Raw genomic sequence first — 576716 nt, 5'->3', positions numbered from 1 at the left:
AGAGGGAGACACAGAATCCAAAACAAGCTCCAGGCTCTGACCTGTTAGCACAGAGCCTGATGCAGGTCTCGAACCCACGGACCATGAGATTATGACCTGAGCCAAAGTCGGATGCTTAACCAACTAAGCCACCCAGGTGCCCCTATATTTTATCATATTTTTTCTTTGTGAAAATTATGTTAAAAAATTTTATTCTTTTAAAATACTTGGAGACTTTTTTTGATTTAGTGACATTTTAGTATGCCAAAGTTTTTTTCTTGAAAAAAAATTCAAATAAAAAGCAGTTTCCAACTTCAATGAGAGTACCAAACATTTTTCACAGTTTAAAAAATTTTCTTTTTGTATTGAATTTCTAAAGATTTTAAAGCAAAGTAATATAATTCATTGGCACTTAGGATGTTAGGAAATATTTTAATACTATAATATTTTATTTCCTAATTTACCTCACATATCCTCGTATACCATGTAAAGGTTTTAAAAATAGAAGAAGAGTTTTCTACTTTCAGATTAGACTTACATCACTAGCAATATTTCTTGAACTTTTTGCAGCAACAATTGGAATGGCATCTGGTCTCAAATCATAGCCCTTAGCAAGAGTTTTCTTCCAGTCTGCTTTATAATGAGACTTGAAAAAAGGAAAGAGTATTTTATTATTTTATTATTCTACTTGAATATATTTCTACATTTTCAAACTTTTCTATAATAAGCATGTAATACTTTAATTTTCTTGTATTTTTTATAATGAAGCAATTTAATCTTATAGAAAGGTATGAAAACTAAAATAAAAAATTCAGATATAGTACCACCCAGATTTAATTAATGCTTAAATATTACTTACAAAAGCAGAACAAAATTTAAATAAACCAAAAGTATAGAAATGAGTACCAAAAAATTTTATTTGGAGACAAAAGAGCCTAGAATGTTAGGAAGAATGACTAAGACATCTTTTAAGAAATGAACAATTTTATCCAGGTTTGATTATATTTTTAAGTTAGAATTTACCAACTTTTTTTTTTAAAGCAAAAGGAAACAACTCATAATAGTGAATTTAAACATCACCACCAATTATATATCTAGACTACCCAAGAGGCTATTTATATGCAAAAAAGAGTTTCTAAAGAAAATTAATAATAAACTTTTATACAAGTTTTAATGACTGAAACAAAAATTAGACAAAGCAATACTTGTGCTTATTACAGACTATTCATTACTGTTGAATGATTTAAAAATTGGCCCCCATACATGGAGGGCAAGGTGAGACCGAACAAAGAGGGAGACCACTGCAGATTGGCAGGTGACAGGTTTAATAAACAAGGGAACTTACACACAAGGCTTGTCGTGGGCGGCCATGAGACAAGTAGATCTCCTCACCTGCCCACCACAATCTTTAAAGTTTATACAGAGGCCTTAACTGGGTTCAGTCACGTATGCCAGTCAGATGGTCCCAACAACATACTGCTCTATCAAGGCTGCATCCTTGAAAATGTCTCCTACTCTGGGAATGGTGGGCAGAATGGACATTCCAAGGACAGGGGAGGGGGTGAGGAGCCTCAGGTTTAACCAGCAGTCATGTTTTCACAATGACTTTCCAACAGAGACTCAAAAGGTCCATACTCCTTAAAATTCTCACTGCTAGAATTATACAGAACTGGAAAGAGGAGGCCCATGTTAGCAATATTAGACTGGCACCAGGCCAAATACTCACATCACTCATGTTCAAGGCGTTGACCTTGGCCTGAATAAACTGAGGCAATTCAGGGTCCATAGTGTACTTATGCTTCCGTTTCTCTCCCTCTATTTTGTAGTTCAACTAAAAACAAAGGAGGCAGCATGCAAATGTAATTAGTTAACATAATGTAAGTTTCATCAAGCACACACTCCTTTAAAAAGGAAGGTTATCATTCATGTTTTGCCATATGCAAGTCAAATACCTGTACTATCAAATGGCAGGATGTTAGCAGACCTATCCATTTGCTTATTCCACCAATATTTACTGGACAGCACTATGGGCTAGGTAGGGGGGATAGGTTTCTGCGTGTAAATTGTTGAAAAAGGCAGACATGTCTTCTTGAAGGTTATAGTGCAGTAGAGGAGACAGAGAATAAAAATGTAAACTGTAAGAGCTAGAGTGTATGATGTGTTGTAAATAGAATAACTTTAGGAAAGAAACAAGGACGGTCAGCAAAGGCTCTCTAAGCAGGTGACATTTATGCCCAGACGAAGAAAGGGGAGGAGTCCAGGCCAAAGCAGAGCTCTCAAGTCTGGAAAGGGCACGGCTAGAGTAAGGGACTGAAGGCAGCCTGTGTCACAGGGCTAGAATGTGCTGAGGGAGTCTGGCAGACTTCAACAGGATGGGGAACATGGCCACAGAACTGAGGGCCTTTTCAGCCAAGGTAACAAGTTTAGATGTTCAAGGAGCAGTTACTAAGAAGTTTAAAGTGTAAGAGGGATGTGATTTATACTTTAAGATAGCTCTTCTGGTGGTCATGGGTGACCCCAGACAGGGAGTCCAGATACCATGCAGGTGTCCATGAGAGATATGGAAGCCCAAACTAGGACTGTGGGCAGCTGGAAGACAGAAAAGTGCTCCATAGGACGCTGGGAGAGATTTAGGAGGCTAGCTCAGCAGATGCATTGATGGAGGGATCACACAGGGAGAGATCAGTAATAACATCCAGGTTTCTGGCTTGAGTAACTGGGTAGATGTTGTGGCATTTATTGGGATGGGGAAGACAATTAGTGAGTGTGCAGTTCTCCTAGCTCACTGGAAAAACACAGTGAGTCTCTCACTCGGTACAAAAGAAATCAAAAGAATTTACACGTTTATTGCCACTAAAAAAGAATTAATCTCAAAATATCCATGGTAACGTGAAAGCAGAGACTGGCCTGAGAAAATCCACAGATAATCCTCAGATCTGAGCCAAGCAAAGCATTCCCCACCTTCTAATATCTGGGGCTAAGAATACACATCTTTGCTTTTTACTTACTGTTCTCCTTCTGGTGGAGGTATTTTAACAGAACTTGAAATTATCAAGTGAGATGAAGCACCAAACATTGTGATTAGGCTCTACCAATAAGGGTCCAGATAGACCTGGGCTCAGAAATGAGACTCAGCTGACTCTGAAAGTAAACTGCTTACCTCCTCCCCAGAGGCCTCTCTTGGGATTGCTTTTCAGAACACAGAGCTCTTACGCAAGAGGATTAGGACATTGCGCCTTCTCCCCGTGTAGCCAGGTAGAACGGTTGCAATTCAGAGCAATAAATAGCTTGGTTTACCATTCAGATGGAATCACAGATGATAAGAGTAATCATTTTATTTCATTTCATGTGTATAATGATAGGGGTCTGCTTATAAATAGTACATATTCTCTATATTTGGAAAATAAAGCAACTTTGGAAAATCCTCCTTCTCCCTTCCCTGTTCTCTTTATGTTCAAGTTCCAAGTTGCTTCAAAAGTGAAACCTTCCTATTCTACCCTGAAAGCAGTTGATATGCTAACACAGATGCACCTTCAAGTGTTGGATTAAAGAAGGATGGTGGAGTGGGTGTTATTCATGGACAAACCCTTTTGAAGGGAAACTACTTACATCGCTTAGTTGCTTTGTGTTCTTCTGAGCCAAAACCATGCCCATGGAATCAGGCACACTTGTGAACTTGATGGTATCCGGGTGCTGTCGATACTTCCTCTCATTTAAAGCATCACCTGCTTTCCTGACCTTCTCAACCTCTAGAGAACCAATAGGGATCCATCCAATGCCTTTGAAGAAGTTGTTATACTCGTCTTTATATACATTCTGTAAAAGAGTAATCTCATATGAGGAGATATCCAACAGAATACTCAAAAGATGTCTCTGGAACCTTCAATTCTATCCAAAGGAAATGAATAGCAACACTTTCAGCACGCTCATGTCTATAAAGAAGCTTTTCACTATGTCTGCCACTGAGCTTCTTACCCAGAATTTGGTAATAAGAAAAAGCAGTCTGTTGTTAGAGTGCATTATACAGTGCAGAGAGAATCTAGGCCACATATTTCCATGGGTAATACTAAAAAAAAATTTCTCTTTCAACAATAAATTGGGCTTTCTTTTTGATTTCACTGAAAACCCCACCACTTTGAATTTCACCCATACTGCCCACCTAGGCTATTCCTGATCTCAGCTGGGGAGAGACACCTTTATTGAGCAACTATAAATGAATACCGTATCTTCCCTTACAGAGGATGATTCTTACAGAAATCTGGTTCCTGCAGAAGGAAATGCCCTGAATATTAAACACCCTCCCTATGCAGCTCTCCATGAATCATGCTGCAATCACAAAGCCTTCTTGGTTCATTTTAGATGACTCATTACATAGATTAACATGCATGAGAGTGCGATTTTTAGTTAAAAAAAGAAAAAAAAAACTTTTCTGGGATCAGAAGAATAAAGAATATCGGCACTTAAGCAGCAACCATTTCCTCTTGTTGAGAATCAAGGTGGTTTATATACTCAGTGGAATAAGTTTTACCTTTGATCCATAATAAAGACAATGTCAATGACTTCAATAGGAGCACAGAAAGCCAGCAAAAACATAGCTTGTCTACCATGCATTTGTTAGTCTTTCAATAATGATTGTTTATTATATATATATATTTTTCTTTTGAGACAGAGAGAGAGAGAGAGAGAGAGAGAATCCCAAACAGGCACCATGCCAAACTGGACTTGGGGCTCAATTTCATGACTATGGATCATGACCTGAGCCAAAATCAAGAGTTGGACACTTAGCTGACTGAGCCATCCAGGTGCCCTGAAAAATGCACTTTTCAAATATCACTGTATTGTGAAGTCAACTAAAATGGGAGGAAATGATTGTCGCTCAAGCACCAACATTTCTGGGTCTGTTATGTTATACATACTTACATCACTCTGAATTTGATTCACATTCCTGGTATGCTCAAGACTCATGGCATCGGGTAGGTATGTGTAATGATGTATCGGCTGTTTGTAGTTGACGTTGGTGACAACATCCTGGGCCATCTTTGCAGCAGTAATGCTAACCATGTCCCCAGGGGTATGGTAGCTGGTTTTGGTGTTCTCATAGTTCTTCTTGTATTCACGATCTGACTGCAACTTTGCCACGTTCATATAATGGACCAGCTTGGGATCATCCTGGAGGCTTCTAAAACCCACATGCTTTCCCTTTGACTTCTCATAAGCTTCCTTGTATTTATACTGCAAAGGCAAAATTTGGTTAGCAAAGTCCTAGGCATTGATAGGTATAGCAAGTATATTCATACACAAAGGCACTTAGAACATTGTGACTTCCTGGGAGATTGTACAAGAAGTGCAAACCATACCCACCCACCCCCATTTGCCTCCAGAAAGTTCAGACTGAAAACATTTATATCCAATACTGCTGGGTTACAAGTGGGTAGCATGATAAATTCAAACCCCGTTTCTTTCTTTGCTATAAATCCTACAAATGCATTTGCGTATAGAACTTTACGTAAAGCCAATTGAATTTGCATGCTTAGTATAAACAAGACACATTCGAAATATAAGGCCAATACCTCTTGGTTTCCTAGGGATGTGAATTTTCCCAAGCCAATATATTATCACCATCATAGAATGTTATCATACATCACAGAATATTAGAAATTAAGAAAATCTTCCATTTGCTGTTCCCATTGGCCAAGTGATATGTATGTAACAGATGCAGAAGAAACTCTAAAGGATTCCATGTGCAAGTTCACACTCAGTTTTTCTTGGCGTAGGGGTGGAAAACATTATTTTGTTGTCTCAGGCTGACCAAATAAAATAAAAACCCTCTTCTTTCTAGGTGGCATCAATTTAGATGCTTGGGCAGGGAGCTGGGCCTTCCCCACCCATTTCTCAGCAGCTACTTTCCAAGCTCACTGCTGAAGCAGCTGCAGAGGAATTAAAGAACTGCAGTAAGGGCAGGAATGGCTGTGAGCTTTCCCCATCAGTAAAGCCCATGGTATCTCACTGCTGGAACTGGCGATGGGATGTAGATTGAGTCGTACTGTATATAACAGGTCAAAACCTCAATTTTTAGGTAAAAGAATGCAAATCCACCTAAACTCTGCAGATACCCTGCTCTTGTCACATATGCACTGATTTATAAACAAGAGTTTAGCAGGCAATTGGATTATCAAGACATTTCATTTCTAGGCATGTTAGACAAAGCTCTGTGCAAGCTCTAAAAAAAATAAAAATAAAAAAATAAAAAAGATAATGTCGTACTTTAGACTTTCACTTTGTCCTTAAACTAGAAATTTATTTCATAACAGTGTGCAAATCTTTGACGAACACATTTTCAGTGGCATCCCTACAAGGAATGTTGTAGAATTCTTACACCGTTAGCTCCCAAGTGGTCTGTACACATGGGTGGTTTCTTTCTCCTCTTTTCCTAAACTGCGATTGTAGCCTCCAAAATAGTATGTGACAGTGAAGTCTACAGGGCATGCTTGCTTGTTGAAATTTTTGAGTTTCAATGACGGGAAGAAATGTAAGTGTATACTTTTCCTATTACAGATGAAATGGGCATCAATTTACATAAGCCAAAATTATATTCTAGAAAAATGGGCCTTTTAACCATTTGGTTTATAAGATCTTTACATTTTATATAACATCTTTGCAATCTTCTTAATACAATTATAATGCAAGCAGTCATCTGAATTTAATGTGTTAGTGTCAGTTAAGGTGTTCTCACTGAAAATAAATGTGGGCTGTCAGGGTAATGTGTCAGTAAAGGTAATTTGGGCTATGAATCGGGGAGAAAGTGGCTTTCAGATTTATGACAGCTCTACCAAGTGGGGTCAACTGAAAAGAATCACAGAATGTTGAAAAAGTGACAGGTTTTCAAAACAATATTTTGTGGAGAATTTGAATGTCATTAATTCAACATACTGTTTTATCATTTAGACAAGCACACATTTGATTACCGTTTAAAAAGGCAATCACCCACATTTCACCTAAAATTTTTACTCACATCGCTGGCAATGTTTCTGGATGCTTTGGCTGCAGTGATGGGAATAGCGTCACCCAGCACATTGTTGCCCTTGGCTATTAAATCATGCCAGTCCCGTTTATAACAGACCTGGGATATAGAAGGAAAAAGGATGTCAGAATGCTGTGTATTAATCAGCTAAAGTGATTCCTCAGTTGCTGGGATTGTTTCATTCTTTTCCAGCTATACAGTAAAGGAATCTCCTATCGCATATTCTGTTTTAGGAAGTCACGTTAGCAAAATATCACACTTTGTGTAGCATGAAATTATAGGACTCTGCACCAATTACTCACCCAAACTTGGTTTGGCTACATACTGAAGCAGAATACTGAGAAACTGGAGTGGATCTAGAATAAAGATTCTGGAAACCATGGTATGTGAGGACCAACTGCAGAAAATGAAGTTGTCTAGTCTTATGAAAGGAAGGTCAAGGGAAGACCAAGTGGTTAGCTTTAGAAACTTCAGTATTATTGTAATAAAAGGATTTCATTTATTCCTATGTTTCTGCAGGATAATAACTTTCTCTATTTGCAAAACTAGGAAAAATAAGTTGAAATTTTAGAGGAACAGATGTTGGGCTCCACGTAAGGGAAAATGGTATATCCTTGTGAGTTTTCTTGCCCTGGAAAAGGCTGACTCAGGCAGAGAGCCGTCATCAGGAGATAGGCTTCATACGGGGTGTGTAGGAAATTGACCTAAATAATTATCAAGGCCCCATTCTACTCTAAAATTCTATTATTTTACCATCATGTCTGGATTTCACACACCATCAAAAACCCTACTTACATCACTTATATTGTAAGCGTTGCACTTGGCCTGGAGAAACTGAGGAAGATCAGGACTCATAGTGTATTTATGCTTCACATCTTCTCCTTTAGCTTTGTATAAGATCTGCAACACACAATCACAAAAATAAAATGCATTAAAGATAGCACAAAAATGGAAAAGGCTTTAATTGCACACTTAGCACAGTCCACCACGATTCCTATTGTTCAAAATCATGAAAGGTATTTTCCTATTTTTAAAAACTCAAACATTTTGTCTTTAGAAAGATCCCAAAGCTTTGTGTATTAAAATAGAGAGAAAAATAGAAAACAGGAATCTTTGACTGAGATGAATATAAGTTCAAATGTGAAACCCTATTATGAATAAACAGGATTCACCCAAGCCAGAAACGTTCAGTGTTTGCTAGTGGCATTAAAATTTCTTAAGGTCTTAGAAAATGGCAGTTAGAATGAGTCTTTCACTTCTGCTAAAAACTTTCCAATTATAATTGCAGCGGTAAAACCACATAGTAATTTCTTCAGTATATGAAGGCACTTATACATAAACCCAGTGTACTCAAAAGGTTTACCATTTCATATTTACCATACTTTATCCTTTTACAGATGTCTGAAAGACATCTAAGTGCATGGTATAGAACTTGTATCCTCCTCTTGGTAATAGAAAAGAAATTGCTTAATTTCTAAAACTAAAACCCAACTGAAATCACAAGTAGATTACCAATCTCGACTGTCATTAATCCTATAAATCCCTAGGCACGCCTATGTACAACATCACATATAAACCGGTATGCATTTACCATAAATAAAGTCTAAAGTGGCTGATATCTATTTGAACCTTCAAATACTAAATAATTCATTCCAGAAATCCAAGAGCTATCTTTACTTCCTCACTGCCTGTAGAAACCATAGCTAAGCTTTCACAGCATTCACAGAATCTCATCAGTTCTACCTTCCACACATCTCCTTTCCCATTGCTACTGCTTTAGTTGAAGCCCAAATGAGCCTTCTGTTAGATTTCTGTCAGAGCTTTTAATCCACCTCCTTACCTCCAATCTCTCCCCTCAACAATGCAATCTCAGCACTTGTCAGAGCTATCTTTTAGAACACAAGTCTGATAATGCAACTCCAAGGATTAAGATCTTCAATACCTCCCATTACCCACCCCACAATGTCCAGAGTATAAATTAGGACACAAGACCCTCAATGATTAAATAACAATCCCAAACCCTTCATTGTCCTTCCACTCATTACCTCTTGACGGTCATTCTGTTTTTTTCTTTTGCCAAGAATGCACCCTTCCCTTATTTGCCAGGGAAGCCTTGGCAGGCAGTTACCTCTTCCCTTATATTTATTTGGCACATACCTCTCCTGTAGCATTCACTTCTCAGTAGGACAATGCTCTGGTTTCGTCCATGCCATTTTATACTCCTATCTTATATCTTTGTCATATCCTATATCTCACTAATCTTTGTCTATGTCATCTTTATACCCTCAACATATAATACAATGCCTGGCACAGGGAAGGTATTAAAAAACATTCATTCAATGAATAAATTAATGCTTTTGATATCCCTTTAATTCTTCTATCTAACTTTCCTTTGGATCTCACTTTAGCCAGATCATATACATTGTTTGTGGACAGGCAGACAAACAATATACTAATCTTTAAGACCTAAGGTTTTGAAAGTCTCTATAATATTTATATATGATGAATTCTGAGACGCAAAATCATATACCCATGTGAGTTACTTCCCTGTGTTAGTATTTTACATATGAAAAGCAAATATAAGCAACTTAATACAGAATTGAATATGATATATTTGCCAAAGTGTCTGGGACTTAAGCTTAAGTTTTGTGTGTATGTGCACACAGGCACACATGTGTAGTACTACAGAACTTGGTCATCATGACAAATTTATCCAATAGCAGTATTTCAAAGGAAGCTAAAAAGGAGGTTTTAAAAAGGAAAGTAAATAGCAAGATAGAAGAAAATGAAAATATTAGTGCCCAAACTAAAAAGAATTTTAATTTTTAAGTTAAATAAAAGGAAAATTATTGGCTCAGAAGAATAAAAAGATTGAGCGGCTGTTTATTTTGTTAAAGCCTCCCTCTGTTCTTTGCCCCCTTTCTTTCATTGTACTTACATCACTGATTTGTTTTGTGTTCTGTTTTGCCTGGACCATAACTGGGGAGTCCACAATGCTCGTAAATTTGAGCGTGTCTGGATGTTGTCTGTACTTCTTTTCGTTCAGGGCGTCACCCGCCTTCTTAACTTTTTCTACATCCAGACTGCCAATAGGTATCCAGCCTATGCCTTTCATCCAGGTGTTGTAGTCTTCCTTGTAGGCGTTCTACAGCAATGGGAAAGAAGAGGAGTAAGTGCCCCGAGTGGTAGAATCTCACACAGGTTCTTACCTCAGAGGGGGACTGTCTGGTGGAGTGTCACTTACATCGCTCTGTATGTGCATCATGTTTTTAGACAACTCCAGGTCCATGGCGTCAGGCAGGTAGGTGTAATGATGGAGAGAATGCTTGTAGTTGACATTGCTGGCAACGTCCTGAGCCTTCTTAGCTGCCACAACGTTGAACATATCATGGGGCGTGTTGTATTTCGTCTTTGTCTTCTCATAGTCTTTTTTATACTCCCGGTCTGACTGCATCTTGGCCACATTCATATAGTGAACCAGTTTAGGATCATCTTGGAGACTTTGGAAGCCAACCATTTTCCCTTTGGCTTTTTCATAATCTTTTTTGTACTGAACCTATTGGAAACAAAAGTGGGCATATTTTAAAATGTAGTTATGAAGATTTTACTGAACAATGAGACCATGATTTAAAGCAATGGAGCTCCCCAGAAATTACTTCAATAACCAAACAATTAGATATTCGTTTGTATACAGTTTGAAATGTAGCCTGGTAAAATTAAAATGTTATATCGAGCCCATTTGATTGTCTATAGCTACTTCTGCCACCCAAGAGAGGTTGGGATGGGGGGTGTTAACCATAATTCACGTCAGTGACGAGATAGAATTATAGTAGCAGTAGAATTTTAATGAGTCTTTGGATATCCAAAGAGAGATCCAGAACCAGTTGTATGTAAACACGAATCAGCTCTGAATAAGAAGGTGAGAAGAAGTGAACTTGCTTGGGGAGATCCGGGAAGAAGCATGGGAAACTGAGAAGCAGAGACGTGAAGGAAGGATTGTGTGTATGTGTCGGGGTGGGGAGTAGCTGGAGGAGTACCCACAGAGAAAGGGGGTGGGTAAGAAATTTTGGATGGCAGGGCTTTTAGGATACAGATATTTATTATTCAATTGTAACTTATTTACATTGGTGCAAAGTCAACTTCATTTCAAACAATCAGTGAGGTTGTGCTTGGGACCTAAGGGGAATCCAAAACAGGGGACTGTGTTCCATCTCTGGATCATGCAGACCAGAAAGAGAAGTGAATCTAGAGTAGGGGAGCCCAGGTGAGCCAGAGCAAAACCATCACGTGCAAGCCAGGAGCTGGAGTTATGAAAAGACAATAAACCTCAGAATATCTGCAGCAAGCTGAGGGGGAGGGTACTCCATCAGCTCTAGGTCAAATGATAGGGGCTTGAGTCAATTTGATTTAACTCTCAAAGAGGAAAGCAACTAGTTCACAGCTGGGTGAAAGTAAGATGAGGAAAAGAAACAAAGACTAACAAAATTCCTAACTTTCATGAGCCTGATGATTACTGTGAAACTTGGGGCCAATTCATCCATCTCTGGAAGCAATGAAGTAAAAAGAAGTAAGGCAAAGAGGGAATTCATATAAATTAAGCAAGTTTTGAGATAAAATCTTACTACCAGGAGGCTATAAGGATTTAAACAGTGAGCGACTTATTTCCACGAGAGAAATAACGTGAATCTGTAGCAATACGGAAGAGACCTTTAACTTGGGGTGGTTGATGAGAACTGGCCAGTAAAGATTCTACAAATCCTAACCCCCAGGAAAACTCAAGTCTATTTAGGGAATTTCCCCTTCTCAATAGTTTTAAGAAGGGCTTGCTTCCAATTAGGGACAACAGACATGGTGACTTGGGGATAACAAGTCCACCCTGCCCACACTTTCTAGTTACACACAGGTGACCAACGGCTCGACTTACATCACTCGCCGCCTGTCTGGCAGCTTTGGCAGCTTTGATGGGAATCGCGTCCGATCTCAGGTCATATCCCTTCTTGCTCAAATCTTTCAAGTCTGTTTTGTACATACTCTGAAAGAAAAAAAGTCATCTGAATACAACTCAGGCCACATTTAGAGAGGGCTTCACATGCAGTCAGCAGCTGAGCTCATGTGCACACCTCACTGATATTGTAGGCATTAACTTTAGCCTGGATGAACTGGGGCAGGTCTGCTGGCAGACTGTATTTGTGAAGCCTTTCTTCTCCTTTGGCTTTGTAGGCAACCTGAAAAAGGGAAAAAGTGCATAAACAAACAAAGTAGGGAAGAGGGGTTAAACGACACAGGAAAATAACTTCAGAGTGATCGTGTCGCACAGAGTTGCTTTTTATGAAAGACATTCCCTGTGTCACCCCCACATTCACCCGCAAAGATCTGTAGGCCTTCAAAGTCTCATATGCAATGTACAGGGTCCCCTATCTTGGTGCCTGTTCGGCCCTGGCAAAGGTCCTTAGGTATGCCCGAGGAACCTCTGGATTTTGTTAGGGGCACCTCATGGAAGTTAGCCCAGGGAGGTGACCTGATAAAAATGTTAACCTGCAGACACTTTGGTCAGCACAGAAGAGGCTAACTGGGTAAGATACACAAACCATCTATATTATACCTGTGGGTTACCGATGGGACTTAGGGGTAGTTTATATGATGCTTGTCTTAGCTCTGACTTACAATGTGACTCCTCCATAAGATGTATTGCCTATATTCATTTTCCTGGTCTTTTCTAGAAATAGGTTTGTAGTGTTTTTTGTCGTCAAGAGAAGTCCCTCTTACCTTCTCCTTGGACGGCAATGTTAAATGGCTGAAAGGACAGTGAACCCAGTATACATAATACTCTAAAGATATGAATTAGGTGTGCTTTATTAATGAAAGGCTGAGAGAATTACAGTTGCTCACAAAACTGAGTCTCTTCAGAATGCATAATAATTACAGGTAATCAGTATAGTAGGAATACAAATGTACTTGTATTAATTAATATTTGTTAAAATAGAGATAGGATTAATACTTACATCACTTCTCTGAGCCTGGTTGATTTTAGACTGTACTATAATCGGAGCATCTTCAATCGAGGTAAACTTGAGAGTGTCTGGATGTTGGCGGTATTTTTTCTGTTTGGTGAATTTAAAAAAGAAAAACAATAATTTTACTCTCACTGAAGGCTAATATATAAAAAATCCTTGAAATTTATTTTGGAGAGACGAGGATTTTTCCTGATTTTAAAATGTAAACAGATTCTTGGTTGGCTTGGGGGAAAAGATGAATACAATACAAAAGCCAGTGTTTTAAAAATTGGCTTAATTTTGGATTGTCTGGGGCAGTACAGCCCAATACAACTTTCAGGAACCAGACTTTGTTTCTCGCTTATGAAATGAAAAATGAAATCAAAGAGGGTATTCTCAGCTAAACAGAACCCAGAAACACCACAAAGTTTTCTAAAGGATTACCAGAAAAGCACACAAGGAAATCTGGATTGTCTTTGCCTGTCACTAACAGGTTCTCAAGTTCCTGTCACTCCCACCGAGGTAGAGAAGTAAAGAAGCTCTCTGGCTGAGGGAGGAGGAACAGAAGAATTAGGGTAACAGTGAGTGGTTCCTGTAGGAGAGGGAGGACTTTTGTTCTGTAGCCCCCGTGTGCTTAGTACACAGGTTGTCACTAAAGTGCTGAGGAGCCACAGGAGAGACGATGTTGGAAGGTGTTCTCATCGGAAGCTGGCAACTGCTAGCTACATTCCTATATTCTACTCCATCTAGTCTCCCGGTCATCTTCCTTTGTGCATATTATACATCCCACTTCTGTGTACAAAGTAGCACCACCCAGCTTCAGACTTCTGAAAACTACCAACCTAGAACTTTTTTGAAAAAATCTGATAAAATGTTGCTCACCAAAAGCAAGCAAAAGCACAGAACAGAAACTTGAGTGGGAAGAAAACCCTCACTCAGCACCTCTATTCCTTCTTTATTTGGCTACCCTCCCTGATGATGGATTTGCCTGACAGCAATGGGAATGTTCCACTGTTAGACAACCAAACTGCAATATAGCTATACAAAGGAATACTACTCAGTAATACAGAAAATATTGCAGACCCATGCAAAAACATGGTGCTAAGTGAAAAAAAGTCTAATACAAAAGAAATTTCTAGAAAAGCAAAACTATAGAGACAGAAGGCAAATCTATGGTTGCCTGGTGTTGAAGATGGAAGCAGGAATTTTTCAAGGAAACTTTGGTATACCACAAGCATTTTAAAATTCAATTATGGTGATGACTGTGCAACTATACGAACTTATTAAAACTTGTCAAGGTGTGCACTTCAAATAGGTGAATTTTATGGTACGCAAATCATACCTTGATAAAGTTGTTTAAAAATATTTTTATCATGAATGGTTAACATAAATGATTCTGGTGACATAAAGGGGTATGCTTATCTACCTGGATAATTCATGCATGTGGTACGTTTTTTTTTTTTTTTAATCTCAGCAACAATTACTAGAGAATGAAGCAGTAAAGAAGGTGCTTGCGTGGTTTTGGGGGCATTAACATAGCACGTTCCCAACTCTCTCTCTGTAGCACATAGGACAGCTTTACCTCATTCAGGATGTCTGAAGCTCTCTTTGCCTTTTCCATTTCCAAGGACCCAAAAGGTACCCAGCCACAGCCTTTCATCCAGCTGTTGTAGTCGGCTTTGTATTCAACCTACAACACCAAGAGAAAGGTTACTGTTCTTTGCTCAGCATCATCCTTACTCATAAAACCATTAACATTTTACCCAAAAGGATGTTTTTAGGATTTCTGAAAAGCTTCTTCCTCTGTACATTAAGGTTATTTAAAAAATTTCCTTCGTGAGAGATTTTAACAGCCCTTAGGTTATCACTGCTCTTCTAGCTGGCATATATTCCATTTGATCCTTATTTCCAAGTGAAGGGAAGTTTATGGAACTCAAGTTCCAAACTGGACAAATGCTACCCTGCAAGCTGTATCTCAAAGAAGAAATAAAATTGTTATATTTAGATAATCAAATGTGAAATGTTTGCTCGCTAGAACTCTAAGTCAAATTAGGGCTGAAGGCCACATTGAAGATGGATAATTTCGCTCACTTTCTAATTAGATAAGATTTGATAGTAGTTAATTTGCAATATGTGTTTGCACACTTTGCCCTTCATATGTAATGGTTAGTTTAGGAGTGTTTCTGCACTGATTAACAACGCACATTAAAATAGTCACACTCATTAATTTGTTTATGGAAGGTCATTATCATTTGGAATTACTCCTATTTTGGGGACAGTTATGCGATGTTATTAAAATAATAGGCCACTCTTATTGTCTGGCTATAGGAGGTACCTAAAACTCACATCCTAGATACAAAATTCAAATTGCTGTTTAGTGTGGGCCTTTTTAATTGGAATAAAAAAAAATCAAGAAACTATTTGTTTCCTGCCTTTGAGAGGCTTACAATCTACTTAGGAGAAAGAAACATAGCAAAATTAAAGAGCTAAATAAGCTAATAATGCATAAAGTAAGATTGTTAGTAATGGGAATTTCAAATTGTACAGTTGCTGTAAAAAATAGTAGAGTGGTTCCTCAAAAAATTAAAAATAGAATTACCATGTGACCTAGCAACTCCATTTCTGAATGAATACTCAAAAGAATTGAGAGCACGGTCTCAAATAAATATTTGTCACCTACATTCATAGAACCATTATTCGCAGTAGCCAAAAGTTGGAAGCAAACCAAATGTCCACTGGAAGATAAATGGATAAACAAAACTTAGTATATGCATATAATGGAATATTATTCAGCCTCAAGAAGGAAGGAAATTCTGACACATGCTGCAACATGAATGAATGTTGAGGACATGACATTAAGTGAATTAAGCCAGTAACAAAAAGACAAATACCAAGTGACTCTACATGTATGAGGTCTATAGAGTAGTCCAGCTCAAAGAAACAAAAAGTAGACAAGATAGCTACCTATATAAAAAAAATTGTTGATAATAATGAAGGAGATCTTTGTGACAATGGTGATGATAACAGTGAATGTTTACTGAGACTTCACCAGGGCCTGACACTAAGCTAGGTATTTCGCATGAATTCAAATTCTCAAAACAATTCTTTTATTCTAGTTTTACAAGGAAGGGATATAGTGATGGGTTCATGCTAGAGTCACGTCTCTCTAACTCTGAAGGGCATGGTCTCATAGAACCACAAAGGTCATCTTCCCATCACATACTTGCTACATACAGAAGACAATGCAGACACTTCTGAGAATTGTCAAAAACATGACTTCACTTAAAGATTACTTCAGTTTCTACCTTAGAAAGAGGGAATAGAGAAAAACTGATTACTCACATCACTCTGTAGTGCATAAGCCTTCTTGGCAAGATCCACGTTGATGCTATCGGGCGGGTAGCTGTAATTGTGTAAGATGTGCTTATAGTCCACATCACTGGCAATTTCCTGAGATTTCTTAGCTTGAGTGACTTGGAGCATATCAAGAGGTGCAGTGTAGATGGTTTTTGACTTCTCATAGTCTTTACGATATTCACGCTGTGAATAGGAAATTTCCATTTATTACTGCAAATCTTCAATGGATTTCCAGAAAAGCACAGAAATCGCTCATAAACAACAAACACGAGTTAGAGAAACACATTCAAACATCTGAGTACTTATTTTTTCCTATAATTTGTTCATATGTTACACATTACTGAATGCTTCCCCCCCCCCAAAAAAAAATCATACATGGACAGATTTTCTCAAATCTCTTTTTAGCTCAAAGAGCAATGTCAGACATTAGGAGCCCACAGCTTCTGCTTCAACCAGGTATTACTTTATTTTAAAACAGGGGTTTTCAAGGACTTTTAACAAGAATTATTTTTACCAAAGCCATCTCAACTTTGAATTGTTTTCGAATAAGGAAGTATTTTTTAATTGATGAGAATTCTATGACAATCATTTCATACTTCTGATTATATAAAATAACTACTTCATGAATAGTGCTGTACATTTGACTGCTTGGCTTTTCTAACATCATCTTTAAATGGTTACTGATTTTTCAACCTGACTATGCTTCTGACAGTAGATAAGCTCCACTGAGAATCCCAAATGTTTTTCATACCAAGCTTAATTTTGGTAACAATTTAAAAGAAGCTTCAGATTGCAGCAGTAATAAGACCTCAGAGGAGAAAAGTTTGTGAAACTGAGCCATTAAAGTAACCTTGGCACTTATTACAGTGTTCTCATAAACCAAATGCCTTGACTGGGCCTCAGAAGGCGCTTTCATTGGCTGGTTTTCTGGAATGTTAGGGTGCTAATTAGGTCAAAGCCCCAGGTTTATCATGTCCATTCACCAATTACCTTAAGAGAAAAATTCTGACCCAGTGCCTCTAGGAAAATTCTAAACCCATTATATCTCCCCATAATCACGTAAGCATTAAAGACAGTGACCTAGGCTAGTAAGTATAAATATGCCTTATAAATCTTCTGTAGAAATTCCTTTTGCAAATGATCTGATCTTTTAGCTTTCTTAGGGAATACGATCTTCTTTCTAAATATTTTGTGGGCAGTTACTTTTACTGAATAAACTTATCACTTAATTATAAAACCTAGACTTTGGTTTATAAAAATAAAATACGGAAATTTTCTGACAGTATGCATGAACACTGAAAAACTGATAAAGCAATGTCACAACAGGATTAGAGTGGGGAAGTGTTTTTGACTAAATTGTCTTGACTCTTTTGTTCATGCTCATACCAGTTCACACATATCTGCGTCTATAAAATGCTGTCAAAGGTCCAAATGGCTTTAAAAGATTCTCTTTAAAAGCTATGCACATTCTGTATCTGCAGCCTAGCATTTAGCCTGGATATTCTGTGAGAATGATTCATCGTTGGCTATCTCTTTTGGTTGCCGATGTCAATTACCACATATTTTATGAACACTTACTTTGTGCTTAGTGTTCTAATGGGTTCTGTGATAAGATGAAAAACAAAAGATAAAGATACATGTGCTGTTAACAGGCAGCTATAAACTTTTGAGTTGAGAAGGGATAAGGATCTAGGGAAGAGCGCAGTATTATGTATGTGAGCACTGTATACTGACATAATTCAGTGTGAAGTTATTAGAGAAAATTACTGAATATGATGTTTTAAAGTGTTATACAACTATACAGCAAATGCGAAATGAAGCAAAGAAGGTATATATAGATCATTATATGAACACACGGTTGAAATGAAAGTAAATGATACAAACATCCTTCTATTTAATTATGAAAAATAATATTTGCAAGCTATTTTGAAATTCTTACTCTAAAGGAATTCTCTAAACATTTTGTAAGCAGTATACACTGCAATTTGTAATAGATGTTTTCTTCTCTGCAGTAAGAATTTTAATCAAAAGATGAGACTTGGACCATAGGGAAGCCTTAGGGAATTCATAAATTCTCTGAAATTCAGACAGAAGGCATGAAGAAAAAGTTCATCTATCTAGAATGATCCAAGACTTCTATCAGATTCTCAAGGTGGTCTAGAATCAATGGAGTATTTTTCTTGAACCTATGCCAATACTAATTACTAAAGTTAACAAACAATAGTAAGATTTTTATCTGTGATACATGATTTTCTTCCAATATATAGACAGTTTTAAAACCATCATTTTAAAGGTTATTTTTCAATCAGGAGAAAATATGAAAATATCTACTGATGTTTTCCAAAAAGTTTTGAGAATTAAAATCAATATTCTATTAAATATTAAAGCATATATTTTTCACAGTGTAATGGACATCAAGTATAAATCAGTAATTTCCCTCCTTAAATTGAAAGGTACAAGAATCTGGGAAATAATTCTACTTCCAAAATTTCTCCTCAGCAATTTGTTGTGAACATGACAGAGCCCATGGATATGGAATCTTTTTAATATTTTTAAAATGTTTATTTATTTTTGAGAGAGCATGAGCAGGGGAGGGGCAGAGAGAGAGAGAGAGAGAGAGACAGACACAGAATCGAAAGCAGGCTCCAGGCTCTGAGCTGTCAGCACAGAGCCCAATGTAGGGCTTGAACCTACAAACCACGAATCATGACCCAAGCCTAAGTTGGATGCTCAACTGACTGAGCCACCCAGGTGCCCCTGGATATGGAATCCTTTTACATGCTACCACCCTTGGGCATGTTAACAGGGATGTTATCTTGAAAACAAGACAGATTCACAAAGACACTCACATCACTCTGGTTTTTGGCCGTCTTCAAAGAGTGCAGCATCTTGGGATCGTCATGAATGCTGAGGGCTCCAATCATTTTCCCTTTGTTTTTCTCATAGTCTTTCTTGTACATCACCTGTAAAGACATCACACATGCCAGAGCCCACCCATTGGGAAATGTCAGTGAGGGCGCCCTGCCCAGGTGCCCAGGCCACACTCACATCGCTGGCAATCCTGCTGTTGGCTTTGGCTGCCAGCAGGGGAATGGCGTCCACTTTGATGTCAAACTTCTTTGCTTTGCTCTTCTCCCAGTCTTGCTTATAGACATTCTGGACAGAAAAATTTCAGCAGAGGAGTTGTAAGAATGAATCTAACACAGATTCATCCAGTAAAAGAAACAGATTGAAAATTTGTATATATAGACTTATTTCACCTACAAATACCATATTTACAAAATGATAGTATAATTATTCATTAATCTGTCATCCAGCTTCTCCCCTATACTCTTTTTAACATTCTGTGAACTTTCTAAAGATTCTGCTACTCTGATGTATAAAGGACAATGTATAATGACAACCATTTTGAGAAAGTGAAATGCAACATTTATAGGACAGATCTTATAAAACTCTAGAGATTAGCAGGGGCGTAATTCAGAGGATGTTTCTGATGGCAACAGAGAATGTGAGAAATGAAAAAAGGATAGCTAAGTAAGAGCCTTCCGAACATTTAGGCCTTAAAACTCCACTTACACTCTGGAAACAATCTCCATAGTTGTTTAGTTGCTGAACTCCTAATCTGGTTTTTTACAACACCCATCACATCTCCTCTTTGCAGGTACATGCAATGATAGATTTCTGTGCCTTTGGTACTTACGTCACTCAAATTATAGGCATTGACTCTGTGTTGGATAAACTGTGGAGCATCTGCTGGTACGTTGCACTTGAATTTCTCACTTTCATGTTTTGCTTTGTAATTCAGCTGGAAAACAGAAGATATCCAAACAGTTTAGGATCAGAATTTCCTTGAGGGCATATAGAGGAGTGTTGATATATATGGCTAAGTACTCCTACGCTTTTCAGAAAAAAAATGCCTCAAAGAGGTAGTCCATCCAATCAAAGTCCATTACAGAACCTTGACCCTCACTCCCTCTTTCAGGATTGGGATGGAATCCAGTTTGCATTGTCATTTTGTAAATGCTATCACAACGTATGTATGGGAAACTCATTGTCTAAAGTTTTAGGCTGTGCCTTCAGGACACGAACACTCAATCTATTAAATTCTGTGATCTTCTACTCAAAGTGTGGTCTACCAACAGCAGCAGCATCACCTACAAGCTTGTTAGAGAGTCAACATATCCCTCCAGACCTACTGAATCAGAATATTTTTGCAGGGTCACTGGGTGATCCACGTGAAAGTGAATGTTTCAGAAGCACTGCTGTTCTTGCCCTGTTCTTCACATGGCTGGACTGTTCTGCTTTAGATCTTCCTTGACCACCCAATTTGAAGTGTCCCCCCACTCACCCCCTCTCACATCACTCTGTTTGAATTCTGTCTCATGACCCCATATTAGTTTTCTTATTACTGCCAGATGTCTTTCTTGTTTCTGTGCTTTTTATCTTCTTATAAAGTCTTAGCAAACTCAAGAATGGAGAATGCTTGCCTTGTTACCTACACAGATAGATGCTCTTGTTGTTTTTTTCTTTAAGTTGCCATCAAGTCTTAGTCTGTGTTATTTTGGGTATGTGACACATCCTAATGAGCAAATTCCCCACTGAAAATTGGTGACTTATTGAATAAATATTCGTTATTTTTAACACCATCTTTCCTGAGGCTACAATTCAATCTGGCGGCTTCATTTGCATTTTATTAAACCAATCTTGAAAAATGACACCGTTGGGATGACAGATGAGACCATGAAGATTAAGCAAGAAAATGCTTCTATTTCAAAGAAACACAGCATTCCAGGTCACTCACACTTGCACAAACAGGGCACTTACGTCGCTAAGCTGTTTTGTGTTGAGCTGGGCTTGCAGCAGTACAGGAGTATCAGTGACGGCTGTGAATTTAGTCTTATCTGGGTGAACTTTGTATGTATGCTAGAAAAAAAGGTTCTTGAATGAAATTTCATAATGTATCTTTATATTCTTGTTCATATACATGCTAACATATAAAAAATTTCCAGTCAAACATAGAGTTTACTTCCTAAAAACTTGGTTGATATGTTTTCACTTCTTCTCTCTCTCTCTCTCTCTCTCTCTCTCTCTCTCTCTCTCTCTCTCTCCTGAAGTTGCCTCTAAACTGGCCTCCCTGCTGCAATTTAGCAACCAGATTAATCTTCCTCCTATTGAAGCCTTACAATGGCTCTCCATTGCACATGTCTTCACTCTAAATTGTACCCTGGCTGATGAACCCTACTCTACAGAATCCACCCCCAACTTCATCTGTTACCATTTCACCTCTTCCTACTGTCCCTCCCTCCAGTACACTTCAGCCACCTCATCCTTTCAATTCCTTGTTCTTTGCTTAGACTGTTTTTCCGGTTGCTCTCACCTTGATCTTGGCCTGGCTGCACTTTCCTGCCTTAGATCCTCCTTGAGCACCTGGTCTATGGTGCCCATCCAGTCTCTCTCTCCCACATCATCCTATTTTAATTCTATAGCATCATTCTACATGGGTTGTTTTACCATTGTCTGATATCTTTTTTAAGTTTCTGTGCTCTTTATTTTCTGCCTATCCCGGTAAAATGCATGCTTCCCAAGAGGCAGCCCATCTTGTCCCCTCTTCTCCCCCAGCACCAAGGACAGTGTCTGACACAAGCTAGCTCCTCATGTAAATTTGTTAAATGAATGAACACCTATGTCTCATAAATCTCCCTATTTTCCCTTACTCCCCAAACCATGTATATATAAACTAGTGGACATAAAGATTTCTAAAACCCAAGATATTTTCATAACAAATAGTTTTCTTCACAGTAATTTTTGTGCTCTCCAATTCCACCCCAAATTTAAAATTTAACATCTCCTGCTAATCACTAGATGTTAGCATTGAAACTCCTGCTAAAATTACCACTAGATGGCACAAGAATCCCAAACCCAATTTTAAGAATTCAGGGCAGCTGACTTACATCTTTGCACTGGTCTAGCTTCTTAATTGCTTCATATTCTTGCGTTATTGTCTGAGGGAAATAACATTTCCCTTTATCTTCTTCATATTCTGCTTTGTAATTTTTCTAGAATAAGAAAGAATAAAAATGGGTCATGGTTATTATTGCCCCCAAATAATATCACTGAGAGGCATGGATATTTGTCTTCAACTTACGTCACTGTTTTGTGCTGAAACTTTCATGCAGTGTATTTGATATGGGTCCTCGGAGCTGCCTACATAATGTCCCAAAACATTCTGTACATATGAATCTTTGTATTTAGCCTGAAAGAGAAAACATATTGACAAATATGTCAATTACATATGTTATTTGTCAAATGGTAAAAAAGCCCCGAAACCCCAGGGGTAACCATGGCCTTTCGAACCTCACTGAAGTTCTTCAGCAGAGTGTCAAGTTGATATTTGGGGGTCTCACAGTAGTTCATGCTCTTTGCTTTTGTCTTCTCATAGTTTTCTTTGTATAATCTCTGTCAAAGGAAAAAGAAAAACAATGATAAAAAATATGTATCTCATGATATAAAAGCCATTCTCATCATTGCTATACTTAACCAAAAAGGCAAATTTTGTATTTTTTCAGTATTTTCCATGAAGCAAAAAAAGTAGAATGAATATGGTAGAGGCTCATGTCTTGTATAATCTAGGCTGCTAGTAACTATATATATGCTTATATTATTTATCCTAACATTTCTCCACCAGAATAAACTAGAATATACCAATCCTGCTCTCTAAGCAATTTTTTATCTTAAAATAATTCTTTCCAGGGGCACCTGGGTGGCTCAGTTGGTTAGGCAACTGACCAGCTCAGGTCATGATCTCCCGGTTTGTGGGTTCGAGCCTCGCATCGGACTCTGTGCTGATAGCTCAGAGCCTGGAACCTGCTTCGGATTCTGTGTCTTCCCCCCCTCTCTCTACCCCTCCCCTGCTCACGCTCTGTGACTCTCTGTCTCTCAATAATAAATAAATGTTAAAAAAAATTTTAAATAATTCTTTCCATTTGAATGTGTTTGAAGGAAAATGGATTTTTTAAATAGTGCAAAATTAGGTAAAAGGTAGAAGGTGGACCTTAGATACTCAGGCACAGTCCTAGGAAAGTATTCAGTTCAGCACTCGATGAAAATACATTTTATAACACCTTTGGAAGTTGGATTTTCTCATTGAAATCTAATATTTTTCTTTATAGTAATAATGCACAAAAAGATTTTTTTCCATTTTGTTGTAGGTAGCATGTATTTCTACACATTCTCAATTCTCCCAGATAGAAATCCAAAAATATACTCAATAAAAATAAAAATATTTATTAATGATACAGAATAGGGAGTTTTTCCTTTATGCCATGAATTAGAGAGGCAATTTTTGTAAAGAGTTTTATTTTATTTTGGATATTTTAGTCTTTAAAATGAGATCTATATTTTATAAAATTTTTATTTTATAAAATAAAATACTTTGTTCTTGAGGTTATGCTTCATCTAGTTTTCCTACTTTGTCTTTAGCCTGATTTTCTCACTTCTTTCCTTTAATTTTTTCTGTATGTATTTTTGCAAAGCGCCTTAGATCAGATCATGACAGAATAAATATGTACTTATGGGTACTGAGATATTAAGCCCATTTCTAGAAAAACAATAAAGAAAATGCTATTGCTAGTATCTTTTCCCCTTAAGAAAACAGGGCATTAAAGAGATTAAGGAAACATTTACAATATTCACTGGTATCTCAAAGTACAGAATGAAGAGCTTAATCATCTTTTACCACTGGGTTTTCATGTTTGATTTGTTATCTTGAATCTGAGATTTCACTTGGGCTAACATCCCACCCAAAGTTATATTAAACTGTAAGTACAACCACATCTGAAAATGAGGGTGATTCACAAAGACACTCACATCACTCTGGTTTTTGGCCGTCTTCAAAGAGTGCAGCATCTTGGGATCGTCATGAATGCTGAGGGCTCCAATCATTTTCCCTTTGTTTTTCTCATAGTCTTTCTTGTACATCACCTGTAAAGACATCACACATGCCAGAGCCCACCCATTGGGAAATGTCAGTGAGGGCGCCCTGCCCAGGTGCCCAGGCCACACTCACATCGCTGGCAATCCTGCTGTTGGCTTTGGCTGCCAGCAGGGGAATGGCGTCCACTTTGATGTCAAACTTCTTTGCTTTGCTCTTCTCCCAGTCTTGCTTATAGACATTCTGGAAAGAAAAATTTTAACAAAGGAATTGGTAAAAATGACATGCATGTTATAACACTTTAAAGACAAAGGAATATCTCAGTACTCTTAGTATGAATGAAATAAATGGATCATTTTCATTGTTCAGAAAATCGTGCATATTTTAGGTATTTCTCCTCAAGCTAAAGCTTCGAATTTTCCAAGATCAAGATTTTGTGCTCTTCATTAGAATCATTCATCAAATTAACCTAATTCTAGTTACCATACTAATATTTGATCCTAACATGGAGTATTTCGCAGAGTGGCACAAATATTCTATAGTTAATTTACTTTTTAGGATCTAAAGATAACACTTTAGTTTGATCTCAAAGTCCTTTGAAAAGATTATTTCCTGAATCATTACAATACTCATTGATGCTGGATAATCTTAGCACTTATTTACAGAATTGTTGAAGAAATTGAGATCTCCCCTACAAGGCGAATTTGACTTTTCTATAAAATTAAGTTTTGAAAATGAAAAATAGCAACAGACACCTGGTCTTATGCCTTCTGAATACACTATATCTTAGTGCAAGTTCTCTTACATGTAGAAATAAGCACCATTTGTGTAAAAATAGGGACATTAAACCTCTGAGGAGTAAATAAAATGAAATTATATCTAAAAAATGAGGTCCTGGATGAAAATTATTGCACAGTATAAATGAATGTGTGTCTAAAAGATCTAACATTATCATTTGCAATTAAACATACATGAGTGATGGCATTTTGAGGGTTGATTAAAACATATTAAGATTGTCTAATTGTATGAAGCTACTAACAATGTTGCTACCCACATTTATAAGGGGAGTTCAAAGATATGTGGGCAGAGGCATAGGAACATGAAACAAATGTTAAATATTCTTCCCATCTTTAATGAAATGTTTTTTCAGTGAAGCAATCCAGAAATAAAAACACAGGTTGTCAGGATATTCCATAGCATAGCACACAGGAACTTACATCACTCAGGTTATAGGCATTGACTTTGTGTTGGATGAAGGCAGGAGTATCTGGAGGTATGTGGCACTTGAACTTTTCGTTTTCATGTTTCGCTTTGTAGTTCAGCTGAGAGAGAGAGAGAGAGAGAGAGAGAGAGAGAGAGAGAGAGAGATAGAAAGGGACAGAGAGACAGGCAATAAGGGATACAATTAGTTCTGAAGAAGAATTGTTCCAAAATACAAAAATTTTGTGTGGTACATTTCATAAAATAAAACGTAAAATATGTTTTGATAAATAACAACTGACAATGTTGTTAAGATCAAGAGAGAAGTCTAGAGCTAGGGTAGGCCTCCATTGACAACCTGTGTGCTGAACACATGATGGCTAATGTTGGTTACCATGGTAGAACTGTCCTGGAAGGAGGTGGCTCTTTCATATATGCTTCGTCTCCATGCATATCACAATCAGCCCCCAGAATCAGTAGATCCTGAGAGTCACAGCCCTTTCTTTCTTTTTATTGTCAATGCTCATGTATTGGAGAACTTATATCTCCTCACATCCATTACAGTTAGTTAATACTCTTATCTGAAGACTTTATTTCTGGATATAAATCTACTGGGATTACTTTTATTATTTTATTTTGTTTTAACACAAGCTTGGAGGTTCATGCTTAAAACTCATGTGATAAAACTTATCTCAAAGACTCCATTTTCTAAAAACTTATTTGAGAGAGAGAAATCCCCTGTATTGAATATCTGCTCTGGGTCAGGGTATTTACTATGCACATATCTCCTTTTATTTACTCTTCAAAACAACCACAAATTATAAAAGGGAAATATGAGGCAAACTGAAGTTAAACGATTTGCCTGTGATGTCAGGTCATAAATGACAGAGGTACAATTTGAATCAAGTTTTGTCTGACTCAAAAACTCATGGTCTTTTCCAGTGTGGTAAGCTACATTAGTTTCCCTTATAGAACCATTTCGCTATAATTGTTATCCATCCAAGAAGATGCAAGGCAACTAAATAAGGAACTATTTTAGGTGATTACAAATATATACAAGTTAAATTTGCTAAAACTGAAATAGTCTTTTTTTTTTTGTAAATGTGGCAAGTCACTGGATTTTATATATGGAGTTGTGAGATGTTATCCCTCATAATTGGATTTCTTGAACATTTAGTTGAACTTACATCACTCAGTTGTTTGGAATTGACTTGGGCTTGCACCAGAACGGGAGAGTCCGTGACTTGAGTGAATTTTGTCTTATCTGGATGGACTTTGTAGGTGTGCTGTGGAGCAAAAAAGGAATAGTTTCAGCAGTCAAATCCAAGTTGACCTGTAGACCAGGCAAGCAGAAGCATTGCCCAAAACAAAAGAAACTTGTAGTTAATAAAACACATGGTTCTTTTCTCATTAGACTGCAGTGTCTTTGAGAGATGCCTTCACACTGTACAAGAAACTTTCTCATTCTTCACATTTCTGATAACTCTTCTTGGGGGAAATGAACTAGAATTAGCTCTTGAAATGTATTGGTGACCACAGGGGAAAACAGTTTACTACCAAATAAGTTTTGTTTCTTATAATTTCCTTGCCTGCATGTACTTGAAAAGTGTTAAAATTTTAACTATCTCTTGACCACTGAGGCTATGGAGGTCAGGACGTTCAAAGTTCATGCTACGGACTTACATCTTTACATTGATCTAGTTTCTTGATTGCTTCATATTCTTGAGTTATGGTCTGGGGGAAGAAGCCCTTGCCTCTGTCTTCTTCATATTCTGCTTTGTAGTTTTTCTATGAGGAAAAGACATCAGACATAAGGATGCAACCATTTTATTCATGCCCTAAAGATGTGTTCATTGGAAAGCTAAACAATGGTCTTACAACTTACATCACTGTTTTGAGCTGAGACTTTCATGCAGTGTGTGTGATATGGATCCTCAAAGCTGCCTACATAATGTCCCAAAACATTCTTTACGTAGGAATCTTTGTACTTAGTCTGAAAGACAAAACATATTTCATGTATTGATTGGGGGGAATAATGGATCTTTTCTTAACACAGGAAGTAACCACGGGATTGCTTACGTCACTAGTGAAGTTCTGCAGAACTGTATCAAGTTGAAATTTGGGGGTTTCGCAGTAATTTATGCTCTTTGCCTTAGTCTTTTCATAGTTTTCTTTGTATAGTTTCTGTCAAAGAAAAAAAAATCTGTTAAAATAGATTCCTGTCACTCCTACACTGATTATAACACTTGTATTTCCCAACACTAAACAAAAGAAGCAGAAAAAAGATATCGCCTGTCAACTGTCTTAAAAACGGATAATCAAACATTGGGGTGTTGTGAATAAGTTTCTTCTATTAGTAATTACTGTAAAGCTTAGGCTTTTAACATTCACCAAAAAAAAAAAAAAGAAAAATCAAGAAACCAGAATGCTGCCTCAGACCAAGCCCTTAGTTGTGGAGTTTGGGTGTATTTTGGAACTCCTACTTCCTCTATGCCCCAACTCACACACGTCCCTCACTGACAGTGCCACAACAGAGAGGACTATTCTGAGCAGCAGTGATTTTTTTTTTTTTAACAAACATGCATGAAAAAGTTTAGTATACGTTGAGAAAGTCTCTCTTCCTCCTTCTACCAAGGGAAAATGCCTTACTATACAGATAATATATCTTAAAATTAAGGTATATACAAGAACTTGGATCATGAACCTGCTCACTCTTCTCTGCTAGGATTTAAATTTAGCTCTAACAGTAACAACTGTTGGATTTTATTTTATTTTTTTAACATTTACCCATTTTTGAGAGACAAACAGAGACAGAGTATGAGTGGAGGAAGGGTAGAGAGAGAGGGAGACACAGAATCTGAAGCAGGCTCCAGGCTCTAAGCTGTCAGCACCGAGCCCAACGCAGGGCTCAAACTCACGAACTGTGAGATCAAGACCTGAGCTGAAATTGGACTCAACCGACTAAGCCACCCAGGTGTCCCTACAACTATTGGATTTTAAAGGCACACTGATAAAGTGGGCTATTGTCACTTTCTCATGTTGGGTTTTGAAATTGTAAATGGTGCAATTCAGTTTTTATATTTTTATATTGTTCTCTTTATCAACAAAGTAGATTTGGACCTGTGCTTTTATATGCTTGATAAAGATGATCTTCATTTAGGAAACAGGAGACAGGCTTTGCATTAATTTCCCAACAGAGCTATGTGGACAGACCCACTGACACCTTCTCACCTGCCACTCCACTCACCCCATTCCTCAATCACATGTATGCATCTCTACAGTGCTGACTGAATTCAAGGGACAAAGAAAAGATAACTAACCTGCAAAGAGAACCATGTTTCATCCTCAAATATTAGGAAAGCTTAACACAATGTAACTCTAAGGGAAAAACTCAACTGATCACATGTTCAGTCTCTTATATAGTCAAAGTGGTTTTGGGCTGTTAGTCTCTTAATATGCCAGTTCTCACTTATCTATTTAAAAAAAATTTTTTTTCAACGTTTATTTATTTTTGGGACAGAGAGAGACAGAGCATGAACAGGGGAGGGGCAGAGAGAGAGGGAGACACAGAATCGGAAACAGGCTCCAGGCTCTGAGCCATCAGCCCAGAGCCCGACGCGGGGCTCGAACTCACAGACCACGAGATCGTGACCTGGCTGAAGTCGGACGCTTAGCCGACTGCGCCACCCAGGCGCCCCTCACTTATCTATTTTAAATGTAATTGGATTGGTCAGGCTTTTATTTCCACAAGTAGAAATTCCTGTGAAGACTTAAGGAGCCATCTTTTAAGTCATGCTGTCTGCAAATGATGGTTTCTAGGGCCAGCATCTGCACAGAAAATGGTGGTGGTGAGGGGGAAAAGCTGTGAAACACAGGACACTGGTCTTCTCCCAGTGGCTCGAAGAACACAAGGGCAGGGTACACACACAACCTGATCCCTCTCTCTTGCCCCCCTCCCCTCCCCTTTCAAAGTCTCCTCCTGTCTGTGTCAAAATCACATGTATCTCCTACAACCTGCTCTTTGATCATATAGAAGCACCAGGGCCTATAAGCAAACGAAGATTTCTCTGCCATTGAACTAAATCCACAGAACCCCCAAAATGGACATACATCATACTCAGAGGCATTTATGTCTTCCTGCGGTTAAACAGTTTCAGGGAAACTGCTACACTAGAATCATAAAGTATTTGCAAAGTTATATTTGCATTTAGCCATAGAAGGAGAGAAATTTCACCTCTCTGGCAGCTAAGGTGGAAAAACACTTTTTGACAAGAATGTACTTACATCACTCAGGGCATTTCCTGCTGCCTTCAGCTGCTTGAGCAGTGGGTTCTCTGAAGCAGGAAGTACATTATAATCTGCTTTTCCTTTATTCTTTTCATAGTCTTCTTTGTATTTTACCTGTAGGAGCGAAATAAAGTGATAAAGTAACTCTCTGGGTTATTTTTGCTCTTGTCTCTATTATGGATATTACGACATAGTTCCACAAATCAACTTTCTAGAAAAGTGACAGCTTGACATTTTACAAACAAAATACTCATAGTAACTCATAACAGTAGCAGAGGAGCTGCATAAATTTCCAGGATAACTTCCTGCCATTCATTTATTCATTCAAAAACATCCATAAGGTATCAATTACGTGCTGGCTCTGAGACAGGTGCAAGGAAGAATAACATATAGTCCCTGCCCTCAAAGACAGAGATAGCCACACAAATAATGACAATGCATCATGTCCCAGACACTTACTGCTCCACAACCCTCATTGAGCTCTTAGCCTCTGGCTGCCTAACTTCCAACGTATTTTTAAAGAAAGCAAGCCTCAAGCATCATCAATCTACCCTTTAATGCCTCATCTATGACTGTGTGTAAGCATGTGTGTATTTAATGTACATGCAGAAGGAGGAGGAAGGGGCTGGAGGCTGGATGAAGGATGACAACCTCTCCTTTTCTTTCTGCCCCTCCTGCTTTACACCTTTAATTCCAGCTTTAGTAGAAGCTTTAAACAAGGGCTCAGAAGCCCCTGTCTGGAGCATGTCCAAAGGGAGAAGAACAAGAAATGGATCCTATTTCTTGATCCACAGTGCCAGCCATTTATTCCAGCAATATAACTATAGAATATAGGAACATTCAAAGAATCCTAGATAAACTACTAACATTTGAGAACCTTGAAAAACAGACATAACCAGCTTGGTATCCAAAGGCAGGAGATACACAACTGAAACACAGGTGCACTATCCCCTGTAGCACACAAAGAAGACTCATAGGGAATACACTACAGGAATGAAAGACATAACCTTTCTCTAGTATAGAATTATGTGCTTCATTGAAAAGTGGAAACAACCAGAAAAGGAGTTCACCACACCCTCCTATCTTCCTACTTGTATCTGGGATATGTGGTCTCCTCTCCTGTTTATGGATGAATTGTCAAGACCCATGGCAAAGTTACCCCTCTTGTTAAGCACCAGAATGCTTCCCTTTTCACCTACTCAAGGGCATTACTTCAGCCACTCTTCCCTCCTCAGACATCATCACGTTTTCCCCCCACACTGGATTTTTTTTCCATCAGCATAGAAACATGGTGTCTTTGTCTCCAATCTTAAAAGAACCCCCTCTTCATCCACATATCCTTCAGCTACTACCCCATTTTCTTCTTTTCCTTTCAGGAAAATACTTTTAAAAACTTGAGTATACTTACACTTTTCTATTTCTCTCTTCTCATCCACTCATGAGCCCTCTCTAAGCAGACTCAACCAAATTGCTCTTGTTAAGTTCACCAGAGACCACCTATTGGTAAATTCACTTCAGAAACATTTGACACAACTGATCACTCTCTTCACTCACTTCCCACTTTCTCTTGACTCTATTCCTACCTCACCTCGATGATGTGTTCACATAGAGATACTCCAGAGTTCAGTTCTCAGAGCTTTGGGTCTACACTTGCTCCCTCGATGGCCTCTAGTCTTATGACGTTAAATACTATCCATCTACTGATGACTCCCAAATTTATATAATCCTTCTGGATACCTCCCCAGAAACTTCAGACTCATACAATCAACTGTCCACTTAATATTTCCACTTGGATGTCTAAAAGACATCTCAAATCTTACATGTTGAAAGCTGAGCTCATGTCTTCCCTGCAAAAATAATCATTCACTCTTTCCACATTCTTCTCTATCTTGATAAAGGGAAATCCCATCTATCTGGTTGCTTAGACCCAAACTTTCCTCACATATCCCACATCCAACCCAACAGCAAACTAGGTCAGCTCTACCTTTCAAAGTACATCTCATCACTTGCCTTGCCCCGTTCCTGATCCAAAACATCACTATTTTGCACCTGAATCCTGAAATAGCTTCCTAGATGATATGATCTTCCTGCTTTCACTGCTCCAGCAGAGCCAAGGCCAGGGTTTGAATCAAGTCTGATTGGCTTTGAAGTTTATGCTCTTTCTAGTGCTTTAGAATGCTAAGGACTCTATTTACCAAAGTCTACTCTATAGAGTATATGCATATCCATGAATTTGTCTATCTTGTCTGTGACTAGATTTTCACCAATTAGTAGGAAAATAAGAAAAATAATGGTAATGGTGAGTGTGGGAGTGTCCATATTCATATAAGGTCGCCAGTTGTCTTTTCTTGGGGGATCCTCCTATCTGAGAGGATAGCCTTTCTACTTGCAGGTATCAAAAGGTCATTTATGAAATATTAAAGATGGTTATTTAGTATTGTTAATGGTCACACACAGCCAAGTTTTTCAAAAATTGGTAGCCCTATTATAACCCCAGAATATTTCTTTTGTTGTTCCCCAAGAATGCTTTTTTCCCCATTATATACAAAAGCAAGAGTTATAGGAAATTCACCCACACTACGACCATCACGACAAATGAGAGCATCCCCTCATACCTTGCTAGCTGCCACCCCAGCTTGTTTATTCACTTTGTACTCTGGTGTTTCAGTCTGCATGAAGTAGATCTGGTCTTTCATACTCTCAAAGTCTTCTTGGTATTTCCTCTGTAAGACATTACACATACTGGAGAACTGCTGTGGGCATAGACTGTGCACAGGTTTCACATGGGAGGACAGGGGCTGGTGGGAGAAGTTACACAAAGCCGCTCCTCTTGGCTTACACAAGTCAGGTTACAATGAGAGAATGCAGTGCCATCACAAAAACAATTAGCAACTTAACAGAGATTTGGAGCAATTATAATAGGCTGAAAACCAGCCTTCAAGAAGGAGCTCTAAAAGGCCAGGGGCAGAGAACTTAAGAGAAAAGAGAGTGTTTTTCAGTGAAGAAAATCAGGGAAGAAACTAATCAGTTTCATAAATGTACTGTTTGGGCTCCCCAGGCAAAGAATAAATTTAAAAGGGCCCCCTTAACCTGTACTCACTTTGAAACTGTATTGTTCATATGAAAATTGAGGCATGAATAATGGAATCTGATCAAAGCAGTATTTCTCAAAAGGAAAGAGAGAGAGGGGAATTTCTTTCTTGATAGGAACTCTATACAGATCTTACCCCCATGAAGGGGTACCCGGACTCTAATGTTCTGGTACCACTTTAGATGCAGCTGAGGGTCTGAAGTCATAAAAGAAAGGGTCACACTTTCAACCTAAGAACATCTGGTCATTCCTTCCTACTTACTGTGCTGATATTATCAGCATTCATTCTGGCGGTTGCAATTTCAAAGCAAGGTGTCTCACTCCACTTGCCTTTGACTTTATTTTCATAGTCTTCCTTGTATTTGTTCTAGGAGAAAAAAAAGATGAAATATAGAAAATATAGAAATTGACAAATAGGATAGAAAACTAAGTGGTAATGGGCAGCTTAAAAAAATTTTTTTTTAACTTAAAACATATCTTGACTATGGTCCTTAAGTTCTTAATAGATGTCTTCAAATGTTCCAGGATAGTATCAATTTACCCAACAAAAAAGTTGGGCGAGAGGGTAGAGGTAATAACTGACCACCTTCCTGTTGAGTCTGGGAACTTAGTTCATTCAAAACTTATAGATGTTCCCTGATGTTTGAGGGAGGAGACTCAGGAGCATCCTCCACTTATATTTCAGAGTTATAATAAAACCACTCAACCCACATTTCCATGCCAGATGAAATTAGCCATAAATTTCTGAGATTTACCAAAACTTCTAATTATCCAGAAAGGAATGCCACCACAAAATTTGGCTTGAAGGCTAATGAATAACACTTTCCAATTTAGACTTGAAGAAATTTTAATGAGAACTCGTAAGTAATTCAAAAATTGCCCCATCTTATTCACAAACACCATTCCACCTGAACCCCAGGCTGTGAGCAGCCTTGAGAGGAATTATGTCTTCTTTATGTTTATATCCTCGGAATCTAACACAAAATGCATCACACAAAAGTGACCTCATAAATGCATGTCCAACAAAACTAAACTGAACTAAGCCCATGATATGTGGCTTCAAACTGCCTTGGCCTAGAGTGTTCTTAAAATAAAATTAGGGGCACCTGGGTGGCTCAGTCAGTTAAGCGTCTGGCTTTGGCTCAGGTCATGATCTCATGGTTTGGGAGTTCAAGCCCTACATCAGGCTCTGTGCTGACAGCTCAGAGCCTGGAGCCTGCTTCAGAGTCTGCATCTCCCTCTCTCTCTGCCCCTTCCCCACTCAAATAAATAAACATCTCTCTCTCTCTCAAATAAATAAACATTTAAAAAATATATATGTTTAAAATAAAATTCAACCAGTCAATCCCAAACCTGGGCATATGAGCCAGAGCTGGGTTATAACAATTTCCCCTTCTTGGCTCATAGAAATGTGTTAACAACCAGTGAGTCTCAAAGTGTCTGCATGCCTACACCCCCACTTCACTCTTCAGGAAAAAAGAAAGTGATTTTCTGGTATACCTTCAACAGAACCAGTACCAAGGATGAGTGATATGCAAAGCCAGTGAGTGTGAGTTAAAGGATGCTCAGCCCTCTCTCAAATGCCTTTATCCATTCTTCTCAAGAGGCTAATACGCTAAATGCTAGCCAAGTGTTTTTCATAACTATAAATTTTAGATTCCTGGGATGGAGTTCAGAAGCTCTGGGCCCAAGACTAAAGTCCGTCATTACCAAAGATGTGGCTTAGCCTCTCCAAGTTTCAGGGTTCTTAACCACAGCACCGGCAATAATAATTCCATCCACAGAGGACTGTTGAAAAGTTTACATAAGTTTATACCCTGAAGAGTCCTTTGCAAACTCTTCAGTGCTAAACAAATGTACGGTATAATAATTATAACAATAATGTTGCCAACATTGCTAGCATAACAGAGTAAGAAACTCTGGAGAAAATTCTGTGTGTGTGTCTGTGTATGCACACGCATGTGTATTCTTCAGTGAAAATCTTTGTTGAGATAGTATTTACATTTAAGTGTCAATTTGCCTACTCTCTTCTTTGGAAGCTTTAAAAAATTGAAGTCAACTCTTTAGTCAGTCAAAACTGACTGAATTCAATTGGTCAAAATGGATTTTTTGATTTGCTGATTGCCCATAGAAGTATTTCTAATCTTTTTTGGCGAATAGACCTCTTCAGAAATCTGAGAAAGCTATAAAATGCCCATAAACACAACTTCAGAGGTTCTTGATGTATACACACCCCAGGTTAAGACCTCCAAATCCACATTTTTGGTGGAATACTGCCCTTTCTCTGCTTGCTGGCAAAGGAAGAGACCTTTAAGATTAGGGGATAGGGGCAATTGGACTTTGTGATAGGATTTAAAATTGAGAAGGCAGCAGATTCTCTTAATGAGATCCAAAAGTTGGGTTATTGTGAAGAAATAATTAGAATCACATATGTAGATTTGTTAAGAAAATTAAAATTCTTACATTGAGATGGATGTCTGATTTTTTAAAAGATATTAAAACAAGATGAAAAATAAGAGTACAAGACCATCCAGCACCCTCACCCAAAGTCCTTCCCCACTTCTTCCTCTTCATAAACCAGTCACCATAGAGTTGGATCTCTCACAATCCACCCCTGAGTATTCCCAAGTCTGGGAAGATTTTCATTGTAAGGAAAGAGGCTGGGGCTTGTTATCTATTGAGGAAGTTATGGCCTTCCCCTCCATCTATAGGTAGGAGAGGAGTTAAAAGGCTGAAGGCCTGCAACTTGAGGAATGAGAAGGAGAGTGAGGTATGTGTCTATGTGGTACCCCTCTGTCAACCAAGTGGTCTTATTCTATGAGTCTGGCAGCAAGGCCTGAGTACTTATGTGGTACACAGAGATTATTAGCCGTACCAGGGTCCAACATCCAACTTTTCCCCCAACCCCACTCTAATTCTTCTGTCCAACTCTGTCATAGGTAAAGCCAATCAATGGAAACCTGGCAGCAAGAATCGATTTAATATTCTCTAAGATTCTGTGTTCACTTAACAGAGGAAAGTACATTGAGTCAATTACAAGCTATGAAACACCTTCTGTGGGCAAGAGAGTAACTGCATGTTAATAGATGTAGTAAAATTGCTTCCCCATAGTCCTTCCTCCCCAGAAATGAGCTGAGAGTGCTTCCATTGGGCCACAAATTGGACACACTAATGTCCTACTTAAACACATGGTTTCATTTTCTACTTTCCCTATCTGCATCTGTGGTTTTGATGTGGTTATCAAACGGAAGGAATACAAAGCCAGTTTAGTTAATCACACTTCACTCTTTTTCTGTGAGTAGCTAAATACTGGGACTTCTGACAGTTTCATTCAAAGACAAGTTATCCTCTCAGAATTGTGGAGGGGTTCCCAACTGGTATTTTCATTGCCTACAGCGGGCCCAGGGATGCTTTCCTTACTCAACCCAATCTCTTCTGTTGATATCAATGGAGATCTCCCCCTAATTCTTTATTATAGAGGACTTTCCATGGTTTTAGAAGATCACAGTTTGGTATCTTCATGCTGTGTAACAGTATTTCCTGAAAGATATTTTTTAAAAAACATCCTAGTGAAATAGTATATATCGGTCACTGCCTCCAGTTCCTAGCACAGAAGTCCTAAACCTTGTAATCTCCTGAGTGATAGGGTTGTCTTTTGTTTCAATGAGACAACTCCTGGATAGGTTTATGATGGGGGCTGGTCATGAGAAAGACCAAGCCATGATTAGAAGCTTGGAACTTTCCACCTCACCCTTCATTTTCTGAGGAGGGGAGAGGGGCTGGAGACGGAGTTAATAATCAGTTAGGCCTATGGGATGAAACCTCCATAAAAATCCACGAAGGACACAATTCATACAGCTTCCATTTTGGTAAGCACATCCACACGCTGGAAGAGTAGTACACCCCAGCTCCACAGAGACAGAAGGTCCTGCGCTTGGGACCCTTCGGGACCTCACCCCAGGTTCCTTTTTATCTTGGTTGTTCATCGGTGTCCTTTATCATGTAATAAACATAAAAAAGGGTTTCCCTGAGCTCTGTGAGCCAATTATTAGCAAATTATTAAACTTGAGGAGGGGGTCATGGGAACCCAAATTTATAGTCCAAAGTATGGGAGGTCCAGACTTATGACTAGTGTCTGAGATAGGGGTAGTCTCATGGGTCTGGGCCCTTAACCTGTGAGATCTGAGCTAACTCCAAGAAGATAATGTCAGAATTGAACTGAATTATAGGACACCAATTTAGCGTCAGAGAATTTGTTTGGTGTGGTAAAAAACCCATTTGGTGGCAGAAGTACGCATAGAGAGTAGAGAGTAAAGGAAAGCTTTTCCTTTCAACTCTACGTCCCTGAACTGGAAATTCTAACCTGAAATCTCACATTTCTCCCTTTACGAATCTGGAAAGAAGCAGAGAAGCAAGCACAGAGGAACTAAAGGGACTTCCCAATGTTGCATTCAGGACCCCACTTTCAGCTAGCTGTAGTGTGCATAGTGTCTTCACCTGGAAGGCTTGCTTAATGAACAACCCTGCCTGCCTGTCTGTCTGTGTTAGGGCTACGAAATGCAGCTGAGCCAGGATGAGTGCTGGTATTGGAGCTGGTGCCTTTGGCCAAAGACAAAGGTAAGAGAATTGATTCTGACAGGTACAGTAAGGAAAGCTGATAAACAGAATATAATCAATATATAAGCAATATAAATCGTTACAGATATACGATCATTATATTAATGTATGAAATAAAGGCTATAAGACAAAGGGATGTATTGGGAGACACAGACAAGGAAATGCTGAATTTAAATACATAAGAGTGAGTACATAAGGAGATTTAATCTATTTTGGAAAGAAAGGAAATGATGATACTGAAACATGCATCAGAGCCCATGACCATGGGGAATACTTCAAGAGAAAAGAGGTAGGTCCCACAGCAAAATTACCTCTTTCTCCTCCACCTGCAGCCCCACTCCTCTTATTGGATGGTTTGTTGTTGGATGGACTGCTACAGATCACAAGCATTTCTTCTTAAAGTGAGTGTTATTTTGAATGCACAGCAGCCATTAAGAACTTGGTATTTGGGGAAGACTGGGATAAACAGCCAAATACGGTGACTTTCATCCTCCCCCATTCTCCCTTGGCCTTGTTATTCCACAAGGGCAAATCCAGCCCCGGTGAGGTTTTCAAGTGTCTAATGATGCCACCGTATCCGGCTGGAGTGGAACAGTCCAACAGGCATATAATGCAAGCTGCCAGTGTAATTTTAGATTTTCTAGTAGCCAATTTTTAAAATGTAAAAAGGAACAGGTGGGAAATTAATTTTAATAATATATTTTTACTTAACAAATAGGTCCAAAAATATTACTTCAACCTGTAATCAGTATAAAAATAATGAATGAGCTATTTTACGTTCATTTGGTCATACTAAGTGTTCCCAGTGTATATTTCACACAGAGAAGACCCTCAGTTTATACAATCACATTTCAAATGCTCAATAGTCACATGTGGATGATGGCTACTATATTGACGAGTGCACTTCTAGATTGGTGTGTCTAAATTAGTGGAGACTGGAGCAGTGTGAAAGTGATTTATTTTTTATCACATTCAAGTACCCACACTGCACACTCAAGGTAAAAGCATGTTGCAATAGTAAGATAGCTTTTAAAATATGTTTTAAATAAAAATTAAAAATAAATTTTTCTTTACAAATAACCACTTGAAAGGAGCTTTTTCTTTTTCTTCAAAAAAAGGTCCATCACCCTTGTTTTCCATCACCCTTGTTTCCCAATCTTATTTAAATATCAACACTTTCAGTAGGCCGGCTCTTTATGGACAGTTCTAAAGTTCATTTCCGCTTAGCCCTGGGCAAATGTCAGGGTCATGGCATTCCTATTAGTGAAAAGTTACTGTACTTAGCAGATTCTCCAAATAGCCTCTGGTTATACAGTTAGTAGTCTGCAATATCAGACACTAAAAACATCATTGAATAGACTTCATCATCCATAACTTTTCTTCCTTCTTCTTCACTAGAGACATCCTTTCCCGCAAAATACCTAAACAAAATGGAAACCTTGAGGTTCCATCAAAATTCAAGCAGAAGACCAAACTGGGACTCAACTCCACAGAGGGCCAAGAAAAAAGTATTTAAAATCAGCAGTATCCCAGGAGAAAGTGGCCTGATTTGAACCAATTTAAAATCGGAATTTAGCATGGGTCTGGTCACCAGTTGGACATCTGTCTCTCTGCATTGTCTGTCAGGCCTGCATTCCTCAGAGCTAGCTTACCAGGCTAAATATAGACAGACTAAGCTGTTTGCCTGGGCTTTAAAAGTTATGAGGTGCACTGCCCATGGCTGTCAAACTAATGGCTGTGTCTGAGAGATCACGCATGCATTCTTATTTTCTCCATGTCTGACTGATAGCTATAAAACTGTACACTCAATTAAAACAATCAGATCCTCCAAAGAAAACGTGCGGGGACTCAGTTCTTTGTTAGTATCACTCCTGCAAGTCAAAATGTTAAATGACATCAGGGCACAGGTTCTGTTTTCAAAATGCGGCTTTCACATTTCCTCATCACGGAGCCATTAAGCTGGCTAAACATTTATTAACATGGTTCCATGATGTTCATGGATGTAATGTTTTTGCCGCCGACTTTTCAGAGTCATATTGCAAAAACACCCTCACAGTGTTGGCATTGGGTCTTTAAATCCCCCTTACTTACTTTCTCTGATGTTTGAGATTATTAAGTCAGAGTTTTCAAGGGAGGCCAGTCCTATGTACTTACCTTGCTCACTTGATTGGTCACTTTCTTTGCAAACTCTATATCTGGAGGATCCGGCAGAGATGTGAATTGAGATTGCTGTTCAGCATGACCTTTTTTGTAGGCGATCTGACAAAATAAAAGACAGGGATGCTCATGAGCCACAGAAAATTATTCTATTTCCCATGTTCCATTTGTTGGCAATTTTGAAAAAGACTATGTATTCATCTGTATTTGAAGTCTTAAACTTTAGTCTATCACGTAACAGTAACTTATCCTTGCAGATGCTACACGCCCTTGCTCTCAGTATTACCAGCAATTCCTATTTTGTTAAGTCTTTCCTCTTCAAGATTATTAATCCTAGATCTGTTTCCTTCCATTTGTATCCATGCCATGATTTGCAGTTGAAATTATTCTGTTAACTGGCATCCTCAACTCCCAATCTCTTGTCTTTACATCAGCTACCATACCCCTAGCTCTGGATCAACTCAACTACACACTTCCTCTAATCTTATATCCAGGATGATGAGTGACACTGAAGAAAATCACACAACTCTATTGATTGGATAAGGATAATGTGATAAGCATGATTAAAAGGGCCACTGAAGAAGGTACAGAAGTGGGAGAGGGGGCCTCTTGAACCTAAGCCCTTAGCTTGAAGTCAGGGTGCCTACCTAGTGATACGTGCTTATGAACAACAGCTTGCTTGGGGCTCTGTGCCCGATACTCTGAGTTTATGGTATCCAATTGCCACTTTGCCTTCAATGAAGCTTGAAAACCCCATTATGCATCTCTGGTCAGTCTCTACTCTCAGTGGCTAGTGTAAAACCCAAGAATGTCCTTAGGCCCCCAGTCAACTCTCAGCTTCCTCTCTCATAGAGTAAAGGGAGGCTATACATATGCTTAGCTTTCCCTGTACTCATCCCTCCCTCCCACCTGCTGCATGGTTCAGAGAATCAACCCTTGTAGGGCAGGAGTCCTGTACTCAGACAGCTGATCCCTCCAGTAGCCCTCTGGACCTAGATGCATCCTTTGCCCCTTCTCTTTCTTGACAGCTTCAACTGCTCCCTCTTCATTAGTTCCTTTCAGCCTGTGAAAGGCCTCTCTTGTCTTAAGTATCATGTCTATTAATCATGCAACCCCTTCACTCTTTCCCTCCTTTTTTCCTCCACTACTAACTACTTAGACCTTTTCTTTCACCAATCTTGATCCCTGCCCCCACAATGCTATTTGTAGGTCCCCCACAAGAACTATTTGTATTATGCCCCCACAAGAACTATTTGTAGGTCCCCAGACCCACAAAAACCTCTTATGCCTCTGAACCTTGTACCTGCTGTTCCCTTTTCCCTGGAATGCCCCAGCTCCACACTCTCCCCATGTGCCTGCAAGCTGCTGCTCATTCTCCACGTCACAGTCTCCCCTCCCTAACCTGAGGACCTTTTCCTGGGATCTCACTCAACTTGGCCCTTACTTCCTTTAAAGGAATTATCAGATGACACTGTGATTGGTTGCTTACACATCTGTCCCACCTTGGACTATGAGCTCTGGGATGATGGAAAACATACCTGCTCATTTGTGAACACTTGTGTCTTACACGGAGACTGACTAGAGCGAAGGTTCAATGATTGATTTCTGAATGTGTGTTTTATACACTGTGGCCATTGGGGGAAAATCACAAAAGGAGATTTATCATCCCAACTCTTCTCCTACTCACTTGTGAGACTTCTACAAATTATTTCTCCTTCCATGTGGCAGTATTCTTATTTACGACATAAAGAGGTTGGATAGTTCCAAGGTCCCAGTCATCTCCTTCATGGTTTAACCAAGTCTAGCTATGTCTTAGCTTAATAATGTCTACCTACTGCGTATAACAAAAGCTTTTATGAACATTAAATCAACAGGGATACAAAAGAGCAATTTTAAAATGTACTTATATTAATTCTACTGCTCAATCTTTTTTGTTGTTGTTGTTGTTAAGTAGTGAAGACTTTATTTTAGGCATAGGGCAATTGGTATTTTCCATGGCTGGCTAAGTCCTCAGAGAGTATGCAACATCCTATCAAGAAAAATGCTTACTAACTATGACATTCTGTCAAGAATTTTCAGAGAAATCAGATCTGGAAGTCCTAACTTCTCAGGAACCTTATTCAGAATTCTGTATAGTTAGAATTCTGCACTCTGGTCAGCTTAAGGACTCTCTTGGGGTTTGCAAAGTATTTTGTCTCTTAGATAACAAGAAAAACATAGTAAGTAGGGTTCAGAGAAAGTGGAAGAAGGTGCAGGAGAGGGAGAGAAAGCCTCTGAATCCAAGCCCTTAGTCTGAAATCTACATGCCTATCCAGTCGTATGTTCTGTGAACAACAGTTTGCTTGGGGTTCTGTGCCCAATAACTGTAGAAGTTTATGGTACTGACAACATTATTAATAGGCATGTTGGTAATCTGATACTTAGTGCATAGTTAATCTGCAAAACATAAAAAATAAAAAATAAAGGCCATACCTTAACTGCCAAGTTTTTCTAAGGATGGGAAGATTTTACTTCATTGTTATATATTCTCCATTATGTACTCTGTTGAGAGATCTCAAAATACGTGGCCAATTTTAACTGTTCAAAGTCCATAGCACTGGAGTGGCATGAGGTGTCCCTTCATCTCTCCATTTTATGGGTAAAGGGAGACATTTGGAGATTAAGTGTCTTCTTGGAAACCTCTTCCTAGGCTTACATGACATGGCAGTTCCTGGTTGTCCTTCAACTTCTCTGTTCGTGGCTGGCTCCTTTACAGATGTCCTAAGTGTGGTGTCCTCCAAAACTCTGCCCTTGGCCATACACTGTTCTGCCTCCCTCAAACATGGTCACGCCTGCAGCTGTCACTTTTATTCTGATGACTCTCAAATGTTAATCTCTTTCCTACTCTCACACCTATGCAACAGTATGAAATTTCTAATTTATCTATAAAATGTCTTGATCTGAATGTTCCATTATCTCAACTCCATTTCTCTTTCCACGAATGCATATTTACCACTTGTACCCCTATATACCCAGACTACCAGTCTTTCACATTAACTCCTCTATGGCTCCTTTATTTCTTTCATCTCCAATATCCAATGTCCTTAACACTTTTACAATACTTACTACCTTCAGATTCCATTCTTCTTCTCCTTTGTCCCTGTCATCCCTTCAATCCTTCTGTATTACTTAAAATAGCCTTCTTAAAATTATCACAATTTTTCTAGTGTCAATGCACTGTATTGTCTATAAAATTTTTCCATTTGCTACTTTTAGCATATTGTTTTCCCCACCAAAATCATATGATACCTCTTATTGAATACATATCATGTCAAAGCTATTCTGCCTGATTTTCAAGGTCCTGCTGCCAGTTTCTTAAACATGGCCTCCTAACTAGGCACACACAGCATTCACTTTATTTGCCCTCTCTAGACTTATTTCACTTCTGTCCCTTTGTTCAAGTGCTCGCTCTACTTGAAAAGCCTTTCCTGTTCATCACTGCCCATTCCCTTTGGATTACCACTTCCACATGGCCTTTGCTAACTGCTTGCATGTGCCCTGTCTTTCAGCAAGTATTAGACTATAGAATTTCAAGGGAAAGGATATGAAAACTTCTTATACTTTTCTATCCTGCTAGGTATGCATGCATAATGGACTTTCAACACATAACTATTAACGTTTATTTATTTTTGAGACAGAGACAGAGCATGAATGGGGGAGGGTCAGAGAGAGAGAGAATCTGAAACAGGCTCCAGGCTCTGAGCTGTCAGCACAGAGCCTGACGCGGGGCTCGAACTCACAGACCGCGAGATCATGACCTGAGCCGAAGTCGGCCGCTTAACTGACTGAGCCACCCAGGCGCCCCTCAACACATAACTATTGATCACTTGATAAAGGTTACACAACAGTATTGTAGATTTATGAGATACAGAACCGAAAAGCTAAGTTAAAAGAGAAGCAAGAGGTCCCTACACATCAAAATGGGTACTGTGTACTAGACGGCCTTAAATTTTGGTTATGGCTTCATTAGTTCCTAACTTACTCTATGGAAAGATAGGAGTATTTCTATGCTATATTTTAACCAATTATATGCAAATGGAGATAGAAATACGTCCACTAAATTTGCAAATGATATCAAGTGAGAGGCAATAAAAAATTAGACCTCAAAAGCTGGAGATGCCATCAAATGAATATGCATAATTCCAGTACAGGGCAAGATAGGATCCTAAGATCCACTGGAAGTAAATCATAGTAATTTTCAACTGACTTGTTGAAAATTTCAACTGACTTACATTCACAGTGAATGTAAGAGGTTCCGGGGGCTTAGTTGACAACTGAATGAAAAACAACTTGTTAAATAATAAAACAGTGCTCTCCTGAAGACTAGAGTAGTAGTCTTTTCAATACGGCAGCTAACAAATCCAGGGGTCAAGAAATAAAGTACCTCAAAACAAGGGAAAGTGCTAGAATCGAGTGGAGCTCTCTGCTGCTGCCACTGCTTTCAACCTAAGGACTAAAACTATTAGGCTCTTTAGTTCCTCTAATAAACTGTTTTCAAGGTCTAAAATACTAAAATTCTGGCCAGGGGACTGCTGACTTTTTACTAACTCTGAAATATCCTCCATGTACACCCAATGGCAAGAGCTTTTTGCGAACTACACAAACATGTTTGGACAAGTATGTCAGTCCACGTAGAAAAAGGGGGACAGACCACAATTCAGCCTTCATAAGTAGGATAGTTCAATAACATTTTTCACTTCATATGTTTGGGAAAGTGGCTATGATCTCAATAGGTTTTTAAAAATGCCCCTGTGACGTCACAGAAAAACTTCAACTCCAGCCAAGGGGACAGAGGGCACATGCTGCAGTGGAAAGAACACTGGTCTTGAGATCACAAGACCAGGCCTCTAATCTGGGCTTTGCCACTAATGACCTATGTGGTCTTAGACTCAGGTTCTTCACCTATGAAAAAACAAGATTGGACTAAATTATACCTAATATAAGTTATAAAATCCAATTTAAGTAGACATCATAAATTATAATGATTCTAGATGTATTCATCTGCAATAATGACATTTAGTCTTTTCGGAAGAAGAACTGCAATGAACATGTGGCCAGAAGACAATCTGAGGTCTTCTGATTCCACCCCGCCAATGAGGTTGACTGTATTTTACTTACATCACTGAGGGCTTTCTGGGCTTGGGCAACCCTCCTCAGCTCTGGACTATCATTGTATGGGTAAAACAAGCTCTTGTCAGCTTCCCAGTCTTCAGTGTACAGTTTCTAAATCAGGAAAGAGTGAAAAGTTATGAGAAAGTGAGCTCACACTTACAAGAAATATACAATTTTGAATTCATCCATCAATAGCAAAAAGAGCCAAGGGCAAGGTGAGATCAAAGGTAAATAGAATCCACAGATAACCTGCCCCTTTCCACCCAGTCAGAGTCATATTTATTAATAGCTCGTCCTGCTTTCCTCGCAAATCTTATTTTCAGAAGAGTAAATGTGTCTGATTTGGTTTCTTCTCTGGGACTTCACTTGCTTCCTGCAACAAGTACTAATCCAAGTGTAAGGAGCCAGGAGGCACTTAGCATAGTTTCTGTCAGAAAATAAACATTGAGTAAGAGTGGTGGCCAGAAATACCCAAAGTGTAGCCCAGGGTCTATACTTTGTGGGTCTCTCAGAGCCAGTTCCCCGGTGCATCTTAGTTCTCCCCATGTGTTCCTTCATCAGGGTTGCTCAGGCTCCCACCAGGACCCTCTCCCCTCCTCTACTCCACAGCTTTCTTCTCAGTTCCCCCTTGCCAACACCTACCCCTGCAACCTGCATGGCTCAAGGATACTCACAAAAAGACTGTGGAACTGCATTCCCGATTATCAAAAGTACTGGGTATTCCTCTAAATTACACATTGGAAGGACATAGGAAGACAGAAGTCATGACAGAGCAGAAGCTCTTACCTTACTGAACATGGCTGTGTTCTTAACTGCCTGGACAAGTTCAGGGGCATCAGGGGGAAGCAGGTACTTATCCTTGGTGTCTTCCCAGTTCTGCTTGTATAAAACCTAGACAGAAAGAGCAGAGGATGTGTGGTTGATGTCTCCCCCAAGGGCATGAGGGTTCAGAGAACACAGTGTTGTGAAGTCTTTCATTATCAAAGTGTCCTCACACAAGAGGCTGCCCTTGTGCCTTTGTGTTTTACTAGCATCAATTGCGAAAACATTGACCATGTCAACATCCCATAATACTTTTCCTGCATTAGTAAGCTTTTACTTGAAAAGTCTGATTTTTTTTTTAACTAAATCATGATTATGATTCTCTATAGATTCCTTTTAAAGGCTGCAATCTTACTGGTCATTGGCTCAATTTGGATAGTAAACGTGTTTCTTTTGACTTACGTGTTATTTTTTTAAATGTTTTTAATTAGTTGCTACATTTGAAATTTTAGCATTTTGCATAAAAATAAAGCTCCCTAGCCTCTTTAAAAATAAATCAGAGACTTTGGGGACATCGGGACTGCACTCTGTATAGCAGCTGCCTGGAGCTGAGTTGCAGGGCATATGCTCTCCAATCCACCATAGGTCCTATGGCCACTTCAGTCATCTGTGCAGCCTTCCTGACATGTGTGGATACCAGAGCTCATGAGGTCCCTGGATTTAAGTGAGACTGGTGAGCAGGATCAGGCCTGTCCAGTTTTCTCCTCTAAGGCCAGGTAGAGGTAATCTACGTGCTGCTTAGCATCCCAGCCATCCATAACATGACCTCACCTTACTGACTTGCTGCGACACTTTCTTTGCATGTTCAATGTCCTTTGCTTTTTCGTCTACGTGACAGATAGTTTTAGCAACATCGCCATCCATTCGATACTTAACCTGCAGAAATAATATACAGAGTTCATGACAGGCATGCACATGTGAGTATACTAAAGGGTATCTTCTAACAAAAGGGCATTAACCCAATGACTCAACGTCTGCACCACAAAGCAGACTTTCCACATTTTAGGTAGAAAACCGTGATCTCCAAAAATCTGCAGAGTCCCTGCATTTATTGCATATCTGCTTTCCTGGCTGAATTTCAGCCTCCCTGCTCTCCTACATGGAAGACCACAGTGAATTCGAATTTACCATCTCGTATCTCTTAAGCTAACTTGCTAAGCCAAGCTTTTAGAGGTCTCTTGGGGTTCACATTTAGAGCAACATAATCTATAGCCAATACTTCCTCTAGATTTCTGGACTGGCTCACAGCAATTCGACTGCTCATTTTCTCTACACCAATTAAAGCCCTCAATTCCCAGTGATGGGCATGTTTTTGACATGTCTGTCTCCTTTCTTTTAGCAATGCAGCCCACCTCACTGAGTTGATCTTGTACTTTCTTGATTCGACGAAGTTCTGGGGTATCGGATGTGATGGCGTATGGCTGTCCTTTAGCTTTCTCATACTTCTCCTTGTATTTATTCTGAAAAGAGTATCAGATATTAGCCTAAAACCTGATAAGACAGCAGCAGAAATTTCAGGCAATGTATTTATCCCCAATAGATTAAAAAAATCCTGCAAATTCTAACAATTATCAGTTATAACAGCTTTTTGTCCCCTACCCTGATTCTCAGCAAAAACTAAAATAGATTTGTTAATTGCTCTTCCTAAACACAGTTGGATACTTGAGACAGTAGAAATTTTATTACAGACTATTGTCTTGGAAATGCCCTAAAATGATTCTCTCAATGTTTTTATTGCACACATAAATGCACACATAAAAAGCCAGAACCTCAATAATTTTAGCAAATATAGAAATTATCTGAAAAGATTTGATTGCTAATACAATGCAAAAATATTCCATTCAGGAGTTCAATCTCAGTGGTTCAGATAGCTGAGACACCAGCTGAATTAATGGAAAGTCTGAATTATGGAGTATTTTGAAAAGGAATGCAATTTTGTTATTTCTGCTAAATATACAGAGTTCTCACTTTAATAACAACGTGTATAATTTATCATTATTAATGCTTCAATAGTACTCTTGAATGTAGTCAGCAATCTAAATTATACTCTTGATTTTATCAGTAACCATTTAAAAAACACTATAAACCTTCAACAACATTTTCTTCAAGCTAGCAGAAGTTCTAGGATATTAGTGTCAGAATTTGAGACTTTATGGCAACAAACTGACAAAAAAATTTCTATTTTTGCTGAATACCGCAAGGATAAAGGAGGCAAAATAATCTTGTTTTTACAGATCAAAGTCTTCGAAAACTAGGTTTTAGATCATTCGAGACTCTGAACTAGAAGTTTACCAAATAGTCCCCAGGAGTTAACACTAAACCAGACATAAATATTTACTGACCAATCGCAACAGGATGCTTTTGACATAAGCATTTAGTCCTATATAATCCAATGTTCCCCTGAGCTGCTTTTCATTTTTTTACAGCTGCTGGAGGCTATGCCACCTAGTGAGACCTCAGCCCACAAGGGCAATCAATAAATGAGATCCAATCTGCTTCCAGTCAATGTAACTTGTTACAGTCTAACCGTACATGGAAAGTTAAGGACCAGGGACCTTCAACAGCAGTGATTCTGGACTAAGGCTGCACATTAGAGCCACCTGGGCCGCTTTTAAAAATCTTTATGCACAGGTCCCAACCGCGGATAAAACCAGAACAGCCTGGGTATCCATAATTCTAAACCTCCCAGAGGATCCCAATGTGCGGCCACAGTTAAAATCCACTGTTCTGGGGTATAGTCGAACATTCCAATCCTCATTTCAGAGGAGTTCTTACTCTGATCCTGGTGTTCTTAACTACACATTCTTCTTCGCTATACAACTCTTAAAGATCGTTTTACATATTGTTAACTAGTCTACTTTAGGGGCATCCTGCTCAGGCATAGTTTTAATTAGACGTTATTTAGCTTCTTTGAACTGATTTCAACTGAATATATTCAGGACTTCATTATTCTAGATTGGCTAACAAATTGTGATTAAATACCAATAAATGCTGTACGATTGGCCTTCTGCTTATTTTGTGGGAATAATTTCAGAAAGGATGTTTTCCCTGATACTGCAATGGTGCAAATGAATTAGAGGAAAGGAAAATTAAAGAGTCACAAGAGCTTATATTTCTGCAGAATAAGTTGTTGTCTCATAGGAGGTTGAGAAACAAAATCCAGCTAGCATCCAAAACAGAGTTGGTAGAGATCAGTAATTTCTCACTAATAAAGCCAGATTAGCAGAAATGGTTTGAAACTTACAGGGCTAAAGAGATCCTGCATTTTCTGACTGTGTACAATGTAGGGCGTCATGAACTTAGAAGAATCCAATTTCTTCCGGATAACCCTCTTCCTCTCCACTGGCTTGGCTGGTACCGGCTGTGCCGATACTGGCTGTACCAGTGACGGTTTGGAAGTTTCTGATTGCTCATAGTCAGATGTGATTGTCCTTGTTGTCGTAGTTTCATAGACTTTTGTTATTGTCTGAAAATATGACATGCAGTTCAACATTGTTATGTAAGTAAAAACCGTGATATCACGATCTTGTATATACACATTATTCTGACCTCGAGTCAGACTTACATTCCTAGTGTTATTCCTACATATTTAAAGCCAGTCAAAGCAGGAAATCATACACTCGGTCCATATGAAGGTACATCACGTTACATAAATCTGAATGCTGACTGTCCAAGATGGCGTGGAACAAAAAGTTTACTCCTTAGTAATTTGCTACAGGGCCTTAACATTCCATTTGTAGAAAAGAACCCAAACCCCTTAAGGTTGGATGAAAATCAGAAATACAGTATTCTTAACCATTTAAAATCTTAAATCGTCTAGGTAAAGTAAAAGCAAACGTGGGATCAAAGAACAAAAGATGAAGATGATCAAATAAAGCTCAAATTCTTGATTTTATATTCACTTGCAAATGAGTCTAAGAAGTTGGTTGCTTGTTCCCCAGGTCTTTAGGCATTCTCCCCTGCAGTCTAACACAAAGAATAATGAATTCTAAAGAATGAATCACATCAGTATTACAAGTGATTACCATTCTTTTGGCTTAGTCAGTTAATTAATCTGAATCGGAGTGCCATTTACACCAATAAATGCTTAGGTGGACAAGGATAACGATGACAACATAAGGGGGTAATTATCCTTACAACAGTCCTATGCATGCGGTAGGTGGGAAATGACTGTTTCTTACAACAGGCTGTATAGTGGAAGAAACTAAGGCCCAAAGTTTGGGTGTGGTCCAAGGTTAAAAATACTGGATGTAAGAAAAGAAGGTAAGCAGACAAGTCTTCAATCCATCTCACAGCATGATTTCCTTCACAGCTAATATCATCTGTACCAAATGATGAAGAGAAACTTAAGTAACAAGGAAATTGTACCTCTACGACAACTTCCCCTAGTGTTGTCAGATCATTACTAATAGGTAGCTTTCTGGCCATTATTACTGATGTACGGTTGATGGTGAGAAATGAACCAGTTCACAGCATCTACAAATGTTAGGTTTCACGCAATCACAGGCTCTTGGAGCAGGCTCCAGGGATAGCCATCCCTGTTTGTCACAATCAAGAAAAACTGCTCTATTCAGAAAATAAAGCATGAGTGAGGGATTTCACCTTAGAAAAAAAGTTCCACCTTGGAATATCTATGGGAATGGCTTTCTTAGAATTCCTAATGTGCTAAAATCTAAGTGGCACTTCACTGCATCATCAGGGACGTAGGCTTCGCGGTGCTGTCCCTGTTGGCAGAGATGGTGCCCCACAAGTTACAACTCTATATAATAAAACAGCTGGTTCCCAGGCAAATCGTATGTCCAAGGCTATGTGATTGCTGCAGTCACAGAGTGGTGATGGCCATTGATATTGCTTTAATGAGCACCACCTACACCAAAAATACTACACGAACAATGGGGGAATGATCCCCAATCACTTTGGATTCGTTCAGTAGCAAGAACAGGGACGTATTCTGTCAAACAAGTAGCATTCATTCTTGTATCATCTGCTGCTGGGCACACGTAGGTGAGGGATTCTTCTCAGATTCTCCTTTTGCCAGCTCCTGTAGCCCTGGAGGTCTGTGAGAGGGGAAGGCTCTACCTGCTTTAATCAGCATGCAGTTCATGCAGACACAGGTTGGGTCTTACCTCTCCTGGCACCTCTTCATAGACTGTCTCTTCCGTGTAGTACTATAAATAGAGCACAAAGGAATTATCATGAGAACAAAGCAGAAATCACCTCTCCTCTGCCTCAGCTGAACCACTGGATTATTTCACTAGCTCAGCCAGTGTGCACTATCTGTGGGAAGCAAGTACACAAGGGAGCGTCTTCATATTTTGGGACCCATTTTAGCTTTGTGAAACTTCAGGGGAGTTAAAGTGAATGCTACCAGACAAGGCAAGGAGATGCAGGGTGATGAGAAAGGTGTCTGAGGCTGATTATTTATTAGGGGCAGTTATTTAACTTGAGACAAGGTAAGACTTTTTCTTACAGTACCCAGGGCAGAATTTGCAGAAAAAATATACTAACAATATCCTGAGTATGTGGGTTGGGCAGAAAAAAAAAAAAAAAAAACTTGCCATAACTATTTGTGACTAACAATAAAACGAAACAGAAACCTCAATGTGAATAACATTTTTAACTGGATTGTATCATGGAAATAATAGACCCGAAAGCATATACACATCTCGATTATCCGTACACCCTCCTGATTACTAAGGAATGAAAGTTTCTTCCAGAGTGCGGGGTGTATCCTTTCATAGCACAATGGTCTTGAAAGGATGCAAAGATGAAAATTTACAAATGCCAAGGGGAGAGTGAAAACATGCAAAGATTTCTCAGCACAAGATGTGGGAAAGTTAGGCTGCAGTTTGTAGCTGACGGCTGCGAGGTGCCTGCAGCCTGGATCTGAAATCAAACCTACTTTTGTTCTACTTCTGACATCACTGGCAATAAATAGATGCTGATGGGAACTGGCTGACATTTTGTTTCAGATGCGTAAGGGGAGTGGAATCTTTCCCCCAGCCTCACCCAGCAAGAAGCAAAGCCTCAGGCCGAGGCACAAAGGAAAGGGATAAAAAGGAAACATTTGGCTCATTTTCTCAATCAACAAAACGTATAACATTTTATGCTTCCTTTTTCTTTTCCCTGCCACCAAAACATACTCAGGGAGAGGGTAAAACACTGACTTCTTAATTTCCCTCAGTTGGCCTCTGTTCTTTTGCCCCTTGGTTCAGTGAACGCTTATCAAGTTATTTAACCATTGTCAATAGGCCGCAGGCTCTATTTCGTCTGCAGGAAGATAGGAGAAAATTTACCTAATGTCACCTACTCTTGGGCTTTCTTTGCTCCTGTACTATTTCTTTAGTTTAAAATCTAATTCTGTCAGTGTGTCCTTACACAGAGCGACAGAAACCACAAACTCCGAAAGGACAGAGAATTTCTCTTTTATATGCCTGTGCCTTCGTCACACGGGAAATATCATTTGGACATTTTAGGGAATACTGTTTAATGCTGATCCACACACAGCCATGCCTGTGGCCACACAAAACATCAGTGACTCGAGAAGAAATTTTAAACTAAAATGAATGATTCACAACTATTTTGGATTTTCTGAGCCCCCAAGCAAAAGCAGATCTTTGGGAGCTATCCAACTTTACCTTTGCTGGACTCTCACCATTAGTAAATGTATCTCAGAAAGAAGCTTATAAAAAAAGTAATGTTACCCAAATAGTTGGCATTAACATATATGCCAAATCTCACTTTTTTTAGAGCTGTGCCACTAATTAGATAGTACATCCTTGCTTCTTGTCCTTTCTATCCAAGTTAAAAAAAATTTTTTTAATGTTTATTTATTTTTGAGACAGAGAGAGACAGAGCATGAACGGGGGAGGGTCAGAGAGAGAGGGAGACACAGAATCCGAAGCAGGCTCTAGGCACTGAGCTGTCAGCACAGAGCCCGACGTGGGGCTCAAACCCACGGACCGTGAGATCATGACCTGAGCCGAAGTCGGACGCTTAACCAACTGAGCCACCAAGGCGCCCCAAATCCAAGTTTAAGTTTGAATAGAGATGGATAGCACAATTTTATTTAGATGTCCAAGGTCCCCAGAAGATATATTTTTAAAGCTAGCTCTTGTTTTTGAACTCTTCCCTGACCATCTTCTCAAATTTACCACCATCCTGTTCTTCATGGCATCTTTTCTGAGGTCAGAGAGCCCTTGGTTGAACACTCTCTGGCAGGAAGTCTATCCATTTAGCAACTGCTGGTCAGACCCAGAAGCAGTACTAGGAATAAAATGGCAAGGATGAGATGCCTAAAAATAAAAATAGTCCCCTCCGTTTTTATGACATCTAGTTAAATCAATCAAGTCTAGCACTGAGGATAACTTCCAGTGACCAATGAATACAATTATTTTAAGAAAAACAAGGGATTTTTTTTTAAGTTGGAGGCTAAAAATTATCACTGGTATTACCACCATAGGGAAGGCAATTTAACGTATAATTGTGTCAATGTTTTAATAGACATTATTCTGATCCATAGGGACATATGTAAAACAATAACACCAGTGATAATACTGAACACTGAGAATGTAGCCTTTGGCACTTAAGCCAGAGAGGTGGAAAGTTCTACTGTAGGAGATTCATTCTGTGTTTTTTTTCCCTAGATCCTTCAATAATAAAAGCAATTTTATTTGTAGAATAACAAATTTTTCTTCATCTAAACATAAACTGGCCGCTAAAATAATCTTCCAAAGACAAATTTTGGCACTTTAATTTGGAATTTGGTTCTGGGTAGCTCTTAATTTCATTCTGATGAAGAAGCACAGATTTTCAAAACTACCTCCAAGTATCATCGGCACTCGGAGATTTTCATATGTTTAGATCATCATTAATTATGAAGTATCAAGCACTTTCAGATTCAATGGCAATATATTTATATGGATTATAGCCCCTAAGCCTTTAGGTTTTATTTCTAGAATGTAAAGCTGAAGGCAAGAGCTGGTGAAGAAAAACCATAACGTGATTTTAAAATTTTTATAAAACAAACAATTACCAGCTTTGTAAAATGTGTCAGATGTCCAGAGGAAGTTTTTTAAGATGTCCACTTCGGTCTTTGCTTTCCTCCCCCCCACCCCCAAATTTAAAAGCAAAAGCTAGTCTCATTCCTTTAGGTAAATATAATAGGATTGGTCAGAAAGCTGACCCCGATTGACATCCTGATTGGCTCCAAATGTCACTAGTACGGCAAATTTCTATTTACAGGTATGTGTGCACATTTACATATATATATGTATATATAGTCTCACATATGTGTATAATCTCATATATCTTATTCTGAACATTGAATCCATATCACCCTATAGAGGATCAGCTGGTTGAAGCAAAGAGCAAATAGCTCTTTTTTCCCTATTGCTCTGCAGAAACTAAAAAATAGAGTTCAGTTTTTGGAACTTTCTCTTCATCTCCTCTGTCCCTTTGATCAGGAGAGTTGGCAGGTGGGAAAGAAGGAGTTTTAGAAGACAAATTAAAACCCACCTTTCCCCCACACCATGTTTTTTCTGAGAGTTTAAAGAAAAGCACAAGTGGGAAACAGTGATATTTCTTTTCAATTCTAAATCCCACATAATTATAGTGAAACCGAACATAAAATATTCCTTTCTCATGCTTTAATAATGCGTCTTTGTGAAGTTATAATAGACAATGTATTTTTCAAGTGATTAATTCACCTACACAGCTTTGATTGTCGCTACATAAAACACTTGGCTGTCAGAGTCAGGTGTTTTAGTCTTACCTCCACGACCTCCTCATATTCTTCGTCATCGGCCATTTTCCCAGAGTAGTAGCGGCACCCTACAAACTTGCCATATTCCAAAAAATAGAAACACATTAGAATCTCTCCCTAGGACTGAAATCATAACATTACAAAAACAGAATTTAAGACTTCTCCAGCCTATATACCCATAGATTTTTGGAGGCTAAGCAAGATATTTAAATACAGGTCTAAACAACTGAGGCTTCAAATTACTCTCTCTTGATTCCCTCAGGAACGTGGTAAGTACTGGTACTTCTAGCTACGGGATCAATTGAGTTCATTGTAAAACTTGCAAAAGGAAGTTGAGGGAAGAAAGCGAGAGGGTTTGGATTCAAAGAAACAGAGTATTTCTATTTCTAAATACTTGCCGAAAGACATTTTCAAGCAAAAGCGTTAGTGAGAGGGAGGTCAGCTTGGCTCCCAGAAATTAGAATTTTCCCCCAGCATCAAAATTCTAAGAGGGCTGCTTTTGGTCCCCACGCCGCTCTAATACATGGTAGCATTCTAGCCTACACTTGAAATTAGAACACAGAAAAACAAATCAACCGTTTTAGAAAAACAAATAGAAACCTCAAGGCAATGGGGTTATTTCTCCCCCGAACACCATTGGCTTCTATGGATTTTTCTCTTCTGTTTCTGTAGCTCTTCCTCAAACCTGAAAAATAGGAAATGTTTAAAGCACTGATTGAAGTATATGTAAGATTGTGGGTCTTTGGCCCAAGCTTCTAATTCAGGAACTAACGAAAGGATCTCCCAAGGCCTTCTTAGTTTGACGCCAGAGAGTGGGACTCTCCTGATAAAAGTGGATGATGACTTGGAGCAGCTGTCCCTTCGCCCAAAGATATTTGCCATGTAAACCAATACCCCGCCATGGCTGGTTTTGTTAAGCTGGCGAAACTGCCACTCCTTCTGAGGCAAATGAAGCCCAGTAGAACAGGATAAATATAGGAATGCAGAACATAGATCCTTTTTCATCCTAATATATTTAGAAAAAAAAAATCAAAGGCAAAACATTTTTAAAAATTTTTCTGTTTGGACGAGAAAGCCAACTCAGTCAAGCAGTAAGTTGGTTAGTAGAGGACTTGACTCTAATCACACACCACATGGCAGATGTAAGTAGGGCCTGAGTAGGGCAACAGGGTCACAAGCTCTTCTAGTCACACTTTCATCACTAACTTCCCCAGTTATGACCCCAAACTTTGGAAAATACTTAACGGAAACTGCAGAACATCTCCAGAAAGAATATGTCAGAAAAAGCCATAAACTGGCCTTACCTTTACTCTATCAAATCAATTTCCTCAGCAGCAAAGCCTCTCCCAACTCTCCCCTCCTGAGAACCCCAGGCAAGAGCGAGCTTGGTGCCTGGGCTCCCAATTATCACGTGGCAACAGCAGCCAATCAGACCCTGAGTCGCTCGAATTTCAGAAGCTAAATATACTGAGTGATCTTCTAAAAACCACCTGTTCATCAATTCCACTAAAGGATAAAGGGTAACAAATTGCTTGCTTAGAACTATTCAAATGTAATGGAATTTTACCTAAGTTCCAGCATATGGAGTTCAAATTTAGGTTTAATCTCTCATTTTCTGCAACCCTATTTAATACCATATTCATGTAAAAAAAATTAGGATAAAATAAGCATGTCTTGGAGGGGCTGTGACCCTTCTGTAGCTGCTTTCTTCATGTCATTTGTCCCCTTTTGTACAGCTCACCAGGTGAGCTACAGGTAAGTTTCAGGAGTCAATGTGAAAGAAATAAAGGAATAAAATTCATGAAACAACAAGTTGGCGAAACAATGTTTAAAGTCGTGATAAAATGAAATGACAGGTGAAAATATTTGATGTGACCCTAGATAACCACAGGGTGTATTTAGAGAGCATAGGCCCCATCATTTTTCTGTTACTAAACCAGAGGGGGGTGCCAAGACCATACTCATTTTCTTCTCCCTTCTTAAGTAGTGCCAGGTGCTGGGAATGAAGAGCCTCTCTCATATGTAACTGGGTTTCTGATTTTCCTTTTTGTCAGGTGGCTTCTAGAGGCAAAGTGTGAATGCAAGCACAAAAGTGTTCAATTTCCAAACACAATTGCAGGTAAAATCGAAATCAGTAAATTACTAGGAGAAGCTAATGCTCTCTTAGGTAAGTCAGAGTGTATGACATTGAGTTTGCAAAAATTACCTAACAATTTTCTATCTAAAGACAATTTTCACAGATTTAAACTCCCTCTACTCCTCTGTACCAAGGCAAAAACCCTGTGGGTCACTCGTGTCTTGACATGGATTTGGGATTAAACATCTTGTAATAGCTCTTTTTTAGCTGTTAGTAAGTATTCTCACATTTCAAACATATGTACCTCTCCCCTCCCCCTTCTGTGATTCATATGGCGGTAAATAAAATTGACACATCATTTTATCATTTAACTGATTATACCTTGTTCGTTTTCTATGTTTTCACAGGTTCTATGACCAAGTGACATGCGTGTAACGTGAGATCACTCCGCCAGCAGATGTAAACTACAATTGACTTACTATTCGTTATGTGTTTTAAAAGATGGTGTTAAATTGAAAAATAATACAGGCCCATTTTTTAAAACACATAGCACAAAATCATATAAGTAAAAAAGAAAAAAAAAGCATAGACATTCTAATGCTAATCTGGAACTACGTCCCCTGGGTATGGAAGAGCTGCTCTATTTTTCTGCCCTATCTATGGCCTACTCTGTGGAAGAAGAATAAATTGACACCCTGGTTTACTGGTAGGAAGCTCTTATAATATGCCTTGCATATCCTAAGTGCTCCATGGATGTTAACTATTATTATTTCTAAATTATTATTAGCATTTAAAAAAAATTTTTAACGTTTATTTATTTTTGACAGAGAGAGACAGAGACAGAGCATGAGTGAGGGAGGGGCAGAGAGAGAGGGAGACACAGAATCCAAATCAGGCTCCAGCCTCTGAGCTGTCAGCACAGAGCCTGATGTGGGGCTTGAACTCACAGCCAGAGAGATCGTGACCTGAGCTGAAGTCGGACGCTCAACCAACTGAGCCACCCAGGCACCCCAACATTTTTACACATTTTATTGGAGTCTTCATGCTTTACTCTGTATTAGACTGAAATATTGTGATGCTTATGAAATCAGGCGATAGTTGGTCTAAGAATTTATGAATCAATAGGAGTTTGACTATCAACTTGTATAATGGACTGCAAAGCAAGGCATGGTGCAGTTAGGTGCCAAGAGCAGACTTTCAGATGATGCATTCCTAAATACCAAAGTATAGATGAATCATGACTGCGGACCAGAAGAGACTTGATGGAGCAGGTGGCATTGTAACAGTTTATTCTGTAACTGTCCTACAGTTTATTCTGTTTTATTAATTATGTTAATCCAATCATATCTGCACATCATTTGAGAATCACATAGTTTTGCGAGGCTCGTTCCTAAATCGGTTCCCTGGTCCTCTATTTTTCCCTCTCTGGAGACAATCGTTTTAACTCTTTTAGCCAAATCTTTTGTTATTTTTCTCTACGCATTTAACAAAGTGTCTAGATTGCTCTCTTCTGATTTTTTTTTTTTTTTTTTTTTTGGTCAGAAGCATTATCTGTTAGGTTTCCACTTTGGAAGGTGAAGCTTTAGCTCTCTTCCACATGAACGCCCACCCTTACCAGACACAAGCCTCCTCTCAGCCCTGCAACCTCCCAATTAAGTTCTACTTATGGAATTCAGAATTCAATGTTTATATTATTATGATTAGCAAAGTTTATTCACAAAGGAGCCCCATATATTATGATTCTTTTCCTTCTCCTGCACAAGAGTTAGTTTTTCTGGGAATTGGTATTTCTCCCCACCCTCTTTTCCCTTGGCTTAATTCTTTCTTCTAGACAAGCAGTATTCAATAGGACTTTCTGCAATGATGGGAACATCCTATCCCAGCCCCATCCAGTATGGTAGCCACTAGCTTCACATTCAAAATGTGACTCTGACTGCAGAACTGAGTTGTTATATTTTTTCTTTAATTTAAACTTAGCCACATGTGGCTGGTGGCTGAGGTGTTGACCAGCGCAACTCTAGAGATAGATCACTAACTATTTCAAACTTTACGTCTAAATCTGCTGTCAGTACTTTTAGTGACCTCAAGTAACATTCCATAATTGTATCCATTTCATCCTAGACTTCAGGGAGCCTTCTGTTCAACCTGCACTAATTTCCTCTGTAGCTGGTCCTGGGTTCTCATCTTGATCCCCCTTCCCTGTCATTCTGGGGATTATGTAGATCATAACATACAAATTCCCATTCCCTGGGGCGCCTGGGTGGCTCAGTCGGTTAAGCATCTGACTTCGGCTCAGGTCATGATCTCACAGTCCGTGAGTTCAAGCCCCATGTCGGGCTCTGTGCTGACAGCTTGGAGCCTGGAGCCTGCTTCTGATTCTGTGTCTCCCTCTCTGTGACCCTCCCCCATTCATGCTCTGTCTCTCTCTGTCTCAAAAATAAACATTAAAAAAAATTAAAAAAAAAACAAATTCCCATTCCTTTATCTAACTAATGTTTATTGAGTATATACAATGTACCAAGCACTGTTCTAGGTGTTTCCTTCACACAGCACCTCTAGTTGACTAAGCAATATATATGCTCCACTTCTTGCTTATTAACAAAATCATAATTTAGTTTGGCACAGAAATATGCTCATTTTAAAAACACACTCTTCCATAAATCCCTAAGAGTTAAGGGTAAACTGTGTCATTTTTGGCAGTAAGATTTGAGTGTAATTCTAGAGAATAAGGCTTCTGGGAAAGGTACGATTCTACCGATATGCAGGGTCAGATTCAGCTGGCGTGTACTATAGTCCTCTTGTCATTCTTCCCTTGTCTATGCCTAGAACACAGATGTAATGTCAGGGGACAGAGCAGCCATTTTGAGACTATGAGGGTAAGTATAAAGAATGGTAAAGCTAAAAGGAGACTTAGCCTTTAATGACTTCCTTAGCTCTTATATTTTGTAATTATTTTATGGCTTATTAAGTTTAGTATATAATTTTACAAATGATTATATTGTGATTATTTTAAATTTCCCTGTATATATATTATGTTTTTCTATTTTGTACTTTATCAAATTCTAATAAAATTTATTATTGTTTCATATTTGAAACAATTCAAATACATTGTTTGTATCTTTCATTCTGTGTATTGACTATCTATATCTCCCCTGTTACACTGATTTGTAAGCATTCTTAACATATGGATATTAGTCATTTGTGTCTTATAGGTGTTGTAAGTATTTTCTCCAAGTTGTTTGTGGTGTCCGTGGCCATAGAGATGATTTAAATTTATTTGCAGTCAAATCTGGCAATCCCTACTTTCTAGTTTTGACACTACTTATTGAACGAGTTGAATTGGAAATGCCACGTTCAGCACACATTGAACAAGCGTGTATGTCTGTTTCTAGAGTCTTTGTGATTTTTCTTGTCTTCTTTTATTTTTACTTTCTGGGTTTTTATTTTTATTTTTTACTTTATTTGATTTTGTTTTTTATTGTGAAGTATAATAAACAGAAAATTTTAAAGAACTTATGTATACAGTTTAGCAAATGATGGTAAAGTAAGCATCCATGTAATTACCACTCAGGCACAGAAAGGTCATTTCTATCCTGACCTTGACAGTAATAATTTCCTTTCTTTTGTTTTTAGTTTTACCACATCTGTATGCATTCCTAAACAATATAGTTTAGTTTTGTCTATTTTTAAATTTTACATAATGGATTAATGCTATATGCAATTTTTATAACTTTACTTTTCACTTAATATCATGTCTGTTGCTTGTTATTATTATAGAATATCCATATATGACTATTTCTATTTATCTCTTCTACTGTTGAGGCAGAACTGAGTATTTCCAGCTTTTGTCAATTAAGAACTAGATACTAGGTAAACTGAACACTCTTGTACATGGACTCTGGTGGTCATAAACAATTAAATGATCAGAGTAAGTATGAGAGGAGCAGCTAAGCGGACCAGTAAGTAGGAGCGGAAATTATGGGTCAAAGAATATGCTCATCTTCAACTTTAATAAATAATACTACCTGTTTTCCACTATTGGTACCAATCTATGTTCTCAACAGTCATGTATGCTCCTAACTTGCCTACCCCTTGAGATAAAAGAGATAAAGCTTTCTAAATTTTGTCTATCTGATAAGTGCGTAGTAGTATAATCTTATGGTCTTAATTTGCATTTCTGTGACTTGCTAGTAAAGTTGAACTTCTTTTCACACATTTATTAGACTTTTGGGTGTTCTAGTGTTTTTTGAGAAGTGTCTGTTTAAATCTCCCCCATTTTTCTCAGTTGCTGGCCTATTGCTCTTTATTCTAGATAATAATCCTTTGATAGTTATATGTGTTGCAAATATCTTCCTCCTCTCTGTGGCTTGTCTTTTTATTATTCTTATACTGGAATTTGATGAACAGGAGTTCTTAATTTTCATGTAGTAAACTTCATCAATTTTCTCCTTCATGACTAGGAGAATAAAAATACTTCTACCCCAAGATCATGAAGATATGTTCCTATATACTCTTCTAAAAGCTTGGAGTTTGGGGCACCTGGGTGGCTCAGTTGGTTGAGCGTCCGACTTTGGCTCAGGTCATGATCTTGTGGTCCATGAGTTCGAGCCCCGCATCAGGTTCTGTGCTGACAGCTCAGAGCCTGGAGCCTGCTTCGGATTCTGTGTCTCCTTCTCTCTCTGCCCTTCCCCCACTTGTGCTCTGTCTCCCTCTGTCTCTCAAAAATAAATAAATGTAAAAAAAAATTTTTTTAAGCTTGGAGTTTACCTTTCACATTTAAGTCTTTAATCACCCTGGAAATTTTATGTTTTTGGATATGGTATGAACAAGAGATCTAATTTTATTTTTTTGTATATCAATAGCCAATTGTGCCAGCAACTTTTATCAAAAATTCCATTGTTTCCCCACTGGGTGAAATTCCTCCTCTGCTATCAATTTTTTTCCAGATATGTATGAGTTTTTTCTGGGCTCCCTACCCTATCCACTGGTCTATTTGTCTATTTGTCCATGGATCTATTTGTCTATCCCTGCACCAATACCGCACTGTATTAATTCTGTAGCTTTCTGATCTGCCTTGATATCTGGAAAAGCAAGTCCTCCCACCTCATGTTTTATCCTTATGAGAGTTTTCGCTCTTCTTGTCTTTGATATTTGATATAAATTTTAACTTTTTTCTTTTTTTATTGAAGTATAATTAACATACAATGTTAGTTTTAAGTGTAAAATATAATGATTCAACAATTCTCTACATTACTCAGTGCTCATCACAATAAGCGTACTCTTTTAAAGATTTTTTTTAATGTTTATTCATTTTTGAGAGAGAGAGGGCGAGAGAGAGCATGAGCAGGGGAGGGCAGAGAGAGAGAAGGACACAGAATCTGAAGCAGACTCCAGGCTCTGAGCTGTCAGCACAGAGCCTGATGCGAGGCTCAAACTCATGGACCGTGAGATCGTGACCTGAGCCGAAGTCGGAAGCTCAACCGACTGATCCACCCAGTCACCCCAACAATAAATGTACTTTTGATCCCCCTTTACCTATGTCTCCCCCCTGCCCCCATCCACTTCCCCTCTGGTAACGACCAGTTTGTTCTCTGTATTTAAGAGTGGGAGAGGGGCTTATCTGTTTGTTTTGTTCCTTAAATTCCAAATATGAGTGAAATCATCTGGTATTTGTCTTTCTCTGACTGACTTATTTCTATGCTGACAGCACAGAGCCCGATGTGGGGCTCAAACTCACAACCGTGAGATCATGACCTGATCTGAAGTCAGACGCTTAACCAATGGAACCACCCAGATGCCCCAATCTATTTGACTCTTCCTAAGTCAGTATCATGCTGTTTTAATTATTATATCTCTTTAGTATGTTTTATATCTGTAGGGCAAGCTACCCTCATTCTTCTAAAATTCACTTGGCTATTTACACTTTTGTTTTTTTAGAAGTACTAAGAATTCGCTTATCAGGTTTCACAAAAATTATACTTGGATTATTTTTTAATGATTGAATTGAATTTGTGGATTTATTTTGCAAGAATTGACCACTTTCATAATTTAATCTTGCTATCGAGATTCTTGTTTACATCCATCAGTAAAGGTTTAAGGTTTTCTTTATATAGATCTTGTACACCAAGCAATACAAGTGTATTCCTAGGTATATGAAAGCATTTATTTTCACTGTAAATGAGATTTGTATAGAATTTCTAATAGCTGCTACTTATCAAGTTTCTTTTTTATTACTGATTTATCATTTATTATTATTATTAACTTTTTTTATGACATTCATTAGGAGTTTGAGAAGGGTGAAAATAAATGTGGGTGCTCAGTCAGCCATCTTGAATCCCAAGCAAGGACATAGCATTTTGAGAAAATTTTGGAAAGAACTTTAAGAGTTGGACATTACAGGAAGAAGAGCTTTCCAGGATTATAGATAGTATGGACAATCACATAGAGGTGGGAAAGTGTGTGGCATATTTGGTTTAGACCGAGTAAGATATATGTAGAGAAGTAATGGAAGACTATAGAGTAGAAGCTATGCTATGGATGACACTGAATGCCTAGCTAAGGAGTAGAAAATGATATATACTGACCTTTCAAGTTGCTACTCTCTTCTATATAGTGTAGAGCTTTAAGGCAATCAGATATTAGCAAAATGGAAATACATCAGAAACATGCATTATACAGTGTAAAATTAAGCATATTCAATTGTGGAACATGCAGATCCAGTAACTCAGCAGGATATATAGCTGTAAATAAGAGCTTTCTCAAATTATGAAGCCACCCAGGTGTTACCTGCTTCCCCAAATCCATGTCGAACACAGTAAGTTTCACCAATGTTGCCCACTCATCCTTCCAAATACTCCTACCTCCTCCTACTGATGTTCACTGAGGTCAAACCCCATGAAAAATACATAAACGTGGTACAGGGAGATTTAAAATGTTAAATTACCTTCTGGGCCATTTCCCTGATTTCTTGTAGGACTTGGACATAGGTTTATTTTCTATGTGAGCTCTTCAGTAAGCTTCATTGTCAGGAGAGTCCTCACTTTTCTAGGCAATGCGTCTCTTGATCTCTGCATTGAACTGAGAACAAACAAGGGTTTTCTGTGTTTTGCTCCTATTCTCCCCTCTCCACAGTCTTATCCAAAATTGTTCTTTGAGCCCACTATTCCGGTTACCCAATTGCTATGGAGTAAATTATTAGAATCTACAACCTGCTGCCCATTGCCACCCTGACTTCACAAATGAATGGGTCTCAAAACAATGCCAGCCTTAAATTGCTGACTTCTAAGGAGTTTCCAATATGACCTATAAAGATAAACTAGCAAAGCTGATTATCTTGTGTGACTTGTGAGGCACAAGTACCTCCAGTTGTCTCCTTGCACGCAAATTATAGATGTCTATGTACATGTGTGTGTGCATACGTATGTGTGTATACATATGTGTGTGTATCTTTCCCAGGAAAGAGACTTCCCAAATACTGGTTTGAATATATAAGTCCTTATATTGTTAAAAATAAGGCCTAATGTTAAAAAATTATTCATTACATGTATTTATTTATATATACATGTGTGTAAATACGAATATAGAGGCAGTTGCACAATTTACAACATAAAAGTTTCCTCTAGCTTAGATGACAACTTTCTAAATGGAATATACATTTCCATGTTCATTAGTTTTCAAACCTGCTGGTCTTGGGGAGGAAACTGTTGTACCACTTCTAGTTGGCAAGATAAGGCTGTATCGAGTAGGTGGCATTTTCTGAGGTCCCATATAGGACAAGCCAACCCACCTAAGCCATCCTTAGACAATGATTTATTAAATAGTTCTTTTTTTTGATTGATTAAGTAGTTCTCAATGCTCTGCATGAGTAATAAGCAGTCTGGAAATGCCTAACTTATTTGATGGAGTTTGAACTAATATCTAACTCATCTTTCTGTCATTGTCACTGAGGCCAGAACAGATTGTTCTCCAAGAAGGAAAGTGAAAATGAGAGTTTTTCAGTAATAAATTTTTGTGGCCAGCCAAAAACATTAGAGGTTGGAATGTTCGACAATATAGCAAATATGGGCAGCTAAATAGACAACAATTGCCCCGTCGATTCCATGTCCAGCTTAGCGCCAGGAAGATCCCTGGGGCGCAGGTCTATTGTTAAAATCTGGTTCATTATGGACTGAACAGTCTAGCTGACCTATTGAATGTAAGTGGTTTGGAAGTCACCAAAAAACTGGGTCAATTCTACCATCTCCAATGACCTAAGATACACCTTAGGGAGAGTCAAGATGGCACTATGGGCCTTGAATTAAACATAACCTCACATGCAAACCAAAGCTTAAAGTGGTATCTTTTGTAATTATTTTTTTTTTAATTTTTTTTTTCAACGTTTATTTATTTTTGGGACAGAGAGAGACAGAGCATGAACGGGGGAGGGGCAGAGAGAGAGGGAGACACAGAATCGGAAACAGGCTCCAGGCTCTGAGCCATCAGCCCAGAGCCTGATGCGGGGCTCGAACTCACGGACCGCGAGATCGTGACCTGGCTGAAGTCGGACGCTTAACCGACTGCGCCACCCAGGCCCCCCATGTAATTATTATTTCAGTAGACAGATGCCTGGAGTGGGCACATTTTGGGCCCTGTTTAAACTTGAGGACGGTTTTTTTCCAAAATGGAAGCCTAGTCCCATAAAGCCTCTATGTAGCTTTCTTTTCACATAAGTAAACAAGGGAATTAGGACCAGCTTTTCCCAATCTGAGTTCTTGAGAATCATTAGTCTCACAACTTGTTTGATGAAAATAGAGTTCCATTGCCAACAAATGTGGGAAATGCAGAGCACTATAACCCTTCTCTGAGATTTGCAAGCACATTCAGTTGTGATGGCTCCAAGAAACGGAGCCTCAAAGTAAAAGAACCCTGCTGGCTTCTTTTGTTTCATATTACATGTCTAAAAATTACCTAACCATAGAACAATCATCAGTACATCAGTGCATTTCATCGCATAAAATACAGTTTGTGAATCCCACTTGTCCACAGTGGCAACTCCAGATCTGCCTCAGTCTAAACCCAAATGCTTTGGACGGGCACAGAAAAAAATTGGCACCCAAGGCTGGGAACAGAGAGTCTGTTTACCATCTTCTCTATCTCTGACCTGCACGCCATTCAATTTACAACTAAATAATGTGTAACTCTTGAAAATCACTCCCCTGCTTTCGGACTCATTTTCCTCATCTGTAAAATGAGTGAGCTGTGTGACCCTTTCAGCTCCGTCATGGCATAAAATAACTTCCTGTGTGTGAGGTTCACTTTAGACCTTGACCTCTCTACTGCCCTGCTGCGCTGCTGAGTGACAGGCACCATAGCTAATTCTCCATAAATAGATGTCCCACATCTTGGGTCTCAGGATGATTTTATAGCTGAAGACTGACATGGGGTAACTTTCAAACAAAACCAATTTGACCTCCAAGAAAAAATATTTTACACTATTTTTAAGCCATTACATTACATTATAAAGCAATGGTATATGTTTTTTAATTTAATAAATGTAAATGATAGTCCTGATTTTTATTTAAAAAAAAAAAGTTTAAAGCTAACCAATACTTACTGAGCTATTTCTCTGGACAGGAAAATATCCAAGAGGCATTTTGATGTACCTTAGAGCTACTCCAGGAGTCACTGGAGTTAATAATGACTTTTTACCTAAAAAATTCCTACTGCTGTTTCCTTTTGCTTTTTATGAAAAGTGATTAAAAAAAAACCTTTCAATGTGATTAGTACACTTCTTGATTGGTTATAGGTATGCCTCATTCAGACACCTCAGGAGCTTAACAAATAGCAGAAACATTTAGTTTCTCTGCCATTTTGCTCACCTCTGAATGGTGACCAAAAGAATATCATTCCAGCTGATCTCAGAATGAATCCAAGGCTGCAGAGACTGGGAGGATCTGAAAGTAAAATGCAAATCTAGTTTAGATGCCCAGGAAAATAGGATTTTCTGGGAAGAATAGTTAAAGAATTACCCAAGTCATGACATTTTCAAGAAAAAGTAATAGTAGTAAACAGATAAACTAGTAATGTGTTAATGTCAGGTGAATATCCAAAACAAAATCCTAACCCTATTAGAGTTTGCAACTTCTACTTCTTGGAATAAGCAGAGAATATTTCTACAGATAAGGAAGAAGTAAAGAGTAGTCCCACATGTGGGGCACCTGGGTGGCTCAGTTGGTTAAGCGTCCAACTTTGGCTCAGGTCATGATCTCACAGTTTGCGAATTTGAGCCCCGCATCGGGTTCTGTGCTGACAGCTCAGAGCCTGGAGCCTGCTTTGAATTCTGTATCTCCCTCTCTCTCTTGGCCCCTCCCCCACTTGCACCCAGTCTCTCTCAAAAATAAAAAATAAACATTAAAAGAAAGAGTAGTCCCACATGGAAAGAATGGGTAAAGAATATGAACTGTAAAATGCACTATTCTTGGAGGCTAACTGCTTGGCATCCTTAGAAAAGCAAAAGGAATCCTTCTCCCTACTCCACCTCAATTCATTTTATTGATATTCTTTTTCATCAGATGCGCAAAATGCAAATGAACGCAGAATCGCAAGAATGGTTGTTGCTTTGCCATGCTGCCGACAGGCCCAGACCAGGAGCCTTACCAGGGACCATTGCTGGTATTTGGCTAGAGGTTAGCCCAGGTGGTGCTCTATTGGTATACAGTCTCTCCCTCAGCCCTTTGAATATATTCCAGCACTTCTAAAGCTGCGTCTGCTTCTCTGTGCCCGAGGCTCTTTTCCTCAGGACTAAGGAGAGCTGCACGGCCCAGCAAGCCGCAGACACAGCACCTCTATCACCGGGTACCACCGACAATAATGACAGGAATTGATGGACAAACACGCCAGCTGCCTCCCTCCCACCTTGGTTGGGTTAATTCTGAGGCTTGTACTTTGTACCAATCCAGTTTATCTGTGGCCTAATAGGTATGCCTTCTCTTCCCTGTATAACGCGTCTTTCTCTACTGGAGTTGCCTGAACCTCTTAAATAGAATACTTACACTTAAATCATTCTCAGGTGCCTGCATTTGGGAAAACGATGCTAAGACTTGTTATATCCAATGGCCATTTCACAACATGAGGAAGTCAAGTTCTCAAAAACATGTAATACTGCAAAGGGACATGGTTATAAAAGAAAGTCTCACCTCCGCCATGCTTCTGTAGATTCTCAGGAGGCTACTCTCGTGGGCAAGTCACGGTCTTGTATTATTGCCTTACTAATGCTGTTCAGCCCACCTAAAATTCTCTCCTCCATCTTCTCAGCTACTCTATGTCTAAATCTTTTCTAGGTTTATCAACCTGTAACTATACTATTCTCTAGGATAGTGGTTCTCAAAGTGTGGTCCCAGGACCAGCAGCCTTAGGATCACCCAGGAACTTGCTAGGAATGTAAATTTGGGGTCCTGCTCCAGCCTCTGGAATCAGATTCTCTTGGGTAGGGGACTAGCCTCTCTATTTTCAAAAGCCTTCCAAGTATTATGCAAAATTTGAGAATGCTATAGCTTGAGAACTACTGTTGTAAGAAGTATTTCCTGCCACCCCTCATTTGGCTGTAAAAATCTCTTACTCCAGTTCCCATTCATCTTCCACATTTATTCAGTGCATTCAAATTCTCAGTGCCACCTCATAAATCACTCTCACAGCAACCTCTTTTCTCCTCCATTGACTCCAATCAGTATTTCTCACCTGAATTATCAATGCAGCCTCCCTGCTGCAGGCCTCCCACCTATTTCCCATCAGCCACTGGGCTCGTATGTGTAAAACTCAAGTGTGTCCCTTTAGCACATCAGATGCTTCCATTGCAGCCTGCCATCTAAACATAAATATGAGGTCCTTAACATCTGCATACAAGGCCATTGGTGATGACAGGCTCCTGCTTGCCTAATTTTCCTGGAGCCCAGAGACACCAAACTAGCTATAACCCACCACTCCCAACCCCTCCATTCATCCCCTCAAAGACCGAAATCTTTCTAACACAGGTCAGCTCCTTAGGGTCTTAATGGCCATTAAGTGACCCTCTTTAAACAAAGCATAGGCATGTAAAGAACAACCCTTCGAGGCAACATCAAATTTTGGAGGGAATCTAGAGCTTGAAGTAACTAGGACTACATCTGTGAAGAGAGGAGGGAGGAAGCAAAGCCAGATTTTACTTTTAGTTTTCCTCAGGGAAGTCTTACCCCTCAGGGCCCGGGCAGGCCTTGTGGCTTCCAGCCCTTTCTGCATTTACTATCTTAGGCTCTAGGATTTCTTATGTACCTAAACTCTTTGTAAACCAGAGATAAATGCTAGCCTTCTCTATCCCAAAGGGCTGGTTGAGACTCAAATGAGAAAACATTCTTTTTTAAGTTCATTTATTTATTTAAGTAATCTCTACACCCAATGTGGGGCTTGAACTCATGACCCCAAGATCAAGAGTCCCATGATCCTCTGACTGAGCCAGCCAGGTGCCCCTCAAATGAGAAAACATTTTAAATAAGCTTTGAAAGCTTCAAAGTAAAAGACAAAAAGGTATTATTGTTAAGTAATTGTAATAGTTACTTTAGCCAGAGTTCAGAGAGCATTTGTTATCTGCCAGGCCCTAACCCAGCGTTTAACAGGTGTCATTTTATTTAATCCTTGTAATACTCCATGAGAAAGACACCATGATGCTCTCCCTATTTTTATGTAAGAGAAAACGGAGGCAAACAGACACGGAAAAAACTTGCCCATGGTTACATAACTTGGAAGTGATGGAGCTGGGATTCAAAGTCAGTTAGTGTCACCCCTGAGCCCAAACTCTTAGTCTGGTGTGCTCCCCACTAAGAGCATGTTTGTGACTGTAGGTAGGTGACATTGTCTGAAGGGCTTGAGATAGCCTAGGACAGGCCAGCTGTGCTCACTGTGCAGAGGTCAATCTATTGCTCTATTGTCCATCCACCCAACTACCCACTCACTGGTCATCTATCCACTGTCTTCCATAGGTGGCTAGAGTGGTAAACGGTCTTGTTCCTGGGGTCAGAGCACCTGACGTGAGCAGCTCTGCAAAGATACCAACAGTGTGACCTCGGGCAAGTAGCCTACCTACTTTGTGCCTTGGATTCCTTGCCTGTAACATGAATTAGATATTTGTACCAGCCTCATAAGATTTTGTGTAGGTTAGATGAGACAACTCAGGTGGAGAGTTGAGCACAGTGCCTAAGCCCTGGTAAGTGTTCAATAACTCTCAGTTATTACTATCATGTCTCTGGGGCAATAGCAATGTGATCACGCAAAGCAATCCCTCTGCATCAGAAGGTAGGCAATATATTATAGGAGCAATCACGGTGTCTCAGGAGAGTGCTTGCAGCACTTGGAAAACTGTCTCAAGCCCTTGAGTCTTCGCCGGGTCACTGAACAAGAGCAAAGAGGCTTACGACCTCGGATCGGCACAGTGTGGACTGCAGAGCTCACTGCTGCAAATAGCAGCCACCTGCAGGCCCGACGGAACATGTCCATCCTCTGGCGAAGAGTGGGCAGGATGCAGACAAGGAGAGGGCAGGAGACAGCAGGCACTGCCATGAGTCAGGGGCACGAGGGTGTGAGGAAAGCTATGCCAGAGCAAATGTGGCTCAGCAGATAGATGGGAAGGATCTAGGCACGCTTCACTTAAAAATGGCTTCTTTCCAAAGTGGGGGCATGCTATCTGTGGGGAGCCCAGGCCTCGTAGCCCAGTCTCATTTTCACAAAAAGCCTCAAGGGTAGGCGTCTGAAGTTATGTCTAGTGAGGTTACATAATCGCTGACCAAGATAAACCGATGGGATTAAAATAAACTGGCATGCATCAGGAAACTTAAAACTTGGATCCCACTTCCCAGAATACACTATAAAGATGTTTAAGTAAATTCTTCCATCATCTTGTGAATAACATAATTATTTTAAACTATTTTGTGTTACAAATTAACCTGTCGATTGAAAACATTTAGTGTCCCACCATGTTTAGAATGTCGTCAATCCTGCTACGACATTTTCTAAAAATTCTTTCTTTTTTTTTAAACAATTTAACGTTTTTTTATTTTTATTTTTGAGACAGGGAGAGACAGAGCATGAACAGGGGAGGGTCAGAGAGAGGGAGACACAGAATCTGAAACAGGCTCCAGGCTCTGAGCTGTCAGCACAGAGCCCAACCCGGGGCTCGAACTCACAGACTGTGAGATCATGACCTGAGCGAAGTCGGACGCTTAACCGACTGAGCCACCCAGGTGCCCCTAAAAATGGTTTCTTAATAGATCAGGAATTTCCAGAGAGGAAGTGGAATAGGCTAGGTATGGGGTCTCCTGAAGCCTTATATTATTTTTTTCAAAATGAAAAAATTTATGTTATTTTTTCAAAAAGTGTTTTGGGTGGAATTATGTCCCCTCAAAAGGCAGGTGGAAGTCCTAACTCCCGGGAGCTGAGACCTTATTCAGAAATAGGGTTTTTGAAGGTCGTGATGGAATAGGGTGGGCCCTCAATCCAGTATGCCTGGTGTCCTCATAAGAAGAGGAGACATACAGAAGAGAGAGACACAAAGGAAATGATGACCATGTGGAGATAAAGGCGGAGATTCCAGCGCTGCCTCGACAAGCCAATGAAGCCAAGGCTTGCCAGCAAACAAAAAGCAAGCCAGGATTCTCCCCTACAGGTTTCAGAGGGAACATGGTCCTACTGACACCTTGATTTCAGACCTGCAGCCTCCACAACTGGGAGACAATAAATGTCTGTAATTTTAAGGCACCCACTTTGTTACAGCATCCGTAGGCAATGATTATGCAAGGTTACATTTTCCCTCTGTTTTGACAGCCTCTGTTAGGTGGCCCAAGGCATCTGTGAGAACACGGTCCCCCGCATTGCAGTGTCCCCCCTCACTAGGGTATGAACAGCTGTCGTGTGTATTCACCTGTAACTCAGAACACAGCAATTGCTCAATAATTGCTTGTTTGAGCAAATAAATCTCAAAGAACCTCTAAGATCCACCTGCTGGCCCACCTCCAGCCTCCAGCCCTCAAATATTGAACTACTTTCCAACTTAGTAAGTATGAGGAGGTGCCAGGTGCCAGGTATGAGAAATCAGGGTGGCAGCAAATGGGCCTGAAGGACACTGTGGGACCTGGGACACCAAGATGACCACACAGCATTTACCTAACCTGAGCTACACGCTTGGCCTTTGGGTCTTTTTAAGAGTAAGTTCTAGACAAGGCACTCCTTACTGATTTGCCTGGGAAACAACTCCTTAAAATTAAAAATGAGTATCACTTCAGTGTTAAGTATACATCTGGGTGATATAAGCTGTAATACAGTGTTTCTCCCTCTCCATACATTAAGCATATGTACTGTGTGGGGGAGTGTATAGATTTCTGATGTTGGTGTCTACACCATTTAATTTGATACCTTATGACCTTTTCACTTGGGCGAATACAATGATTATTGTACATGCATCCGTTTGGTTGGAAATAGTCATGTAACCATCAAACATGTCAGTTATATAAAGATTAAATTAATAACCAAAGGAAAAAGAATAGTAAAACAAAAATCAGCTCATGAAGGTTTATGTGTTTTCTGAAATGCTGGACATTTAAAATTCTTCACAATGTATAACTTCAAAGACGTCCAATTTATACCTCACCAGAAAATGTTGTATTTTGTTATTTATCCTTAGATGCAAATCGAGTTATTTCTAACAGAGAACCATCATGACTTCAACAGTAGAGCCATCCGGTCAACCTCAGTAGTTGCCCAGATGATCAGATGGGAAAGAGAATGACTATGTGCTCACCATCTGTTTCCCATATTGCCTGAGAAAAGATCCAGAAAATCCAAGTATTCAGGGCAGCCACGTTCCAATCTGCTGCCAAAAAGAAAAATATTTCCTGCCACTGTCTAAACTGACCACAACACAGTAAATATACCTAACGTTCAACGGTCAGAATGTTAACTGCCTAATACGGTTTGAATAACATGGTACCAGAAAATCTAGAGGACTCTGACTCGTCTAGATGCATACCTTGGTGCACAAGTGTTTTAGATGCGAAACTTGCTTACTGTAAGTCCTTTCTTTCTCTAAATCAACACTCAGGCCTGTCTACCTGCCAAGTAGTAGAAATGTCACTAGTGTGCCAGAGGGCTAACCAGACAGGTTTAAACTGGGGGCAAGTCACCTAAAATCAACTTTCATACAGACGGAAAAAGAACAGATTTTTGTTTTGTTTTGTTTAAGTAGGCTTCGTGCCCAGCGTGAAGCCCATGCTGGGCTTGAACTCACGACCCTGAGATCAAGATCCGAGCTGAGATCAAGAGTCAGATGCTTACCTGACTGAGCCACCCAGGCACCCCAACAGGTGTTTTTTTTAAGCATTTAAAAACATTCTTGTCTAGAGACTTCCTGACCATGGCCTTTGGAACCTCAGTGGTTACCTCAGTAATAGCTTACTGCAGAATTGCTACATTTCCCCCTCCTTTACATACTGGAATTCAGCTCTTGAAGAGCAAGGCAGAATTTGATTTTTTGTTTTAAAGCGTTATAGCAGGCATCCAGTAAATAGTTACTGAATGGCCTAAGAGATTAAAAATACATGTGCTTAGTGAAGTTTGGATTAGCAGATGCTAAATGATGCCACTGCTTATGAATGCAAGCCAGACCAAAAGGATCTCCTCAACGAGAGCTGTAGGAATGACACACAGGTGATGACCCTCCTTTTGAGACTGCCTACAGTCATTTGATGCAGCATCGGCTATTCCCCCCGGGGAAGGAAGAAGAAACCAGGCTATGAGAACTCAGAGGTCCTGAGGTCCTTTCATGACCTTTGAACGCTTCACGTGAACAGAGAAACCAGAAAAAAACAAAACAAAACAATCAAACAACTCCCAACCCAATGCAAGTGAAGCCACAAGGTCTTGGAGCTGCATGGGAGTTATGAGGGCCCTGAAGAGATCTGAGCCAATATGTCACAGCTCCCATCAGTACCAGATCGGTAGAACCCCTCTTTGAGATCTGTCCTCAGCACTGCCCAGAGGCCAGGCCTGTCCTAAACAGCATTTCCTCTATGTACCAGCAGGGTGAGACAGCAGGAAGGAATGCCAGCTTCTCTCCCTGAGCACTAGCACAAGCCTTCGAGACTGCACTTCTATAGTTTTCCTCTGTTTTCTGGCCAAGTGAGATCCTGAACTTCCAACCATGACTATTTTTACAATTTTCCAAAGTTAAAAAAAGTTGCAATTTATTAGAGCTATTCTTAACATGCAAATGCATACATGAACACACACACACACACACACACACACACGCACACACACCAAAACAAAACAAAAACCAGGCAATATAACCAACGCAAGTGATATCCGTAGGCACATGAACCAAGCTTGTACAGCAGACATTGGATGGACCAGCAAGCAGGACTCTGCCTCAACTCAAAGCATTCACCCAGCAAATATGTCAACTATGTGCTAGGAACTGTAATATGGATATGACAATGTCTAAAAGAGGTGAAGTCTCTGCCCTCTCGAGTTGACATTCTAGGGAGGGCAACAGAGCATAGACAGCTAATAACAGGCGAGGGAAGGGCAGCGGGGCAAGCTGTCTGGGAGAGCCACGGGAACTCTGTGAGGAGGTATTATTGGAGCACAACCCTTGGCCAAAGTGGAGAGTGTCGGAGGGAGCCCCTTCCAGGCAGAGGACACAACAAATGCAAAGGCCCTGAGCAAGGGATGGGCCTGACCTATTCAAGCAGAAACCAAGGCAAGAAGGCTGGAAGGGAGACACAGAGGGGATTAGCGAGGAACCTTTGAGGAATATACGTCAGGGTCAGATGCTGTTGGTCTAGATTATGTGTTTGGAAGGTTTGGGGTCAGGAAGTGGGATCCCATCAATAACCTTGGAAAGGGCATTAGGTGTGATGTGTGGGCTGGTGTCCCTGGCAGATTTTTCGGGGATGGCCAGAAGGTCCCTATTACTTGTGGAGAGTAAATTCTGATCCAAGTCTATTGGACACTATGGGGCTAATTCTGGAACTGGGCATCAGTCTGCTTCCTGTTCCCCTCCTTACTGCAGCTACTCACCTCTGGAGCTGCTCCTCCTCAATAGACTTCCGGGAAAGGTGCTGGGGGAGAAGCAATGTGGATTGTTTGTATTTGCTCTTTGCTTTAAACTCATTAATCCAGCTCCAGCCTGGCTCTTCCTATTTATTTATCAGTTTACTTTTTTTAATTGTTTAACCATTTATTTATTTTCAAGAGACAGAGAGAGACAGAGTGCGAGAGGGGGTGGGTAGAGATAGAGGGAGACACAGAATGCAAAGCAGGCTCCAGGCTCTGAGCTGTCAGCGCAGAGCCTGATGCAGGGCTCAAACCCACCAACCGTGAGATAATGACCTCAGCTGAAGTCAGAAGCTCAACTGACTGAGCCACCCAGGCACCCCATCAGTTTACTTTTTATTAGTTCTTTTATTTGCTTTAGAGGACATGAACATGCCTGTACCCCTTCTGGAAAGTAGATGTCCACTTGTACCAGCCCCACAGCCACACCACACCACCCCTCCCTCAGGAGAAACCCAGGGCCAGGAAACAAGTGATTTTTTCTTTTCTTTTGCTTTCAAAAGGTTTCTTTTTTTTTAATTTTTTTTTCAACGTTTATTTATTTTTGGGACAGAGAGAGACAGAGCATGAACGGGGGAGGGGCAGAGAGAGAGGGAGACACAGAATCGGAAACAGGCTCCAGGCTCTGAGCCATCAGCCCAGAGCCCGACGCGGGGCTCGAACTCACGGACCGCGAGATCGTGACCTGGCTGAAGTCGGACGCTTAACCGACTGCGCCACCCAGGCGCCCCTTGGTTTTGTTTTGTTTTTTAATCAAATATCAACTTTGGAAGATAATATGACAACAATTTCTGCACAACACATAATGATTCGGCTTTTGCCAATATTTTAAAAGTAAGCCAAGAGAAAGAACATAGGCAATGACATCAATTATCTCTATGTTCTCGCTTGAGGAGAAAATATACGGGAAAAAGGGAAGGTTGGAGGATTCAGGGTTTCTCTCCTCATTGTTCTACATTGTGAGTTCAGAGTTTGAAAATATGAGATGAACTGGAAGGCATCCCCTTTCTAGCCTCCCTCCTTCAGTCATGAACCCTACAAGCTCCCCAAGGAGCCCTACCATGCCTACCTATCCCTCTTCTCTTCCCAGCCAAGTCCCATCTCTCCCTTCTTGCCACTTAGGACATGGGTCACACACAGACTGAACTACAGCTCTGAGAACTGACACAGGACGAAAGCCCTCACACTTGGAATGAAATCCTGTCTCCTCCCTCCGCCTCCTGCCTGTGCCCCCAGGCTCACCTCTCCCGCATTGAATGCGCTCCAATCCCTTGGCCTTCTTGCTGGGAGCTCCAGGCTTCAGACCCTCTGTGTGGCCCCTTGCCTGGAACATTCTTCCCCCAGATAGTCGCTGGGTTCCCTTCCTCCCGTCATTAAGCTCTCCGCTCAAAGAGCTCTAGCCTCCCACAGTGTATGAGCCAGCACCCACCAGCCACATCCGTCTCCATCACTTTGCCCTGCTTTATTTCCTTTTGTGGGGCTTATCACCATCTGACCCTTGCCATGTATTCGTCCATTTATTATCCGTCTCTCTCCCCAGGACACAGGCACCTTGAAAGGGACCTGGGGGGGGGGTCATTCTGGTGTGTGAAAGGCATGCAATAAACTTGAATGTGAGGACAGGGTCAGACTTTTTGTATACTATGAAACACTAGAAATTGCTTCCTCGTTTGCAGCATTCATTGTAGAAATGAGGAAAATGAGGCCTCCCTAGAAAGGTAGAATGTTTTCCCCCCAAATCACTGAGCCAGTTAGCAGCAGAACCAGGGGGTCCTGATTCTCCCAGGCCCAAGATTTCTCTCTCTGTCTTTTCTTTCTTTCTTTTAAAAAAAAAAATTTTAAACGTTTATTCATTTTTGAGAGACAGAGAAAGACAGAGCACAAGCGGGGGAAGAGCAGAGAGAGAGGCAGACACAGAATCCAAAGCAGGCTCCAGGCTCTGAGCTGTCAGCACAGAGCCCACTGCAGGGCTAGAACCCACAAACCGTGAGATCATGACCTGAGCCGAAGTCGGACGCATAACCGACTGTCCGTCCCTCTCTGTCTTTGGTTTCTAATGAACTGGAAGGGAAATTCAAGTAAATGATATTCAGTAAGTGGTTTCCTGCCTCAACATTCAAAGATAGAGCCAAGAAAGGAAGTTAAGAGCGATCTAGTAAACTTCAGGTACTAAGCCTGCAAGGGATTTGCACAGGGCAGCTGAAAACACTGGCCCTCAGAGAAGGTAAGGAATTTTGCTAATGAGCTGCAGCACTGACACCAGAGCCCCTTTTCCAACATGCACAGCTAGGCACCCACACCGAACTCTTCTAGCAGCCTCCAGGTCTCCCTTTGGGGGTCACAGTCACTGGTGGATGCGTTTGGGACTGCAGTAATCTATAGCCTCTCAGATTCTTAACAAGCTGCTAAATATCCCTCATCAGCTCTGAGGCCGCAGCCCTATGTTTGATTCAGAATTTAGGGTACATGTGCTGGGGGTTTGAGGGAGGCATGTGGGCATAGAGGGTGCTTTCTAGAACAATAGCTCATCTGGACACCTTTCTTCTGAGTGTTCCAAGGACTGAGACAAAGTCAAAGTCACCTGCCTTTCCCAGGAGTCACTCTCATCCTCTCTCGTGTCGTAACTTAGCGGCAAAAGAAAGAACAGTTGGATGTTCCAAGCTAGAGATCCCTGGGCAAAACCGCCTTTAGAATTAACAAGCCCATTTAGCACTTTGCAAAGGTGGACTCAAACATGCATGTTCAGGCACCAAAGTTAGTCAAATAGTCCTTGAATAGTTACCTGACTTTGTCTTTTCTGCTTCCTTTCCCCAATACCTACACACACACACACACACACACACACACACACAGTGTTACTGTTTGATCAGAGGCAGACAACTGAGAGTTGGAACTTGGAAACAGGGTCATATGTTAGTGTTATGTAGACAGAAATTGAGCAGCTCCAAAGGGCAGAATAAGGCTCAAGGGAGGGCAAGGGTAGGCTGTAGACACATAGACATGGGGTTAATATAGAGAGGGATGTTCTAATAACTAAGAGCTGTTGGAAAAGGGGTAGCCTGCACGGTGAGGCAGCAGTTATTATAACTCAAAGGATAGAGAAGATGGCTGCACAACCTCTGATTAGGAATGCTGGGGGGCATCAACACCCCATGGCCTTCCAGACCTGAGATGCTAGGACAGCTTGAATGGTTCACTTACTGTCATCTTTTGTTGAATCATTTTGCTGAATCATCATTTCCTAAAGTCATAGTGACTCATCCATGGTTCATGAGGAAAGCTCTTATCTTTGTATACCAAATGCATCATTTTGAATCTTTAGGGAAGAAGACAGATTTACAAGCAGGGAGTTTATGTTTGCCTTTTGAAGTTAGTTACGTATATTTCTGATATTTTCACTCCCTCTCTCTCTCTCTCTCTCTCTCTCTCTGTGATACATTTAAAAAGAACATCACCAGGGCGCCTGGGTGGCTCAGTCGGTTAAGCATCCGACTTCGGCTCAGGTCATGGTCTCGCAGTCCATGAGTTCGAGCCCCGCGTCAGGCTCTGTGCTGACAGCTCAGAGCCTGGAGCCTGTTTCGGATTCTGTGTCTCCCTCTCTCTCTGACCCTCTCCCTTTCATGCTGTCTCTCCCTGTCTCAAAAATAAATAAACGTTAAAAAAAATTAAAAAAAATAAAATAAAAAGAACATCACCACAGATAGCATGCTTGGCGGGTACTGTCAAAATGTCTTCAAAACTCAGGGAGTCGAAATTGATGTCCTTTTCTCTGAAACAGCCACATGAATCCTCCCATTAGCCTAAAAATCTCTGCTCAGCATCCTTGACTCAGCTCGTATCTCTGCAGTGAAAGAGGACTCACTAGCCTTAAAGAAAAGGGAAATATTTGCCATTGCCACTGTGAACTTGGGAAAGTTACTGAACTTCTCCAAGACTCAGCTTCCTCATGTGAAATATGGAGACTATAATAGTACTTAGCGTACAGAGTTACTGCTAGCAATAAATTAGATAATACTTTTTGCGATATCTGACACATGGTAAATACTCAAAAAAAAAACAACAAAACAAAGGCTAGCTATCATTAATCATTGTCATCTTCATCATGACCTTTATTAGAAATTGCTACTACTCTTATACTTTGAGCATAGCAAAATGCATAGAGCTGAATCACCCAAAACTATGTTGTATACCTGAAACTAATGTAACATTGTATGTCAACTATACCCAAATTCAAATAAAATTTTTTTAATTGTTATTACAAGGAGTACTTAAAGATCTAATGGATTGCCATCCTGGAGGTGCAACATTCGTCACATTAGAACAGCACAAATATTCTTTGGTCATCGATGTTTTCCTTACTTTGCCTTGGGTGTCATCCTTAATGGCACAGGGTCCATGAGAAGCTGAATAAAAGCACTTCCTAGGGTTAGTAACATTTTTCTAGACAATTGCTAGGAAAAGTGTGGTCTGTGGGCCAGCAGCATTGAAAAGCTGGTTAGAAAATCAACTTTGAGGCAGCTGCCCTACTTTCGATTCAGTGCTTAGGGCATGGAGGGAGTTGTTAAATTTGCTCCCAGTTTATGTTTTAAGCAAGCATTAAACATATTAATGCTTAAATGCTTAAAATGCTCCAGCCTTCCCACCTTAGCCAAACACACTCATGAATTTGGTATATTGTAGGTGCTCTTGGGCAAGAAAAGCATAACCAAGGCTATTTCTCTAACGGTGCATGATGAGCCAAAGTGCATGTATATGTCACTATAAAGGAAGCCATACTTCAACTTAGATGAACAAAATTATTGTGGTCTTCAGAAAGTCAGCTTAACATCTCTCCAACATCTAGGGTCTACATCTAGTGTATAATAGTAGTTGTTCAAAATATATTTTATAGATTGATTTAAAACTCTGTAGGGTTTTAAGTCTAAACAATTTATTCTGGAATCCTGTATTTAGCACAATCTGATTCTTCTTTAAATCGGAGATGTATACACACACACACACACACACACACACAATAGAAAAACACTAACTTAAAATTCTCTCTCATGTAAAACAAGTCTAAAGATAAGCAATAAGTAGCCCTGGGCTAGTATGCAGCTTACAAGCATTATTAATGACCCAGCCTCCTTTTCTTCTCTATAAACTTCAATATATGATACCCATTCTCAAGTCACCTCCTGGTCTAAGATGGCTGCTAGAGCTCCAGCCATCTCATCTGCATTCCAAGTCAAAGGAAGAAAGGGGGAATATAATCATGCACTTTCCCAGAGTCCCCCAGAACATTTCTGCTTATATTTCATTGTCCAGAACTCATCCACATGACCACACTTAACTGTAAAAAAGGTTGGAAAATATAATCTTTCTCAGCAAGAAGCTCAGCTAAAAATCAGGGCTAGGTTAAGAGAAGAAAAGATACTGGGGTAGGCAACTAGCAGGGTCTGAACCTTGAACCTCACTTCCAGCCAAATCTACTGCCCACTTGCTTTCATTGGTCTTGACCTGCCTTTTAGAGGTTCATCCGCTCAATGTCTCACAAACATGGCTCTTGTGTGTCCCACTCATCACAACCCTCTGGCTTGCAGAAGCTCCCAGCTCCCCTTCACTGCACTGCGGTCTCCTCCTTCAAGACTCCTGTCAGGGCTCTCCCCATCCACAAAGCATCTCATCCCATTTTCAACTCACATCTACAAAATGCCACTCCGTGTTTTACCTTGTTATTTAAGATTTACCTCTACACTGACGGTGTGAGCCTGTTGGGCACAAGGGAGATTTTGGTTTTGTTTGTTTGTTTTATATTACATAGGTTCCATGTCCAAAGTGGGTCTTGAACTCACGACCCTGAGATCAAGAGTCACATGCTTTACCGAGTGAGCCAGCCAAGTGCCCCAAAGCTGATTTTGTCTTTAGCCAAGTTCCTGGTATAGTAAGTTCCTCATTTATTGGGAATACTCGATACATACTTGTTTCTGTTACCAGTGACAACAACAGACGAAAGCTGAACTTGGAATTTAAGAGGTGGAGCGATTGTTCCAACTTGTCAAACTCCCTCTACTCCACTGAATGAAATCATGAAACTACACCATCTCTCCAGTCCTCTTCAGGGTACAAAGTCTAAGAAACGTGATTGAGGGAGTGCCAAAATTTACACAAAATTCACCAAGGACGTTTACATTTATACACCCTTTTTATGGATGAAGTCAAGGTCTCCTGGATAGTTTCTCGTCTCTATTTAACTTTGCAAAGATTCCTGGAGGTCTTAGAATGAGAGGCCAGAAAGGGCCTTAGGGATCATCTAATGAAGTCTGAGCCTCCCATTACATAGATGGGCAAATTGACATAAACTAAGCCTAGCAATATAACGTCTCGGCCAAAGTAGAGCCAGAACTAGCACTCTGTTCTCCAGAAACACTGCGAGTCTCTTACTGCTGTTCTACACCAGCACGTTGGAAGATGTTCACTCTCTTCACTAGCCTCCTCTGGTCAGAGGCCCAAGGGAGGAAGGCCAGATCTGAGGAATTTTCATGCTAAACTAATCTGGACTTTCGAAGGCCTTAATTCTGAAAAGGGCAACCCGGATTTTTGGCTTAGCCACCCTTTTCAGCCTTCAGCCGGGCCTCTATGGAGCATTCCCAATAGCTGAGCAAACAAGCCATTTTCATTGCCACATCATGTTTACAGTTTGTTGTTTTGTGTTTTCTTTTCTCAGATTGAGTCCATGGACTAAATAGAGAGGTGACCTCAAACAGTCGGGCAAACACAGCTGTCGGAAGCCACCCCTGTGCACCCTGGGAAAGCGGCTGGTTCTCCTCCAGTAACAGCCAGGAGCAGGCTCGCCCTGAAAGGTCATTGGCTACCAAATAGCAAGCTTGCTCTGAGGCACCTGAGATGTGACAGTTGTTTGGAGTCTACTAATGCTGGTTTTGCTCAAGGGTTTGTTTTTTGAGGCAGTCAAGGATTATTATGACTACCACCATTTGCTATTTATTGAGTGTCATGGTGTAAACAGAACAGGGAATGTGTCCATCTTCAAGAAGTAGCTAGCAAACACACAGCGTGTGTGCCGGAAAGGGGACTATGCTGTGTTCTGGCTGATCAACAGATGACCCCACAGCAGCCTGTGGGGGCCTCACACATTACACAAACCTGCTCCACCTGAACCGGGGGGGGGGGGGGTGGGGGGAGGGGGGAGGGGGTGGTGCTCAGACTTCCAAGGGCAGAAATGTGTGTGTGTGTGTGTGTGTTGGGGATGGGGGATGTTGGCCATAGCCTGAGCTGCGGCTCTAACTTCTTTTCTTTCCTGAGTGCCACATGGGTTTAAATCACAGCCAAGAAATAAAGTCCCCTATAATAAATGCGAGGAACCACAGACCAAGGAGCCAAAAAGTGCTCGTTCTGAAAGACCACAAAATAACTTCAAACAAACTCCATAGCACCATGGACTTTATTGAGAATTGGAAGGAACTCTAGTATCTTCCGATCCAATCTCCCTGTCCTCCACACAACATTCCTGTCAGATAAACATTCATGCCTGCCTGAAACATTCCAGAGTCTGGGATCCCAGACTCAGTTCTGTGAGGCAGGTTTATTAGCAATGCTCTGCTTCGGTTCTGTAATTGTTCAATAGGAAATCGTTGAGTGGCAAGAACTCAGTCTAGAGTATGAAAGAAAAGTAAGAAAGAATAAAATTCTGCAGGATCAAAGTCAAAAGAAAATAAATTGGGTTTAAAAAAAGGTGCAATACTTATGAGAATGGTGTTAATTTCCCTCATATACAAAAGCACTCATGTAGCGATTTGAAAAAGGAATTCAATAAAAAAAATGAGAACAGGCTACGAATAGGCAGTTCAAAGGGAAAAAAAATATACAAAGGACCAATAAACAAATGAAAAGAGTTTATAATCTCACACATAATTAAGGAAATGCAAATTGAAGCAAAATGTCATTTTTCAATGCTTGATTAATGTTAAATCATTTGTTAATACCCAGAATATGGGAAGACAGGCACTCTCATGTTTTTTTTTTTTTTTTTTTTAATTTACATCCAAATTAGTTAGCATATAGTGCAACAATGATTTCAGGAGTAGATTCCTTAGTGTCCCTAACCCATTTAGCCCATCCCCCCTCCCACAACCCCTCCAGTAACCCTCAGTTTGTTCTCCAGATTTATGAGTCTCTTCTGTTTTGTCCCCCTCCCCGATTTTATATTATTTTTGTTTCCCTTCCCTTATATTCATCTGTTTTGTCTCTCAAAGTCCTCATATGATTTTCGTCTTTCTCTAATTTCACTTAGCATAATACCCTCCAGTTCCATCCATGTAGTTGCAAATGGCAAGATTTCATTCTTTTTGATTGCCGAGTATATACCACATTTTCTTTATCCATTCATCCATCGATGGACATTTGGGCTCTTTCCATACTTTGGCTACTGTTGATAGTGCTTCTATGAATATAGGGGTGCATGTGTCCCTTCAAAAGAGCACACCTATATCCCATGGATAAATGCCTAGTAGTGCAATTGCTGGGTCCTAGGGTAGTTCTATTTTTAGTTTTTTGAGGAACCTCCATACTGTTTTCCAGAGTGGCTTCACCAGCTTGCATTCCCATCTCATGCTTTTAAAAAAAAATTTAATTTACATCCAAGTTAATTAGCATATAGTGCAACAATGATTTCAAAGTAGATTCCTTAGTGCCCCTTACCCATTTAGCCCATCCCCCCTCCCACAACCCCTCCAGCAACCCTGTTGGTTCTCCATATTTGAGTCTCTTCTGTTTTGTCCCCCTCCCTGTTTTTATATTATTTTTGTTTCCCTTCCCTTATGTTCATCTGTTTTGTCTCTCAAAGTCCTCGTATGAGTGAAGTCATATGATATCTGTCTTTCTCTAATTTTGCTTAGCATAACACCCTCTAGTTCAAACCACATAGTTGCAAATGGCAAGATTTCATTCTTTTTGATTGCTGAGTAATACTCCATTGTATATATATACCACATCTTCTTTATCCATTCATCCGTTGATGGACATGAGGTCTCTTTCCACACTGTGGCCATTGCCAATAATGCTGCTATAAACATTGGGGCGCGTGTGCCCCTTCAAAACAGCATACCTGTATCCCTTGGATAAATACCTAGTAGTGCAATCGCTGGGTCGTAGGGTAGTTCTATGTTTCATTTTTTGAGGAAACTCCATACTGTTTTCCAGAGTGGCTGCACCAGCTTGCATTCCCACCAGCAGTGCAAAAGGGTTCCTCTTTCTCCGCATCCTCTCCAACATCTGTCGTTGCCTGAGTTGTTAATGTAGCCATTCTGACAGGGGTGACTCTCATGCTTTTTGAAGAGGAATTTAGTTATGTCTGTCAAACTTTAAAATGAACACACCTTTTGAAATTTAACTCACAGATATATTTTTATGAGTATGTAGAAATAACTTCAGCAGTATTTGTAATACAGGAATGTTTGCAATAGAGGAAAGTAAACAACTTAGATGTCCATCAATAAGAAATTAGGATAATAAATTAAAGTCCATCTAAAATGGAATACCTACAGCTGTTAAACCAAATGAGGCAGATCTATATGGATGAATATCAAAAGATACCTAAGATACATTAAGTGAAAAACACAAGGTGTAGAAATGAGAGTGTCTGTGTGTGTGTGTATACATGCTTATACGTTCATAGAAATTTTTGCAAGACACAAACTAGTAGCAGTAGTTACCATTTAAGATTAAAAATATGCAAAAGCAACACTGTATTTCATCTATAGATACATACATATATAGCAAGTAGAAAACATGCAAGGAATGAGACATAACAGTATAGTTTAAGTTTACCGAAAAAAGAGGAATGAAATTGGTGAGGCGGCCCTTAGAATCTTTAAATGTATTTTAATGCTTTATTTCATTAAGAATATTATCTGTAATGTCCTTACAAATATTTGAAGGGGAAAAATAATTTAAAAAGACTCATTTGACTCTACACCTGTTAACCTTTATTTTTAAAAAAATTTTTTTTTTTCAACGTTTATTTATTTTTGGGACAGAGAGAGACAGAGCATGAACGGGGGAGGGGCAGAGAGAGAGGGAGACACAGAATGGGAAACAGGCTCCAGGCTCTGAGCCATCAGCCCAGAGCCTGACGCGGGGCTCGAACTCACGGACCGCGAGATCGTGACCTGGCTGAAGTCGGACGCTTAACCGAGTGCGCCACCCAGGCGCCCCTACACCTGTTAACCTTTATAAAATCTTAATCAGTGATACAATAATGACTCATCTTAATGTGAAAGCCTGTAGTGAATAGGGATTAACATTTCCCTAGAGAAACTGGATCTACTTGATAGAACATTCTTGTACTAATCTTTCTTGTTTACCAGATTTTTCTATTAATACAGTCTGAAAAGAACAGTTGTGCTTTCATGGTGTGTTTCCGTTTGTTGTCAAATAGCAGCTGATATTTTATCAAGTTGGCAGCATTCTGAGTGCTGGGGAAATCATCCTGGGAACCCCTTACCTTTCTTGCCCCTGTCTTGGAAATCTCTCGCCAAAAGTACCGTACCTTTTGTAAGACATGGATTCCCAGGATTCCCAGCAAAATACTACTGGCAGATATTCTTTGAAACTTGGGGTGTGGGGTCTTCATTTTCTGGAGAAGTCAAAATATTAAAATTATTCACTCTGAGCTGTGGGCTGGATTCTTGTATCTGCAGTGAAGGATTCTCCCTTAAATATTATAAACTCACTCCTGCTTACAGATACCCTACTGACGCTTCTGGGAGCCCTCGGTACAAAATGATTCAGAATATACCACTCAGATTGCTTCTAGGAGCAAAGAGATGGGCTTGGTGGCTTGGCAGTAATTGTCCTTTTGTCCTTCTGATGACAGGAGATAACAGCACTGAGCAATGAAACATAATCAATAGTCAAATGTGGGCAGGAGACAGTTTTTGCTTTGGATACCAGAGTAAGTGGCTTATCTCTTTGCACTACACACATTTTACTCTCATAGTATTGAAACTGAGTTTTAAATACACATAGTGGATTTTTCTCCTGAGCACTGTGCCATGAATACGATGATGAATAATTTTTAGTGAGTGGCTCACATCTAAAAGTCACTTTTTAGGGGACAGTTTCCTGCCCAGAAACATGGGTAAAACTTTTTTCAGTAGACAGCCTGGTTATCTAGTTCCAACTTCCTAACTGGAAACGTGGAAACTTGCTGGCCACAAATTAGCGGAAGGAATTTTAAAGAAGAAAAAAAAAATCGATGTTACATATTCTGCCACCAACAAATCCCAGGAACAGTATGTTTCTGCAAGATCTCTGATAGTGTCTGGATGCATTCCATTTTGAGATACTCTGCTGGCAGAGGCCTTCCCAGCAAAGCCTGCTGCCTACTCTCTCCTCCCACTCCTGCAACAAAGCCTGTTGCCCTCGGGCTGTCCTCTGCTCTCCAGGCTCTTCACAGGTATCTGAAAGTCAAGGGCTTTTGCACCGATGTCCACCTCCCTCTGGGTCCAGCTGTCTTACTCATCCATCCAGGGCACTCACGGTATCCCTCCCGTTCCAGATGTTAACAGGTGAATGAAGCCTCATCCTGTTGACTTGGCCAATGGGTATAGCTCTCTCCCCCACCTCTTAAAATAAACCTTTCTTCTGAAGCTTTGCATTATTTTTATCCAGTAGCTACCATATATTGGCCGCTAGTATGCTCCAAACCTGCACTGTCCATAGAGAACCAATAGCCACATTTGGCTATTAAACACTTAAAATATGACAAGATCTGGGGTACCTGGGTGGCTCAGTCGGTTAAGTGTCTGACTTTGGCTCAGGTCATGATCCCACTGCTTGTGAGTTCAAGCCCCACATCAGGCTGTGTGCTGACAGCTCGGCGCTTGGGGTCTGGAGCCTGCTTCAGATTCTGTCTCCATCTCTGCACAGCCGCCCCCCGCCCCCCGCGCCTCCCCCTCACCTGCTCATGCTCTGTCTCTTTCTCTCTCAAATATAAACATTTTAAAAAATTAAAAATAAAATAAAATATGACGAGTTCAAATGGAGATGTGCCATTAAGTGTAAAACACACAACAGATTCTGAAGACTTAGCACGAAAAAATGTAAAATATCTCATTAGTAATTTTTACATTGATTACATGTTGCAATAACATTTGTCATATACTACGTACATAAAATGATATGTGTTCATTCATTCATCCTTTAAACATTTATTTAATGTCTACCAGGGTTCAGGTACTGAACCAGGTGCTAGATGTATGGTGGGGTTTGTGAAATAATCAAAGCCTTTGCCCCTATGGAGATAGTAAATAGGAAAGCAAAAAGATGAATACTCACAAAACCACATGAAGTATAATGAAGAAACAAGCAGGGTGCTGCAAAACAACAAGGGTCAGAGAGTGAGACCTATTTACCTAGAGTGAGCAGGAAAGGTCTCACCAAAGAGATGACATTGGTGCCGGGACCTGAAAGTACGATGAGCCAGACGCGTGCAGAATAGGAGGAGGAGGAGATCAGGAACAGAGAGGAAAGTTCGTGCCCTGAAGGTCCTGGAGCGCAGTCGGTGAAGGGGTCACTGGATACCATGTGAGGCTGCTCATGGAAGCAGGGGCAGAGGATGCGGACCTTCTAGGTCAAGGTAAGGAGCTGTGACTTTATCCAAGGTAGAATTGGGAAGCCAATGAAAAGATTTAAGAAGGTTGGTAACTTGATCCATTTTATGCTTTAAATATGTTCTGGCAATTGTGTAAAGAATGGATTAGAGGGCACCTGGGTGGCTCAGCTGGGGAAGTGTCCAGCTCTTGGTTTCAGCTCAGGTCATGATCTCATGGTTCAGGGGAATGAGTCCTGCTTGGGATTCTCTCCCTCTCCCTCTCCCTTTCTCTCTGCCCGTCTCCCACCCTCTCTCTTTCTCTCAAAATAAATAAGTAAACTTAAAAAAAAAAAAAAAAAAAAGGATGGATTGGAAGGAACAACAAAGGATGCAGAGAAACTAATTTAGAGGCAATGGAACAGTCCAGACCAGAGAAGGCAGCAGCTTATACTAAGGGGGTGGCAGGGGCAAGTGCATTTCACTTGTCCCTTGGCCCTCCAGCTTTCTGAGTTCAAAGGACTATAAAGACAATAAAATACAAATATATTAATAAGTAGATAATATTAAATATATTAATAGCTAGGGAGAGTCTAGCTATTTCCCTGGTGTTTCCTCTTGCCACACGCTGCTGCTCTGTTCTAGAACTTGATCCCCTATTGCCATCCTATGGGCTACTCCAGCTTGCTCTGAGCATGACCTTCCCTTGATTCCCCAAAGCAGTGCTAATGCAAGTCTAAGGAAGCTGAAAGCTTTGTAGAAGACACAGGAAGCACCAAAGGAAAAGCAAACTTCACTTTATCATCCGCTCTGCCTGTTGCAAAAGAGTGCTCTGGACAAGCTCTCCATCTCTTTTTCCTCTAGTTCCAGGGTCCAAATGCCTTTTTTTGGGTTTCAGGGGAAAAAAATTAAACTCCCATAACTTCATTACTTACAAATTACCTTTACTACCCACTTTATCTCAACCTCTCACATCCAGATGGGTGCTCAGGTTTGCCACTAAGAACGAAACGGTCCATTGATGCCTGTTCCTAAGCCCTTTCATGCAGGAGCATGTGAAATTAGGTTTTTAAATCATATATTCTTTCCTCCACACTTGTATGACCTTACTGAATCCTCACATAAGTAGATGCTATTCCCATTTGTGAACAAAAGCAAAAGCTGGAAGAGGTGGCTAAGAGAGTAATTTGCTCCAAACCATACAACCAGTAAGGGATGAAGAGAAGATTCAAAACAATCCAGCTGGAATGCTGGCAACCACCAGCCTACAACTCCCCTGCAGAGACAAGGTCACGGGGCAAGGTCATTTTTCTCCACACAGCTCCACCATATACTCCCCTTCCTTTTGGAAACCTACTTTTCACCTAGATGACTAGAGACTCAATAGAGAACAAATTCTATGGAATCTGTATGAGCAAAAAACACATTCCAATTTAGTGCCATTCTTCTTCCTTGTTTTTTCTCTCAAGGACAAACTCTGTGTGCCCAGAATTTATTCTACCTAAATTTAAATAAAAAGCAATCATTTCCTTTGGAGATCCCAAGTGAAATTGTGCCAGACGGCTATTCCTTGAATTCTAAGCAAGCTTAAGGAAGGGTATGGTCACATTATGTGTATTGACTCATTCTTCATATCAACTCTAATAAGTTGTTGCTATTAATAACCCCATTTTACTCAATTTGAGAAGAAATTAAATGTCAGAAATAACTTGCTGAAGTGTACAGTCTGTACTTTTGGTTTCAAAAATATGTGGACAGGGACGCCTGGCTGGTTCAGCAGGTAGAGTATGTGACTCTTGGTCTGGAGGTCATGAGTTCAAGCCCCACATTTGGTGTAGATTGCTTGAAACAACAAAAAAACAAAACATGTGAAATTCTGAGGCTGTTTAGTAAGACAAGTTCCACAGGAGCCTGTGTGAAGTTCAGTCCCCAAAGCCTCTGTCAGATAATAGAGCATCTCAAAAAGACAAACATCAACTGGGTGTTATTAAGGGCTGGTGCATGAAGCCGATGCCTATCCCATATTGATAAACAAAGGCAAATTAATTTGTATTTAGGTTGCCCCATTTAATCATTGATGTTTTATTTATTGCAACTGAATGAATAAGATTTATTCATTTACTCATTCACTAATTAACTGACATGTGCCAGGTAGTGCAAGGCACTGAGAATACAAAGATTAATGAAAGACTGTACTTCAAGTCCACTGTCTTTAAGGGACAAGCTTGGCATTCTCCCCTCTCTGCCCTCTCAAGCCTGATGCTTCCAAGGCTAAGGTAAGAGAAGGGGTCCTTCTGTACTGTGACACAGACGGACGTCCACTTTTAGTGGAAGAAAGAGGATTCATGTCTGTAGGTGTGCAACCATCCCAGTTTGTTTTTCAGATTTTCTTTTCTCAGGTCAGCCCCTGAGGGGGCTTCCTTGCTCTTCCTTTTGTTTTAGGATTAGAAACTCTCAGAGCTAAAAGGAGACCTGTGGGGAGCAGAAAATGGCAACTGATATGTGAAGTTACAACACCCCGAGGGGTGGAGAGGCTCTAAAGGTCTAGGGGCAGGGAGGGAAGAGAGGAATTGAGAGAGCGTATGCTCTGCGCTGCGTGTTGGGTGCGGCTAAGTGGTCTCAGAGAAAGATTCTGCACCCACAAGTGTTTCATTTTCAGCAAAATAACATTGTCTTGTTGAATTAATGTTGCTTATTTGGATGGTACTGAATTTATAGTTTTAAAATTGGATTTGTAAATGTATTTTGGTTTAAATGTATAAATAATAAACATCATTTATAAAAATACACTTGATTTAAATGTGTACCATTACATGGAATTTTAATTAAAACACGATGGTTCATTAACTTATTTATTTTTAAATTTAAGCCATAATTTATATACAATAAAATCTCCCTCTTTAGTGTAGAGCCCTGTGAATTTTGACAAATGTATAGTCATGTGGCCATCACTACAATCAAAAGAGAGAACAATTTCATCATTCCAAAAATGTCCCCCATGCCACTTTTTTGTCCCTATAATTGTGCTTTTCCACAAATGTCATATTAATGGAAATGGAACATTATGTAGCCTTTAAAAATTATCTTTGTTGAAGTACAATTGACATATAATTCATTGCAGATATTTAAGGGCACGATGTGATGAGTTGACATATATACAGTACATATATAAAGCTATCATCTCTGTGAAAATAATGAATATATCTATCATCCCATGATGTTTCCTCATGCCACGTAATAATCCTACCTCCCACAAGTCCCCCAGCTCCAGGCAACTACTGAACTGCTGTACTATAGATCACTTTGCATTTTCTAGAAGTTTATATAAATGGAATTATGGGGTATGTAATCTTTTTTTGTCTTGCATATGCCAAGCACAGTAACTTTGAGATCCATGCTCGTTGTTTTATGTATCAATAGTTTATTCCTTTTTATAGCTGCGTAGTATTCCATTATAAGGCTAGAGCTCAATGTGTCTATCCACGCATCTGCTCAGGGACATTTCGCTTGCTTCCAGTTTGGGACTACTGCAAATAAAGCTGCTCTGAACATTTGTGTACAAGCCCTTGTATGGGGCATATGTTTTTTCTCACTTGGGTTAAATACCTACTAGTGAAATGGCTGAGTCATACAATAAATGTAGAGTTAACTTTTTTGAGGAACAGATAAACTATTCTCCAGAGGGACTGTACTATTGTACATCCCCACCAGCAGTGTATGAGCTCAAGTTCCTCTTCATCTTTACCAACACTTGGTTTAATCGGTCCTTTAACTTTAGCAATTCTAGAGGGCAATGGTAACTTCCTTGTGGTTTTAATGTGCGTTTTTTTAATGACTGATGCTGTTGAACATCTTTTCATGTGCTTATTTGTCGTCTGTAGGTCTACTTTAGTGAAATGCATGTTCAGATCTTTTGCCTATCTGTTAATTAAGTTGGTTTATTTTCTTGTTGAGTTTTGAGTTCTTTCTGTGTTTGGGATACAAATTTTTAATTAGATATGTGATTGCATACATTGTGTCCCGGTGTGTGGTTTATTTTTTCTTTTCTTTATCAGTGTCTTTCAAAGAACAGTTCTTAACTTTGATGAAGCCCAACCTGTCATTTTTTTTCTTTTATGGCTCATATTTTGTTAATATAATCTAACAAATCTTTGCCTATCCCAACGTCACAAAAATGTTCTTCTAGGTTTTTTTAATGAGGTTTTATAGTTTTAAGTTTTATAGTTAGGTTTATCTTCCATTTTGAGTTCATTTTTTTTATAGGGCACAAATATGGATCAAATTTATTTTAAAATGGCTCATGTGAGGGGTGCCTGGAGGGCTCAGTCGGTTAAGTGTCCGACATCAGCTCAGGTCATGATCTTGTGGTCTGCAAGTTTGAACCCTGCGTCAGGCTTTGTGCTGATGGCTCAGAGCCTGGGGCCTGCTTTGGATTCTGTGTTTCCCTCTCTCTGCCTCTCCCCCACTCAGGCTCTGACTCTCTCTCAAAAACAGACATTAAAGGGGCGCCTGGGTGGCGCAGTCGGTTAAGCGTCCGACTTCAGCCAGGTCACGATCTCGCGGTCTGTGAGTTCGAGCCCCGCGTCGGGCTCTGGGCCGATGGCTCAGAGCCTGGAGCCTGCTTCCGATTCTGTGTCTCCCTCTCTCTCTGCCCCTCCCTCGCTCATGCTCTGTCTCTCTCTGTCTCAAAAATAAATAAACGTAAAAAAATTTTAAAAACAGACATTAAAAAAAATTTTTTTAATGTTCATGTGAACTTAAGTTTTAGAAACACTAATTATTTACTCCAGAGGCTTGGCTGACAAGGAGGGATATAAGTAGTTAACAAGAAGAGGGCATAAAGTCAAGAGACATTAAAATTTTTTCTATTTGTTTATAATAGGGAGAGAATTAGATATGGTTTTAGACTGTAAGGATGGAGCCATTCAAGAGAAAGAGATTTAAAATCTAATAAACATTCTTCTTGTCAAAACTGACCATGACCATCTTGATTATCACATATATATTCCCAGCCTCAAACAGAGGCATGCACATAGCAGGTGCTCAATAAAATGTTTTAGAATGAAGGAAGCAAACATTTAAGGAATTAATGTGAGAGACTATGTAACCAAGAGTACAGTTATGGAAGGAGACTTGAGTCAGTCTTAGTGAGGGAACAAATTCCCAAAAATAGGCTGAGGAAGTTAAATATGTAGATAAGAGGGCAGGAAAATCAAGAAGTTCATACTCCATAGCCTTGATTTTTTTAATTATGAAACAAAGCTTTTATCTGCTAGGGATGGAGCAAAGTGGAGACGACATGACTTGTCCACTGAAGTATTGCAATACCCTCACGAGTGAGGAGGAGCATCGACTATGTGCTGAATTAGGTGCCTTGGGAGACAATCCAGCTGTTGATGCATCCACCGTATCAGGTAAGGATATTTCCCCTGTACTCAGAGAGATACAAATCTTACCCCCACCAATAGAATGACATTTTAATGACAAGCACTTGGGAAAGTTCCTGGGGTCAGTGAGGGGTTGCAGGGAGGCACTTTGAATGAGAAATCCTTGCAGAAATGCCCCTCATATCACATTCTATAGGCAACTGTGTCAGTTTGCTCTAGAACTCTCTTTCCCCTCTTCTAAAACTATTCCTTGGGTCTAAAGAAGTCACTTTTAAAAGTGCACTTTCAGATTATCATGTCCCAAATTCCTATTTAGAAGCAGGAATTTTCCAATTTCTAATTCTCTTTAATTTCTTTTGAACTCTTCCCAGAATCCTCTACATGAAGTTGTGGGGCCAGTGCCTTCCACAGACTCCAAGAGAATCAGGGCACAGCCTGTGGGAAAAATGACGCCATTATCTTACATGAAAGAAACTTTCCTGTTGGGGACCTCCTTCAACACACGATCTTGGCTTGGCTTTTGCCAAAGCCATACCCAAAATTTTCCATTAAAAAAAAAAAATTAAGATGAGCAACATTTGGCATTATTTTCTCATTCCGTTCCCTCCCTATACCTGTTGTCTTTCTCTATTTCTGTTGTATATGAACTTGTTTTTCTCACCATGAGAAAGCTGAGAGTATTAATTCAAATAAACATGTCAATGTCAATCTAAAATGATGAATTCCACACTAGTACACTGCATTGACATGCACCATTTAGAAAACACTGTATTTTGGGGAGAATATGTTTGTTATGACGGAATAAATACATGTCTTTAGTGTAGCCTTACTGCACAAAGATATCACTTCCCTGCTTAAAATCTTCAAATAACTCTCCACCGAATTAAAAAAAAAATTTTTTTTTTAATGTTTATTTATTTTGGAGGGAGAGAGAAAGAGTGTGAGCAGGGGAGGAGCAGAGAGAGAGGAAGACACAGGACCTGAAGCAGGCTCCAGGCTCTGCAGTCAGCACAGAGCCCAACACGTCCATTGGATTTAGAATAAACTCCAAAATTTCCTCATGGTTTAAAAGGCCCTCAGTGATATGGCCTCTGTACCTTTCAGAGCTCATCTCCTCCCACATATGCTCCAGCCATAGTCTTCATTCTCCTCAGACACACCAACTCCATTCCCACCTGAGGCCTCTGCACTTGCGGTTCCCTCTGCCTGGCATGCGGTATAGACCCTCAGGGACCAGACTACTTCTCCTCATTGAGGTCCTATGTCATTCCCAACTTTGTGGGTTCTACATCCTAAAAATCTCTTGAACACATAATTTTGCCCTTGAACCCAAAGACTCTTTGCCACATCATCATGGTTCCACGATCCAACCCACCTATACTGTACTACTTTTGTCCCCGATAAGCCATATTCCTTCATACTTTTTGCATGTATGCATATCTTTTGCATGTATTTTCTCTGCCTAAAATCTTTTACCTCTTTCTCACCTAGTTTACCTGCTTCTTTCACAACACAGCTCAAATACCATCTCTTCCCAAAAGCTTCTCTTGATCTGTCCCCCAGTCTCAGTTAATCGAGTTAAACGTATTCTCTGTGGTACTGTAATCATGTTAATTTATCCAAATGCCCTCAGTGACAGCGCGCAAACCAAGCCACACGCTTCCCAATGACTGGGGGGTATGGTGGTTAAGTGAGAAGTGGATTCCCAGCAGGGATTACACTTCTGAGCCAACAGTGCGTCTCAGGGTGGCTACAGTTAGCTCTTGCCAATGGAACGTGAAAGGAAGTGAGGCATTCCACTTCTAGGGCTGAGGCCTTTAAGAAGCAGACATACCTCCTCCACATTCTCTGTTCACCTTCAGGCTTGATGCAGATGACAGCAAGTCCCTCTGGATGGTGGGGTCGCAAGATGGAAGGACCTGGCCTTCAAACTGGAACACCTGCCCTGGACAATTATGGGAGAAATAAACAACTTCGAGGAATCTCTGACTTATTTTGTTCTAAAGAACAGTTGTTAAGAAGAATATTACACCAAAAATAAAAGAATTGGTTTATAGGTAAATCTGTGGAAAATTAGCCAGCTGAATTCAGAAGCATCTGATTCTTTTTTTTGGATTTTCAGTTCTTATATACTAAAAGATTCAATAAGCTTATTTAGGTTGTTCCAATATTTGAAGGAAAGAATGGTTTCGACAACTACAAAATCTCTAAATATGTTAGAAGTTTAACTCAGAGCTATTCTCTATCCATTTGGTTTCAAACAATACTTTAGAATTGTTTTTAATCCCATTATTGTTGAGTGGCCATGGAATTCAAGACACTTGTACATTCAGAACATTAACTTAAATGTGTAATTACCAGAAATCATCCATTTGAAATAATGATGCTATTGTTCTACTAAGTCTGTCATTTAAAAGTATGTTGATATACCAGCAGTTTTGTAACACTGTAACTGATTGAATAACTTCAGTAGTATTTTAAAAAGGAAACTTCAGAGTAGAGTTTCATGAGAATCAGAACCTTCCAAAATTTGTAGGTTGGGAGTTTGAAAGGAAAAAAAAAAAAATAGCAGTAATAAAGACAGAAAGAAGAGAGAGGGGGAGAAAGAAAACAAGGAGAGGCCATTCTATTGAAGGAGGTTGTTACTTTGCAGGATCACGGGAAGATCAATGGTACTGAAACTTGGGAAAATTGGGAAGAAGGAAGCAGGAGGTGGGTGGTTTTGACATACACATCACATTTCAGACATCATCTGAACAATCACATAGGGAACATGAGTCAGTAGGTGACGCGGGTCTAAATAAAGAACAAAGGTCAAGGATGGAGAGGGAGGTTTGGTAAAACCCTGGATGACTTCAAGTAGCAGAGCATGGCATGTCTTGAGAAATGCCCACAATGCAGGAGTGAAAACGTCAGTAGATGACATATAAAAAATATCCCAATAAAAAGAACCAAGCTTGTTAGCTTAGTAGCTAATACAAGGGAGATGCTCTGGCACAGATTTACTTCTTATAAATCTTTGGGCCATTCCAAGAGTACACAGGTCAGAAATTTTATGACTAGAAGCAGAAATACTTATATCTGTTATGTTTTTTACACGGCACAAGCTATTTGTTTATATATCTCCCTCCCCCCGCCCCCCCTTCCCCAGCAGACTAGGCAACCCTGGAGCATAGGTGGTTTCATGCTCTACATCCATGACCCCTCAGTTTCTAAGACATGGTACGTACTCAGCTTTTTACTGAATTTTATTTTGCTACTGTATATAATAAGCCAAAGGGTATATTTTTGGGCATAAGAAAAGCAGAGTGAGGAGATACACACAGTATCAAAAAATCATTTGCAGCTAAAATACTGCCCTAAGAAAATTAGATACATACTTAATGGATTTTCGGCCAGGTCCATTGAAAGCTACTCACTTCATTTGTTTCCTTTGAGCCAAGGAAGGTGGGAATTCTGAGTGCTTTCATGCCACTGGGACTCATGCACTTGTATGCTGGTCAGCCTGACACTGTGAGGGAACAGACAACTAATAAATACCTCTGAAACACATTTCTTAAATGTCTTACATGAAATTAGCAATGTAGGTTTAAATTCCAGACACCTATATAATTTTTCCCTCCAAGGTCTTACTCTAAAGAACTTTTCCAACAAGCAAAATTCTTAACACTGTCCCCTTTTCCTGAATTCCTAATGTAGGCTATGCAAGTTGGTATGGTTACACTTTGAAGAGACAAAAATATTAAAAAAAAAAAAAAAGCACAAGGTTTTCTTTGATTTTAATGAGTAGACTTCGAGTTCACTTCCCTTAAAATATTGCCCCTGAATTGCAAATTACTTCATGGTCTTTTTTTAAGTGAGCTCTCTTCCTAGACTGACAGAGCCAGCTGCAGCATTGTGCTGTCTATGGAAATGATATCATCAGCACTCTGTCCTTGAATAAGACCACAATCATTACATTTGGCTCCTTTTCACATAGCAGGAACCGAAGAGATGTTTGTTTATAGCAACAGTATTCAGAAAGTTATCATTTCTGCACTCTATCAGTTGGCAGCTTAAAATCAAAAGAAAGTTTAGCATGAATTACCTGAATTCCCTTCTAAAGTCAAAGTAGTTTTAGTTATAATACATTTAATACATTTGAAACAATTACTGTTTAAAGCGTTCTCGTTTTCTAATTTTCAGTGTATTACAATTAATTTTGATACTGAGTAGAAAATTTTAAGAAATAATATATTGTTTGCTTATATTCATTATTTATTGAATATATTTATATTTCTTATACTTCTGTTTTCCAACTTATCAATAATTAACACACTGTTAAATATTTGATACTAATTAACAATTCAACCTAATAATTATTAAATTAAAACATAATTTAATAGTTATAACTAAGTCATTTTTAGACCTGATATAAAACTTAGACTTGTTCCCACAATCCCATTCCTTAGAGAAAGCTACTGTTAACCATTTGGGGTCATTCCCTTCCGACCTTCATTCATATATCAATTTTGCTTTTTCATAGAAGGGTTCTTATAGTCATTTTAAGGGGTAGCAAATTATTTTCTCTGAATCAAATAACTTAGTTTATTCAATCAAATAATAATAGAAAAAACAAAATATTTGAAATCCATATTCACCATGATAAAATGTTGTATAAATTTAAGTCCCATCTTTTATTAAAAGTTCTTATCTGACAAATATTAGTAAAAGCAGTCCATTAAACTATAATTTTAAATACAAAAATAAGCAAGTGACTTTATAATCCAAAAAAGATTTTACATTTTCTTAAAATAATTATTGCTCCCCCTAAAAAACATCATTTAAGTTTTATTAACATAAAGCTAAAATGTTAGCATCATTTATATGTACAGTATGACCATTAACTCCAATCTTATCATTTCTATCTTTAGTAAATCAATCCTTTCCATTTTTGGTCAATTATTTTCTGACTTCCAAAGATTGACTGTGAAACATTAATAAATTTAAAAATAAATGTAAAGTTTTAATTAAACTTAATTTTAATTAAACTCCTCTTGTTTTTACCCAGTAAATATTATGGTAACTAACAGAAAATGCACAGAAATAAAACAACTTTACCTGTTTTTTATACAAGCGTTCCACAGAATACCACTTGTGAAAAAGGGTTCCATTGTTTAAAAAGGTCTTGAAAACTGGTGAAGTTGAGGTTTTAAAGCACTGGAAATATGCATAAAGTCATGCATACCGGAATAGCAGGCCTCTGCTTACAACCCAGGCTGTGATCCAGTCCAGTGTCTAGTTTACAATACCACCGCACTTACACGAAAACTTCTTGAATCCCCCACTAGAAATAATACTTTTTTCTAATTCTCATTGCATTTTGCTTGTGTCTTTTAAAAATCACCATCTGAATAAAGATGATCTATGCTCAAGAAACCTTCAAAAGCAGTGAAATATCAAGATAATAAATTAAAACAGTAGTTAATCTTTAAAAGAAAAAATTTTTTAAATCTTTAAAAAAAATAAATGTTCATTTATTTTTGAGACACTGAGAGAGACAGACCACGAGCAGGGAAGGGGCAGAGAGCGAGAGGGAGACACGAATCTGAAGCAGGCTCCAGGCTTTGAGCTGTCAGCACAGAGCCCAAAGCAGGACTCGAACCCATGAACTGCAAGATCATGACCTGAGCCGAAGTCAGACACTTAACCAACTGAGCCACCTAGGTGCCCCAGTAGTTAATCTTTTTATATCCACAACAATTGATGAGAATTCTATCAAAATCATTCAACTTTGCAATGGAGACTGCAATTGGTATTGTATTAGTTAATCAATTTTTATTAATTATCTTGATCTCTCTTCATAATGTCCCCAAAAGTAATATTAGATGAACAAAAAGAAACAAAACCCAAGCATCTCATTTACTTATAAATTAAAAACTATTTTTGTATTCCTTGCCATCAAGATGATTCTAAAAACAAAAAAAAAATGATCCAATACTGCTTTCTAATTATCAATGTAATATGACTGATATAGAATATTTAGGATACACAAAAGCATAAAGAATTAGAAAAATACCAACCATAATGCTATTGCCTTACAACAACTTGTAATAATATTATATTTTCTTCCTCTTTTTTCTATACTTATTTTGAGGTCATACTACATCTAAAAGTTTGTATCCATTTTTCCCACTTAACATGTCACAATCATCATTTCCCCATGTTATTAAAACCTTTGTAAAAAACATTTTAATTGTACGTTTCATCATATAATTTAATATATCCCTTAGTATGTCAGACATTAACAGATGGACATTCAATGTATTTTTTGAATGAATTAGCACAGGACTTCCAACACTTATTTTATATCTGAACTGTATTCAATGTAGGGTTTAGGTAGGATCTGATAAAAAGGCAAAACCTTATGAACACTTAAGTCAATCCTCTTTACTGATCCTATCACATTAACTATAAACCATTTATTAAGGGAGAGTAAGGAATAGTCACTATTATCCACTCAGAGTACAGATAAAAATATCCTACAACCATTAGCTATGTTATTTTCCACCTTACCCACACAAAAATTTTGAACAAGAGGCACAAACAATAAAGTCTAACATATTCAACTAAAATTTTAAACTTTTATGAGAACAACTTAAGATACCATAAAAAAGGTAAAAAGATTAATGACACATGGCAAAAGATTAATATTCTTTAAAACAACTTTCGCAAAGCCAGTAGCAAAATTTACAAAGGACACAAACTTTTATATAAAATGACCAAAAATCTATGAAGATATTCAAACTCAGTTATAAACCAAAGAAATGTAACTATACAGGTGAGGTATCACTTTTTACCCAGAGATCAGCTGAGACTTAAAAAAATGAAACAAGTATCACTCGAAATAAACAAAGATGTGTTCCTGCAACTTAATAACTTGTTCATCAAAAGCAATTTTCCTACGAAAGAATGATGAAATGGGAATTCAGTCACACTTGGGAAAGAGTATAGTCCAAATTATTAAATTGAATATGAACTTCCTGTAAGACAAAGAACGTTTAACAAAAAAGTAAAAGAAATAGCATTGAATGCTGAGAGTTGTACACTGACATGCTGGCAGGAAAGCATCACTAAGAAGGAAGACAGGTCATCTAATGCTACATGATAAAACTGGACAGTATTCTTACCCAATGTTAAATAAAAGGGTCAGCTGGAAGAATATTTTATATATATATGTGTGTGTTACACATATATGTACGTTACACATTTATGCATGTTACACATATATGTATGTTACCTATATATACATACATACATACATATGGTTGTATGTATGTATGTATACGTTGGGGAAGACAATTGGGAAATATGTCATGTCTTTTAAAAGTCCATACACTTTGACACAGATACTTGACTTGTAGACTAAATGAAAACTAAATTCAAGTATTAATTGCAGTATTGTTTTTAATGGTGAGCAATAAGTAACAAGTTAATGTACATCAACAGAAGACTGGTTAAATAAATTGGGACGACCCAAACAGCAAATACATCATTAAAATAATTTTTTATATGTGAAAAATGTCTATAGTATATTGTGGAAAAATTACAGGGCATTTTAGAATTCTATGTTCAACACACACACTCAAATATATACATGTCCATCCCAAAGTGTTGACACTGATTTTCTTAGAATGGTGGGACAATGGATGATTTTAATGTTCTTTTTGCTTATTATATCTCTTTCCTGGTTTTCTTATGTGAATTTTTTATATTAATAAACATGTTTATATGCTATAAAGATAATTATAAAAATTAAAGGGGCAAACTGGGATGTCTGCAAAAATAATGATTAAAGGATTCGACTGATTTATAAGAAAAACACTAAGATTCTAATAATGAAAAGAGTGAAAGAATAAGACACTGAAATACACAGAAAAATAGTATCAATAAATAATTAAGTTCAAAATAAGACAACACACTTATCCTTTTATTTAAGTGGAAAGAAACCCACAATATTAATTAAATATGAATAGACACTCTGAAATCCCATATCATTTAATCCGAGTAGTTGCACTTCTGAAATTCTAGCCAAAAGAATACTGCTAACTACAAAAAAAATACTCCTAACTATGAACCAAGCTTTCAGTAGAATATGTCCATCACAATGTTCCTTGTACAAGAAAATAATGAAAATACAGCAGAATGTTATTTGGAAATCCTAAACCTAGAAGCATCCAAACATTGGAAATGTTTCAAAAAGATTTCATCCATGTTGATATAGAATGATTTGCTAAAATGTAAGGCATGTAGTGATGTGAATAACTGGTCATTTAAGCAAGTCAAAGTCCCAGAATCACAAAACGCTGCTACCAGTCATAAGAAACCAGTTCACAGGAATGTCAGAGGCTATTTTATGTTGTGAAAGTTTCATTCTTTCATGGGACAAAGGTTATTTAGTAGCAAAAGGGGGATACTCCAGATGTAAAAACGAAAAAAAAGGGCATAAAGATCAGGAAGATGATAGAGATTTTTTTCCAAAAGAGCTGTTGCACCATTTACCATTTCAATGTCTGCAGATGCTTACAATAAACTCTGGTATATTCCTGACATGCCTAGCTGTCAATCCATACACGTTTCAAATAAATAAAATTTGTATATACTTATTACACTGCATGATGTTTTTAGGAACATCATTTTTAAGGAAATAAATCTGATTTCTATCACAAGAGCTAATGAGAAAAACATACAGTCACTTTCAATCCCGTCTGAAATAAGGCGGAATTAAATAAGAACTAAGAATTAAATCAAGCAGTATGTTATAATTACGTAGGTAAGAAAAACCTATCTATGGAGGGAAAACCCACAAAAATATTAATAGTTCACTCATTAATTCGTCAACATATATAAATCAAACACCTCTTACATGCTCAGCACTGTGCTCAGTTCGGAGAGATACCAACTGGTAAACATAAAGACTCATAGTCACTGGCTGTCCTAGAGCTTACACTCCAGTGGAGGGAGACACACAATTTTCAAATAAGCATATGCATGGGAGTAACTCCTCACCCCCAACTTCTTTTCTTCATTTTTCTTGTTTACTATCAGACATTCTCATGAATGTTCACTTTAATGATACTCATTTTAAATGACCGGACTTTTCTCATATCTTAAGACAAATTAATCACATAAACTGGTCGCTATTTACCTGATTCATGGCCAATTCAAATATCCAGATGAAAAAGATAGAAAGCTCTGTATTTATTATCTAAGTTCCATAAGTCCCTAGAGAAGATTAGGACAATCTTTTCATCATTTGCATAATGCAGCTATCATATCTTTTCAATTGCATTGGCAGATCCCAGCCCTGGCCAGTACGTAAAGCTATCATCACTAAATCTAAACATATTCAGAGAATAAGTCAGAATAAAAACACTGACAACACAGATGTGTGAATAATTATAATTAACCCCTTCTAAAAGAAAAGGTGTATGTAATAGTACATAATAGAGTAACAATTTAACCCATCTTTTTTTTTTTTTTTTTCCTTTTTACTCAAAGCATAAAGCAGAGGCAACACTTCATCCCAGGTTAACATGCAACTTAAAAAAAAAGTTAATATACATATTAAACATGGAAATTCACAAGTAAAACCTTATTTGTCATTTCCCCCCAAACATACCTTAACACGATTCCTTTATTTCTTAATAAACAAGGCCCTACCACTGGTCACCTGACCAATGCCTTACATTTCTGGAGCTTGACAGTTTAGTTAGTTATGGACATAAGAACACTGTTGTAAGTATCCTGAAGTAACACATCTGCGAAGCAGCTGATCAGACTGATTTACCAATTGAGGGGTCTCTACTCCAATCTGCCACTCCCTCCCAACCTCTGCAAAAACATAAATATCCTCCAGCCACCATGAAGTTTTCTTGTCAAGAAGGCCCTGAAGCATGATTTCCCTAGTTTTCTAACACACATCAGCAGTGATGAACTACAAAGCACCCACATGCTCAAAGATCTTTACTTTTTGGAATATTCCTTGAGTGCAAAATTTTCTTAGGATTCAGAGAAATGCAAGTTCAAAAAAAGATAAAGAGATAAGACAGATTTTTTTGCCTCTTCATGCATGCAAAGCTTGAGTTAAAACCTTTTACCATATTAGAAATTCCAATACAACAAACCTAAAAACTTTCAAAAGGTTTCCTAATTTCTTTGTTGTATTAAATGTGTCTTCAAGTATGTCAATAAACATAGAGCTCAATTTGGGAGGGGTAGATAGACTACTTACAACATATCTTCATCTAGGCTTCTCTAGGAAAATACAATAAACAAAGAAGACTATAAGAAATGTGTCATCTTTAAAATCAATACTGTTAGTAAAATGTATTTTAAGCACCAATTAAAATTAGTATATGTTTTTCTCATCTCTAGCAACCAAAAGAGCCCTTCTTAGATGTAATTATAGCTTCCTCCTCAATGTGTTACCTTGAACATTAACCCAGAAAATATCTTTAAAAGTGCTCTGCAGGTATTACCTCCTCTCAAAAAACCACAGAGGGACAATATAAGAAAAGTCTACTCCAATCTAAATGGCTAGTTTAAGCAAAAATAATTAGAGGAATTCTGTATATCACCAATGTAAGAAGTTTTGGAGAAGAGAGTAGTATACAATTATTTAAAGTCATGTACACATTTCACTTTTCCATGCAAGATGATTTAAAATATAAACACAATGTGGTTGTAAATCACTGAAAATACCGTCAAGTCTCTGCCCCCAGAATTTATAGTCCCACTCTATGGTCAAAAAAAAAAAAGAAAGGAAGGAAAGGAGAGAGAAAGGGAGGGAAAGGAGGGAGGTAGGAAGGAAATATGAAAACATAATAGTCTATCAAATATTTTAGTTTGTAAGTAGAATCTAAACAAAGAGGAAGGATCTGTCTTGAGCAACAAAATGGATCAAGATCTAAATGATAAAATCAAAATTACTAACCACTAAGTATGAGGAGAATTAAGAGGATACTCTTATACAAGCAATAAACTTTTACTCAGGTTTTAAAATACACAATACAATCTTCTGTGTGAAAACTATTTAAAAAAAAAAACAAAACAGTTCAGTTTTCTAGCCTCTGCAGTAACTAAAAGGCAATGGCGTGTTTTTATTAGGAATGAGAAAAAATGGTTTTGCTCATGTTTCCTAAACTATGGTTTGTTATCTAGTTTTTTGTTTTGTTTTTTTCCCCTCAAATAAAGCACAAATTGTGACTTAGAAATCCTCAGGGCTGTGCCATCAGTACTCCAAACATATAATACCATAGAAAACACATATAATTTATTAGACGGACTTAAAAACCCACACAAATCAATTTTAGGCACTTCTTGGGTACAGACTATGGGCATCTTCTTTCAAAAAACAGGATATCTAATAGGCAAGACCATAAACTTTAATTTTTAGAACAATACAACAACAATTAGACAATTGATTTAAAAAATTGCATAAGCAACCCAACTGTATCCTGTTATAATTTCTTCACAATTCCACACACCATTTTAGGATTTAATAGAAACAGCCATTTTTTAGCATCGAAAGTTTTAAAACTCTCCTTCCTTTACTTCACTGATATGGTCTTAAAACTCATATATTCTTTGAGGAAGCATGATATACAAGTTCTACTTTTATATAGGTAGAACTTTAAATTAGTATTTTCTATACTGTGTCTATATCTATACAGAATCAACATATTATGGTTGATGATTTTGATGTCTTCTAAAGTCCATTTCAACAGGTTTATTTTGTAAAGATAGGCTTCTCATTACTAATTCTTTTAGACATCTAATGTTTATCTGTGTTCTTTAAGTAAACATGAGGAAAAAAACAGAATGTGAGCTATGGTTTTAAGGATATCTTCAGGGTAAATACTGCATATACATATGGTTTGGCATCTTTTTCTAACTCAAATAGTTTTATGGGTATCCTCCAAAATGTAATCGATTTTTGGTAATGGGAAGACAACATGCACATAATGTAATCCCTTCCATGCGTAACTAGCAGCTTAAGGAGCTGGCAAAGTCTAGGTAGTTCTGTTACCTTTCTGAATCTGCTTTTCAGCATATGAAGCTAAAATTAAGAAACATTAAAATGTTAAACACAGTGTGAAGGATTTTACTACTGGCTTTTATTTGCTGTATACACAGCAAGCCAATCTTCTGATATACCCCACAACCCTGACAATACACTCTTAATGAGCAAAGTACAAATCAATACATAAACCCAGTAGTGGGGACACAGCCAAGAACTAGAGAACCTACTTAGAAACTGGTAGTTTGGGGAACAATGGCTGTAAGGCAAAGTTTAGAATACCTCCAAGACTGAGTAACATACCTTCACTGATTGTGAATGAAGATACAGGAGAGCAAGGGATGGCTGAGCTATGAGAAAGCTGATCCTGAAGCAGGAAGTTTTAGAGTACATTTGGACATCTGGGAGGGGTTACTAAGTCATGCAAAGAAACCTTGCCTCTACCCAGCCTTGAAAGAGGGACTGATGCCAAGATACAACTGGGCAATTGAGAGAAGATGACCCCAAAGTCCACAGGATAATCTGGGATGTGCTGCTATCCTCTATATACAAAGTAGAACACATTACAGATATATTCCCAAAAATGCCTGCAGAGAAAACTAGAAAGCTGTCCATAGGTTTTCTATTTACATTAATATAAACAGATTTTGAGGTTGTCTGTACTGTATGTGGTTGCTGTAGTCACAGCAAGAAATATAAAATGCCTATGAGAGAGGACAATAAAATCCCATTTCCAGGCATCTTAATTCTATACACTCAGACAATAAAGAAAAGAACATCTCAGGGACTTCCTGCCTTTCCTCAAGCTCCCTGTATTTTCTGTTAACTACCTACTAGGCACTTCGTAAAGGCCAGAAACAACACTCTTCCATCTCATGCCACACTTCTAAAATCACTTTAACTATCTGCATTAAAAATGCCAGCCAGCAGTGCTAAAGCACTTTATTCTTAAGGCAAAATGTCATATTCCATACCCACTTCCCCCTGTCCCCCAAACCACCTGCCTTCACTATATTCTTTGCCCATCATGAGAGCCAAAGAAGTTAGAAAGAACTGAAAATTTTCAAACGAGACTCCTCAATATAATGTGTAAGATATACTTTATAAATGCTATCATCACAAAATTAAACACATTTAAATGCTTATAGCATATGGTTACTTTTATCAAGATATCAAGAATAACTGTATGACTTTCAAAATTAATATCAAACACGGGATATTTAATCCAGCCACATGTACAGGGGTATGAGGCTTTGTTCTTTTCAGAGGTAAGCACAATGACTCTAAATAAGATGATTGTTTACCCCCAAAAGTAGCATATTAAAAACCAAAAGCATTGCCCTTCACTTAATTCTACTTAAACTACATATAAATTGCCAATATAACTATTCATAAGGCTCGTCATCATATTTGGAAAGAATACTGTTAAAATTATCTTGATGTATATTTATACATGAATTAAAATTTTTTCCTCATTGTAATTTTGGTTTTATGTACAAGCATACAGGTACAACCTTATTTCTAAAGCTTGGCCTAGAAAGGTAGAATGTCACAAAAAATAATGTTTCATAAATGTGGTATAAGACTTCATGCATTCCCATGATGCCATGTCAATAACCTACTACACTAAACCAACTGTAACAATGCAGTGCATGCTTTAAACATCCAATTAAGAATAAATTTTAGCCAACAGCTTGTCGACAAGGGAATGTGCTGGTATACTGCTGAATTCACATGGCAGTAACCCACAAGACTAGACCATGAAAATTCAAATTAAAAGATAAATAGGGTAAAAGATGTAGATTTGCTGGACTACTTTACAGAATATTTATCTCAGATGAAAATGCAACATCTGCAAAATGGACTTGGGTTTTTAAGGGAGTTTTTAATATAAAACAAGTGATTCCTAATAGTGATTTGAAAAGTATGAGAACATATGAACAAATAAAGCTTAGTAATTTAGAATTTACTTTTGTAAAAGCAAGTTGACAAATATTAAAATGTTATACTTGCATTATGAACATTATAATATAAATATAAAACACAAAACATCCACTGTTAAACACTGATCTCCCATGCCTGACTTGGATTTAGCTACTGAGTATATTGTATTTTACAGAAAGAAACTTTAAAAGTTTTGTCAATGCTTGTACTATATACTATTACTCCTCATCAAAATCTGCGTGAAATCCAAAAGGCTCATATTAAAGGTAGTTACTTCTCTTCTTGAATATTCTAAAACATGCCACTTTGGATCAGCCTTCAGATTTTCAGGGCATGAAACATATACAAAGAGAGTACCCAAAAATATGTGTGAACACATTTAGGATAAGTCTGTTTACAATTACAATAAAAATACCTTCAACCTTCATATCTTTCCATTTTCAGTGAAAAACAAAATACCCTAACCAAACATAAGATATTTGGGGCCAAATTACTTCTTTGTAAAAATAATTTATCATGTGTTGATCGACTTTTTAAACCAAACTCTTAAAAGCATTAAAAAAATTGTGTTTTATAGCTGTCGATGCATTCACGTTGGTTAGTAAGAAGTGAAAAAGAAAAAAGTGTAGAAACAAAAAAATCTCAAACTATCCCAACTCCAGAAATAAATTTTCAAATTAAGAAAAACCTTTGTTGCTTAGAAAATAAGTACTTTTCATCTCAAACTCACTCTAAATGCTTGTATAATTCAATACCTAAGAAGACTCTAGGTAAATTATTTTGTAATATTTATAGGATGATACTTCTCTGGGTAGGCATATTTTACACAATAGCTTCCAATTAATGCGGGAAAAAAAATCACTTGATAATTTTAATAATTAATGATTGATTAATGGATTAACATTTTTCTCAGTAATTCAGATGGCATAGATCCAACAAAGGGAACAAGGATTGCTCAATGTGAAATTCTGTCCATTCGTAACACTAAGCCAAAAATTTGCAGATACTCCACTCAGATTACATGTTTTCATGTATGTAATTTGAACAACAAAAAAATAGGTACAAAATGTCGAGCTTTCTCCTTTTCTTTCTTTTTCGTTCGTTCTTTCTTTTTTTTTCAGAGCAGTTCAATGATTTTGGGGGTTGGTTAGTACAATACAGAGAACACAGGGGAAAGCACAAAATGGCACTTAACACCACTGCCAGTACTCATCTCATTACGGTTATAACTAAGGATAGTATTACCTTTTGTGTTATTTGCTTTTCTTCAGAACATAAATCAAAGCCATAAACTTGAACTTGAGGTATATACACAATAGATACACAACCTTATGCAAAATACTTTTCATAAGTAACCTTACATTTTAAAATATTGGAAACTGAATATCTGTGCTGATTTGTATTCTGACTTAATGGAACAAGAAGAGAACAACATTCAACTAGGGAGGCCTATACTGACAATAAAGCTCTTAAAGTTAGAAATGTCTCCTTCTCCCTTTGTACTTACCACAGGCTACACAATGTCCTGAGAGGATTCATTATGAGAAAAATGGCAATCACAGCTTTAAAGACCTTGCTTTGGAAGGGACTAATGAGAAAGCAGATTGGAAAATGAGACTTCATCTTTGTTCTCAAATAAGTGGTCTTAATTATTCTTCTTATAGAAAAAGTTTAAATCAGTTTATTATAAATATATCTAAACCATTAATTTTTGCAGCTTTCAGATAAAGTCCAGCACTTCGTTTATACAAAGTCTATGAGAAGAGGTCAGTAGAGATCATCTAATCTTAAGTCGTGACATCATCCATTCAAGTCCTTGGCATAATCTATAAAGAATATAAAAATCACTTGATTAAATTCAACTAAAAAACTATGAACAACAAACTAAAAGAAGATACCATTTTTCATTTACCTAAACAACAATGATTAAAAAAATCATTAATACCCAATGTTGGTGTTACTGTGGTGAAGCCATACTCTCATACACACACCCATGCTTTTTTTGGTTCTTTTTTGTCTCTAGTGCCTAGGACACTGTCTGACACATAAAAGGAGCTGAGTAATTATACAATGAATATCCACAGAAAATAATTTAGCAATGTGTATCAGAAATATTTAAAATATCAATACTCTACCTTTTTTCTACTTCTAGAAATATATTCTAAAAAAACCATCATACACAAGGACAGGTTGATGTATAAGACTATTCAAAGCATTTTTAATGGGTAAAGGTAAAATTTAACTACTTAGAAATAGAGAAAATTAAATTATAGAACATTCATATGATGAAATATTAAAAACTTCCTTTCAAAGACTATATTACAGTATGATAAAATGCTCATGATATAAATGAGGTAAAAGTGGCAGGATACTAAACTAAATATGTAGCTGAGCTGCTAAAACAAAGTATATTTGTAATATGTATATTACATCTGTATATTTAAAAAATTTGAAGGAAATAAAGTTTCTCATCACTAATACTAGTTACTATTGAATAAGGTGCAATTGAACGCAATGCAAAATACAGAAAGAAATGTTCACTATGATAAAACAAACTAAATGTTTACCAAGAGTAAAATTATATTATAACAAGAAGAAAGACTGTTAAAGACTGTTATATAATTATCTATGAGGAAGTTTGATAGGTATGAGAAACCATGCTACCGCACTTAATTGAAAAACACCACAACCCAGATTTTTTGTGGAAGTATGAATCTAATATTATAAAAGAAGAAAAAAAAAGAAGAAATCACAATGAGGTTAAAAAAAAATGGTTATTTCGGTGTTGGCCCATACTTTCCCTCCTGTTACCAGATTCCTTACTTTTAAACTACTAACAGGAAATGGTACAAAAAATAAGCAAACAGATTAACTCCAAACTGTTAAATGAACAGAAGTTACCTAATAGCAAACTAGAAACCATGCTAAGCATTTAATATCCATTATCTTAATCTTTACAATGTTGAGACCAGAACCCTTCCCATACTACAAGAGGGAATCCAGGCTTAAAAGATGCTAGCAAATGGCAGAGGTGGGGGTCAAAATGCCAACCAATACTAAAACCAAGAATTTAGATCAAGGTGGCTAGACTGCAGAAGGGAAACATTTTCACCCAAACCAAACATTTCCACTTGATAACTACTGCAAAGGGAAGCCCCCATAAACCCAAAAATTGAAAAGATATACGATCATTCATTGATTTCCTCTTTTAAGAATGAAATTGCCAGGGTTCATATCCATCCTAACTAATGATGTATTTTCCACACAATTACTCAAAGTATGTAAGTCAATCATCTACCAATTCTAGATGATCTTCTTTGCTGTCAAATTTATTAAAATCAGTGCTTTTGCTTAAAGACCTTTGGTAGACAAAGACAATGTATAAAGATATATCTATAACTATAAATGTATCTTAACATGTATTAAATTATTTGACAAAGAAATATGCAACGGATAAGGTATTTTTTTTACCTAAATGAGGATGTGGACAATTGGTATTATTTGTGACTTTTTAAAATGCACATATTTGCTTTCTTAAGGTTCTAATTATGCTCTATCAAATGTCTGTCATCAGGTAATACTGCCTTCTAGTTCACTAAGATTCAGCTTCAGCTCCATTTAATTCGTTTTTTCTCTGCTTTTAAATACATACATGAGGGATTCTAAATAGAGGTCTTAAATTTGGGGTTGAGGTTCTTCTGATGTTAGGTTAAGAGCAGAAGCTTGAGGCAGACACAGATGAGTTAGCTGAAGTGAGAGAAATTCTCTTCCTCACAAGACCAGGGTGAAGGGTGAACCAATATAATGGATTACTGAAGCTATCTTATCTCTGCCCCGAGCTTCTGCCCTTTCCAAGTACCTGAAGAACCTCAACTTCAAATGTAAGACCTCTAATTAGAATCTTCATCTCCAATTTATTTTTCACTGCTTTTAAATATATACAGATCCACCATATTTTGGAAAAACTACACCAAAAATCTTAATTTGCTCATCTTTCTAGCTCTTTATCCTATTTCTAACCTCCTTTATTCCATCTCTCCTAATAGCATTCTCTCCATCCTCCTGATCCTTGACCTTACATTTGACAATGCTGACAACCACATCTTTCTTGAAATCCTTTCAGGTCTGGGCATTAGACTAGGGCAAAATTCTACTGTAGGCACCTACCTTTCCTTCCCAAACCAGGAACCTTCATGCCACACTCTCTCCAATTCTAACTTTTTTTTTTTTTTAAGTGCAGCGACCTCCTCTTGACAAAATGAGTGGCAAAATGGTAGCAAAATGAGTACTCCCAAATTAGTCTTACATTTGAACCCTTTTCTAGTTCAGCTTCTTTATGGATAAAATGCAAACTAAAGACACTTGGTCCACCAGATTGTTATGAGGAATAAATGATACACCTGATACATGATACACCCTACGAAAAGCACTGGAGACACAGACTTGCTACAGTGTTAAATCCCACCATCAGTGCACGAACAGTTTCCTGACTTGTCCAGCTCTCCACACTTCCATTTCCCTGAACCCCTACAGCAACTCTATCATCTACACGTTCACATGGATTTGTTCAGTATGTTCATATGTATTACGTGTATGTTACAGGTTTTACTTATAGAACCAAGGTAAAACTCTAATTATAGATATAGATTATCCCTTACGTTGTTTTATACATGGTAGCCTTAGATATTTATTGACTTTAAGAAAAAATACATGTTTGTAAACTAAATACATGTTTTCTAAAAGACCTCTTACCCCTCGCCAGTAAGAGCACAGCATGCTTGGATATGCCACTGGTGATCTTTAATAGAAGTTAATTTCAAAAACTGGGAGATTTCTGCTACAGTCATGCATTCTTTAACATCTTGTTTATTAGCAAAAATCAGCAATCCAGCTTTTCTTAGGTCCTATAAAAGCAAATAAAACTGTAAAAAGGCCAGTGCATTTTTATTCACAGATTTTCCAACTTAAACAAATACTTTTGACAATCTTTTAACCTAGAATTCGACTACCTGACATAAAAGCATCTCACGGCTCTGATGCTGATAGATGGCAAACTTAAAACTAAGCACATTTTAAATAAACACATCTGTATTTGTATGGATTTACGTATTTCTTATAGCCCTAAATTACATTTTTTATGGTCCCAACTGCTATATTTAACAATAGTCATGACTTCAAATACATATTTACCCCTTCCCCTAATCCAAAACTAGGTTTCCATGGCCAAGAGCTACTCTTTAGCCTGGCACTCAAGAACTTTTCAAAATTTTACCCCTATCTATTCTTTAGGTACCCATACCTAAAGCTAGTACCTTCTAGGTGCCTAGGAAAACACACCATGTACGCCTTAGGGCCTTAGAGCTTAATTCTCAGTTGAGAAGTGCTATCCTAAACCAATCCTATTCTTCTGAGACCTAGCTCCTCTGTGTCCATGTAGATTCCTTAGATTTGAATATTCAATACGGCCATTTTGGACTGGCATTAAACTTATCAAATTTCCCAATTAGACAGTAAGTTCTACCACTTCTATGTTCTGCCTCTGAAGCAAATTCTTTAATCTTACTGAATTTGTTCTTCATAACATTTATTGAGTATCTAATCTGAGCAAGACACCCATTATGTTAACCATTTTCCAAATAAAATCTCTTTTAATACTCACAGGATTCCTGCAAGGGAGGCCTTACTATTCCCATTTTATAGATAAGGAAACTAAAACTCAGCAGTAAGTAACTCATACAAGGTTATACAGCTACTCAATGACAGAACCAGGTTTGAGCTGAGATCTTCCCACTATACCTGCTGCACCTCATCTATAAAATTCTGAGACTATCACCTACCTCCTGCGGATATAGTTTGAATGAATGAACTACTACATGAAAAACACTCAGTTCAGTACCTGGCTTCAGGTAACAGTTCAGTAAATGTTAGTTCGCTTACTGTCCTGAAAACGTGGATCACCTTTATCTTTGTGCATACCCCAAACTGACTGGTCTAATGTTTTATTCACAAAGCAGGCCAATGGTTAGTCATCGCCTTTTGCTCTATCCTACCCTCCCCCTCCCATTTTTAAAGACGGAAACTTCTTTGATAATCTGCTGAAAGTCATGGACCTTTTCCTCATAAAAATGTATATATGTATATATGCAAAAAAAAGTTTATATGTAATTTTAGGGTGTTAATAGATACTCTAAAGTCCATTCATGGATCCTAGATTAAGAACCCATGATAGATGCACTCATATATATGTGTGTGTATAGATACACGCGCACACGCGCGCGCACACACACACACACACACATACATGGAGAGATACTGAGAAAACTAAGGTTTTGGTGCTGTGCTTGCAAGTTTCTCAACTGTGCAGAATGACATCTTTATAGGATATTTTTATTTCAATCGTGTGTATCTGTGTCTGAAATAAGAAAGTCTTTAGTAGATACAAATTGACATTGCTCCACATTATTTTACTCTTATGAGAACATAGTTTCAACAATTTATATGATTTTATTTCTGATGTCAATAAAAAATATAAATAGTAAATTTCTTATTTGTTAAAAGGAGTCATGCAAAATGTTTTATACAATAATCAAGACAGACTTTTAGCTACAGCGCCCTCTCCAGGATAGCAGCTATGCTACCACGGTTAATGACAGTTACCTGAAAAACAGGGTCAGAAAAGGACACTCTAGAATGTTAAGTTCTAAGATTTTATGTTCAATTTATTTCACCTATGTTCAGTTCACCTGTCTTATAAACAAGGCAAAAAGTTGAAGGGATGGGCTATAACCAGGATATCTATTATATTATCAAGGATCAAGTACTTTTTCTCCTACCCTAAACGGAAAATAGCATACTTATCAATAGTTGATATGTGGCTGGATCACTGAGTAGATGGACTTTCCATGGAATGTAATCCTTATCTTCCTATCTCCCAGGTTTCAATACCTCTTACTAGTATATGCTGAAATCTTATATAGGTCAGGATTGCTAATGCTGGCATGTTTAAAGAGCACATTTCTGACATTAGAAATACCTGGCACAACTTGAAACACATAGTTTATGCTATTTTATTTGTATATAATCTATACTCATCACTCTTAGTGATGAAATTATTCGAAGAAGCCCCTGGACTAAAAATTGAAAAACAAAAAATAAAGCCATTCTATTGAAAGATTTCAAAGTAAAACCCATATTGAATATAATTTTTCTAGATCTCATAGGTTCAAGTTTTTTTATTTGGGGTTCTTGGTTTTCATTTTTTTAAGTTTATTAATTTATTTTGAGAGAGAGCACATGTGCATGTGTGCACAAGCAAGTGGGGACAGGTAGAGAGAGAGGGAGAGAGATTCCCAAGCAGGCCCTGCGCTGACAGTGCAGAGCCCGAAGCAGGGCTTGAACCCATGAACTGTGAGGTTATGACCTGAGCTGAAACCAGGAATCTTAAATGACTGAACCACGCAGGTGTCCCAGGTTTCTTGTTTTAAAAAAACAAACAGCTATTTTCCCTATTTTTAAGCAGTATTTAGCAAGAGAAGAAAATCTTCCTTTACTTTTTTTATTAAATAACTTCAGGATCAATTATACATTATGCTAACAGAAAAGAGATATATTGGATTAAGGCTGTTCATCAACTGGACTTAGCAAGAGGTCAAAGTACAAGGTGAACAGTGGTGATTTTTATCTATTAGCCATTTTAAACTTTGAAAAACTTTCTGCTACCTGTTACAGATTGTTGCTAAGAGTCTAAAAATATTTTTTCATTTAGTGAAGAAGATGAATAATTGCAGCACACGCAAGACATATTTATTTAGCATCTTCCATATGCCTTATGCAGTTGTCAATATGTTTCTCCAAGCTTCATTTGCAAAGATAATTCCTAGAAGTTGAGTTACTCCAAATAAAACGTCATCTACCCTTTTGTGTTTGGAATGATTTTAAAATTCATGAGCTTCAAAGTTTTGCACTTCATTTAAGATGAAGCTTTCGGAAATATTTAAAATCATTTTATAGTTTTATAGTTTTGTATTCAGTAATACAGGTAAAGCATCATTAGTGATGGTAAAAAGATTTTGTTGGTTGCTATGATATATATGAAACATCTGACTAACCCCATGTCAAAATTTGTCTTTCACTCACACATTCTCATTCTTTGATCCATTTGCCCCTTTTCAGATTTCTGCCTATTTGGCTCTTTCTGACCCTATTAATTGGTTTAATCCAGCTCCCAACTTCATCTGTAATTCCTTTCTTCTCTGGCACTCTCCCCATTCAGTCTCTTTCACTTTCCAACTAGGCCTTATTTCTGTCTTTTTTTCTTTTCTTCTTAGCAAAGAGCCTGAATAATGAGAATATTTAAGTTGAAATCCTGGCTCTTAAAAATCTGGTCAAGTCAAATAAATTTTCAGGACCTCACTGTACTCATCCATTACAGATGAGTAACATCCACAAGAGAGGAAGTGACCAGCTCAATTTAATGTCCCCAGCTAGTAAAATTCAATGACTTTGAGTCCTACTACTGAGCTCTTTGATCCTGCTATATATTGGCCAATTAGAACAAGGATCAAAGAAGAAGACTATCTGTTAAGAGTGTAAAAAACATACTCAAGATACAAATACATTTGTGTCTTCTTTTTCTTTTTCCTAAATCTTCAAACAACAATAACTCCTTGGTGTAAAATACAAAAGGAAAATTAAAAAAAAAAAAGAAAATCCTTAGTTTTCTACCTTTTTTATAGTTTATTTTTTGTTTCCCAAACTAGAATCAAAACTCGTTAAATGCATGAATAGCAACAGGTATTATCTTTTTTAAAAACCCAAGGGGTTTCACAAAGCTGCCAGAATGAATCCAAGACAGGAGAAGGTGCATCTTTGGTGGGCGTGATCACCACATGGAAAACAGAACTTCAATTTATACAACCACTTTATTAGGTGTCCTTACATCTTGACCGGATGCCAGAAACATTCCAAAATTCCTAATGCAAATCTCAAAAGCAAATCATCAAATCAATATTAAAATTAACATAAAACTTCCTTACAGATACACCGGCTTTTTTTAAGCTTTGTTAAAATTCCACTAAAATTAACAGTTACACATACAAATCTAAACATTAATTTTTTTATTTCTGTCTATAAATATGAGTTAAGAATGTAATATCTGTTGGGTTCCTGGGTGGCTCAGTTGGTTGAGTGGTCAACTTCAGCTCAGGTGATGATCTCAGTCTGTGAATTCAAGCCCTGCATCAGGATCTGTACTGACAGCTCAGAGCCTGGAGCCTGCTTCAGATTCTGTGACTCCCTCTCTCTCCTGCCATCTCCCCCACTTGCACTCTGTCTCTCTCTCAAATATAAATAAACATGAAAAAAAGAGTGTAATATCTGCAATAAAAGGCACACAAAAAAAAATCAACTGCTACTACAGTAAATATATGATTTTATAACTTATTATTATTAACTATATTGTTTAGTTTATTTCATTTTTAAATCATGCTACCTATAATAATTCTCAAAGACTAAGAAAATGTGGCTAGTCACGTAGTTTTGTTTGTTTACTCAAAGGGACAATATCAGAGAAACATAAGAACGACAACATTTAAGTATTAGTCTGATAACTGAGTTACAATCAAGCCTTACTAAATGTCCATGAGACCTTAAAATCTCATTTCTAGTGATAACCTTCTATATAATTATTGTTATAAAAGGCAAAATGAAAGCCAATTTAGGTCTTTTCACCCAGGAAAACTTCTAGACCAAATTAATCTAGGATAAAACAAATAGAAATCTATAATTGACTCCACAATCTTTCTGTTGTTTCCAGATACACTTCCAATTTGGGAAGTGTCAAACTGATAAAGCAGAATGGCCAACAGATTTAAGCCCGTATTTAAATCTGAAGTACGGGTGCTTGGCTGGTTTAGTCAATACAGCATGTAATTCTTGATCTCAGGATCATGAATTCAAGCCCCACACTGGGCGTAGAGCTTACTTAAAAAACTTTTTTTACAAAAATTAGTAACTAATATTAATAAGTAATACTATTTAAAAAATAATAAGTAACAAATAAATAAATATTTGAAGTAATATCGTAACAAGTAGAAAGAACAAATGTGATAGCAATATCACACACACACACACACACACACACACACACAGAATGCCAGAATTCTACTTACCTCATGGGCTAACATTTTATAGAGTTCTTCTCTAGTTACAGAAATTCTTTCTCTGTCTGTACTGTCCACAACAACAATTACAAACTAAAATAATTACAAAAAAATAGTGATTACACAATTCAATATTCATAAAATTTATAAAGTACTTAATTGATTTACAGACCACAAATACCAAGAAATTAGAGCCTCATGGTATGGTATTACTGGAAAACCAGAGATACCTTCTATATACATTGTGAAGCTTGAAGATTTGATCCATTTCTATTCAAATATCATTTGCTAATTTTTAAGAGAAAATAAGAGAAAAAAGAATACAATGCTAACACTATTAGAATGTTAGTTCTACTACTCCGTTAATATTCTACTCCATTAATACTACTCCGTTAGTATTCTAACCAATATACATGTTTGTTTCTAAATTAATGTCTTGAATGGTAATGAGCTTGTATCCAACTATGTGCACCAGTCAATATGAAAAAAATACAGTGAAGCTAATATAATGTTGTACACTAATTAGACTTTAATAAAAAAATCTTACTGAGAAAAAATATGAAAAAGAATACATTATAATCCCAGATTTTAGATATTTCTACAGATATTATTTATTAATATCGATCTGAAACTCTAAAAGGGCATGATATGGGAGTAATGTGACAGTTAAATCAACTTTTAAAAATCAACAAATGAAAGAATACATCTATTTAAATCCATGCTTCTCTTGTTTATGTAAATGGTACCTGCTGCCTGCAAGCACAACTCTTTCTTGAACTAATGAGACTAGGGTCAGAAGATGTAGTGAGACCTGTGAAGGAGCCAAGGAGGACTGAGCTACACTGTACCTCTTCTTCACCTGCACGAGTACCAAGAACCACCATGGAAGCAGAACCCGAAACAGTCACTTTATGATGGCACTGGTGATGCCCAGGTTAACTCTGCTTATAAAGAACAAGCACTATGGATTTTTTAAAACCAGCTTTCCATTTCCAGATAAACCACTGTTAATTTTCAGAGTCTTTTCTATTTATCAGATGTCATTAACCATATGGCAGATGGCTAAGAGAACTGCTACTTTACCTCTTCTCTCACTTGACACTCACCTAAGACCCATCCTATTCTAAGGCATTTTAATAAAACCATTAATTTTTAAGATGTTGTCATAAATTTGATACTTGCAGCATTATACACAGAAATACTAACCATATATACCTTTCCTTCTCCAAAATACATGATCAAATGCTTAGCAAAGTGTTAGGGGATCAGGTCATTAGAGACAATTAATAGTGTCTTAATGATACAATATGCATCTTTATATACATTTGGAGTTTTATAATCAGTACTACAAAAACAACTGTCACAATAAATTGAACTTTCAATTTACAAGGTCTATACAATAAAGGTCTCAAATGTCATAGGTCTGAATTGCCTCTTGGGAAATAACATATAAATAAAAACATGATTTATGTCCAAATTGCTTTATAACCAAAAGAAGAATTATTTCATGTGCAATTGTGCTGCATAAAAGAACATACATAGTAAAGGTCTGGCCAGGATTCAAGCCTCCAGAACCCTCTCATTTAACTAGGATTTTCTGTATGTAGACAAAAATAAATACTAAGAGAGAAATAAAATGACAAAGTGTGAGATTGAACTTACTGTAAAAACAACTATTTAAGATGAGTTCTGGGATCCATACATAATCAGACTAATCAATCACCCCTTCATTCCAATTCTCCCTATAGACAGGTTCAATGAGAGTGGATATACAGAACAATGACCCTGAAACAGGGAATCAAAGATTCTATCATGTTTAAATTCTACTTTTATTAACATATTGGGATATTTCAAAAAGATTAATTATAAGAGTTCACATCTAGAAGATATTTCCCAAGCATTCTGTTCTTAGAAGTTTTAGTATATTAAGAAACATTACCTCTGTGTTAGTATAGTAAGTGTTCCAGGAAGAACGAAGAGATTCTTGACCACCAATATCCCACATTAAGAAACGTGTATTATTAATCACTATTTCTTCTACATTACTTCCAATTGTAGGTGATGTATGTACAACTTCATTCATAGAACTAGAAAAAAAAAAGTTCAAATATATTACAATTAGCAGGGAAGCTAGACTGTTTGAGCATTTTGTAATCAAAGGATAAATCAGCAGGAGTTTTCATATTTTATATCCAAATGGCCCTTTCCCACTAGCTCAGAAGAGTAAGGTAAGGGTTGGGGCATCTGGGTGGCTCAGTCCTTAAGCATCTGACTTTGGCTCAGGTCATGATCTCATAGATCATGAGCTTGAGTCTCACACCGGGTGAGCACATGCCCTGCTTTGGGGGGAGCATGAGCTCCACTTCAGGTGAACACAAGCCCCGCCTCAGGTGAACCCCACTTCTCTGTCTCTGTCCTTCACTCACTTGTGCCCTCTTTTTCTAGAAAAAAAAAAAAAAAGGAGTGACGTAAGGGTTTAAACAGGGATGGAACTAGGTAGTGGACGATCCGGAATACTCTAGATTGAATCCCAGAAACTATATAAACAATATTTCTCTACTTTCTATAAGTAAAAAAACTGAACAACATGCTCTACATCATATAAATTTCTAGCTGTCCTACAACAGTTGCTTAAATCTGGCTCCTGGTTTAGAGTCAACCTGACTTCTTACAAAATATTTTAGGTTCCATATAACTTTTTATTGCTTTTGCTAATCAAATATTACCCAGGCAGAAAAAATAACTATGAATGATAAAATAAAAATTTTAAACTAGTTAATACTTACAACTGGTAAAGAATGGTAGTTTTCCCTGCATTATCCAGCCCAACAATGATAACTTTGTGCTCTGAAATAAAAAAAAAACATTAATCATTTATTAATTAAAAACAAAAATAGGCCATTTAAGTTCTAACCGTGAATTTTAGGCATCAACTGGGTACATAGTGGGGTAGGGTAAATTAGAAAAAAAGGTCAGCCTTTAAATCTGGTAGCAGAAGGCCAGGTCCCATCATAGATAACCGTAAACTGAGTACATTTAGACCACAGAATTGTTCTAACACCCAATCTAACCAAATTCTAAGGTTAGAATTTGTTCTAACCAAATCTAAGGATGTATGGCTATGGTGGCAGCGACTCCCTCTCCCTTGGCTTCTATGACACCACTTTCTCCAAGTTCTCTTCCACTCTCTCTTGATATATATAGATTTTTTACCACAGATTCCTCTTCCTTGGGTCTTCCTTCAAAAACATTCATGTTTCCCAAAGCTGTCTTCTTCCATTCTCTTCACATTTTATTTAGCAGGCGCTCTTAGGGCCTATCTAGTTCTATGCTATCTAAAAACTATTCCAAAGATAGTATGTGGAAGAAGCTCATTTCCAAAGATGGTGTCTGTATAGTCTCCTCCCTTCCCTGATTCCTTGTGAATCTGAGCTGGTCCTGTGACTCACTTTTAACCAAAAGAATATAGCTGAAGTGATGCTGTGTGACTTCAAGCCTAGACCATTACAAACCTTGCAGCTGCCTGGCTCTCTTGGACAACTACCCTTGGAGTAAACTGGACACCATGTAACAAGTCCTACTATCCCCAAACCACTATATACATAAGTCAGAAAGCCTAAGCTGATCATGTGGCTTGACCCTGTGGAGACAGATCACCACATGGTTGTCCCAGCTGTTCTAGCCATTCCAGATGAGATGCCAGACACACAAATAAAGAAGCCATCTTGGATATGTAGCCAGGTCAAGCTATAGATGACTCTAGTTCTAGATGTTAACTGCAACCAAATGAGAATCCCAAGCTAGAACTTCCTAGCTGAGCTCAGTCAAATCACAGAACCATGACAGATAAATGATAAATTATTGCTTTAAGTCACAAAATTTAGGAGTGGTTTGTTACGCAGTGGTAGATAACACAAGCACTATGGAAAAAGACATGCAATTATGTGATCTTGGGCAAATGACTTATTTCTCTAATCCCTAAGTTTTCTCGCTATAAAACAGGGACAACAATACCTATCTTTCAGAGTTGTATAATGATTAAGATAGCACATGAGCAGTGCCAACCACTAAGAAAGATTGTTCCTAATCCCAAATCTCTCCTAAACTCCAACCTATCTAGTAGACACAGTTCCACTCAACATATCCCAAACCCAACATTCAAACCTTTTTCTAATTCTATTCTACCTAATTTGCTTAATGGCATTACCACAAATTCAGTTGCCCCCGGAGCTTATTCAATGTTTCCCTCAACCCCAACAACTAATTTGTCACCAAGTTCTATGGATTCCACCTCAAAAATATATCCTGAACCTGCCTCCTTTCACCGGTCCTAGTTGTAGTCCTTCTCATTTCTTATTGTAAAACCTTCCCTACGTAGACTGTCTCCAATCCACCTTCCCACTGTTTTTACAGTAATTGTTCTACACTACAAAGCTGATACCACCACTCTTATTGAAATGATGGCTCTCCATTTTGACAGAAAGACACGGCACAAGTTCTCAGCCTTGTAAATAAAGACAGTCATAACTGACTAAGCTCCGGCTTTATCTCTCACCACTACCACCAGGTACCTAGGCTGAAATTCAAGCCATTCTCCCCACATAAGCTGCCATATGTCTTTACAGCAAACATTTCTCTACCTCTACTCGGTTTTTCCCTGAGCCAGAATTATCTTCTCCAATTCTCCATTTAGGGAATTCCTACTAATCTTTTAAGTTTAGTTTTCCCCCCAAAATCACTTTCTCATGCTTTTCCACAATATCTCTAACTAGCACTTATCATTAACTATTTACACATACACTAACTAATCTTCTCAGCCCAATAAGGCATGCTTTATGCGTATAGATCCCAGGCCAATCATCTTTATAATCCCAGTCACCACAACTTTTCCTGGCACAAGGTACTCAACAAATGTTGAATTAATTACTATTCATTCTATAAATAATAGATGTTGAGGATTGTAACACCTCACAGTAAGGATATCTTTGAGAAAAAGCCTTTTCAATGAGATGGCATAAGTTTTCCAATAGTTGCCATTTGCCGTAGAGGGGAATTCCTATTATACAAAAATAGGAAGATCAAGTAAATAGAAAATTTTAACACAGTCTATTTTCTCCAATCACTCATTTCTCTGAAGAGAGGACAGGCAGCTTAGGACCACTAGGGTTCTAAAGGGAGATGATCATGTTTCCCCCATATAGGTTCTTAAAAACAATTTTAAAGATGCAGGGCCCAGTACATTTAATCTTTCGAGGTGACTAGGGTAAAGGAACTGAGAAAATGATCAAATACAAAGATGACACTTATTTTAAATAAAGGGTTAATAACATGTAGAGGGCTTGCTAAGGGAAGTTCAGTTGAATGACCACCAAAGGCCTCATCAAGTGATGTTTCTCTCTGGTGAATTTACCTAGTGCATGGCCCTTCATCTCCCAGGTCCACAAACTCAATCCTGCTAGTATCTCAGAGTAGACAGGGCTCAGAGAAAGCAACTCACAGAAATGACATATACACAAGAATGCCAAAATGAGTAACATACAATGAGATCAAATGTTCAAAACTAACCTGGCAAGTGCAGTCTCTCCCTAAGGAAAAGCAATAGGGTGGTCAGATTATTTGGGGAACATGGGCTCCCATCAAAGGGTGTGTTTCATAAGTTTAATGACTGGATATATCCATCTTCACATTAGGGCCATACCTGCATCAGGGCCAGATTATAGAGTTCTTGAAGGAAGGTACCATTTTACCTGGAAAGTTTTTAAAATGCATGGCAATTCTGCCTAATTCTGTATTTTTCTATGCCCCCCAGAATAAGCATTCTTCTTTTAATGGTGTATCTCTTCCTCACTTCTATTACTACAACCACCTATAAACATTTTAATTAAGCAGAATTCACATCAGGCTATACTGTGATCTCTGGCTTGGATGAAAATTTTTAGCTTCCCACTTGAATACTAATTTTTAATAATACCATTCTCAAAATGCCAACTATTTTTAGTTTCAGGAATATCATTTTCTAACCTCCACTGTATCACCTGGACTAAATTTAGACAGACTAGACTAAGACAGACTAGACAGACTAGACTTTAGGCCAATACTAAGGAAGAAAATACAATTAATCTGACCCATGTGAGAAATATCATTCTAAAAAGTATCAAATTAATAGGGGAAAAAGAAACAGTACAAATATAGGCAAGAATCTATGACAAATAACTATAGACTGACTTAAAAAAGTGTGTGTGTACAAATAACACATACAGACACCCCAAATACAAAAAGCATTGTCTGTTACAAAGTCCTTCATCACTTAAAGAGGTTGGAGTTTTATTCTAACCATGCTTCCATTTTTCAAAGTATTTTGCTACATTTCATTTGTAACTGCTATCAGAGCCTGTGGTACACTGTTTTGAGCATTCACACAGAGCCCCTTAACAGCTGAAGACCCCTTAACAGATGAAGATGAATTTGAATTTAAAGGGGGATGGGAGCCACTTGGTATTATCTCAGCCATAAAGTAAAAGATGGTTCAAATGAGTGCTATCTTTTTTCCATTAAATGAAGTGTAACCCCTAAATGATAAGAATGATTTAAAGATTTGTCTAAAAAATTCTAGGGGCGCCTGGGTGGCGCAGTCGGTTAAGCGTCCGACTTCAGCCAGGTCACGATCTCGCGGTCCGTGAGTTCGAGCCCCGCGTCAGGCTCTGGGCTGATGGCTCAGAGCCTGGAGCCTGTTTCCGATTCTGTGTCTTCCTCTCTCTCTGCCCCTCCCCCGTTCATGCTCTGTCTCTCTCTGTCCCAAAAATAAATTTAAAAAAAACGTTGAAAAAAAAAATTAAAAATTCTAAAAGGAGTTTCTAGGGGCACCTGGTTAAGCGTCGGTTAAGTGTCCGACTCTTGATTTCGGCTCAGGTCATGATCTCATGATCAAGCCTCACTTTGGGCTCTGCTTGGGATTCTCTCTCTCCCTTGTTCTCTAAACAAATAAACTTAAAAAAAAATAAATAGGGGTGCCCAGGTCACTCAGTTGGTTAAGCGTCCAACTTGGGCTCAGGTCATGATCCCACAGTTCAGAGTTTAGGCCCTGTGTTTGGCTCTGTGCTGACAGCTCAGAGCCTAGAGCCTGGTCCGGATTCTGTCTCTCCTTCTCTCTCTGCACCTCCCCTGTTCCCACTCTGTCTCTCTCTTTCTCAAATATAAACATTAAAAAATAGTAATAATAAATAAAAGGCGTTTCAATACATATTTTAAGTAATAGCAGGCGTATATGTAGAAAAGCTCTCCAGCCTTCTAAAAAGCTTTTGGGGCACCTGGGTGACTCAGTCAATTAGGCATCTAACTCTTGATTTCAGCTCACATCACGATCCCAGGGTCGTGGGATTGAGCCCTGCATCAGGGTCCACACTGAATATGGAGCCTGATTAAGATTCTCTCTCTCCCTCTCTAAAATAAAATTCTAAAAAAACATTTTTTAATAAAGTAAAATAAAATAAAATGATAGCTTTTAAGGTGAAAACTTACCTAGCTTTGTTTTTTAAAACGGTCTCCTTATTTTAGCCATGCCCCATAGGACTTATTTCCTGATTCCAACCATAGTACTTTTCTACCACTTCTCTAAGGAAGGACTACTAGACAAAAAAATACTACAGAAAGATTCTTTATCATACCTGACCACAAGCTGAACATAAGCAAGGTAAAATTGCTGTGAACAAAACCCACTGTGCAATAACACACAGACATAAACTGAGATAAAGCACATGGCAGAAGAGGCTCATACCAGAGGATTCCATCTTCTCATAACACAACTTAGTTGCCTGCTGAGGACAGGATGTGATTTTTACAACCACTGCATAGAATGAACTAGAGAATCAATAAGATGGAATCAGATAACAACATATCCTGTTGTGGATAAATATTTAAACTGCCATAAGTCTGTCTTCAGTAGTGCCTAGAAAAAAAAAGGATACTGGGAAGAGAAGGCATGGAGGATAGTAACAAGATGAGGATTCTTGTCTGGCATGGTGGAAAATAAGAGACAAAAGCATCAAAGATGGTGAGAGGGGAAGTAATGTAGCACTGGTTTCCGTACTGGAAACCTCCTTCTTCTATTTAATTTTACAACCTCAATACATTCCTTTGTCACCTGCAAGTGCATAAATATGCAAACATGCCTCCAAATTCTTTTTTTTTTTTTTTTTTTTTTTAAATTTTTTTTTTTTCAACGTTTACTTATTTTTGGGACAGAGAGAGACAGAGCATGAACGGGGGAGGGGCAGAGAGAGAGGGAGACACAGAATCAGAAACAGGCTCCAGGCTCTGAGCCATCAGCCCAGAGCCCGACGCGGGGCTCGAACTCACGGACCGCGAGATCGTGACCTGGCCGAAGTCGGACGCTTAACCGACTGCGCCACCCAGGCGCCCCTCCAAATTCTTAAGACATAAGAGAATTTCTAAAGTCCATCAAGGGAATACAAGCTAATGGAATTAAAAATATAAAGTTTTTAAATTGGTAAAAAAAAATTTTTAAGAAAAAAAAAAAAAGAAACTCCAATCAAATGTGTGTGGCACCTGGAAAATCTCCAAGGAGCTGCATGTTCTATGGGGCAGTCTAAGATCTCTTTGGAGGGCATTCCAGCGAGGAATCCGTGATGCAGAAGACCTTCACCTTTTCACCCCACACGAACACCTACAAGCCACATTCATCACCAATTTCTATCCACCCTTCTCCCCAAGATTTGTCTGTATTTGAATTTTTAAGTGTTTTACAATAAAGCACCAATGGCTGTTTAACTGCTTCCTAAGTCTAAGGTATAGCACATAGACCACAGTGAGAACTACAAAATTAAGATATAACTGCGTAATAGGCTCAAAGATAAAGGTGGCAACTTCATGGTGAAAAGCCAGTTTACTACCAATGATAGGGTTAAATTATTCAGACTTTCTAATACTGCATCAACTTCCTTTGGAAATTCTTAGGCTCCTTCACCACCCCAGCCTGTTCCTCCCATTACCAAGATGGGAGCAGAATTCTACGCAAAACCTAAAGTTGTAGCCCAAAAGTGTTCTAAGGCACTCCAAAACAAATATTCTACAAAACCTAAAACATAACATGCATACTAAAAGATAAGATTATGGGCAAATGCAGTAAGAATTTTGGCTATTCCAATTCTTTGATTCATGTGCTTCATTACGAGTTTAGTGTTTAGTATGATTTTTCTTTTAGAGTATCTATGCCACAGCATTCTTATTCAGATGAGCCAAAACAACTACACACGGTTACAATGCTTGGATAGAATTTGGAATTATCATTTAGGCTTCAGTTTCCCAATCAATACTTTACTGTTTTGTCATGAAAATGCTCCTAGTTTCCCCTCTTCATTTCCTTTTGTCACACCCAGACAGCCTATCAGTTGCATTCATTGCCAGGTTCTAAAACTCAATTTATATATATATTCCTCCAACCACCAGTCAGCAAATTAAACGAAAAGATGTCACTGTCATCCTGGAGGACTTCTAGTTCTGTGAATCATACCAAAGTCAAAACACACAAATGCTAAGGCAGATAAATTGAGAGTCATTCTGACCCTTCATTATCATCTCATTTCTACACTACACAAAACCCTAACTCTATCTTACATAGAGCAAAAAATCCACCTGTCATGTTGTCTATCGTTCATTCTCCCAGTCCCTAGCACCAAACCTGGAATAAAGCAGGTGCTTAAGAAAGTATGAATGAAGAAATAAATCAGATCTGGAAGATATAAAGGTTGGACGTGAAATACCTGATCAAGTCACTTTGTATTAAAAGTTCAATTTTCAAAATCTAGAAGCATCATTAACAAAAAATAGTTTGAAAATAAACTTACTATTTATAACAATGGTAGTAAAGTCTCAGGGAAAAAACACCTCTTTCACACTAAGGTTGCTGAATGAAAAGCGATGATTATACATGGCAAAATCAGAGATGCAATGAGGAAAGAGAAACCACACAATAATTTGAACTTGCTAAGTTTAGTGTAAAGAAAACAACTGGGGCAGGGAGCACCTGGGTGGCTCAGTGGGTTGAACGTCTGACTTCAGCTCAGGTCATGATCTCACGGTTTGCGAGTTTGGCCAGGCGTCGGACTCTGTGCTGATAGCCCAGAGCCTGGAGCCTGCTTTGGATTCTGTGTCACCCTCTCTCTGCCCTTCCCCCACTCATGTGCTCTCTCGCACGCACGCGCTCTCTCTCCCAAAAACAAATAAATATTAAAAAAAAAAAAAAGAAAGAAAAAACAATTAAATGGGATCAAAGTAATGAGGGCTTGGCTAATAAAAAATAATGCTAAAGACTATTGGACTGACAAATATAAGGAGAATCCACTACGCTTAGGGGCTTAGACAGAGCTTCCCCAGAGCCCCCTGGACTGAGATGCAGACCTCACTGAAAGCCTTGGTTGTGGCGCACAGAAGTAGCTGTGGGGATCTGCCAGTGAATCTTGCTGGAAATCTTCCCTTTAGGGTGCTGGGGAAAACTTCATTGAGAGAGATTTTGCTGGAGGTCCTCCACGATGAAATCAACTGAAGTGGGTGCTAGAAACAGCCGGCGATTGCTAACCACTATGCAGTGCAGGAGCCAGCCACTAGAAAAGGTGTTCACCCTCCTAAAGCAGGACAGAACCTGCTAAAAGCACACTGTACCCAGGAAGAAAAACTATTTCCTCATTCAACGTCCCTCCAATGCCTTGTCTACTGATAAAGCTTAATATTGTGCCAGCTGGCAAAAGAAAAATATATAAGGATCCAGCTCCATATCCACACAGCGTGCAAGAACGAGGATTATGGAGCTAAATTTTATTGCCATAGTCCATCTCTTTGACTGAGCTTCCATATGTACTCTACTCTTCTACATAGCTGAACTCCCATACAAAAAAACCCAACAGCAGCAGGGGTGGCCTTTCCAGCACCAGGCTCCGGCAGCACAGGCAGCTTCATCAGCATTCATTCATAACTTACTCCTTTCCTAAGAGCCAATCAGAAGAATAATACAGGCTATCAATAAGGAAATTTCACAACTTATTCATAGTTCACATAAATGACAAAGTTCTTAAGTTTAGCTAACGTGAATCCTTCTTACACAAAGAAAGTTTTTTTGTTTATTTGTTTTTTAAAGAGCACTAACTATGGCAATAGATGACCCTGGTTAAAATCCCAGGTCTCTTAACTGTAGTGCCTTAAGCAAGTTACTTAATGTTTCTTTGTCCCTATAAATTCGGGAGAAATCTTCCTCCTAGGGTTGTTGTCAAGAGTAAATCAACTGAAATGAAGACTAAATCAACTAATCTGCGTTGAACCTAACCTTGCAAAAGTCAGCAAATGTTAACTATTATTATCTCATCTCTAGAGATGGAGTTAGCTTATATCCTGTCTCCCTACACTAGAATGAACCCTCCACAAAGGCAGGGAGATTTGTCTGTTTTGTTCCCTGCTTTGTTTCCACCACCTACAACAATAACTGGCACAAACAGGTGCTCAAAAATATTTAATAAACCACTGATCACAAACCCTTCTATACTAAAAGACACTCATGACAATTCTTCAACGTCCTACTGTTATAAAGACTTATAACTTAGTAACTGAGAAACAATAAATGGGGAGAGGGGAATCAAAGAAAAAAATTATGCCAATCTCTCCTTTAATAAGACATGTATCTGCAACATATTTCTTCAGTGTTTTAACGTGGCATTTACCAGTTGTGTGGCCCAGGAAAATCACTCCACCGGAACATCAGTTTCCTCTTTTGAGGGGAATAACTACAAAGAATAACTACAAAGAACTGTTGAAACATTATTTTTTCTTTAAATAACGTATATAACACCATTTAGGACAAAATTTATATTCTATTGAATTTAAATATCGCCTAAAGGCAACCTCTGGTTTTTCAAGTTTGAGAAGTATGCAATTAGCTTTCACTGTGCACTCAACCAAGCTAAACTTAAACTGAAAAAAAAAAAAATTCTAAAGGTGTTTCAGAAAAAAAGAGATATGGCACGAAGTTCCCTCAGCACAGCCAATTCTGTAATCCCCTAAAATTTTCCTTCCAAGAGTTTATGTGAAAAGAACATAGGATTGTGTTCTGTACCTTCTGAAGGTAAAATAAAGCATCCAAGATCTATCTGACATATATATCATATCTCCAATTTAAAAGCATCAAAATCTGACATTAGATTTAATGGTGAATATTCTGAAATATGATCCTACTGATTAACAACCACATCATTTAGCAGAATAGTTTATTCACATTTTCACAATATTTTGACATCTAAATTTCTAAAACTTAACTCCATTAGTTCCTCTTACTATTAATTTCCCAACACTGAAAGAAATGTCCAGTCAAAAATTACCACAAAATACAAGCAACAAGAACACCACTATTAGCAATTTTTGGTAGCAACAATGCAGTAACATCCTTATTGTTTACTACTTGCAAGTAGCTGTTGGCAAAGCTGTAATTCATTCTTAAGTTACAGACACAAATAATTTTATCACTGACTTAAAATAGAAAGTGGAGATATCTCATTTTTCTTGCAGGACTAGAGCTCAATCAACAAGCAATATAAATTTCATAGCAGAGCTGAAATACTAGCTTTGCTAAAAATAATACAAAAATTATGGAGGTAAAAACTAGAATAGATCCTATCTACTAGAAACACTACCGATTTTACAGCAATGTTAGTTCCTATTCTTGAGACCTAGAGATTACCTTTCCAATATCTGTAGGCTCCACAGTCACTCACCCAAGATCCCTGGTGTTCTACATTGAGAACATCTAGACCCAAAGAGGTTAAATGACTATGTCTCACTTCCCCTCTCCCAACAGAAACAGCTAGCTAGAGACCAGGCAGATTAGAACTGGTTTTCTCCATTTTAAGAAAAATTCCCATATCAGAAAAATCATTTTAAATATTGCTCTTCAGAGTGTCATGTGATCTACACTACCTTTTTTTTTTTTTTTTTTTTTTTTTTTTTTTTTTTTAAGATACACAGCAATTGCAAGTTCCAGTTCTGCTCCCTTCCTATCATCTTCTTATAGGAGGCTGGATCATGAAGGAGAAAGTGGGGATACGTTGTAAATAATAGATGCCACCACTCATTCAGGTCTTCATTGGAAAACTTTGGGATGTGACACCACCACCAGCTCACCCAAGACAAAATAGCAAACTAAGTTACTGACAGCAGAAATGATAAATTACCCAACATGCGTTAAAAAGGAACAAAAGGGCACCACTAACTATAGTATATCTCAATGACTATGGAGTTTTGTTAAAGTTGTATCCTCTTTCCTCAGTTTTAGAGATTCATCTTGTAACAAATTTTAATAAACCTGATATGCATTTCCAGTCAATGTTTGAGTTCAGATGAACTTAAGCATCCCTGTGTGATAATATATTCTGTATGTAGTAACTTGCTCGTTACCTACATAAACAAATGTTTCGTATGGCATGTTTTCACATGCTTTCAGTGAAACACTTTAACACTTTTCATCCAGCCAAAAAAACCCCAAACCCTCCACTTAAATAAGGAACACAAACAGGAAAATGATCTTAAGCTTAACCTTAAACACAAATATGAATATAGGAAAAGGAGTGAGATCCATTGCCATTCGGGATGCACTAGTCTCCCCAAGGAGAGGGATGGAGGTGCAGGGAGAGCTCATAAACCGAGGTGTACTGGACAACTCAAGAGCGATTCCTCAAGTTTCCCGCATTCTGCAACCCTCCATCGCTCAGTGGTGCGGCTCGGGCCATAACCTATAACCTTCATCCCAGAGTACCCCAGCATTTCTATGTGGTGTCCAAACCCAATTGCTGGAGGAAAAAGGGCCATAAGACAGGCCAGGCCCTACAAAGGGACGTCGGACGTGGGGCAAGAAACCTTTTCCTTTCCAAATCGAAATCGGAGCAATGGGTGCATTTGCAGAATGGATTTCGCAAGTAGGTCCCTTAAGAAAAAAACCATTCCCGAACTCGGGAGTGGGGACTGAAAGCCCCCGGACCAGCATCAACGCAGCCCGCACCCAGAGCTGAGACGGCGCGCAGTCGTACCGCCCACATTCCGGAAGTATTCGGAGACCACCCCCCCCCCCCACCCTCCCGGCCAGGGCCGACCCTCTCCCCCAATCGTAAGCCCTCGGCCCGCACCCCTCACCCTGGTGATTGAACAGTCTCCATATCCTGGTGAAGAGAATTCCCATTCTTGGGCAGCGGACCCCCCCCTCCAGCCACCCGGGCCGCCTGGCCTCCCCCGGCTCAGGCTGAAGGGGAGGAGAGAGACGCGCCGGTGCCTCCGCCTCTGCTGCTGCTGCTGCTGGTCCCGCGCTGGCCGCCAGCTCGCTTCCTGGGAACCGGAGGGAGGCCGAAGCCCAGGCCGCCCTGCCGCGTGCGAGGCCCCGCCGCTGCCGCCGCGGCACTCGCCTGGCTCGCGGACATCGCCGCCGCGTTGTCTGCGACGAGCCTCGCGGGCCACCGTCCTCCCCCAGCTCCTCTCGGGCGGCTGCGGTGGCGGCGACCACGCGGGCGGGGGAGGAGAGGGGCGGGACGAACGGGACCCTGAGGGCGCAGGCGCGCGGACGGAGGGGCGGAGCCTGAGAAAGGGCGCCCGCTTGGCCCTCTTTCATTTGCTTTACGGAACGACCTGTAGCCTGCGGGACTGAGCCCGGGGGGAAATCGAGGCAGTGCGGACTGCGGGTTGTGACAGATAGCTTTTATCTACTTGCTTTAACGTCCTTGCCCTTTTCATGTTTTTCCCTGCATTTCCTCGACGGAACCATAATGTAAATGTGTTAATTGAATGCCTAATACTGATCCGCAATCTTTCATACACACTACACCAAAAGTTCCACGTCTTGCCCCGCAAAGACTTTGGGGTTCTGTGAGGGAAGCTTAACCTCTCTCTCGCTCGCTGTCTCTCTCTCTCTCTCTCTCTCTCTCTCTCTCTCTCTCTCTCAAACCTCTTGCCCCTGATCCAGCTGAAGCCAGTGGCCTTACCTACACAATCACTTATTGCACTTAAGGATTGTACGTCAGGGCTCTTCCCTATCCAATCTCCCTCCTCTTTCCAGTCAATCTTGCCCCGAGCAACAATTTTGATCAAGTCCCTCCTAGGGTTAAAAAAATCTGCGGTAGCCACTAAAACTGAGCAGGAGAGTCCAAATACCTTAGATACTAATTTTTCTCCAGACTATGGCCCCAAATAGCCTTTCCAGCTGGGATTTCCGTTATTCCAAACTGGTTACGCAGCAGGTCAAATGTTTTCCCCTGCTCTTACAGTCTCCTTGCCTGGACACCTAGAATAGCTATGTCCCATGCTCTGCATGTGTCGCATTGTATTTAATCAACCTTCTACTATGGGATATTTCGAAACTAGCATAAAAGTGAACCATTAGGTTACTTGATATCTGAGTTCTGCTTCCACGTGTTATATTTTATCTGGGTAAATTGCTTAATCTCTCCAGGCCTCAGTTTTCACATAAGGAAAAACAGTGGGTTTGTCCCTAAGGTCTTTCTTTGATTCTAGGTCATCCGATGAAGAGGTCATTTGATAATCTGATAGTTAGTCTCTACTCTTGTTAAAGGCAAGAGGTGGGAAAAGAGAAACTAAAGTTGTTTACTTTTCTTTCACAAAGAAATCAGAAACAGCTCCGTCCCTTTCTATTCTCCTTAACTTTGGTGAAAAAAGAAAAGAAAGAAGAAAATGTGAAACTTATAAAAGGCATTTTGAACTGTTCTGCCCCTCCATGCTCAAGATCTGAATGAAATTAAACAAAAGCAACAGTAAATTACATCTTTCCACCTTACATCTACTAGCTGTACAATATCTTGTCTCAATATATGGAACAAGTAAGACCTTGACAGTCTACATTTCTTCTTATTTGAGCTAGAAAATTGTACCCGTAATACAAAGAGCAGCATAGAGGACTAAAATGTGTCTCTTTTTAAACATCTGTGCAAGAAAAAAGTCCTTTGACTTCTTTTGGGGCTTATGGTTAAAAAGCCAAATTTTATTTTATTTTTATTTATTTATTTATTTTATTTTAGAGAGAAAGAGTGTGTGTGAGTGGGGAAGAGGGGTAGAGAGAGAGAGAGGGAGAGAGAATCCCAATCCATGCTTGGCATGGAGCCTGCTATGGGGTTTAATCCCACAACCCTGGGATCATGACCTGAACCAAATTCAAGAGTTGGATGCTCAACTGAATGAGCCACCCGGGTGCCCCAAAAGCCAAATTTAGAGGAGACATATGAAAGGAAAGAAAATACTACATTAATCCATTTTATGTTTATATTTACATAATAAAGTTCTTTCTAGGCTATTTAGAAAAACAATATTGTTTGTGTAATCAATTTACATTAACTCTTTGATATTTCCATTCTTGCACACTGTAGGTGGTACTTTTGGCAGCTCTTAAGACATTTTACAAACTCCCCACACATCTCTGTCCACCTATTAAATGGTTATCATATCCATATTTACTTGCAAAGTTAGGGCTTACTCTGCCAGATTATCTCTAAGTGGCCCTCAAAAAAAAGGAAGAAAGAAAGAAAAGAAAAGAAAAGAAAAGAAAAGAAAAGAAAAGAAAAGAAAAAGCGAATTTGCCTAATATAATATTGTACAACTATAGGATCCATAGGTGAAATATAAATTTGGACCACTATGTAAGTACAGTAATTGGAAATGTTTGTCAAGTAGTATGAAGCTATTTGTGAAAACAAACTCCTTATAAAATCTTTTAAAGACTATCCATGATGATAGTAATGTGCAAAATGTCATTAAAGAGACTTCTGCTTCCAGGTATGGGAAAGTGGGATAGTCCAGAATTGTCCTCCCATCATTAACAAATAGGAAATTGGACAAAATGTAGAAAACAACTGTTTTCAGATATTGGGCAACATACAGCACAGGATTGTGATCTCTGATAAGAGTCACGAATGAGGTGAGTCTAACCATTACCTGGATTTTCTGCCTGGAGGTAATGCCTAGCCAGTGACAGAGGGGGTGGGAACTCAAATTGAGTCTAGCAGTCTCCTTGAGTTGAAGACAAAGATCAGTGTTCCAAGGTATCAAGGTAGCTAGAATTTGTGAAGCAGAGTGGCTGAAAGGAGGGAGCTGTACAGAGAAAAGCTCCAGAAGCCTGCTGAAGTCAGCGACTAAGTCTTTGGCTATGTATCAACCTGTATCCGTGCAGAAACCCGAGACTAGCCAATAACAACTTCTGAGAAAAAAAAACAAGTACCAGGGAGCCGTAAAACATGTAATTCTTAGAGTTTACTAAGGACCAGGGATGATCTGAGTTCCCTTCCATCAGAGTGAAGAGAACTCACTAAATATATGGGACATTCGGTAGACACCCCAGAGACCTTAGAAGAGGAGCTAAATTAGCCTAAGAAGAAATCCTACTCTAGACTAGTCCTAAAGGAGCTTAAAAACAAACCTTCAGAGGATCAAACTAATCTACAATTGCCTGTCAAAACAAGTCCAGCATTTTTTAGAGGAATATAAGAACAAGCCATCCACAATGGAATATTTACAATACCTTGAACCCAGTAACAAAATTACCGGACCTAAAAAGACACAAGACAATGTGACCTGTAACCAAAAGGAAAATTGCTCTACAAAAACAGACTAAAGTACAGGCAGGTTAAGTGATTGCCCCAAGCTCATAGTTGGTTACTGCCAGATCCAGGCTTTGAACATAGGCCGGAGTTATGGCTTACAGTTTAACCACTATCCCAATCTGCATGTTGTATGACAGGACAAGCAAGATTTTTCTTCACAACCTATCCTATTAGTAGAGATGTGTTAATGACCAGAGAGGTGGCTTCAGGCATATGGCCTTGATGGAGTCGTTGCAGTGAGCTGCAATTATTCTATTTGAGAATTTCGGATTGTTGGTTGAAATGCCTTAATAGATAGGACAGCCCTATTTAATGTATCTCCAATAACTGAAGTATCGTTCATTTAGTCAACATTTACTGTATTCCAGCATTGTGTGCTTCAAACGACTACCAGCGTAAAAACATTTGATGTATGTATTTTTAGACAAAAGTATTTTGCAGAGAAAAGTTACCATGATCTTTGTTTTTCTCATTTGTAATTGGGTCTAATAATCTATGCCCTTCCTATTTTCCAGGGTGGTCACATGGATTAAGTGAGATAATGCTTGTGAAACAACTTGGCTGCAATAAATCACTGTGTAATTCTAATGCAGTAATTATAATCAACATAGTGCACATTTCTTTTGAACTTCTTGCGCACTACAATGAGAAAAAAGTCAAATGCCAATCAATTCACAGCATGGTCGACTGACATGGAGCACATGAAATGTCAAGTCATAAGCTATGTGCCATCCATGAAATGCTTATGGGTACAGGATAACCTCTGGAAACTTCTGGTAACTACTACATTAAAGTAATCATTTAGAGATTTGTCGGGAACAATAAAGTTTACCTAGTTTAATTTTCTCTACTGTATTTGATCCTGTTTTACACACACATATTGTAATATATTCTCTGTGTATGGATTTAATTTAAATGCTGTTTCCTAATATAATACTTCTTGTGTAATAACTCATATATCCTAGCAGAGTATTCAGGAAATCATCATTTAGTTGAATCTGTGTTGTGAGAGTAAATGTTTAGGCTTCTTTTTTTCCTGCAAGAGGTATAGGAACATACCTCCAGAATGACATAAATATCTCTAGAATAATATAAAGGAGAGGGATAAGGCTGATTTCAGTGTTTTCTCATTTATTATATAAAAGAAAAAATTAATGCAGTTGATTTATACACATTTAAATTCCATAAAACAAATCCATAGAAATTAGGATACTCTATGCATGCACTCTGCATTTTCTCTGTTAAATGTTTTTCTTCACAAAAATAACAACACGTTTTTTTCTTTAAAGCCACAAAAGCAGAGGGAGAACAAAACATGCAGCACTGTACACATTTGCATAGTATATTTTACCCAGCATGCCTTGTAGAATGCTACACATTTACCTATATAAGAAAAATAAAAGGGGGTAAATTTTAAAAATAAATAACTAAAATTTAAAGAAAGAAAAAACATTATTTAACAAAGGCAATATCTTTTTTTTCCACTTAGTAGCTGGAGATATAGCAATAGCTTGGGATATCAACAGCCCTCAGAATAGTAGGGAAAATCTTTTTACATCAATTTGCCATGTTTATTTTTAGTGTTAATAAACGTATGTTTTTCCCTCCCGCCACCCAGTCAAAAAAAACAACTAATGGCTTTAACTCATGTTTCAAAATAGTATTGAGTACAAAACAAATTGAAGAATCCCTAAATACTTTTTTGTTGTTGTTGGGACATTTGTATTTATTGTTCTGACTTTAGGCTGTGAAAAATAGAAAACATTTCAAGTATGTCCAAAATTCAGAGGAGCCCTATGAGCTCACTTGCCATACTTTTTGTAGTTGTTACTGAAGGAGCAGAAATAAGAACAGTAAATATAATATGAATCTTATCACAAAATAACATTTAATAAGTTTTATGCAAGGGAATAAAATAAAAGAAATTACATCCACAGGTTGCAAGGCTATGAAATAAATTGCTGGAAAAGTATCAAGCAGCAAGTTAAAAAGATGGTAGATGAAATAAATCTGATAAAACTTAGAATTAAATCTATATTTTTTAAAAAATACGACTGCCAGATTTAACAGTGGATTTTGTTAAGTTTGTGCTATAACAAATGTGCTTCTTTCTCCTCAATCTATTTTCATATTATTGGCAAAATATATATCTTTTATAATTTTGTACTGTACAATATATGTTTTGCTACATTATTTATTTTTCTACTGCTAATGCAGATTAGAAGTAACAACATAGATTTATTTTGGCAATAAAATGCTTTCATTTTAATAACGTCCCAGAAAATATCGTAAGGCATATGAAAAATAGTATGCAACAATATAGCATTAACGATCCTGTATCTTTAATACATCCCTTATGCATACGGAATTCACACTGACTTCAGTTAAAAGTGTGTGAAAATGGCATGCAAGTAGGGCAAGAGTGGCCCTTACATAAATATAGACATAGCCATTTGTTGAGAAATCTGAGTGTTCAAAACATAACTAAGAACACTTACAAAATTGAAAAGCTAGAGGCCAGCCACTTTGGGTTCTCACATAGCTCTCATTTTAACTCCTAATTTTCAAAGAGGATGCATTAGCATACACCCCAGACCACTCTAAATTCATTGGTAACATTTTCTACCATGTTTCAGCAAACGCTTTACATATGTCACAAGAAACAGAGGAAAATTTTTATATGTAACCGTGACTCTCCAACAGTCTTGTTATTCACTCTTAGTTATATGCTTTTCACGGTAAATGGGAGTTACAGCCCTTGTTCAAGATTATCTGATGAGATATTTTATAATCGTCTTTTTTGTCCCTCAATTACAGGAAGCATTTGGGATTAAACGATCCACAAGTAGATAAAGATAGTTGCCAAAAGAAGATGTATTTCATTGGAGAAAGTTCATTTTAATAAAAGAAGAAATCTTTAAAAAGTGATTTTTGAATGCTGTAGCTCTCTGCCCATTTGAGCCAGTTTTACTATTTTGACTAACTTGACTGCTTAAGTCAACAACAAAAAAGTTATCCTTATTGTCTGCAGACAACTATCTTATTGACTGGTTTGCTCATAATTATCATTTAAAAGAGGAGGCCTGCTCTTTGTCCTATAGACACAATTTAAGTAACAAAGTATTAACAGTATTTAAAGGTATGAGGAACTAATAAAACAAATTTTATTACATAATTTGCTCTGTTTTCATTCATGTAGTCATCCAAAGATGAGTTTCATATAATTAAAAAGAAAACAACAGGCAACATTGTCATGAAACACAAAGGCAGAAATATAAAAGAAATGAGGGGTACATTCCCATTTATTTAAAACATTTATATGGAATTTGCTCCAATGACATGGGAGTCCAAGATAATGCATACCCTCACCTAGTAAATGGCTGTCCACAGGAGACATTAAGAATCAAAATTTGAATTTTCAAACCAGCTGCACTTAAATATCAAGTCTCTGGATCTATCCTTGCAGGCTTAGAGCTAGATATTATAACAAATTTCACACAAAGGCAATTCCCTTGCAGATTATTTTATTCCCTCTGATGACTGATTTCTTAAATTAACTTTGTGTGCTGGTAAAATGTGAACCAATTCAAAGAAAACTTCACTAACATGGAAGAAATGAAGGGTGACAAGAGTATTTTGGATACAGTTTAAAATTTAAAGGGAAAGTATATTTTAAGAATCTATGCTTTTAGTTTTGCAGCTGGGTTAGCAGTAAGAGTAATAAATTTGATCACTACTTATTGAAAAGTGTTTTTCTCCTTAAAGACAGATTGTCTTCTCTAGAGAAGAGGTAGTATAAATATTACTATATAGGGCAATTTCTATAGTGGCATTACATCATTTTTATTTTTTAGCAAATACCAAAATAAAATTGTATAACTGAAAAAACACACTAGCATGCAAATTAAAGTTGCCTAGAAACATTCTTAACTGACATCCTGGGTCTCAACAACATTTTGTGATATGTTCATTCAGAGTTTAAATTTGCAAACCACCTTTTGGCATAATTTCTTTCTCTCCCTCCCTTTCACTGACCTAGCTTCCTAGTATGAATTTTAAGGCCCCCACACAAAAGACAAGTTCAAGTATGCAGGTATGAAAAGAGGTTAACATTCCAAAAATACGTTTTGCAAACAACGACAATAATAATTAAAGTAATTAACAAATTACTCAAAGGGAACAAATAATTTTCTTAGAATTTGTTTTATATTTAAAAAGTTCATTTCATTAAGGACTAAGTGCAATGACATATTGTCACATAATTAAGACTCTCTTATTAGGAAAGACTATCAGTCTAAATTGTTAATTTCAATTTTCTTTCCAATAGAACTGTATAAAGATAAGAGAGAATAATCAGTCATTTATAAACATTTCCAAGTGTTGCTTTAAATATTGGTGTAAACAAGATAACATTGTTGATTATAATATTGGAGTCACATTGCCTTGAGAATTAACATCAGGATTGACAAATTGCATTCCCTTTTTTCCAGAACTACATTTCCACATTGTCACACGTGTCTACAATGTTACATGTTCACAGACTGAAATTACAGAATATGTAATTTACATATTCTGATATATATACTGAAGTTACAGAATATGTGATTTATACTACAAGTTAAAACAGACTTAAAACATTGTAAGACTTGTTTCTCCTGCTTATCATTTGCTATTTTGAAATGAAGTCAGTTAAAAACAAAGTATTTGAGGAATATGTATTTTTCAAAGGTGCTTGATATGCTTGGCAAAAATAAAACTTTCATTTAGTATATATGTGTATTTAAGTATCATTTACACAGTAAACTCTAATACTTAAAAAAAAGGAAATGCATATTTCTTTTTCATTTGGAGAAGATAAACTTGTTAATTACAAAAGGAATGAAAAGAATATGCCAAATCAAAGTAAAAATTTAAATATATCCATCAAGAAAATATACTTTATACCCCTTCCAAGATTGTTAGCTTTTGAATAAGAATGCAAAGCAAAACAGGTACAGACACTTGATGGTAAACGACAGATTGGTTCTGTGCACAGATATTGAACGGACCTCTCTTTATTAGCATATGACATGGGAGACTTAGAAACAAGGCTTTGAGAGGTTTTTAAAAACAAGTGATTTTCAAAAGTTGAAAGAATATGGTAATCTTGCTGACTAGGAAATATATGTAAATGCTGTTGCAGCTACCTGCCATAAAATGTAAATATCTTAAAGTAGTTAAATGACCAGATTGCTAATGCTACTACAGAAAAAGCTGAACAGCTGTCTAGTCTAAATTTATCACCTTGATGCACTCTTTGCAATTAAATACTTGAATGCGCACAAACAAGAAACCAGTAAAGCATATAGAAAAATGTTTTGGCTAATGTTCTCTTTCTCATGCAAATATGTGCTGTACATGTAATAAATATATTTTCATTTGCTGGAAAATGCTCTTCTTTGTTCTAACAAAGTATTCAGTAATGGCAGGTTATATGTTTATTAAAGTGCCTAATGAATACAGCTCTTTGAAATGTCTTAACTGAAAGTTCTGTAAGCTTCATTAGATGACAAAAGAACTCACAAGCCAATATCACATGTTAACTTTTAGAATTTACCGAGCCCATATTTTCAGTTGTATCAAATATGTGAAATAACTTACATAATTATAGGCATCCCCATCATCAGCTAAACAGGTTCATAATGGAGTATGCACAGTGAACAGGAGGAGGAGAGGGAATGTGGGAGGTCACCATGGGCGTCAAGAGATGTATAACTGATCAAGAAATTGGAACTTGTTTTCATGGCGAGGAAGATTATTTAACTGGTGCATGCTTTGAAAGCCTAAATATTGAAAGGCTTGGGAAGAAAATAAGGTAATAGAAATCAATTATCATTGTTTTCAAAATACAGTCTTCATGACATGTACCAGTACAAAGGGATTTTTATGCCTGGTCCTTTGGGGGCTTTAGAAAAATGCATGCATTGTGGATTTTTAGAAACAAGAGGCTTTTCTGAAAGATATTTGTATAATATATAAAAGGGTCAATTTTCAGTAATTCCTTGGATCATAGTGAATCTAAGGCTTCCTTGATAATATAAGACAGAAGGTCACCAATTTCGTAATTACAGCCACTGGAAAAACTGTGAAGATTTCACAGGTGAAGAGGAGTGTTCATTAGAAATAAGGCAGCTCAATCTCCAAATTCTTTATAATTCTCGTCAGCAAAAATGCTATAATTTTAGTGAACAGATATACTCTGAATCTGTGCATTTGCTTTATATTGCAAGCCTTTAAGTTCATCATTTTTGTTTTCACATTTTTCATTTCATTATTTTGTATAAACACAGCTCTCAATATCAAAATTGAATGTTTCCGTGTAAAACAAGTCCTTAGCATGATTATAAAGAATTTGGGGAAGGGCTAGAACATTCACATATTCAAAGACAGAGACTGAATGAAGCAATGGAAAGATATGCAACTGTGCTGGCAGGAAACACGGGCCCCATGTTTGTGGTAAGTTGGACAGATGAATTCCCATCTGGAGATGTTTAGCTTCGCACTCAGGAGGCTCTGTGCCCATCCTTACTGTCTGACTTCGGATTCCTGGATGTTGTTGTGTATGTAGTTATGCTCAGATTGAGTAAAGGGGAAACAACTCCTCTTTTTCCATTTCCTGTGACCAGCTATGATTGGGCTTCTTTATATTATTCTCTCTCACTGCTAAAGAAATTTTGAGGGTTTTTGTTTGTTTGTTTGTTTGTTTGTTTGTTTTTTGCCAACTTCAGACAAGCTAACAGTAGTGACTAAACACAAAGCAAAACACTTTGAATACAACAGCTGTGCCAGGAAAGAAACAAAAATATTAAAATCTGAGGAGAGTGAATAACTTCTGCATTAATTGGAGGCTTTTTTTTTTTTGGCATCATCAATACTTTTGGTGAGTTTGAAAGCCATTCTGGCAACGTTAACATATATTAAAATGTTTATACATTCCGACTTTAAATGTAAATTTAGCTTCCAGCAAATAAAACCATACCTGGTTTTGGCTTCTTTTGGTATTTTGATTTTCTCATTAATTAGGTTTTTGGTTTTTTTGGTTTTTTTTTTTTCAGATTTTTAAATTGACTACAACATGCTCAAGTAGACTTTCTAGTCGATTCACCCAAATTCCAACAGGAATTGGTTTATAAATTGGTTCCAACTGGAACTGGTCATTTGGAATTTCCAGCATGGGAAATTATTTTATATGTGCCTTGATAAGTACCCTAAATTACAAATCGATGTGTCTAAATCTAATGAAGAAAACAAAAGGTACTGTTATGTAAATGCCGCGCTTAAAAATATCTATATGACTGGGCATCTAATAACCATCTCGACTTAAGGGCATAATGTTTTTTTGTTGGTTTTTTTTTTTGCCCCTTACCTAGCATCAAATGACAGCAGCCCACAAGCACAGGAAACACTGTGCTGTACTTGCCAAGTTAAGATGATTGGTTTATCCTAGCAGTGCTATGGCAAATTGTCAACAGATGAATTTTTTGTTTGCTTCTGCAGACTCAAAGCCTATGTCGGGAGTCATGGCTATATCCCCCAGGCGATCCTCGGTTCCTATGGGGTTTGTAAGTGTCCTGGTATGAGTCAGGGTAATCTTCTTCCACAAGAGGGTAATGATCTCGGCTATGCTGGGAACTGGAAGACAAGCGGTTCCTACTCTTCCGAGCCCTTTCATTGTGATAATTTTCATCAGAGGTCATTAGACTTCGTCTTTCAATTGGAGAGTTCTCTGTGGAGTGGTTGCTGTGCCTCATACGCTGACTCTATAAATATCAGATAGTTCAATGGTTAAATCATGTCAGCCTCATTCATCTAGAACATTTAAATATACGAACAACAGTAGGATATGTACAATAAAACGCTATCAGACTTAATAAAACATTTTGATGCACAAATGGTCTGCTCAAAAGATCTGGTCTATTCCATTCAGGACACAACGTTGCAAAGATACTAAAATGCTGATAGTTTATGAATTTAATTACATAATGCTAGGTGATTAGGCTGCCTATTAAAAATAGAGAATTGAAAGTTAATTGCTGAATAGAACTTAATATATCTAGGAATACCTAATAACTCCACTTCTACTGCAAAACTGAGGATTATTTTACTCTTGGGAAATAAGTTAAAGTTCAGAATAGCATCTGCTATTTTATTTCTCTCTTTAACTGGTAAAATCTTTCTCCTCCTAAAGTCACACACTTCACCTTTATCTAGCTGAATGTCCCTTATGCCCTATAAAATATTTTCATGAAATTATGATTTGTGCTGCCCATAAAATAATGTGTTTGTTTCTTCATCACACATAAACATTAAGGCTCTCAGCAGTGTTCTTTCCAAAGGAGTGTATAATAATTATGGAGCTGGCTAATTGATATTTGCAATTCTTGCTTCCTCAACTGAAATGCCCTGCAAAAATTATCTTCAGATATCAACTAAATTCCTCTAATACCATTTATTGAAATTAATATCTTCAGATACTTATTTGATGGCTCAGAAAATGTTATTCAACATTTTTCTTTAAATCATGGGAAAACACGTATCGTAGCTGTGGCTCTCTACTTAGGTAGGTCACCTCCATTAAGAAACAGGATCCTGATGAAACCAAGGACCGAGATACGTTTCCTCTAAAGGGACACTCACCTTCACCCAGTGGGAACATCATTCAATAATTAGAGCCTGTGTCTTTCACCCCAGCCAGGAGGCTAACAATTAAATACTCATGGTCACTAAGAGAAATAGGCTCCAGGACAAAGGGCACCACATTAACTCAAGTGAAATTGGGAGAACCACTCTAGGTGGATGCCTTAGAGGTGATGAGTCCAGAGTGTTATATTCATAAATAAAGTGCGTTTCGCTTCTACCTGCATTATAGAAGCATATTGCTTCATGCATCCATTTCTCTCCCATAGTATACAATTTGGAGCCAACCCAAACTAGTCAGCGGATATGCCACACTTGGATTCGCACACAGGCAGCGAAACCAGGCAAGAAACAGTCCTGGTGCATACATATATATGTGTATTACCCTAGCACATTTCCCATGTTCATTTCCAGCCTCAAAAGCTGCTCCTTTATAGGGCAGTTTTTTGCTTATAAAGATGAAATTTTGTAGGAGAGTAATACAGTTATAACACAGTATTTCAGAGAGTGCCCTTCCTCTCAGGCTTAACTTTACATGATCTATAATTACGATTATCATTATAACTCTTTAATATAAAACTAGTCATGATACAAGAGGCTCAATTGACTAGATGTACCTCAGCCACCTGTGGGTTGGGCTCCATTCCAGCAGACTCTCGATAAATGGTAAATAATTATTGATGTCAAAAGGCAAAATTCACTTTGTATCATAATGCCTCTGGCTCCTGACATCTAGCCCTGAGTGCAACACTAGAATAGCAGAAGAGAAAACCTCCGGTCCTTGAACTTGTCCCCAGCTTTCCTAAAGGAGACCTACCATAGCCACTGACCAGCATGGGCCCCCACACTCCCCCCACCCCAAGAAAATGCAGGGATCCGTCACTGTTTCCAAACAGAGTGACTCTACTTATGTGCACATTCTGTATTGAGGAAGCTAAGGGACAGGCCCTATGGGGCAGGATTAGTTAAGGGCAGTCAAAAGGTCCATCTGTCCCCAAATAACTTACTTAGCTTGCCATGGTGCCTTACGTTGCCACCAGTGTATAATCTTTAAGAAGGGACCTGGAGAAGTATTGGACAGTTGCACTGAGTAAGTAGTAAGTGTCCTGGAAGAGTTTAGACACAGGAGGGATTAGTTTGTCTAAGCAAAAGTCATTACACATTAACTCAGAGCAAAGTTCTATGGAAAGGGCCACTGGGGGGAACTTTGCCTAGGGTAGATCACAGTGAGGTAATATTTTGGATTTTTTTTTAAAGATAACACCCACATATGTTTTCCTCTTCAGATTAAGGATAATCCCACTCTTCATCCCCATTAAGTTCTCTGTAGAATCTTCAGTTGTAAGACTGTAAAAGCATGAGTGGAAAGTGGCAATACCTGTAACCCAGAAATTGCTGTGGGGTATGGTGACAGTGCGGTTGAGCCCAAATTCCTTCCGAGCAGAGGGGTCATGGGGGTGCTACTGGTTGTGTGGGTAGCACGCCAGTATGCTTCAAGGTACTCTCCCAGATGTTCACACGCATCCTCCAGCTGATTTTCATCCAATATAACATCAAACATTTCCTGCGGGTGACAAGACAAATCCGTTTTACTTATACTTCACGTTTTAAGCAATGAAACCTAAAATTCCACTTAATGCAGATAACAGCACCCCTAACATCTACTAGCAAATATCACATTGGAGAGGCCATGCTGGCAGTTTCTAAAGTTAAAGTCCAGTGAGGAGCTATACAGTTAACCAAGTGCAAATTTGGACATGGTCATGAAAATGAGAGTGCTCATGAAATATTTAGATCTTTCACTATTTAGAAGAAAAAAGATGACGTGAGTGTAAAAGTGTTATATGTAGAAGACAGCAAAAACATATTTATATTTATCCATACATTCCTATAGAACTCAATTGTACTTACTTCAGAATATTAATGGCATTGAAAGAGGCGTTCTCAAAATATTCTGGGCAATGACCATATCATGGGAATAAACATTTCTCCCCCCCAAAATATCTATGTTGAAGGGAATAACATTTACTAAGGCACTTTTCAGGATGTTTGTGAAAATGTTATCTGTCTCATGATAAAGCAACATGGAAAGAAGGTTTAGGATTAATAATAGAAATGCACATTACAGTGATTTCTGCTACCAAAAGATCATTGTGTGAAATGGTTAAAAAAGAACAAGGACCAGGAGTATTTAATTGTGGGAAGGATGGGGTGACACACAGGAAGTATCTGGTATCCATGTTTCTGTCAGGAAGGACTTTGTTCAACATCTGGCCTGTAAACAGGATGTGTTCTACCCCAGAGGGGCAAAGTGGCACTTCAGTGACCCTGCAGTGTGGCTGGGAACACCGACAGGATGTACCCAGGATGCAGATTCCCTGGAGAGACAGTCAGAAAGCCGTGGCACCTCACAGAGAGAAAAGCCATTCCATAGCTAGTGAAAGTACATCCCCAGCTTTCAACCGCTGCATTCACACCTGCCCTCTCGCAAAATCTCCACCACTACCTACCTGCTTTCACAAACTCATTTTGCCAAGATAAGAACCTTTCACTAACGAATCAAATACAGGGTTACTGCCACCAGCACTGATACTGCAGCTAGATTGTAGGTTCACGGAAACTGGACGACTATGAGTTGGTGGTAGGTCAGCCGACTCACCTGCATCAATGTGAGGCTTCCCTTAAGCAGAAGTCCCCATGGAAACAATCTTTTCCCCAACATTTATACTGGAGCGTTTTCATCACATTGATCTCTACTGCATATTTGGACCCTAATATGCAAAGCAGTTTGCAAGTCATTGGTGCAGTGAGAAATGTTTCGCAACTGGGCAAAGAATAAGGTGACTTCAGTCCAAACCGACTGCTGTTTGAGAAGACTCAGCCAGTTCAACTCATGCAGAGGCTTTCCCCTTATTAGTAGACTTCAGGTGTTGTTTCGTATGTTTTATTTATTCATCAAATATGTATTCAGGACCTATTTTGTGCTAGGTATTGTAAGTGTACAGAAAAGAAAACAGACATCATCCCTTTGTTTAAGAAGCTCCCCTCTTCTAGTGGGAAAGACACGTAATAAACTCCTTAATACCCCAAGTCACACTGGGACTTTAATTCAGAGCAATCTAGAGACAGTTAATGTTCTCAGCTGCAGCTTCCAGTTCTGAATTTAGAAGGAGGCCCAGAGACACATGTGAAAGTTGGACTTTAATAAGGGAGGTAAAACTATGAGTAAATCAAAGAATTCTATCTGTAGAGGGAAGAGAATAAAACAGAAGAAGCAACGGAAGAAAGAGACCATGTGGCCCATGAGAGAATGGAAAAACAGCTCGTTCCTACAGAGTCAGGCAACATACACCCTTATAATAAATCCCCTGTTCCACTAAAGTAACTCAAAGACATTTCTGCCTTTTGCAATCAAAAGCCCTTTCCCCACCTTAAAGTAACCCATCAAATGTCAAATCTGAGAATTATTCATACTGCTCTGATATGAACTTGCATTCTCTGACAGCTTTGCAGCACTGACTTGAGTGGGACGAGAACAGGCTTACCCCAGAGAATGTTGCACAGACTCAGATGACACAGGGAGAAGAAAGTTGAAACTGGGCAGCACTGGAACAAAGGCCCACTCTGTCAGCCAGTCCAGGCTAACACGGTTCACAGTTTCTAAACTGTGTGTGATTTGGAGGCTGCTGTTTACATAATTTCATTTATGTTAACTGTCTAATTCACCCTTATAGGTCTCATTCTATAATGTGGGTTCTCAACAAGGTGTGGTCTCAAAAACTCAATTTTTTTCCTTTCATAGAGTCCCAGGTTAAAGAACCTCCAAGGACACCTGGACTGAGGGTCCTGACTGTCACAGGACAACAAAGCCCAGAGAGGGCAAGACCAGGCAAGCAGCCCCCACAAAAAAGTATTATTTGAATAAGGTTTATATCCACTTGGCTGTTCCACACGCTACAGCTATACCGTCATGCTGCAGATACAATTAAGCATACAGTTTATTACAAGTAATTTTAACAAAGTACTCCTCTTTGCCAATGGACAGAATTTGTATCCATCAGCACACGGCTGTTTGCTCAAGCCTCAATCATTTCTAGGAAACGATGCTTTTGCACCTGCTAAAAAAGACAGTTATATGATGGAAGATGATTTGAAACTGCTTTCATGCTTTCAAAAGCACAGAGGAAAGCAAATTTCAGCTTCTGAATGAATACTGACATATGCGGCTTATTTTCAACTAAGAAGAATTTCACAGCCTGTATATCTGTGACAATTTTTCTTTTCAACTGTTGAGGAAATAACACAGCTGATTAGACCAGAGTGTTAGAAAGTGAGTATAAGGGCATAAATTTTTAAAAATATTATACATGAAATTCAGAGAAGCAGCCCCATGAATTATGCAAACTGGCTTTGCCAATTTTTCAAAAATGTAATGGTTCAAGTCTAATTAGTTCCTTACTGTGCAATACGTGAGGCCTCCAGCATGGGATATGGACTCAGAGAGTTATCTGATCAGCAGAAGAGGGTGTGGGTAATGGGACAGTCACAGGCAGTGAAGAGGGACCCACTCAATGACACCATGCCCTTGGTGAGTGCCAGAAATAGGGTACCACTAAGCTGTTTTCAAAGCTCTACCACGGCAAACGCCTCTGCTATACTGTGATGGGATATTTTCTTTAGCTGAAGTGGGCAGAAATAATGTGGCTGCTAAAGTAAATACATAGTGAACACAGGAGTCAAAACCATTGGAAAACCAGGCACAGTAGGTCCCTTTTCTGGATAAGCTCATTCAGGAAAATGAAATACTAAAGCTTTATAAATAAGAAGAGTGAAACCCAGGCCTCCAGCTCACCCAGTAGCTCAGAGAACTAGATGACAGGGACGAGAGAAAGCAAAAGACTGATGCTGAACTGAATGGACATGAAGAAAATCGGCAATATCTTTTTAAAAAATTTAAGTACTTAACAACAATCTGTCTGGTTCTCCATCCACAGAGCATCACAAAGTTTCCTACGAAAGGCACCTGAATTAGGGCAACCAACTATCCTTATGTGCCCAGGGCTGAGTGTTTTTGGGTACTTGGGACTATCAGTGCCCAAATCTGGAAAACCCAGGGGGCACTGGAATAGTCGTCCTCCTAGTTTTTACAGAACATAGAGCACTTCTCAGTTCCTACAGTGAGAACTGGAGCAGGTCCCATTTACTTCTGGTACATTCTTTGAGGAGGGGAGATACAGAGACAGACTGTACAAGTCTTTCTTTATAACTATGAAATTCATCCTTTCTAGCACAGAAGGGAATGTCTCATTAAACCTAACATATAATTTGTAATAAGTTTTATCTAGCAAGTTTAGCAAGTTGCTAAACATTTTCTAATAAAAAGTTTATTAAACTTAGAAATTAATTTTGCAAGTTAATTTTACCTTTTTTTTTTTTTAAAGCTGGTGCATGACAGAATACTAGCTAGTGAGGAGATTAAATACAAACTCTCCCACGGTATATGCATTGTTTTACATTTACTTGTTGTGCATAGATAAAACCTCATGTGGGGAATCTTTCCTATTTCTAGGAGGAAAAAAAGTAATAGGGGTGGGTACGCTTTTATTTCTTTGCTACTAGAATAAAGAGATCCTGAATCTGCCACCATTAAAAAAAAAAAAAAAACTGGAAAATACTATTCAGTAAAATAAAATGGCTGAATGGCAACTATGTAATGCTAATTAGAAAATAATTAACCAATGTTTCTTTCATATCACAAGTGCATTTTTGATATTATTAAAGCTTTTGAAGTCCTGAGTACTTAACTCAGTGACCAACTAGTGATGGGAAACTGTTACTAAATTAAACAAATCTAGGAGGTATTATGGGGATAAAGGAAAGCCTACCGATATTGTGGGGCTCTAGCAGTTCATCTCAGGTACAGTTTCCAGCTTTAATAAGCTGCATAGGAAAGACAATCAGAATTTGCCACTAATTTCGGGGGCGGGGGGACATGAAGGCAAAGAGTATCAGTGACTTTGATCCCTTGTAGTTCCTGTCTTAACAATCAATGATGTTCATTAATGAACCCACGCACATTTCCTCACTACCCCCCTCCATCCTGTCCATTCCTATTCTTCAAAGAGTATAGCAACATCTACCCGTGTTACTGTCTGTAGAAGCACCCAGTGTTTTTGTTACGTTCAAATTAATCCAATGCTTTAAATCATAGCACTGGTGGGAGTGAACTATCCCTAACTCCATATATCTAAGTTGGGTGGCTAAAATCCCTACAACAAGAGAAGTCTCCTTTGGATTGAGAGAACTAGATCCTATGTGGCCTTGTTTCATGAAGGAAACATCTCAGATTGATTACTGTCTTTTTCAAAAGCAGTATTATGAATTAAGCTGTGGATGTCCAGAGGCTCTGTAATAGTGAAAGCACCGCTGGTGACAGTACTTTAAATAGATGGATGAATCCACACGATTCTAAATAATTTACATAAAGTGGCTGGAAGAGGGCAGTGGAAAATTACTACCATGATAGCAATATGATCAAGGATACGGGGCACCATTATTCACTTCAGAGTGCTTGTATTTAATAGAATAAATCTGAGTCTATTCAGCAGTGGAAAATAAAGGGTGACAGAAGAGAATTCCTATGGTGACTGTAATGTTAGAGGTTTGCAAGACTCCGTGAGGAGATGAGTTCCCCTCTTGCAGAGAGAGCGATCGATGTCATTTTACACGCTCAAAAAAATCACCCAGCTCAGAGAGCCACAGGGTCATCTTATGGTAACACAAGCCAGCTTGTAACTAAGTAGGATTAAAGGATTACATTTCATTTATATATTCAATTGTCTGCCTGTCCACTTTTCTCACCATGTATTATGTAGCTCTTATTACCACAGTACTGGGCCAGTTCGAACTTCGGCCTTCTTAAAATGTACTATTTTCAATTTCTCTGAAAAGGACAAGGGTACCGATACCCAGTGAAAGCAAAATGAAATCTAATCATGTAGTGTATACATGAATATTCCAACTACAAATTCAGGCCAGTCATATTAAAAACAAATGGGTCCTAGGTTCATTGGCCCCTCTTCTGTCTGCATCCCACATTTTCTTCTGTGAATCCAGGGCAGTCAATGAGGCACTTCTTCCCTCTTCCAGAGTAGAGCTGTCTGTGGCAGATTAAACATGGCCACATATTCTTTTGACGCTCCCTGCACTGAGATGGAGAATTTATGTCCTCTCTCCTTGAATCTGCGCAGCTTCTGTGACTCCTTTGCCTGGCAGAATGCTGTAGAAGTGATGCTGTACCATTATCTAAGTCCAATATCTAAGCTTAAGAGATTGGAATGTTTGGCTTTCAGAGCCCTGGGAGCTGCCATGTAAGAAGCCTATATCCTTGTGGGAGAGAGCCCATGGAAAGGTCCAGCAACCATGTGGAGACAAAGAGGAAGGAGCTGGCTAAGCCCAGCCTTCCAGCCATCCCCACTAAGGAACCATGTCAGCCACCGGCTGAATACCACCAAATACTCATTGTTTGAAGTCACTAAGTTTGAGGGAAGTTTATTGCACAGTTATGAATAAACAAAACATTGTCCCAGAACAAGGGTGGTGACTTTGGTGCAACTTTGGTAGGGTGGCTACAGGCCTGCCTCCTGCTTCTATAAACAAAGTTTCACTGGAACACATGCACTCACTTACACATTGGGTATGGTTGCTTCCCTGCTACCAAAGCAGAGTTGAGGAGTTTTGTGAAGAAGACCATAGGGCCCACAAAACCAAAAATATTTGCCTTCGGGCCTTTACTGAAAAAGTTTGCTCACCCCTCTCTTAAAAGAAGCTTCACTAGGGTGCCCGGGTGGCTGAGTGTTGGACTCTTGATTTTGGCTCAGGTCATGATCTCATGGTTTTGTGAGTTCAAGCCCCATGTTGGGCTCTGTGCTGACAGTGCAGACCCTGCTTGAGATTCTCTCTCTCTTTCTCCCTTTCTCTCTGCTCCTCCCCCACTCATGCTATCTCTCTCTTAAAATAAATAAATAAACTTAAAAAAAAAAGAGAGAGAGAATCTTCACCTGTGAAACCCAAGCTTCTCTTTCCAGGAGGATATATAATAACCAGTTTGCTGCCATTCACTATCTGATGCTGACTTTGGCCAAGTCTTATGTTCTTTGGAAAGCCAATTCACCTCTCTTGGTCTCAGTTCCCTCTTTTGAAAAATGAGGAGGTTGGACTGGATCAATCTTTCCCTAGAAGTGTTCCATGAAACACTAGATCCATAGGATGCTCTGTGGAAAATGGTTCCACAGTCAAAATTTAAGGGAAACACTGTATACTATCCTGATGGAGATATAAAACACTCATTAGCATATTAAGGCAACTGTAGTAGAGAAATCAGTTTATCTTTGTTTACATAAGTTGTTTCTTCAAACATTTTTGGTATCAGAACTCTCCCCATAGCACCTGCTGACATCACATGGAGATCATATTGGGAAGAAAACACTCCAGGAAATACTACACTGGCTGCTTTTCAAGGTTCCTTTCTGCTTCAACAATCCCTGAGCCTAGGATTCATTTTTCTGGCTACAGAAAGCTAAGTTTTTTCAGCACTATTTTAGACTTCCCTTTCTAAAGACTGCTGCCTTTAATTTCTTAGCAATGTGCGACTCTGCCAGTATAATTTGCTGACTTTTCAGATTGGAGATGTAGTGGCCAATTAAGCAAGTTGTAAACTCTCCTAGAGGAACTAAAATGACACAGTGATCACCAGTCTTTCAGTGACAATTATAATCATGGTCTTAAAGTAAAGTAGGGACAAATGCAGACACATTTTTAAATTACTACTAGTTTTTATAATCCAAAGATTTTTTTTTCACATGTGCCAACATAGAGTGTAAAATTCCTTCTTAGCATTACAAATGCTATTCAAACAATATCAAATGAACATGTTTAATAATGTAAACAGTGTTTAGAAAATATTAAATACAAAGTAACCTTACTTATCCAGACTGCTTGTTTAATATTTCAGGTTATCCAATCAATTACATAAAACAAGAATTTGCTGCAGAGGGGAGCCTGGGTGGTTCAGTCGGTTGAGCGCCCCACCCTGGATTTCGGCTCAGGTCATGATCTCACAGTTTGTGGGTTTGAGCACTCACAGTGTGGAGCCTGCTTGGGATTCTCTCTCTCTTTCTCTCACACTGACCCTCTCCCTCATGTGCACGCACATCTGCCCATGCTATCTCCCTCTAAGTAAATAAACTTAAAAAAACTTTTGCTGCTGAGACATAATAGAGCAAGACTGTCTCCCAAGTGCCTGAGGCTGTGTGAGATTCCTGACATGTGGACAAGTCCTAAGGGACCTCACAGTATTATTTGCACTTAAGTATGCGCCTATATGTTCTTGGTTCCAGCTATTTCAGAGGTAACAGATGCATTATATACACAACTATTCAATTTTCAGCCCTCTCAGAAGCTAAAATGCCTCAGTTTTAATAGGACACAAGTATTTTCTCTAATAGTGATGAGGAATAAATATTAATAAACTCATTCTCATAAAAAGATCAAACTAAAAAGAAACAAGTTTAATTCACCTAGAACGTATCTCAAGAAATCACTTACTAAGACTTCTAAAACATTACTCACCGAGACTTATGTATATATTAGCCTAAACCAGTGGTTCTCAACCAGGAGTGATTTTTTTTTTCCCTAAAGGACATTTGGCAATGTCTCGAGACATTTTTGGTGGTCACAATTTGGAAGTTGTTGCTGGCTAGGGATGCTGCTAAACATCCCACAACGCGTAGGACAGGTTCCCATAACAAAGAATTATCCAACCTAAACGGTCAATGGTGCTGAATTGGAGAAACCCTGATCTAAACCACTCTTTTGGGTTGGCTGGCTGGCTCAGGTGGAAGAACATGTGGCTCTTGATCTCAGCGTCATGACTTCAAACCCTGTGCTGGGTGTAGAAATTACTTAAATAAATAAAACTTAAAAAAAAAAAACACTTTTAATCTATAAGACATTTCTGAAGTAATATCTGTAAGGATATTATGATCTACCAAATTGTTTGCTAAGAGCTGACTTAGTCAACTGCAATCTATTTTTTAAAAAGTGAAGTGTAGTTGACATATCCTATCAGGACACACTGCTTTGACAATTGTATACATTACAGAATGCTCACCACAAGTGTAGTTGCCATCTGTCACCATAAAAAGTTATTACAAATTATTGACTATATTCCCTATGCTGTACTTTTCATCCCCATGGCTTATATTCATTTATAACTGGAAGTTTGTACCCTGTAATTCCCTTCATCTATTTCCCCTGCCTCCCCTCTGGCAATCATCAGTTTGTTCTCTGTATTTGAGTCTGTTTTCTCCTCTTTGTAGCCAACTGTAATCTTATTAGATTATACAGTCCTTGAAGGCAGGCACGTGCCTTTGAATCCCTAGCACCTAGCAAGGTAACAGGCCTAATGCTTGAATAATATTTGCTAAATGTCATTCTTGTAAGTGAGCCACACGGAATTGAGATGACCAAATATTTGAGTTTGTCTGACTTAACCATACGGTGACGTGGATACTATGTCTTCAGACATGCTCACAGACCATCGGTAGAAGTATCTGATCTTAATGCCATTTTGTTTGTTTGTTTGTTTGTTTGTTTAGCTTCTTTTTTTAATTCAATTTTTTATTTTTTAAAATTTACATCCAAATTAGTTAGCATATCGTGCAACAATGATTTCAGGAGTAGATTCCTTAGTGCCCCTTACCCATTTAGCCCATCCCCCCTCCCACAACCTCTCCAGCAACTCTCAGTTTGTTCTCCATATTTATGAGTCTCTTCTGTTTTGTCCCCCTCCCTGTTTTTATATTATTTTTGTTTCCCTTCCCTTATGTTCATCTGTTTTGTCTCTTAAAGTCCTCATATGAGTGAAGTCATATGATTTTTGTCTTTCTCTGACTAATTTCACTTAGCATAATACCCTCCAGTTCCATCCACATAGTTGCAAATGGCAAGATTTCATTCTTTTTGAGTGTCAAAAAGAATGATCTTAATGACATTTTGAAACAATGAGGATATCACTTTACTTGACATATTTTTTGCTTTTAAAATTAAAAAAAATTTTTTTAAATGTTTATTTTTTAGAGAGAGAGAGAAACAGAGCACAAGCAGGGGAGGGGCAGAGCGGGGCAGAGAGAGAGAGAGAGAGAGAGAGAGAGAGAGAGAATCCAAAGCAGGCTCCAGGCTCTGAGCCATCAGCACAGAGCCCGACCCGGGGCTCAAACTCACAAACCGTGAGATCATGACCTGACCCGAAGTCAGACGCTTAACCCACTGAGCAACCCAGGTGCCCCTCTGCTTTTTTTAAATACTCTTCTCTTCCTTGGGCTCCATGGCCTTCATGGTTTCACTAACATCTCTACACTGATTACTTCCAAAATCTAGATAGAATCAGTCTTGCAGTTGAAAAGGGTCTTAGACACCATATCCTTCAGCCTTCACCAGAAGAGATTCCTCCCACATCTTGACATCTGTTTCTAGAGGCCACTCCACCTCCACCCTGCCTTCAAATGAATGCAGTGAGAGACTAGGAGCTCAGTACTTAGAAAGGCATCCCATTCGTCCTGGCATTTGCATTTGAGTAGACTTGTAAAATGCCTTGCTCCTTGTGGATGAGTCTGCTCACTCTGTCCAGTGAAATTAGACACGCCTACCTGCTCTCTAGTCAACACAGATCTGCTCCCAAAACTTCTGCAGATCTTGGGGCCACCTCAGGGACCTCACAGAACTAGGATGCCTGCACAGCGTAGACCCTTCTACCTCTCTGAAGGTAGATATGATCAATGAATTTTGAGGTATTAATCTGTGTTTCTCCTTTTGTATTTCCCCCTTTTCTTTTCTACCACTCATGCAGGTGGCAGGGTCTGGGCTTCCTTGTCTGGGGGGCAGGGGAGGGGGTGCTATTGCAGGAAATTGCCAGCTCTCTATTTCCCTTCCTGGGTTTTGTTTCCCAAAAGCCTAAATTGGTTGGAGAGATTTTGCTAACTGACTCAGGAAACAATAGAAGGTGGGGATGCTTTCAGATACAACAAAAGCAAAGAGGAAGTTCCGTTAATAGCAACAGTAGGGGAAAAGAGGGAGACACCTCCTCTCCCCCAGACATAGAAGAGAAAGGAACTCTCCTGCCAATGTCCCAGAGAGGAGGCGCTTATCTAAAGATTCCCTGCCTTACCAAAGATTCTCTGTTCCAGATGAGGTTTGATGCAGCAGAATATCCATCCTTAAGGACCACATGGGCATGGCCAATGGTTGTCTGAACTGGAACTCCCCCCCACAACTCCCTCAACTTCCTCACCAACCCCCGCCCTACCCCACCCCCAGCCCCCATCCCTGCCCAGTTGAGGTCTTTGTTCTGCCCTGAAGATATTTCTTGCACAGCAAAGTTGGGGCCAAAGATTCACCTGCACTACACAGCTCTGTACAGAGGTAGAGAGGCATGGGAAACAGAGCTTTGTTGGAGTCAGACAGATCTAGGGTTGAATCTTGGGGCTCATTTACTAATTGTCACCTCCAACAAATGTCTTAGTCAGGGACTTAGCTTCTTTCCCTTCTAGAAAGCAGGGATAGTGTTATCCACTAGAGTACTCTCAGATTTCCTGGAAAATTTGCTGTGATGAGTGAAGTTAGCAGAAACCCCGGGATGGGGGTTAGGGGACCTTGGCACCTTCCAGAACCACTACAGCATTCAAACCAAGGCCATGCTCTCCACAGGCTGCTCCTAGCCAGTGCCTGAGCACAGCGTGGGGAATAGAGCCTGGACATTCCTGCCAACATGTGACAAACATGCAAGAAATCTGCATCTCAGTCTGAGGCTCCTTCTATCCATTTCTCCTTCCTTCCTCCTTTCCTTTCATGAGATCAGACTTAACGTCTGATCAGAAGGCTCTCCCGCCTTGTTCTGCCCCCTTTCTCAGGCATTTTCTCCAATCAATTTTCAGTTCTAATTCCATTTAGGTGTCTGCTTCCCAGAAGACCCAAATTGATACAACTCTACATAAAACTATTCTAAAAATTGGAAACGATAGCATAGTTCCTAGCTTTTGGTAACCGTTCAATAAAGGTTAACATCCTTTAGCTGGGAAAGATTATAGAGTCAGGGCTGGGTAATACATTCTTCAATATACATGCAGTGCTTTAATCATACATTCCATTTTGCAAGTGGACTTCATTCATAGGCCATGTGTAGTGAGGCTTCTTAACATAGCACTCCAGCTATCCAAATTATCTGTGGACAGGTAACCAGGCGTGTATATAGGTGGGTGGGACTGTGAGGGCAGGAAACTGGCTTTGACACCAGATAGATCTAATCTAATCCTAATTTGCTGTGTGACCTTAGTAAAATCATTTAACCTCTCTCTCTCTTCAGTCGCTTCATCTACAAATGGGGATAATATTGCCTACTTTACTAGATAACAGTGAAGATTAGAGATAATCTATGTAAAGCATCTAGCACAGTATCTGGCCTATCCAATAAAAGGATGCATCATACTCTTATTGCCTTTCATTCACTCACTCATCAAAAAAAAAATTTACTGTGGGCCTACCATAATAAAGGACTGAGATAAAACAGTAAAACGGACAGGGACAGATCCTTACAGAGCCTGACAGGTTAGGCATGGCACAATGCAAAGTACATCCAATAATTATAACAGAAACACCTAGATGGTGCTTAGTATGTGCCAGTCCCTGTTCTAAGAACTAAGAGTCACTCGTTGAATCTTTATACCAACCCAGTGAGGTAGATACTTGCTGAAGACTACATAACTAGTGTGAACTTGAACACAGGCAATTTGGCTCCACAGTCCATACTTTTTACAGCTATGCTGTATTGCCTCTCTAAACATCTGAATTAGATTTTATGCTTCCACAGAGCATAAATGATCCTTACACAAGTATATGAAAAAACCTAGTGAATCAAATCAGTAGGAAAGACAGTTATTTCCTTTAGACAAACACAGGCACAGAAGTAGTAAATCAGCTGAGCAGGAGTAGACACTGATCAGCCACTGGTGACCCATATGATAGCAGTTATGTCCCCCAACACCCACCAAAATCTCTGCCATTTTCTTGGCTTCCAACTCAACAGCTGTTTTCTGGCAATGGCACTAGGAGTAGAGTTGCTATAATATGGTTTTTCACTTTTCTTAACCCTGACTTCTTCTTTATCTGCTATAACCACAGGGCTCTTCTTGTTCCCATAAATTCTCAACCTTCAAGGTCCTATCTTTTCTGCCTACTGGAACTTCCTGGCAGAAAAGTTAAAGAAAAGTCAAATCAGTATGTTTTATTTTTCTTCTCTGTTCATAAAAGTGCCGACATGACTGGATTAAGTAGTTTGCTGAGTGTTTGCGAGGTAATCAAGGTAGCAGGCAAGGACATCAGACGCTGAACACTAGGTTTAGTTCTTACTACATGGCAGACACCCCCCGTTTCTGGATACCTGAATGTAGCCAACATGACAGCAGCAGTTTGTTTGAAAAATACCTTAATGTTTACGACAACATGTCATTACTATCATTCTAGAACAAAAATGGCAATGGTAACATGAAAACAAACAACAACAACAACAATAACAACAAAACCACCACTCTCTCCTGTCTAGGCAAGAATGATTATGACTAAACACGATGGTACTTACTGGGGGGCATTGTGCAAGTTTATCAGCTGCCACCAGTTGAACATTTAAGTGTTTACTTTGGGACTTTCCTCTAGATTTAATCAACCGCTGTAAAACCTGATAGAAGACATAAACCAACAAGTTAAAAGAAAACTAAAAAAAAAAAGACAAGATCTTTTAAATAGTCTGTTTAAGCCCTGAGTATTAATAGAAAAGAAATACAATATGAAAAACCATATATATATATATAAACTCTGTAATGACATCACCCACTTACACTGGCTCTCAGTTATAGTGGATTTGATAGGTTCATCCTATTCTCGCTCCGTGTGAGGCCTTGGTGGGATCTTGAGTTCCCGCCCTAGATTTTACCCAGAGAGTTCAAAGAGAGCCCTGCAAAAGTGGAGGAACTGATCTGTACCAGGTCATTTATGTCCGTATTCAGTTGAGTAATATTTTAGTTCACTATCTCAATGTCAGATAAATATCAGTCATTTATATATTTGGTTCTTTTGGTCACTGATAATTATTAAGGTGTTCCAGTTTAACTTTACATTAATAAGAATGATTTTATGATAGAAATCTAGGCAAAACATTTGCACTGGCATATTGCTACATATAAACCAGTGAATATCTGTTCTATAAATGCTATAACTGCATTTGCCATATACTCCCCTCTCCCTTACTTTTTTAAGCTGAAACAGGGTTCTTCCCCCAAAACAGTACTAGTCAGTGAGGCTCTATGATAACTCAGTGCATATATCCATAGGTACCCCTGTTCCTACACTTAATGACCCCATGGTGACTGGCGCAGGGGTGATGGAGGTTGAAATCTATTCTACTGCAGTGAAGGATGCTTGAATCTCCTTCAGTTCTGGGCCAAATAGACCTCCAGGTGGTCAAGGCAATTTCAATCCATTCTAATGGTTCTCCAAAGGCCCAGGTTTGGTCAGGATCCCCAAATCCATCCTGTGCAGAACCAGTGCCCAGAGAGATGGAAAGCTGAGGGGTTGGGGAAGGGCACAGCTTCTCTAGACATTCTCCACCTGTGAGAGATGACTGGTTGGAAGCTGAATTGGCATTTTAGCACTAAACTGCACTCTTGGAGGCATTGAAAATAAACTAATTATTAAGCTTGTACCTCTCTAGAATATCTATTTCACATTACTTATTACAGTATCATCTACCTTTGCGGCATAAAGACACATGGCAGATATCCCATTGTGTTTAATCACAGCGTATCTTATTCCTTAAAGAAGCCAATCTAAGCATATATATACACACATCAATTACTTTTCCATAATAGATTCTATACAGTAATGTTTGACTCTATACACGATAAATGTAGATTCCTTTCTTGAATTACATACTCTCTCAACTGGGGAGAGAAGATAGGTGTTACAAGAATCAATACTACTCAAGACATTTACTAGGACAGAACATAAGTCTCTGAAAAGCCATACTTTACTTTTCCTCACCTTTCTTAATCTTTTGTTTCTATTTTGCTCTTGCATAACTGCCCAGTTGGGGAACCACAACAGACAGGGAACTTCTTTAAAACAATGGCTATTCTTTATTTGCTATCTTAGGATTTCTAGAAGCTGTACAGACTACAGGAATTAAAAAGGGCCTCAAATGTGGAGAAACGGGAACCTTCTTGCACTGTTGGTGGGAATGCAAACTGGTACAGCCACTCTGGAAAACAGTGTGGAGGTTCCTCAAAAAATTAAAAATAGATCTACCCTATGACCCAGCAGTAGCACTGCTAGGAATTTACCCAAGGGATACAGGAGTACTGATGCATCGGGGCACTTGTACCCCAATGTTTATAGCAGCACTCTCAAATTGTGCTGTGTAGCCAAATTGTGGAAAAAGCCTAAATGTCCATCAACTGATGAATGGATAAAGAAATTGTGGTTTATATACACAATGGAGTACCACATGGCAATGAGAAAGAATGAAATATGGCCCTTTGTAGCAACGTGGATGGAACTGGAGAGTGTGATGCTAAGTGAAATAAGCCATACAAAGACAGATACCATATGTTTTCACTCTTATGTGGATCCTGAGAAACTTAACGGAAACCCATGGGGGAGGGGAAGGGAAAAAAAAAAAAGAGGTTAGAGTGAGAGAGAGCCAAAGCATAAGAGACTCTTAAAAACTGAGAACTAAATGACGGTTGATGGGGGGTGGGAGGGCGGGGAGGGTAGGTGATGGGTATTGAAGAGGGAATCTTTTGGGATGAGCACTGGGTGTTGTATGGAAACCAATTTGACAATAAATTTCATATATTAAAATAAATAAATAAATAAAATTAAAAAAAATAAAAAGGGCCTCAATAAGATACTGTAAGGACTCATGAACAAAAAAAGCACAGAGCAAAGACTATTTCAAAAGAAATGAGCTTCTAATTCTTAAGGCAGAAATGAGGTAATTACCTTTGGAGATGAAACTTTAACATGAACAATAATTGGTGCTAAAGAAGTCTTTATAAGTTGTGCTGGGTGATTGATGGTGTCTGCGTCAAGAACAACCAGTTGCAAAGATCTTGCCAACTCAAAGATTCTTTCAATTTCACTTTGCACTTCCGCTAAAAGGAGAAATAATAAACAACAGGACATGGTTATTTTTATTAATTAGTTCTTATGTGTAAAACCATTTAAAACCATTTGGATGTTTGTCTATATTGCACAACAGAACATTCTGAATTTCATGCTTCTGTTAACTTAAGATCTTTCCTAAAGAGAGAGAGATGGGTTGAGTTTTTCATAAAACCAAAAAATTGGTGAAAAAAAATTGAGATGGCTCTCTTGACTCACTTCTTACACTTGCCCTGATATTCAGCTACTTATATAGCTATGTTGTTTTTGATTATTGCTTTGTTCCAAAGAACTTTTATTTTAGCTATAAAAGCTAAAACCACAATTAGGAAAGAATTGAAATACATGCAGAGCAACATTGCATAGAAAGCAAATTATACTGAAATATTCCAGCTAAGCAAGAATTTATATATTGATATTTTGTGAATATGTTTTTTAAAAAATCCCACAATTCATCTGTTTTGACTGATGTGCACATTTTTGTATCCAGGGTTAAATGTTCTGGGTCTACACTTACGATAACAAACTGCTACGCTTTAATTCAAGTATTAGGGCCAGTACACTTGTTCTAAGGCATAATTTCAGCATTAAAAAGAAAAACAACTAAGGCCAATTATATTATAAATGCTGCAATGCCTTGAGAATGCAAATCTATTCAATTGGCTGTAACAGCCAAGTGACTGAAATCTCTGTGTGAATCTGGTCGAATAAAAAAATCTAGTTGTTTGTCTGAAGTACTCTAGCTATTTTTAAAGCAAAGCAGATTACCTATAAAAACATAATACGTCTTTCTAAAACATAAAAAACTTTTTCACATATGTTTTATAAATCATCTGACTTACTGGGTCATGTCTAAAGTCTGAATTAGACTACTTAATTTTCAGAGAGATGATCTTATTTTGCTTTTTACTTACTTTTACTTTTGGCCTATTTATTACAGGCATGACCCAGCAATGTTGTAATCTCATTTAAATTACACAGAGCAAACAAGTTACCTAATTTAAATAACTTCAAAGATGGCCTAAGTAAGAGGTGATGTTGCTCTAAAAATAACTCTAGAAGAGTTTCTACCACAATGTTGTGATTTGTTTTGCTTATCCAGTATACATTCAAGTTCACGTCACCCACCACAAGCCAAAACCTTCCATAACCAAACATATGGACAAGGTGTGTGGGATCATGGATGTTCAAGACTATCATGTAACTCCAATTTGGGGGACTTTGCATAATAGCATAAAATTCTGACTTCCCACCAAATCACTGATGTTTAATCCATGATTTGTATTAGAAATATGAATTTAGAGGGTCAACATAGCAATCATTGTTCATATCATCCAATTCCAATGGTCTGAAAGATGTCATGTTACTTTGGACTGTGACTAGCTCTCAAGGTATTTATGTAAAGAATCTGGACAATTAGGCTTATTTGCAAAATTCTTCTGAAGTCACCTAGTACATTTGTCAATAATAAATAACATACCCATCCCTTTTTTCTCACATGTCAAAAACACTTTTTAAAAAAAAGAGATCTTTCTTATGAGAGAAGTTCAGAAAATAAATTTTATTTTTATTGTAGTATATTTCAGCCTCAGGCTGTTGGGGTGTGTTCCCCATTTGTTGTTGTCATTAAATCGACACTGGTTTAAGGTAACTCCCGGCCAGGACTGTTGTAGAACAAGTCTGCATTGCTTTAAGTTTCAAATCTGAATACAACATTTTCTCAAGTAGCAAAATGGCAGTGAGGCAAACTGGACTGCTCTGGTATAAAGAACCCTTGAGACACACTGTGTAAATAACTCAGAAATGCCTGGGCCTTATTTACTCTACACCAGCAATGAGATAAGTGTGGTTTTTGACCTGTGCGGAGGGCAAGCACATCCACAGCTTAGGCAACACAAAACTCTTAGGTAATGGCATTCCAGCACAAGTGGAGAGGTGCTCAGGCAAGCAAGCCAGGAGGCTGCAGACGGCCACACTATATACTAGAGTGGGTCCCTATGTGGATAATAGGTATATAGAATTCAATACCTAAACTGTCTGAGAAAGAGAATGGCATATGTATCTACATAGCTCATTTTCTTAAAAACTTGGAGCAAGCCCAGCAATCCTGACTTTCCATGCTGATTCTCAGAAGGTTCCAAAGGAAGTTTCACCATGATCTTACTACAGACAAATGGGGCTCTGAGAAATTTGGACTATGATGCTGGAGGGACCTCAATGAACACTTCTATAACTTGACCACGACTGATCTAGATCCACTTCTCTCTAGCATCTCTGACACCTGTGATCTTTCTTATATCCAAATGCTTAAACTACTTCAATGGCTCCTTTGGGTTCAAAACAACATTGCCCAAAGTGAATACCCTGGAACACTAATCCCGTAAGATATCCTAAGGGGAAAAAGAGATTTTTTTTTTTGCAGGCTATAATAATTTCTTTTGGAATTTCAAACATGCATTACCCTTTGTATCTTAATGGCTCTTCAAAGTCTTGCAGTAAAGAAATCTGCCAATTGTTTAATCCAAATTTCCAAATTTATCTGACTGAGGATAATGTTTGGATGTAGCAACTATTAGTATTTTTAGAACCCACATTTCATAGAATCTACCTTGGAGGAGGTTTCTTTAGCAAGGCATACTAGAGCCCTAACATACTAGCCTCAACATACTTTTTCAGTCTCTTTCCCTGTTGCTCTCAAACCATGCCACCCACTCTCTTTTTTTAAGTATGCTGTGCACAAACTATTTGTTTATCACCTACACAGTGTTTTTTACATGTTGATGCCTTTGGACATTCTTGTCTTCCATGAAGAACCAGCTCAAATATAACTTTTTCAAACTCTTCTCTTTCACCTCTTACTCCCTACGCTTCTTTCTTTATACCCCTAGCTTTTTGTTCATAAATCTATTATCAGACAGTATTTTAACCACCTGTCCCTTCTTTCTGTTGGCTTATAGGTAAGACACTTTGTCTTTAGTTATGTTTGTACTTACTAAGTCTGGCATAATTTGTGGCATATAACAATAACCATGTGATGAGGAAATCTACAAATGTGCATTAACAAGCAGGCAAATGGACATAAGTGGCTCACATAGGGATTATTATAATAGATTTCCATTAAATTAATTCCAATGGCTATAGGTGTATGAATTTACAAAGCAAAGGAAAAAACCAGTGAACTGACACTGCCTTGTTTCTTCATCAATATTTACACTAGCTCCACTCCACTGACTGAAACAGGTGACTAGATTACACAGAATGACTTCAAAGAATGTCCATAAAACCCTTGGCTGGTATGGATGGTTAGAATCAGGCAACCTCACTTATGCACCTAAGTGTTTTTTAGCCTCTCATTATTTATCAGAAGAAGAAGTAATTAAAAGTCAAAGGCACTTTGTGGAGTGAGGAGAGTGGAAGAGGGAAGAACAGAGAACAGATGCTTGTTCAAGAAATCTTCAGTCTAACTTTTCCAAAGAAGACATCCAGATGGCCAACAGACACACGAAAAGATGCTCAACATCACTCATCATCAGGGAAACACAAATCAAAGCCACACTGAGATATCACTTCACACCGGTCAGAGTAGCTGAAATGAGCAAATCAGAAAACAACAGATGCTGGTGAGGATGTGGAGAAAAGGGAACCTTCTTGCACTGCTGGTGGGAATGCAAACTGGTGCAGCTGCTCTGGAAAACAGTGTGGAGGTTCCTCAAAAAATTAAAAATAGAACTACCCTATGACCCAGCGATAGCACTACTAGGAATTCACCCAAAGGATATATATATAGGAGTGCTGATACATAGGGGCACTTGTACCCCAATGTTTATAGCAGTACTTTCAACAATAGCCAAATTATGGAAAGAGCCTAAATGTCCATCAACTGATGAATGCATAAAGAAGATGTGGTTTATATATACAATGGAATACTACTTGGCAATGGGAAGGAATGAAATCATGCCATTTGCAGCAATGTGGATGGAACTGGAAGGTATTATGCTGAGTGAAATAAGTCAGTCAGAAAAGGACAGATATCATATGTTTTCACTCATATGTGGATCTTGAGAAACTTAACAGAAGACCACATGGGAAGGGAAGGGGGAAAAATAGTTACAAACAGAGAGGGAGGGAGGCAAACCACAAGAGACTCTTAAATACAGAGAACAAACTGAGGGTGGATGGGGGAGGGTGGTGGCGAGGGGAAAATGGGTGATGGGCATAGAGAAGAGCACTTGTTGGGATGAGCACTGGGTGTTGTATGTAAGCCAATGTGACAATAAATTATATTCATAAAAAAAAGAAATCTTCAGTCTAATTTGGCATCCTTGTCTCTCACAGTATTTAACTTTAGTCACCTAATCTGATTCATCATCATCAACTCTTCCATTGTTACCACCTCAAGGTCAAAATTACTGTCTCTTTAAGAGTGTTTCACTCAGCATGTGAGGGATCTAAATACAAAACTAAGGAAAGAACCACTGATGTCCAAGCTCCTGCCTTCACAAGAACAAACAACTATTCATTTGGTACGTTTAACATTCTTTTTATAAAGCAACCATGCAGCAGACATTTATTGAACAATTACCATGTGCCAATCCCATGCTAGGAATATACAGATGATACTTTGTAGCCTGTTTGCAATCTGTACAATTCTTAGTGCAGGGCCAAGGTATAGCCTTCAATGAATTCTCGATGGGATGTTTAGGCATGCAAGCGATCTGGGAATTTTTTTGTTTTCTATCATCATCTCAGTAGTTTAAGAAAATATAGTGACAGAGAAGACCCTTATCTTTCCCACTCTGCCCATAAGGGAGGAGGTAGCAAAACAAACTGCCCTCAGAATGTGAATGCAAAGCAGACTCCTAGAAAGTTATAAGTGGACTGCACCACTCTTGGCAATCATAGAAACCACAAACAGGCTTTTGAGATGAATGTCATGATTGCCCAGCAGTGTGGACTTGTTTGTGTGGATGGTAATTCCATCTTCCACAGCCCTGCTCATAACATGGTGTTATGTAGCTAACGATATAAGGCGTTCTTCCATTTTCCATCATGGTGAATTTCATAATTCTTTCTAACTAGTGCTCCAGGAAAGACACATTTAAACTCCCTACATGTTATTAATGCTCATTGCTATTTCCACTTAAAGATGTGACTGTTCTGGATACTACCAGCTAGCAGCAGAAGCTATACTAAGAGCCCAATGAGGGTTCTTCCCACCAGACTACTGATTAACTAATTGACTAGAGCTGAGACAGAGGAGGCTCTGGCTGTTGAAGGAGTCTGCTCCCTTCTTTTCCATGATAGCATTCTCTTCAGTTAATCAGCACTTCCCCATTCAGAATGGGGAGAAGACTGGAAAAGACATTCACAAGTGAAACATGTGTCATCCCACTCTGAAAACACAGCTTGGAGAAGTACCATATTTGAACATCTTACCTAAGCTGGACCGAGTGTTCGAACGTTCAATTATTGCTCGCTTGCTGGGATTATTTAGGACAGACCTCTTAGCAAGAGAAATGTCAGCTGTCACTCTTGTTATTGATATCCTATGAATAGGAACACAGAACAGAACAAGCCAGTAGAAATGTTATGGGGCTCTCAAGTGATTTATAACCACAGTATTTAGTAACCACTTTACATACTGCATTGCAACCACAGTATAATAAACATCGCCACAAGTATTTTAAATAGGCTTTGGCTAGTATTAAAAATATAAGTCAGGTATAATGGAGGAAGGTTCTGGCTATTTAACCAAAACAAAAAGCAAACCTGTGGTTAAAAACAAAGCTCTTCCTCCACTACTGTCTAGCTTGTCAAATTCTCTTTATAATGCACACCACACCAGGAGGGAATCAAAATATGTGAATAAACATGCTCTTTCTAGGAACCATCAATACAATTTCCCTACACTTCACAGTTGATTTGCTCTTGAATAAGACCTTCAGGAACTACAAATGTTCTGCCCAGGCATATCAACCAGAGGGGAAAACCCTGTTCATTTTCATCAACACTCAACCAGTTGGTAGTGATGTTGTATTCCTGATGCCTAACAGTTAATTCATGATACAAGAAGCATCTCTCCACAAGCCCAAAGGAATGTTTCATTTCGAAGAATATGGAAAATATGACTTCTATTCTGCCTGCACAAGATCTGTCAGCATATTTGCTTAGGACTTTGAATGCATAAAGTGGAAAGACATAAGACACTATAGTTGAGGGCAATGTGAGGATTGCGCCAGGATTTTGGCAAGTCAGAAAGTTTCCTGCAGTTACACAAGAGAAGAATAAAGCAAAGAAGTTGCAGATGAACAAAGAGAGGAGTCCATATGCATATGATTTATCAAATAAGAATCTCTGGAATTTACAGCCTTAAAATTCTTTATTTTAAACCGTGACTGATGAATTTCAGGTTATTATCTACCTGTAGAATGCAAAGCATGCCTCTCTAAGCCAGTTACTGCCACCATGGACCTTTCCCCATTCTCATTTTCAGAGCTTTGGCAGAGTTCTGGAATGGAGACAAGAGAGTAGTGCCCCTTCCCTTTTTGCTCAGTGCACCAATTTGCCTTCATTTTTATATTCCTTTGGCGACTGGTGCAGGGAAGAGGTAGAGTTGATATCAATTACTGAGCCATAGTTTTGGTATACTGTCAGCACTCTCAAGAGACTCTTCACCTGACTTCAGTGACCCAAAGCCTTAAGGAAAATTTAAAGTATTCCTTGTCACAAATGGTTCTTTAAAGCTATACAGGCTATCTAAAAGTTCTGATACCATTTTAACGCAAAGCACCTTCTTGTGTCATTGTATTGTATTTATATGCTGTAGATGGTCAGTGAGTTTTAAATTCTTAATGTTTTTAGAATTTTTAGTCACTAATAAATTATTGGAGTCATCTTCATATTATCTTCTACAGAAACCAAGAGTTTTGTGAAATACTTCTGGGCCACCGAGAACACCAAGGGGAGGCTGAGTTGGCAGACCTCCAGCTTTCCTACCTTCCATGTCAGGCAAACGCCTCTGCATTTCTGTTTTCTACATTGGGGCTTTATATATGATTTCCTTGTAAAAAGCTGCCCAACTGCTAAAAGACATTGGAAAACACTGGTCAAGTACAACTGCTTCATTTTACCAAGAAAACTGAGACACAGAGAGGAAGTTCCACATGATTAGTTAGAGACTAAGAAGACCTGAAACACAGGCCCCCAAGCACCAGGCCAATCCTTAGTCACCTGAGTGATGATAAGTCTCACAGAGCTTCAGTTTTCTTCTCCAGCAACCCCACATCCCCAGATGTAAGCCAAATCATCAAGTGCAGATGCAATCGATCTTGGCCATGTGCAGAGAAGTGGTCAGGACTTTAGTGAGCTTAAAGTCAAGGGAACCCCATGTCTGAGTCTGCATTACTCAGTTGGCTTTTGCAACTTGAAGTATGAAATCTCATAGGCATCCTGTGTTCACAGCTTCTTTACTTTACAGAATAGAGATTGCTCATTTATTTTTGTGTGTTTGTTTGTTTGTTGTTTTAAGGAGAGAGTTGTTGGTTAGAAACATACAGTCAAGTTCCAGAGCAATTCAAATACATGACTGGAGGCGAATGGGTTAAATTAGGAACAGAATTCAACTTTCTAAAATAAAGACTTTTGAAGGGCCCAAAAAGTCTATTCTGTTTATGGGAGACCAAAATTTGTAGTTCCATACAAGCCAAATAGTGAGTCTTGGTTCTTAAAATTTGAAAGGATTACCACCATACCATCACATATAGAGTTTTATAAGTTTTTACAAGTTTTACAAAAAAGCAAGCAAACAAACAAAACAATAAAGACACACACACACCTGCTTCATATATTCTCCAAACAGAAAAAGGTATGGACAATACAGGGTTCTTTTTCTTGTTCTATTTGTCACCAAAATACCAGCGAATTTGTTAATACAAGTTATTTCTTTTAAAAAAATTTTTTAATGTTTATTTTATTTTATTTTATATTTTTTGAGATAGAGACAGAGCATGAGGATGGGAGGGGCAGACGGAGGCGGAGACACAGAATCTGAAGCAGGCGCCAGCTCTGAGCTGTCATCACAGAGCCTGATGCGGGGCTCAAACCCACAAACCGTGAGATCATGACCTGAGCCGAAATGGAAAGCTTAACTGACTGAGCCCCCCAGGCACCCCAATACAAGTTATTTCTTAATAAAAGTACACATGCATGCATGAAGGAGCTCAGGACAAGATAGACACAGCCCCAGAAACCCTTCAGTAAGACAAAGCAGAGTTTTCTGTTTTCTACTGCAAAGATGCTTACTATTATCAAAATAAAAAACCAAACCCACACTTTTTTTTTGTAAAAGACTCTCCAGAAATGTAATTGAATACTTCTAGTTTATATACCTTTTTTAGTTTTATATACTTAAAAAATATTTTATATACTATATATTTTTATATTTTTATATACTAGTTATATATTTTTATTACTTTTTTTAACTTAAAAAATGCCCTTTCCACTTCTTTTCTTGCTGTACTCATTCCCTCCAGTACTTCCATGCATCTTGTTTGATGTATGTTTTTATGAAGTTTCCTAGGAAACTTTTCTGTGACATAGTGTTAGTAGTTACTGGCTGGTCGATTAATGCTAACAGAAGTTCAGCTCCTCAGCAAACTGGGTTTAGTAGCAAATGTCACTGAAAACTAGCAAAAATTGTTCTCTAACTCTAGCAAATCTGAACCCCACCTGTTCTTTATTTCTGTTTTCGAATTCATCATAATTGCCCCAATCTATCATGACCTATGAGTATTAGTTTTTTGAGAAAAGATATTACTTTCAGTTATAACATATCCATTCAAAAATAATTGTTATTTCCATATTGGTTCAGAATGGCTATAAGGTCCTTCTATGCTCTATCCTTGCTACATCTAATATGCAACACTGTTAGTACATTAATTAAAAAAAAATAACTCCTAGTATTCATAGAGGAGAGTATTCCAAAGAGCAGAACAGCGTACTGTCAAGAGAATTGGGATGGAGGGCCTACATAGACCTGAGTATTCTTCCTGGATCTTGCTCTTGCTGGTTGTGTGACCATGGACAAGTCAGATTAGCATCAGAATCCTAATCAACAAAATGGTGATACTGGTCAAAATAGCTAAAATTAACAACTCAGGAAACAACGGATGTTGGTGAGGATGTGGAGAAAGAGGATCTCTTTTGCACTGCTGGTGGGAATGCAAACTGGTGCAGACACTCTGGAAACAGTGTGGAGATTCCTCAAAAAATTAAAAATAGAACTACCCTACGACCCAGAAATAGTACTACTAGGAATTTATTCAAAGGATACAGGAGTGCTGATTCATAGGACACATGTACCCCAATGATTATAGCAGCTCTATCAACAACAGCCAAATTATGGAAAGAGCCCCAATGTCCATCAACTGATGAATGGATAAAGAAGCTGTGATTTACATGTACAATGGAATACTACTTGGCAATGAGAAAGAATGAAATCCTGCCATTTGCAATAATGTGGATGGAACTGCAGGGTATTATGCTAAGTGAAATAAGTCAGAGAAAGACAGATATCATATGTTTTCACTCATATGTGGAATCTGAGAAACTTGACAGAAAACCATGGGAGAAGGGAAGGGAAAAAATAGTTTTAAACAGAGAGGGAGGCAAACTGAAGGTTTAAGGGGGGGTAACAGGGGGAGGGGAAAATGGGTGATGGGCATTGAGGAGGGCACTTGTTGTGATGAGCATTGGGTGTTGTATACAAGTGATGAATCATGGGAATCTACTTCTGAAGCCAAGAGCACACTGTATACACTGTATGTTAGCTAACTTGACAATATTTAGAAAAAAAATAATAAAATAAAATAGTGATAGCAGCTTTGCCAAACTATCTTCTAGGACTGCCAGTAGGGGCAAACGAGGTAATATACAAAAGTGCTTTGTTAACCTAATACATAGAAGACAATTACTGCAGATTTGAAGACTTGAAGGGGACAGTTTCTTTATATTCTGTCCTCAAAAAAAAGCAGTCTACCATGAACTCTCCTACCACCAGAGTCCATGGAATTTATATAGACTTTCAGGGGAGGAGAATCAGGTCAGACGTGTTGTAATCAAAACCTGCTAATTTAAGTATTCATGTTTGCCATTAAAGTGTTCAATTACTTATCTCTAGTGTTTGACCACTGATGAGTCTCCACCTGAAGAGAGAGAATGGTAGAAGGAGATGATAAGAGGGTGATATTGACTTTGAAACAGAAGGTGCTGTGTTGTTCTTTTCCATTTGTTGACGGCAGTTACAAGGTGCTTTGATTCTGCCATGACTTGGCTACTCTGTTGATAGCATCAAGGGTTCCCATTGCTGTTTATGAACAAACATTACCTCTCTGAGTCTCCTAAGTTGTATTCTCAGCCTCGTTTCTTCAAATTCTTCCTCAAACCCTTTTAAAAAAGTATTCCCCCTCCCTTTATTTTTATTTTGGAAAGAGAGAGAGAGCGAGGGAGTGTGAGAGGCAGAAGGGCAGAGGGAGAGGGAGAGAGAGAATCTCAAGCAGGCTCCACCCCCAGTGCAGAGTCCTGACACAGAGCTCGAACTCAGGAACCATGAGTTCATGACCAGAGCCAAAATCAAGAGTCAGACGCTTAACTGACTGAGCCACCTAAGTGTCCCTCAACCCTTTTTTCCTTCGAGTGGCCTTTGGCTAATAACGTCCTTTAACTTTAGATTTTATCTATATAGATTACAGGATGTTTATTTAGGATTTTTGGCCACGATCATGTCGATTACAAAGTGTTCAGTAATTGCCATAGAGCTGATCTGATCTAGTCATCAAAATGCCTAAAGCCAGCAATTTTATTGGAATTTGAAACGATTAGCATAGTTCAACAAATGGCAGTTGGTTGGACTGCCTGCTGTTCTATGAATGGTATATTCAACCAGCTGAACAAACCTCATCCCAAAGGATGATCCCCAATGAATGTTTGTGGTAGAAAATGAAGAGAGAAAAGTTCCACATCGTTGTGAACCCTGTGTGTTCACCAGGCTGATGCCATCGTACCAGCTGGTTAGGCTCATCTAATTTACGATCTGTGCACAGGCACTGTCACCACGTGTGGATATGCACATGGACGAGGGTTCCTCAGGAACTATTTGGTACTATGCTTTTCATATTTCTTCTGCGTATTACAGTTAGGCCCTACAGTAGCAATCATGGCAATAAAACTGTCTAATAAGCAGCTCTCAACGGACCCATATAATTTCTAAGGTATCAAAAAAGGGCAAGTATATGATTTTGTAACAATCAAGCTACTGGACTTTAATCCAATTTGTTGAATTACTGTCTAACCAGGATCTGGAAAACAGTACTGAAGAAAGCCTCTTAGCCAATGGATCCATTTTTTGCTCTTTCTGGAAAATAATAAGACTTTCTCTTGACTATTTTGTCTAACCTACTACATTCATAGCCAATGAAACACTGAGTGGGTTTTCATTAGAACATACTGTTTATGCTGTATCACTGTGCTATAGCCTTCTGTGTAATTGTTCTCTTGGCTGGTTTCAGTTAAAGACTATTTGTTGTTTTCACTCTCTTTATTAATTGGTAAAACATAATACAGCAGATTGTCATAGCTCAAAATGTAAGGCTATTTCCCACACAGCAGATGTGTCAGAGTCGGCGTGAAGCTACAAGCACATGGCTTCTTCCTTATCAAAGTCTCTACATACCCTCAAGTAATAAATTCATTACTGGTTTTTCTGCAGCACTGTCCTCTTATTATCTGAAAGCAAGTCCACTCTGCTACTCCCACCTTTACTGTCTATCTTCTATCAACTCTGCCATAAATCAGAGCTCTCCAGCACCGAGTCTCTTTCTCTGGCTATTACTTTGGCTGCTGTTGAAATCTTCCTTTTATCTCTAGATCCTCGGCTGTGCCATCAGACCGTATGGAACACTTGGCATTGACATTTCAATCCTGTTTCTACTAAAACCATCTTCAACAATGTGTATAAATGCTTGACGCAGCAACTTTACCTGACTCAAAACAAATCTCTGCTGTTACAATCAAATGCACTTCCTCTTTCTGGGCCTGAAAATTGAGGAAGAACCTCAGATGCTTCATTCTTGAAAGTAGTAATTAAGCCATTCACTTTCTCTTTGTGAAATTTTAAAAAATCCCCTTCTTCTTTTCCTTTCCGTCCTACCTTTCAGACAGTTAAAAATACTGTTATTTATAAGGATGTTACATGGTGATGGAAAGAATCTAACGCAAACAGGCTGTGTTATGGGACACGATTGTTCAGCTTGAGGACTGCTATTGGGTCTCATGATGAGGTACAGCTCAGAACTTCCTTAGGTAAAGACAACAGAGGTTAAAACCATGTGACTTCAAGCATAGTTAAAGGAAGTGTGTGTGTGTGTGTGTGTGTGTGTGTGTGTGTGTGTGTGTCTGTGTGTGACCAAGAACACAGAAGACTGAGGGGCGTCTGGGTGGCTCAGTTGGTTAAGCATCCAATTTTGGCTCAGGTCATGATCTCGTAGTTCATGGGTTCAAGCCCCACATTGGGCTCTGTGCTGACAGCTCAGAGCCTGGAGCCTGCTTTGGATTCTGTGTCTCTCTCTCTCTCTCTCTCTCTCTCTCTCTCTCCCCTCCTCCCCACTCATGCTCTATCTCTCTCTGTCTCTCAAAAATAAATAAACATTAAAAAAAGAAAAAGAACACAGAAGACTGAGCCATGAATGTTAGCTGTCAACAATCCACAGACTGCTGCATGAAGGTAAGGATTAAGGCCCAACCATCAGAAGGCAAGACCAAGACCAATGCTATTAAATTAAAGAGTCGGAGTTCAGCTGTTCTTTGCAATGCTTTTTCAAGAAGTGAATTCTCAATAACCAAACATTCTCAAACAGAAGCAGTTTATCCATCTGTTTGTGGTTGCTGAAGCAAAGAGATTAGAATAAAAGAACTTTTACATTTCCTTCCAACCCCAATATTCTAGTATTCAGTGCTTCATTTGTTTTCTTTGAAACCATCTCATTCTCTGTGTATCTTCTGTTTAAAAACAAGGGGGGTGGGGAGAGGAGCAGGATAAATCCAAGGCTTTCTTAGTAAGCCTTTTGGGTGCACTAGATGAATGTGGCAGAGACGGTTATTTGTTCAGCAAAATCTATTTCCTCTTCCTCCTGAGCCATGGCTAGACTGCATTTCCCAGCCTGTTTTGTAATTCAGTGTGGACACACAACCAAGTTTTAACCAATGAAAAGTGAGGATCCATGTGCGTCATGTCCAGGCTGGCATGTGCCTCTCCCCACCAGCTGACCGGAGAGCCCCCCTCAGGCCGAGGGCTCCAAATGATGGATGGAAGAGGCTTTCCGCCCAATCCTCCCCTCTGCCACTCTATCACTTCCTCCTCGCTGAGGGACACCTGCCTCAGACTGTTAAATGAGCAACAGTAAGCTCCCACTTGTGTTTAAATCGTTATATATTTTGGGGTCTATTTATTAAAGCAGCCTGGCACTGTATTAATGTACTCAGCTATTCACATAATGGCTCTGAAGCATTCTGATTTCTTGAACTAAAATCTCAATTATTGGAACTAAAATCTCAGTTTCTTTGTATATAGTCCCAGAAGCTAATGAATATTTTAAGTACGATTACCCAGAAGGCTTTTCTTTTGACAAATGTATACAGTTTGTACTCAAAGCATGGTTTGCTTTTTTCCCTTAAAATAGCATATTTTTCAAAATGTATTTGATGCTATTTAAAAAATATATTTGGTAAGCTGGATGCATGTACCATACTTCTCAGTATACACTGTGTACATTTTCTTCATTTCTACTATGTCTTCGATATTTGCATGTTATTTTTACAAGGAGTGTGTTCTGCATTGTAAAGGAGCTTAGTACATCGTATCAAGTCAACATGGACTTTTTTCCATTTCTCTGCAAAACACAGGAACTCTTTCTAGACGTTTTTCACAAAACCTAAATGATAAAATTATTTGATGGCTAAAGACTGAGCCGTATGAATAAGAGGATACATACAAAATACACTAACAAACTACAAGGTGATTTCTGATGAAATGAACCCAGAACTAAGCATCCAAACAAGTACTATTCTCTACAAAGTAGTCACTTAGGGAGGTTTATGATGAAAACATTTCTTGCACTCTTCTTCTGAGAAAACGCAGCACTTTACACCTTCATATGATACACACGTACATGCATACACACACACACACACACACAAACATATGCACGCACACAAACATATGCACGCACAGTTCCCAAGTGCTACTACCAGCTTGACCAGCAAGCCACCACATTTATCAAAATATTCTATATTTTCATTAATATATTTCATAAAAATAAGTTTGATATGAATTCACTAACAGGCAAGGAAATAAAGACAAACACATACATTTAATTAAAACAAATGGGTTATTTTCCTTCTCAAGGTCCTTTCTCCCTTAGGGATTCAATGCTATACTTCATAACTTCATATCTTCAGAATTCTCTCATTGTATTCTTCCCTGAATACTGAGTTAACTTTTAATTAGAGAACTTCTGCAATCGCTGGAAACACAGATCCACAAATCAATTTATCATACACGTTCGGTTAAAGGAAAATAAAAATACAAAAACATCTGTATGTCTCACCTCCCATCAAACCTGTGCTTCAGGAAATCAAAGAGGGCTTTCTGCATCATGTCTGTTACCTTTGCAGAGGTGAGAAAAAAAGAATGAGGCAAACACACGCAGAGAGACAGAGAGAGAGAGAAGTCAAAAGTGAGAGAGGTGGAAGGGAAGGGCACTTTGTCTGAGCACAGACCTCACACAGCCTGTTGTCTCTGAGGGGTAGGGCAGGTTGTCCTGGAAGGCGTTTTTCATGCTTAACCACTTACACTTACTCAAATTTCCCCCTTGGTTGTCCTCTAGGGTGTTGAACGAGCCAGCAGTGTTCACTAGACCTAAGGCAGACTCCCTTCCCTTATTAGGTGATAGAATTGCAGCCAAGAGACCACAATAGGCTGGCTTTGCTCGCAAGTGCTGCCTGTCCTTGGCTCGCCCGAATGGGTGCTTGCCTCCAGTGAGGACTGGCTAGAACTCCTGTGGCCAGCCCTGGGCTTGGCCACCTGCTAGTCTGTGCATGCTGGTAGAAATTCTCCGTTCCTACAGATCACTCGCCTGCTTTTCCTTGGACATTCCCCACTGAGAAGCGAAGGGAAGGGGGAGAGGAAGGAAGGAGACACATTTTAATGTCCCACCCCACCTAGTTTTATCTATGCTAGCACGAAATCAAAATGGAAACACCTGAAACACAGTACTTCTAAAGCCTTCACTCTTTTCCTTCTTACATGGTATTGTTTAATCTCTGAACAAGTTCATTAATACTTTCGTGAACAATTTTTCCCTTCTATGTGTCTTTGAAATAAATGAGAGAAATATTTGGTGGGGTATGGCATCATGTTGAGCACCCAGCAAGGTGAGGTTTGTTGGTGCTTTGAAGGTTTAAGTTTGCTGGAAGATTGCCTACATTGTTCTCTTGTGCTGTTCATACTCATTTATTTATTTATGCATTTATGTATTTATTTATTTAGTTTTACGTAAGCTCTACAGCATGGGGCTTGAACTCACCACCCTGAGATCAAGAGTTGCATGCTCTACCACTGAGCCAGCCAGGTGCTCCCATACTTGATTATTTCCAACAGTAACGGGAATGGTTGAGGCTACATAGTCCTTCACTTTGAATTTAATGCAGAGGAAACCTTTGACCACAACTTTCCATCATAAATGTTTTAAGGGATGTATTTCTAAACAAAGTGACACATATAAGATGAGAAGCGTGCCAGAGAGGGAAGAAAGAGTGAAGGGCCACATGAGCCCCATGCTGTGCCACCCGCCTTCACATGTGGAGAATTGGCCCCATCGGTACCTCTCTGTAAGCAGACCCTAGAGAAGCAAGCTCCCAAGGCTGTCTCCTAGGTTCTTGATCAAGAACTGAAGCATAACAGACTGGTATTTGTACCTCATAACCCTTCAGTGACGGCCCCACTAACACCACCGGACGCATGGATGGCACAACATCATAAGGAGGGATGTGCTCCGTCTGAAAAAGATGATTGGACAGCATGACAAGGTGAGGATAAGCATGCTTTCTCAAAAGCCATAGCATCGTAATTCTCAGGTCAAGCACAAAATGATTACCACAGGTCCCCACCAAGGAGGCTCATCCCTTATTTTATAGCCATTTGGGTCACTGAAATGGAACATTGCAGGCACGTGCGGATAGAAACCTTAAAGGAAGATTTAAAAAGGAAACACAACTTACCACTTTTTGCTTCTGTTTTGCTAAAAGACAACAATGAGAGCCATATCAAAATATGTAATCTCTGTAAATGATAGTACATGATTTTAAAAGATGGAAGAAAGTACCAATTTGTCCCTATAATTCTCATCATGTCACTATTACCCACTCTTTGGAGAACTACTCTATTATTTCATTCTGGACAAGATAATTTTGAAGACAAATGAAAAAACAGACAACTTCTCCCCGTACAAATGACCTTATATCCTGATTTCATGTTGGGTGTGGAGGGTGGACTGCATGAAAACACTAGAAATTCTGGGCCAGCCATGGACCATAGGTTGTTTCCTGCTACACACAGCATACAGTGTGGCTGAGAACAACTTGGACAAATACAATTTGATCAAAAGGAATTAAGAACGACGATTTGGGTAAAAATGATCATCACCTTAATCAGGAGTTATTTTTGGATTTGTAATTTTGATGAACCAGGAGAAAATTCTGCAGTCCTTTGTGTGTTCGTTAAGTTTTTGCCTACTTTCCAGGATAGTGACATATTTTTCCTACTATGCTGTTCTTAATTTCAAATAAATTTATAACCATTTATTCCTGTTCTTTCTTGTTTGTAAACAAGGTTTGTAATGACCTAAATGTCCAACAAATGGGGATGAGGCAAAATACATTTGATACCTGATTAAACTGATTTTGTTTAAACTGGTTTTGTTTGGCCATCAAAGTGGGTCCGGTCCATCTGGGGACAACCCAGAGACCTAGTTCAGTTCAGAGCACAGGATATGAGGAAAGATCCACCCAAACAAGGACCCAGCACTCAGCACTACTCCAGAACCAATCCCGTTTCCTGCAGTTACGGTAGGCCAGGCTAGACCTTACACTTGCCCTTCTGAGTTGGTAATACTGGATGCCCTAATGCAGCATCAATTCTGGGCCAGAACAAATTAGACTATAGGAGTCAGGGAATGTGGTAGAAGGAAAATTCCTGCTTGAATGTCTCCATAATTATCAAATATATAACAACTCTTGATTGGACCACCACTGTCCCTTCATTTCCATTAATTCCAGGGCTTGGTTATCTGCTTTCCAAACAGAAATGAGGTCATCTGGGCCCATTTTCTGCTTCAACCTTTCCAGTCTCCACAGCCCAGGCTGTACCATCTTAAAGTTCCCCATGGAGACTGAAATAGAGCATTTTCTTCAGAGTCTACAACTTTTTTTTTTCTTTTTAATTGGCTTTCACCATCTTAAAGTCTGTTGGGTTCTTGGGTGGAATAATGAACTTGCTTCAGATTGGTCTGCACAATGGACAGTTACTGGCTCTGGGGGGTAAACAAGATTTTTCAAAATCAGATTGTAATGATTTGAATTTTTAGTATCACAAGTACCCTTTAAATCAAATCAAATTACTATAGAAAGCAAATGAGCAATGAAGAGTTAAGTAGAAGAATTTTTAAATCAAAGCCTTAAATTATTTCCAAATTAGTAAAACTACTTGTGTGTATGTTCAAATCCTAAGGGAAAAAAAAACATTCCATTAAAAAACCCCCTAAAACCCTTACCTGTTGATGTGGGTGTTGCTCGAAATGTCCCTGATACCATTTCTCCAAGACTTGAAGAAGAATTTCCACTGGATTTCCTAGGATAGAGAAAAGGAACTTAGGACTCATTCCCCAGATTCCTTGAAAATAGAACTTGAGAGTACAAAGCTTTCTTTGGCCTAAATCCTACTAAATAATTCAAAACACACAAAATCCTGCCTCGGAGAAGAACTTCAAGAATCTGTCCACATGTTTTCTTTGACCTATTTCTTAGAGAAGGTGGAGAACAAACTGGACCTGGAAATACTATGCAAAAATATCTCTCCTAGTTATTCAATACAGAAATTAGGCAGAAAAATCACTGACAGAAACACTCTTGTGAACTGATGCTTAATACCAGTCACCAATGCACCAGTCGGATGTCAAACACAGCTCAAAACAGCTGTAAGACCTAGAAAAAAACATTTCCTTTTAAAAGTGATTTTATTGGGTGGTGCCTGGATGGCTCAGTTGGTTAAGCATCTGACTCTTGATTTTGACTCAGGTAATGATCTTACTGTTCTGGGTTCGAGCCCCTCATTGGGCTCCACACCAATAGTGCGAAGCCTGACTGAGATTCTGTCTCTCCCTCTCTCTCTGCCCCTCCCCTACTCACGTGTGTGAGCTCTCTCTCAAAATAAACTTTAAAAATGAATTTTTAAAGTGATTTTATGGGAGTCAGAATTAAAAAAAAGAAGGTAAGGATTTGGTCACAAAAAACATTAGTTGTGACCTACTGGGCAATTGTTCCATCAGTCTCCTCTTGCTGCTTTGGAAGCTTCCCAGAAGCCCACAGAGTCCCTTGGGAGCCTACCTTCCTAATGTTCTTCCCTTTTATGTTTGAGAGTATGGTCCCTAGGTCAGAACTATCTAATTTCTCATCCTGGCTTTTCCCCTTACTAGTCGTGGTAACTTGGCACATCATATTTCACGTCTTTGAGCCTTAGTTGCCCTATCTACAGAAAAAGTTACACCTCACAGGGTTGTATAAGATCATGTCTGTGAGCTCTTGGTTTTACTCCTGGCCTGCCACAAAAAAAAAAAAAAAGCTTTTATTCAAAAGTACATAATAACATAATAAAATAATAATAATAAAATAACAATTTTGGAAATGATAAAAATTCATTTATTATTTCATACAACAAATATTTATTGAGTATCCACTGTTCTAGAAACTAGGAATACAACAGTAGGGGGGAAAGACAAAATCCCTTCCTCACAGAGACAGATTTTAGTGGGAGATATCACTATCAAACAGATGAACAGGTAAATACATAGTATTTCTGACAGTAATAATTGCAATAGGGAAAATGAAGTCAAGGAGAGAGATAGGAAGTAAGGGAAGGGAAGTGGGTACAATTTTAAAGATGGTGGCAGAAAAGGGGTCACTGAAAAGATTATATTTAACAAAGATCTGAAGCAGATGAAGGAGTGAGCTGGTGGAAATATGAAGCAAAGTGTTCCAATAAGAAAAAAAACTAGCAGGTGCAAAGGTCATAAAGCAGGAACATGTGTTCCTCATGCATTTAAGGAGAAGCAATCGAGACAAAACAGTCAAGAGAAGAAGGGATAAGAAGAATTAATAATTAATAATATTACAGGCATGTTATATACTAAAGAAGATTGGCAATTAAAAGTGGGGCTCACTGTACTTTTGTGATGTTTTATCATAATTAAGAAGTTCCCATTAAGACAAAGGCAAAGGGCCCCTTAAGAACACAGGAGTTTTTGAAGCAGAAAAGGATCCAACAGAAAAAGGAAGTGAGAGTCAAGAGAAAGAACTGCTTCTATTTTAGGTCTTTCAAAAAATGATAACTTATTAAATTCATGCTTCATTGTAGGTTCTCAATATAAGCAGGCTCAGGATGATTCTGATTTCTCTTTTCTCAGGCTTTGTTTGTATCCTTGGGACCTACAAACACCTGCACTCTGAGATTTTTGTAGCTATTTCTTTAGTGTACTACAGGTTGATTCATCTGAAGTTAGACAGAATCTTCACTCCATTATCAAGAGACGGTAGATGCCGTGGGGCGGAGGCAACCTCTAGCCCTGGGATGGTACCATATGTACCACTGCATTACATGCCCGCTTGAGACAGGGTCTCTGAAAGTTAACCAGGAAGAGCCCTGGTGCCAGGTCAGGTCAGGTTCCCACTTACTGTACTGAGAAAGAATGCCCCGTGACCATCACGGAGGAGACCTTAATCTCCAAGCAGGGTTTGCTGAGGCCACAGAAAAATCTCCGCTGTGGAATTCATGGTGATGCCAATGAGGTGAGACTTTAGCATGCAGTGGGGAGAATGAACTCTCTGAAACCCCTCTGTGTCAATGTCAGAAACACCTCACATACAGAAAAGTACCTTTTATTCTCAAAGCATACATATTTAACCTGATGAGAAAACTTGAAAACATCTTATTTTTCTACTCACCTCCCAAAATAAGTTTCTAAGAAGGAAGGAGCCTTACCCTCCGTGAAAACGTCCCCTTTTTTGTTCTTGCTGAATCCGTATATTCTCCAGTCTAAGTGGACTTGGGATGAAGCCAATCTCACAGCCCTCTTTCACCAGTCTTCCTATCCACCAATCATTGTTGTATTTCTGGAATGCAGAAATAAAACTGCTATCAATAGTAATTCACTTATCTTCACATTCCATTAATTAATTTCTGGGGGTGAGAAGAACCAAAAATACTCTTTACATTATACTATACTATATTATATATACACACTACATTATATTATACTATGTTATACATATCAGAACATATATCGACTAAAGCCAAAGTCTACAACCTTTGTATCTAAAGGCCCAGATAGTAAATATTTTAGGCTTTGGAGGCCACATGGTTTCTAGTGCAACTACTTAAATCTGCTATTGTCACATGTTAGTGGCTATAGACAATACGTAAACAAATAAGCATTTGCTATGGTTCAGTTAACCTTTTCTTTCCAAAAAAGACAGCAGGCTCTAATCAGCCTGCAGGCCACAGTTTTCCAATCCCTGGACTAAAGTAGGGTCCTAATCTTTGGATTCCTTTGGTCCTTGTCAAGAAGCCCTAGCCAAGTCTTAAGGAATAGATAGTATAGGGATAATTATGCATCAATGTAATTGGAACCCTGGAGAACAAGACAGACAAGTCTGAGATGAAATACACTCAACTGTCTGTTATTTGTCGAAAAGTTTCAGGTAAAGATTCCACAATATTGTCTGTAATCTACTCTCATTGGAGAACTGTAATCTTCCAAACACTGGTTTACAAACTAAGGTCCATCTCACTATCTGCTGAAAAAGGTTACTCTTACAAAAGAAGTATATTGTATATATGTGGAATTTTTGAAATAATCTCCAGATGGCCTGAAGTTCAATAGAAAAACCAGGATTTCCATTTCAGTAAAGTTCCATGACACATAAATTCAGAAAACAAACCCACACAACTGCTTCAGACAATATGGGGTAAGACCCTGTGAACGTGATCCTATTCGGTGGGTCAGCAAAATTGTATTTGGAAATACAGATTTGTTGGAGCCTAAATCAGAAGGTATATTTAATCCAAGCCACCTGCCTCAAAGGAAGGTTTCAGGTAGATGATTTTTAGAATGCAGGTATCAGTCCTATTGTTTACATCCTCCAGAGATGATTCCAAAAACTCTTGTCTTCATCAGCGTGGGGCAAGGTAATTCTCTCTCTTTTTGATCCAAAAAGTATCTGCTTTTTTTCAAAATGAAAAACTATATGTCGTACACTTTGCTTAGCTCAGAGAAAAGGGAAATTTATGTGTATATGACATTGATACACTGTGAAGGAGGAATGGATGGTTTCATTAACTCACTGCAGCATGAAATTCTGCATAGCTTTGAGTAATTCTCAGCAACAGCCTCACACTCAAAAGCAAAATGATATGCCTTAGGGATTTGGCCTTTATTATGCACACAGCTCCTACATGAGGCATGCATAGCATGTAGTACGAGACTGCACTGAAGAAATGTGAGTTTACCTAATATAAAATCTTGAACAATCTAAGTCGTGGTTTTTCTATCTTCCCATCTTTTATTTCAGGATAACAGGGCTGAAATAACAGGCCTGTTTATTTTGGAATTAACAAAAGGCAAGAGAGCCCTTTTAGAATCTTTGGTGCACAGGTCTGGAATTCAAATCTTATTGTGGTGGGGACAAAGCAGACTATGAGTCAGAGTGTCCTAGGGTTTAAGTTATTTCCTGAACTTTAACTGAGCCTGCTAGAATGCTAATTTATTAAATGATACCCAAGCGACCTTAAAGGGCTTCCTGAAATGGTTAATGGCAACTTCCCAACCTGTTTTAGCCTAGTTCTAGGAAACAGCGAAAGCTCGGTGATAATCTGGCTCAACGTAAATGAAAAATTCTTTGAGCTACCGGGCGGGAAGTTGCTAAGTACATTCAGGAGCTTAACACACTCGTCATTTGGTGTATGTGATAAGCAGAACTGTAGCTTTTCTTTAAGGTTAAGCTTCTCATTACTGAAAAAAGCGTTTAAAACAGTGCATGAGAGATGGCTTTCTAGATGACAGAAGAGAGAGGAGGCTACAACCTGATTACACAAATGTGTGCAAATGTGGATGTTCCAGGAGCTTGTGCCAGCGTTCTGGGGAGGTCACCTTAGTGTTGCTCCAGTCCTTCTCATTTTCATCTCCCTAACATGATTAGCACTTTCTCTTTCTAAGATGTTTTCTTATCTGCTATCGCAAGCTCTGAAAACAAGTGGCTCTAATCCACATAGGATTACCAGCTCAATACCATCCATCCACCTGCCTGTGTGAAGAGAAAGTCGCTGATCAAGGGACATGTAGATCAAAAAGCAACCAACAAGACAAATGGAGAATATTGATGGCATGGAGGAAAGCAATAAAGTACAGCAAGATTGGAATGCAGGTGTGAGTGGGTATGGATAAAATATGTGAGAACCTCTTACCTTTTAAAATTCTGGTTCTCCTTTGAAGCAAGGGGTGTTAGTGACTAATGAACATGGTTTGGTCATTTTTGGTGGAAACGGTGAGACAATCAACTTAACCATTCAGAGGCTGGGGCACATGTTTCAGGCTGAGAGTCCCCGTCTACTAGGCAAATATGGATATCCTCACCACATACACCTTGAGAATGCAGAAGCCATCAAGTCAATGCTACCCCAGCTTCCTGTTACCCATCAAGTCAATGCTACCCCAGCTTCCTGTTACCAAGGCTCTGAACTGTCTGTGCCTTCACCCATCCTTTCCCTGCATGTTACAATAAGTAAGTGGATACCCTGCTGTCAAAAATCTCTCTCCCCTATTCAGGGTCTGGATCCCACGCTTCCTGCCTCCCCCAAAACTTTACTCCATTGCCTATCTTTCCTTTCCCATCAACCTTTCCCTCTGTTTGTTAATATCAGCCTGTGCAGATGCTCCAAGTGCTTCTCTCTCAAAGAAAACCTCTTTTGACTTCACATCCTCCTCAGTCCACTACCTGGTCTGTGTCAGCTTCCTTGAAAGCATGGTCTATGTTTACTAAACATACTTCCTAACCCCCTTCCCACTTCATCCCCTTTCATTTGGCTTCCAGACCATGGTCCCAGTGACTTCCATGCCACTGACCACCATGTTGCCGATCCAACGTTCGTTCCTCGCTCCTCATCTTAGGCAACGTGTGACACCATTCACTACGGCTGACTTCTTCCTCCTTTTGTACACACTCCTCTCTTGATGTCTACGTATCGCTCTGTCCTGGTTTTCGTCCTGTATCTCAGGCTTCTCCTTTTCAGTTTCCTTATTTGTTGAGTCATTTCACATAGCCCACCTCTGCAGAATGGAATTCCTTCGGGTTTGATGCCCGGCTGCCTTCTCTTCTCCCTCTAATCTCCCTTAAGTGACTTTGATCATTGACCCACACAAACTAATGATCTAAATTTACATCTTTGGCCCAACTTTTTTCCTTGGAGCTCCAGATTCTTATATCTAACTTCTACTTGATATCTCCATTGAGATGTCCACTCCTCATCTGTCCTCTTCCCACCCTCATCATCTCCATCCCCATTGATCAATTCATAAACCTTGATTTCCTTGATCATGCTGGATTTCTCCCTCAATCTTAGTTTCTACACTGGACCCATCACCAGCACTCTTCATTGAATGTCTGCAATAGATCTCAAATCTGTCTACTTCTTTCCATCTCACTGCTGTAATGCTGGCTCAATTCCATTATCTCTCACTGAGAATGGTTCTAATGGGCTCCCTGATTCCATACTTATCCCACTCCAATCCGTGGTCTCTATAACAATCAGAGTAGCTTTAAAAAAATAATAAATTCAAACCATTCTTCTGCTTTTAAAGTTTTTAATGGTGGGGCGCCTGGGTGGCTCAGTCGGTTAAGCGTCCAACTTCGGTTCAGGTCATGATCTCACCGTTTGTGAGTTTGGGCCCCACATCGGGCCCTGTGCTGACAGCTCAGAGCCTGAAGCCTGCTTTGGATTCTATGTCTCCCTCTCACCCGGCCCCTCCCCTGCCCGCACTGTGTCTCCCTTTCTCTCTGTCTCTCAAACATAAGTAAACATTAAAAAAAAAAAGTCTTCAATGGCTTCTCATTCCACTTAGAATAAAATCTGGTCTCATGATCACTTTTAAGGTTCTCCTTGACCTGTGCCCCACTTAGTTCTATAACTGTCTCCTAGTACTAGGTCCCTTGTTTATTGCATTCCAGCCATATGGCCTTCTTCTAGTTAACTGATTGTGCCAGGCTATTTTCCTACTACAGGGCCTTTGCACATAGTGTTTCCTTTCCCTAGAAGGCCTCCTTTTAATCGTTTTAATGCTGGCTCCTCTTCATCCCTCAGGTGTCTGCTTAACAGTCCTGTTCTTTAAAAGGCCTTCTCTGGTCACCTCTGTATTTAAAAGTATATATAACCTCCTCATCCCTATATTTTAATTTTTTTTAGCATCTGCTTCATTTTTTTCCCCAAAGACACAATTTGGAAGTATTTATTCATTATCTGTCTCCCCACTAGAATTTAAGTCCATGAGGAAAGGAAATCTGTCTGCTTTTTTTATAGCTGTCAGACAACATCTGCCAGGGCTTGGCACATACTAAATGTTCAAGAACTATATCTTGAACGAGTAACTTAACAAAGGAACAAATGTAGAGCCTCAGCCAGCTCACATGGGCACAGCAAAGAGAGACATCTGTAGACATCCAGATGTTTGACCTACTTGCTATCAAGTGGTTAAAATGTTAAAACTATGTACGTCTTGGTGTCAATAATGCCATCTTAGAATGCAGAGTTTCTTTTTTTTTTTAATGAAATTTATTGTCAAATTGGTTTCCATACAACACCCAGTGCTCATCCCAAAAGATTCCCTCCTCAATACCCATCACCTACCCTCCCCACCCTCCCACGCCCCCATCAACCCTCAGTTTGTTCACAGTTTTTAAGAGTCTCTTATGCTTTGGCTCTCTCCCACTCTAACCTTTTGTTTTTTTCTTTCCCCTCTCCCATGGGTTTCTGTTAAGTTTCTCAGGATCCACATAAGAGTGAAAACATATGGTATCTGTCTTTCTCTGTATGGCTTATTTCACTTAGCATCACACTCTCTAGTTCCATCCACGTTGCTACAAAGGGCCATATTTCATTCTTTCTCATTGCCACGTAGTACTCCATTGTATATATAAACCACAATTTCTTTATCCATTCATCAGTTGATGGACATTTAGGCTCTTTCCATAATTTGGCTATTGTTGAGAGTGCTGCTATAAACATTGGGGTACAAGTGCCCCTAGAATGCAGAGTTTCAAAGACAATGATTTTCTAAATTGTTACATATTTAGCGTACACATCACGTTTTAGACTGTGGGATAAGTGCAGGTATCTCAGCAACCTGGAGTGATAGGTTTATGTTGACCACACTCCTGTTTCACTTTACTGTTCCCCCTGTACACTCTTTTCTAAGACCCAGTTTCTAACACCTCCCTCTAAGCAGTGTCACTGGAGACCAGCAAGCCTATATGCCCTCCGATGTTAAGCCCCTGAGTCCGACTGGGAAGTCCTGTGCAGAACAAGAAAGGCAAGACTGTGCTCCTGACTTGACCTAGTTCTTGTGACCATCTCCCAGATGCCATCCTCACCACCCCCCCACCGCCGCCCATCCCAGCCCCTCATTCAATCAGTGATGGTTTTTCCATCCAATATATTTCACTAGGTTCATTATCTCAGCATGGGAAACATGCTGAAATCTTCCCTGTTTAAAAAAACTAAAAAACAGGGGCTCCTGTGTGGCTCAGTGGGTTAAGCTTCCGACTTTGCCTCAGGTCATGATCTTATGGTTCATGAGTTTGAGCCCTGCGTTGGGCTCTGTGCTGACAGCTCAGAGCCTGGAGCCTGCTTCGGATTCTGTGTCTCCTCTCTCTCTGCCCCTTCCCCATTCACACATACTCTCTCTTTCTCTCAAAAATGAATAAACAATAAAAAAATTTGGGGGGAGGCACGAAAACAGATACTCAGATCAATGGGACAGAATAGAGAACCCAGAAATAGACCCACAAACATATGGCCAACTAATCTTTGACAAAGCAGGAAAGAATATCCAATGGAATAAAGACAATCGCTTCAGCAAATGGTGCTGAGAAAACTGGACAGCAACATTTAGAAAAATGAACCTGGACCACTTTCTTACACCATACACAAAAATCAACACAAAATGGATGAAAGACCTCAATGTAAGACAGGAAGCCATCAAAATCCTCGAGGAGAAAGCAGGCAAAAACCTCTTTGACCTCGGCCACAGCAACTTCTTACTCAACACGTCTCCAGAGGCAAGGGAAACAAAAGCAAAAATGAACTATTGGGACCTCAAACCATCAAAATAAAAAGCTTCTACACAGCAAAGGAAACAATCAGTAAAACTAAAAGGCAACCGACAGAATAGGAGAAGATATTTGCAAATGACATATCAGATAAAGGGTTAGTATCCAAAATCTATAAAGAACTTATCAAACTCAACACCCAAGAAATAAATAATCCAGTGAAGAAATGGGCAAAAGACACGAATAGACACTTCTCCAAAGAAGACATCCAAACAACACATGAGAAAATGCTCAACATCACTCATCATCAGGGAAATACAAATCAAAACCACAATGAGATACCACCTCACACCTGTCAGAATGGCTACATTAATAACTCAGGCAACAACAGATGTTGGCAAGGATGGGAGAGAGAGGATCTCTTTTGCACTGCTGGTGGGAATGTAAACTGGTGCAGCCACTCTGGAAAACAGTATGGAGGTTCCTCAAAAAATGAAAAATAGAACTACCCTACGACCCAGCAATTGCACTACTAGGCATTATCCAAGGGATACAGGTGTGCTGTTTCAAAGGGGCACATGCACCCCAATGTTTATAGCACTGCTATCAACAATAGCCAAAGTATGGAAAGAGCCCAAATGTTCATTGATGGATGAATGTATAAAGAAGATGTGGTATACACACACACACACACACACACACACACACACACATACACACACACACACAATATGGAATATTACTCGACAATTAAAAGAAATGAGATCTTGTCATTTGCAACTACATGGATGGAACTAGACGATATTATGCTAAGTGAAATTAATCAGAGGAAAACAAATATAATGTGACTTCATTCATATGAGGACTTTAAGATACAAAACAGATGAACATAAGGGAAGTGAAGTAAAAATCATATAAACCAGGGAGGGGGACAAAACATAAGAAACTCTTAAATATGGAGAACAAACAGAGGGTTATTGGAGAGGGTGTGGAAGGGGGGATGGGCTATATGGGTAAGGGGCATTAAGGAATCTACTCGTGGAATCATTGTTGCACTATATGCTAACTAACTTGGTTGCAAACTAAACAATAAATAAGTTAATTAGTTTTTTAAAAAAGTAAAAAAAAAATTTTAATAAAAACAAACACAAATTTAAAAACACTCCTTCAATTCTATGTTACTTTTCTCTGGCAAGAATGTATTTTCTTTTTCAACTCAAAGCATTTAGGAAGAGCAAATTGCAGTTCCTCTCCTCTGGCCTTCAGATTATGTGGGTAAAGTCCTATTAAGTGTCTTTTTAAAAATAAAAAATTCATGTTTACTTATTTTTGAGGTGGAGGGAGGGACAGAGAGAGAAGGAGACACAGAATCCAAAGCAGGTGCCAGTCTCCAAACTGTCAGCACAGAGCCTGACATGGGGCTCGAACCCACGAACCGTGAAATCATTACCTAAGCCACTCAAGTGCCCCAAAGGCCTATTAAGTGTCTTCACAGGGGTTTCAGAGTACCCCACACACAGTGTACCTAAAAGCCAATTCATAACTACATCCACCCTGCAACAGGCGTCTCCCCTCTCTGCCTTCTTTATTTTGAAAGCTGACACTGCCCATCTACCCTTTCTAGCAAGCTGTAAAGCCTTTCTCCATCCTTCCTTTCTATTTCGCTTTCTCTGATATCCCTTCCCCATGTAAAGTCTCCCAATCCTGTCTGTCTGCCTTGTCATTCTCCCTCCAAGCTGCTCCCTCTCTCCAGCCTCTCTGCTGCAACCTTAGTTCAGCCTCTACAATACTCTCTGGACCATCAGAGTTATTATGCTAAGATCCAAGGCTGGTTGTAACTGTCCATTATTTAAAATTCCTCTTCAGCCCACTGCCTGGTGATAAAGTCCAGTTTTCTTGTCAGGGCCAAAGAGGTCTTTTTCTTATCAGGCCCCTGCCTCTGAGACCTGGCTCATCCCCTGCACCACTCCCTACTTACTGCCCTCCAGCCATGCTGCAATGCTCCTGGTTGTCCCTTCCACCAGATGCCACCCCCATCCCACCCAGCCTGAATGTCCTCAGGCTTTACCACTTCTGTAGAGCTCTCTGGCCCTGTGATCCTCCTCCCCACCAGCCAGGTGGTCCCTCCTGCTCCTTCTTCAGGCTCCCACAACACCCATTCAGTTTTACTATAATCGAATTTGTCATCCTTGGCAGCACCTAGGTGCCTGTTAGTCTTTTCCACCAGATTTGGAGCTCCCGGGCAGTGGGGACAGCGAGCCTTCATCTCCAATCTCTCAGTGCCCTGCACAATGTCTGAGATGAAGTAGGATTTCAATTTAGGGTGACTAAACGGAAGTTTTTGATGTAATTATTCCACCTTTCAAGTTGCAAGGCCTCAAGTCCTCCTTGTACTGCTCAATCCTTTAAGCTTTCTGTTTCCCCAAAGTCCTCTGCCCTCTTCTTAGCTTTAATACTCTAATGATTATAATGTCTAGTGTCAGTTCCAAGGTCAAGGTCCACAGGATGACAGCACAGATGTTTGTAATTAAAATATCCCTTGTAAATGGTGCCTCATGAGTAGGGCACCATGCCACCAAATTCACATTTCCCTAAGTTGGATCCATAGATCTGTGGCTCTGCAGTCATACAAGGTGGTTAAAAGGTGACCAGGAGACCACAGGTCTGTCTTAAATCCATCCTATGATGACGGTGATCCAATATTTTCAATGTGTGATAATGCAAGCGATGATGTCAGTCTTCTAAATCTCAGTGAGAATGAATGGATTTGGAAAGCCCACCAAATTAAATGAGATAACACACTGGCAGTTCCTCAGGGCTCCTCTCTAGTTTGGCACAGAGTGGATTCGAGCTCTGGCCTTGCGGCAGTTGCAGAGAATCCTACATTTACCTCTTTAATGTGGAGAAAGTCCTTGGCATCAAAGGAGATGGCCGTGCTTGGAACAGGCACATCCTCATCCAACGCGCCACAGTAGCTCACGTTCGTCTTCACAGCAAATGCTACAGGCTTGGACTTCGGGCAGAACCATGGTGTGAGGATGGGGGAGGAAGACAGAGTAGGATTTTTCATATTGAAAAGTATAATAAGATAATTGATAGTACCAGGCCGGAAGGGAAACCACTTTTCAAACAGGTGTCTCCAATGGGTTCCCTGGCAGCATAGAGAAATCTGTAGCAATGACTCTAACGGTGATTCAACCAGATCAGCCCAACCATTTCCCCCCTCTGTGGTACTTTCCAGCATCCTAAAGACAGAATCCTACCCTAAAGTATTGGGGACAGATGGAAAGATGGAAAGAGGCTCTCTGCTTTCTCCTCTGGTCCTAAGCTTATGTTTGTTTTTTAAAATGATAACCAGTGTCCCTTGGGATACAGGAAACGTGTGCTAGGTCTTACATTAAAAGGTGGTGGTGGGAGTAAAATAAATAGTTTTGAAATAGCCTCCTATTTCTGAAAACCTGTGGGATCTCACTCAGTAGAATACCTTGTCCTGCCAGGAAAAAAGAAAGGCCATTCAGGGGGTAGAGAGCAAGGACAAACATCATCTTCTCTCTAGGTAACAAAAGCCGGTTCTGAAACTCTGTTGAGACAAATTCTTCCTCGGCCAAGTGCTTAGGCCAGTGCAGCCTCACAGAGGCTAAGCAAACCAACAGCCTGAGCTGACGGCACTGTGGCAGCCATCTGGGTGACCACAGAGGCCACAAAACACTCTGAAAGAAAACTAAAACAAAAATTAGACACAAATGAGAACACAAGGTTCCTGCAATCTGGGGCTACTTTGTTAGTGGCTCATTGTTTGTGCTGAGAACGTGAGTGGGGGGCAACAGCTGAGGGGAAACCCCAGCTAGGGTCTCACTTTCACAGGCACCACCCCAAACCCCCCTTGGCTAACCGAGCACAGACAGCATGGGTGTTACAGCAAATGAAGATGCCTCGTTCTCCTCTTACTACTCTCATAAAGATTTTATTATAAAAACAGAAAAAGGAAGGAATTCATATTATTTGAGTTTCAGTTTTTCTTCTAAAAATAAGAAAGATTGGATCAATATGCTTTAAGAAGTCTGTCATGGAAGGCAAGGAAGAGAAGCTGGCCATGACCCCCGTCTTATATTTTGCTATTATGCATAAAACCTCATCTGACAAAAGGAATTCTACGCTAAAAAACAAAAACAAGAAGTTTGAGAGACACAGAATGGGAGATCTCTAGTGACTCTTCAGATTCTAAGATTCAAAAATGCAATTTGCTCCTGTGGCCTCTTGTGGGTACAGAGATTTGGGGCTGGAGGTGGGGGAGGGTCATCCTTTTGTGTGATATCTGAAGTTCGGCAATGCCTTCTACTGCTCATCTTTGCTGAAATGCTAGTAGTTGTTCAAAGCTCTGAACTTCACCCTGAACTTGAGACAGGAGGCTGAAACCAAGAGGCAACTGGTAGAGAGACCCACAGGGAAACCCACAGAACAATAGTGCACGTGTAGCCTGTGATGAAGGCTGAGGTCACGGACAATGAGGGGTCAGGAACAGATAGAGAACCTGTACCTTAGGAGGCTCTCTGCCAACACTGGGAGCGGCATGCTTAATATGAGCCACAACCGTGAAGTTGGAATATAGCCGATAATTCAGCCCCAAACCTAACACAAAGGGTGAAGAAGGATCTGTACCTCAGGAAATGGCCCCCTGGGAAAGTTACTAACCTCTCTTAGGGGATGAATGGATCAGGGAGCCTTGAAATCTGGTGCCTCATTAGGATGATCCTAAAATGACTGTTCCAGAGGAATTTGAGGCAGGGGAAGAGCAGCTGATACCTGCTGAGCAACATGACACTTTGGAACCCAAGAGGGGCAAGAAAGTCACCTTTGCTCTCTCAAGCTGGATAGCGGCTTGTTGCTCTCTCTCTTGCCGAATCGCTTCCCGATCCTCTTCCAAAGAGACATCGGAGTCAGACGGCCTGCTCGTGTAGGAATCCGCTGAACCCTGGAAAGGAGAACCCACAGTGGTTTAAATGAGGTGACGTGGAGCTTCTTAAACTGTCACGTCCATAACAGCATCCTGGAGTGAGTTCTTTTCACTTGCATGGGGTTTGATGCACACACTCTGTGCCTCTGTTGCAGGTATACATTTAGACAGCAGAATATAGTGAAGCATCTGAGGGATCCGGAAGGTAGGAATGTTGTGAAGGAAAAGAGTTTGACTAGATTAAGCGCTAGGAAGTGAACTGCGATGAAAATTATGTGATATTTGGTCCCAATTCTTCTTGCTTTATGCTATGTTTATATTAAGCTCACATTAATTTGTAGACCTGAAGTTTCATTCCATTCTCTCATACATACATCTAAAGGAAAAAGAGACTCCGCTTATGACAAGAGCTAAATTCTACCTGTATCTCGGACTACAGAAGATAGATTTATCTAAGGTTGCAATACAGGCAAGCAGAATCCTGCATTAGTACCTGAGTTCCAGTTCCAGCATCCACACCATCGAACTCTTTCACTGTGAAAATTTCAGTCATTGTCCTATAGTAGCCATACCTGGTCACTATGGCCACTAAGCCATGAGCCTTGAGGATGAAAACAAGGATGTCCTCAACTGAAGCACACAACCTAGAAGGGCTATTTGAGCAACACTGAAATCCAGTCTGACAGAAGTGACAAGGTACTGGGGGTGCCCAGCATCACTCAGTATTCATGCTGTAAGAGCTGAGAACTACAGCAGCTAGTTAAAAGTTAAAAACAAACAAACAAACAAACAAACAAACAAACAAAAACCTCTTTGTTTGCCTCTGATTGCTAAAGGAACATCACTGTGACAGCTTCCTTAAGCTGGCATTACCAGTTGATATTTGCATAGATGACGGCATTTACACAGCAAAGGTATTGATGGAACTGGTGTATTTGGCATTTTTCATAAATCATGCACAGATTTTGAAAAGCATAGCTTAATCCATATAGCTGTGAATTTGTTATCCACCTCAGAAAAGAACTCTAAGAATGGTTGACCGCTGAAATGGATCTTTTGAAAGTTTTTCTAAGCTTAGAAATGTTACCATTAGCACAGATTCTCCTGGTAGCCTAGAACAGTAACTCCTGATCAGAGGTTTAATCAGAATACCCGATAGACACTGGTTCTAAATTCTGCCTCTGCAACGTACTTTTGAAAACCTTATGCAAGTGACTTCGGCCACTCCAGACTCAGTCTCCTCATCCACACAATGGGGCACTGCTTACTTCAAAGAATTAAATGGAATAAGACATAATGAACAGCTAATATTTACTTAGCCCTCACTATCATAGTAGCACAGAGCTAGCGGCTTATGTCTCTGAATCCTTGTAGCAGTGTAGAAGCTGAGATTCAAACTTGGGTAGTCCAACCTTCAAACCAGCAGTTTCAAACCCTACATACACTGAGCTGCACTGGATATTAAAATATTTACTCCAGGATCTGGCATCTGGTAAGCACATAATAAATGGCCATTCTCATTCCTATTTCCTGGTCCTGACAGCTCTACATTGATTAAAAATTAACAGATTTTTTTTTTATTTTTAAAATAAAATTTTTTTTTCAACGTTTTATTTATTTTTGGGACAGAGAGAGACAGAGCATGAACGGGGGAGGGGCAGAGAGAGAGGGAGACACAGAATCGGAAACAGGCTCCAGGCTCTGAGCCATCAGCCCAGAGCCTGACGCGGGGCTCGAACTCACAGACTGCGAGATAGTGACCTGGCTGAAGTCGGACGCCCAACCGACTGCACCACCCAGGCGCCCCTAAAAATTAACAGATTTTAATCATTCTTTAACTCACTTATAATATATATTCATAATAGCCCATCTTGAAATGTATCCGTTTTTCTTATTGTATTTGTTGCCAAGAAAGCACTATGGCTTTCCCCCAGCTCTGTTGAAATATAATTCACATGCAGCATTGTGTAAGGTTAAGGTATACAATTTTTTTGATTTGATATATACTGCAAAATGATTACACTTTAAGTTTGATAACTACCATGTGCCCAAATCCATGCACTTTTGAAAATGCCCTTTATGGAGGAAATGGATTTGTTAACCAAATTATAACCAAATTCTTCTGTGCAAACCTACTGGGGAAAATTTGGACCTACAAAATGGATAAATACAGAGCAACGGACTATTCTATAGATTCCTCATTACTGGAAAAAAAAAAAAAGCTACCTTGCAATCTTTAAACAAATTCTCTTAGAACACAACTTTTGTCCAGATGCATAAAATCCAGAGTAAGAGAGAAAGAAAACAGCATTTCTAAAATATATATGAGAACAGTTTTGAGTTAGTTCTAGGGAATGCTTTGCTGCAGTGTGATATGTGCAGTAGATCTTTCTAAGGTACTGGACTGGCTACATGAAGATGTCTGGACTATAACATGATTATGATGCAGGAAGTCAGGAAGGAGGCACTTGCCTTGTTTTGAAAACATGCTGGGGAGGCTAATAGTGAGCACAGGCCACAAGCAAGCAGGCTGCCTGCTGGAGTGGTGGGGTGAACGGCTAGAATACACAATCTACTGTTGACACAAGGAAACGGCTAATTCCCAAAACAACCTTAATGACTTTTCAAATCCTGGCCTTCCGTCATCTCTGAGCACACAAGAAGCAACTCAAGGATTCCTGCAAAGGAACTTTATTTTGAAATGTGAACAAGACTGTGAAAATTTCACAATTATTTAATAAGTTCTACTATTGCCAAATATGTAAAAGCAGAAACTTCTGTTTACTTCCCTATTTCTAAGAATATTGGTTGAAGGAAAGATAAAGCACTAGGGTATCCATTTTCACAATTACAGTTGTTCCATCATTTCAGCATTTACTCTGCTTTTTTTTTTCTTTCTTTCTTTTCTTTCAATGCTGGCTACATTCTTTGAATATGGAAATCACTGCTGCTGTGTCTCAGGATCCTAGGGAAAACAGAGGTCCAACGTCAAGAGCCCAAATTTGGCCCATGGACATCTTCTGCTGGCTTGGTACAGAATTGGTTTCTTGTTTTTATTTATTTGTTTTGTCTTGTTTCAGCCGGGTGAAAGAGAGGAGAGACATATCCCAGGAGAAAGGAAGGAAAGGAAAACAAAAAGGATCTGCATTATTTATAAAGACTCAGAACAACAGAGCCACCAAGAGGCAAGAGGAGAGTGCCAGGCCAGACCAGAGGAAGGATCTGGAAGGGAGGGGGCTACAGGAAGCTTAGTACAACTGAGGGTTGGGGGGACTGCCAGAGAGATGGTTAAACATTTGTGATCAGGCATAGGGACCTGGCAAGAACAGAACAACGCTAGATGCTGAGAGGATATAAGTGAAGATGTAAAGGTTACTAGCCCTCGCAAAAGCTGGAAAATGCAGCCCCATCAGCTTTTCATTTTCCAGAATTCCATTTCATAAAATAGGTGAAGAGCGAGCTAACCAGCTTATCAAGTGAGACAAGCCTGTACAAGAGGCACAACAGGGGCTCGCCTCAAAAATTCCTAAGCAGACACCACTGCAAGTCACATCCTGAAGTCTCCAATGAACCAAGTAAAATCAGGAATAAAAATGGAAATAAATGCTGCAAATCTCTTCATAAATATCATATTGTATGTAGACGTGTATATACAGGCATATATGTATATGCATATATATCATTTTAAAAGCATCTTAGTGAACATCAAGAGAGAAACGCACTATCTTTTCATTAACCTAAGGTTTGGCGTCTCCGCCCACCTTTTATTCAATATTGAAAACAGATTCATGCCTTTCAGGAATCCTTTTGAGTACAAAATACAAAACACTGATAGAAACATTGGGAAATCGGTTTCCCGTTGTCCTGGAAGAAGGAAAGTGACCTCAAGTCAAGCAATGGAAGGACTTCTTCTCAGAGAAAGGGCACGATGTAGGGGAGAGTGCTGCCATGTGCTGGTGGGCCAGACAGTGTTACATTTAACACTCTTGCCAGTTCTCACTGGCTGTGGATCTTGGGCAACTTTATTTTAACTTTCTGACTCTCAATTTCCTCCCCTGTGAGATGAGGATAATAATAGACACCTTGCAGAATTTCCCAGTGTTTGGTTAGAGACAGAGCATCACTTCTTTTACCATCAATAGGGAAATTCAGGAAATTCCACCAACTAATCTTTGACTCACTAAAATTCTGGACAGCTTTCAACATTAAATTTGTGGCTGCCCCAGAGTTTTAGGGTTTACATCTTGCTCTTTAAAAAAAACAAAACAAAACAAAACAACAGCGTTTCTAAGGCATAATTTATATACCATTAAATTCACACATTTTAAATGTACAATTCAATGATTTTTAATAAACTTACAGAACCCAATTTAGACCACAATCTTGTATTAGAGTATCTCTACCACCTCCAAAGAGACCTATGCCATCTGGGCATCCACTTACTTGCTTTGTCCTTTTATTATTATTTTTTAATGTTTATTTATTTCAAGAGAGATTGAGTAAATGTGTGCATGCACGCATGTGGGAGAGACGCAGAGAGAGCGAGAATCCCAAGCAGGCTCCATGCTGTCAGCACAGAGACTGACGCTGGGTTCAATCTCACTAACCATGAGATCATGACCTAAGCTGAAATCAAGACTCAGATGCTTAACCAACTGAGCTGCCCAGGGTCCCCTTACTTTGCCCTTTTAAGACTGAAATATACTCTCTCTCTTTATATGTAATTTTGATATTTGTATTTTATTATTTTACTTTATTATTTATATTTTGTGAGTATTTTGCTATTATGTCATTAAACTAGATTAAGGAGGAGGGAAAGTTCACAAATGTTTGATATTAAAATGCACCAATAGCGGAACAGAATCTTGTTCTTGCCGGAACTTCTGGGCTTTCGGGTCAGACAGTCCTGGGCCTCTCACTTGGTAGCTCAGCTGTTCGTTCACTGAACCACTGGTCAGGTTCTGCAGTGGCCACTATGTGAGAGGAGAATGGCTTAACTTTCAGAAATTCTTTCCTCATCTGCAAAGTGGGAATGAAACCCTTCAGGGTTATTTTGGAGAATTAATAAGAGACCATAGCACAACAAAGTGAACAAGCATAATAATGGCATGTACTAAACCCACGCTGTCCAGGAGAACTTTCTGCAATGATGGATGTTCTTTATATGGGTGCAGTCCAATATGGTAGCCACTGGTCACAGGTGGTTATGGAACACTTGAAATGTGACTAGTGAGACCAACAAACTAGATTTTTCACTTAATTTTTAAATGCTCAAAATTTTATTTTACTTCAATTAATTTAAATAGCCACATGTAGCCAGTGGCTACCATATTGAGCTGTGTGAGAAATAAGCCCACTGACCCAATCAAAAGAGGGACTGGGAGCACAATGAAGCAAGGCTTTAATCAATGTTCTTGCAAGAGCAGATGTCTGATGGACAGGCCCACTGGGGTAAGTTACAGCAGGCAATTTATCTCCTAGCATACAAATCCCTCCCCTGGTTCCTCATTGGCTGAGTACTACAGAGGTTACAGCCTTACCCGGATGTTGCCTATGCCCATGTAAGGCAAAAAGTCATCTGATTGGAACAAATATACGTTCCTTGAGGTGACGCAGAGACTTCAGTTCTCTGGCGCGTGCTCACTGCAAAGCCCGCAAAACAGAGAGGGGAAGAACCAGAAAGCGATGTGTCAGGGTATGGGACTCCATTGTGGCAGGGCCAGGTGGTGGGGGTGGGAGGCTCGTATGTTTTCCAATAGGTTGTAAGTCTATTGTTAATTAGACAGCACAGCTTTTATTTGGTACTTCTGAAAACGAATCATCTCCCTTCCTTCTCACAAGCTGTGCAGTAGCAGACATTCCACATGTCAGTTTCGCTTCCAGATCAGATAAGTGAATGTTCAACTTGGTGTAAATTTGGTATGTTAATAGTTGCACTGAGTGGACTAAATGACACTGAGTGGACTAGTTGCACTGAGTGGAATGTCCAGAGAAACCTGTCACTCCCAACAGATTTGAGTTTGTTTCTCTCCAACGAGCTTGCAATGACTGGGAGGATGCACTTTTCCACACTGCAGAAGAACAAACCTTTTCCGGATTACTTTCCCAGATTTCCCAGGGTAGAAGGGCGAATAGTCCACTCACAAGGCTGCCCTAGGCAAAAAGGTCTCTTAGTCATCCCTTATGTTTACAACCTACCCCCACTTTCTTACAGATGCTTTCTTTTCCTTCACCCCTTTCACCCTTGGAGATGCAGGGTCCAGGCTGCATCTCCAAGTATGCAGGCCTTGGCAGTGTCTGGCACACTGCAGAGCATGAGTTTTGTTGAAAGAAAGACACTCTTGCTCCCATCAAAATCTATCTATTCTCTATTCCATGATTTTAAGTTCTAAGATGGCTGGTTAAGTTCTAAGATGGCTGATCAAAGTTTATGCTTACTGGGTGTGATGATAATTGTTAGCAGTCCCACCCCCAAAACATGAGTGGGTTTTTTTTTTTTAGTTTAGTTTTATTTATTTTGAAACAGAGATAGAGAATGGGCAAAGGAGAGGCAGAGAGACAGGGACAGAATCCTAAGCAGGCTCTGTGCTGTCAGCACAGAGACTGATGCGGGGCTTGAACTCCTAAACTGTGAGATCATGACCTGAGCCGATACCAAGAGTCAGATGCTTAACTGACTGAGCAACCCAAGTGCCCCATGATTTTTTTTTTTTAAGAATTGTGGTTTTCAATGCCTTAAACCAAAGCACTGCATAGCGTGTGCATTCCCAGCACTTTGGCAGAACAAGGACCTTTTGAAACTATACCTTAGAGATGACAATTTAACTTTGCTTTAAGTTACCTTCTGCCATTTCTTGTAATTAGGAGGTTGGTTGAAAGAATGAGGCAGCTCTGCAGCCCACTTCTACTGGACAGAAGACCTGAAGGTCAACCACAGCCATAAATCCAAGCTTTGTTTTGGGGCTTCAAAGAGCAGTCAAGTGCAGCAAAGCAATATGACAAATGCTTACTCAACCCTTACTTTATGTTGAAACAGGGAAACTGGATGCCCTTTTTTTTTTTCTTTGTTCCTTTTCCAGCTTCTATTCTTGTTAGGGCCTGCATGCCCACCCCACTCTACACATGCCCGGTAATACAAACAGCATATGTCCTCCTTGTAAGGGATAAAGAGATAATGGTATCTTTGGAGTCTTTCAGCACAAGAGATAACATCTAAGGAGTGACCAGGTGGGGTCATCATAAATGTTCTCCAAGACCACTGACTCCAAACACCTGACTTCAGGGAATGAGCGACTTGTGAAGGACCCCTGGACCTGTCCTTGCTCTGACCAGTTCCTGGATGCCTAAGAGTGACATGTGTACCAGATCACAATCATCGATAAAATCCTAGACTCCAAGCAAAGATGAAACTCATGCTCTTTTCCTTTCTGAGTCTCCCAGGTGTTCTGTCCATAGCTCTTTCTATATCTATATCTTCAGTAAACTCTGCTTTCACTTCCTGCTGGCTCCCATTTGACTTCCATCCTGCATAAAGCTAAGGACCTTCTTGGCTAGTCCTGTGGGACCCCCTTTCTGGGTCCTTGGACCTGACCTGCTGGCATCAATGTGAATTACTAACTATGGACTTTATATTATCCTATCAATCCTATGAAGTAGGTTATAATTATCCCCATTTTGCATATGAGGCATCTGAAGCTCTTAGACAGTGAGTAAGAAACTTCCTCCATGCCACTCTCACAGGGCATTGTGCAGGGGGCAGGAGTGTGGGTAGAATCTTTTTAAAAAATTTCCTCTACAAAATCAGATGCAAAAACTTATGTCCAATATTTTAGTTGCCTTCAGTAAACCAAAACAACATTCTGCAATATTTTAACACTGATCATATACTAAAATTCAGTAATTTGGAATGACAGATGTAGGTAAAGAAATGAGAATCCGAGGTCATAGAAAGTGAATTGCAGGCTACTTTTCAAAAGACATGTTTGCTAACTCCACATAGTATCTCTAGATTATTAAAGTTTTGGTTTGTGGATTTCTTTGAGGATCTGCTCTAATGACAGGATTTTGATGCTGCATTTTAGTTACTCGTAGGAAATTCGAAGGTACCTTTGAGAGCTTTCTTTTTCTCTTAAATGATAACTCCTTCAACTGTGTTGACACTACCTATTTATAGACTATGTCTTATAATTAAATTGTAATTATATATAAATATATAGTTAAAAACAAAATGCCTACTTTGAATGATCTCATTAGCGGAATCCAAATTAATGGGTTCTAATATAAGTGTTTTACACAATTTATTTAAAGGGAAGTAATATTCATTTAGCAAACTTAACCAACCTCACCCTTCTTGTTGACTAGTTTGACAATTGCTGTAATTGACTAATTTCAGATTGCTATTTCTTTCGCTTGCGGAGAAGACCCATTAACGGAGGTACGAGAACAGCAGAAGAATGTCAACTGACCTCACAAGTACAAAGAGGGAAGTGACAAAAAGGCCTAGATGGAGACGGACAGGAAATCTGCATCAGCCAGAGCCATGTAGGTGCTGTGGGAAAGGAGAAGTTGAAATGTGGGCTGAGAGCAGATTTGCAAACTAATCACTGGTGATGGTGGTAACCAGGGCGGCGGTTTCTTTCTATACTGGGCTACTATAAGAGCTGCAATTTCATACGGTTCTACTTAAGATACTGGGGGAATATCAAAAGATAAAGATTACTTCCTGTAGATGGTATCGGGCAAAAACTGCTTTGATAATTAGTGCCTAATATTATACACGTATGTAAAAAGTGCTGCATCAATGAACACAATTAGTAGTAAGTCAAATCCCGTCTGTGAGACTGAGTGTAGCATAACTTGAAAAGGTCATGATTAGGGTCTTTTTGGGCATCCAATAAGAAATGTATCCTAAAGGTGGGGATGGTGAGATTACGGGGCTCACTCGCCTTTTGGGAAGGCGGAAGTGATCACCTGCTGGGAAGGTGGCCTCAAGCAATCAGCTTTACCACAGTACAGGCCACAGAACAACTTCATGGGCCACTGAGCTGCCACCCCAGGAACCACCCCTGACTGGTCAAAACTTAGCGAGAGCTTCTGACCAATCCATGTGACACAGGTGAGTGCCTTGGCGGCTCCACCTGACTAAGCCCAGCCCTGGCACCTGTAGGCGGTAGCCACGGCACAAGGTCTTTATTCAAGGGCAGCAGCTAGAGCAGTACTAATCTAGTTCCCGCTGAGGCGTTAAAAAGGAAATGACAGTATTTGCTCAGGAAACCCTGGATATGCTGCTGGTAGATGCAGCCCTGGATACTGATGAGGTGACTAATAGTTTCTTGTAAATGTGGACTTCTATGGCCCATCTGGAAGTGCTTCCTTCTCATGTTGCCCCATGGTGGTTTGCAAAGTAACCCACCAAACACTACTTTTATATTGTGGTCTATTTTTGAAAATCATATTCGAGATATGACAGTAAATATGTTTCTCCTAAAAGTAGCCCCAGGCAATCACTTACATCTTACCTTTCCTTCTAGCATATAAGGGGAGGGATAATACAGGTTGGTTTAGAAGAGAAGAAAAACATATGGAAAGACTTAAACCTCTCCTGTATATTATTTCTGTAGCCTCAGAAACTGATGAAAAAGTACCTTTAATTCTCTGGAAATATTTTCATTCATTCAATTTCTCATTGAGTGAATGTGTTTTGACCGCTAAGGAATCGAGGTGTGTTGTCAAGAAGCAGAAATGCTTCCCTCAGGGACAGCCGCAGGTATAACAGAAGCCACAGGGAAGCATCTACTTCATTTCAGACGGAGACTGTGTCTTACCAGCTTTTGTTGTCCTCGGAGCGTCCAGCACAAAGCCTTGTACCTCAGGGGAGCTCAAAACCACTTACTGAATGAAAGAGTGCATTAACCTCAAATGGAAATTTTGATAGGCAACATTAAATATTAGTAATCATTATAACATCAAAAACAATAGTAACCGGTATCATTTGCTGAGCACTTACTATGTCCATATATACATACTATGGTTAAGGTGAAGCCTTTTGTTAATTGTGCTCTTTGGAAAAGAATATTTCCTGTTCCTGTGAAAAGGCCCAGCAAAGAAGGCTAGATTGGTATGAGATTTTCTCTTTGGTTGCCAGACAATCTCCTAAATTTGTGAAACCTGTTGGTGTTAAGTTAAAAACAAGATGATGTAATCTCGTGGAGTTGTTTACACTTAGGTACAAATGCTATTATTAGACAGTGACTGATTTGAGGATATTTGAGAGGTGTCGTGGGTCCCTTCTCTTCAGGCTGAACACCTGCCACTCTAGGTCAGAGCTGTGCCAACCCCTCCAGTAGCTTAATGTCACAGAACTTGTACCCTAGGCAGCCGTATTCCTTACACATTTGCTATCCCTCTGCTCTTTGGAGCCTCGAAAACGACTACACAGTGCCCAGCCCTCCTCATCAGTGTGGACCAACCCCATTTGGAGCATGGAGTGGCCAGAGCTCACACCCTTCCCCTGGGGTAGTGCCCTTCCTCCCCAGAGCTTCAGAAGTGGGAGGAGATGAAAGTAAGGCTTGTTTTTTGACTCCCATCTGATAATTCTGAGTTGGAGCACATGAGGTAGAGGAAAAGGACTTATTCTTAGTTCAACCTTTGGAACCAGGAAATGAAGCTTTAATCAGAATAAAACAGCACTTTACAGATGTTATCTAATTTAGGCACCATAAAAACTTTAAGAGACAGAGTTCATTTTCTGCATTGAAGTAAACATGGTTACAGACACCAATAACATGCCCAAGCTTGCACAGCTGGTGGCATGCGGTAAACTTTGGTGTGACCGACTCTAGTCTTTGCCAATAGCTAATAACCAAGCCCAGCAGAGGTGCTGGTAGGCACTGCTGGACGAGCAGATCACTGAGGTTCCAGGCTTTAAAAAAAAAGTAGAGTCAATTTCTCTCTTTTATGCATTTAAATTGAACTAATAATTACTAGGATGTTATGTTCGCTCTAGCACATTATCTTGACTTCTCTCCAAAGTTCTTTTGAGGCCTTACCGACAGGTCAGGCTGCATGCCCTAAGTCACCCAGCCATTAGCTGATGAAGCCAAGACTTGCATTTCTTGGCAAGAGCGTCTCTTGGATGATCTCTGAGATTCCTCTGAGATCTGTTCTTAAGGATGTCTTCACGGTGCCAGGAATTAGGTCTTTAAGTACTTGGAGATGGAGTGTTCATTTGCATTGACATCAGAATATGTATAATCAACTATTACTAAGGATGTGACCATCAAACCTGTGGCCTTTCTCTCCCGTTTCTTCAGTCCTATCCATTGCTCATTAATATATTCAGGGTGATCAGAGAGAAAATCAATAGCTGCTCACTTTTTGTTGGAAACTTTTTTGGATCAAACAAACAAAAACACATTAAGAGATGAAATTATTAAAAACAAAAACAAAAAACAAAAACAAACAAAAAAGGTTGAATTATTGATGAAAATAATCCTGGAAGAGATACTATGATATAATTTAATCTTTTTTTTTTAAGTTTATTTCTTCATTTTGAGAGAGAGAGAGCATGCAGGCATGCCCACAAGAACACATGCCCATGAGTGGGGGAGGGGCAGAGAGAGAGGGAGAGAGAATTCCAAGCACGTCAATCCCAATCTCTGCATGGTCATCCTACAGACCCCGACGCAGGCTCGATCTCAAGACCCATGAGATCATGACCTGAGCCAAGATCAAGAGTCTGACACTTAACCGACTGAGCCACCCAGGCACCCCTGATTTAATTTATTCTGATCACCTTTATTTTTCATTAGGAAACATAAGGAGAGGGAGAGATTATTCAGATGAGAGCTGGAATAGAAAAAAACCCAAATTCAGGCTTGGGCTTTGAAGTTAGACTGACCTAGTTGGCATCCTCAGGCAGCACTTACTAGATATTTGCTTCTGAACAAGACATTTAATCATTCTATGCTCAACAACCTTTCTGAAAAGCAGCATGTTAACCAAACTCATGCACTGCTGTGAAGAGTATGCACTCAGAACAAGTTGAAGCACTCGGCAGAGGAATCACTCCTTGGAGGTTAGCAAATACACTTCAGTTGACAGATTTATCCCAGCTCTTCCCCCGCCCCGTGAGCTCAACTTGCTGTTTTTAACCCCTCTGTAACAAATGGACAGCTGATGGCAACATCACATTCTTTTCTACTACTGGGTAATATTCCACTATGTGTGTGTATGTGTATCTTACATTTTCTTTATCCATTCATCTGTTGATGAACACTTGGATTGCTTGCACAGCTTGACTACTGTAAATAATGCTGCAATAAACATAGGGGTGCATGTATCTTTTTAATAAGTGTTTTTGTTTTCTTTAGGTAAATAAAATGGATGGACCTAGAGAGTATAATGCTAAGTGAAATAAGTCAGAGAAAGACAACTACCATATGATTTCACTTATATGTGGAATTTAAGAAGCAAAGCAAAGAACAAAACAAACAAACAAAAGAGACAAAAAACCAGACTCTTAAATACAGAGAACAAGGTAGTGGTTGCCAGAAGGGGGGAGGGGTGGGTGGAGGGATGGGTGAGACAGGTGAAGGGGATTAAGAGTACATGTGATGAGCACTGAATAATTGCAGACCCGCTTACTGCACACCTGAAAATAATATAACACTGCATGTTAATTATACATCAATAAAAAATGGATAATGATGTAAAGCTTAAATTAATCAACTGAGTAGGAATTAAATGCTCTAGTAAGAACTGTTACCGAAACAATTAAAGGTATTGGCTAAAATGAAATTTAGAAGTCGGGATGGCTTTATTCCTCCATATTTTCTCTGCCTGCCAAAGCTGTTTACTCAGGAGGCATTCCCTCTTTGAGAATAACCTGAAGATAGTCAGTTGTTTTGTTTGTTTTGTTTTGTTCTGTTTGTCAGAGAGTAGCATGGCTAAGATGACAGTCTTTTGAAAGCAGAAATGAAGTGCATGACCCACTCTCCACTCTGAGCTGCATGGTAGCCCCAAGTGACATGAACACTCGCTGGGCTGATGTGGTGGCCTTGCTCTTTAAGACTCCTGCACCCACTTCACGATGCCTAGGGCTGGGGTAGTCACCAGCACAGAGCATGGTCATGTCCTTTGCTAACCCACCCTCACCAGTCATGGAGTGTAGTCACATCTCTCCTCACCCACCCATACCTCAGGCTTCGGGGCCAGCCCTCTCAACAAAATGAACCAATCCATCAGAAACTTTTAGAATCCTAAATGGGTTCAAAGAGTTACCTCCAAGAGATAAGACACTCTTTTTCCCTTCCAAAAACAGAATATGGAGTCTCTGGCCACAGGATACACCTTCAGTTGTTTCAATTAAGAATATAAGGCAAGGGGCGCCTGGGTGGCTCAGTCAGTTAGGTGGCCGATATCAGCTCAGGTCGTGATCTCATGGCTCATGAGTTCGAGCCCCATGTCGGGCTCTGTGCTGACAGCTCAGAGCCTGGAGCCTGATGCACATTCTGTCTCCGTCTCTCCCTGCCCTCCCCCTGCTCAAGCTCTCTCTAAAATGAATAAATGTTAAAAAAATTTTTTTTAAACAATGTAAGGCAGCAGTTGCTTTACCTTCACTACATTTTGCTTTCTTCCCCCCTATTTCCTCACCCTTTTTGCCTCCTTGAAACAAACATACACTTAAAAAATGAAAACACTCTTGGGGCACCTGGGTGGCACAGTCGGTTAAGCGTCCGACTTCAGCCAGGTCACGATCTCGCGGTCCGTGAGTTCGAGCCCCGTGTCGGGCTCTGGGCTGATGGCTCAGAGCCTGGAGCCTGTTTCCGATTCTGTGTCTCCCTCTCTCTCTGCCCCTCCCCCGTTCATGCTCTGTCTCTCTCTGTCCCAAAAATAAATAAAAAACATTGAAAAAAAATTTAAAAAAAAATGAAAACACTCTCATTTTAAAGCTGTGGAGAATTTATTTAAAATAGGCCTTTTGTTATCACTCTCATTCTGAATCTTAATAGGAAAAAATTCAAGAACCATATACATACATAATTCAAATGGCTAGATTTGGAATAAATTAACAAATATTTGAGTACCACAGTCCTACAGTCTCTATTGTTAGGGGTGACGATGTTTCTAGAGCAGAACCCAAGTCTGGGTGAAGGCGAGGCCGAAGAAGAGAAGCAGGGGTTCCCATCAAAACCTAAGAGACAGGATGTCCATTCAGTGGGAAAGCTTTTACCTCACTGGGCTCATCCTGGAAGCTCTTCTCCTTACCCCCCAGCCCCGGTACTGCAGGGGATATAAAACTCCTTCCATGCTGCCACAACACTCAGAGAGACCCACGGTGCAGAAGAGGACAAGCCTGGGACCTGCAGCCAGCACCAGGCAGGCTGACGGGGAGGAGACAGGCACCTCCATCTTTCCAGTGCTGTGTGTACCTATGTACTGGGTGGTGGAAACAGAAGGGACAAGTTCAAGAAGTTCAGTTCAGGGAGACTTGGTCTTTAAATGGAGAACTTACAGCAAATGCAGACACATACACTAACAGTTCTCTGCCCCTTGAATAAAAAGGTTTCAGATGATGAAGGATTATTTCAGTGAAGGTGGCCTTCACTGTTTCGGTAGAAACAGAACAGCACTGGACCAGTGAACACGGATGTGCATGGGCCCTGGGAAAAAGAGGGACCAGAGGTATTTTCCTTGTGTCCCCAGCGTAAGGGTGCTACCAACACCCAGTGGCAAGGGCCAGAAGTCAGTACTCAACAGTCTTGCAGTGGCTGTATAGTCTACTCTACACACAGTAGTGAAATTATGCTTAACTGCTTGGTTCTAACCTCACAGTCTAGCTTTAGTCATTAATACTGGGCATTTTATGGTCTTCATTATTTTCCAAATAAAAGAATCGTTTCAAGTGTTGTTAAAAATATATATGTGGGGGCGCCTGGGTGGCTCAGTCAGTTAAGCGTCCGACTTCAGCTCAGGTCACGATCTCGCGGTCCCGTGAGTTCGAGCCCCGCGTCGGGCTCTGGGCTGATGGCTCAGAGCCTGGAGCCTGCTTCCGATTCTGTGTCTCCCTCTCTCTCTGCCGCTCCCCGTTCATGCTCTGTCTCTGTCTCAAAAATAAATAAACGTTAAAAAAAATTTAAAAAAAATAAAATAAAATAAAATAAAATAAAATAAAATAAAATAAAATAAAATAAATATATATATGTGAATCAGGTGACTCTAATAACTATTACCAGGCTCTGGATACCCCAGGAAGACAGAGCAGGTGAATGGCCCTTCACACATCAAACATACTCACAGGCCCCCTAACAGTGCTTAGTCATGTCTGATTGCCTGCCATCTAATATGGGATTCAGAGTGACAAACACTTGTTAAAAATCAGTATATATATGACCCATGCTAAGTGCATGAAGATGAATAAGCTGTAGTCCTTGCACAACAGGGGCTCATAATCTGAGAGGGCGAACAGTTACGCAAATGACCACACTATGAAGGAGAGCATGAGAAGTGCTATAACAAAAATACAAATCCAATTCGTGAGTAGGAGACAGCAGATTAATTCTTTTTGGGGAAACAGGAGATCGTAGTGAGAAGGTAAGAGAGTGGTAAGCAGGGCCACCAGGAAGAGGCTGTACAGCAAAAGACATCAGGATAGGGCAGTCCAGATGGAGAGGGCAACAAAGCCAAAGGGCAGGAAAATAAAGGAAATCTTTGAAGAAGGGAGAATTTTGGTAACTGTGTAGTCAGAATTGGGGTGAGAGTTGTGCAGGATAAAAGGCATGTTTCTTGCCATTAAACAGTCTGTAATCAAGTTCAGGGGATATGTGTTCATGAAACAGAGCAATTCGATGCTAGAATTAGATTATTTAAAAAAACAATCAGGGCTACTGATTTTGGAGCTGCAAGAAGGTCAGTCTGAGGTGGCCGAGCCAAAGAAGCCTCATGGAGAAGGCAGGGTTTGAGCTGCATCTTAAGGACAGGCTGGGGTCAGGCAAATGTTTCCCGGGGAATCTCAAGAAAAGGCAGAGGCATTGTGAACACAAGCATGAAAGTAGCACCTTGCCTCGTGTATTGGGGAATGAGAGGTTCAGAGGCTCCTGTTGACAAGTAGCTGGAAATAAAATCGTGGAGTGAAATAAATGCAGATCACAGAGAACCAGCGGAACGGGGCGGGGGTGTTTGTAGCCCTCGCGGTTCTGAGTACCTGGCTCACGCTGCCGGGTTGAGTGGGAGCTTCGGATGGGAAAAGGTGCGTTGGGAAGACGGTGGAGAAGCGCGAAAGAGTGCAGTCACAGAGACTGGGTGACCGACGGGATCATGGTGGTGTAACACATTCCAAAGGACATATTCTAAAAATGGTTTAGACGCATGGTAGCTAAACTTGTGGTGCGCAGAGCATAACACGGAGAGTTGTGGCATCACTATGGTATACACCTGAAACTAAGGTAATGTTGTATGTCACCTAGACTTCATTTAAAAAAAATCACCAAGTTAAATGGTAAACATCGCATACAGAATTTTTACAATAAATGTACGAAAGATAAAGTATTAAAAATAATAGGTACCATGTATTACCTACTCTATTCCAACAACTTGTCAAAATCATCTTATTGGGTACCCAGTGCCTTTGGGATGTTTGTTTTTGTAAACTGTCTTATAAGTGAAGAAAGTTTGTGTTCGAGAGACACTTTAATGTGCTATTATGGATTGTATGTTTGTGTCCTGCAAAATTCCCATATTAAAGCTCGAACCCCCACAGTGACTGTATTTAGCCTTAAAGACTTTATGGAAGTAGTTACGATTAAATGAGGTCATAAGGATGGGTTTGGCCTGGCTTCTGTTTCCATGTGGTGCCGGCTCTTCATGGTGGCTCAGCTCTATATGCAAACCTAGTCCTAGGAGATATCCTGGCACCATGTGGAGGCTAGGGACCCTGAGGAGGCTTAACGCCTTTTGGAGGCCTCTTTCTCCCCATGGGCTTCTTCCCTAGAATGGCTTCTTTCTGAAGCAAGAGCTGGTTTTGTGAGAGCTGGTGCTCACGTTGCATGGGTTTTATGGGTGGAGGAGATGGTCTGGCTCCATGGGACCATCTGGTTCAATGGCCTATCTCCTTAGGATGCCCATCTGAGGCTTAGTCAACAAACACTGAGTGAGTGCACTTGAAGTCTTTGTTTCTCTGAGAGGAATCTGATCTTCCTGCTGTTGAGTTCTTTGCAGCTAGCTCTGGAAGTCTGAAAATTAGGAGGTACTTCTCAGAGACCCTTCCAGGAAGAGAAGACTGAGGGTTGGGAGTCTGGAGGTGTCTACAGACTCCTGGCTGTGGTTCTGATGTTAGCCCTCAAATGTGCCTTCCACCAGGCAGAGAAATCTCTTTCTACAAATATATATTCATACATATATATACTTGGCTATATTCATACACTTTTCTAGAGTTACACAGCTAAAACTTGAAACAGGAGACAAGCAAATTCTGACTCATCTGGCTCCAAATTCCACGCTCTTTCTTACTGTACCTTCTCTAAAACATTAATTAAATGTATAAAATGCTACAGATAGTAATAAAAACAGCAAAAGAACATTTCATGAATAATGAAAGAAGAAGAAATATGATCAGGAGAAATGTGGTTTTGGCATGGGTGTGCACATCACTTCATGTTGTAATAACAACAAAAATTTACACAAGAACAAAGATTAAATAAATAAATTAATTAAAAGGGTTGGCAGGATACAGGGGATATATACAATTTACTGACCATTTAGCATGTGCCAGGCACTGGTTTAGAGGCAGGCTACAGAGACAAAGGAGGTGAAAAACATCTTTTAATTTAATCATTTTCAGCTTGAAGATCAGTCTTGTTCACAGTTTGTTTGTTTTTAACTGTATTAAATCCATCAACAAACCGTCAGCATTTGTCTATCTTCTCTGTTCAGCAGAGACAAGGAGAAACAAAAATCATAGCTGATAAGAGAGAAAAAAATGGAGTAGAGGTGGGAAAGTTTTAAAATATACTGAGTCCTTTATCTAACACGTCCAATAAATCCTCATTATTAACTTCATATCTTGTGAAAAGGTTCTCAACTTAAGCTGTACAGGTTCAAGGCAATCCTACCTCCAACACTGTACAATTAGTAAATAATCCTTCCTACTACAAAAGATCACAAAGAATTAAAAAAGGAATGTGGATTGAGTTTTGGACATCGCTATTGAAATATATAGTTTTGTACTTGTTCCCGGAGTTATTTATAACCAAAGAGAGCATAAAAACTGACAATGATGAACAAGCAAAATGCCTCACTGGGTGCAGGCTGAAGCTTATCTTAATTTCAAGAATAAGAATTTGAGAAACGAGTCTTTCTCATTTAACGCTTTACTGAATGAATTCCGGATACCCTATTTGTTTTGCAAATTCTATTACTCCACTACAAAATTGGAACCCCAACAAAACCTATTACCATCGGGCATGAAATGCTGTAAAGATGCTGAATATGAAGGAAAAATGAAGCTCACATGGGCAGAACACCTAAACTTGACCAGAAAATAAATCACTAAATGCGCTGTCATAGACCCGTTCTCATGAGAATAAACTGGATGCAGCTGATGCTGGCAGTACCCTCAGTGGATAACATGGTCACTCATCTGTTGATGGAATGCCTATTTAAGCTTGCATAAAAACTCTGCGGCAAAAAGGCCCCACGAACACCCTGGGAAGTCCTTCAGTGAAAACGCTCCCGGAAAACACGCAAGGCTGAGTTAACCAACTTACACCTCAGATGACTAAATGAAAAATGGTTCTCCGCAAATACTAGAATCTCGTGTTCTAGATAATAAAAGTTAAGTCCTGTCCTGAGATATTGTCTCCATTGATCTTATTTTGGTTTTTGCTTCAGCCACCAGGAAGCTCAGAGTTAAGTTCTAACTTTCCTCTTGACACAGATCTTCTTTAATTTATTATTTCCATGACCCTGATCTTTGCTTACTAACTTTTGTTTGGCTTTATATTTCTTTGAATTCACCTCAAAAACTGTAGAATGAGATGAGAATAGAATTAAAAAAAAAAAACTACCATGATTTTCACCAAGTTTTATTCTACCGTTTTTGTGATGAGTGAAACTTTCGTTTGTTTTCTATAAATATAATTCTTTTAAGCCCTTGGTTGCTGCTATCTAGTTAAAATAATTGTTAATTGTGTCTCTTTTTAGACTGGATTTTTTTTTTAATCCCTCTCTTGCCCAGGTTCCTATTAGCCATTTGGAAGTTTCCAAGTGAGAAATTAGCAATTCACTGTGCCACAGGCTGACCTACTTCTGCCCATGAATGCTGAATTTGTGATTCATTCTGTATGTTTCTTTCTTTTTTTAAAATTGAGGTATAATCGACACATAACATTATATTGGCTTCAGGTGTACAACATAATGACTCAATATTTGTACGTATCGCGAAATGATCACTACAATAAGTCCAGTTAACACCCACCACCACATAGTTACAATTTTCTTCTTGTGATGAGAACTTTTAAGATCTACTCTCTTAGCAACTCTCAAATATGCAATACAGTATTATTAGCTACAGTCATCAACCGTATGTTTCTTTGTGTATTTACAAAGATCAGGCATAAACATGTAGTAAAACAACTCAAAATCTTTGTCCCATTACTCTTTATTTCATCCACATCGAGCTAAAACAGAATTTAAAAATGTCTGTTCATTTATTTCACAAAAAGAAACAAAACCAGGGGCAATGTTGCTAAAAATGATATTTTAAATTGTCCCTGCCCACACTCAGGCTCATCGTTCATCTTTCTCCTCCAGCATGCTCTGGTCATAATATACTTCTCACGCTTTTCCAAAGATGCTTCCTTCCCAGTATGTAGCACATGGTAGAATGTGCTAGAAAATACCTGTTGAATAAGGGGGTGGGGGGGGATGCTCTGATACCAACTTGCCCTTGTGCAGGGTGTTGACTATTATTTGAGAACCCCTTTTCTCCTGTCCCTGCAGCAGACTCCATTTCATTGGGCCGCTGTGTTATAATTGTCTGTAAGTGTAGCTGTTTTACCTGATTATAACTACTCAGGGCAAGTACTCCAGTGTTTTCATCTTTGTGCCTGCCACGTGGACTTGGCAGATGTATAATAAATATTTGCAGGTAGGTAGGAAAGGAGGGAAGGAGAGAAGAAGGGAGGGAGAAAGGGTGAAACAGTTTTTTGCATTGCTCTTTAAAAAGGAACGTGCGGCACTTTGCTCTGGAGAGTTGCATTCCACAGAGAAAAATGCTTGCCTCCAATTTTTCAAAGCCACTCCTGCAAAAGCAGATTGTATTTTGTGTTTTACTGAATCCATCCATTCATGATTAATTGAGTAGTTAAGCACTTCCAGTTACATGTGTAGCTGGGAATTCTTCCAGCTGTCGTCAATGTTACTAAAGATTCAAATTCGCAGTATTTATCTGCTGAAATGAAGCCACTGTTACTCCTCAGCCCATCAAAATGGAGTAATAAACTGTCTGTTACTGACAAACAACTGAGTATTTTACAAAAGCTACAAGTATGCTAACTCTAGTTGCCCCATTGGTTACTATCATAATAAATATGATGCCATTCAGTCTCCTGTTTTCTTCCACAAACCAGTTAAAAAAAATGCAGATATACCCTCAAATCAGTGAGCTCCGAGACATTCAACAAAAAGTAATAATAAGCAACATCCTAACAACTGAAATGGAAGGAAATACAGTTTCAGCTTCCAGTTTACTAGTTGGGTAGGAAGAGAGGAAGTGCACTTGAACTCCATGCAGTATCTGGTGCTGAAACGTTCTGAAGTATAACACAGTCTTTTCCAAAAAGAAGAACTAGAATACTATCATTTCCGCTCACAGCCTGCAATCATGCAATGAAGCGGGTCATGATCCAACTCATTTTAGCTGCCAGCCTCTCAGCACGGTTCAAGCACATGCTAGGATGCTGTGCTATTAAATGTAATATATATAGGGGCACCTGGGTGGCTCAGTGGGTTGGGCGTCCAACTTCGGCTCAAGTCATGATCTCATAGTTGGCGAGTTTGAGCCCCACATCGGGCTCTGTGCTGACAGCTTAGAGCATGGAGTCGGCTTCAGATTCTGTGCCTCTCTCTCTGCCCCTCCCCCACTAGCACTCTGTCTCTTTCTCTCTCAAAATAAATAAACATTAACAAAATTTTAAAAACAAATTATATATATTATACACATATATATACACGTATATATGTATACATATATATAACATATATGTATAATATATATACATATATACGTGTGTGTATATATATATAATATGTGATATAGGCCTGCAGATGAACCTAAAACATTCAACCCATTCTCCAAAGGAGAAAAAATCTCAGCCACCGTGCCTAGTCATTTTCCTCCCCCAAACTGGATTTCTCACCAGCCAGCTGTTTGTCACCCATCGACACCTCATTGCTAACGTATTGTATTATCAATGTACAATTTCTCTTACGTGACAGATAATGCAAATGGACTTTGCTTCCACCTAACACACATCTTCCATATGTGCACTCATCTTTCAAGCTAAAAACGCAACTCTGCAGCAGAGAAGAACAATTAAGAAGTAGACAATTTGTCAAAGCCAAGTGTTCTGGGGGTCTTGGGTGATGACTTTGCTGTCTTTAATTCACAGACATAAAGATGATAACAATATGATAGAATAGCTACAAATATGCATATTGTACCTTGCAATACAGAGTAGGGGTCAGGTTCAGTTTCTCTCTTCAAGGATCAGTTGCCTTCTATCAAGGTAGGGTCTTTAGCCAACAGATAGTAATTCTTCACATGCCAGGGAATATCACTGATATAGCTAGCCTCAGCAAGAAAAAGATAAAGAAAGCAGACAGACAGTCCAGTGCAAAGAGGGCTAGACATCCAGAAGTATTCCCTGACCAGAAACAAGAATGTGTTCCTTACTGTCTGAAGTAATTTCCTAATGAAATTCTTCACAGACGGAAGGATTACTCAACTTCTTATATCAAGTTCATATTCAACTGAATGGGCATAAACCCTGATACATCCAGATCCCCTTTAAGAAAATAAAGTGTTGGGGCACCTGGTTGGCTCAGTCGGTTGAGCATCTGACTCCTGATTTCGGCTCAGGTCAGGATCCCAGGGTCATGGGATGGAGCCCCATGTGGGGCTCTGTGCTGAGCCTGGAGCCTGCTTGAGATTCTCTCTCTCTCTCTCTCTCTCTCTCTCTCTCTCTGCCCCTGTCCCCCACCCCCACTCACTCTCCCTCTCTCTCTTTCTAAAATTAAAAAAACAAAAGAAAAAAAAAGTGTTTAGCCCAAACTCTACCTTGGTTTCTTTCTAGCTCTGCACAAGCAGCTACCTCATCCAGTCTGTACACACGCACGCATGCACACACACACCCATCATGCTATCATCTACCTACTCAAAAGTCTCCAGGAATTGCAACAAATCCAGAATATAAAAATTGGCTTTTTCCTCAAAAATTTTAGGGACGCTGTATCAGAAAAGAACTACTCAGATGCATTTCTGTTCTCAGAAATCCTCATTTCAAATGAGTGACTGACCATACAAAAACATTTAAAAAGAAGCATCTATCTGCCTCTTTAAATAGTTTCTCATACTTTGTCATATGAATTTTTAAAATAAGAAATAACCAAAGACATTGGCTGCCCTATGAATAAAAGCAAAGGATTGATTTTTCACTCCTTGTCAGGAATAAAAATTATTGTCTTACATATTATTGTTTACGTGCAATCATTATTGAGCATTATTACCCGTATAAACACTAGACATAAACCACTGTTTCCAGTTAATAGGGCAAAGGGGAAGAGGCTAAGAATAATCATTCCAACTACAGAGCCAACAACTCCTTTCATGGCAGGACAAGCTACTTCAGGGTTTGCCATATTTTCAGGAAATATGTGACCCACTTCCAGTGAGCCACTGTAATTGATGGGGAAAAAGGTGAAGATAAGATGCACCCATATCATTGAATAATTATCTCTCTGCAGGTTTATTCCCCACTGGCTTATACATGCTTTACAGGCAGAAATCACGCTTTATTCTGCTCCTTTTCTTTTCCTCAGGGTTAAGCTCCATACCTGGTTTTATAAATGTTCATTGAATGAGGGAGCGAGTGAACGAGTAAGTAATTTATACATCAGCACAGAACAGAAGGTGGGAAAAATAGCATAAGAAAGAGCACTAATAAATGGTCAGATATTTTCATTAGGGATATGGATGAGTTGTAGCAGTAACAATTCTTTCCTGCATGGTAAAGCTGTATTTTACGTTAACATTTTTTTTTTTCATGAATCAGGTCTTTAATATATTCCCCAGTAAATAAATAGAGGCAAGCAACCCCAATTATTCTAGAGAAAAATATGCTTTTAAAATTAACTTTTTAACACCAATTTTCCATTTCTTTGTTTTTAATTCATAGGAAGACTCAAAAAATAAAAGTGGCCTTGACAAGACGGGAATGTCGAGGGGCCAAGGGAAACTGTTATGAGTCCGAGTACGGTGTGGCCAGTCTCCTGCCTCAGTTTCCCCAACCTCCATCCTGTGTGTATGAAAGCGTCTGTGTGGGTATGAGGCAGGTCTAGGGCTGGGCTGTGGCCCTCTAAAATAAGTTTTTTATTTTCGAACAATTTTAGATTTACAGAAAAGTTGCAAAGACAGTACGCAGAGTTCCCACATAGCCTTCCCCCAGTGTCCCCTAACATTAACATCTTCTATAACCGTGGCCGTTTGTCCAAACTAAGAAACTAACACTGATACACTACCACTAACAAAAAGCCAGCTATCATCAAATTTTGCCGGTTTTCCACTCATGTCTTTCTTTCTGTTCCAGTTCAGGATACCATACTGCAGGTAGCATATGCTTTTCTAAATCATATATCGACTTGATTTTGACTAGGAAAAACTGCTTCAGAGATTGATTAAACATCACAGCCCTTCTTCCCGTTTCCTCCGCCTCATGTGTGCCAGACTGGCCAGCGGCCTCCGTCTCTGGTCTCAGCCAGGAAGAGCACTGCAAGTGCTGTCCTGCTTCAACTGCGGGGCACAGCTGTTCACTCCTGTGGGCTAAGAATATTTCAATCAGGTCAGCACACAGTTTCTAAATAAAAGAAACTGAGGTAGAGTAGAGACGATAGCAAAGAAGGTAGCTGGTAATAAAGAGCATCCTGAGTTGGTTTTTCAAAGGGATCACACGTGGATCAAAAGTTCTCAAATACCCTTCAAGAGGCTTTTGTCTGGAAGCTTAGCTTGGTGCAGTGGGTTAGAAAAAAGCCACCCTGGGAGAATGCACGGATGGGATGGGCCTTTGTTGCTGTCAAAACCAAAACGCTAGCAGGGAGGCCGGAGAGGAAGAGCACAGTAGGAAAGAGGACAAAGGCACCAGGGAGCGCCCCATTTCAGCAAAGGGGCCTTTCAAGGTCCATAGGGCATTAACAGCAGAAAATAAGGAGCTCATTTGCAGCTAATTTCCGTGTTCCCAGGCCTTATAAGATAGAGAGCAGTATATTTAGGTAGAGGTGGTGAACTTGAACAGTTTGGAAAGTTTGAAAGCAGACATCACGCAGGGACTATTTTTAAGGCAAAGAGAACCTAAACTTTTTGCTTGATGATAAAGAAGAGAGGATTCTATTCTAGTCAGAATAGCAGCTTAAGGCCAGTCACGATACCTTACCTGGCATCCTCAGCTCTGCCTGGTTTGAGGGGTCTGCACTGCAAAGGAAAGTGAAGATCCTGAGGGGAGCATGTGGAGGGTTGCAGATCATGGCAGATCATGGCAAAAAAAAAAAAAAAAAAAAAAAAGGATCAACTAATCTGGAGACAGAAAGCCAAGGGAAGATTTTAAACCAAATGCTTTAAGATCGGAATGGCTCAAACTCAAGGGCTGAAGAAAAGCAATTTTGCAGTAAGAGCAGGGTGGAAGAATCCATGCCTCTTTGCAGCCTCAGAGATTTAAGTCAGACATAAACATTTTTGGACCAAGACAGTAAGAGTTTTGAGGTGCAGGACTAGTGTTCTGACCCAGGTTATAAAATCTCATGCCCTATTTTCTCAAGTTCCCTCATACTTCTGAGAGTTTACTTAAATAAGATGGGGTTTTAAATATTTCCCCATTTTCTTTAAGTAAGTAAAAATCAAAAGTGGCAACATACAGCATTTTGTTAAGTGTAAGATTTTTTTTTAAGGCAACAGGTATTATGTTTAAGAAAATAATAGCTGGATATATTTAGGAAGAAAGAAAACTTTCAGTTTTTACTCTTAATTATTCCTCGGTCTTTTTTTTTTTTTCCAAAGGTTTTCAGGTCTCTTACTGTGATTACCTTCTCTTATCTCCTTTTCATAGCACAGAAAGCCCCCTTCTACATGATTTCTTGATATAACCCTTCTCTATTTGTTATAGAGAAAAACAATTAGAGTGGACATCCCTGTCGTGTTCCTGATCTCCGGGAAAAAGCTCTCAGTTTTTCCCCATTGAGGATGATGTTAGCTGTGGGCTTTTCATAAATGGCTTTTATGATCTTTAAGTATGTTCCTTCTATCCCGACTTTCTCGAGGGTTTTTATTAAGAAACGTTGCTGAATTTTGTCAAAGGCCTTTTCTGCATCGATTGACAGGATCATATGGTTCTTATCTTTTCTTTTATTAATGTGATGTATCACATTGATTGATTTGCGAATGTTGAACCAGCCCTGCATCCCAGGAATGAATCCCACTTGATCATGGTGAATAATTCTTTTTATATGCGGTTGAATTCGATTTGCTAGTATCTTATTGAGAATTTTTGCATCCATATTCATCAGGGATATTGGCCTGTAGTTCTCTTTTTTTACTGGGTCTCTGTCTGGTTGAGGAATCAAAGTAATACTGGCTTCATAGAATGAGTCTGGAAGTTTTCCTTCCCTTTCTGTTTTTTGGAATAGCTTGAGAAGGATAGGTATTATCTCGGCTTTAAACGTCTGGTAGAACTCCCCTGGGAAGCCATCTGGTCCTGGACTCTTATTTGTTGGGAGATTTTTGATGACTGATTCAATTTCTTCGCTGGTTATGGGTCTGTTCAAGCTTTCTATTTCCTCCTGATTGAGTATTGGAAGCGTGTGGGTGTTTAGGAATTTGTCCATTTCTTCCAGGTTGTCCAATTTGTTGGCATATAATTTTTCATAGTATTCCCTGATAATTGCTTGTATCTCTGAGGGATTGGTTGTAATAATTCCATTTTCATTCATGATTTTATCTATTTGGGTCATCTCCCTTTTCTTTTTGAGAAGCCTGGCTAGAGGTTTATCAATTTTGTTTATTTTTTCAAAAAACCAACTCTTGGTTTCGTTGATCTGCTCTACAGTTTTTTTAGATTCTATATTGTTTATTTCTGCTCTGATCTTTATTATTTCTCTTCTTCTGCTGGATTTAGGCTGTCTTTGCTGTTCTGCTTCTATTTCCTTTAGGTGTGCTGTTAGATTTTGTATTTGGGATTTTTCTTGTTTCTTGAGATAGGCCTGGATTGCAATGTATTTTCCTCTCAGGACTGCCTTCGCTGCGTCCCAAAGCGTTTGGATTGTTGTATTTTCATTTTCGTTTGTTTCCATATATTTTTTAATTTCTTCTCTAATTGCCTGGTTGACCCATTCATTCTTTAGTAGGGTGTTCTTTAACCTCCATGCTTTTGGAGGTTTTCCAGACTTTTTCCTGTGGTTGATTTCAAGCTTCATAGCATTGTGGTCTGAAAGTATGCATGGTATGATTTCAATTCTTGTATACTTATGAAGGGCTGTTTTGTGACACAGTATGTGATCTATCTTGGAGAATGTTCCATGTGCACTCGAGAAAAAAGTATATTCTGTTGCTTTGGGATGCAGAGTTCTAAATATATCTGTCAAGTCCATCTGATCCAATGTATCATTCAGGGCCCTTGTTTCTTTATTGACCGTATGTCTAGATGATCTATCCATTTCTGTAAGTGGAGTGTTAAAGTCCCCTGCAATTACCACATTCTTATCAATAAGGTTGCTTATGTTTGTGAGTAATTGTTTTATATATTTGGGGGCTCCTGTATTCGGCACATAGACATTTATAATTGTTAGCTCTTCCTGATGGATAGACCCTGTGATTATTATATAATGCCCTTCTTCATCTCTTGTTACAGCCTTTAATTTAAAGTCTAGTTTGTCTGATATAAGTATGGCTACTCCAGCTTTCTTTTGGCTTCCAGTAACATGATAAATAGTTCTCCATCCCCTCACTCAATCTGAAGGTGTCTTCAGGTCTAAAATGAGTCTCTTGTAGACAGCAAATAGATGGGTCTTGTTTTTTTATCCATTCTGATACCCTATGTCTTTTGGTTGGTGCATTTAGTCCACTCACATTCAGTGTTATTATAGAAAGATACGGGTTTAGAGTCATTGTGATGTCTGTAGGTTTCATGCTTGTAGTGATGTCTCTGGTACTTTGTCTCACAGGATCCCCCTTAGGATCTCTTGTAGGGCTGGTTTAGTGGTGACGAATTCGTTCAGTTTTTGTTTGTTTGGGAAGACCTTTATCTCTCCTTCTATTGTAAATGACAGACTTGCTGGATAAAGGATTCTCGGCTGCATATTTTTCTGTTCATCACATTGAAGATCTCCTGCCATTCCTTTCTAGCCTGCCATGTTTCAGTAGAGAGATCGGTCGCGAGTCTTTTAGGTCTCCCTTTATATGTTAGAGTACGTTTATCTCTAGCTGCTTTCAGAATTTTCTCTTTATCCTTGTATTTTGCCAGTTTCACTATGATATGTCGTGCAGAAGATCGATTCAAGTTACGTCTGAAGGGAGTTCTCTGTGCCTCTTGGATTTCAATGCCTTTTTCCTTCCCCAGATCCGGGAAGTTCTCAGCTATTATTTCTTCAAGTACACCTTCAGCACCTTTCCCTCTCTCTTCCTCCTCTGGAATACCAATTATGCATATATTATTTCTCTTTGGTGCATCACTTAGTTCTCTAATTTTCCCCTCATACTCCTGGATTTTTTTATCTTTTTCTCAGCTTCTTCTTTTTCATAATTTTATCTTCTAGTTCACCTATTCTCTCCTCTGCCTCTTCAATCTGAGCCATAGTTGTCTCCATTTTATTTTGCAGTTCATTGATAGCATTTTTTAGCTCCTCTTGGCTGTTCCTTAGTCCCTTGATCTCTGTATCAAGAGATTCTCTGCTGTCCTTTATACTGTTTTCAAGCCCAGCGATTAATTTTATGACTATTATTCTAAATTCACTTTCTGTTATATTGTTTAAATCATTTTTGATCAGTTCGTTAGCTGTTGTTATTTCCTGGACGTTTTTCTGAGGGGAATTCTTCCGTTTCGTCATTTTGGATAGTCCCTGGAGTGGTGCAGGACTGTGGGGCACTTCCCCTGTGCTGTCTTGAATAACTTGCATTGGTGGGCGGGGCCGCAGTCAGACCTGATGTCTGCCCCCAGCCCACCGCTGGGGCCACAGTCAGACTGGTGTGTGCCTTCTCTTCCCCTCTCCTAGGGGCGGGATTCACTGTGGGGTGGCGAGGCCCGTCTGGGCTACTTGCACACTACCAGGCTTGTGGTGCTGGGGATCTGGCGTATTAGCTGGGGTGGATCGGCAAGGTGCACGGGGCGGGGGGGGGGGGGGGAGGGACGGGAGGGGTAGGCTCAGCTTGCTTTTCCTTTGGAGATCCGCTTTGGGAGTGGCCCTGCGGCACCGGGAGGGATTCAGACCCACCGGAGGGATGGATCCGCAGAAGCACAGCGTTGGGTGTTTGTGCGGTGCAAGCAAGTTCCCTGGCAGGAACTGGTTCCCTTTGGGATTTTGGCTGGGGGATGGGCGAGGGAGATGGCGCTGGTGAGCGCACCTTTGTTCCCGGCCAAGCTGAGCTCTGTCATCCGGGGCTCAACAACTCTCCCTCCTGTTGTCCTCCAGCCCTCCCATTCTCCGAGCAGAGCTGTTAGCTTATAACCTTCCAGATGTCAAGTCCCGCTTGCTGTCGGAACACACTCCGTCCGGCCCCTCCGCTTTTGCCAGCCAGACTCGGGGGGCTCTGCTTGGCTGGCGGGCCGCCCCTCCGCCCTGGCTCCCTCCCGCCAGTCCGTGGAGCGCGCACCGCCTCTCCGCCCTTCCTACCCTCTTCCGTTGGCCTCTTGTCTGCGCTTGGCTCCGGCGACTTCGTTCTGCTAATCCTCTAGCAGTTTTCTGGGTTATTTAGGCAGGTGTAGGTGGAAACTGATCAGCAGGACGCGCGGTGAGCCCAGTGTCCTCCTACGCCGCCATCTTCCCAAGATCCCCCAACAATTAGAAATACAAGAGAGATCAAGAAAGATGTAAATTGAACCAGTTTACTCTATATTTATATGAACACTTAGAAGAATAAAAAGTGATTAAAGCATAGCATTATTCACGCCTGTTTTATTTTATTTTACTTTTAAGTTTATTTATTTATTTTGAGAGAGAAAGTGTGTGTGCGTGGACACATGTGCGCACGTATGGGGGAGGGGTGGAGAGCCAGGGAGACAGAGAATCCCAAGCAGTCTCTGCACTGTCAGCTCAGTGCTTGATGCGGGGCTGGATCTCACAAACTGTGAGATCATGACCTGAGCTGAAATCAAGAGTCAGATGCTTAACCGACGGAGCCACTCAGGTGCCACCACGCCTATCTTAAAAGCTTTCCATTGAAAAAGACATATTATGGAATAAAACATGAGAATTTATCACTAGTTTTAAAATAGTCAACTAAAAACATCTTCCATCTTATCTGGATTATAAATTGTTGAAGGTAATGAGTTGTGCATATTTATATTTATCTCAGAAACATGCAATACTTAATGATTGCTCATATTTAACAAAGAAAGCAAAATATTGACCTGCATACAACTTGCCTGCAGAACCTCAAGGAAACAGCAGATTTCCATTCTGGTGCAAGGTCAAGCTTCTTAAACTATGGGCTTAGAACAGTGGTTCCCAATGAGGGGGGTTAGTTTTGCACCCCCCAGTGGACATTTAGTGATGTCCAGAGATCATTGTGATTGTCACACTTGGGGGGGAAGGGGTTGCTACTGACATCTAGTAGGTAGAGGCCAGGGATGCTGCAAACATGTTAGGATGCAAGGAATAGGCTCCCACAACAAAGAATTATCTGGTGCAAGATGTCAATAGTGCAGAGGTTCAGAAACTGGCTTACACCATGGAAAACAGTATGGGTACTTCTCAAAAAAGTAAAAACAGAACTACTGTATCATCCAGCAATCCCACTTCTGAGTATATACAAAATAACTGAAATTAGGATCTCAAAGACACACCAGCATTCCCACACTCACTGCAGCACTACTCCTAATAGTCAAGATGGAAACGACCCAAGTGTCCATCAAAAGATGATTGGATAAAGAAAATGTGGTGTATACATGCAGTGGAACATTATTGATCCTTATAAAAGAAGGAAATCCTGCAATTTTAACAACATGGATAAACATGTAGATGAAATAAGTGAAATAAACCAGTTACAGAAGGGCAAACACTGCCTGATTCCACTTATATGAGGTACCTAAAATAGTTAAACTCATAGACAAGAATGGAGGTTGCAGGGGTGGGGTGGAGAGGGGGAAATGGGCATGGTTCAGTACATATAAAGTCTCCATTTATATTCAGTGAGATGAGTAAGTTACAGAGATCTGCTATATTATGTAGTGCCTATAGCTAATAGGAATACTGGCTATAAACTCACAAAGGGACACTGGGAAGCTTTTGGAAGTGATAGATATGTCTACTACCTTGATTGTGGTGACTGTTTCATGGGTATATGTTTATGTCCAAGTCTATCAAACCATACACTTTTTTTTTAAAGAAACTCTGGCTTAGAATCATCAGCTTTGCCCTTAATGATCAGTTTATTTTTTCAAAATTAAGTGGACATATTCAGAAACATGTTTGTGTTTTTCTGATTAACAGGGAAACTATTTACCAGCCAACCAACTATAGCTTGACCTTTCAATAAACATCTCAATAAGAAGATAAGTAGGATGTAAGGCAACTAGTAACAAAGTTCGCCAGTATTTATAAAGCTGGAGTTGTGATCACACACACCTTGCATATCCAGAAGAGCATGTAGGTATCTCCTGGGAAAGAACTGAAACCATCACAGATGAAAAGACAACTGCCAGCTTGGAAGGCTTTGGGAAGACCCAGCAGATCCCGTGTGACTGGATCTCAGTGGAGTCCCTATATATGACACCTGCTGCTGGAGTAGAAGGAATGTAACAATAAAACAATTGCCTGGAAGGACTCTGAGGTGAATTTGGGTCTAGTAATGTGCTGGTAATGGGTTGAATAAAGAGGAACTGCCACATAGAGCTTAGGACTATGTGCCATAGAGAGCTCAGTGCCTTGCAGAACACAGAGTAAGTGTTCAAAAATATATTAGCTATAATGAGGATAATGAAAACGATTGTCATTGTTATTATGAATACCAAACGAGTCTTTCCAAAATGAGCGCCATTGCTTACCCCCAAACTTCTCCCTTCCATATGCTTTGTCTGTGACAACTAGAAGGGCATTAAAGAGAAAGCTAGCTGGAAACCTCAATACACTGACAAAAAGAGATCTTTTGTCTTGACTCCTCCTCTCAATGTGGCAGAAACAAACATTTTGAAACAAAAGTGGAAAGGGCTGGGGGGGGGAAAGGATGCTACCAATTTTCACAGTAAGAACATACAACAGCTACCCTCAACCATATGTACTGGTTTGTCCCCTTCCAAAATATGTGGTTTGCCATCGTGGAGGCACAGCATGTTTTCCATTTGCCACAAAAGCGTGCATTTATTTTTTTTTAACACAACATTTATTCAGCATTGACTAAAGTCTGTTAGTTCATTCATTCTATCAACAAGTATGTGTTAAGCACTCACCTACAGGCAGGGTACTATAGGAGTTGCAAAGATCTGTAGACTATCTTTCCTCTCAAATTGTTCACAATCAGGCAAAGAGAATGGCAAACTATACCAAGAGACAAATATGGATGACTCCAGAGACTCATTTCCTTTCTGTCCATTTGGCTAGTTGTGCAGAAAGCTGGCTCAGCTCAACAGAAAATAAGCTGATACCAACCACTGGGCTCCAGAGGCTTTCCTCTTCTAATAAGGTCACTTCCCTGACCAGGGAGCTTCCACTGTTATACAATCACATCAATGTGCCCTGGCCGCAGGCCCTGTAAATACAGAGAGCGTTATCTACCAGAGCTGTGGCTACAGTGCGTGCAGATATTCACACCTGGATTAAGCTATGGGAGGAAAGTTCAAAGGACTGCATGCATTCTACTGTGTCTGCTAATTATTTATTCTCTAAATAAAACCCATGTTATATCTGCACTGTGTAGCATTAGCATTCCTGCAAGTGACTCCTTGCATACGACACAGAATTGGCAATGGCAGCATGTCCAGAGATGCAAATACCATGTTAACTACATCTATAGTTTACCATCCCAACTTTGTATAGATTTATGACATCTAAAATTTTTCTTTTTGCACAAAATAGATTCAAATTATTATTGACTGAAGAGTTTCCTAAAATCAAAAGAGAGTTGAGTGAATCCTGTTCTCTAAAGTTCTGTAACACATGGAAGGTGTGCTTTAGATTGGAGCCGACTGTAGAGTCAAGTTCTCTTGAGGGGTGAGCCTAGAATCTTGACCAGGGTAGCCTCAGGAAGTATGGTTCAAAGGAGAGATCATGCTCAACTGTGGGTTGATCTGGGGCCATACTAAGGTAAGCCTTCTGTGAATTCTGCTTAGCAACTGAGGGTCTGCCAATGGGGGTGGTATGGAATGCATGAGGAATCTCAGGACAAACCTGATTTGCAAATACAGACAGGCTTACATCTATCATTACAGCCATCATCGGCCATGCCCTCACCTTTGAAGAGAGACTATTGAGGCAAATGAGGTGCCTTGGTTGCAAAGTGTAAGAACGCATTCACTGTCAAAATGGTGCCAGTGCCAACTCAGCATATGCATGATCCTGAGAGTGAGTGTCTCCTTACAGTTGTGCCCTGGGCACCTCTGCCTTGAGGAGGCACCACCCCCAGGATCATGCAAGTATAGGTTGGCATGTGCACATTTCAGAGAGTAAGCACTTCCTTAAATTTTGTACCCTAGGCTCCTCACTTGCCTCACCGCTCACCCCTTCCCTTCTTCCTCTTTCCCATTTGGTGCCCCCTTAATTTGTACATTAGTCCTCCATGAACATTTTGAAGAACTAGGATCTAGCAATGTCTAAAGGAAACATCAAGACCAGACCCACCATAATAACACATCTTAACTTTGAAAAAAACCTACCCAGACTGAACTCTTCCCTCATGGAAAACCAGAATATACCTTGAAAAGTTCAGATAAAACAGGACTGAATTCCTGACTCATTTTTCTTCCTGCCAAGATGAACACTCAAAAATCCAGCTTCAAAGCCATTTTGCAATGTTTGTGATTTCCAAATTGAATGCCTTGTAATTAGCTCCTCCTATATGTTTGGTAATCCTATTATAGCAATTCATTAAGCATCACACCAATTTAGGCATTATTAGGTGTCAGAATGTGTCTTTCTTTTGTGAATATTAATTAATAAAATAGTTGTGGAAAGATTTCATGTTATATTTCTTTTTTTTTTTTTTTTTACTTTATCAGTCCAGAGTCTTTATAGTACCCTCAGACCTATACCAGTCCAATGTAATTTATAATTTGGTTCTTTATTTACCAAAAGAAGAATTTCCATCTAAACACGAAACTGTATTTTATGATAATGATACAACTGACAAGCGAAACAATGCTAAGTAGCTAGTTATGATCAGTCTTCAAGATTTTGACAACTGGCCTTAGAATCCTTAGCCTTTGTCACTTAAACTCATTTGATTGGTTTAGGAAGTTTGAAAGAGCTTCACAAACATTGCTCTTTGGAAACAAGTCAGTTTCACCATCAAAGGATGATGTTTGTTGCAAATGCCAATCTAACTATCATATGGTGAATCTTGGTTTAAAACAGCATAAATGAGAGTGGGTGAGCCACATGGATCTTGTCATGTCTCATTTACACATTCTTCATCCAGGAGTGTATTCATTTCATATTCTTGCTGTAACGAATGACCACAAACTCCGTGCTTAAGCCAACACAAATTTATTATTTTATAGTTCTAGAGGTCAGAATTACAAAATGTGTCTTACTGGCCTCAAATGAAGGTATTGGCAGGGGTACATTCCTGCTGGAGACCATAAGGGAGAATTCATTGCAGAGGGTGAGGGGGGAATATGATCCCTTGCCTTTTCTAGCTTCTAAAGGCTGCCCATATTCTAAGCAAGTAATGTGTGGTTGAGCCCTTCGGGTGCTGCCAACTCTCTGATTCTTTCTCTTCTGCCCCTCTCTTCCATTTATAAGGACCCTAGTTATTACAGTGAGTCTACTGGGATAATCCAGGATAATCTCTTCATCTCAAAGTTAGCTGATAAACTACCTTAATTCTCCTTTGCCATGTACCCTAACATATTCACAGCTTCTGGGGATAAGTATGTGGACATCTTCGGGATCCACAAGGAGTTTATATAAAATCTGCCCTGTGTGAGGCAAGGGTTTTTAAGACTCATGACATTTCAAGTGTTGGATCTTTGGCATATACAGTCTGGAGTTTTCTGACAATCAGAACTTTCACAAAAAAAATTTTTTACAAGGCAGTTGTAAATCACACAGGCTATTTTCCTATCATCATTTTGAAACCTTTTGAACTTCACAAGACAGTTTCATAAAGATTTGAGTTGATTCTTAAGGACCAGGTCTAGTCAATACCCAAGATGTGTAGATTTTGCTTACTGTGAAATAACTGCACATTGGAATTTATCCACATTTCTATTTGTGAACCTATGAGGATTGTCAGACTGTGTAAAGGAATGGTGCTTGCTCCCTAACCCACTCTGCAATGACGGGCCCCTAAAGAAACAGCAACCTGGGCTTCTTAAGTACCTGTCTGAATGTCTGTGAGACAACAGCCAGGACCATGGTGAGATGGAGAGCATGTGACCTGCCTGAAAGTATTGCAAGTAATTTTTTTAAAATAATAATTATTCTCAACCAAATATACTGCAGGTCATAGGTGGCTCCCAGCCACCCCTGCTAGAGGCTGCTTCCATTCTGAGCCTGGCTCTAATTCCCACAGTTCCAGAGGATTCATTATGGCTACTGTGCTATAAGAACTTCACTCTACTTTGCCCTCCCAATTCCTTCCCATCCTTAAAGAGTCTGACATCTCATCTTGCTCTTCTACACAGGCACTAGATCTCTCACGAGTTAGCCTGATTTTTGGTGCATTGCTGACCAGACTCTGAACTTCTCCTGTGCTCTGCCCCGGTGCTGGCATCAAGACTATGATCCCATGTGGCCCCAGGCTTGCGGACTGCTAGAGCCGTTCACGTGGCCTTTCTGTAGGAGCCACTATGTGAGAGGGAGCCTCACTAGAGGCCAACAGATGGCCTCTAGCTGATACACCATTTTTCAAGTGCAAAATATTTATATTTGGCTAAATAATCTCAGAGTGGCCTACAGAAACGGGTCGGACAATGTAATCGCATTAATAAAGCAGAAGCAACAGCACAAGACTGAGACAGGAAACTTGGATTCTATTCACAGTGCTCTTCAGATCAGTGGAGTAACTCTAGGAAAGTTCCTCATCCCCAAATTGGCCTCAGTTTTCTTATACGTAATATGAAGAGGATGGGGAGATTACTTCCTGCCTCAATACACCCCAGTATTCGTAAAGCGAGATGGGAGCAAGTGATAATATAACACTGAACTCAGGCAGTCTAATTCCAAAATTTCTAATAGTTTTCTATGAGTTTCCACTTCATCTCCACTCAGGAGTGCTGGTTTTTAGATATAAATCTCTGATATATTTATATTTATATTTGTTTCATATACACACACACTTAAAACTATATTATATATATGTGTGTATGTATGTGTGTATGTGTGTGTAAAATCTATTCTAAAATCTCCTAAAGTACAAACATACACACATTTCCCACAGAGAAAAGTTGTAACATGGAGGTAAATTACATATAAGGTAGAAATCCTAAGAAGCTTTAACGATCTCTGAATCAATAAGAGAAGTTCTGGAATATAGCTACTTTAGGAGGTTTCAGAATAGATCCCACTTTGTCAAACATTTCAGACAGGCATTTTTCCAACCTAGGGTGTTTACAATACTTATGACATCCATTTTTCACCCTTTAGAATTCCAAGCCCTAGAACACAGCTGATTGTATCACTTTTTAAGGAATCTCAGACAATGCCTCAAGATTGAAACTTCCTGACTAATTTACACAAAGCTGATCATTCCTTCTTTGCATTGTACTATTGTCGTCTGTAATCCTACCACTACTATTATGGTGCATATCACATTGCATTGTACCTGTTTACTCCTCTGCCTCTTCCACTTGTCTGTGATCTCTCTAAGGATGTTCACTGGATTTTATTCATCTTTGTATCCCCAGCACCCAGTGGAGTGCCTGGCACATAAAAGCCATTCAACAGTATTGATTGAACAAATGACTAAGTTAATTGCTAAGAAAGTTTACCTGCACTCTAAGCTACTTGAGGCATTTCTATTATTTTCTGATTAAATATCAGAGAATGAACAGTACAAGGATGTGGCTTTTAGCTAAAACATTCTATGTATTTAGTAGTCACATGACAAAAATAACATAATAATTTGGGGATCTAGGTCATGATTTTATTTGAACATCTGAAGCAATTTCTGAGCATCCTTTAAAAGTGAGCTCCTGGGGGTGCCTGGGTGGCTCAGTCAGTTGAGCATCCAACTCTTGATTTCAGCTCAGGTCATGATCTCACAGTTTGTGGTATGGAGACCTGTGTCAGGCTCCGTGCTGACAACACAAAGCCTACTTGGATTCTCTCTTTCCCTCTTTCTGCCCCTCCCCCACTCATGTTCACAGGTGCTTTCTCTCTCTCTCTCTCCCTAAACAAATAAATAAATACACATTAAAAAAAATGAGCTCCTGAAGTTGAGGTACCAACTTCATATCAACCTTCACACCAAACCTGTAGAGCTACATTTAAAATTCCATCAGGTTCATGATGTTGCTGCTGAATGAATTCCATAAGTCACTCATGGGAAAATATCCATCATTTTGGAACTGTGTACATTATGAATACCTGAAACTTAGATGAGTTTTGAATACAGTTAGGGAACTATGCATATTTCTTCTGAATTCAAAGGAGCAGAGTGAATGGGATGCTTGTAGGATTTGTGAACTTCAAACTTTAAGGACAGAAAAAAGGAATGGGGGGAGGGTGAAGATACCAAGTATTCCAGGGAAAGGCCTCGGAAGATTGTGTCAGGGTAGCAACAGTGAGGCAGTGGAAAATGGCAACACCCAGGACATACTTTGAAGTTAGAAGTGACAAGAGTTCCTGATAGACTGCTTTGTGAGAGGAAGAAGAGCTCAACCTGATTTCAGAGTGTTTGACCAAAACAACTAAAAGAACTGAGCTACCAATTGCCAAGATAAGAAAGACTGCAAGAAAAGCAGGTTTGGGGAGAACACTAGAACCCAGATTTGGACACAATGAATTGTTTGCCTACTAGGCAACCAGGTGGAAATATTGAGTAGGCAGCTGGATATACGAGTGTGGACTTCAGTGGACAGATCAGGGTTGGAGTTATCATTATTGGATGGGAACATTAGAATAAAATGAGTATTTTTTTTAATTTTTTAATGTTTATTTATTTTTGAGACAGAGAGAGACAGAGCATGAACAGGGGAGGGTCAGAGAGAGAGGGAGACACAGAATCTGAAGCAGGCTCCAGGCTCTGAGCTGTCAGCACAAAGCCCGACGCAGGGCTCGAACTCACAGAACGTGAGATCATGACCTGAGCCGAAGTGGGACGCTTAACCGACTGAGCCACCCAGGCGCCCCTAAAATGAGTATTTAAAGCTCACAGCTGGATGAGATGAACAAGAGAATGCATAAAGATAGAAATAAAAGATATCTAAGGATTCAGTCCTGGGTCGCTCCAAGATTGAGCACGCAGATGATGAACCAGTAAAGAGATCTGAGTACTAGTGGCTAGAAAGGTAGGAAGAAAACCAAGGGAGTATATATATATCTATATATATAGATAGATATAGATATAGATATAGATATAGATATAGATATAGATATAGATATAGATATAGATATAGATATAGATATAGATATAGATATATCTTTGAAGTCAAGTGAAGACAAGCATATCAAGAAGAAAGAATGATTAGTTGTCTCAAATACTGCGGATAGGGCAAGGAAGATCATTGGCTATAACAATATGGAAGTCACGGGTGACCTTGATAAAAACAGTTTCAGTCAATTTGGGGGCAAAAGCCTGACTGGAGTGGACTCAGCAGAGAAAAGGGAAAGAGAAGAAGAAAGCAGAGACTACAACAACTCTCAAAGGGATTTTTGCTATCTAAAGCAGGGTCTCTTAGATTAAGGTGACCAAAGAATCTATGGATAGTATTCAGAAAATTCATGAATTTAGATGGGGGAAGGGATTGCATCTTTATTTCCACTATTCTCATTTTCTTCAATTATTAATGTAAAATCAGCAGTGTCTGTTTCTTTGTCCCTACATCTAGAATTCATGGATATTTTCATATCACATTACAGTTGTCACAGATATCTCAAAACATCATGATCATCACTATTTCAAATGTACAGTAATTATTAAACCATCGCTAGATCTCATGAGACTATGATCTTCTGCTGTAAGTGTTCATACCAACATGGCTGGCCAACTTTTAGCAAATGTGCCCAGAAGTTCAGCCACCTGAGTAGTGAAGGGACATTTTCTCACAGTGGTGACCCAGGCAACTTTGTTGCTTTTCAGTTTTCCTTTTCTATCCATAATTGCTTGTTGGCCAATTCATGGAAGGAGATGAATGATTTGCATTGTTTAAAAGTAATAACATTTGACAGATCAAATGAGAATTTTTAACTCTGGTAAGATAGAGTTTTGTAACAGAGGTACAAGGTGCAAGAGCTATGATTGAAGAGAATCTCTGTAGCAAGATGTCTTTAAAAAACAAATTTTAACTTTAGCTTGCCTGTATTTGAGATGTATTATCTAATTCATTAATAATAAAATGTTACCACTTCACAATAGCTGAAAGTTATTTTGATAACTATATTCCAATATAATTTGTTTCTTTTGCAATCCTATGTTTTATTTTAAGCATTTAAAAACATTATTCTGAGGAGTCCATGGTCCTTAGCAGGGCATCAAACATATTCATAACCAAAAAGTGAAGAATGCCTGCCGAAAATGGAAGGGAGAAATGATAATGTGAGGAGGAGGAAGCATCAAGAGCATGTTCTAACATGGAGACATTCAAAGATATCTGCACTGAGGACGAGAATGATTCAATAGAGAGGGACAAAGAGATGATGTAGGAATAGGGGGAATTGCTAGAGCAATGCTCCTGAGTAGGCAAGAAGAGATGGACCTAATGCACAAGTGGAGGGGTTGGCTTAAGACGCAACCATGGAGCATTTGTGCAGTTACAGAAGACGAGGCAGAGAACATGGGTGAATAGCAGGTACGTAGGAAGAGATGATGACAAACTCCTATGGGAGTTCTCCTCTGATTGCTCCTATCATTGCATTACAATGAGAACAGAAGTCATCAACTGAGAGTGGGGGAGGGAAGGAGGTGCTTGAGGTTTGAGGAAAGAGCAGAAGGTATAAATGAAATGGTCGTCCAGAAGAGTAGGAGAGTGAATGGACTAGTAAAATGCAGGGTGACTGGTGACTAGTACTGGGGACCCGCTTGAGGGTAATGATGACAAATTGCATGTGAGTCATCACAATTGCGTGCTTTACTCCAGCTTCATCTAGCTGCAGCGATGCAGGTGCTGAGTAGGTGGAGAGTTGGATGTACCAGGGTTGTGCAAGTGAAGACAAAGCGAGAGAATGCCAAGAATGTGGAGAGTGGCCAACGGCTAGAAAATAAAGAGCTCTGATACAGAAGAAGTGAATGTGACCAATCAGACTCATTTTCTCTTTCTACCTTTCCTGTCTTCTTCCTGTCTCCTGCTTTTCTGGGAGGCAAACATGAGGGAAAGGAAAATTATCAGACAAGTGACCTAGGGAACAGAAGCTGAAATACTGTCTAGTGGAGAGGCACAGAGCAGGCTGTGAGTAAGCACAAGTCTTTTTTTTTTTTTTAAGTTTATTTATTTATTTAAGTCATCTCTACATCCAACAGGGGACTTGAACCCATGACCTCAAGATCAAAGGTTACACATTCTTCCAACTGAGCCAGCCAGGTGCCCCAGGTAAGCACAAATCTTAAGTCAGAAATCAAAGTTGAGTAAGAGGTAACAGAAAAAGAAGACTTGGTCAGGTGAATGGTTGAGCATGGAGTCAAGATCTACCAGCTCCTGCTGTTCAGGACACAACTTGCTCAAAACTGGTCCCTGGAGCTGCTTTAGAACCTGAGTACATCACAGGTGTCATCCAGGGCTACCTGGATGAGAGGGTATACAAGCAAATTGGAGCCACTTATTACCTGATTTTTTAAAATACCTTTTTACTACTGAATGACTTTCAACTTACAAATGGGAGCATTAGACTTCCTTGATGCCCACTTTTGCATCACTTTCTATTTTGTGTGCTAAACTGTACATATCTAAGCGTAAGTATCTGAATAACTATAACGTAACAGAACCAAAACCAAGCCTTGCTTATTCCCATGTCTCTTAGGACATCCTATTATGCTTGGGAGGCAGTCCACAAATGCATAGGTATGATGACACTTAAGGGATTACACCCTGATTATATCTCATCTATTTCTGCCTCCTTGAGAAACTGAGTTGCATAAGTGGTCAGCCAGGTAGTTGAAAAATCAAGTGTGGATTTGCAATCCCTGCACTTTATTTGGCAATACTGATATACCTTGGAGATATCACAGGGCTTGTTTCCAGACCACCACAATAGAGTATCACAATAAGGCAAGTCAAATGAATTTTTTGATTTCCTAGTGCATGTAAAAGTTATTTTACACTATACTTTAGTCTATTAAGTGTGCAATAGAATTATGTCTAAAAATTACAATGTATACACCTTAATTTAAAAATACCTTATTGCTAAAAAATGCTAACCATCATCTGAGCTTTCTGAGTGTTGTAACCTTTTTGCTGGTAGAAGGTCTTTGCCTTGACGTTGATGGCTGCTGACTCATCAGGGTGGTGGTGGCTGAAGGCTGGGGTGGCTGTGGCATTTCTTAAAATAAAACAATGAAGTCTGCCACATCAACTGACTCTTCCTGTCACAAATGATTTCTCTGTAGCATGTGATGCTGTTTGATAGCAGTTTACCCACCACAGAACTTCTTTTCAAAACTAGAGTCAGTCCTCTCAAACCCTACTGCTGCTTTATCAGCTAAGTTTATAAAATATTCTAAATCTTTTATCATTTCAACAGTCTTCACAGCACCTTCACCAGTAATTTCCATCTCAACGACTTTTTTTCTCATCCATAAGAAATAACTCTTCACCTGCTAAAGTTTTATATGAGATTACAACAATTCAGTCATATCTTCAGGCTTCACTTCCAATTCTAGTTTTCTTGCTGTTTCCACCACCTCTGCAGTTATTTCCTCCACTGAAGTCAAAGTCATCCATGAGAGCTGGAATCAACTTCCAAACACCCATTCATGTTGATATCATGAACCATCTATTGCAGACTATGAGTCTGGAGTTCTCTCTTATCCAACAAGACAGCAGACACAGAATTGAATACAAGAGAGGCTAATATAAGGGAGGAGACAAGAGACCCAAACAGGGGTTTCATCTCCATATTTATTGAGAACTCAAGATCTTACACACGTGGTGAATATAAAGAAAACAATCAGACAGGAATCATTAATTTGTGTGTATAAGAAGCAAAGGGTCTGGGGGGCAAGTGGAGTTTGTGATCAAGGTACATTGGTGCCAGATGGAAAGTAATTTCCTGCAGGTGATATAAGTTTCTCGTGATCCCATTACAATACCTCACTAACTAACCCCGGGTGCTTCTTCCCCGTGGTGACGGCTTTCCGCCCTAAGCTTTTTTTCTAACCCATTTATGTAAGTAGAACCTATTTCCCCACACCATCAATGTTCTTAATGACCTCTACAATGGTGAATCCTTTCCAGAAGGTTTTCAATTTACTTTGCCCAGATCCATCAGAGAAATAATGATCTATAGTAGTTATAGCTTCATGAAAAATGTATTTCTTAAATAATAAGACTTGAAAGTCAAAATTACTCCTTGATTCATGAGCTGCAGAATGGATTTTGTATTAGTGACCATGAAAATATTAATCTCAGGCATCTCCATCAAGAGCTCTTGGATGACCAAGAACATCATCAGCAGTAGTATTTTGAAATGATTCTTTTTTACTGAGCAGTGGTCTCAACAAGGGGCTTAAAATATTCTTTAAACCATATTGTAAAAAAAAATAAAATAAACCATATTGTAAGCAGATGTGCTGTCATCCAGGCTTTGTTGTCCCACTTACAGGGCATAAGCAGAGTACAGTAAGCATAATTCTTAAGGACTCTAAGATTTTCAGATTGGTACGTGAGCACTGGCTTCAACTTAAAGTCACCAGCTGCATTAGCCCATAACAAGAGTCAGACTGTCCTTTGAAGCTTTGAAGCCAGGAACTGACTCCTCTTCTCTAGCTGTAAAAGTCCTAGATGACATCTTCTTCCAACAGAAGGCTGCTTCATCTATGCTAAAAACCTATTGTTTACTGTAGCCACCTTCATGGATTATCGTAGCTGAATCTTCTGGATACTTGCTACAGCTTCTACATCACCACCTGCTGCTTCACGCTGCACTTTTAGGTTATGGGGATGGCTTCTTTCCTTAAACCTTATGAACCAATGTCTTCTAGCTTCAAACTTTTTTCTGCAGCTTTCTCACCTCTCTCTGCCTTCACAGAATTGAAGAGAGTTAGGGCCTGCTCTGGATCAGGCTTTCAGTTAAGGAAATTTAGCTGGTTTTAGCTTCTATCCAGACGATTAAAACTTTCTCCATATCACCAATAAGGCTGTTTTTGCTTTCTTATCATTTGAGGTCTACTGGAGTAGCACTTTTTAAACTTTTTTAAGTTTATTTAATTACTTTGAGAGAGTGTGCACATGAGAAAGAGCATGAGCAGGGGAGGGGCTGAGAGAGAGGGATGGAGAGAATCCCAAGCAGGCTCCACGGTGTTAGTGAGGAGCCTGATGTGGGGCCCAATCCCACGAACCGCAAGATCATGACCTGAGCTGAAATCAAGAGCTGGACACTTAACCAATTGAGCCACCCAGGCGCCCTAGAATAGCACTTTTAATTTCCTCCAAGAACTTTTCCTTTGGAGTAAAATCTTGGCTAACTGACACAAGAGTCCTAGCTTTTGGCCTATCTTGGCTTGTGACATGCCTTCCTCACTAAGCTTAATCATTTCTAGCTTTTGATTTAAATTAAGGGACAACTGACTCTTCCTTACTCTGGAACACTTGGAGGCCATTATAGGATTATGAATTGGCCTAATTTCACTACTGTGTGTTTCAGGGAATAGGGAGGCCCAACGAGAGGGAGAGAGCTGGGAGAACAGCAGGTTGGTGGAACCGTCAGAACACACACACCATTTATTGACCTCCCCATCTGTGGGCATGATTCGTGGCACCCCAACACAACTACAATGGTAACATCAAAGAAAACTGATCACAGATCACCATAACAAATATAACAATAATGAAAAAGCTTGAAGTACTGTGAGGATTACCAAAATATGGCACAGAGACACAGAGTGATACATTGGAAAAATGGCACTGATAGACTTATTCAATGCAGGGTTGCCACAAACCTTCAATCTTGTAAATGATAACAATATCTGCAAAGCACAATAAAGCAAAGCAAAATTAAACAAGGTATGCCTATAATTCAGAACTAACCAAAAATGGTAGTACAGATGGACTCACTACTCTGTCTAAACTCAACAGATAATGGCTTTGCCTTTTGGTTTGTTTTTTTTTTTTTATTTTTTTTTTCAACGTTTATTTATTTTTGGGACAGAGAGAGACAGAGCATGAACGGGGGAGGGGCAGAGAGAGAGGGAGACACAGAATCGGAAACAGGCTCCAGGCTCTGAGCCATCAGCCCAGAGCCCAACGCGGGGCTCGAACTCACGGACCACGAGATCGTGACCTGGCTGAAGTCGGCCGCTTAACTGACTGCGCCACCCAGGCGCCCCTGTTGTTGTTTTTTAAAGCAAGCTAGCTATAGTCTGTCTCCTGAATATTCTGCTGAAGGTACCACCTGCCAACCCAGAGCTTCCCCTACCCACTGTCATTCCATCAAAAGGCTATTAAGCCACCATTGTGCTTGCAAAATTCCACTCAGTTACTTGTGGGGAGACAAAGGAAGAGAGTATCCTCTAACTGCCAGAGGAAAAGGAAAAGCATGCGTAAGTTCCAGAAATAAAATCACTTACATGAGTGTATGTCAAACATTTTTTCACCACAATCTGCAGTTAAGACATTAATTTCAGTGTGATCCAGCAAACACACATGCACATACACACCCACAACCGAACCCACAGATTCTGAATTCTCAGTGTGGGTAGTGCTCTCGGATAGTTTTCCATTTTTATTCTATTTTATTTCTGGTTTCAAAAGTGCAAGTCATAATATATTAAATGGATTTAATGATCCACATATGATTTGTCACCTACAGTTTGAAAATATTAACCTATGTGAATTAGGAAACAAAAGGTACTATGGTGTCTCTGTTCTGTAATAGCATACAAGTAATTTTTTGCCACGATAGAAAATAAATCTCCACAGTTGAAAGGAATAGGCAACAATTACCATTATTTGCAGGTAATACGATTGTATACCTGAAAACCTCAAGAGGATCAACTAAAAAACTAGTATGAACAAAATGAAAGTTGAGTAAATTGTTGGTTACTATATTAACACATAAAAACCAATAGTTCTTCACACAAATAATAACCCAACAGACAACAGAGAGGGAAAAACCTCCCATCTAGGATAAAAACAAAATAGGTATAATACTTAGGGGAAAATACAGATGCCCAGGCCCTATTTGAAGAAAAGCATAAATTTTCAGCAATGATCATTCAGGAATTGCATAGAAGGACATGCACTGCTCTGGGGTGATAGGAGTCAAAATTGTGAAGATGTACTTTTTCCCACATTAAATTTAATGTAACTGTAATCAAAATACAAATGGAACTTTTTGGAAAGAATTTTGACAAACTCATACTCAAACTCAAATGGAGAAATAAACTTGTGAGAAATGCCAGAAAAACTGTCAGGCAAAGAAAATATCAAATGGGAAAACTAACCCTACTAATTATTTAAATGTATCATAAAGCTATAGAATTTAAAAAGTTTGATAGCACAGAAAAAGACAAAATGACTGTAAATACAGAGTTCAGAGAAAGTCCTAAATGTATATGGATGTTTTGTAAATAGTAAATGAAGTCCTTCAAAATTGGGGTGGGGCAGGCAAACGTCATATTAATAAAAGATGTTAACGGGCACCTGGTTGCCTCAGTCAGAGCATGAAATTCTTGATCTTGGGGTTGTGGGTTGGAGCCCTATGTTGGGTGCAGAGACTACTTAAAAATAAACTCTTTAAAAAAAATATATTAGGATAGCTGGTTGGCTTTGGGAAAGTAGTTAGATTGGACTCTTATTATTATATTCCCCTAAAATGTCATACAAATCAAAGACTTAAATAGTAAAAAATTTACGCTAAACCAGTGTAAGGATAAAGTATATACAGCTTTAACATTTTCTTCATCTGAGGAGTACTGAAGCATGACCCAAATTTCAGAAGTCAAAAAAATAATTAATAGATCTGTCAATGTAAAATGGAATACACATGACTGCACAAAGATAGTTGTTTAACTTGTAATATTGGATGTAATATGAAAACACTCAAAAGTACATAAATGCTCATCAGGTTGGAACTGGTGAAACATTACAGCACAGCCCAACCAAGGACTGTTAAGCAGCAAGTGAGAAGAATGAGTGGGTCTAAATGTACTGACATGGTGAAAGGGAAAGTTCTAGAACATATACATTTATGTATACATATATGTACATGTAATATGAACACATATATATGTGAGTGTCTTAACATACACTATAGATACATGTAATATTCACATTACAGTTTACTGTGTGATATATATAGCGAAATACTATATATATTGTTCTGTCGTTAGCTTTTTTTCATTTAACAATTCATCTCGAAAATATGTGTATTACACAAGAAAATGTTAGCTACCTCTGGGGATTAAAATTCTGGGATCCCAGGTTTTTACTTGTCTTACTTCTGTACCATTTGAAGTTTGTTTTATGGTAAGTTTTTCAAAAGAAGATGAGGGGCGGAGACTAGGAAGATGGCGGCGTAGGAGGACGCTGGGCTCACCGCGCGTCCTGCTGATCACTTAGATTCCACCTACACCTGCCTAAATAACCCAGAAAACCGCCAGAGGATTAGCAGAACAGAGTCACCGGACCCAAGTGCAGACGAGAGGCCCACGGAAGAGGGTAGGAAGGGCGGCGAGGCGGTGCGCGCTCCACGGACTGGCGGGAGGGAGCCGGGGCGGAGGGGCGGCTCGCCGGCCAAGCAGAGCCCCCGAGTCTGGCTTGCAAAAGCGGAGGGGCCTGACGGACTGTGTTCCGACAGCAAGCGCGACTTAGCGTCTGGGAGGTCATAAGTTAACAGCTCTGCTCAGAAAGCGGGAAGGCTGGAGGACAAAGGGAGGGTGAGCTGCGGAGCCCCCGGACGACAGAGCTCAGTTTGGCGGGGAACAAAGGCGCTCTCCAGCGCCATCTCCCCCGCCCATCCCCCAGCCAAAATCCCAAAGGGAACCGGCTCCGGCCAGGGAAATTGCTCGCTCCGCGCGAACACCCAACCCTGTGCTTCTGCGGAGCCAAACCTCCGGCAGCGATCTGACTCCCTCCGGCTGCACAGGGCCCCTCCTGAAGTGGATCACCTAAGGAGAAGCGAGCTAAGCCTGCCCCCCCTGCCGCCGTGCACCTTGCCTTCCCACCCCAGCTAATACGCCAGATCCCCAGCATCACAAGCCTGGCAGTGTGCAAGTAGCCCAGACGGGCCACGCCACCCCACAGTGAATCCCGCCCCTAGGAGAGGGGAAGAGAAGGCACACACCAGTCTGACTGTGGCCCCAGCGGTGGGCTGGGGGCAGACATCAGGTCGGACTGCGGCCCCGCCCACCAACTCCAGTTATACACCACAGCACAGGGGAAGTGCCCTGCAGGCCCTCACCACACCAGGGACTATCCAAAATGACCAAGCGGAAGAATTCCCCCCAGAAGAATCTCCAGGAAATAACAACAGCTAATGAACTGATCAAAAAGGATTTAAATAATATAACAGAAAGTGAATTTAGAATAATAGTCATAAAATTAATCGCTGGGCTGGAAAACAGCATACAGGACAGCAGAGAATCTCTTGCTACAGACATCAGGGGACTAATGAACAGGCACGAGGAGCTGAAAAACGCTTTAAAGGAAATGGAAAACAAAATGCAAACCGCCACAGCTCGGATGGAAGAGGCAGAGGAGAGAATAGGTGAACTAGAAGATAAAGTTATGGAAAAAGAGGAAGCTGAGAAAAAGAGAGATAAAAAAATCCAGGAGTATGAGGGGAAAATTAGAGAACTAAGTGATACACTAAAAAGAAATAATTTACGCATAATTGGTATCCCAGAGGAGGAAGAGAGAGGGAAAGGTGCTGAAGGGGTACTTGAAGAAATCATAGCTGAGAACTTCCCTGAACTGGGGAAGGAAAAAGGCATTGAAATCCAAGAGGCACAGAGAACTCCCTTCAGACGTAACTTGAATCGATCTTCTGCACGACATATCATAGTGAAACTGGCAAAATACAAGGATAAAGAGAAAATTCTGAAAGCAGCAAGGGGTAAACGTGCCCTCACATATAAAGGGAGACCTATAAGACTCGTGACTGATCTCTCTTTTGAAACTTGGCAGGCCAGAAAGAATTGGCACGAGATTTTCAGGGTGCTAGACAGCAAAAATATGCAGCCAAGAATCCTTTATCCAGCAAGTCTGTCATTTAGAATAGAAGGAGAGATAAAGGTCTTCCCAAACAAACAAAAACTGAAGGAATTTGTCACCACTAAACCAGCCCTACAAGAGATCCTAAGGGGGACCCTGTGAGACAAAGTACCAGAGACATCACTACAAGCATAAAACATACAGACATCACAATGACTCTAAACCCGTATCTTTCTATAATAACACTGAATGTAAATGGATTAAATGCGCCAACCAAAAGACATAGGGTATCAGAATGGATAAAAAAACAAGACCCATCTATTTGCTGTCTACAAGAGACTCATTTTAGACCTGAGGACACCTTTAGATTGAGAGTGAGGGGATGGAGAACTATTTATCATGCTACTGGAAGCCAGAAGAAAGCTGGAGTAGCCATACTTATATCAGACAAACTAGACTTTAAATTAAAGGCTGTAACAAGAGATGAAGAAGGACATTATATAATAGTTACAGGGTCTATCCATCAGGAAGAGCTAACAATTATAAATGTCTATGCGCCGAATACCGGAGCCCCCAAATATATAAAACAATTACTCATAAACATAAGCAACCTTATTGATAAGAATGTGGTAATTGCTGGGGACTTTAACACCCCACTTACAGAAATGGATAGATCATCTAGACACACGGTCAATAAAGAAACAAGGGCCCTGAATGAGACACTGGATCAGATGGACTTGACAGATATATTTAGAACTCTGCATCCCAAAGCAACAGAATATACTTTCTTCTCGAGTGCACATGGAACATTCTCCAAGATAGATCATATACTGGGTCACAAATCAGCCCTTCATAAGTTTACAAGAATTGAAATTATACCATGCATACTTTCAGACCACAATGCTATGAAGCTTGAAGTCAACCACAGGAAAAAGTCTGGAAAACCTCCAAAAGCATGGAGGTTAAAGAACACCCTACTCACGAATGAGTGGGTCAACCAGGCAATTAGAGAAGAAATCAAAAAATATATGGAAACAAACGAAAATGAAAATACAACAATCCAAACGCTTTGGGACGCAGCGAAGGCAGTCCTGAGAGGAAAATACATCGCAATCCAGGCCTATCTCAAGAAACAAGAAAAATCCCAAATACAAAATCTAACAGCACACCTAAAGGAAATAGAAGCAGAACAGCAAAGGCAGCCTAAACCCAGCAGAAGAAGAGAAATAATAAAGATCAGAGCAGAAATAAACAATATAGAATCTAAAAAAACTGTAGAGCAGATCAACGAAACCAAGAGTTGGTTTTTTGAAAAAATAAACAAAATTGACAAACCTCTAGCCAGGCTTCTCAAAAAGAAAAGGGAGATGACCCAAATAGATAAAATCATGAATGAAAATGGAATTATTACAACCAATCCCTCAGAGATACAAACAATTATCAGGGAATACTATGAAAAATTATATGCCAACAAATTGGACAACCTGGAAGAAATGGACAAATTCCTGAACACCCACACTCTTCCAAAACTCAATCAGGAGGAAATAGAAAGCTTGAACAGACCCATAACCAGTGAAGAAATTGAATCGGTTATCAAAAATCTCCCAACAAATAAGAGTCCAGGACCAGATGGCTTCCCAGGGGAGTTCTACCAGACGTTTAAAGCAGAGATAATACCTATCCTTCTCAAGCTATTCCAAGAAATAGAAAGGGAAGGAAAACTTCCAGACTCATTCTATGAAGCCAGTATTACTTTGATTCCTAAACCAGACAGAGACCCAGTAAAAAAAGAGAACTACAGGCCAATATCCCTGATGAATATGGATGCCAAAATTCTCAATAAGATACTAGCAAATCGAATTCAACAGCATATAAAAAGAATTATTCACCATGATCAAGTGGGATTCATTCCTGGGATGCAGGGCTGGTTCAACATTCGCAAATCAATCAACGTGATACATCACATTAACAAAAAAAAAGAGAAGAACCATATGATCCTGTCAATCGATGCAGAAAAGGCCTTTGATAAAATCCAGCACCCTTTCTTAATAAAAACCCTTGAGAAAGTCGGGATAGAAGGAACATACTTAAAGATCATAAAAGCCATTTATGAAAAGCCCACAGCTAACATCATCCTCAACGGGGAAAAACTGAGAGCTTTTTCCCTGAGATCAGGAACACGACAGGGATGCCCACTCTCACCGTTGTTATTTAACATAGTGCTGGAAGTTCTAGCATCAGCAATCAGACAACAAAAGGAAATCAAAGGCATCAAAATTGGCAAAGATGAAGTCAAGCTTTCGCTTTTTGCAGATGACATGATATTATACATGGAAAATCCGATAGACTCCACCAAAAGTCTGCTAGAACTGATACATGAATTCAGCAAAGTTGCAGGATACAAAATCAATGTACAGAAATCAGTTGCACTCTTATACACTAACAATGAAGCAACAGAAAGACAAATAAAGAAACTGATCCCATTCACAATTGCACCAAAAAGCATAAAATACCTAGGAATAAATCTAACCAAAGATGTAAAGGATCTGTATGCTGAAAATTATAGAAAGCTTATGAAGGTAATTGAAGAAGATTTAAAGAAATGGAAAGACATTCCCTGCTCATGGATTGGAAAAATAAATATTGTCAAAATGTCAATACTACCCAAAGCTATCTACACATTCAATGCAATCCCAATCAAAATTGCACCAGCATTCTTCTCGAAACTAGAACAAGCAATCCTAAAATTCATATGGAACCACAAAAGGCCCCGAATAGCCAAAGGAATTTTGAAGAAGAAGACCAAAGCAGGAGGCATCACAATCCCAGACTTCAGCCTCTACTACAAAGCTGTCATCATCAAGACAGCATGGTATTGGCACAAAAACAGACACACAGACCAATGGAATAGAATAGAAACCCCAGAACTAGACCCACAAACATATGGCCAACTCATCTTTGACAAAGCAGGAAAGAACATCCAATGGAAAAAAGACAGCCTCTTTAACAAATGGTGCTGGGAGATCTGGACAGCAACATGCAGAAGGTTGAAACTAGACCACTTTCTCACACCATTTACAAAAATAAACTCAAAATGGATAAAGGACCTAAATGTGAGACAGGAAACCATCAGAACCTTAGAGGAGAAAGCAGGAAAAGACCTCTCTGACCTCAGCCGTAGCAATCTCTTACTCGACACATCCCCAAAGGCAAGGGAATTAAAAGCAAAAGTGAATTACTGGGACCTTATGAAGATAAAAAGCTTCTGCACAGCAAAGGAAACAACCAACAAAACTAAAAGACAACCAACGGAATGGGAAAAGATATTTGCAAATGACATATCGGACAAAGGGCTAGTATCTAAAATCTATAAAGAGCTCACCAAACTCCACACCCGAAAAACAAATAACCCAGTGAAGAAATGGGCAGAAAACATGAATAGACACTTCTCTAAAGAAGACATCCAGATGGCCAACAGGCACATGAAAAGATGTTCAGCGTCGCTCCTTATCAGGGAAATACAAATCAAAACCACACTCAGGTATCACCTCACGCCAGTCAGAGTGGCCAAAATGAACAAATCAGGAGACTATAGATGCTGGAGAGGATGTGGAGAAACGGGAACCCTCTTGCACTGTTGGTGGGAATGCAAATTGGTGCAGCCGCTCTGGAAAACAGTGTGGAGGTTCCTCAGAAAATTAAAAATAGACCTACCCTATGACCCAGCAATAGCACTGCTAGGAATCTACCCAAGGGATACAGGAGTACTGATGCATAGGGGCACTTGTACCCCAATGTTCATAACAGCACTCTCAACAATAGCCAAATTATGGAAAGAGCCTAAATGTCCATCAACTGATGAATGGATAAAGAAATTGTGGTTTATATACACAATGGAATACTACGTGGCAATGAGAAAAAATGAAATATGGCCTTTTGTAGCAACGTGGATGGAACTGGAGAGTGTGATGCTAAGTGAAATAAGCCATACAGAGAAAGACAGATACCATATGGTTTCACTCTTATGTGGATCCTGAGAAACTCAACAGGAACCCATGGGGGAGGGGAAGGGAGAAAAAAAAAAAAGACGTTAGAGTGGGAGAGAGCCAAAGCATAAGAGACTGTTAAAAACTGAGAACAAACTGAGGGTTGATGGGGGGTGGGAGGGAGGGGCGGGTGGGTGATGGGTATTGAGGAGGGCACCTTTTGGGATGAGCACTGGGTGTTGTATGGAAACCAATTTGTCAATAAACTTCATAAAAAAAAAAAAAAAAAAAAAAAAAAAAAAAAAAAAAAAAAAAAAAAAAGAAGATGAGGGGCGCCTGAGTGACTCAGTCGGTTGAGCATCTGACTTGGGCTCAGGTCGTGATCTCACAGCTCGTGAGTTTGAGCCCTGCATCAAGCTCTCTGCTGTCAGCGCAGAAGCCTGCCTCAGATCCTGTCTCCCTCTCTCTCTGCCCCTCCCCTGCTAGTGCTCTCTCTCTCTACCAAAAAGAATAAATAGTAACAACAACAACAAAAAAAGGTGATGAAAACAAGCCAGTACCACATCCAAATACACCATGCTCCGTCCCCCTCCGTTTTAACCATGCTCTGCTCCTCTTCAGTTAAAATACATAAACCTATAAACTCACTTCCTGCAGTTGAACTCGCAGGTTATCCTGGGTCACTGCAGTACATGAGCTGGCCGCTAACCAGAAACTGCTACACAATCTGCACTGTGCTTGCTCTGACAATGGAACCAGATTATGAATCATGCTAACTAGTGACTAAAACACAATGTCTGGAAGCCTGTTACTGATATTTCTATGGACAAACTAAGGCCTGAAATGGCTCTAACATGGCAGGTGACATCAGTTTCAGCTTACTTATAAAATCCAGGTCAGGTTTACTGTGTTCTAATTATTTTTCCTGAAGAGCCTGCTTGCCCAGTCTAGCTGGCAATAACATATGTAGTATGTGACACATGAAGGCTTACTTTAAGGCTCACAAAAAGAACACGGCAGCACCAAGTTATGAAACTCAGGCATCATTAAATTACAAAGTTCAAAGATGCTTCCAAATCACATTTCACACTTCCCATTGGTCCCAGGCTCTCCCTCTGTCACCTTCCTGGAGGCACAGGGCAACACAGTGGCAAAGGGTTTCACCATTCCATGAAACCCTGCCAGATATTCCTATATTGATAAGAACTGAAATTTTGTGGGTTCTTTCTTTAAAAATAATAATTCTTCAAGTTGCACAGTAAGAAGACAAAGAAATGATTTCTACCCCTTCTCAACATTGCCTACAACTCAAATGGGAAAGTGGCAATCTAAATTTCCACCGGTCAGTTTTAAAAATGAGTAGAAAAAAAGCGTAATATACCCATATATTATGCAACTATTAAAAAGAGACACAGCTTTTGATTTATGACCTGGATGCAAGCAAAATGATAAATATGACACAACCTTATTTTCTGTAAAAGTAAAAAGCCAATAAAATGACAAGAGATATTGTAATGATTGAACATGAAGAAATAAATGGAAAGATAGACACTAAGTTACTAGTATTGACTTACTTTTGGAGATGGTGAAAATGGAAAAAAGCTGGAAGAGATGGCTAACTTCTGCTTTTACGTATCACTGGGTTGTTATAACGAGCACACATTACTTTTATGATTTTTTAAATTACAAAATAAAGGAGAAAAACATTTTTTAATGTTTATTTTGAGAGAGAGAGAGAGCACAGGAGCAGGGGAGGGACAGACGGAAGAAGAGAGAGAATCCCAAGCAGGCTCCATGCTATCAGCACAGAGCCCAACATGGGGCTTGATCCCATGAACTGTGAGATCATGACCTGAGCCAAAATCAAGAGTCGGACGCCCAATTGACTGTGCTACCCAGGCGCCCCAAGGAGAAGGGAAGAAAAATAGACCACTGACCAAGTATGCATCCTGAAAGAATCTGTAGGAGTGGCAGATTTCTACCACACATAAAGCTACAAGTGAGACATGACCCCAAATTCCGAAATGGCCAATGCACAGCAGTTGACAAATGCCATCAGTGAGTGACCTCTGGTGCAGGAGGTTATAGACAACCCTAGAGAATATGTATCTGATGTGAGTTGAATTGTGTCCTCCCAAAAAGATACATTGAGGTCCAGTGGATCAGAATGTGACCTTTTTTGGCAATATGATCTTTATAGAGGCAATCAAATTAAAATTAGATAACTTTGGGGCCCCTGGGTGGCTTAGTCGGTTAAGCCTCTGACCCTTAGTTTCAGCTCAGGTCATGATTTCATGGTTTGTGACATCGAACTCCACCTCAGGCTCCGTGCCGACAGTGCAGAGCCTGCTTGGGATTCTCTCTCTCCCTCTCTCTGCCCCTCCCCCGCTCACTCTCACTGTCTCTCAAAAATAAACAAAATATTTTTTAAAAAATAAAATAAAATTAGATAATTTTGTAAGAGTGTGTGTATATATATATATATATATATATATATATGCCTTTATTTTTCTTTTCCTGTTGTCATTGGACCTAGCTATTACAAATCTCACAAATGTAAGCATGGAAGAGGCACAGATTTCAGACTTCTAGCTCTCAGAACTACAAATACAATAAATTTCTGTTGTTCCAAGTCACCCAGTCTGTGGTACTTTGTTATGGCAGCCCCGAGAAATGAATATAGTATCCAACAAGTGGTTCATAAATCTCAGTATCTCAGTGCTAGTCTTGGTATACATTCAACACAATTTAGCATGCCATCCATGGAATTACATCCTCTGATTGCTCTGTAGACACATGCTGTCTCCAATGAGACAGGAAAACACCTTGACCATGTCTTGTTTTACAATGATAGCTAGCACTTTGATTACTTACTAAATATTAAACACTGTGCTTTCCATGCATTGTTTTATATAAACCCCATCACAACCCTTGAGAGGTGATCAGTTTTATTGTTATCATTCCTCTTTTTACAGACAAGTTTTTTGGAGCTGCAGTTCCCCTAAGCAATGTACTCCAGAGCATACAATCAGAAGCTTGGACTCAAACCTGGGTCTGACAGCTTCAAGTTCACTCTTTGAGCTGCTAAACTGCACTGCTCCCACTCAGGCTTCCCACAGTGCATGGTACTGTGGTGAGGCAAGGATGGCTTACAACACCTGGGCTTTTCAATTAAGTGTTACACTTGATAACCCATTCTATATATGTTGAGATTTTGTTTCAGTTATAGGATCACCATTAAAATAACTATTCTGAGGATTCTTTTAATTGATGGGGAAGACTGTCTAAGATACATGTTCCTAATAGGTAGCAGCCAAATATATGAAACTGTCAGACTTGAAAAAGTAGGAACCGACTCGGAATATGAAACCCACAGTTTCGTGGCTACAATATGAAGCTGGGTCTTTCATCCTGAGGAGAACTATACTGTGAGGGGTATAGATTCTTCCGTACCTACGCCAAATAAAGATAGCAGTGATGCTTTCCCTTGTGTAGTCAATAGCGATCTCTGTACCTCCCTAGAACTTACCTGGACCATCATGGGTAGGTGAAAAATAGATATGTGTTGACTGGCTGATTAACTAAGGTAGAACTCTCAGTTATGAGGTAACTGAGGAGGAACAGCTAAATTCTAGGAATTTTATAAGACACAGAAAAAAAAGTTTTCTGCTCTTCAGGGAAAGAGCAGCTATTTCGTGGAATGGGCTTGAAGTAATTGTCCCCAACCAGTGTGTTCACAGGGACATAAGGAAAAACAATGTTTCCTATGGTCTGCTCTCTTCCTATGTCATGTCATCTTTGTAAATTTGGGGAATGTGACAATGGCCAAGGAAGTATATGTGGCCACATGGTTAGATTTGGAGGCCAGAAAGAATTCCGGAAAGTCTATGTGTATGTGCAGATATATATTCCATTGGATACACGGATTTTTGAAAGGGTGAAGTAAGCAAAGTATAGCAGAGTGCTTTATTTTTTAGTTAACTGTGTACCAGATACTATACTAGGTGCTTAACAGGCATTGTCTCCTTTAACATGAGGTAGGTATTATTCTCACTCTACAAACGTTCAAAGACGTAAGTAACTTAGAGTGGTAGATCCAAAGCTCAGTCAAAATCCATATTTACTCTTTTTATGATACCACAGGAAACATAGGAATTCCATAGTATTTCTTGTTGAGTGCTGATTAATACATACTATCACTAAACACACATATCCCCCACGAACAGACACATATTTATATAAATATACACATATTTGCTCCATGTTGTCAACATAAAGATAGCAGTGATGCTTTCCCTTGTGTAGTCAATAGCGATCTCTGTACCTCCCCAGAACTTACCTGGACCATCATGGGTAGGTGAAAAATAGATATGTGTTGACTGGCTGATTAACTAAATTAGAACTCTCAGAACCATTAGAACTTCAAGACATGGTCTTCATTTGCATGTTACTATGCAGTGTGACACAAGGCTTTCTTGTGCAGATGGAAGGAAAGTTCTTATACAGAAGAGATTAAATGAGAGGTTTTAGAATCAGAGACCTTGATTTACATCTTTGGCTCGGCTACTTACCACCTGTGCTTTTGGGTGGGTAGCTAATTTTCTAAGCCTCAGTTTCTTCATTTGTAATGAGACAACTACAATATACACAGCACAAAGGATTTCCATAGTAAAAGTGAGACATGTATCAAAGCACTTAGTATGGAACAGAATCCATGGAAATTATCATATAGTCTAAAGCAACATCCCTGAACATGTGAAATTTTGTGCTCTAATTCTTGGCTTGTGTAGACTTTCCTATTTTAACATAAGAATGGCTTAAATAAGACTGGGTTATTTGAAATTAGTGAAACAAGCTGGTTCATCTTAATAAACTTTTGGAAACAACTGTTACATAATTGGGCACACCACTATAGAGGAATCCATATGTGGATATAGAACTTGAATGCAGATGCTGAACTCACTAAAGAAAATTCAAATTATTTCATATTCATAACACTTCACTACAAATCATCAAAATTTGCAATGTCATGATGGACCTGAAAATTGTTACAAGATTTGGTGAAATAGTATTTACCAGGCAGCTAGATATTCCTCATGGTAGGATATGTTCTTTTATTCATTTAAAATATCAACTTTCAAAAAGGTTTCCTTTAAAAGAAAATGAAATGCCTAGAAAAAGGAGATATGGATTGCCTTCTGAAAGACTATGGTTACCCTTTTGTTATAAGTTTTTGTATAAGTGAATCTACCCATTTTTCAAATTCTCCAACTATTATGGATCCAGTTTACAGATGCTAATGCATACATTCTTAAGCCAACTCTGAAAAACAAAACACACTAAACAATATCAAAACTATGTCAACTTTACCTTAAGATTCACAAATCTTGGTCAATTGAGCAATCTGGTCCATAACAAATTAAATGAAAGTTGTGGAGTAAAGTACAATTCATGAATTTTTCTGTGCTATTTGAAACAGAAACATAAACAGCTTTTGCAGAGTGCCAGGAAGCCCACGTTAATTTTCCAAGGAATGGAAGTTCAGACAGCCCACAGTTAGTAATCCTTGACTGAAGAATTCTGGGAAGCAGCCAACTCTGTTTATTACACAGAGGACTGTGGCTTATTTACAATGAAAAGTCATGTTCAGGGCTCTAATGGGCATTCAGGGATCATAGTGCATTCTGTTTCTTCTCACTTCTTCAGGGAATCTTGGCCAAAGACCCCAGCCAAAGAAACATGAAATCGTAGTCTGACCTCCAAAGAAATTCTGTGCAAATAATTTTGTTTAAGTGGTTCCCATTCCATGAAGAATAGTAAAAGGCTCTGGGTCCTGTTGTGAAAATAACTATTAAAAATGAATCATGCTGTTTCATTTCAGCTCTGTGAATTAATGTGTTCTGTGCCTGGGATGTCCTGGGGTATTTGGTTCTGTGGTCATTTGTGTGTCAACTGCCTCTTTCAGGGATGAAAAGCAGCCTTCCTGGGAGCAAGTCTAACACTGGTTAGGAAGTCCCTAGGGCCTGGCCCACCTCTCATTAGGGAAACAAGATGCCTATTACATCATCAGGTGTAAATTCAATCTCCTCCTGCAGACTAATATGCTGTGGTCTAAAATGAACCAGAAGAACTGCCACTAAAAACCTCTAAAAGCCCTGCTGTGTTTCGAGATTATAAATGTTCTCTGGGCTCTCAAGGCATAAATCACTGAAGATGCTTCAGCTGATTTATGGAGGTCACTTCATGAGAGTGCATTTGGTATCTTTATATGTCTCATTGAATAAGGTTCTTTTTGTAGGGATCGGAAGTGGCCTTGTCAAAGGGAACATGTGGTAGTCATGGAAAAGATACAAATTACCTTTTAACTCAATTACAACAATGAATAAATTCCATTCTACACTCAAAGAGTTTCCTATTTGGAAATCACTAAAATCAACACATTTCAGTGAATTCCTATCAGAGCAGGCTTTGTAAGTGGTTAGGTTAGATATCGACTTACATGACAGGAAGGCTCTACTCCCTTCCAGTCCTTCCTCCCACCAAATCTCTTTCTGCCAGTCCCAGGATTAATTTCCACTCTTAGTGAGTTATTCTTTTAAGTGTTAGAGTTTTGTTTCATTTTATCTTGATCATCCAGAACTCCACATAAAAATCCAAAGACCTCTGGGAGGGGGCTAGCTAGCTACATTAAGCCTTTTTCAACTATCAGCTCATTTCCCAGCAACCCAAGAGTCAGTTATGGACCTGGAGGTAAAAGAGGAGGGTAAATACAGGGATCTGAGATGTGAGGTTCTTCCAAAAGGAAGGAAACCTTTCTCAGCTAATTTCTATTTACTATGTGTTTTTGCATACTATGGAGGAGATCAATAGGATATTATGGAATGATACCAACTCAGAAATCAGAGAAAAAACTTGAAGGTCTTCTAAGAAACCAATGCATCATCTTGGCATCTATGGTCTGGGGAATGCTATGCCTGGGGTCGCTCATGGTACCCTTTTCTATAGACGATGGATATCTGGTGACTTGGAGAATTTGCAATGAACCATGGAATTTTATATTCTGGTGCCATATTTGATGACTGCTAATTGGCCACTGATGTAATGATCAAATGCCAAGTCTAACTTTATTCAGCTGACACACAGAATCACTTCATTTCAAAGTTGGAGGACAGACACCTTAGAGAACATCTAGTTCATTTGCCAATTTAAGAATCAAATTCCACTACACTGTATGTTAAATAACTTGAATTTAAATAAACAAATGTTTAAAAAAATAAAATTCCATCTAAATAATAAACACTAAGTGGTCTTTTAGTCTCTGCTTGAACATCTGCAGGGCTGGGGAGCTCACCCATTCAATTTTCAGAAAGTTCTGAAATTTTACTCTTATGTATTATAAAAATCTGCCTCCCTGAGATTTCTAACCATGAATGCTAATCCAATACCCTGAGCTCCTACAGAACAAGCCAGACACGCATGACACTCATTCAAATATCTGAAGACAGCTGTCATGTCCCCTGAATCTATTATGTACCAGAAATGGTGAATAATAAATGCACTGCCTTTGATCTGAAGAAATTCTAGCACATTCTCTGCAAATATGAGTTAATAAGGAGAGCAAAGGTCTTGTCTGAGGTCCTCTCTTGGAATATCCTAACTCCCTACTATGGTGACCTAAACAACCCTGTCAAGTTTGTCCAGTAGACATAGCTGTACAAAATGCACCTGCCTATCTGAAAAGTATGGGTAGGCTATTCAAACCATTCTTAACTATTTGTTTCTTCTTTTATAGCTATATATTTGCATCTTCTTTTGGGAAAGACTACAAGATAGAGCATTTTGAATTCCTGGACCCAATTTAACTAGCCTCTGACTGGCTACATAAAACCCTCCCTAGTCAAAGTTTCCTTTTGTATCTTTCCAAGTGGTGTCATGTCTGAGTAAGAGACAGTACTACCAAGGAATGGAACCTTCCCCCTTCAGCATGGATGGGCAAAGGGTATCACTGGTGCTTAGAAATTCATCTATTTTTACTTTCACCTTACATTGGATTTCTAGAAATAAGACTTTTCCCATTGTTTCAGAATTTTACCTGGGTGTCAGAATGTCAGTGAGATAAAAAAAAATTTTTTTAAGAAAGACATTTAAAGTATGAGTAGGGTTGAACTACCACCATTCCTCTGCCACACACAAAAATAAGAATAATTTGGAATTCTCTTGCATTAGGAGAATCTGGAGAAAAGGACAGTAACCTAATTGCAAACAACAGCCTCAGATGTCCAATACTGTGGTAAATACAATGGAAGAAGTCAAAGATTAGAACCAGCAATGCTTTTTGGTGAGAGAAAAGCTGTATTGGGAGCTAGGAAACAGATTCTTCCTCAGCTCTGCCATACTTTGAGACTTTTATCAGATCTCCTCACATATCATTTCTTCGTCTATGAAATAGACATAATACTTTCTCTATACACTTCCCAACGTTACTCTTAAGAAAATCCAAAAAGTCTAGTATATATCATTATAAGATCTTAATCTTTTGCTTTTATTTTTTGCCCTTCCTTGCTGGAGCCCTTTCCCACTCAGTCAGTGTATCTGTAACACCTCAAGGGGAATTAAAACTAGCATCCAAAGAGTAACAATTCAGTGAGAAAATAAAAAAAGTCTATCCTTACTTCCAACCTCAAAAATAGATTTAAAAAAAATATTTACATGGGAAAGGAGCTTTGAAAGCCAAAACACTTATTTCAAAGCAGTGGGTTTTGTTGAGAGAACAAAAGTACCCTTGAAAATTAAAGGGAAGATATTCAAGGAGTAGGTCAGAGGCAACCAGATGATGGTAACCTGGATTTTGAGGGTTGGGGGAAAGGGAGGTAACCCAGGCCTGACCTTGAGGTTTTGTAGCGGGGCCTCAGAAAAAGGGGTCAGGTCTGAGGGGTCACTGGAAATAAATGGAAATGGCCCAGGACTTTCTTTGAATGAATGACAAAGTCTAAAGTCTCTAGCAAGGCATTATTCATTACCATTTATGTGATCACCTTGGGTCCCTTAGGTGGAACTCTTCTCCCTGGCAAGTGAGGGACTTCCATTCACAGCTGTGGGCACCTCACCTGGGAATTAGCTCACCCAAGTAGCCATGATGTAGCAATTTGCTGAGACCCTTCCAAACTTCTTTGTGTGAGTATCCCCCTTCTCAGTGACCCAGGATACTTAAAAGCACCCTTCACTACCCAGAAAAAAATTGATGGGCTAAGACAATGGTGAAACTCACCCTGTTATGACATAGAAATTCTTCAGAAAAGCAATAATAATAATAATAATCATAATCATAATAACAATAATAAATACTATACAAATGTAAGAAATTAAGAAACAAATAAGGGGGGGAAGCTCATTTCATTAATTTCAACTCATTTCTTAAAGTAAAAAGCCTCACCTCTTAGATAAGAAGGGCTGAGAATTATATCAAATCTTATATCAGATAATCTGTCCTACTCCTAAATTATACTCTTGTTAGTTTTTCTCCCTCCAAGTTTTATTTATTTAAGTAATCTCTGCGCCCCATATGGGGCTTAAATTTATGACCCTGAGGTCAAGAGTCACACACTTCCAATGGAACCAGCCAGGCACCTCGACTCTTGTTAATTTTAAATTTGATCCAGAAAAAAAAAAAGTTGTTCCAGCCTAATAAAATTCACCCAAATAATGATTCCTAGTTTCTCTATATTACTGGCAGTCATTAACATGTATACATACGCACAAGCAAAAAGCAAATTAATAAGCAACGGAATCTAGTTTCTTTTTTCCCTGTGAGGAATGTCTCCTTCTAGTTAATGTCTCCTTCTAGTTTATGTGACATAAAAAAAAAATAGTGTTCTGAGTCTTTACGCTACACACAAGAGATGTGAGGCACGAGGTACTGATCTCAAACCATACAGCATGACACAGATTCTAGAATCTCAAGAATCTCCTGAAAAAGAAGTCTCAGAATTGGAGTAGAATGTAGGTAGAAAATGTGTAAGTGGTACCAGAAGAGAGAAAAGGCATGGATGCAGGTGTAAAGGCAGGAGAGGGATAAGTGTCGAGTGAATGGAAAGTCTCAGCTAACTGCTTTCCCCAAAACAGGATTCTGGAGTAGGAGGCCAGATTTCTGACTACTGATGCTTTAGGACTTGGGGCAAATCTGAGTGCTGGGAGTGTTTCTGGGGCATCTAAAGACTTGAGAGCTACCAGCTGGAATTTAAGTCTCAGGTTCAGCATTTACTAACTACTGGGCTTCAGATAAGATATTTATCCTACCTGAGCCTCAATTTATTCATCTGTAAAATGAGCATAATACTACTACCACCTGACGCAGCTTTGAGGCAGAAATATTTTTGCCAACTATAAAGATTAAAGAAAACAAGGGAAGGCTATGTGCTTTAACAGTTTAAAGTGGAGATAAAAATGCCTTTTCCCAAATGCTTGTGTTTGTAAGGTAGTGTGATTCTAATGAAAGAGGGATGTGTGAAGGTTTTATTTCATTATTGTCCCCATAGCCATAGCACCCTTCTTTTGGCACAGAAGTGGGCATACAAAAATGCTCAAACGGGCATTTGCTAACAATAACCTCACGTAATAATCTATTGGTTTCCTCCGTAAGTGTGCTGTGACTAATGACTAATTACCCAGATCCTCTGAAATGGATTTATAAACATAGCCAGTGTCTTATTTTTGGAAACTCTAAGTTGTGGACTGAAGGAAGCCTTATTCTGCAAGTATTAGACTCTCCCATGCTATTATTTATGAGACAAAGAATTCTTCCGAATGAGCAAGGAACACTGAGAAAGTAGATTTCCATTTAGTACAGCCACAGAAATATGTAAAATGAATCAAATCAGACCAGGAGTAATTGGGAAAGAGAGACTTTTCTTCAACTGCCTTCCTAGTCCATTTTGACGACCCCAAAGAAGCACTGAGTTGTTCATTTTAAAATGGTTAATTTAATTTCATGTTATGTGAATTTCCCCTCAATGAAAAAAAAAGGGAGAAAAAAATCATAAAACTAGCACCTCCCCTCAAGAAGTTTACGGTTAAGGTCTGATAAAGACAACAGAAATAACCTTTACTCATCCAACACATATTTCCCAAGTGTATGTTTCATTTCAATACCAAGAAATGTACAGTGCAAAGCACCTTCAGGTTAGGGGTTAAATTGTGTTATAGAAAAAAAATGACTGCCTAGAATTAATGGGAAAGAGATGAGTGCTGGCTTCTTAGAGGAGGTAGAACTATTCTGGCCACGAAAGAGACTATAATGAATTTAAGTAAAATGTGAAAAGAGCTTTCAGGGAGAAAGAATGAAAAAAGGCCCAAAAGTCACCCTGAGCATGACATAGATGCTGGATAGCAAGGAATCCACCCTGATATCTATGCTCTTCTTTTGTGATACGGCTACAAGAAATACTATTTGGAAATCATCAAGCCGCTGAACAGAGTAACTCACAAAATGGAGAAACACAGACCGCGTTATAGTTAGATGAATGTGCAAGTGTCTGAACACAGGGTACCTATCAGTGTATCAAATATTAGGCAGGAGGATGGATTCCATTTCTGTGCTGTTGGTTCTGAAACATGTCCTGCCCAAGATGTCATTATCAGAAGCTTGGCTGAAGATATAAATGGCACTGATGATCAAATTTATGGTTGACCATGACACGGGGAGAGAACATTCACACATAGGATGACAGATGGAAAATCCATAAAGAACCCTTCTGGCTGAAATGATGACCATATTGGACAAGTTGAAATTTAACATAGATAAATGTATTTATTTCTGGGGGAGGGGGACTATCCAAGTACAGTTATGAGAGGCCTGACTTAAAACAGTACAAATAATTAAAAGAGCTTGTGGTTTTAGCTGACTATTAAATTAATGTTAACCATGTCAGCTCCCCACCCCCCAAAAAAACTAACATGGGGTTCAGTTCTAAGTGGCTCATGTTAGGAGGAACTGCATCAACCAGGAGAGCCTCCAGAAAAGAACCAGGAGGGTAAAGGATTTTTGAGGATCATTTAAAGAAACTGAATACGTATCATTTGGAGAAGACAATGTATGGTAACTATGTACAAATACTTAAGGCCAACAGGTGAAAAAAAGGCAGAACTAAGGCCAATGGACAATTATTACAGAGCCTCTGATTTTATTTGAAAAAGACTTTTCTGGCAAATAAAGTGTGTGAAAAAGAAACATGCTTCCATACGTTGCCTGTCACTAAGGCTGTTAAAATTGCTCCTGAGTGATAATTTGTGTGGGACACTGATCATCAGATAGAAACAGGATTAGACTTTTAAGGTCCCTTTCAGTACTGAGCTTCCACGATTCAGAGATAAAGAATGCAGTAGAGGTGAAAAGTTAGTCGGAGTTTCTCAGGTCTGATCTGGAGGATCAGAGGAGGATCAAGTCTGTATTGAGCAGAAGACAGACATGATAAAAGCTGTATCTGAAGACAGGAGGGAGCACCTGGAAGGGAAAGAAGGAGAAACACTGGAATCCAGGAAGTCAGAGATAGGGCTGTGGCAGTGGTCCAGCTATAAGCCACGAGGGTCTAGATTGGGTCAATATTAACAAGACTAAGAAGGAAATGGCATACTACATAATACAAGAAAAGCTGCCAGGATTTAGTCACTAGCTATTTATGAGACATGGAGTAAAAGCTAAGCTTTTTCGGGGTACCGGACCTGAAGTGATAAGATACTCGAGTAGACATATCTGGTAGGCAACTGGACACTGGACAATAAATCACAGATAGAGCTAAAGATTGGAGGCTTATTAGGATAAAAATGATGGTTGAAGCCATGAAACAGACGAGCTTCTCGAGGAATAAAATAAGAAAAGAGGAAAAGATTGAGTCTAAAATAAATCTCAGGAAAGAGTAAGTGCAAGAGTAAGTGTCCAAGGTGGAAGAGAAGACAGCAAAGGTCACAGAGGAGGGACCAGAAGAGCAGAGGAGACCACGGACAACACATGTCATGAAAACTATACCCAGGGCAGAGCAGCTGTGCCAAACACAGCTGTCCTAGTGGCCCAAGGTTGGATGTGTCAAGACCACCAACAGTGGAAGAAGCAGTTTATGGTGGACAAGCCACCCAATTTGTCACTCCACAATAGCTCTGCTTACCATAGAATATTCCTCCACTATAACCATTTTATATGTTATATGGTTGTTAAGTGCCAGTTAGACACATAGTAAAGTACAACCTGGTCTGAGTTATGGATTTGGGGACCCAAAGCATAAGCAAGGTGAGCTTGCCAAGTTAGACTATATCACATTCTCCACTGAAGAGAACCATTTTATCTCATGACTGTACAGAATTATTAATTTAGGAAGTTTTAGAATTATCTTTTACTCATGAGGCAAACCAGTGACAGAACTAAACCCCAAAGTAGCAAGTTCTGCCTTGTAAATTGTTATGGACTGAGTTGTGTCCCCTCAAAGTCGCATGCTGAAGCCCTAAGCCCTGATATATTTGGACATAAAGACTTTAATAATGAGGTAAATAAGGTCAACTGAAGCCACAAGGGTGGAGCCCTAATCCAGTAAGACCAGTGTCCTTAGAAGAAAAGGAAGACACATCAGGAATGCCCCTCCCCCACTAACAAGGAAAATGTGTGAAGACACAGTGTGAAGGTCTATGAGAGGTCTAACCAAAAACCAGCCCTGCTGGTACCCAGTCTCTAGAACTATAAGAAAATAAATTTCTGTTGTTTGAGTGTATTTTGTCATGATAGGCCAAGCAGACTAACACACAGTCACAGACCTACTTTCAATCTTGCTTCTGCTCCAGGGTCAATAACCTGCACATCATTTCATATCTTCACCCAGTGTCCCAATCATTTGCTGAGATTAAATTCAATATTTATTGGAGGTTCTACTAACAGAGAAACCCAGACTGCAAGCACCAAGTAATTTTCTGCAGGTGCTTGATGAATTTGTGTGTTAAAACAATTTCTCAACTGTCCCACCAAACTAAAAGCTCACCAAAAGGAAAGCCACAAAAGGGGTAAGGGAAAATACTCAGGTTTTGAAGGCAATTCTATCCGAGGACTACCTCCCACAGGGTGGCCTTACTCAGAGGTAAAACAGGCAGACACGTGACTGGCAACTTAAGGAATTCTGGAAAGTGTCTCTCCTGCATGAACTTGGGCATGTGTGTCCGTATCTCAGTTTCCCCATCTACAGAATAAGGATAATGACAGAATACATCTATAGGGCTGTTGAAAGGAGTAAATGAGCTAATACGGGTGAAGAAGTTAGAATAGCACGTGGCACAAAGCACCATACAAATACTAGCTAGTATTATTGCTAATGTTGTTGTTGTTATTATAAAACAGCTCCCCAGTGAGGCTTCAGAGATCAACCTTCCGGGTTTGCCTGGGACATGCCCAGGATGTGCCCAGGATGCGCACATCAATCTCAAGCAAACTTGGGTGGGCTCAACCTAAGAGGCCTCAAATTCTTACGTGTTCACTTCACTGAGGTTGCTACTGAGATGCAAATATTACCAGAGGAGGCGGAGCTGGTTTAAACCATTAGCATTCCTTAACATTTTACAATCAGATCTTCAACTTAGCTAGCAAAATGCTGAGAACAGCAGCCACGTGACAGAGAAGTTCTGAAAAACTTCAGCAGTCAGAAAAAGATCGGAGCTTCAGGCTGTGTGGTTAACAGCCAAGTGCTCTAGCAGGGCATCAGGCAGCTGGCAGGAGGAGGCAGAAAGGGGGCTGGCATGCCAAACAGGGATGAAAGAAAGAAGCAAACAACAGTCCCAGAAAGATGCTGTTTCTCCCTCTCAATTTTCTCGGAAACCGTCCTTAGGTGGGGGGTACTTCATCAGAGTTGTAAGGATCCCTTCCCTAGATCCTTAGAGAAGTGAGATTAGGACTCGGAAGGATTGTGCTATTCTGAGTCCTTTAGAAAACAAAATCTGAGTAAATCCCGATGCTCCGTGCCACAAATCCTGATGTGACATGTGCTCACAGCCTGAGATTTGATTTCAGTCCAATCCCCCGAAGAGAGACACTGGATGAAAAACATTCTGTGTGTGGCCAGTGTGAAGAAAAGAGCGGTCATCAGAAAAAGCAATGCGGCTGAAAAGAATGGATTAAATCAGATCTCCAGGAGAGCTCTCTACAGCCGGCAGCAGGTGCTATGCAGCTGGTCCTGTCATTCCTGGATGGCAGGGTTACCCAGGTGAGTCAACAGGGAAGGAGCTCTGCAGGTGTGCAAATAGATGTCTGGAGCTTGCCTTTCAATGTGTGCTGCTCTGTAAACCTGCAAGGCTGTGGTTCTGGTGCTTTTTAAAGGTGGTGCTCCTTGCTGCCTCTAGTGGATCCAAAAGGGGGTTCCACAAGTTGCATTCCTAACCAGCTTCCCAGGTGATTCTACTGTGATCTGTGGACCATACCTTCAGAATCACTGCTGCAGGGGTTCTGGGTCACATGTGAACTAAACAACTTTAGAAATGGTTTCCAAGTGGCCTGAAATGTGTCTATGCATTTTTCAAAGGTGCTTCTGGAAGCATTTATGGCAGGGCTCTCTTAAGGAGAAGATCCTTTGATTTGCATAAAGCTGTGAAGTCTTCTGGCTCTGGCCACAGAGGTTTCTAACTTGGAATGAGTACTGCCTGCTCTGCTTGCCTTCTGTGAGCCCGCCCTGCACTTTCCGCAGACACCTGCCCCAACAGAGAGTCATAGGAGATCAGATTTTAATCATGTTATGAGAAGGGCTGTTTGTTGGCTGACTAGTCTCTGGTTTACAGAAACAAGCAGCAGTAGACTTAAAAGGGGAAGGAAAGGCTAATGAAAGAGCACAGAAGTAGTATATTAAGAAGTCTTTTCTTAGCTGCGGCTGCCAGAGGAAGGTAGGCATTCCAATATTCCACCAATGGAAGCTCAAGGAGCTCAAGGAGCTCAGACCAATGATTCACGAGGAGGCTTTCTTGGGCCTTCAGTCTGGGGCATGCATAAAACAATGTGGGTATGGATGTTGGGTCATTAGTGCATTTATCACGTTTGGATTGGCTGCTTAAAAATCCCTTGTGAGAAACTAGGAATGAACCTACTGTCATTTTCTCTGTAGAGACCTGAATTTAAAAAGTCTTCCTAGCCCCATGCCACACTCCCTAAGTGAGCCTTTCTTTCCTATTTAGCTGCAGAGCCAGAAGGTAGCGGCATCACCTAGCAGCTGCCTGCAAAGTACGAATTATGTAATGTGTGCTATGTAAGCAAAGAAGAGCAGACACTTAGGCTGGGCAGAAGGCAGCCACTGTTACTTTGATCTCAAATGTCCCTTTATGTGCTGTGACCCAGAGGTCGCAAAAACAGACTAAAAATGATGGGACTAATGGAGCAGCTATACCTGCCAAGTGTCTTACACCCTCAGGGACTTGGAAAATACTAGTTCCTCTGCCCCTGGCCACAGTGCTGAATGGGTGTGGAATGGGGTGGGATTAGAGAGGCATTCACTCCAAGACCTCAAGCCCTTCATGCCTCCAGCCTTTCTCCCTCTCCCCTTCCAATATGCAAGCACATGTTCTGATGCAATAAGTCTGAAATTTATAGAATAAATGGCTGCATTTTTTTTTGAAACTAGGCATCGATGACCTAGCTACACCCTGCCTTCCCTAGTTTCGTTCAGACATCTATTTTGAGAGCTCCTTTGTGCCAAGAACCGCTGCAGGTGTTTGAGACACATGATGAACTAACAGTCCTGTCCCTGTCCTCCTGGAGTCTAGTAAAAGTCATAAAGAAGCCATTAAAATACAGTGGAGAGTACCAAAAGTTCAGACTGGGGAGTCATGAGGGACTCTGGCAGGATAAGGGTGTTTGAGCAAAGCCTTTGAGATGTGACAGTCAGTCCTGTGGGCGAAGGAGAGAACATGTGCACAGGCATTGAGGTATGTAAGAACATGACCCATCTGGGGACCTACAAGTAGGCAATGTGGCTCAAGTGTGATGCCTGTGGGAGGAAGGGAGAAACTGAAGCTAAAGACCCCAGCCAGGGCCAGTGCGTAAAGGTCCTGATGTGCCAAGGAAGGAAATCTGCAATGTATTCTGAAGGCCATGGTGAACCATTTAAGGATTTTAACTAGGTAAGTAACAAGTGAGGGTTGCACTTTAAACAGCTAATTCTGAGAGCAGACCATTCCAAGGGAAGGGCTGGAAACGGACAACAGCAGAGGGAGAGCAACCAGTGATGAGGTCATCTCAATAATCCCAGTAGGAGATGGACTGTGGAGACATAAGAAATTCTCTGTTCCCATGGGTATCCAGCTATGTTTTTTTATTGCTCAATATTGGTCTCTAGAAGACATCCTACTGTAATTTTTAGTCTTGTTTCAAGATGCATAACTTTCAGTAGAGACAGTCATATGTTCTTTCCTGTCTTCATGACATCTGCCCTAAAGTTCTCTATCAAAACTAACGACCCCTGCTTTAGCCCCTGTGGAAGACAGTTTGTCAGTTCCTTAAAAGCTAAACATAGAATCACCATATGACCCATAAATTCCACTCCTGGGTATATACCGCAAAGAATTGAAAATAGGTACTCAAACAAACACTTAATATAAAAATTTCCTAGCAGCAAAAGGTAGAAATAGCCCAATGTCCACCAAGAAATGAATGTGGTATATCCATGTAATGGAATATTATTCAGACATAAAAAGGAAGTACTGGTACATGCTACAATATGGATGAATCTTAAAAACATTATGCTAAAGTGAAAGAAGCCAGATATCGAAGGTCACATATTGTATGGTTCCACGTGTCTGAAATATCCAAATAAGTTAAGTTCACAGAAACAGAAAGACTGGATGCCCAGGGTAAGAAGAGAGAGGAGTGGGGAGTGACTGCTTGATGGGTAGCAGGTGTTAACTGTGGAGTTATGAAAATGCTTTGCAACTGGACAGACATGGTGGTTAAATGACATTATGAATGTACTACATGCCACTGAATTGTTCACCTTAAAATGGTTAATTTCATGATATGTGAATTTCACCTCCATTTTAAAAGATTGTTTTTAAACCTAATGCCCTAATTTCACTCTCCTCTTTCTCCAGCTCTCTTCCCCTATAATCAACCTCCTTATGACTGACGTGTTACAGGCTTGAGTTGGCCAGAGCAAGCCCTCCAGAGTTGGCACACACACAGGTGACGACATTTTTCAATTTCCCTTAAAGATGCTGAGAGTTTAGAGGAGCTGGCAGAATTAGAGAGGTCAACAAGCACACGTTCCAGTTTGCTCCTGTAAGTGGTGGCATCCGATAGTTTAAGAGAATGAGATATATCCTAAATCAGGGCAACAAGATGAAGTCCATGCATAGAAGGAAAGCTTCTGCATCACAGAAACACATGCGGCAGGCTTCAGGGAAAGTAGCTTGAGAGATGCTTGCAGACTGTAGTTTGGCTTCTGCTGTGGCTGTGCCCCTGTTTCTTCCTACTAGAAAAGAGTAATGATGAAAAATTGGAGTGCTGTGCACAAGGAAGCTGATTAAATCTCCCTCCTCCAGTCTTCTAGAAGAAGGCATATTCTCAGAGACCTCATCTAGTAAACAAAGCAGCATGATATTACTTAGGCTCACCTAGAATTGAAACAGTACTTTCTAGAGCTTGGAAAGTAGCATTGCATACTAGGAAGGCCCAAAGGCTCTGAGTATGTGCGTGGATACTGCCATGGACTAACTGTGTGACCACCAGAAGTTATTTACTCTCTCTGAGCCTCAGTTTCCCTGTCTGCAAAATAGGGGTAATGATACCTTTCTCACCCACTCTTGCAAGAACTAAATGATATATGTCATGCAGCATATTCAGAAAGTGCAGGGTGATATTAAAATTGTGTGATAACTAGTATAATATCAATACCAACTAATCAGAATAAGTGCTGAAGTAAGCAATTCAATCAGAATAGACATCATCTATGCCCCACTGTGTGCTTTACAAATAACCATATGTATCAGCCCTGAAATAACCCATGGTTCGCAGTAAGCCTTAAGTGAAGAGTAACCATTATTTGGAAGAGGCAGCTAGAAATAGGATTCTGGAGGTCACTGTTTCTATAAAACGCAGACCACTCTTGGACAGCTCTAAGTAGAACACAGACAAAGGCAAGCAAGTACAGGCTGGAAAAGATCTTTGAAGGTCCTCCTTCCCTGGGAGCCTCCTCTTTCTCCTGACCCCTTACCACACCCCACTTATGTCAACAGGTGATCTCCAGGGAGGGTAGCAAAATGGATCCTGTTTCCCAAACATTTAAAAAGGAAGCCCAAAGGAAGTGTAAATATGCATGAGGTATATTTGAAACGGACTAATAATTTGGTTCGGAAAAAAAGGACCTCCGAAGCAGCTAGCCCAGGACTTAAAGGCTGCCCCCAAAGGAGACTGGAGTGTGCACCAGAATGCAAATCAATGCCCTGATGTCTTCATTGGAGAAGGGTTGCTATGGAGTGGGGGGAGGTGTGAGCTGCGCTAACAGCACATTTAGTGATGTAGTTGATTCACATTCTGGCATTGCTCTCAAAAACATTTGAAACATTTATATTCCTAGGAATCGAGGGTAAATTTCAGGGAATTGTGTGAGAAGGAAGAAAACGGCTTCTGGCTCTGCTCAGCGTTTTGCTAGCATGGTCTTCAAGTGTTCAGACCTGGCTGAACAGATATATGGATGAGTGTGAGTGAATGGCTCGTGGAGAAGAAAGGACAGGGTATATTTAGAGAAGAAACCGCATATTACATGGAGTACTAGAATGCAATTTCTGCCCTAGGCTTAAGAAAATTAAGAGATAACAGAGCTGAGATTAAAGATTCTGCCCTGACACAGTAAGTGTACATTAAGGGGCTCGGTCCTCATCACTAAGAACTCAAACAGGGAAGAGATGCAGTAGTGGGAGACCACCATGTTCCCAGGACTCTTCCAGATGCAAAGGGAGCTCTCCCTCCAGAGGCTCCACCTCCCCTCTGCCTCCAGATCAGTCCAGAGGCTTGGGTCCGAAAGCCATGCCCAATCACTAACAGGTCTCCCTCCTTATTGGTCTGTCGGTACTTTACTTATTCTTCTCCTGTTGTTCTGTTTGTTCATTTGATCTGCATGCCCCACCCCCCCAACCCTTAACTTCCCTTTTTCAGGAAGAGGCTCTGAGTCAGATACTTGGATTCAAGTCCTGGCTCTACTGTTTACTGTGACCTTGGACAAATCACTTAAAATCACTAGAAAATGAGTGGTAAAAGTATCTACATCATCAGGTTGTTGTGAAAATTAATGGAAGGAATCCATGTAGAGCACTTAGAACAACTGTGGCCCACAACACATGGTAACTATTATGATTAGTGGTCTGGCTTAAATATCAGCACTTTACGAAGTTATACAGAAGAGTCTCATGCCTCCAAAGGCTTTCTACGATTCCCAATTCCTTTTGTGCCTGGGTTTAGACTCTATGCCAACCCCCCTAAACCTTATTTCAGTCACCTTAAGCTGTCTTCCTATTAATCTATTAATAATAATAACAATAATACCTATACTTTATTAAACTACTATGTGTCAGGCACTTCATTTAGCTCTTTACGTATGTTCTCTAAATTGATTTTATCACCACAATAACCATGTAAGAACATTATTATCCTCATTGTACAGATAAGGAGACAAACTCAGGGAGGTAAACAATTTCTCCAAATCCCAACAGTTTGTAAATGGCAAGCACTGTGATGGATCTAATTCTTTTTGCAAGAATAAAGCCCATCCCATTATTTTATGGCCCCTCCTCATTGTTTCACATAGATGAATCTGGTCCTCTTACCTTAACTAAGCATTTTCACATGGGGCACATCTTCTATTTCCATTATTCTTACAAGAGCCACCACCCCCTACGGTGTTAGACATGCCACAGGTACTACATGTTTGTTTAGATGTTCAGAAAGAAAGTGCATCTGTAAACAATTCTTTGGTAACACTTTGATTTACTTACTGGTCCTGCATAAAAGCCATGAACAGATAGGTCTAGGATTAATTTACAAAGCTGATGCCTTAGTTTTGCACAAGTAAGAACTTAAGGAAGTCACCCAGACGACCCCTTGTCTTTACATGAAGGGGCTTCAGGATCCAATCACACATTCCTGCTGAAGGGATCTACCTGTTCTACCTATTACAGTGAAAAAGCAAATCAGGATGGCCCTGAAGTAGTAAGTACTTGGGTAGCAATGACCAACTGCTGCTACCCTAGAGTTCTTTTCAACATCACACAAAAATTAAGGCTATGAGTTAATAGAGTAATTTTATTTATTATTTAATTTTATTTAGGCAGAATGACTTCCATGGACCTTTTCATAATTAACTTGTAAAGAAAGAACTGAGATGATTTGTTTATACTCTCATCTATAGAGAAATAACTGAAGAGTAGGTTTTATAGGAAAATGATTGAAATTTTCATTGCCAAGTACAGGAAAAACTAAAATATCTTTGTTCTGTTTCCAATTTTTATACCTTTCTGTCTCGTTTCCTGTAATCTTTTTGTTTTCATTTGGGTTTACAGATTAACATAAGGTCCATTTATGTAGTGCTCATTCAACTGACCTCATTTGCAGAGTCATAGAAATTTCGGATATGACCATCACAGACATAATGGCTCTGATAATGACAGCGTTGCTAAATGATGATCTGAGCTTGGAAATAAAAGAGAGGAAGTTGCAAGGATCTTATTTTCAAGACAACGTCCCTGAACATGTCCTTGCAAATGAGAACAAGTAAGAAGAAATGAAGAGAATATATGATGTTCAGACAGGATTATTTCTATACAGAATGCCTTTCAGCATTTTCTGTGACAAGTCAGCAGCTCTTTAAATGAGCCCCTCACAATTTCAGAGCTGCACCTGGTTTAATTGATGACTCTCGTCATTTCCTCACTGGTTGGTGCAAACCAGTCCCATTTTCCTATACACTGAGAACATCAATGTCATGGAGGCTTTGAGCTATAGCATTCATTCACTGATTCAATATTAATTTTACTCTTACCCTTGGTGTAGTTGGGGTTGAAGTAAGGGAGGCACAAAAGAATGAAAGGACTTGGTCCTTGCCCTCCAGCACCCTGTATTTGTAGAGATAAGACACAGACATATGAAATAGTGAACTAGTCAAATGAGGCAACAGGTGGTTAATGCCCAGGTGAACAGGGTGGATGCTGCTATGTGAGTTCAGAAGATTTGGAAATGCTGGGAACAGTCTCACACAAGTGAAATAAGAGTTGGACCCTGTACAGTACGAAAGCTGTAAAGGGGGGTGGGCAGAGAAGAGCTCTCCCAAAGGAGTGTCTACAATTCTTGCACTTGAGACTGAGCACTGTCTATGTGAGCAAGTCTGAGAGAATCACACTGACTAGAGCAGGGTTACATGGGAATAGCTGAGATATGGCCATATAGGTCAGTGGAGTGGGATTCTATGATACTTTGAATCATCAATACAGTAAAACCTTGATTTGCAAGCATAATTTATTTTGGAAACATGCTTGCAATCCAAAGCACTTGTAGGTCAAAGCTAATTTTTCCATAAGAAATAATGGAAACTCAGATGATTCATTCCACAACCCAAAAATACTCATATAAAAATGATTACAATACTGTAATATACTACAAAATAATAAAGAAAATACAAACTATAAAGAAAAATAAATTAACCTGCACTTAACTTTGAAAAGCTTTGTGGCTGGTGTGAGAGAGACAAGAGAGAGGAGGGTTATGGTGTAGAACAACATTCACTATCACTAACGGAATCACTGCTATCTATTGGCTCAGTGGAATCTTTTTCTTTTCAAGCAACTTTAACAAGGAACCTATCCAATGACCTAGAATGAAGCAAAGCATTCCTAAGCTTACTCTTGTATAGAAAAGCAAAGGACTGTCCGTAGGTGCTTTGAAGTGACAAAAAATACACTAGTGCCAGTCGTGGGCACCTTCCAACGTTCTGAAAAATCACTGACTTCTGCCAAACACCTCAGCCTGAGACCGAGCAGCAGAGCATGAAAGACGATGACCCATAATCCCACAGCAAGAGAGAGAGAGAGAAAGAGAGAGAGAACCACTGGCTCAGTTGTGATCATGCGACATTTGCCATCATGTACTAATTGTATTGCAAGACATCACTAGTTTATCAAGTTAAAATTTATTAGAAATGTTTGCTCGTCTTGTGAAACACTTGCAGAACAAGTTACTCACAATCCAAGGTTTTAGTATATATCTCTAGTATGTCTCAAATTATTAAAAATGGCTTACATTTTAAAGTGACTGGTCAAGAAACTGTTAAGTTCCACATACACACACAAACTTGCTACAAATGTTCATAGCAACATTATTCATAACAGTCCAAAAGTGAAAACAACCCAAATTTCCATCAACAAATAGATAAATAAAATGTGTTATATCCATACAATGGAATATTACATGGCAATAAAAAGAAACGGAATGCTGATACATGCTACAACACGATAAACCTGAAAACATTACGTTAAGCCAAAGAAGCCAGTCACCAAAGTCCACATATTGTGTGACTAATTCCACATGGACAAAATATCCAGAACAGGCCAATCCACAGAAACAGCCCAGGCCTGGGAAAATTGGCAGGAAATGGAGAGTGACTACTAACACGCATGCAATTTCTTTTTGGTGTGATTAAAATGTTCTAAAATTGACTGTGGTGATTGTTGCACAATTCTATGAATATACTAAGACCACTGAACTGCATACTTTGAATGGGTGAATTGTATGGTATATAAATTATATCACAATAAAGCTGTTATTTAAAAGCAAACTGTTAAGAGAGGTGAACTCTAGGGAAAAGGGTGTAAGGAGTGTAGGGTGGGAGGGAGGCTTCGTGTCACCAATTTGTTTACAATCAGCATAACCCCATTGGAAATATCAGAAGAGAAGACTGAGTTTCCCTTATCACACTCTGGCTCTTCTAAAAATAAAGGCCTTTTAGGGGCACCTGGGTGGCTCAGTGGTTGAGCATCCGACTTCGGCTCAGGTCATGACCTCATGGTTCGTGAGTTTAAGCCCCACATGGGGCTGTCAGCACAGACCCTGCTTTGCATCCTCTGTCCCCTACTCTCTCTGCACCTTCCCCACTCAAGCTTGCTCTCTGTCTCTCACTCTTTCTCTCAAAAATAAATAAACATTAAAAAATAAAGGTATTTTAATTTCCTAAATCTGCTAGCCTCCATTTTAAAATTTACTTTGATTTTTCAAGAATAAAATAATAGCGTGGCTGGTATGTGTGTGTATATATATGTATATATATATATATACACACATATGTGTATACATATATATGTGTGTGTGTGTGTATGTGTGTGTGTGTATATATATATATATATATATATATATATATATATATATATATCTCCATCCATCCCCCTTGGGAATCCCTGACAAATATATCACATTCAATCATTTCTGACCACTCCCTGGGTTCCTCTCGATTTCTCGAGGAATTAAGGTTATTGAATTTCAATTCCTCCCAGCAACCGTTTATTGAGTGCCTGTCTTGTGGCATGCACGTGAGGCTTGCAAGGCTATGTAAGGGCAGGGAGATGAGTAAGAAAGACATTCCTATTTCAAAGTGCTTGCTACTCCAGAGGGAAATGGGACAAATAAATTGGGACCTGAAAGAAAAGGGAAACTAAGTACCGTGTGCTGTCACCAAAGTGCTGAAATGTCTACATGAAAATCCTCTCTCGAGGGTATGTCAACAATGCAAGTCCTAAGCCCCATCCCAAACTAATTGAATCAAAGTCTCTGAGAAGAAGGCTCCAGAAACATATATGCTTTTCTAATGTAAACTCCATTCCAGCCCATAGAATCCACACAATTTAAGACATTGAGAATGTTTCCGGCAAATAAGTCCAATGTAAGTAACTACACCAGCATTTCCTCCAGTGAATTCTGCAGCATGCTAATTCTTCAAGTAGTTAATAGGTATTCCTTAGGGGGAAAAATGGGTTCTGAGGACAAAGAAGTTTGAAATATCTTTGGGTTAAACAAAATATATTTTTTTTATTTATTACAGAATGCTAAGAGACTTTAGTGGCCTATTGTATGCTGTGAAACTTTGAGAAAGGGACATAGAATGTGGTTATTACCACACTTATTTGACTAGGGGATCATTTTTTTTTTCCACATACATCAATGGGCACATCACATTAATGGTCAGAGACTCATCTACTAAAATTAAGAGATAGGGGCACCTGGGTGGCTCAGTCAGTTAGGCGTCCGACTTCGGCTCAGGTCATGATCTCATGGTTTGTGGGTTCAAGCCCCTTGACGGGCCCTGTGCTGACAGCTTTGAGCCTGGAGTCTGCTTTGGATTCTGGTTCCCCCTTCTCTCTGCTCCTCCCCCCCTCACACGCTGTCTCTCTCTCTCTCTCAAAAATAAACATTAAATTTTTTTTGTAAAAATAAAGAGAGATACTCTGGGAAAATATTATGATCTTCCACTCCTTAATAGAAAAATAAACATATACAACATTATTTTTTTTAAAGATTGTTTTTAAATAGTTTTTTTTTTCCTGGTTACTATCTGAGCAATATCCCAAATGCCCCCCTTTTTTTAATAATCTAGTTGTTACTTAGAATAATACTCATTTACTGTGGAAAAAGATGATTAAAAATCAATTTGAAGGGGCGCCTGGATGGCTCAGTTGGTTAAGTGTCTGACTTCTGCTCAGATCATGATCTCAAGGTTTGTGAGTTCAAGCCCCATATCGGGCTCTGTGCTGACAGCTCAGAGCCTGGAGCCTGCTTCGGATTCTGTGTCTCCCTCTCTCTCTGCCCCTCCCTTGCTCACATGTCTTTCTCTCTCAAAAATAAACATTAAAAAAATTTTTTTAAATCGATTTGAACATTCTTTGCTAAGAATAAGAAGTTCCTCAAGATGGAGAGCACATTTCCTCTATGGTTTCCAGATATGCATATATTAGGATATGTAAAGATGGGCACAGGGGCCAGAATGCATAGAGCCAGAACATAATTATTCTACAGCCAGTTCCTGGTCACTGTGGGTCCTGGCTGTCTAGAACAAACCTATTTCATGACCTTGGAATGAAACCAGTAATTTTCTTAGCCAGGAATCGAGACCAACAGCTGAAGGATTGAAAACTTTAGAACCTGGACACTGCTTCTAACCTGAGCTCCCTTGGGTCAGTTCAAAAGGCATCAGAAGAGGGGCACCTGGGTGGCTCAGTCGGGTAAGCCTCTGACTCTTGATTTGAGGTCAGGTCATGGTCTCACGGTTCATGGGCTTGAGATTCTCTTTCTCCTTCTCTCTCTGCCCTTCCTCTGCTCATGCTTTCTGTCAAAATAAATAAACTTAAAAAAAAAAAGTCATCAGAAGAAATGGCCTAGTTTGCCAATCTCAGTGGCACCATCATCCAACCAGTCAGTCACCCAAGCCAGAAGTTGGGGGGTTCATTCCAGACTCCTTTCCCTTCCTAAGCTAATTAGTCATTAAACCTGCTGCATTTATGACTTAAATATTTCTCAGTTCACCTCCTCCTCTCTATTCCCACTGCTACTGCCCTAGTTGAGGCCTACGCCACCTCACACCTGTACTATTTCGACAGCTTTCTAATTGGACTCCCTGCCTGAATTCTCCCTCCTCAAATCCATCTTCCACTCTGACCAATGCACATCTGATTATACCTTTCCCGTTTAAAAATCTTCCACCAGCTCCTAATTACCTACCGCAAATAATTTCCCCCAAAGTGTTCTGCAAAACACTAACACAATGTGTAATCCACAAAAAAAGAGGGCTCCTTGAAACTGAAAAGTAGGTACAATGAGGGAGAGTACCTTTTAGTGTCTCATCTGTCTGCAGTATAGCAGAAAGGTCTAAAAATGCCTTGGAGACTAAGCACCCAGAAGTAGGTCCAATCCGTAAATAAAGAAATGCTTCCAGAGTCTATCAATGTCCTTGGCTAGGGGATCTTGGAAGTCACGTAACATAAACGCTTATGGGGTAATGGGCATTTTTTATGCTTCTCAGAAATGGTAATAGATTATAGCCAGAGCCTACTGAATATCCTCAAGTCTTCTCCAGGAAGGCATTCTTTAGCTTTGAAACTATCCATCTTCTGTTAAGTATGCAGAAGTGAAGTTTTATGTTCACAGCATCTCTGCAAGCCCTAAATTAAGAACCGAAAACTCAAATACTCTAAGAATCAGATAGATCACAACTGAGAGGATTCTGGCTGAGTTTCCAGAACAAGGTATCTGATGTGTGCCCTCCCCCTCAACGTCCTCAAGATATCTTCTTACTAAACTAGTCACTGAGTTAGACAAATCTTTAGTATTTGAGTTGGCTGCTGGCTGGCATTTGAAAGCCAGCTTCTCTATGTAAATGCAACACTCAAATGAAAAATCTAACAACTAGTTGCACATCTTACTGCCAGAACATATTTTAGTTAAAAGGGATATGAATCAAAACTTTCACAGAATCTAGGTTATGCATTTCCTTGTCCTTTTTCTACCTTATTTATATTCTTTTCTATTTTTCCTTCTCTTAAAATTCTTTGGATAATTTATACTAAGTTTGGAATGTAGCATGAACAACTTTTTTTAGCTACCTTTCTATCAGTGTATATTTCAAAACCAGGGCAAAACAATACATATTTATCAACATACTATTCAGTCCTAATAAAATCTTGATAGTTATATCTTGTAGAGTTCTTTATATTGTAGCTTTGATCCAAGGCATTTCTCCCTCTCCCTCTCCCTCTCCTTCTCTTTCTCTCTCTCTCTCACACACACACAACACCATTCAAAATACCACAGCTAATGAAAGCATCTATAACAACAAATGGCAATAGTGTACTTCAATTATAAGACCCACCTCACCCTTCTTGCAAGACTGCACTCTGTGGTAATAATAATTTAAGTATTAGAGCTACAAAAATAATATAAGAAACCAATCTCTAAAAACAACATGTTATTTTAGAAGTATGTACATTCTGAAAATGAAAACATTCAAGCAGTGTTCATATAATATGTACCCTAGCTTGGCTTTAATGTAGCTCCTTACATATATTTAAAGACTTACGCACTACTTCTCTATCGAGTGTGGACACCCATGTACCAAGTGCACACCCTTCCAGGAGTGAACATCTGAACCTTAGGACCTTATTTCAATAAACTTCATCCACAACTCGCTGCAATCTTCATTTTATTCCCTGTCACCATAATGGACTCTCTGCTGAGGCACTGGCATGGTTCTAGAAGCATAAGGACCAGGTCTCACCGCTGAGAACAGCTTGGCTCTGACCCTGCAGACCATGCTAAAGGCAGGGAGAAAAGCTACTTCCCAGAGTCCCCCTTACCTTAAAAATCATGGTGTTCAGAGAAGTGAGATATCTGCCACACATGGGTGTGTGAGCACTACTATAACAACCTGTCCCAGGGAGGGCATGACACAAAAGGCCAAGATGAACAGCTACCAATGAGAGAGGCTTCTGCTCCAGACACTAGAAGGATATGGTCTTCCTATCTCTCAGCAATGAATCATGTGTCCCATCCTTGGCCAACTGGCCCACTGGTCAAGACTTATTGCTCTTTCTGAACCCAGAACTCCAGCACATAGTCAGAACGTGAATCTACTCCCTTCTACATTTCCCAAGTCCTAACAATTAGAAACAAGAGCCTTTATTATATCCAGTTCCTAGATTCCCACTAGTTAGACTTATTTTCCCAGAAGAGACCCCTAAAATTTCTAATTGAAATATAACGCACATACAGAAACGTGCATATATTGTATGTGTACAATTCAATGGATTCTCACAAATTTTGCACACTGTATAACCAGCAACCAGTCAACACTGACTTCTTAATAGAGACACCCATGGTCTGCTTACCTTTATTAAAAAGGGAAAGGCCTAACCTCCATCCTAATATTTTCCAAGGATTTCATCTACCTTCAAAAACAAGTTCTGCTTCCAACACTGTAAAGGAAACGCTCCTCTTGACTTTCCTGCCCCCCACTTAGTCCATATATCCTTTAATAAGGAGGCTGTTGTCAAAAGTGCAAAATCTCACAACACTAATCCTTACTCCCACCAATCCTCCCACTGTTTTATGTGGTGGGAATCACAATGTAATGACATTAGGACACATCCTAAGAATTATTCTCATCTGGTCATGATGGTGGAGCACAGTGGGGCCACAAGTTGGTCTGCTACATGCTTTTCTCTCTCTGCTCATTATCAGCAGAAGACCTTTCTGTATTTGAAGGCAATCATGGAAGCCCACATAACTTGGCTTCTCAAACCTTCTCCCCAACACTGACATTTAAACCTTTTATTTTATCCCATTTCTAGACCTTGTTGAAGTACTCCAAATCTTGATAATAATTTTAAAACAGAGTACAGGAACGAAAAACTCAGGTCACCATTGTAGTGGAACTATTGGCACATCAAAGCCAACACATATCTCCAATGGAAAACCACCAACAGCATCTCTTTCAGAGCTTCACTAACATCTTCAGAATTGTGGTTTAGGAATGCCTTCAAACTGCATGATGTCATCTACTGAGACCAATATAGTCAGACAGGGCCCATCAGTGATGTGGATGAAATCAACATCCATTTACCTCTCCAGATCACCTTCCACCCCACCCCCCTCTGCTTTTGCACTGTGTTGCTGACCCATAAGCTCTGCTCTTTGGCTTCTGGTTGTGTTTGGCCAGTCAGAACCTTAGCATTGATTAGAGTGAGGGAAGAGAAAGAGATTCCCTGGCTCCCCCCACCATGTGGGATGGCAGTAGGCTGCCTATATCCCTCCCCAAGGAAGACTGTATCCATATCATGATAGCCTTCTTGGCAGAACTCAGCTCTCCTGGGTTCCTGTAACCATGCCCTTTCCTAATTGTGTCGCACCTAAGGGAGGTAACAGTTCTGCAATTACCAGCCCTGGGAGTACTGTGGTATCCCTTGTGGTTTCCTTATACCCTAACAACACCTCTTCTATTTATTAAACCTCTCAAATTATCCTAATTTGAGGATGCTATTTTTCGTAGGGATTCTGATTGATTCTAAAGGAATCCCATTCATAACTTACAGTTCCTTTGGCCTTTTAAATATATTGATATCCCTTTTTACTTTTTAAAAATATCACTACTAAAAAAAATGCATCACTACTAACTCATGCAAATGTTTCCCTGAATTGAAAGTCCATGAAGAGAATTGACAACGAGAAAAACAAAATAAAAATGGAACTTTGGTACTCTTGGCTAAGGCCAAATGTAGCATCCACGTGCAACTGTCACCAAGACCTGCATACAAATAGTGAGAATTCTAACATTTCCCTAAAACACAAAACCTCTTTCTGACATTCTCTAGCACTGAGCTTTTATGTACGTTTAGGTTTTGTGGATGTGCTGTCATTTCAATCCATCAAACTGGAGACTTTCAACCATACCAGAAAGCAGTATCAAACAAGAAAGCTTCAAAGAAACCGGGACTCTAATCTGGATTCCAAAGGTCTCTCCATTGGGGTCAGAGAGCAATCTGTTCTCTGTTTTGGAGATTCTCCCAACTCCCAACTGCTTTGTAAGCTGTCAAGCAAGCACCATACAAATAATGACTGTACCACCCTTCAGCGGGTTATTACAGTTTTTTTATATTATTAACCCTTGCATTGGCATCATGAAAAGACCACTGCTCTAGTTAAAGATCTGAGGACAGCTCTAGGTCCAGTTCCACAGTAAATTGTCTGGGTCATTCTGCACAAGTTGCCTAACTTCTTTGGGCCTCAGTTTTTTTTCATTTATAAAGTAAAGAGAGATGAGCTTCATAAGTTTTTGTGGGTTTTTAAAACCAAATTATAATAAACAGAGACTAAAAAAATTCTTCTTATGAAACCTGGAGGCCATAGCCTAATGCTGCTTCCCACAACCAAGAAACTTCTTTGGAATCTTTTATTTCATTTTGAGCTAATTCGCTTTAGTCTTAATCGAAAAAGAATGTTTATTTCAATATAAAAATATTTTACAATACACACCAGTACACATATATGAATCTTTAATTTTGCTAAATTTTAATTTTACACATATATAAATCATTTAACTCAGCAATTCCACTTCCAGAAAGCTATTCTGGAGAAATGCTCCATGTGTACACAAAGATTCATATGTAAGAATTTATCTACAGGATTGAAAAACAGGAAATATTCTAAATCTATCAGTGGGCTAAACTTGCTACAGTAAATCCATACTGTACATCAGCTTATAAGAAAGAATAAATTCATATGGAGAAAATCCATGGTACACTTTTTGGTGAAGAAAAAAAGTCACAGGAAAATATTTATTATGATCGTATTCATACTTTTTAAAATTACAAATGTGATATGTGCATTTATAAGTATGTTTTTCTAAATACCCATGTTTGTCAATGCATAGAAAAGAGTCTAAATGGATACCCACTGAGTTGTTAAAAATGGCTGCCTGTAGAGACATGAACAGGTTGGGAGGTTGTTAAGGAAAACCAATTTTTCATACTATGCAGTTTTGTATTATTTACATATTTCCCCCCCAAAACCTCATTTCACTTAAGATACCAATGATTTAAAAAAATCAACATTAGATTACATACCACTAAGAGAAAAAAACCACCAATAGAACAATAGTTTTAAGATGTAGCTCTATTTTAGATGTATCAAAATGTTGGGGGTGGAAGGTGGGGAATGTGTGCCTTAGTATCAATAAAATACAACATATAACTTCAGAAATTGTTACCATATTAAAAAAAAAATAACGTTAGCACTTTAGGAAGACACATCATGTTTCACATACCAACTTGTTGGTTTTCAGTTAACTAATAATTAAACATGACCATCGAATGGTCTTTTCTTTTTAAAATCAAATATCTAGGGGCGACTGGGTGGCTCAGTTGGCTAAGCGTCCCACCCCGGCTCATATCATAGTCTTTGAGTTTGAGTCCCGCGTCAGGCTCTGTGCTGACAGCTCAGAGCCTGGAACCTGCTTCGGATTCTGTATCTCCCTCTCTCTCTCTGCCCCTCCCCACCCCTTCCTTGCACTCTCTCTCTCTCTCTCTCTCTCCCAAAAATAAACATTAAATTTTTTTTTTAAAAAAAATCAAATATCTAGCCTAGCCCTTTTTGATCTGTTTGGTTTTATTCCTTACTCTACTTTATTCTACGGGGCAGTATCCTAGCACTTCAAAAAGTGCAACATGATAACTAACACATGTTCTGTGCTTCCCTACCTTATCAACTTTACTCTAATTCCATTTCTATATTCTAAGCATTAACAATATGATCAAATGTAATATGATTTGGATATCTGATACATTAATTCTTAATTCTGTCCCTTGGATCAATAGAGCCATTGAATCAAATAAGTCCAAGACATTAATCTCTGGGACTTCAACTCAAATTAAATGATATTAAGCTATCAACAATGACTCTTTGGAAATGAACTGGAGAACTAATTTGTTGACCAGGTATTTTAGCATGATATTCACCACATTTTTCTACCTTCATGATAAATATTTGCTTCCAACTCTTACTTTATTCAAACAATATTTAAGGGATTATTTAAGAGATTGGGCTGAAGTAAAGATTGTCCTCTTTATCCCTTTGCCTTTCATTTTATCACAGAGAAAAATTAAACAGATTAGGCATAGTTACTGCTTTTAAAAGAAATGAATGACTTAAAAAATAATGAATGTCTCCTAGAATTTATTATATTCCTGTGGTTTTCTAATTGATTGATTATCGCTTTTAGTACAACCCAAAGGATAATAATGATGAACTGAAGAAAATTTTGTAAAGCAAGAAAACACCCAAAAATAAACATTCTTGATGATTAGGCAATGTTACAATCATAAAATCATTATTTAAACTTTTTTTTTTGGGGGGGGGGGTTAGGGGCAACAGTCTCCTAGTGCATAGCTCAGACAATTTAGCCAAGAAGGAAAGATAGAGATCATTTAAAGCAGAAATACCTCTCCTCAATTATCAATAAGAGTTAGGAGACGCTCAATTCTCAGAAAGCATTCGTCTTTGATTTTTTTTCTTAGAGATGAGACTTAAGTGTCTTCAGCTCAAATCCCTGTGGGCTGGGCATGCACTGTGGGTATTGGCAAGCAGATGAGCAATATGCAAAACACCATTCTGGCTTTAGAATTAAAAATCTTAAATAAAACATCTTTCCTCTTCAAAAATCTAGTCCTCTCAAAGGTGTGCACCAGACACAACTTCCTACTTCAAAGAGTCTGAAAAGGCCAAATGTTCAGACTCTGGGACCAAATATGGAGACCTTACTCAGTATATACAAAACACCATGGTAGTTGATCCTTTCAAAAAGTAAATGGCATATGGTGGCATTTGTATCCAAACTGAATAAATTGCTTATCAGCAAACAGAACAGAATTCTCGATGTGAAGAAACCTTAGAAATCATCTAATAGGGGCGCCTGGGTGGCGCAGTCGGTTAAGCATCCGACTTCAGCCAGGTCACGATCTCGCGGTCCGGGAGTTCGAGCCCCGCGTCGGGCTCTGGGCTGATGGCTCAGAGCCTGGAGCCTGTTTCCGATTCTGTCTCCCTCTCTCTCTGCCCCTCCCCCGTTCATGCTCTGTCTCTCTCTGTCCCAAAAATAAATAAACGTTGAAAAAAAAATTTTTAAAAAGAAATCATCTAATAAAGAGTTTTCATTTTATAGGAGGCAAAATTGAGAATTGGAGGGATCAAATGACTTGCCCAAGGTCACTACTAATCAGTGGCAAAGACCAAGAATTCCACTTCCTTGTGCTCCCTCAATTAGACTCTACTGCCCCCCTCTCTGAAACAAAATACAACAAACTAATCAGAAGGCCTGAAGAGATTAGTACATTCTTTCACTTGACAACCACTGTAATATTTTTGGAAAGCACTGTCAAAAACCATGCAAATGCTCTGAAAATAAACCAAAGGATTTGATGGAAATATCAAAACCTGCAGAGAAAGGAGCATGCCAAAAGCTTAAGTATATTCATGATGTGAAGAATAATAATAGCAGAAAACACATGTTTTAAGGGCTACACATATTACCTTATTTAATCTTCAAAAACACCCAAGATGTAGGTTTATTATTATTAACACTTTAATAATGTGGAAACCGAGGCACAGAAAGTTTAAGAAATGTACCCAAGGCCACAAATTAGGAAGAGGGGAGCTGAGACGTAATCCCTGGCAATCCTGCACAGAGTCTTCGCTTTTAATCCAAGCATTATTACAATACGTTATTAGTTCATGATACAAAGTACAAAGAGTAATTTTTTAAAAGATTGAGAAAAAATTTTAAATACAACCCTTTTACTCACCAAACTTTTCAACAAATCTGCTAATAAAGAAAAACACTGAAGGTCAGAATCTTTTATGTTATATGATGCTCAAGCTAAAAAGAGAAGAAAGATTAAGGAGTAATAGGATTCAAAAGGCAAAATAAGAATTAAATTATTCACAAATTATACAATCAAGCTCCTGAATAATTGACAGCTGCCAATATTTGTGTTAGGATGTATCTCTTACATCAATTCCCCTGAACAAAACGGCTGAAAGCAAATTCAAAACATCCTGTTTTAAGTTTAAGACGTTTCGCTATTTCTTTTTTTTTAAGGTTTTTTTTTTTTCTAAAGTAATATCTATACCCAATGTGGGGCCCAAACCCACAACCTTGAGATCAAGAGTCACATGCTCCACCAACTGGGCCAGCCTGGCATCCCTCCTGAACAGATGCAAAAGAAACAAAAATAGGACGCAGGAAGTACTGATACTATGGCACCGTTTAAGACGAGAGAAAAATACTTATTACTAAAACTATATATTTATATTAGAAAAGAATACATGAATGCAGAGTGAGCCCAAGCACTTTTCTATTTAGATCTTGCAAACTATCACGTGAGCTATCTGAGCCGCCTTCCTTTTGGTTTACCTGCGGGAACTGCAAGAGTGGCTGCACGGTTTTAACTTAGACTCACACTCCAGAATCTTAAAAGGTTCAAAGTCCAAGCCATAAAAACCTACAACTCCCAACCTGCTTGCCATTATTTTATATGAACTGTAAAATCCCTTGAGTTTACACACCAAGCAGTGGCCTACTGGTGCCTGGTCTCAAGTAAGGTCACATGCCAGTGTCCTTACCAGTCCAGCGGTTTAGAGTTGTTACTGTTTTTCAAGTCAGCGTGGCCCAATGCAAACACGTCAAAGGCAAGTAAATCAGCCTGATTTAGATCAGCTACAAAGTATCTACAGAGCTTTCTTGGCATAATTTTTAACTTAGCCTCATGGATATCTGAGCTCATGACATGATGATCATTGCAAAGGACTGGTGGAGGAGGGAAGAGAGGTAACAAAAAACAGTAACAGTCCAGTTATGTCTTCTTGTCCTCTTCCGGTGGCTCAGTTTACCCAGGTAAGGGATATTAAAGGGAGATGGTAAGCAGAATGATGAGAGAACCACCCACATAGAAATAAGGTCTACACTGAACTCTGATAGAAAAGGAAAGGGTAAAGCAAGGATGCTTGCTCACCTTCACCCTAAAAGTACGTGTTTTCCTAGTAATTGTCGACCTTCCTACAGAATACCTTGTACCATAAAAAAATGTAGTGTTCACTAAGCACATGTGGAGGGAGTCACAGGGCTATATTCTAAATCCTGATGGACTCATCATAATCTAATAGGAAGAAGAACACCCACAGGAGAGAAGACAGCGAAGTCCCAGAGAAAATGTGGGGATCAATCCTAACACATCATTCTGTCACTTGAAAGTGGAAATGGCAGAGAAAGTGATGAGACTGATGACCTTGGAGAGGCAAATTCATGGGTTCTAATCAGATTTAAGGAATTTCTATAGCTCAATGACAACTACATCTAGAAATCATTTCAACATATATTTTAGAAAACTATCATTGCTAAGAACTGATTGATGAAAGAGAAGTTTCTGTTCATCATTCACTTAGATTCTGAACAAATACCAGAATCACTCAGCTGAGTAAAACAGGTTGATTTTCTCAAATTTCTTACACAAACCATGAGCAGCATTTGTCTTTCCTCTCTGGCCAGTGAAGCCAACAGACCTTGGCTTCTTTAACGGAACAGGTCTCATTCTCTAGAAATAGGCCAGAAAGACTTTCTAACCCCAGAAGGTCCTCTGATCTGCCAAACCATAAAGACCTCCAGCCTTCTCGTTTCCAAAAGGCATCTAATCCTTAGTATCTCTAGAGTCTTCTTCCAAAAGTCCCTAAACACACAAAGCCGTCTGTCTGAAGTTGATCCTCCTTCCTAGCAAGCACAAGGACATATCTTCATATTTAAAAGAACTATATTATATCTTTGAAAACAGCAATTCTTTATTCTCTTGTGGATGTGTGCCTTTCAACCCTCTTGGGTATCTTTCTTTATGTCAAAAGAAGTTAATTTTTCATCTCCAAAAGCTGTGTGGCAGAAATCTCCCACTTAGCGTTAACCATTAATTAGCAAAGCACGGAGCATATCTATATATGAATGTACAGGGCATACAGTGTGCATACACCTGCAGGAACACAGACATTTAGGCAAACGTGCAGAGTTGTGCAGCTTATAGAAAGTGAGTAGTTTAAAGCATTAACATATAGTTATAATAATGTATAGGTACATTTAATTTAAATATGTGCTTTTATATGTACATACAGATATTACGTACACATTATAGTTTGTAAAATTCACCTTCACTTCAACTTTTACGTCTGTAACATTTCTAACAGTATCAGTAAATACATTATGCTCCTTTCTGTGACTTACAGATAATATATTTTCCTCTCTAGTAAATGCCCTGAATTATGATCTGATCATCTTTTTCACTGAAAAAGATCATATCTCTCCCTCTCAGTACTTTAGAATTTAAGCATTTGGAAACGGAAGCAATTGTGTTGGAGAAATCAACTATTAATTCTATGTGCAAATAGCCCTGGCTTCACTTTACAAAATACTCTAAGAATCTATACTTCATTTAAATTGTTCAAAGTCACAGAAGGTCTGTGCAGGAGTTTTAAATTTTGCAAAGCATCTCTTGCACGGGCCAGTCTAGTCCTAGTGTGCTGAATCTTTTATCAAATGAGAACATCATTTCACAGCATAGGATGCAATACACACCCAGTAGCAGGTTTAGAATGGCATATTCACGGATATGTGCATTGACAGTTTGAAAAGATACAAGGCAGTATGATAACAGTCATTATCTTGGGGTGGATTTTTAGGTAACTTTTTCTACTTATTTGCTTCTTCCATTTATCCCCATAAGAACATCCCTGCTATTGTGTGTATAATAAACCCCTGCTGAATAAAAAAAATAAATCTACTCATAATGATCTCACAAAAGCCAAAATATACAGTGAATCCATTTATGAAACATGTATACCAATGAGCAGGTCTATCAAAATCTATTTTGATCGATAAAAAGTACATAGAGTATACTGGAGGCTCAATGAGTGAAAAGTATCTTGGCACCTGGACTTGTATTAAGACCAAGTGCAGGTAGTGAAAGTGGAATAAGGCAATCCTGACACAGAAGACAACATAGTACAAGTCTGTGTGCATGATCTATTGTAACTGGCCTGGTCTGGATATGGAATCATTCAGGAGCACACATTCCTTTATCCATGGCAAGGCAACAGAAGGAGTAAGGTGATGTTCTGTGTGAAATCTCCCATTCCTGCGCAGAGCCCTTGCTGTGGGGCACTGAATCATCTTTTGCACTTCCTTGTATTCTGAATGATGCAGACAATTAACTACTCTCCTGGAAACCAGGGCAGAAGCTAACGGACTTGTCCAAAAAGGCTCCATAGAACTCAAGAATCTAAAATGCCCAGTCTCAACTGTGTTCCCACAAGGCTCTTGTTCCTCTCTCTTTATACATATAAAGCATGAAATACGGAGATTACAACTGAAAAGCTAGGGTATTAGAACTCTAATATCTATCTCTGGACCAGAATCTTAAGAAAAACCTTGCATAACAGTACCAAAGTCTCTCTCACACTGCGGGGATGTGAGGTGCTAACAGTGTATAATAATGCTTTATTCTTACTCAGAATAAAATATCATCAGTCCCTAGGCAAGATGATCTCATTACAGACTTACTGTGTGAACACGCTGAATACAATCACTTATCACATGTTAAACCCCCACACACCCCGCAAAGACATTTTCAACAGCGCAGAGTGGTCGGAAATATGTGGATGGCAACCCAGCCCCCCAAAGAAAGTGCCGTACTCAGCTTTTAGTGCCTGTATATTCTTGGACTGCAGCTGGTCATTGGAGAAAAGCCTGTCCACACCTATCCACCAGACCTGATCCAAGAGCTTTGCTTCAATCTGGGCAACCCCCCACACTTACAGCCATAAATGCATTGGCACTGAGAAAGACTGCTGAGGATGTGGCACTCCAGGTGTGGCTTTATTTCTCACTTCACCGGGTCAGCTATTTAGGCCTAGTCTTCTCCATTGGCTTGAAGCTTTGTTCACACCATCTTGGGTAACACATCACATTATTCTTCCTTATAAAAACAAATAAACTCAAATGAGCATTCTGAGTCAGTTCACCCCTCCAAACACCTCTGTCTTCCCCTCTAATTTAAGTGACACGCTTTCAGTCCCACCCAACCGAAAGCTTCCCATACTTTCAGGTGAGGATTGGCCAGATGTCTTTCTTCGTTCCTTGGGTTTCCCACCTTCCTCGTCTCCGCAGATCCCCGAGGATCTCAGGCTGCTGGCCACCACTGAGTCACCAGGAGCACAGCACTGCAGTACCTAGCACTACCCGCCATCAACTACCGCCAGAGTCAAATCACTGCACTCTTCACTCTCTCCCCCCCACTCCAGAAAAACTCAGCTGTCCTGTGAGGCTTGACCAAAAGAAAAAAAAAATGCTTTCATACTTCTAATGGCTCCCCTCTGAACCAGTGCATCGGAAATTTATACAGTTCTAGAGAACAAGGTGCTGGATACATTAGTTCCTAGCCGACTCTGTTCATTCCAGCCAGTTTCAAAAATAACCTGTTATTCCGAAATAACTCCGATCTACCTAAGTGCAACACAGTGCCCGAGGTAAAATCGATGGTCGCGAATAAAAATTACAATCCAATAAGGCATCACATGTTTCATAACTGAGTGTGGAGAGAAGGGGTGTGAGAAATAATCAGGCTTCCTGAAGAACCCCAGATGGTTTACTGAACTCCTATAGTTGCATTTTCCATTCTTCCACCCCACTTGCACGTGTGGACTTTCTCTATTTCAGCCACCAATGTTTCAAACTACAGTCCCTTGCAATAAACTGGCAGTGTGATAATTTACAAGCACGCTGGGCAACACTCAGAGAGACTTTGCAGAAACAGAGTTAGAGTCAAAGCTAACACACAGACAGGAAGGAAAAATGGAATGCCTTATCAGAACAGAGAATTTCTATCTTTAATAGAGTACATCATTTGATACATATGTCTGCATTGATGTGTACCATGGGGCTTTTTTGTTGTTATTGTTGTTATGGTCTGTTTATTTGGTGGGTTAGCCAGGGAATCTTATATAACACATCTCCTGTTTCAAATGTAGCAACATGTATGGCATTGCACTCCTATAAAATTCAGACTCCCCACAGCGGGTCCCATTAGCCACCCCAAATCATTTTACCTTGCACGGTTTCTAGATGATTGATGAAAAATCAAGAACTGCCACTAGCCATAGTAAAAGATTTGGCAATCAGCTTTACCCTATATTTGAAAGCTAACATTCTGGTGGTATGATTTTAGGGATTTCAGAAAACCATTTTCATCCTGATTTTAATAGATTACATGAGCCTGACCTATGGAGGGAAAGGAGTCCAGTTTTCTCAGCCAAAACACACGTGAGCCTACTTCAGTCTTCCAGGGCAGAGTACAGTGACTCTACCCTCTGCCTCTGCACTGGGGTGTTCTATGACCACAACCTTTGTATCTGATTTCCTTAACAAAGAAGCAGATCTGCACCACTTGTTTGGCCAGAAAGCACGTAACACGGCTACAGCTGAACAACTTCCATTCATGCTAGCTCAATAAACAATGTGTATTATATAATGAATGAGCCTTTTCTGTGAACCCTTCTATTGGAAAACATAGGCACTTTCCGCATAGTTTAAGCCAGGCTACAAGGAGCAGTTACCCCTCGTGAGCTCAAACGTGGACTGAGTAATGTATAAATCCGAACAGCCTACACTCTCAGATGCCTTTGCAAGCACCCTAATTTCTTTTTTGCATGACAAGAAATTATATAATAAAAAATAATCTCTGTTCACTCTAAACTACACAGAGAGCATTTACACAGCAGCTAGCAAGCACCCGAATGATGTTGGCTTTCAGCTCCATGTTCCCTGCGTTGCCTAAGAAATGGGGTTGGGGGGGTGGTTAGTGAGAGGAGGAAGAGGAGGGGAGAGGGAATCAGCTATCTATGAAAATACTTACAGCCTCCGAGTCTTCAATTCCATGCAGGTACAAATTGTCATACATGGAGGTCTGAGAATCCAGAGCACTTCTTTCAAGGCAAAAATAAAATTGCTACAGAAGCCCCAGCTACAGCTAAGAGATAGAAAAGGCCTGTTGGAAGAACTGCGTCTGCCTTATCAATTCCTGTGGATTTACTAGGCAAGATGCTATTCATTCACATCACACAGGGTGAGGTTATCCCCAGAGGCAGTCCAGCCCTGGCATTTTATCTGCCTTCCCAATACAGAGCATAAAAAAGCAAAACCCTTCCTCAACCACAGACTGGTGACTGAGCTAGGAAAGCGGCCTGTGATTGGCTCAGCTTCCCTGCTTCAGTCAGCTGAAGAGCGTTCCCTTGGAGAGTGGAGGGCGCCTCAGAGCATCCTACCCAGCCAAGAGCTGCTTCCTGTTTCGCCCGTACTGTGTAGTTCTGCAATATACACTTATCGATATCTGAAAGGCTGCTTGGAATGCTTGGAAAGGCAGACTCTTGAATACTTCAAACACAACTCCTCACCTTCTTAATTAAATTCACAATGGGTGGGTGGGGGGTGGGGGAGCAAAGGAGAAATTTTATTTTCAGAGAATATTGTATAAAGACAGGCAAACAGATACTAATCTCCATCCAACATCTCTGCTTAACAGATGCAATTTAAGTCAAACAGGCAATAAGTCATTTAAAATTAAAAAAAAAAAACACCAAGGTAAAGGAAAATGTTAAATAAACAGATGGTAAGATTTCTTGTGGGAATTTCTGCTGTAAAAGTTTTCAATGTTCTCGCTGAAGTCTCTCTGCCCCACTGGTAAGAAAATACCTCTGTGACCCAACTGTTGAAGTTTGAAAAAGAAGCCCAAAGACTCTCAACGGCTTGTAGTTAGATGCAAAATGTTCAATATCTTTTTAACTTGACATTTTTAACCTCCTATAAGTGACAACTAGTATTTTAACTTCTATCTCTCACCCCCTTTCCAATACTTAGACCTTTAAAATTCCTAAGACGGCACTGATCATCTCCCAAAGCCCAAACAGAAAATGCCTACTCTCTCCCTGTGCTCCCACCACACCACAATTCAGCTTGACCTAGGACAGGGCCCATGCTGGAGCTTACCCAGATGCTTTCTGGTCAACCAATAAGGTTCTGCAGCCTTCAAACAGGAGAGCTCTATAGCTCACACTAAGAGAAGTCAGCTAAATTTGGAAAAAAAGAAGTTAGTGATGGGCAAAGAACATAATCTAGAGAAACTGCATGACTCACTGGGGTAAGCAGTGACCCAGAAACTCAGAGGCTCTGAGTCCAATATCAGCTTCAGCATTAATTGGTTGGATGACTCTGGACCAGTCACCACTTCTACGGGCTTTAGTTTCTTCACCTGCCAATGGAGGTAAGAAATAACTCAGAGAAAGAACTTTGAAATCTAAAGTGCAACATAAACACTTATCAATGACAACCCTGCTTTGTCAGCCGGAAGGCATTGGCTGCAGTTCACGGGAGCTCAGCACAGGAGTAACTGGCTGGCCCTGGACCTAGGAAATAAGACCTGTGCTTCTAGCCAGTATCTCTGAAAAGCGTAACTCTTAAAGGAACAAACCTGAATCACAAAAGGCAACCCAAGAGTTACTTACAGCTGTTGAGCAGAGCACTGTTCTTCCGGGTCTGCACTGACCTACCGGTATCTTTCAATCATAGTTGCATGCCCAGGAAACAGCACCAATACTTAGTCACTTTCAAATATAAAAGATGGCAAAGGGATTCATCTGTCCTTCAGAACCACAAAATGGTAGGGTTCATACAGGATGTCATCTGTGCCATCGCAGAGGGAGAAATGGCAGAAGAAGATGGGGGCAACTGGCAAGATTTCAGAGGGAAAAAACCCAGGGCCAGCTCTACCTGTTGACAACTGTGGGTCCTGGAGCAAGTTCCTGCCGGGCTGAACCTCAGCTCTCCCCTCCATAAAGCAAGAGGACTGTGTCAAAGGATTTGGAAGCTCAAATTCTTGTATCAAACTCTGTTATTATAATTAACTACAGCCATATGGTATTTCAGCCAGAATCTGCAGAAAATTGAGGCAAGAGGGTCTTTTCTCTCCTTGGATTTTCTAGATCATTTCCTTACTTTACCACTTCAATTGGGAGTATAGGTATTTCTGGAGTATCTTTAAATAGGCAACTAAATTACAGGTGAAACGAGAGGCAGTCCACTTCCATAACTCACCCAGGTGAGAGAAACTGCTCCCTACTGGGAAAACTGGGCACCTCTCCTGCATTTCCTGGCCTTGGAGTGCTCCCGACAGCAATGTGAGAGTCCGAAGGTTTTTAAGGAGGAGGGGCTCATTCTGTGATACACAAATGTATGCAATAAGCAAGTGGGACACCAGGAGGGAGGCAGTGGATAGAGCAGAGCATCCCGTAGTTACTCCTGCAACTCAGCCTCTCCAGGACTAAGAACAATGTGAAGCAGGGGCAGGCTGGCTTGGTCTGCTTCCCACGACATTACAAGAATGCTGGACTCAGAACCAAAAACTGTTAGAGGTGGGAGAACCTCAGAGGTCACCTAATCCAGCCCTCATTTTAATACCCAGAATGGTTAAAATGCTGTATTGAAAGCCACAATTTTTTATACTTGAGTGTTCCTTCCCCACTCCCTTCTTTTTTTTTTTTTTAAGATTTTATGTTTAAGTCATCTCTACACCCAACATGGGGCTCGAACTTACTACCCTGAGATCAAAAGCCACATCACTGAATGAGCCAGGCTCCCCTCCCCACTCCCTTCTTGATGGGGTTTTCAAGATAAGGGATGAGAAGCAGTGGGCATGTTCCCAGGAGGAATTTGGCAAAAATAGAAGCAGGTCACTTTGGTAGGGAAAACCCCTATCTTTTCTTACTTTCATCCTAAAAGTGGTCCCATCCCAAGTCATTTGGTCACCCGCAGCTGACAAGAGAAAAATCAACGAACAGACTGGGGAATCTGCCCCTAGGATTTCGATCTACACAGACTAAGCACCACACCCGCAAATCACCTAAAGACTTCAATCCAATACTCAGGCTAATCCCAGAGTTCCAGAAGAACTCTAGTGAGAGATTCATTCTGGACTTCCCCAAAGGAACTCTGAGGACTTTCTAGGAAAATGAACTCCAAGAGAATTTGCAAGTGACAATCTCTGTGCCTATATTCTCAGAACTGAGAGCTGGCGGAGAAGTATTGAGAGACCCCTGGGAGCTTCCTGGGTCTGTTTCAGATCATCTCAAGTCCCTAGTTTTTGATAAAAGGGCCTTGGGATTGCAGCAAGTCTAAGTTCCAAGGGCCACATTTCAATTCTCGCCACAGCATGAGGTGAAAACTAGCTAAGGGCCTGGCACCCTCAGGGTTTTAACTTGAAGAGTTCTCTAGTTCAGTGACTGGCTGAGAGGATAAAAGAGACACCACCCACAACCAGTCTCCTTCTCCAACGACAGGCTAAAGTGAGAACAAGTCTGAAAACCTTGTGGCTCAGCTTGTGTTGGTGTTTCCATGAACACAACTACCTCTCATGTTGAGTAGCCTCCAAAACTGCATAGCCGCCTCCCAGAAAGGCTGCCTTCCATTTTGAGGCTGCTCTGCGGAATGTGTGTTTCACCCAATTCCATTCAAGCCACCTCTCATTACGATCCACAGTTCAAAGTCACAAGACCTCATGAAATGGCATTGCCTACCTGATTCTATTTTGTAAAGTCCACGTGATTCTTGGTATGGAGGTAGTTCTTGCAACTTGACAAATGTCTCATCTGAGCTCAATTCAGTGGAGGAAGTGTTATGGCTCTCGACAAATCAGGAAAGCTCTCTTCAGTATCTCAAGGGAAGAGTTTGGTTTTTGTTGGTTTCAAACCTACGGATATGGAGTTCCTTTCCCTTACCTGGGCTGGGCTTTGTGGTCAGCAAACCCATGGAGTCGGCAGTGCAGTCAAAGGTCAAGCATTTCTCCTTTGCACTTGTCTTGGGAGGCGGGGCGGGAGGGAGAGAAAAGTGAAAAGCTAGCTGATTAGCTCTGAGCTCTAGAAAGCCATGATCAAGACAGCTGGTACTGATTTGGAAGCAAAAGGGAATTCTGCTGATTTTCCATCCAGATTTCTCCAGAATTTCACTTTTCTAAGCCAGCGTAGTTATATGTTCTATAGCAGGACTCTGAGAGGTCAGGGAGAGACAAAGGAACAGTGTTTGGATTCTTATTGGCTCTATGGGCTAAAGCACAAACCCAAGGCTTTTCCTTGCCAATTCAGCCTTGGGGTTGTTTTGCTCTTTGTTTTTGTTTAAGTTTTACTAAGAGAACACAGTGTGCTAGATGATTTTCTCCCTCTTCTGTTCTGCAAGTATTAATCCACTCATTCACCTCTAGAAATCTGTGCAGCACTGTAAGCATTAATATTATAACCCCTGTTTCCTCCCTGATGTGATTCAGACAGGTGGTACCTGCAGAGCAGACAAAGAAATGGAAACAAAAATACAAAACACTACCATCGATTCCCCTTTTAGTAGTTTTCTGAGTTTGAGTTTAGACTTTACTACCTAGAGAGGTACATCCTGGACTCTCTCTGGGCCTCATCTGTAACATGGAGATAAGAACAGTTCTGGATCGAATGAGTTAATATATGAAGGGTGCATGGAAAGTGCCTGGCACATTAAAAGGCAGAAAGGAAGAATTGGTCTTTTTTTTTTTTTCCCAAAGGAAGTAGTATGGAATCAGGGCCGCCTACCTCGCCCAGCTCCAAGGCCCCCCACATACTGCAGTTTGTGCGAATGGTACTCCCAGGCACGGTGTAAGAGGAATACTATGGAACGGAGTGGTTAAGAGCAGGGACTCCTAACACATCCCCACTGTGCCACTTCCCAGCTGGATAACACTCAGCAAGCCACTTGGTCTTTTTGTGCCTCAATTTCCTCATTTATAAAACGAAGATTATCCTAAGATTATCGTGCAGATCAAAAGCCTTGATACAGGAAAGTGCTCAGAACGGTGCCTGGTACAAACTCAGTGCTCCACAAGTATGAGCTGCTTCTTTAAATTCTGGCCTAAAGCCGTGGGATGGGATTTGCCTCTGGGATGGGATTCCTACTACCTGCCTCTGATGCTGGCCTGGTCCTCTCCATCCCCACCTGGGTCCCTCGTCTCAGCCAGCAGAGCTGAAATCAGCATCCTGCCTCCCGCTGCCCTACTTAACTTCATGCCAGCCTCCTCCCGGTTGCCTACCTGCTTTCTCTGGCCAGGCTGGCTGCTCCTTATGCTGAAGCTGGCATGCACGCCCAGGCCTTCTCAGCTTGAAAGCACCCCGACCCTGCAGCCACCACACTGAGCGCCACATTCTCCTGTGTGTCCCAGCACACGAGATACCCACGCTCCCGGATACCCAGCACTCCCGCACCGGCCTTCCCAACGGACTGACTTCCGTCACCCCCGCCAGCCACTCCTGGACTGCCCCAACCTGTCACAAACCACTGCCAAGAAAAGGTCCCCCGTGGAAATCCTGTAACACATGCCACTATTGGTTCTGACCAAGGAGGCGAGGGGAGTGTGAGAAAGACCGACACAGAGAGAGACAGGGATAAAAAGGCAGAGACGGAAAACCCTAGAGACACTCAAAGTAAGGATGAATATATGGAGTAGCTCCCTTCCTCCCTGCCATTCTTGATGGCTCCAGGAAAAAAATAATACTTCATAATTCATAAAAGAGCAAGTGTGGGTAAGGTAGAAAATTCCCATGGCCTATTCAACTTGACAGAAAATGACAGATCCCTCCCTGTGATTGACATATTACTCAGAAATCTCTCACTTCCTAAAATTTCTGTTAAAAAAAATTGCCAATCTCTTGACAAAAACATTCCACATAGCCACAATTTTCATTAATGCTACGTAACTCTACCTTCCATTCTTCTCCAAAATGAACCGAGGAGACTAGTCCAGCTGGCCTCCTCTCTGTCACCTATACATCATTTAGCTAATATTATTCATGCTAATTTAACAGTTACAGCTTCTACACTGCCACCTGCTCTGCACTACTTTAGAGGCTGGGGACTCGAGTATCAGCAGGACAGGACTGCATCCTCCTGGAAGCTGACAGAGGGACGATACGGTAGCGATACTGGAGATCTCGAAGACAGAGACTGAACCAAGGAGATGGTTGCAATCCTGGAGAGTAATCTGATTCCTTTATCTGCAAAGCTTCAGCAGGGGAGAGAAGCAGGAAAGGGGGAAGGAAGAGCTCAGTCTCACCGATGCGACAGGGCAGAAATAAATCAGTCACCAACTTACTACGTGGCTTTGGGCAAACCACTTTCCCAAGCTTCCTAATTTGCTATCTGGGGTAAACCTTAGTTTAGGGGTTTTTTAAGGTGAAACTTGTTATATTGCATTTTCTCTACTGTTACCACTTTTAGGTAGAAATTCATGTTTTTCCCTCCCAGAGGGAGTTTTTCTCTCTGATTTGACAACACAGTTTATGTACAGATCCATTTGGCCATCAAATAAATATCCACAAATGTGTATTGGGTACCTAATATCTCCTCCAAACAAAAATGAGATTGTGTCAGATCCTGTCTGAAATTTTTCAAGGCATCCTGTTGCTCTTAAGATAAAGACCCAAATATTTAATGTGGTCTAGCATGGCTTCATGTTTCTCTTCTGTCACCCCTCATTTTGCCCCCTGTGTCCTTTATTCTCTTCTGTACAGCCAGTCTGCTCTTTTTGGACACATCACACACACCCCACAACCACTCTGCTTTGTCTATTCTGAGTCCTTTGCCTGGAACCCTATCCCTTCTCCCACCTTACCCTCCATAAATATGCATTAGTGAAACTGATGAATTAATACCTTTCTCCAGAATGTGAGTTCTATGGAAAGAGAAAACCTGTAGCTTCTTATTCACCATTATATCCTCACTGTCTAGCACAGAGCCTTGTGCATAGTTTTCAATAAATACGCGAATAATTCATGAATGGCCCTGAACTCCTTGGCTACTTCTGCACTTTGGCTACCAAAACAGTGTAGTGAGTAACACACACACACACACACACACACACACACACACACACACGAGAGGCTTACAAAATGAAATATGGATATTTTTTGAAGATAAGAAAACCCAGAACATGAGCATCCCTAGAGGGTCCACACCAAATTGTCTTCATGCCCTGACTGGGAGAGCAGTCCTGTTCAGATTTAGATTCTTACAAATTAAATAATCTAGGTATGATGTACTGGTGTTGCTTTAACAACATCTTTATTTCAAAGAAAACAATTATCTCAATTTACAATGTGCTGATAATTTGGGGGAGGGGGGCAAAAGACTCCATGATCATTCATATCTTCAGACCCTTGCTCACAATGTTCACTCTGTCTGGGAAGTCTCGTCCACTATGCCACACTCCACCCTCAACTTTTTGTATTTGGTGAAGTCATTCCTTCTTGCGAGTCCAATGTAAATGTCACAAAGACCTTCCCCAACTCCCTCATACATTAAATACTGCTTCCTCTATATTCCTTTAGCACTCTGCCCTTCTCTACTTCTATTAATAGGCTTAACACATGACAATGTACTTTGTCCAATAAACCTGCTCCTTCCACTGCAAGATGAGCAACTAAAGAACAAGAACCATGTCTTACTCAGTTTTGTACCCAAATGCTTCATTCCATAGAAGATCCTCCATAAATACTAGTTGCAGGAACTAAATGACACACATGAAAAGAAAATCCACATTTCGAGCTCTAATGACACTGCCGTCATCAAAAGCCATGCAGACTATGCTGTAGATGTTTGATTCTTAACGGAGTCAAAAGAAAAGGAAATGAGCCAGGAATCTGTGAGGTCAATTTAAAGGCTGCTGTAGATTTAGAAAAAAAAAAGCCACAAAAATGGAAAGGGGTGTCAGAAACTCAGGTATGAGCTGGATTTGGGTTAGTTGCAGAGTCTTTTCTTAGGTGGAATCTATGAGCAAAGGGGATATTGGTACATGATGGACGAATAGTAGTGTTAGGGTCCTGAGATGTTTCCTAAAGCTTTGCTGCCTCAGAACATAGTTTTGAAGAAATACCTATTTCCCCTTGGAAAAAAGTGCCAGACCATGTATCCTTAAAGGGCAGGAACTATGTCTTTTTCATCTTTATGTTAATAGGAGTTAGACCATCTGACCCAATGCCTATCAAAATAACTAGAAAATAGAAGTTCAGTGACTACACTGGAAAAAGCCAAGTAAGCAAGTATGATATAGATGACTTCCACAATACCACATAGCCTGAGGGGACCATGGTCTCATGGTCCCAAAGGCACCTCACCAGGTTGTGTCATTTCTTCTAATTTTTCTTTCACAAAATGCTGACAAAACTAAAATGGTGGTCAGTTATAGCAAATCCCCACCCCACCTGCTCCATCCCCTTAAAGCCAGACCATTGTAATGTAAATTTTTAGCCACAATAAGCCTGTTTGTTTTCTGAAACCAAGGATTAGGGACAAAGACAAAATGTTGGTAAAGTAAAAACACAAATTGCCAATTGCATACTCCTTTTTCAAAGCCCAAATGATTTTTTTTTTTAATTTTCAACTCTATTGAGTTTTTGAATTGAAGTAGACCACTACAAAAAGAAAATTATTCACCACCTTTAGCAAGGTCTATAAGGATTTCCTCATGAAGATTTGAATTGTCAGTATAATTTCTCTTAGTTCCCAATCTGTTTGGTCATTTCCTTTGCAGTACTGGATGGAAAATTAGTTGAAGCACTAAGTCCAAAGCCTTTTCCCAAGAGGCACAAACGGAAACAAGCTGAGTTACTTGATCTAAATTCCAATTCTCAGAAGTGATTCTTGCATCAAATATTCAAAAAAATAACAATCATCTCCACAGAAAATAGTAGAAATTTGGGGACAAATAACAAAAATAATGTATATTTGTACTGACAGAAAACAGAGGAGAATGAAAAAAATGATTAATAATTCCTTATATCTATAGGCATATCTCAAATTCAAAAGCATAAACAAATTAAATAAGCATAAAGACTTTAGAAACACACACACACACACACACACACACACACACTACTGGGCTTTGGAAAGTTGTTTGGCAATGAATGCATTTTTCCTTATGTCAGAAAGTGATCTCTCAAAAGTTAATAAATATAGATTGAAAATTAAAAATAGCAGTATCCAGGGGCACCTAGGTAGCTCATTTGGTTAGATGTCTGACTCTTAACTTTGTCTGAGGGCATGGTCTCATGGTTGCTGAGTTCCAGCCCCTTGTGGGGCTCTGCACTGACAGTGAGGAACTTGCTTGGGATTCCCTCTCTCCCTCTTTCTCTGCCTCTCCCCTGCTCTCTCTCTCTCTCTCTCAAAATAAATAAATAAACTTAAAAAAAAATAGCAATATCTGGGGGCACCTGGCTGGCTCAGTTGAAAGAACATGGGACTCGATCTGAGAGTCCTGAATTTGAGCCCCATGTTGGTTGTAGAGATTACTAAAAAAAATAAATAAATAAACAAAAAATAACAATATCCAAATAAATATTTAGGCGCCATATACCTTACAGCACACAAAACTCACTGCATTTCTGAAGCATATATCGAAAGGAAAGCTATAAATACTACATGACCTTCTGGTCTGGCATACTTTAGAAATCTATGTTCTTCTAAACTGGGAAAGGCAGTAGTATCATAATTTTTCAATAACAGTAGTTTAAAACAAATTCTTTCTAACAGTCCCTCTAAGTTACTCTTTAACATCCAATTAGCTCTAAATAAATATAAAACACTACAATATGGTAAACAGGTAACTAGTCAGTCTGGAAATAGTGTCAAATCATAATGTTCCCTTGGTTTCTTGGGCTCCTCTAACCATCCATTCAAACCTATGGATCCCATAAACATGGAAAGACTGTTAACATAATTTGGATATGATAACACATTATGAAGACACTAACAGTCCATTCCGGAAAACAGGGGGAAATTCATTAAACACATTGCTCTCAGAGTACTATCAGCAGGCATTAGGAAAAGGAGTATTAGTAGTAAAGGTTCAGATTTACCTAACTTAATGAGAAATTATAAGCTTTTTCCTACAAGTTACCTTTAAAGCTTTCCACCAAAGTCTTGAACTAAAAGACAATGTCAGGCAGATGGCCTGTGGGCCTCGACTAATATAGGCTTACTTTAAAAAACAAAACAAAACGTTATTTAGTACAAGAGTAAGACATTAACCAACCACAATTTTGGAAATCATTATCTTATCTTCCAACAAGCAAATCAACTACTAAAAGTTGCGGGAGAAGAATAAAGGTCCAGTAGGAGAAAGGATGACCCAGCTAAGTTCATGGCAAGTAGAGGTCATGCATTTCCTTCCACATTCAGCTCTTGTTGGTTGTGTTTACTTCATGTTGAACCTTATACTTGATGAATATAAAGCAACTGGAATGATCTGACGGGTTGGAAATCATGGGGAAACTGCCTACCATCACACAACTCTGAAACTATAAACGAAGAGAATAAATATATTTTTCATTATATTTGCCCTCCATCTTCTTGTTTACCATCACTATGTCTTTCTTATCCTTACTTGATCCTTATTTCATCCACTCACTACACTTTCCCGAAAACATGTGCTTACAATCCAGCTTCCTGCTGCTTCTTATGCCTGAAACCAACTTAAGCATTTTTCTAGTTGACTGAAATTTTCCACAAATCCTACCTTCACAGATCAACTCTCCACTTTATAATGAGATCTTCCACTGCCAATTCTTCTAGAAAATTTGTTTTTCAAACATTTCCAAGGAGTAGATTTTTTTTTCTGAGTAAATATGTTCTTTTAAAAAGTGATATTGTAGGGGCACCCTGGGTGGCTCAGTTGGTTAAGCGTTCGACTCTTAATTTTGGCTCAGATGATGATCTCATGGTCATAAGATCGAGTCCCGCATCAGGCTCCACACTGAGTGTGGCACCTGCTTGGGATTCTCTCTCTGCTCCCCCCACCTCTAAAAAAAAAAAAAAAAAAAAAAACTTAAAATATTAAAATTTAAAAAAATGATACTGTGCAAAACTTGCAAAATTCAGGAAAGTACAATGACAAGAATAAAAATCTATAGTCTTACTGCTGAAATGATTATGGTTACTACTTTGGTTTCTTTCTCTGTATGCACTCCCATCTCTGTCAACAATTTTGTTTCACATTTAAAACATGTTCCATGTAAACTTTTGTATTCTCTTAACAATAACAAGTATTTTCTCCCACATTACTAAAAACTCCTTATAATTTATTACAATTACATAATATTGCATCATATGAATATAATATGCAGTTCTCATTGTTTGGCTCTTATAAATAATGTTAGAATTATATTTGTCTGCAATTCAGATTATTTTCCTGGGCTGAGTCCCAGATATTCTTGGGTCAGAGTGTATGAACATTTTAAGTCTCCTAATCACAATGCCAAATACTGTGCAGAAAGATTTCTACCAATTTACATACCTATTAGTTCAATGTGAAATGCTGGTTCTAAGCCCTATCACTAGCCATGGGGCAAGGGTGGGGGGTGGGGGAACCTAATGGTCTAATTTTTTAAATCTGTTTATTTGATGTGCAAAAAGTGGCATCTCACTGCTGCTTTAATTTGCAGTTTTTGCTAATGAACATATATATTTGTTAATAAACATATTTTTGCAACGCTGCATTTTTTTCGTAAGGACGGCAAATCTACTTTCTCTGAGTGATGAATTTCCACATCTAAATAACAAAGACTATGATGTTCTTGTCTCCAGTTTCTTCTGGGAAAGTCTTATGAAAATGGCATTAAAGACAATGGCTCTCAACAATGGCAGAAGATCAAAATTACCTGTGGAGCTTTTAAAAAATCCATTTACACTCTAGAAATAGAGGTTCTAGAATAGTAGAGGTTCTATCATCTATATTTTCTAAAATCCTCACTGCCATTTTAGCAGGCAACTGAATGAGAAGACCACCGAGCTAAGACCGCAACAGTTAAATATCACACTTGTCAAGTAAATAAGAAAGTGCATGCAATTCTTCAGGCAAGTGATGAAGAGTATGTGCCCTATACTATCATTTTATTCTACGCTGCTGATCATACAACCATAAAGCAACTTATTTACTCTGTGAGATCTACTTTTACTGGGTCACATAACATTGCCTATGTATCAACTCTCATTTCTAAGGATGATCTTGTTTCACATGAAAAGAAAGTAATCTAAATACTGATGTACCAGCACTTGGCATTTGGCAGAAGTATTTCCACAGTAGATAGGATAAACATCTGGTGTGTTTTTCCAAAATGGCACTTCTTCCAACTCAAAGGGAGCTTCTGCCTGTATTCTATGGGCCAGGGATAAGTGTTCATATTACTTACTGATTTATGGGGATGTTTACCAAAATACGAAATCTCAGCTAACCCTTAGACCCACCCCAACCCCACTCCCATCTCTAAACAATAAATTACTTCCCTTGAACACTAGTAAGCATCATAGTGGAGGAAGCTATGACTATTAATACTGGTGTTACAGGGCTTAGCATAGTCATAACCTGACACAACCTGGCTTAGAAAGTGCCCTCGTGTCACTCTCAGAGCTAGGTTAGCTAACACTATCAGGGGGCAAAATATGAGGGGAAAAAAGATCTACATCAGAGAGAAAAGTGTTTTCTAAGTCAACTCTAGTAAATCCTATTTGGCTGGAATATACTAGCATAAGAACAGCCTGGGCCCAATCAGACTCTCCCAGCATTGCCTGGACCTGAGGGCCACCTTTAGCGTAGTCCCTTATTGTGGATCCCAAATTGAACTGTAATAAATCATTGGCACAAGTTCTGTAAGAGCTATTTCAGAGATTGTTTCTTTCCTTGGTAGGTGCTAAAAGTGACCATCCCGTACCACCACAGAGAGACCATTCTGGAAGAAAGATATGGAAGGAGAGCACCAACTGAAGTGCTAAGACCCAGTACTTACACTCTTGGGTCACAATGTAATGACTAAACCCATATCCTTGACAAATCTGTAAGTGGAAAACTGATTCGAATTTTCCAACAAAAAAAAAGTAAGGCACGGATTTTCAAAATTAGGTAAAATATGAATCCCAATGAATTATTTTATGTGTTCTGCAAATAAATTCCCCAAAGTATCAGCATTACCATGCTAACCACCTTGGGCTCTTAGTACAAATTGATTGACAATGATGGATAGGCTATATGAACTTCAAAAATGAAATCTTTATATGGCAATGGATATTCTTTATGGTTTACTACTGCAGCTCAGGGGGGGTGCTTCAATCTCTTGGCTTGGTTGAGTTCAGAGAAACAAAGTGAACACTCTGTTTCATTCTGTTCATCTCTCTCCAGGGGCTCTTTGCCTGCCTTTGGATTGTACCTGCCATGGACATCATCCTCAAAAAAGCCTCAGGACAGAAAAGCTTGGAGGCCACTGAGTATAATGAACTATGATAATGCATTCAAAATAAAGGGACTTTGTTGATGTTTTGAACTAAGTAAAAGAGAGAGAGAAAAAAAAAGCATTAACAAGTGCACCAAACTTAGTGACTGGAATTAGCAAATCAGGACACATATACAAAAGTGTAATCACAAGGTCACACGTTCACACCTAGGCATTTAGCTGTGTGTCACTGTAAATCACCACACCAGCACTTTCCCTCCTCATTTTTTTTTTATTTTTCTAAATTTAGCGTCATTACAAATGCTGTTAACTCAGATAACTTAGAATCTATGCACAGGAAAGTGAATCACAGTTTCCATGAAATCCACCAATTTAAATGTCTTCCCTTTTGTATATTTCCATTTCCAATGACACTATCTCAATCATTATGTACCATTTTCTGGTGTTCACTCTTGAGGATTTATACACCTGCATAAATTTGCCTGAAAAATATCTTTATATATATTCATTAGAGATTGTACCCCTCCTTTTGAAAATCTGATCCCATGAAATAATTTTTATATTCCCTTATTACCAAATAATTTATTACCAAATCAAATACAATTTTTTAAAAGATTGTTAAGTTTGAGATGAGAATACAGTGCTTAAATAATCTAGAAATCAAAGTGAAGTAAAATCTTATTGGGAAATTGTTGTAAGTGATTGGCTATAAATTAATGTTACTGTCTATTTCTTTCTAAAAAAAAAGTCAAAGTGGACAACAACAGCAAATGGATAGACAAACCAGGCTTCCTACCCAAGGACAGCGTCTCTTCTATTAACTCCCCTACAGGTGTCTCTCAGTTACTCACATTCAGTTGCTCTGTGGCCCTGCGGAGATTTCTAGACCCTAAATACCTCACCTAATACATCAGCCTTTCCTATGCTCACTGCACTCACATACTGGCGGAATCTAAAAACTTTCTCCACCCTACACCAGAGTGGGTTAACAGTCTGATTTTTTTTTAATCAAAATTATGCAGATGCAGCCTCATGACCTCCACTGGTCTCTCCATACTACTGTTTTAGTCAACCCAGGCTGCTGTAACAAAGTACGATATACTGGGGGGCTTGACCAACAAACATTTATTTCTCATTGTTCTAGAGGGTGGGAAGTCCAAGATAAAGGTGCCAGCAGATTTGGTGTCTGGTGAGAGCCCCTCTTCCTTTTTGGCATATGGCCACCTTCTTGTCATAGTCTCACATGGCTGAGAGAGCAAGTTCTAGTGTTTCTTCCTCTCCTTATGAGGGCACTTACCTTATCACAGAGGCTCCACTCTCTTTGTCGAAACCCAATTACTTTCCAGCGGCCTCACCTCAAAATATTTCCCACCTCACTGGGAAATAGAGTTTCAAAATATGAATCGGTGGGGGACACACTCAGATATAACAACTGCCCAGCACTCTTTCTGTATCTATCAGTTTCTCCTCAGTCCACACAAACTTTCATCACTCTGAAAGTTCTACCTCATCCCTCTTCCTTTACCATTAACAGATTATCTCACGCCCCAACTCTCCAGAAGGAGAACATGTCAACAATCCCTGGGTTTCCTGTTCCATCCCACAAATTGGACCTCTTTCCATTCCATTCCTTCTAAGGTTGAGTTCTTCGTCTGCGCTCTGAACCCCGATCTCTCAGGCCTCATTATGAACCTGGTTCCATACTCTCTTGACAATAACTTCAACCCATACCTCTCACCTGGCTGTTACCCTTAACACATAAGTGTTGTTAAGTACCATTCTCTTTCAAGAACAACCGCCCTTCCCTCGCCTTGCCTCTCAACACTACAACCTATTTCCATTTTTCCTTCATAGTCAACATTCAGAGAGTATATCTACACTCTTTATCTTCATTTATTCTATTTAGTCTTCACAATCCACCCATTTCTCACTCAAACTGTTCTCACCAAGGTGGCCAATGACCATTTTGTCAGTGTATCTACAGAATTTCATCTTTCATGACCTCTGACACTTTAGACCTCCCCTTTGTTGGAAGCTCTCTGCCCACCTCTCCAACTTTCCAGAATTCTACCTCAAGCTCTCCCTTAGCTTCAACCACCTACCATCTTCTGATAATTCAGACATAAGTATGTTCAGTTCAAATTCAGGTCTGAAGTTCCAAGTCCTTGTACCCTAAAACAGAATGGCACTTCTACCCGGTTGTCTGATTTAGAGATTTAAAGATAATCCATGACTCTTCCCTTCCCTCCCTCCACTGAATCCCACATTCTGTTATTATTCCCAACACCTTTTGAACTCCTCTCAATCCCTAGGAGTTTAGCCTCTCCTAATTTTTTCCCTGCATTGTTGTGATAGTCTCCTTACCGGCCTTCCTGTCTCCAGCTGTGCCCACCTCTCAAGTCCCACATCTTTCCACTTTAATACCAAAATATTCTGCAAAACTTACCTTATGACCTCCTTTTCTTTAATATAAAATTCAAATTCTTTCATGGATAAAGTACACACCACTTCCTGATGTGACTGGCCTCATCTCCTGCATGACATCCTCACACCACATACTCCAGCCACACCATACAGTAGTTCCTGAAGTACTTGGACTTGCTATCCTGTGTTTCTGAAAATACTGAACCATTTTCCTCAAAAAATGGTTTCCTACCTCATTCTCTTTACCTTACTTTCTCTATTAGTCATTCGAAAGTCAGCCTAAGCACCTCCTCACTTGGAAGCCTTGCCCAAAGCACAAATCCTTCTGGTCAGAGATTATAAGGTCCCTGCTGCAAGATATCTTAGGCTCCAGCATCCCCATATCCCAGCATGTACCACAGTGTGCTGCCCACACTTAGGTGAGAACAGGGATTCCGGGAGGAACAGGGACTAGACGTTGCTGTACTATCGATTCCTTAAAAACCACCGCAGTGCCTATTCCACAAAATGTGTTCCCCAATTTTTTTAATACATGAAAGAGTTCTACAGACTCTCAGATTAACCTCATCATTGGTCAAGGGGTTTCAATGAAACATATTCTAATCCCTTTTACTCTCTGATTAGACTTAACACACCAGTGTCATGACATTCCTCCTGATGAAGGTACTATTTCAACCGAGCAAGAGAACAAGGGACTAGCCAGTCAACTGCATCGGAAAGAGAGTACTGTGTGCAGAGACACATAACAAAAGATGTGAGGAGAATTTTCAAAAATTAGTTTGATAAAATGACAAGTAAGTCCACTTACAATCTTGCTAATAGTTTTTTAAAAAGTCGTTTTGGAATGCTGTTTTGCAAATGGGAGTTGGTGAATGGCGTAGATATACAAAATGACATAATCCAGTGGGAATACATTTGCAATGAATTACATATGGAATACAAATTATACTAAGGTTCTTTCAAAAACTGCATGTCTAAGTCCCATTTATCTTTAGACATTTGGTTATACCAGAAAATATCTGAGAGAAGCCTGCTTATGATGAAATCCAGATTATCTCTAACATGTTCCCAAACAGCATTTACTAAATCTCTTCAGAAAGAATGCTTGTGTACTGCTCTACACAATGGAGGTGAGCTGCTCATCACCTCCTAACTCAGAGTTTAGCTCCAGATTAAGCTTTAGGACTCTGAGCACAGGAATTCCATTTTGGAGATGCAAGTTAACTCTTATTATAACCAATAACAAATAAAGCCAAAATTCCTGATTGGCTGGAGCCTAGCCAGTCCCTTCCTGGACTGGAAGGGAACCAGTCTTCCCAGAAGTTGGTCTTCGCCGTTGGTAAGCTCATTGTGAAGTATGTCTTCATATTAGTCCCTAACAAGACAACTGAGTTTAACTCTTGGCCTGTCTGAAGGCAGAGGGGTTGACCAGATGACTTTTCCTTATCTCCTATTATAATTCTACGTATGTGGTTCTGAATTGGAAGTAGCCATTATGTGCCAAACTCTGTTAATGTGCCAAATGACATGGCAATAATTGAAAAGGGGGTGTGAAGAATGTGCCTCTAACTTTCTAAAGTCATAACCATCTGAATGTAGAGCTTCTGAAAATCTTATTTTGACCATAAAGGTCTTATATGACCAAAATCTTATTTGACTGTAAAAACAAAACAAAACAAAACAAAACAAAACAAAAAACCCACACATAATCCTTTTCTTCATCTTCTCATTTTTCTGGCTTCCAAATTCTAACAAGTCAGGAAATATTATCTTTATCAGCAGAGATTTAAACAGAGATGTTGAAGGAGATGCTTCTAATGATCTCTTCATCATTCTGTGGTGGCAGTCATCTTAATTTGGCTTCCTCCAAAGCAGAACCTAAGATAAAGGATTTTAGGAGCTGCTCTCAGGAAGCAGGAATGAGAAGACAGGAGACTGGGTCAAGAAAGAAGAAAAGCCAACGAAGAATACATTCCTGATTCACCATTTCAAGTAATTAGGGCTTAATCCTACTGAGGACTTCAGAGCAACAGGGTAAAATGCCCGTCAAATTGCTCCTCTGAAGGTATAGGAGTAGTTTGAAGGGCATTTAATCATCAAATCTTCTGAGCCATAGCTGACAGAGCGTTAACTCCTCTGCATCTCAGGAAAAGCTTCAGCAAGGACTGAGTAAACTCCAGAGGCTTCAGGAGGAAGCCCTGAGGCAAAAAAAGAGAGACAGCAAGCAGACTTTGTGCACCAGAACTGTCCACCACAGCTGCAGCTTAATTTGAGGTGGAGAGAGGTGATGTGGCCTGGGGCCCCCAAAGTGCCAGCTATAAGTATATGTGGGTATAAGATTCTTTATGCAATGTGGCAAGCTGCACTTGCTATTTTTAAAAAGCACTTTTCTCTTCATTTTGTCCCATTTCCTGGGAATTTTAATTAATAACGATGTGCATTTCCTCCCTGCATTATTAGTTTATCTTTCAAGTAATTAAGAATGAAATCTAAGGGCAAGTGTGGCTTTGGGAGGTTGTTAAGTACATAACTGTGGAGAGAAAAGAAATACAGTAACCACTGGCAGGGATCATTAAGTGGATACCTACTCTGGAGGGCTTTTACTTATCAACACAAAGTTCTAGCTTTTTCTGTAAACATCGTAGCTATTTCACGTGTCATTATGATAGTTCCTGACAGGTGTGAATGCAAACCGGGTCCTTGGGGAGCAAATTTAAGTTTCCAGAAAAGGTGCAACCAGACTCCAGCCACTGCATCAATCAGAGATACAACTCTCAGCCCCATGTCTTCCTTTATTCCACCTGGGACCCATTTTGTCACCCCTAGAAAAAGTTGCTGCTATGAGCACTCAGTCGATGCAAGCTGAACATTTCCCATTCTCTGAGTGACTTTTACTCTGCTAAAATCAAGGTCAAGCTATGTCACTAAAGAAGCTTTGGAAAGATTCCACTTCCTAAATTGCAAATGGTTTTGCAAGCGATGCAAACAGAAAACTTCAGTTTTCAGTACTGTCAGAATGATACCTTCATAGGCTTCTAAAATCAGTAATTATTGTTTTCCTCACACCCACTGACAGGGCTGAAATTGAGTGGATCTCACAAGGTTCTCAACTCTGGTACCTTTTTGGGGAAGTGTAGGAAGAAAGGACAAGAAAACATCTCAGATAAGGTCAGGGTCAGAGATGTTGAACCATGTTTCCTTAACATCTTTTTAACTATCAAGGCTTTACCCACAAGCTTCCCTCTTGTTAGGAAACACATTTTTGATCACTAACTATATCTAGAAACACTCTTTGAGACAAAGTAATTTGTAGATACCATTTTTGTTTGACCCAGGAAGCCTAGACCTACTTTCAGGGACAGGAACTAGGAGCCTGGGGCCCAGGAGAGAGATATTCATGGGAGCCAATGACAGTTGAGTGAGACCAGGAGGATAAGGCAACGGAGGTGAAGCAAGGATGAAACAACACAGCAGGGAGAAATGTGCAGCCCAGGTGAGGCAAACAAACTGCAGGAGGGAAGTGAGCAGAAAAATAAGCTAGTTCTGGTGGTTACTGCTCCGAACAAAGGGGCATAGGTCGGGGACTACTTTTAAAGTTGAAATGGATAAATGCAAAGAAACACATTTGGAGAATATCAGTCGAATGTGTCTAATATCCTCATACTGAGGTTTAAATTTTACTAGGATGCCTCCTGGGCTCCGAATGCAAACATTATTGTCTGCCCAGCCTACATCTAGGAGACACATACATGCAAAGGCCAGATTCCTTCTAGCCCACGGATTCCTATAAGCCTTGCAAATTCTTACAATGGCTTCTGTGCCCAAGTGAAAACAGAAAGCAACTTAGACTTGAGGCCCGTATGCTGATCAAGCCAGGAATTAGACAAATTTGCAGAAACCTTAGTTTTTAAGCTGTTCAGAAGTTTATACTCAGCAAGACATACTCCAAAATATTACTGGCCCAATTATTACCTCCAAAAGGTTGGCAAGCAGAAATGTCAATGTTAACTATGAATATGACTATCCCCTTAGACACATACCAGGAGTGTTCTTGTCCTTTAGATGACACAGTAAAAATATACCTTGAAAACTTCCCCAGGCAGTGACAATAAACCACAAGGCCATTGCAGTTATAAGGTCAAAGGAAAAAAACATCATGTGTGAACTTTTTCTGCAGCTTGTGTTTAGCATAAAAGGTGTTTAGCCCATTAGACTGAATTAGAATGAGTTTTTAAAAAAAGGTGCTTAATTTGCAGGCAAAATAACTCAAAGTATAATACCACAGTGGAGATGCTTCATTACAGTCTACCATTTACAAGTCTGTGAGGCCTGGCAGTGCGGCCTGGTACGCAGACCCTATGTTATAACACCATCCACCAGCACCTGCTAGAACCATCAACTACTCCTAAGAAGAAGCAACGTTTTCCTTGGCCCAGTTTACTTGAACATTTCCTACAGCTCCCCAAATAGCTTTGATTCGACCAAGTTGTTGCAGGGCTGACCTTGCAAACAAGTTCAAAGCAGTTCAAAGTCTGCAAAGGGAAAATATGCTTGTAGATGAATGCTTGGTGCAAGTCCTTATTAAGAAGAAAGAATGTTTTCCATTCTGCTGTTGTTTTTCTCAAACGACCATATAAACAACGACTCCAGCCATGATCATCCTTCAGACAACTCACCTGGATTCAAGGAAGGCATTGCCAATGGCAGGTATGGGTATGGCGGAAAAAAATCCATTTGCTTGCAGACACCGCACCTCTAGCCTGCTCAGACAGAGTCTGAGCAATACAACCGCGGCATTGGTTTTTTCACCCACTTATTGAATGAGGCTCAAACAAAACAAATTCGAGGCCCAGCTTCCCCTGTGTGTGCTTTGACTGTGAATGTCAAGACCCTCATATACCGCCCAGACAACAAAAAATGAATGGAGTAAGAACCCCTGGAGATGCTCTGTGATTCAGGGGATTGGAGCAGAGAACTCAGAAGCTCCAAGTGTTAATGCTGGGTCAGCCTATGACTTGCCAAGTGACCTTATATAATCCTCCTGGCTTTCAGTTTTTTCCTTCTGCAAACGGAAAATGCGAGTGTCTCAAAAATTAAAAGTCTGATATCCACTCCCTTCCCAATGTTTTTACCTTTCTTCCAATCTGGAGCTGAGTAAAGCTGCCATTCCATTCCACTACTAAAGAATACAGAAACTACAGAACAGTTTTCCTATTTTCTTTTGCATGATTGCCTCTCTTCTGAACGGTAGTTTCCAAGACTGAAAACCAAATATCTTGCCTAGGAGGCTAAAGAAAAGGAGGGAGAAACAGAGTTATAGGAAATGTCATGACAAACAGACACAGCTCAAGACAAGCTCTGGTCTTCAAACTGGCAGCTGTTACCAGTGGTGTTTAAGAAAAAACAACAAGGATCTAATCTCTACAGCTGAGCTGTTCTGATGGTTGTATAAATTTACATCATAGGGCATGAGAGCCAAGGGATTTTTATTTCACTGTGGAAAAAAAAATAGATAAATAAGATATTTACACTCTGTAGTGGGTTGAATGGTGCCTCCCATAAGATCTGTCCATATCCAGGGGTACCTGGGTGGCTCAGTCGGTTGAGCGTCTGACTTCAGCTCAGGTCATGATCTCATGGTTTGTGGCTTCAAGCCCCGCATCAGGCTCCATGCTGACAGCTCAGAGCCTGAAGCCTGCTTTGGATTCTGTGTCTCCCCCTCTCTCTGCCCCTCCCATGCTCATGTTCTGTCTCTGTCTCTCAATAATAAATAAATGTTAAAAAAAATTTTTTTTTAAAAAGATCTGTCCATATCCAAATCCCCGGACCCTCTACATGTGACCTCATTTGGAGAAAGGGTCTTTGAAGATGCAATTAGGCTAAGGATGTTGAGATGAGATCATCCTTGATTATGCACCTTGATTATGCAGGTGCACCCTAAATCCAATGAAAGGTTACAAGAGACAGAAGAGGAGAAGACACAGACACAGGGGATGAGGTGAGGTGAAAATGGATGCAGAGATTGGAGTGAAGCAGTCACAGGACTGGAGGTCAAGGAATGCCAACAACCACCAGAAGCTAGGACAGGAAGGAAGGGAATCTCCTCTAGAGCCTTCAGAGAAAGGTGACCCTACCGACATCTTCACTTCAGACTTGCGCCTTCCAGAACTGTGTGAAAATAAATGTCTGTTGGTTTATGCCACACCAAGTTTGTGGTAATTTGTTACAGCAGCTTCAGGAAACTAATACACACTCTATTCAGCTACAATCAAATCCCTACAGAAACCCCTTTTTGACATATGGAACCGTCCTTTTCCCTACTGTCATGTCACTCACATAGGAGCCATCATTTGAGGATATGTCTCAATATTTCACAGCTTCTAGAGTCTACTAATTATGTTGGCACATAATGCTACCTACAGCTCCCTCAGTTTGTTCTGTCTTCTAGAAATGAATGGTTACCAAATAGTTGAAATCAAATAAGTTGGAAACTATGTGATAAGGGGAAAGAGAATATAGCCCGATTCCCCAGGCTTACTTTTGTATCCTAACTCTGCCACGTATTATCTGTGTGAATGTCAGTAAGTCCCTTAATTCCTCTGATCCTCGGTCACCTATTTGTAAAGCGGGAACAAAAGTACCAATGCCTCAGATCATAGATGTGAAAGTAACTGAGGACCATGCAGAAATCAACAGTGCCTGCTATCCTAGCTCTATCCTAGCTCTCGCCCTATCATCTCCTCTCTACAAACTAGCAAACAGAGTCACAGAGTAATCCATCCAGGAGAATCAGCGATGGATCTGGCTAATAATTGGCTGCTCATGCCAAATCTGGGTCCGGATGTGGTTTGTTCAGCACATACCGCAGAAGATCTATTTGTACAGCTGGCCTCTCCTGAATTCCAGCGCTGTCTAGCCGACTCTGTGAGAACCTGCACACAAGCGGGCAGACAGGCCATCTGCCAGCATCCCCATTGGGTGTGTGAGTGGGGCAGTAAAGCAAGTGACCAACCCCTCCACCAAAGTAGGACGAGCAGGTGAGCCTTATTACTCCCACTCAAAGTACGGTTACCTGTGTGGTGCTTCTCTCTGTCACCTCAGTGCCAATGCTGGGGACTCCCACCCTAAGACATAGTCTGAATTTTACTTGGAGAACTGTTCTTGCAGCTCTAGCCTCGAGACAAACGCTGCCACCAGCTGCTCTGCATGAGAAAGCAGGTGGCAACAGGGTGCCTTCATTAATTACCTTGACAATCAATCACTCCGAGGCCTACTACTGACCGCCACTAGATGGCGCGGTGGAGTTTCTTCCCAGCTCCCGCCCAGAGTAGCGCTCACCTCAAGCAAGTCACTCCAGATCATTTTAAGTTTTCTACTCCGTAACCCTTTTGAATCCGATCCCATCTGCTGGTATCTTCCAGAAAAGCCTCAGCACTTCTGAACCGTTGATTGCACCCTTTCCTATCTGTCAGCTCTATTACAGCTTTTTTTTTTCTTATATCTTTTTTGGGGAAATAATTTCAATGAGATTGTCGGATAAAGAGGAAATCAACACTTATGTCATTGCATCATCTTAACAAAAGCACACCTATCTGAGAAATGCACTAGTCCCCCTCCCCCGCCAAAAAAGCCCTAGTCTGCTCCTCTACCCCCACCCTGATTTACTGAACCAATATTCATTCACAGGAGGGGGGCCCAAGTGTGCAGTTTTCTTAAAGCTCTCCAGTGATTCTGATTCCAAGTCAGAGCTGAGAACCACAGAGTTAAAGTTCTTGGTATAATTAAGGCAGCAAGTAGAGTGCAAAATAAATCATTAGCAGCCACTTCATTTTGTTTAGGCACCAGGCTATGCCACCCTAAAAGTTAATTGAAAATTACTAACCCAGCTCCAGGACATAACTAGTACTTTGCAATCCAAACCCTCTTTCAGTGGGTGCTTTATTAAATAAAATGCCTGGTGAGGAGTGTCTAGCCAGGATTCTATTGCCATATTCATTTCTTCCTATGTACCCTCAATAATAACACTTACTACCTACTTACCTCACAAGAGCGTTAATTTACAGAATTTGAAAGAAATTCACGCAAACCTTGATTGAAATGGGCAACCTAAATATTGTATCAAATCACTGTCATCAATCCTGTAACCTTTTCTTGGAGATTTTAATAAGAATGTGGTATTAGTTAGCTCAGGCTGTCACAAAATACCAGACGGGCTGGCCTAAACAACAAATATTTATTTCTCACAGTTCTGAGACTGGAAGTCTATGACAAGGGTGCCAGTGGGGTTGGGTTCTTCTGAGAGCCCCCTTCCTGGCTTGAACACAACTGCCTTCTTGCTGCGTCCTCACACGGCTTCTCTCACCTGTCTCTTCTCATAAGGGCACTAATTCCATCACGAGGGCCCCACCTCCCAAAGGCCCTATCTCCAAATACCTTCCCATGGGGCATTAGGGCTTCAACATCTGGATTCTGGGGAGGGACACAAACATTGAGTCCACACCAAGTATTATGCTCTCACTTGACCTTTCCTCCCACTCATACCTTACGTCGATCCTGTATCCTCCAAGATGATGTTCCCTTATGCCAGCAAATGGGTTTCTTTCAGTGCACACCCACCTCACTCTACAGTCTCCCTTCAAACAGTACCATCACTGCGGTGGCTTCACCACATCTACATGCCCAGACTTGCCTTCCTCTGAGACTACAGATAGAGGGTCTGCGTAAAGTGGTGCGTAAATGGGAATAACAATAGTATCTCTCTCATCAGGTGGTTGTGAGACCAAGTGGATTAGAACCAGTGAAGGGCTTGAACAGTGGCGGGGAACATCATATTCTTCTGACACACGCTATCTGTTGTTGTCGTTACCAGTGGGTGTCTCCATCTGGATGCATCCTGGACACTGCGAACTCAGCATGTCCATAACTGAACTCCTTACCTGCCGCTCTGATCTGTTCTACTCTCAGATCCCTTTCTCAGTCAGCAGCATCACTGTCAACCTAGATATCCAAGCTGGAAACCTGGAAGGCATCCTTAACTCCCCACGTATTTCCCCTACTTCCACTGTGCAGGCACCAAATCCTTTCCACTCGAACCTTGGAATTCTCTCTCAGTGACAGCACTCTGCATCTACTCTCCCCTCCTAGAAGCAAATGGTGAAGGAGCCTGAGCTGAGGCAGGCCTGACACCTGTGGCCCATGCAGAGAGTAAGGAGAAAGGTGCAGGAGGCCTGGAGCCCATCCCTCCATTCTCACTGCCCCAGCGGTCTCTTCATGGGCCTCTGGTCTTCCACCTGCAGATGTTTGCTGAAAAATAACAATAACTGAGGCCTCTATCATGTTTATATGGTACTGTTCTATGCACTTTTCACACCATCCCTCACTGAATCTTCTCAATAACCCTATGAGGTAGATAGTGTTAAGATTTCCATCTTACAGAAGGTAGGTTGCCTCTGGGTTCCCAAAGGTTAGAGTCAGGAAGTAGCAGTCAGCATGCAAATCCAGGAAATCAGGCCCAGAGTACATGTGCTTAATCACCACCTCTCAGCACACTGGACCTGGCCCAGGGCTGGGTGCCTAAAGAAGGTGGAAGAATGGGTAGCAGCAGCCAGTTCCTGCCTACCTGAAGTTTACACTCAAGTCGAGGAGATGGAACCCCTATATTCCTGAACAAAACCATCATCGGGCAAGGCAGTACCTGCTCAGTTATAAAATGAGTCCTACCGGTATAAACATTTGTGGAGGAAAATTTTACATGAGGTTGGGATTTCAAGGAAGGCATGTGGGAAGCGTGGTTCTGATGGGCTGTTGAAGAGAATGTGAGTCAATGTGAAGGGTCAGTGGGAGCTTTTCAAATCAGGTGGGATGACAATACAAAAGATAGCAAGGAGATTTGTGAGAGGTGTTTTAGAAAGCTGGCTTCTGTGTCCTTCCAGGCAGAGATCTAAAGATGCTGACGATGACCAGCCCTCCAAGGAGTGGCCCAGGCACACTGAAGCCAGCATGCACCCTGTGCCACCGCCAAAGGGCTGCCCCCGCCTTCCCTCCCATGCTTTAGACGTGATCATGGATGTGCCTGTGCCTTCACTCTCTGCAAGTCCCAAGAATCTTGTTAAACAAACTGTTCTAGAGTCTTAAAGGGGATAACTTGCAATACACCAATACTTTTAAAAAATGTTTATTTATATGAGAGAGAGAGAGAGCGCAGGCTGGGGAGGGGCAGAGAGAGGGAAACAGAGGATCCGAAGTGGGCTCTGCCCTAACAGCAGAGAGCCCTATGTGGGGCTCAAACTCATGAACCCTGAGATCATGACCTAAGCCAAAGTCAGATGCACAACCAACTGAGCCACCCAGGCGCCACAATGCAGCAATATTTTTAAAGTGAAGCTATTTCACTGTAAAAGTTTGCCTCCCTCTTCCCCTCACTTAAAAACAAAACCTAGCAGTACGATTTTTTAGGAAGATGATCTTTTTAACACAAAATAATGTGGAGCTAACAGAAATCTAAGATGTATCTGTTTAACTTTTTCTCTGTACATATACACAACAAATACACTGAGGTTAGACAGTGACTATGGTCTAAATATCTGCAGTGGAAGATTTTACAAATACTTTCCCAGAGCAACAGCCTATTAAGGGGATCTATTTATTTTAATAAGAATGCTTCTGTTGGGCAATGGAAAGCACACAAGCTGAATAGCAAAAAGAAATTTTTTTAAAAAATAAGGATGGATTGGGGCACCTGGGTGGCTCAGTCAGTTAAGCATCCAACTCTTGGTTTCTGCTCTGGTCACGATCTCAGGATCGTGCAGTCGAGCCCCGTATGGGGCTCTGCACTGAACATGGAGCCTGCTGAAGATTCTCCCTCCCTCTACCCTATGACCCAGCAATAGCACTGCTAGGAATTTACCCAAGGGATACAGGAGTGCTGATGCATAGGGGCACTTGTACCCCAATGTTTATAGCAGCACTTTCAACAATAGCCAAATTGTGGAAAGAGCCTAAATGTCCATCAACTGACGAATGGATAAAGAAGATGTGGTTTGTATATACAATGGAATACTACTTGGCAATGAGAAAGAATGAAATCTGGCCATTTGTAGCAATGTGGATGGAACTGGAGGGTATTATGCTAAGTGAAATAAGTCAGGCAGAGAAAGACAGTTACCATATGTTTTCACTCATATGTGGATCCTGAGAAACTTAACAGAGAACCATGGGGGAGGGGAAAGGGGGAAAAATTAAAGAGAGGGAGGGAGGCAAACCATAAGAGACTTAAATACTGAGAACAAACTGAGGGTTGATGGGGGGTGGGGGAGATGGGAAAGTGGGTGATGGGCATTGAGGAGAGCACCTGTTGGGATGAGCACTGGGTGTTATATAGAAACCAATGTGACAATAAATTATGTTTAATATAAAAAAAAGATTCTCTGCCCTCCTCAGGTTGCATGTGCACTCTTGCTCTCTCTCTAAAATGTAAATGAATGAACGAACGAATGAATGAATGAATGAATAAATAAATAAATAAATAACGGTGGAAAGTTTCTTGAAAGCACCAATTGTTATGTTCCAAAATTTTTTTAAAGTTATTTTTAAGTAATCTCTACACCCAACGTGGGGCCTGAACTTACAACCCCGAGATCAAGAATCACATACTCCACCAACCGAGCCAGGCAGGCGCCCTTATGTTCCAAAATTTTTAAACACATCCTATCAATGACCATAATGCAAAGCAGACTTTCCACTTCTGTGCAAATGAACTTCAACCTCAGGACCCATGTAAAATATAAAATTCTGCATGATAATGACATTCTCTTCCTATAATTTAAAGACAATCAGCTGTATTGTTTGCTTTATTAGCCAGATTTTTTTTAAAAGATCTCTGCAGCTGTTCTCATAACTTATGCAGCCCCACTTTTCAAAACAGCTCCTGATGTGACTATTATATTCTGACCTCCTCTCCAAAAGAAAGAAGACACATTTCAGTACAAACTTTACATTTTTCTCCTAGCAGTTTTCCCCCCTTCTCTACTCTACTTTTGTATAAACACCCTGTTTTAGAAAACTTTCTCTTCATTTTCCTGCCTCAAGTGAACTGGAATAAAAATGTAATTCATCATCTATTGACTGCATTAAGGTATAAATACAGAACTCTCCAGAAGTTTGCAATAGAGAAGAAAGATTTCAAAATTAGTTGTAGAATGCTGAGATCAAGGAAGAAAAACTTTAAAAATAAATCTTATATATTTGATTTGCTCATTCTTGACATATCTTTGTAGGCACTGGAAGAAAAATGTGTGGGTTCTATAGTTGTACCCTGAATCGGTGCTGGCTGGGGAGCTGTAAGGAGGGCACAGTGTCCCTTGCTCCTTCTGTTTCTTTCCCTCTGAATGAGACCCTGGCACATTCTCCTCATCACCTCCACCACCCAGAGCCCCAGAGAGGCCCCAGACCCTCCCTATTCCCTTTCCAGATCGTTTTTTCATTTGCTGGTGCTTCATGTACAAGCCCCTCTCCTGCCCTTCTATGTACTTCAAAGACAGGTGTTCGTCACACTTGTACTGTGTGCAAACACCATGGTGAAGGTCGAAACTGAAAGCCCTAGTCTCAAGGTATTCAAAGCTGGAAAAAACACAATTTAGTCTCTGCCTCTGTCTCTCTCTTACACACACACACACACACACACACACACACACACCAACAACCAAAACCCTCCAGCCCATCCTCAGTGGAGCTGCCAGTCAATGAGGGAGGGAACTGAGGTATGAAGTGAGAGTCTCTTCTGTTTTCCTGAAATTATACAACCCACCAGGGTTGGGGTCCAAAGCACCCAGCTAGCTGGGCTGGACTGAGGGTGGGAGGGAAGGAAACAGAGGTGCTATGGCAACCAGGTCAGGTTGGCATTTTCCAACAGGAATACCGTAAATACCAGTGGCTATGGTTTTTTTTGTTTTTGTTTTTTTCCTGTTTTCTTCAAGTCCCGGGGAGTCACGGGGTTCCAGGTCCGTCTCTTTAAAAGCACCCGGTAGTGACATCTAGTGGCCACTAGTTAAATTACTCTTGGACTATAGTGCCATGAATAAAGAATTTATGCATAACTTTGAGGAAACTCATAGTTCATTTCAAGTACAACTGTGGCAACCACTGTGACCTAGATTCCTGCTAGAGTCACCTCTTCAGACTTCCATCTCCTCATCTGTAAATAGGAGTAATAGCAATTAGTGATCACGTGGTCTGTGACAAGGATCCAAAGAGATAATACATGCAAATTGCTCTGAATGGCACCTGGCACATAGTGAGTGTTCAGTTAGTATTAGCTTCACATTATTTTCATCGACAGAATGTATCTTAAAAACTTGGAACATAATAACTGGTTAGCTACATTAGTATTCTAATGTATTCCATTTGTCTTTGTCATAACATAAAAATATCTTTAAATACTTAACACAACTGCATTAATTTTTACCCACAATCTTCTAGTACTTTTGACTCAGCCAAAAAGATGAGACTCGTGTGTCATGTGGTCTTGCATGTCCTTGACATCACCCTGCATACCTTCAGGGATGTGAGGCCCTCACATTGAGAAGTTCAGTATTACCTAACACTTGTCTGAAAGCGCAACAGTGGCCCTCACTGCTCTGGGATTACGTATGAAATCTGAATGTCTTAGGTGGGATGTGGTCTATTCAGTCTGCCATAGTCTACACCACTCCCTGTCACCTTGCACTAAGCCACTTCCATTTATGTTGGCCGCGGGCTCTGAAAACACTTCAGTTTGATACTCCCATCTAGAATGCCCCCCAACTTCTTTCCACCAAAATCCTGTCTCTCCTCCAAATTCCACCAACTTCTTGGAGACTTCTCTATTTGTTACATACAGCCCTCAGTAATCTCTTCCTTTTCTTGGTTCGGACATCTATCAGCAGGGCTAATGAGCTTCCTGGGGTGGTTGTTGTAGGCTAAAGAAGTTAAAAAGCACTTTGCACCTGGCACATCACGTGTGGTCCACAAATGAGGCCTGACTGTCCTCATTTGATTTTTCTCACCTGACAACTCGACCATCTATTATTCTTCTTGTGCATGTGCCTTTTAAATCATTTTTTAAATGATGGCAAAATATACATGACATAAAAATTTACCATTTTAACCATTTCTAGAGTTAAGATATAACTGACACATACTAGTTTCAGTTGTACAACATAATGATTTGATAGTTGTAGATATTGCAAAATGGTCACTACAAGAAGTCTAGTTAACAGGCACCATCACACTGTTATAAGCTTTTTTTCTTGTGACCATTTCTTGTGACCGTTTTTAAGTATACAGTTCAGTGGCATTAATTACATCCACACTGGTGTGCAACCATCACCACTGTCTATTTCAGGAACTTCATCTCCTAAAACTGAAACTCCGCCCGTGAAACACTAACTCGCTATTCCCTCCTCCTTCCCAGGCCCTGGCAACCAGCATTCTACCTTCCGTCTCTGAACTTGACTCCTAAGGGTAGCTCACACAAGTGGAATCTTGCAGTACTTGTCCTCTTACGACTGACATTTCACTGAGCGTAATGTCTTCAAGGGTTATCCATGTTGCGGCCTGCATCAGAATTTCCTTCCTGTGTAAGGCTCAATAATATTACAGTGTATGTGCATAGCTCATTTTGTGTATCCACTCGACTGTTGATAGACACTTGGGCTGCTCCCACCTTCTGGCTGTTGTGACTAACGCTGCTCTGAACATGGATGTACAAACATCTACCTGTACAAGTCCCCTGTTCAAGTTCTTTTGGGCACACACCCAGAAGCGGAATTGCTGAATCATATGGTGATTCTACATTTCAATTTTTGAGGAACTTCTACACCATTTTCCCCAGCAACTGCACCATTTTACATTCCTGCAAGCGATGCACAAAACTTCCAATTTCTCTACATCCTCATCATTTATTTTCTGCTGTTTTGGGTTCATTTATTTTTTTACAATGGCCATCTTTACCATCTATTGCCTCCATTTCACCATTTGCTTTTTACTCCCTCCTTTGTTCAGTCTTCTTTTCCCCCCTAACAGAATCACAAGGTTCTTGGTGGCAGAGACTGTCTTGAACAATTTATCTACACACAAGTATGGGGTCCTGATCCTCACAGTGTGGTCCCCTGTGCATGGGCACACCTGGGAGCCTGTAAAAATTCAGATTCTTAGGGGCACCTGGCACAGTCAGTGAAGCATCCGACTTCGACTCTGGTCATGATCTCGCAGTCTGCAAGTTCGAGCCCCGCATTGGGCTCTGTGCTGACAGCTCAGAGCATGGAGCCTGCTCCGGATTCTGTGTCCCCCCCAACCTCTCTCTCTGCCCCTCCCCCACTCGCACTCTGTCTCGCTCTGTCTCTCAAAACTAAATAAATGTTAAAAAAAAATTCAGCCTCTCAGGCCATGCCCTGGAACTACTAAACCAGAATCTGCATTTTAACAAGCTCTCCAGGGGCTCTGCAAGCACTTGAAGAGTTGAGCCGCAGGATGATGAGGGAAGGCAATTTACCTTCATTCTGTCCACAGGTTCCATTACCTCATCTCGTAGGTGCTTTATAAATGTTTGTTGAAGGGTTAATGAGAAAAATTAACAGCCCTGTTAAGACCCACCATCAGGCAGGCATTTATCAAAAATGTAGGGGCGCCTGGGTGGCGCAGTCGGTTAAGCGTCCGACTTCAGCCAGGTCACGATCTCGCGGCCCGTGAGTTCGAGCCCCGCGTCGGGCTCTGGGCTGACGGCTCAGAGCCTGGAGCCTGTTTCCGATTCTGTGTCTCCCTCTCTCTCTGCCCCTCCCCCGTTCATGCTCTGTCTCTCTCTGTCCCAAAAATAAATAAATAAACGTTGAAAAAAAAAATTAAAAAAAAAATGTAAAAGAGCCATCTCTTGAAAAGTAGTTCAAAGCAGGTTGACAGGGCAGAGAAAACTGAAAACCAAGAGGAACCTAAGGAGTCATGATTAAATGGCATGTGGAATCCTGGGTAGGATCCTGGGACAGAAAAAGGGCATTGGGCAAAAAGTAAGAAATCTGAATAAAGTACAGACTTTTGTTCATAATATGGTACAAATACTGGTTCGTTCATTGTGACAAATGTGTCCTTTTAATGCAAGATGGTAGTAACAGAGGATATGGGATGTGGGGTATATGAGAATTCTACCTTCACAATTTTTCTGTAAATCTAAAACTACACTACAATAAAAAGTTTATTTAAAAGAGGGAGGCACAGAATAAGCAGAGCGTCAAAATGACAGCTACGGCAGTGTGGGAAGTAACATTTGTGTCATTAATTTCCTGTCATGGGATTGGTTGATACCAAAACCAAAATGTGTAATCAAAATGACATCTTTGCAGCACTGAGGAAAGATGGCCAGCAGCTGCTTGTCTTTGAATCTGACATCAGTCCAGCCTTTCTCTGCTGGGCCCAGGATGGGACACAGCACACACTAAGAAATATCCAAGCCACTGTCTCATCTGCCTTTTGTGGGTTGAAATGTACTTTCTTGAGACTAAAATCTAAGTTATGTCAATTCTTAGAAGAAAGCACTGATATCAAGTCCGTAACGAAAGTCAAGTGCCACAGGGGGCTAAGTTTTACTGACAGGCTATGAAGTTCAGGTGCTGCACTAACCCTTTACATAAGCTCATTCTCCCTAACCGAAACGATTTCTTTCTCTCTTAGCTCCTCAAAAAGCTTCTTCATTGAATCTGTCACATTTTGTTTATATCAAAATATTGACCTTAGGGAAGTAAACACCATTAAAATCAATTTGCAGTAAAACAATTAGTATAACTAGCAATAATAAAGATCACAGCTAGCTTCTTCACTGTACCGTATTTAAATTATGTGCCACAAAGGGGCGGCTGGCTAGTTCAGTTGGAGGAGCATGCAACTCTTGACCTCGGCGTCGTGAGTTCAAGCCCCACACTGGGCATAGAGCTTACTTAAAAAAATAAAAGAAAATAAAAAATACTGTGCCACATGCTTTACATGTATGATCTCATTTCATTTACTCTAAAGACCAATTCTATGAGGCAGGTGTTGTTATCTCCATGAGATACTTGTTACACACTTTTAAAAATTTTTATTTATTTATGGGTGCCTGGGTAGCTCAGTGGGTTAAGCATCTGACTTCAGCTCAGGTCATGATCTCACGGTCTGTGAGTTCAAGTCCCACTTTGGGTGAGCTCAAGCCCCACTCTGGATGAACACAAGCCTCACTTTGGGTGAGCCCCACTTCTCTCTCTCTCTCTTTCTCTCTCCCCTACCCTGCCTTCACTCACTTGCACCCTCTCTCTCTCAAAACAAATTTATTTACTTAAGTAATCTCTGTACCCAACATGGGGCTTGAACTCATGACCCTGAGATCAAGAGTCACACACTCCACTGACTGACTAACACTGACAGGCGCCCCCCTTGTTACACATTTTCAACCAGAGAGGAGAGATGGGTGTGACAACAGCACATGACAAAGAATTTGGGACTCACAATCACTGCAAATTCGGTGTGGCACAAGAATGAAGACACGGCCACCAAAAACCTGATATAGTATTGTCTGAATTAACAAATATTTAATACCAAAACAATGAGAAAAAAAACATTTACTGAGAACAGATCATATGCCATAAACTGATGTTTGATCCTTCAAACATGTCATCCATTTATTGCTCCCAATTCCCCTTGGATGAAGGAATTATTGTCCTCATTTTACAAGATGAACAAACTCGGGGCACCTGGGTGGCTCAGTCGGTTAAGTGGCCGACTTCGGCCCAGGTCACGATCTCACAGTCCGTGAGTTCAAGCCCTGCGTCGGGTTCTGTGCTGACAGCTCAGAGCCTGGAGCCTGTTTCAGATTCTGTGTCTCCCTCTCTCTGACCCTCCCCCGTTCATGCTTTGTCTCTCTGTCTCAAAAATAAATAAACGTTAAAAAAAATTAAAAAAAAAAAAAAACAAGATGAACAAACTCGAGGCTCAAAGATCAGAAAACAGCACACGGGTCACACAGCCAGCCTGTGGCAGAGCTGGATTCTGAGTCCAAGTGTGTCTGACGGCCAAGGTTGTGCCACTTCCATCAGGACCACTCTGCCCGGGCAACTGGCCCAGCCATGGCTGGAGTCTCACATTTATTCCAGACCTTGCACTATAAAAGGAAGGCTAGGGATCCAAGGGAACACAGCCCAAGGACAGCAACCAAAGAGAGAGAGGAAATTAAAACATTTTCCGTGAGAAATGGTGAGAGAAGAAACTTGGCCCCGAGGCAGGGAGGCAAATTTGAAGGACTCCCATGGAGGAAAAGGGATAGACATTCTGGGTGATCAAAGAAAGCAGAACTAGGGCTAAAGAAGGCCAGAACTAGAAGGGGAGAGATGTAGCTTCAATATGATGAAGACCGCAGAAGAATTATTCCACAAGAGTCACTGTCTCCTGGGGTAGTGAGGTCTGCATCCCAACAGGTGAGAGGCCACAAATGATATAGATGAACAGTGATCTAGAATTCCAGATAGAGGGGCACCTGGGTGGCTCAGTTGGTTGAGTGCCAGACTTCGGCTCAGGTCACGATCTCACCTCACGGTTCATGGGTTCAAGCCCCGCGCTAGGCTCTGTGCTGACAGCTCAGAGCCTGGAGCCTGCTTCGGATTCTGTGTCTCCCTATCTCTCTGCCCCTTCTCTCTTTCTCTCTCTCAAAAATAAATAAATGTTACAATTCCAGATAGACTTTAAGATCCTTTCTAACTCTGAAACTCAGAACTCAGTTATCCTAATACAGAATTTTACCACAAGTCCACTTACATAGAATATACATGCGCCATATAAGGATCACGCATTTTCATAAAACATGTGTCATTCACACCAAAAATACTGAAGTCTTTGTGAGCACTTCAAACACATCATTATGAATATTAAATGTCATCAAGCAGAAGGTAGACAGAAATACCAGTGAGAAAATATATCAAGCTGCAAAAAATGAGCATGTGAAATGTGTCCTCAGGCCTGAGGGGGTCCACAGGCACAGGACCTAGTGAGCCACCGTGATGGAATGCCTGGAGATTCACATAGCAGGGAGTCCCCAAAGAGGAGGCCAAATCAAGCACCAGGCCCCTCAGAAAAGCATGCCCTAGGCACAAGACCCTCGCCCCCGCATACTGAAGACATCCTCTTTGAGTCTCTTCATGCAACCATTACTATGAAATCAGCAAGAATGTCAGGTTGTGATCACAAAGAGAACTCTGCAGCAAGGAGGCTCACCCTCCTATTATGCGTTACAGGACAGGCTGGTTGTTTCCTTCAGAAGGATGGAATCTTCACAGCAGACCTTTCACAGATTTCCTGACTTCACTCCACATTATAGACTGTTTCAGGTCTCCTGGACCAATACTTCTCTTCCACTTGTCTTCCCATCTGTTCTGTAGGGAAATTCACTGGCTCAGCAAGTCAGGCCTTTTCTAACTAGTTGGGAAAACACTACACTATCCTGTGAGACAACAGGATGTGGCAAACATCATCAACTCATGTAAATAGTGAACCTAAATCATCAGTCTCAGTTGATATACCCAAAGAAGCCGGCAGGTCAATCCAGACCACTTAAGTTTTCTTCTGGGGCAGTATCACATAAAGGAAATGGTTCAGCCATATATTCACCTGGAATTAGTGATGCACTGCCACCCCCACTGCCACAATTCCTAAGCACCCCTTGGTTGTTCAATGTTAATGAAGTATAGAATATATATCCCAACAAGCAACACACTATGGTTCAAAAAAAGTCCTTCTTGGTCCAGTATAGGTCTCTTTCTAGATCCTTCTTCTTTCTGATGATTTGGGTGCAACCTAAAGAGCCATAATTCCATGGGGCACCTGGGTAGCTCAGTCGGTTAAGCGTCCGACTTCAGCTCAGGTCACGATCTCACGGTTCATGAGTTCTAGCCCCGCATTGGACTCTGTGCTGACAGCTCAGAGCCTGGAGCCTGCTTTGGCTTCTGTGTCTTCCTCTCTCTCTGCCCCTCCCCTGCTCTCTCTCTCTCTCAAAAATAAACAAATATTAAAAAAATTAAGAATCATAATTCTAAAACAATATAGAAAAACTACTGCTGGAAAAATGTCTTGTTGGCTATTTTCATTTCTTGAAGGTCCTGTGCCTCAGAGAACCAATTACAAAAACGTTTATGCAGTCACTGGGTTCCACTATCAAAAATTAAAATGTTTAATTTAATTTAATTATCCAAAGTAACATTAATCCAAAAGACGAAAACAAATGGAAGAGAAAGTGCTTTAACCCAAGGCTGAATACACTGCTATCTTATATAAAGAGCTCATTTGTCAAAACCATGCAAACAAGTCTCCTAATTTGAGAGAGAAAAGAAGGCTAGACTTGGCACTAAGAGACCTGGTGTTAGTGCCCATTTGGCCACTAAATGGCTGCAAGGATTTCAGCAAGTCACAAATTCCTCATGGATCATTTTAACACACTCTCAAAATCTGTGATTATACCTTTATTCCCAACCATCAACACCCCTAAAAAAATCTACTATCCCAAGCTCTGATGTCCCTGTTGTGATGAATTTTATCACCATATGCTCTGTCGGACACGGGGATGTTTTTTGTCCCTAACCTGTGGATTGAGGCCTAGACATGACATTTGCTATAGATAATGAGTTGTGAGCAGAAAAGCATGTCACTTCTTGATAGAAGCTTTAAGTGTTACCATGCTCTCTTCTCTCTCTACCATAGAGCTGACAAAGTCCCAGACGGGAGCAGTTCTGTCAACCCAGGTCCCAGAGTGAAGATGGCAGTGAGTGGCAGGGAGAGAGAACTATAGCAAACCTGTGATGGTCAGGAAGCACAAATGAGAAATAAACTTTTGTTGTCGTAAGCCACTGAGGCTTTTCAGCGTGTTTGTTAGCACAGCAGAAACCAGCCAATCCTCACTGCTATATGTGCAATTGCCAAATCAGTTAGTCAACGCCTGCAGAAGAGTCGCTCTTCGTGATCACAAGCTCCAATTTTAGAATTGTTTCAGACAGATACGTGCCAAAATACGTCTTTTACAAAACTTAGGCATTTACTCAAAAGCTTTTTCTTTAAGTTGCCACTAAAAATAGGTTGACTTGCTAACCTGGGAACTCTGTAACAGTGGCTCTTTCCTCTTACTAATTACTGTAGTATTAGTCAGAAAAGTCAAAAAATACATAGTGCATCTGTTATGAGCAACAGAGAAAAACATTAGCTATTCATAGCAAAATGAGCACTTTAGGGAGCCTTGAGATTCTCATTCAGAGATACAGGAAGAATTTAGGAATGTAGTACTACAACAACATTAAAATTACTAATGGCAAGAATAAGGAAAAAGACAAAAGTTCCATTTAGAAAATGTTTTGCACAGACGATATATTCCATAACTTACAGAAGGAATGAAACTTGCTTTTTTCCACTCTGAAGAGGCTTCTAAGATCCTATTTTGAATTCAGGTTGCTATGGAAACCAGTAGAATTCTGGATGGGACTCCATCATAATTGCTGCATAATTTGATGCACATAGAAGAACCCTCACTCACGGTCTCAACTTAAAACAAAGCCACAACTCTGCTGTGATTCCTTAGATGAGTCTCACAATTTGAGGCTAAAACATCTATAAAAATTAAGGCTCATGACAATGACACTCTTCCAAACTTATATCTATTTTCCTTGCAAAGAGGTGGGAGTAACTCAACATGACCATGACATACAGTTGTGTCACTTGAAGCCAGGTCATAACATGTCATGCATGGTATCAGGCATGTCTATGTATGTGTGTTCAGGCACAGGGGTGGCTGGGGAGAATATCTTTAGGTATAGCAGCAATCATATGCTTCAGAAAAACCACAAAAGCTATGACATAACCACTATACAAAAATATGTAGCAATAATAGCTAACATTTAGTGTGTGCTTTCTGTTTTTAATCCTGTTTTTATATTAATGCAACAACCTTATAAGGTAAGTACCATTGTCATCTCCATTTTATAGATAGGGAACGGGAAGCACAATCCATTTACACAGGTTGCCCAATATTAGATAGTAGTTAGAGGTAGAACTGGGATTTGAGCCCAGGGGTAACGGTTCCAGAGTCTGCACTTTTAACCACAGGCTTTTCTGCTTCTCTGAGCTTCTCGGAAATTTGCAACTACAAATGTGAAACAAGCTCAGCTCAGGTTAAGAACACAGGCAGAGCACCTGTTACGATAGCCCTACACTCTAGGACGTACAAATAGCTGGGCTACTTAATGAAAATGTGTATGCTTGGGCCCTCCACCCAGAAACTCTGATTCAACATGTCAGGGGGTGCGACACACCTGCATGTTAACAGCACCTCTAAATGATTCTGATGGAGGTACTCTGCAGGCCACACTTTGAAAAATACTGTCCCCCCCAAATTCAGCTCATGAACACTTGTGGATAGATGAGGCAACTTCACCTACCCAGAGGAAAGCTGAGAAAAAATAGCCTTTAGGGGCGCCTGGGTGGCTCAGTCGGTTAAGTGTCCGACTTCAGCTCACGTCATGATCTCACAGTTTGTGGGTTGGAGCCCCGCGTTGAGCTCTGCACTGACAGCTTAGAGCCTGGAGCCTACTTTGGATTCTGTGTCTCCCTCCATCTCTCTGCCCTTCCCTGGCTTTGCTCTCTCTCTCTCTCTCTCTCTCTCTCTCTCAAAAATAAATAAATAAACATTTTAAAATTAATTAATTAATTAATTAAGACTTCCTTATTAAAAAAAAAAAGAAGATAGCCTTTAAAAAAAATCCTCTGTGGATAAAAAAAGCTGAAAATAAAAGTCTTGAAATAATAAATCTCTTATACTTTATTCTTTAGAATTCTCTTTGAGCCTTTGATCAGTCTACTCATTCTAATTTTACACAAAATTCTAAGCACGGTTACCTGGTTTTCAAGATCACAGAAGATTAAAAGCAAAAATAAAGGGAAAATAAGGCAGAAACACTGACAGTAATGAATGAAGGCAGGTAGAAATAAATAAAGGAACAGGCAGGAAAAAAATTAAAAATACATTCAAAGAAGCACCAAGGCCTGGGAGCATCAGTGTTGAGACCATTAGCCCTCCACACATCTAGAGGAAGGATTGATTCTCAGGACATGGTAAAAAAATAATATTCTCGATGTCAAGTCATCCAAAAACATAAAAGTGGGGGGGGGGCGGTTAAAGTTTTATTATATTCTGCATACTATTTTCAAAGGATATCAAGCATTTGAGGAAACTTGCCACTTAAAACAATTGAAACTAAAAACTGGGGTACTTAAAAAGCTGGTATGTGACCATTCTGTCTCTTGGGCTAGAGAAATGCTAAGCAATTTATTGGTGGAGGTGGGTGAAGTCAAGAGGAAAAATGTTGGCTGTTGATTAGGACCTGGGGGGCTGGGGGGATACACATACCCTAATGTGTTTTGTACTATGCTTCTTGTAAAATGTATGTTGCATTGACAATGGCACAATGACCAGACTTTTATGTTGAACAAAGACTCGTATTGTGTTAGTGCTGGCACTTGGGAGTATTTTTTTTACTAGAGTACAGGCTTTTCACCCAGATAGTAATTTTGAACCAGACTCCTTTTACCTTAATAAAACTGCATGATAGAGGTTATTTCAGATCATTTCTGGTTACCTCTGTGCCTTAGGAATATGATTTTATATACAAGGATCTTTCCCATTCCACATCTACTCTTGATGACTAATTAGAACTGATTCAAAAAGTTAGATGTACATGTGTGTAAGACAGACAGACAAGAGAGATAATAAAATGAAGGAAAATTATAATTTTGAGTTCCCTATTTTTAGCAGCAATGGCACAATATAGTTCCTCAGTACATGGAGGTAGGGAGGGACAGAGGGATGGATAAGTGAACTGGCAGGTGGGTTGATGGAAGGATAGATGGAGTGATGGAAGGATGGATGGATGGAGTGATGGGTGGATGGGTGGATGGATGGATGGATAAATAGGTAAATGATTGGAAGGAAGAATGACTATACAGGTAAGTGAATGAAAAGCTTTTCTGATAATACAGAAGATGGTATCTCCCCAGCAAAATAATACTGGTCATAATAGTTTAAAAGGGTCAAAATTACAAGTGGACTAAATATAGTTAGATGACCACAAAATATATACATGTATGTGCATGCACATGTATATATGTACTTACGCAAAGGACCGAGAATGGAGGTACTCCTCAATAAAGTCAATTTTCTCCCTCTTTACTTTTACAATTCTCTAAATGTCAAACAACTCACACAGCTGCTGTGAAACAGGCAGGAGGCCCCTGCCATGGAAATGTGGTCCAAGTCAGCAGGACATGTGGTCGGCCAAAAACCCAAGAGGAATATTTAGACCAAAAAGCAGCTGGGATTGGAACTGAGACGATAAAGAAAGTCCAAGCAATTGATGAAGCTCTAGAAACTTCAGGGAAAATCACTGTGCTTCTATTTGTCTCCAACTCAAGATCCTTAATCCTGTAGCCTATGGTACTGATCCATGTCCATCCTCAAGTCAAAGTCTCTAGAGCTTAAAAGTCCTGGTCCTATTTATTATGAGTCCTACCCTTTAAGGAAAAGGAAAGCCTTTTCAGACTGAGACATACCCAACAGTGTCCATAGAGATGCCAGGGCCATGATAGTTTAACAGGTATTTCTGTGTTCATTTGGATTTTGGCAAAATTAAGATGGCAGTAGCATTCTTCTCACCCTCCTAGGGTGTCTTCTCTTTGAGGTTCCCAGGTAAGAACTGGTCAGGATTCATAAACAGAGAGAGCAAGCTATATTCCTATTGCTTCGAAAGGTTAATAAGAATAGAGACTAGGACTGACCCCAGAAACTGTCCTTGTGACTATAACCCTCCAATGATATAAGTGTTCTGGCTGCCTCTGATAGATATTCTCCTCCTGATTCCAAAAGCAAGGAGAAAACAGAGTGCTTCCCTTTATGTGTAATAGTAAAGAAAAAGGTTAAGCCATGATACATACATTATACTGGAGACAATCGAAGCTTGTACAATAGGCCTAACCAAACAGCAATAATAAAACAGGTATTAAAGAGGCCATTATACAAATGGGATCCCAAACATCACATAAGTGTAAGATGGGAAATTAAGACTATCAGTTAAGCTGAAAAGATAAAACATTTGGACATGACATGAAAAAGAATCAAGATAAAAAGATGAACTCTGGCCAAAGAAATATCTCAGCAACATCCAGGGACACAAGTCTTAGCCACCATGACGTCTCTCACACATAGTGACAATGTTTTGATATCACATATTGCTTCCTGTTGAACAAGAACCGTTTCAAAGAGGAAAATGGTCTTGTTTGGAAGAACATTTCTAAGTGACCGATGAGTGTGATTACTTGGGTGATGATATCAACAGACCATTTTGTCTTTGGCCTCCCAAAGACACTTTGGGGAAAGTAAAATGATTTGGGAAAAGAAAGCATAGGACATTTCCTTGTCTAAAACAATACTGGAGGGAGTAAAACGTCCAAACTGGGGCGCATAACATGTGTTCTATATAAATGCATAGATTTCATCTGCATCTGTGGCTTGCCCTCAAAATGCACCAAATATCTCCGAGACATAAAAATAATACTTTTTTTCATATTATGTTCTCTACCTTCCTTTAAGCAAGTGGAAGAATCCATTTTAGAATGATTTCAAATAAATAAAATTTAGATTGGTACTTAAAGGGTAAAGCTTCAAATAAAGAGAAATATTACCCTTCAGACAGCCAAAGTTTGCTTTAATAAACACAGGGTATTAATTGTTTCAACCCATCCTCCCTTAATATCTGATTCACCTAGAAATGTCAGTAGGCTATCAGTTAAAGCAAGGTTAAAAACAAAAAAACAGTCTCTTAATATAAAAGTGTTTTTCTTTTGAGTATGTTGTCAAACCTTAGAATATTTGACACCCTTTCTAAATATTAAAACAGTGCCTATTTTCCCTTCTCATCCATTTGTTTATGAATCAGTGATGTTTACCAAGTGTAAAAATATCATTCTTTTTAAAGACTTTACAGAATTAGAGACAACGCACATAGAACTTTACACTGAATCTTGAAAGTGAGAAAACTACAAAGCTAAAAGTAACCTGATTTCCTTTTTTACTCTTCCTTTCTTCAATTCTCATCTTTTAATTTTTTTTTTTATTCAATTCTCACCTTTTAAAGAAAGGATACTGAGATGCCTGGGTTACTCCATCAGTCAGGTAAGCGTCCAACTTTTGATTTCAGCTCAGGTCATGATCTCACAGTTTGTGGCCCCACATCCGGCTCTGCGCTGACAGTGTGGAGCCTACTTGGTATTCTCTCTCTCTCCCTCTCTCTACTTTGCCCCTCTATCCCCACCCCCATCTCAAAATAAATAAATAAACTTAAAAAAAGAAAGAAAGAAAGAAAGGATACAGCTTATTCTTTTACCTTACCAAGCACTGGCTTTTTGTCTTCTTACAGAAAAGATTTTTCTCTAGTAGAATATGGATTTAAAGTTAAAGGTGTGTACATTCAAGAAATACAAGCTCCTTATCTTCAAACATGTCATTTGATCCAGCAGGCAATGTTCCATAATAAATCACAATTACAGACAAGGTCCCTCACGACTGTGATGAGTGTGTGCAAGCCCACCACGGAAAACTCAAGGGAGACAAGCGGCCCCTTGGCACTGCTCTTTCGCAATCGACCTTGGACGTGCATTTCTCTCCCTTCCAACCACCTCTGCATCCCAATATACACCACTCAAACCACCTCACTTATTTTAACTCCTACTAATGAACCCAGTTCGGTTAGTTTTCCCCACTCAGTACACTCTGAGTGAATGGCAGAGATGAACCGCACAGCCACAGCCATTATGGACAAGCAGTAGAAGAAATGTGACAGCAGTAACTATTTTACAAAGAGCACAATCAGTGGCTCAGACCATACAAAAACAAAGTGCTTGAGTGCTTTGCAAAAAGCAATTAATTCAGTCCAAGTACAATACAAAAACATGAACAGTAATCAAGAATTACACCTATTGCTACAGTTTTTCTAAAAGCTCCTGGTTTTAATAAGTTGGATCAGAAGTGCAACATTCCTCTCCAAAGAGATTCCAGCATGTCACAGATCTCTATGCTGTTAACATGCTTGATTTGCTGCCCATCGACTGATGAATATACATATATATATATATATATATATATATATATATAAAATGGAATATTGCTCAGCCATCAAAAAGAATTAAATCTTGCCCTATGCAACAATGTGGATGGAGCTACAGTATATTATGCTGAGTGAAATAAGTCAGGCAGAGAAAGACAAATATATTATTTCACTCGAATGTGGAATTTAAGAAACAAAACAGATGAGCATATTGGAGATGGGAAGAGGGAAATAAACCATGAGAGACTATTAAAGATAGAGAACAAACTGAGGGTTGACAGAGGGAGGTGGGTGGGGGGTGGGCTAGATGAGTGATGGGTACTAAGGAGGGCACTTGTGATGAGCACTGGGTGTCGTATGAGTGACGCATCACTGAATTCTACTCCTGAAACCAATATTGCAGTGTATGTTAACTAACTAGAATTTAAATTAAAATTTGGGGGGAAAAAAGAACAATTCAAAGAATTAGACGCCCATTGCAATAATTCAACAATTAAAAATATAATTGAAAAAGTACATAAAAATATAATTGATATCAATATAAAAATGCTTGATGTGCGATATGAAAGCATAGACTTTATTTTAATAATATGCAACCTCTACAGAGTCACAGAATTCAACATTGGGTATGATTCCCCCTTAATGGAATAACATGAAGCCAAAGAATTATAGAGAGCTGAATGCTCTACTGGGATCCACAACATTGCATCACCTGCAGTGCTGTTTCCACTACTCATCTACTGAATCATGCACAGTCCTCCTAACTGTAATCATTAGGACCCAGGTGATGAGGCAAAGGAATTTAGGGCTGTTCTGAGGTTGTCTGAGTTTCTATTTCTTGCCAGTATTTGCATCTGGAAAAGTTGAGGAGGTCCAAGAAAAACAAAACTGAAATAAGTTTGGACAGAAAATGAAAAGACAATGGACTCTGGATAACGGCTACTCTGGGCATGGGATGAGAATAGTACTGGCATTTAATATTAATTCCTGGCATTAACTTTTAAGGAGCAAAGTAGTTGGCTATCTGTTTTGAAAATCAACCTAAGTGTACAGCTCAACGAATTAATTTTTTTTAAGTTTATTTATTTATTTTTGAGAGAGAGAGAGAGAGCACGAGCATGAGTGGGGGGAGAGCGGAAAGAGGAGAGAATCCCAAGCAGGCTCTGCAATATCATCACAGAGTCCGATGCGGGGCTTGAATTCACAAACCATGAGATCATGACCTGAGCTGAAACCAAGAGTCAGATGTTCAACCAACTGAGCCACCCAGACGCCCCCAACTCAACGAATTAAAAGCATTTCTGTTATCACAAAGCCAAAAAGAGAAGTTCTAAAAGCACAGGTAAGTACAAATGCCCTAGAGACACATACACCTCTTTGCCATGGTGACAACTGATGAGGAAGCACAATGAATAGATCATGATAGGGGTACATAAAATGTCAGGATTACCCTAACATGTCTAGTTTAAGAACCAACCATTTACCAGTTCAAGGAAATTGAGAAAAACACAAAATGGCTAAAAATGAATATTTTTAGACACTGGATTTATAATTACATGCTTATGATGGCTACTTCTACTTTATTTTTTTATTTTTTTAATGTTTATTTATTTTTGAGAGAAAGAGATAGAGCGTGAGCGGAGGGACAGAGAGAGAGACTCAGAATCAGAAGCAGGCTCCAGGCTCTGAGCTGTCAGCACAGAGCCTAACATGGGGCTCAAACTCACAAACTGTGAGATCACGACCTGAGCTGAAGTTGGATGCTTAACTGACTGAGCTACCCAGGTGCCTCGGTGACTTCTACTTTGTTGCTTGTTTATTCTATTTTTCTTTATATTTCAACATCTTCCATAAACTCTTTACATAAGGGATATTACAATTTTCTTATTGGACAGTCTTAAATTGGCATTAAAATATTATATGCTATTTTAGCTTTGAACTGTGAAATAAAGAGGTGAGATATACTGCCTCAGTCACTGCTGGGTAATTTAGCATACCAACTATGACAGGCACCACTGTATCTTTCCCCACAAGCATATCATTACACAACTGAAGGGTGCTGCACACTTAGTGACCTGTTACTATAACAATGTGCTGGGCAGCACTCATTTAGAAATCTCAAAACCAGAAACCTAAAACCTGGCATTAACTTTCAACCAGTTTGTCATTTTGGCTAAACTATTTGCGACCATTAGCTTCTGTACTGCCAGACCAGTAAGCAAGTTCTGGATTTTACTGTTCTCTTGATCTTACCCCATATCCAAAATCTTGACTTTCATTTATATAAGTTAGGTATGATGACTTGACTGAAAACAGGAAGTGGTTCAAAAAATTTTTCTCTTTCATACAACAGAAAGTGTAACAGTGCAAGCTTCAGAGCTAAGAGGCTAGAACGGTGCGGTGGGAACCAAGAAAGGAAAGGACGTTTTCTCCAAATTCTCCCAAACTGTCTACTTCAATCTACCTTATTCCAGATATTAGCACAAACTGTCTAGTTGCCAGCCCTCAGCCTACATTGTAAACATATAAAAAAGCAGAAATGAGAGAAATATGCATTGAGCCTTCAGGGCAAGGGAAGTGGCTGTAAAAGTCAAAGAATGATTGCTCAAGGGCGAGATTAAATTAGAAATCTGGGTCTCTAGAACATTTCAAATGCTCTGTGAGGTGCAGAAAGTATTTCATTATTGCGGCACAAGAGCATCTTATTTAATAGGAAAATAAACTTCAGGAAACTGAACTGCAAAGAAGCCACTGTTTCAGTCAACAAAATCAGATACACTGCAGCTTTAAAGGAATTGTGCCCCCGTGTGGTTTTTAACAAGATTTCAGAAAATGGTCAGCGTCGTCTCACTAGTCACACTTGTTATATAGCATGAAACAGTGCATTTTTCTTACATACACTTTTTGTTTACAGTTTTAATGCGATTCAAGTTGTGCCTAGAGCATTGCGGAAAAGTGTATGCGCATGTGTTTAGAGCCGACAGTGTTGTTCCATCTATCTCTTGCTTAGGAAACAGAGGAGGATGTGAGGCTACAATTTGCAAAGGGCACTCACTGCAGGTGCTGATGCAGCAGGCTGCCATGTGCCTCTACAACAGTGCCCAGCAGAGATTCCTGGGAGCTATCAGAAGCTAACTTCCACTGCAATGGGGCCAAGTGCTCTACCTTTTTTCCTGTTGTGAGCACACCGCCCAAGCTCCTGACAAAACCAGCCCTTCCAGTCATGCACTGGGTCTGACTCAAAGACTGAGTACCATAAATTCTCCCTCTTCTCTCCTGCACCATTAATTTTCCCTTTCCACTGGATTATCCCCACCAGTATCGACATATCAACACGCTAACATAAAAACCCTCTCTTGGCTCATTTCTTCCTCCAATTAGCTCCCCATTTCTCCGCTCCCTTTTACTGCCACAGTCCTTGAAAGAGTTGTGGACATTAACAAAAGCCAATTTCTTATCTTCCCGTTCTCCCTCTTTTTCCCCCTTCCTCCCTCCCTCCCTCCGTCCATCCTTCAGTCCATTGTTCCCTCTCTTGCTTATCATGATTCTTAGCTTAAGTGGCTCAAAACTTTACTCATGGCATTCCTGCATCATTAGTGGCCTTATTTTTATTGGGCTGCTTTAATTTGCCATGAACTTTCACATAAAATATGGGAGTTGTAGTTTGTTTCCTAGAGCTCCCATAACAAATTCCCATTCCCTCTTGAACCCATTCCAGTAAGGCTTTCCTGCCCACCACTCTACTGGTCTTACTGAGTCACCAATGGCCTCCATGTGACCAAATCCATGGGTGAATCTCAGGCTCATCTAACTTGACTCCTTGCCAGCATGACACAATTACCATTCCTTCTTCCTTGGAACCCGTTCTTCCTTTGGCTTTCAGGCATCTTCTCTACTTTCCTGACACTCCTTAGTCTCTTTTGCTGGATCCTCATCTCTCTAACCTCTAAACCAGTGGCTCTCAACCCTCGGTGTGTAGTAGAATCACCCAGGAAACTTTAAGATGCCAGAGCCCACGCCTTGTGATCCTGATTTAACTAATCAGGGGAGGGCCTCAGACACAGGTACACTATCAGATTGCCCTAGGTGATTCTGATGTTCCTCCAGGACTGAGGATCACTGCTCTAAATGCTGGAACGTCCCAAGGCTCAGTTCCCAGAACTCTTCTCTTTCTGTCTACAGTCACCCTCTGGAAGCTCTCATCATCCAGTCTTATGGCTTTAAATGCTTTTTACAAACTGGTGTCTTAGTTTGGGTTCATCTGAAAGCAGAGCCTGATCCAAGGACTTGGGTGCAGGGAGTTTATCTGGAACATGATCCCATTAATCAGGGTCAGGGAGTGGGCAGAGTAAGACAAAGGATCAGGAAAAGCCAATGCAAATTTGCATTTTCAGAGTCACTATTGTGGGCTACATTCTGCTGGGCCTCCTGAAAAGTGTACAGAACCCACCCTCCCCAGGATGCTGAAGCATTTACCTACTTGCTTCACTTCCCACTGATGGTTTCCCTGGAGGCATTAACTTCCTTGCACTTCTGGGCTGCAGTGAGCTGCAGAGAAGGCCAAGCAACAGAAAGTGAAAAGATAGGCACTTGAGGTGAGTTTGAGCTCACAGTGACCTGCCTAGTGGCAGACATCAAGGTGGGCCAACTGGTACCCAAGGTGGGTGCCACATCTGATGCCTCCAGACTGTATGTATCTACCCCTAACCTTCCCCCTGAACTCCAGACTCACATAACCAACTTGAATTTTGAACAGGCATCCCACACTTAACATATCCGAAACAAAGTTCCTGATCTACTCCCTTCCCTCACCAAACCTGCTCCTCTCCTGATCTTCAAACAAAGTGCAACCCCATCCTTCCACTTGCTCAGGCCAAAAGTCTTCCAAGTCATCAAAAGAAAGACGACTTGCTTTTTTCTACTCCCCATATTCAATCCATCAGCAAACTCTACTGACTCTACTTTCAAAATAAAGCCGGATCATGACCACTTCTCACCACCTCTACCTCCCCAGTCCATACCATCATCATCTTCTGCCTGAATTAGTGCTACAGCCTCCTAAATGGTGTCTCTGCTTCTACCTGCTTTTCCTCCCTTAAATCTACTCTTTAATCAGCAGCCTGCGGAAGCCTGTTAAAACCCCAACCACTGCCTAAGCCAAAACCAATTGCCCTTCCCTGCTGGCTTAAGCCATTTTCAGACCTGCCTGGGAGCCTGCCCTGCTCATCCCAGAACTTTGCCATTTGTGAGTAATGCATTTCTTTGCACCCTCTTCACACATCATCAGTGTGGCATCATCAGTCTTGCCAGCAGAACCCTCTCTGCCTGCCAGTACCACCACAAGGAATAGGTCATGTGAGCCAAACCCTAACTGAAGTGAGAGAATGAGGGCGCAGCCTCTAAGTCCCTTTAAATGTAAAGAAATAATTTAAGCCTGGGAATTTCAAAGATTCCCATGGTGGCTGCTGAACCAAATGGTTACTGGTATATTAACTGTTATTGTAACCTTCAGATGATCAAAGAACACAGCTGGGAAAACATGCATTACAAAATTGAGGCCACCCAGGGGCACTTTCACTGCCCCTCTGAATATTTAACCCATATAATTTCCAGATAACGATGCGATCATTTCATCACCATGATGCAATATATATAACCCATATCATTTATATTTGTATTTTTAAATTTTTTTTAAATGTTTTTATTTATTTTTGAGAGAGAGACAGAGTGCAAGCAGGGGAGGGGCAGAGAAAGAGGAGAGGGAAATACAGAATCCAAAGCAGGCTCCAGGCTCTGAGCTGTCAGCACAGAGACCAACGCGGGGCTCAAACTCACGAACCATGAGATCATGACCTGATCCAAAGTCAGATACTTAACTGACTGAGCCACCCAGGCACCCCACATTTATAATTGTCTTTTCGTGAAGGCACAGTATTATTTTAATTTGTTCTCCTTAGCATTCGACCAAGACTGAGACCAAATGAGCAATCTGTTGGTCAAAAATATTTCATGTGTAACCACGTGGCAAACAGCTTGCAGGGAGCTTTGGGAGAGTCACAGGAAAAGAAAGTAGATCCCTGCATTTAGTGCTTAAAATCTAATAAGCAACAGGGAACTCACACAAGTGAGTATCACCAAGAAAAGAATAAATACATAAAAACGCACCAAGTGCTAGGGATAGGAAGCCAGCGAAGCTGGCTGTTCAGAGTGTGGCACTGAACAGCTCTGAGGAGAAAAATCCAAGTCTTTGGGAGAGGACATTCCATCCAGGAGAAACAGATTAAGGCCGAGAAGATGGACTGTGTTGGTCACATGGAAGCAAAGGCACATATCATAATGGTAAAAAGGAAATCACAGAAAAGGGAAGAGACCCTTGAAACTCAAGTTCAAGTTCAAGATGCCTCATTTTCTTTCAGAGCTAACTTGTGTGATTGAGACTGATGTTGTACGAAGCCCAGAGAAGATGGCTCATGCACTGTGCGGCCTCAGGTCTGGTCCAACAAGGGAATGATGAGGAAACACAAGGGTGTAGCAGTCCCTGGGAAAGGGTCCTTGGGCAGAAAGGCATGGGGTAACAAGATATTTAAAGAGAAGAAATAGGGGTGCTTGGCTGGCTCAGTCTGTAGAACATGTAACTCTAGATCTCAGGGTCTTGAGTTCAAGTCTCATGTTGGGCACAGATTTTATTTAAAACAAAATAAGGCTGCACTATCAACAATAGACAAAGTATAGAAAGAGCCCAAATGTCCATTGATGGATGAATGGATAAAGAAAATGTGGTGTGTGTGTATACACACACACATACACACACACACACACACACACACACACACACACACACACACACAATGGAGTATTACTTGGCAATCAAAAAGAATGAAATTTTGCCATTTGCAACTAAGTGGATGGAACTGGAGGGTATTATGCTAAGTGAAATTAGTCAGAGAAAGACAAAAATCATATGACTTCACTCATATGAGGACTTTAAGAAACAAAACAGATGAACATAAGGAAAGGGAAACAAAAATAATATAAAAACAGGGAGGGGGACAAAACAGAAGAGACTCATAAATATGGAGAACAAACTGAGGGTTACGGGAGGGGTTGTGGGGGGGGATGGGCTAAATGGGTAAAGGGCACTAAGGAATCTACTCCTGGAGTCACTGTTGCACTATATGCTACCTAATTTGGATATAAATTTTAAAAAATAAAAAGAAAATTAAAAAAAAAGAAATAAAATAAATAAAAATAAAATAAAAAAATAAAACAAAATAGATTGGGGGTGCCTGGGTGACTCAGTCAGTTAAGCATGTTGGTTTTGACTCAGGTCATGATCTCACAATTCATGGGATTGAGCCCCATGTCCAGCTCTGTGCTGAGTGCAGAGCCTGCTTGGGATTGTCTCTCTCCCTCTCACTCTATGCCCCTCCCCTACTCATAATCTCCCTCCCTCCCTGCCCTCTCTCTCCAAAATAAATAAACTTAAAAAATACATTTTTAAAGATGATGAAATAACGATGTATTGGGGCGCCTGGGTGGCTCAGTCGGTTGAGTGTCCGACTTCAGCTCAGGTCATGATCTCACGGTCCGTGGGTTCAAGCCCCGCGTCGGGCTCTGTGCTGACAGCTCAGAGCCTGGAGCCTGTTTCGGATTCTGTGTCTCCCTCTTTCTCTGACTACCCCCATTCATGCTCTCTCTCTCTCTCTCTGTCTCAAAAATAAATAAATGTTAAAAAAAAAGTTAAAAAAAATAACGATGTATTAAGAACCGCACCCTCCCCCCCCACACACACCAGAAAGAAAGAAAGGACCTAAAGAAAGGAAGATCAACCATCCTGATTGGCCTTGGAACTGTCTCGATTCAAGCAACTAACATCCCTTCCCAGTCCTGGACCGCCCAAGTCCCCAAGATGTTTGGTAACCCAGCAAAGGACAATTCACAAACTATTAAATCCAAGCAAGTAATGAGTCTAAAGTATCATGATAATGAAATAAGGACAGGATAAAAGTCTGAGGGTGAATCATGATTTTAAACTGCAGCCCTATGTTACATGTGACGTGCAGTTCACAAGATCATAGGGAAAGAAAAGAATGCTCAATAACCATCCATTTTTTAAAAATGACTATGTCCATCTATTACTAAACATCTGCTCTTTCTATCAGGATCCAGCTGTCTAAAAGGTAAACCCCATGAGGATAGTCTTGCAGAGCTAGGGGCTTAAAGCTTTGCACCCTGAGCCATGGTTTATCTAAGACTCAATTAGGGGAGGTCCAGCTCCTTCATTTCACATTCTGGAAAGAGTGGAGTGCAGCACAGCCTCGATGATTCAAGCATCTGCATCCCTCAAGGTACAGAAAATGAGGCAAAGAAGGGACAAGAAAAATGGAACAGGAGGCCCACGACCAAGTCCGATTTTTCAGTCATTCTGTTAAAACTGCCCAGCAGATGGCTTCGAAATATAGATCCAAACACTGTGAGAGCTGGAAGGGATCCTCTTTCCACTAGTCCAGTATCTTTGTTCCACATTTAAGAAATGAGCTGAGGGAGGGAAAAGACCAGCCCAGGCTGCACGGCCAGCAAGGGGTGGAAGTCAGATCTCCTGATACTCAGTTTAACCTTCTTTCCCTTAAAGCATGAGCCCAAACATATTTTTCAGCCCATAGAAATCAACAACTGACTTGCTAAACTTGCAACTAACTTAATCCATCAGTGAACGAAGATAGCACATCTAACTCATTGGGTTGTGATATTAAGAATGCTGTAATGAAGGGCGCCTGGGTGGCTCAGTAGGTTAAGCACACGACTTCGGCTCAGGGCATATCTCACGGTTCGTGGGTTCGTGCCCCATGAACAGCTCAGAGCCTGGAGCCTGCTTCGGATTCTGTGTCTCCCTCTCTCACTGCCCCTCCCCAACTTGTGCTCTTTCTTGAAAATAAATAAACATTAAAAAAAAAAAAGAATGCTGTAATGAATTACAAAGGCTTAAGGACAGCAAATAAAAATCATGGTTTAATCATACACTACTGAAATGCTTTAATAAAACTTAATTTTTCATACTAGGGAATTCTAAAAATCGAAGTTTTTTTTCACTTAATGCAGTTGGTCTTGTCAAAGATGTCAAGATCTTTCCACCTTCAAAAGTTTTTGGTATTTCTGCTGCAAGATTAGTAAGCAGGTCAAATAAGAACAGCACTGAACTCTCTGGTTCACTGGATCCTCTCAACACTGTGAGAGAGGGCCACTATCATCCCCCTCTACAGATGAGAAAACAGGGGACACAGAATCGGCCAAGACACCTGCCAGTTAACAGCACCAAGACTGGAACACAGAAGTCTGATTCTAGAGCTGGTGCACTACCCAGTTCTCTAAATGCCATTACAGCGAGCTTTAAAGGCCGGACTGCCCTTCTGTCACATTGGATTCCTGCTGAAGAAACCACTGTGTGGACAAAATTAGCTTCAACCTCGTCTAGATATTTGCCCGTTTGTCGTCACTAGATCAGTCCCAGAGTTTCCGCGCCCTCGTGAGACAACACTGACTACTGTAGAAGTAACTACCAGGTTGCTAACACAGGCTACATGATGTTTCATAACATAAGCTCCCCAGAAAAATTAATATAAGGCACTCTTTGTTTACAGTCCCCTTGTATACACAGACTTACTTTCCATACATTCATTTCATCTCTAAATGGCCTCAAGCCTTTTCCCTTTGCACGTATCTGGCAAGACGGTAAACTACTTGAAGGAAGGACTATGTGGCTATTTCTTTCATGTCCGGTCCTCTTAACCCTCCTTCCTCCCGCCTCATGTACAGTCTACAGCTCAATAAATGCTCCAGACCGAAACTGCCGTTGCAGAAAGCCTTAATTCGCCTGCTCAATACCAAGAGGGCTTTTGACACACACACGCCCAAAATTTTAAGGATTGATTCGATGCACTTACTAAACAGTCCAAATGCCACTGCCGTTCAGCGATGCCAGACACACTCAAATGACACAGACCATTCTCTGAATTTGCGTTTGTGTTTATTTATTTATTATTTATTTATTTAAAGTAATCTCCTTCTCACGGTCTGTGAGTTCAAGCCTCACAATGGGGCTCTGTGCTGACAGCTCACAGCCTGGAGCCAGCTTCAGATTCTGTGTCTCCCTCGCTCTTGGCCCCTCTACTGCTTACACTGTCTCTCTCCCCAAAAAAATAAATAAATAAACATTTTTAAAAAAATTTTTAAAGTAATCTCTTCACCCAGCATGGGGCTCGAATCCACAACCCCAAGATCAAGCGCCACATGCTGTTCTGACTGAGCCAGCCAGGAGTCCCTCCTCTAAGAATTTGTAACCCAGCTAATTTTAAAGGAAGAAAGGCATGGAAGTCTACACTGCATGATGCATTTATTAGGCTGAAAGTTGTACTTTTAAACTGCTTAATTTCAGGTTCAAAAAAAAGAATATTCATTAGCAAAAGAACATTCATTCTTATATCCACCCACCTCCCCAAGAAACTATGCTCCTAGTGTTAAGTAACCTTGTTTTATTTCCTCACTGATAGGTTTATGTTAAACCCCAAAGAGAAACTTTTCCCCTAAAAACATGTTTTTAGCTTTATTTATTTTTTCCAAGTTGGCAGGCAGAGTCTGCCTAAATAAAAAGTTTGATTAAGACCTTGGAAAACAAGTAAATTGGGAAACATTTTTTACTAAATTAAAAATTCGCGAATTAAAAATTCATAAAGTTGATAAAACTAGTGCTTATTTAAAGAGTTTTTCAGGGTGCCTGGGTGGCTCAGTCTGTTAAGCATCCAACTTCAGCTCAGGTCATGATCTCACAGTCCGTGAGTTCAAGACCCACGTTGGGCTCTGTGCTGACAGCTCAGAGCCTGGAGCCTGCTTCAAGTCCTGTGTCTCCCTCTCTCTCTTCCCCTCCCTTGCTCGCACTCGGTCTGTCTCTCTCTAAAAAATAAATAAACATTAAAAAAAATTTTTTTAGAGTTTTTCAATTACTTTCCCTTTTCTAAATATTATGGATTCAATTAAAATTCACTTATAATCAATAACTGATTTTTAATTTTTAAAAAATATTTATTTAGAGAGAGCGAGCAAGAGAGAAAGCAGGGGAGGGTCAGAAAGAGATGGGGAGAGATGGAATCCCAAAGCCAGTAAGTTCTATCCCTCTTCAGGAAATAAATGGCATTCTGAAACTGAGTGATTTCAAGAGAGTTTAATAAAGATTCTCTTCACATAGGTAGGGGAAGCATTCAAGGAAACCAACAAGGTAGTGTAGAACCCCAGAGCACAGAGGGGAACAGGCCTAGCCCTGTGTACTCTTCTAGTGCAAACGGCTGAGGTGAGGGAGCAGGTGCAGGAACCAGGACAGTGTCTCTTGGCCAGAGGTGTGGCCTTTCCTAGAGGGATGCAGGTGCCAAGCCCGGGAGAAAGCCAGACTCTGCACTGGCCTCAGCTCCCCCCCCCCCCCACCGCAGCCTTCCTGACTAGCCGGCCCAACCGCAAACAGAGGGGAAAGCTGGAGGTGAGAAACCCAGAGATGGGCCCAGAACCAGGTGGAGGAGAGCAGCAGCTAGATGTGGAAGGGGAAACAGGAGACATCCAGTGGCAGCACTGAGATACACCCGAGGGATCTGACACCACAGTCTGTGCTTTTACCAGGCATCTGAGAGCATTTCTGGAAGTGAAAATACTATGAAGACAGAAAACAGAAAACTTATTGATGAGGTTGGTGCCAAAAGGGCCCCTTTCTTTGCTTCAGGCCCATGTGAGGAGGAGGGAGCCAGGCAAAGAGCTGGAGGGCACCATGCCAGGCAGGGGATGAGCTGGGCATGTCTGAGGGCCAGAAGGGGGCCACATGGCTGGTCAAATACCGACCGTGGAGAAGAGAAGGGAAATGAGGATGAAGAACTATGTTGACAAGTGTTTGTGTGTTTGCCGGTGCAATTAAACTCCTGGGCAAGTCCTCGCCTGGTGTTGTGGATGGACTGCCACCCCAACTTTAGAGTTGCTGAAAGCAGCAGGGAGGGTGCCGGGGGGCTAGGCCCAGTATCCTGGAGGAACAGCGGCGGTCTCCCTCTGGGTTGAGGTCTCCTGAGGTCCCCTGAGGTCGCTGTGTGGTCCCCAGCTGCCTTTCCAGCACGTGAACATTGCTCCCTATCAGCATCTGCCATTTAGGGCGAGAGGCAGATTCAGTGCGATCTGGGTAAATACCATTTCCAAAAGTAACAGGAACCCAAACCTCCCATCTTTTTATAAATTCTCCTCCACAGACGGTATAATCTCAAAGGACAGAGGAGCCAAACTTGGAAGAATTTTTTTTCCTCCCCTATTTAGAAAGTTCTAAATGATCTGACACAACACTTAGCTAGTGGGGGTGGGAGGAAGTGGGGAGGAGGGCTTCAAGACAAAAGTCACATGAAACAAGGAGAAAAATAAAAAGTATAAGCTTTCGCCCTTTTGTAAGAACTCTAATTTCCCTAAATAGAATTATTCACTCCTTCTGTTTTTAGGTAACAGAACTTTCTCTTCCTTATCCGCAAGGTGCAGGTAATCAGCAACATGACAGAAGCAAGAACTTTTTATTGCACAGTGTGTCTGGGTCAAACACTATTTTTAATTCCTGTTTCCTAACACCTGGAAGAAAAAATAAATTTCAGCAGCTCCTTAGGCAGGAAAAGAATGAGTGTTTCTCCCTCACTAAGAAGCAGCTCTTCCAAATAAAACCTGTCAGGCTTAGGAGCAAGATGGACCCAGAATGACATTCTCATCATTACCTGTCTCCCAACAGGGCTGTTAAATTATCAGAATGCACAGGGTCAGTGCATTTAAGTTTCATTTCAAATTAAAATCCCAACAGAAGTTAGGTCGTGCAAAAAGTAGGTCTTAATACATCCATGCTGGGCAGCAGAGCTCCACAGGGAAAGTAGAAATGGAGAGTGGGGTTCAGATGGAAACACTCAATGGACAGGAATGCTCCTGAAGCTTCTGTTAGGGCAGTCACATGGGGCTCCAACGAAGGGTGATGCCAATGAAGGGCAAAGGCCACCCTGCAGGGGGGTTAAGAGCAAGGAAAACACGTATCATGCACGAGGAGCAAGCTGACCTCACCACCTCCTCTGGCCTTCCCTCTTCTTTATTTTAAGCCCCATTACCAACAAAATGGGGACACTGCAGGGAGCTTCCCTACAGAAAGGTCTCTGGTCATGAAAAGCGTCACATAAATGCCAATTTTTACTTCCTGCTTTGCATATGAAGGAGAATGATGTGACTTTTTTTTTTCTCTCTCTCTAGGTGTCGTCAGCAGTCTGCTTTGAAAGACCAGGGGATGGAGTCATATATAGAGTTTGCTGCTTTCTCCAATGGAGCCCTCATAACACCCTTCCAAAAACAGCTAACCTCCAGGGTAAGAGAAAAAGGATATGGGGGAAAGAGTTCCCCAGGTCTTCTTGTTGTTTACTAAGCACTGTGTGGTGCTGCTGAAATGGGAGTAACTGGTTTGGACGTTCTGTCCTAAAGATCAATGGCAGGGCTGAGACAGAGGCGCTGACCAAAGGAACCACTTGGGTGGCTGGAGGTCCTGGGAATATACTGGCAAAGTTGTCTCAGTTCTTGACAAGTGGCTCCTGTTGTTAAATGAACAAATTTCCAATCTCCTGACCTAATCATAAATTGACTGGTCTACTTTATAATCCAATGCCCTCCAAAATGCCAGACCTCTGGGTAGGAAGGAGAGAAGTCTGATTTCCAGTGAGAGATAATTGCCCAACATTGTCTCCACCATACTACAAGCAATATCCAAATGCCTCATGGGAAGCAAGAATGTTCTTAAATGGACTCTTTTATTTTGTATATTTATACCCTTCCTTGTTCCAAAATTTAATTAAGATGACTTTCAAAAATACTAGAATATTGGAATGAACTCACTATGGGCCAAGACCGTCCTTATTTAAAAAAAAAAAAAAAAAAGACTGCCCTTGTTAGGTAAATCACAAAATTACTTTGCCTAAGCTTAATCAAGAAAAATTTCCAGTATGAGGAGGTTCCTAAGAAAATTAAAATCACAACTACCATATCATTCAGCAAGTCTACTTCTGGATATTTATCTGAAGAAAAGGAAAACACTAACTGGAAAAGATATATACACCCTCAGGTTCGTTGCAGGATCATTCATAATAGTCAAAATAGAGAAACAACCTAAGCATCCACCAATGGATGAATGAATAAAGAAATGTTGTCATATATGTTTATCAATATATATATTATATATATATATGTATATCATATATATGTCATACATATATATTAGTGTGTGTGTGTGTGTGTGTGTGTGTGTGGACATATATACATACATATATGGGCATATATTCTAATATATAATGGAATGTTTACATGTATGTATATATGTATATATATAAATATAATGGAATATTATTCAGCCATAAAAATGAATGAAATCTTGCCATTTGCAACAACAAACAACATGGATGGATCTTGAGGGCATTATGCTAAGTGAAATAAGTCAGAGACAATTACCATATGATCTCACTTATATGTGGAATCTATTAAAAAATAAAAATAAAGTTTTAAAAAACCAAGCTCATGGATGCAGAGAATAGATTAGTAGTTGCCAGAGGCAGGGGGTGGATGATGGGGAAATTGGGGAAGGGGGTCAAAAAGTACAAACTTCCAGTTATAAAATAAATAAGCAATGGGGTGTAATGTACAGCATAGTGAATATCGTTATTAATACAGTACTGAATATTTGAAAGTTGCTAAGAGAGTGAATCTTAAAAGTTCTCATCATGAGAAAAGAAAACCATGTAAGTATGTATGATGACAGGTGTTAACTAGACTTATTGTGTTGATCATTTTGCAATATATACAAATTATGTTGTAGACCTGAAACTACTATAATGTTATTATATGTTAGTTATACCTCAATTTTTAAAAAGAAAAATAAGTAAAAGTTTCCCTCAAGCTTGTTCCCTCAAGAATTTCTGACTTTAAAAAACTCAAGAATAAATCAAATTCTCCAGAAAAAAATTTTAGACACCATCATATCAATGAAAATAAAGGTGTTAAATGTGATGAAGGATAGGGGCACCTGGGTGGCTCAGTCACCTGGGTGGCTTAGTCAGCTAGGCGTCCAACTCTAGATTTTGGCTCAGGTCATGATCTCACAGTTTGTGAGATCCAGCCCATCAGGCTCTGCGCTGACAGCATGGAACCTGCTTGGGATTCTCTATCTCCCGCTCTCTCTGCCCCTCCCCTACTTGCATTCTCTCTATCTCTGAAAATAAATAAATATTTTGGGGGCACCTGGGTGGCTCAGTTGGTTAAGCATCCAACTTTGGGTCAGGTCATGATCTCACGGGTTCATGAGTTCGAACCCCACATCGGGCTCTGTGCTGACAGCTCAGAGCCTGGAGCCTGCTTCAGATCCTCCCTCTCTCATTCTCTCTCTCTGCCCCTCCCCCACTTACACTTACACTCTCTCTCTCTCTCTCTCTCTCAAGAATAAACATTTTTAAAAATTTAAAAATAAATAAGTACTTTTTAAAATAATTTTTTAGTATTTTTTTAATGTGATGAAGGATAGATTTCAATGAGACTGTCAATTTCTAGAAGCATAGTTTCCAGAGCATGGGAAATGATATTCTCAAAATACTTTAGACCACTCAGAGTATATTTAGAGTTTTCAGCTTACTGTGGACCCAACGGCCTATGGATGGACCATGGTTGAAAGGCATAATGTGAAACAAAGTCTTGCCTATGCCTTCAATTATAACATAAAAAAGTATCCTGTGCCCCAACAAGAAATCCCTTCAAAAAATTGCATTTGACAAAAACTGAGTATGGAAAGAACTGCTTTAGATGATACAAAAAGCAGCTATCAGGAACCGTAGCTTCAAAAAGGCAAAAAACCTGGGTGGAATTCTTTTTTGAGTGTTCCATCTCAAAAAATTTATGATGGCCTTAGCCACAAGATGGCGCTCTTACACCATCCTGCACAACTGCTGACCCTGACAGTATATTCTTGGGGTACAAAAAGTCCCCAAATGCTTACTTAAGGTCTTCTTCCCTGAGCTTCTGTTCTGTTACCTTCTCAATGAGTCATGTCTGAGAATTTTGGTTTGGACATAAATATCGATAATACCCATGTCACCCCCCCTTTGAAGAGCACTCTAAGATAGACATTGTATTAACCGTATATCTAATCATGTAACAAAGCTCTCTCTTTTGAGGATGAACCAGAGAAAGTGCTTGTATGGCATTCTATATCCCACTGATTTACAAAATGTATCATTCCAAGAAAACTTAATCCTGCTTGGGCCCGAACCTCCATCTCTGCTGAAGAAATACATCTGCAGACATTACAAGGAATTGTGCTGTTCTTGAATCCATACAAATCCTAGTTCTGCAAATGCTTACATCTCTGATTTCTTGATTTAGGTATTTCAAGGCAAAAAAATAAATACCGGCTAACACATTTTGAAGTATTCCATGAACAACTCCGTGTGACCTTCTCACACCTCATGAAGCTACATTTTTCTCATTCTTCTTGCTTTGACCAAAAGCATCTAATCCCTCCTAGGTAAGGGCACAGCATTTAGGACGACACTCTTTCTTTCCTAGAGATGGGAGGAAGAGAAAGAAACGTTTCAGGGCAGCCATAGCTTCCCTTCAAGACCTGAAGAAAGGAGATGCTGTGCCAGAGAAATTTTTCTTCTCTCAATTGGTTGAAAGTCAGCCAGGGAAGCCATCCCGCAGCCAAGACATCCGGAGGCCTGCAGGACTGCCGCGTGCCCCGGCCCCCACCGTCCTCAGAGATGCCTGCCAAACGCTACAGCAGGGAGCTGGCGGCACCCTGTCCTGCAGGGAAGATGGAGCTGGGTTTCAGCAGCTGGATGTGAAAGGTGACGCCCCCCAAAGAGGCTGTAACAAAATGCAGGGCCCAGGGAATCTGTTCATTGCTCACGCTGGCAGGAAAAACTGGGGAGGATCAAGGGGGGTCCCCCCCAAAGAAATGCATGTCAGGAACCTACTGCGATCTACCACGCTGTGTTTGGGGGTGGAAGGTGGGAGCGCTGGTTGCTTTCATAAATCCTGCTGATGGCAAAGCTCCTAAGTTCTCTGAAGCACTGAGGATGCTCGCCTGTGATGGGAACACAGAAGAAACAGCCATGTAAGGCCAAGAGGTTGGGAAGCTTGTAATTCTGAGGTTTGCTAATTCTCACACCAGAGTGTAAGCATGCTGGGAAGAGTGGAACAGTCCTCCCCAGCCCTTTTCCAAGTTCTGCTGTCTGCCTTTGCCCTCATGTGCCAAATTCAGGTTGCATATTCCCCATTCAGCTTCTACTAAGGACAACAGGGGTTTGGCTACTGGCAGGCTAGGAGCTGGCATGCTGCCTGATTGCGGATAACCAGCGTGCTCCGCAGAGATGAAGAGCACTTGGGACTTCCACCTCTGGACCTGAATCTGACTTAACTGGATAAGGGTGAGGGAGCCGCTGGAGACAAGGGAGAGGGAGGGCTGTCCTTGCCTCAGCCTCGCCTTAGCCCAGCGTCTCCTTCAGCAAATGAACAGCAGAGGCTGAGGCTTCCTTTTCTCCTTGAATCTCTCTCCACAAAAGACCAGGCAATCAAAGGCAGGACAGGCCACAAGCTTAGTTGTTTTCAAAGACGCATAGAAGGTGACATGAGGAGAAGGGTAGAAGGGGGTGCCCCACAGACGGGCACAGAGGTCCTGAGAGGTACTGTGGCTGAGGTCACATCACATGCTCATGGTGTACAGGGACAGGAGCCCAGGCCTCTGCTCCTCTGCCCAGGTCCCTTTTGGTGCAGCAAAGAGACTTCCATTCTCTTGCCAGGCCTCAATGTCCCCACCTCAAGAGAACATGATGACAGTTCCCCAGAGATGACTCCTTGCCAGCCCCTTGTCAAGCACTCTGGACAGGTACAGAGGGAAGATGATAAACTAATCCAGGACTGACGTCCCTTGTTTAATTTATATAGGAGTTTAAATTAAACGGCATTTTTTAAAGATGTAGCTCTATAAGCTAACATTTCTTTACATTAAAAAAAATCAAGAAACATAGCTTTCTGATTTATCTTCCTACTTAAAAATCTCATTATCCTCCAATGTTGAACCCAAATCTTTCCTTGGCCAACATTTTACAGAAAGTCTCCACTGTTCCTACTCTATCCACTTGCCAAACAGCATATGGAGCCCTAGAATAGTCTTAGCTGTTTTTACATAGGTTCTGTCTTACCTTTCCAAAGTTATTGTTCGCTCTTTACAGAGAATAGCCTTGCTTTATGCTTCTGTCTCTTAATGAAAACATCTGGTTGATAATTCTGCCATTGGCAGGCGTGCAGAACAAGGGAGCAGCGTGGGGCCCGGGTTGCTCACAAAAATACAGAAATTCCTTTATGACACTGGACAAGCAGAGGACAGCTCTGAGAAAATGAAATGAGTCCTCAGAAACATAACTGTAGACATGAAGTGAGCACTAAACCTGAACACATATAAAATAACATCAATTTTTGAAAAGAATTTAAAGTAAAGAATAGAGAACAAAATGAAGATATTTAGTCTTGTGCACACTTTGGGCATAAATCGTTGACAAAGATTAAAGCCCCTTAACTGTATTAGGGAAATGGATATACTTTATTAATGAATGAATTCTAATTCCACATTCTATTTCAACAAAAATTATACTTGCTAATAAATTATGTCTCTCCCCGTCCCCTGTTTTCACTGCAGATAAATTGTTATGTCTCATTTATGGGTTATTCTGAATAAATTAGCTGGAAGATTTTTTTTAAGTCCCCAAAATACCAAGAGGTCTAACCCATATACTAGTTAAAAAGTAGAATTTTATATATCTGCTGTATTAGAAAGTTCATGATTTCCTATTTCATGGTATTGAACTCCTACATTTTAAAAAGAATTCAGTAGCATCTAGAACCTTCAAATTTATAAATCCCTATAATCAAGTCTGGCTCAGATAAGAACTGAACCAAAGTATATGATGCCATGTCGATCCAAGGTCTCCTATTTCACGGATATTTCCTCCAGCTAATCAAATTCAGAATGAATTTTTGATGATTAGAAAATGTTTATACCTTACCTAAGAATCCGGCCCTTTTTTCACACCCAAATGTGCACGTTGCCATTGCCAAATGATGGTAATAACCATCTAACCTCTAGTTGATATTTTCTGTGAAGCAAATTGGTATTTGCAGGACAATTTTCTAGTGAGAAAATGTCCACATAAACAAAACTGCATTATGATCAAATCCCCGTGGTGGTCATCCTGGCAAAGTCCTTAATACCCAAGGCAGTGAAGCAGTGAGTGCAGCCACCAATCTCAGCCTTGAGGGGGAAGCCCTGACTAGCCAGAGCACAATCTGTGAAGTCCATGAAGGCAGCACAACATGGACTTCAACCTCAGAGAAAGCCCTCTGGTTTCTCAACAAACTCTCAGCATTCAATACGATTCTGAAACGCTAAGAAAGACATTAGCTAGTCCCACAGTATTTTGTTTTCCTCTTTGGAAGTTTTCACTGCAGAATCCTCTGTGCACAGATAGGTCTATGTTCTCAGGCTCAAGAATCTGTTTATAAAATAAAATAATAAAAAAAGAATCTGTTAATAAACCATGAATTTATGATGCATCATCGTATTTTAGCTGCATAAACTAAGTACTCAAAGGAAACATTTCTGGAAGAAGGTAAAGGGCGATCTGTAATGCAGACTATAAATTTCTATTTACATTTGCCATGAGTGATTAAATCCAGTAAAAAAAAAAAAAAAAACAGCACTAATGTGACAATGGGAGAAACATAAAAGTAGGCAATTGGCCGGAGCGGGGCGGGAGGGATGCTATTGCTGGTTATGAAAGACTTTACTAAAATCATGGAAGTCAGGGTTTACATAGGAGATGGCCACAGAGACTCTGCAGGAAGAAAGAAGAATCTGGGCAATTCTGGCCATGACCAAGAGGCTGAGAGATCAAATCACTGGAAACACTTTCCAGTAATCCTCTGATTTTCTGAAAAAGACTGAACCAAGAAATAGCTCTAGGTATGACTTGTCTTTGTTTCTCCAACACCATCAAAAAGGGACAAATGTTGCAAGTGATTAAAAGAGATAGGTTTTTGCACAGCGTTACTAGAAGGAATATTCACCTGTAAATCAGAAGGCCAAATGTTAGCATTAATTCTCCTATTAATTCCATCAGAAAGATGAATATGTTCTGGGGATCTAATATTCAACATGGTGACTATAATTAACAATACTGTGTATATCTTGGAAGTTGCTAAAAGAGTAAATCTTAAGTATTCTTACACAAACATTTGTAAGAATATATATAATTCTCTGAGGTGATAAGCATGTTGACTAATCTCACCGTGGTAATCATTTTATAATATATATGTGTATTAAATTTTAAAAATCTAGGAGAACATAATAAAGCCCTTGTCTTGCTCACTCCATCATTGCCAGCACTTGGAATAATGCCTGGCACATAACAGGTGCTCAATAAATATTAGCTGAATGCATGAATGAATGAGTAAACTACATAATCTGTTCAGTGCACCGCTCCCGTAGCCAAACGTCACCCCAATGCAAGGGCTGGAATAGACCAGCTCCTGCTTCAGAAGCAACACAAGCTTTTCCCCAGCAGCCAAGGCCAGGTCAATGACTCTGTAAGGGACAAGCCCCCAGAAGTTCCCAAACCACTTGCTACGAGGGTGGTGAGGCTAAGATGCTTTTGGGGTCCCCCTATTACTGCATCTGTGGTCACCAGCAAGGTCTCCACCAGCGTCTGTTCCTACTGCCTTCCAACCCTAGGAAGGCTGTTTTATTCTGCTTCCTTTCCTCCGTCTGCTGCTATCCAGGCCCTGTTCATTTGCCTGTGGTTTTCCAGGGAACGGGACTGTATCGCTCCAACTCTGCTTAGAAAAAGGCCTGCACCTCTGAGTTCCTGAGGGAGTCCTACAGACCAGAGACTTACTCTTCAAAGTCAGGCTGAGGTCCAAGGAGCTAGACTGGCAGAACCATTGACCAGAAATACCAGCTAAATTTACTACATTATTTATTGCCCATATTGCTGGCCATCTGCTAATAGCAGATAATCACCAGAAGATGATTAAGGGGAAGAAAAATAGTATTTCGCATCTTAGGTTGTCCCTTCTGGCTGAAAAGTGTGGTTAATTTTTTTACACCTTCACACTTGGAATTAAAAGTGTGTGTGTGAGGGGCGCCTGGGTGGCGCAGTCGGTTGAGCGTCCGACTTCAGCCAGGTCACGATCTCGCGGTCCGGGAGTTCGAGCCCCGCGTCAGGCTCTGGGCTGATGGCTCAGAGCCTGGAGCCTGTTTCCGATTCTGTGTCTCCCTCTCTCTCTGCCCCTCCCCCGTTCATGCTCTGTCTCTCTCTGTCCCAAAAATAAATAAACGTTGAAAAAAAAATTAAAAAAAAAAAAAAGTGTGTGTGTGAATATATATGCACGGTAGGTACATACATTCATATAGAATACACTTATATTCATAAAAATACATACACACACTTCCACATTTGTGGAAAAATATCTAGAATTCACCTGTTTCTTTTTTTTTTTAATTTAAATGTTTATTTATTTTTGAGACAGAAAGAGACAGAGCATGAACGGGGAAGGGTCAGAAAGAGAGGGAGACACAGAATCTGAAACAGGCTCCAGGCTCTGAGCTGTCAGTACAGAGCCCGACATGGGGCTCAAACTCAAGGACCGCGAGATCATGACCTGCGCTGAAGTCGGATGCTTAACTGACTGAGCCACCCAGGTGCCCCTAGAATTCACCTGTTTCTTTTATTAAGTAAGTAAATCAGCAGAAATTTCATTCTTCAAATATTAAACTAAATTGAGAAGGCTTCTCCTTTTCCAGGCTTTGCAAACATTTGTTTCAATCAGACTTGTTTTTTTTAAGTTCATTTATTTATTTATTTGGGGGGGAGGGCAGAGACAGAGGGAGACAGAGAGAGAATGCCAAGCAGGCTCCAGGCCATGAGTGTGGAGCCCCAAGCGGGGCTCAATGTCATGAACTGTGAGGTCATGACCTGAGCCAAAATCAAGAGCCAGGGGCGCCTGGGTGGCGCAGTCGGTTAAGCGTCCGACTTCAGCCAGGTCACGATCTCACGGTCCGTGAGTTCGAGCCCCGCGTCAGGCTCTGGGCTGATGGCTCAGAGCCTGGAGCCTGTTTCCGATTCTGTGTCTCCCTCTCTCTCTGCCCCTCCCCCGTTCATGCTCTGTCTCTCTCTGTCCCAAAAAATAAATAAACGTTGAAAAAAAAATTAAAAAAAAAAAAATCAAGAGCCAGATGCTTAACTGACTGAACCACCCAGGCACCCCTCAATCAGACTTATTTAATTAAAAAAAAAAAAAGAATTATATGGAAAAGATCAAAATAAATTACTGATGTAAAATATGCTAAAAACAAAATGTGCTCCTCTCTTTGAACCATGGAGAATATCTGTTAAGATTACATCAAACAAAACTGCACTCCTTGTAAAGCAGAATTATTGAAGATAATCTTCCTTTATAAAATCTACTAGAGTTTAGAAATCACTATTGCTCCCAGGTAGAGGACTTATCAAGAACATCATAACAACAGAAAACATTTAAAGGCCACATACAAATTAAATCAACTTCAAATAAGACATTCTCAACACTTCCCATCCCACATCCTCACTCAGGTCACTTTCTTTGGCTGGAACACATTTACCCTCGTCTCTCCCGGCCCTTGGAAAGCCTGGACACCACAGCAGGCTCAGGGCCTGGCTTGCACAGTGGGTATCATGGGTCTTGTCTCCAACAAAAGACTAGGAACAACCCAAGGGCAGTTCTATTCTTCAAAATCCCCAGAACATGACCTTGCATCTAAAAAGTTCTCAATAATACAAGTTTGCTCAATCGAACTGAATTAAGAGAAAGAAGAGATGGGGAAGGGATGGTAGTGGAGAGAGGCAGAGAGGGATAGGGTGGATAGAAGGGAGCATATGAAGCAAGTATATGAAATGGTATTATTCCAGCTCAGGACTTCAGGCCAGAAAAATCATTTTCCATCGTGTAACTATTCCCAGAACACATAACTAGATAAACATATGGATGTATATGGATATTGGAGAGGTATTATTTGCCAACTTCTTTTCAGTGATTTAACAGAGCAGATGAGGTTTCATTTAATACGCTTTAAAAGAAAAGGACTGGCTATTGTTGAGAGTGCTGCTAAAAAAAAAAAAAAAAAAAAAAGAAAAGGACTGGGAATATACCCATGTTCATAGCAGCATTATTCTCAACAGCCAAAAGGTGGAAACCCAAATGTCCATCTGCAGATGAATGGATAAACAAAATGTGGTATACACATATGATAGAAAATTGCTCAGCCTTAAAAAGAAATGAAATTAGAATACATGTTACAATAAGGAGGAACCTTGAAAACATGCTAAGTGAAATTAACCAGACACAAAAGGGCAAATACTGTATAATTACAGTCGTATGAGGAACCTAGAATAGTCAAATTCACAGAGACAGAGAGTAAACAGTGGTTAGCAAGGGTGAAGGGAGGAGGTCAGGGGGAGTCACTATTTAATGGGCACAGAGTTTCCGTTTGGGATGATGAAAGAGTTCTGGAGATGGATAGCGGTTGTGGTTGCACACAACAATGTGAGTGTACTTACTGCCACTTTCTTGTACACTTAAAAACAGTTAAAATCATAAATTTCACTACAATTAAAAAAAGATAAGGATTGGGAAAGAGGATCCAATGTATTGCTCACCGATTTACAGGTAACCTCTTTCCCTCTCCTTCACACCCGCCACTGGAGCACATCCTAGAGACCCCTGTCCTGGGAATTCTCCCTCCTGGTTCCAAGAGAGTCAGGATGGTGCCTTAATAACTGAAGATCCACAGTGTAAACACAGTGGCTTGCAGCTAGCAGGGATTCACTGAATATTTGCAGATTCACTAAAAAGGAAAAAAAAAACACAGGTAATGAAATTTGGAAAGATTTTTTTTTTCTGTTTTGGAATGGAGATTGGAATAGAAGGGGTAAAAAGTACAGATAAACCCAACTAGAATGTAGGCAGATTAGAAATCAACCCATCTTGTTCTTCAGAGTAACTGCGAATCAATGATAGGATGACAAATTTTCTTTAATGACACCTCTATTATGATAGGGAAAAAAAATAAATCAAATCATATGTAATTAGGATCAACTTGAGTTAGTTTTTTTTTTTTTAGTTTATTTATTTACTTTGAGAGACAGAGAGAGCGTGAGTGGGGAAGGGGCAGAGAGAGAGAGACAGAGGGAGAGAGAATCCCAAGTAGGTTCTGCATTGTCAGCACAGAGCCCGACACAGGGCTCGAACTCATGAACCTCAGCCAAAAGATCATGACCTGAGTTGAAACCAAGTCAGTCCCTTAACTGAGCCACCCAGGCACCCAAAGTTAGTTTTTCTAATAAAATGGAAGAAAGAAATGAGTTATCAAGAAGGAAATGGCAACTTTAAACCTGGAAACTGATTACATAACAGTAAATGCTGGGGCGCCTGGGTGGCTCAGTCGGTTGAGCGTCCGACTTCAGCTCAGGTCACGATCTCACGGACTGTGAGTTCGAGCCCCGCGTCGAGCTCTGGGCTGATGGCTCAGAGCCTGGAGCCTGCTTCCAGTTCTGTGTCTCCCTCTCTCTCTGCCCCTCCCCCGTTCATGCTCTGTCTCTCTCTGTCTCAAAAATAAATAAACGTTAAAAAAAAAACAAAACAGTAAATGTATTTTTTCCCTTGGCCTGCCCATCCATTTAGCAGGGACAAGAACATCCCAGGACACGGAGCACCAATTTTCTCACGTGTGACCATAGGCAGAAATGACAACTCCTTCCTGGAGAAAGAAGGAATGTTAGGAACACAAATGCAGTCTGTGACTCAACGAGGTAAAAAGAGGTTCAGTTATAACTGGCCTAGAACAATTCTATAGAACAATCACTAAGATGACTATCTTCCCTCTCTAATTTCTTCCCTACAGTTATAGCTGGTTGCAACTTGACTGCAGCGAACAGGACAGTCTATTTTGCCCTTTTAAAAAAATCTGTCTCTCACACTTCAGTTTTGCCTCACTTCCTTTCTTGACTGTCAGTTAAACCTATTCAGGGCCATGCTTTGACCATCAGAGCCCTACATCTAAATGAGCCCTTGTTTCTGCCTTTTTAAGATGTCACCCTGGGTAGAGGTCTCTGATGGGAGCAGTTAAAATACTGTAGGCATCTCAAAAGGAGATGAGAATTCTGCCTGCTTTTCATCAAACCTTAACTTTTTTAATTAAATTAATTAACCCAGAAATGCTAGTCAGCTTAACATCTCAGGCAGCTTGCCTGAGCCCCCGGGTATCTGGAATAAACTGTCCCCAGGTGCTTCCACCCAGTTAGGAAAAAGTGTTTCTGCCTATCCTGGGCCACAGGTGTTGAGCTTCTGCTAAGAAGAGTTTAGGTCAAGTGGAGTTTCTCAACCTCAGCACTCTTTAACACTGTGGGCCGGATAAGTAATTCTGTTGTGGGGGCGCCAGATGTGCATCGTAGGACGCTCAGTGGCATCACTGACCTCTACCCACTAGATGCCGGTAGCACCCTCTAGATGTGACAACCAAAACCACCTCCAGGTATTGCTAAAATCCCTCATGGGGGCAAAATCACACTAGCTGAGAACCACTGGGATAAAATGAGACTCCATCTTGCTGCTCCCCACCATCAGAAACCTCCATCAGAATGCTCCTCCCCCATCACCCTCCACCACTCCAGAGACCATGTGTTAGGTCCAGAAGGGTCCATCAGCAAGCAGCTTAGCTGGACCCAAATTAGAAAGGGTGAGAATTTGTCCAAGTGGAAACCAACTGACCTTCACTTGAAACCCCAGGCTAAATGAAGGAAAGGAGAGAATAAGAAGTACCGAGAAATAACCCCTGTCTCCCAACTACGAAGGAGGCTGATAAAGCTAGCATTTCGTTGACCAGCCTTCCCTCCCACACTTCCCTTAGCCAAGGAGATCTCTCCAGGAAGCAGCAGGAAGACAGCCCTCCACCCAGAGACGTGGGCGTACCTGGATCTCCTAGGTATCCATGGGATAGCAGCCCTGCATTTCTAGTTCAGCTTTGCACCCTACTCACTATCTGACCAGATAAGTCATTTAACTTCTACTTCTTCTTCCTCAGCTGTAAAATGAAAGGGCCAAATCTTTTAGACCTAGACCATGATTTTAGGGACCCAGTGCTTGGGCAAGGGTACAGGAATGTGGTAGGGGGAAGACAGAGGCAGAGCAACCAAGAAAGCAATAGAATAGTCTCAGGTGACTGCATAGGATGCACAAGAGAGGGCATGAGCTAGGTTTTTAAGAAAAGTCAGGGAGGCTGAAGGCCAGCAATGATCAAATGCCATTTTAAGGACATAAAGAAGGAAGAATTAATAAAAAGAAGTTTTTTATATTTTTCATCACTCTCTACATGCTTACCCATCCTAACTGGTGCTGTTCATACCCTGATACCTCCCTCCCCCACTGCATTTCCTTTCCCTCTTATTTTACAAGCCTATTTCTCCATCTTTCTCCCTGTTTTGTACTCAGATCCCTTCGTTTCTGTTCGCTTTTTATGACAGTTCTTTCTCTGTGGCTCTCTTGCTTGCTCTCTCGCTTTCCCTTCCTCCTTCCTTTCCTTCCCCTCCCTCTCTCTTTCCCTCTTCCTCCCTCTCTCTCTCCCTGACCTTCTTCATCATAAGAAGGAAGTAGGTTACCCGCCACAGTCCTAGATTCCATCTCCTTAAAAGATTCAGATCTACAGAAAGAAAGTCAAACTGCGTCCTGAAGGATGAAGCTTCCACATGCTAAGTTCCTGCTTTATTGTATTTCCTTTTATACGACCGGAGTTATGACTATGCTTACAAATGACCATCATTAACCTCAAGTGAGGAACTCCTAGTGAAGGCCAAATGTGTCGACTTGATTGCAAGGCAACCGTGTCTGAAACGACCAGGCCACAGGGTAGAGAGGCAGTACCCAAATGTCTTACTTCGGCCCGCAGAACCCAAGTAAGGAGCCTGCTTGTACTACGTGGACATATCTTGACCAAGCTGGTCCCGCTCCAGGACGTGACAAGTTGGATGAGGGCCACAGATCCTTGGTGAAATACAGTTCATCGCGGCCAAGCCAGGAAAATGACTTCCCAAAGCGATTCACTGTTCTGAGCCTGCTGCCTGTCATTCAGACACCAGGAAAGAAAGATTCAGGGCTCTCCCACACCCAGTTGCAACCTTCACCTTCCCCCTAATCTTATCCCCCACAGGCCGATCATAAATACCATCGTTTGCTATTTGTGAAGAGAACACCGCCTGTGAATCTGAAGGACAGCTTTCTGTAATGCTGGACAGTGGGAGGAGGGCAAGTCACAAACTAGATTCACTCTAAATGAGCAAATCAGCACAAACGGAACATGAACAAAACCTCTAATCAGCCACAATCAAATAAAAAGAGACTTCCTGGAGAGGAACAGCCAGATGGGAAGTGAATATCGTTCAGACCGTTAACATTCCACCAATGCTCACTGCTTTTTTAACAAGCAAATGGGGCCAGGTCTGGTAGAGCGAGGAAAGAAAAATGCAGGCACATCCACTTTTTCTAAAAAAGCACACAAAGTTACATGATGTAAAAACAGGTGATTGCTGAAGAAATGTACCTAATAAAATCCCTTCCCTTGACCACGCCTGTCCCTACTTAGGAGCCCAGCTCTCCCTCTGGCTTTCTACTATTACTTTCTTCCTTTCTTTCTTTCTTTGGTAACAGCGTTATTGAGATTTAATTCGCAAACCATTCAAATCACCCATTTAAAGTGTACAATACAATGGGTTTAGCATATCCACAGAGTTGTGTAACTATCACCACATTGGAGAGTATTTCCATCACCCCAAAAAGAAACCCCATTCCCTTTAGCAGTCAATCCCTCCTATCCCTGAGCTACCACTAATCTTTCCATCTCCGTAGATTTGTCTCTTCTGGACTTTTCATATAAATGGAATCATACAATCTGTGGGGAGAGAGGGAAGTCTTCCTGGCTTCTTTCACTTAGCATAATGTTCTCAAGGTTCATCCATATTGTAGCAAGTAGAAGTACTTAATTCCTTTGTAGTGCCAAATTATATTGCATTATATGGGCATGCCATATTTTACTTATCCATTCACCGAGCCTCTCTCTGCTTCTTTTCAGATGGACATTTGGATTGTTTCCACATTTTGGCTATTATGAATAAGGCTACAACAAACATTCCTGCATAAATTTTTGTGTGGACATATGCCTTCATTTATCTTAGGTAAATGCCTAGGAATGGAATTGCTAGGTTATACTATAACTCTAGATTTAACTTTTTTTTCTGAGATGGTGGGCCATTTTACATTCCTACCAGAATTTTCTACATTGCATGATTTTCTACATTCTTGCCAAAAATTATGTCTTTTTTATAGTCATCCTAGTGGCTGTAAAGCAGTAATCTCATTATAGTTTTGATTTATATTTCCCTAATGATTAGTGATATTGATTCATATGATTATTGACCACTGGTATACCTTTTTTGGAGAAATATATATTCAGATCCTTTGCCTATTTTTAAGTGGGTTATCTTTTTATTATTGAGTTTTAAGTGTTCTTTATGTATTCCAGACACAAGTTCCTTATCAGATATATGATTTACAAATATTTGTTCCCATTCTGTGTGTTGTCTTCTCACTTTCTTGATAATGTCCTTTGAAGCACAAAAATTCTTAATTTTTTTAAAGTTTACTTACTTCAAGAGAGAGAGAGAAAGCCCAATATGCACACATGCCCGCCAAGAGCAGAGGAGAGACACATAGAGAGGGAGAGGGAGAGAATGCCAAGCAGCCTCCCCACTGTCAGTGCTGAGCCAAACCCGGGGCTCAAACCCACAAACTGTGAGGTCATAACCTGAGCTGAAATAAAGAGTCAGACGCCCAACCGATGGAGCCACCCAGGTGCCCCAAAAGTTCTTAATTTTGATGAAGTCTGAACTATCTGTTTTTATTTTGGTTACTTGTGCTTTCACATCTTACATCAACTCCTTGTAAAACAAGCTTTTTTCAGCTTGTGTTGCTCAGTCTCAAGCATTGATTTTTTTTTTTTCCATTATAGCAGCAGGGCCTCTCCTTGGCCCAAGTCCCTCATATATGCAGAGACAGCAGACCATGCAGCCCATAGGTAATGTGAGACATGAATGGGTTTTCATACCCCACTGAGTCCTGCTGCTCTCTGATTAGGACTATGATTATTATTGAATACTCATACTTCTGTGTAGGGCTTTTAGGCTTCTAGAGGCTTTCAGAATCATTAATTACTACTTAAAATAGCTGTGAAGGATAGGAAGGAAGGTAATCCCCACGCCCCCACCCCCTGCCACTAACATTCTGAGATAAGCAGACAATTAAGAAGTTGTTACAAAGACATAATTTTCCTCAGAGAAACTCTAACCTCTGAAATTCCCCGACTAGGAAAGAGGGAGGAAATAGAAACTGGGCAAAGTGTGACAGAGAAGTCAAAGCACAGGGCAAGTGAGAAGCAACTGGAGTCTCATATCCTTACATAGTTACTCACTCTCACTGCCACCCCCTTTCATGACCCACCAGACCACAGCCAGAGAGGAGCCTTATTTGAAAATCTGATTGTATCTGTTGGCTCATTGACATGTGCAAGATTTTTCAGAAGCCAGAAATTTCAGGTTCCCAAATGCTCCTCCAGCTCATCTGCTACAGTCATCTCCCAAGTTTCCCACACTCACACCTTATCAAATTTCTCTGTTTACCAAAACCATTGGAGCCCTAAAAACTTCGTTTGCTCTCAGATGTACTTTCCTTCTTCTCCACAGAGCAGACTCCTACTCACGAGTGAAGACCCAGACAGTGTTGCATCCCTGGTGAAGTCTTCCTACCTTCACTAGGCAATTAATAGATGCTGCCCTTTGTGATATCCTCAGCACTGTCTTCATAGTTCTCGTTGCTATTATAACCCAGATGGCAGCTGGAATTGCCCTGCTCTTGAGGTTCTAGTTACCCCTGGCTTGCGCCACAATTCCACATTGTATGGAAAATTCAAGATTTATAAACTTCCAAGAGGATGAGGGGAGAGTGGTCTTCCACCCCTGAAGGTACAGTAACTTTTAATTTCCTATCTCCACTGCGCTCTTACTCTTGGCTCTGTGTCTTGTGACTATTTCTTGCTTCGACAAATATGGACCTCAACTCCTTATGCTGATTTCCACTGAAAACTAATGATCCCTGCCCCCTGTATTCCTGTCTTGTACAATTCACTCTCCATGAGTAACTGGCTTCAAATCAGTAGTACAGAGCAACGCTGAGGGATGCCACTTTGTGATCAGATGACAAAAGACTGTAATTTGGTCTTGCTAACAGACCCCCTTTCACGGACTGGAGAGGCCCATGTGGCAAGGAATAGGGGTTAGCCTCCAGTCGACATCCAGAAAAGGACCTTAAGGAACTGAACCTGTCACCATTCATGTGTGTGAGCTCAAAAGCAGATCCTTGCCCACGAAGTCTTCAGAAGACACCCTACGCTGGCTGACCCCTGACTGCAGCCTGAGATGCAGGTAAGCCAAGGTCCCAGCTAAGCCACGCCCAGATTCCCTAACCCACAGAAAATAAGAGATAATAAATACTGTTTATGCAATAGGTAACTAACACAAAAACCTAACAAATAAACAGCCCCATTCACTTGGACTTCTGTGTGTACAGAAGACTTGACTCTGGTTTAGAGAGAGAGAGGCTTTATATCACAGAAATCCTAAAAACATAAAGCTGAATATTAGACATTTAGTTTGTAAGAATTCTTTAGCCACTCCACTGTTATTCAGCCTCTCTCCCTCTTCCTCCACGACATCTTCTACCTCATGCAAAACAATTACCATATATATTTAAAAGACACACACATACACACATACATAGAGAGGGACAGAGAAAGAGAAAGAAATTGATTTTGAAACTATCTGACCCTGACAGGTCCTAACGAGGCACGATGAAAAAGCACCTTTCTTCTCCTTAATCTTTGCCTGGGGCATGCAGTGAAGAAAGGACGTTGTATTTTTTTAAGGGCATAGTATAATATAATAAATATAATACAGTTTATCATAATACATTATCATATAATAAATATAATACAGTTTATGTCTTATAATTACTAGTTTGCATGTCTTTCTCCCCCACCCAGACTCAGTTTTTCAAGAAAAGTGACTGAGTTTCATTCACCTTTATATCCCCCGTGCACAGTACGAAGTTGATTAAACAGTCAAGACTCAGTAAATGTTTGCTGAATGTGTATTCATGACACAACATTACACTAAAAGATCTACATTTGCAATTAATTATTAATGCATTATTAAATCAAGAGAACCACTGTGCTTGGCTACAAGTAAAATTACACTCTAATAAGATCCTCAGATATTTCAAATAACTATAACTCTTTAAACTGGTTCAAGAAAAACTATTGCTCTGATAAATCTAATGCTAGAGCATGCTGTGAGGCTCAAATGTATTAATTAAATGCTCTCTTAAAAAGCATATATTCTGGTGTGCCTGGGTGGCTCAGTTGGTTAAGCGTCCAACTCTTGATTTTGGCTCAGGTCATGGTCTCGTGGTTCATGAGTTTGAACCCCAAATTGGGCTCTGCACGGATAGTGCGGAGCCTGCTTGGGATTCTCTCCCTGCCCCTCCTTGGCCCCCTCTCTCAAAATAGATAAATAAACTTAAAAAAAAATTTAAGCATATGCTTTACATTACCAGATATTCTATAACTCATAGGGGAGTATGTTAGATTTTCAGCTTAGAAAATAATTGCTCAGGAATTTCAAGTGTAGAAATTCAGCAGAAGAGAGTAAAACGTCAGCATTATATTTAAAAGTGAAAAACTGGAAAACCAAATATGCAGCAGCAGGGGCAAGTTAAATAAATCATAGCACATCCACACAGTGGATTAAAAGAGATGAACTAGATCTGATTTATTAACTCAGAAAGATGTCTACAATATAGTCTTGTTTAAAAAGAGTAAGTAACTTGGGGCTCCTGGGTGGCTCGGTCGATTAAGCATCCAACTCTTGATTTCGGCTCAGATCATGATCTCAACCCTCACTGGGCTCTGTGCTGATGGCTCAGAGGCTGCTTGGGATTCTCTCTCTCTTTCTCTCTCTCTGACCCTCCTTCACTCATGCAGTCTCTGTCTCTCTCAAAAATAAAATTAATTAATTAAAAATAAATAAATAAATATATATATATATATATATATATATATATATATATAAAAGAGTAAGTAACAAAGCAGTATGTAAATGTTGGTAAAAAATGCATTTGCCTATATTTACATATACACATGTAGAGAAAAACATGGAAGGATATACCCCAAAATGTTAATACCAGCATTTATCACATTATTGGTAATCTTTATACTTTTTTATATTTCTCAAATGTTTTGTAATGAGCATGTCTTTCTTTTTATTTTTTTTATTTTGAGAGAGAGCATGCACAAGTGGGGGAGGGGCAGAGGGAGAGAGAGAATCTTAAGCAGGCTCCACGCTCAGCATGGGGCCCAACGCAGGGCTCAATCCCACAACCCTGGGATCATGACCTGAGCCAAAATCAAGACTGGGACACTCAGCTGACTGAGCCACTGAGGCACCCTACATATATTTATTTTTAATCAAAATGTTTAAAACTGTTTAAAACAGAGAAAAGACTCAATTAGTAGTATCTTAGCAAACATGGACTCATAGTGGAAAATTTGCTAAATTAATATTGTGAAATGTAAAAGTACCTAACATAATCTATCACACTTGAATTTTAAAAGCAACTTTAAATAAGTGGACTCATTTGAGCCCCCCAAAACTTTGTGCAGTAGAAAGAGCTTATTAAGTACATTTCAAAGGTATTAAGTGATTTGTTCAAGTCATACTTCAAGTAAATAAAAAGAGCCAGATGTGGAGGTTAGGGTTTCTGCTTCCCAAAGCAGGAAAGAGAAACGTTATGAATGGTTCCAGATGCAGCTGGTCATCTCAAATGACGATCACAGAAGTAATGACCAAGAATGTTTTGCAAATATTCTGACATCCTGAGTACTGTAATTCTTTCTCAGCAAATACCAAAGACTAAATTCGTTTTCCATGTTGTTTTATTTGGGAAAACTTCTGACAGTTTTAGTTAACTATTCTTTTCATTGATCCTACAAATAAGCACAGACCACTATATGGAACTCCAAATGCATCCAGACAAGTGGAAAGAAGAAAACAAAGAGTTTAAGAAAAACTATCCAGACAGCCAGGATGCAGGGAAGGGCACACAAAGTCCCCACCACCCAGCCAGAGGTCTTGACAACACTGCGGAGTCACAATCAGCACTGACCAAATGCTTCACTGGCCACTTTCAAGTCATTTTATTTCAGTTTTGATGCAGTCCCTTTGTGTATATGTCACTTGTAGAGGGGAGTTTGCTTTAAATCACAGCAAAGAAATACTCAGAAAAACAGCATTTCTGACAGATACACACATTCCTAAAGCAAGCAAAGGTGGTACACATCCAGAATGGGCATAACATTTATTTGTTTTAATTTTTATTTATTTATTTTGAGAGAGAGAGCATGAGTGGGGAGGGGCAGAGAGAGAGAGGAGAGACAGAATCCCAAGCAGGCTCCCCACTGTCAGCACAGAGCCCAACACGGGGCTCAAACTCACAAACCCAAAGATCATGACTTGAGCTGCAATCAAGAGTTAGAAGCTTAACAGAATGAGCCACCCAGGTGCCCCAAGAATGGACATAAAATTTAAATGGAAGACCCCAAGGGACACCTGGGTGGCTAAGTTGGTTAAACATCCGACTTTGGCTCAGGTCACGATCTCGCGGTTCGTGGGTTCAAGCCCGCATCCGGCTCTGTGCTGACAGCTCAGAGCCTGGAGCCTGCTTTGGATTCTGTGTCTCCCTCTCTCTCTGTCCCTCCCCCGCTTGCTCTCTCTCTCTCTCTCTCTGTCTCTCTCTCTCTCTCTTTCAAAAATAAATACACATGAGAAAAAAAAAAACCAGAAGACCCCTGTGGCTGAGCCATACTGAAAATGCTATAGAATCAATCATCTCCTCATCACTGAACATTGAAGGAGGCTCTTCAGGGAGCACTGAACTTGAAGCAGCATAGCAAGACAGACTGCAGGCATTTGGCAGAGGACACAGGGGAGGAGACAGAACTTCCTTAAAGTCTGGCTTTGCTCAGACCTGTGCAATGACAAATTAGGAAGGAAACAGAGCAGAAGGCAGGACGGGAGGTGTGAACTGTGAGCAATTTTAGACAGAAAGGCTGGCACCTCTCTGAAACTGGCATATCCGCTTTGGGACAAGGAAGTGCCCCTTTGGACTTAGATCAGCATTAGGGTGTGGGCCAGCCAGCCACACAGGAGAGGATCAGCAGATGAGTTGAGAAGCGTTCCAGATGGACCGGAACAGAAACAATGCTGTAACTGCTCCACACTAAGGGACTGGATTTAATATCAGACACACCAAAATGCTATTTATTGGGAATTTATTGCACATATATTTATGATTAGTTAACTATTTAGCAAATTGTGTATAGATCATTGCACATGTGGTTCAGTTATTCTCAACCAGTTTAGACATTGCCAAACAGTTACAAACCTCCTCATGATCATTAAAGGAATTGGTAAATGAAAGTAAATATAACAGCCAACCAATACTTACTATATACTAAGCAATGTTATTAGCCAGTTATTTTACATGTGTCCATTTCTTATTATCTCCATTTTACAGATGAAGAAACTGAGGCAGGGAGTGGTTTAGCAATGTGCCTGAGATCACAGGAAACAGTAGAGCCAAAATCTGAACCCAGGCAATCTCATTCCAGAGGCTGTGTTGTAATCACTAGACTATAATAAACCACACTTTAGCAATCCAGCTCCAACTGCGGCACAAAATCAGATACTGGGGCTCTGTGTGCATATACCAGGCAAACAACTCTCCTTGCAGAATGAGAGGCTTGAATAGGTTTTCTGCTCATTATATAATTTCAAGAAACTTCTGTTAACATTAACCATTTGCAAAATTTAGATCAAAAGAAACAACTTAGGGGCGGTGGTTCAGTAGGTTGAGCATCGGACTCTTGTTTAAGGCTCAGGTCATGATCTCCTGGTTTGTGAGATCGAGCCATGCCTCTCAGGCTCCGTGCTGACACTGTGGAGCCTGCTTGGGATTCTCTCCCTCTCTCTCTCCTCCTCCACCATTAATTCTCTCTCTCCCCGCCCCCCCCAAAATAAATCAATAAACTTTAATAAAAAGGAAAAGAAACAAATTCCACAAAAGACACACAGCATAACTGAGTGAAGCATGCTAGGTGTTAGAAAATGGAAGTGGGGAGAAGGGAGCTCGTGAGGACCAAGAGAACAAACACCTACCTAAAGGTGTATCTCCAGACAGTCATCTCCCCAAAAGAATAAAGAACTAGTTTGGCCAGTTCTCGCATTTTTTTAAAGGAAAGTTGAAAATTCAGATTCTTGTACAAAATCCTTCCAATTTTTTTTCTCTGAATGATGAACCAAACAAAGCCTATCTACAAACTTAGGCTGCCGGTTGGTTCTAGATTCATTGCAGTTCTCAACAGATAATATGATAATGGTCTTCTGAATGGGAGGGTACTGGAAATTAGCAGAAGTTCTGAAATGTTAAGAAGACAATATTCAATATGTACCTATGCACGGGGGTTGGTTTTAGTCTGGTTATGTCCAATGAATCCAAACAGCTCTCAGGGTTTACTCCTGGTATAAATGCATCCAGGGACATCTGAGTCAAGAGTCCCCAAAGTGGACTTTAAGCATTCCAGGTGGCATGAAAAAACATCCACCGAGGTGTAGGAAGAAAAAATTTGAATTTATATTTCTATTTTTTTATTCTTTTAAAGATTCTTTCACATATGTGTCATAATGTTCATAATAAACTTTAAAGCAGTACAAACATATATTCCTCAAATAATAGACACACATAAAAAAGAAAACAGGCTTTTTCATAATAATTGGCTCTGACAGTTATACCAACAATGGAAATACACTCAAGCAAAGAAAACCATAAAATGGAAGAAATTCTATCTATATACACGGTCATGAAATCCAAGAAATGCTGTCTACGTAAGTATACAGGGAATTCACCAACAAACTCTACATTAAACAAAAAGTTTGACTCTCCAGTCCCCAGTCAGCTGCTACACAGCAGTACTCCTATGAAATCAGGAACAATGAGAGGAACTACTCTCAAGGGCAAGGACTGATTCTTATTTTTCTTTCTGTGCCAGGTGCCTGGCACGGAGCAGACATTTCATATACACTCTTGCTGGTGCAGTAAACTATCCTGACTTGCAGGTCTGTTTTCTGTCTCTTATCCACAGGCTGGTGCCAATTTTAAGAGGGGTTATATACATTTTCCACGGAGTTGCACTTCTGGCGAGTTCCTTGGCTGGTAACATCTATTTTGAAGGTTTGGTTAGGTCTGCTAAAACCACACAGAGAATCCTCCTAAGTCAGAGTAGTCCTTTAAAGTCAGAGGGAAGGGAAGAGTGTTAGAAAGAGGAGTTCTTAGTAATGAGCTATTCTGACCAGGTCTTCAAGGACTTCACGCACTGCAGTTTCAGGCTTTTCACTATAATGTTTAACTTCCCACACTCCACATGGGAACTAACAGCACACAGCAATTTAATGACATAATTTTTTCTCTACTCTCTTCACTCGTGCTCTCCCCCAGGCAGTCCTGGGGTTAAGACTACAGTATTTATTTTTTTAAGAAGAAGTAATATTTTAAATAACATTATTTGTTATCACAAAAGTTATTTATATATTCATATTCATAGCAGAAAAAAGAAACGAAAGATAAAATGGATGCTGTTGATGACCATAAATATATCCATTTAGTCAATGGATCAATCACATCCCTCACTAATCACTTCTCAATGTCTCAGCCCCACATCTTACTCCAGTGCCTGCTGAGGTGACCAGGTCCATGCAAGATTCAGGCAGATTCAAGCAGGTGTAATCTGACAACACCTAGCCTCTGTGGAGAGGCCCCCACACACCCTCAGGTTCCTACTTCAGCGCTTTCTAATATCAACCAAGATTTAGGGGCACATAGTTATCCACTCCATATTCATGCATTTGCAACCCAACCCCATGCATTTGCAGGAAGTCATCACCTTGGGCCACTCTTGACCAACAGGGGCAGAAGCCAATGGACACATGCTTCTTCATTTCATTCTGAGATGCATTTTATAAGGCTCCTCAAAGTGCCAGGAATCAGGCACCCACTGCCCTCAACAGTGGTCAGTTTGACAATGTATGCTTGTTTTGGCCTCCCTGCCTCCCTTTTTCCCTTTCTACATCCCAACTGGGACCACATCCCAAATAAAACCTGCATGCAAGCATTCACCTCAGGCTCTGCTTTCATGGGCACCTACAAGAGTTGATAAGGAAGTGGACCTGGAAAACAGACCTTCTGGATTAGGAAGCTGGATCACTCCCCAACTGCTGGTGGTAAGCAGGGTGATGATAATCCCCTGACAGTAAGGGATGCAGGAACATCATACTTACTAATACTCCTACCTGTGGTGGATTGGGATGAGGCACAGATAGAATATGAAGCACTGAACTAAGTGGTAGTAATTGTGGTACCTGAATGATATGCGGTCCATTATAAGAATTACAGAGTTGGTTAGCTTTTGTTAACTGCTTTGGAAGCCTTGAAGAGATAAAACTAAAATTACAGGTCCAGGTCAGCCTACCGCTAACACAAAGCACACCATGAAATGCTTCTGTAGCAGCAATTCAGTTGATCTTAATCTCCTGCAGCCACAAGGCAGACAGTACTGAAAATCAGGCTCAGGAACTAACTGGAAAGCTGGAGGCCTGCAAAGGAGACTGAATGCAATCTGAGTACATTTCCTGTCCAAATAAGGGCCCTGATAGGAAAGCAGGTGACTCTATGATCTGAAATCTGGACATCTGGGCAGATGAGCCTAAGAATCTTAAAGCCCTAAATCCTCCAGACCGTTAACAGCAGCGCACTCCTTCCTGCTAGAGGAGAGCCACCTCCCCTTTCCTAGAGACCCTGCAAAGTCCTCACGTAAGGAGATGCCCAACAAGGTAATTCTTGTCCTCTTTGGGGTCTGCCACCACATCATTTCATTGTCTCTGAACCAATAACTTAAGAGTCAAATCTCATCACAGCCCAAGTAGGGAAACATAGTTCCTGTTATAGAAATAAACTGCTTATTCACCAAAGCAATATATATCAGCAGGAACCAAAAGAAGATAATTTGGAGTGGATCCTAAAGGTTTTAGAGGGACTGCAAAATATAAGGCTGGATAAAGAATAACTGATTGACATGGGGCCCTCTCCTATGACTCTGGTTTCAAAGGCCTGGCAAGGACACCAGGACATCAATATCCTAACTGGAATAGCTCCACGAAGCTTGGACAGGACGACGGCTTACTGTTGTCAGTAAGATACTGAAGCCAAAATGAGGAACAGATCAGGAGGATCAGGCAGGTGAGACTGTAAAGATGAACTTACTTCTAGACACTTGAAGAACCCACCACCTATATTTCCTGGGAAGACACAGAAAAGAATCCTCCCTCCCCCAAGGCAATAAGGAATGAACCAGTGTCTCCGGGATGCACACTTGTACCCTTTAGGAACCGCTTCACATCCCCTAGGTCCCACCCCTTCCTCCCATCTCCACTGCAGCAATCAGTTCTACACAGGCTTGCAAGCAGCTTCACACCAGTGTCATCTGACCATGCCTGGCCTCACTCCTTCTACAGACCTTGGCTCCCTGGCCCTGGGCTTCTCTGACAATGGGGTGCAGGACACTCGGCACTCACACATGTGCAACCTGGTAGTAAGAGACCGCCAACTCCTGGGAGGGCCACCCTTGATCAAGGAGGGGCAGAAGCCTAAGGAGAAATGCTTCCCCCTTTTGTTGTCCAGCATAGACAGTTCTGACATGCATTTCACAAGGCTCCGTACAGAGACATCGTGTCATCAATCACTAGCTGCTCCTAGCGCCAGTCAACCTGTTAAAACATTCTGATAATGGCTTTCACTCTCCCTCTCCCACTCCCGCTCCCTGGAATCACATTCCAAATCAATCACCTGCACAAAAGCTTTCAAAGCACGGCACCTGGGTGGCTCAGTCAGTTAAGCATCTGACTCTTGGTTTCGGCTCGGGTCATGATCTCGTGGTTCATGAGTTCAAAACCCACATCAGGCTCTGCACTGACAGCATGGAGCCTGCTTGGGATTCTCTCTCTTCCTCTTTCTCTGCCCCTTCCCACTCATCCCCTCCCTCTGCTCCTTTCAGCCTCTCAAAATAAATAAATAAACTTAAAAAAAAAAGTATATACTCTTAAAAAAAAAAAAGGTTTTGGAGGAAATTTTGGACAAAACAAAGCCCAATTACTTAAGGGGAGTATGAGAGAGAAAGTGCTTTAATAAGGATCAAGACCTCAGCCTCCTAGGAAATTGTTCCCATACACGACCAGAGCCTCATCAGCACATACCCAACCCGAACCAACCTCCTACTAAACCTCTATCACAAGCATATAAGCAACACCCTTTTCTTTTTCAGTAGACTCCAATGCTACTTTCACACATACCCTCCTCACTGGGTCTTTTACAGCTCAGCCTGATCAGCTGACAGCAAAGAAAGTGAATATAGAGACACGACAATGGAAAATAGGGAGGAAAAGGTTTTATTTAGAACTTAAATCAAACTCTCAGACTTTCTCATAATAGGATTTTAGTTTCAATAACATAACTAGAAGAGCCCACCACAGGGCCAGGCACTGTAGATATGCTTGATACATTTCTGCTGTTTTAGAGGAAAAAAGTTTTTTAAAATTAAAAAAAAAATTTTTTTAATGTTTATTTTTGACAGAGAGAAAGAAAGACAGAGCATGAGGGGGGAGGGGCAGAGAGAGAGGGAGACACAGAATCTGAAGCAGACTCCAGGCTTTGAGCTGTCAGCACAGAGCCCAACGTAGGGCTCGAACTCATGGACCGTGAGATCATGACCTGAGCACGATGTCGGACACTCAGCTGAGCCACCCAGGTGCCCCAGTTTTTTAATGGTTATTTATTTATTTTGAGAGAGAGAAAGAGCACACGAGCAAAGGAGGGGCAGAGAGAGAGGGAGAGACAGAGAATCCAAAGCAGCCTCCACACTGTCAGCACAGAGTCCAACACGGAGCTCGAACCCTCAAACCGTGAGATAGGACCTGAGCTGAAGTCAAGAGTTGGACACTTAACTGACTAAGCCACCCAGGCACGCCTGTTTTAGAGAAAACTTTATCCTTTATTTTAGATCTTAATAGAATAGCAATCTATGCCAATATTTACAGCTAAACAAGCAAGACTATGTCACAACTTCTCAAAATATAAACACTTATAAGTAGTCCCAAAAATAAGAATTAACTTTTCTGTGCAAGGCCCAACCATGCTCTATCAGAAATAGGGCACTTCCTGGGAAAAAGCCAGAACTTCAGCAAGCCGAATACACCCCTCTTTAAAAAATATATTTTCGTGATTCGCTAGTATACTAGTCTTAGAGAATCATTTATGCACTAGCTGGGTTTGGGGTTGTACCGCTTCATGTGCATCAGCCAAAGATACCAGAACCCAATCAAGCCATCACGGGCTATGCCCCAGAAATCATTCATGCTTTTCCTATATTTAGCACAAACACACATATGCTGAAGACAAAAATGATTGTCCACAGAAACTACACAGCAACAAAAGAGCTTTGGTTTTGACTTCCAAGTAGATGTTAAAACTAATGCATTATTACTATGCTGTTGACTCCTCAGGGACAGGATAGTATGCAATCTGATTTGGCTTGCAGAAAGGAAGTTAGAAAGTAGAGGCTAATTGAAACAGGTTGTCCAACAGTTAATCATTTCAGCAAACCAAATGCCATATTCTAACCTGCATGAGTATTAAAATTATATTCAAACCTGCTTAATCATAGTTGCTATACATCATAAATGATTCTGGATCAAGAAACAAGTAATCAAAAGCTGCATATTTAATAACTGTTGTTCACACTGAAATTTCTTATGCTATTAATATCTAAGTTCCCTTCTGTGACTTTAGGCTATTTTAAAAGGGGGGAAAAAACACAGAAACCTTGTTACCATGGAGACTGTAAGCCGGTCAGCCCATCTGCTGAAGAGGATATAAAATTTTGTAAGGAGAATTTTAAAAGACTTACTATGAGAAAGACTTCCTCAAACACAGCAGGGGGGAGGGAGTTACAGAAAGTCTGGCAAATGGCCATTTGCAAAAATTTGGGCTATCATTATTTTGATACTAACCATGAATGTGCAATAATTCTTATTAACAAGAAACTATTAATATCTATACATTAGGATACTAAAGATGCTAATGTTTATACCATTTTTTAGGGGAAAAAATGTAACATTTATATTAAAAAGTGGTCCAGGAAAGCCTACGGTTTGGTTCATTTGATTTTTAAACCTCTCCAGATATTTGCCACAGGTGTTTATAAAATAAATATAAGGCACTTTAAACAATTATGGTGTGAAGTTTCAATAGTAATATCTTTAGGATCTTATAATATTTAGCCTTTCTCTTTTATTTTTAGATATATGTGGGCCTAACCCAGGAATCTATGTATTCAACAACTTGTAAACCTAGTAGGCACAAAGCCCTGACTAAGACAAAGGCACAAGAGACATCATAAATCAGTTCTTGGCCTTAAGAAACTGAGGGAGGTGGCTCATCTTCATTCATTCACCCATTCATTCATTCATTCATTCATTCAGTAAAAGTTCACTGAGCACCCGCTGTGTACCAAGCACATTCCTAGGCACTGGGAGTCACACAGGGATCAAACGCAACAAAAATCCTTGCCCTCCTGCAGCTCATACACAGGTGTAATTTACAATTAGATGACAGTCTGACAGGGGCAGTTTAGTGATAAGAACAAGACACTGTAAGAGGACAGAAATGACTCCTTCTGGGGTGCCTGGGTGGCTTAGTCAGTTAAGTGTCTGACTCTTGATCTCAGCCCAGGTCCTGATTTCAGGGTTGTGAGTTCAAGCCCTGCATTGGGCTATGAGCCGGGCATGAAGACTACTAAAAAAAAAAAAAAAGAAAGAAAGAAAGAAAGAAAGAAAGAAAGAAAGAAAGAAAGAAAGAAATGACTCCTCCTGCCAGGAGCAATTGAATAGAGATTCCAAAGAGGGGGGCTTCTGAGCTGGGGCTTCAGAGAGGAACAGGAACACACCAGACAAGAGTGGAACAATATTCCAGACCAAGAGAGCACGGAGTGGTGGGAGAAATCTGGAGAATGTCTGTCACTGAGCTGCATGTTACTTCACAGCTCCAAAACAACTTGAGAAATGAATGTGGCTAGAGGGGCTTAATGAATACTAAATTTGGGAGGAATGTTTGTATGCAAGATAATTTGAAAGTATAATTATTTTCATAAATATCCATGATAAGTGAATTAGTTTTCCTAAACAGCAAAATTCCTAGTTAAAGAACATTCATGCCTTAAGATACGTATCACAAGTCAAATATAAAAATAGCAATAGAAACCTTTGAATGTTTAAACCTTTTTCACAGATAACGTCTCAGTCAAAGCTTACAAAAACCTCGCAATGAGGCACAGCAGTTATTACTTCCATTTTATAGAAGTGGTAACTACAACTTAAAGAACATAAATGACATATTCTAGATCTAAGAATGGCTAAGCCAGACCTTGAACTTTGGCTTTTACTGTCAATATTGGGCTCTTTCTACAAGACCAGAATTTTGTGCCCATTTAAGGGATTTTACAAAATAACAGGGAAATGCTCTCACAGAGCAATATATCACAAAAATGCTCCCGGTCTTTGGAAGAAATCTACACACCTACTTTGTACACTTGGCAGAGAAAGAGTAAGGCCAGGAGAACTGAGGACAGTCAGCCATCAGGAAACACAAATGTTACAACGTCAGCATAATAATTTCCTTAACAAAGCGACCTTCCTTCTTGTTATCAAAGATCCAAAAATCCATGCGTCCCACCCTTCACCCCCAACTCCTGCACCAAATCCAACCCACTTGAAAGTGTCCTCTCCATTGAAGTGTCTGCCTTAGCTCAATGCTGTTTGCCTAGTGTAGTAAGCTGGCAATCGTGTTTTTACTATGCTTCCATGAGAATTTAGCCACCGCCCCCAGATTCTAGTGCCATCACCAAGTCTGGCGTTAAGTTGGCAGAAGAATGGAATTATTATGAATTTTGAACAAGCTGATACAGAAATGTAAACAAATGCGTTATTAAATATACAAATAAAAAAAAAACCAAATAGGTTAAATAACATTAAAGAGATTGGAACAGAGTGCAGGATCATAAAAACTCTGAAAATAATTAAAGATACATTTTGAAAAGAGAATAAAAGACGTAATTGTGGGCATATCTGTCAGTCTGCTTTCATTGTTTAAAACAGAGTCCATTCTCCATTACCAGCTGTCTTCTTCAAGAGGGGGCTCCCAAAACTTGGGAAACCCCTTCAACAAGAAGTGTAATCTCCTAGGATTAAAATCTCTCATCTGACAAGCAACTCAAAGGACTAATCTACTGGGGACACGTCTCTGGCTCCAGGGTGAAGATCAGGGATCTAGGACCGAAAAGACAAGACCGCATGGAGGCGGATGGGATGGGATTCTACGATAGATCCAGGAATCTACCCCCAAAGCCAATGTACAGAGATAGAGTCAAGAGCTGAGCCAGGTAAGGAACCCCAAGGAAGCCTATGTGGACCAAGTTAGAATAAAGTGGGCGAGCAGAGGCAGAATGGCAAGACAACAGAAACAAAGCTGTGTAGTCATCACTCCAGGAGCTGGGGACCATGAATCCCAGTAGCAGGCTGAGCAGCAGAGGTGAGCAACCCAGAGTAGGTGCCAGAAACTAGCTTGTTCCCAAAGCCTTCAGAGCTACCAACACTTACCACTGTCAGCTCCACAACAACTACCCCAAACACCCATCCTCACCATCGCCACCACCTTTACCAACATCCCTGCCACCACCTCACCCCCAACTTCACCAACACCACCATCATTGCCACAAATACCACCACCTCTGCCATCACCACAACCACCATCACCACCAGCAGCCATGTCATCAACACAACTATCATCCTTCTAAGATGCTCTCCTAAAATTGTTTTAATGTTTATTTGTTTTTGACAGGGAGAGAGAGAGAGAGACAGAGCATGAGCGGGGGAGGGGCAGAGAGAGAGGGAGACACAGAATCCAAAGCAGGCTCCAGGCTGTGAGCTGTCAGCCCAGAGCCCGACACTGGGCTCAAACTCACAAACCACGGGATCGTGACCTGAGTCGAAGTTGGACGCTTAACAGATTGAGCCACCCAGGCGCCACTAAGATGCTCTCTTTAAAAGCACAGAGGAACCGGCAGAGGCTTTGAAATTTCAGCCTTCCCCACCAATCTCTGGAAAAGGAAGGCAGCAGCACTGATACAAATCGTGGCCTCTACCCTGCTTCTAAAGCAGAATAGCTACACTAGGTTGTTTTACACAAAATAATTTGTATATGAGATATGCGTACATTATCTCAGTTCTCAAAATTCTCATAACACCCTGTGAGGCAGATGTTGCTAGCCCCATTTTATGGGTGAGGAAAATAAGCCTCAGGGTATTCTTTGCCCAAGGTCGTACGAATAGAAGGTGATGGAGCTCACATTCCAGTCCACCTGATTCCACAGCCGATTCTATTCACAGCTCTGCAGTGCTGCCTCTCTGAAGAAAATGAAGACAGAGCCGAGTCCTTGAGAGGGATTACTGGTAGTGGGAGAGACCTGTAAACATACCATCTCAAAACAATGTGCGAAGTGCTCCAAATGTACTAAGGGAGGAAGAAACTAATTCTGCCCGGGGGTGTTGGAGAAGACTGTAGAGAGGATGTGACATTTATGCAATCGTGAAGAAAAGGAGTAGGAGTTCACCAGAAAAAGCAGTGGAGGGGAGAGTAATCCAGGTGGAGCGCTAGCGGATGCAAAGGACCCCCCCAGTGATTACTTACTCCCTCCGGCAGAGCCTGCCGATCTCCCCAGGTCAGACCTCTGGCCTGATTCACAGCAGCCTTTCCCGTCTCAGCCTTTCCCGACTCCGGCTCAAGCTCCAGAGCCCAACACATGCTGCTGCCTGCTGTGGAAGTCTAGGATGAAAGGATCTGGTCTGCAGGACTCAGGCATCCGGTCCCTGGCCCCAGACCAAGGCATCAGCCACAAGGAGATGAAGATCTGAGGCCAAGTGCTAGTCAGACGGTGCTGACCGAGAGGAAGAACACATTCTTAGATGTGTTCTGTTGAGGCAGAAACTGTCCTTAAGCAAATCCAGGATGGGGCATCCAATTGAAACAAGTAAGAGAATAAAGTTGATGCTCAGCTGCAAGTCACCAGATTGCAAATAACATCCCCGACATCAAACATGCGACCCAGGGCTTAGGGCATACATGTCGTCATAAGGTCTTTTGGGAAAGGGGATTAGAAAGGGGAAGTGTTAGGAGCTAGACGTGCCACGGTAGGGGCCAGGGGGCCATGGGGCCACAACGGCTTTAATTTTTTTTCCAAGCCAAAAACATAGCAGCGATGTCTCTGGGCTCGAATCTATGGGTCCACAAAGAGCCGTTTGTGTGTTTTTGAGAAAACTTTCTGAGACGTTTTCTGAGAGGACCCTCAGTCCACGGATCACCTCTAAACCTTTTTTTCAGAAACACGTTCTTCTTAGATACCTCCACTCTTAAAAGAACACACCAAGTCTATCCTTAGCACAATCTCTCACTTAACTGGCAACACAGACTAGGGCTCTACCCAGGTTCTTATGCAGGTGCTGAATCTCGAAACCACTGCCATCCTATTCATTTACCAACCAACATTTATTAAACACATACAATGTGCCAGATGCCAGATACCTACCAGTTCCCTGCCTTTTTCACGCTTATGATCCAGTAAGGATTGATGGGAATGAATAAATAAAAGGAAGAATACATAATTCAGGTTATGTGAGAGCACGTAAGCGCAGGAGGCGGGGGTCTGCCTTAGATGGGCAGCCAGACAAGTGTAAGAAGGCAATGTCTGGGCTGAGATGGGAAGAAAGAGAAGGAAGCAACCACGTGCAGAGCTGGGGAAAGAGCATTCCAGGACAAGAGGACAGAGGTGCAAAGGCCCAAAGACAGGATTAACCTTGGTTTATTCAAAGAACACCAAGAAGGGGCACCTGGGTGGCGCAGTCGGTTAAGTGTCCGACTTCAGCCAGGTCACGATCTCACGGTCCGTGAGTTTGAGCCCCGCGTCGGGCTCTGGGCTGATGGCTCAGAGCCTGGAGCCTGTTTCCGATTCTGTGTCTCCCTCTCTCTCTGCCCCTCCCCCGTTCATGCTCTGTCTCTCTCTGTCCCAAAAATAAATAAACTTTGAAAAAAAAAATTTAAAAAAAAAAAAAAAAAAAAAAAAGAACACCAAGAAGGCCTGGGCTGGGGAGACGGTGGGGGGCAGGGTAGTAAGCAGGAGAGCAGCAGATGAAGTAAGACAGCCTGGCAGGCGTCCTGTCATGATAAAGTCTTGTAGACAATAAGGAATTTACATTACACTTTAACACAATTTAAAGCCATTTGGAGGGTTTTAAACCGGAGCATGGCATGATCTGATTTCCCTTTTAGAAAGACAACTCCGCCAGTTCTGTAAAGAACGGATGGGGTGATGAATGGAAGCAGGGAGGCTCTTTCGGTAGGCCAGAAGAGAGAGGAGGAGGCTCACAGGAGGAGCTAGGCTGGCGAAAGAAGACAGATGGAGAGAAGTAGATGGATTTGAGATGCCTTTCGGAGACAGAGCTGCCCGCAAGGATTCTTCAGACCCATCACTTCAATGCCATCCCAATTTGCTTCCATGAAGAACAATATTTTGGGAAGATGGTCTATAGCATATGTGAACCATCAGTTCATCTACATCACTGATGTTCATGGGTCCTTCAAGATGCCTCTAGAACTGCTGCAGAGAGCATGAGGAGGAAACCGAGAGGGTGGTCCAGATACAGTCCCTGCCCATCAAAGCATCTCCAAGTCTGTTGATTACCAACGGTGACATCTGCAATGTCATTTGAAGAAATTTTTACTTTAAAAAAAAGGTTTTTTTTAACATTTATTTATTATTGAGAGACAGAGAGAGAAAGAGCATGAGCATGGGGTGGGGGGGGGGGAGCGGAGAGAGAGAGGAGGAGACACAGAATCCGAAACAGGCTGCAGGCTCTGAGCTGTCAGCACAGAGCCCAATGCGGGGCTCGAACCCACAGACCGCGAGATCCTGACCTGAGCCAAAGTAGGACGCTTAACCGACTGAGCCACCCAGGCGCCCCTGAAGAAATTTTTATTTTAAAGCCAAACTTTGCAAATCACAATTGTGATAGGGCAGTGTCTGCCTAACTGGCCCCAATATCGAGTCTCTTTCTCACCAGAAATAGAGCTGTCACGATTTCTAGCCTTCACGTGGCTACTCAGCTAGAGACCACATTTCTCAGCCTCCTTTGAAGGCAGATGTAGCCTCACGACAAAGTTCAGGCCAATGGGTTTTGAGCACAAAAATATGTTCAACTTCTAGGTCATTCCCTTCAAAATGAAACTGCTTATTCTCTTCTTTTGCCTTTGAGCTGCCTAGGAAATAGCGATGACTGTACCAGTCACGTTGGGCCCAAAGATGGAATCTAAATGTTGAGAATGACAGAGCCTGTCCACCAGCCTGGGTCCTTGGACCACTGATCTCAGAATAGAGCCACCTACCACTCTGACCTGCCTATCTACCTCCAGACTGTTAAGTGACCAAGAAATACACATTGTATCTTTTTCTTTCAGTGCTACAGTATCTTAGTATATGTCCAAGCAGAGCTTCAACAGCCAATGTGTGATCCACCATGTCTCTCATTCCCTCTTCTGCAGCAAAGAGAAATGTTCCAGAGAATGGCTGCCCTATTGGAGTGAGAACAACACCAAGGACACCTCTAGCTAACCCAGGAGATATACGGAGTATGTGTGCACACCAAGCTTTTATTACTGTAGTTGCTGTTTCAAGGAAGTTTTTATTACTGCAATATCACCTAACTTATGCTAATACATCCTGGTTGAAAACAGCTGCTCTAAAATCTTCCCCTTGGATTACATGAGACCAGAGAGCAGCATTCATCACCTGAGGAATTTTAAAAAACACTGATGTCTGAGTCCCATCCTCAGAAATCATGATTTAATTAAGCTGGAATGCAGCTTGGGCCCACAGATTTTTATATTTTTACCTGGTGATACTAATAGGCAGCCAAGGTTGAGAAGCACAGACACTAGTGAACCATAGATCAATGGCACCCACATAATTGCTTTTATTGAAGTGCACTCCAGCATGATGAGGAACATTATCCACTGAAGGGTATTATAAGCAACAACTCCAGAATTATGATAAAGTGTCACTTCAGGGTTTAACTTACTGACTTACACAGTGTCGGCATTATGAAAACATGGGAGAATATCTACTCTCAGCGTGCTTTTCCTAAACAACTTTACTTTTACCCATGGACATTATACATCCTGTAAGTCATCTTGCTTTCCTCTTTAGGTAGGTCCTAGAAAGTTCAGAGTCAAACTTGAGGTTCCCAACTAGCAACTGACGAGAGTTGCGTATTCAGCACACATTCTTACCCTTATTTTCTCCTTAGTTCATTTAATTCACTGGTGAGGTCATACAAGCTAACAAAAGTCATTTCTAGAACAAGGCAGGATATAAATATATCTTTAAATAATAAATAAGGAGCATGTGCCACTGAGTGGAAGAGGGATGAGAAAGGAAACAGTCAAATGCACCAGCTTACCCAGGCAACTTGAACATATGAGGTCTGTTATAAAAATATCCACCAAAGTGTACTTATTAAATAGTTAATGTCACTTAAAAACAGAAATTCCTGCCTTATTTATTGGAAAATGGGAAGCCGTGCTGAGTGACGAATGCTAAACATCATGCCCCTGAGAAACTAGGGAGAAGCAGGAAAGCCAATATCGAAAGCCCCTAATGCAGTGTTCTCAAATGATATAAATCAATCTTGCGGTTCCACTCACCTTCAGCAAAGTTTCGATATGGAAATTTTTGTCATTCTTTATTATAGTTTGAAAGCCCCATTAGCTACTTGCTCTTCCTGATGGCTGTGATAATCATAGCAGTGTGAGCCTCACTACTCCGCCGACTTCCTCTTAATAGCCTCCAGGATGCACATCTGAGAACCATCTTACCACATTACACAAATACTTCATTCTTGACAAGCCACTCTATTCTGCACATATCCTTTCATGCCATATGCATATGCTTGAAAGATCTAGAAATTCCAGCTCTATCCCAAATTATCTTTCTTCTTGTAAGCATCTCCGCAGCCTCTCTTTGTTACAATCTAAAAAGGACAGCCTCATCTAATGCTTTCAATAATACTTTATATTGAACGACCCCACGTCTTATGAGCTCATCTCAGCAGCTAAGTGACACAGCATTGCCCCAGAAACAACAGAATACAGTGTCTTCTCCCAAGATAGGAGTTGACTACGCACATTTGCAGACACAGACAAAGTCCTATAATTACTAGTACTTGAAGGAACCTCAGAAGTCACTAGCCCTGTCCACTTAAACCCCCATTTTGCAGACAGAAAAACAGAGGTCCTGAGAAATATTACTTCAGTAGTCATTCCTCTATTAATGTATGGTGTCCCAGAAATTCATTGTTTAGTCGGTTATTTGAATCTTGGTACATATATTTTTTTTAATGTTTATTTATTTTTGAGAGAGAAAGAGCATGAGCAGGGGAGGGGCACAGGGAGAGGGAGACACAGAATCTGAAGCAGACTTCAGGCTCTGAGCTGTCAGTACAGACCCCAATGTGGGACTCAAACCCACACACCATGAGATCATAACCTGAGACAAAGTCGGCCACCTAACTGACTGAGCCACCCAGGCACCCCTGAAATGTGTACACATTTTTTCATTAAGAAACAATGTTGGGGCGCCTGGGTGGCACAGTCGGTTAAGCGTCCGACTTCAGCCAGGTCACGATCTTGCGGTCTGTGAGTTCGAGCCCCGCGTCAGGCTCTGGGCTGATGGCTCAGAGCCTGGAGCCTGTTTCCGATTCTGTGTCTCCCTCTCTCTCTGCCCCTCGCCCGTTCATGCTCTGTCTCTCTCTGTCCCAAAAATAAATAAACGTTGAAAAAAAAAATTTTTTTTTAAAAAAAAGAAACAATGTTACGGGGCTCCTGGGTACCTCGTGTAGTTAAGCATCTGACTCAGGGTTTGTGAGCTGATGCCCCACATCAGGTGAGCTTGAGCCCTGCTTCTCTCCCTCTCTCTGCCCCTCATGGGATTCTCTCTCCCCCTCTCTCTCTGCCCTCGCTCACTTGTGCCCTCTCTCTCTTAAAAAGGAAGGAAGGAAGGAAGGAAGGAAGGAAGGAAGGAAGGAAGGGAAGGAGGAAGGGAGGAAGGGAGGAAGGGAGGGAAGGAGGATGGAAAGAATGGAGGGAGGAAGGGAGGGAGGGAGGGAGGAAGAAAAGGGAGGGAGGGAGGGAGGGAGGAAGGAAGGGAGGGAGGAAGGGAAGGAGGATGGAAAGAATGGAGGGAGGAAGGAAGGGAGGGAGGGAGGAAGAAAAGGAAGGGAGGGAGGGAGGAAGAAAAGGAAGGAAGGAAGGAAGGAAGGAAGGAAGGAAGGAAGGGAAGAAGGATGGAAAGAATGGAGAGAGGAAGGGAGGGAGGGAGGGAGGGAGGGAGGAAGAAAAGGAAGGAAGGAGGGAAGGGAGGGAGGGAGGGAGGAAGAAAAGGAAGGAAGGAAGGAAGGAAGGAAGGAAGGAAGGAAGGAAGGAAGGAAAGGAAAGGAAAGGAAAGGAGGGAGGGAGGGAAGGAGAATGGAAAGAATGGAGGGAGGGAGGAAGGAAGGGAGGGAGGGAGGAAGGGAAGGAGGATGGAAAGAATGAAGGGAGGAAGGAAGGGAGGGAGGGAGGGAGGAAGGGAAGAAGGATGGAAAGAATGGAGGGAGGAAGGGAGGGGAGAAGGAAGAAAAGGAAGGAAGGAAGGAAGGAAGGAAGGAAGGAAGGAAGGAAGGAAGGGAGGAAGGGAGGAAGGAAGGGAGGGAGGAAGAAAAGGACGGAAGGAAGGAAGGAAGGAAGAGAGGGAGGAAGAAAAGGAAGGAAGGAAGGAAGAGAGGGAGGAAGAAAAGGAAGGAAGGAAGGAAGGAAGGAAGGAAGGAAGGAAGGAAGGAAGGAAGGAAGGAAGGAAGGAAAGGAAGGGAGGAAGGGAGGGAGGGAGGGAGGAGGATGTTACAACAAAAAGACTCCCAGATTAGCCCACAAAGCTATACTTAGGATATCTGGTGGTAAAGTAGCACAACAATTCAGACACACCTAAAGTCACTGGACTGACTGTACACTGAAAAGCGGTGAAGATGCCAAGTCTCATGTTATATGTATTCCACAATTGTAAAACATTCCAATTTAATCCATGACATGGTTAAAACATGAGGTAAGAAGAAAAAGGAGGAGCAGGAGAAGGAAGAAATTCTGATTATCTGCCGGGGTTCACATGAAAGTCCTTCCTCGAGTAAACATCTGACTAACTGCTTTCGCAGCACCCATTTTCCTCTCCATCTACCACGAGGTCCCAAAACTCCCTTAGGGAACTGGTGTTCCCCATTCTCAGCCATGATGGGGCGACCCCAATCTCATCCCTAGGAGTGGCCAACTACTGATGTCAGGCAGTCTCCTGACAGCAGCTTCTTCTGCTGGAGCTATGATAAGAAAGGCTACCTGCTCCTCCGAACAGGGCGGTGGGTTAATGGGAGATCCTGAACCGCCGTGGCTATTGCCACCACCGTGACAGGGGTTAACACGAGGTCCAAGGCAGCACACAGAAGGGAGCGCAGAAGAGTATGCAGTGTTGAAGGAACTGCACAGGGAAGGAGCAGAAGCCCTGATGAAGTCGTGAACTTCTAGAACAAACCATGCATGAAGCCGGTCAGACCTATCCCTGGACTTTTTACTTGCATGAGCCAATAAGTCTCTGTTTTGCCTTAGCCAATTTGTGCTGAGTTCCTGTTTACTTGCAACTGACAGAGTTCCAGAACAAAGCTTAAAATGGACCAAGTTGGATCCTCATTCACTTCCCTCTCTCCCACCGGTCACTGTCCTTCTCCTCAGGCACCCAGAGCCTCCTTCTATCCAAAGGTCTCTATTCTGATACCCCACCCAGGCATACACTAACTCTCAAAGTAGTCAGCCTCCAATACCATCTTCCCTTTCCTCTTCCTTCTTCTACTCACCTCCCCAATACAAATTCATAAAACAAAAATAAAGAAAACTACATAAATTAATTATGAGTATGTTGTAGCAGAGGCTAAAAAGAGATTCAGGGGCGCCTGGGCAGCTCAGTCGGTTGGGCATCTGACTTTGGCTCAGGTCACGATCTCATGGTTTGTGAGTTCAAGCCCCACATCAGGCTCTGTGCTGACAGCTCAGAGCCTGGAGCCTGCTTTGGATTCTGTGCCTCTCTCTCTCTCTCTCTCTCTTTCTCTCTCTGCCCCCCCCATTCATGTTCTGTCTGTCTGTCTGTCTGTCTCTCTCTCTCTCTCTCTCTCCTTCAAAAATAAATAAACATTAGGGGCGCCTGGGTGGCGCAGTCGGTTAAGCGTCCGACTTCAGCCAGGTCACGATCTCGCGGTCCATGAGTTCGAGCCCCGCGTCAGGCTCTGGGCTGATGGCTCGGAGCCTGGAGCCTGTTTCCGATTCTGTGTCTCCCTCTCTCTCTGCCCCTCCCCCGTTCATGCTCTGTCTCTCTCTGTCCCAAAAATAAATAAACGTTGAAAAAAAAATTAAAAATAAATAAACATTAAAAAGGAGGGGAGAGGAGCCTGGCTGGCTCAGTCTGTTAAGCGTCCAACTTTGGCTCAGGTCATGATCTCACAGTTCATAAGTTCAAACCCCACATCGGGCTCTGTGCTGGCAGCTCAGAACCTGAAGCCTGCTTGAGATTCTGTGACTCCCTCTCTCTCTGTCCCTCCCCCACTCACACTCTGTCTCTCAAAAAATAAATAAATGTTACGAAAAAATTTTTAAGGGATTCAAAGCTTGTATCCACATCAATTTGTACAGATCAACATGCATGGGAGTTGGCTTACAGGAGCAAGTCCTGTGTACATTCCCAGGGCAGAGGCAGAATAGTGCCTGTTCCCCAGTATGACCCTACAGAGAGATGCAGGCCAAAAGTACAGAAGCTGGCTTTACAAGGGAATCTTTGACATGCAGGGCACAGGGAGTGCCCAGGGGACAGAGTGTGATCCACAGTTGAGGACGTCTGGAACACAGCTTGTCCAGGGAGGCTGAAGGGCATGGTGCTATTTGTTACCTTCTAGGTTTTGCCTGAGAAGCAGCATCTTAGTTGGCAGAAAGCAGTGTTCTCAAAGACTAAGGCAGAGCAACTGCAGCACAAGAAGCCTTCCTCAAAGGCTGTGGCAGCAGACATCAACGAGGGACAGAGTTGTGAGCACCCCCTCAACCCCCAGAAAAAGTGGACAAGATAGTAGGAGGCAGGTGTTAAGGTCCCGTGTCTACCTATAGGTAGGAAAAGTGAACAAGTGAAATGCGGATTATTAATGGTGATATCCTACAACTTCTCCTGCTCCTCCTTCCTCTTTCCCACAAGATTCGTAAGTGGCAGTGTCCACGGAGACCCGCAGGCTGGTGGGGTATGGGGACACCCAGGTTACACAAGGAAAAGAGTCAAAACAGAATGCCAGCGAACGCCACAGAAGGAGATCTGGAGCCATACTACAGAGTTTTATGGGGGAGAAGGTTCTAGAGGGGTTTGACCAATGCTAAAATCATCACCAGGTGGAAATGATGAGACCTTCCTCAAGGAGAAGGAATGGCATGGCTGAGTGGGTGGAGGCGAGAGAGCAGTGGCTGAGTCCAAGTCCGGGTGCGTGTGCTTATAGCAGGGGCAGAGGGGACAAGTTTGGATGGGAAGGGAAGGGGAGGAGACTGTGAGAAAGGACAAACAGACTCAGGGAGACTGGGGTCTTTCTTGGGGACCGTGTCTGCTTTGTTGTGGCGGGTCTTTTAAGGATGATAAACAGGAAGTCAAACTACAGTACTGTGTGAATGACTAGAGCCGCCTGACTCCTGGGAACAAGCATATTTTTCAAATAGGCTGCTCGTTAACCCAAATCATCTTGAAGGTGCTTGGACGTCAGTGAGTGGAGGAAGAAGAAAAGCATTCAGGCGTGTAAAAACAGGTATTCCAGGGCAACACCCACCACCGGCACAGGCCCCCTGTCACAGCCCTAGTTTCCCAAGCCCACCCGGGGCCCGTGGGGTTCCAGGGCACTTCCGCTTCTGGATGGCTGCTTCTTGGGTTTTCTCAACCAGGAGCCACAGCTTCGTGAAGCACTTACAAGTCTGTTTTCTGCTGCTGCTGCTGCCTGTGCTTTTAACAAGGCCACAGACGTGGGGGGAGGCCTCTCCAGGTGGATGTTTTTAGCGTATTTATAAGTTGGATATATTTAGGTTTGCCTGCTTACACTTTTTAAACAAACCACACATCCACTAAAAAAAAAATAACACTGGTAAATACACTTAATGCCACTGAACTTTACATTTAAGATTGGCTAAAATGGTAAAATTTCCTGTTATGTATATTTTACCACAATAAAAAAAAAATAAACCTAATTTTTTAAAACCCAATGTCCTTCCTTTTTTTTTTTTTTTTTTACAACCAGTACTTTTTACTCTTCTTATGTAGAAACAGTAAACAAAATACTTGGAATACGAAATTTGGATTTTATTCGGTTAGTGTAAAAATAGCAATAGTAATAAGAATGCCCCTACAAGGTACAGTTACTCTTAGAATGTGTTTTTGACCTCATTTTTAAAAAGATATTATTTGGTTTAAAAAAATAAATAAATAAAGTATAAAAGATATTATTTGGTTTAATTTTCATTTTACAGGATCAAAAGCAATATTTATATTATATTAAACTAAGTGAATGGGGGGGCCTGGGTGGCTCCGTCGGTTACACATCCAACTTCAGTTCAGGTTATGGTCTCACAGCTTGTGGCTTTGAGCCCCGCGTCGGGCTCTGTGCTGGCAGCTTGGAGCCTGGAGCCTGCTTCGGATTCTGTGTCTCCCTCTCTCTCTGCCCCTCCCCCGCTCATGTTTTTTTTCTCTCTCTCTCTCTGTCTCTCTCAAGAATAAACATTAAAAAAAATTTTTTTTAATGAAGTAAATGAATATGACAACCAATACCAAATGAAAAACTGAGCCTTCCCTACCAGAAGGTCTCCCTATAGCACAGAGACCAAAAGAACAAAAAAAATATCCCCCAAACTAAATCACCCCTCAAGCTTTCTGAAATTAGCAGAGAATATTTGCAGCTGACCTATTTCTCTCCCACACGACTGTGTTGATAATTGACTTTTGTCCCCCAGGGAAGTGCTCAAATATAATTGAGCAGCACCTGCCACATAAAGAGTACAGTTTTATGTACCCAGTAAGTCCCATAAATATTGTACTTAGCTTGGGACTTGAGCACTCTGCTTTCTCCTTAATTGTATCTCCCAAGGAATAAACATTATAATTACCAGAGTGGAGTTATTACAAACATCTAGATAAAATTTTGAAAGTATTTTGGATTGCAAGTATTCAAGACATTTCTATTATGAAAAATTATTGAAAATGATGGCAATAACTACTTACATTACTCACTTTTTTAATCCCAGTGATCTCATCCTATTATATAAATCCCCTTCTATAGATGACCGTAACTCAGTTTTGTTCAATCCTGATGACAAGGAGGCCAGGGTCAGGGACTTGATTTCCACGCAGGTCAAATAGTTTTGCCCCCGACAAAATTCAGCTCTATGACCTGAGACTGTAGCTCCACAATAAATATAAATATAATTATGATTATCCCCACTCAACACCATGACTTGAAAAGCTCTCTGGAGCATAAGCTTAAGGAAAGGCAAGTCCCTTAACACAAGTGAGCCAACATCTGCACATTTAGACCAGGGGTTACAACTAGAAAACCTCAGGCTGGTGTAGAGAATATGTTAATGAAAAAAAAAAAAACAAAAAACACTGAAGCCAGTCACAAAAGATCACATTTTCTTATATGATTGCAGTTATATGAAATGTCCAGTAGAGGTAAATCTATCGACATAGAGACTAACAGATCAATAGTTGCCTAGGGGTGGGGAGGAGCATGGAAAATGACTGATAATGGGTACAAGATTTCTTTTGGGGGTGATGACCATGTTCTAAAATTAGATTATGTTGATAACAAAAGACAGCCTCTGAATTCCTGTAAGAATGACTTCCCCCTCTCTGTTCCACACATACACACTAAGAGGCCAGGTAAGAAAGTCATGCCTTCAGAGTGTTCTAACAACGGTGATTGTTTTACCCACCTGTTTGATTTGGAAACATTACCAGCATCTGAGTTGTTGACATCAGCACGGGGCCATTCGAGAGGAAAGTAGAGGGTATGACACATTCACCTACGTAAGCTACTATGAATTTCCATTACTGCTGGTCTTTCCAGTACTAAAAAAGACACTGCAAACAAATTTCTCCTAAGGAGTTTAAAAATACTATTAGACTATTTGGACACAGTGAACACTACACAAATTCACCATTTCTAGTGATTTTGACAACCCAGAAAAATGCAGATTCTTTCCAAGTTCCTGTTTACAAAATCTTTCCTCTCCAAACAAAGGCTGATGGTCCAGCTATTAGATTGCAGCCCTCGAGAAAGATGCCCACACCAGCAAAGAACATAAAACGAGAAATAACACAGGCCCCGCTGGTCATCCAAATGATTACAGTGATAGGATCAGACACATTCAGTAGTTGTCACATAAGCTGTACAGCCCCGATCTAATTAATGCTTTTGGTGCATAAAGTACAAATGCTGAACGCCCCCTTCAGAGTCAAGTAATCGCCTCTGCTCTGTGTATGTGGTAATAAGAAAGGACACGTTCAAGAAAATAAGAAAGTTTGCAGATGGGCACATTTACTCTAGTTCATACGACAACGATCTTCAAGGAATTTCAAAGCCAGTTCTATATTCAAGCCAGCTGTTGATAAAATATCAGCCTTCTATATTTCTTTTTTTTTTAATGTTTGTTTATTTACTTGGTGGGGGAGGGGCAGAGAGAGACGGAGAGACAGAGTCCGCACTGTCCTTGCAGAGCCTGATGGGGGGCTCGATCTAATGAACTGTGAGATCATGACCTGAGCTGAAATCAAGAGTCAAATGCTTAACCGACTAAGCCCCCCAGGTGTCCAAGCCTTATCTATTTCTGAAAGCAGGTTGCCATAGCACACAGCTTGTCATTATTGTTACCTGAAAGCCATAAAACTATTCCCTTAAAATGGAGTAATTTCGTCTTTTCCTTAATCTCAGCTTATATCTCTAGTCCTATCCCCACTCCCTGCCCCAGTTTACATGGTTAAATCCACATACAACTCCTGATGTGTTGCTCTGTAGTCAGGTTCACAACTTACTCTTCGAGAAGGCAGAGTGTCGTATTCTACCTCAACGTTTTCTTGGTTCACAAAGTACACGAGCAGGTAACTCTGTGAAGCAGGGCAATACCAGCTGCTCAGTTCAGAACGTGTTTTTATAGGGGTTCTTTGTGCATAACAACCTAGCTCTTCTTGAGATTTCTTCATTGGCTGTATTCTAACCTGGAGAGGTATTATAAAGAGAGTGTGTAATTGGGACGGTTGGTTAAGGAAGTGCTCTGCACGGTCCCACAGAGGAAATGTTGGTGCAACACCTTGGATGCAAAGGGAGTGAAAAGCGTCCAGGTGCTCTGCATCTCTGTCAGGCACACCGTGAGGAAAGACAAACTCAGAGGATCTGTGTTTCCGAGGCCTGTAATTCACTCGGCGCACACACTCCTGCTGGGAAGGAAGCTCCAGCAAAGGTGTGAGCGACGGAGAACATGGCACTGTTCTAGGAAATACTCTGCTCCAAGACGTTGCCTTAAAAACAGCATGCAGAGGCAAACACTGAAAGAAGAATGGGGCCTGCACGCCCGCCCCTCTGAGCACACGCCTTCTGATACTTCCTAGGGTCTTCAGGGAATCTGAGTGAAATGCAAGCCTGCTCGCCCTGGTTAGTAGTCTGCACTGCAGAAATGAGACCAAGAAATGGCCAAACTAGGACGTAGGTGAGGAGACTGGATAATGCTACAACATCAGCCAGAAAAGGTGGGTCAGAACTAGGGTGGCTGCATCCAGGAACACCACTGGGTTGGTAGACTCCCCAGAAGTAGGGGGACTGATTTCTACAACCAGCCACCCACACGGTTTGACTAAACCACATTCTCTTTAGTCCACCCTTGCTTTGGCCCTCGATGAAACAGAAGTCTCTGCTCCTTAGCACCTACAGACGACACTGCCTGTGGCACCGGTGGAGTAAGTAAGGGAGGGGGGAGTCACGGTAAAACCGAGGTTATTTTCAACTTAAGTGTCTGCACAGCATCCTACAACTTTCTAGAAAGATTAAAATTTCAATCAAAATTTATCTAAGGTTCAATAAAATCTTACCATCCTAAAGTGAAGGATAAATAGTTCTTTATTCTACAAAAGTGAAATTTAGGGAACTCTGTGAGCCAAGAACAGGGACTTAGAGAAATGTACAAGTGACTGGTTAATAGGTTAGTTGCCCAGTAATTGGATTTCTCAATAAGGAGCTTCGTAAATCCCATTCCATTCCTTCAAGCCCAAGAGCAAGAACAAAGAAAGGACAGTTTGCCCGAGAGGCAGAGCTCTTTCTTGGTCTACCAGGTCTCAATTTGGGAAGATGCATTCCAGATGAAATTTGCACAGGAAATAGGTGTGAACTTTTCCCTCAGGTTCATCTCAACTGTACTATCCCATTTAGCCAGGAAGTTCTACTCCCAGAGCAAAAGGATACTTCCAATTTTGCTATTGAGACGGATTCATCATTGTCTTCCATGCAGCTAAAATATACCAATGGTTGTGCCAGTCCTGGCCAGTTTCCCTCAGGGTCATTCTCCCCTTCCCCTGTGCTGCTTTCTCTCTCAGGAGGGCCAAGGTCTGCAGGCTGCTTCGAGGCTCCCAGGTCAGTGGGCTTCCCGCTGGGCTCAGCCAAGGGCAAGTACTCCAGGAGAAGGGGGAGGCAGAGGGTCACTCCTCATTCTCTCCCCTCAAGTGGCTTCTTTAGCAGAAGCTACATCTCCTCTGTAGGTGTGTGTGTGTGTGTGTGTGTCTCTCTCTTTTAATTGAGGTATGATTGGCAAATAACATTATATTAGTTTTAGGTATGCAACATAACAATATTTCTATATTTTGTGAAATGATCACAATTCTAGTTAACATCCATCATCATACATAGTTATACATTTTTTTCTTGTAATGAGAACTTTCAAGATCTACTCTCTAAGCAACTTGCAAATATGCAATACAATATTATTAATTATATGTACCATGCTGTACATTACATCCCCCATTACTTAGTTATTTCATAACTGAAAGTTTGTACCTTTTGACCCCTTCACCCATTTCACCTATACCCCCATTCCTGCCTCTGGCAACCATCAGTCTTATAAGCTCAGTTTTTGTTTTAGGTTTTTGGTTGGGGGAGGGTTTTTAGATTCCACATACAAGTGAGATCATACAGTATTTGTCTTATTTGACTTCTTTCACTTTGCATAATGCCTTTAAGGTCCATCCATATTATCACAAATAGCAAGATTTCATTCTTTCTTATGGCTGAGTAATATTCCATCGTATATATACATACCACAATTTCTTTATGCATTCATCCATCAATCAACACTTAGGTTGTTTCCATGCCTTGGCTATTATAAACACTGGCTGCAATGTATGTGGGGATGCATATATCTTTTCAAGTTCGTGTTTTCATTTTCTTTAGATAAATACCCAGAAGTGGGATTGCTAGGTCATATGGTATTTATTCTATTTTTAATTTTTGGAGGAATCTCCATACTGTTTTCCACAGTGGCTGCACTAATTTACATTCCCACCAACAGGGCATAAAACTTCCCTTTTCTCTACATCCTTACCTACATTGTTGCTTCTTGTGTTTCTGATTGTAGCCATCCTAACAAGTATGAGGTGATGTCCTCTGTCTCTTGCTCCTATAAAACAGTACCCCAGTGGCTACAGTATCTACCAGGTGATTCTGGCCCCTGTGTTCCAGTAACAGTTTCCTCTACTTGTCCTGCTAGCCTGGAGGTAACAGTGGCTTCCTGCTGTTGCTAACCTCCAGGGTTAGTTTCCAACCTCTCCCACTGCCTATGTAACCATGTGTCTACATTCAAGTTCCTCAGTTGCAAAATCGCAAGTAGTTTTATTTCCTAGTTAGCACTGGCTAATACAATGACTACTAATCAAACAAACCAACCACCATGAACCATGCAAACAAAAATTCCAGCTCATGATAAAATTGGGGAAAAAACTACAGTCTTGAGATTCTCCAGTGGTTGCTTTGTTCCTCACGGTAACCATATAAGGTAAGAATATTTCTAGGATCTAAGAGGAATAAGCTCCATATGTCTTTTCATGTGTCCACATCTTTGTGTTTATATGTCTATCCTGATTATTCAGGGATGAAGTGTGTTGTGGTGGAAAAACTGGAGGATCTGAGTAAGGTCCCCTGTCTCTGTTCTACAACTACTGATGTGACGTCGGTACAGCCTTTCTGTCCTTGAGTCTCTGTTTTATTTATCTGAAAATGAGGAACTGAAGTACTTTCCCTCTGCAATGTCTTCCTGTTCTAAAATTTTGTGATTCTAAGTTTATGGATAAATTTTGCATATATGCATGTCTCTAGGCATATGATTATTCTTAGAGCTATGCACAAAGCATATACCTTCTGTTGATGAATCTGCATTTTATTGGAGAAATGTGTCTCCAAATTATAACCCAAAGAAGTTTTTGTCAGCTTGTTTTATTATAGTATCAACTTAGTAACTAAATATGTTTTAAATCTCTAAATACAGTGTGGGCTTACTGAATTATTATCATGATCATTTGTTTAGCATACCTAAAAAAAGCCAAGGTTCTTTGATCTAGAGTAGATGATTCCAAAGATGGCTGCGAGAATATCTTCCATCCTACATGCTCTTTTGTAAGGTGACCTTGTTGTACCCCATGGCAAGAGTCTATTTCTTCTTCCTTTGAAACTGAGCTAGCCCTTTGTTTTGATTTAAAGATTGTAACAGAAGGAATGTCATGTAGCTTTCAACAGCAGGTTTTACAAAATCTGCAGCTTCCTCCTTTGCTTCTTGGGATGCCCCTTCTTGGAACCCAGCCACCATGTTGTAAGGAAGTTCAAGCAATCATGCTGAGAGCCCAGGTGGAGGAAGACTGAGCCCCCTGCCAAAACCTCTAGTCGAGCTCTCAGCCAGCAGCCAGCACCAACTGCCAACCACACGTGTGAGGCTATTTTAGACCTTTCAGCCATGCCAGTGCCCAGATAACACCACACAGAACTAACTGGACAGCACACTGAAATTTAAAAAAAAAAAAAAATGTTGTTGCTTTAAGCCACTAAATTTGGGGAAGTTTTGTTAGGAGACAATTTCTCCCCATCAAACAAAGAGTTTAATGTTAGAACACAACGCCATGCCTAAAATATATGAAGCTAGTCCTCATCCTTCCACTCCTTCATCCAAATAAATACTTATTGAACATCTACTACGCTAAATGCTTAGGGTACAAAGACAATCAAGTGCACCAAATGCAGGTATGTCCCTTTCCCAGTGGTACTTATTATCTGGATGAGGGGACAGACATTAACAGAGAAATCTACTGAGACCTGGCAAAATGCACTCTGGAATGAGGTACGTGGTTAAGGAACTGACATCATCAAAGAGATTAGAAAAAGAAATGAAGACTAGAGGGTGCCTGGCTGGCTCAGTTGGTTGACCGTCCAACTCTTAATTGCAGCTCAGGTCATGACCCAAGGATCATGGCATTGGGCCCCACGTCCAACGCCGCATTGAGCATGGAGCCTGTTTAAGATTCTCTCTCTGCCTCTGCCCCTCTCCCCCACTTGCACTCTCTCTCTCTCTCTCTCTCTCTCTCTCTCAAAATAAATCCATAAATAAATACGTACATACATAAATACATAAGTAAATATAAAAGTAGTAAAAAAGAGGTGAAGACTAAACTTAGGTCTCAACAAAGATTAAAAATTAACTTGGCAGAACGGAGAACAAGAGCCCTCCACACAGAGGGCTCAGCATGTACAAAGGGCCAATGGCAGAAGGGAAGGTGGTATGTGCAAGACCTGTGTCCAAAGCTAGAAGATAATGGTTTAAGATAAGGCTGCAAACTAGTAGGGGCCAGGCCTTAGAAGACTTGCAGTACTGATAAGGGCAGCCTTAACAAGGAGAGGTCAACAGAATAATCACACTCTGATCAGATTTTCTCTTTGAACCCCAGGGGGGAGAAAACTGGGATAACCTCAGTGAGAGTAACCTGGAGTACTCCATCACAGCAACTCTATGTGCAGTGACACCCAGAGTATTACAATATTCAGTGCATATGGCCATTTTGCCCACACCCTAATTCCTTGCTACGGTTCACTATGTTGTGTGTATATATCTATGTCTCAATAAGTAGATTATAAAATCCTTTGGGTACAGGGACTCCGTCTTTTCATTCCTCTTCCATAGCATCTAGCACAGTGCTGGGCACAGAGCAGATGTTTAATAAGTACTTCCTAGAGGAGCCTGGGTGGCTCAATCAGTTTAGTGTCTGACTTTGGCTCAGGTTCGTGAGTTTCAGCCCCACATTGGGCTCTGTGCTGACAGCTTATTTTTTTAAATAAGTGCTTCCTAAAATTTTAAAACATGAATAAAGAATCCACTCACAAATGGCCTGTCACAAGTGATCTCCTAGGAAAAAAATCTACGGCCTCATTTGGAAAGCCATTTCAATGATAGCAACAGTCTTAATGAAGTCATGCAGTTCTTGAGTTCCTTGCTCAATGAAAAAGGAGAACAGTCCATTACATTTCCAAAGAATGCCTTTGTGTACACTTTGAAGACCATTACTGGGTTACCCCGAACTCTCTTTATTCTTATCGTGGCAAAATACTTAATCTTCTCACCTTTCCTCAAAGAAACCATTTAGTTGTTTCCTGGATTCATTCCAAAATCTCCATCCCTCCTAGATTGTGGAGACCAGCAATCTGGTAGCCCACGAAACAAGGTCACAGATTCGAGAGAGACTTTGTGAGCAGTCCTCAGAGTGGAGGCAGGCTCACTTTCTCAGTTTGCTTGTTTTCAGCCCGACTCACATGTGTGCATGTGTATGCGTGCATGTACACACACAAACACTACAACTTTTTACCAGTTTGAAGAAGACTTTAACAATAATAATAAGTGGCACCTGGGTGGCTCAGTCAGTTAAGCGTCTGACTTCGTTCAGGTCACTATCTTGCGGTTCGTGACTTCGAGCCCCACATTGGGCTCTGTGCACAGCTTGGAACCTGGAGACTGCTTTGGATTCTGTGTCTCTCTCTCTCTGCCCTTCCCCTGCTTCCCACTCTTTATCTCTCTCTCAAAAATAAATAAACATTAAAAAGTGTTTAAAAAAATAATAATAAAAAGAAAAAATAAAGATTAAACAATTTTACTAGGTGACAATAAAATAAACTGTTTTATTTTATTTGCCAACTGTCCTCTGTGCTTCACCATCAGCCCCATATGACCCATCTGATTCGACACATCATTTTTTTTTCTCTTTAGTGAACGCTTTCCCTCTCTAATTTTGTAAATAACAGGATACAAAAATGAGCAGCACTATTTTATTGGCATCCCCACTGTCTTCTTCATGTGCGAAGGCATCACACAGACTGTGAGATATCACCAAGAAATCCCATCACTTCAGTGTACCAAGAATTCAAAAACAATAAATCATTAGTCATTCTACAAGTAAGAAGGCTCTAATAACATAAACAGCTATTGTGCTTTTTTAAAAAAATACTTCTTTGGCACTCAGGTGAAAACTCTTCAATTTTATTTCAAAAAACACAGTTAACTTCCATTTGCAGTAACTTTCTATCGCTTGTCAAAGAAATAAAATCCCTCTGTTATTTTTATTGTAGCCATTACAGAAGGGTTCATTATGTCATTTTTAATCAAGATCATGTGTAGGATACTTACTCAACTGTAAGTGTTCACAAAAATTATGTATTATTTTTACACAGAAAAGAAAAAGATTGTATATATCATACAATTACAACTAACTACTAAATTTAAATTAGACCATTTTATTAAGTCAACAAATCCCAGTTTCAGAAAGATTAATGAAACATATTTGTCCTATACATTGCACCGGTTTAAATTACTCCCAAAATTATTAGCATGCAATACTTTTCACATTTTTAAGACAATACATAGCAACACACTTATCAAGAACTTATCCATGCATTCTCTCATTTATTGGAGTAAACTGAGGAAAGAATAAGGATATTAGAAAAAATATTGATTGTTTTGTTTGTGGTTAGAAGTCTAAAGCATTAGTGAAGTGACAGTTAAGATGAACTCAAAAGTTTTAGTCAAACAGCTCACAGAATACACTGCTGTATAATTAGTATTTCTAAGAATTTGCAACAATAAAACACCACCAAAAATAGGCACCTACAAAAGAAACATCAACAAGATCTCAGTCACATAAGTGAAAAATTTTTTAAAGATGAAGAATGTCTTCGCTTTATCAAATGAACAAATGATCTACGCACTGCAAAGGGAACAGAATGCACTTTTAGAACGAATTCAGGATCCAAAATATATTTACTTGAAGAATGTAAATACTTGGTGCTCCCTGAATTAAAAACAGTAGTGGTAACAATCTGTTTGCAGAAAATGAGTACTGCATAATAAATATTATCTAAATATGCTTTCTAAACCCTTTAGGAGAAGTCTGAGTCCAATTTTGAATCTAAAGCCCATTTGTCCTAGATAATCTGTTTAAATTGATGATAATCACTAAGGAAACACACCCCAGCTGCCATCATTGGTTAAAAACATATTACACAATGCTCTCAGTGACCTAGAGGGAAAAGAACTTCCCAAGGTCACTCCAGCAGCCCACAGCAGAGCCTGGGATAAAAGCGTCTTGGGGCCACAACCAAAGTATTCCTAAGCCACCCTGAAAGCACACACCTCCAGAGTTTTTCCGCTCCAAAGAGAGATCAAGGTGACTCACTTTTGCAAGATCTCGCTAGCACCCAGCAGCCATGTAGAGATGGTTTCATTTACAGCACATGGGCAGTAGAAAATTAAGGACCAGTCTCCTGTGTCAAGGTGAAAGAGACCTAAGCATTCAGCGTAATCGGCGATCTTTTAGTACACACAACGCTCACTAGAACTACACAGACGGAAACAACTACGAAGAAAACAAACACGAAGTGTAGTACCACCCAGACCCTCGAACGGAGTGCCGACCTTTGCTTATTTCAATAGAACCAGGTCTGGGCAGTCTTTTTTCCCTAGCTAAGCGAACCAAAGCAGAGGTCCCAAGTGACACCAAACTTTCTGCTCAAAGCGTCTTTCGTTTGACCAGAGCTGGCAGATCTCTCCCAAGACCCACACTAAGAAGAGTATTCGAAATACGACAAACAGCAGAGACCCCGACCTGTCAGCCAAATTAAACCGTGTGCGGGGCCCCTGGGGCTCTGGTTACTCAAAGTCAAGTACGCGACTTGAAGACGTTACCACACACGGAAAGTGCAACTAGAAATACCTTCAGTCTTAAATTCAACATCCCTGCCCTACACCGGGTCCCCAGCAACTCGCATTCGAACGCACAAACTTCGAGGGCGATGCGGCGCCGCCCGGCCGGGAAGACTTTGCGCGCAGGGGGATGCGGAAGCAGGACGCGGCGGGAGCGGCGCGGGAAGGGGCGCAAAGAGACTCTACCCGCCGCTCGCACTCTGGGTGGCAGCGCTCGGCTCCCGGACCCCCGCGCCCCGCACCGGGCCTTCTCCCCAACCTGCCGCCGCGCGGTCTCCCCGCGCCCGCCTCCTACCTGTCTGAGGATGAAGCTGGTCGAAGTGGTGCTGCCATCGGATCTTTTCAACCTGCTCCTCCGGGTCGTGGTGCCTCGGGCCACCTGGACTCGACACACGGGGCCAGAGAGAAGCCGGTGAGGACCGCAGCGCGGAGCCGGACGACCACCCCGGGCCAGCGTCCGCCTCCGGACCAGCTCCCCAGGGTCTCCCAGAGCCCGTACCCCAGTCTCCTCGGCGGTCCCCAGATACAGCCTCCACCCCCACCCCCCCACCACGAGCCTCGACGGCTGCAACGATGCCCGAGGAGAGCAGCCCGCGAGCACCCACCACATCCATTAACAAAGACTCTCGGGGCGCGGGGTCCGGGTCCCCGGCATCGGCTGGGGAAGGCTGCCGGCTCCAGAGCGGGAGCGCTGAGACGGACGAGGTGAGGAGGAGGAGGAGGCAGAGGAGGAGCTGGAGGAGAGGGACGAGGAGGAGGGGTGGGAGCGCGCGGCGGCCGACTCTCAGGACTGGGGGCCCCGCGCTGCCCGCACGAAGGCGGGGCGCGCTCGGGCCGCCGGGGCGGGAGGGGGGAGGAGGAGGGGGCGGTACCTGAGCGGTGGGGGAGTGCGGCCCGTCGGCCGGCCCGTTCTTGGCGTAGGAGGAGGACATGGTTCACAGCCGCATGGCGGGCCGGCGCGTGGCGGGCGGAGGGCGGGCAGGCCCCCGGAGGCCGGGGAGCGGGAGGATAGGAGGGCGGCAGCGAGACCCGCGCCGGCTCCCGGGCTCCCTGCCCGCACCTCGGAGAGCAAGACACCTTAAAGGGACCAAGGCGCTTCTCCCGCGCCCGTAGCGGGGTCCCCGGGTCACGGCCCGGCAGGCAGAGGTCCCGCGGAGGGGGCTTCTGGGGATCTCGCCTACCCGAGCCGACCGGGAGAAGCGCTCCCCCACCTAGCGAGCGCCTTACATCAGAGCTTTCCAGAGGATGGAGAGGGGGGGAATCTGGGGTGGGGGTGGAAGGATTAAAATAGTCTGCACAGTTTCAAATGAGACAAAGGTGGCACGGTTCATGAATCAGGACTTGGGGAGGGACGCTGGTGCAGTGTGGCAGGGAGTGGGAAGAGCCGACCGGGCGCGCGGGTGTGTGTGTGTGTGTGTGTTGCACTGGAATTTTAAAAGGGCACGAGCAGAACCTTCCTTGCACGACTTCACTCATCAGCCCGCCATGGTAAGGCATGGGGGTTTCTGGTTTGTTTTTTGTCTGTGTTTTTGTACTGTTTGGTCAACTCTATTTTCACAACCCGGAGCCAACACATCCAGGCGGCCGCAGGAGAACCTGCCAGCCTAATGAGAGATGCAGCCTCGCAGGAGACTGGCGTGTCCTAAGGAGTTTTGAAGGTCATGTTAGACCTGCTAAAAAGCCAGAGTTGGCCACGTGCCTCCCATTTCTACGCGGATAGCTGTTTTCAAGGGAAGAAACTCATCCTTGAAACCATCCACGATCCGTGCCATTGTTGCACCCCTTGGTTTCCTCCTGCAAATACATACAAGAGGTTAATTTGAAATCAAAGCAAAAGCAAACTGTGGAGAAGAGGAATTTGAAGTAATAAGAAGAGGGAAGAAAAATATGTGAGAAGTCAAAAATAAAGAGACCTCATTTAACTATAGATACTGTACGAGAAACCCATCAAAATATATATAGTAACTCAAACTGCTAAATCAGCCCATGTCACCTTGTATTCTAGTATTATTTTTGGTGGAAACAATTGGCCGCATATTGAGGTCCTGATTATGTTACCACCCACCAAACACTTCCTTTCCATTCCCACCTTCTTCACTTAATCCAGACCTTCATTTCTTTGTAACAGTCTAAAACTAGTCTGTCTTCTTGCTTCCGGACTCTGCGCGTGCGCACTTACACACGCGCACGCACACACACACACACACACACACACACACAGACACATACAGACTTCATTCCAACTACACGCTACACACAAAGTCATTTTCCTAAAATCTCTTTGCCCAAGTCACGCCTGTAAAAAGCACTCATTGCTCTCAGCAGCCTACAAAATAGGGTTCAGACTCCATAGTCCCAAAGACCAAAGCCCTCTCCTCTCCCCTGCTTTTTGGTCACCACTTCATTTCTCACTTAATCTCTTCATATAGACCTTCCAGCAACTAGGCAGGTCCACTCATTATTTCTCAAACATACTAAATGCAATCCCATTTTAACACTTCTGCTTTGGAATGTGCCCTACCCCCAGCCCACCCATCCAGCTGAAGCCTACCTTCACCTCCAAACGTGCCCCAGCCAACTCTTCCCCCACAGAAATCCTCCTTGGCCACTCACTCCAGTCCTGGATAGTTTCTCATGCCTATGAAAAACTGGAGTATTTTTCCCCGGGAATTTAGTATAGCTGTCTTGGTTTATTAGTTCTCTTTTTTATGAAAATCTCCTAATTTCCAAAACAGATTTTTAGCTTTTTATCTTATATTTTTATACCTTACATATAGTAGACACTTCCTAAAGCTTATGGATAGTAGTACGTCTGCCAATGCAGAACTCCTTCCATTTTTAGCTCTGAGCCATTTTAATAGCTGATATCTAATCAATATATATAGAATGAGTTATTCTGTGGTTTGAGTTTTCTGGTTTTTCATTGCCCACAGTTGCTGACTTGGAGTTTTCAAAAAAGAATCTACAGCAGCCTGACAGTGAGGTGCACTCTGTACCCACCCCCACCCCACAGCGAAACTGGTGAAAATTGTTTTTGTTTTTGTTTTTTTATTTAAATCTCTGGAATGGCCCTAAGGGTACACAACAAATAAAGAAACATTTATTCAAGAAAATTTACTAAAACTCCATAAGGAAAGTGAGAGTCTGTGGTATTTGAATCAAGACCCGCTCCCTCTTTCCCTGCTTCTGTCCCATCTCGGCAAGGGAGAGACTCCGTTCCACACTGGTGCAGCCTCGAACACTGGGCTTCCTCTCCTGTCAACTCCAGTGGGAGGGTTATCTTCTTTGGATGGACAGGACATTATTTCTCATCCTGCCCCCAGCTCCTTGTTGCTGAGGTTGAACTCTCATCAAATACAGCAGGGAGGAGGGGCTTCCTTTGTTAGCCCAGCCCCGACTTGTAGGATGGAGGTCTACCCTTGGCACCCTGCCACCGAGGATACTGGGGCCCTGACTGCTCCGGCAGAGGCGAGCCTGGGGGCCTGGGACTGCTGCCCCTCCCTGCCAAGGGCTCAGCTCCTAAAGGGGTGCTGTCACTCAAAGAGAGGTGCACCTTTGTCCCTGCCTCCAGCACCAGAGCTGAAAGAATGAAGGTGGACACTTACTTCTTACCACATACAAAAATTAACTCAAAATTGACCAAAGGGCTAAATGAAATAGTTAAAAATGTAAAACTGTTAGAAAAAAATGTACGACAAGGGTAAGCCTTCATGACTCAGATTTCGCAATGGATACTTAGATATGACACCAAAGTACAAGCAGCAAAAGAAAAAATAAATAAATTGGACTTCACCAAAATGAAAACCTTTTGTACTTCAAAGGGCACTATCAAGAAAGTGAAGGTAAAAATTTTTTAAAAAGAAGGAAGTGAAGGCAACCCAAAGAATGGGAGAAAATGTTTGCAAAGCATATACCGGGTAAGGGACTCCTATCTATAATATATATAAGGAAATCTTACAATGCAGTAATAAAAATAATTTAAAAAAAATTTTTAATGTTTATTTTTGAGAGAGAGACGCAGAGTGTGAGTGGGAGAGGGGCAGAGAGAGAGGGAGACACAGAATCCAAAGCAGGGTCCAGGCTCTGAGCTGTCAACACAGAGCCTGATGCGGGGCTCAACTTGCGAACCACGAGATCACAACCTGAGCCGAAGTTGGACACCCAACCGACTGAGCCACCCAGGCGCCCCCCCAAAAATAATTTTTTAAACAGGCAAAGAATCTGAATAAACATTTCTCCAAAAAAAGATAGCCAAATGACTGATAAGGACATAAAGAGATGTTGGGCATCATGAGTCATCAGAATGCAAACAAATCAGAACCATGAGATACCACTTCACATGCACTAGGACAGCTATAATCAAACAGTCAGATAATAACAAGTGTTGGCAAAGATAGAAATTGGAACTGCAATACACGGCTGATGGGATTGTACAATGGTACAGTTCCTGTGGAAAACATTTGTACAGTTCCTCAAAAAGTTAAACACAGAGTTACCACAGCAAGTCCACTCCCAGGCATATAGCTAAGATAAATCAAAGAATATGTCCATGCAAAACTTATACAAGAGGGCACCTGGGTGGCTCAGTCAGTCAAGCATCCAACTTTGGCTCAGGTCATGATCTTACGGTTTGTGAGTTCGAGCCCTGTGTTGGGCTCTGTGCTGACAGCTCAGACCCTGGAGCCTGCTTTGGATTCTGTGTGTCCCTCTCTACCCCTCCCCTGCTTGCACTCTGTCTCTGTCTTTCTCTCTCTCAAAAATAAACATTAAAAAAAATTTTCTTAACTTATACAAGAATGTACATACCAGCATTATTCTTAATAGCCAAAACCAGAAGCAACCCGAATATCTGCCAATTGATGAATGGATTTAAAAATGTGGTATATCTATACAGTGGAATATTGTTCTACAATAAAAAGAATGAAGTATTGATACATGCTACAACATGGATGAGCCTTGAAAATATTATGCTAAGTGAAAGAAATCAATCACAAAAAGTTACATATTGTAAAATACCACTTATATGCAATGTCCAGAATAGGGAAATCTTTAGAAACTAAAAATATATGAGTGGTTGCTTGGGGCTAGGGAGGCTGGGAGGTATCGAAGTGATAATTAAAGGTAAAGGGCTTCTTTTGGAGGTGAAGAAAATGTTCTAAATTGATTATATTGATGGTTGCACGTATCTGTGAGTATGCTAAAAACCACTTTAAGTGGATGAATTGTATGGTATGTGAATTCTGTCAATAAAGCTGTTATTTTTATAAGGAACTAACTGTGAGACCTAGAGGAGAGCACAGGCGGTAATTTCTGTGACATTGGCTATAAGAACATTTTTCTAGATAGGTCTCCTGAGGCAAGGGAAACAAAAACAAAAATGAACTAGTGGGACTATGGTCAAAATAAAAAAGCTTCTGCACAGCAAAGGAAACAACAAAACTAAAAGACAATCTACTGAATGGGAGAAGATATTTACAAATGACATATCTGATAAAGTTAGTATCCAAAATGTAAAGAACCTATACACAAGCTGGAGAGGAGCAAAGGAGGAGGGAGAGAATCTTAAGCAGTCTTCACCCTCAGTGCAAAGCCTGACGAGGGACTAGATCTCATGACCATGAGATCATGACCTGAGCCAAAATCAAGAGTCAACGCTTGATTGACCAAGCCACCCAGGCACCCTTTTCTGGAATTTTTAAAAATTAAAAAATAAATAAAGGGAACAGAGTTGATTTCCCAGCTCTACCACTTACTTTTTAAAATAAGCAAGTAGATAAAACTATAGTTATGAAAGAGAGGTGAGAGTGTATGTGCAGACTTAGACATCTAAGTGAAAAAAAAAAAGTTTTAGAACAATGATCACATTTGTGCAAAATAATGTCTGTGCATGTTTGTATGTGTATATATGTGTGGGGAGAGGGCACATTTTAAATGATATACTTCCGTACGATATGAACATTTCACCAAGAATAAAAACTTAATAAGAAGTGTTTTTATCCTATGTACTTAAAATGCTTGGATATTATTTAAAACTACAAAGCAAGTTTGAAGGTTTCCAGAAAAATTAAATTATACCAGGTGTGGGGGGGAAAGCTGTTGTTTTTGAAAGTCTTCAGACCTTATATAAAATTAACTCAGGGCACCTATGTGGCTCAGTTGGTTGAGCATCCGACTCTTGATTTTGACTTAGGTCATGATCACAGGGTCATGGAATTGAGCCTCGAGTTGGGCTCCGCACTGAGAGGAGTTAAAAATGGTGAAATTGAAAAAAACAAAGTTAAAACAAATAAAAATAAACAACTCAAAATGGATTATACGTCTATGTGTAAAGTACAGAACTATAAAACTTCTCAGAGAAAACCTATAGGACCTTGGATTTGGAGATGAGGTTTTAGATGCATGATCAGGGGTGCCTGTGTGGCTCAGTCCACTGAGTGTCTGACTTTGGCTTAGGTCATGATCTGGCGGTTTGTGGATTCAAGGCCCATGTCAGGCTCTGAGCTGTCAGCACAGAACCTGGATCCTACTTCGGATTCTGTGTCTCCTTCTCTCTCTGCCCCTACCCCGCTCATGCTTTGTCTCTCTCTGTCTCTCAAAAATAAATAAATGTAAAAAAAAAAAAATTAGATGCAAGTATGATCCAAGAAAGTAAATATTGGTATGTTGGGATTTATTAAAATTAAAAATTTTTTGCTCTGTTAAAGACCTTGTTAGGAGAATGAAAAGACAAGTGATAGGCTGGGGAAAAATATCTGTAAGACAAATCTGGTAAAGAACTTGCAAACAAAGGGGCATCTGGCTGGCCCAGTCAGAGGAGCATGTGGAGCTTGATCTTGGGTTCATGAGTTCAAGCCCCACATTGGATGGACAGATTACTTAAAAAAATAAAATCTAAAAAAAAAAAAAAAAAAGAACTTGTTGGGGCTCCTGGGTGGCTCAGGTCATGATCTTGCGGTTCATGAGTTCGAGCCCTGCTGACAGCTCAGAGCCTGGAACCTGCTTCAGATTCTGTGTCTCTCTGTCTCTCCCCTGCTCGTGCATTATCTCTCTCTCTCTCTCTCTCAAAAATAAATAAAAACATTAAAACATTTTTCAAAAACTTGTAGACAAAAATATAAAAATAACTCTCAAAACTCAGCAATAAGGGGCACCTGGGTGGCTCAGTCAATTAAGCATCCCACATCAGCTCAGGTCATGAGCTCGCAGTTTGTGGGTTTGAGCCCCATGTCTGGCTCTGTGCTGACAGCTCAGAGCCTGGAGCCTGCTTCAGATTCTATGTCTCCCTCTCTCTGCCCCTCCCTCGCTCATGCTCTGTCTCTCTCTCAAAAATGAATAAACATTTAAAAAATTAAAAAAAAGAACCTCAGCAATAAGACAACAAACAACCCAGTTAAAAATGGAGAAAAGATTTGAACAGATACCTTACCAAAGAAAACCTATAGATAGCAAATAAGCATGTGAAAAGATGCTCAACATCATTTATCATTAGGGAAATACAAATGAAAACAATACAATACCATTACACTCCTATCAGAATGGCTAAATTAAAAAAAAACAACAACGGACAATGCTAGTTGTTAGTATTAGGAGCAGCAGGAGTTCTTATTCATTGGTGATGGGTATGCTAACTGGCACAACCACTTTGCAGACAGTTTATCAGTTTCTTAAACTGTCAGGTTCTTCATAAGCTAAACATAGACTTTCCATACAGTCCAACAATCATGATCCTAGGTACTTACATGATTGATTTGAAATACCACACGAAACCCAGCCCACAAATGTTTATACTGTTATAATGTTTTATTTTTAATTGCCCAAAACTGTAAGCAACCAACATGTCCTTCAATAGGTGAATGGTATCATCATACCATGGAATACTACTCAGTGATAAAAAGGAATGAGCAAGCAAGCCATAGAAAGACATGGATAAACCTTAAATGCATAGTGCTGAGTGAAAGAAGCCAGTCAGTCTGAAGCTTCATATTTTATAACATTTTTTTTTTTTGAGATTCTAGAAGAGTCAAAGCTGCAAAAACAGTAAACAGGTCAGAGGTTTGGGAGGCAGAGGGTTGAATATGTGAAACATAGCAGGGATTTTCTTAGGGTGGTGAAATTATTCTGTATGATACTATAATGGTGGATCCATGACACTGCATCAACCAAAACCTGTAGAACTTTACAGCACAAAGTGAGCCTTAATATGTGCAAATTTTTAAAAATTCATTTAAGAAGTTGAGAAGTTCCGGAATGGAATGCAGAGTGTAACAAAAGAATATAACTGTATGACAGTATATGAAACAACCTCACCGAAGAAGGCTGGTGGGGGAGCAAGGATTGGGAAGGGTGGTGGTCTAAGTATCTTTGGAGATGAGTGGAGTCTGTGAGACTAAAGGCCAAAGGAACTGTGCATAAGCACTCTACTGCTGCTGATAAAGTTGCTTCCTGAGGTATGGGTTACCAATTCCGAAATCACTATGCATATATACTGGAATTGAACAATTAAGTAAATCGATGGCACATGATGGGAGCCACGTTTTCTATTGTTGGAGTGGACAGTTACAGATAAATAAGGAGAAGAGGCTAGGATGATCCATGTGGTAATGGATTCAAGTTAGAAACATCAGTATGAACCCAGGTGTAGCTTATATAGATAACTATATGGATAAATATTTATAAATTTGTATATATATACACAGGTTAATCTACACACATATTTTCTTGCTTTCAGCCAAGGGCTGAGAAATAACAACATTATCAGTAGCAACAAACACATGCAGTACCCAGGTCTCGGTTTGTAATACCATCCTTTACCAAAAGCAACCAGGGCACCTAGAAGAAATGGCTGATCCTAAGACTGGGGCAGGAAATATGCAAGATGAACCCCGAGTGTCTTGTAGTGCCAGAAAGTAAAGAATGCTTTCAAAGCAAAACAGAACAAAAAGCACAATGACTGGGGGTATGTCAAAGGGACACAGGAACAAACTGAAAGAGCTCCCAATGACCAAAGTTGGAACAATTTGAGCAATAAAATAAAGTAGTATCGGGATGCATCCCGAAGTATAAAATAGTATCCATGAGTCCATAGTGATAAAAATAAATGACTGAATAAATAAATAAGCAAACAAACAATGGAAGAGAAGAGACAAAGCTCTCATGTGGAAGAATTCCAAATAACTTATGTAGTTACTCCACCTGTAAGGAGGGAAAACATGACTCCCCCTTCTCAAGTGTGGGCTGTGCATTAGTGACTTCCTTCCAACATAGCATGGAAAGAGGAATTGGAGAAACTTGACAAACACTCCCTCAGTCATGTGATTAAGATGAACATCAACCGCGATGTCAGGCTGATAATATGTACCCTTGATATAACATGAAGAGAAGGGTACTTTACCTTTGTGGCCTGCCTCACCCAAACCTATAACTCTACTGTCATCATGAGGAAAATACCATACGAATCCCAATTGAGGGGCAGTCTACAAAATATTTGACTGGTACTCCTCAACACTGTCGAAGTCATCAAAAACAAGTAAAGTCTGAGAAAATGTCACAGCCAAAAGAAGACTAAATACCAAATCAAAAACCAAACCAAAACCCAAATCACCAAATGGACACATACCACTCCAGGATAACGTTTAAAGGAAGAATTCTTTTAAAAGTTCACATGAAGGTGCTGGATGATGTAAGTTAAATGCCAAATAATATTCAAATTCTGGTTTTTCTACTTTTCTGTTCCGGGGAAGAACACAGACTTACAGGGACTTAAAATTGGAAGAGACCTTGAACAAATCTATACAAATCTATACAAATCGGGCTATGTGGGGGGGGGGGGGGCTGTATTTTTAGGCTTCAACTCAGAACTACTCTCCTAGTTCAAATCAGCCTCAAATAGTTGTCACCTGTTGTTTTCCTTAGAAATCCCTTGAATTTTGCGCTTTTCTGTTCAGAAAACAAAGAACTCTACATGCTTCATTAACCTCCTGCTTTCCAAGATGTTTGACCCCTCCTCCTTCCTCACAGATTCTCACCAAGAGCCAGTCTGTTTACATCAAGCCCTGGTCTGATCAACCCACCTGTATGACAGAACTAATTGTACTACAGTGCACACACTAACTTGATCCAGCCACTATTATGCTGTTCCTCACAGGAGCGTTGTCACATCCGAGGGCATTTTGTAACCATGTGAGCCCTTAGGGGGCCTCATCAATCTCAGTGATGTATGTGAAAGGAAGTCATTACATGGTATTACCTGACAACCACAATACACAGATTATTTCACACCAGTACAGTGGAGAAAAGCACATGCTTGAGCATCGGATAGACCCAGATTTATAATCCCAGCTTTGCCACTTACTAGCTGTGTGGCCTTACCCTCTTCTCCTACCTCTCTACCTAACAAGAAGAGAATTCAGTGACAATGTGTATGAAAATGTTTTTTTTTTTTAAGTTTATTTACTTTTGTGAGAGAGAGCACACAAGTGGGGAAGAGGCAGAGAGAGAGAGGGGATCCCAAGCAGGCCCTGCACTGTCAGCGCTGAGCCCCATGTGGAGGTTCGAATTCATGAACCAGGAGATCATGACCTGAACCTAAATCAAGAGTTAGATGCTTAACCAACTGAGCCATCCAGGCACCCAAGTATGGTTTTCAATCAAGCCAAAGTGCAATGTCTGACACTATACAACTAGTTAGTGCATGGCAATGCCACAAATACAACTCCGGCTTGGAAATTCAAGTCTTAGCATCCCCAGCATATAATTGTTATCAAACGCATTAATGAATGCTAATACATCTTTAATTTTTTCATTTTTCAAAATAGAACAGACAAGAGTAGTTTGGAGCTTTTATCCCCATCTCTATTTTCAGGATCTTTTCTATATCTCATAAGGTTAGAAAAAAAAGTCCCAGTTTTGATCATTAAGTTGGATGCAAATATATTAAATCTAGCCTTATTGACAAAAAACTATGGTATACTCATATTAGAGAATCTTAAGAAGAGCTTATTTGACCATGGAATAATAGACCAACTTAACTTTGAATTTATTTACCAGCCACAAAAATAGTAACACCAGGTTGTAAACACATGTGGACATGTCTATCTCTGTGGCAGATTATAGCATGGCCCACTCTGTATTCATTCTCAGTCATCTTGTCCCCTGCCTCCCTCTCTCTTTACAGAGGCTAGAAAGCAAAATACTTACCTTCCCAGACTCACTGGCTCCTAATGGTAGCCTTTTGGGACAGTTCTGACCAGTAACATGTAGGTGGAAATCCCGAGGGGAAGGTTTCCCAGGGAAGAAATATGGTGAAGATTATTTTTGGCTGGGGTTCTAAGTCCCATTTTTTTCTTTTTTAATGTTTTTTATTTTGAGAGAAAAAAAGCATGAGCAGGGGAGGGGCAGAGAGAGAGGGAGAGAGGATCCCAAGCAGGCTCCACATCTACATGAGGCTCCACATCCACATTGACATGAGGCTCAATCCCACGACCCTGGGATCATGACCCAAGCGGAAAACAAGTCGGCTGCTCAACGGCCTGAGCCACCCACGCACCCCCTAAGTCCCATTTTTCTATTTAGACAATACGCTTTTGGGGCACCTGGGTGGTTCAGTCAGTGACACATCTGACTTGGGCTCAGGTCATGATATCACAGCTTGTGGGGCTGACACCTGGGTGGGGCTCTGTGTTGACAGGTCAGAGCCTGGAGCCTGTTTCAGATTCTGTGTGTCCCTCTCTCTCTCTCTCTCTGCTCCTCCCCCGCTCATGCTCTGTCTCTCTCAAAAATAAACATTAAAATTAAAAAAAAAAAAGACAATGCACTTTTCACTCTCTTGCTTGGTTACTTGGAGGGAAAAAAAAAAATCTATGACAACTGAAAATCACCTCTACATACACTGACACCGTTATCATATCTGTTCACCATGGCGAGCTATCTCCTAACTAGATAGCACTGACTCCTCTTTAGGTATGTGACAGAAGTGATGAGAACAAGGCTGTTACCTTTCAGGACTATAAACTATATAGCTATGGAGTTGATGCATTACAATTATACCAGTGTCCAAAAGCAGCTGGTAAAATAAGTCTTCAACAAATGGTGTTGGGACAACTGGATATCTATACGCAAGAGAATGAAGTTGGATTCCCTACCTCACATCGTGTATAAAAATTAACTAAAACTGAATCAATGACCTAATTACAAGAGCTACAACCATAAAGATCTTAGAACAGGAGGAAATCTTCATGACTTGGATTTGAAATGGACTCTTTGCAGGAGCAACAAAAGAAAAAAATACATAAACTGGACATCATCAAAATTAAAAACTTTGTAAATCAAAGAACATCATCAAGAAAGTAAAATGACAACCTACAGAATGGTAGAAAATATTTGAAATAATGTATCTAGTACAGGTTTAGTATCCAGTATATATTAAGAACTCTTACAATACAACAAAGAGACAACCCAGTTAAAAAATAAGCAAAGGATTTACACAGACATGTCTCCAAAGAGGATATACAGTGGACAAAAGGCATGAATGATGCTCAACATCATTAGTCATTGAGGAAATGGAAATAAAAATCACAAAGAGGTACCACTTCACATCTACTAAGATGGCTATGATTTTTTAAAATTAAAAATAAGTGCTGGTGAGGACATAGAGAAATTGGAACTCTCTTGCATTGCTGGTGGGAATATTAAATGAATGGCTCAGCTTTGGAATTTTGACAATTCCTCAAGAAATTAAACATAGAATTACCACATGACCCACCAATTCCACTCCTAGGTATATATCCAAAAGAACTGAAAATAGTACTCAAATACATATACACACATATTCATAGCAGTACTATTCACAATAACCAAAAGATGAAAACAACCCAAGTACCCATCAACAGAGGTATGGATGAACTGATATATGAACCTTATATACTGTGGTACATGTGGAGATGAACCTCAAAAGACATATGGTACGTGAAAGCAGACACAAAAGGTCTCATTCTGGAACTAGAGGTAGTGGTTGCACAACATTGTAAATGCACTAAATGATACTGAATTGTTTACTTTAAAGGGCTATTTTATGTGAGTTCACCTCAGTATTTTAAAAAAGGGAGATGGCTCCCGAGACGAAAAGGTGATCAGTAGAGGTCACTGACTTGCTGTAAAAGTATTGGAAAGCCTTTATTTTCCTCATTAGGATATGAAATGGTGTACAATAAGAAGACCAAATTCCATTCTTTAGTAGCCTTTGTGGGAAATACCCATCCACCAGTTTTGTGTCTTCTGTTTGTCTGCTTGCCTTTGAACAGTTCTCCTTTTCATTCAATACTCACTACTCAAGATGGACAGAAGAGTGGATAGTCATAAATTATAATCTTGTTACCATCTCTGACATAAGGAATTATTGAGATGTGATGTAAAACAAACAAAAAAAAAATACCAGTAAAATGGGATTATGAGGTTGACAGAGATCAGTTTCATTTATCCATACAATTTCATTAGAATATAGAAAAGATAATAAAAGTGCTACTACTGGACTGCAGACATTTGTCTCTGAACTCCTGCAACAATCTTACCCACTCTTATGGAAGTTTGAAATGGTTGGTACTCAGATTTTGCTGTATACCTTTATCTATGTTTATTAGATTCCTAGGGCTGCCATAACAAATTTAGTGGTTTTAAACAACATAAATGTCTTCTCTCTCAGGTTGAGGCTAGAAATCTGAAATCAGCGAGTCAGCAGGGCTGTGTTCTCTCTGAAGGCTCTGGAGGAGAATCCTTCCATGCTTCCTCCAGCTCGTGGCGGCCCCAGGCCATCACTGACCCGAGGTAGCATCACTCCAGTCTCTGCTCCATCTTTACATGCCTCGTCTACCTGGTGCGTCTGGGTGTCTCTTCTTATAAGGCTGCCTTAAATCCAGAATGATCTCACCTCAAGGTCCTTAACTTCCAACATCTGCAACCTCTTTTTCCAAATAAGGTCACATTCTGACATTCTAGGCAAACATGAATTTTGGGGGGACACGATTCCTCCCACTACACTATGTAAGCTACATAATTTCTTTTTTTTGACACAGTAAGGTTTTTAGAGAACTCTAATTCAAACTTAGTTTGGTAAAATTAGAAAAATTCTTCTGGGGAAAATGTAAAAAAAAAAAAAACCCAACTTTAATCTCCAAAAGAAACTAAATTGTACTAACAACAAAAAAATTAAATCCCTAGAAATGAATCCTCCCTTCATTTACTGACTAAAACTGATGTAAGTAAATAAGAAAAATGTCTTTTCACAGAAACAAAGCATGATAGGTTGGTGCTCTATTATTTATAATTTATTACTTACAAAAATAACTTGAGCTTTCTCATAACAGTTCAATAAATCCTCTCCTAGAAGTCAAGAGACCAGACACTTATGATTTTTACAATGAAAACTTTTTAAAAGATCTAAACCATAATATTTTTAATATTCAAAATAAATTTTTAAAAATTTTGGAAGGTGAAACTTTATAATCATCTTCAAAATGTAGTGAAATTTGTTATGTGGTCAACTTATCAACTACTTGAAATAGAATCAGATGACAATGTATCTGCAAATAATTTAAAATCCTAATTGATAAATATTGTAATTATTTAATATTCAGGTAATTTTGTAAATTACCAAATTACAAGACAATGTTGGTAGACCGTACATTTTCCAAACTATTTTATATATCCCACCACTCCATATATTTTAACACCCAAGGGAAATTCTACATTGATGAAAAGTAATTTTATTATAAATTTTCAGAAATTTTTTCTAATGTACCAAGATTTCATATGAAAATGCAGAAGTTGTTTTTATTTTTTTATAAAACAGCAAGTATGAACCCAATGTAGAAATCTGGTATTAGACAATTCCTTTGGCAGAAAACATTTAATTATAAAGAGATCTTAAAATAAATATAACCCATAAGATCATGGAAAAGAAAGAAAAATAACGCTGTTATTTCCTATTAACACCAAAAATATCATCTTAGTACACAGATTTAGTAACATTTTTATACTATCAACAACCTGCAACACAAAATTCATTACAGTATGGCCAAAATAAAATTGTTTTTAATTTAAGAGGGAGAAGAAACTTCTGGATGTATAAAATTTCACAGATAAATGCCAATATACAGTATTTATATACATGTCACCTGTTATGTTATTCCAAAACTACATTTGGTGAACTTAATTGGCTGATCCCAATTTAGTGGGTGTGCCATATTTCCCCTAGTTCAAAGACTTAAGCGGAATTAAGCTTTTACAATTCAGAACACAATTATACATGAAATATTTACAGAAACATTAAAATAACTTTATTAAATACTGTTTGGGAGGAAAAAACGTTAAGATTTTCGATATATATGCAAACATGAACTATTATCAAGAGCAGCTTCGTAAATGCTTTTTATGTTTTTTCTTTAAAGAATAGAAGTTTCGTTTCCAAAAAAATAAGGTGCTATTTTAGAAGTTTTTTTATAAGTGTATAAACGAATTCACATGGAAGAAAAATACTGGATGAAAAAAAGAATGTGACATACTCAAGGTTAAAACTTTTTCAGCTACTTCTATCTGAAATGAGACAATGACAGAAATTAGGCTTTCAAATACTGCTTGTTTTTTCCTTTAAATGTAGACCAAGTAGTATGTAGACTTTTATTTTCGGACAGTTTCTTTGAAAAAAGAACATACTTATCATTAAATTTCTGTAAATAGATAAATGATAAAAATTTCCAGCACACTGTCTTCAAATGGATCCTTGGCAGAAAGATTAAGGGCTTTCTTTAAAAAAACAATTTAGAAATCTTGCTTCCAGGCAAGTAACCACTTCTGTCCTTTGTTTTCCCAGTCTAAGTACCAAGTACCTGTAAGCATATGTATTCACCATCTTCTATTCCATTGTCTAAAAAGTGGTAGATGATGCAGTAGTGTATGAATTTTTAGGAGAAAACATTCCCTACTGGTTTACTACCTAACTCCTACAGTATGTGGAATCTATTAGCACTATAAACTAATTTATAAAATGTAGGCTTCAGAAAAACTGTCTTGATAGCTTCCCTATCAATCTATTGCCTGCTATTATCCCACAGGCTCAGAATTATCTCTGAAAGGAATGGCCAAATTTTTCAACAGCCTGGCATAGCAATGGTACTTGAATTGCCTCTTTAAAGAAACAACACAGCAATAAAAACACTTATTATTCATGCTTGGGATATATCACATCAAATTACTAGGAATGTCTCATGGCTCAAATTCACATGTAATCCGTAAAAAGAAAATGCAGCATCTCTGCACACACCACACTTATTAGAGGATGGCCAACGTCACTTTAAAAGGTCACTAGTGGCAATTCTAAGTACAAGGGAGCCTTGTTAGAAAAGAAATGTTTATCTGCAGGGAATGGGGCATTCCTTAGCTCACTGCTGGCAGGACTGGGGACTAGCTAAATGCTTTATCATATATCTGCATTTATATGGTCTTCACTGTTAACTACAGAAAACATCTTTGTTCCTTCCAAACTGCTCTTGCTTCTGTCGACAATTATATGCTAATTATTACTCAACATAACCGGAGAGCAAAACTGACAGGACTGCAAACACAACCGCAATTTAAGGAGCCAAGGGAAATATGTTGGCAAGCTAAATGCTCACCCAAAAGGAAGTTTGCCTTTTAAAATAATGGTTTGTGGGGAATACTGAAAAAACATGCAGACAAAAAAAATATTCAAAGGTTTGCGTGCGCTCCCAATTATCATGACATTTTAAGGATTAATGGTTTCTTTAAAGTAAAATTTTATCTCCTGCTGTTTAGTGTCATAAGGCTACTGATTGGGTGTCCAGATTTGTGTAGAGAGATCTGAAAGGAAGACAGGATTAACTGGAAGCTACCTGAAGCTGCCTCTCATCAAAAGTTGACTTCAAACAAATTGGGCTGAAAAAATCCTTTCATGGCCTAGCAGAGTAAGGTAAGTTTTTGTGCTTTACTTATTCATGGTTCTTTTGAGTTGAGAAAAACTATTTTTTAAATATTTTCAGATTTGAATCACTGGGGTCAAGTAATACACATATGAAGGCTTTGGAGAAAATGCTTGCTTTGTTCTAAAGAAGAGGCTGCTGATGGTAATTTGTTTGCTGCTGTGCAACTGAATGAGCGGGAGCCGCCACCGGAAAGCCTGCCAGTTGCGGCAAACTGGAAGTAGCGTTCCGGTACGATGACATATCCACAGACATCCCCATCTGCTGTGTGTAAGCAGCTGTACCAGCAGCTGATTGAAGGTTAGAGTTCTGGTTCATGTAAGTAGGGTTGGAAACAGTGTCTTGTCCAGTGCTACAAACAAAATTTTGAAAAGAAAACCAGATTTACTTTGCATTATCAAGGTCATGGTCAGAGATCAATCATGAGACAATAAAAATTCCTTTTTCCATCTTTGTAAGTTTATGTAACTCTGCTGTTCCGATTATGACTTCATTATTCCAACTAGCCAACACTGTGAATGTAATTTTTAAATTTGGTAAGGAGAAAGTACTCAAAAATGAAACAAAATATAAGATTATATGGCCTATTTAATTTTATTTTCTCCAAAATCTATCACTGCAAACATATAAAAAATCTTTTGAGGAGATGCAGACTGTGTTTCTCACAGTGGTATCCTTGGTCAGCTATAACGAGAACCGAACTCCGCTCAAGTATACCTTCAGCCATATTCTCCCTTACGCTGTCTCTCAACCCAGCATGGAGGAGACCACCTCTTTTCCTCACAGACTCTTTACACTTTCCTTTGATAGGACACTTTCAGAGCTGCCCTGCTAACTTAATCTGAACCTCTACATAAAAATAATAAGGGCAAGGCAAACAGTGTAATCCACACAGGACCCTGAATCTACCCTCAAGGTAGTCTTGACCTATAGTTTACTTATTAACACGACACCAAAACAAACAAAAGAACAAGTTGAGAAATCACACCAAACTGCAGGACTCTGCTTGTTCTTGTAATTACCATGGCATACATTTTTTTAAAAAAAAAGCTTTGTAATATGTAATTTCAAATTACTCAAATACACTGCTTACAGTATAGGAAGATTAATGTCTATACCGCTCCAGTTTTTTTCTCCATAATTTCTAGGCTCACACAGAATAACAAAATTTTACATTTTAATTGAACTAAATACCAATGTGAACAGGTTTACTTAATTTTCAGTTAATATCTAAAGTTTATACTTATGGAATTTGGGTGGGAAGAGACCTTAGAGATCATCTACCCATGACTGTATTGAATGAACATTTTGTATTGCTAAGCAAAGTTAATAGAAGGCAATAATTTAAATATGATTTTCAAAACAGAAGTGTTAGTATAAAAAAATCAGACCACAAATTCCACAGCTTACACACACTTGGGAGTCAAAGTTTTCTGATATTCAGGAATGCATGCAAATCAACATGCCTGGGACTACTTTACGAGGCTGATTACAGCATAGTGCTGAGTGTATCATGGGTTTGGTCCCTGTAAGGGACAGTTATCTTTATTTTGTCCCAGGGAACCAGACTTTAGGCCATGTTTGGAGTACCATTTTAGTAGAGGTATCAAAGCTAAGAGCAGCACCATTCTGACTTCATGGGTTTATGAATGGGAAGTTCTGTAACTTCATCTCAATTACTATTATTATAAAGAGGTCAATTTATTCTCATTATGAAAGTGTGTGAAACCTTAACGTATGTAATTACAAAATAACACAGCTCCCCAAAACTTACCTTAAATATGGAGTCTGTGCAGGCTGTGTTGTCACTGAGGAATTTACATTTGGAGGCAGAGATCTCAGTGGACCAATCTGATCTGGTCCTAGGCTGTAGCTTTGGGCCACAGTGACTTGGTGAAGGCTTTGACCCATATAGTTTCCACCATGCGATTGAACTGGGTATGTCTATTAACCAAAGAGAAAAAGTTGACTCACTGATTTCCCAAACATCTGCCTAACATATTTAAAACTTTAAAAAACTTAAATGAAATAAAATGTTACCGTTCTTCAGGGAGCAATCTGGTTCTACCAATCTATCTACCCTAGTACAAAAAGTAGACAGCTTCGAAATTACAGTGCCAAATCTGTGGAAATTTGTGATTTATTTGGTTGTTCTTTTATTCTGCGGGAGGTTGAAAGGAAAGGAGGTGGCATATTTTTCAGCAGCAGGCTGGAGTCCATCCGGGTTGCCTATTGCTCAGTGACCTGCCTTGCTGCAGAGCCACAGGCAACTACACACTCCTCGAAGGGCAGCCCATCATCACTTCAAGTCACCATCCAAATGGTGAACTTCACCCTCATCCCAGGATGACTTATTCAACTCCTTCCTAAGAATGAAACTTGAGAGGATAAGAATAAATGGTATCAGGGCAGGGCGCAGATGCTCTCTAGTAACATCTCCTTTATTTTCTGCCTTTACAACAAATAGGACAAAAGCGAAGATGATTTTTAGGTAAAGGAGAAGATGTATCCTCCCTCAGGAAATAGCAAAATGGTCTAAGTCTCTTTGGATATTTCATGTGCCCTACCTAACTTTCAGGGTAGTATCTCCTTTAAGGACCTGCCTACCAAATATAGCATTCAAAACAATGCACATACTTAATAAATAAATATTAGACAGTGATTATCATCACTCCAATTTTAAACAAAGCTATTTGTTTTTTGTTTTCTTTTTTTATCTACATATAAGTTTTTAGTTCACTTACACAGTTATGGGGATTTCTGGAGGCAGTTTGAACTGAACGTAATAAACAAAGCTATTTGTAAAGCCCACTGACATGAAAACAGCATGCTAGAAGTGCCAAATCAACTTTAATGTAGTTGCAATCATACCGCTTCCTTTGTCAACATGTAACAATCCACTGACAATAAGCTGGGAACTGACCTCTGCTGCAGTGTAGGGTTCCTGAGTAGCCTTTACAGATTCAACTAATGGTGTGTTACTCCAACTTTTTTACTATGGAATTTTCTTCTAATTAGAATAGGAACTTTGAATAGTTTAAATGCTATTATACATAAATAGTATATAAAGAAGTTATGTGAAAAATCAGAGAGACAGAAAGCTTAACTTTTTAAAACCCTGAGTTGTGCTTATTAGCAAAACACAGATTGTAAATAGTATGCAACTAAACACAGAAACCTGATACAAGAATGACAACCCTTTATAGACACACAAAGAAGCAAATAAAACACAGTTCCATCATACAATGGTGGAGACACTTCTTTTTTGTTCCACTTTCACAGGAGCAGCAAATTAACTCGTTGAAAACAGAAGCACTACTGAATAAACTCCAGCTGTCTTTTGCACCCAGAAATCCTTTCTACCCTCACATATAATGATCCTTTCACCATTTTCCAAAGTTTGGGACATGGCATATTTGATAAATGCATCTTGTCTGATGTGACAGTTACCACAGTAACCATTCTTTTTTACTTAATTATGTCATGTCAAGTCATCTAGATTATGCACCCACATTCTATCTTTTCTCCTTGGTGTCTCCTTCACACACTCCTTTACATATCAGTTCCCATAAATTAACATGAATTTTGTTCATCCAAATTCATTCTGAATTCAATTGCTAACTGAGTAAAATTTGAAAAAGGCTTCACAATGCTTGATAATGATTATAAATATAAGTATTCACTTCAGCAGGAAGCACAGACAAGGTGTAAAGTCCTGGAAAAAGAAGCTGTTCATGAATGGCTTACGGACCCTGCACCTATAGGCCTGCATCATATCCTTGCCACACATGAATTTTTGACAATATAAGTCATTCATCAAAGGAAAAACAGAGAACATGATCTCAGGATAAAAGAAGTTCATTAACTAATAAGCCTTCCACTAATCATGTAAGTCAAATAAACCTTGAGAGAATTTTTTTTTTTAACGTTTATTTATTTTTGAGACAGAGAGAGACAGAGCATGAACGGGGGAGGGTCAGAGAGAGAGGGAGACACAGAATCCAAAACAGGCTCCAGGCTCTGAGCAGTCAGCACAGAGCCTGACGCGGGGCTCGAACTCAAGGACCGTGAGATCATGACCTGAGCCGAAGTCGGCCGCTTAACCGACTGAGCCACCCAGGCGCCCCAATCTTGAGAGAAATTTTAAAAGAAATGGTAAATCTTGCTTGTTGAGCAACAGGAACTGCATCAGTATCTCATAGAGAGGACTTGTGATGGGTCAAGCATTGTCTTAAATCAAAGGACTTAAACTTTTAAATAAAAGATTTGTGCTTTATATTTACAAAAGCAAATGAAGAACCAGAACTCCCATCATATATTTAACGATCTCGTTGTTCACATTAAAAATGAACTAAAATTATTTGTAAAATATCAATATCTAATTTCTCCTGGCAAACGCTAATTGTTTAGCCCATATATTTTTTTTTTTACTATAAAAGATGAGTTTTATGATTTTATTCATGGACCACAGACATTTTGATATTATGCTTTAAGACATTTTTTTGAACTTAAAACTGTTTTCCTCATTTTGAAAAATGTGCTCAAAAATACTCTCACCTGCATTGGAACCCCAGCTGATGAAGGTGGGTAATGTGCTGGAGGATGGAGCTTTGAATAGACTGGATATACTGGTGCTTCATTCACCAACCTGTTATATAGTTCCAGGGCTTCCAAGACTTTTACATTCAATTCAGACAATTCTGAATGCTTCCTGATATAGAAAAAGCACTTTAATTTTCTTCAATGCTTTTCAGCATGTATTTAGGAACATAAACTACTTTTTAAATTTAGCACATTTTCTATTCATATTTTAAAAGGTTCTTTACATACAATGAAATATTCATCATGAAAAATGGGAGGAGGAATTACTGAATTCTCATAATAACTAGGCTAATATGACATCATAATATTAGGGAAAGTCCCTTCCACACTTCATAAAAATGCAATCAATTCATAATTTTGGTGCCAGGACAATTCTGTTTCACATGTTATAGGTTTCTCTTGAAATCTCAAGTACAAAGAATAATAATTTCTCAATTTTGGAAAAGCCCAAGCTTTAATTAAAAATCTAAGTAAAAGAAAGTACTCAGGCAAGGTCCAGAGCCTGCTCTGAAGCACGATATGACTGAAATCAAAACACACTCACAAAAAAATTACACATTTTCATTTGCTTATATTCACTAATGGATCCAATGAAAAAATCCTAATAATTATCCTTGAAAATGCAAATGAAAACAATGTATATACAAACTAGTCTCTACTACTCTTGTTTGTTGGTTTCTTTTGAGAAGGGGAGTGAAACCAGATACCTTATTGCATAAATAACAAATCCAAGTAAGAGCATTCTCAAATTTGCCCAAGGAACTCTAGTTCAAATCCTTCTGACTTGGTACAACTTTGTCTGTTACCCTGGAGAGTAATAAAGAACTCCCATTGCAACTGACAAGTTCATACGAATTAAATGGCCACGTCATGTGGCACCCACAAGCCTATTTATTAAATATAGCTCTTTTTATATATATACAAGGAGGCTAAAAAGACAAGAAGCAGAGGCAGATGACCAGACACAGGGCTACCAAATAAATGACCTGGATTGAGTCATGTTAAGACTTATCATCTTTCCTCTCTTATAATCTGTTATGTCTGAAATAAACAAAAAGATGCAGTTTCCTGTCTTCCATGTGTAACTATATACAGCAAGTCAAACTGTTTTCAGAGATATCATTTGTAAACCATACAGAAAGGATGAGAAATTAGTGTCCATGCTAACAAATATGTGACTTAAGAATTAACCATGGGTATTTGGTCCACATAACCCAGTATACTGATGAAACACCAAGGAGAACACAGAAATCACCTTTAAAGATTCAAGACATAATCCCAAAGCAATTAAATTTTTACTGAACTGTGTCCAAACACTATACTATCACAAAGAAAATGGAGCAGAAGGTGTGGATCTCTCCTTTAAAGAGACTGCAATCTATTAGACAAGGCTAAGCACATGGAAAATAGCAAACAATATAAGATGGCATATGACTGCAAAATTACATAAAATTATAGGAAACAGAAGAGTTTAGAGGAGGAGGAGGAGACTAACTTGGGTTGTGGTAAACTGAAAAGGCTTTATGAGAAGCTGGGACTTAAATAGGCACCTGAGGAAGGATGGATAGGCCCAAGTAAAAAGGAAGACTAAGATCAGTGGGACAGTGCAAATCAAGTCAGGCAAAAGGAGTGAGGTTACACAATGGAAGAATGAAAAGGGCAATCTGATCACAGTGGTAGAAAATGATTTTTGGAGGGCAGTAGGAAATAAGGTTAAAATAGTCTGGGATATTGTTAAGTTCAGACTATGGATCTCTTCAATAAATCTATCTAAACTTTTTTGGAGTCAATTTACATGTTTGCCTGACATAATTTCTCAGTGTGATAAAGTCTATAAAATCTCATTCCAAACAATTACAGATAGAAAAGAAATGTAAAATTTCTTTTTCTGGCAGTAAAATTGTTTTTATTAGGGAAAACAAATTGATGGTGATCCAGTCAAGGGAAAAAATGGTATTTTATTCATCTTTGAATGCCTGACAAAGATAAAGAGTCAAAATTTGTTGAAGAACAGCAAGCGTTTTCCAGAACAAGAGCTGCATCTGTAGTCAGTGACCATGGGAAAGGAAAATGCCAGCTGGACTACTCAGAAACTGAAACTGAAGAGAGAACTGGTTAACAGGTGAGCTATGACTCAAAAAATTAACTCCTATCAGAAATGGTCGCTCTGATTTTTAACTGTGCTAGACCTTTTCCTTTGAAAATATTCCTTTTATCGATAAAAAAAAAGATTATGTATACTGTCATATCCTCTGCTTTTTCATTACATAGTATATCTTTCTATAATCAATAGATATTTATCAATGATAATGCTTTTTATTGTAGAATGTATGGATGTAATTATTTTTAAATCAATCTCACACTTAAAGACATTTTAGTTACTGCCAACTTGGTTGCTACAAACCTAATTTCAATAATACTGTGAAGAATAAGAGTTAAATCTTTGCGTATGTCCCTGTATACTTAGTATGGGCCTGAATTTACTGGGTTAAAGATTATGGACTATTTTTAAGGTCCAGAAAGGTTTATGATAATTGTACTCCTAGCCACACCTAAGGTAATACTGGCATTTTTCTTTTTTCTTTCTTCTTTTGTAAGTTTATTTATTTTTGAGAGACAGCACATGCAAGTGGGAGAGGGGCAGGGAAAGAGAATTCCAAGCACACTCAGCTCCGCCAGCACGGAGCCCCATGTGACTCAAATCCATGAACCATGAGATCATAATCAGAGCCAAAATCAAGATGCAGACACTTAACCCTGAGCCACCTGGGCGCTCCTGACATTTTTCTTTTTAATCCTCTCCAGTTTTATTATTCACTGACCATTAACACCCTTGCACTGAAATAAAAATAGGAGATGTGTTAAGTAGACATTTAATGCTTTTTCCAAAATAAAAATATGATGAAACTACCACCATCATTTCATTAATTTTTGATGGGTATTTATTTTTCATTTCTGTAGAAGATATAAGGAATTTATAAAAAATGTCTCATGGAAACAGATTATAATCTTCAGTGACTAAAAAAATCTTGCTGCTACTACCCTTCTCTGGTAAACGCAGATAAGAAGTAGTTCCTGTTCTTTTTGTGCAGTTTTATACTGTAGTTCAATAAACAGATTCCAGAAAGGGATGACAATGGAACACTAAAGCCTTGTCCTTGTCTTCCATTCACCATAGGTTCTCCCTGAGACTTCAAACAGAAAGCTCTGAGGAACCAAAGGAGGCAAAAATCAATGAAAAGTTCCAAATGCTGATAGTCTATCCTTCAGTGCTGTTGCTGTTTCTAAGGAAGAGTAAGACTACATGGAATAAGGAGATTAAAAGGATAACAGAAATACAAGGGAGAAAAATGAGGAGAGGTATGTGGACTGGAGTTAGCTTCACAAACCCAAGGGAAATTTCATTTGAAAGATTTACAAATACTACTTCTCATCACGCAGTAAGACAATGCTTGCCCAAGATCCCAGTTCTCAATCTGTGCTCTATTCAGTTTTTATTCCTCATTCCTCATTATCCCTCAATTCCAGTCCAAGTAAGAAAATGAAAGTTGGCACCATAAGAGCAAGAACCCACAATTCTACGTATACTATATGGCCATGGAAGAAAACTGCTACCAAAATGAAAAGTACCACCTTACTATTCACTTGTAAGAGTTTTGGAAACTGAGAAACAATTTCAACAGATTGAACAGTTCCACAAAACTCAGTCTAAAATTTTGCCAAAAAACAAGTAATCAAAAGAAAATTATACTTGTTATTCCCTTAACAAAGAATCTCACCGATCAATCTCTTCAAGTTTTTCATCTATCATTGGACCCATCTGTTGGCAGATATCTGTAAATACAAAAACACTTTTGAATCTTGAAACTTAAACCAGTTTAAGTCAATTTCAAAAGCTTCTGACAATGGACCACATCAATATACAACACCATGCATAATATAAAGAAAATGAAATTTATGCTAGAGAAACGACTATGAAAGACCTAATTTTAATACTGTTCATCACCAATATTAATATCATACAACCAAAGGCAAAGTCATAATCAAAAGAGAAATCCCACCATGTCCCACCAAGTAAGTGCTAACATTACAGACTATTAAATCTGGAGTTATCTTAAAATCTGGAAAACTATTATTAGCTACGCATATTAACTTGAGTCACAATGTATAAAATATATAATTATGTACAGATTAGATATGAACTTTTTCATGTATTTAAGCCATTTCAAAATCAAACATTTTGTGCATTTCCAAATGTAAACACTGATACAATGAATAGAGTAGTATCCTGTATTTATAATTAGACTTTATTCTACAAAAAGATTTAAGAAGATTTATCCATTTATCAGAGATTTTTCTGATTAAAGGATTAAAAAAAGGCATAAAAACATTTGTTTTGTTTCAAATTTCTGGGGATTAAAAGGACACAGCATGCATCAAATGACTACATTACAAAATTAACACAGACCATATATAATTTTGCCCTTTAAAATCATGATACAAGAGAATTAAAAGAGAAATAAGAATTGCTAAAATTTTAATTTAATTAATTTAATATGTTCTTATTCTTAATTCTGTCCTTTTTCAGATTGCAAATCTCTTCATCCAGTATCCCTGGTGGGTTTACAGAAAAACAAAGACTTCCTTCTTGAACAGGATAGGCAGGTTTGTAACATCTTCCAAATCATATATTTACTATTTTACTATACTGGTCTGTTTTCCACCAGAGAGAGAGTTCTAATTTATAGACGCAAACACAAAGCAGAAGATATTTAAGACATTATAAACAACTAAAATATTAAATGACAATGAAGTAATCCCTAACACTCATTAAGTACCTTCTAAATCCAAGAGGTCTTGGGAGTCTGGTTTTGAATCTGTTGGATCTATACTCTGGAGTACCTGCAGGGCTCTATCCATCTTATCCTAAAAAAGTAAATGGGCACTTTAAAAACGCAAAAGCTTTCATTTCAATGAACATAAAAATTACTCTTTCCAAGTATTCTCAAGGATAATAGATTTTAAAGTATTGATAGTTTAACTATTAAACAAAAGAAGAACTCTACCTCATCTATATAAACAGGCTCAGGCTCTGATTTCTTAATTTCCTCCTCCTCCTCATCAATTACATTCAATTTGTCCACAGCTGCTATGGAAACAAAGTAAACTTTAAGTTCCTCAGCATTTACTTTGGTATTTTAGTTACTAATATATAAGTAGCCTGTGATTATCCGTAAGAAAAAAAAAAAAGGAACTCTTCAGTCATCACATTTCATAGGTAACATACATTATTTCATGTGTTCATCCACTCATGCCACAGACATTTATTAGCCCTTACTACTATGTGTCAGGTATTGTTCTAGGCATTGGATATACAGAGTGAATAAAACAGACCAGAATCTCTGCCCCAATGGAACTTACCTTCTAGTGGAACAAGTGAGCAATATTAACGGGAACTGTCATTATAGGCATTTTCTGAAAAACTGAGTGTTTTTAACACTAGGGTTAGAGTCAAATATATGAGCTCCTTCAGTACACTTTCCTTGCTATAAAAATGTATTTCCCATATGAACAAAAAAACACTCGATTTCATCTTCACAATAAGAAAAAAATATCCAATTTAAACCTAACTTTGATAATAGGTTAAAAAAATTTTTTTTAATGTTTATTTATTTTTGAGAGAGACAGAGAGACAGAGTGTGAGGGGGGCGGGGCAGGGCAGAGGGATGGAGACACAGAATCGAAAGCAGGCTCCAGGCTCTGAGCTGTCAGCACAGAGCCCGACACCGGGCTCCAACTTGTGAACTGCAAGATCATGACCTGAGCCGAAGTCGGACGCCCAACTGACTGAGCCACCCAGGCGCCCCACTTTGATAATAGTTTTAAAGCAATAGGAAAAAAAAAAAAAAACGCCTTTCATAAAGAGAAGGTTAAAAGATAATACATAAACATACATATCCAGAAAACTATTTAAATGTTCACTAGAGTGCTGCTATAATGTACTGTATTTTAATAAATTTTGATAATAAAATTACAATAAAAACCTACCTTGCCCCTAATCCAAAAATCTCTGTGCTCTGTAGGCCACATTGAAGACACTGTGTTCTCTCTGAAGAGTATATAAGGTTTCCAAGAAAATATATAAATACACCCCCCACCCCAGAAAAAAGAAAAATCTCTATAACCAAAGGATTTTTGAGTCCTGATAGCTGCTTACTTCAAATATGTGGCTAACTTTCAAACAGGTCCTAAGGAGCAGAGCTCAATATAACATGAGGATGTACTGAAAAACCAGAGTATTTTTTACTTTTAAAACCACAGCTCAATCTCTCCAGCCTATGCCAACGGGAAATTTCTATGTAGGATCCCCTGAGCATGGTCTCACCAAGTTATTAAAAACAGTGCCTCCAATTTTCATAACTACTTAGTTTACAGAAATAAAAAGTAAAAATACAGGCAAAGTGCTCAGTCTTTTAAATGAGTCTTTACATCTTTCAACTTTAACTGAATGCCATCACTCCATACAAAGATATTACACACAATGCACAGAGCTTTCACAATTTAAGTTTTTTCCCTAAAACCGATAATACAGACTAGCACTGACATGTCCCACAAGTCAGTTTAAGTACATCTAAGAGCAGACCAGCAGACTTTAGAATCATGGCTCTAGCACCTACTAACCTCATAAACCCTTAGCCTCGGTTTCTTTATCTGAAAATGGGGTAACAAAAGTACCTATCTCACAGACTTGTGAGGATTAAATGAAATAGTGCAAGCCAAGGACTTTGCACAATACCTAATAAATGAGTACTCAAGAGGAGCCTGGGTGGCTCAGTTGGTTGAGAGTCCAACTTCAGCTCAGGTCATAATCTCATGGTTTGTGAGTTCAAGCCCTGCGTCAGGCTCTGTACTCACAGCTCAGAGCCTGGAGCCTGCTTTGGATTGTGTGTGTGTGTGTGTCTCTCTCTCTGCCCCTACCCAGCTCGTGCACTGTCTTTGTCTCTGTCAGCTGTTCTTTACATTCAGTTCCCCCCACCTTCCTGCCTGTGTAACAAATGGAAGCTTTCTCTGCATGGTTGACAGAAGATCTGAAGCAGGAACCTACAGTCTTAATTATACTGCTGTATTATTGCTTCAAGGTCCCAAGTTCCCTGATCAAATCAAGGTGAGGAAAAGTCTAAAATTTAGGAGTACTCCTAACCCTTGTAATCACACTTGGCACTTGTCAACCAGCCCCCCACCATGCCACCTACTCCCTTCAGTACTATGGTTCAGTGATGAATAAAATCCATATTCTATACTGAACTGACACACACTGTCTCTTAAACCATAATTATGCTGATTTAAATATTTACATGGTCATCACAGATTGTTTTATGCCTTCTATGTAACTATGTACATTAATTATAAAGGGGTTTAAAATAAAATAAAATAATTCTTGGAAATGACCTGGGATAAATTAACCCCTTAACTTGTTAAGAAGTAAGCTAAACTGTAGTGTCTATAAATAATTTAAAACAAGAGTTAAATGCCAATCTACTTTGTATTCAAAATTGAACCAGGGCACCTGCCTGGCTTAGTCGGTAGAACATCTGACTCTTGATCTCAGGGTTGTCAGTTCAAGCCCCACGTTTGGTGTAGAAATTACTTAAAACAAACAAACTAAACCATAAACTTCAAATGTAAAAAATTTTAATAGATTTACTCTTCACCCTTAAAATTTAACTTACCTGCCTCAGACTCTATGTTTAAATTAGTTGTTACAAAATTAGATGGGAAGAGTCCTGTTCCTCTGTGATTTTCTCCTTTCCACCAATTGGCATCACTGAAAATACAGTACAAAAATGTCATTTGTTCCTATACATTTTAGTACACTAATGGCAAGAAGAATTAAAATAAAAATTAAATTTAGCTTATTTTGAAAATAATACCTCATATCCAACTATATTTAAACAGTTCTTATACTTAATAAAAGATACAAAAAAGCACAAATAAAGCAAACATCCATATTCCTATATTAAAATTTAGAACCATTAGCAAGTGATCATATCGGATTCTGGGCTTTAAAATAGTAATAAAAATTATAGGTAACACTGAATCCTCTTTATCAACAACCCCAAGTCCCAATCCCACATCTAACCTGCCAAACCACTACCATAAAGCTGGTATGTGGCCTTCCTGCAAGTGTATTTTTTATTTGTTTACAGATACTTATAGCAAAGTCTATAGATATATTAACCATTATAGATTTCTACAATTCACTTTATTATTTTCATATCTTATTTATCCCTTTTAAAGACTCATTATACAAACACAGTATATTTGATTTACTGATCTCCATAATGATGGACACTTAAATGTTTCCAACCTTTTACCATTATAAGGATTGGAGTGATGATCATTCTAGATTCTAGTGCACACAAGCAACAATTCTTTAGGCTTATTCACACACATGGACTTGCTGGGCCAAAGGATATAAACATTTTCCATTTTACCAAATACTGCCAAATATTCTCAAAAGTGGTTGTAGCCATGCACCATCCTCCTTCCCTGAGCAACATGTGAGAATGTCTTTTTCCCTCACCTGTGTTAACTGTCCAAGCAACACTTGCTATCAGACAGGAGAGAAATCCTATCTCATGGCTGTGCTCATTTGCACTTCCTGAGCATGTGCATGTGTTGCTGGCCATTCAGACTGCCTCTTCTGTAAACTGCTCATTCATGTTTTCTGTCCATTTTCCTTTTCCCACTGGGCCATTTATTTGTTTTCATGGATCTATAGGGGTTCTTTATATATTCTGGATAGCAACTGTTTGTCTGAATTATGTAAATGTCTTCTCTCAAACTGTTACTTGTCTTTTAACATACATTTATGGTTTCTTTTATCGCATGGTGTATTTCGTTTCATGTAATCAAATTTAGCAATCTCTTATGGTTTATAGTTTTCTTAAAAGAAATCTTTCACTATCCTTGAGCTTCTAAATCTGTTTTCCTATATATTTAATAGTTTTAGGTCTTCTTTTTTATCTCTCCCCTGTGTGTAAGTCTTTAATCATTTGGAATGAAACTGTATGTACTATGTGAAGCTGAATCAAAATTTTATTTGTACTGTATAAAAAGCTATTAATCTCAGCAAAAATTTATTGAATAGTACATCATTTTTTCTACTGATTTATAATATTCTATCTTAAGCAGGCTGCTATCTGTTCATGAGCAGATGGATCTGGATTCCATTCTGTTGAACAGTCTATATATTTATTTACTACAGCTTGTTAATATGCCTTGATACTTGGCAGGGAAAGTACTCTGTCTTGCATACTTTCATATTTCCATATTAATGTTAAAATTAAAATGTTTTCAAGTTCTCTGGGGAAAAAAAAAAAGTCCTGTTGGGATTTTAATTAAAAATGCACTGGGGTGCCTGGGTGGCTTAGCCAGTTAAGCACCAACTTCAGCTCAGGTCATATCTCATGGTTTGAGTTTGAGCCCCGTGTTGGGCTCTGTGCTGACAGCTCTGAGCCTGGAGCCTGCTTCAGATTCTGTGTCTCCCTCTCTCTGCCCCTCCTCCATTAACATTCTGTCTGTCCCTCTCTCAAAAATAAAATAAACATTAAAAAACTTAAGGGGCAACTGAGTGGCCCAGTTCGTTGAGCATCCGACTTCGGCTCAGTTCATGGGTTTGAGCCCCACGTCGGGCTCTGTGCTGACAGCTCAGAGGTTGGAGCCTGCTTTGGATTCTGTGTCTCCCTCTCTTTCTCTGCCCCTTCTCTGTTCATGCTCTGTCTCTCAAAAATAAATAAATATTAAAAAAAATTTTTTAAGTTAAAAAAATAGTAATTAGAAATGCACTGTGTTTATGCATTAATATGGGAAAAATGACATCTTTAGAACATTAAAGTTTTCTTCACCATGAACATGGTATCTCTCTCCATTTATATTTATCTAAACGGGTGCCAGAGTGGCTCAGTCGGTTAAGCGTCCGACTTCGGCTCAGGTCATAATCTCACAGGCTGTGAGTTTGAGCCCCGTGTCAGTCTCAGAGCCTGGAGCCTGCTCCAGATTGTTTCCTTCACTCTCTCCGCCCTTCCTCCACTCATGCGCTCTCTCTCAAAAATAAAAAATAGGGGCGCCTGGGTGGCGCAGTCGGTTAAGCGTCCGACTTCAGCCAGGTCACGATCTCGTGGTCTGTGAGTTCGAGCCCCGCGTCGGGCTCTGGGCTGATGGCTCAGAGCCTGGAGCCTGGTTCCGATTCTGTGTCTCCCTCTCTCTCTGCCCCTCCCCGTTCATGCTCTGTCTCTCTCTGTCCCAAAAATAAATAAACGTTGAAAAAAAAATTAAAAAAAAAAAATAAAAAATAAAATAAAAACATTACATTTATATAAATATATTATATGTATATATTTCTTTATATCTTTCAAAGAATTTTATAACTTTCTCCATAAAGTCCTTATATATCTTTATTAGGTTTATTTATCCCTAGATCATCTATATTTTTTATTACTACTGAGAATGGCAATTTTTTTCTATTTTCTAAAAGCTGTGATTAAAGCACCCCCTGATTTCTGTATGTTGAGCTTGTATCCGACAACCATGAACTCTTACCAATTTTAATGGTTTGTTCATTGATTCTCTTGGATTTTCTATATGGACAATCATAGAATCCAGAAAGGATAATTTTGTCCACTCCTTTCCAAAAATTGACTTATTGAGCAGACATTCTTAAAAATGAAACTTCAGGATGAATTAACTTCTACGATTCTGAAACATAATTTGACTTAAAAAGTACCACAAAGTGGACTCCTGGGTGGCTCAAAGAGTTGGGCATCCAACTCTTGATCTTGGCTCAGGTTATGATCTCGCGGTTCATGGGTTCGAGCCCTACGTCGGGCTCCGCACTGACAGGAGCCTGCTTGAGATTCTCTGTTTCCCCCTTTCTGCCCCTCCCCTGCTTGTGCTCTCTCTCTCTCTCTCTCTCAAAATAAATAAATAAACTTAAAAAAAAAAAAAAGTACCATGAAGATGCAAGCTATGTATCATCCAAATTTTTAAAACCAGAAAATAATTGATGTATTAACAATTGTAATATATCATGTCTGCTGATGTCTATTTAGAATGAGAAATTCTCTCTTACACACATGCTTTTTTAAATTAAACCTTCCATGTTAAAAAGGACAGCTGAACTCAGAGCAATTTTTATATAAAACCAGAAACTTCAAACCTATGAAATGGACACACAGATTTGAACTTATCAACAATTTTATATGTAGCCTTCCCCAGGCTTGATGAAACATAAAAGCAGACAAAACAACCAAATGCCATGTCAAAGCATGATGACTCCTTCCTAGCCCTAACCCAGCTCTACATTCTCTCCACTGACAATGAGTTGATTCTTTGGAATGTTAATGATACAAAATACTGTTCAATTTTTAAATTTCTAAATTAAGGTAATTCAGCACAGTAATTTTACACAAACTGATCATTAAACACAGCATTTATATTTAGCTTTTTATATTAAGTAAAAATAAATCACAGCTGAGTGAAAAATGATAAACACAGAAACTTCACTGTCAATGAACTGATCATTCAGCTAACACTTAGAAAAGACTACCAAAGAGAGGACAAGTGACATTAGACTAAGCAATGAAGTTACAAAGCTAATGGAGATAGGGTTTCTGCCCTCAAGAACGAAAATCTAGTGCAGTATTTTTCAACCCTCTCATACCAGTTAAGAACATGTTACCTTGCTTTACCTTGTAGGATTTGTTTTCTCCTTCTCCCTTCCTCTCAAAATCAACTCATGTAGCCGGACAGACATGTAGAGCAGTGACTGCAGTATAGTATGAAAAATGCCACTATGTTCAGGGATGTATAGCAGCAAAGAGAAACTATTTCTAACTACTGGAAACTAACAGCAGAGAAGATTTAAAGGCTTCTAAGAAGATATAAAATCTACATGGGTTTTGAAGATTAAGCAGGCAGTGCCAGGAAGAAAAGGAAATTAGGGTTATGGAAATAAAAATGACATTCTCTATTACCATTATGAATAAGCAAGAAAATAAATATACAAAGAAACAGAAAACTGCACACTAACAAAAAACAAAGTTATCCTGGCTCATTTTAGGTCTCAAAAAATGAATATTTTGAAATGAATATTATGAAATATATATAAAAATATACATATTTTTTAATTTAGGGGACCAATCCTTCTAAAGCCTGGACTCCCTTGCAAATCTTCCTTGCAAGTAAACTTCCTTTTCTTTTCTAAATGTGTCTGCCTCTTTCGACAGGAGTTTCCAGGAATAAAGAATCAAATGTGCAATGCTGCACAGGATCTAATCACAATATGGCATTTTTGGAAATGCAAGAATTCTACTTGATTATTTGAAATAATACATAAAGAGTCAGCAAGGAGTGGTGAGATAAAGCTAAAAATGTAGAAAGTGAAAAGCTTTTTTAGTATACTCTGTTAATAAGAAATGTGTGCCTTTTCTATTAGTTCAGTGTTTCTTAAGCTGAAATCCAAGAATGATGTAGCTTCAAGCAACTTCAAGTTCCGTACGTGAAAATTTTAATTTTGTGCTTTCATTTCCACAGCAATATGAAAACAATGAAGATGGGCATATTCTGAATCATTTAGATGAACTTCTTTCAACTGAAGACTGCCATTTAACTTTTTTTAATTTTTTATATTTTTTGCCATTTAACTTTAATACCCAAGTTTGCATTTGAGCTTAAAAACCTTTGCAAAGATAATCCATCATCCAGAATGATAACATGTAACCTATAGGTGTTGAGGAGGTCTATGGCAATTTTAAGATTGGGGTAGCCAATCAAATGACTGTAATCAACCTACATATTCCACCATATTCATGTTGAGTCTCTTAGAAGTTACTAAGAAAAAAGTTCTTTTTTATAGTGTTAAGTCTCCACTGAAAATAGTTTTATATGAGTCTAAGTTGTTAAATGTATTTGTGCCTAATTAAACATGTGTGAAAAGACACATGCAGCACAGCAACATAACCCTTTACTCATGGCAAGCCTGTAGACTATAATAGGAGTATAATGCCACGTGAACACCAAATGATGTCAAGGGATACAGTATGCATGAAGGATTCATGACAATTACAAAAGAAAAAGTCAGAGAATTGAGTTATTATAGCACAGGGTAGTAGAAGCCTACTGAAGATAAGTGATAAAGTATCTGTGCCATTAATCAGTACCCTGTAAGTAGCAATTTATTTTCGAATATTTTCTCACTAGATCAAATACTCAAAATTTGAATCTTAGAGCAAAAACTACTCATTTTATAGTTTTCTTTCCATTTATTTTATAAATGTCTTTAATTTTCTAGTTGCAGAGAGTATTTAAAGTATAAACTTAAGTTCCTTTGTAAATATTCTAACTAAAACTACACTAAGAAGCCTGACATTTCAGACTGTCAGTGTTCAGAGCCCACACTACTTAGTTGTCGTCTTCTTTTTTTTAAATGTTTATTTACATATTTCTTTAGAGAGGGAGACAGAGAATGAGCAGGGAAGGAGCAGAGAGAGAGGGAGACACAGAATCCAAAACAGGCTCCAGGCTCCGAGCTGTCAGCACAGATCACAACGCAGGGCTCAAACTCACAAACTGTGAGGTCATGACAAGACAAAGTTGGACGCTTAACCGACTGAGCCACCCACGTGCCCGTTTATTTATTTTTGAGAGAAAAAGAGACAGAGCATGAGCAGGGGAGGGGCGGAGAGACAGGGAGACACAGAACCTGAAGCAGGCTCCAAGTTCTGAGCTGTCAGCACAGAGCCTGATGCAGGGCTCAAACCCACGAACCGCGAAATCATGACCTGAGCCAAAGTCTGATGCTCAACCGACTGAGCCACCCAGGAGCACCAATATTTATTTACTCTCACTCAGGAGTCATGTGTTCCATTCTCAATGACTTAAAAAAAAAAAAAAAAATTCTTAAAAAAAAAAAAGATTATTTTCTTGATCACCTAAGAGACCTTCCTTTTCCTACTCTCAATTTCTTGCAAAATTTTTCCTATCCCATCAAAACCAAAGTTCACCTGAAATGAACTCTCAGCTTAAGCCTTCTTTCCCAGATGCTTGCATCCAGTACAAATCTGGTCTCTTCTGGACCCCAACATTGCCTCTTTTATGGCATTCAGTCTGCATTCCATACTAATACCTGTATAGAAATTTCAACTCCCTTACTTTAGATTTTATAAGACAGAACCGCATCCTCATTCATTTTCATATAAACAGAGCCTAGTACATAATACTTTTTCAATAACTATTTACTGCAGCAAAGTAACACTATTTTGTGTATATACTCATTTAAAAATGCACCAGACTAAATATCCTTACTAAGTTATTTGTAATGGATACCAAATGCATCTACAATCTCTGTTCACAGTATTAAGCTATTATGTCCACCCTTACTAAATTTCATCAACTTTTTAAAAAAAATTTTTTTTAATTTTATTTTTTATTTTTTAAAATTTACATCCAAATTAGTTAGCATATAGTGCAACAGTGATTCCAGGAGTAGATTCCTTAGTGCCCCTTACCCATTTAGCCCATACCCCCTCCCACAACCCCTCTAGTAACCCTCAGTTTGTTCTCCATATTTATGAGTCTCTTCTGTTTTGTCCCCCTCCCTGTTTTTATATTATTTTTGTTTCCCTTTCCTTATGTTCATCTGTTTTGTCTCTTAAAAGTCCTCATATGAGTGAAGTCGTATGACTTTTGTCTTTCTCTGACTAATTTCACTTAGCATAATACCCTCCAGTTCCATCCACATAGTTGCAAATGGCAAGATTTCATTCTTTTTGATTGCCAAGTAATCCTCCATTGTATGTATATATACCACTTCTTTATTCATTCATCCATCGACGGACATTTGGGTTCTTTCTATACTTTGGCTATTGTTGGTAGTGCTGTTATAAACATGGGAGTGCATGTGTCCCTTTGAAACAGCACACCTGTATCCCGTGGATAAATGCAATTTAGTGCAATTTCTGGGTCATAAGGTAGTTCTATTTTTAGTTTTTTGAGGAACCTCCATACTGTTTTCCAGAGTGGCTGCACCAGCTTGCATTGCCACCAACAACGCAAAAGAGATCCTCTTTCTCCGCATCCTCGCCCTATTTTTTTATGTTTATTTTTGAGAGAGAGGGAGAGACACAGCATGAGCAGGGGAAGGGCAGAGAGAGAGGGAGACACAGAATCTCAAGCAGGCTCCAGGCTCTGAGATGTCAGCACAGAGCCTGACGCGGGGCTCGAACCCACAAACTGCGAGATCATGACCTGAGCCGAAGTCAGACCCTCAGCCAACTGAGCTACCCAGGCACCCCACATCCTCACCCTATTACATAATACTTTTTCAATAACTATTTACTGCAGTAAAGTAACACTATTTTGTGTATATACTCATTTAAAAATGCACCAGACTAAATATCCTTACTAAGTTATTTGTAATGGATACCAAATGCATCTGCAATCTCTGTTCACAGTAATAAGCTATTATGTCCACCCTTTTACTAAATTTCATCAACATTTTTTTTTACATTTATTTATTTTTAAGACAGAGAGAGACAGAGCACAAGCGGCAGAGGGGCAGAGAGAGAAGGAGACAAAGAACCCAAAGCAGGCTCCAGGCTCCGAGCTGACAGCACAGAGCCCAACGTGGGGCTCAAACTCCTGAACCAAGAGATCATGACCTGAGCCAAAGTCGGACACTCAACCGAGCCACCCAGGCGCCCCTCATCAACTTCTTTTAAAGGCAAAGTAAAAAACAGAATTAGGCCCAATAGAGACAGACCTACCTACCTACCTACCTACATACATTTATTTATTTTAAGTTTATTTATTTTTGAGAGAGAGAGAGAGAGAGAGAGAGACAGAGTGTGAGAGGAGGAGGAACAGAGAAAGAAGGAGATACAGAATATGAAGCAGGCTCCAGGCTCTGAACTATCAGCACAGAGCCTGACGCGGGGCTTGAACCTACAAACCGTGAGATCATGACCTGAGCCGAAGTCAGATGCTTAACCAACTGAGCCACCCAGGTGCCCCATGATCTACCCTTTTTTAGAAGTTGAAGTGTAGTTGACATACAATACTATATTAGCTTAGGTGTACAACAGATATATTCTTTACTGCAACTTTAAGTGATAGAGTAATTGTGAGGGAGGGTACAGTAGCAGATTTAGAATTAGAGAAGACCTGAGCATAGCTTTTGGTTGCTTTTACCAAAGATAATATAGCTGTATTTCTTCCTAAATTTTTTTACCAGTTTTTTTTTGATATACACAACTCCCAGTGCAAATGGATTCAGAGGACCAAATATTTATGCTTCACAATTGTGATAAGTAACATTATTTAATACATCTTTTATCCAAGATATAGAGAATACTACCAAATTTAACAAAACAATAACAAACTCACATTACCTAGTCTAACTAACTTTTATTTTTATTTTTTAATTTATTTATTTTGAGAGAGAGAGAAAGAGCATAAGCAGGGCAGGAGCCGACAGAGAGGGAGAGAGAATCCCAAGCAGGCTCCACGCTGTCAGCACAGAGCCCGATACAGGGCTTGATGTCACGAAGCATGAGATCATGACCTGAGCTGAGCTCAAGAGTCAGACACTTAACCAACTGAGCCATCCATGCATCCCTGATTAAATTTTATTTTAGAAAAAAATTAAGGTATGAAAAGGCTCTATTATGATTTAAATATACTAAGTCAAAGACCTTAATATCCATATTCTAAATTAAGAATATTATACTTAATAACTTCAAAATATTCCAGAAATAAAGATAGAAAACTTACCTGTCATCCAAAACAATAATAATTTCACCGTGTTTAAAAGTAAGTTCATTGTCCTCAACGGCTTCAAAATCGTATAAAGCTCTCACTTTCCTTGCAACTTTATTATTTAACTGAATTTCTGCAGATGGATATAAGGATTTTGTTTCTGTGTGCTGCTGCTTCTGCTCTTGTAATGATAATTCAATAGCTAATTTGAAAAATTAAAATGCAAAAAACAAGATAGCCAAAATTAATTCTGATTTTTTTAAAGCAAAAAAGAAATACTTTTAATGTAATACTTAATAAGAATAAATCAAGTTGAGTATTTCATTTGTCCAATTAAATGCTAAACAGTTAACTTTTTTGGAGTGTGGGAGGACAGGGCAGAGAATCATGACATTTTTTAAAATAAAGTTTTTGCTCATTCCTTATTATCACAGTCTGTCATATACAGCAGCTATTATTTTTATAGCAAACAGATTGTGACATTATAATATGGGTAGCTTTCCATATAGGACAAGCCGTGAACATATTTCTGTGCTTGACTCATAACTTTGGCATTAAAGAAAAGGTGAAATGAAATCTCTCCAAAGGTAAGACATTAAATACGTATTATTGACAATGATTATGAATTAAATCATTCTTGTATCATGTTAATTGTTTTCCTTACTTTTCAGACCCTACTAGATATGGGGCAAAATTGTAAAAGCATACCCAGTTTGATTATAATTTTTATTTAAATAAATTGTTCTGGCAAGGATGTTTTAAGCAATATTAAATTATACACGCTTGAGCATTTACCTTTAGCTATGTCTTCATCTTCTTTGTTTTTGTTCGATGATGTACCATTCTTGGCAGCAGCTGAGACAGTCTGTAAATGTATGAGTAAAATGAACACAACTACTGTTTCAAAGAAAACACAAGCTCTATAATTACTCGCACATGTTAATTTTTAAAAAGCTGACAAGAGTTTCTTCTAAAAGTGAAGTTCTTTGTAAAAATTTAAAGTAGCAGTTTTCAAATACTAAAATAAAATACCATGGTTTTCAAGAAAACATAATAAACTCACAAGGCACAAACTAGCTTACATTTTGCATAAATCTTAGTATATGACACAGATCATGGCATAGAGAAAATACTTAAACACAAATCTTTCCCAACTGGACTTTCCTAACCTCAACTGTCCAAGGTATTTTATTCAGTGAGGGACACTGAAGTCTAGGAGAGGCAGCAAGAAGCCATAATAATTACTGAAAAGAAGAGGGTGGATGGAGACAATAGGTGTGGTTCTAGGAATACTTATTAAGCTCTTTTAGTACCATTGTACTTGAATCATGGTGGCACCTCAGGCACATCAGAATTAGGAGGCTCATGCTTAAATTTAAAGGCATGGAAGACAGGGGTGCCTATGTGGCTCACTCAGTTGAGCTTCTGACTTCAGCTCAGGTCATCATCTCACGGCTCATGAGTTCGAGCCCCACGCTGGGCTCTGTGCTGACAGCTCAGAGCCTGGAGCCTGCTTCGGATTCTGTCTCTGTCTCTGTCTCTCTCTCTCTGCCTTTTCCCTGCTCAGGCTGCCTCTGTCTCACAAAAACAATTTTCAAAAATAAAAAATAAAAAATAAATTAAAAACAACGTTAAAGCCATGGAAGACAGAGATGTCCAGGATCCTGAACCATCAACCAGTTCGTTAAACACAGGTTTTTACCATAAGAGACTCTCCTAAAGACTGAGAACAAACTGAGGGTTGATGGGGGTGGGAGGGAGGGGAAAGTGGGTGATGGGCATTGAGGAGGGCACCTGTTGGGATGAGCACTGGGTGTTGCATGGAAACCAATTTGACAATAAGTTTCATATTTAAAAAAACACACACACAGGTTTTTAATGACATGCAGAAAGGACAAAGCAGAAAAATGCTTGCTTTTATTACTTATAAGGTTTTTGTCCCCAAATTCTCCCTTGAACCCTTAGTTCTGCTCAGCTATAAAGATTCTTTTTGACTGTGTAGTCTACAGTCCAAAGAAAAATAAAATATACAGTACTTCTCTTAGTTTCTTTCCCTAGTCCATATCCCAATATTAACTGGAAGGAAAGAGGCACTGAAGCAAAACTTAAGACAGTGTTTTTCTCCCACACTTAGACAGCCCACTCTGTGGCTTATTATCCTGACATTCACCCCTGTCCTACTAAAGCTATCTTCCCATCTCCTCAAATAAATTTCTAGTCTTATAGTTCCCCTTATCTATTTGTAAACCATTCCCTGCAGGCATATTCAGTCTTCAAAAAATTGGTGTTGAGCTTTCTCAATTCCATAAACTTGTTTGTATCATTCTTCCCCCAGTAGGATCTCCTCTCCTGTCTACATACTGAAATGCATTCCAGTCTAAAAATTCTACCTCTTTACCACCCCAGTCTGTAGTTACCTTTCTCTCCTGGCATCCTGTCTTTGTTACCCATCCTACCCATCCCTCATCCATATGTGTCACTTATAATTTAGTTATTTTTCACCTGTCTATAACAATCCAACTTTACTATAAATTTCTCAAACATAAGGGCTCCCTCATACATATATGCCTTTTGCATGACTCTAGACTTAGAGTAGCATTAAACAGATTACTTATGGCTGATTCACTTTTCAAAGTTCTGATAAGTATAAGACATTCACTCAAGAGGGGCACCTAGATGGCTCAGTCTGTTAAGCAGTTGGGTCATGGTTTCGGATCAGGTCATGATCTCACGGTTTATGAGTTTGACCCCACACTGAGCTCTGTACTGACAGTGATAAGCCTGCTTGGGATTCTCTCTTTCCCTCTCTCTCAAAATAATAAACTTAAAACAAAAAAAGAAATTCACTCAACAATTAGAACATCTACTAATATAAGGCGCTATTTCAGATAGGCACCTGGAGAGTGGAGGTGGGAAATGATGATTAAGACAGACTTTGTCCAGCCTTTATATGTTACGTACCTTCAAAATAGTATAAGATCAACCATGGGTGTAAGTGAATCTCTTACCTGAGAACCTGCTGGAGGAAAAGTAATTCCTTCTTCTTTCATAGATTTAATAGTTGCAGATATTAGACTAAACTGAGGATCCTTCTGAAATTCTTCTGACCACTCCACCATTAAAGATTTCAGTTTTTCACACACTTTAGGATGAGCCTTTTAAGGGCAATGCAAAGAAAGAAATAAAACTATGGTTAAGTAATGGTTAAAGAACTTGAAACATTTAACAAAGAGAATTACCACCAAAATTAAACATCAACGAAAGTCCAGCAATCCTGAGCCTACATGAGTACTTGGTAAATGCCTATTTTTGCTTTAAGATAGAGTTATTTCTTGTAAAATTACCTTTTAAACATCAATTTCTAACTTACTATAATGACAACAGATTTTTTATATTCAGAGGTTATTTCTTGTTTTCTTAATATGCTCAACATTAGACTAAGCTTTTTATATCAACCAAACTAAAATTCTGGAATTTTACTAATAGCAACAGAACGGTGCTTCAGAGTTTCTATCCCAAGGATATCAATAACAAACCCTATTGTGAAAACACCCCCCGCCCCCCGTCCCGGCTCTGCTCTAAAGTAAAGACCCCCTTTGCTTGTTATCTATAATGTGAATCTGGACAGGATAGTGGTAGTTTGGACTTTGAAGGTACGGAAACCTAGATCTGAACCTCAGCTGTGCTACTTACTAGTCACATGACCTAGGACAAGTTACTCAACTTCTCTCTGAGGCTCAGTTTCTGTATTGATAAAAAAGGAATGACAAGAGAATCTAACTTCTAAAAGTTATTAAGAGCATTAAACAAGATAGTATATGTAAAATTCTTAGAGCAGTGACTGCTTACTAACTCTCAAAAAAGAAGAGCTATTATCACTAGTATATATGTTTTGGAAAGAAAAACAGGTTTTGGTGCTTCAAATGAAAACATCAAGTTTTAGAAAAGGAAGTTTATTTCATCTCAAACTTATCTAAAAATTATTTCATTTATAACAATTTTATTAACGCTATATGGAGTTAAAATGACATACAGTATATGCACTTTTTAATGACTTAAATTCTTCTCTTTTTAAAATTTACCTTATTTTTTATCACAGCACGTACTTCTGTTGCAAAATCACGGGAACATACTTCTAAATGAAATATCTTTCCACAGTTTGCCACACAAGCCCCAAGAAGCTATTAATTAAAATAAAAATCAATATACAAATGTTGAGATATTATCTTATTTAACTTACTGAAATAAATACACATTTAAAATTTGGGTCAAATAATAAATAACATGACTTTTACTTACAGTTAACGCCTGCAGAGCAACATGAGGAACCTTATGATTTACCCTTTTCATTATGGCTTTTAGGCAATCTTTTGCTCTAAGAAAAAAATGAAGAAGGTTAAGGATTTAGTCAGAATTTCAACTTAAACATTAAAAATATAAGGCCTACCAAATAACTTTAAATTTAAAAATAAAATCCTGCAAGGGCACCTGGGTGGCTCAGTCAGTTAAACTTCTGACTCTTTGGATTTCAGCCCAGGTCATAATCTCACAGTTTGTGAGATCAAGCCCCATGTCAGACTCCATGCTAACAGCTCCCTGGAGCATGTTTGGGATTCTCACTCCTTTTTCTCTGCCCCTCCCCCATGTGTGCATGTGCTCTCTCTCTCAAACATTAAAAAAATATTTCCTAAATTGTACACCATAAACTAGTATTACACTGTGTATTAAATAACTGGAATTTAAATAAAAACTTTGTCCCCCCCCCCCCCCCAACAATATTTTCCACTGTCCACTTTCCTGGGCCTTAATATTTACCAATGCCTTCCAGTGATTTAGCACTGTCCTCCCCTGCTTGCTTGCATACACGTGCGCACAGGCTCTCTCTCTTTCTCTCTCTCAAAATAACGTTAAGTAAATGAGTAAATAAATAACATCCTGCAAACTTCATTTCATTAAAGGATTAAATCTGTAAAATGATTCTACACAATCTTTCGTTCATAGAACTGCAGGACTCAAAAAAAAAAAAAAAAAAAAAAAGGAGCTTGCTGTAAACGTTGTATATTCCCCAATCAAGAGCCAAATCATTTCCAAAAGATCAACACAAAAAAACTATGTCATATAAATTACCTTTTTTCTTCAAGACAGGTTTAGTGTTCAGACAACAAATTCTTATCATAAAAAAAATTACCGAGACATAGTCTTCAAAGTTTTCAGTATAAACATGTATGAAGGTACTTTGAAAAGTTGTAATGTTAAAACAAATACTTTCATCAGTCTGCTAAACTTCTAAAGTATAGATCAGTTCAGCTTACTTATTGCATTCTCTCCCAAAAGCACTTTTTTATATTCACTTTTTCATCATATTATTTTCATCTATTATCAAAGAGCTTTTTCAGTATATTACCTACTATATTATTATATTTATCTACTTTATTAAAAGGCTCCCATACATGTCTAAGTCACAGGGGAATTCCCTAAACAACTTTCATTGTTAACACGTGTTCCTATTGCGTAAAAGCCCTAATTACATATTTTAATATGTCTCAGGTTTTCAGTTGAACTCTTTTCCATTTGTTCTTTCATGATAAGGTTAGTCCCATAAATCTGGCCACCAGGATCTCTTTACTTTTGTCCCCCAAAAGTAAACAGTAAAATCCCATTTTCCTCTCAAAGTTGTATCAGGCAAAGAGACAGGTAATTAAGCTCCTAGACATTCACCATGCATGACTGGGCATCTTACCCGTTAGGAGTGCTCCCAACTTTGTCACATATGTCCATAATAAGACTCCAATCTTCTGTAGTGTTGTACTCATTTGTGGCTTTTTCTATAAAATATCAGCACACACAAAAATTAGGACATCTCAATTAACAATAAAATACCAAAAAAGGCACAGTAGTTAAAACCTTTTCTTTTGCCAAATATAAAAGAACTACAGAAAAATTTCAGAAGATAAAGTATTTTCAACTTTAAATTGTATAGCTATATGAATTAAATGTTCTAAGGTACACCAATAAAATTTCTTCTAAACAGTGAAATAATACTAAATAAGTTACAAATCAGCAATAATTCTATAAAATTCTAGGGGCGCCTGGATGGCTCAGTCAGTTAAACGTCTGATTCTTGATTTTGGCTCAGGTCATGATCTCACGGTTCACAAGATGTGCTGTCAGCACAGAGCCCACTTTGGATTCTCTGTCCCCCTCTCTCTCATGCTCTCTCAAAAATAAACAAACATTAAAAACAACAACAACAACAACGCTTTGGGGCTCCTGGGTGGCTCAGTCGGTTAAGTGTCCAGTTAAGCGTCCAACTTCAGCTCAGGTCATCATCTCATGGTTTGTGAGTTGGAGCCCCGCGTCAGGCTCTGTGCTGACAGCTCAGAGCCTGGAGCCTGCTTCGGATTCTGTGTCTTCCTCCCTCTCTGCCCCTTACCCACTCACCCTCTCTTTCTCTCAAAAATAAACATTGAAAAAAATTTTTTAAAAAACCAATGCTTTTGCAAATAGTGAACAGTAATCCACATTTTCTTATATGATGATATATATTTTTAAGGCTTTCTTTCAAATTAGAATTTGATAGGATTTTTTTAAAGCTTATTTTTTTATTTTTTAAAAAAAATTTTTTTAACGTTTTATTTATTTTTGAGACAGGGAGAGAGAGAGCATGAACAGGGGAGGGTCAGAGAGAGGGAGACACAGAATCTGAAACAGGCTCCAGGCTCTGGAGTGGTCAGCACAGAGCCCGACGCGGGGCTCGAACTCACGGACCGCGAGATCATGACCTGAGCCGAAGTCGGCCGCTTAACCGACTGAGCCACCCAGGCACCCCTAAAGCTTATTTTTGAGAAAGAAAGAAAGACAGAGGGCACAGAGGAAGGGCAGAGAGAGAGGGAGAGAATTCCAAGCAGGTTCAGCGCTCACAGCATGGAGCCCCCGACATGGGGCTCATCTCATGGTTCATGAGATCATGACCTGAGCCAAAGTTAGAAACTTAACCAACTGAGCTACCTGGGTACCCAACAAAAGCATTGTTTTTAAAGGGCAAAAGAGGAAAATGATTAATAAAATAACAGTAAATTCATACAACAGAATATGAAAATTGAGTTATATATAACTAAATGTTCAAAAAATGTATAAATCCCAAAATATAATGATTTGGTTTATACTGAGTTTAAAAAGCTAATGGCAGAATATATGACATTCACATAAACTTTCTAAACAGCTTTACTGAGATACAGTTCACATAACAATACAACTCACCCAATTTAACGTGTACCATTTGATTTTTTTAGTGTATTCAGAGTTGTGCAACTATCACTATTATCTAATTCTAGAACATTTCACCACCCTAAAAAGAAGTCCATACCCATTGGCAGTCACAGCCCAATCTCCCCCCATAATCCCCACCCTAGATAACCACTAGTCTACTTCATATCTCTATAAATTTGCCTAATCTGTATTTCTCATATAAATAAAATCACACATGGTCTTTTGTGACTAGCTTCTTTCATTTAGTACAACGTTTTCAAGTTCATCTATGCTGAAGTATGCATCAGTACTTCAGTTATTTTTATGACTGAATAATATTCCATTTGTAGATCTACCTCATTGTATTTATCCATTCACCAGTTGAATATTTGGTCATTGTTTGGTTTTATTTTTTTTTAACTTTTTGGCTATGAGTAGTGCAATGCTACTATGAACATCTCTGTGCAAGTTTTGTGTGGTTTATACCTCTCTCTTTGGTATGTACCTAAGAAAAGTGCTGCATTGTATGGTAAAAAAATTCTGTATTTAATTTTTTTAGGAACTGGCAAAAGTTTTCCAAAGCAGTTGTTCCATTTTACATTCTCACTAGCAATATATGAATGTTTCATATAAGGTTGTAAAACATTAAAAAATACACTATAGTCTTTAGTGACACATACATAGGTAGTAAAAATATTTATAGCATACACATAAGAATGATAAATACCAAACTATCCGTCATCCTAGCAAACTAGGATGAGGGATCAAAACTGGGTACACATAGGGCGCCTGGGTGGCTCAGTCGGTTAAGCGTCCGACTTCGGCTCAGGTCGTGATCTCGCAGTTCGTGAGTTCGAGGCCCGCGTCGGGCTCTGTGCTGACAGCTCAGAGCCTGGAGCCTGCTTCAGATTCTGTGTCTCCCTCTCTCTCTGCCCCTTCCCTGCTTGTTCTCTGTCTCTGTCTCAAAAGTAAATAAACATTAAAAACTAAAAAAAAAAAAGGGTACGAGGCTTACTTGTATTTATAAAATTTTATTTATTAAGTTGTACATGAAATATCTAGAGATTATTTTATTCTCAGCATGTTTTTGTGGTCTGAAGTATTTCATAATCAAAATAACAATTAAAAAGTGAATTGTTAAAAAGCATGATGAGAATATCATCACTGAATTATGTTGCATTTTTACTTGATTGACTTTTACAAAATTTCAAAATCAGGAGATACTTCTTTTCTGCTAATATAGAGGGATAAGGATATAAAAATTATGACTTTAGCAATATTTTTAAATCTAATCTCTTTTAATAAACACATAATTTCAAATATGGTCAAACCTGAGTATTATATTCATATGGACTTATCACGGTGATAAGCAGGAAGGATGGTAGAATTCTAGAGCTGTTCCTTTTTTAAAAGGAATAATAAAAGCCAAAAAATAAACAGGCTTAGCAAACAGCTATACTTTACAAGTAGGAGAGAAAAATACAGAATCTAGTTAACCTCAGTTAAATGCCAGAACTCACTTTTAAAAACCATGCAAACTGCTTCACACTATTATAATGGATGGAAAGCAATTATTGTGACAAGTGTAATAAAATGACAAGCCAGAGATTTAAGAAATGTAATAGATTTTTGCCTACTATCAGTTCTAGACTCAAACACTAGGCTATGACATGGAAACTATTCGCGTCCAGCTTTTGTCCTTGTACAAAGATGACTAATTCTTCTACATGGGAAGTCAGACCAGGCTGTATATTTTAGAGGTTTAAAATATTTAACCACTTCTTTTCTTTTCTTTTCTTTTTTAGAGAGAGAGTACAAGCACAAGTCAGGGAAGGGGAAGAAAGAGAGAGAGAGAGAGAGAGAGAGAGAGAAATAGAATCTTAAGGAGGCTCCACTCAGCACGGAGCCCAACGCAGTGCTCAATCCCTCACCCTGCGGCTCGTGATCTGAGCTGAAATCAAGAGTTGGGCGCTCAACTGACTCAGCCACCCAGACGCCCCTTAACAATTTTTTAATTTCATATCTAATAAATTCAGGGGGCCAAGATGGCAGAGCAGCATGGAAGTTCCCGGCTTCTCTCATCCCTGAAATGCAGCTAGATCAGCACCAAACCATTTTGCACACCTAGAAAATTGATCTGAGGATGAACACAACAATCTGCATAACTTGAGCCATAGAACTCGGCAGATACAGAGCTCAGAGAGGTGAAATGGAGGAGAGAAAAGCCACAGGGGGTAGGGAGCTGTTTTTGCGGAGAGGGGACAGAGAAAGGAGGGGAGAGTGTGTGAGAAGCACTCTCCCCAGAAGTAGGTGGAGAGAAAGAGAAAGAGTGGACACACCCACACGGGACTGAACAAGAAAGGGAGAAAGAGGCTTCAATTCCATTAGGACTCTATAAACAGGGGACAGCAGAGTCAGAAATTCTGTAGCTCAGTATCTAGCAGTGCCCTGGTGGGAAGGGCAAATTCCCAGGAGCAGGCAGTGAGATCTGAGGGGTCCGTGGGCCACACAAGAAGCGGTTCCTCTGCTAGGAGGGCATTTGGTAGAGGCCATATGGCCTCCTCACAGGGAAAGGTCCCAGTGGACCCTACCTGGAGAACAGCCACATGTGCTCATATTGGAACAAAGATGCAAGGGTGTGGTGAAACCTGGCACCGGCTGTGTGTTGTTTTGCCCATAATCTCTGAACCTCTGCTGCCGGGCAATCGCACAAACTTTTTCTGGGGCAAGCAGGCACCCAGCCGCAATCTCAGAACCTCTGCAACAGTGACCACACAAACATTCCCAGGGGCGAGCCAGGACCCAACCACTGCTCGGCAAGACCCTCCCCAGAGTGCTGGAGTCGGTCCAAACCACAGGGCTCTCAGAAGTGAGGGGTTTGGAAAGAGCCCCATATGAGATATAATTCAGGAGGGAGGTGCTGCTGCCAGGCTGACAGCTTGGAAGCAGACAGCATAGATGTGGGGAGTGAATGGAAGCTGAAGACAAAGGAGGGGGTGCTTGACTGCTGGTCACAATTGCTGAGCGCAATTATTCTGGTACCAGAGACTGGGAAGCTGGGTGATGCCATTTTCACCTCTCCCAAGCATGCACACACACCTGCACGTGCACCACACCAATCCACCTCAGTAAGCTAAGCAGCACCATCTAGTGGAGAACAGCTGTTACGCCAAGCCCCGTCCAACTGCGCCAACCAAGCTCAGGCCCTAGAGGACCACCACAAGTCTCTCCACCTGCTTAGTGCTTCACAGATGACTTCCAGGGGAAACTAGATGTAATTTCATTCGGATTTCATTCTGTTCACGGGTCCATCTATTCATTTCTTGTCTTTGTTCTTTTCTTATTCTTGGATACAGAAAGAGAAAAATTTATTTTTATTTTCTGGGGTTTTTTAAATTTTTTTTTTTTTTTTTACTATTTTAACTTTTTAAAACATTTTTTGTAGTTTACTTTCTTCATTTCATTCTATTTTATTCCATACATTTTTAAAATTTTTAAATGTTTTCTTACTTTTTTTCTTTTCTTTCCCACATCTAATGAATTCGGTGAATTCAAAAGTACAGACAAGAAAAAAAACTTCTACCAACCTCTTTTGAAACCATGATGCTTATCTTTCCAGACATTTTTCTACATGAATATGGAAAAATAAAAATATATGTAAACTAAATAAAATAGAATCGTATGTATGAGGTGCCTCCAAAAAGAGCACCCAAAAGCTGATACCTCCTTCCTGCCAAAGTTATGAACAAGTTGAGAAACAAAGAATAAAGTATCATTGCTATTACTAACAGAAACTGTAGGTTTATTAGATAAATGGGCTTGCTAATTGTGAACCTCAGAGGAGAGCATGTCTTAGCACTAAACAGGCACAGACTGCTCCCTGCAGGATAAGTCTCTGCACAACTTATTCCATGGAGGAGATGAGAAATCACTCGATGGCTGTGGAAAGACTCGCTAGCTCTGACACATCAATGAAGTGCATCCACTGGGCCAACTAGTCTCAAATTTACCAATCAAATAAGTCATTACATCAAGGTTGAAATGACTAAGGGAGCCAGAGCAGACTCAGGGTGAACACTAACGGAATTCCCTTCTCAGGAAGGAAACCTCAGAGGTAGAGAAAAAGTATTCCTCACTAATACTTGTGATCATATTAAATGTATTATTTGCTAACTTGCATTTCTACTTATATAAACACCTATGTTCATAATTATACACCTATAACAATATTTTTTTATTTTTTATTTTTTTTAATTTTTTTTTCAACGTTTATTTATTTTTGGGACAGAGAGAAACAGAGCATGAACGGGGGAGGGGCAGAGAGAGAGGGAGACACAGAATCGGAACCAGGCTCCAGGCTCTGAGCCATCAGCCCAGAGCCTGACGCGGGGCTCAAACTCACGGACGGCGAGATCGTGACCTGGCTGAAGTCGGACGCTTAACCGACTGCGCCACCCAGGCGCCCCATCAATATTTTTAAGTAACAGTGTGATGTACCATATATACAGAGTAGCCACAAAATACCTATACAATCAACACATTGATTTTTTTTTAAATGCTTTCTCTGCCTTAAGTGCATTGTTTTTTACTATTTTTTTAAGTTTATGTATTTATTTTGAAAGAGAGAGCATGTGCACATGGGCTCATGAGTGGGAAGGGGAAGAGAGGAAGAGAAAGAAACCCAAGTGTGGAGCCCAATGTGGGGCTTGATCTCACAAAACATGAGATCATGACCTAAGCCAAAATCAAGAGTTGGACACTCAACCGACTGAACCCCCCCAGGCGTCCCAATACACCGTGATTTTAAATCCACCATGTATTCAGCCTCTCTTATACTCACTGGTATCACTCATACTGATGCCCCACATAGAAGAAATATAAGATAATTAAAAGTGGTCAGGATTTCACACAGAGGCCCTTCAGCATACTTTGTCTTTCATATGTCTTCACCCGACCTCTCTTCCTCTCCTCAACCCCAATAATGAAGGTAAGCTCCATGATGGCAGGAATTTTTGTTTTGTTCACTATTATTTCTAGTGCATGGAACAGTCTGAAGCACACAGTAGATACTCAGTAAATTCTGGTTTGATAAATAAATTGAATGATGCTGGTTGCTCCTCCATATCCTATTACTGTGGGTACAATGATGCCCAATGTGGTCTTTCTAAAGTGTGCACAAAGTTTTGGACTAGCAAGAGCTTCTGGCCAGCTAGTTTGCTGAGCAAACCTCCAAAGGGGCTATACAGGATCAAACTTCACTAGCAACACCATGTGGCAATAAAAGGCAATAGCACTAGTGGGCTTATGAGGTTCCAGTTCTCTGCTTGTTTACTAAAGAGGAATGACAATACCTTTTTGGGAGTCTTAACCAAAAAGCCAAGGTAAGTAGGGAAGGGACTGTCTCAAGAAGGAGGCAAAGGGCTTCCTGTGCTGTGATATACAGGTGACTTCAATGGAGTCTGAAAAGCAAATCACATTTATTATACATGACTTGCCAGTCTCATGCTCATCCTTCTCTTTGCTTATGACAGGGTTTTGTTTTTGCTGTACAGATCTAACACTCCTTTTCATACTATCATTTGATACAGTGTTTAGAACTACCTGATGATTCGACATTAAGCTATATTCTCTTTTATATATGTATTATTTCTCGTTAATAGGTAAATCTTTAGTCTCTCTGGAATTTCATTTGGTACATGGAAAGAAGCAGGGATAGAAAAATATTTTTACTAATTATTTGTCAGTAGTTCTAACATCTAAGAATCTATCATTTCCTCTTTGATATGAGAAGCCAAGCATCATCATTTACCAAATTTTGTCAGTACACATATGCATACAAAGAGTTGAATCTGATTTGAGACCATCTAATAACCTACCCATTATTGATTACTCGACTTTTAATGATTATTTTTTCAATTTCAGTCCTGTGATACACAATTAAATGTGAAATCTATTTAATACCTACCAAAAACCATTTCAACAATTTTAAGTATATCTAAACAGTGTTTTTTATTTTATTTTTATAGAAAATGCAAAAATCCTGATTTGAATACTCTATCCAGCATAGTTTATGGTCTACAAATACAGGGCTCACTCTTTTAAAAAAGTATAAAATCTGAAGACTTTATAATGGTCTGCCAAAAAGGATTTCATTTTTCAAGTGAACTAAGTAACAGTCAAATTATGCACTTAGGAGCATTTTAAACTCCTGGAAAAAATTTTAAATATTATAATTAAGGAACCATTCTTTTATAGCACTGTCACTTTGCCCAGTGTTGGGGGCATACTTCACATTATCCTGTGTCAAATGCATAGAGTGGGAGAGAGTTTAAAAAGCCCTCCTGCCGGCCTAAATTCTAAATTTCCAGGGTTTGGTGGGTGTAAGTCATAATGTTTCATCACCAGGTTTTGATTATTGTATATAGAAAGCCTCAAATATCCTGAAATATTTCAGAAAGATTCTAACAATATCATATTCCGTCCATCAATACCTATAAAGAACAAAAAGGCGCCCCCTCTACACAGTGCATTGTGTTTAGCATAAAACTTTAAAAAGAATTCAAGTCTACCCAGAAAACTTTTAATGAAATAGGCTCTACCAGTAATTTTTAAAATTTAACTATATAAAAGAAAAATGCTCAGAAGAGATTTATAAGGTTCCTCCTACTATGTTTGCAAATAAAAACTCACGACTGGTCTGCCTCCAACCATGGCAGAGTGTCCGCTATCAGATTTGCTATTCTACCAAAAACAAGAACAAAACAGGCCGCAATATATAATGCAATTGTGTTCAGGAAATGAATAACAGGCAGTGCAGGTCTGAGATCTTTGAGGGAAGGGAAATGTGAAGTAAGCCCCATAATGTCCCTAGTTTTTGCCTGGGAACACTTTCTGTCCCAACACAAGGAGAACTAGCCCAAGTAGAGCAACAGACCAAATTTCTGAGCACAGGGACTTACCATGGGTCCTCGGTCAAGGGCTAGGCTACTTGAGTCTCTAAGAAGTCTAGCAGAGATCACCGACTATGGGGCTGAAAGGCTGTGCAGTGCAGGGAGTCTTTGCAGTTGTTGTTTGTGTTCCCACAAAATTCAGATATTGAAGCCCTAACCCACAGTGTTGCTGTATTTGGAGAATAAACCTCTAAAGGTTAAATGAGGTCATAAGGATGGGATCTTGATCCAATAGGATTAGTATCCTAATAAGAAGAGAACACAGAGCTCTCTCTCTCTCTCTCCATACATGCGCCAAGAAGAGGTCATGCAAGCACACAGTGAAAAGGTAGCTATCTGCAACCCAAGGGTAGAGACACCTCACCAGACACCAACCCTGCTGGGACCTTGCTCTTGGACTTCCCAATTTCCAGAACTGTGAGAAAATAAATTTGTTGTTCAATTCACCTAGTCCAAGGTAATTTGTTATGGCAGCCCAAGCAGACTAATACTCCACCCAACTAGAGTACAGAGAACATTTCAGGCATTCAACTGAAACACCAAAAGAGAATAAAGGCCCCCTATAATTTAATTCAATATCAAAACAGACCTGTCACACAAAGAAAACCAAAACGATCCTCTAATAACATAATTACCTGACAGAAAAAACTCAAGACTCTTTAAAGGAAGACAACATAACCTAGCCTCCTTGCAAAGAATAATCATAGTGAACAGCATAATATAAAAAATTACCAGGATACGAGAAAGTATCAAAAATCAAGATAAAAGTAATCTATAAAAAGAGATAATAACATAACTGAAATATCAGAAATAGCAAAAGAAAAAAAGGTACTTTAAAGCAGGTGTTACCAAGAACTTAAACCAAAGGCTGGTGAGTGCTCAGCAGGGAAAAGGAAACTATAAAATTGAATTTGTGGAACTAAAAGGTACAATATCAACCCAAAAATTCACCAGATGGGCTTAAAAGCAGAATGGAGACCACAGAAACAGTGAATGTGAAGAAAAATTAATAGCAGTTATCAAATTTGAAGAATAAAAAAAAATTTTTTAACTGAACAATCTCCATATATTGATTTTTTAAAACTTGCTATGTAACCAATTACTGCAAATTAGTAGTTTAAAACACCCATTATTAGTTCATAGTCGTACAGTTAAAATCTATGTAGCGTTGGCTAGGTTCTATGCTCAGAGGCTTATTGTTGGTGTTTGATGTTACTTAACTAAAACATGATAACTAGATTCATGCATATTGGAACTATGTAAAGTGAGGCCTACCTGTACATTAAAGAAAGCCAAGTTTAAATCTTTCCTCAAATGTGCATGAACTATCAAAACCTAGAAATAATCTAGGACAATATACATAATATATTCTCTAAATACAATGCTTTTTTATTAGACCAAATGTAATACCCAACCAGATGGAAATTAACAATGAGACATAGAAATAATTAAGACTGTAACAAAGCAATACAAAAACTTGTTATAAATAGGATATGACATATCAGTATCTTGGGACATAACTAAAGCAATGCTTAGAAGGTAGACAAAATTTGTTTTTATGTATTAGTAATTATTTTTATACCTTAAAATTGTAGTAGGAGAATAGGAGAAAACTGGAAAAAACTTTTCTTCAATAGCAAAAATAAACTGGAAAATGGAAAGTAAATGAATAGAATTCATTTTTGGTTTGTAACAGGAAACCACAGCTGACAGCTTTTACTAAAGATATAAACATGTTCTTTCTTTGGACCAATTCATTATGAACTAAATAATTACTGAAAATATAGTAGAGCCAATTCTTTCTAGTTTGTAAATAAATCATGGGGCACCTGGGTGGCTCAGTTAAGCATCTGACTCCATCTCAGCTCAGGTCATGATCTCATGGTTTGTGAGGCTGAGCCCTGAGTCAGGCTCTGTGCTGAGAGGCTACTTGGGATTCTCTCTCCCCCCGTCTCTCTCTCTGCCCCTTCTCCTCTGCTCGCACTCTCTCTCTCTCAAAATAAGTAAATAAACTTTAAAAAATAAAATAAATCATACATGTTTAATGATTAAAATAACAATATATACTTGTTATTAAGTTTCCAGACCAATTTTTGTGTAAATTTAGACTAAAAATATTTAAATGTCCAAAGCCTCAACCTGACGTTTATAAATATTTCACCTCTTTCTCTGACTTCAATAACACCCATACTTAGCATTCTACAATACTTGGGTTTAACATACATTTTCTCATTTACTCCTCATTTAATGTCTTGATTTGTTTGGGTATATTTCATTGCTGTAAATCTTCAGTTTACTCTGGGGAAAGCAGTAATATAAATTTTACCTTAAAATACACTGTTCATGGGGAGTGACTCCGTCAGTTAAGCATCCCACTCGTGGTATCAGCTCAGGTCATGATCTCATGGTTCCTGAGATAGAGCCCGACATCAGGCTCCACATTAGGCTCTGTTCTGACAGCATGAAGCCTGCTGGGGATTCTCTCTCCCTCTCCATCCCTCTCTCTGCCCTCCCCCCACTTGCATGTGAGCGAACATGCTCACTCGCTCTCTCTCAAAATACATAAACATTTAAAAACATACACTGTTCATTATCTTCTAAAATGAAAACCTACTTACCACTCTGAGTGCTGAATGATAGGTAATAATTTTTTTTAATGTTTATTATTTTTGAGAGAGAAAGAGAGACAGAGAACAAGCAGGGGAGGGGGAGAGAGACAGAGAGAGAGAGACAGAATCAGAAGCAGGCTCCATGCTGTAAGCTGTCAACACAGAACCTGACGTAGGGCTCGAGCCCACAGCCTGTGAGATCATGACCTGAGCTGAAGTTGGCCGCTTAACCCACTGAGCCACCTAGGCGCCCTGGTAATTTAATTAAGAAGTAACAGCTTCAAAACATTTTACATATACTAAACCAGTTACACTTCAATCCAACAAAGTAAGGATTCCCCATATTGTAGATGAGGAAACATACACAGAAAAGTAACACAAGATCACACAACTACTAAGTAGTAAAACAGGGATTTCAATTTGGGAAGTCTAGCTCAGAGTATCCTCTCTAGTGTAAATATTAAACAAACTGCCTCTTGAGTGCAATTTTTGTTCAAAACTGCTAACGTAGCTCTTCCCAACAAGTTAATTTTCGGTTTCCCTATATACGAATATTTTAAACATACTGAATAGGACAAACACAAATTCAAGTCTTATTTATAAGGAAAGGATCATCATCATCTAATCTACAGCCACATCATCTAAAAATACAATATATTTATAGCTTCTTGCTCTGGTAGAATACTTAGAAGAGTGACTGCCACTCTTTTGATTTCACATGTTACCACTAACATTTTTGGGGGGGACTAGGAAGAGTTAGGTGAGTTAGGCACGTAAGGAAGTTAGGGAGGGGGAAAACCACATCAAAATCACCTTTTACTGCCTTCTAATATTACAAACCATCTGTTAAAAAAGGCAAAAGGTCTGGGCACCTGTGTGGCTCAGTTCGTTAAGCATGTGACTTCGGCTCAGGTCATGATTTCATAGCTCATGGGTTCGAGCCCAGCATCGGGCTCTGGGCTGACAGCTGAGTCGGGACCATGCTTTGGATCCTTTGTCTCCCTCTCTCTCTGTCCTTTCCCCGCTCACACTCTATCTCTCTCTCAAAACCAAATGAAACATTAAAAAACAAATTTTTTTTTTTTTTAAAGGCAAAAGGTCTAAGACCAACCTTTATATTCCTGCAAGTTCACTTTCTGACTGGCTATCACTTCCAAGGTCCCATCTCTAACCTGTCAGGTGAGACCCATGCCACCTCCCAACTCCACAAAATGGGCATGCTCATTTCCACAAACACACTTACATTAGGGAAAAAGGAAGAAAACAGAAAGGTAGTAAGCATAATTGTAATTGACCTATCAGGAAACCTCATGTGCAAGCTGGAAAAAAGGAAAAATGAGTCTCCGAAGTAGCCAAAACGTCATAAGCAGAGGAGAATCAAAAGCAGTTAGACTGGACAGGGGATCACATGACCTCTGCAAACTAAGGAAATCATCATGCATACTCTGTATGCACCTGTGAAGTACACATATCACCCATTAAACACTTAAGACCAGTCTTCTATACACCCAGCTCTGAAACTACCTTACTAGCCTAAGGTCTCTGGGTAGGTCACCTCAGCACAGACACAAATCTGAATCATGTTCTTATTTGTAAAATGGAAATTAAGATGGCTGCCATGCTTAAAAGAGGAGTTGTTAAAAGATAAGTAGATGAAACACTTAAACAGATACTTCAAAAAAGAGGCTATTCATTCATTCATTTTTTTAAGTAAGCTCTACATTCACCACGGGGCTTGAACTCACAACTCCAAGATCAGCAATCATATGCTTCATCGACTGAGCCAGCCAGGTGCCCCTCAAATAAATATGTTCAAAGGTGTCCAACATCAATAGTCATCAGATAAATGCATATTAATACAATAGTGAGATAACACTAGAATGGCTAAAATTCTTAAAGTATACCACCAGTTACAAATTTCTGACATGAAACTGAAGTCATATGAGCTAAAAATAAATAAATGGCATACTTCAGAATACTGACTATGTTATGTGGGGCACCTGGGTGGCTCAGTCAGTTGAGTGTCCGACTTTGGCTCAGATCCTGCTCTCGCGGTTCCTGAGTTCAAGCCCCACATCGGGCTCACTGCTGTTAGCACAGAGCCTGCTTTGGATCCTCTGTCTCCCCTCTCTACCCTTCCCCAGCTTGTGTTCTCTCAAAACTAAACAAACAAACAAACAAACATTAAAAAAAAAAACAACACTGATTTTCAGAGGACAATGTCTGATCTGTGTCACACTGACCTTCTTAGGTTCAATCCCTAAACTAAATACAAATAAATATTTATTCACTATCAAGTAAAGCAACAGAGCCTCATTAGGCAATAATGTTAAAAAAAAAAAAAAAAAAGTTCTTCCCCTTCCACCCTCAAGGGCATAGCACTACTAGGAAAACCAAAACATGTCTATGCTAGATTTAAGCAGAGTTTTTAGAAAAGAATGTTAAGATAATTCATCCCATGACATATGAAAGCAAAAGAAGCTGGTCAGATTACAATAAAAAATCCCTTTTAGTTCAAATGAACTAAATTCTGAGCCACTACAATTATCATGTTGCATGTGAAAATTAATAAATGCTTCATAAAAGAATATTTACTGACCAGAGTCTGAGAGTTTTTAGATACAATAAAAATTTCACTAGCAAACAAGTTTTTTTCATCCTATATCATTACTATCATTTAAAAATTCTATTAAATAGGGATATTGCACATAAGACAAATTTTCAATTTTTCATTTCTTTTCATACTTTTATAAAAGACCTATTAAATATAACTTCTGAGGATGCATTGAAAGTCAGTCAGAACTGTAAGTACTTCATGGGATCTTCAGTTTTCAACATTCCTTAACCAGAGGAAACTAAAGAAAATTCTCCTTGAACGGAACAGTGATGGCTGATACAAGCAAGTCTCAATGGTAAAGAAATAGAAGTGTTTCACAGGGTGTTGTAGGAGAGGTGCTTATCCTTCAGACACCAGCAGATATACGCCCATTAAAAAAAATAACGTTAAGGGTGGTCTAAAAGATGGGAGCAAAATTTATTACTCCAAAAGAAAACTGAAGGTGCCAATAAGCCAATGTGAAACTCAGCCCTAAAAAGGAAAGGATACAGGAAAAAGAGGAGCAACATCAAAATGTCTCAGGTTTCTAGAAATATTCTCACCAATGGGGATTGACAAATATTGCTGATTGACAGATACCTGAAATAGGAAAGAAGACTATAGGTAAAAACATTTTTAAAAACTTTGTAAAAGACAAAGTGAAAAACCAAAAGGAGTCAGGAGGGAAAAGGCTAGATCTGGGGATAAAGGCAACCAAGGAAGGAAAAAAATAAATTTGAAAAAAAATACATATCCTTAAGTTTTATTTTGATATTTAGGGGACAGATGCTCAGAATTATCAGTTGTCAAGTAACCAGACTTTGATATTCTACACTACACACTATAAATAAGGTCTACTCTTTTAACACTCAAAACACCTTTATGTTTCTTTCATTTAAACAAAAAAAAAAGTGGCGTCGAGACACATCCACCTAAGAACACTTCTATGGTATTATGTTGTATATTCATTCACTTGTAGAAAAATTATCCTCTTGCCCTCTTGCCTTACTTTCAAACTATAATCTAAGTAAGCTTAGAACTAAATATTATTGTAAGGAATAAAAGCATCTATTTTTAATTACCAACATCATCAGTTCACATGAAACAAAAATTATAATGCCTTTTCTCTTAAATTCTAAAAGCATAAAAGAAATTTCCTTTTAGGATTTCACCACTCTGATCATAAAACCAAATGAAAGAACAAAGGCCAAAAACAGCTAAGACAGAGGAACTTGCCCAAGGCCACTGTCATTTCAATGTGGTACTGGTGCAGAATAGATAGAGAATAGTGTAGAAGGACAGGAAGCAGAGACACAGACTTCATAAAAGGAAATGTACTGTAAGGAGAGAGTGTTTCCAAAGTCATGGGGAAAGGACAAACAATGCAATAAGTAGTGATTAGACAACTGATTGTTGCCTACTATAGACTGATTATCCAAATTCCTCCTCAGATCCTATGCAAAGATCAAGTCCAGGTGGATTAAAGACCTAACTATGAAAATCAAAACTCTAAACTTTCAGAAAAAATATGAGAAGATCCTTATAATCTCAGGGTACAGAAGGCTTTCTTTTCTTTAACATTTATTATTTATTTTTGAGAGAGAAGGAGAAAGAGAGAGAAAGCAAGCAGGGGAGAAGCAGAAAGAGGGAGAGAGAGGATCTGAAGCAGGCTCCGCGCTGTCAGCACAGAGCCCAATGCAGGGCTCGAACCCACGAACCGTGAGATCATGACCTGAGATGACGTTCCACGCTTAACTCACGGAGCCAGCCAGGTGCCCTGAGAAGGCTTTCTTCAAATAAGAAAAATGAGGGCACCTGGGTGGCTTAGTGTCAAACTTCGGCTCAGGTCATGATCTCACGGTTCCATGGGTTTAAGTCCCACTTGGGGCTCTGTGCTGACAGCTCAGAGCCTAGAACCTGTTTCAGATTCTGTGTCTCCCTCTCTCTCTGCCCCTCCCTCATTTGCACTCTTTCTCTCTCTCTCTCTCTCAAAAATAAATAAACATTAAAATAAATTAACAATAAATTTAAAAAACAAGAAAAATGAAATCAGACAGTATCACTAAATTAAAACTTAGATTTTCAGGGCACCTGGGTGGCTCAGTTGGTTAAGCGTCCGACTTCAGCTCAGGTCATCATCTCGTAGTTTGTGAGTTCAAGCCCCACGTCAGGCTCTGTGCTGACAGCTCAGAGCCCAGAGCCTGCTTCAGATTCTGTGTCACCCTCTCTCTCTCTGACCCTCTCATGCTCTGTCTCTCTCTGTCTCTCAATAATAAATAAACATTGAAAAATTTAAAAAAAAATTAAACTTAGATTTTCTTAATAAAAGACATCAGAAAATAAAACACAACAAATTGAGATATACACCTGCAACTGACATAACCAACAAAAGATTAGGAGAGAATGTACAAGGAACTCTAAACTCAGTAAGAAAAAATAACCCAACAGAAAAATAAGTAACAAGCAGATAAAGTATAGAAAACAGAATAACCACGAAATAGATAAAAGATGCTCAACTTTACTAACAATGAAGTTGAAATGAAATGAAAACACTGCCTACCCTATTTCACACCCATCAAATGGGAACTTTAAAAAATATGGCAATACCCAGTGTTCGTAACGATGTGGAACAAGAACGAACTTCACTACCACTGCAGGTGGGAGTAAAATCTCCCACAAGCACTTGGAAAGGCAGTTCTACACTAATATTTTGCAAGTTTTCACCATCTAAACTTTAATTAAGGCATTCCCCTTCAAGACACAATCCCTAGACAATCTCTCACTCATGTAAACAAGAAAACATGAGTAAGAGGCTTTACTGCACTGTTGTCTATAGGAAAAATGGAAAAAACTTCATGTCCATTAATAGGAGAATGAACAAATAATATGGTACATTTGTACAGTGGAATATTACACAACTATTAAAATTAATGGAAGTAGAGCAATAAATATCAACAGAAATAATCGACAAAAATGCTGAGGTGCATTCACAAAATGCAAATAACAAAGAATGACACTTTTTATAAAGTTTACAAACAAATAAAATACATACAGTATATTTGTACGTATATTATATCATAAAACAGAGTTGTATCTTTTTGGAGTGTTTAACTCTGAGAAGGAAGGAAAAAGAATTGGATCAGGTAGCTACTAAATACACCAGAGAAATTAAACTCTATCAGGAATTTTTCTTAAAAAAAAAAAAAAGTGTATAAAATATTAGGCTGGACAGAGTTGGCTGATAGGAAAAGGACTTTATGTCATAACCTATACTTTATGTTAAAAAACATTAATTAAAATTTATAACTATCTGAAAGCTTAACACTGTAAGCAAAATACAGAATGAAATTGGCTGTTAAAGCTACCATTCTCATCCATAAGCAAAAAAATTTTTAATTGTAAGTTTTTGCAAAGATCACAGCAACCTCATTGTATTCAAGCAAGTATGTTAATAAGTATGTAAATGTTATAAATTTGAACATATTAAGTAAATTGTATTATAGGAATACTATCCACTTTTTATGTAAACATTTTTTTTTAATTTTTTAATGTTTGTTTATTTTTGAGAGAGAGAGAGAGACAGAGTGTAAGCAGGGGAGGGTTAGAGAGAGGGAGACACAAAATCTGAAGCAGGCTACAGGCTCTGAGCTATCAGCACAGAGCCCAACGCTGGGCTCGAAATCACACACTGTGAGATCAGGTGAAGTCGGAAGCTTAACAGACTGACCCACCCAGGCGACCCTCTTTTTTTTTTTTTTTTTTTTAAAGTAAGCTCTATGCCCAACCTGGGGCTTGAACTCAGGACCCCCAGATAAAGAGTTGCATGCTCCACCCACTGAGCCAGCCAGATGCCCCTATAAGCATTTCTTATAAAACTTCACTGGAGAAGATTCCATGACCAAAAGCCCAAGTTACCTCATGGTCAAGCTCGTCTAACACAAATGAAAGAAACAGCAATATGTGCATTCAAATGTCACTTAAAAAAGTGTACTTTTAAGACGAAAGTTCGCCCTTCAATGCACTGTGTCAGAAGCATTTTACAGAGGTAGAATTTGAGCTCAGCTTTGTGAGACACAAGTTAGTGTATCTGTAAGGGAGGCAATACCAAGGTTGTTGAAAAAAGAAAAAGGTGGGGTGCCTGGGTGGCTCAGTCGGTTAAGTCTCCGACTTCGGCTCAGGTCATGATCTCATGGTTCGTGAATTTGAGCCCTGCGGTAGGCTCTGTGCTGACAGCTCAGAGCCTGGAGCCTGCTTCGGATTCTGTGTCTCCCTCTCTCTCTGCCCCTCCCTCCCTCCCTCCCTCCCTCTCTCTCTCTCTCTTTCTCTTCTCTCTCAAAAGTAAAGATAAAAAAAGAAAAGAAAAGAAAAAGGCTATCACTGAATAGTGAATGGTACAAAGGCAAAGAATGGCAAAAAAAAAAGAAAAAAAGAAAAAGGTTGTCTGGCTTGAGTATCAAGAAAAAGGATGTCCGAGTAAGAACCAGACGTGGAGAGTAGAACAGACGTCCTGACTTGGGAAGCAATGTAGGGAAACTGAGAAAATTGGTACAAAATATAAGGAAATGACATCTTCCTTTTTAACACTAACCACTCAATCCTCCTACTGTGGTTCTGTCCCTCATGTTTCACTCTCCCCTTGGAATTCCCTCACAATGGCTGCCCCAACCAGGCTCCACCTCAAGAACGCTTACGCACCTTGGGGGTGACCGAGGATGGTGGCATGTGTGTGGATATATTTTTTTCTTCAGCCCAGCTTCAAAGGAATTTTACGGAACAAAAAATAAATGCAGATTTGAAGAAATCCAATAAAATATTTAAAGATCTCTAATGCTACGACAGCTAACATACCCTTCAGGGTTTATAGGATCTGACTCCAAGAAAAAAATAGGAACCTGCCAAAGATCCTTACTTCCTAGGCTTTGGCCTGCTTCCATCTGACAAGTCATTTACCATCAACAACTTATGAATGCCTTCGTAGACATTCTGACCCACTACAGCTTTTTCTCAAGGTCTGAGGAAAGAATTTCTTCCCCACATGAATAATGTCAGAAAGAATTCTCAACCTCCAGTGAAACTGCACCTACAAAAGGAATGTAGTTTCATCTCTAAAAACCCTTAATTATAAAATGACCATATACAATTCTGCAGGCAGAATTGCTGTCAGGAAAGGAGTGGGGGAGAGAGAGAATAATGTCAACACCTTTACAGAGAAAGCATGTGCCTGAAAAGTCCTTGCTGTCTCTTCAGGGAAGTTGACTTTTAAAGAAAAAAGGAATGTAAAGCATCTTGTGTATTTCTAGCACTGTATTTATCACACTATATGACAATTATCTTTTTATATGTGTATGTATCCTCCATTAGACTGAGAGTTCCTCGAGGGCAGGGATTTTTGTGTCCCCAGAACTTAACACAAATCTGAAACACAGTAATCACTCAATGCCTGTGTGCTGAATGAAAAGTGAACAAAAGAATGACAAAGAAAATAAATATGAACAAAGAAATGACAAAAAAATCTGACTGAATCACAAAGGGTAAGTGAAAAGGCAATGACACTGCAAAGGAACATATTCCTGTAGACATTTTAAATTAAATAATAACTTTCTTATATTACTTAACTATTTCAAATTTAAAAGAGATTTAAGTTCTGAAAAATGTGATATATAACTTTTCTTCTGTGATACAGAGTTAAGGGCAATTTAAACTCCTTCCTATTTCATTCCACTTTTTCTTCTAATTCCATTCATTTGTCTAACAGAAGTTACCGGTGGGCCTTGATCAAACTTGCTTTTACTATCAAACTGACTTTTGGACAGTGACTTCAGTCATACTTAAACTAACAAGGACTTGAAGCTTTGGTTGGTGGCACTGCCCATGAAATGATCTCTACACAGCAGTGGCTTTTGTTTGAACAGCAGTGCCTCTTTTACTACAGGGGCATTAAACTGTGATCCACTAAGACATTCAGGGACATCAAGAGTCACTGAGGGGAAGGGTTAGGAAGGCAAAACAGGCAGAGCAACTCCGCCCACTTCTACCAGTTTTCAAACAGAAAACAATAGGCTTCCGGGAAAGATTTCCCTTGAAGAAAGAGTTGTACAGATTTTCAAGTCAGAAAATAATTTGTCTTATTCTATTTTGACTTGTTTTATTTCACTAAGACAAAACGAAAATCTTCAAATCAGCAATAAAAAGGAGAGGTCTCACTGGAACAACAGAAGACGTCCTTAGGTGTTCCTAAAAGCAGAGCCTGTGAGCCTCGACCTGATGCTTCCTAGATTTATGCCAGTCACCTGTGTTAATCCACCAAGAAGAAAGCTGAAAGAAATTATGGAAATACATATTTGAAGACTATATAAGGGTCAAAAGATAATCATAAATTTTTTAGGTCTCTAGGAATAGAAGAAGGTTCTAACATACATTGTATTTGACTTTTGAACATGTTTTTGGAATCACATAACACACCAAAATAGGGCACTTTCTATTAAGTCTACTCATCATTAGAAAAATGTAACTGAAAAGGTGGCTCACCGCTTTGATGTGCTGTATTCTGTGACTGGCAATTTTCAGCCATGGGTTTTTCCATTCCACTAAGTCCTAAAACTCTACCTAGGGTTCTGTTAACTCCTGCTACAGAAATGTGTACGTGGCCAGTTTATTTTACTGTTTTTCTCATTCCACAATCACTAAAGACAGCAGCAGCACTCTTACAACTCCAACAAATAAAATAGTAGTTGTTCTGATCTGTTTTGACATTCTAGGGTTTTCCTTTTCATACCCTAAGACACAGCATCTCGTAGCACTTGCGACGTCCATGGATAGAGAGTAACACTCCCAAGCATTGTAAATAAATCCCGAAGCTATGCTATCAGAGCTTGGATGCGTTTGTATATGAGTGAGGTGAAATGGGTTTCTCCTATTGAACGGAGGCAAGTCGAGGTCCCTAGTGCTGCGCTGCCTCAGACAGCTGGGTCTGTCCACCGCTGCACCATCTCAAAGCCGGGGGTGAGGGGTGGGGGGAACGGTAATGAACCAACTATAGAGGGAGCAGGAAGTTTGTATCATAAACTCCGCAATTGCTTAATTAGTCCAGTCCCCTGCGAGCCACAGGCTCTTCCCTATTCCTGCGATTGGCAAAGGGAAATAACCTCTTTTTCAGGGTGTCCAATCTCAGGTAAGAGGTACTCTCCAGGCTGCCAGCGACGCGCCAAGGTAGCCCCACTGAAATGTCCCCGCGACTAGGCAGCGGCGCCGCCCCCTTCTCTCCCTTTGCTTGGCTTTCCAGTCCTCGGAGTCGCCACCGCCCACTTTCTAGCACGACAAACAGCGTCCTGTGCGCGGGCCCAGCACTTACCCACGTCTTGCTCGAAGGGGTTTGCAGTGAACAGAGACATCTTGCCGGTGCCCGAGCCCTAAACGCTGTGGTCTGGCCGAGGCTCGGCGGCTGCTCCGAGCTGGGTGACCCGCGGCTGCCGCTTCCTAGACGGCTCCGCTCCGACCGCGTCCTCGCACTTCCGCCACCGCCACTGTCCGGCCCCCGCCTGACAGGCCAGCTGCCGATTCGCACTCCACCCCCTCGCTCCGGCCTAACTCCCCTCCCGGAACGAGGTCCCGCCGGCGCGTGGATTCTTTCAGCGCACCTGTCGCCTCCGCCTCTCAGGAAGAGGCAGCAGACCTGTCCCAGACGTTCGCGGGGGGGTCAGGCGGCCGCCGCGGCCACCTTTCCATCGCTAGGACCCCGGCAAGCCACGGAGCAGGGGACCTTCGGGGCCGGAAGTTGTCGCGCCTAGAACTGGGCAACCCTAGAGGCCCGGAAGCCGCTGTGCGTGCGGCGACACCCGGAGGGCCGGGGTGTTGCCGGGTTTTCCGCCTTTGGAGTCTCTAGTTCTCGCTAATTTAATTCGTTCCTAAGCTGCAGCCTAGTCCCTCGAGGGCGGACCAGTGGCTGCGTTCGCGTCACAGTCCCGTTGCCCTGGAAATGGATGGAGCCTCCGCGCCTAACCCCTGCTGGAATAACCCTCCTGGAAATCGGTGGTGGACCTATGGCTCTGTGGGGGACTCCCTAACTTTTCGCTTTCTATAGTGTTCTCTGAACACGTGATCACACTGCTTGACTCTGGGAATCCAAAGACGAATGAGGCACACACTCCCTGTTTTCAAGTTGCAGACAGTTTTGTAGGGCCGGTGTATAGCTTACACAAGACCGTATGTTACGATCCTAATAGAGGGGTCACAAACTCAAATATCCATAGGAGCCAGCCAGATACTTAGATGAATGTAAAAGTGCAAGCATGCTTCCCAACCACATACTCCCTATCCCTCGTACCCCTGCTTTCTTTCTCTGTAGCATTTATCACTTTCTAATAATTTACGTAATTACTATGTTTTCTGTCTCTCCTCTTTAGAATACAAACTCCGTTACCAGTTTTGTTGACTGCATTATCCCCAGCATCCAATACAGTGTCTGGCAAGTAATGGGTGCTCAATAAGTACTTTTCGAATGTAATTGTGACTATCCAACTGAGCAGTACATATCTAAAGATGGCAGCTGCTAGTAAACTTTAGCCATTTGTTGCAGTGTGGGCCCCACTAGAACTTAAATGATTTTAAAATGTTTAGAATTACTTTCACATTTTAACAATGGGTCAAACAAAACCATTTTACAACCTTTAGTATAAAGAAGATGTATAGAAGAGTGAACCCTTGCACATGGAATACTTCAGAACAGTGGTTGCATATACTATAAAGATAGGTGCACAAATAAACATTTGTGCTGGTTTTCAAAAACTGAACTTAGGATATTAAAGATATGTTTGGAGACTCTGTAGATGGATTTGTCTGGGATTAAGACTTAGGGTTGGAAGGGAAAACTAGGTAAAGAGGAAATAGATTGGTAAGAGCCTTAAAGAAGCTAAGATTTTAATTTTAGCATATAAGACACTAAATACTCATTTAATGATTTTGAGCAGCAGAGTAACATGCGAAAAAGAGTTCCTGGATAGTAATCTGACATCAGCATGCATGATGTATTTGAAGAAGCAGACCCTGGCACAACAGTTTCGGAGGCTATGGCAGCACTTGAAAGCCATTAGAAGAGGTACTGTAGAGGAGCTCGTGTTGAGACAGGAAGGAGCACAGGGCTGAGGATTAGCTGTGGAAAGCATTAACATTTTAAAGACAGTCCTCGGCATCTTTAAGAGCAAGCATTCCCAAGAATCTATAGGTATTTATCTTTCTCTGGGTGTCCTCAGTCTCTTCGTGAGTTCCTCCAATTAACAAATTTCCTAATGGTCACTAAGAGCCAGACTCTGTGTTAGAAACGAGAGGATACAAAGATTGTCTGTTGCTACTTCACCTAATGAAGTTATTGGGGAATTAAAAGATATGTTAGTGACTGCTCACAAATTCTGCTGTGTAAAGAAATGCAACTTTTTCATTTTTCTGTAATGCAACCTCTTTTGCGGCCCCTAACAGGGGCTCCCTGATAACAGAAAATGATCTTATCAATTTCAGTTCAATTCAGTTCTTTAGTTTTCTTGGTTATTTTGGGTTTACGCTCAACAAATATATAATATCCTGACTTCAGACCACTTTCCCTGAGCATATACCAAGATCCATCCCCAGCCATGTGTGTTCTTCCAGTTCTGCCAGTAAATGTTTGGTGAAGAATCCTTTTTCTTTCAAAACAGGGACAGTGCTTCCCCAGTAAGACCATAATGAGAGCTGACCCTAGTTACTGGTCTAGAAACACTGGAGATGGTTGTGGCAAATCTCAAGAAGGGAATCTAACATCTTGGAAGGCATCTTCATAAGGTGAGACTTCTGTGTGGTCTTCAAAACGAGGTCACTATTCTGTAGCAAGGGTGAGTGTCTATAGTCCAGAGGACTGAGGTAAATCTATCCACTAAAAATTCTCAAGAGTATCCACCCAGGTATCTCCATCCTAGGTCTTAGGGTGTCAGGGTCTCAGTCTTCTCCCTTCGGAGCCCTGACTTTAATTTAGGAGATATGCGGTGAGTTTCTGAATTCAACCTTCTTCTAAATTCTGTAACTCTCAGAGTCAGGTCCTGAGTTTAATTTTTTTTTTTTAAAACTATCATCTGTCCCTCTGGCTATAGTAAATAAAGCACTCTCATCCCCCCTCCTCATTTTTGTCTTTGTGTTTCAGTTGGATAATCTCTCCCTCTTTCTCTGATGAATGGTATATTCTTTTCCATGAATTTCCAAAGCATTTTGTTTGTGTTATTTTTTAAAATAATTTTTTTTATTTTGGAATAATTTTAAATTTACAAAAAAGTTACAAAGATAGTATAGAGAGTTCTCATTTACCCCTCATCCTGTTTCTCCTATTGTTAAGATCTTATGGTTCCATGATACGTTTGTCAAAACTAAGAAACCAACATTGGCTCATTGCCATTAACTAAACTCCAAACTTTATTTGTACTTTACCAATGTTTACATTAATGTCCTCTTTTTTTCCCCAGGTATGTCAGGGTTCCCCAAGACCATCCCAATTTCAAAGACTTGCCAGGACTCAAGAGTCCACATGTAGTCATCCTCATGATGATGATTTATTACAGTGAAAGGATTAAAAAACAAAATCAGCAAAGAGAAATGGTACATGGGGTGAAGCTCATTGCAGATTCAATGCCTAGGATTTTTATTAGGGCTAGTCACACAGGCACCCTCTAGCTAACATGCACCCAAATTTCTAGACTCTCAGAAGGAAAGCAGGTGTTCTGCATAAACCGTGTTGTTTCTATAGTTTAGGTGCCATGAGTCATTCTTATAAGGGAATTGTGGGAGTTCTCCCAAAAATCTAAGCTCCCAGACACTAGTCAAGGACCAACCTTGCAAGCAGACCTTTTATAAGGATAGCAATCTCAAGACTGCAATATTATCTCTTTTCTGCATACCAAGGTACCACATATCATTTAGTGGCCATGCCTCCCTAGTTGTCTCTGGTTTGTGGCAATTTATTAGTCTTGTTTTTCATGACCTTGATAGCCTTGAGGAGTGCTGATCAGATATCCTGCAGAGTGTCCCCGAATTGAAGTTTGTCTCATGTCTTTTTTGTGCTTAAATAGGCATTACAGGGTTTTGGAAAGAATACCTCTGAGGTGAGGTATCCTCATCACATTATTGTAGGGGGTACCTGATGTCCACGTGATTTCTGGTGATGGTAACTGTTCAGCACTTGGTAAATGTACCAGCTGCCAAGTTCTTCCGCTTTATAGTTAATAGTTTTCTCTTTCCATACTCTATTCTTAGGAAGCAGGTTACTGATGGGGTACTGGGTGGCTCAGTCGGTTAAGCATTCGACTTCGGCTCATGTCATAATCTTGCAGTTCATGAGTTGAAGCCCCACATTCAAGCCTTGCCTAGGGCTCTGTGCTGACAGCTCAGAGCCTGGAGCCTGCTTCCGATTCTGTGTCTCCCTTCCTCTCTCTCTCTCTCTCTCTCTCTCTCTCTCTCTCTCTCTCAAAAATAAATAAACCTTAAAAAACATTTTTTAAATTTAAATTTAAAGGAAGCAGGTTACTGAGTCTAGCCCATCCTTAAAGGGAAGAGAGGGAATTAAGCTTTACTTTCTATAAAGGTGAATATCTAAATATATTATTAGAATTCTCCTGTAAGGAAAATTTGTCTCTTTTCTCCTATATATGTATTTATTAAATTGTTTAATTATGTCCAGGATGAACTCATGTATTTTATAGTTTGAGTTGAAATCCAATAATATGTTTTGTTATTATTGTTGCTGTCTTGTTTGGTTTTGCTCAAATTGTTCCAGCTTTGGTCACTGGGGGCTCTTCTTTTTTTTTTTTTTTAATTTTTTTTTTTAACGTTTATTTTTGAGACAGAGAGAGACAGAGCATGAACGGGGGAGGGGCAGAGAGAGAGGGAGACACAGAACCGAAGGCAGGCTCCAGGCTCTGAGCCATCAGCCCAGAGCGTGATGCGGGGCTCGAACTCACGGTCCACGAGATCGTGACCTGAGCTGAAGTCGGACGTTTAACCGACTGAGCCACCCAGGCGCCCCACTGGGGGCTCTTCTAAATGACTTCTAAGTCCCCCCCATTTTTTTTTTTGAGAATTTCTTTACTTTCTGGTACTACAATGCTTCAGGCTCATCTTGTATTTTCTCTGCCTCAGTCTTAGATGCAACCATTTCTCAAAGGAACCCAGGTTCTGAAAGTCTCTTTAAAGGCTGCCATAGATGATTTCTAGCCTTTATGATATGCTTTGAGTAGATAGCTGGCTAACCTGAGCTTGTCATTTCCTGCAGCACATTAATAGCAATTAATAATAATCAACCAACTCCACAGTACTTATAATTGTCTTCATCTTTCTCAACTGCTAGTTAGAGCTATTATAAAACCAGTGCATGCCCTTCACCTATGCTTAACCCCAATTTACCATGGTCTTAGTAATTGTGATGGTACAGAGATAGTTCTCAAATTTGGCATCCATCAGAACCAGCTGGTGGGGGTTGTTAAAAACACAAATTACTGGACCCTACCTCATAGTTTCTGATTTAGTAAGTCTTTTGTGGAGCACAACCTAACCCCTAAGCAGACAAATATAAAACCCTCCCGCTACAGACCTATTTTCTTCAGTTTCTTTTACTTAGCATATCATGTCTGGCTTTCAGCCAATAATTACAAGGTGTACTGAAAGACAAAACCAACACAAAACAGTAGAAAGAGCAAGCATTAGAACCAGACTCAGACATGGCAGGGATGTTAGACATTTCTTAAACTCACAGATTCTTCAGCCATGTCCAGGCTATTGATGACCCCATTAAAAACATTATTTTCTGTACAGTATTTTCGATATTTAGTATTTCCTTTTGATTCTTTCTTCGGGTTTCTGTTTCTTTGCTAATATTACCCATCTGTTCTTTTTTTTAATTATAGTTGACATATAATATTATATTAGTTTTAAGTGTACAACACAGTGATTTGACAATTACATTTGACCTTTGAATAACATGGGGCTTAGGGATGCTGACACGCTGCAGAGTCAAAAGTCCACATATAACTTTTGACTCCCTAAAAACTTAACTACTAATTGCATTCTGTTGACCAAGGCCTTACCAACAACATAAACAGTTGATTAACACATATTTGGTATTTTATATATACATTATGTGTTGTATTCTTACAATAAAACCAGAGAAAAGAAAATACTATTAATAAAATCATAAAGAAAAGAAAATATCTTTACACTTCTGTACTGTAAAAAAAATCTGCATGTAAGTGGACCCATGCAGTTCAACTCATGTTGTTCAAGGGTCAACTATATATCCATTACAAAATGCTCACCACTGTTAAGTGTAGTTACCATCTGATTTACCCATCTGCTCTTGCATGACAACTCAGAGCCTGGAGCCTGCTCCATTAGCACCTTTACATATTAATATAGTTAATTTAAATCCTGGTATGATAATTCTAATATCTCTGCCATATCTGGGTTTAGTTCTTTTAAAAAAAAATATTTATCTTGGGGGGGTGGGAGGGGCAGAGAAAGAGAAGAAAGAGAGAATACCAAGCAGTCTCCACACCATCATGTGGAGCCCGATGCAGGGCTCAATCTCGGGAACTGTGAGATCATGACCGGAAGCAAAATCAAGAGTCAGACACTTAACCCACTGAGCCACTCAGGTGCCCCTGAGTTTAGTTCTGATGCCTATTTATCTGGTTAAGGGTTAGGCTGTGTTTATTGTTTGCTGTAACTGTAGGTGTCAGAGACTAACTTTCTTCTGATATGCTTGTTTTTGTCTCCCCTGTTGTCTTTGGGTTGGTTCCTGAGAGACTTTTTTAAAGCATTTATTTAAGTGTAATTGACATACATTATATTGGTTTCAGGTATACAACATAATTATTCGAATTTGTGTACATTGCAAAATAATCACCACAATAAATCTAGTTAACATCTGTCAGCATACAAAGTTACATATTTTTTCTTGTGATGAGAAATATTTTGAGATTTACTTTTTTTGCAGTTTTTAAATTTACAATACAATATTATTGATTATAGTCATCATGCCATATATATATATATATATATATATATATATATCCATGACTTACTTATTTTATAACTGAAATTTTATACCTCTTGATCCCTTTCACCTATTCTGCCTGCCCCCTACAACTATCAATTTTCCTTTTTTTTTAGAGTAATATTTGATTTTAATTTTTACTTATTTTTCTTTTTCCCCCTTTTTTTTAAATTTAAGTTTTAGTTAGTTAACATACAGTGTAATATTGGTTTTGGGAATAGAATTCAGTGATTCATCAGTTACATACACTACCCAGGGCTCATCACAAGTGCCCTACTTAGTACCCATCACCCATCTAGCCCATCTCCCACCCACTTCCCTCCATTAACTCATAGTTTGTTCTTTATCATTAAGATAAAGATTGTGTTGTTTCCCTTTCTTCTCTTTTTTCCCCGCCTTCCCATATGTTCATCTGTTTTGTTTCTTAAAGTCCATATATGAGTGAAATCATATGGTATTTGTCTCTCTGATTGACTTATTTTGCTTAGCATAATACATTCTAGCTTGATCTAGTTCTGTGAAAAATGCTATTGGTATTTTGATGGGGATTGTATTAAATGTGTAGATTGCTTTGGTTAGTATAGACATTTTAATAATATTTGTTCTTCCAATCTATGAGCATGGAATGTCTTACCATTTCTTTGTGTCACCTTCAATTTCTTTCATTGTTGTTTTATAGTTTTCAGAGTACAGATCTTTCACCTCTTTGGTTAAGTTTTTTCCCATGTGTTTTACTATTTTTGTTACAATTGTAAATGGGATTTTTTAAATTAATTTTACTTTCTGTGGTTTCATTATCAGTGTATAGAAATGAAATATATTCCTCAACAGAGATACTGTGTCCTACAACTTGACTGAATTGATTTATCAGTTCTAGTAGTGTTTTCATGGAGTCTTTAGGGTTTTCCATATATAGTATCATGTTATCTGTGAAGAGTGGAAGTTTTACTTCTTTCTTAACAATTTGAATGTCTTTTTTGTTTGTTTGTTTGCTGTGCCTAGGACTTCCAGTACTGTGGTGAATAAGAGTGAGTAAACATGGTAAGAGTGAACATCCTGTCTTGTTCCTGACCGTCGGGGCAAGCTCTCAGTTTTTCCTCATTGAATATGATGTTCAGTGTGAGTTTTTCATATATGGCCTTTATTATGGCCTCTACACCTACTTGGTTGAGGTGGGTTTTTTTGTTGTTTTCTTTTGTTTTGTTTTGTTTTGTTTTTAGTAAGCCCTACTGCCCAATGTGGGGGTTAAAATCATGACACTAAGATCAAGGGTCATATGCTCTACCATCTGAGCCAGCCAGGTGCCCCTTGTTGAGGGTTTTATTTTTTTTAATCATGAATAGATGTTGTACCTTGTTAAGTGTTTTTTCTGCATCTATTGAAATGATCATATGCTTTTTATCCTTTCTCTTATTGATTAGATGTATCACATTGATTGATTTGTGATTATTGAACCAACTTTACATCCTTGAATAAATCCCATTTGATCATGGTGAATGATTTTTAATGTATTGTTGGGTTAGGTTTGCTAGTGTTTTTTTGAGGATTTTTGTATCTATGTTCATCAGAGTATCGGCCTATAGTTCTCCTTATTTGTGGTGTCTTTATCTGGTTTTGATATCAGGGTAATGCTGGCCTTATAGAATGAATTTGGAAGATTTCCTTCCTCTTGTATTTTTTGGAATAGTTTGAAAACCATAGGTATTAACTCTTCTTTAAATGTTAGGTATAATTCACCTGTTAAGCCATATGGTCCTGGACTTTTGTTTGTTGGAAGTTGTTTGATTGCTGATTCAATTTCATTGCTGGCAATCAGTCTGTTCAAATTTTCTATTTCTTCCTCATTCACTTTTTTTTATAACGTTTATTCATTTTTGAGAGACAGAAAGGGACAGAGCATGAGTGGGGGAGGGGCAAAAAGAGAGAGGGAGTCACAGCATCCAAAGCAGGCTCCAGGCTCAGAGCTCAGAGCTGTCAGCAGAGCTGACAGAGCTGCAGGTGTCTTTAGCTGCAACCCACGAACCGCGAGATCACGACCTCAGCCAAAGTCGGGCGCTTAACCGACTGAGCCACCCGGGCGCCCCCTTCCTGATTCACTTTTGGGAGGTTATATGTTTCTGGGAATGTATCCATTTCTTCTAGGTTCTCCAGTATGTTGGCATTTAATTTTTCATGATATTCTTCTATAATCCTTTGTATTTCTGTGGTATCAGTTGTTATTTCTCCCCTTTCATTTCTGATTTTGTTTATTTGAGTCCTCTCTTCTTTCTCTCTCCCCCTCAATTAGTCTGGCTAGAGGTTTATCAGTTTTGTTGATCTTTTCAGAGAACCAGTTCCTGGTTTTATTTATCTGTTCTATTGCTTTCTTAGTTTCTATTTCGTTTATATCTGCTCTAATCTTTATTATTTCCTTCCTTCCGCTGGTTTTGGGTTTTGTTTATTTTTCTTTTTCTAGCTCCTTTACATGTAAGGTTAGGTTGTTTATTTGAGACTTTTCATGCTTTTTTTTTAATGTTTATTTATTTTTGAGAGAGACAGAGACAGAATGCGAGTGGGTTAGGGGCAGAGAGAGAGGGAGACACAGAATCCGAAGCAGGCTCCAGGCTCTGAGCTGTCAGCACAGAGCCTGACATGGGGCTCAAACTCAGGAGCTGTGAGATCATGACCTGAGCTGAACCGGGCATTTGACCGACTGAGCCACCCAGGTGCCCCAGAGACTTTTCATGCTTCTTAATGTAGGCCTGTATTTCCATAAACTTTCCTCTTAAAACCACTTTTGCTGCATCCCAAAGATTTTGGACTGTTGTATTTTCATTTTCATTTGTTTCAATGTAATTTTTTATTTATTGGTTGACCTCTTCATTGTTTAGTAGCATGTTATTCGACCTCCATGTATTTGTGCTCTTTCTAGTTTTTTTTTCTTGTGGTTGATTTCTAATTTTATATTGTTGTGGTTAGAAATGATGAATGGTAGGACTTAGATCTTTTGAATTTGTTTAAGACTTGTTTTGTGGCCTAATAGGCCATCTACTCTAGAGAATGTTCCGTGTGCACTTGAAAAGAATGTGTATTCCGCTGTTTTAGGATAGAATGTTGTAAATATATCTTTTAAGTCCATCTGGTCCTGTGTGTCATTCAAAGCCACTGTTTCCTTGTTGATTTTCTGTTTGGATGACATCCCTATTGATGTAAATGGGGTGTTAAAGTCCCCTGCTGTTATTGCATTACTATTGATTAGTTCCTTTATGTTTGTTATTAGCTGCTTTATGTATTTGGGTGCTTCCAGGTTGAGTGCATAAATATTTACAGTTTTTATTTCTTGTTTTTGGATTGTCCTCTTTATTATTATATGGTGTCCTTTTTTATGTCATGTTACAGTCTTTGTTTTATATTTTGTCTGGAGACTCTTAATGATAGAGAACAAACTGAGGGTTGCTGGAGGTGGGGGGCGGGTAAGAGATGGGCTAGATGGGCGATGGATATTAAGGAGGGCACTTGTTGTGATGAGCACTGGGTGTTAGATGTGAGTGACGAATCACTAAATTTTACTCCTGAAACTAATATTACACTATATGTTAACTAACTAGAATTTAAATAAAAACTTGAAACAAAAAATAAATAAAGTCTATATTTCCGACGTGAGTTTTGCTAACCTAGCTTTCTTTTGACATCCATTTACATGATAAATCTTTCTCTATCCTCTTAATTTCAATCTGCAGGTGTCTTTAGGTCTGAAATGAGTCTCTTGTAGGCAACATATAGATGGGTCTTGTTTTTTCAATCCACACAGTGGATTAACAGCTTCTAAGCTCCATAGATGCTATACTAGAAATCTTTTTCTCCCTCTCTCCTAGCACAGGCACCACAGTATTTTGGACGAATGTACTGGAAACCCTGGAGTAAGCGCTAACTCCACTATTCTTTCTAAATTTTTCACTTATTTTTTCAAAACTTTTTTGCTGTTCCCTTCCCCCTTTCTCCTTGCCATTGCTTCCATTATATCCCAGGCCATTGTTTCCTCCATGTCTTACAATTCTCCCTGTTGAAAAAGGGTGCCAAATGTAGGGAATACAAAGAGGCTGAGATCAACTTTATGCTTTGTTAACCAAGTCACAAGCCCATAAGGCTGCATGTCTCTCAGAAAGGTCTTTTCTCGGGGCGCCTGGGTGGCGCAGTCGGTTGGGCGTCCGACTTCAGCCAGGTCACGATCTCACGGTCCGTGAGTTCGAGCCCCGCGTCAGGCTCTGGGCTGATGGCTCAGAGCCTGGAGCCTGTTTCCGATTCTGTGTCTCCCTCTCTCTGCCCCTCCCCCGTTCATGCTCTGTCTCTCTCTGTCCCAAAAATAAATAAACGTTGAAAAAAAAAATTAAAAAAAAAAAAAAGAAAGGTCTTTTCTCTTCTAAAGACCTCTACATAAAACCAACTTAATTATCCTGAAACATCATTTTTATCATTTTATTCCCTTAGTCAAGAGCTTACTGAATTTTTCCTGCCACAGAAAGTTCAATCTAGGATGCCACTGTCTGGTAAAGAACTCATTTTTCCTTACCTAGTAATTTATTTTCCATGGCTTAGTGCATCTGTTTTTATTTATTTATTTATTTATTTATTATTTATTTATTTATTATTATTATTTTTAATATGAAATTTATTGTCAAATTGGTTTCCATACAACACCCTGTGCTCATCCCAACAGGTGCCCTCCTCAATACCCATCACCCACCTTCCCCTCCCTCCCACCCACCCATCAATTCTCAGTTTGTTCTCAGTTTTTAAGAGTTACTTATGTTTTGGCTCCCTCCCTCTCTCACCTTTTTTTTTTGTTTTTTCCTTCCCCTCCCCATGGTCTTCTGGTAAGTTTCTCAGGATCCACATAAGAGTGAAACCATATGGTATCTGTCTTTCTCTGTATGACTTATTTCACTTAGCATCACACTCTCCAGTTCCATCCACATTGCTACAAAAGGCCATATTTCATTCTTTCTCATTGCCACGTAGTACTCTATTGTGTATGTAAACCACAGTTTCTTTATCCATTCATCAGTTGATGGACATTTAGGCTCTTTCCATAATTTGGCTATTGTTGAAAGTACTGCTATAAACATTGGGGTACAAGTGCCCCTATGCATCAGCACTCCTGTATCCCTTGGGTAAATTCCTAGGAGTCCTATTGCTGGGTCATAGGGTAGGTCTATTTTTAATTTTTTGAGGAACCTCCACACCGTTTTCCAGAGCGGCTGCACCAGTTTGCATTCCCACCAACAGTGCAAGAGGGTTCCTGTTTGTCCACATCCTCACCAGCAACTATAGTCTCCTGATTTGTTCATTTTAGCCACTCTGACTGGCATGAGGTGGTATCTCAGTGTGGTTTTGATTTGTATTTCCCTGATGAGGAGTGACATTGAGCATCTTTTCATGTGCCTGTTGGCCATCTGGATGTCTTCTTTAAAGAAGTGTCTATTCATGTTTTCTGCCCATTTCTTCACTGGATTATTTGTTTTTTGGGCATGGAGTTTGGTGAGCTCTTTATAGATTTTGGATACTAACCCTTTGTCTGATATGACATTTGCAAATATCTTTTCCCATTCCGTTGGTTGCCTTTTAGTTTTGTTGATTGTTTCCTTTGCAGTGCAGAAGCTTTTTATCTTCATGAGGTCCCAATAGTTCATTTTTGCTTTTAATTCCCTTGCCTTTGGAGATGTGTCGAGCAAGAAATTGCTGCGGCTGAGGTCAGAGAGGTTTTTTCCTGCTTTCTCCTCTAGGGTTTTGATGGTTTCCTGTCTCATATTCAGGTCCTTTATCCATTTTGAGTTTATTTTTGTGAATGGTGTAAGAAAGTGGTCTAGTTTCATCCTTCTGCATGTTGCTGTCCAGTTCTCCCAGCACCATTTGTTAAAGAGACTGTCTTTTTTCCATTGGATATTCTTTCCTGCTTTGTCAAAGATTAGTTGGCCATACTTTTGTGGGTCTAATTCTAGGGTTTCTATTCTATTCCATTGGTCTATGTGTCTGTTTTTGTGCCATATTTTTATTTTTTTATTTTATTAAAAATTTTTAAATGTTTATTTTATTTTTGAGAGAGAAAGACCGCGCATGAGTGGGGGAGGGGGAGAGAGGGAGACACAGAGCCGGAAGCAGGCTCCAGGCTCTGAGCTGTCAGCACGGACCCTGACACAGGGCTTAAACTCACAAACTGAAAGATCATGATCTGAGCCAAAGTCGGACGCTTAACCAACTGAGCCACCCAGGTGCCCAGTGCATCTGTTTTTAAAGTCAGATGAAACTTCAAGTTACAGCCCTCCCACTTACTATGTGATTTTGGGAAAATACTTAAGTTCTAGGAACCTCAGTTTTCTTATCTATAAGTGTATACTTCATCAGTTTGCTACAAAGATTAAATGGGATCAGGAGAGCTTTTCATATAGTAAGTGCTCAGAAGCACTTACTGTAGCACTTAAAAAAGAACAATGGTGGATGACAATGGTGGATGTGTCTTATATTTGCACTTTTCAATACAGTAACCATTAGCTGCCTGTAGCTATTGATCTCTTGAAATGTGGCTAGTGCAGTTAAAGAACTGAATCTTTAATTTTATTTCATTTAAGTTAATTTAAACTTAAATAGCTACATTTGCCAGAGGCTGGCATATTAGAACAGCACTAGACAATATCATTAACATCATTTGGAGGAGAAATAGAAGTGTTTTTTTTTTGTCTGTATCACTTGTGCTTTGTGATATTTCATTTCCAAAAACGCATGCTTTCTTCTTTCCCGTATCTTCATCTTTTACCTCTTTTTGTTTCACATCTGGGAATGTAAGAGCTGATTCAATACCCGCATTGCTCAGTTGCTCCCAATTCACATGTCTTCCACGTCTCTGAAACTTTTATTGAACACATGAACACCATTGCACTACTTGGCAATCAATGTTCCTTTAACCTATTGCATGTGATAGTTGTAACTCCCCAAGAGAACAATATAAGGATCTGTGTGGGCTTTTTAAATTTTATTTTATTTTATTTTATTTTGTTTTGTTTTATTTTATTTTATTTTATTTTATTTTATTTTATTTTATTTTATTTTACTTTATTTTAAAGAGAGAGTGAGCAGTGGAGAGGAGCAGAGGGAGAGAAAGAGAGAATCCCAAGCAGGCACTATAGTCAGCATGGAGCCCAATGCAGGGTTTGATCCCATGACCCTAGGGTCACAACCCAAGCTGAAAACAAGTCATATGCTCAACCGACTGAGCCACCCAGGCATCTCAGGATCTGTGTGGTTTTTAAATTCTATGCCCCTCCCAAGAAATTAACCCATTTCTTAGAATACTGTAAATACTGAATTATAGATTGAAGGTTTGTGCCCCACCCCCAATTCATACTTTGAAATATAACCCTTAGTAGAATGATACTTGGAGGTGGGACCTTTGGGAGATAATTAGGTCATGAGAGTGGAGTCCTTGTGAATGAGATGAATACCCTTATAAGAAGAGGCCAGGGAGCTAGCTCCCTCTCTTTTCACCATGTGAGGATGTAACAAGAACTTTGCACTCTGTAACCCAGAGAGGATCCTCACCAGAACCTGACCATGCTGGCATGCCAATCTCAGACTTCCAGCCTCCAGAACTGTGAGAAATAAATTTCTGTTGTTTATAAACCACCCAGTCTATGCTATTGTGTTATAGCAGGGCAACCGAAGACACACTGAATAGGCCTATGTTTGATTGATTACTTGTCCTTTATTTCTCTAATTCCTTCCTCTCACCTTCCAGTCCTCACTATTGTTCTCCTGAAGTTGGCTGAAAAGAAAAAAGAAGTGCCCAAATATTCAATAAAATTCTTATTACTTTTTTCTTTTCTATCTTTGTATTACTTTATTTTCCCCACTCCATCACAATGAATAAAAGCATTTTTCAAGTGTATTATATTTCTCACATTTCATATAGTAAATATTGGGTGCCTACTATTTGCAAAATACTAGTGGTGGGATAAGGGTTGATGCTGAGGAAGCATGAAAATTATATAATAACTGCCCTCAAATGAGTTATATTCAGATAGGAGGAGTGATTTGTGCAAATGACCGATTAATGGAAGAGAATACATAGGCAAAAGACAGAGAAATACTAACTGTTGGTTCAAGTGAACAATGGTATGTACACATTTAAAATATTTTAGTTGCCTAGTTGAGGGTAGTTAGCCCAACAAATATGGTGTTGGGAATAGTTCTGATTGTAATTGAAAAGATATATCTCAAACTAAACTCTCACAAATTGGGGGCATCTGGGTGGCTCAGTCGGTTGAGCATCCCACTCTTAAACTTGGCTCAAGTCATGATTTCAGAGTTCGTGGGATCAAGCCCCATGTGGGGCTCTGCACTGACAGCATGGAGCCTGCTTGGAATTCTTTTTTTTTCTTTTTTTTAAAGGCTTAAAATATATTTTAATAAGTTGATGCTGCATTACTGCTCCATTTCTCAGAAAAGCTCCAAAGATATCAGGAACAAATCAAGCGTGGCACACCAATAAAAAATTGCACAGCGTAACTACCTAAGATAGGCAAGACTAAGAGCTACTGTCCAACCTTCAGCATACAGCAACCCTGTTCCCAAGATTGTACTAGGCCTATCAAGAAAAGCTGTGAACAGCAACATCATAGACAGAAAAGGGCCATTCCTGAGTTACCCTTACCCAAGAAAAAAGATGGAGGCAACTTAACACAAGATTTTTTTTAAGGATACACTAAAATGAAAATCTCTAAGATAAAATGTCTTCCTTAGGACACGAAGGGGTAACATATGGGATATAACAGAACCGTATGTATGTTGTCTGTGACGTCTGTGGGCATTTGCCTGAATTCCCACCTGCAAGTGGAGCAATGGGGCTAAGGTCATTGGGGGATGTTTGTTTTTGTGGTGTAGGTGGTAGTGTCTCTGGGTTTGGAGGGTGTAAGAATGAGAAAGCAAATAGAACAGGATGGACAAAGAATGGAGTGAGCAAGATTAACAGGGGGTCTAACTGGCTCCATTTTGTCATGGTTCCCCCACCCCCACCCCAGGCCCTCAACAATCACAGGAGACTTCAGGAATGCACTACACAGAATCAATTAGCTAGACGATATACCACACAGAACTGATTTGTTAGATTTTATCGTCCCCCCTTGCCCTCGGCCTCCAGCATACTCCCTTAGAGTAGTACAGGCAAGGAAGACCTAACTATTGGGAGAAACCCCTAACACTCTTCCAGGGCAGAATTCTGGCTAGTCCAGAAAGGGTCCTTCTTTTAAGGGTTTTTGGGAAACGAGACACTGAAATTTTTATTAGTATCGGCAACGTTTGTTTGGAGCAAATTCAGCTCCGGGAGCTGCACGGTTGAACGCAGGAGGGGTTCCATCAATGGCCCCAATTCCTTCCATGGTAGTAGCTTGGCCAAAGCGTTCAGTTGTTGGTGGGGTCAATCCCAAGGTTCCATCTGGCATCATAGTGGCAGGTCCTGGAGGAGCTGGGGTACCAGCTGGCACTGGAGCAGGGGGCATGGCGCCTCTGTTGTTTATGCCCAAAGCACCTCCCATAGCCATCTGGCCCATCCGTATCTCCTGTTCTCTGCGTCAGGGAATGTTCCCTTGAATCCTTCCTGCTGTCGCTGCATCATTTCTTCCCGTTGCCGCCGCATCTCTTCTTCGTGGCGCCTGCGCTCCTCCTCCTGCCTGAGCTCCAGTTGCTTTCGTTTTTGCACTTCTTGGTTGTGCAGCTCTTCCGTCCTCCGGAGTTCTTCTGGACGCCTCATCAAATCCTGTCTCATTAACATGACTTGGTGTTCATGGCGAGCAGCCTCCATCTCCATCTCCAGCGTCTCACGAGCTTTCTTGATATTGCGATCCACTTGGTCCTGCTGCTGCTTCTCCTCTCAATGAGTGCCTTCCAGTGTACGGCATCCTCATACTCAAAGGACCCAGGCTGTGCAAATCTGGGTGCCTGTTCTCGCTCCTTATGAAATTGCTGGTTCTTTATAACCAGCTTCTCTGGAATCCCTCTTCATCATCCAACTGGTCCAAGGGCTCCACAGCCACAGGCTGAGGAAATGTGGTTAACAAGAAGGAGCCTTCACTGCACCTGTCCAGAACTTTCCGAGCAGCTGGCTTCCCTGAGAATTCAACAATGCCTTTTCCTGAGGGCCTTCCTTAATCATCCACGAAGACAACAGCCCTTTCCATTTGGCCAAACACAGAAAAAGCTTCCTCCAGCAGTTTGTTGGAAACATACCGAGGAAGGTTCCGGATGTGAATGATGCACTATGGCGGGCAAAACGCACACGCAGCTGCTTTCCACGAATTGGCATGTTGTGCAGCTCTACTTTGGCAGTCTCCGCTAGGGTTCGCATTTCCGAGTGGATAAAGCCAAAGCCCTTATCCTTATAAATGAAGATTTCACCTGCCTTCCCGTATTTCTCAAGTAGTTTCCTCATCTCCTCCTCAGTGATGTCAGCAGGAAGATTGCCCACAAAGAGCCGGCGACGTTGGGTGAAGGTGTTCTCTCCTGGTTTCCCAAAATTCTTCAGGCCAATAGTCAAGCCTTCATTTTGGCTGCTGGCTTGCTGTCCATTTGCAGGTATTGGTGGCAGTGGTGGCTGTTGCTGTTGCTGTTGGTGGTGCTGCTGGTGATGATGCTGATCACGCTTCCTTGGAGTATGGTTTTGTTTCTCCAAGTTAAAGGTTTTATTGCTCTGCATTTTTGCACCCCTCTACCGACTGTTCTCCTCAGAGTAACGGCAATGCTACACGGCCTGCACCGTCCTGAGACTGCGTGGAATTCTCTCTCCCTCTCTCTCTCTCTCTGCTTCAACCCCACTCATTCTCTCTCTCTCTCTCTCTCTCTCTCTCTCTCTCTCAAAAAAACTAAAAACACAAAAACAACAACAACAACAACAAAAAACTCTCACAAATTGGATAGATTGGATCTTTAGCAAAATAAAAAGAGAAACTGTATGGGAAGTCTAGACAGAAAAGAAAAAGACCACTTTGGAAATCAGCTTATGGAAAAGTAAAGGATAAATGGAAACAATACTAACATTAAAAGGTCCTGATGAAAGGGTTGGAGAAGAGAAAAAGACACAAATTCAGAAAATTGTGTGTGTGCATATGTGTGTATGTGTTTTAAAGAAAGATCCTGAGGACTTACAGTCCAAGATGGCAACATAGGAAGACCTTGAACTCACCTTCTCCATGGAACATACCAAATTAATAGAACCCATTAATAGAATAATTCCTGCTGAGGAAGAACTGAGGGCTGACTGAATAGTTACTAAACAACCAATGATAGAATGACAAGAGAACAGCAAGAGAAATGCAAACAAGGTAACAAAGGAAACTTCCAACCCTCTAAACTGTGAACAGCAGTGGGGAGGGATAGTATTGGGGGATGGGAACAGATCCCTCTGCTTGTGCACAGAAAAAAAAGCGGTGGTTTAAAAGGGCAACTAGGATATAGAAGACAACAGTAGAGCTTCACCAAGAATGAAGGAACTACAGGAAAGCTCTCCAGGTCAGAGGGACTAGAGAATGACAGAGTTTATGTTCCCACCCCACCTTAAAAGCCCAGACCAGAGCAGGGTCTGGACACCATAATGGGCGGGTCTGATGCCCTGACAGGCAGGCCGAATGCCATAACTGCCAGGTCTGGTTATCACAAGGAGCTTGTAACCTCAGCAAGCCCAGGGTCCACAAGCCCACACCAGCCCTGGTAAGCACTGGGATATAGAAATAGAAGTCTCAGTTTTAAAGGGCTGAGGAGCTGCAGGGATACTCTCTCCCACTTCACCTTAAAAGCTCAGACTGGGACAGGGTCTGGCTCACAGTGACCTTGAAACTTCAGCACCCAGGCTCCATAAGCCCACACCAGCCTCTGTGGTGCTGGAGCACAGAAAATAAACTGTGTTTTTTAATGTTTTTTTTTTAATTAAAAAAAGTTTTAAAAATGTTTTACTTTTATTATTTATTTTTTTTAATTTTTTTAAATATTTATTTTTGAGACAGAGAGAGACAGAGCATGAACGGGGGAAGGTCAGAGAGAGAGGGAGACACAGAATCCGAAGCAGGCTGCAGGCTCTGAGCTGTCAGCACAGAGCCCAACGCAGGGCTTGAACTCACAGACTGTGAGATCATGACCTGAGCTGAAGTCGGACGCTCAACCGACTGAGCCACCCAGGCGCCCCTATATTTTACTTTTATAATTCTAATTTGTCTTGTTTTAATTTTTGTTCTTTTTAATTTTGTTTTCTTTCTCTTTTTTTCATATTTTCGTACTTTTCTTTCTTCTTTCTCTCTTCTTCATTTTCTTCTTTCTGTAAAAAGTCACAGTTCAAAAGAGGTAACTAGCATACACAGCCACAGCTCCAGCCAGCTAGCAAAACTCACCAGGCACACATAGGGATACCATACACAAGATCACTCCTTCAATTTTGGGCAAGTAGCGATTCTGCCTAATCCATAGAAATAAATAGAGAACGTCAAGCAAAATGGGGACACAGAAGAATATGCTACAAAAGAAAGAACAAGAAAAAAAACCTCAGCTGGGGTGTCTGGGTGGCTCAGTTGGTTGGGCGTAGGACTTCCGCTCAGTCATGATCTCAGAGTTCCAGCCCCGAGTCAGGCTTTGTGCTGACAGCTCAGAGGCTGGAGCTTGCTTCAGATTCTGTATCTCCCTCTCTCTCTGCCCCTCTCCTCCTCATGCTCTGTCTCTCTCTCTCTCTCAAAAATAAATAAACATTAAAAAAATTTTTTGAGTTTAAAAAAATAACAAGAACTAATCAGAGCTGAATAATACAATAACTGAAATAAAAAACACACTAGAGGGAATCAACAGTAGATTACAGGATACACAAGAACATATCAATGATCTAGAAGATAGGGCAGTGGAAAGCACACAAGTTGAATAGTGTTAAATAATTAAAATAATTTTAAATATAAAATAATTTAAATTTTTTTTTTTTTAAATGAGGATAGATTGGGGCACCTGGGTGTCTCAGTTGGTTAAAGCATTCGACTCTTGATCTCGGCTCAGGTCATGATCTCACAGTTCATGGATTCGAGCCCTGCATCAGGCTACATGCTGACAGCAGGGAGCATGCTTGGGATTCTCTCTCTCTCTCTATCTCTCTCTCTCTCTCTCTCTATCTCTCTCTCTCTCTCTCTCTCTCTGTTCCTCCCCTTCTCATTTTTTTCTCTCTCTCAAAATAAATTAATTAAAAAATAAACTTAGATTAAGAGATCTCTTAAACAACATCAAGGAAACACAGGTTCACACTTATAGAGGTCCCAGAAGAAGAAAGAGAGAAAGGTGTAGAAAGCATGTTTGAAGAAATAATAACTGAAAACTTCCCTAAGCTAGGGAAGGAAATAGACATCCAAGTCCAAGAAGCACAGAGAATAAGATGAAGCCAAGGAGTTCCACATCACAGCACATAATAATTAAAATGTCAAAGTTTAAAAATTAAGAGAAAAATCTTAAAGACAGCAAGAGAGAAATAAAAGTTATCTACAAGGAAAAACTTAAAAGGCTGTCAGCTAAGTTTTTGGCAGAAACTTGGCAGGCCAGAATGTAATGGCATGATATATTCAAAGTGCTGAAAGGAAAAAAACCTGCAACCAAGAATACTTTACCAGGAAAGCTTATTCAGATTGGAAAGTGAGGTAAAGAGGTTCCTAGACAAGCAAAAGTTAAAGGAGTTTATCACCACTACACCAGCCTTCCAAGAAATGTTAAAGGAAATTCTTTAAATGGAAAAGAAATAGTTCTAATTAAACATGAGAAAGTTATGAATAAAAAGATGTAAAATATGACAACATATATGTAAAATGTAGAGAAGGGAGTTAAAAGGGAAGGGAAGAGGGTAAAGAAAAATAAGGTCCCCCCCCCCTTTTTCTGTGTGTTTGTGTTTGGCACGTGTTTGAACTTAAATGACCGTCGTATCTATATAGACTGCTATTTACTTCAGATGTTATATATCAACTTCATAGTAACCACAAACCCAAACTTTTGGTAGATATACAAAAAATAAAGAGAAAGAAAGCCAAATGTAACACTATAGAAATTCATCAGTCACAAAGAGAGCAAGAAGAATCGAACAAGGAACTACACAAGTAACTAGAAAATAAATTTAAAATGGCAATAAATACATACCTATCAGTATGCCTACATACTCCAATCAAAAGACATAGGGTGGGGAATGGATAAAAAAGCAAGACCTATCTATATGCTGCCTGCAGAGACTCCCCTCAGACCTAAGGGTGCAGACAGACTGAAAGTAAAAGGATGGAAGACACTCACCAGGCAAATGGAAGAAAAAAAAAAAGCTGGGATAGCAATACATGTATCAGACAAAACAGACTTTAAAACAAAAACTAACAAGAGACAAAGTCCTTACATAATGATAAGGGGGTCAATCCAACAAGAGAATATAACAATTGCAAATATCTATGCACCTGACACTGGAACGCCTAAATACATAAAGCAAATATTAACAGACATAAAGAGAGAGATTGATAGTAGTAAAATAATGGTAGGAGAAGTCATGAGAATACGAGGGACTGAGTCAATGGTATTATAATAGTGATGTAACAGGTCAGATGGTAGCTACACATGAACATAGCGTAATGTATAAACCTGTCAAATCACTAAGTTGAATACCTGAAACTAATGTAACGTTGTATGTCAATTACACTCAAAGTAAAAAAAAAAAAAAAAAAATAGGAGGTTTACCTTAAAAGCACACGGCTACAAAGGCCTAGCTTGACAAAACTAGGATCAATTGTTTGGTTCTCAGTAATCCAGTACACTGATGATACAATTGAGGAGTGGTATAATGTAATCACACCCAGAATTAGCTTAATATTTACCTCATGATTTATTTAAAACTGGAAAATTATTCATTTTTCCCTTTATCATCATCATTACCATGGTCTGCACAGTAGGTGGCGACATTGCCTCACTCCTGGAATCAACCAGGATGGCCTTGACTACAATACACAGATGCAAACTTTGAAACAAGTTTCAGGGACCTAAATTGGCCAAAATTAAAAACATTGCCCTTTCGGTGAGCCTGGCTAGCTCAGTCAGTGGAGCATGAAACTCTTGATCTCAGGGTTGTGAGTTTAAGCCCCATGGGCGTAGAGATTACTTTAAAAAATAGCAATAATAAATACATACATACATACATACACAGCCCTTTCTATTTACCTTAAGGTCATACGAATAATACCTCATTATAACACATCAAATTTTTATATATTTTACATAGAGTTTAATAAGTATTTACTGACTAATTCATTTTGCCAGTGAATGTCAATAAACTAGTTTGCTATTTTTAAAAATAATATTCACTTAATCTTCATCATGCGAATGTAATGAACTGTCTTTTTTTTAGTTTTAATGTAAAGAAGTTATTTGTTTATACTTGATTTCATTTTGTATTCGTCATTTAATGATGTTTATTAGGCTATGATGATTGAACTCCATGAATCTCTGTAGAGGTACAGTCAGAAGAACAAACACCTGGGCAGGGCGCTAAAGACAGGTAAAATATCAACACACAATTGAGATTTAAAATGCCACTTTAAGGCAATAGATAGCCACATTTACAGAGTCTATGGAATAGACAATTATCCTAAAATTTACCACTTTTTACTTTAAAAGATACAGCCTAATTTTAGTATTCAGAATTTATTCAATATTTGTACTCAGTTATATCTTCCTAAGATCCTATTTTTTTAAGTCTTTCTTTCTCTAAAATACATAAGAATTATTTTTTTTTAAGTCTGTCTTTATCTCTGTCCAGTTTGGGTTCCTTTTTTTTGATCCTTTCCATGATCACTGTAGCCTTATTTGAAGTGAAACATTCTAAGTAGAGACATAACATGGTTTTATAACAGGTAGAATTATATTCCTATTTTTGCTTCCAGTAATTTCTAAAACACTAAATGTGAACTAATAGCTTTAGGAAACCAACTTCAAAATGCTAAGATCCTCTTTTGGGGCATAATTAATACACTCCTTCTAACCCAGCATACATGCATCTTAAGTGGATTTTCCCCAAATATCTTGTCATGTTCTCACTTTAGTTGAAGTTTATCTATTCTTTTTCATCAAGGGCAATTGTCAGTTGAAGAAACATTCCAAAGATTTACATAAGGAACAAGAAACTGCATTTGTTGCAAGAATTCACCTTATTTTCTACAAGTATATTCACATTTTTAATAAGACATTTTATGGGTCTCAAGTTAAGTGTAGAGACAAGATGTCCTAAAAAAGCTTTAAGTTTTCTTTGCACCAAAAAAAAAGGTATATATAATATCAAATAATACCTCTCTAATGTACCAAAAACGTGACTTACAGTTTTGGATCACCTGCACTGCGTGGACATGTAAACAACTGTTAGTTGAACAAGTGCACCTGAGCATTCTCCATGTCCTGAGTTGCTTTGACTCCGTCCATGGGCAGGGCCTCAAGTACCCTATTAGAAGCTCCCATCCATCTTCAAGCCTTACATAGAAAGAAAAAAAAAAAAGTCTTGCTAGTTATCTCCCTCCTGCTTTCTCTTATGAACTGGCTTATTCCACTCAGTACATCTGATTCCCAGCCTGTGTCACATTCCCTCTACTCTGCTGTTCCCCTTCTAATTACCATTTTGGCAAACACATTCAACATTCATACCAGTTCAACTCTGCCAGGCTCGTCCCAGATTTGCTGTCAGGTCTGTGTTTCAGATCTTCTTAGACATCAAATTCTGTGACCGTCACACATTAACCCAGTCTTGGGTCACCAAGGCCCCACCACACCATCTGGGAGGGAAATTCAGGGCAAATGTATGAAGATGAGAATGAACTAGCAAATTTTTTTTTAATTAATTTATTTATTTTGAGAGAGAGAGCATATGGTGGGAAGGGCAGAGAGAGAGAATCCCAAGCAGTTTCCTTGCTCGATTTCATGCATTGTGTGATCATGACCTAAGCCAAAGTCAAGAGTTGGACGCTTAACTGACTGAGCCCCTCAGGAGCCCTGAACTAGCAAATTTTAAACAATGGAGAATATTAACAACTTCAGGAGTGGAAATAATTAGACTAGAAATAGAAAATCTGTAAAGATTATGGGCCCAACTAATTAAAAAAGTATAAGGGAAGAAGTTATAAGTATCATAGTGTCAATATAATAAAGGAGGGCCCAAACAAGCTTACTGTAGGTCTCTCTCCTAGAGATATCAGGGCAATCACTGTAAGAAAAGATCAAGGCAAGAATTGGAAGGTTTTCTTGTGGAGGAAACATTTTACCATCTCTATTTATTATTATACTATGTTAAATTGCCTTATTCAATAAGTTTAATAGGGGCGCCTGGGTGGCTCAGTGGGTTGAGCTTCTGACTTCATCTCAGATCATGATCTCACAGTTCGTGGGTTCAAGCCCTGTGTCGGGCTCTGTGCTGACAGTTCAGAGCCTGGAGCCTGTTTCTGATTCTGTGTCTCCTTCTGTCTCTGCCCCTCCCTCGCCCTTTCTCTGTCTCAAAAATAAATAAAAACGTTAAAAAATTTAAAAAAAAAATAAGTTTAATAATAAATTACTTTAGACATGGTAGCATACCAAAGTGGAAGTGCCATAAATGTTAAGTGACATTGTTGAACTCCATGACAAGCAAATGTAGTGGTGGATCACCCTCCACACTTTAAGGTATCTAAGATTTTTAAAATATTTAATATTTTTAAATAGAAAAGACATTATTTTTTTTATCTTATTTTTTATTTTTTAAAATTTACATCCAAATTAGTTAGCATATAGTGCAACAGTGATTCCAGGAGTAGATTCCTTAGTGCCCCTTACCCATTTAGCCCATACCCCCTCCCACAACCCCTCTAGTAACCCTCAGTTTGTTCTCCATATTTATGAGTCTCTTCTGTTTTGTCCCCCTCCCTGTTTTTATATTATTCCTGTTTCCCTTCCCTTATGTTCATCTGTTTTGTCTCTTAAAGTCCTCATATGAGTGAAGTCATATGATTTTTATCTTTCTCTGACTAATTTCACTTAGCATAATACCCTCCAGTTCCATCCACGTAGTAGCAAATGACAAGATTTCATTCTTTTTGATTGCTGAGTAATACTCCATTGTATGTATATATACCACATCTTCTTTATCCATTCATCCGTCGATGGACATTTGGGCTCTTTCCATACTTTGGCTATTGTTGATAGTGCTGCTATAAACTTGGAGGTGCATGTGTCCCTTCGAAACAGCACACCTGTATCCCGTGGATAAATGCCTAGTAGTGCAATTGCTGGGTCGTAGGGTAGTTCTATTTTTAGTTTTTTGAAGAACCTCCATATTGTTTTCCAGAGTGGCTGCACCAGCTTGCATTCCCAACCAACAATGCAAAAGAGATCCTCTTTCTCCGCATCCTTGCCAATATCTGTTGTTGCCCGAGTTGTTCGTGTTAGCCATTCTGACAGGTGTTAGGTGGTATCTCATTGTGGTTTTGATTTGTATTTGCCTGATGATGAGTGATGTTGAGCATTTTTTCATGTGTCAGTTGGCCATCTAGATGTCTTCTTTGGAGAAGTGTTTCTTCATGTCTTTTGCCCATTTCTTCACTGGATTATTTGTTTTTTTGGCATTGAGTTTGATAAGTTCTTTATAGATTTTGGATACTAACCCTTTATCTGATATGTCATTTGTAAATATCTTCTCCCATTCTGTCAGTTGCCTTTTAGTTTTGCTGATTAGAAAAGACATTTATAAATAATGCAGAAAACATTTACTTACTTTTCTATAAAACCATACTCTAAAAGCTGTGAAAATAGTTTTATGGTTGCAGTATATTGTACCTCAAGAAGAATGGAGAAACTCTCAAAATAAATACAGAAAGACATCATCAGACTGATAAGCTATATTGGATCTTATTATCTGAAAACCAGCCCAATTATTAAAGCTATAACTTAAGAAACATAGGTGTTAAGAAGGAATATGATCAGAGTTTAAAAACTGTATCTCATACATGCATAACCCTATTTTTCAAAACACACAGTCATGCATTATTTTTCATCTGATTATAAAAGTTTAGTAAATAGTATTATAATCATTTAAAAAACAGCATATAAAACTATTACAGGAATTGGTAAATTAATAATATATCTCTTAATGAAATATTAGTGTATTAAAAGTGGGGAAGATTTCTTTGTAGTTTGTAGGAGATACATTTAAGACAATGAGCATAACTTAATTAAAATGAAAGTTATACAAAGGACGATAAATTTAAGACACATTTTAAAATTCAGGCTGGGAAAGTCCTCAAAGTTAAGTGATTCCAAAGAAGGTTAAGATCAATTTGTAGGGATGACTGGGTGCTCATTCGGTTAAGCGTCCAACTCTTGGTTTCTGCTCAAGTCATAATCTCGCAGTTTGTGAGTTCAAGCCCTGCATCAGGCTCCATGCTGACAGTTCAGAGCCTGCTTGGGATTCTCTCTTTCTACTCTCTCTGCCCCCTTCCCCCCCACTTGTGTGTTCTCTCTCTCTCTCTCTCTTTCTTTCAAAATAAATAAATAAACTTCCAAAAAAGATCAATTTGTAGATGATATATCCATAATGAGTTGCATAATCCATCATGAGGTCATCCATAATGAGAAAATAGAGAACAATATTCTTCCACAAAACATCTCTGTGTCTAAGAATCAAATCTTAGATGCTGAAAACAAAGATCATGAAATCAAATGCCATATTCTTCTAAATACCCTGTATGGGAGTCTTAATCTACTACCAAATTACTATTTAACCTTTCACCACTAAGATTAACATCTTCCATATTCCACTTAAAATGACGTCGCCTTTGTGTTCCACATTAATTCACACACTAGCAGAATCCAGGCAAATCACTTATCAGAGAAACGGCAAAATGAAAACCTAAGTGTAACAAATGAATGACTTTACCACTTGAATATCCAACACATGTTTCTTGCCCTCATTAGAAAATAAAATGTGGAGTGCCTGGGTAGCCCTGTTGGTTAAGCGTCTGACTTTGGCTGAGGCCGTGATCTCCCAGTCTGTGGGTTCGAGTCCCACATCAGGCTCTGTGCTGACAGCTCAGAGCCTGGAGCCTGCTTCAGATTCTGTGTCTCCCTCTCTCTCTCTGCCCCCCCCCCACTTGCACTCTGTCTCTGTCTCTGTCTCTCTCTCAAAAATAAATAAACATTAAAAAAAAGAAATAAAGGGGCGCCTGGGTGGCGCAGTCGGTTAAGCGTCCGACTTCGGCCGGGTCACGATCTCGCGGTCCGTGAGTTCGAGCCCCGCGTCAGGCTCTGGGCGGATGGCTCGGAGCCTGGAGCCTGTTTCCGATTCTGTGTCTCCCTCTCTCTCTGCCCCTCCCCCGTTCATGCTGTCTCTCTCTGTCCCAAAAATAAATAAAAACGTTGAAAAAAAAAATTTAAAAAAAAAAAAAAAAAGAAATAAAGAAAATAAAACGTTTGGGGCACCTGGGTAGTTCAGTCAGTTAAGTGTCCAACTCTTGATCTCAGCTCAGGTCTTAATCTCCAGGATGAGTTCAAGCTCCACGCTTGGGTGTGCTTGGGTGTGAAGCCTATTTTAAAAAAGAAAATTTAATTGGGGCACGTGGTGGCTCAGTCAGTTAAGTGTCCGACTTTGGCTCAGGTCATGATTTCACAGTTAGTGGGTTCAAGCCTCACATGGGGCTCTGTGCTGACAGCTCAGAGCCTGGAGCCTGCTTCGGATTCTGTGTCTCCCTCTCTCTCTGCCCCTCCCCTGCTCACATTCCATCCCTCTCTCTCAAAAATAAATAAACATAAAAAAATTTAAAAAAGAAAATAAAATGTTCATGATCTTTGTCTTCATAAAGGGATCTGAAGGTTTAAACAAAGGCATATTAGAAGCACATCTCTTTCTTTAGCTAGTTCCCAAATACCTTTAAAACATTTTTTTGTTGTTGTTTAGGGTTGCCTGGCTGGCTCAATTGGTAGAGCATGCAACTCTTGATTTCAGGGTTGTGAGTTCAAGCCCTATGGTGCATGAAGGGTTCACTTAAAAAAAAAGAAAGAAAAAAATTTTGTTGTTGTTTATTGACTTCATCTAATCCAACTAATACAAACTCTGATATTGAGTCAGAACTAAGAAAGAAAAATATAGTTCTAAATACCCCACCATAATATTGTTTTTAGTTAAATGACATTAATGAGGTTTTGTTTCAGAAAAATCTTTCAAATAGGACTCATTTAACCAAATCAGAGAAGGTTGAGATGGCTTTCCAACTCCTTTAGGCAAAGATTTATATGTCAGACAAGACAGTGAAAACAAAGTATTTACCTATTTTTCATAAATTATCTTACAGTTCTTAAGACATAGGATAGGGGAACACAGAAGAGGCTCGTTAAAGTGTTGTTTTTGATGACACAAATTGTGTATAAAATCTCAAATTACTGAAAACAGTGTGACTTAAAAGATTATAAAGCTGTAGTTCCACACACATCTATGTAAAGTCTACGATAATCCAAACCTTATGCCTGTTTCACGCTTCCTGCAACTCATGAAAAAGTTGAGGGAAGATCCCAGAAGATGGACAAGGGCCAGAACGACAAGAAGTAAATGCGCTCTGAGAAACAAGTTCAGACTCCCTGAGAAGTAAAGGCAGAGGACCAGTAGGAGGCATCCATCCAGCTCAAAGGGAAGAACCATGGAGAGGAGATCTGGCAAGAGGTTAGGAGCAGAGGAAATGAGGAGAGAGTGGCAAGACAGTATGAGCCAAGACAGAGCGATGATGCTAGAGGCTCATTCCTGGGTAGTGGCTGCAGGTTTACACACACAGAGTAAAGGTAGACAGTCTGGAAGATCTGAACAGGATAAAATGAGGTTGCCGATCTCAAGAAATTAACAATCTAATTGGAGAAATTTAGCTTATACCCAAAGAAAGTTAAATAACAACATAGGGCAATAATTCAAGTGGTGTTGCAGAGGAATGCACAATTGATGAAACACCAAATTATTTGTCAGGGAAATCTTCAAAGTAGAGGGGAGCTTTGAGCTCGGTCTTGGTGGATGAGAAGACTATAAATAGGTACAACAAATTTAGGGGTTAAGAGGACTGAGAAAAGGGATGGGGCCAGAATATATCTGGTATACTATGAGAAAGTAAGTAAACCAAACTGAAAGGAGTATTAATCATGTTTTTAATTTTAATTTTTAATTTTTAATTGAAGTATAGTTGATCCATGATGTTATATTAGTTTCAGGTATACTTATTTTTTGTTTCTTGATGCTTTGACATCCTGGTGCCTTGTCCTGAGGACAGACTTCCCCTCTAAGGGGTAGGTAGCTAATTCCTACGGATAGCAAACCACTGGCCTTCAGAGGACAAGCACACTTTTGATATGTAAACCAACCAATCCCATGCCCCTACCCACCATCTGCCTCCTTTTATCAGGCTCCTGCACTTCAGGACACAATTTTCCTGCCCGAAACCACCCAAGGGCCAGGTAGCAGACAACCAGAGAGACCACACCTGTAGCCCCGAGCCCACAGAAGTTATTCAAACTATCTGATCCTAAACCTGTTCAGCTGCTCACCCTGCCTCATCTGTTCTGTCCCATGAAAACTGCAATCAAGTCTTTTGGCCACGCTTTCCCCTGGCTTGTTGTGCCTCCAGACTGACCACAGCGCTTCCTGTGGCCCTGGGTAGCATGTTGTGCCTCCTCTCCCTGGGAACTGTAAGTAACCCACCATCTTTTCAGTGGCAGTCGTCTGCTGATCAGTTGGCTTTACTGAATAAAAACAAAATCCTGGGTATATTTTATTTTATTTTATTTTATTTTATTTTATTTTATTTTATTTTATTTTATTTTATTTTATTTTATTTTGAATGTTATTTATTTATTTGGGGAGGGAGAGAGAGAGAGGCACGGGAGGAGCAGAGAGAGGGAGAGAGAGAGAGAGAGAGAGAGAGAGAATCCCAAGCAGGCTCTGCACTGTCAGCACACAGCCCAATGCCAGGCTAGAATTCACGAACTATGAGATGATGACCTGAGCTGAAGTTAAGAGTCGGATGCTTAACCGACTGAGCCACCCTGGTGTCCCCATTTTATTTTATTATGATTTTTCCCACCCACACAGTGTTTTTATTTTATTCAACTATAGCAAAGAGCAGAATTAACACAACATTCTGCAATTCCAGATTGGCTTCTCTTACACAAAGAGTGACGAGTTTAACAGGCACAGACAAGGATTTCTGATGACCTCTCACCCAGCCCTGCAGTTCATCTACATGGCTGTGCCTTAACTGCAAAGCGACTCTCCCTATTGCTTTTTCCAGTACTGCTCTTGAAAGGAGCCAGAGCAGGACCCTGACCTTTAGTAACCGGTCTGAGATGTACCACATTGGGGGTTAGTGGACAAGCCAGCCTCTGGCTGTCTAGGTGAGACACAGCCATGAAAACATGACTGGGTACACTTTAAAAACAAGAGATACAGAATGCAGAGGGTTTATATAGAACTTGGTTCTTGGAGTGCAGTCTAAGTAACCCTGGGGTGCCTGAGACCCTTTAGGGAGTCTGAGAGATCAAAATCATGCACCTAGTAAAAGATCCTCTCAGAGTGCAATGGATTGTAATGTAGCAGAGTACAAAGACCATCGATTTGGTCTCAGATTACTCGTTGTAGCTAATCTTTGAGAAAGTTTACCACTTGTTGAATATTGGTATCAGAAGAGAATATCTATGGTTATCTATAAAGCTTTTAAAATACTTTTTCCCTTTCCAACTGTGTATCTGCATAAGACCATATTTTCTTCATATATTTGAACTAAAACAACATTGAGTGCAAAACATATCAGAATCAGCTGTCTTCTATTAAGACAACTAGTCAAGAAACTTACAAAAATAAAAGTGCTATTCTTTTCACTAAATTTATTTAATTTGGAAAATACATTTGGTTTTGATAAAAAGATATTTATAATAGCATGTAATGTGCATATTGTTATTTTTTAAATAATTTTTTAAGTTTATTTTTTAAGCTTATTTTCAGAGTGAGCAAGTGGGGGAGGGGCAGAGAAAGAGGGAGAGGGAGAATCCCAAGCAGGCTCCATGATGTCAGTGCACAGCTGGATGTGGGGCTTGAAGTCCTAAACTATGAGATCATGACCTGATCTGAAATCAAAAGTTAGATGCTTAACTAGATGAGCCACCCAGGTGTTCCTGCTTATTATTATTTTTAAACAAGTCAATAAATCTTTTCAACATTTCTCAGTTTTAATTTCAAATATGGTAACTTTCAGTAGGTATCAGCTACATTTAAAAATGTAAAGGGGTCATGAGACCAAAATTTTGAGAACTGCTGGTGTAAACAAATAGCAACAAATAAAACTGGAAAGGCAATGAATAACCAAGCTACAAAACAACCTGAATTGCAGGCTAAAATTGGGATTTTTTTGTGGAGGTAAGGGAGTTTCAAATAGAGAATATGATGAAAGGAACTCTTTAGGAGGAGAACTTCCATGTATGTGCTTATGTATGTAGGGCAGTTTGGAAAAGGCATATGTGTCTATTTGGTTGTGTTTTAGTGGAAAGGGAGGTGGTGTCTGAGTCAGAGAAACCAGGCAGGAAGCTGATGGAAAATCCTAGACACGTGATACTCAAGGTCTTAATGAGGACCAGGGGCACTTGGGTGGCTCAGCCAGTTAAGCATCTGACTTTGGCTCAGGTCATGACTAAGGTCATGATCTCACAGTTTCTGAGTTCGAGTCCCATGTCAGGCTCTGTGCTGACAGCTCAGAGCCTGGAGCCTGCTTGAGATTCTGTTTCCATCTCTCTCTGCCCCACCCCTGCTCGCGCACTGTCTCTCTCTCTGTCTCTCTCAAATATAAAATAAGCATTAAAATTTTTTTTAAATATAAAAAAATTTAAAATTTTTAAATGTTTATTTTTTATGTTTATTTATTTTGGAGAGAGAGATTGCAAAGGGTGGAGGGGCAGAGAAAGAGGGAGATACAGGATCTGAAGCAGGCTCTGGGCTCTGAGCTGTCAAAACAGAGCCCGACGCAGGGCTCCAACCCATGAACTGTGAGATCATGACCTGAGCCGAAGTCAGATGCTCAACCGACTGAGCCACCCAGGTGCCCCTAAATATAAAAAAAGTTTCTTGGGGCGCCTGGGTGGCGCAGTCGGTTAAGCGTCCGACTTCAGCCAGGTCACGATCTCGCCGTCCGTGAGTTCGAGCCCCGCGTCGGGCTCTGGGCTGATGGCTCAGAGCCTGGAGCCTGTTTCCGTTTCTGTGTCTCCCTCTCTCTCTGCCCCTCCCCCGTTCATGCTCTGTCTCTCTCTGTCCCAAAAATAAATAAACATTGAAAAAAAAATTTTAAAAAAAAGTTTCTTAATGAGGACTGTAGTAAGGGAATGAAAATAAGAACTAGTATTTGCTAAAATTTGTTGAGTGCTTCCTGTATGTACTAGGCACTGTGTAAAACACTTTGTTTGGATTATCTCATTATCTTCTCAACAGTCTAGTAGTTAGCTTTATAAATTCTATTTTATTTTTTAAATGTTTATTTATATATTTTTGAGGGAGGGAGAGAGGGAGAGAGAGAGAGAGTAAAAGCAGGGGAAGGGCAGAGAGAGAGAGGGAGACACAGAATCTGAAGCAGGCTTCAGGCTCTGAGCTGTCAGCTAGAGCCCGATGCGGGGCTTGAACCCACAAACTGTGAGATCATGACCTGAGCCGAAGTTGGACACTTAACTGACTAAACCACCCAGCGCCCCTATAAATTCTATTTTAAAGATGAGAATACTAAGGCACAAAGATCCTCATGTAAGGCAGCAACTAAGGGATGAAGCTGAGGTCTGCATCCAAGCAGTCTAACTGCAGAGTCTCAAGAGTAGAGTCAGTGCAGCATAAAGGAAGAATCACCTCAAGCGTTGAGCGTGGCAGATGCCTTCGGTGTCTTCTCTGATCCCCTTACCGGGTAGTGTACCCATGCCCAGCTACCATGAATGTTGGGTGCTGCTGGCTCACAGCTGCACCCCTAAGAGGAGGATGGCACTTGGCTGGCAGGGGATGGTTAGGAGAGCCGGGAGGCTGCTGCTGCTGACTCCTGGCCAGTCACTGTGCAGCTGTGCAGGAAAGCCTCTGGGGCAGGTGCTTGACTCTTGCTTCATGCTCAAGTGCTCCCAGAAGGGTCTGGCCAGGCTAAGGCTACACCTCTCCTGAAACTACACCCTTGTCTGGCTCCTTCCCCTGCCCTCTCTTGCTACCTTCCCTCTCATACAGTGTCTGGGGAAAGTGCTTTCTCAATAAACCAATTGCACATGAATCCCTGTCTCAGGCTCTGCTTCTAGGGACCTGACTGAGACACTGAGGAAATTCATTTAAAAATTCCTTTTGCGGGGCGCCTGGGTGGCGCAGTCGGTTAAGCGTCCGACTTCAGCCAGGTCACGATCTCGCGGTCCGTGAGTTCGAGCCCGCGTCGGGCTCTGGGCTGATGGCTCAGAGCCTGGAGCCTGTTTCCGATTCTGTGTCTCCCTCTCTCTCTGCCCCTCCCCCGTTCATGCTCTGTCTCTCTCTGTCCCAAAAATAAATAAACGTTGAAAAAAAAATTTAAAATAAAAAAAAAATAAAAATAAAAATTCCTTTTGGAACTCTTTTGGTGGGTCTCAGACTTTAGAGCTGTCTCTGTGATGGAGTGACTTTTTTTTTTAACACTCAGATACATTGAGAAATGCATTAAAATTAAAATCTGAGACACATTCAATCCAAACGTAACTCCAATTAGAAGCTTCGGTGCTTTTTTTTTCTAATCAAACTATTCTGGGCACTCCAGTCTTTAGCAGAAAAGAATCACCTTGAAGAACTTTCATGCTTTACTCATCTTTATATCCCAGCAGTACCTAGCATGGTGTTTTGTATTTAGGAGATATATACTAAATGTATCAAATAAAAAGAAAAACCCGTGGAATTTATTAAATCACTTTACTGTCATCTTTATGCGGAAGAATATCCTTCTGAGGATCTACTATAGTTCTTCTCTTGCATCTGCCTGAAACTCTCCTGGGGGAGCTTGACAAAAATGCAATTTGTAGGGCCTCATCTCTCCCACCCTCCCTCTTGTGATTTTGATTGTCTAGGGCTGAGGTAAGGTTAGAAATTTACATCTTTAGCAACACCACACACACACACACACACACACACACACACACACAAAACATTTAAAAAATTAGAAAAAAAATAAACACCACAGATTTTAATGCAGGATGACTTTGGGCCACACTTTGAAAAACACTGCTTTAAAATACTTAAATATGACCTGAAGCCACTTATTTAAACACACACACACACACACACACACACACACACACAGGATTTGGGATCTAAGGGGACAACCTTCTCTCAGTCATGAACATTATCTCTTACCCATAACTATCATTATAAGAAGTACAGGACAATTTCAGGATCTTGGAACATTTTCAGACTTGCCAAGTTTTATTGAGATTACTTTGTTGCTGAACACAGGAACAGTGAAAAAATAATGTTTCTGACAAGCTTGGTATTTAAATGTATGTCCAACATCCTATACAGTCTATCATTAGATGCCTTCTAACATGCCATTAGTACTCCTAGGGGCCTTGGCTATCCCACCACACATTAACCACAGTGATTTGTACAGCCTTCAGGCAATTCGCCCTTCCATCCTTCAAAACAAAAATACAGCAATGAATGCTTTTGAAGTGTCTCTGAGGTAAATGACCTCTGCCACCTAGAAAGCACTATTAAAGTGATGTCTGCCCTGGGAAATTGTTGCTACAACAGTATAAAGCTGTCAGTGACCATGATGACCGTGAAAAAGCCAGAGGTTCTGCAATGTCTCAGAGGGGTTCGTTCTCCATACTGAAAGTCAGTGATTTATGATAAACCATGCTGTGAGGGACATCTGAAAAGCTTATGACAGAATCATCCCCAGCTTATTCACAGTCTTTCTTGCCTCTAGGAACAACCCTAAAAACACCGTGAGTAGGTTGGCCAGCCATGGCATTGCCACAACAGTGGGAAAAAAGCACTTTTACCCTCTTATCAATGATTATGTAGTAACATTCCAGGGCCTTTTTCTTTTCTTTCTTTCTTTTTTTAAATTTTAAGTAGGCTCCATGCCCAACATGGGGCTCAAACTCACAACCCTGCAATTGTGAGTTGCTTGCCCCACTGACTGAGCCAGGCAGGCACCCCAGGGGGCAGATTTTACTTCTGCCAGTTGTCATCAAATTTTAAGTGTCTATTTAGCAAACATCTTGTCTTTAAATATGACTTTATAACTTAAGATATGGAAAGGTTTCTCTCCTAGCACAGAGGAGTAAGCTCCTAACAGACTGAAATTCCAACCAGGTAACAAAAGAGAAAAACTACCTGAGAGCTCTGCAGAGTGAACAAAAGGCAGCAAAACTGGGGGGAAATTAAAATTTGAGAGACATGGCCAGCATGATGTGAATCGTGTTCTGTTTTACAGCTTGACCCCAGAGGTAGACTGTAGATGAAGCAAGATGTGAGCAGCTAAAACTCTGATAAGTAAATCAGCCATCCTCTGTCCTGAGCAGCCGAGGGACAGAACCTGACATAACAAGGGCTTCCAGAGACTGAGACGGAAACCCCAGAAAAGAGAGAGCCTAAGAAGTGGAACCCAAAATTCCTGTGTGTAAACTCTGCCCAAGGCTGACCTCTGAACAACACATCCGTAGGGCGGACTATCGCAGTGCTCCTAAAATAAAATATCTGAACTGGGATTTGAGCTTCCACTGGTTACAGGCAAGAAAGAGCTTGTGGTATAAGTTTAACCAAATTGTATCCTGCTAAAACAGAATCTCAATCCTCTTTGGAGAACTATGAAAGAAACCAGAGTCCAGAATCCACAGCATAGCATTTACAATATCTAAGATATCACCCAGATTCTCTTGACATTCAGGGAATTAAGGGCATATAAGAGAAAAAAAAAGTAATCAATGACAGCAAATCCCAGATCCCCACATGTTGGAAATGCCAAAGGCCTTGAAGCAGCGATTATAACTATGCTCAGTCAGGTAAAGCACAATACGATTGGACTGAAAGGGTAGGAGGAAACCACTGCAGAGAAATAGAAGCTATAAACACAAATAAGATGGAAATTCTAGAGTGAAGAATTCTTTTTTTTTTTTTTAATTTTTTTCAACGTTTATTTATTTATTTTATTTTTTTTTCAGATGAATCCTGGAATTTATTTTATTTTATTTTATTTTTTTATATATATGAAATTTATTGACAAATTGGTTTCCATACAACACCCAGTGCTCATCCCAAAAGGTGCCCTCCTCAATACCCATCACCCACCCTCTCCTCCCTCCCACCCCCCATCAACCCTCAGTTTGTTCTCAGTTTTTAACAGTCTCTTATGCTTTGGCTCTCTCCCACTCTAACCTCTCTTTTTTTTTTTTTTCCTTCCCCTCCCCCATGGGTTCCTGTTAAGTTTCTCAGGATCCACATAAGAGTGAAACCATATGGTATCTGTCTTTCTCTGTATGGCTTATTTCACTTAGCATCACACTCTCCAGTTCCATCCACGTTGCTACAAAAGGCCATATTTCATTTTTTCTCATTGCCACATAGTATTCCATTGTGTATATATACCACAATTTCTTTATCCATTCATCAGTGATGGACATTTAGGCTCTTTCCATAATTTGGCTATTGTTGAGAGTGCTGCTATGAACATTGGGGTACAAGTGCCCCTATGCATCAGTACTCCTGTATCCCTTGGGTAAATTCCTAGCAGTGCTATTGCTGGGTCATAGGGTAGGTTTATTTTTAATTTTCTGAGGAACCTCCACACTGCTTTCCAGAGCGGCTGCACCAATTTGCATTCCCACCAACAGTGCAAGAGGGTTCCCGTTTCTCCACATCCTCTCCAGCATCTATAGTCTCCTGATTTGTTCATTTTGGCCACTCTGACTGGCGTGAGGTGATACCTGAGTGTGGTTTTGATTTGTATTTCCCTGATAAGGAGCGACGCTGAACATCTTTTCATGTGCCTGTTGGCCATCTGGATGTCTTCTTTAGAGAAGTGTCTATTCATGTTTTCTGCCCATTTCTTCACTGGGTTATTTGTTTTTCGGGTGTGGAGTTTGGTGAGCTCTTTATAGATTTTAGATACTAGCCCTTTGTCCGATATGTCATTTGCAAATATCTTTTCCCATTCCGTTGGTTGCCTTTTAGTTTTGTTGGTTGTTTCCTTTGCTGTGCAGAAGCTTTTTATCTTCATAAGGTCCCAATAATTCACTTTTGCTTTTAATTCCCTTGCCTTTGGGGATGTGTCGAGTAAGAGATTGGTACGGCTGAGGTCAGAGAGGTCTTTTCCTGCTTTCTCCTCTAAGGTTTTGATGGTTTCCTGTCTCACATTTAGGTCCTTTATCCATTTTGAGTTTATTTTTGTAAATGGTGTGAGAAAGTGGTCTAGTTTCAACCTTCTGCATGTTGCTGTCCAGTTCTCCCAGCACCATTTGTTAAGAGACTGTCTTTTTTCCATTGGATGTTCTTTCCTGCTTTGTCAAAGATGAGTTGGCCATACGTTTGTGGGTCTAGTTCTGGGGTTTCTATTCTATTCCATTGGTCTGTGTGTCTGTTTTTGTGCCAATACCATGCTGTCTTGATGATTACAGCTTTGTAGTAGAGGCTAAAGTCTGGGATTGTGATGCCTCCTGCTTTGGTCTTCTTCTTCAAAATTCCTTTGGCTATTTGGGGCCTTTTGTGGTTCCATATGAATTTTAGGATTGCTTGTTCTAGTTTCGAGAAGAATGCTGGTGCAATTTTGATTGGGATTGCATTGAATGTGTAGATAGCTTTGGGTAGTATTGACATTTTGACAATATTTATTTTTCCAATCCATGAGCAGGGAATGTCTTTCCATTTCTTTAAATCTTCTTCAATTACCTTCATAAGCTTTCTATAGTTTTCAGCATACAGATCCTTTACATCTTTGGTTAGATTTATTCCTAGGTATTTTATGCTTCTTGGTGCAATTGTGAATGGGATCATTTTCTTTATTTGTCTTTCTGTTGCTTCATTGTTAGTGTATAAGAATGCAACTGATTTCTGTACATTGATTTTGTATCCTGCAACTTTGCTGAATTCATGTATCAGTTCTAGCAGACTTTTGGTGGAGTCTATCGGATTTTCCATGTATAATATCATGTCATCTGCAAAAAGCGAAAGCTTGACTTCATCTTTGCCAATTTTGATGCCTTTGATTTCCTTTTGTTGTCTGATTGCTGATGCTAGAACTTCCAGCACTATGTTAAACAACAGCGGTGAGAGTGGGCATCCCTGTCGTGTTCCTGATCTCAGGGAAAAAGCTCTCAGTTTTTCCCCGTTGAGGATGATGTTAGCTGTGGGCTTTTCATAAATGGCTTTTATGATCTTTAAGTATGTTCCTTCTATCCCGACTTTCTCAAGGGTTTTTATTAAGAAAGGGTGCTGGATTTTGTCAAAGGCCTTTTCTGCATCGATTGACAGGATCATATGGTTCTTCTCTTTTTTTTTGTTAATGTGATGTATCACGTTGATTGATTTGCGAATGTTGAACCAGCCCTGCATCCCAGGAATGAATCCCACTTGATCATGGTGAATAATTCTTTTTATATGCTGTTGAATTCGATTTGCTAGTATCTTATTGAGAATTTTTGCATCCATATTCATCAGGGATATTGGCCTGTAGTTCTCTTTTTTTACTGGGTCTCTGTCTGGTTTAGGAATCAAAGTAATACTGGCTTCATAGAATGAGTCTGGAAGTTTTCCTTCCCTTTCTATTTCTTGGAATAGCTTGAGAAGGATAGGTATTATCTCTGCTTTAAACGTCTGGTAGAACTCCCCTGGGAAGCCATCTGGTCCTGGACTCTTATTTGTTGGGAGATTTTTGATAACTGATTCAATTTCTTCGCTGGTTATGGGTCTGTTCAAGCTTTCTATTGCCTTCTGATTGAGTTTTGGAAGAGTGTGGGTGTTCAGGAATTTGACCATTTCTTCCAGGTTGTCCAATTTGTTGGCATATAATTTTTCATAGTATTCCCTGATAATTGTTTGTATCTCTGAGGGATTGGTTGTAATAATTCCATTTTCATTCATGAGTTTATCTATTTGGGTCATCTCCCTTTTCTTTTTGAGAAGCCTGGCTAGAGGTTTGTCAATTTTGTTTATTTTTTCAAAAAACCAACTCTTGGTTTCGTTGATCTGCTCTACAGTTTTTTTAGATTCTATATTGTTTATTTCTGCTCTGATCTTTATTATTTCTCTTCTTCTGCTGGGTTTAGGCTGTCTTTGCTGTTCTGCTTCTATTTCCTTTAGGTGTGCTGTTAGATTTTGTATTTGGGATTTTTCTTGTTTCTTGAGATAGGCCTGGATTGCAATGTATTTTCCTCTCAGGACTGCCTTCGCTGCGTCCCAAAGCGTTTGGATTGTTGTATTTTCATTTTCGTTTGTTTCCATATATTTTTTGATTTCTTCTCTAATGCCTGGTTGACCCACTCATTCGTTAGTAGGGTGTTCTTTAACCTCCATGCTTTTGGAGGTTTTCCAGACTTTTTCCTGTGGTTGATTTCAAGCTTCATCGCATTGTGGTCTGAAAGTATGCATGGTATGATTTCAATTCTTGTAAACTTATGAAGGGCTGTTTTGTGACCCAGTATATGATCTATCTTGGAGAATGTTCCATGTGCACTTGAGAAGAAAGTATATTCTGTTGCTTTGGGATGCAGAGTTCTAAATATATCTGTCAAGTCCATCTGATCCAATGTCTCATTCAGGGCCCTTGTTTCTTTATTGACCGTGTGTCTAGATGATCTATCCATTTCTGTAAGTGGGGTGTTAAAGTCCCCAGCAATTACCACATTCTTATCAATAAGGTTGCTTCTGTTTATGAGTAATTGTTTTATATATTTGGGGGCTCCGGTATTCGGCGCATAGACATTTATAATTGTTAGCTCTTCCTGATGGATAGACCCTGTAACTATTATATAATGTCCTTCTTCATCTCTTGTTACAGCCTTTAATTTAAAGTCTAGTTTGTCTGATATAAGTATGGCTACTCCAGCTTTCTTTTGGCTTCCAGTAGCATGATAAATAGTTCTCCATCCCCTCACTCTGAATCTAAAGGTGTCCTCAGGTCTAAAATGAGTCTCTTGTAGACAGCAAATAGATGGGTCTTGTTTTTTTTATCCATTCTGATACCCTATGTCTTTTGGTTGGCGCATTTAATCCATTTACATTCAGTGTGATTATAGAAAGATACGGGTTTAGAGTCATTGTGATGTCTGTATGTTTTATGCTTGTAGTGATGTCTCTGGTACTTTGTCTCACAGGGTCCCCCTTAGGATCTCTTGTAGGGCTGGTTTAGTGGTGACAAATTCCTTCAGTTTTTGTTTGTTTGGGAAGACCTTTATCTCTCCTTCTATTCTAAATGACAGACTTGCTGGATAAAGGATTCTCGGCTGCATATTTTTGCTGTCTAGCACCCTGAAAATCTCGTGCCAATTCTTTCTGGCCTGCCAAGTTTCAAAAGAGAGATCAGTCACGAGTCTTATAGGTCTCCCTTTATATGTGAGGGCACATTTACCCCTTGCTGCTTTCAGAATTTTCTCTTTATCCTTGTATTTTGCCAGTTTCACTATGATATGTCGTGCAGAAGATCGATTCAAGTTACGTCTGAAGGGAGTTCTCTGTGCCTCTTGGATTTCAATGCCTTTTTCCTTCCCCAGTTCAGGAAAGTTCTCAGCTATAATTTCTTCAAGTACCCCTTCAGCACCTTTCCCTCTCTCTTCCTCCTCTGGGATACCAATTATGCGTATATTATTTCTTTTTAGTGTATCACTTAGTTCTCTAATTTTCCCCTCATACTCCTGGATTTTTTTATCTCTCTTTTTCTCAGCTTCCTCTTTTTCCATAACTTTATCTTCTAGTTCACCTATTCTCTCCTCTGCCTCTTCCATTCGAGCTGTGGTGGTTTGCATTTTGTTTTGCATTTCCTTTAAAGCGTTTTTCAGCTCCTCGTGACTGTTCCTTAGTCCCTTGATCTCTGTAGCAAGAGATTCTCTGCTGTCCTGTATACTGTTTTCCAGCCCAGCGATTAATTTTATGACTATTATTCTAAATTCACTTTCTGTTATATTATTTAAATCCTTTTTGATCAGCTCATTAGCTGTTGTTATTTCCTGGAGATTCTTCTGAGGGGAATTCTTCCGCTTGGTCATTTTGGATAGTCCCTGGTGTGGTGAGGACCTGCAGGGCACTTCCCCTGTGCTGTGGTGTATAACTGGAGTTGGTGGGCGGGGCCGCAGTCAGTCCTGATGTCTGCCCCCAGCCCACCACTGGGGCCACAGTCAGACTGGTGTGTGCCTTCTCTTCCCCTCTCCTAGGGGCGGGATTCACTGTGGGGTGGCGTGGCCCGTCTGGGCTACTTGCACACTGCCAGGCTTGTGATGCTGGGGATCTGGCGTATTAGCTGGAGTGGGAAGGCAAGGTGCACGGCGGCAGGGGGGGCAGGCTTAGCTCGCTTCTCCTTAGGTGATCCACTTCAGGAGGGGCCCTGTGGCAGCCGGAGGGAGTCAGCTCTGCTGCCGGAGGTTTGGCTCCGCAGAAGCACAGAGTTGGGTGTTTGCGCGGAGCGAGCAATTTCCCTGGCCAGAACCGGTTCCCTTTGGGATTTTGGCTGGGGGATGGGCGGGGGAGATGGCGCTGGCGAGCGCCTTTGTTCCCCGCCAAACTGAGCTCTGTCGTCCGGGGGCTCAGCAGCTCACCCTCCCTTTGTCCTCCAGCCTTCCCGCTTTCCGAGCAGAGCTGTTAACTTATGACCTCCCAGACGCTAAGTCGCGCTTGCTGTCGGAACACAGTCCGTCAGGCCCCTCCGCTTTTGCAAGCCGGACTCGGGGGCTCTGCTTGGCTGGCGAGCCGCCCCTCCGCCCTGGCTCCCTCCCGCCAGTCCGTGGAGCGCGCACCGCCTCGCCGCCCTTCCTACCCTCTTCCGTGGGCCTCTCGTCTGCACTTGGTTCCGGTGACTCCGTTCTGCTAATCCTCTGGCGGTTTTCTGGGTTATTTAGGCAGGTGTAGGTGGAATCTAAGTGATCAGCAGGACGCGCGGTGAGCCCAGCGTCCTCCTACGCCGCCATCTTCACTTCTCCCTAGAGTGAAGAATTCAATACGTGGAATAAACATGTCACTGGGTTGACTTCATAGCAGAATGGAGATGACAGAGGAAAGAGTCAGAGAACTTGAAGATACATCAGTGGAAATTATTCAGTCTGAAGAGAGGGGAAGATCAAAAAAATAAAAAGAATAGAACCACAGGGACCTGGGGATATAACAAGCAGTCTAGCATAATGTGTAATTCATAAATAAAAGTTGACAAAATTGACAATTCCGTAAATATAGTTGAAGAATTTAACGCAATTATGGTTGGGGATTTTACACAGAAATTGATGAAAGTGCTAGAAAAAAAATCAGTAAAGACCTCCCGATTATGAGCAACACTGCTGACTATCCTGGCCTAATTGACAGTGTTGAATGTTACATTTTGGGGTTTTATTTAATTTTTTTTTTTACTTTTATTCATTGTTGATAGAGAGAGACAGAGCACAAGTGGGGGAGGGGAGTGAGAAAGGGAGACACAGAATCCGAAGAAGGCTCCAGGCTCTGAGCTGTCAGCACAGAGCCCCATGTGGGGCTGAAACTCAGAAACCGCAAGATCATGACCTGAGCTGAAGTCAGATGCTGAACCGACTGAGCCACCCAGGTGCCCCATGTTTGTGGGGTTTTTTTAAAGCTTATTTATTTATTTTGAGGTGGGGGGGAGAGAGAGAGAAAGAGAGAAAATGAGTGAGGGAGGGGCAGAGAGATCAGGAGAGAGAGAGAATTCCAAGCAGGCTCCACTCTCTCAGCATGGAGCCCAGTGTGGGGCTCAAGCTCAATAACTGAGAGATCACGAACAGAACCAAAACCAGTAGTTGGATGCTTAAGCAACTGAGCCACCCAGGAGCCGCTGAATATTTGTGTATGAAAAGAACTCTGAAATCAATAGCCTAAGTTTTCACTAAGAAACTAGAAAAAGAGCAAATTAAGTGCAAGAAAAGAAAAACTTAAAAGGACAGTGTGAAAAAGAAAATTTACAAGTTAGTATCATGCATGAAGTACAAAACCCCTAAACAAAGAATTAGCAAATCAAATCCAGCTAAAAAAGGATAATGTGTTCCACAAAATCGGGTTTAACTCCAGAAATACACAGTTTAAATGACCATTTTAACAATTGAAAGGAGGAAGTTCATATTATTATCTTCACAAATGCAGAGAATGCATTTTATAAAACATCATTTATCTTCATGATAAAACTCTTAGGAAACTAGGAATAACAGAGAACTTTCTAAATTTGACAAAAAGTATGTATAAAATCATATACCAAGTTTTATTCATGAAACAATGGAAGTTTACTCTGGCATTAGGAAAATGGCAAGGATAGCCACAGTAACTATTTATATTCAATAGTGTATTGAATATTCTAGGCAAACAGAAAGAAAAAGAATAGAGATGAAAAGGAAGAAACATTTTTTTTGCAGGTGAGAAGATGATTGTCTACATAACAACCAAATTTAATCTATGGATTAATCATTAGAATTAATTTCAGAAACTTAGCAAGTTGCTAGGTACATCAATATTATTATGTTGATAAATGCATTTCTATAAACCATGGGAAGGAGTAATGAAATTGCACCCCGTACCTTATACCATACATACAAAAAAAAGATGGATTACATACCTCATAGAAATGCAATACAATTAAACTTTAGAAGACAATATTGGATAATATCTTTATTGAATTATGGTAGGGAAAGGTTTCTTAAAACAGAAAAAATATAAAAAACAATGAACCAACTACATTCAAGTTTAGAACTTCTGTTCATCAAAAGACAACATTAAGAGAGTGAAAATACATACCATAAGCTGACAGAAGATAATTGCAACACATATAACCAATAAAGGATTCGTCCAAAATGTTTAAATAATTCCTGTGACTCAGTAAGAAAAATACAAATGCTTCAGTAGAAAGATAACAACAGAAATAACCAGAAATTTTGCCAAGATGAAGCAGACATGGCTCATAAGTACGTGAAAAGATGTTCCAAATCTTTTGGTAATCGTGGACCTTCAAAATAAAACCAGAGTATGGAACCACTTCACACACCAGATTGGAAAACACAGATCACTAACTTCATTTATTTTCTCTGCAGATCCATTCCTTGTGATTCGACTGCTTTAATTTTCATGAGAAATTCAACATTGTCTTCAATTCTCTTCTTAATAAATAAGTGTGAGGAAACTCACTTTACGTATTGATGATGCTACTTTCCCTGTTTTTACCCTTGTCTTGATTGCTAAGTGGGAAAAGTGTTGCTAATGCACTTTGATGACAGTTTTCTTTCTACTCCCCCCTCCATTTTTTTTTTTGAGGGAGGTTGGAGGGGCAGAGAGAGAGGGAGAAAGAATCTTAAGCTGGTTCCACACGCAGTGTGGAGCCTGACTTGGGGCTCGAACTCATGACCATGAGATCATCACCTGAGCCGAAATCAAGAGTCAGACACCTAACTGACTGAGCCATTCAGGTGCCCCTCTTTCTACTTTTAACCATATCTCTGTGCTCTATTTCTAGGCTGGTGGCATTTTCTTATTTAACCCCTTAACAGCTATTTCAGAATAAACATTATATAGTTAGACTTATTGTTTAATTGTGATTCTTTTATCATGCTGAGTGACAAAGTAATTGACTTTGCAGAATTTATGTGCCAAGATTTTACCTGAAATATGTTCCCCACATAGGTCTCGAGTCATATTTTTTTTCCTTGGGAGAGGACTGCTTTTTTTAATGTTTATTTTTGAGAAGGAGAGAGAGAAAGAGACAGAGCGTGAGCCAGTCAGAAAGAGAGGGAGACACAGAATCTGAAGCAAGCTCCGGGCTCTGAGCTGTCAGCACCCAACGCGGGGCCCGAACCCACGAACCATGAGATCTTGACCTGAGCTGAAGTCCGACGCTCAACCGACTGAGCCACCCAGGTGCCCCAGGACTGCTTTAAAAAAAAAAAAGATTTCTGGAGGGACAACTTCAGGCCACCAAGATCTTAATGTGAATTTATTTATAAGAGTTTCTCCTGCAAAACAGAGAGCATAAAGCCTAAAATGGATGCAAGGTAAAGGAGGCATATGCAGCAAAAGGAAGAAAAGAGAATCAGGAAGCAAGTGGAAACTGCTAAGAGCACAAACCTCATGATGTGCTTAGCCCTCCTCTCAAAGCCTACTTTCAACTGCTGCTTTGTCTCTGCTAATAATCTCCATGAAAATATTGTAGATGAAATAAGTTAAAAGACATTTAAGTGGTAACTTTATCTGAGGAAATGGAGGTGGGTTGCCAGGATATAGGCATGTCCCGACACTGCTGTTTTACAAAATTTTTAATCATATTTTATGATCAAGTGGCACACCAGTGTTTTCAATGAAAATAATTCCCAGTCTTCGTTAGCCCAAGATTATATGAATTCTCTTCAATGAAGAAACTTCTTCCTGATCTGAAGACCTCAGTAGGAAGGAATAAACAATTTTGGACATTAGATAATGACTGCAGTGACATGGACACATGATGTTGCACTAAGACCATGAAGAAGAGCCTTGATTCAGGTCCCTCCAAAGAGATTATTCCTCATAGATCAAGGAATTCTGATTACAGACTTCAAGTCCCTGGTCTTCCATTCTGGCTCCTAAAACAAGTTACTTTCTTCATGTATACTTCTATTCCCCAAGTGATAGGTGAATTGATTCCCATTTTAATATTATTTTAAAATATCAAACCTACACCAAAGAGCTAGAACGTGAAAAACCAGACCAGGATCTTATAAAAAGTACTCCTGGAGTCCCATATTTATTTCATAATATACACCAATGAACCAAAGTTAAACCGTCAGTCATTTTCAAAGAAGCATTCAAGTCCATTTTTATATTGCATTCAAAACACACAACACAAGGATTATGATTTGACTTTATAGCAAGTCATAATATTCAAAACGTAAGTTTCAGTATTTGATGCTACCCTTATAGCTATGTTGGAACAAAATTGAATGCATTACCAGGAGGATGTCTCAGTGTTCCTACTTACAACAAGCTGGTTCTGGCCCTAGTTATTAGAAGGACATACGTTTCTAAACCTCTGGGAATATTTTTTTCTGGGTTAAAGATTTTTATGATCTATTCAGCTAGCTATACTAACTGTAAATAAGCAGTAAAAACTACCAGCACATTTTCTATTGCTAAGTATATAGGCAATATAAAAGTTAAAGCTCTTTTTTACTGAAATTATATGTATACTTTTTCCTTACCTGCAATCTCCAGTAAGTACAGATTCTCTTCACCTTATTTTTTCCAGATTTTGTGTTATTTAGATCAACTTTCAAGATGTATGACCTTTACCATTATCACTTTCTAATCTGACCATGGTATGTCAGTATGAAAAGGCCCATGTTTTTTAGGTTTTATTTTGAGAGAAAGAGAGAGAGAAAGAGAGAGAAAGGCGGGGGGAGGGACATAGAGAGAGTGAGGGAGAGAGAGAATCCCAAGCAGGCTCCACGCTGTCAGCACAGAGCCAGAAGAGGGCTTGATCCTATGAACCACGAAATCATGACCTGAGCCGAAATCAAAAGTCAGTCACTCAATTGAGCCACCCAGGCACTCCTCAAAAGGCCCATCTTTTGATATCTAATATTTTTGGTAACAGTTTTATTAAGATATACTCACATATAATGCACCTAATTAAAATGTACCATTCGAGGGGTGCCTGGGTGGCCCAGTGGGTTAAGTGTCCCACTTTAACTCAGGTCATGATCTCGAGGTTTGTGAGTTTGAGTCCCTGTGTCAGGCTCCATGCTGACAATGCAGGGCCTGCTTGGGATCCTGTCTCTCTCTCTCTCTCTTTGCTCCTCCCCCAGTTTTGCACATGTGAATTCTCTCTCAATCAAAAAATAAACTTAAAAAAATAAAATGTGTATTTCGATGGTTTTTACTATGTCACTTATATAGACGATTATTATCACAATCAATTTTAGAACATTTTCATAGCCCTAGAAAGAAACACCTTCACTCTCACTTCTCAATTTTCCCACCCTTAAGCAACTGTTAATCTACCTTCTGTTCCTATAGATTTGATTATCCTGGAGATTTCATATAAATGAAATCATGTAGTATTTGGTCTTTTGTGACTGGTTTCTTTAACTTAGCATAGTGTTTTCAAGGTTCATCTATAATTTGTATCAATATTCCTTTATATGGCCAAATAATATCTCATTGCATTCCATTGTATAAATATACCACCTTTTGTTTATCCATTCATTAGTTGGTGGACATTTGGGCTGTTTTTACCTCTTTGCCATTATGAATATGCTGCTATGAACATTCATGCACAAGTTTTTGTGGTAACATATGTTTTAATTTCTCTTGGGTATATATGTAGAAGTGGAATTGCTGGGTGTTTAGCTTTTGACGAAATGCCAAACTGCTTGCCAAGGAACTGCAGCACTTTACGTTCTCACCAGCAACATGCAAGTGTTGTAATTTCTCCATATCCTTACCAGTGTTCTTCATCATTTCTTTTTGATACTAGCCATTCTCAGTGGGTGTAAAGTGGTATCTTATTATGGTTTTGATTTGCATCTTCTTGGTGACTAATAATATTGAGCATCTTTTTGTGTGCTTATTGGCCATTTGCATGTCTTTTTTGAAGACGTCTTTTCAGATTCTTTGCCCATTTTTCAGAAATGTTTATTTATTTTGAGAGAGAGAGAGGGCAAGCAGGGAAGGGACAGAGAGAGAGAGAGAGAGAGAGAGAGATCGATCCTAAGCAGGCTCCATGCCCTCAGCGCAAAGCCCAATATAGGGCTTAATCTCACTAACCATAAGATCATGACCTGGCTGAAATTAAGCATTGGGTGCTTAACCAACTGAGCTACCCAGGTGCCCCTTTGGCCATTTTTTAATTGGATTATTTATCTGTTTATTATTGAGTGGTGGGAGTACTCTACAATTCTAAATACCAGTCCTTGTTCAATATTTGAATTGCTAACATTTTTGCCCATTTTGTGAGTTGTTTATGAATTTTCTTGATAGTGTTGTTTGACACACAAGTGTTTTTAATATTGATGAAGTCCAATTTATTTTCTTGTTGCTCATGCTTCTGGTGTCATATCTTAGACAATATTGCTGAATCCAATGTCCTGAATATTTACTCCTATATCTTCTTCTAATATTATTTTGGATCTTAGTCTTTGATCCATTTGACTTTATTTATTTATATGGTGTGAGGTAGGGGTCCAAAATCATTCTTTTGTATGTGGCGATCCAGTTGTCCTAGCACGATTTGCTGAAAGACTATTCTTTCCCTATTGAATTGTTTTGGCATCCTTGCAGGAAATGAATTAACTGTGAATGTGAGAGTTTATTTCTGGATTCTCAGTTCTGTTCCATTGATCTTTATGTTTGTCCCTATGCTAGCACCACACTGTCTTGATTACTGTTGCTTTGTAATAAATTTCAAAATTGGGAAGTGATTCCTCCCACTTGGTTATTACTTTTTAATTAATTAATTAATTAATTAATTAATTTTAAAATTTACTTGTTAGCATATAGTGCAATAACGATTTCAGTAGAATACAGTGATTCATCGCCTACATATAACACCCAGTGCTCATCCCAATCAGTGTCTTCCTAAATGTCCCTTGCCCGTTTAGGCCATCTCCCACCCAAAACCCCTCCAGCGACCCTCAGTTTGTTCTCTTTATTTAAGAGTCTTTTATGTTTTGTCCCCTCCCTGTTTTTATATTCTTTTTGCTTCCCTTCCCTTATGTTTTTCTGTTTTGGATCTTAAATTCCACATGAGTGAAGTCATATGATATTTGTCTTTCTCTGACTAATATTGCTTAGAATAATACCCTCTAGTTCCATCCATGTTGTTGCAAATGGCAAGATTTCATTCTTTTTGGTTGCTGAGTAATACTCCATTGTGTATATATACCACATCTTCTTTATCCATTCATCTGTCAATGGGCATGGTTATTATTTTTAAAGATTGTTTTAGCTATTATGGTCCCTTATGTTTCCAGATGAATTTTTTTATATAAAAAACTTCTAATGTTTATTTTTGAGAGAGAGACAGAGCATGAGCAAGGGAGGGGCAGAGAGAGAGGGAGACAGAATCTGAAGCAGGGTCCAGGCTCTGAGCTGTCAGCACAGAACCCAATGTGGGGCTCAAACCCATGAACCGTGAGATTATGACATGAGCTGAAGTCTGATGCTTAACCGACTTAGCCACCCAGGCTCCCCTTTCATATGAATTTTAGGATCAACTTATCAATTCCTATAAATAAGTTATCTTGGATTCCAAGAGTAATTGCATCAAACCTGTAACTCAATTTGGAGATTATTGTCATTTTAACAATATTAAGTCTCCTGATCCATGAACATGAGTTGTCTTTCAATTGTTTAAATCTTTAATTTCTTTCAACAAAGTTTTGTAGTTTTCAAAATATTTTTTTCATTTCTTTTGTTAAACTCATTCCTAAGAATTTTATTTTTTTGATGCTATTGTAAACTGAATTGTTTTCTTGATTTCATTTTCAGATATTTGAACTTGATTTCACTTGTTTATTGCAAGTGCATAGAAATACAATACTGATCACGTATCCCACAAACTTGCTGAACTCATTTATCAGATGTTTTTTAGTGGATTTTTTAGGAGTTTCTATGTACAATATCTTGTCATCTATGAATAGAGCTGGTTTTACTTCTTTTCTGATCTTCCCTGACTAGAATATCTATTACAATGTGGAATAAAAATGGCAAGAGTGAAGATCCTTGCCTTGTTCTTCATCACATAGGGAAAGCATGTAGTCTTTTACTGTTAAAAATATATTAGCCGCAGGTTTTTTACAGATGCCCTTTGTAAGGTTAAGGAAGTTTCCTTCTATTCCTAGTTTTTTGGGAATATTGTGAGTTCAGAAAAATATCCCAACATATATCCTTTATCATAAAACAGTGTTGGATTTTGTCAAATTTTTTTTCTGTGTTTATTGAGATAATCATATAGGTTTCCCCCCTTTACCTTATTCATATAGTATATTACATTAATTTTCTTTTTTTTTTTTTCAATTTTAAACCAAGAGCAGGGGCTTATATAACATTTATAGTCAAGTTAGCTAACATACAGTGTATATAGTGTGCTCTTAGTTTTTGGGGTAGATTCCCGTGATTCATCACTGATTGATTCATCCCATGATTCATCCCATGATTGAGCACTGAATACCCAGTGCTCATCCCAACAAGTGCACTTCTTAATGCCCATCACCCATTTCCCCCTGCCCTAGCCCCCCATCAACCTGCAGTTTGTTCTCTGTATTTAAGAGTCTCTTATGGTTTGTTTCCCTCTCTGTTTGAAACTAATTTTTCCCTTTCCCTTCCCCCGTGGTCTGCTGTTAAGCTTCTCAAGTTCCACATATGAGTGAAAACATATGATAACTGTCTTTCTCTGACTGACTTATTTCACTTAGCATAATACGCTCCAGTTCCATCCACATTGCTGCAAATGGCAGGATTTCATTCTTTCTCATTGCCAAGTAGTATCCCATTGTATATATAAACCACATCTTCTTTATCCATTCATTAGTTGATGGACATTTGGGCTCTTTCCATAATTTGGCTATTGTTGAAAGCGCTGCAAAAAACATTGGGGTGTATACATTATCACATTAATTTTCAAATGTTGGGCCATTATATAACATATAATATATAGTAGTATAATAATTATATATATATATATATATATTTAATCCTTTCTATGTGCTGTTGAATGTTGAATTAAGGTTTTTGGTATTTTATTAAGAAGAAAATTTTCTTTATAAGGGATGTTGACAAATACATAACATTTCTATACATTATAGGCATATAAATATTTAAAAGCAATATTGTATGTGTATATATACACACACACATACAATATTGCTTTTAAATCACATAGGAGGAAAAAGATAAAAGAACATCTGTAATATTTTGTGTCATATTCTTTGAATTTCCTATTGTGAGTTCAGAAAAATATTCCAACATATTTCCTTTCAGATTATTATGGTTTGATTATTTCCACCAATAGTTCCAATCCCCATAATTCATTTTGGTGCTTGGTGAGAGATAATAATTATTTTTCAAACTGCTAAGCAACTGTGCCAGATAAATCATTGAATAATTCTCCCTTTATTGACTTTCATCATATTATAAAGTAGTATACATAAAAAGATTTGTTTCTCTACCATTTTGTTTGTGGTAGACATCTCCTGCTTTCTTCCTTGATTCTGCCCCTCCACTTTCTACCAAGTTATGGTATAGCTGCCAAACATTTTAACACCACTATCACTGGCTCTAAAATGCACACTTGATGGTCAGTCATCAATTATAATACTCTAATCCTTTGTTTCAAGAAGTTGGTGCAAGTAGTAGGGGTAGGACCCAAGCAGGTGCCCAATCCATTCCTTGGATTAAATATAACTTTTTCAGAGAAAGAAATTCCCTCTGAAATTGCTGACTTGGACAGTGTCATTTATATTTCTTATAATCTAGTAGTTTGATCTGGAGGCTTAATCAGATTCAATTTTATTTCGCTAGGCTACTTCATGGGTGGCATTGTATACTTCAACCAGAAGACATCCAATGTCTGGTTGATTATCTTTTTGGGCTAAAACCAACAATTGATGTTCAGTGCTTAGATATGTTAGTTCATGGGGGATATAAAATATAAAAGTGATACATCAATTCTATCATCTCTTTGTCATGTATTATCTTGACTATTTTGAAAAAAATATTTTGTGGCTTTTTTAATTCAAGTGTAGTTGACGTATAATGTTACATTAGTAACATTATGGTTTCAGGTGTACAACATATTGATTGGACAAGTCTATATGTTATCTATGTTCACCACAAGTATAGTTACCATTTGTTACCATACAACACAATTACAATATCATTGACTATATTCCCTATGCTGTATCTATTATCTTCATGATTTATTCTTTCACAAACCGGAAGCCCATGTTTCCCATTCTCTTTTACCCATTTTACCCAACCATCCACCCTCATTTCATCTGACAACCACTGGTGTGTTCTCTGTATTTATTGGCCTATTTATTCTTTTTGTTTGTTTGCATGCTTATTTGTTTTGTTCTTTTATTGTTAAAGTTTTAAATTTATATTTGTTTTAGAGAGAGAGGGAGAGAGGGTCAGAGGGAGACAGAGAATGTTCAGCATGGAGCCCGATGAGGTGCTCAATCCCATGATTCTAGGACCATGACCTCAGCTGAAATCAAGGGTTGGATGCGCAACCAACTGAGACACCCAGGCACCCCTGTTTTGTTCTTTTAGATCCCACATATAAGTGAAATCATAGGGTATTTGTCTTTTTCCATTTGACCTCTTTCACTTAGCATGATACCGTCTAGGTCTATCCATGTTGTCACAAATGGTAAGATCTCAACCTTTCTTTTTATGACTGAGTAATATTCCAGTGTGTGTGTGTGGGGGGGGGGGTATCACACCTTCTTTATCCATTCATCTGTGAAAGGACACTTGAGTTACTTCCATATCTTGGCTACTGTAAATAATGCTGCAGTAAACATAGGGGTGCATATATCCTTTCAAATTAGTGTTTTCATTTTCTTTGGTAAATATCTAGTAGTGGCATTACTGGATCATATGATATTTCTATTTTTAATTTTTTGAGGAAATTTCATACTGTTTTTCACAGTGGCTATACTAATTTTACATTTCCACCAACCGTGCATGAGGGTTCTTTTTTTCCCCAAATTCTTGGCAACACTTGTTCTTTCTTGTTTTTGACTTCAGCCATTCTTACAGGTGTAAGGTAATAGCTCATTGTGGTTTTGATTTGAATTTCCCTGATGATTAGTGATGTTGAGCATCTTTTAATGTGTCTGTTGGCCATCTGTATGCCTTCTTGGAAAACATATCTGTTTTAGAAAAATATCTGTTCAGGTTCTCTGGCCATTTTTAATTTTTTTTTAACATTTATTTATTTTTGAGACAGAGGGAGACAGAGCATGAGCAGGAGAGGGTCAGAGAGAGAGGGAGACACAGAATCCGAAACAGGCTCCAGGCTCTGAGCTGTCAGCCTAGAGCCCGATACGGGGCTCGAACTCACGGACCGCGAGATCATGACCCAAGCCGAAGTCGGACGCCCAACCGACTGAGCCACCCAGGCGCCCCACTCTGGCCATTTTTAAATTGAATTGTTTATTGTTTTGTGTTAAGTTGTATAATTTCTTTACATATTTTGGATATTAACTACTTACTGATATATCATTTGCAAATATCTTCTCCCATTCATTAGGTTGCCTTTTCATTTTGTTGATGGCTTCCTTCGCTGTGCAAAAGATTTTAATTTTGATGCAGTCCAATAGTTTACTTTTGCATTTGTTTCCTTTGCCTGAGGAGACATATCTAGAAAAATGTTGCTAAAGTTGATGTTAAAGAAATTATTGCCTGTTTTCTTCTAGGAGTTTTGTGGCTTTGGGTCTCACGTTTACGTCTTTAATCCATTTGGGGTTTATTTTTGTGTGTATGGTACAAGAAAGTGGTCCAGTTTCATTGTTTTGCATATAGCTGTCCAGTTTTTCCAACACTATTTGTTGAAGAGACTGTCTTTTCCCCAGTGTATGTTCTCGCCTCCTTTGTCATACATTAGTTGACCAAACAGGTTTATTTCTGGGCTCTCAATTCTGTTCTATTGATCTATGTGTCTACTTTTATGTCAGTACCATACTGTTTTGATTACTGCAGCTTTGTAGTATGTATGAAATCTGAGATTGTAATACCTCCAGCTTTGTTCTTCATTTTCGAGATTGCTTTGACTATTTGAGGTCTTTTGTGATTCCATACAAATTTTAGTATTATTTGTTCTAGTTCTGTGAGAAATGATGTTGGTATTTTAATAGGGATTACAGTGAATCTGTAGATTGCTTTGGGTAGTATGGATGTTTTAACAATAATTCTTTCCATCCATACACATGGAACATCTTTCCATTTGTGTCATCTTCAATTTATTTCTCTAATTCTTTTCATCTTTTATAGTTTTTAGAGTACAGGTCTTTCACCTCCTTGGTCAAGTTTATTCCTAGGTATTTTATTCTTTATTTGGCACAATTGTAAATGGAATTTTTTAAATCTTATGCTATTTCATTATTCTTATATGGAAATGCAACAGATTTCTGTGTATTAATTTTGTATCTTACAACTTTGCACTCATTCTAATAGTTTTTGGTGGAGTCATTAGGGTTTTCTTTGAAAAAATGTTTTTAAATGTTTTATTTATTTTTAAGAGAGAGAAGGAGAGCACAAGTGGGAGAGGGGCAGAGAGAGAGAGAGAGACACAGAATCTGAAACAGGCTCCAGGCTCTGAGCTGTCAGCACAGAGCCCAATATGGGGCTCAAACACATGAACCACAAGATCATGACCTGAGCTGAAGTCAGATGCTTAACTGACTGATCTACCCAGATGACCCTAGGATTTTCTATGCGTAGTATTATGTCATCTGCAAATAGTGAGAATATACTTCTTCCCTTCCAATTTGAATGCCTATTATTTCTTTTTCTTGTCTGATTGCTATGCCTAGAGCTTCCAGTACTATGTTGAATAAAAGTGGTGAGAGTGGACATCCTTGTCTTGTTCCTAACCGTAGAGGAAAAGTTCTTAGTTTTTCACCATTCGTGTTAGCTATGGGTTTGTCATATATGGCCTTTATTATGTTGAAGTCTGTTTCTTCTAACTCATTTTTTGGAGAGTTTTTATCATGAATAGATGTTGAATTTTGTCAAATGCTTTTTCTGCATCTATTGAGATGGTCATATGATTTTTGTCCTTCATTTTTAAAAAATTTTATTTAGAAAAAAAAGTTACAGAGAGGGAAGGAGGCAAACCATAAGAGATTCTTAAATACTGAGAACAAACTGAGGGTTGATGGAGGGTGGGGGAGAGGGGAAAGTGGGTGATGGGCATTAAGGAGGGCATCTGTTGGGGTGAGCACTGGGTGTTGTATGGAAACCAATTTGACAATAAATTATATAAAAATAAATAAATAAACATTAAAAAACCCAACTTTTTAAAAAAACATAAGTACTTTAAAGGAGTCTAAACACTGTTTTAGCTGTATAAATTTTGATATGTTATATTTTCATTTTCTTTGAAACATTTGCAAGTTTCCTCTCTGATTTCTTCTTTGATCCATGGGTTATTAAGATGTGTGTTCTCTAATTTACAAATATTTGACAATATTGCAGATATCTTTTTGTTGTGATTTCTAATTTAATTTTGTTTTGGTCAGAGAACATACTCTGTATAATTTCAGTTCTTTTTAAATTTATTGAGACTTGTGTGATGGCCCAGCATATACTTTATCTTGGTGAATGTACCGAATGTACTTGAAAAGAGTGTATTTACAGCTTTTGGGTGAAAAAATCCATAAACATCAATTAGGTCAAAAAAATTTATATTAGAGAGAGCACACAAGCAGGGGAGAGGAGCGGGGGTGGGGGGGGGAATATCCATGCTGAGCATGGAGACCAATGGAGCCCAATGTGGAGCTTGATTCCACGACCCTAAGATCATGACCTGAGCCAAAATCAAGAGTCAGACACTCAATCAACTGAGACATCCAGGTGCCCCTATCCTTCATTTTGTTAAATTTGGTGTATCACGTTGACTGATTAGCGAATATTGAAACATCTTTGCATCATTGCAATAAATGTGGTTTGCTAATATTTTATTGGGGATTTTTACAACTATGTTCATACTATGTTCATCAAGGATATTGACCTGCAGTTTTCTTTTTTATAGCATCTTTGTCCAGTTTTGGTATCAGGGTAATGCCAGCCTTGTATAATGAATTTAGATGTTTTTCTTCATTTTCTAATATTTGGAATAGTTTGAGGACAATAGGTATTAACTCTCCTTTAAATGTTTGATATAATTTACTTGTGAATCCATTCAGTCCTGGACTTTTGTTTGTTTGGAGTTTTTTTTTTTTTAATTACACTTTGGGGTGCCTGGGTGGCTCACTCAGTTGAGCGTCCAACTTTGGCTCAGGTCATGATCTCACAGTTCATGAGTTCCAGCCCTGCATCAGGCTCTTTGCTGTCAGTGCAGAGCCCACTTCAGATCCCTTTCTCTCTCTGCCCCTCCCTCATTCATGGTCTCTCTCTCAAAAATAAATAAACATTCAAAAATTACAATTTGATTATAGTTTTTAAACTACAATTCAATTTTGTTACTAGTAATGAGTCTGTTCAGATTTTCTATTCTTCCTGATTCAGTTTTGGGAGATTGTTCTGATTCTAGAAATGCACCCATTTCTTTTAGGATTTGTTGGCATATAATTTTTGTAGCATTCTCTTATAATTTTTTGTATTTCTGTGGTACTGGTTATTTCTCCTCTTTCATGTCTGATTTTATTTATTTGTGTCCTGTCTTATTTTACTTGATGAATCTGGCTAAAGGTTTATCAATTTTGTTTATCTTTTCAAAGAACCAGCTCTTGGTTTCATTGAATCTTTTCTATTGTTTTTTAAGTCTCTATTTCATTTCTTTCTGCTCTGATTTTTATTATTTTCTTTCTTCTGCTAATGTTGGGCTTTTTTTGTTGTTCTTTTCCTAGTTCTTTTAGGTATAAGCTTAGAGTATTTAGTTGAGCTTTTTCTTATTTCTTGAAGTAAGCCTGCATTGATATAAATTTCCTTCTTAGAACTGCTTTCTCTTATTTTTTAAAGTAAATTCTTCAGGAGACAATTTTTAAAACTTTGAAATTTTCTTTAAACCTTCATATGAGACTCCTAAAACTATTTATATGGATGTGAATCTCTTGTATTTAAAGATTTACAGAGATGAAAACTGAATAAATTTAATAACCAATACTAATACCTAACATCTATTGTATGTAATTTTTTCTTTACCTTCAAATAAAATCTGTCCTTCTACAAATAAAGGACATTATTCATTCTTTTTCTTAGATAATCAGCTGTTTATCATCCTCCAAGAGTTTTATTTTTCAGTTTTCTCTTCATGTCATATAGTGAACCACTGGTTTCAGAGAAACGAGTGGTTTCATTGTTGTGCAAATCAACAATCTAATTAGGCTTTAATTTTATGAGGCAAACATGTAGGCAAAGTCTATGCATATCTAGCAGTCAATTTTAATGTAAAGAATGTCAAACATAGATAGTTATTGCAGAATACCCAATTTCACAGTCTCATGAGAATAGACATTCAACTTCCAATGTGTCCATTCCAAAGCAGGACAATGGTGTTAAAGTCCTAAATCAACTTCCATTCCTGAGTAATTGGCAATCTCTAGGAAAATATGTTAGACTGAGCATGAGGTGATGGTTGGCAATCTCCAAAACTTATGTATTTATCTTTAGCTAACTGTGTCTAAAATATCCAACTACCAGATAAACTTCTACTTCAAGTAATTAGAAACTAAGTAATTTTTAAATTTTTTTAATGTTTAATTTTGAGAGAGAGAGAGAGAGAGAGAGACAGAGCGTGAGTAGGGGAGGGGAAAAGAGAGAGGGAGACACAGAATCTGAAGCCAGCTCTAGGCTCTGAGCTATCAGCACAGAGCCCGATGCGGGGCTCAAACTCACGAACCTTGAGATTATGACCTGAGCCAAAGTTGAACTCTTATCTGATGAGCCACCCAGGCACTCCAAAACTAGGTAATTTGAACTAATTCTCCTGCTGAGGACAATTCTAACTATTGGGGAAATGCTAAAACCATATCAAACAAAAATAAAGAAAAATGCCTTTTTGCTTAAAGATGTAAAAAGTCAAATGGACTTTCACAGCAATATTTGAGAGAAACTGAAAATCCAAAAATGTGTACTTATCATTTACAGTGACTTTTCTTCTGGAAACATTTGCCAGTTAAAGAAGAGAAACCAAGATTCTGATTGGTTCATTTAATAGCCTAATGGAGCTAGTATGATAAAACTTGGAGTCCAAGATCTGAAAGGGAAGAGTCGCCATGTTAAACCTCTCCCCATGTTCTGGCTGGAATCTTAAAGGGCTGAACCTTGGGGAACTAGTCATCACTGGGATTAGGTTTTATATCATGTTAATCTCCAGAATTTGATTAAGTATATTTCAGATTAGGGGGTTCCTGGGCGGCTCAATTGGTTTCACGTCTGACTCTTGATTTTGGCTCAGGTCATGATCTCATGTTTCGTGACATCAAGCCCCATGTTGGACTCTGCACTGACAGCGTGGAGCCTGCTTAGGATTCTCTTTCTCTCCCTCTCTCTCTGCCTCTCCCATGCATTCTCTCAAAATAAATAAATAAACATTTTTTTGAAAAAGTTTATTCCAGATTGGTAGTTTCCCAAAGCTTGGCAGAAGGAAAATAAAATCACTATGCAGTATTGTAATATTATCCTAAGCGTCAAATTATTTCTGTAAGTTTTTCCAGTATAATGTCTAGCACGCAATTAAAAGTAACCAGGTACCCAAAGAGACATGATAATATAATTGAGAACCAGCAGGAACTATAGGCAATAGAAAAAGGCACTCAGAGTCCATTAGCATTATCAGGAATAGACCTTAAAATAAATGTTTATTATCTTCAAGCAGGTAAAAGACAAGATTGAGAATTTTTAAAGATACAGAACATAAAAGACTTGGAAGCCAGAAGACAATGATAACTGTAAGGCACTAAAAATAATAAGCACCAAACTAGAAATCCATATGTAATGAAAGTAGTCTTCAATAATCAAGGGGATATAAAGACATTTTCAGACAAACAAAAACTGAAAATTAGTCACGTGCATATCTGCACTAACAGGAATAATACAGGGTATTTTTTAGGTAGAAAAAAAAAAAGATCCCAATTGGAAACGTAGATAGGAGTGAAAACAATGAGGTGTAAACATTTGGATAAATCAAAATGTGTATTTACAACATAAATAGTAATAATAATAACTTTTGGTCTTTAAGATACAGAGAAAATACATAACAATAGCATATTTGTTAGAACAGAGAAAATATTGTTGGTGTTCTAAGGTTTACACAATTTGGGGAAAGAGGGTAAAAGTAGTGATAAATGTCAGATTTTGATAAACCACAAATTCATGTTGTAATATTATGGTAGCCACTAAAAGTCTGATAAAACAGTAAATATTTTTTCAGCTAAATATGAGTCAAGGTTAAATATTGAGATTGAGTTCATTTTAATAATTGGAAATTTGACTAAACCAGAGAAATTTTAATGAAATATATCCTTCAGAAGACACGGCCTCATTTTAGGTAATCAAAATGTGAATAATTGCCACTTCCTTAAGCTTCTATCTTTCATTTATGGCTATTTTATCTTTTCCTTATAATTTCTAAGAAGACAATTGTTTCCTAAAGGATTTGTTTAACATTTTTAAATTTCACGCATTTTATTCTTAACCAAAAATAAAATGGAATTAAACATGTGCAAAATAACTGAATGTCAAGTAACCAGTTATGCAGCCAGCTCATTTACACTGAATTAGTAATTTGCTCAGTCTGCAATTTATGTTAATTAAGGAAAGATTATCTTATGTTATACATTTACATAATGACATAAATGTCTCCTTCTCTGTAAATGTTATTATTATCTTAAGTTTCAGTTCTTTTTCACTATTAGTGTCTTAGATAATTCCATATAAGCTATTTTCATTATACTTTAGCTGGCACTGTAATTGGGAGACTATTCAACTTAAAAGCTAAATAAGTATTGAAAACACATAACATTTTCTTGATTTCCACAAGCTGTGTGATACTCTGAATAAAATGATTACGACAACCACTATGATATATTCATTTAAAAAATATAAGTAGGCTCTTATATGCCTTATAAACTTTATATATTTTAATGTAATTATGCTTTTATGAAATCCTTTTGGTAAATATATTAATAGTAAAATACTTATGAAATATGTTGGGTTTTCCCCCCTATTTTGCAGAGATTAAGCTGTGGTTTGGTTGTATGTATTTATTCTGAATCTCTGTCTAGCTAATTAATTTTATGTGCATAGTTTAAGGCCCCAGTGACTGGTCAGGATGATCAGGGGAGAAGGGAGTGGGGAGGACATTTTATTAGTTGTCTACAGTTCCTACACTCATCAAATAATTGTCATCTTTCTGAAATAAGTGAAGACCAAACTTTCAGTTCCATCTTAGCTACTGACTTGTTTTGTCAACTCAATTTACTTCTTTGGGCTTTTCCATTTTCCTCTTAGTAACTTATCCTTGTCTATAGAGTCCTTGTCTATTACAGCAATTTGATCCCAGTAGAAAAGAGTTTCTGCAAATCCAAAGTATATTTGTCATCCTTCATGGAATACTGATATCTAAAGTTTTCAGCTAAACAAAACAAAATAAAACAAGTGTTTCCCTGGGCATATTAAAGGCCTCAGCAGAAAGCTAGACCTAAATGCAAAGCATGTGCAGAACCCAGCAACCTGTCTAAATCAATGAATCTGTGGTGTTTGCCGTCTTGTTGTCCATTGTTTACTGTACTTGTTGACGGTAAGAGGCTGTTTTTGCAGTATTCCCCACTAACGTTCATTTCTGCTGTCATGGCGTCTTTCCACCCAATACCTTGTTGTTTATTGTGAGTCAGAAAAGCATCTGCAATAGAAAACTTAGCTGATCCCACCAGAGACTTTAGGCCCAGCTGAAGCACCAAAGAAGCTTTGGAAGGAGCAAAGTCTAGACATGAGCAGCTGCTAACAGACATCCCTGTGTTTGTTCTGTAGTGCCCAAGGACCTCAGTGACTGCTGCCTGAGCTGTGAAGGGGCCTGGTTCTATGTAAGAGCTGAACTTGCAGAAATTGGAGATGAGTTAAATGTTAAAAATAGATCATTGACACCACTAAATTAGGAGTATATGTAAATCACTAAAATGTGAGTTTCAGAGTCATTGTCAAAAGAGTCTTTAATAGTAAAAAGTGAATTTTTCTCAGTGAAGATAGGGTACTAGAGAGTGAGATCAATAAAGTCACAGAAACAGGACGATAAATGATATAACTAAAGAAAGAAGTAGGTACTTTAGGCCTAGGAAAAAGTCATATTTGTGCCCTGTGAGTGCTTATGGCATAAAAAATATCCTGAATATGGGACTTGAGCTTTGATTTTAATGTTTAAGATTAGAAAGTGCCAGGATAAGAAATATTGTATGTACCATTAAAGAAACAGGCCTTAAAAAGTGTTCTAATAATGAGAATAGAGAGGAAAGGAAGGCTTGGGGAAATAGAAAACAGAATCAATTGACATTGCATAAAAAGAGAAAAATATCAAAAGGGAAAGGAATCGAAGGACAGAAAAGAGAATTAAACATTAAATATACTGATGAGAAATGTACATTCATCGTAGTGACTTTTCAGTGTTATTGCTACTATGGTTTACAAGATGCCTTGAACAAGAATCAAGTCATAGAATTTCACCTTCTTTTATATCTGTTTATGGAAGAAGGAGTTTGCTATGTAAGCAAAGCAGGGTGAGCTCGAGGCATACTAACAAAGATATCATGATTCCTCAAAGTTAGAGCCTGGTAAGATTAAGCCATAGCCCAGAGACACTTCTGTCTCAGAGAAACAAAGATGATGGGCTCCCCTGCTGGGATTACTATCCTAATTATCAGAGAACCATTGTTTCTTTCCACTCTTGGGCATCAAATAGGCTAACCCCCTCAACTTCAAATAACCTCCCACCAGTACTGAGAACATTCTCTGGCTCGTGCTTGCCTTCTCGAAAACCAAAGGCACTTGGCTGTAGGCCAGATTTTAGTATTACAGTCCTTGGCACATTTCCATCAGCACTGGATTTTAACACACACACACACACACACACACACACACACACACACACACACACACACATTTTAACGTAGACAATTTAAAAGAAGCCTGGTTTACTTTTTTTAAACATTAGTATAAGAAAGAACTTTCTAGTATTTCTTTTAACAATAACTTTGATCTCTTGCCACTGAACCGTCTTATAGGAAAAGTCTCCTTATGATGGATTTTTTAAAATGGAAATTCTAAACTAATATCTTTAAAGATAAGGAACAAAAAAAGAACTCATCTTTGAGCAAATTGCGTTACTACAAAATAGGAACATAAGCACTGTTGATAGCCACGTTTCCTCTGAAATAGAACTTTATCCCAAAATTCTATTAAATCTCAAATATTTTAGTAAAACTTTATGAGGTATACATGCATTTATTTTCTTTGGCCTTAAATGAGACCTACCTTCATCTTTCTCTTCTCAAGAAAAATTCACCTCCCTTATGAAAAAGAGTTACAATTCTAGATATTTGCTTCCTGGGAATAGAATTGCATCCACCAGTGGATATTTGCATTTTATACCTTTTGATAATTTATTTACCACCCACTTTGTTTTTCTTCTTCTTAGTACAGCTGTGTTCCCTCCACACCCAAATATGGTCTGAGTCCTGATACACAAGGGTACACTAACTTCATTACAGCTGTTGTCTGGCCAACTCTTCTCCTCCTCCACCAGACTCCACCCTTCTCAGGGATCCTAGGTCACGACTGATGCAGTGAGGGGTAGCAAAGAGATCTGGAAATCTGGCGTCTCAAATTCCAGTCAGCTAATGAGACTAACTGTCTGTGTCATCTAAGAAGTTCAGTCACATTCATAGGTCTTGGAAAATAATGACATTAGACTGTTGGTCATCTAACATTTCTTCCCCTTCTAAATTCTATGATTTGAACACTGTTTCTTGGTTCCACTGTTTCTAGAAGAGGAAAAAAATTAAAAAATCTGAAAGATGTCTTTCTGAAAAGAGACCATGTAGCAAAGAGAACTCTAATCTTATTATTCATTTACCACTCAACAAGTGTTTGTTGGACATCTACTATGGTCCCGGCACTATGCTGACTAGGCACTGAGTCTTAATTAATTACATTTATGTTTGTTCATTCCCAAACTATTTTATTGAAGCGAATTTTACATAACATAAAACTAACCATTTTAAAGCGCACAATTCAGAATGTTCACAATGTTGTGCAGCCACTACCCCTATCCTAGGTCCAAAACATTTGGAAGGATGGAAACCCCATACCTGCTAAGCCATCAGTCCCCACGGTTCCCTCTCCCTACCCCTGGTAACCACCAATCTGTTTCCTGTATCTATGGATTTATTTATTCTGTATATTTAATATAAATGGAATCATGCAGTATGTGACCTTTTTTGTCTGGCTCACTTAGCATAATGCTTTTGAGGTTTACCCATGTTGTAGCATGTATAATTATTTCATTCCTTTTTCTGGCTGAATAGTGTTTTATTGTATGTATATACCACAATTTGTTTACCCATTCATTTATTGATGGACATTTGGGTTGTTTCCACCTTTTGGCTATTGCCAATAGTGCTGTTTTGAACACGTGTGTACCTCAAACAACTTTTAAGATCAACAATTATGGCTCAAATACACAGTTTATGGCCAGGACTCCTACAAATACTTTTGGAAGCAGTTAACTGTCTTCCTGAGCTGGATTCAATCAAAGCTGTTACATTGTCATCTAATCTCTGACTTTTTCATTTCTTTGTTCCTAGTTTTATTGCTCAATAAATTGAGAAAATCTATAAAATATCTTCTAATCCTTGCTGTGTTCCTATAAATGTATAAGTATAAAACTAGAATCTAACAAATGTCTTTATAATCAATGCCACATACAGTCATATAAACAAGGAGCCATTAGTATCAGAAAAAGAAAAGACCATGTTTGACTTTAAAATGTTTCCAACTGATCAATTACTTACCAGAAAGGGGAGCAGGGCAAAAGTGCCAGGCTATTTGCTATTCAGCTCAGTTAGGGCAGCAAAGATATCTGTGTTATTTTTATTCTTTAAATTACAACCGGTGGAAACCATTTCTTTTCTTCATTATATAATAACTGGATAAGAATTGGTTATTTAATTTGTGTTTTTCTGTTCATAGGCCAAGTTGCAAAATCACTTGAACTGATGTTATAATTTTTAGATTCAGCTTAATAAATACTTTGTGCCAATTCCTGGTCCTCAATATCTAAGACATCTGTGGTTTTCTTCCAATTTCCCTGCTTACCAGTCTTAAGGATCCATGTACTGTTTCCATTTTTAGATTCATTGGCTCAGTGTAAATTTGTAAGAGCTAGTGATGACAAAAACCAACCCTCAACATTCACACACACACGTGCGCACGCGTGTGCACACAGATACACACACACACTCCGCACCCATACATACACACACATTTAGTGCTCTTTTATTCTCTTCATCGACTTAAAGATTTAGGCTTCACATGATTCACCAATTTAGAACTATTTTTAAAAAAATATTTCCCAATAAGTTCTGGCTTGGATTAGGTACAGGCTTAAAAATGATTCAAAGAAATTTTTGCAAACTGACAAAGAGATAGTGCCTTTGTGAGTCAAAATCTTACTATTTTTCTAAAATAATAGACTTCATTCTTTCTAGTGTGGTACATTCACTGCTCTGTCCAGTGATAATTCTTTCAATCCAGTAATAAGTGTGTGCTGTCTTTATATACACAAAGTACTACTGCTGTCATCCGTCCATTCGGGTTTACAGTAAATTAGTAACAAAGAGTTTTATGCAATACTTGTGCTTATGGGAAGCCATGCTTTAATTTTTTTTTTTTTTGGTAATGTTTATTTATTTTTGAGAGAGACAGACAGAGTGCAAGTTGGGAAGGGGCAGAGAGAGAAGGAGACACAGAATCCGAAGCAGGTGGGGCTCGAACCCGGGAACCGTGAGATCAGGACCTGAGCCAACGTCGGACGCTTAACCGACTGAGCCACCCAGGCGCCCTGGGGAAGCCATGCTTTAAATGTAACTTTTTCATGTTGAATCATCTTAAACACATTAGAGGACTTCAATAATTGAAGAAATATCCTAATATCTCTTATAAAGCAAAGGATCATCAAGAAAAGTAAATTCTTTCTTAATTATTAAACTATTTTGCAAAATTAGATTTTCCTATTGAGTTTGTCTCAAAAACAAGGTGCTAATATCTTAAGTAATAAAACTTCCATTTACACAGTTCTTTACTTTTTCTCTTGCATTTTCTCACCTGTTATTTTACTCACACAGTTACAGTGCTATTATCTACACACAAGTGAAATACCTTAAGGCCTTGCTGCTCTCAGTGTGGTCTGAGAACCAGCTTTATCACCAAATGAGTTGGTTAAAAATGCAGAATCCCAGGCCCCACCATGGACTTATTGAATTAGAATCTTCATTAAGAAATACCAAGTGGTTGGCCCTGAGTTTTTTAATAGTAAATCTAGGGCCGGAACCTACATAGTCTACTGATCTGCAGCTCAGAAATCTGTCATCTGACTATCCTGAGTGATAATGAACAAGTAACATGAACGTAAGAGAATCAATCTGGCATTTCTACTATGTCCGTGATGTATGTCATTGATTACATCAAACCATAAAACTTGTAGGATCCAGGAAACAAGGCCTGGCTGCAGACAGAATGGTCTGATGAATCTTTAGAGGACCATCTGTTTTCTTCGTCAGATATTCAGCAATAATTTTATTAGTACTGAGAACAAAATAACTGCTTTGCTTTCTTTAACATAAAAATAAAGGTAACAGGAATTAAATAGTAAACCAGAAGTTGGAAATAAAGCGCTCATTAAGTTTACCAACTGACTCAGCACAAAACAACATACTAGCATTTTCCATGGATCGGTTAATGCTTTTTACAAAGATAATGCTTTCTTTCCTTAGTTTCTCATTGCCATGAGTAAAATATTAATGAGACCCACCTTTCTGAACAAAAAGTTATCTTCCCCTCTGGCTTGCCAAGGTGCTTTTTATGATAAGATTTTATCTCAAGAAACTTCCTTTTAAAATGAAAATATGAGTGCTGATGTATTAATATGATAATGAATAATAATTGCATTTCTGGAGTTTATCTGATTGGTATAAAACAGGGTCCTCTAGAAATTATTCCCAGCTCCAAAGGTTTATAAATGTACATCAGGTGGGGGCACCTGGGTGGCTCAGTTGGTTAAGCGGCTGACTTCAGCTCAGGTCATGATCTCTCGGTTCACCGAGTTTGAGCCCTGAGTCGGGCTCTGTGCTGACAGCTGAGTGTGGAGCCTGCTGCAGATTCTGTCTCTGTCCCTCCTCTGCTCATACTCTCTCTCTCTCTCTCTCTCTCTCTCTCAAAAATAAATAAACTTAAAAAAATTTTTTTTAAATATACATCAGGTGGTAGTGGAAGGAGGTGCACAGAGAAGAAAGATGGAAGGTCAGGGGGATCCCTGGGTTGGTGATAAACAAGAAAGCCATTCAAATTCTATATGGCTTCACACTTTCAGAGTGTTTCCCCTTATTTGCTTTGTGTGGTAAGGAGATCTCTGGGATGCTACTGAAGATAGGGGAAACCAAATGCAGGGCAAGCCTTTGGGTGGGCAGATGCCGGAACCTACCTAGGGAAGACACACTGCACATTTGGAACTACCTTTCCCCAGGATTCTGTCCCACAGAGCTCTTTGGGATGAATGCCTGGCTCCTGACCAACAGAAATCCCATGTGCATTCACAGGGGAAAGCACTGCTTCCCAGGCACTTTCCTGTACAGTCTTCCTGCTCAAGCCGACTCTCTCTTAATTGACTCAGGACAGTTAAAATTCCCTAAAAGACCATTTGTTTAAAAAAAAAGAGAAATGAATATTTTAAAGTCCTTTTAGTTTTCTTTTACTGTTTCCTCCTAGTTTACCCTAGAGAAGGGAATCCCAAGAAAAAGGACATTTAAATACTGGAATAGTTTACAAGGGAGGTTGTAAAATCATCATAAACTGAGATATTTAAAAATAAAATAGCATCGAAGGCCTTTGGGATGATAAGATAGACATTGTCTTAAAGGCAGGAAAATGGACAATTTTTTTTTTTTTAGTACTTCGGCTCAGCAACTCACAGAAAAATGCAATGTCTATGTTTCAAATTAGGCTTGGGACGCCTGGGTGGCTCTGTCTTTTAAACGTCCGACTCTTGATTTTGGCTCAGGTCATGATTCCAGGGTCATGAGATCGAGCACCGCGTCGGGCTTTGCACTGGACGTGGAGCTTGCTTAAGATTCTCTCTTTCTCTCTCCTTCTGCCCCTCTCTTCTGCTCACACTCTCTCTTTAAAAAAATACAAACAAACAAAAAATAGTTTAGTGTTGAGTCCCTAAACATTTTAAAATTTCACAAAAGCATATGTTTGAGATTTTGTGCTTGATTACAGTTTGGTTTGCAAGGGCTAACTGTAAGTGTAAGGACACCTAACAAAATAGTTTATACATTCAAGATGATTCTTAGGTGTTATGTATTATCAGAAATCACTAGTTTTTGTGTCTTTTTTTAAAAAAATCCAGTTACTCTTTGTATGTGCTTCTGTGGTGCTTCATACATTTTAATTATAAATTATATTTATGCCCAAGGTATAAACATCATATGATAAAAAAGGATGGGATCATAGTGAATTATACGCTAATTAATTCACTAAAATTATAAATTCACTAAATTTATTTATACACTAAAAAAAAAATTTTTTTTTAACTCAGCCCTAAAGTCCTTTCTTGCTTCTTGTTCTTTTAGGTCTTAGATACTTTAACTTAACTCTGGTGAATGACTCAAGTTAATAAATTACTCTTAAATTGTAAAGTATGTAAATTTAGCAGATTTGATCCAGGCTGATTTATACATTCTATCAACTTGATCCATTTATAAAAGCTAAATGAAACCTCTTAAAAATCTTATGGAAAAGATTTTAGAAATATATTTAAAATCCCTTTGTAGCATTTTAAGAAAGTTCTGTAATACATTCATTAAGATTTTTTAATTAATTAAAACAATAAAAGACAGTATGCTATTATGGACTTATTCCTTTTTATTAAAATTAAACTTAAGGTACTTAAATATAAAAAGGAGCCTCTTAAAATATCTTACATATCATATCTGCTTAAATTTTGTAATTTGTATATGATAACATATTTGGAAAATGGTGTGAATTTTAGTGACTAAAAATATTAAAATGGATGAGATGATCCCATTTTTATACGAATAAATATTGAGAATTATTTTGTTTGGGAAAAATGTATAAACTAATCAATTTATAGTTCCATGTAAAACTATGTAGATAGAGATGCAAAGATTTTAAAATAACAGGCTGTTTGCTTATAATATTTGCATACTGAAGTCTTCCAAAGAGAGAAGTATACATTAGTTTTATAAATATGCAATGTAAATACATTTGTAATGTACATTTGTGTGTGTATCCATCCCCCAAAATACACACATATACGTGCCATACATCTGCCAAAGTGATGGAAAATGAGTCCATGAATTCTGGACTATTTTTCATCATTGCCTGGTTTAAAATAGAATCTATGCATTAATTTAAGAAGTAAACAAAGCTAATAATCCAAGAAAGTGCTCACTGAGCATAGATCTTTGATAAGTCTATACTAAGTATGGGAACTCAAATTAGAAGAAGTATTCATTGAGGAAGGCTACCATGTTGGGTATGTCTAGAATTTGACTTAAGATCATAGGATAATTGTTCTGCGCTTCGAAAGAGTGAATGTGACCATTAAACCTTGGCCTGTTGTGATATTATCAATTTGCCTGACATACTCCCGAAAGCAGTTATTTTATAGATTCAGCTTTTATATTGGGTTAGGTTTTATAAAATATCTTTTTACACAAAGTGAAAGGAAGGTTTAGTACCTGACCAGTTGTTTCTTTTTTGTTTTTAACTTGAGGTACACAAAAAGTGAAAGCCCCTGTAGCCCCACTATTTGTTTCACCCTCAGCCCTATCCTCCTGCTTCCACCATTTAGCAACACGCCCAAAGAGAGCTCACCATTAACAATGTGGTACTACAAATTCTTTTCGATCTTCCTCTTTCATACAACTATATTGATCTATCTACACAGGCTTTACAAAAATGGATCAGGCTAGCCATACTGATCTATAATGGGCTTTTTCCCCATATTTGTAAATCTGGACATCTTTCCATATCATCATACATGGATTTTTTTTTCACTTTCAATGAGTGGATTGCATACCAGTGTATATCATAATCTGTGTAGCTATTCCCTATTGATATTTAAATTATTTTCAGGTAGATGTTTTTCTTTCATGCTACTGAAATCACCATTTTAAAATTTTTTTTTTTCAACGTTTATTTATTTTTGGGACAGAGAGAGACAGAGCATGAACGGGGGAGGGGCAGAGAGAGAGGGAGACACAGAATCGGAAACAGGCTCCAGGCTCTGAGCCGTCAGCCCAGAGCCCGACGCGGGGCTCGAACTCACGGACCGCGAGATCGTGACCTGGCTGAAGTCGGACGCTTAACCGACTGCGCCACCCAGGCGCCCCTGAAATCACCATTTTAGGGAATATCATGTAGCTTTATGTACTTGAGCAGCATTTATGTAAGACAGATTCCCCCATAGACCAGTTCCAGTCCTTGCTCAGGTCACCTTAACTGGGATGCTGTTAGAGCCAATGGTGCTTTTTTTTTTTCCGCATGTTCTTTACCATTTTCTCTGTTCCTTGGAAGGTCCTCTGCTTTTCCTTCTACCTCTTTAGTAGTTCCTTCTCTATGCAGTTTGCTACTACATTTTCCTCAATGCAACCTCCTCAAGTTCAACCTAGATACTCTTCTCTTTGCATATTATATTCCATCTTTAGAGACCTCATCAACGACCAAGGCTTCACTTACCATGTATACAAGAATGGCATCTATATTTAGAGCTTCATTTTAGACTTCTCTGTATTCCAGAACCATGTAGATTGCAACACATTTGTTACTTTTTAGATTACTTTTGATTTATTTTTCTGCTCTGTTCCTTCCTTCATGACCCAAGATGCATAAATTCTACTGCCACAAACTCATTTTATCTAAAACTGAACTCATAATTCTATCAAACCCAGCCTACCCCAGTATTTTCTTTTTTTTTTTTAATGCTTATTTATTTTTTAAGAGAGACAGAGTGTGAGTGGGGGAGGGGCAGAGAGGGAGGGAGACACAAAATCTGAAGCAGGCTCCAGCTTCTGGGCTGTCAGCACAGACCCCGGCACGGGGCTCAAACCCATGAACTGCGAGATCATGACCTGAGCTGAAGTTGGAGACTTAACTGACTGAGCCACCCAGGCATCTCCCGCAGTATCTTCTATCTGAGTGAAGGGTACTACCATCCAAATGGTTGCACAGTAGAAATAATTACCCTTATGCAATTTATCACCAAACATAATTTTATGTCCTAAAGATTTCTTCAGTCCATCGGCGTCTCCCTATCTCTACTGCTACCCAACTAATTCATGCTACTATCATCTCTTGTCATTGTAAAATCTTCCTAATTGAGTTCAGCTGCCTATTCTTGCCCAGTTCTAATCACGTTTCCTTCAGATTGACCTTCCCTCCTCACTTTTGCCTTTCAGCCATACCAGCCTTCTTACAATTCCTCCAATGTTCTTCTATGCTCCCTCTGTCTGCAGAACATCTTTATTTGTTTACTTCAAGACTCTGGGGTTTTATCAGTGAAAAAGACAGGAAGGTTTTCTTCTTCTAAGCAAGCTTATATTCTAGAGGGGTAGAACAATAAAAGATATACAAAAAGTCAATTACAAAAACAAACAAGACAAACATTAGACCAGTGATCATTGTTCATTGTTACTTTATGCTCTCATGCTGTTCAAGAGAACAACTAACTGGCTCCTCCTTTTTGGGTAAGCAGGGTAGATTCCCTGAAGAGCCCTCTCTTGCAGTTGGGATTTGAATGAAAAAGTAGCCAACATGCAGAGATCATGAGGAAGAACATTTCAGGCAAAGGGGACAGAGAATACAAAAACCCTCATATGAGAATGAGCTTAGCTGTTGGACTAGGGTGGTAGGGGTGGATGTGGTGAGAAATGAACAGATCGAAGACATGCTTGTATGTGTTGTCCTCTCTATCTGGAATATTTCCCGTCCTTTTAACTCGTTAACTTCTATAGTCCCTCCTTTTTCCCAGTGTAGTCCTACTCATTCTTTGATCTCACTTCCTTGAGGAGGCCTTTCCTGACCCTGCAGACATGATCAGGTTCCCCATGTACATATATAATGCACTTTTCCTTCAAAACATACGTCACAGTGTAGTTTAGTAACATTAATCTCTTTGGTGATTTGATTAATTTTTCTGTCTGCTTCATAAATATTCATTCCATGAGGGTCAGAAGCTGTCTGTTTTGTTCAATATTAATTTCTTAGTTTATAACATACATGAGCCCCTCAATAAATATTTGTTAAAGTGAGATTGTTGGGTTAAAGGTATGTGCCTTTTAGATTTCAATGGATATTGCCAAATTACTTTCCTCAAAATGCATACTGCTTTCCATTTCCATTAATCATAAATGAAAGCATTCATTTTCCCTCATCCCCAACAGTCTTGTATGCTAGCATTCTGTTTAATTTCACCACTATAGTAAATGGCCACTTGCATTTTTTCTTCATGAGCACCTACATTTGAGACAAATCCAATTATAGTAAGCTCATGTCCATAGTAGACTTTTAAGGCCAAAATTAATTTCTTAAATTATGGGAATGGCTTATTCCCATCTAACTCTCCAGTTTGCATGTAACACACTGTACATCTCCTATTCCATGTTTGGAAGTTTCTATGCTTACATATGCTATTTTGGCAGCCATACTCTATACAGTAAGGAGAGATTGGGCACCAGTGAAAGACAGGTGGGTTCTGGGCCTCCAAATGAAGAGATAACAGAGAGGAGAATTAATTAAGAGGAGAATCCCAGAAAGGGATGAGAAAGAATTAGAACAGAGAAGAGTCTTGTAAAGGTTAGGGATAAGGTCGAATCTAATGGTGTAAAAGCCCTTCGGCAAGTATACATGAGGTCTTGATGAGTCCTTAAGAACTTGATAGAGCCACTATTTCTTCAATATTTATTCACCAAAGGAAACTAGGAAGAAAAGACAGATTTTTTGGGTAGTAAAACAGAAGGGGGCCTAAATCTAAAGAGGCTTGGGTTGAAAGAATTAGACAAATATATCTGAAACCAAGGACCACTAAGATCTTACTCATTTGAACAAACTTGAACCTAGATGTTTGTAAATGTGCCCTAATAGAGTCTCAGACTTGTAGTAAGGTTGTGTTCTTGCAAAGAAACAGAACATCATCTTTTTAAATGTTTGTTTATTTGTTTATTTATTTATTTATTTATTTAGAGTACACACGTGCATGAGCGGGGGAGGGGGAGGCCCAGAGAGATAGGGAGAGGGAGAATTTCAAGTTGATAGCACAGAGCCAGAGCTGGGGCTTGATCTCATCAATTGTGAGATCCTGACCTGAGCTGAAGTCAAAAGTCAGACACTTAACTAACCAGGTACCCCACAGCACATCCTCTTTTAAGAGGGGCCTTGGGAAATCCTAGAGGAGGGGCTAAGCACCTTAGCTCATAAGTATAAGGCCCCAGAGCCATGGGTGATGACAGAAGGAAGTGTCAGCAAAGTAGTTGTCATTATTTGGGACTTGGCCATAAGGCCTGCATGATCATGGTTGTTTACTTATGGCAACAACAGTGAGCAGGGACCCAGGATTCTAGACAAGGAACCCATGGGTACAAGTAGTCACTGAGTCTCTATAGTCCTCACCTAATGATGGACTAAATATTAAGGGTCATCAGATTGGGGGTGAGAGAAGGAGTGAGAGGGCAGGGTATTTGAATTAGCCTAAGGACTGAGACAAGGCTGAAATAAGTTATGTACCAAGCTGTTGAAAGCTGGAGAAAGAAGGCAGAGGGAAGTGAGGTGGAGTCCAGCAGTGGCAAAGACCAGTGATACACTGTGGGCTCCCTACTGAGCCTAAATTACTTGAATGTTTTCTATCACTTTCTCTATGCATGATAGCAATTTTAAAATTAATTTCTGCAGGTTTTTGGATTTAATAGTTTCCTGTGTTGTCATATGTATGAGAAGGAATGATTTATCTTGGAACATTAGGTCCTAGAATGCTGCAATGGGGTGAATGTGATGGAACCCCGAAGGTGTATTAAGCTTAGTTCATTCATTTCTCCTTTGGGAAGAATTTCACCGTACGTTTTCTAGTGCATTGTCTAGGCTGGTTTTCAATGCTTCATTGGTATGGATTTTTTTTTTTCTTCACAGAACATACCTCACTATTAAATAAGTCTCACTGCTACAAAATCAGTTAGACTCCCTGCATTTTCCTATTTTGTTTTATCTCACCACTTGTAATTCGTGATAGTAAATAATTCCCCTCCCAGTATGGCACTTTAAAATAAGCACTATCTATTTTCACAAAGTTCTGTTAAGATTATCTTTTGTGGGGGCGCCTGGGTGGCGCAGTCGGTTAAGCGTCCGACTTCAGCCAGGTCACGATCTCGCGGTCCGCGAGTTCGAGCCCCACGTCAGGCTCTGGGCTGATGGCTCGGAGCCTGGAGCCTGTTTCCGATTCTGTGTCTCCCTCTCTCTCTGCCCCTCCCCCATTCATGCTCTGTCTCTCTCTGTCCCAAAAAAAAAAAAAAAAAAAAAAAAAAAAAACGTGGAAAAAAAAGATTATCTTTTGTGTTTCAGTCCAATATTTTACCTACAAGCTCTCCTGGTTCCAATTATTAACAACCAATCTGAGTCAGCAGATACCCTTGAACACGCACTATCTGCTCCACCTAGATATTTTTGTAAATGCAGCACCTTTAGAATGGAGTAAAAAATCCTCCAAATAGGGGTGCCTGGGTGGCTCAGTCAGTTGAGTGTCCGACTTTGGCTCAGGTCATTATCTCACAGCTCGTGAGTTCGAGCCCCGCGTCGGTCTCTGTGCTGACGCTTGGATCCTGCTTCAGATCTGTGTCTCCCCCTCTCTCTGCCCCTAACCTACTCACATTCTCTCTCTCTCTCAAAAGTAAATAAACATTAAAAACTTTTTCTGAAAAAAGAAAAAATCCTCTGAATATCTTGAGAATTATGGATATTGTAAACGGGAAGAAAAATATGTATTTCATGTTTTTATACATGTTCAGAAATGAGATGGTTCTAGTGAATTTTGACCCTTTAAGAAGCGCTAGCAGCAATACAGCAACAATAATAGTAACAAATATTAACAGTAATAAATCACCCATGGCTTCACTGTTCTGCTTTTGTCATGAAGGCAAATATAATCTTCCTATCATACCTTGTATTCAAATGAATCTAGTATAATTTTCAGGGCTTCTTGGTAGCAACACGAACATTTCAAATATAACAGTTAATTTTTAAAGACAGAATTAAGAGAGAGTATCTTCCTATAGAGAAAAAAATCGGATCTCTAAAAATGATAACTCACTGTCAAGACACAGAAGCTGGCCAAGTGCTGAAAAAAAGCATGCTGCTATATAGGCAATTTAGTTGGCAATCCTATCACTACCTGCTGTGTGTGTTTGTGTCCAGATGGCCAACATGCCCAGCAACTCTTTGAATCACAGGTGGTGTTGAGATGCTGATTCTGCTTGGGAGATTGTGGGTGGCACCCACCTGCCCCAGCAGGTAGGCTCTCTAAGTGAAACCTGGCAAGACATAGAATCATTGCCATCCATGTGTGGGTGATGATTGATGATGCTGAATGAGGGGATTACTGATTATGCAACAAGGCAGCTGAGTAAATGGGTATTTCCCTTCCCTGAGCTGATACGATGTTTCTCAAGGTGTGTGTGTGGTCTGAGGACCCCCTGAATTGGTATTATTTGGGTGTTTTTAAAACTGCTTAGTGGGCCCAACCTCTGGCTTAATCAATCTCTAGAGAGAGTTCAGGAGACTGCACTATTTTAACAAAATGTATTTTTAAGCAAACTCTATGGATGATTCTTCTGAGCATGAGATTTGAGAGCCATTGATTCATTATCAGTGGGATGATACTTAACACATGCAAACACACTGCTTTATGGAATTTAAAGAGAGCACAAAAGCCCATCTGTCCATTGGCACAGCTACATGCTGCCAGTAACCGGGTGGTTAACCACATAGTTTTCTCTGACCCTCAGTAGTCTTTCCCAAACAGTGAATGCCCTCAGTATTTACATATGTACAATGCAATTTATGGCAGACATACAATTGGGATTTTCCAGGACAGTTCCAATTTCGTGTTATTTTATTCTTTTCAATAAAAGTAGCCTATCAAAATGAATTAATATTTTATAATTCTGCAACAGAAAAATACTTCGCAATTAAATCATGTATTTGAAAAAAAATGTCATTTGCCCCCGCCCTTTCTGCATCATTCAAGTAACGCCAAGAACACTCCATATGTACTCTTCTCCAGATTGAAGTGACACAGAGAGCAATTAATGAAATTCCTGGCTTTAAGCTTTTAAAAAGACTTTAAAAATACATAAGAGGCAAGAGTCTGAGAGCGAAAGCACTTGGAGCGGAGTGAAACAGCGTCAGAGACACAGAAGAAAGGTTTTTTTTTTTATAAATTATTTTTAATTCTAAAATCTTTATTTTTAATATCAAGAGCCAAGTTTGAGAGAACAGCCTACATGAAAAACCAAGTGGTAAAGAAGGCACCATAATAGTAAAGATAATCTCTTCGCAAATAGAATAGGAAGTACATTTTTTTCCCTTGCTAGGGGTGGGAAAAAAGTTGAGTGACTATGACTAAGGTTGCCATGGATTGTCTTTGAGAAAGAGCCCAGTGTCCTAGGCCAAGTCCTAAAGTATAGAGTTGGGTGGTTTGCTGATAGAGAGAAACTCCAAATAAATTGGGCGATAGTTGAATCTCAGAGCAGAAGAACCATTACATGGCTTCCTAGGATATAGCCTGGGGGTTTGCAAAGTCCTCTGTGCTGCATGAATGGCCAGGTCGCTATCTAAGTGGATGGGCCTGGGGGCCTGAACCAGCTGACTTGGAGGTACTCCGTGTTGGGTGGAAAATGTAAACTGACCTTGCTGGACCCAGAAGCAAAGAGAAAAAGATCATTGGAACCCTTCAGTCACTGAGGACAATGGGTAGAAAAGTGAAATGAACAACTCAAGGGAGGCCCACAAAGACCAGCACACCCTCTCCTCTATGCCAGGACATGATCTATGTGATATGTATCTTGAGGCTTTATTTACTTATTTATTTAGCTATATATATCTTGAAGTTTCAGACCACCCTTAAGGAGACAGAAATAGAGTAGAAGAATCTCAAGTTTGCCTAAGTGTTTTTAGACAAAAGGACCCAAGTTTTAAGCTGGAAGTCACTGTGTCATGTAGTCAGTCAGTCAGAAACATCAAATTCAATACAACTTTGTGAAGTTTCATATGAGCAAATTCATAAACCAATAAGAAATTATCAGTCCGCATATTCTGATATTTTGGCCTAGAAAATATGGCCATCATGTTTACACCGGGCTATCCTACCTTGTATTTTCCTAAAATTGTTCTCCAAATACTCTAGGCTGTCTAACTTCCAGCTCTCTGACCAGTTTAAGATCAATGTGTCCTCTATTCTCTGTCTTACATCTTCTACATCTCTGGAGATATGGAAGTAACGAATGAATGAATGCTGTACTCAAATATATGTGGAATCTCAATTTCAACAAATTAGTAGCTGAGGAAACATACTAATGGATAAAATGTGTAGAAAAATATAGTTTGGATATTTTCCATGAAAATTTAGGTGGCCCTTACCTTGGGTATTTGTACAATATATAGGACACCTGAACAGAAATAAAGCACATTAAAGCAACAATCTGTTTAAAGTGTCACTTTTTTTTTTTTTTTTGGCTCTGGACACCAGAATATTGATAATTATAGTCAGCTAAGGACTTCAAATCTATATCTTTACCTGGAATATTCTTTACATTGAAAATAAAATTATTGGGGGGCGCCTGGGTGGCGCAGTCAGTTAAGCGTCCGACTTCAGCCAGGTCATGATCTCGCGGTCCGTGAGTTCGAGCCCCGCGTCAGGCTCTGGGCAGATGGCTCAGAGCCTGGAGCCTGTTTCCGATTCTGTGTCTCCCTCTCTCTGTGCCCCTCCCCAATTCATGCTCTGTCTCTCTCTGTCCCAAAAATAAATAAAAAAAAGTTGAAAAAAAATTTAACGAAAATAAAATTATTGGAATTAGAAGAGAGTGGTTGAACACCCACCAGGGCAAAAAAGTATATACATTTTGCCATAGAATATGTTATAGTTTTTTTTTTTTGGTTTATATCATTTGCTTGTCATTTTGTTTCTATGCCTTATGCGGTAGACATTGCTTTCTGATTACCAAATTTTCTGGGTAAGTCCTTTGTAGTTAGGGTTGGCCATATGTTTAATTCCTCATCAATAAAATGAGAGCAGAAGTGACATAGGCCACTTCCAAGCCTGGTTTCTAGAAGACTCCCTCTATAGCCTTTCCCTACCTGGTTCAATCTAAGTGCATGTTGAAGTCACATGTTGAAGATGGCAGAATAACAAAGTGGAACAAACCTGGGTCCCCGACTCATCACTTGAAGAAGAGTCTCACGAACAAGAAGTATCCATTTTGAGTACTGGGTGAGCAAGAAGTAAACTGTTACATTAAGTCATGGAAACTTCAGGGGTTTTCGATTTCAGGAGCATTAGCTACTAATAAGTTCATACATCAGTCTACAAATATTATATGGTGAGATGCAAACTTCTAGTTTTTCCCTCAATAAGAAATTGGGGGGCACCTGGGTGGCTAAGTTGGTTAAGTGTCTGACTTCAGCTCAGGTCATGATCTTGTGGTTCGTGGGTTTGAGCCTGGTGTTGGGCTCTGTGCTGACAGCTCAGAGCCTGGAGCCTGCTTCAGATTCTCTGTATCCCTCTCTCTCTGTCCCTCCCCCACTTGCGCTCTGTCTCTCTCTCCCTCAAAATAAGTAAACATTAAAAAAAATTAAAAAAAAATAAATTGGTAAAAACCCTTAATTAGATGAATAGGCTCATATGTTATTCAAGCAAAAATACAAAAATTGATTCAAATCATTTGAGAATAATATAATTGCTACTTCATATTAAGGACCTATATGGTTATAAGCCTTTTTTATTCATCATCTCATTTAATACTTATTTATGGTTTTATATTAGGTACTAAGATTACCCATTATAAACTCAGGGAGGTTAAGTTACTAGACCAGGATCACACTACTGGTAAGTGGTAGTGACAAGATTCAAACCCAGATCTGTGGTTCCAAACCTCAAACCCTTGAACATAATGTTATGCCCTTTGTCTTTATTTTGTTTGCTTTCTATCCCAGTGTGGTTTGTGCTAGGGTATTCTTAATGTGAGAGGCTTACTACACTTTGCAGAGTTTTTTAAAAATGAGTTTCAATCTGCAGTTGTGCCAAATTCATTTTATGAATTAGATTTAAACATTTGTATTTCTCTCTTTTTTTTTTTTTTAGAAAGGTTTAAATTCTTGAAGATTCCCTGTATGTACCTTCCAAAGGGCACATACTTTCCCAGGAATTACTCTGTTTGCTAGTCAATAATGAGGACCCTTTGCTTTCTGACCAACAGACAGGAATGTTGGTTTTTTGGTTTGTTTGCTTTTGCTCCTTTTCAAGGGAAGAGCAACTTCATGGTTGGAATCCAGACTGAAAGTGGATACCCCCTTTGGGTAAAATATAGATGCCAACTTTACTGCAATCTCATCTGGAATCTTCCCTGGCTATAGCAGGTCAGATATTACTACAAACAATCTCATATCCCATTTTGTGAAGACTGTTTCAATTATCTGCTGCTATAGATAACTAACCAAACAATCAATGATTTTAAAATAATTTATTCTTATCTCCCTTAATTCTGTATATTTATTAGGCTCAGCTGGGTGATTCTGATTTGCAGTCTCTCATGCAGCTGAAGTTAGATGTTGGCTGGGGCTACAGTTATCTGAGAACTCAACTGGATGTCCAAGAGCCTTATTTTTCTCATATCTGGTGCCTGGGCTAAGGTGGCTTGAATAGCTGGGTAGTGCCTGGGCATATCTCTCTACATGGAGCTTCCAAGTGGCTAGCTTGGTCTTCATTACAGCATGAAAGTCTCAGGGTAGTCAAAGGTTTCATATGGTAGCTGTCTTTCCCTAATGAGAGCATTCCAAGGGATCAAGGTAGAAGCTGCAAGGCTTCTTCTGACCTAGCCCCCTTGAAAGCCATGCAGCATCAATCCCACTGCACTCTATTGATTCTGTGATAACCAATAGAAGTCAAGACAAGGGGTACACACAGGCATGAGTACTGGGAGGCATGGTTCGCTGGGAGACCATCTTTCCCCCAGGCTACCCTCATTGAAGGAAAAAGACAATCACGGAGATGGCTGACTTCTAATGCTAATTGAAGTAGATTTCCAAGTTTTCTCCCATCCTTTGACTGGTTCCCAGAAGATGTTCAAATTTTCCTCCTTCAACTACTAATGTTGCTTTCTGCCATCTGGTTACTTTAATTAGCAACTGCTTCTGCTGTCTTTATCTCACAGTATAATCTTGTCATTATTGTTGAGCTTTGAACTCACTTTTGGAGTGATGTGATCCTTGCTGCTTCTCCATAAGGTATGATAGACCTCTGATTTACTTGGAAGAGTCTTTCCAGGGGCATCACTGTTATGGATTTTTTATTAGGCTCCCAAAAGAGTAGTTTATTTCCCTCAAAATCTTATGGATTTTTCCATCACTGTATTTTGGTCAAGTTCCTCCAGGCTAAAGGCATCACTCAGAGACACACCCCAAACTGTCTATTCCTTGCCATGAATCTGCCATGGTCTTCTGTTTCCTGGGATTCCAATATTTGCACTAAATTCCCTTCACTGCTTAACCCAAGAAACCTCTGACCAGACATGCTATGTGACAGAAGTATTGGGGGGAGAAGGCAGCAAATGTGCAACTTTCATGATACTAATTCATCATTCTGCAATGTTGGGCATTTGAAGGGTCCAAACTGAAATTGCTGAGTTCAAACTAAGTAAGTAAAAGCACAGAGATAAACAGATGAGAATTAAAATGTCAGCTTTATTACTGATTTGCCACTCTAGTTTTAGATCTGTGGCCAGAGAGATCGCTAACAATCTCATGCCCCACCTTACCCAAAGGTTGAATTTCCTCCTGCAAAAAAAAAAAAAAAAAAAAAAAAAAACACACACACACAAAAAACTGCCTACTAGGGTTATCATGTCATGAAGATAGACCAGAATGCGGGAGTCACATGGCCAGGTTGGCTCCTCAAGGAAAACCCGGAAGGGCCCAGCCCAGCCAACGTGTCCTTCTTCAAAACTCACCAATGAGAACAACCATTTCTGTCATAAGTTAGTGAGGAAGTGGGGAGAAGCTGAAATATTCCTCTTCTACTCATCTGTTCATGCGAAACATGAGAACAAGGGAATATGTGTTTTTCCTTATTGTGTACTAGGAAATATGTGTTTTTCCTTATTGTGCATTCTCCCTCTCCCCTGGGATGTTGGAGAAGAGGCACATAGCACTCTGAAATTTCCAACATACATACCTGTCACTGCAAGGAGGGCTGTTGGTGGCCATGTGAGAGTTCCTGAAATAGATACATATATAAGTATCCCCATCCACCTCTGAACCTTTTTATATTGGTTCAAAAATACCATTGTAATTACCTAACAAAACCACATCTGTGCAAATGAGGTAGAAAGATAAGGATAAAAACAACTTGGAATTTAGATTTGTGATGCAAGCCTGATTATACTCAAGTATGACCTAATAATTCCACAATTTTTTCCCATGATGTTTCATCTGAAGGCCTGTTTGTCGTCGTTTAGTACAAATGAAGCAGGAGTGTCATGTTTTATATATAGATATATGAATATGTGTGTGGGGGTGAATGAGTGTGTAAATTGCTTGTTCGTGGTAGAATAAGCATATATGAATGCGATGTCTATGCCTTCCTAACATAAATATTCCATTGGTTTCTGTTATGAGTTTTGAAACTGGAGGTTTGGACCCCTTGAGTTACCTCTCACATGTGATTTGTGCATTAAACATGTATGCATGTTTAAATCTGTGGCCAAAGAGATTGCTAACAATCTCATGCTTCTTTATAGCTCTTTTTATGTATGCTTCTTTATAGCTCTATAATTGTCACATCTACATAATATATGTACTGAATAAAGAGCTTATTTTCCTTTTGAATTAAAATCTCTAAAGTATAAATCCATCCCTACAAGCAAAAACACTGATCAAAAGATGAAATGAGGGGCACCTGGGTGGTTCATCAGTTGAACTTCCACCTCTTGATTTTGGCTCAGGTCATGATCCCAGGGTCACAGGATCGAGCCCTGCATCAGGCTCTGCGCTGAGCGTATGGATCCTGCTTAAGATTCTCTCTCTCTCTCTCTCTCTCTCTCTCTCTCTCTCTGTCTCTCTCTCTCTGTCTCTCTTTCTTTCTCTCTCTCTCTCTCTCCCCCTCCCTCCCTTCCTCCCTCTCCCTCTGCCCCTCTCCCCCACTTGCTCTCTCTTTCTAAAATAAAAAAAAAATGAAACAAAAACGAGAAAGTTCTACTATAATTATGATGAGCAATAACTTCTGGTGGTGGATATGGGGAACTGTGCAATGAGCTTTACAAGTCACAACTCTACCACAGTGCATCTGACAAGCAGCTGGACCCTACCCTGGGTCTCTAGTAGTTACCCAACATCCCAGGAATGTTGTGCAAATGAGTTTCAAAGAACATTTTTTAAGATCTTGTAAGTAGGTAAGGAGCAAAAGAGAAGGTCTTTACCATCCCACTGCATTTTATGTTTAATAAACTCTTACATAGCACATATTAGGTATTGTTCTAGGTACTTGGCATATATTAGGGCATCTAGTCCTCATAGCTAACTGATAAGTGAGAAACTCCTATTAGCTCTGTTTTGGAGAGGGAAATTGAGGTATAGAGAAGTTAAGTAGGTGGCTGAAAGTCAGCCAGCTGAACCTTCAACCCAGAGAAGGCTGGAGCTAAAGCTTGTGTACTTTGCTCCCTCAAGCCTGGGTGCTCTATTCCTAGTGATCCTACTGCTCACCTAACCTAAAGCAAATTACTTCATCTTACTGGGCCTTTAACTGGTCATCTTTAAAAGATAATTTATCTATAGCTATTCTTTGCTAAACACATCTTAGTGATACAGGGAGAATAAATGGATTATGAGCTTCTCAAGAGTTTTTACTTGAATTCAGGATAGAATTTTAAATGTCTTTGAGTATTTTTTAAAGTTTATTTATTTATTTTTAGAGAGAGAAAGAGAGAGAGCACAAGCAGGGGAGGGGAGAGAGAAGGAGAGACAGAAATCCCAATCTGCACGGATAGCATAGAGCCCGGTGTGGGACTCAAATTCACGAATTGTGAGATCGTGACCTGAGCCGAGATCAAGAGTTAGATGCTTAACTGACTGCACCACCCAGGCACCCTGAGTATTTTTTAGTATTTGGGGGAAAACAAGTCAGTTGTTGAAATTTCATAAACAAATGTCTGGTCTTATTATGCTATTTCAAACGCAGCAAATAAAATTTGAGGCAAATTGAATTATTTGATGTAACACGAAAAGCCTTTGACAGAGAAGGTTTTCAAACTAGAAGCTCTAACTCCCCTGGGCTATTATTTAGCCTTGTGCATTTGCCTCCTTCGTGTTCTATCAGATGCCTGCTTAGTAGTCTAGCTCCTGAAATGAATCCACCCTCTCAGTTGTGTTCCCAGGTCCAGACCTTAAACTCTGGCCACAATTATTAACACTAATTGGTAGGCTCAGCAGAGAGGCTGAGGGCTGAATGAGCACCAGGAACAAAAGTGGGTCCTCTCCTTAGAACTGTATGAATGAAAAGGGTGGGAAAGTTCAGCTTGCTGCTGCCTGCCCTGAATCCACGGTGGAAGAAAGGACTTCAGTCTGGCACACCTCCCGGCAAACACAATTTAAAAGAAATCCCACTAGGCAAAATTTTCTCTCTAGATTTTATCAGATTATATAGATCCTAGTTTTAGAGAAACATACAAAAAAAGGAACCAACCTATCCCATATCCTCTAGGCCGAAATGGGATCGTGTTTAGACAGTAGCTTTATGAACTACGAACTTGACCTGTGAAGCCCTGACCCTGTGATTTTGATCTACGCGGAGCTTCCATTACTACAGAACCCAGCCAGCAACTCACTCCAGGATCCTAGGGAGGTCTGGTGGTCATGGTTCTAGTGTATTCTGTACCCATGTTGCCAAAGAAACAAAAACAGAAAGGGCAGGAGCAGGACTCCCCAGATTTCAATAAACAGAAAGAGGCTCTGGACAGCTGCAATGGGGAAAATATCACATGCAAATTTCCTTTTATGGCAGCAGTAAAATTATGAGATAGATAGGTTTAAATTGGAGCACAAAGAAGGGAGACATCTCCCTGTAGAATGTGTGTTCAGGTTTTTGGCCAAGAGGAATGCATGGCATGGATTTAGGTTGAAGTAGAAAAGTAAATACCTCATGAATTCCAAGACTATGCTATTAGCTGGTCATGATTAGCTTCAAAATCTGGGGGCGCCTGGGTGGCGCAGTCGGTTGGGCGTCCGACTTCAGCCAGGTCACGATCTCGCGGTCCGGGAGTTCGAGCCCCGCGTCAGGCTCTGGGCTGACAGCTCAGAGCCTGGAGCCTGTTTCCGATTCTGTGTCTCCCTCTCTCTCTGCCCCTCCCCCATTCATGCTCTGTCTCTCTCTGTCCCAAAAATAAATAAACGTTGAAAAAAAAAATTAAAAAAAAAATCTAGATAATTTGATTTCTGAAAATTTCTGAATGAGTACCACCAATGTTTTTTTTTTTTCCTTTTATCTAGAAGAGATCTAGGTATAAGAAGTAGGATAATATATAGGCTACACCACAACACTTAAATACAGTCCAAAGCCTTTCATCAAATACCTGATCAAAACTGAATACAGGGTCATTCAATTCAATCATAATGCTAAGGTACAGAGAAAACACTTTGAAGATGTACCTCAGATCAATCTTCATGAACTCTCTGGTTTGTGATTGTTGTGTGTGTGTGTGTGTGTGTGTGTGTGTGTGTGTGTGTGTTTAATCAAAGCCATGAAACACTTGCAATAGACAAACATGATTCAAAGGCCCATAAGGTGTTGAAGCAAATTTGAATAAGACCATAAACTCAATGAACATTCATGAACACTTTTTAATGATGAAAATAGAATCTCTAGGGCTAATGATATAAACATCGAAAGCATTGTCAATTTTTTTCTAAACTTTGACTCTCATTTTCCTTTGTAATTTATATGATTGGTCATTCTTTATGCTTGGGTGGATTAATCAGCACCTTTCCTAGGCAGATTCCCTCTTTCCTATAGCAATCGAGAAACTCAAGAAAGAGTTGCACCTTGGTTTATGATTTCTAATGCCCTGGAATCACTGTTGCTGTGAACACAAAAAGGCTCAGGCAAACTAAGATCTGTGATGAATGATACGGCTTTGGGATTCTTCTGAAATATGTTTTCTTCTTTGTACCATATTTTACAAAAGTCATTTTAGTAGATAGCTATTTTTTTAAGTTTATTTATTTTGAGAGAGAGACAGAGACAGAGAGAGAGAGAGCATGAGCAGGGGAGGGGCAGAGAGAGAGGGAGATAATCCCAAGCAGGCTCCATGCTGTCAGTGCAGAGCTTGATGCAGGGTTCAATCTCACAAACTACAAGATCATGCCCTGAGCTGAAATCAAGAGTCAGATGTTAACCAACTGAGTTACCCAGGTGCCCCTGTAGTAGATATCTATTAATTGACCTCTTTGTATGTGAAGTATGACATAATTAACAATACAAGGAATATAATTATTTTAATTGCTCCTTTAGTTTTTGGAGACAAAGGTTACATAAATGTAGCATAAAGGGATTTCCTGGAAGTGTTGGCAGCTAGACCAGTGTTTTTTGCCTCCAAAACTACAACTTCATTTAAGAATTTTATAGCATATCATAGACATTGCCAGCATCTTTGTTCAGTAAACTGACATTAGAACCCTAAAAAATTAATTTTAAAAGAAGAAAGACATGCTTCTAAAGTTGTGTGGCAAGACTAACATACTAAAAAATTGTTGATTGTAGAAGATGTGCTTCACCTGCCAAAATGATAAAGTCTAGAAAGCTTTTATTTCTTCTGAAGATCGCAACAATTTGGCTCTCAGACATATAAGGAGAGTATATTTATAAAAAGCACAAAAAAGACTTTTAACCCAGTGAGTGCTGGCACATTTTTTGAGGTATACCAGCAAGACTTTCCCTTCCAAGAAGGTTTTCCCTTCCAGGAAAACAGCATGAACCATTCCCTTGATCCTACTATCATGGTGGAACTCATGCTCCAACCCATGCTCTGCTATAACAACATTTTATTTTTTTATTTTTTTTTAATTTTTTTTAATGTTTATTTATTTTTGAGACAGAGAGAGACAGAGCGTGAATGGGGGAGGGGCAGAGAGAGAGGGAGACACAGAATCGGAAGCAGGCTCCAGGCTCTGAGCCATCAGCCCAGAGCCTGACGTGGGGCTCGAACTCACGAACCGTGAGATCGTGACCTGAGCTGAAGTTGGATGCTCAACCGACTGAGCCACCCAGGCGCCCCAACAACATTTTATTTATTTATTTATTTATTTATTTTTTAATTTTTTTTTTCAACGTTTATTTATTTTTGGGACAGAGAGACACAGAGCATGAACGGGGGAGGGGCAGAGAGAGAGGGAGTCACAGAATCGGAAACAGGCTCCAGGCTCTGAGCCATCAGCCCAGAGCCCGACGCAGGGCTCGAACTCACGGACCGCAAGATCGTGACCTGGCTGAAGTCGGACGCTTAACCGACTGCGCCACCCAGGCGCCCCCCCAACAACATTTTAAAAATAAGTTATTATTATATAAGTTGCAAGTGTATGGCTTTATAATTCACACCTGTATACCCTATAAAGTGATCACCACCACAAGTCTACTTACCATCCATCACCATTTATATATAAAATATGGGGATGAAGGAGGATATAAAGGTAAATATTTGGAATATGCTTTAAATTAAGTTGCTATCAACTTAAAACAGACTGCTATTTACATAGGGTGTTTATGTGACCCCATGGTAACCGCAAGGAAAAAACTTAAGTACACAAAAGAAAATGAAAAAATAATCTAACCATAAAACTAGAGAAAGCCATACAACCACAAATAAAGAGAGGAAAAGAGAAAGAAAGAAACAGAGAGAAACTGCAAAAACAGCCAGAAAACAATAAACAAAATGGCAGTAAGTATATACTTATCAATAATTACTTTAAATGTAAATGGACTAAATTTACAAATCAAAAGACACAGAATGGCTAAATGGATAAAAATATAAGCTCCATCTATATTCTGTGTACAGAGGCTCACTTCAGAAGTAAGGACACACACAGGGACACCTGGGTGGCTCAGTCGGTTAAGCATCTGACTTCGACTCAGGTCATGATCTCATGGTTCATGAGTTCATGCCCCTCATTGGGCTTTCTGCTGACAGCTCAGAGCCTGGAACCTGCTTCAGATTCTGTGTCTTCCTCCCTCTCTGCCCCTCTCATGCTCACACTCGTTTCTCTCCCTCAAAAATAAACATTAAAAAAAATAAAAAATAAAGAAGTAGGGATACATACAGACTAAAAGTGAAGAGATAGAAAAAGATATCCCATGCAAAGGAAATGAAAATGTATCTGGTATAGCTATACTCATATCAGATGAAAACGACTTTAAAACAAAGACAGCAATAAAAGACAGAGAAGGGCATTCTATGATGTTAAAGGATCAATCCGGCAAGAAGATATAAATTTATAAATGTGTATGCACCCAACATAGGAGCATCAAGATATATAAAGCAAATATTAACAGATCTAAAGGGAGAAATTGAAAGTGATACAATAATGGTAGGATACTTTAATACTCCATTTTAATCAATGGGTATATCTTCTAGACAAAAAAATCAATAAGGAAACATCAGCCTTAACACATTAGAGCAGATAGACTTAATAGAAATATGCAGAACATTCCATCCCAAACCAGCAGAATGTACATTCTTCTCAAGTGCACATGGAACATTCTCCAGAATAGATCACACATTGGGCCACAAAGCAAGTCTCAATGAATTAAAAAAATTGAAATCTCATCAAGCATCTTTCCCAACCACAATGGTGTGAAACTAGAAATTAATTACAAGAAGAAAACAGGAAAAACACAAAAACATAGAGATTAAACAACATGCTGCTGAACAGCTAATGAGTCATCGAAGAAATCAAAGGAGAAATTAAAATTTTTTTAACGTTTATTTATTTTTGAGAGAGAGAGACAGAACACAAACAGGGAAGGGGCAGAGAGAGTGAGGGAGACACAGAATCCAAAGCAGGCTTCAGGCTCCGAGCTGTCAGCACAGAGCCCAACGTGGGACTTGAACTCACAAACCACAGAATCATGACCTGAGCCAAGTGGGATGTTTAACCGACTGAGCCACACAGGGGTCCCTAAAAGGAGAAATTTTAAAAATGCTTAGAGACAGATGAAAGTGGGAATATGACATAGCATAATCTATGGAATACAGCACAAGTGGGTTTGAGAGAGAAGTTCATAGCAATACAGGTCTACCTCAAAAATCAAGAAAAATCTCAAATAAACCATCTAACTTTGTACCTAAAGGAACCAGTAAAAGAACAAGCCCAAAATTAGTAGAAGAAAGGAAATAATAAAGATCAGGGTAAAAATAAGTGAAATAGAGACCAAAAAACACTAGAAAAGATCAATGAAACTAAGAGCTGTTTCTTTGAATAAATAAACAAAATCACCTAGACTACTAACCAAGAAAAAAAGAGAGAGGACTCAAATAAATAAGTTCAAAAATGTAAGAAAAAAAGTTACAACTGATACCATAGGAATAGAAAGGATCTATGAGACTACTATGAAAAAGTCTATGCCAACAAACTGGTAAAGCTAGGAGAAATGGATAAATCTCTAGGTAGATATAATCTAAGACTGAATTATGATGAAATAGAAAATTTATATAGACTGATGACTAGTAAGGAGATTGAAAAAGTAACAAAAAACTTCCCAATAGGGACACCTGGCTGGCTCAGTGGGTGCAGCATGCGACTTTTAATCTCAGGGTTTTGAGCTGGAGTCCCACATTGAGTGTAGATATTACTTAAAATCTTAAAAAAAAAAAAAAAAACCAAACCAAAACAAAACAAAACCCAAACAAACGAAAGTAAACTAAACTCCTCCCAACAAACCAAAGTACAGAAGCAGGCAGTTTCACTGGTGACTTTTACCAAACATTCAAAAAATATTTAGTACCTGTTCTTCTCAAACTCTTTTCCAAAAAATCGAGGCGGAGGAAAGCTTCCAAACGCATTTTATCAGGCCAGTGTTACCCTGACACCAAAATCAGACAAGAACACCACAGAAAAAGAAAATTACAGCTAATATCTTTGAAGAACATAGAGGTCAAAATCCTCAACAAAATATTGGCAAACTGAATCCAACAATACATTAAAAGGATCATACAACACAGTCAAGTGGGATTTATTTCAGGGATGTAGGGATGGTTCAACATCCACAAATCAATCAACATGATTCATCACATTAACAAAATGAAAGATAAAAATCATATGTAGCAATGTTTTAATAGTTGGCTAAGACTCCTTGCTCCACTATGATAGTACTGGGTGAGATGAACAGATCAGACAAACGAGCAAGAGCCCTGATTATCTAACTTCACTTGTGGGATAGAAGTCCCACTGATACGTCATCTTTTTTCTAGATGAGTGCAACAAAAAAAGCCACAACAAAGAGGATATATAGCTCCAAAGGCCACTAAATAAGATTCATTTCTCTGAGGCATTGTACCTTGCTGATCCTGCTGAAGACTGCCTCACTGTCAAGCCCCAAGTAAAAGTCCCCTGATTGTATTCCCAAGTGCTGATTACAGGCTAATGCAGTCAGTAGGTTAAGTAAGAGTCTATTCAGAATGAATGACCCAGAGAACCAAGAAAATATTAAAGACCTAGATCAGTGCTGGTCAATAGAAATATAATGGGAGCCACATGCGTAAGTTAAAATTTTCTAGTAATCATGTAAAAAAAAATAAGTAAAATTAATCAAAAAAAATTTTTAATGTTTATTTTTGAGAGAGAGACAGAGTGTGAGTGGGGGAGGGGTCTGAATCTGACCTGAAGCAGGCTCCAGGTTCTGAGCTGTCAGCACAGAGCCTGACATGGAGCTCGAACCCACAAATGGTGAGATTATGACCTGAGCCCAAGTCGCATGCTTAACCGACTGAGCCATCCAGGTGCCCTGGTAAGATTAATTTTAATAATAGATTTTACTTAATATAACCAAGATAATCTGTAGATCTTAAACAAATTTCACTAACTATGCCACTACTGATACGTTTCTGGTCCAAGATCCAGTCTGGAGTCTCCTTGATCTGGAATGGTTCCATATTTTTTAACCTTTTAGATCTTGACATTTCTGAAGTATCCTGCCGAGTTATTTTACAAATATCTCTTAATTTCGGTTTGTGTGATACTTCCCCATGATTAGACTTAGGTTATATATTTTGAGCCAAAGTACTAAAGAAGTGACATGATGTCCTTCTTCATGCATCATATCAAAGACACATAGTATCAATTTGCCTCACTACTGGTGATTTTAACTTTTAAAAATTGAGTTGTAATTGACACACAACATTAGTTTCAGGTGTATAACATAATGATACAACAAATGTATATGTTGTGAAATGATCACCACAATAAATCTAGTTAACATCTATATCCGCACATAGTTACAATACTTTTCTTGGGATGAGAACTTTTAAGATCTACTTTCTTTTCTTTTTTTTTTTTTTTCAATATATGAAATTTATTGTCAAATTGGTTTCCATACAACACCCAGTGCTCATCCCAAAAGGTGCCCTCCTCAATACCCATCACCCACCCTCCCCTCCCTCCCACACCCCATCAACCCTCAGTTTGTTCTCAGTTTTTAAGAGTCTCTTATGCTTTGGCTCTCTCCCACTCTAACCTCTTTTTTTTTTTCCTTCCCCTCCCCCATGGGTTTCTGTTAAGTTTCTCAGGATCCACATAAGAGTGAAAACATATGGTATCTGTCTTTCTCTGTATGGCTTATTTAACTTAGCATCACACTCTCCAGTTCCATCCACGTGGCTACAAAGGGCCATATTTCATTCTTTCTCATTGCCACGTAGTACTCCATTGTGTATATAAACCACAATTTCTTTTTTTTTTTAATTTTTTTAATGTTTATTTATTTTTGAGACAGAGAGAGACAGAGCATGAATGGGGGAGGGGCAGAGAGAGAGGGAGACACAGAATCGGAAGCAGGCTCCAGGCTCTGAGCCATCAGCCCAGAGCCTGATGCGGGGCTCGAACTCAGCAACCGTGAGATCGTGACCTGAGCTGAAGTCGGATGCTCAACCAACTGAGCCACCCAGGTGCCCCATAAACCACAATTTCTTTATCCATTCATCAGTTGATGGACATTTAGGCTCTTTCCATAATTTGGCTATTGTTGAGAGTGCTGCTATAAACATTGGGGTACAAGTGCCCCTATGCATCAGTACTCCTGTATTAAGATCTACTTTCTTAGCAACTTTCAGATATACAATATGGTATTATTAACTTAGTCACCATGCTATATATTACATCTCCAGGTCTTATTTACCTTACAACTAGAAGTTTGTATCTCTTAACCACCTTCACCCGTTTCACTTACTCTCCACCTCCCACCTTGGTAATATTGACTTTAATCACTTGATTCAGTGGTGTCTATCGGACTTCCCCACTGTAAGGTTACTAAATAATTTGTGGGGAGATACTTTGAGACTACAGATGGTCCCCAACTTAATGATGGTTTGACTTACAATTTTCTTACTTTATAAAGGTGTCAAAACAATATGCATTCAGCAAAAGCTTTACTTCAAAGTTTGACTTTTGATCTTTTCCTAGGATAGTCATTTGTGTTCAATACTCTCAGGATGCTGGGCAGAGGCAGTGAGCCACAGCTACCAGTCAGCCATATGTCATGGGGGTAAACAACTGATGTTCTTAAACCATTCTGTACCCGTACCACCATCCTGGTTTGTTTGTTTGTTTGTTTGTTTTACTTTGAGTACAGTGTTCAATAAATTACATGAGATATTCAATACCTTATTATAAAATAGGATTTGTGTTAGATGATTTTGCCCAGCCTTAGGCTACTGTAAGTGCCTGAGAACGTTTAAGGTAGGTTAGGCTAAGCTATGATGCATGGTAGTTTAGGTGTATAAGTGCATTGTTAGCTTATGATACTTTTGACTTATAACAGGTTTATCGGGATGTAACCCTATCACAAGTCAAGGAAGATTGTTCTGTAGATAGTTTATTATACTTTTTTACTCTAATTTTAGCATCTGTTGATGATTCTTGCCTGAAATAATTATTACTGTGATGTTTGCCAAATGGCAATTTCCTATTTTCACCATTTCTTCCATATTTATTAGTTGGAATTCTATTGTGAGGGAGGACTTTCTCTTCTTCCTCATTTGTTTAATTATATTAGTATGGAGTTGAATTCCTATTTTTATTCAAAGAGTTATAATCCACTGCTAAGATTATTTATTTTGTTGCTCAAATTGCTCCTGATTGGCCATTTGGAACCCCTTAACATTGTTTCCTGTATCCTTTCAAGATATATTCATCCTTTTTTGAGCACTTCCTTACTTTTTGTCACTGCAAGGTATCCCAGGATCATTGTATAGTTTTCTTGTCCAGACCTGGAGTCAACCATTGATAAGGAACCTTGGTTCCTTTTAGCAATGGTATTTAGAAGACAACATCAGTATGTTAGGTTTGCTCATTGCCATGAAGTATTTCTGTTCCTTGGCCCTCTTCATGAACAGAAGTAGGTAATACATGTGTATATACATATACATATACATATACATATACATATACATATACGTATACGTATACGTATACGTATACATATACATGCACACACACCTGTATTTACATCTATATTTATTTCTGTATATATCTATATGAGCTAAAATCCATAAATTCATGACAATACCTCCAATTCCAATCCAACACTAAGAGGTTGACTAGTTTTCTCCTTTTCTATACCTATAATTCTTTTCCAACAGTGAGAAACCTAGCCACAATTATTTTTAATGTATTACTCCTTTGATCAATTCTCCTATATGTAACCCATCTCCTAGAAGCCATCACCACCCCTTTTCTTGCATGGATGCCTGCCTCACTACACTTAGGCTGTAACATGCTGTCAGTGTGGTCCTATGAACTGGATGCCTTCCTCATCCTGCTTGGACTCTGACACTTTGTGCCTGGCCAGCCTTCTCAACCTTTACACCTTAACTGAGTCCATAGTCACCTGTAGAGGAGTAAACATAATCAGAGCTTAGCAGAAAAGGAGGGGAAAGTGAATTTTGGACAGGTTGCCAACAATGCCTATTATGGTACCCATTCCCATTTTGATATTAGTAACCCACTTTTTCTTTGGAAAACTATGCTTCTCAAATTGTCTTTGTGATCTGAGTGAGGCTCCAGTGAGAGTGGGCTTAACCATATTGCAAGCATTTGACCACTGTGGTTGGTTCAAGGATGGGCACATGACATAAGTCCGGCCGATGAGAGCTAAAAGGATTATATAGAAATAGAATCTCTTTCTACTGGCGTTGCCAAGCCTGGGGCTGCTGATAATCATCTTGCTTATCCATAAAGAAAGCCAGCCTAAAAGAAAAGCAGACCTATGACTTGGAAAGAGAGAAAAATTTTGCTTATCATTGTTAGGCATATGGATCCAGCAATACTGGAAGCTAGAATACTGCTGGGCTAGTCAGTTATATGAGCCAATAAATTCTTCCACTTAAGCCTTTTTGACATGGGTTTCTGTCACTCACAACCACAAAAGTTCTAACGGATACAGCTGGGCCTTAGATGACTTTTATATTCTCCCAACAGCTCAGGAGAGCTTAAGTACCATAATTCTTAGCCTAATATAGTGGGATGAGACAAAAATGAAAACATGGAAACTCCAAGGAAAATCAAAGTGTTAATAATGATTTAAAAAAAAATCTCTGTGGACCCTAATATATTTTAAAATTATATGCCAGTCTTATACTTAACCAGTCTGTTTCCTTTCCATGTGTGAAAATGGTGACAACAATACTAAAACTTTCAAATCACTCTGCCCAAATATCAGGCAAGGAATTATGAGCATACATGTTAAAGCAGCTTCGATTCCTCAAGAGATCCAGCTAGGTGAACTCTTCATCCTCTTCTCTACTGTGTTTCTATTCATCCTCTAGATGAACAACGGCCAGAAACAAATACTGTTATTAGACTCTTGTACATATGGCTTACATAACTTTTCAAAAAGCAAACTCCCGTGAGAAAGAGACTTTGAAGGCCACATCTGGGCATCTCAAGAAAGAAGTTCCAAAAAGAAATCAGAAGCCACAAATGAACAAAATGGGTGCTGGAGTCCAACGACAGGGATTTGGTTTTCTATGTTTATGTAGTCATCCGCCTGGCATTGAGAGGGAAGTCACCCACCCCCACCCCCATTATGCACTGCAGCATCTTGCCTTGGGGTTAGCAAAGAAAAGCAGACAAAGAGAAGCTGAGTCAGCATGACCCAAATGGCAACTGTGACAAGAGAAATGTGACGTGAAGCAGCTTTTCGTACAGCTGTACATCTGACGTTGTCTCTTCAAACCTAAAAGGAGGAATTTTAGTTTTCTTTATTTTTTTCTTTAAGATGACAGATTTCTCTTTTCCTTTGTCTCCTGCAATTTCTGCCTCCACCCCACCCTGTGTGTCAGCCCCGCCCTGGCTTGAGGTGGTGGTGGAGGTGTGACCCAGCCCTGTGGCTGAACCCCACAGTGACTACTCAACTGCCATTCAGGTCCCAGTGGAAAAGACTTAACAGCTGTAATCCTATAATCTTTTCTTCAGACAATGACTCTATTTCACTTGAAGTAGTTAAAATGAATGGCTTTTGTCATTTAGAGTCTGGGCACGTATGGATTTAAAAAATGAAACCATTAAAATTGCAAAGAATATTTCTTGCGTTGAGGACAAATGTGATCTCATCATATGAAACACATGTTGGAGAGCTGTTTATTCTTATTTCCTCATCCTTCTGAAGTTTTCAGATAGCAAAGCTACTACTCTGGCTCATGCTAATCAGGTAAGGAAGATCGTACTGAGAGGGAATATAGGTGGAGAAAGTTCTAGCCACATGGTATTTTAGAGGTTTGCTAAAGAGAAAACAAATAAAGCTTCATATATGGCTGTGTAAGGTCACTAGCACTTTATTATTAATTATCACAAAAAGAATAACTTTAGTGGGTAAATTTAGATTTTTTTTTTTTTTTAAAGACAGTGGGTCCAAATTTTCTCCTGGAGACTACAAATCCAAAGCCTGAACCCAAGGAAACCCCTGGATGAAAGAGAAGCTTCACGACTCAACTTTTTACTGAACTTTCACACTTCTAGAGTGATCTAAGGAATGAATTGATTTTGCACCCCAGTGAGATCTTTGGAAGATGGGAAACATCTCTTGGTTCCTTTGCTCCATTAGTTCCTACATAATCAGTCACCACACCTAACAGAGTCCACTTCCTAAAGAGTTGTGGTGTTGGTTTGCTCGTCTATAGCTCCATTTGTTCAAGGCTCTGTCATTTCTCCCCCCAGTTACTGCAAAAGTCTCTTAGCTGCTTTCCTTGCCACAGTCTGGAATGAGCTTTCTAGTCTGTATTCTGTACCGTCCCTCCTTTGCATAACTTTTATCAGTGACTCCAAATTGCATCCATTGTAGAACACATACAGTCCTTTTTGTCTGGTCCCACTTGTTCCTCCTGCCTCAGTTCCCCCACTATCCACTGCTTGTTACTCCAAGATACTAAATTACTTGGGAGCTGTCTTCCTTCTCTGAAGAGGAAGGAAGACAGCCTTCCTCTCATTTGAGCCTTTCCATTTGCTGCTTCCTCCCCCTAGGAACTCCTTCGGCCACTTTGTCGCTAGTGAAATGACTGCTGCTAGAATTTCAAAACTTAGCTGAAATGCCAACGCCTTTCTGACATCTTCCCTGGCTTTTCATCTGCTTCCAGGTGAGAAGCCTTTCCTATTGCATCCTGTGTTCACTTCCATTATGGCACTTATATTCTCAGTAGTAACTTTTCACTTGTTTGTCTTACACATCTGGCCTGGGAAAGGCTGTTTCTTTTCCTTCTGCACTCCCATTATCTACCAGATTCTTGGCTTATTGGTGGTGTTCCAATGTTGAATGAATAAATAAATGATGTGGAACATGGAGAATTGGCTTGATTATATAAAGTTTAATATTTTGTGTTTGGTTGTTTTTAATTAGGAATGGCAATGACATCTTTAGGTCACATTTAAATCTATTCAGTTGGACATTTTTAGTTCAGTTTTTAGAAGCTTTGAAGTGTATCTTGAATCTCTGTTTTAGTCAACTGTAGCTGCACTAAATTAAGTATTCAACACAGAACACCGGAAGGCAAACGCATAAATTCACCGTATGTGGCCAACAAAATGTGTTGGAAACAAAGGGGAAAGTTACTGATAAAATGTGATGAGGTTTTGAGACAGGGGCAATATTTTCTACTTAAATTTCAGAGACTTTATTCACAATCACCAGCAAACAAAACAATATATAAAGTATACAGATTTGTTTTGGAGTATTTGGGAGATGGAAATAGTCCTTCTACTCCCGGTACCTGAGTTTTGTGATGAAACTTTATGCCTTACCACTCCCCTATCTGATCTTTATACCCTAGCAGGGCTAGTTTCCTAACTATTTTCTAAATTTATGATCTTCAGTGCAGGCTTCATGTCCTTGCTCATATATTCCTCAATGTTCTATTTTCTATCCTTTGACTAATCAACCTAAGTTCTTATCTGCTCTTTATTCTCCAACTAAGTCCTATCACCTTCAAGGAAAACTCCTCCAACTATTCTGGCCCGTATGAATAGTACCTTTTCTGATTTTCCACAGCTCTCATGTAGCCTCTTCTCATATCCTGATTCCAACAGTCCGCATACTGGCTGGAATCTACAATTCATTGGCACCTTTACACTGTCCCACATCCCATATGTTTTCCCTTTCTACCTGGTGCAAGTGACCTTCATGATCAACCACTATAATCACTCTCTTGAATATATTTCAACTGTACTTATGATCCTTACTTAGCAAAACCCCAGTCCAGGTCCGGCACTCTCTGCCTGTGGTACAACTGCGCTCACATAGCTGAGCATGACTAGAAAATGTCACCAGGCCAACAAGTCTCATTTGAATACATGAACACTAACCTTGAATGGGTTCTTAATACTGCCTGGCAATCCTTTTATATTTCCCTATTTGCATTCACTGTCCCATTCTCCTAGACAACTGTATCATGTTGTCATGTGATTATATATTGGCCTGTCCTCTGGTTATTTAAAGAAACCTGTGTTTGCAAGGCTGTATATCACTTGAAGGCAAGAGCCCATTGTCAGAGGCCCCCTTTATATCCTTAATGATGGTAACCAAGCACAGGAACAGCGTCCTGTAAATGGGCCAAGGTCCTTGAAAAGCTCCCATCCCACCCTCAGGATATGGCAAGAAATTCTGAGAGGCTCAGAAGTTCAGCTAAAAGTAGAAGGCCTAGAGCCATTTGAAATTGCCCCTTACAGAGAATATTGATAGTGAGGGTGACATGAGAGAGAAAAATGAGAGAGTACTTTATGTTCACTGGAGGTTGCCATCAAGGAGGCAAAAAAGCTAATTATCTGGACAACCGGCCATAGATTCAGACTGCCTGAGTTTGCTCCATTACAGTTGCTCTATTACTAACCAACCATGTGATCCTGGGTATGTTCTTTTTTTTATTATTAAAAAAATTTTTTAATGTTTATTTATTTTTTAGAAAGAGAGAGACAGAGTACAAGAGGGGGAGGGACAGAGAGAGAGGGAGACACAGAATCTGAAGCAGGCTCCAGGTTCTGTTAGCACAGAGCCCGATGTGGGGCTCGAATCCACAGACCACGAGATCATGACCTGAGCTGAAGTCAAAAGCTTAACCAACTGAGCCACCAGATGCCCCAATCCTGGGTATGTTCTTAATTGATCTTCATATCTATTTCCTCTTTGGCAATGAGACTAAAAGTAATACTTAGCACATAAAGTTTAGAAAGTTTTGGTGAGATACACATGTCAAGCACCCGCACATACATTTAAATGTCCAATAAATACTAACTATAATTTTCAGGAATCAGGGGGAGGCTGAACAGTTTTGCTTGAGCTTCTCCAGCTTAAAGGCAGTGTCAATCCTCTCATTCTGGTTACAATGAGCGTTAGTATATTATGGGGCATTAAGTTTTTGAGACCCTAGACACTTTGTTAACCTCTCTAATGCCAGCTTTCTCACTGTCACCCAGTTCATGGACCTTCAGTTAAAGAGGCCTGTGGGGCATATTTGAGCTATTTAACTCTTCACATCAGACCTGGGTCTTCCAGTTGGTACCACTAGCAGCTGGCCTAGGTGATAATAAAACTTGATGGAGTAAATTGGATTTTGAAGAAGGATATAGGAGTTGACCCTGGCTGCGATAGAAATTTATAGAATTCCCCTCACTCCACATTATGGTAATTTGAATGAACAAACATACAGACAACTTCTGATGAGCAGAGAGAACTCTACAATGGGCCAGTCAAAATCCCGGAAGATGACAGAGCTGACAACCTGAGCCAAAAAGAGCTTTGATGCTGTTTGGATTCAGTGTATGATAGTCCTCTCTGTGCATCTGATATGTCCTCCCCTTAACATCTATCAATCTCTTGTTAAGTTTTGTGCTAGGTGCAATGGAGAATATAAACCAATGCACAACATTGTCCTGTCTTCAAAAAACTCACAGCCTGGCTGGGTCAGAGACCCTCAAATTCACGCACTTGAAGTTGGGGATATGGCGTGGAGTCAGGTGTTAGACTATGAGATAGTGCTCAGAGAAGAAAGCAATCAGAGCCTACATGTGGCAGGAAGGATTACTAGCTGACCCTCATCCGTAATATTGCTATGTATGTATCTGTTTAGAAGTTTGTGTGTGAATGTCTGCAAAATTTAAGTGTTTGATCTAGAGATCTAATCTTCTGGTAAACACCGGCTAGGATAGCTTTCTGCTTTAAAAAGCAATATAGAGTCTCAAGGGTCCATCAATTTCACATGTATACAAAGTTCTTACCACTTTCTTCAATGCCAGACACACATACAAAGACTAGACCATCCCATTATATGCCCCAGGGAGAGAATACATTGATAATGTTGTCATATACTAAAGGGTAAACTCTAGCTGCTGCTCTGTGAGAGAATATAGAGAGAACAGTTGTATAAAATAAGGGAGAGAAATGAGTGGGGACGGGTGATCCAAGGACACACCCCTCACATACACCTTTCCTTTTGCTGCTTGTCTCTGCTGTAGCCCTTCGAGGTGGACTCAATGGAATCGGGTAGTGTTCGTATATGACAAAGTCTCCAGAATCCCTGCCTCCACGGAAAGTGAGGGAATAAGTGGTAGCTTGTGGGTACCCAAGCTTAATTCATTTCTTTAAATCATTTGTTCTTTTTCTACTCAGTCACTGCCTCTCTAGCCTCTTTAATGTTGAAATGTTATATTTGTCTGGGTAAAGATGGAAGGAACAAGTGATATTAATAACTAAAAGTGCACTGTAGAGAGAGGCAGTAATGAGACACATTGTCCTTATAACAGCATTCTTAAAAAACATGCCTGGCCTATAACTTCTGACTGAAGTCACTCATCTCAGTAGGTTTTTCCCTTCCCTATTAACTCTGCCACAGTCTGATAAACTAGTCCACACTACATTTTATGAGATTTCTTAAAGGAAAAAAAAAAAGCAAAACCTTCTTCTGTCCAATAAAAATTTTCCTAAAATTTAATACTGGATGAGGGAAAAGCCAATGACCCAATTAGCATTATTATATATTTGGGAAGAATCTGAGATCTGCATCTGGTTTGAATTAATTTGGAGCAGTTAATAATCATCATTTAACACTTATTTTCTCAAAGTCATGTCCCAGCAGTTACTAGTCCTAACCTCATCAAATGCAGATGATAATAATACTTGCTAATGTTTTGAGCTCTTACTATGTGCCAGTCACTTGCTGAGCAAGGAGCTCTAATTGTATTGCTGTTGATTTAAGTGAACAGGGGCTTTAGGCCTCGTTGTGAATCAGCTCATCAAAGAGAGTTGACTGAAGTGGAGAATCACCAAAAAACATGTTGCATATATCTCTTAAAACATTTTGTTTAATTAAAACATAGAAACTCATATTCATCTGCCAGTCTTTTGATGCTTACCAATAGCTTTTCTTTTAGTATAGGTCTGCTGCATGAAGTTTTGGATGTTTTTGTTTTGTTTGTTTACCTTTCATAAACAACACCCATAATTAAAGGTCTGTCGTTTCCACATTTATTTTCTTTAAAGAGCAGCAAGAACGTCGGCATACTTGGGAAGCATCTTAAATGCAGAATCCTTCCAGATTTTTAAGATTGTTCCCCAATCTTTTACAGTCATCCAATTCACATAGCAATTGCTTTCCTTTTTTTCCTTTTCTTTCTTTTTAATTTTTTAAAATTTCAGTATAATTAATGTATAGTGTTACATTAATTTCAGGTGTACAATATAGTGATGTAACAATTCTATTTCTCAGTGCTCATCATGATAAATGTATTCTTTTTTCAAGTTTATTTATTTATTTGGAGAGAGAGCACCAGTGGGGAGGGGCTGAGAGAGAGGGAGAGAAAGAGTCCTAAGCAGGCTCCATGCTCAGGGTGGAACCCAATGCAGGACTGATCCTATAACCATGAGATCACAACCTGAGCTGAAATCAAGAGTCGGTTACTTAACCAACTGAGCCACCCAGGTGCTGATAAGTGTACCTTTTTTTTTTTAATGTTTATTTATTTTTGAGAGACAGAGCACAAGCAGGGGAAGAGCAGAGAGAGAGGGAGGCACAGAATCTGAAGCAGCCTCCAGGATCACAGCCGTTGGCACAGAGCTGGATGGGGGGGCTGGAACTCACACACCAGGAGACCATGATCTGAGCTGAAGCACTTAACCAACTGAGCTACCCAGGCACTCCCTGATAAGTGTACTTTTAATCTTCACCTCCTCCAGTCATTGCCCCACCCACTCCCCTCTGGTAACATAGGTTTGTTCTCTTGTAGTTAAGAGTCTGTTTTTCTGTTCTCTTTTTTACCCTTTGTTTGTTTTGTTTCTTAGATTTCACATATGAATGAAATCATATGGTATTTGTTTTTCTCTGATTGACTTATTTCACTTAGCATTATACCCCTTGATCTGTCCATTTTTGTTGCAAATTTGGCAAATTTCATTCTTTTTTAAGGCTGAATAACATTCCATTGTACATATATACCACATCTTCTTTATCCATTCATCTATTGATGGATGGACACTTGGGCTGCTTCTACAATTTGGCTATTATAAATAATGTTGCAATTAATATAGGGATACATATATCTTTTTGAACTAGTGTTCTCTAGTTCAAATAGTGAATATTTGTTCTCTCAGTCCATGAGCATGAAATATCTTTCCATTTGTGTATATCATCTTCAATTCTTTCTTCAATTCTTTTAATCTTTTATAGGTTTCAGAGTACAGGTCTTTCACCTTGGTTAAGTTTATTCCTAGATATGTTATTATTTTTGGTGCAATTTAAATGGTATTGTTTTCTTAATTTCTCTTTCTGGTATTTTGTTAATAATGTATAGAAATGCATTGGACTTCAGTATACTGATTTTGCATCCTGCAACCTTACTGAATTCATTTATCAGTTCTAGTAGATTTTTGGTGGAGTCTCTAAGGTTTTCTATGTATCTGTCATATGCAAATAGTGAAAGTTTTACTTTTCCTTACCAATATGAATGCCTTTTATTTTTGTCCAATTGCTGTGGCAAGGACTTCCAGAACTATGCTGAATAAAAGTGGAGAGAGTGGACATCTCTTATCAGGAATTTTGTTTCTGATCTTAGGGGGAAAACTCTCATTTTTTCCCCATTGAGTATAATGTTTACTGTGGGTTTTTATTTATTTAGTTAGTTAGTTAGTTAGTTTTAGTAATAGAACTTCCTTTTTTTTTCAATATATGAAATTTATTGTCAAATTGGTTTCCATACAACACCCAGTGCTCATCCCAAAAGTGCCCTCCTCAATACCCATCATCCACCCTCCCCTCCCTCCCACCCCCCATCAACCCTCAGTTTGTTCTCAGTTTTGTTTTTTTTTTTTAATTTTTTTTTTCAACGTTTATTTATTTTTGGGACAGAGAGAGACAGAGCATGAACGGGGGAGGGGCAGAGAGAGAGGGAGACACAGAATCGGAAACAGGCTCCAGGCTCTGAGCCATCAGCCCAGAGCCTGATGCGGGGCTCGAACTCACGGACCGCGAGATCGTGACCTGGCTGAAGTCCGACGCTTAACCGACTGCGCCACCCAGGCGCCCCTGTTCTCAGTTTTTAACAGTCTCTTATGCTTTGGCTCTCTCCCACTCTAACCTCTTTTTTTTTTTTTTTCCTTCCCCTCCTCCATGGGTTTCTGTTAAGTTTCTCAGGATCCACATAAGAGTGAAAACATGGTATCTGTCTTTCTCTGTATGGCTTATTTCACTTAGCATCACACTCTCCAGTTCCATCCACGTTGCTACAAAGGGCCATATTTCGTTCTTTCTCATTGCCATGTAGTACTCCATTGTGTATATAAACCACAATTTCTTTATCCATTCATCCATTGATGGACATTTAGGCTCTTTCCATAATTTGGCTATTGTTGAGAATGCTGCTATAAACATTGGGGTACAAGTGCCCCTATGCATCAGTACTCCTGTATCCCTTGGGTAAATTCCTAGCAGTGCTATTGCTGGGTCATAGGGTAGGTCTATTTTTAATTTTCTGAGGAACCTCCACACTTCTTTCCAGAGTGGCTGCACCAATTTGCATTCCCACCAACAGTGTGAGAGGGTTCCCGTTTCTCCACATCCTCGCCAGCATCTATAGTCTCCTGATTTGTTCATTTTGGCCACTCTGACTGGCGTGAGGTGATATCTGAGTGTGGTTTTGATTTGTATTTCCCTGATAAGGAGCGACGTTGAGCATCTTTTCATGTGCCTGTTGGCCATCCGGATGTCTTCTTTAGAGAAGTGTCTATTCATGTTTTCTGCCCATTTCTTCACTGGGTTATTTGTTTTTCGGGTGTGGAGTTTGGTGAGCTCTTTATAGATTTTGGATACTAGCCCTTTGTCCGATATGTCGTTTGCAAATATCTTTTCCCATTCCGTTGGTTGCCATACTGTGGGTTTTTAATATATGGTATTTATTATGTTGAAGTATGTTTCCTTTAAAACAACTTTACTGGGGTTTTTTATCATGAATAATGTTGTACATTGTCAAGTGCTTTTTCTGCATCTATTGAAATGATCATATGCTTTTTATGCTTTCTCTTATTGATAGGATATATCACATTGATTGATTTGTTAATATTGAGCCACCCTTGCATCCCAATAATAAGTCCTACTTGATCATGGTGAATGATTTTTTTAATGTATCATTAAATACAATTTACTAATATTTTGTTGTGGATTTTTACATCTATGTTCACTAGAGATATTGGCCTGTGGTTCCCCTGACCCCTTTTTTTGTGGTGTCTTTATGTGCTTTTGGTATCAGGGTAATGCTGTGCTCATAGAATGAATTTGGAAGCTTTCCTTCCTCTTCTATTTTTTGGAATTGTTTGAAAACAATAGGTATTAACTCTTCTTTAAATGTTTGGTACAATTCACCTGTGAAGTCATCTGGTCCTAGACTTCTGTTTGTTGGGAGTTTTTTGATTACTGGTTCACTTTCATTGCTGGTAATCAGTCTATTCAAGTTATGTATTTTGTCCTGATTCAGTTTTGGGGGAATGTATCCATTTCTTCTAGGTTGTCCAGTTTGTTGGCATGTAATTTTTCATGATACTGTTTTATAATCCTTTGTATTTCTGTGGTGTCAGTTGTTATTTCTCCTCTTTCATTTCTGATTTTGTTTATTTGGGTCCTTTCCTCTCTCTCTCTCTCTCTTTCTTTCTTTCTCTTGATGACTCTGGCTAGAGGTTTATTAATTTTGTTGATCTTTTCTAAGAACCAGCTCCTGGATTTATTTATCTGTTCTATTGGTTTTTTTAGTTTCCATTTTGTTTATTCATGCTCTAATCTTTATTATTTCCTTCCGTCTGCTGGTTTTGAGTTTTGTTTGTTCTTTTTCTAGCTACTTTAGGTGAAAGGTTAGGTTGTTTATTTGAGATTTTTTTCTTGCTTGAGGTAGAGCTGTATTGCTATAAACTTCCCTATTAGAACAGCTTCTGTCTCATCCCAAAGATTTTGGACTGTTGTATTTTCATTTTCATTTGTCTCCATGTATTTTTTTATTTCCTCTTTGATTTCTTGGTTGACCCATTCATTATTTAGTAACATGTTACTTAACCTTTATGTATTTGTGTTCTTTCCAGATTATTTCTTGTGGTTGATTTCTACTTTTATAGCATTGTGGTTAGAAAAGATGTATGGTATGACTTAGATCTTTTTAATGTATTGAGACTTGTTTCGTGGCCTAATAGGTGATCTATTCTGGAGAATTTTTCTCATGCATTGAAAAGAATACACATTCTGCCGTTTTAGGATAAGATGTTCAAGATACATCTATTGCATCCATCTGGTCCAGTGTGTCATTCAAAGCCACTGTTTCTGTGTTGATTTTCTGTTTGGATGATCTATCCACTGATGTAGGTGGGGTGTTAAAGTCCTCTACTATTATTGTATTACTATCAATTACTTCCTTTATGTTTGTTATTAGCTGTTTTATGTATGTGGGGACTCCCATTTAGATGCATAAATATTTATAATTGCTTTATCTTCTTGTTGGATTATTCCCTTTATGATTATATATTGCCTTTTTGTCTCTTGTTACAGTCTTTATTTTAAAGTGTCTTTTGTCCAATATAAGTATTGCTATCCCAGCTTTCTTTTCACTTCCATTTGCATAATACACTCTTTTTCATCCCTTCACTTTCAATTTGCATGTGTCTTTAGGTCTGAAACAAGTCTCTTGTAGGCAGCATATAGATGAGTCTTGTCCATCTATATGGACAAGTCTTTTATCCATTCTGTCACCCTATGGTTTTCAAATGGAGCATTTAGTCCATTTGCATTAAAGTAATAATCGATAGGTATGTACTTATTGCCATTTTGTTAACTTCTCTTTTGCTGTCTTCTCTCATAGTTTGCTGGATTTCTTTAGTGATGTACTTGGATTCCTTTCTCTTTATTTCCTGCATATTTATTACCAGGTTTTGATTTGAGGCTACCATTAGGTTTATATATAACATCTTATACATATAGCAGTCTGTATGAAATTGATGGTCACTTAAGTCTGAGCCCATTCTTTACTCCTGACCCTCCCCCTACCCACATTTTAGGTATATGGTGTCATATTTTACATCCTTTCACTTTGTGAATCTCTTGACTGATTTTTATAGACATACTTAATTACTGCTCTTGTGCTTATTTTTCTTACTCCTGCTTATGGTTTTTCCTTTCCACTCAGATCTCCCTTTAACATTTCTTGTGAGGCTGGTTTAGTAGTAATGAATTCTTTCAACTTTTGTTTGTCTGGGAAATTCTTTATCTCTCTTTCTATTCTATATGATAGCCTTGCTGGATAAAGTATTCTTAGTTGCAGGTCTTTTCCTTTCAGCACTTTGAATATATTATGCCATTCCCTTGTGGCCTGCAAAGTTTCTGCTGAAAAATTAGCTGATAGCTTTATGGGATTTCCCTTGTGTGTAACTGTTTTCTTTTTTCTTGTTGTTCTTAAAATTCTCTATTTATCACTATTTTTTTGCCATTTAAATTACCATGTGCCTTGGTGTGGACTTCCTTTGGTTGATTTTGTTGGGGATTCTCTGTGCCTCCTGGATCAGGGTTTCTGATTCCTTCCTGAAATTTGGGGAATTTTGAGGTATTAATCCTTCAAATAAATTTTCTGCCTTCTTCACTGCCTTTTCTCTCCCTCTGGGATCCCTATAATATGAATGTTATTATCCTTGATGGTATCATTCAGTTCACCGAATCTATTTTTCTTTTTTTCTTTCTCCTATTTTGCTTGATTACTTTCCATTACTCTGTCCTCCAGATCACTGATCCATTCTTCTGCTTCCTCTAGTCTACTATTTATTCCATCCAGTATATATTTTTTAAAGTTTATTTATTTTGAGAGAGACAGTATGAGTGGGGGGAGGGGTAAAGAGAGAGGGAGAGAGAGAATCCTAAGCAGGCTCCACACTGTGAGCACAGAGCCCAACACAGGGCTCCAACTCATGAAACCATGAGATCATGACCTGAGCAGAAACCAAGAGTCTGATGCTCAACTGACTGAGCCACTCAGATGCCCCATCCATCCAGTATATTTTAAATTTCAGTTATTGAGTTCTTCACCTCTGATTGGTTCTTTTTTATGTTTTCTATCTCTTCAGTAAGGATATCACTGAGGTCCTCCAGTCTTTCCTCAAGTCCAGTGAGTATCTTTATGACCATTTCTTTCAATTCTCTATGAGGCATCCTACTTATCTCCATTTGGTTTAGCTCTCTTGCTGTGATTTTTGCCCTGTTCTTTCATTTGAGTCATATTCTTCTGTCTCCTCATTTTGTTTCATTCTCTCTGTCTGTTTCTATGTGTTAGCAAAGTCAGCTATATGTCCTGCTCCTGAAAGTAGTGGCCTTATGAAAAAGAGCTCCTGTAGTGCCCTGCAGTGCAATGCCCACTGTTCACCAGAACCTGGTGCTTCAGGGGTATCTCCTATGTGTGTTGCATGCACCCTACTGTTGTGGTTGAGCCATGTTTGCTTTCAGTCCAGTCATCTGCAATGCCTCTGTTTGCCTATTGTAGGAAGGTTTGTATCCCTGTGTTGTTAATGGACCAGTCTGGAGTCTCCCTGGGCTCAAGCTCAGTTGGACCACGTGTTTGGCAGAGATACAGTAGCATGGAACTGCATCTTGCCCCTCATATTTTTCCTTGAGAGGTTTTAGTGGGCAGACCCTGTGGTCAGATCAGATGTCTGCCCCCCCAACACTGCAGGGGCTGCAGTTGAACTTGTATATGTGGTTATTTTCCCATCTTCCCAGGGCAGAAGTCACTTTGGAGTAGTGCTGCCCCCTGTCGGAGCTGCTTCCATACTGCCACACTTGTGGTGGCACTTTGGTGGACTCCTGTCAAAGATGTGTTGGAGGGAGTGGGTCTGCAAGAGAACATGGGAGTTGGGTGTGTCATTAGCAAGCTAGGTAGAGAATGTTGGCGCTGCACTGGTTCTTGTGTCTGTGTATCTAGGCTGGGGAGGGAAATTGTGCCCACCAGGTCTTTTGTTATTGGAGAAGTCTACAGATCTTTGCCCCTCCAGTACATGTTCTGAAATTAGTAAATAGATTTCCTTCCCATATACCCTGGGCATTTTTAAAACTGCCGCTTCTGTGCTATACTTCAGCGGGGTTATTTGTTATACTGTCTCTTTAAGGGTGGGGACTCAGTTTCCTATTGCCCTCTAGATCTCCCAGTGTTGGGGCGCCTGGGTAGCTCAGTCGGTTAAGCCTCCAACTTCAGCTCAGGTCACAATCTCACGGTCCGTGAGTTCGAGCCCCGCGTCGGGCTCTGGGCTGATGGCTCAGAGCCTGGAGCCTGCTTCCGATTCTGTGTCTCCCTCTCTCTCTGCCCCTTCCCCGTTCATGCTCTGTCTCTCTCTGTCTCAAAAATAAATAAACGTTAAAAAAAATTTTTTTTTAGATCTCCCAGTGTTGAGCCCTACTGATTATAAGAGCTTATGAAGTTAAGCCCTTCTGGTTTTCAAAGCCAAATGTTATGGGAATTTGTCTTCTAAGTGTGGGTCTCCTGTGTCTGGTGTGCCTGGTGTAGGGTCTGCTCCTTTCCCTTCCTTGTGCTTTCAGTGTCCCTCACTCTCACCAACAGTCTTGCAGTTCCTGACAGTTTGGTTCCTGACCATGTCTCTGCCCTTCCGATCCTTTTGATGTGGCCTGCTGTCTACATTTAGTTGTGGACAGACTGTTCTTCCAGTCTTCAGGTCCTTTTCTGGGTTATTTACACTGTTGTGGGTGTCATCTAGGTGTGTCCATTGGACAAGGGGAGCTTAGATCCTCCTACTCTGCCAACTTCCCAGGAAGTCCCCCACATAAAAATTACTTTTCAATGATTTGCCTTTCCGGAAATTTTTCAAAAGCATTCAACTTGATTACATGCATTTTTTACATTAAATTTTTTACAGTTTACATGTATTTTTTAATCTCTTTAATTAAATTAACTAATTGCAGTAAGTACAACAGTCATAAACAGGTTTGGGAATAAACACAATGACTTATTAAGAATTATAATTTTTAAAAAAAAATTTTTTTTTCAACATTTATTTATTTTTGGGACAGAGAGAGACAGAGCATGAACGGGGGAGGGGCAGAGAGAGAGGGAGACACAGAATCGGAACCAGGCTCCAGGCTCTGAGCCATCAGCCCAGAGCCCGACGCGGGGCTCGAACTCACGGACCGCAAGATCGTGACCTGGCTGAAGTGGGACGCTTAACCGACTGCGCCACCCAGGCGCCCCAAGAATTATAATTTAATTGGTGGGGGCAGAAGTGTGCATGCATGCAAGAGAGTAGATTACTAGCTTCAGCCGATAACTCTGCAGTTACCCCAAGATCATTGAGAAGGGCAATTATTTAGCCTCTCTTAACCTTAGTTTCTTCATCTTCAAAATGAGGAAGATAGTCCCTACTTGTAGGATTGCTACTGGGATCAATGAAATAATTTATAACATACTGGCACACAGAAGGAGCTTAATAAATAGTGCCTCAGAGGAAAAAAGAGCCAATGAATTCCTCCCCTTTGTTCACCATTGTAATTATAACAGAGCTATTTTTCTTGCCTGAAGTGCCATTCCTCTGTCATGGTTCATCTTATTCCTAATTCCTACCTATTGCTTCGTTTGGCTGGGTTATTCCATATTTATTCTTCCCTTTTAAATAACTTACCATATACACCACATTTTTTTGCAGTTCAATTCAATAAATGTCAAATTCTTACCATAAATAAGACTGTAGTCATAACTTCAAGAGATATAATGGAGAACAAGACACAGACTCTGTTTTCAACAATTTCCAGTCTAATTAGTGATATAAAAGATGTACACAGTTGGACTTCATTAAAATTAAAAACGTCTGTCAAAAGATGACATAAGTATTTAAAAAGGCAAGCCACAAACTGGGGATATGTTTTTTGTAGAATATATATCTGACAACGTTTACACCCAGAATATATAGAATTCCTACAAATCATTGAGGAAAATAAAGACTTGACTGAGTACTTCACAAAAGAGGATATATCCAATAAAAGTGTGCTTCACATCATTAGTCATCAAGGAAATTTAAATTAAAATCACAATGTGATACCACTTTGTATCCAACAAAATGGTTAATAAAATATTTAACTGAATATTTAATTCTTGAGGATATGAAGCTACTGGAGCTCTTTTCCACTGCTGGTCAGGGTATAAATCAGCACACCCCTTTTGGAAAACTGTTTAGCAGTATCCACTACACCTGAATGAACACTTACCCTATTACATATCAGTTCTACTCCACAGACACACTATCAAAAATATGTATCAAATATATGCACCAAAACATATGTACAAGAATGCTTATAACAGCATTATTTATAATATTAACAAACTAGAAACCACCCAAATACCCCTTTTAAAGACAAATTGTGATGTATTCATAACATAAAATGTAATATACAGCAATGAAAATTTAAAAAAATTTTGCTACACTTAAAAACATGGATGAATTTCAAAAATGCAATATTGCGTTAAGGAAGACATACATAAAAGAATCCAAACTGTATGATTCCATTCCATAAACTATAAAAGCAGTTAAACCTAATCTGTGGTGATTAGTTACCTTTGCAAGCAGCGACAAAGAAGGGAATTAAAGGAAGCTTCTAGGTTGCTGTGATATTGATCTGCATGGCTGTAACACAGATGTGTTAACTAGTAAAAGAATCATCAAGCCATTCACTTACAACTTGTGTACTTTTCTGTATGTATGTTATATATCTATAAGAATCTTTACCAAAAAGGGAAAAGAATTAGCTCTTCAGGGAGAAAAAAAAGATGAGCACAAGAGACAACATGAGAAGTGCCATAAAAAGATTACAAAGTGAAATGCTGTGGAGCAAGAGAGACTGTATCAGGATAGACAAAATCATGGAAGCTGAACTTAGTTTGCCTGGGAAGGACAAGGGTGAGATACAACAGGGCAAGAGTATTTCCACTGGGAGACATAGCAAGCATGAAGATATAGTACATGTCCAGGGAACCACGAATATTCCAAGTTGGCTGGAGTATCACAAGAGGAATAATGGGGGAAAACAAAGTCTGAAAAATAGGTTACAATTCCATTGAGTGAGGCCTTGACAATCTGGTTCAGGAATATGCATTCTGTTCAATAGAAAATAGAGAGCCATTGAAAAATTTTGAGCAGTTTACACCTTTGTACAATCACACGAATGTAGTAGGAGAAAAATGTAGGAGCACAGGAAGTAGAAGCCAGGCCATCAGTTAGGAGTTTATCTCAAATGGACTTAAACCTTAGGACTTGAACAAAGTTGGAGGCAGTATGCATGGAAAGGAGATGTTGAGTGCAGGTGTTGACATAGACACTTCATAGAACTTGCAAAACTGATTGGACATTGGAGCAAGGGAGACAGAGTGGTCAAACACAGATACCCAAACAGTCTGTGCAGCAGGATAAGGGTGTATTCACTGTGAGAAAACGTTAAACTATTAAATCTTCTTATTTCCCAATGTTCTATTTCAAGCTTCAGATTTTCTAAGAGCAGAGCATATGTTATAATTTCTTATATTCCCAATTCTTAACCTGATGCCTTTCATATAAAAGTGTTCATAAGGACATTTGTTTTTGATTGTTATCATGACAGGGACAGCATGTGGCCAAGACTTCCCCTCACTGCTTCTAGGTAGACTACAAGTTTGACTTTGCTTTCAGTTTTAGCATTGCCAAATTCAATAGTGCTCTGGCCCTACAAACTAGTTGAGCAGGAAAGTATTTCCAAAAACAATCCAAGAGTTATCACATGTCAAACACTCTTGAGTTAATACCAAAAGACATCTGGATATATGAGTCAGGATTGTTCTCCCCAAAAAGTTCTTTATTCAACCAATATGTATTAAATATCTTCTATGTGTCAGGCACTTTAAGGAACCCACAAGATTTGTAAAACTCTTTTTAAGTGGATTTATGGGGTTTCAGATTTTAGACATCAGAAACAAAGATGTCAATGGGTACCATTAATGACACTTGGTTGGCAGAATATCCTTAAGTAACCATATGTTCAGGCCCCAGGGACAATTTATATTTGTCCTACAGTCATCTTGGTTCACTGTTTTGTAAATATAATCCTTAGACTTTGTATTATTTTCTTTAACTTCAGCACCTGGGCTATTCATTAAGCCAGAAACTGACCTTCTAAAATACCCTCTGAAAAGCTGTGTTGAGTATTTGGTCTACAAAAACAACTTTGAATTGTTTCCTAAACAAGACTGTGGTTTTTGTTTTCTTTGGATCTTATGAGCTAGACCAGTGCTGTCCTAAAACATTCTGTACTGATGGCAGATGTTCATTTTGAGCTGGCTAGACAATAGCCTGTAGCTACTACTAAGCACTTAAAATGTGGCTAAGGTGACTAAGGAACTAAATTTTTATTTTATTTAAATTTAACTATATTTAATTTAAATTTTAAATATCCACATGTGACTAGTGACTACCATATTGGACAGCACAGCCCAGGGTGTTAGTAGTTAGCTCTCTCAAGGGTGCTCAACCATCCTACCAACAACACAGCTTAATGTGGAGTATATTCTGTGCAGAAGATGCTGGCTTTCGTGTTTAGTATCATGCTGAAGTTTCTCAGGAACCTGGAGGAATAATAAGAACTTCTGTGTAGTTCATTGATTTGACTCCACAAGCAATTATTGGCCACTTCCTCAGTACTGGACCCAGTACTAGTAAAATGGTTCTTGTTTGGAGGAAGCCCACAAACTAGATAGAATCAAATAAGCAGATAATATACATTCAATGTGGAAAAGGTAGAAGAACACCGGAGGAGAATACTTCACCAAGGGCTTTCTGGTCAATCCTGAACTGAATCTTGAAGGCTCAGTATGAGTAAGCCAGGCAAAGGGGCAAGGGATAAAGATGGAAGGAGAAGAGTATTTAATTAAGGCAAAGGGAGAAGTATGGGCAAAGCTCAGTACTGAATCAACATTTTGTTGTTGCAATGAAAAGTACAAGGAGAAGAATGGCAAGAGATGAAGCTAGAAATGTAGACATGGACCCAGATTCAAGGGGTTGATTCATTTAACAAATATTTATTGAGGACCTGCTATGTACCAGACATTATTTGAAGCTAAGTTCTGAGAACACAAAGATGATCTCATGACTTGTCCATTAAGGAATACAGAAACATACGCAACTCTACAAAATTGTGAGATACTACAATAGACTAAAAACAAGATGCTTTGAGGACACATAAAAGGGGTACATATCCAACATCGGTGTGGGGGAAAACCTTCCTCAAACATTCCCAAGAGTTACAAAAAGTCAAAATGAAAAGGCAGAGGTTGTAACTCTTGTTGGAGAGAGAGTTGGACAACTTTCCTTAGTGGCAGGATTGTGGAGTACAGAACAAATGGGTACATCCCAAACAACATTTCACTTAATTTTCACTTATATATGTAATGTATAAAAATTGTACTGCCCATTAATTCCTCTGGTATTTTGGATAATTCAATATCCCTGCTATAGACTGTGGAAGGAAAAAGAGATCTAGTAACTGATAGAGAGTTGGGACTTTTGAAATAAAGTATCTTTTAGGTATCATCTCTTTATTTTCACCAAAAATTGCTCTATGACTTATGATTATGTTTGAAAATTAAACTACTAAGTTCTCTCATTTGTATATTGCTTCATCCAACATTTGCTGAGGGCTTTTTTTTTAATTAGAGCTTTTTGAGGACCGAAACCCTATCATTCACCTCTTTTTCCCCAAGCATGGAGTCCAATATACAGAGTTCAAATAATATTTGTGGGAAAAAATGAACGAATAAGTGAAAGAATGCCAGGCAGGTACTAGATGTTACAAATATAAGAGTTCAATATAATGGCTTCCATTGACAAGCTCATGGTCCAAGAGGGAAACTGGAGACATACTTCCATCTAATGTAAAGTTGCATTTTTTAGAGTGTGTTTTATGGAACTTTGGTCTTGAGACATGATTTAAGAAAAGATAAGTCCTGGGTCAATTAAGTATGTGGAAAGTCATGTGTAACATATCTCTTCTTTTATGGATTTGCAAATCACACTAAGATATAAAAAACCCTGAGAACTCCTGTGATAAAGAAACCTGTTTAGCCAACCATTTGCCAAACTAATGTGATCTATTCTTTTTGCATAATATCCATTAACATGCCACAGAGCTAATGTCCTAAAGAGAACATTTTGGGCATTTCTGATAAAACGTGATAAACACTTTTTTACACTTTTCAGAGATATCATAAATATATAATGATGTTATCTGTTTTTATGAGTGCAATGTTTATTTAACATTTAAAATGCAATCAAAGTAATTCACCATAGTAACAAACTAAAAAGAAAAACATGTGATCATCTCACTATATGCAAAATAAGCATTTGACAAAATTCAGCACATTTTAATGATAAAATCTCCTGGCAAACTAGAAAAAGAAAGGAACTTCTTTAACCTGATAAAAGGCATCTATGGAAAACCTATACCTAACATCTAGACCAAATGCTGATCTTGGTAATCACTTTATAATGCATATGCTTATGAAATCATCACATTGTACCCTTCCTATATTTTTCAATTATTCTTCAATAAAGCTTGGGGAAAAAAGACTAAGTGCTTTCCCACTAAGATCAAGAAGAAGACAAAGATATCTGATCTCACTGCTTCTATTCACCATTGCACTGGAGGTCCCCAATGGTCAATGAGGAAAGTAAAAGAAATAAAAGGTATCCAAATTGGAACGAAGAAGTAAAATTCTTTATTCACAGATGTCATGAAACTCTATGTTGAAAATCTGACAAAACCAACAAAAAAACCTTTTTGAACTAATAAATGACCTAAGCAAGATTGCAGGATGTGAGATCAATAAATAAAATTCAATTATATTTCTATATACTAGCAATAAAAACCAAGAACCAAGTGATAAAAATATCACTTACAATACCATCAAAACATAAAATACAGAAAGATAAATTTGACAAAGATATGCAAACTATAGAACATTGCTGAGAGAAATTAATGAAGAGAATAATTGGAAAGATATACTCTGCTCAGAGATCAAATAGTCAATACTTTAAAAATATCAATTGGGGCGCCTGGGTGGCGCAGTCGGTTGAGCGTCCGACTTCAGCCAGGTCACGATCTCGCGGTCCGGGAGTTCGAGCCCCGCGTCAGGCTCTGGGCTGATGGCTCAGAGCCTGGAGCCTGTTTCCGATTCTGTGTCTCCCTCTCTCTCTGCCCCTCCCCCGTTCATGCTGTCTCTCTCTGTCCCAAAAATAAATAAACGTTGAAAAAAAAAAATTAAAAAAAAAAATATCAATTATCAGGGCGCCTGGGTGGCTCAGTCGGTTAAGCGGCCGACTTCGGCTCAGGTTATGATCTCGCAGTCCGTGAGTTCGAGCCTCGCATCGGGCTCTGTGCTGACCGCTCAGAGCCTGGAGCCTGTTTCAGATTCTGTGTCTCCCTCTCTCTCTGACCCTCCCCTGTTCATGCTCTGTCTCTCTCTGTCTCAAAAATAAATAAACATTAAAAAATTTAAAAAAAATATCAATTATCCCCCGTTTAATCTATAGATTTGAGGCAATCCCAATCAAAATACCAGAATTTTCTTGAAGAAACTGACAGCTTGATTCTAAAATTCAAAAAGAGACACAAAAGACCAAGAATAGCACCTCTCCCCCCAAAACCTTTATTTATTTTTTTTTTAATTTTTTTTTCAACGTTTATTTATTTTTGGGACAGAGAGAGACAGAGCATGAACAGGGGAGGGGCAGAGAGAGAGGGAGACACAGAATCGGAAACAGGCTCCAGGCTCTGAGCCATCAGCCCAGAGCCTGACGCGGGGCTCGAACTCACGGACCGCGAGATGGTGACCTGGCTGAAGTCGGACGCTTAACCGACTGCGCCACCCAGGCGCCCCTCCCCCCAAAACCTTTATAAAGCAGCAACAAAATCAGAGGACTTCAAATGCCCAATCGCAAGATGTATTATAAAACAACAGTAATCAAGACATGGTATTGACATAAAATATTTGAATAGATCAATGGAATAGAGTATATAGAGTATAGAAATAGACTGACATATATAGTTAATTGACTTTTGACAAAGATGCAAAAACAGTTTAAAGGAGAAACATGTCTTTTCCACAAATGTTTCAGGGATAACTTGAAATCCATGTGTAAACAATCTAGTCCATACTTCACGCCACATATAAAAATTAATTCCAAATAGATCATAGGCCTAAACATAAAACCTGAAACTGAAATTTCTAGACAAACACACGGAAGAAATCTTTGAGATCTTGAGTTAGGCAAAGATTTCCTAGACACAACACTAAACGGAAAACATGATGAATGAGATTTCATCAGAATTAAGAATTTCTGCTCTTGGAAAGACACTGGTGAGAAAATTAAAAGATAAGCCACAGGGGCGCCTGGGTGGCGCAGTCGGTTAAGCGTCCGACTTCAGCCAGGTCACGATCTCGCGGTCTGTGAGTTCGAGCCCCGCGTCCGGCTCTGGGCTGATGGCTCAGAGCCTGGAGCCTGTTTCTGACTCTGTGACTCCCTCTCTCTCTGCCCCTCCCCTGTTCATACTCTGTCTCTCTCTGTCCCAAAAATAAATAAACGTTGAAAAAAAAATTAAAAAAAAAAAAAGATAAGCCACAGACGCTAGAAAATATTCACAAATCAGAAATCTGAAAAGACTAAAATCCAGAATGTATATGAGTATCTCAAAATTCAATAGTAAGAAAACTCAATTTTTTTTTCAATATATGAAATTTATTGTCAAATTGGTTTTCATACAACACCCAGTGCTCATCCCAAAAGGTGCCCTCCCCAATACCCATCACCCACCCTCCCCTCCCTCCCACACCCCATCAACCCTCAGTTTGTTCTCAGTTTTTAAGAATCTCTTATGCTTTGGCTCTCTCCCACTCTAACCTCTTTTTTTTTTTTTTCCTTCCCCTCCTCCATGGGTTTCTGTTAAGTTTCTCAGGATCCACATAAGAGTGAAAACATATGGTATCTGTCTTTCTCTGTATGGCTTATTTAACTTAGCATCACACTCTCCAGTTCCATCCACGTTGCTACAGAGGGCCATATTTCGTTCTTTCTCATCGCCATGTAGTACTCCATTGTGTATATAAACCACAATTTCTTTATCCATTCATCAGTTGATGGACGTTTAGGTTCTTTACATACTTTGGCTATTGTTGAAAACTCAATTTTTTAAGTGACTAAAAGGTGTGAAGAAAACTTCATCAGACAAAATATGTGGACGATAAATACGTGGATGATAAAAAAAAATGCTTGACATAATTTTTTACTAGGGTAACATAAATTAAAGCCACAATGACATACCACTGCATACCTTTTAGAATGGCAAAAATGAAAAAGCTGATCATACCAAGTGTTTTGAGGTTTTGGAGTGACTGGAAACTCTCATACACCACTGTTACAAACTCTTACCTACCACTTTGGAAAACAGTTTGACAGTTGCTTAAAAAGCCTATCTAGTCCAAAGAGATGGAGTCAACATACTTTTTCCTATTCCTTCCACTACGTGCAGCTATAACCCCTGCACATTATGTATAAAATAAACATAATAAAATTCTGAAAGGTAACGAGAAAACAGACTGGTTAGGAATCTTGGACCTGGTGTGGCAGTGAATTCCCTGGGTTATTTGTCTGTTTGTTTGTTTTTTCCTTCATATACCTGTTGCAAGAAGCTTATAAACCAGAAAAGCCACTAAGTATGGTCAAAACAAAAACAAAAACAAAAATGCCTCAAGAAAGGCCTGATCATGCTAGCCAAAGAACAGGAGAGGGGTATCCTAACAAGACAAAAAAAAAAAAAATTACATAATAACTGCTCTATTGCAGCCAAACACCACAGAAAAACTATGACCCTATCCATGACCATGTGGAAAACCTTGCCAGGCTGTAGTGAGGTACCCAAATGCCATTGCTGGGATGGTGTCAGGAGGCCAAGTATGGAACTGGGACTTTCATCTCTGCTGGATGGTAATGAGGTCCTTCTTCCTCTGCAATATCAGTAGAGACTCCTTAAGGAATCTGGACTTGTACCTCCACACAGAAGTGACAAGATACCCCTCTCCCTTTTCACTAGGTGATATCCAAAAAAGTCGAGGGCAAAGTTAGGACTTTCCTCATAGCCCAGGTGCTAATAGGGCACCTCCTGTGGTGTCAGTAGAGACCACAGTGGAGAGCTGGAACTACTACCCCATGTAGCAGTAATAAAATTGAGTGTGGAACCTGGATTTCTACCTTCATCTTCCAATAATGAAGCATTACCCTCTTGCCTTCTCCTACTGGATTAGTGTCAGAGGAAGTCAGCTAAAACAGAATATTTTACCCAGAGTCTCAAAATATCCTAAATATTCATATTTCAATTGGAAATCACTACTTATATCAAGAACTAGGAAGGTCTCAAACTCAATGGAAAAAAACCTCAGTAGATGCCAACATTGAAATGAAATTGAGATGTTAGAATTATCTGACAAGGATTTTAATGTATCCATCATAAAAATGCTTCAACAAGCAATTATAAATACACTTGAAACAAAATGAAAATGTAGCATCTTTCTAAAGAATTAGAAGACATCAGCAAAGACATAGAAATATAAAGAAGAATCACATGAAAAATTTAGAACTAAAAAAATACAACAAACCGAATCAAAATGTCAGTGGGTGAGCTGAACAGCAAAAGAGAGGGGGCACAGGATGAAGATAGAACAATAGAAGTCACCCAAACTGCACAGCAGAGAGAAAATAGACTGAAATAAAGAGAGCTTTAGGCACCTACAAGATTATAACAAGAAATCTAACGTTCATGTTATTGGTATCTCAGAGGGAGAAGAGTACTATCCCAGTACTTGTTGTGGTTTCCACAGGACCTTCCCACCATGCAACTGAGATAATCAAACAATAGTTTCATGGACATTAAAGGATGCAGGAGATTAAAGCATAAAGTTGGGGTGTTCTCTTGCAAATGAGCACCAACATTCAAAAACTGAGCAGTGCCTTCTCAAATGTTTAACCCTATGAACAGCAAGGATGTAGGCCAGTGTTCCCCAAAGTCTGGGACATACACATAAGGACAGGCTGAAAAATAGGGGTTGGAAACTTTCCAAATTTAGCAAAAGATATAAGCCTACAGATTCAGGAATCTTGGTGAATTCCAAACAGGATAAATTCCAGGACATCCATACTAAGATGGAGTAGAATCAAACTGCTGAAAACAAAGAGAAAACAGAAACAAAATCTTGTGGTATTTGGTGGGTTATAGGACTACAGGAGGATAATGATATTTGTCTAACCCAGGAGGAAAATTATAAATGTATAATGCTTTGAGAACCTTCATGTAAATCTCCATATTCTCTTTCCAAGCTTCTACTATGGTTTTGAGGCATGTGATAGACACTGACCAG

General features: G+C 39.6%; 4 protein-coding genes, 1 long non-coding RNA gene and 1 pseudogene across 10 annotated transcripts in view; all 6 read right to left on the bottom strand.

The window, feature by feature from the left end:
• Positions 1-54414, bottom strand: part of NEB (nebulin) — a 211725-nt gene extending 157311 nt beyond the window's left edge. Inside the window, exons 1-38 of the mRNA XM_047083946.1 lie at positions 54379-54414; positions 50732-50773; positions 48850-49071; positions 46958-47065; positions 46377-46481; positions 45570-45674; positions 44790-44894; positions 39630-39734; positions 33121-33225; positions 32383-32490; positions 29765-29881; positions 27560-27664; positions 27366-27473; positions 27164-27268; positions 26668-26766; positions 25498-25602; positions 24416-24523; positions 24217-24330; positions 22705-22806; positions 22496-22603; positions 22302-22406; positions 21175-21273; positions 20051-20155; positions 19399-19506; positions 19200-19313; positions 16336-16533; positions 14576-14683; positions 13003-13101; positions 12121-12225; positions 11925-12032; positions 10245-10556; positions 9939-10145; positions 7796-7900; positions 6992-7099; positions 4900-5211; positions 3589-3795; positions 1706-1810; positions 518-625 (exon numbers count right to left, since the gene is read on the bottom strand). Coding sequence (XP_046939902.1) covers positions 518-625; positions 1706-1810; positions 3589-3795; positions 4900-5211; positions 6992-7099; positions 7796-7900; positions 9939-10145; positions 10245-10556; positions 11925-12032; positions 12121-12225; positions 13003-13101; positions 14576-14683; positions 16336-16533; positions 19200-19313; positions 19399-19506; positions 20051-20155; positions 21175-21273; positions 22302-22406; positions 22496-22603; positions 22705-22806; positions 24217-24330; positions 24416-24523; positions 25498-25602; positions 26668-26766; positions 27164-27268; positions 27366-27473; positions 27560-27664; positions 29765-29881; positions 32383-32490; positions 33121-33225; positions 39630-39734; positions 44790-44894; positions 45570-45674; positions 46377-46481; positions 46958-47065; positions 48850-49071; positions 50732-50773; positions 54379-54414 — 4725 coding nt within the window. The remainder of the gene's footprint in view (positions 1-517; positions 626-1705; positions 1811-3588; positions 3796-4899; positions 5212-6991; positions 7100-7795; positions 7901-9938; positions 10146-10244; positions 10557-11924; positions 12033-12120; positions 12226-13002; positions 13102-14575; positions 14684-16335; positions 16534-19199; positions 19314-19398; positions 19507-20050; positions 20156-21174; positions 21274-22301; positions 22407-22495; positions 22604-22704; positions 22807-24216; positions 24331-24415; positions 24524-25497; positions 25603-26667; positions 26767-27163; positions 27269-27365; positions 27474-27559; positions 27665-29764; positions 29882-32382; positions 32491-33120; positions 33226-39629; positions 39735-44789; positions 44895-45569; positions 45675-46376; positions 46482-46957; positions 47066-48849; positions 49072-50731; positions 50774-54378) is intronic.
• Positions 54415-84717: 30303 nt separating this feature from the next.
• On the bottom strand, positions 84718-97144 carry LOC124515841 (uncharacterized). Its single transcript, XR_006962883.1, has 3 exons — positions 95956-97144; positions 94371-94481; positions 84718-85193 (listed from the first exon to the last, which is right to left on the bottom strand). It is a non-coding gene; the product is annotated as an uncharacterized LOC124515841 (long non-coding RNA).
• Positions 97145-103828: 6684 nt separating this feature from the next.
• Positions 103829-131224, bottom strand: ARL5A (ADP ribosylation factor like GTPase 5A). The gene is made up of 6 exons (XM_047083153.1): positions 130886-131224; positions 119488-119548; positions 118641-118788; positions 116711-116794; positions 111294-111445; positions 103829-108367 (listed from the first exon to the last, which is right to left on the bottom strand). Exons 1-6 carry the CDS (start codon positions 130929-130931, stop codon positions 108319-108321), a joined length of 540 nt encoding a protein of 179 aa, XP_046939109.1. The 5' UTR covers positions 130932-131224; the 3' UTR covers positions 103829-108318.
• Positions 131225-140732: 9508 nt separating this feature from the next.
• On the bottom strand, positions 140733-394585 carry CACNB4 (calcium voltage-gated channel auxiliary subunit beta 4). 2 transcript variants are annotated; one of them, XM_047084335.1, is made up of 14 exons: positions 394526-394585; positions 393949-394032; positions 191852-191971; positions 189890-190012; positions 180662-180792; positions 178179-178255; positions 176629-176648; positions 176326-176406; positions 174957-175015; positions 165733-165842; positions 160135-160286; positions 157718-157813; positions 144404-144589; positions 140733-142148 (listed from the first exon to the last, which is right to left on the bottom strand). In XM_047084335.1, exons 1-14 carry the CDS (start codon positions 394583-394585, stop codon positions 141888-141890), a joined length of 1560 nt encoding a protein of 519 aa, XP_046940291.1. In that variant the 3' UTR covers positions 140733-141887. The 2 variants fall into 2 exon arrangements, with proteins under 2 accessions (XP_046940291.1, XP_046940292.1); XM_047084336.1 differs by lacking the exon at positions 394526-394585 and adding an exon at positions 394259-394267.
• A 13360-nt stretch (positions 394586-407945) lies between these two features.
• Positions 407946-458929, bottom strand: STAM2 (signal transducing adaptor molecule 2). Of its 5 annotated transcripts, none has more exons than XM_047083420.1 (14): positions 458813-458929; positions 437799-437883; positions 436358-436433; positions 436141-436239; positions 435067-435213; positions 432854-432923; positions 432074-432260; positions 422974-423068; positions 420310-420392; positions 420082-420169; positions 419023-419077; positions 415199-415352; positions 412416-412585; positions 407946-410993 (listed from the first exon to the last, which is right to left on the bottom strand). In XM_047083420.1, the coding sequence occupies exons 1-14, from the start codon at positions 458850-458852 to the stop codon at positions 410765-410767; spliced, it is 1578 nt and encodes a 525-aa protein (XP_046939376.1). In that variant the 5' UTR covers positions 458853-458929; the 3' UTR covers positions 407946-410764. The 5 variants fall into 5 exon arrangements, with proteins under 5 accessions (XP_046939376.1, XP_046939377.1, XP_046939378.1 ...); XM_047083421.1 differs by having other exon boundaries at positions 420310-420389; XM_047083422.1 differs by lacking the exon at positions 458813-458929 and adding an exon at positions 442406-442698.
• Positions 458930-474834: 15905 nt separating this feature from the next.
• On the bottom strand, positions 474835-476243 carry LOC124515983 (non-POU domain-containing octamer-binding protein-like; annotated as a pseudogene).
• Between the last annotated feature and the right edge of the window lie 100473 nt (positions 476244-576716).

The sequence above is a fragment of the Lynx rufus genome, unplaced genomic scaffold (assembly GCF_022079265.1).
Source record: "Lynx rufus isolate CCGP_SWC_20201006 ecotype Redwood Valley unplaced genomic scaffold, mLynRuf1.p SCAF_2, whole genome shotgun sequence".
NCBI lineage: Eukaryota > Metazoa > Chordata > Mammalia > Carnivora > Felidae > Lynx > Lynx rufus.
This window is presented reverse-complemented; position numbering and strand designations above follow the sequence as displayed.

Coding starts and splice junctions, on each gene's coding strand:
- CACNB4 (XM_047084335.1), bottom strand. CDS start 394,585: ATGTCCTCCTCCTACGCCAAGAACGGGCCGGCCGACGGGCCGCACTCC. Junction 178,256..180,661: donor AGGGGACGTTTTCACGGAGG/GTAAGGCTCCTT, acceptor TCTCTATCCTAG/GAAATCCAGTGGAAATTCTT. Junction 175,016..176,325: donor CGTCACTGAAGGGTTATGAG/GTACAAATACCA, acceptor ACCTCTGCAAAG/GTAACAGACATGATGCAGAA.
- STAM2 (XM_047083420.1), bottom strand. CDS start 458,852: ATGTCTCTGTTCACTGCAAACCCCTTCGAGCAAGACGTGG. Junction 436,434..437,798: donor GTTGGGAGCACTCCTAACGG/GTAAGATGCCCA, acceptor TTTTTTTCTTAG/AGCAAAAGATTGCCTAAAAG. Junction 432,261..432,853: donor AGATGAAGACATAGCTAAAG/GTAAATGCTCAA, acceptor TTTTCAAATTAG/CTATTGAATTATCATTACAA.
- ARL5A (XM_047083153.1), bottom strand. CDS start 130,931: ATGGGAATTCTCTTCACCAGGATATGGAGACTGTTCAATCACCAGG. Junction 116,795..118,640: donor CTTACTATACTAACACAGAG/GTAATGTTTCTT, acceptor TAATTATTTTAG/TTTGTAATTGTTGTTGTGGA. Junction 108,368..111,293: donor TGTGCTCTTACTGGCGAGGG/GTAAGAGGTCTT, acceptor TATTCTTTATAG/ATTATGCCAAGGACTTGAAT.